Source organism: Anomalospiza imberbis, chromosome 7, assembly GCF_031753505.1.
Source record: "Anomalospiza imberbis isolate Cuckoo-Finch-1a 21T00152 chromosome 7, ASM3175350v1, whole genome shotgun sequence".
Lineage (NCBI taxonomy): Eukaryota > Metazoa > Chordata > Aves > Passeriformes > Viduidae > Anomalospiza > Anomalospiza imberbis.
The window spans coordinates 28315354-28802817 of NC_089687.1; the positions used below are offsets into that span (position 1 = coordinate 28315354).

Here is a 487464-nt window from a genome sequence, read left to right on the forward strand (position 1 = left end):
ACTCTGATCAGGTATCATCTCCCATTCTTGATCTCTTAAGGTAATGGGGGAGGAAACATGGCTTATGCAGATCATGTTGGGTTTTGAAGAAGTAAATAGTTTCCTCTAAATAGGCTTTGTGTTCAGATGGGTTTGTCACACATGTTCCAATCCTCAAGAAGGGTTGTCTTTACAATTCTAGCAAGAGAGATTTCATCAAAAAGGCATGCCAGTACTGCTTGTTTAGCACCAAGGCCATAGACAGAGCCTGCCCTGGCTTTCATATTGATTGCAGCCTAGCGCAGTGTGAGGAACAGGGGACACCTATTTCCAAACTGCAGTTTCAAGCATGGGGTGGTGTCCTTTTGTTCAATAAGCCTGGTAAGGTAACAAGAAAAACAAAAAGGCCTCCCACACAAAAACTCTTAAACCTCCTCCAGACAAGAGGGAACAAAGCAGATAATGAGCAAGGGCAGAACAGCCCTGAGGTGTGAGTAGAGAGCAAGGCTTGTTTGTCTCAGTCTGGTCAAAGCTGCTGTGGAGAACTGCTGCTGCTGCTCTTATCCTGTGTTGCCAACGTGTTGGGAAATGGCTGCGAGAATAGGGTCACGGATCAATGGAACAATTATTCCATCAATCCTCTGTTTGAGACCCCAGACCTGAGCTCTGTGCCCGGGAGGAGCTCTGGCCTGGGAAACTGGCCTGAGGACAGCATTGTGCCTAGGCCTGTGAACAGCACACTGTGCATGTACAGGTAGCAAATGGCAGAATATCCTTGAGATATGAGCTGTACAAGAACAGGATGTAAAACAAGATGTACTTAGCAGAGTAAAAAGTTAGAAGATGAAAAACTTAGCTGCAGCTGAAACCACACGTAGAAGAACATAAAACAGTGAACCTTTATGAATTAGCCAATGAGAGCTTGTTGCTGATATTGCTTGCAAAAGATTATATAAACTGACTGGATCCTTGAATAAACTGGAGCTTGCTTATCAATCATATTGGTTGCATGCTTGTCTTCCCTCACCGCCCGCGGCAATACCAGCGGGCAGTCAGTAATCCAGCATGGGACACACATCCCTACTGATGTGCTTCTCTTGCTGTCTTGATAAAATTTTTCTGTTTAATCAGAATAAAAACTGTTGGAGATCCTGGAAGCCTTCTATGGAGGCAAAGTTCCTTTGGACTCATTGGTACTTTGGCTGGCTGTCTTTGCTTTCTTTAAAGTCTAAAAATTATATCAAGCTTCAATTAAGGAGTCACATGCCCTTTCAGAGGGGATGCTGTAAATACAACATGCTGCTGAATCACAGGGTAGTTTTAGGGATTTGCGCTCTTCTGATACCCGTTCCCAGAGCCTTTGCATTTTGGGTCACTGGAAATAGATTGTTTTGTAGTTTGTATCCACTTGGCAACAGGAAATTGCAGCTCTTCAAGCAGCTCTTGAATCTTAAGAATCTTGTGATCCTGTGTCTCTCCTGAGTCATTCAAGTGTTTTGATGCAGTTTTAAACTCCAGTGGGGGATGCTGCTCATTCTTGCTGATTTTGTTTTGTTTTCTTTATTTTGGTCTGTGCAACCTTTGGTTTCATTAGTGACTTGAGTCAAGTCTGCAATGACAACTGTTGACTGACTTCCAACTTGGAAGCTTATAACTACTTATTCTTATCTAGGATTGCACAAAATATGGACCGTTGCGTTTATCTGTAACTGTGATTCTTCCTGGTGTTGTAAGAGTTTGTTTGTAGTACGGAAAATTCTGTCTTGGTGAGGGGGTGTAATATTGTGTAAGCCTTGTCATAAAGAGTTCAAAATACATGTTCAAAATGGCCTCATTAAAAATGTAGCTATTTTAAGCTAAATAAAAATGAAAAAGCAGCCTGCTGACAATTGGACTAGTGGTGCAAAAAAGTTGTTTTACTTGCAGCTATCTTACTCATGCCATGGCTTCATACAAGCAGTTACAATGAATCTTTAAGGGTGTGTAGAATGAAGCAGCTGGATCCTCAAGGTTGACTGGACAGTTTACATGTATGGCTGATATGGCAGCAGTTCAGGGATAACCTTTACTGAAAAAAAAGTAGTGTTTGGGAGCAATTGCTGTGTGAGAAGTCTCTCAGGAAGATAAAGAATTCTGCATATTCGGTATGTTTGCCTAGGTTTTAATCGAGAAGACAATGCTTGAGGATTTCCTTTCTGTTTCAGCACCTGGGAGCCTGTTTTAAAGACTGCAATAATTACAGCTTCAGTTCCGGGCTCTGCACTAAGTGATTTTAATTTTTTTTCTATAATTAAGTGACTTTAATCTATAATATGTGTTTCAAAAGGTTGTAGTCTCTAGACTTATTATTCCTGCTAAGTTACTTAAATAAAAAGTTAGATCACTTTGCTTGCAGTAGAACAGAAACCCACAAATCGTTAATGTCTAACTTGGAGTTATTTTTTTATAGAAAATATTACCATTTTTATAAGGTATCTGTATTTTAATTTAAAAAAGCAGAAAAGCCTTTGGAATTTAAATTTACCATTCATATAATCTACAATGGTATTATGAATCTTTAGTTTTCTCTAGATGACTCTGAATTTCTTTAGGTGCAGTCTAAAAATAAAAAGGCAAATTTCTAGCAGTTCATCCTGGCAACAGTGGGGCCACAGAAAATAACTCTGTGTTCCCTTTTTCTCCCTATGCATTATTGTGGTCTGCATCAGGTGCAGTTATAATGCAGTTACAAGTGATTTGCAATAGTTAATGGAAAAGTAATGAGAGCCCTTAAAATCATACTGAATTTTTAGAACCCAAATAAAAGTATACATAGAAAACTTTTTGTTTTCTATGTATAGAAAGTGTTGAATGTCTCTGGCTGTACCAAGTAAGGTGAGTTTAACAGAAGAGAAAAGGATTCTGTTTGTTCAATACCCAGGAATAATGGAAAACAAAGTTTTGTAATTTTTTTCATATATAGTGTTGACAAAGTCTTTCCCATTTGAAATGAGGAATATTTCAGTGTAATTATTTTTGGTGTTTTTCAAAACCAGTTATGTAAGTTAATTTTCATGCTAAAGATTCTTACTGTTTTTCCTGGACAAGAAATTACTACGTATTTTTACACTATTACGCTGTGTTCATGCTAGTTAGTTTTGGTTTTTTTTTTTCTCTGTAAGAAAGTCCCTGTAGAAAGGAAATAAGAGCCAACTCTAAATCTAAAATAAGGACTAAACAGCTTTTCATTTGCCTTTCTACCCTTTGAGATGCCAGAAGCAATTTCCTCTTCAAGCTGACTTCCTTTCTGGAAGTGATTTTCATCTCCAACCATGTTGAGGCTCTTTTCTCATTCTTTCATTCTGACTAACTTGCTATTTTCCTGTCTGGCTTTCTACTGCTGTTGGGAACTTCTGGAGGTAAGTAATGACAGACAAGTTTCTTTCTAACTTTCTTTTTCAGTTCTTCTTCCCCCCTGGCCCCCCCTCACCCAGTCAGTCTAGAAGGACAAACAAAGCACTATTGGTGTCCTCTGCAAGAGAGCACTGATAGGGGCTGGCTGTAAATTGACGTGGCATGGAAAATCTCTGCTAGTTGGGAGCAGCTCTAATGTTGCTGCGAAATCAAGCCTACTCTTAAAAGTTTGTAGCTTGAAATCATCACGAGCTTACTGCTTCTGTATTAAAAATGAATGGGAAGTACCTTTGCTTTTTGATCTGGGAACTGGACTTTTTCTCTGTTTGGATTTACAGCTAATAGGAAAAAAAAAAACAAGGGGAATTATTTGGTTCCTTTTTTTTCTCTGTAGTAAGTGCGACAGATCTTGCTGCTCCCCCCACTTTTTCCTGAGATTTAATCATTTGCAGATCTTGCCATGGGGTGCGGACTGAGAAAGCTGGAAGACCCAGATGATAGCAGCCCTGGAAAAATCTTTTCTACACTGAAGAGACCACAAGTTGAAACAAAGACGGATTCTGCTTATGAATATGTATTGCTGGATTTTACCTTAGAAGGTATTTTTTTAATGTTGTATTTTACTATTTTGAAGTAAGCAGGAACAGGATTTAACTTAGTTTTGTCTTGTTTGATTTACAGTAAATCTTAGGCACTTTTATCAAAGCTAGCCAAAATGTAAGACTTTTATTTTGAAACACAAATCATGAGGAAGGTTCTTACTTGTATAAAATTACAGTGGAAACTGCTGAAGTATTTTTAACAACCAAACCCTCCAAATTATACAACTGTCCTCGTTAGGGAAGCTGGCTAAAAACTGTTAAGAGATTTTTCCTAGTTTCCTGTGAGTCAGATACTGCCATCCGTACTCGCTTTGAATAATGGTTGTCTGAATTCAGTGTGACGGTTCAGAAAATACACTGTGCCTGAGCCTTAATTGAATAACAATTTTTTAAATGCCCTCAACTTCCGAAAACAGGGTGTCATTGTCCTTGTTACTTTATGCAGAAGTAAGTCTGTTCCTTAGTTGTATATCAGGAGTAACTTCCCCTCTTACGCCCACCACAGTCTCTTGGTAGAAGTTTCTGTTATAAGAGTCTGAGTTCTGTCTTACTTTTTTTCCCAAATGCTTTACTTGTAGTTGTTGAATAGTCTTTTGAAATTGTGACTGAAATGAAACAAAATCTGTATGCATAGCTAGAAGCAGACAGTGCTCTGTGGGATACTTCCTTCCCGAGGGTGTCCCATCTCTAACAGAGCAAGTCCCTGTTCCACAAAGTTGAAAACATAAACAAGCCCAGATGGCTGCCCTCAGAGCACAGACAGCTCAGTTTTACAGTCACTTCTTAGTAACTTGCATTTTGTACCAACCCGATCTACTGGAAATGCTTAATAATGAGGATTTGAAGTAAATGCTGTTATTTCTAGAAGGATTGGATAAAGGGAAACAGTGTTAAGTGCAGGTCTTACTGCAATTACAGGAACTTCTTCATAAACAAAACTTGGCTTCTGATTAATTTTAACTGTTTTAATATTTTTATATAAAATACAGGAGTCTTTCCATTAAAAGACTGTAAAATACTAATAGAAGGTATATTCTGCTAGGTTATATAGTACTGGAAATCTAACTTTGTTCTGTTTATTTACACAAAAACTTTCTTACTGGCTTTTTCCTTTTGAAGAAACAAAACTGTTGAATAAGTAGTGGTAAGATAGTGGAAATAAAGCTAGCCTGCCTAATGCATACATGGATTATCTACTGATATAGGAAGGATAATTTTTTTGGAAACTGAAGAGCATTCAGTGTTCTTAAATAGCCTCTGTTTCAGATAGTTTTGCTTCCAAGTTACAGTTTCTAATATTATTTTATAAATTATTTGTTTTAAAGGTGGTTTTGACCTTTTAAGTAAAAGCCCATCCAAAAAGTACAATTAAAGGTGTATCTCTGTTTTAATAACCCAACAAGACAGCAGTAATGATTCATTTTCTGTTGTTTTGTCTCATTATCAGAATTGCTTTGCCTCAGTGGAATTATGAATGTTAAATAACTGAGATCAGTTTCAGATGGTTACCTCACTCTTTTTCAGGTTTCTCATTGGAAGTAAGGGGATATGTAAACAAAGGTATCTTTCTGTTGACTGGTTCTAGATGTGTATATAACCTCGAAATACTTTTTTGAGGTCTATTTTTAGAGCTAAGATGAATATGAAAAAAGAACATGGTGCATATATATGCTGTCTTGGAAGCATTTTTCAATTCTGAGTGTTTCTGAAATGGGGGGATTGGCTCAAGTACTGTGGAGAATATACAGAGCTTTTTTCTTTTTCCTTCAGTCAGCTTGCTCGTGTACTTGTTGCTATTTGAATGTCCTTTGGCTAAATTAAACTGAGAGCCCTTTATCACTTCAGACCAAAGTTTTTGCTCTGCTGTCAAGTTGTGTGTTTATGGCACTCATTCTGCTTTTCCTGCTTCTAGAACAAAGTCTTCCCCTGCACAGGAGATTTCTGTGTGCCCAAGTGATTTCTTGCCACTGGATCTTGCACCAAGTAAAACAGAAAATCTGCACTTAATATTTTAAGCTCTTACAGTAAACCATGTCCTGCATCAAGATAAAAGTATAGCAAGCATAAATGTGTTATTTCAATTCAATATGCCTTATTCTGTGCTTTATCAGGTATATGCAATGTGAAGTCAAAATGAACCTGCTGGGGAAACTTTCAGCAGTCCCTGATCTTCTCCCAGGCCATGAGACAGATTAGGTAAACCATGCTGTAGTGTGAATTTGCTGGCTGGAGTCCCTGTGCATCTTAACTAGTTATTAGCTGTGCATTGAACCTTGGCTTCTCCCTTTCTGGTCCCCAAAAGGCTCCCATCCCTACTGTAAAAATTAGCTTTGAGTTCCATGGAGGATGATGTCCATCAGGGGAATCCCAAACAAGAAAATTACAGCCAATCTTTTATTTTGGTGGAACGGTATAGTACAAAGAAGAGGGAGCAGTGGACTCCGAAGTGTAATTTTAAATGCTGGTCAGTGACTGTGAATTCCAAGGTCTCAGTTATGAGGCATATCCCAATCACACAAACAGCTGCTATATTTTGAAGTCAGTTTAACCAGAAAGTAGGAATAGTTTATATATTTTTACTAAGCAGTGTGCTTATGCTTTATCCACTGTCCTCCTGTTAGGGAAAACAAGAAATATTGATGCAGCCTACTAAGATGACATGCTGCCAAGTTCTTGTCATTCTGAGTACCAGTATGAATATGTCTGAAATAGCTGTTTTGTCATCGTCTTCAGTATCCTGCATCTGAGGCTTACTATGCAGCTGCAAAGTTAGCTGGGGTTGTTATTGCTACAGTATTTTGGCTACCTGTTGAGAGCACATCAGGAAAGAAACTTTTTTTATGAAAAAGGGTTTAAGGCATATACAAAATCAGGGACGTGATGATCATATTGCATAATTCCTGCTTTTTTGGTCTGTGGGCTATGGAGAAGTTATTTCTCAATACATGTGGCTCCTGGATTTACAGTGAGTGGAATCATGGGATGGAGGTATTGCTAATGACAAAATATCATCTGTTTACAAAAGGGAAGTTGTGATACACTGTCTGCTTAAAGAAAAAGTGCAACAGCCCTGTCCTTATGACTGAGAATGACTGGCAGTTTAGTTTAATAGCTTGAATTTGCTGATTGTCAGCAATAAACCATCAATATGTATGTTGGTGATAATTTTTGGTAGTGTGTGTTTCCCTGTTAGAAGTTATTCTGGTTCTTCTTGATGGCTTTTCTGTTAAGGCTCTTACAGTGACAAGCAAAGAAGGCCACCATTCCTTTTCCCATTAGTAGAAATTGGTATTAAAAAGCATTTGAGTGTTGTAAAATACTAGTTTCTGATAGTTTGTGAGGTTTTTGTGGTCTTTTTTTAAAGCCCTCAGTAACTGTATGTATGTCAATATAATCCACATTTTATAGTGGGAAAGCAGTATAGAGGCTTTACAGAACACTACTTGTGAATCAGCAGAGTTCTAATTCAGTTTATTAGAATAAAATATTTGTGCAAACTAAGGAATCATATCTCTGATTTATGATAGTTTAAAAAAGTAGGATAGACAGACTTAGTGACTTCTGTGTCTTAGGTCCTTAAATCCCTTGGTATTGCCAACCTGCACTATAATGCAGATGGACAAGAGAAGGTAGGGACAAGAAATTAACTCAACAAAGTGATGAGAGATTTATGTAATTGCTTTTATTTTATTTTTTATTTAATACATTTTTAAAATTACAGAATCAAAGGAGAGTTAGTGTATTTAATTATTTTCAATTGTATGGTTTGAAAGGGAATGTTCAGGGCAGCACGTTACAGTTGTTTGTATCTTGGAAAGAGTGTTGGTTACTTTTGATTGAGGCATCCTTTGATGAAGATGGGCACTGATCTTAATGCATAGAAAGTCCTGCAAAGAGGGATTCATCAAGATCCAGGCAAATAGGCTGCTTGGAGCAGGGGTCACCAATAGACCAGCAGATTTCCAGCCAGGTTGTTTTGTTATCAGAGTTCCTGAGTGCAAAGGATGAAAGCTTTGGAAAATCTGTGCTGGCATAGTGACTCTTCTGCTGCTGTTTGTGTATGAGTATTGATTTCCTGCTTTCTGAGAGCATCTAGAGTTCCAGCTGTACTTGAGAGAAACAGGAATTACTGACCCATCAGACTGACTGTAGCAGAATATATATCTGTTACCAGCATAGAGTCTTCCTTTTCTCTCTGCAAAAAGCTGTGGACCATTCAAAAAAGGTTCTCCAAGAAGTTTTCCCTTTATCTCTGTATTTTTCCCTAACAATAATGTATTATCCAGGTGCTGCCTATTGATGCAAAATGCCTGCACACACTGAGAGGGACCCTCCTTAGAAATCAGTGACAGCACAAGCTTACTTAGGTGATGTGTAAGTCTGTTGGAAAAAGGAACTGGGACTATCAAAATGTCAACTGAAACTCCACAGATCACTTCTAAGGGGAAAAAAATGGAAACAAATCAATTGTTGTAGGCTTAAATCTGTTATGTGGGAATTTACCTGAAAACTAGAGTTGAGGGATACTGCATCAGTATGTTTAAGGCTTTGGCTAGACAAAATAGTTGCTTTGTTAAGTTCGGCCCTATTATGTGTTTAGATGATAACAGAGCTTTTAAATCAGCTTGGCAGACCTCGATCAAACAGAAAATGTTGCCAAGTATGTTAAAAATAGATCGTATTAAGTTGTAAAAATAGGTACTTGAAGTATTTGAATAGTGGTGAATCATCCATGAATCTGCTTTTTCTTGTATAAATAGAACTGTTGGTTTTAATAAATGCCTGGGGACAGGTTTTGTGGGGTTTACATAAAAGGAGCTTGCCCAAAATGTTTATAGAAGTGCACAGTATCACATGCTTCTCTTCTGCTTTCAATGCTTTTTAGCTTCTTCAAATCCAGAAGTTATCAAGATCAGTTCTGTGCTGGATATAGCATCTCGGGTGGAAGACTATTACAGCAAAGGCTATGTTGTGGGAGCTGTTCATCCCATCATGCTGCCAATTGCACGGAGAAGGAATTTCCCTGCAAGTCACATGTATCGAGTGGTACTCTCACGATTAAAGCTAAGGTAACAGTGGAATAACTTGAATACACTGATCCACATTCATAACTTACTGATTTGAAATGAGCACCTCAGATTAGCCAGTTAGTGATGTCTTTAATTAATGCTAAGCTCACAATACGCTGATGTTTCCTTTGCCTTAGTTAATATCCTAAAAAAAATCCAAAGTGTAATATCATCTCTCATTAGAACTTGCAGCAAATAAAAAATTAACCAAAATAGTAGGAGAGTAATAAGCTGCCTTAAACTGTCTTATGCCTGATTTTTCTTGGTTTTCAAAACTTTTCTTTCCCTGGAAAAAATTATGTAGTTTAGGAATTAATTTTTTAGGCATAGTGTGGGGTTTTTACTTATTAAAAAGGAAATCATTATTCTGGATCAGAGGTCATACAAAAGCTTAGTTTTGACACTGAGGGAGAGGCAAGAGCTTGTTTATGTTCCAGATCTATGGTCTTGTTTATTACTCCTATTTTTGCTGTATTAAAATCACCATGGATGTGAATTGGAAGCTGCCTTGCCACCACTGCAGTAATGCTTTCATAAACGTTCATTTGAAAGAAATTCTCAAATCCTTTGATTAAACAGGCATTGTCAGGAGTATTTGCTGCTCGAACAACTTAACTTTTATAAATTCATCTGCAAACAAGGTGAATGCTGTTCCTGTGGGTAAAAGGTTGAGTAAGAAAGCAAAATGCTTGCCCTGGAGCTGAGGTTCCAGGTTCCCAAGAACTGACACTGCTAGCACACAGCTCCTACAATTTGCCTTATCCCTGTAGATGTAGCATCCTTTGGAAGTTGTTGTTTGAACCTTTAGGCCCTTGAATGGGTGAAGGATGAGACTCTGTAGCCTACCTGTGAAACTGGTGTAGGTTCTAGTTTCCTTCCCAGGTACCCTATGTAGGCTGGTTTTGCTGTGGGCAAATACACCTTCTCCAACTACTATTTGGAAAGTAGACTTTTATATTTGTGTCTAATTGATGTTCTTTTTAAAATGAAATTATTACACAAAGAAAGGATCAAATAAAATCCCATTATAATATTGGTATACACTAAATATTGTCTGACTAATAACACAACTGGCTTTAGATGAAACATGAGTACTGTTCTGTAACTTTAAATGGAACTTAGGGTTTGTCAGCTTCAATATGAGAGATTTAAACATTATTTAACCCTCAGTAAATGTTTTTGCATTGTATTCCTAGTATTTGCCTATACTGTTTCATTTAACAGCTGCAGCTCTGCTTTAGTTACAAAACCTAAGCAGCAGGACGTTAAAAGTGTGAAAGGACCATTTCTATTCATGGTGTGTTTTCTACAAAACTGAATCTGCTTTGTCCTTTACTAAATTTATGGTTTAAATTTGTGTATTTTGCATTGTCAGAGATTTTTGCATTTATTTATTACAAAGGCAGAGCTGTTTGTCAGTAAAGCTTAATTTCCAAAATATATCTCTGCGTGGTCTTCAGATGAAATTCCTGTTAAATATTAATATTCTTATCCTGGCATTGAAACATATAGTACCTGTCACTTTGTGTAAAAAACAGAACAAAACACCAAAACCCACTGAGCTCTATAAAGTATGAAGAAGCATTGTCAGGATTTCATTCATAACTATTCCAAAAGAAAAGAATTCTATATGCAAGCATTTGCTCAAGTTAGCAGCAAACTCCTGACAAAGACTGCTTTCATTCTGTTTTCTAGCCAGAAGCACACAGCACCCAGAGGACAAAGGCACCCCAGGCTGGTGATTGAGGAATGTCCCTTAACATATGAAACACTGACAAATGAAGTAGTGAAAGAACTGCTAGAAAAGGTAATGGAGGTTTTTTTCCAACTTCTCTTCAGATTTTTGTTTCTGTCATACATGTAAGTTACATTTAATAGTTGTGGTTTTAGTTTTGTTTTTATTTTATAGAAGGTACAAAACTTTTCTCAAAGTGAGAAAAGAGTTACTTTTTGTAATGTAGGACTAAGTATCCCTGTAAAGCTTTGGAAGTCTTCACTGAAAGCAAAGTCAGGCTGTAGCTCAGATTTTCTTTATAACATACTTGTATAATATGTAAATTTTATGGTTTTTTGAGTTAAGTACCTAAGAAGAAATGTTCTTTTCATTCTTTACCAAAAAATACCACATGTATAGGAAATATAATAAATATTTACTTGGCACAGCTTTTGAAAACATTGTATAATTATAGTAAGCTTCTACTGGAATGCAAGTTCTAGTTCTTTTTGTGTTTAACTTCCTCTGCAAAATTGAAGACTTGCTAAAGCAGGATGCTGTTGTTATTACAAGAGTTAGTGATAACTTTTACATTAGTTGCCAAGGAGGGTAGTAGAAGGAAAAACATATTGGAGGTCTTTAATGATCTTTGAAATATCAAGAGTTGTTTGTATTTTACAAATGGCTTGTTTTGACTTTGTCAGGTGTTTCAAATTTAAAATGTGATTACATTATGCATTTATAATATATATACCTATTCCACGTTGGTAGTGTAGTGTAGCAGACAAGGATTAGAAGGAAAAACACACTTGAAAGGAGCAGTGATGGAGTCTTGGAAGCATATCTGTTACAGAAGTAGTATGTGAGAATAATTTGATTTTAAAAATGCTCTCAGTTTAAAAAAGAGCCATTAATCCAGTCAAATTGTAGTACTTTTTTTTTTTTAAGATCTGAAACAATATTGGTGGTGTTTCAGCAAAAATATTCTCGTATTGTCTGTTTTTCTCTGTTGCTTGTGAAGTTTAAAACTATTTTGGCTATCGTTGAAGCAGCAGCTCTGTATATATAAGCACAGTGATTGGCATATTGTGTCATTGCTGTACATAAAAAATGGCAGTAGATAGACTGAAGCGTCACTATCATGGTACTAAAAAGGGATTTCAGTACCATCAGTTGTTTGATTTTTACTCACTCTGGGTATGAATAGTTTATGTGAGTAGACTGAATAAAGATCCTTCTCCCTCTGCCCTCACTTAATCCAGTACTTCCCATGTGATGTCTTCTTTCTGAGCTGAAGCTCCTGTATTTACCTGGGAGGGCTTTACTTCACAGGGGAGCTTGTAGTACAAGGTGTCAGTGGGGTCACCTTCCTAAATGGCAGCACTCCTTAAGCCAGGAAAAAAACAGCTCCAAGAACAGACACATCCCACAGGTGGCAGAGATGTTGCAGTTGTGTATTGAGACTTCAGTGCAGAGAAGACAACACTGGCTGAAATAAGAGGATCTTCATTTGCTTCTAGCTCCCTCCTTTCTCTGCTCCTCTACTGTCCTCAGTAATAACAAAGCTGAGTAGCCTCCAAGGGAACCAGGGGGTAATGACTCATGGCTCTTGACAGAGATGCTTTATAGTATTGGAGGTCAGTGTTTTGAGTATGACTGGCATCACATATTTAGAGAAATACTATTTATTGTTCTGCTATACTGCTTATCAACATAACACAGTAAATAAAATACTTTGGGTTTGTTCTAAATGAAGGATTTTGTATACTCTGAAGGCAGTACCAGTGTTGGCCACCTTTCTTGGCCTGACTCCAAAGGCATGCTGGAAAACGTCCCTTTACTTTGAAGCAGGGGCAGCATCAAAGACAAGTCACCCTTCTGTAATACAGTGTTAGGCTTTTATGTCCTCAGCAGTTTAGTGAAGTGATTCATGTGTGTACGAGTTTTAAAGAAGAAAAAGGTCTGTGCAATTCTAAAATGACTTTGCAGCTAGCTAAGCTTATGTTGTATTGCAGGTTAATGAAGCTGCTAAAAGAGGAAAGAAGTTTGTGGGATTTGTAACACAACATTTTCCTCAGCCTAAAGCCTGTAATGGAACAAGCATAGATGGAGGTGCAGAGCTGGAATCAACGCTGGGCAGAAGAAATAGGGAACACAGAAGAGAAAACTTTGAGGAAAACTATAAAAACTGGAATGAGGGGACATTGAGCGGTCACTCATCTGAGAGCGGGCTAGAGGAGGAAATGCATGGAGAAAGCAGACTGTTAGAGGATTCAGATTTCCACTTTGGAAAAGAAGTCAGCCCTTCTCAACCACGAAAAGGAGATGGTAATAAATGCTGCTTGTATTTTGCAGGAATAAGGTATTTTATTGAGTTGTTGAGGCATTGGGAAAAATAGAAGAACAACATTTTCTTTTGTATCAAATACTGGTTTTGGAAAATGCCTCTACACATGCACATGTAAATGCATACATATTTCTAAAAGACTTGCCAGTTAAAGAATACTTACCTTCTGTTTTATGTATGTGAACTGTAGTAAGTAATATGTTAAAATGATGTTTCAGTTTTCATGTAGACTGTTGTAGTTGTACTGTCAGAATTCTAGTTTGCAATTTAAAGAAAAAAGGAAAACCACAAACAAACCCCCCCAAAATTGCCCACAATGTAATTGTGGCTTGAAATGGGGTGCATGCAGAAAGGGTTTTTTCTCAATATGTGTATAGCAAACATGTGGCAGTAAAATTCCTTCCTTTTAGAAGAATGCAATTGTTACAAAATATTTTCTGCAATGCACATTTAGATTTACTCAATATAAAATTATAAACTCGTAATGATTTTGGAGTATATGTTGTGATTCCAGTTGTGCCTGTTTCAACAAATGAAATGACAACAAAGAGAGCCCCTTCCAGCTAGAGCCATAATTTTACATGCTTCCAGGCAACTCGCATAATGAACACTAAATAAATCCGTTCATAATGGATTCTTTCTGGTTAACGTGCCTTCAAGAAGTGTCCTGAAAGAGATCACTGAAATTAATGCATTGACCATGAAATTGAAGACAATAATTGTTACAAAATGAATTTCTGAGAGAAAAGTAAGCATTAGAAGTATAGGAAGGAAAAGTATAATTGAAAAAATGCTGGTGCTGTGATAGACAACTTAGCTGTAGAAGGATGAGGTGCTTGATGTAGTATGTGGGAAAAATAGCCTGAAACGTTGACTTCTGGTACTGAAACTCTAAGGGCTCCTGGCTGCTAAGAGGAAAAAGCAAAAAGAAAGAAGTAATCTAAGTAAGAGAACTAATGCAAGACAGTATTGTGTGCAAAGCAGGCAGCATGAAACTTTCATGTCAGGCTGCATTCCCTGATGAGCCAGACATGTTTAGTCGCTCTCAAAAGCAACCTTTTCACTTTTCCTGTTAAAGCAACCTCTCCAGTTTGTAGATTGTGACAACAATGACTTTAAGTACAGAGATAATCAATGTCCCTCTTATTTTTAACACTTGAGTAGAAGCAGTTTTCTACAAGTGAGCCTTTATAGCATAATCTGGTAAAGCTTAACTCTTTTCTTACAGCTTGAAATAGTGGGTTTGCCATATATTAGCAGTCCTGTAAGGAAGAGAAGTGGAAAACTCTAGCTTCTGTTCAGGAGCGCTGTTTGTGCAGGCTGGTATGACCACGTAGATCAGCAGTCAGTGCATCCCCTACATGCAGTGTTCTCAGGAAACTTCAAAATGCTTTGGCAAGGATATTGCAGGCTTTTCTACACTAGTCAAATAGAAAATCACTGGAGTTCATAAGATGAAACTTCTGGAAATGTAACCATCTTCCTTGATCTGTGTTTTATGTAACTATCATTTTGAAAAATACTGATGTGAATTTTCCAAGGCCATCTTACATGTGTGTAGGTATATGCTGCCATGCCAGTGTGCCATTTCCATTTACCTCTGCTCAAAAGAGGCAAAAAACTGTGTCCAAATTATAGACTTGGGGATTGTAAGAATGAATTTTTACTGTTATGTTGCTTTTTAAACTATTTTATTGAATTTTGACTATAATACATTGCTTGTAGAGGTAAATTTCTGGTAGATGTGAGGAATTGAATAGTTGTATTGGAAAACAATTTTCTTTTTCTGAAAAATAAGGGATATCACTTCGATATATGGTAAAAGAAATTAAGATTTGACAGGGTAAACTCATCTATTCTGATGTAAAAGAAAAGTGAAAGTGATAAAACTGTATAAAGACTTATCTCTTACTGAAAGTTCAACATTATGTTCTGAATTTCCCTTATTCTAGGTACCTGATATCACCTGCAGTGGGTGTAGTAACACTTCTCAAAGCAGAGAGGGATTCTTCCAGATACTGGTTCAGATTACTTAGTACAATTCCTATTTTGGAAATTTCTCTGTTTCTGGAGTCTAGAGAGACTGACTTCTTAACTCTAAGGGGTCATCTAAGCAGATTCCTTTGTTTTGACAGTGTGGAATCTGTGTTTAGAGGTTGGTTTGCATTGATTTAGCCTGCCCAGCAGTATTAGGCAATCTGAGAATATTTCTGGACAAGTGCTTTGTGTTACTTCTCTACACCAGTGACACACAAGTGTATTTGTAGAACACACTCACATAGTTAAGATTTCATAACTTGCACCAGTGATTTCCTAAAATGCTATGGATAATGAGTGCTTGCTTGTGACTGGTTTTGTTACAGCGCTGTATTGATAACTAGACAGAAAACCAGTTTGAGGATATGTTGGTCTTGTATCCTTAACTTCCACTGATCATGAGTTACTCTGGGAAAATCCCAGGAAGCAACTACTTACACTGGTACTTCAGAGAATAATGGGCTAAAGTCAGTACAGGGCATGCTTTACATTTGCAGGCTTAGAAAATTGTCTTTTGTTTTTTATAGTCACCAATATTTGTAGCCAGAAGTTCCACAAGTGGCAGAAATGAAGGCTGTTTCCACTGTTTTTTCTTAGCCCTTTGTATGTTTTCTTCATGCAAACCCCAACTACCTGAAGAATTCAGTGACAGCCCAGCTGTAATAAGTTCACATTTTCCTCATATCCCAAAGTGTACCTCCCCTCATACCTTGTCCTGAGTGTGTTTAGGTCTTAAGCAGAGCAACATTAAGAAACAATTATTAAAACTGCTGCTTAGAAATAGAAAATTATGTTAAAATAGGAGATTAGTAATATTACAAATTTTGGAGCACTGTCTTTGAGGTTCACTCTTCCTTTCTCTCTCCTTAGACAAGCTCTATACAGTCTTCAATGTTTTTGAAGATGATTCTACCTGCTGGACCTACCATGAGGGTGTTTTGTCTATGAAAGTAACAAGAAAGGGGCCAGTTGTTAGTACACTGGAAGCAGACTGGCTAGAATTAACTACATTTTATTATAAACAAGGATTGGCCTTAGTTGATTCTTTTGTACACTGGGAAACTTCTAAAGGTGAGTACTGTCCCAGGATATTGTGAAGCTTTTGTTTGTTTACATAGAATTATGTAACTTGAAAAAATTATGATTATATTTTGCTTCTTGGTGGGAGGGTATATATGTGAGTATGTCCAGATGGATCTGTAACTGCCCAGAAAATAAATTACTCCTTTTTAGGTATCAGATTCCACAAATTTATAATAGACTAAGTAATTGAAATGTTTGCTTTGTTTTATGAAATTGACAATTTCCAAAGCAGCAAACTAGAGTAGCTCTATAACAAAATAAACCTCTTGTGCTAGTTCTTCTGGCTTGTTTGTGCATTTTCAAGGAAAAGACAATGGGATGAAAAGTGTTTAGAACTCTTGAACTCTGTTGCTCTAAAATATGCAATTGAGAGATTCATTTCCATTTGAACTGCATTTGTCTGAAAGCCAGAAGTTAAAAGTGTGCAAAAAACAATAGGTAACTACTGTTGTGCAATTACTTGGAAAAAAAAAAGTGAAGAAAATGGTAGTACCCTAGTGTTAGGGGTACAGACCAAAACAAACTGAGATGATTAATAAATGCCAAAACAATTAACTATTTTAATAAATGTTGTATGATAGCAAACTTACACTGTATACTTCATTAAGGTGATGCTTTGGTTGCATTTGTACCTGTCTTGCTTGTACTAAATTGCAAGTTATTGATCTTCCTTTAGCGTTAATTATTGCAGTGTAAGCAAGCAAAGTACAGAGTTGCAGTAGAGAAAAGAATTGTCAAGTATTAGTTGAAAAGGTTCCAGGGACCTTAAACCGATTTTTGTAATTCTCAGGATGATTAGCAAGTGCAGTAGTTAATTAGTAACGTATTAAAGCGGCTTTCATACGTAATTTTGTCCGCTTTTTATGTTAATTATATCAGGAGTTTTTATATAATTATATAAAATTACTGTCAATTTGAGCAGTTGCTATATTTACTATACCTTATGCTTTTTTCTGATAATTTTGATTTTTAAAAAATTCTGATACAAAATTTTGATTTTAAAAAATATGTACTCTTGGATTATTGGCCTTGCATTTAAAAAAAACCTGCAAAATCTAAGATCTTTGCAAATTAAATTATGATTCTTCAAAACCAAAAGCCTGACACTAATGACACCTTTTCAGTTTTCATTGCTCTCCATGGTTTGAGTGTGAATCACTGTGTTTCTGTAGCTCTGCAGTAAATTCAGTGACTCAGAGGCACATAAGCTCATCGATGTGGATTTACTTCTGATGGAATTTGACAGCTAGTCCCTCTGAAACTGTATATTTTGTGCACATGAACAGAATGCCACAGTTTGTAGCAGTCATCTTTTTTACTCTGAAACTGTTAACTCCTATTGTTGAAGTTAGTGGAACAAGCAAATTTCCTTTGGAGGAGGAGAGGTGAGAATTCAGACTTGTAGTTTTCATTATAGAGTTATTTCAGAGCTGGAAAAGGAACTCTCTGGAGATCTGTTACAGTTCACTGAAGGGTGGTTTTGCAGCTGTTGAAATTAATCTTGGCAGCTGTTGTCCAACAGCAGTTTCACAGTCTTCCCATTCTTCACAGAGAGAGCTGTCAGCTCTTTTCTGCATGAATAACTCCCTGTCTTTAGGAGGTTATTATTACCCAGGTAATAACATACCTTATCCAGTATTGGAAGGGATTTAATGCTGATATTCTGGGGATTACATAATTTTGCTGTATCAATTAAGTTTGTTAGTCAGCTGTCAAGGTAAATCTCCTCAAAAGGCTTCTCAAAGGCTGTTGGCAGAAGCAAAACCAGAAACTGAACCAATATTTGATGCACAGCTTTAGTTTGGGCCAAACGGATGCTACGGGGCTTCGACTAGTGAGTCAGGGAGTTGTGCTCTGAAACTTCCTTCCCATCAGGAATCCTCCTACAATTACTTGCTTCAGGCTCTTCCTGTGGCCATTTATGTATTTGAGTGGCTGTAGTTGAGCTTTACACTTCATGGTTCACTCATTTTTGTGCTCTCTCCCACCACACCAAAAGCCACATGTCTTGTCAGGAGGACAATATTGAAGCTGAGGAAAAAAGGGTTGTGCCCATCTTCTGCAATGGATATGCTGAATACAGGAAACTGGAATTCATACTGGAGTATGGAAGGGGTTAATGCTTTTAAGACAGTTGTTCATAGTTCAATTTATATAGAAAAAAGGGATTTTAATACTAAGTTGACTTGCACACTCCATAAATAACCACAAATTTGAGTTTTCTGAGTAATTTAAAGTTTTTTTAGGACTGTTCAGTGAGAAAGAAACATCTTGTGTACATCTTGGTAATCTGTCATCCTAGGACTTCATGCTGATTTATGTTCACAGGGGATTATGTGCCCAAGTCTTTAGAAGGATTATTTATCTATGAAGAAGAAGGTGCTGGGGTTCCAGGTTCTAACAGGAAAGGAAATGATGCAATAGTTGTTGAACAATGGACAGTCATTGAGGTAAATAGTTGATGATTTAGCAGTGCTATTTCCTACTGGTATTTTTCTTTGTTTTTTCCTTTAGGATCCTGGTACCAGTGTTCCATAAACATTCAGGATGGTTTCCTTAAGTCACCTGCATAGGCTTTACTAAAGCTCCAAATGATAAAAATGAAATCAGATTTGTGGGTATTGGTAAATGTGCATAAAAGAAATGTGCCTGAGGAATTCTGGCCTGACATTTGTAAATGCTCATATCAGCAGATACAGCTACCAAAGAAAACATCTTGGGGGTTTTTCGTGTGGTTCAGACCATTTATGTGTAATTTCAGCAAGTGCAGGTCACATTGATAATGTAAAGTGTTGTATAAAAAAGGGGAAGAAAATAGCTAGAACTAGAAAAACAACAAGAGAAGACTGATGGTGAATTAATTCAGATATTATATTCAGATACGTATTTTTATGAAAATTTTACTGCTAAATATGAAAGACTTGGGTTTCCTAATAAATTTTCATCTACTGCTGTAGTAGGTTACAGCAATAAAATTACTTAAATTACTCTTTAGAAATATTCTAATCTTTTAGGATTATTGGTATGAATGACATCTGAAAGTAGTTGTTAGATTATGTTGTTGGATTTTCTTACTTTTGAAATATCCAATGATAAATACATTTATAAATGTGGAAAAAATTAACATCAAACTAAAGACTTGTATATTTAAAAAAAGACCACTACCAAAAAACCCACCAAAACCTTAAGTATGTAGCTATGTGAGATGCTTATTTTTCACATGTACAGTAAAAACTGTAAATATCTCAATTGAGACACATAATGATGGTGCTTGGAAAGTTTTAGGCACTAATTTAGCAAAGTGACAAGTTTATTGAGTGAGATGTGCTTTGAATAATGTCTTGATGAGTCAGAGCTTATACCTAATGTTAATAAATTCTGTTTTCCATGGATTTTGTAGTCTTGAACTTTTCAAGTTGTTTTTAGTTTGAAATAATGAATCTCCATCAAACAACAGTTTGATGTCATCTCAAAGGATTGTCTCATTAAAAGTGAAGAGGGGAGGTGTTGTAATTGTGTAGAAATGCAAAACCTGTACAGAGTCTCTTTACTACTTTTTATAATTATTAATGTAGGGGTGTGAAATTAAAACAGATTATGGACCTTTACTGCACACGCTGGCTGAGTTTGGATGGCTCCTGACCTGTGTCCTGCCTACACCAATTGTACGACAAGACAGGTACCCAAACTGTTGGTTACAGCATTTTTGGTGTGTGTGTCTGAGAACTATCAAATAATTACTTGCATACTTAAACGTAAAAGGCAGGAAAATGCTGATGATGTTAAATGTATGTAAAGCTTGAGATGTAAGTAGCATTTTCACGGAGTGCTTTGCCACATCTGCTTAGGACTACTGATTTCAATGAGTCTAATTCTAAATTTAAAATGCATTGTGTAAATCTAAACATGAAAGATTTTATTTAGGAAACTTTTTATCACATACCCAGTCCACAGCAATATGGTTACTCATGCTTCAACTAGAAACAAATGTTGAAATGTTTACTAGTTTAGGATCTTGGTGAATGACTGATTTAGACCATGGAAAAAGTCATGTTGTCACAAGACAGTCATGGAGTGTTTGTTGCAAATTAGGGCAGACAATGTGCTAATCCAGCAAGTTATTGGGATGTTTCTCTTCTCTAATATAGACATTATGGTTCAACTCAAATATAGTACCAGACTACTGGATTTCAGGTCTCCAGCTGAAATGCTTATTTAGAGCGTTGATGGGACTCTTTTGTACTTAAGAAGAGCTAAATTGCAGACCTGGATTCCCCATAAAGTTCCAGGCTTTCTTTTTTTATTCTTAAAAAAAACCCCCAAAAAAGATAATACACTAGACCAAGCATTCTTAATGCCTCTCTTCTTGCATCTTTTTTTTTTTTCTTTTTTCAAAGTTCTCCACCCATTAGATGAAGATTGCCAAGCTTCAAAAGCAAGCAAAGGTACTGAGGCAGGCTTAGGGCTCATTAACAGCTGTGGAAAGAGTGGATGACTTGAGTCATCTTTGGATCCTTGACCTCACTGTGTTAAATAAAGACAGCATGAAAAAGATATGCATGAAAGACTCCAAGAAAGCAGTTGCAAGATAGTAGAGTTCTGCTTAAGTGATTTGACATAATTAAATCAACTCACCCAATGTAAGAAGGAGGCTTTTGTGATCAGGAAATAGGTGTTGGGTTTTTTTGGCAGTGTTTTTTCTAATAGTTGATTTTAACCAACTGGTTAAATGCAAAGACAAAAGAAGTTGTAGTAAAATATGGTATGTTCTATAGCTTGCATTTTTTTGTTGAGAGTCTCTGTTTTACTTTCCTCTGGAAGAAGAAGCAGTTTCCAGAACATGAAACAAATGGTTATCCTTTAATTTCTTCAATAATTTTGTAGTCTAAGTGTCTTAGCTTTGAACATGGTGACTTATAGACTATATGAACTACCAGGCCTGGTTTTCATAAACAGCTGAAATTTTGGCCAAATCTTAGGGCTTGAGAGTAAGTCTTCAGAATCTGGGTATAACCTTTGAAGAATGGGAGGGAGATTTTAGTAGTCATGGTGTGTTCTGAGTCATAAGATGAGAGAATGTTTAACCTCCAACCTTTTGTGTCCCATAAGCAATGTAACTGAACCCATCCCCAGAGGGTTTGGACAGCAGGGTCAGGAATGTCCTGAGCAGCTGCTGAGTGACACTCTGGGATGTCAGCCTGTGCTTGCAGCACATCAAATGGTGCTGGTTTGTACCTCAGAGATCACAGAGCAAAGGCAGGGCCAAATAAAAGAGGCAAAGTGCTGCAAGGGGCAAAAAAATAGGATGCAGTGCTCTAGGAAGCATTAACAGATTGATTAGGCTGGAGCTTCTTGAATTAATGAGAATATACCAGGAAGATATTTAGGTCTCAAACAGTGCTGTATCCCAGATGTGAAACAACCAGAGCATTAACAGCAGTGCTCATGCTAAAGGGGTTGTATCCTGGCCAAATCTGAAACTGAATTCATTTTGTATCCACACTAGAGTAACTCAGCCTAATAAAAACCATTTGTTTTCTGGCCTAAATGGTTGAGTAGGAGTCTGTATGATTTGTCTAATGCTTGTTACCCCATTGTAGTGAGTTACTCTTGGAAGAAATAGAATGAAGCATGTTTTGTGTGCCTGTATTATATCTCATATACAGCAATTCAATTTGCTTTAAAAAAAGGAAAAAAGCTTATGAACAAGAATTCCTAGTTAAGGATTGAGAATTCATGGGAATCAGAAAAGGAATGTCTTCTTGTTCTGATGGGCTGAGTAGTGATTGAGAACTACTATTTTTAGGCATTGATGTTGGTATTTAAGAAGATGAAATTCCTGGATGGTTACTGTGTGTCTGCTCTGAAAGATGCCATTACTGTGGTGGTGGTGGGTTATCCTAGGAATGCAAAAGTCCTAATAAAGAAGGACACTTTATGCTGCTCAACAGCTGTTTTATTCCCCAGACTCAAAACTCTGACCTCAAAACCCAGGCTGAATATTAAGAGGTTTCAGAAACACTGAAAAAACAGAAATAAGCAACAATTTGGGATGATCTGACAAAATGATGTTTTCATATTTATTTTTAAAATAGAATTTGTGCATGGTATTTAAAGAAAATTTTATCTGTTACCTCAATTTTTACTCACTGTAGTATTTTCCTCTATTCTGTCTTAATTTTCTCCTAATTTATTGTAAAACTTTCCCTCATGTCTGATCTCTTGTGAGTATCTAGAAAATACTTCGCTAAACTATTGTAAAGTACTTTTTAGTATTGTATTACCATGAGTTTGTAGAAGTCCATACATGTTTGTGGTTGAAAACTAGAATTACTTTGAAGGCTTTTTAAATTTTGCATTTAATAGATCCTTTAAGCCAGGACACTTAGTATCCCAGTCTGGTGTCTGTCTCAAAACTGAAAGTCTGGATGCTATCCAGTTCCAAAGGTGTGCAAAGTCATTTTTTTTTAGAGTCATGAAAAAAATTTAAAAAAAAAAAAACACCCCTGTATACATGAAAATAGTTTATCTTATTACCTTTTCAGAAAATCTTGTCTAACATCTGTTCTAAGTGCTTTGTATATCAAATATTCATGTTTGGATGAATGGATCTGTAAAAAGCAGAGCCTTTGGCAGTACTACTGAGCCTGTAGCTTCATGGTTGTTTTGGAGGACTTAAATATAGACATGTAAGAGGACACAGTTTTTGCCCATACAGCATAAGCAGACAAACAAATTGCTGGTGTTTCAACAAAAGAGTCTCTGTTGCTCTTCATCACTCTTAAAAGAAGAGACAGGAAAAAGGCTTCAGCAGCCTTACTCTGCAGTGACCTTTATTTCCCTTCACTGCTTACTGTAGTCCCTGAAAATGGGCAGGGCTGACTATGGGCAGTGCATTGCAAAAGTACTGACTTTATTCATTTATCCTGGCTCACCACTTAATCTATATTTTCAAAATGCCCTGACTTACGAGGCAAATAGGGAATGTAGAAATGTGAGAGAAACTGTGGAGCTTCCCTTGCTCTAAGCACTTTTTCTCATTTAAATTCTGTGGAAATCCCACTGTCATTGAGTTCTTTGTGAATTAAGCTCATAGCTGCTTTGTCGTGTGCGGCATTTTAATAAGGTCAGACTTAGAAATTTGTTAATTTACTTCTTGTCTACTCACCATCATGTCCTTTTTCTGTTCTAGTAGAATTTGTACAAGCTGCAGCTCAGTGTTTGCGTTTTTTTCTTTTCTCTGAAGGAATGCAGACACTGTTACAAAATAAGCCTTAGGCTCTTCCCCATGCCAGGGACTGTGCTCAGCCTTGTTGCTTGGAAGAGACATTTTTTGACTGATCAAAAGAGACATAACTGAGGCACAGAGAAATACCTAGCCAAGTGGAATAAGGTTGCAGGATTGCAGATTTCCTTATAATGGCATAAAATCTAAACACTTTTTCTTGTAATGAATGCAAATAGTGAGGTAGGGACTCTTGGAACAGGAAATCTTGTTAGGCTTAAGGAAACAAATGAATTTGTTCTCCTGCATTTTTGTTTTTTCCACAAGCTGGAGTTTCAGTTCTCTGTTCTCATCTAAGGAAGACATGCAAAGATATACCATGACCGGAGTTGAGCTGGACTGAAAAAAAGATTGTGAGGGGCCAAACACAATCACAAATCCATCGTCAGGAACTATTGATCTGTGGCTGTTTATGCTGAGACTAGTACTGGTTTGTGTGCTTTCTCAGAGCTTACTTCCAGAAGCTTTACTGGGGTAGGCTGCTAACAAGCTCTTCTGAGCTCATAGGAACAGTTTTAATCCCTGGTTTTTCTTGGAGCAAGTCCCTGATGTTAAATACAAAATAATTTTCAGTTGTGAAACATGCATCAGTTACCTTGAATTCATGTGTGTAGTGGTTAACCTTGTGAAATATCCACACTGAATTAAAAACTTACATTGCTTTAGTAGTTCTGTGTAATGTTATGCATAATAACAGTTTTATGGTTGATAGAATAGGTAGGTTCATAAATACTTCAAATGAACTGCTATATCTTTGCTGTTTCTATTTTGCTACTTTTATTTAGTGCACTCTTAAATCTGTAGCAACCCTTTCACCAAACAATTTCAGTATTTTGCCTTTATATGCTTAAAGATCTTATTGAATACTGCCCAGAAGCAGCTGGGGGGAGAAGAGCTTACAAACATGTAGTATCTGATACTTAGAAGAAAACAGGAAATTTTAAAATCTTCTTTGTGGAGTTTTTGTCTTGAAATTGTTTCACTTGCAGTGGCATGGAGTTGGGGTTTGTATTTTATCTCCTATCAAAGTGGTGACATGTATTTCTGGTGGAAAGGTGATGGAAATATATTAAAACTTAGAGCATGTATTTATCACCACTACTAAGGGGTGTAATGCTTATGAAACATCATATCAGTAATGTCTGGTCTGGGGAGCAACTTCACTTGTCATATTTATTTCTCTAAAAGTATTCCCTTTTGGAATAAAACCCAACACCTTTGCTTTGTCTACCACAACAGTATTAGCATCTGTAAAATTTCCAGGACTGAAGTTGCTCCTTTTTTTTCCCCCCCTTTATTTTTCTTACTAAAATATTCTCTTCTCCTCCCTATGCCGGTACCTCCCTCGTACAGAACACCTGGTATCATTAATCTCATTCTTGATGCAAAGCTTATTAAAACTGAGCTGAAGCCCTTTATCCATAGGTGATGAGGCAGCAAGCTTATCCTGCTGTGTTCATTAGATTACATTTTACAACTTTTATTTAGCAGTAAAGAATGCTAATTCCAAAGTTTCATACCACAAAGTGTTGAGAGATTTGCTGAAGCTATGGATCTACTAAGATTGGGCATGGTTGTTGTGATATTAATAGGTAGTAATATATTGCTGTATATTTAACAGTGAAGATTAGGTTTAAAAAGACTTATGAAGGTTTGCTTCAGATATAAATATGCAGACTTTGATTAAAAGTAGGAGCTCTGATATTTAAACTTTCAAGAGCACACATGTTAAATAACTCCAGTCATGGTAATACGAGTTACTGGTCTGTCCATATTTTCGTGTGCATCACCTTAACCTAGTTCTATGCCTCTGTTTTTAAAAAATATCATTATAGAACCATTGAGGAATTAATAAACTGGATAATACTCTGTAGTCTGTTCTCTTCTCACTCGTGAACTTACACCCACCCTAAAGTTGACTTAGAATATGTTAGTGACAATTATTGCCTTTAAAATGTGGAAACTATTTTCTTTACATTTTAGTGAAGGAAATCTGGCCACAAAGCAAGTCATTTTTCTTCAGAGACCTGTTATGTGGACTTCTGCTGCCCAGACACCAGAGGTGAGTAACATATTTGTGGTATTAATATAGAAAAATTAGTACTTGACATAATGGCAAGGTACAGAAACAAACTAGATTTCAGAATTACCAGGGGAAAGAACTGGCAGAACGTAGTTTCCCTGCAAACAAGTTCAAGTTCAAGGATGTTTTTTGCAGCTGGATTATATGTTATTTTTTTTTTCCTGTTATCTCTTAAGCCATAGAGAAAAGCATAAGCAGGCTAAAAACCTGTTTTGTGCTAAGGAATTATTGTGTCTCAGATGAATGTGGCTGGCTATGCTGTATTTCCTTGGAAGTCTCTAGGGAGTCTTAAAAGTTCTGATCAAAATCCTGCATCTCTTGCTCATGAAACAGAAAACTATTTTGACCTTCAAATCGTCTACTTTCACATTTTTAGAAGAAAGGAGTGTTAAGCTATGCTTGAAGGGATACTGTAACCTGCAGGTTATCAGGGTTGTTGCATGAAAATGTGTGGCAGAGATAGAGGCTTTAAAATTCCTGCAGCTGAACCTCTGCAGCTCCTTGTCCCTTTTGAGTGGAGCCTGTATCAAGTGCTTTGAGGATTAACTGACTGTCTCCACATTCTGCTTAAAGGCAGTGTCACAGTTACTGCACCAGCACAGTACTGCAGTAAATGCTGCTGTGGCCAGAGAAGGGTGAACTCCTGGTGGGCTTTACTTTGCCAGGTCTTTTGACGTACTGTGATGGATTTCCATTTTTGGTTCTTTCTCATTTTCAGTGGCTGATCAGCCTTTCTCTATTCAACATGTCTTTCCTGTGTAATCTTAAGCAGTTAGGAAAGGTATGAATGTTTTCACTCATGTCCAGCAGTGGAGTGGTAACTTCACAAACTCATTCATGGCATATAATTATATGGCAGTGATACCTAGCTGTTTCTTTCTCTGTTTGTATGAATACTTCCATAAGTCTTCAAATTTCTTGCCTTTCTATTTGGTCTTTCTCTGTGTTTTTTTTTTTTTTTACTGTCTCTTCAATGTGTTGCCATCATCTGTGTTTTCCTTTGTTTAGTGTTTCTAAAATACACTCTTCCTTTTTTTGTTCTTCTCCAGGCTTCTGCTTATCTCCAGCCTAACTTCCTTCTCACTGTGTCCCCTGATAATTAGTACTTCCATGCCTGGAAGAACTTGCCTTCAACATGCACAGTTCAAGTCCTGCTTGTTTTTGTCTCTGCCATTGTCTGAATTCCCAGATAGTTCTTGTACGCTGTAATTTATATCTTCATTTTCAGAATTGGGGCTTTTGCTTTTTTGCTCTTCAGTGTTCTGTGTAGTCTTCTTTGCCAGTGTCTTAATCTTTCTCCATTCATACCCTCCTCTAAATTCTACCTGTGGAATTTTTTCCCTAACCACCCTCTGTGTCAAAATCATCTCCAGCTTTTATCTTTAAAACCTTCTGACTTCCTCTCACATGCCTGACTTTGTAGCTTTTACTTTTTTTCCTAATTCATTTCTGAAAGTATATTTTGGACCACAATTTTTGATAGCAACATTGTAAATATATGAAGCACATGTCAGCCATAGAATAATGCTTTTCCTGATGCTTTCCTACTTCTTTAATACTTTAATATAATAAGGGCATGAACTCCTGACACTTTTTCCCTTGGTAAGGCATAATGTCACTTCTAACTATGTGTCTCTTAAAAGGCAGTGTAACTGTATGTCACAAGTTGGATTCTGCCAAGAGATGTAATACAAACCAGTTCTGTAAAACCATTCAGTCTGAGGAACTGATGAATCTTTGAGACATGGCTTAAATTAAAAATAGGAAGCATTGTACTCACTGTTTAAATTCTTTCCCCCTGTTGTGGGGTGATGAGCAGCCTTGGGTTATACAAATAAAATGTGGTTTGTAGTTGTTTTATGTTGTTGGAATGGGAAGCGTTTGACTTAAGCATTAAACGTACTCAAAGTAAACGAGAAATAGCTGATTTGTAGCCATTTACATCAGGATGTCTGTGTTTGAAAACTGAACAAAATGTGTTTTTTCAGTACCAGTGAATGTTTTTCTTCTCTACCAGAAATTTCATTATGCTGAGGTCATTTAGCTTGGGATAAATAGGTAACTGAGGCTGAAGCTGAAACATTTAGCGGAGTCACATTTTCCTCCAGTTTTGCCAATTCCGTTGGTTTTCACCATAATTTTAATCCCCCATTACTTGGTCTCTTAATCTCACAGGGTCTCTTTTCTGAGGATGGAATATGTTATGTCCTCACAGCTCATCTCTCTGCTGCCTTGTATATTTGTAGGGTAGTGAGTTATGGCCTGGCTTATGATTTATGTGCTAGTACAAAAGCTTCTTGGGTTACAAGGGCTGTACTGTCTCTGTGGACTTTTTGTTTGTCACATACCATTTGTTTTTCTAAGAAAGGGTTCAGAGGATGAAATGCAAGATTGAACCATGCAGTGCTTGAGGGGGTTGGTTTTTTCTTTTCTCTTTTTCTTTATTGCCCTTAAGCAGACTTTTCTATCCTCTTTCTTTGGCATCCAGGCAAAACTTTTTTCCTTGTTTCTCCTGAGGCAACGCTGTTTCCCCTTGTTTAATTTCCCAATGTTCCCTGTAACAGCTTTCCTAAATATGTTTCCTTTAGCCACATAGGCCATTGTTTTTACTGTTTCAAAAGGATTTGAGAAAAAGCTTAGCAATGTGCAGAAGGGGGACACAAACTTGCCGAAGCATAGTAGAAGTCTGTGTGGTTTTTTTTTTTTAAGTGTCTGCACTGTGTCCTTCATGCACTGAAATGCAGCTCTGTGCTGAGGCTGGATTCCCTCTTAGCTACGTGCAGTGTCTCCTGGCACTGGTGTGGTGTAGGTGTGCTCATGCTGAGAGCAGGGCTCCAGGCAGGCTGCTCAGGGAGCCTGCCTTGCTGACCCTGCTCCTCTGTGTAGCTCAAGGCACTGACATTGTCTCTAGAGGTGCTCCATCATCACAGATCTCAGGAACTCAGGTAGCTCCTGATGCTGAACTGAGATAAACCTTTTATTTATTGTTGTGCCTCAGAGAACCCTTAGCATAGTCTGGTAGGTCTACTGTTTGCAGAAATCATGATCTGCTTGTTTTTCTTCTTGACATTGGCAACCATCATTTCAACAGGAAAGATGTCAGGCAGTCCCAATACTAATGTCAGACTGGATTAATCCTGAGTTCCTCCTGTTCAAGGACTCTAGATCCCATTTCCTATGGCTGTATAGAGCAGCCACTGACTTCTGTCTCCATAGATTTACCATGGGAATTGAAATTGCCTCCTCAGATAATGGCATGTTGCTTGAGAATTGCAGTCAGAATTAAAATGCAGCTACACTAAATCTATCCATTATCCATTGCAAAGTGTTTGGCTCAATTGCTTTTCCCCTAAATAAACAAATATTTCAACATCCTCTTGTTTTTCAGAAGAAATCCTTAAGACAAATGACTGGGGAAGAAAAAGGCAGGGTGTCCAGCAGAAGTGTTGGATCAGACACAGCTACTTTTTGCCCTGTAGAAACTGGACAACCACCTGATGAGTTTCACCTATCTCCTTCTAAACAATGTTGGATCAAGGAGGGATCCTCCCATTATGGAGGCTTTCCAGGATTCAGTAGCAGTGATGGAGTATTAAGGGAACTGGATGATGGACAATTTGACCAGGAGGATGGAGTCACTCAGGTCACATGTATGTGATAAGTAAGTAACTGCATCAAATGGACATGTACATAAATCACACAAATGGGTCTTTTTTAAAAATTACACTACTTTAAATACATTGGTATAATCCTATGACTCTTCCAAAACTCTTTGTATTTTTGTCATTTTCCATGTTGCCTTAATCCTACTGTAGTAATACTACTACTGCAAAATAATTTGGTTTTCTGTCTGTTTTTAATAGTATTACTACGTGACTTGGGTGCTCTGCTAACTTGTTAATGCTTTGACAAGCAAGGAAGCAAAAGCTGCAAAACAGTGACAGTTTGAATTGTGTGAGAGAGAAAGGAATGAGGATGTTTAGAATTTTCCACAAGCTGGAGGAATGCTTTTGGGTTTGGTTGGTTGTTTTGTTGTTGGGGTTTTTAAAGGATGTTGTAAATATTGGTGGGGAAAAATGAACTGTCTGGCTGTTGTTAAGTTTTAATATTATTTTCATTTTATTTGCCTTGCATAAGTTCAAAAACCTAGAGAAATGTCAAGTCTAGACATTAACACTAGAGTGTTAATGATTTAAGCTACATTCAGACTTAGTATGGACAGAAAAACTCAGGAGGCTGTAGGTAGGTAACTTGTTCCTGGAATATAACTTCACCTATGCAGTTTTCACAGGGTTCCTTGTACATGTAAGGCAGGAGCTTATAACTTGTATTATAATGATGTGTTCATAATGTACTTGTGAGTGGAAATTAAGAACTGCTCATCCTCTGAAAGATAACTTGCAGTCTGTAAACAAGTAGTTTGAGAAGCTCTCTAGGAAGCATTGAGAGCAGTGTGATGCTGCTAATGCATAGGAGGAGGATGTAGGCTAAACTTCATAGGCAGTATTAGATGGATGTATATATAAAATGTCTCAGCTAAATGTATCTCACACTGTATCACACACTCACAAGTGTATTGAGCTGCATCCAATACCAGACTTGATGTTCAGAGGAAAGGATCAAGTTGCTGTGCTTCCATCCTTACTATGGAGAGGAGCTGCTTGCATTAAGAGAAGTCAATGCTGGTAAGGTGCTGTGGGGAGAGGAACAAACTGTAATTGCTTTTATGCTGCTGTCTGGAAACTCTATTTTACAGAGGAGAAGCTGAATAAAAATGCCTCTCCAGAAGGTAAATGTGATTATAACTACAATGTGCATTTTTAATTTAGTTCTAGAAGCAAAACAAAATTATAAATGCTCATCATCTCTACACTGGTGTAAAATAATTCAGTCAAAATAAGTCAGAACTGAGCAAGTGTGTTCATAATTCCACTCTTAATGTTTGCAGTACAGCACACACATCACCCAGGGATTTTGGTACCTATGTGTGTTGTGCTGCAAACATAGATGTCATTAATCATTTACCTCCAACACCCTATTCCCCATGGATGGCATCCCAGCAGCTGCTGTGGGACTCTGCCTAATCCACAGTGGTAGATGCTGGCACTGAGTACAGTGGGCAGATTACTGCAGTGACTGGAACACCAACAATTAACTCCAAATAAGCACCCCAGGAGATGGCTAGGCCAGTGGAGGTTCAGCTGCAATCTCAGAGCTGTGCAGAAAGAACATAGCTGCTTATTTCAGTAAGCAAAACTAATTCATGCAGAAAAAAAGTTTAATTTTATAGAGCAGGAGGTAGGGGGAAAACCCATTCTACTGACATAATTAGCATAGGGGGAACTTGAAATAATACTGCTTTGGAGCTGCTTCCTGATTTACTTATTATATTCTTACTGTCAGGATTGCTTAATTTTTCTTTGGAAGAGCAACTCTTAATTGTTTGTAGCAGGCTGGGGGCTTTTCTTCCAAAAAAAATCTACAGCTCTGGAGATTTAGCTTCAACTTCTTTTTCCCATTGCATGCTGTGGGGAGTGATGGGAGCACCTCGAATAGGAGGTACAGTGAGGAACCCTTTCTGGCAAAGGCTCTTCTCCCAGCTTTCCCACCAGCATCTCAAGGTCAGGGATGTGGGGCATGAGCCTTGTGTTCATTCCCTGTCTGGGGGCACTGTAGGGAGGAGGATCCCTCTGCTGACAGGGAGAGTGCTGGGCCGGGTGTCTTTGCAGAGCCTGCCCAAGTGCTGCTTTCTCTTGTGACACTTCTCAGGGAGCACTGGTCATGGTCACAGGCAGCAGGGGTCTCCTCCATGGGACACAGATGGGGAAGAAATATGAAATACACGTTACAGCTATCTCTGGCAGAAAGCCAGCTAACTCTAGCATATTAAAAATGGAGTAACAGCTGGTCTCATGCAACCTGGAATATGTTGCTCTACTTCTAGAAGTATTTTTTATGAGTTATCCAAAACTTGTGTGTGTGTAATTTTAACCATTGGTCATTCTCCATACAAGCCCAATCTGTAAAATGGACAAAAATTGGTCCAAACTCCAGTTCTGAATATTTCAAGTTAGAGCTATTAAATTATATCAAAGAATTAACCTTTTATAAAGCAAGATCTTTGCTTCAGACGGTTAACATTAATGAACCTAAACCGAAACTGAGCTCTAAGTAAGTTAGTTACAAAGTACAAAGTAGTACATTTAATGCAGTTACTCTTTCCAGAATGCATTCATTGGATAAAAATTACTTCACTTTTAACGGAGATCTTTCCATATCACCTGTTGAAAGTGCAGAAAATTCAAATAAAATAGTATCTTTCTAGAAGAAATATTCTCCTTACAATTAATGGGGTGTACACAAAGACAGACTGTTTTGGAAGTAGGGTAGAAATTGAGTCCACAGGTACACTAAAACATCATCACTTTCAGCAAGAAAGGCTTCTTTTAAAATAAAGCCAAATTCTTTTTCAATAGCCCTCAGTTTTAACTATGCATTAGTCCTTGCTCATGAATCTCACAAGTGTTGACAATGCTGCAAATATCTGGATTTCTTTCTGTCTTTTTAATGCAGTATAGCCATGCTAAATTGTTTCCTCTGAACCCACTCAGCAATTCCTGGATTGTTAAGGACAGCTGGGTTTTTTAATGTCATTTGTCTCAAGGTATCAAAGTTGCCTGTGCTGTAGAAATATTCATCTGAATTGTTTGCTTTTGGCAGTCAGGACAAGTTGCTTGCTCAGCCTGTGTGAAGACAGTGCAAGAATTATCTGACTTCATGCACTTGACCACTCATCTTCCTAAGGCTTGGATGCTGAAACTGAAAAAATTGAAAACGCTTCTAAAACAAGTTATGGAAAATCTTCTGGTTTGTTCCTTGTAAAAAATTTTGAAAGACAACTCTGTCTTACTTGGATGAGTGAAAATACTCCTATTTTGGGTATAGGAGATTTGATTTCAGATTCTCATCACTTGTTTGGCACAAACCAGAGCATTAAGGTTTGCCTTTACTGGTGTGGTGACCAGCACTGTCCATTAAGTAAAGCAGCTTTGTAAATCAGAAGAATTCTCTGAAAAAAATAGTAAGTACACTTTCTGTAATCAATAACAAGACTTCAGCCAAGAGCCTGTGTGTTTGAAGTAGCACGGAAACCCTTTTCCTGCTTGAGACAACAGAAATGCTCTGCAACTTTTAGACAGAAGAGAAAGCAGCCATGTTCATGAACCTCTGCAAAAGATTGTTTATACTTTCTGATGCTTAAATTGTTTGGAGAGGAAATAGTTTTCTAATGTTTACAAACAGGAAGAAACTGTCCACAGATAAATATTTTGTACTTTGCTTATAACTGTCAGAACAGTTTATTTACATACCTGGTCAACTGCAATAAATGGCTGCTTCACTTGTTTTGGGTCTGTAAAATATTTCCTTTTTGCATAGGTTCAGATCTTTTCTGTAGCTCATATAGGAAGGTTCTCACCATTAGAAGTACTTAGCAAGTCAGTTCCCAGTTTATGGTGTTTGTCTCACACTGACATTAACTGGGTTAGATCAATGTATACCTTGCTTCAAGCTAAAATTACCTTTTGCAGTCTTATCTGAACAGCAAAGCCTGATAGACTTAATGCCATCTAGTAAAAGCTCATTAGGTTTTCCCTGCTCTTAGTATATTCATCTTTTGAAGGCAAAAAATGGAGATTGCTCTCTTGACAGCTTAACACCATGGCTGATGTGCTGGAAAATGTGCTAAGCCAGAGGTGAGGAAAAACCCCAGTGACGAAGGAAGAAGTAATTTGACTGTGAGTCTTTGCTTACAGCCTCTGTGTCTGTGACATGCAGTCATAAATGTGCTTATTCTGTACCTAGAGGGCCTCTTCTAGACCTCCCATATTTTAACTGGGAACCAGCATGTTCTGATTTGAAGAGTGTGTAAATTTAATGTCTGACTTACAAGTTCCTAATGAGTATTTTAGTTCTCTACTTTGGAAAGAAGAAAGACAACCTGACTTGAGCATACCTTGGAGCAGAGATGGGGGAACACCCAAGGGTCTGTTGGAAACAGTTTCTGTGTTCTCAGACAAGATGAAAAAAGAGAATAACTTGTCAAAATATAGTGGTATGGATAAAGAAACAGTTTAATTTTATCCTTTTTTTTTACAATATAATTCAAAGACAGTCTCAGTTTCCCTATGATGTAAAGTCTAAATTAAACCTGTTAATATTTATTAGACAAATCAATGGTTTGCTTAGGCTAACTGAAGTTTTATGGTACCATCCAGGCACATGTGTGTACACAGTACTCATGTAAACAATAGCAAGGGAAAATACAAGCAGTGTCTCACTTAGGCCTTATATAAAATCAGCTTAGTATAGCAAGTCAACTTTACAGTGCAAATCTGAATGACAATAAACAGGATTCAAACTTCCAGAGTTTTGTTTTGAAGTTAAACTCTTAAAGCATAAGAGGAAGAGGTTTAAAATTTTAATGCAGTCCTGAGCACCACATTGTTTTCTTCAGTTTTGTAGAGGAAATGTAACTAGCAACACCAGTCCCATGTTTTTGCCTGTCCCAGTCACCATGGCCAATATACACATGCAGAGTGACTGTACAAAGGAGCCACACCATGGATGGTCCTAGAGCAGACAGCAACAAGCTAAATACATTTTACTACCTCCAGAAAACATCCTCCTACCTGCAGTACAAACTCCAAGGTATCTATCAAAATCATGTAACCTGGTCTATACAAGGCAAGTTACAGCTAAGTGTATAGACAGTAACTAAAGCTACTTCACTCTGACAACATCTCATGCAATTACCCTGCTGACAGTTAAATACAATGATGAACATGAGACAAGAAGCTGCTGAAGAACACAGCTGTTGAAATACTTAAGCTTAGTCGCTCAATTTTCTCATTGTTTATATTCCCTTTACATCCAGGTGATAACAGTTGCTTGAGGTGTGCTTGATTCATATAAAGAAAAATAGAATTTAAGGCATGTTTCTTATATTATGAAAAAACACTTAGTAAAAATATGCGGCCTCCTTTCTTTCCATGTAAATGTAATGTAGAAAACAAAGTGTAAATTACTGAAACTAGCTGAGCTAGCCCATTCTGACCTGCTGAAAGAAAGAAAGAGGGCTCCTATCAACCTTAGAGAAACAAGCTAACTTCTTAAACAGCAAAATTCATTCAAGAACACTGCTACTGCTTTTATACCCTGCATTCATGTACACTAAGCAGTATTTCTCTTATATGCATCTCTAAAACATTTAATTCTATCTTTCTAGACAAAACACAATAAAGCAGCACTCATGGAAATTGTCAGTTATTGCAAATCTGCAAACACAACTTGAAATAGACACCTGATAGGGAACCAGAAGCATGAATCCAAATCTTTCTGTCAGTATGGTTAAGGTGTAAATGAAGAGAAACAAATGGATGTTGAAAACACAATTAACTCTTGAAAAGAATCAGATTGGATATTTCAGGTACATAGCATGTTTTGACTAGGAATACAAGCAGAGACTGTGCCAGTGTGTTATGTAGTGTAACATGAACAGCTGAGGTATAATCTGTAAGCAGTTGCCATAAATATGCACAGGTATTCTTTAGAGAGGTTGTGGACTGGAGAACAGCAGAAGTCTGCCTTAACAGGACAGCACCTGTCCCCTGCTACACACAAACCTCCACTGCTGACAAAAAAAAAAGTCCAGAAAGTGTGTTAGATATATATCAAGAATATATATGTTCAATACCATAGTGAAATTGTCCTTTTGGTTAATACTATAGATCCTGTTAGTATCTGGATATACACATACAGTAACATGCATATCCAGAAGTAAATCTTCAAAGCCATTTAAAAAAAATAAAAGGTAAATTAGGAATAAGCTACATTGGAAGAAGCTTCCTGCAGATTTATATATTTAAGGTGATAATCTTTGAACTAAGACTTAATACAGCTACTGCATTACAAAATGGCTTGCTGTGAAATCGTAATCTCACTTTTTCCCCACCCAATCAGACACATTTCCAGGATTGTAATTCAATGATTGTTTAGCAGCATTTTTAGAGAACTGTAAATTCTTTTATTAACAGGCATTATAAACAGATACTACTACTTTTATTTAAAAACCATGAGTGCCACATTGATGAATATACAGCTCATGAATAACTTAGAAGTATTTCCCATATTAAAAGGCAATGCACACAGCATACAAAAGTATACTAAACAAAGCTATGAGGATACGTGATTGAAGTGTCTAAAGTGATATATACAGTACATAATTAATGTTTTGTTTATATTCAGTACAGGATTCTGTACTGCTCTTCCCATTATGCCTCACTCTCCCCTGACACTGAATTTTGCACTTCTTCTTCCAAAATTGGTACAATCAGGTTATCCTTGGACATCAGATTATACTTCATCACAAACTTAGTGAACCGGTGACACAAGAAAGTTTCATTCTGGAGGTGAAAAAAGGGGAAAAAAACAGTATATACAGGAGGATTATTTTAAACCATTATGAGGAACATGCTAAACAAAAAGCCTGCTTCTATAAAATTGTCTCATTACATTTACTGGTCTTAGTCAAGCTTAAATAGTAAATTCATTGCTTCTTTTATATCTTTACTGGTTGCTTATAGTTACTACAAATACTAAGAAAGCTACTGAAATTGAGGCTCCAGTCACAGCTCAATTTAACCGCACTTAGTGCATGTAGGAGGAATTTCAGAATCATAGTTTTAAATACTTAAATATATTCTTGTCTGTCTCTAGCACAACAGAGCACAATCATTTGTTCCAGAAACCTTCAGTGAGATCTGGCAAAGGTTCCCTTTTATATTTAGCTGTACCCTTTATCTCCTTTCTATCTATTAATTTCTACTTTCCCATAAAAAAAAAAGTTACTGGTCATGCACAAGTTGCCCTCAATTACTCCGATCCTTTACAGTTACACAATTATAATTCCCTAACTGTTGTGCAACATACAGAAACAGGATATACATATAGATATTTATATATATATTTAAGCAGTACTAACTGCACTCAGTGCTTGAATACATTCAGGATTCTTAAATACAAGATGAATTTGAGTTGTCTGTAGGAAAACCTCAAAATCTGGCCTTTTATCTAAATGAAGGGAAACCATAACTGAGTACACTGATCACATAAATTAATTTTTACGTGTATATGTAAGCATAACAGTTTTTCAGTTCTTGTAAAACCGGAATCTACTGTAATCAATCCTTCATTTCAATATGTATCTTCTAGTAGGACTAAAATAGTTTATACAACTCCATCACAGCTGTAACTTCAGTAAATACCCTCCTTTCAAGATGTAATTTCAAACTACTTACTTCATATTCATCAAATATCTGCCGGTGATGAAAATAAGCATGTGAAAATATTCTGTAAATCCTTCGGCACACTGATCCTAATTTGGCTACAGAGGATTCCTTTATGCTAACCCTGTAAGCAGCAGGAGAAAGGTTACACAACTGCTCTAATGAAATGACTACTGAGGAACATGTTGACATAAAATTTTGATTGTTAAAACTATTCTGTATAATTGCATATGAAATTTAGATTTGTTGGTGCAAGCTCCACATTTACAGATTGTACTCTGACTACAAAAAAAGTTCTGCCTGTAATTAATCATCACCAATTATTCTGGTAAAGGCTGGATTTCTGGTTTCTAGGGTTTATGGTCAAAGGAAAAAAAAAAAGACTTCCAGTTGCACCTCCTTGTCTATACTGAATTCCTAGAAAAGTACAATTTTGTCTTGTGCAGGGAGTTTTCTCTGATGTGACCTGCCCATTCAGTTCCTTGTCTCTGTCTTCTGTGATTGCCATGTCTCACAGTAGGTTGGCATTGGCTTCTGGAGGGTTTTGGTGCTGTCCTGTTGAAGGAGTTTGAGGTGCAGCATCTGTCCCAAGGCCATCCTCTTGTCTAGGTGGGTGCTACTCCAATGGAAGCCCCATATCACTAACAGGTATCACTAAAACAGTTTTTACCTAAAAAGCATCCCTTAGCTCCAGTAAATGGCAAACTATTTGAATAAGCCAGAATTCTTCTTTGGGTTAGAAGTGGAAATAGGTCTCCCAACTCCTAAGACCTGCAGGATTTTTGATAGTTCCAATAGTAGTCCATGAAACATGCATTAGAATTTTCCCTGGGCTTTGTCACTGTCTTAAGTTCCAACCTCCTCCCTCCTTCTCTCCCTCCTCCCAAGAGAAAATGTTTTTACCTGCTGGGGAAATATTTATTGCTATTCAGAAGACATGCAGCTCCATCAAGTGTGTGCCTGGTGTAGTCTATAGCAGGACACTACAGAAACAGACAGTGAGTGAGCACATGCATGACCTTGCCAGAACTTGTTTAAAAAGTTTATTGCATTTCCTGATGCTTTGAACTTCATTGGTCATTATTATTCCCAGAAGTTTCACATAGCTTGTCTAAAGGTATAACTATATATATATATATATATATGTATGTATGTATGTATATACACATATATATGTGTAAATATATATTCGTATGTGTGTATATATATATAGGTATAACTACATTTCCTCCTTAAGTGAGTAATTTCTCTGCTTCATAACCCATGTAAATTATTTCAAGGAAAAAAAAGTTACTATAGCAATGCCATTATGCACGGGAGTAGTGAATTTTATGCCTCTCCTTGAACAAAGCTGTATAATAACAACACATGCTAGTACACTGAAAGGAAAGATGATTGTTACCTCACAGCTCATTTGTTTCCCACACAGTCAAGTTGTCAGACTTGTTCTTTTACAGGCTCTGAAACCAAACCTGCACCTAAATCTATCCGTGCTTTTTGCTTTGGCAAAGAAAACTAAAATCATACATGTAATTAAGTGCGTAACAAGCCATTCCTGGCTCTGCAATCAAGTACACCTAAAGGAAGAAAATATTAACTGAGCCAGACTGAGAGAAGGAATGTCTGTCCATTGTCCATTCACCAATTTCAGGGAAAAGACTTGTCAGTCATACATTTCTGTCAGCAGTTCAAGGTTCCATCATCCCCTGTCTGACCATGAGTTGGTGGCTGCTGCCATGGAAAACAGGAGATGAATGCTGCATGCTCAGAGATAAAAAGAAGCCTAAATTTCTCCAGTCTAGCTGAGGACCACACTGCCAGACATGCCTAGATGCTGACCAGGGATAGGGGTTAAAGGAGAGAGTGGGAAGTTGGCTAAATCAAAACATCTCAGGAAAGTAAAAGCAGAACAAAACAAGAAAAAAGATCTTACAGGACAGAAAAGATAAGGTTAAAAAGAATCAACAGCTTATTCTGGAAGGTGAAATACAAAAATAAATATGACAAACTGCACTACCATCATAACTAAAAGCAACAAAGACTTTCTGAAGGCAAAAAAAAAAAAAAATATGTATCAAGTGGTTTAACAGAAGATCTGAACAAAGTTTAAACTAACTGGACATGGAGGAAGACAAGCTAATGCCATGCTGATAAACCCACTTGACTAGAAACATCTTTATGACTCCCTCCACCACCTTTTTGGAGTAACTGCCCTAATGAGCACGTGCAGTCACGTTTGGAGTGTCAGGTTTACACTGTGGATCAAGGCCAATGTTTGAAGATGAGAGCCCATTCTCGGCATGGACTCTTCTATCAGTTGAACAAAGAGCTTTTTTCCTTTGAGTTTCAGTCAGGGTCAACACCAACCCAGAGAGAAAAGGGGAATGTGCAAAGCTGCTAATACTGAGGTAAAAAAGCAGTTCCTTTTACCTCATCCTGTTCCTCTGTAAAACACTACAGAATAGTAAAGAAGAGTAGCTCAAGTGATATTCTTAACTCACATAAGCTCTCAGTTTGACTAAGACACCACCTCTAACAGGCTCCCCATGAACCTCTGAACTGTGAAAGGAAATTCCTGCATCACTGGAGTCAGTTTTGCAAAATACATCCATACCTCTTTGGGAGTTTTATGAGCTGCACAAAGAAAAATCCACTGTTCAGTTGCTGTCATCTGAGTACATGTGTCAGGGTGACATTCACTCTGTTAAAACAATAGTTCAATTAAAAAAAAAACCGCAGCAGCAAAAAGGAGCTGATCTTTCCAAATCACCTCCTTGCCCTGTCCACCCCCCAAAAGGGTTATTTGCCATACGCCCTTAAAATCTTACAAAACCTCCAACCACTACTTAGCCCTGTGTGCATATATTTTGAAGAAAGCTCTGCAATCTACACAAAGAAGTCTCCTCCCAGACAAACTGTAAGTCTCAAGAAAACAATTACCTGAAGCTTGACAGCTAGTCCATTGAGCTCAAGGCAGAATTGTCTAAAAGAAATTGAACACAGCAGCATCAAAATCAGCTGTTTGTTTCCTCACTGCAAGTAGCTCATAGAAAACAGCTTAGGCATTCTGATCTGCATACCAGCAGATGGTTTTTTACTCAGCTAAACAATTATATTTTCATTCTTCGCTGACAGCAGAGGCTGAGTTTAACATATCATTTAGTGGAAGTATTGTACTGCAAAATAAAATAAACTAAAAAAAAAAAAAAAAAAAACCAAACAGAAGTGGACGAAAAGGTTTGTTTCCTTACAAGCAGAAAAAGAACTGTAAGATATAGGTACTCTTGCTGTCCCTGCCTATTTGTCTTATTTGCTTGCTAGTTTCAGAAAAACTAGTACTGGGAGCATCTGGAAATTGCATTACCTGTTAGTGGAGATGAAGAACTGACAATACTATGAAAAAGTACTATGGAAATTCATGACTATATCTTCCTATTCAATAAGTGAGGTAAAAATAGTTTCTTAAAAAAACCATTAAGATCAGAGCACATTATAAATCTTTAGAAATAACAGGGAAATCAGAAAGTAATACCAATATTTAACAGTGGAAAAATCAAGTTTATTTTAAGTTGGTTTTGATTTGTCACATTCAAATAGATTCACTACCAGAACAATGAACAAAACTTAGAACCAAGACAGAATGTTAACAAAAGATGGATTTTTACCTTAAATGTTCATACTTCCATACACCTTCATCCTGGCCTTCAGGAGGTTCAAGGATCTTATCAATGTTGGAACAGTCTGCCCTTATGTTTTGTTGAATATACTGGGGGGTGGGGAGAAGAAATAAAACTAGATCTTGTTGTAATTACAGTAAGAAAGTATATTTAGGACATTACATCTTGGAGGGGTTTAGTTTTTACTTAAATGATTGACAGACTAAAAAAATGTTCAGAAGTAGATGGGCAGGGTAAGGAAACTGGTATTAAAAATGTCAGGTCTGAAAATGCCTTTATTCAATTAAAAAAGGTAAAAGAACGGAGAAACCCCCCCCCCATTTTCCTAAATCTGATTTGTTCAAACCAGACATGGGAATTTAAGTTATTTCTGCAAGCAAAATTAACCATTAATTTTTTAATATACATAGGTACTTAGGAAATTCAGTGCTGTGCAGCAACACCCTAAGCAGATACATATCAAGCCCTGTTCAATTTTATATACCAGAACACAAAACCTGTGAAACTGCATTCATTAGCCACATTTCATATAAGTAGGAATACCTGCTGGACAGCTAATGTACTATCCATTTCTTCAAAGGATTCATCAGGCCAGTTGTAGAAATCCTGTTTTGAAAAAAAGAAAGTTTAAAACAATGTAACAAAACCACAGGGGGAGGAAGACAGGCACACAGCCTACAATAAGCCTGAGCATGCAGGAAAATAGATGGAGTTTATACAATTCCAGGAAGCTGCATCTGAACAGAAGCAGCACACAGCCCTGGCAGGAAGAGGGAGAGATGGGGTTTATGCTCCCAGCACTGCAGCAGCAGCATACCTTGAAAGGAAAAGCTCTGCATGACTCGGCAGGTGAGCACCCCCGCTGGAACACCCAGAGCCTGCATTTGTTACATGAAATACAGCACACGGCACTCACTGCAGGTGTTAGACCAGGTAGCAATGGGGAAGGAGAGGTCTGCAGAGAGCAGCAGCCTACTCTGGTTATGAAACTAAAACTCCCAGTGGTGACACAGCAAGAAAAACATCTCCCAGCTGAGATCACGCAACACTGCGCTGGCCTAACCTGGTACCACATTCCCACCTTACCCCTGGTAAGGTCAGTATGCCTTAATTAATTTACCTGGATGCTTAGCAGCCCTGTTAATGATATAGCAGAAGTTTCACCTCAGATCCAGCTGCACCTGTGTTCTGCAGCAGTCCACATGTGCTGCACCCACAATCATCCCAACCATAGGCATTTTCTCACTGTGTATTTTTCACATCTAAAATTTGGTGCTACTCCCTCATATCATGCAGAGATGCTGCATGTCACCTTGCTGTAGTCATCCCAGTAGCTGCAGTGACTCAATGAAAATGTCCCAACAGCAAAGCTTAGCAATCTGTTCCTCAGAGAGTAAGTCAGCTCTGGAAAAAATACCTCAAGTGCATATCCACTGCTGGAATATCATTACCTAATTGTATTTGCAAACTGAATAGCTATACCAGTGTCATCCAAAAAAAAAAAAACATTAAATACAGACACACACAAAGAAAAATCACGTCTATGGAGAGAAATTACCATAATTGTATACAAAACTCTTCAATCTAAACATGAACTTCATAATATCTGACCAAACCTAGGTCTATGTCCAGCCAGTTTTCAGAATACCCCAAATTTATCAAAGGCGCACAATATTCTGTCTCCTTCACAGATTAAACATGCATAGAATAACCTGATTTACAGGATTGTGTAACAATTTTACCTCTGTGCTACGACAAAGAACAGAAGACATGTGTCTTACACTGCTCCTTTCCCACTGTGAGTTCTCCTCCCAAAAGCAGAGGGGAAAGTCTCCCATAAAGACCTGTCAGATCACCTCTCTGAAATAATCTAAAAAACGCAGTTTCCATGTTGGAGGTGTGCCTCTTCCAGCTGACCGTGAAACCTCAGAAACGAATTCAATTTTGATTAAGAGAAGCGATGTGACCCCAGAATTTCCTTGTGCGCAGTTACGTAAGGGAAGGATGACTTTCCCTCTGGGATGGGCAGGCAGGTACGGTCGCTCTGGCGGTGCCGAGCTCCCCTCGGAGCCGGGGGCAGGGTCACGGGCTCGCTCCCGGAGCGGGCTCTCGGTATTTTCCCAGCAGGAACAACAGCAGCGCCTGACAGTACCGGGGAGCCGCCCTGCCTGCACCAACCTGCGGCCCGGGCGCAGCGCCCGGCCCGCGCTCCCGCCCGCCTGGCACCGGTGCTCTCCGGCCCGGCCGAGGCCCCCGCGCTGCGGGACGCGGCGCCTCCCTCGGCAGACCGGGCCCGACGCGACCTCCGCTCCGCTCCGCAGCCGGGAAGCCCGGCAGCGCTCGGCGCTCCCCGCGCCGCGGGGCCGCTGCCGCAGCGGCCTTTCCGCCGAGCCCGCGGGGAAGGAGCCGCCGCCGTCCGCGGTCCGCGGTCCGCTCTCCCGCAACCACCGGGTCTCGCCCGCTGCCCCGCGAACAAAGCGATCCCCGCAGCGGGGCCGCCGCCGCCCCAGCGCCAGTAGGCCCGGCGCGGCCCTCGGCGCCAGCCCGCCGGGCGACGGGCCCCGGCGCCGGCGCTGCCCGTGCCCACCCGCCCGGCGGCCGCGGGGGCGGCGACGACTGACCTGGGCCTTGGTGCCCGGGCGGTTCCGCCGGAGCACGGCCGTGCCCTCCGCCATGACCATAGCGACCGCGGGGCCCGGATGTGCCGCGCGGGGCGGGGAGGGGCGGGGCGGGGCGGGAACAGCCGCGGGGCGGGGCAGGAGCTGGCCCGCGGAGGGAGGGGCGGCGCGGCCAGAACAGCCGCCGCGCCGCGGGGGCGGGAACAGCTTCTCGCGAGAGAAGGCGGGAGGCGGCGCGCGGGGGCGGCCGTGAGGGGCGGCGGCGGTGCGGCCTCCCCGGTCCCGGTCCCGGTCCCGGTCCCTGTCCCTGTCCCGGTCCCGGTCCTTCCATTCCCGCCCGGCTGCGGGGCAGCGCCGACGCGCTCTCCTCCGCGCGGCGCTGGAGACCGTGGAGGCGTCCCTGTGAGCGCGGTGCCGTGCGGGCACCCGCGGGTCCCTCTGTCAGAGCAGAGCTTGGTATTCCTGAGGGACAGCACTGACACCTCCCCACACACACATAGACACAGAGCCGGGAGCGGGGAGTTTTGGGGCAGCGAGTCGCCCGGTTTGTGAGGCGAAGTCTCACACGGAGGCTGACGGGCTGAGTGGCTGTTGAGGAAATCCATCGTATTTCATCCTGTTTCATCAGCACGCCCCCGGCAGCCCCTGGCACTCGCACAAGGTCAGTCCTCGCTTGTGTCTGTACAACCGAGTCCCTGATGTTCTGTGCAATACAAACTATAAGGGTGTGGATTTAAAAAAATATTCAGCGTTTGATATTCAAAATTTATTTTAAAAATAATGAGTAAAACCACATCCTAGCAAGGGTTGTTTGGGGCAAAATAATTTTAAAGTAGGTAGGAAGCTTTTCTAGGTCTCCACAGGCAGGATTGAGACACCTGTGGTCTTGGTGTGCAGAGGGCACAAACTGCTGTGCTAAAGGCAAACAGACTTAGCTCAGGTTTCAAGGTTTACTGCCTCGGGTGTTGACTCTATTTGCGAAGAAAACAAAAAAGACACTGTTACCTCATAGCTGGCTGATAAATACGTCTCCCTCAACAAGCAAGTAAACATTTTGGAAGACCAGAGTGACTCATACTATTTCTGTAGGGTAAGTGAGAAGAAAATTGTTTGAAAGCTGTTCTATTTCTATAAAATAGATGCTAGAAATGAGTACAGAATAAGGAGGGGTGGATTGCTTCTGCCTGTGTCCAAGAACGATGAAGCAGCGAGGTACCGTGAGACACCTCCCTCACACAATCGAGGAATAAATGGTTGCAGCTGTGGGGTGTTTCTTGCAAAGTGGAGAAGGCTGCTTGCTACCTGGTGCTGTCCCTACTCCCACCGCATTTCAGGGTGAGTGCTGGTTGTAGTTTCCCCCTTCGCTCAATTATTTTGCTGTAAATCACACATTAAAACCCCTTCCTTCTACCCGGTGAGAGTTACAGTTTGTGAAACATTTCTAGATCGAAAACACTGAAAAATCTCTAATTAGACTTTCCCCCCAGAAAGAGAAGCGCACTTTGAATCCTGGCTCTGCTTGGGCAAGGCCGCGAGCAGGACCCTGCCGTGTTGCGGGGGCCCGGTTGGAGCCGAGAGCTGGTCAATGTGCGGGGAGCAGAAGGGGGGGACGGGGTCAGCGCCTGCCCCGGCTAACCCGCAGCTCCTATTGCCGGCAGAGGCAGCTCCTCTCACGTTACACTGTAACGCGGAGCCCGGCATTCCTGCCTTCAGGCACCTGAGTTCGGTTTGCAGTAGTTACTTTTTTACTCCTGGCCAACATTCCTGCCCCAGGGATGTCAGCTCTTCGGGTCGTGTGGCGAAACCCAGCTTGTGTAAAAAAACATCAGAAGGTTTAAAATGCTGTGAGAAATTGGTGTATTGGAATGAGGAGTAAAAATGTCCTATTAGCTCTTTAGACCAGCTGTATTCCAACATTATTTTTTATGAGATCAGTATTATTATTAGCCAGTTTCAAAAGACAAGCAGTTCTAGTTGCTTGAGTCCTTCAAAATTCAGCAGCTTGTTTGTGATATTTTTTCTTTGTTGTTTTTTTTCCCTATCACCATATTCAAGGTTTAACCTTAAAGCACAGAAAAGTTGGGGATTTGACATTTCCATCTGTCCCTGACTTTCATTTCATGGCCATCTTGCTTTTAACATGGAAACAAATCTGACTGTGAAGAAATACCTCTCAGAGAAAAATATGTCTCTGTTAGTTCAGTCTGAAGATGGTTCATGTGTCTGCAGAAAAAAGGAAAGAAATCTGCTTAATTAATATTAAGATCTTGAATTCTGTAGGGGATCTTGTGTTGCCCCTTGATAATTAACCCTGTATTCCTGGAAGATGCTTATTATTTTTATTTCATTAAATTTCAAGCTGTTTTGGAACAAAATCTGAACAAGAGTATTTTCATTTTTTGGCTTTCAGCTGGTCCTCATCTTATGGCCTTCAATAATGAAAATTTGAATATTTGGCCAAAATTTTATCAACCATTCATGTGCTGTTAGGGACCTGTCTGTCCTTGCTTCTCTATTGGCATATAAATGTTCCATCATTTTCTTACTGTGGCAGGATAACATAACCAGGGTGAGAAAAGATTTCTGAAAACACTACAGCTGCTGAGAATGGAAGCTGTTCTGAAGTGTTAAGAAAAGAAAGTCACAAAAGATGGAGTCCACCTGGTTTCCTTGTGGTTCAGACAGACTGAAGAAAGGCTGAAGACTGTATCCCCTCAGAAAAGCAGGTGGGGCAATGTGCAGCATTTACACCAAAAGTTAAGTTTTGAAACCATGCAGAAAACAGTGGAAAGAAGCCCAATTTCCTACCAGAAGAACACAGTAAAGAAAGAGGGTTTGTGATTGATTGTCTCTCCTTGCCTGAAGAACCTGAGGGACGTAGGATTTGGCACACAGTCATGGCCTGAGAGGCAGTAACAGCAGATGGATCACCTTGGCTGTGTGGCAGTTGCCTTGTCCTTGCTTGCAGTGAGACCTTGTGGTGCAAGGATAGAATGTTCCTGTCAATCCAGCAGATGTTCCAGCATGTCCTAGGAATGCTGTTTTTCTCCCACATCCATAAATTACTTATTCCCATGAAGTGCGACTTCTCATTTTAATCACTTACTTAAACTGTACTAGACACAGCCATGCTAAGTTTAATAAATAGGCATTTTATATTTTAATAAATAGGCATTGTATCGAGCTGCTGAAAACCTGCTGGGCTGAAAGCATGGGCTGAAGGTGGAGCTGGGGGCAGCCAGGCTGTGTGATGAGGGCTCAGAGTGATCCTATGCAGTTCATGTCTTTTAGAAACATTATGGAAAGAAATGGAGAAATTTTGGGCCTAAATATTGCTCTGTTGGCAGTTAATTCCTACTGCACCTTGAGATGGAGTACAGTGTCTCTAAGCCGTTTGTAAATATTTAAAATACCTTCTCCTCTTTGCTGTGTGACTGCAGCAGATTGCCTCCCTTATCCTGGGAGATAAAGGCATGCTGGCTGCAGTGGAAGATAATGCTTCCCCGGGAGATTGTTTGTCATTGCACAATCAATTGTCTTGCAAGGTCCTTGGGGTGTGATTATCTTAGTTTCAGCTTGAAGGTGCAGTGGTGTAACTACTAAAGTAAAACTGCAATAGGGCAGATTTTAAGATGTAGGTCTTTTATACTGAAAAGTGTTTTTTTATTAATTTAGCATCTTCCCTGTCTGTCCATAGTCCAGTGCAAATTTAAGCCCTGGAGCAGTGCCTGGTTTGTCTTCAGCTCCAGAGCAAGCAGAGGTAACCAGCCAAGAGCAAGCACCCCACAGCGGAGGGGAGCAAAAGACATTGCAGCCAAGCCTGGCAAATGCAGCTCCTGCTGGAATGGCTGGGTGGTCAACGGCATCTAGGGAAAAACATGGCTCCAGCTGACCTCTGTGCTGTGCAGCTGATGGGAGGGACTTTGTGCTGGTAGAAAATACATTGTGTTTCAAACTGTCAGAGCTAGAGTCCCCCACTGCAGCACCTGAATGGAGTTCTGAAAAATATTTTGTTACAGTTATTTACTGTTACCTCTGGAATAAGCATTAAAATGTATCTAGCAGTGCTGAGTTCTTATCAGCATGACTAGAAAAGGGAAGAAGAGCGGTTTAATTCCAGCCAATGAAGTTTCAGCAGCAGTAAGTCAGAGACTGACTTCACTAAGACTACCCCAAAAGCACTTTAAGGCACTGTCTGCTCTTAGGTTGCACTAGAGCCCTCTGTGCACCCCAGCTTTGAAGGCCCCCTCAGGAACAGTGCAGATTTGGGTGCTCCTCATGTACAACCCTGAATCCTTGTCAAGGCAAGAGAAGGTGGCTAGGAATATGCAATTTTAATTCAGCATTAATGCAGCTTCAGCATTACCTAAGTCAATGTCTTGCTATTTAAGAATGGTGTGTTAAGGGTAAAGGAAATATAATTTGTCAAAGCAGGTCTCTCCTGAGTTAAGGGAAAGCTCAACATCTGGGTGCGATAGCGTGGTAATCAGTAAAGAAACTTCATTTAAGATCAGCATCAGCCCCACTTCTGCCTGATTAACTGCTGGGGAGAGGTTTTTTTATTTTCTGTTGGCAAAGTTTAGTGAGTGATAAGCGAGAATAACCATTCTTACCTGCTTCGTGTGGGAACTGGATGATTCTGTTACAGCACAGACATGACTAATACCAAGCTCCTTCCAACTGCTGGGGGACAGGCTGTTTGTGTGCCTTAACCTTTCAGTGTTTCAGGGGCTTCAGACAGAATTTAAAAGAACCCATGCTATCTCAGGACTCCAATGTGCAAGGGAGCTGGATAAAAGTCCTCAGCAAGATTGCATCTACCTGGTAACCATTTTAATGAGCATTTTAAGCTCATTTCATACAAACTTGGCAACAATAACATATTACTACCATTGAATGTTGCAGAGAGCTCATTACAATTGAGACTCAGTTTCACTGAGCAACAGCAGAAACTGAGACAGAAGCAGAATAGTTTTATAAGTTTATTGTAAAGACCTTTACAATCTCAGTACAGAGATAAGGATATAAAATGATGTTGTTTGGAATTAAGGCTGGTTGGTGGTCATCCAAATTTCACTGTTCAATGGAACTCAAGCAAGAGCAACTGATTTCTGACTGTACATATTTTTATTTGTGTTCCATCATTACAGTGAGATCACAAGTTATTTCAAAGACTCAATGCCTGTTTATTATAAAATAAAGGACATTATTTACACGATGAAAGAAAAATTTCAGCATTTTAGTGGAATGGATGACTGATACTGCAACAGGTTTAGTCCACGTATTTCCCAAGAATGTCACCATCTCTAAACAAGTAGTAGTCCTGTAAAGAAAAGAACCGTTAGCTTCTGTCATGTAAATATTTTTCTTGTTTTGTAAACACTGTCTTGTTCTGAGTCAGCATTATTGCAGTCATTAAGAACAAAAACAAAAGCAAGCTAACGAAGGATGCCCCCAGGAATTCCTAAGCCTTTTTGAATACTCTCTAGTATGTACTTGACATCCGGAACATTTTGCCCACCCAGCAAAGGTGAGGTCAGAGGATCCCGTGGTCGATTCCTTTTATGCAAGGGCAGAAGTAGCAGTAGCACAGCTACCAGAAGGTGGCTGGATGCAGCTGCTCCCTCCCTTGTGCTGTGTGAATGGTGCTAACACCACAAAGTAACCACAGTATTTATCACTGGCATTTCAGGAACCAATCTGGTTTTCACTCACAAAGTTGGGAAACCTACCTTATCTTCCAGTACGATCTTAGTACCACCATATTCTGGGAGCAAAACCTTTTCGCCAACTTTTACACTCACTGGCTGAATCTCGCCATTCTGAAAAAAGAAAAAAATCCTTAATTTTCTGTAATAGAATTCCTCCAAACTACAACAATCCATCTGTGTACAGAAACATTCAGGAAATCACAACTCTGCATTTAGTTTTGACTGGTAATACAAGCATGAGGTCTTTGCTTGACACATTGAATTGGACTTCACTTAAAGAACCATGAAACCCCCTTGTAAAATCAAGGAACAAAGCCCATTTCCATAATCTATAAACAAGGATAATTTTTTCAAGTGCCAGTTAAGAAAGTACCTTCCCGTTTCCGTAACTTTGATCAACTCGTCACTGTTGCCATCAATTCACTTGTTTAGAAATACCTGATGAAGTTTAATTAAATTTTTGTATTATAAATAAAACATCAACCCATTAGTCAAATAATATCAACCCTTTCACAATATAAACCATTAAAAATCAGATCCTGACACAAACCAGCCTGGGATGTATAGAGGGACTCATGGTAAAGAAAGGCCAAGGCAATGTGCCCAAGTTGAAATTTAACCTGTTTCCCAGCGTTGCTACTGACTGAACACTGCTCTGGTGGGGAACCAGCCCTTCTGATGTGGAAGCCCCCAGGCACTGGCATTTTTGTGAACTCTTATTTCCATATAAACATCCAATGTGCAAAATTAGCAAACAGTTATTCAACAATTATTTCTTTTGATTGCTGACTTCCTTTAGTCCAAGAAGCCTAATCCTTATGGACAATGATATTTTGCACAGCACAAGGCAGCCAATACCACATTCTGGGGTTCCACCCTGCTCACAAGTCACAGACGTTTGGGCACATAATAATTTTAACAAAGAAGTCTACTGGTCTCTCAAGGTTTTGGCTGAGATATGATGAAATATGGTATCACAGAAAACACTGTCTCCATATTTAAAATAACATCACTAACACCTCCCCAAAAAACTCCCCACCACCAAACAAGCAAACAAACCCCACAAAAACCAAACAGCAAACAAAAGAAACTCCACTCCATTTTACAAACGATGAAAGGAATGCTGGAATTTATTTCAGGACAACTTGAGACTTCTACCTGCTTTTTGAATCCCCACTTGCAATTTCAGCCACCACAGTCACCCATTTTTGTGAGCTATCACCACTTTTGCACTATAACCATCCCACTCTCCCGGCAACATTCCAGCGACCACCATACCATTACTGGTTCTACCCAAATGGAATGCTTCAGGGTAATTACCTTTCCTCTGCCCCCAGATCCAACTGCTACTACTGTTGCTTGCAGTACCTTCCCTTGGGATTTTTCTGGTATCATGATTCCTCCTTTGGTTACCGTCTCAGCCGCACATCGCTCAACCAGTACACGATCAAAGAGGGGAAGAAATTTCCTAAATGCTTTTCCTGCCTGTAGAAGTAATTGTACATTGTAATAAGAGAGCCATTACAACAAAAACTGCAATTAAAAGGAGTTTTAAAAATCCCAACTCATAATGATTTCTCCTTTGAGAGAGATGAATAGTGTAAGACAACTGCTAAGCGCTCATTTAATAGCAGCAAACAAATACCAGCTCTGATTGCATCAGAAACTCCTGAAGGCACAGGCAGATGCTGGGCAATTCGCAGGAGGATGTACTCCAGCTGGGGAACAAACCACCCACGGACAGAGCAGGCTCCTGTCTGGAAAGGCCTCTAGGCTTTTAACACCAAACCCTGAGTGCTACAGCTCGGTGAACATAACTATTGATCACATGAACTGCATTTCTCCAGCTCACAACCCATCTCATCAAGATTAAGGACTCCTTGGGAGAGCTGCATCTATACTTGTGAATAGGTTTACATTAAAGAAGCACAAGTCCAGCCGGGTGCCCCATTGTCAGTCATTTTCAGGTGCTTTCAAGCATCAACCCTTTCACAAGAAACAGGCGAGAATGAGAATCTGCAGCCCGAGCCACTGTGCTGTTACTTACACCAACTTCTACAAAAAGATTCAGAAAAAATTAAAAGAAAATTTAGGTCAAGACCCTGAAATTGAGAAGCTAGGCACCCTTCCAGCTCAACTGCTTTGGTCTCTGCTTCTGCTTAAGCAGAGTCAAGTTGAGGGGGTTTTATCAAGTTGGGTTTTTCCGTTTTATTAAGTTGGGTTTTTCCCTCATATTTGGTTTAGGTTTGGGGTTTTTTTGCAACTACTTACTGCTACCTGTCTGCATTTCAGAACTGGCAGTCTAATTCCCACAGGCCAGATAAATGCAAGGAAATGCATTTACCCAGACGCACGGGGGTCGGGAAGAAGGAACTTGCTTTGATTTAGAAGGAAAGATATGGCAACTTGCCAAGTCACATGGAGCTAGTGCTCCCCTAGACAGGTACACAGAGCCCACACTCGGAAAGAGCTAGAAGGGCCTGGCATGCTGTGCCCTTTGCTGGCACTCACCGGTATCCACGCACACTTGAGAAGTGGCAGAAAGCAAAGCCACAGGCAGAGCGCCAACAAAAGGCAGCACGTGTAAGATGCTGTATTCGACTGCTGTCAGCAGCACAGAGATGAAAGATAACCAAGGGCAAAGGCTGCCAGTTGTGCATGTTTTCATTCTGTGAAGATAATATCGCCGACTCTCTTTTTTAAGAGCTGTTTTACGTTTACCAGAAATAAAGCTGCCAGACTAATGACCATGAACATTTCACACTAAGTTTTAATTCTTCACGTCATTATCATCATAAGAATCAAGCAAGAACAAGGGCAACTCAGTGAAACTCTCCTCCTTCTCTATAAAGGATTTCACAGAACTTATAGAACGAGAGCTCTGGAGCGTGGCACAGGTTTCTATCTCCGCAGAGCCCCGCCGTGGCCTGTGCGGCCCTGCCCGGCGGCGCTGCTGTCACGGGGCTGCTCCCGTTACTGCGGCGGGGAGGAACCCTGAGCTCGAGTGTCTGCGCAGCCAAGAGCAGCCGCTGCAAACCTCCCGCCACGCCCCGGCCCGCAGCCCCCGCGCCCGCCGGGGGAGTCGCTTCTGCCCCACGGACTGCGCGACCTTGCGGCGCCGCCACCTCCCGGCTCCACCTTTCCCGCGTCTCCCCGCGACCCAGCGCTGCCCGCGGGCACGCAGGGACTGAGCACAGCCGTGCGCGGCGGCGCAGCCGCGGCTGCTCGGGGGCCCCGGCAGCGACCCAGCCGCGGGGAGGAGAAGGGGCGCCGCCAGGCCCCGCGGGCTGTCTGTCCCCGCGGCGCTGGGCACGCGGGGCGGGGCAGCCCGGGACCGGGGACGGCGCGGCGGCGGCCCCGGCACTCACCATGATGCTCCCGCGCCGCCCGCACCGAGTGACCGCGCCGCCGCCAGCACACACGTGAGGAAGGTCACGGCGTGCGCATGCGCGGCCGGCGCCCCGCCCCGGGGCGGAGCAGACCCGACCCCCTCCCCCGGCCCCGGGGACGTTTAGCGCCGCCGGTTTTTTTCGACCTCTGCGGCCCCATGCCAGTCCCGGGAACGGCTGCGCCCCGGCGGCACCGCGGGCCCGCCGCACAGCTCCTGCGGCGCTCCAGGCCGGGCCCCGCACGGAAGTGAGGTCAGCTCACCTCTGACCCGCGGCGAGCATGAGCGTTCCAGAAGGTTCTGGAATCGGCGGGCCCCGAAACATGAATCGTTCATGCTACAACCCTCGGCGCATGCGCAGTTGTAGCCCGCGGCCCGGCGCCGCAGGCGGGCTCTGGGCGGGCGCGGAGGCCATGCTGGTTCCGGGGCCGGGCGGCCGGAGCGCACATGGGCCGGCGGCGGCGCGGGGGCGGGGCTGAGGCGGTGAGTGCCGAGCGCCGCCCGCCGCCGCCGCGCCAGACGTGCCCCGCGAGTCCGCAGAGCCGCGGTGCTGCTCCCGCGCTGCCGCAGGTGAGCGGGAACGCGCCCGGCGCGCCGGACCCGCGCCGCTCTGCCTGGCCTGGGGGGACAGAGGGGCCCTACTGCCTTGGCCGCGGGTACCGCGGGGGCCGCGCGCTGGGAGCGGCTGGGCCCGGGCGGCGGGAGCGGGGGGCGGCCGCGATGCAGGCGTTGCGCCCGGGTGGCGGGAGCGGGCCCCGCACCTTCCTGCGGGCTGGCGGTGGCGCGGCGGGCCTGGCGGGCGGGCGGCGGTGGGGGGCGGCGGCGCTGACCTTGCTGCGCGCGTCCTGGTGCGGCGGCCATGTGCCCGCGGGGCCCGGCCCGGCGCGGGGGCTCCCGCGGACCCGGGGTGGCGGCCGCGGCCTCGTCTCTCTTCTCTCCGCCCTTGATGGCGTAGCGGGCTGTGGGAAGCCTACCCGAGCTCCCCTCTGCGCGGCCCCGCTGCTGCAGCCGCGGGCGGGCGCGGCCCCCGCGCTGAGCACATGGAGCCGCCGGCGCTCCGCGTTGCCCTCGCCGTGTCCTGCGCCGCTCCGGGCGGGAGGAGCTCGGACGTGCTGGAGGCCGCGCAGGGCGGAGCTGCTGCCGCGCGGGTCCCGGCGTGAGGATCGGGGACACCCAGCCCGGTACTTGCAGTTGCTTGTGTGTCTCGATTTCAGCCAGTCGAAAAATCGAAGATTCATCGTGCCTGCTTTACTTCCTGAGTCTGTTCTCCCTCTTTTCCTGTAGAAGTAGCTGTACAAAGCCATAATGCTTTTGTTTTCCTCTACGTTTCTTTTAATATTTTAGACATGCTCCGTTTATCTACAGTACTCCGTCAGATAAGACCAGTGTCCAGATCCCTCGCCCCCCATCTAACGCGAGCCTATGCAAAAGATGTGAAGTTTGGAGCAGATGCGAGAGCACTGATGCTGCAAGGAGTAGATCTTTTAGCAGATGCTGTAGCTGTCACCATGGGGCCAAAGGTAATGGAAGATTTGGCCTTTATATTAGCACAGACCTGGCTGAAAATACTGTAAGAGAGAACAGGTGTTGGGTTTGTCTCGGTGAAGCTGCGCGATTGCGTTTGCAGACCTGCAATGCAAAGGGTTAGGGGAGTGGACAGGGTCCTGCAAGCAGCTGTAGTCGCATGTCCACCAAAAGTGGGACAAGAGTGCATGTGCTTTTCGAAGTAACAAAGTAAAATTGCTTGGATTCCCGTGAAAGGTACATTATATTCGTCTCAAGAGTTTGAAGGTTAAGGAGTTGTGCATAATGTGTTACCAGCTCGGTTGATAACTTGTAACAGTGCAGTAGATAATGTAACTGTCTGTGCCTTGGGTAGGTTAATTAGCATTGGGTGGCTTGGTTCATTTTTTTATGATGCTTGTTTTTTTTGGTAATTTGTTTTTTACAAATTACCATTTTGTATTAGTTTACCTTTTAAATATTAACAAGCTTTTAAAAAATATCCAAAGTGTAATGTTGAGTTTTCAATTGGCTGGTGAGTATTAGCAGCCTGAGTGAAATTTCGTGGTACCCTATATTCTGTCCTGTAAGGGAGATCTGGGTCTCTTGGAAAACCAGCTACGGTATTCTGCATAGTCATGCAGTGTGCACTAGGGCTTGAAATGAGATTCCTCTTTTTGAGGAAGAGTCGCGGATTTTCTTGGGGGTTATGTGAATATCTGTTCCCTGTAATAGCATGTGCACAGTAGTTCTTCTGAGGGCTGCTTGGCCTCTGTAACATTATTTCGTGTATTTTCCGCCCATTTTTAGTGCTCTACCAGTTTCATTCAAAGGCAAAAATGGCTTAAAGCTGAGCAGATGAAGGTTAAGGAACAATTACATCAGGAAGCTGTGGCTACTTCCATAAAGGAACAAAGTTTAAGTGTAGTTGGTTAATTTAACTCTTGTTTTTTTGGATCAGGCTACTTTGTAAATGCCGAAGCATAGTTCTAATCCACTGGCTAAAGGGCAGTTGCTGATGCAACTTCATGTAACCTTAGGGGATTTTTGATTGTTCTGCTGTTCTTCATGTGTTGTAAAAACGGAGGGGTTGTGCTGCCGTGCCTGAGTCTGCTTCTGGCATTTTTAAGAAACATCACTCTGGTGAGGAGACCTCCTTTGGCACTGCTCTACATTTTAAGGAGCCCAGTTTGCAGTCTCACACAATCTTTTGGTAGTGCTCCAGCATGTTGAACAGAACTGGTTTGTGTGGGAGCTCAGCTCCTCAATGTGCCAGACCATTCTAAATGCCCCTGCAGTTACTGGTGGTGTTTGTTCCCTTCTTCAGGAACACAGACAGGTGTTTTTTCTGAGAGCAAGCCCTTTCATGTGATTTGTTATCTGTGGGTTTTGTTGTGCTGCTCTTCTCAGAGCTGCAAACCAACCATTAAGAATAAGACTATATCAAAGTACAAAACAGAATTAAGGAAACTAGGAGACATTATATGAAAAATGTACTGGTAGCGTGGTCCTCCAGAGAGGAGTTTTCTTATACTTGAATCACTTTTGTATTTAGAAGGGCAGGTCAAATAAGGTAATAGGGAATGCATTATTTTGGCATAACTGTTCCATGGCACAGAGGTAAATTTCCATAAGCTCTTCCCCAGGTTCAGCCTGAGTAACTGAAGCAGAACCTTTCCTTGTAGCTGCTGGGGTGGTTGTGCTTCAGCAGCAGCGAGGCCTCGTGCCTGGCAGGCAGCCAGAGCTGGTTCAGGTTTGAGGCAGATGTGTGTGGGCTCTGAGCAGGGGAGGGACACAGGGCGCCACAGCGCTGGGTGCTGCATGGGAATCCTTGCCTGGCTCCTGATCCCCACCCTGGGCTCCTGGGCTCAGAGCTCTGGCAGGAGCCAGCAGGGTCAGCTCCGAGCTGGACCTGACAGGCCAAGTGAGGGGACTTGTGACAGCTGGCTGGGAGGGATAGCAGAGGGGTTTCGGGGCAGCAGTAAACCAGAGGTGGCTCCTTGAGTTTCTGCTGCCTCCAGCTCAGACTGGAGCATGACTGGGGCAGCTGTTCGTTCCTGTGTTAGCTGTGTCTGTTAGATAGAATACTCCAGCTTTTCAGCTGGATTCAAGTGAGAGCTAAGATGAGAAAAGCTTGGTAACTTGCAGTGTTTGAGAAATTACTGTAACACATGAAGTATTGAAGTATTTCACTTCAACACAAATTTGAAGTGTTCTCAGTTGTCTTTACTAATGACTACTGAGGTTTGCAAGTCTGCTTTTTTTTTCCTTCCAGCACATGCAACAAATTGAGCTTTGTATTACTTGTTCTTCAATCACAAAGAATGTTTATTGTGATCTGATTAAAATTTTGAAAATTTGGTTATTTGAATTGCTATATTTTTAATTTTGTGGTAAAGTATTAGCATAAGAGGGATTCTTTTCAGTTTTTTCTCTAAGGTCAGTGTTACTTAATTGCAGACTGTGGTATTAAGCATTATAGCTGAAGAATGGAGTGTCATTCTGTGGAAGCATAAAGCCTTTGAGCCATTTTTCTGGTTTTGGAGAACTTTAGTATTAAAGTATGTGTTTGAGAAGTCCCAGCTGAATGCCTCATGTAATGTGTCCAGCTGTGACTGTTCAAAATTTTCAGTTGAGCTCTTGAGAGTAACATGCTTTGTGTTGGCTTGGATTTAGGATTTGGTTTTTTTGTCCCCCTAGGGAAGAACAGTTATTATTGAACAAAGCTGGGGAAGTCCCAAAGTGACAAAAGATGGTGTGACAGTAGCAAAGGCAATTGACTTGAAAGACAAATACAAAAACATCGGAGCCAAGTTAGTTCAAGATGTTGCCAACAATACCAACGAAGAAGCAGGAGATGGTACCACTACTGCAACAGTCCTTGCACGAGCTATTGCCAAGGAAGGCTTTGAGAAGATCAGCAAAGGAGCCAATCCAGTAGAAATCAGGAGGGGTAACTTTTTTCTGTTGTATTTAATATTTGATCATTGTCTTTTATCTTTCATAGCCTAAATTTGACTTGTTTTCTGTTTGAAGAGTCACCATAAAGGGTTATATGATGTTTAGAGAATACAATTGTTTTTTTTAACTGTGGACTCTGAACAATCATTAATTTGTCTAATCATTGTACTATTTTACATGCAGTCAACATATTTGATTTGTTGTAAGTGAACTCCAGTTAAAGCCATTTCTGCATAATAGCCATGCAAACAAATCTGTTTCAAATTTCAATTGTGACAGTGTCTCATGCCAATTTCAAAAAACCCATCACTGCATACACAAATGACAGTATGGAACAAGAACTATTTGGTTTTGAACATGCAAACAATGCATTTTTGCAGTGTGGACTCTGGTTTAAAAGGAAACCTGTTTGTTTCCTTGGGTGGGTGCTTGGTGTGTGTTTTCTGTGCTCTGTACCTTGCTTTGTTCACTCACAAATGCCCTGTTCATCCTCAGGGGTGATGCTGGCAGTGGATGCCATCACAGCTGAACTGAAGAAGCTGTCGAAACCTGTTACAACTCCAGAAGAAATTGCACAGGTAAGGAAAAACACACAATAAAATGTAACCCAAATTTAGGCAGCTGTTTCTCAGAAAAAGTTTTGTGAAGTTAGGTTATGTATCTTGACACTGGGTACTTTTCTTTATTCATCAGAAATAGTCTTCAATTGCACTGCTAGAAGTTAGTTCAGAAGTGGGCAGATTTTTTCATTTTTCAAGCTTCCAAAGTATGACTGTAAAACATAAATGCATGTACTTGGGAAGAATGGATGGGAGCAAAGCTCTCTTGTGAATGGAAGTGATGGCAGAGTACTGAGGGTGTGGCAGATCTGCTGTGAGAAATCAGGTTCAGGTGTGTTGGTGGTCCTGGGTTATTTGTCCCTGTGCCTGGAGTTGGCCTGGGTGTGAGCCCAGTGCAGGGAATCTGGCTCTGTGCTGCAGCTGCCCAGGGGCTTGAGCCCTTCTGACAGAGTTCCTGGCTCCTGCTTGAGTGTGCTGCACTCCACTGCCCTGCCTTATCAGAAATGTCAGCATTGCACATGGTTATTCTGATTTTTTTTTTTATCATGAGGAAGCACCTTGCATTGGAAAAGAAGATTAAATGTCTTATTCTTTCAGGTTGCCACAATATCAGCAAATGGAGATCAGGAAATTGGCAATATAATCTCTGATGCAATGAAAAAAGTTGGACGAAAGGGTGTGATCACTGTCAAGGTAAGAACTGGCCAAGTGACTGTCTCTTCTCCTGTTAGGGCTGGCTTTTGTCACATGAGATGCTGCTGCTGCAGCTCACATTCCATAATTCCTAAGATAATTCCTCCCCAGCTCCTTTAGATGAGAGTTTGATCACTGTTCCCTCTTACATTCTTCCTGTTTTGGAGAGAAGCACATGAACTGATGTGGGATCCAGAGCCTTTCAGTCTGTTGTGCACAATATGCTAAAACTGTACTTGTGCTTTTGGTAGCAAATGGGAGATTTTAATGCAGACTTTCTTGCATCTAAACAGGATGGAAAAACTCTAAACGATGAACTGGAAATCATTGAGGGTATGAAATTTGACAGAGGCTACATCTCTCCATATTTTATTAACACAACTAAAGGTGAGTTAACAATAAGTCATGTCAAACACCTTCCAGTGGCTTGTGTCAGCCAGAAATAATGGCACCTGTTCAAGGCTTTACAGTCCCTTATGCTGTGCACCACAGCAAATAAAGCAGGACGTCCTTCCCCATCAAAAAACTTGAACTTAGTAAAAGCTTGGTGTGTTGGGGATTCCTTTTTTTTCTCTGCAAAGTGTTCCTGTGAACATCAGGCTGGCCTTGCAACACAGCAGAACAATGGAGAATTGAGAGTAGAGTCTTGAAGAAAACAAGTTGTCTTTTTTTTTTTAATGCAGTTGGAAAGTGTAATCATTGTTCCAAAGCACCTGCTTAAGTTAAAAGAATGCTTGATATGTTTTTGTTATGGAATTGTTCAGATAATGCATTGTTGTTTCTGCAGGGCAGAAATGTGAATTCCAGGACGCTTATGTTTTAATCAGTGAAAAGAAAATCTCTAGTGTACAGTCCATAGTTCCAGCTCTTGAAATTGCAAATGCCAACCGCAAACCTTTGGTCATCATTGCTGAAGATGTTGATGGAGAAGCCCTCAGCACTCTAGTCTTAAACAGGTGAGAATTAAAATCCATTTTTTTTTTTCTGTGGTGTAGGGCTGCTTGTTCTCTTATCTGTGCCAAAGAAACAGCAGCTTCTGACACCGCCATGCTTTGTGTCAGCTCAGGCAGAGCTTCAGTTGTGTCCTAACTACCTTTTTGAGAAAAATCACCTCCGTTTGTGATGGTCTCTTTGTTTGCTTGAATGCTAGAGCTGCACTGAAATAATTTGGCTTAGTAATTAGACTCATTCTCCGAATTTTTGCCTTTAGACTGAAGGTTGGCCTTCAGGTTGTTGCTGTAAAAGCACCAGGTTTTGGTGACAACAGGAAAAACCAACTGAAGGACATGGCGATTGCTACTGGTGGTGCTGTAAGTAACAATGTTAAGTGGCTTTCTGCTCCAAGGAATGTTAATGCTTTTTAAGGAGGAAAATACTGTGCATTTTTAGGTCCTTGGCTTGTGTTTGCTAGGTTACAGGCTGTATTCTTTCTTTTAAAAATGTAACAGTAACTGATGTTTGAAACTTCCTGTTTTTTAAAATGCAGACACTGATAATTGCTGTGTAATGCAATCCTGCCCAACCATATGTCCTTGTAACTGACTGAAGTCACATGAGATTTCCTTGCAGGATTTAGGTTTTTAAGGGGAAGGAGGAACTCCAAGGCAATTATTGCTTCTATAAACAATTGCCTGGACTCAGATGTGGCATTTAAAATGTTTGGAATTGACTGAATGAATTTTCTTGCTACTAAATTTTGCATATAGTTGATGCACTGATTAATGTCCCTTTATGCTGCCCTTTTTTAATAAGCACTTCAGAATCATAGCATGATATTGGGAGCCAGAGAAGGCTGTTGAAATAAACCTTCATGTTTAAGGTAATAGCAGCACAAAGTAACCAACCAGCAAACTGTTCTTAAGTCAGTGACATGTCAATATCTGTAACTTCTCAAAATACAAGGAGGTGACCTGTGACAGGACTGAAGAAAACACCATGAAACTGTGTCAGGGGAGGTTTAGGTTGGATATCAGGAAGAGGTTCATCACCCAGAGGGTGGAACTGCAGTAATGTGGTTATTTTGACCATAAGCCTGCTGTATGTGTTCATGTACTTGTAGATAAAAAAACCTGAGATGTGGGGAACCTGCGAATTCCAGCTTTTCACATAATTTCTTTCAGGTGTTTGGAGAAGAAGGTTTGAACCTAAATGTGGAAGATATTCAGCCTCATGACTTTGGTAAAGTTGGAGAGGTCATTGTGACAAAAGATGACACCATGCTCCTTAAGGGGAAGGGTGAAAAGGCACAGATTGAAAAACGCATTCAAGAAATAATCGAACAGCTAGAGGTTACCACCAGTGAATACGAAAAAGAGAAACTGAATGAGCGACTGGCCAAACTCTCTGATGGTGTAGCAGTATTGAAGGTATTAAGAACTTGGTAAAATCATGATGAACTAAAGCTTAGGCTTTTTGAGTGCTGAGGTACAGAAGACTTGCCAATGTGGGAGAGGGTGGGTTGGCTTTCTGGCACTTCTTAGGCATTGGCTGCTTAATTTGGTGACAGCAGTGCTGTCCCACCTGGGCTCCTTGTGCCGACCTTGATGTGTGGCTTGCTGCTGCAGGTGGGTGGAACAAGCGATGTTGAGGTGAACGAGAAGAAGGACAGGGTCACTGACGCCCTGAACGCCACCCGTGCGGCTGTGGAGGAAGGCATCGTCCCAGGTGGTGGCTGTGCCCTGCTGCGCTGCATCCCAGCCTTAGATGCCTTAACTCCAGCCAATGAGGATCAGAAAATTGGTAAGCAAATGACTTGAAGATGTGTGTGGAAGTGATACAAGCACACTTTCTCCTGTCCTGAGGCTTTATCAGGTGGCTTTCAGTGAGTTTTTAGTTACGTTACCTTAGGAACACTGCATTTCTTTGGTGGGGTGGTCTCTGCTTTTGAGTGGGAAGAAGCTTTTTCACTGCATCGCTGACTGGCCGGTGTAAGACCCGGTAACAGTAAAGCAGCAGTATCCCAGCAGAGAGTGCCAAATGTTTAGAGTTGGGAGCTGGCTGTTAAAAGTCGTGGCAGACAGACAAAATCTAATGCTCAAGAGACTGTGTGGCAAATCAAATGGAAAAAGGCTTTGTGTCATGTTACACATAAATCTAAAGAGTAATAATACTTACTATTCTTTTTTGTGGAAGTAAACTAAAATATGCATGAATATCCTTCAGAGACATCATTTGTCGGCAAGTGTCAAGTAGCAGAGAACCTTTCCTCCTGGAACTGACAAAAATAACTTACGTTCTTGCTTGGAGGGTTTTCTCTTTGTATTGATCTCCAGCACTAGGGCATTCCTTGGCAGTGGGAGTGGTGTTTGTACACGGAGCTCCAACTATCCTTTTTCTTGCAGGCATTGAAATAATCAAGAGAACACTGAGAATCCCAGCAATGACTATTGCAAAGAATGCTGGTGTTGAAGGATCGTTGATAGTTGAAAAAATCCTGCAGAGCCCATCAGAAGTTGGCTATGATGCAATGCTTGGGGACTTTGTAAATATGGTAGAAAAAGGAATCATAGACCCAACTAAGGTAACCTACAGGTCTTAATTCTCAGCTTTGCTTCCTCCCATCTCCTGTGATGGTCAGCAGGTCTTAAGTAGTTTCTTGTTTATTTTTAGGTTGTGAGAACTGCTCTGATGGATGCTGCAGGTGTTGCATCTCTCCTATCAACAGCAGAAGCAGTGGTGACTGAAGTTCCTAAAGAAGAAAAGGAGCCAGCAATGGGAGGAATGGGTGGGATGGGTGGAGGAATGGGAGGTGGCATGTTCTAATTCCTGGGTAGGGATACATCATGAGCTGTGCTGTTGAAGACTGACAGTTCTGACTTTAAAAACTTGAGCTATCAGTGTGAGAGGATGGATAGTGACTGAAGTGAGGCTGGTGTTGAAAAGAATCACTGTAACCATCAGTTACCGGATTTCATTTAACACACGTGTAATTGTTTACAGTCATTGTCCATGCCTACAGATAATTTATTTTGTATTTTTTGAATAAAGACATTTGTACATTCCTGATAACTGGGTGCAAGATCCATCTACCAAGGTCCTGATTTGAACTTAATTAAGGCACTTGATATTCTATTTCAGAATTTCTTGGTGCTTGCCAGTACTAGGAAGAACTTGGAAGCCACTGTGCGTGAGACTAGACAATTGTGTACAAAGTAGGCAAATAGAGTTATGTGACCTTTATGTAATAAACTGCTCAAAAGTTACAAAATGCATCACCTTCTTCATCTGCACACAAAGCGATAGTTCTGGGAGAGCCTGGATAGCCTGCTGCTTGTAAGATTTAGTAGAAATTGACACTTATGCTTGAAAAAATGACAGGGCATTTCACTCCGAGAAACATTCCTTTGTCTAGAATGTTTCTCAGAAATGCAAGTGCTTTAATTCTGGTAAGAAGTATCTAAGCTGAACTGCACTACAGTTCTTTGAAATATTAAACAATGCTCTGAAAACAAGGCACGTGCACTGACTTTATTTTGCCCTGTCTGGTGGTTTCACGTGCTGGAACAGGCCCAGCGTACCTTTCACAGTCCCAGGGGAAGTGAAGTGCCCCGAGGGTATCAAACAGGTGAGTCTGCTAAGAAAGGGTTCTGGGAATTTTAGATAGTTCCTTTGCTCAGGAGTAGGGTGTGATTACCTCCTCACCTTGAGCCTTCCATTCTTACCTTCTTCCTTTCTGATAAGGGGTGCAGGATTTAGTTATTTTGCACTAGAAATGTTGCTTTATGTCTTTCTGTGTTCTTTGACCTGACACCACCACTAACATTGTGCAGTCTTTTCTGCTTTCCAGCCTGCAGAACAATGGTGTTCCCAAACTTGTGTATGTTTATATCTGATTACCTCAACAATCAAAACTGCTTTACAACTTCTCAGTTCTGTACAAATGACCTTAATCCACCTGTTGCTTTCCCCAGCTTCCTGCCCTTAATAAGAACTATTCTTCCACTTATGGGATGTGTGACATTCTAGTTTTAAGTAAAATGATCTGAAACTGTTTCAGGGTTGTCTTTATTTTGAAACATACCTTTCTATGTTATTTAATATGCTGTTTAGTAACCATATGGATTATATATGCTGCAGAGAAAGGATCAGCTTTAGCACCTGGCCTGAAGCTTCACCTAATTTCAGTAAGGCAATTTGGTAATGCAAGACAGCATAAAGTAAGGATTTAGAATCTGTTTAAACCTATTCATTTGGTTTCTTCAGAGACTGGGAAGGGAATATTTCAGCAATAGAAGTACTGAACTTGTATTTAATCAGGATGATATTATCACAGTGGGAGTATGGTACTGAAAAACCTCAAAGATTGAAGTTTTAGTGCTTTCTTATATGATTTATGATGACAGCTGGCCTTGGCTGTGCTTGTCTGCAGGAAGTGCAGGGTCTCTTGTTACCGGCTTCCAGGAAGGACAGCACGGGTACCTGGTTCTCAGAGGTAACACTTGCTTTACAGTGTTGTGTTTGCATTAGGTGAGATGGAGGTAACCAAAGTGCAGCATGTACCAGGGAAGGAGTGGCAAGGAGCAAGGTCAGCCTGCCAAATGTACTACAAATTCCAGGCTGGGAACCACTGGCTGTAGCTGAGTGCTGCACTCAGATTACAGTACTCCTTAGGCATTTCACCCCTGAAAACGAGGGAAGTTCTAGAGCAGTTGCTGGTCACTCTAGGAGCAACTGGAGATCCCTGACTTACCTTTGCCATTCATTTGAATTCAAAGCACCACTCCTCAATGGTTGTCAAACTGCCATTTCCTAGGAAGCCAGTATGTCAGTTGGCCTCTGCTTGGGCAGAGCTGGCTGAGTTGATGCTCTGAAGTTACATTCCCACTAAGCTGAGTTAATAAGTTACAGTGCTGAAAATCCCCAGGAGCCTGGCTAAGGCAGAGCTTGGGCTGTGATTCCAGGAGCCGTTTGGCATTAAACAGCAGCGGAGATAGCCTGGGTTACGGGAGCTGCCAGGTGTCTGTTACTGATAAGGCTTTAAGCTGCACTTGATTGCAGCTTCTGAACATTCTGTGTCTGTCTGAGCAGGTGTGTTTGGCACAGTGTAAGATCACACCCAAGCTCAGATAAGAAATAGATGCCCCAAAGGAGGAGCACGGCACTTTGTACAAATGAAGTGTACAAGCAAGTTTATAGCTGAGGTTGTTACAGGTTTCCTTTACGTCTGATGAACTTCATGCAGCATCAGCTCCCGAGGGATGCTGGTTTCTGGGCCGTGGAGTTTGGATGCTCTTCTTTCAAAGGCAGCAACCATCTGCTTTACAACTTCATCAAAAAATAGTGTAGCAAGTTTTGAGTGTAGAAGTGAACGAAATTCAAAAGAAATCTGTTTAAGAAAATAAAAGAATTATTTTTCCTATATATACTGTTGTAAAATGCTGTAACAAATAGATAATTCTATTAAAGAATCTCCAGTGAAGGCTGCAGGTAAGTTGTAGAACAGTTAAAACTGAGGAATAGGTGAATGTGGCTGAGAAGGAAACCCATTTTCCTTGGTCTAAGGATTGTACTTCTGGGCTTTTCCATTAAGAGAAAAGCCATTCAGTTCTCTGAAGTAAAGTAAACCTAACCTGTCTTTTCTTTAATAAATGGTTCATTACAAAAGAGGTTTGGGGGAATGAAAAACTACTGACAAACAATAACTGTTATTTTGTGCACAGAATTCACTTGAACGACAAAAGTTGTCTGAAGAAAATCCTGCATGGCAAGAGAGCAGACTAACAGGTAAGCTGGAGCATGCCCAAGAAACTTAAAAGCAACTTGAAATAGTTACCTATTAAATACCAATATTTTAGATCAGTCTTTCCTTGTTGGTGGCAGTAGTTATGGTAGGTTCAAATAAGCAGTTTAATGACTAAAATTACATATTTGGTTTGTGTGTCACATCTCCCACCTGAGCAGCTCCCACTCCTGACCTGACACCAGCAGTCAATGAAAAGGATTGAGAGTTAAATCATTTTTGTTATTCCCAAAAAATCAGCAGATTGAATGTCACAAGGAGCAAATACAGCTTCTCCCCAGTTCCTTATGAGCAATGCATGTTAACTGCAAAGCAGCAGCACAGAAGTAATTAAACAGCTTAGCCCACGAGCCAAGCGTAGCTTCATTTACATTTGCTTGACCTCAAGCATCAATAAAATTAACGTGCCTCTTGCAAGTCTGAGAGCTGTCATTTAGGGCGTGCAGAGTTCTGCACAGTGGGGATGTTGAGTCTGGCATCATGTTCAGCAATTATGTCAATCTTAAGGTATGGTATACATTAATGAAGTTTGCAGGTGGTAAAAATGGTGGTGTGCTTCAGTCTGTGAACAAAATAATTTCAGAGGTGAAGCCAAAGTAGGAAAGTTCCATGCTGTATGTGGATGTCTCCTGGAATCAGGCTGGCACAACAGGATACAGCAACTTGTGGGAACCAGCCTAGCCCAAAACTCAAATAACATTTTCTACAGCAAACAAGCATTCTTGAAATCAAAGTTTTCTCTGGAATATGTGTAATTGCAGGGCCTGTTTTGAGGAGTTTGTTGTGAAATGCTTATCATCCCTCTCTGCACGTGTCCAGAGGCAAGGAGCAGCAGGGCAGTAACTGGCAGAGGTTAAGCTCAGCCAACTGCACTGGCTTCCTTCGCTGCCTCAAAACAGGGTAAGCAGTAAGATGTGTTGATAGTGTTCCCCCAAGAAAATGAAAATGTCCATATCCAGTTCAGTTTTGATTCCCTTGAACTGAAGTTCTTGACCTGAAATGTCAAAATGTGGCTTTGGTTTGTAGAGGTGTGGTGCTGTCTTCTCACAGAGCCTGCATTTAGACTGTAGGGTTTAAATAGTTGTTCAATTCAAGTTTTTAAACTGATTTATGGCTTGGATAAAAAGATAGCTTATATATGTTAGTAGAAAGAATTGACACTTATTTGCCTAAAGAAATACAAATAACATCAGCATATAATGTGCAAACCATTAAAAATGCAGATCATTGAGCACCTGTAGATTAATTTTTACTGTTGAACTGTATGAAGTGCAATACAGTAATAAGCTGAAAGTTAATAACCCAAGGAGGTTAATGTGCTAGTTTAAAAATACTCCAAAAGCTCTTTCCTATTCACTGAAGATAATTTTCAAAGCAGGGTATTCCAGCAGATGGCAGCAGGATTAACCCAGCTCCGTGTACTTTTGCAGTCTGTTACAACCTCCAGCTTAATGCTTTGTTATACACTTTGTTATAAAATGCAAGAAAAAATGTGATGGCAGACAAACCAGACAACGTGGAAAAGCAGTAACTTGAATGGAAACAGCTTTTCTGGGAGGGAAATTGGGCTAAAACAGGTACTGGATTAAAGAGCGATAGTTTTGGGCTGCAGTGATATCCCATCATAGATCAGAGACAGCAAAAATCTATTACACTCGTATTAGAGAAGGAAGGAGTAAGGCTTAAAATACATGAAAGAGGAAAACTGGAAGACAGGAAATTAAACTGACCAAACTGCAGCCCAAACAGGACAAGTGGCAGAACACTGATTTCCTGGTACCAAGAGCATTTAGGTTGCAGAGTGATTAAAGAAAATAGCAAAGTATATTTAGCATTTCTCCTGCATTGGACTGTCTAAAAACTTCCATGTGTTTAGAACCATAGGGTGAGAGTTGCCTGTCCTAGACTGTTTCATGATACATGGCCACCTTACAGAAGGCTGTTTTTTTCTGAAGGATACTGAAGTGGTTTCCAGCAGTAAAGTTTGCAAATTTTTTTTTGGACAGAATTGACTAAAGCTAACTTGTTTTCTGTGTATAAGTGTATAAAGAAGTAGGACAAACATTTTAAAAAGCCCCCTCAGTTGAAGATAAGTGTTTCTATGTGCTGCTCCTTACATGTGGTAGTTTTAATTACCATACTTACTGAAAAATCCAATGTACATGTCCTTGGATAACCAGGGATACCAGGGCTCAAACGCCACACTGTTTCCAAGTGATTAAAGAGTTTTCCATCTGTGCACGATGCCTAAAAGAAAGTTTTGAAAATCAAGCTACAATTAGGCTTTTACAAATGTGACAGACAGGTAATACTGTAGGTTATGTTTGCATTTTGTTAAACAGTGATGGTCATGGCATAGTTAAAGCTGTTCTTACAGCACAGCCAGCAAGAAATTCTATATGCAAATTTGTCAATTATGGCAAAATAATTGAAGTCCTTCCAAGGCAGAGGTAAAAATGGTCTGTCAAGTGTCATAAAATAGATCTGTGGCATGATGCATAGAACATTCAAATACGTAACATCAATTGGCTTGTAATTTGTAGAGAAAATTTCTGTAACTTTTTTTGGGGTCATTTTTTTACAAGTTCTTATTGTTACCCCAGGGAGCTCTGCTCCAACAGACTGCCCCCAGGGAATAGGTGTTGCTTGGCTTGGAAAGTGTGGTGAGGTGACTCATCTCAGACTAATCACCAGCACAAAACCACCTACATTTCTCTTTCCAGGAATGAGATAATACATGGCCTTGCTACTTCTACATCAGAAAGGGAAGGAGTAGAGGGAAGATTAGATACAAAGAGCTGGGCCTGCTTTTCCCTACTGCTATCAAAACAGCAGGAAAAATGGGAAAATTGCCACTGTATTCCCCTTCCTCCCAGTCTTAAAGTAGCAAACTCACTCCATGCTTTCTCCCTCAGCAAAACCTGCTGTTACCAATGTGATTTTTCCATTGTTTAAGCCCTAAAACAGGGAAAACCTTAAGCAACAAACCCATTCCCATTTTGTGCCTGAGCACCACACAAGGTTCCTTTGCCTGGAGTTACTTAAGAGGACAGTGAAATGGTGCAAACACGCAATCACTTCCCTAGAAATGTTCCTGCAGTTCTGTGGACATAATGTAAACCTCTGAGAAAAGTAATTGCAGCAGAGAAAAGGCTAATGAGTCTGTGGGGATGAAATCTGAAGAAATGGCTTTCCTCACCACTTTTGTGGGGTTTTTTTCTGAGACAAGAATACTTCTTTTGAGTTAAGTAAGAAGGAAAAAGAGTTGGTAAGCCAATCTGATAGCTGTGTGAAAGAAAAAAGCCTTTTCTCAGGAAACTGGAGAAAAGGAAAGCTCTCAGCATGTAAGTCACAGAATTTCCATTACAGCTGCTCAACTTTACTTAATAAAGGGAGAATTTTTTTTCATTTCCAGAATCAGTAAGGATATCGAATAATGGCATTTTGCATATTCCTTTTCCAATTTACATCTCCCCTGTACTTCAGAAACTCATTTTCTGTTAAGTGTCTCTTATTAGGAAGCCTAGAAAAGAATAGTGAAATAGGATTTTCAAAGGGTTATCTTGAACAGCAATCAAATGCTATAATTTCCAGTACTTGTTCCAAACCAATCAGAATCTACCAAGTGAGAGTCAGTTTTGCTATAAGGAATCTGTTCTGAACCTTTCTTTACCAAAACAAATTTGAACATCTAAGGCAAACAAATGGAAGATGCAGGCATCATTTAAAATGTTTTCCTTGACACTTTCCTACTTTTCTCTTAATTATTGCTCTTGAAATGCTGAAAGGAAAAATATAACTGCTTCTCTTCAGAACAAATTAATTGTAAAAAAATTGACCTTAAATCCACACTTCTTTCTTCTCATCAATGTATTGAATAACCATCTCTTCAGTACATTGTACTGAAGCTTAGCCTTTTTTTTTTTTTGGCTTTTCATATCAACTGGTTAAAACTGTGAGAAGAAAAATAATGACAGACAGCAAGTTCATTAAGGCATCAGAAGCTAGAGTTGTCAGAAAACTTTTAACTGAGTACTTATTTTGCACTCAGAGAGGCTTGGACAAAATTAAAAAACAAACAACAAAAAACAAAACAAAAAAAAAGAAAAAAAAAAAAAACCAAAAACAAAAAGCCCAAGCAAAAATGTTAATATCTTCATTTAGTGGCTGCCAGCTTTGCCAGTAAAGACAAATTAAAAAGTGATTTCCTATCCTCCCTCATGTGGCAGGTTATTTTAAAATACATTCAAATTCTCCCCAGTTTATCTAAAGTCTTTAAAGAAAAGCAACACAAGTTTTGAGCCACACAAAGAACTTCCAGCATCCATTTTGTTCTGAAGCAAGATGTTCCTGGAATATTCAAATTTCAACAAACAAAAGTTAAGGAAAATTATAGTTAGGAGAAAAGAAAAACGCAATTACCTTAACTAAATGTGGTCTCACTAGGGTTACAATTGATGTGTATCTCTCTACTACAGGAGGGAATCCTATTTCTAGCTGTGCTTTACAGTACCCAGAGCGCCTGGAGAGTATGTCTGACTTTTTACACCAAGGAACAAAGAGTTTGTAATTCTCCACAACAGCAACAACTTCATACATTTCCTGCATGGAATACCTGGAAATGGACACATGAACATTACAGTTACAAGGTATTTGACTTCAAATTAGTATTAAAAAGTTTCAAAGATGGTATACATGGCATGGGCAGTTGAAAGGTGGACAAAGTCACTACCACTGATTTGGAAAGTGAAAATGCAGCTTTGCTAATTAAGAGGAAAGAAAAGTAATACACTGGTAATTGCTTTTGCATAAAGAAGCAAAATATCACATAATCCAGCAGTAACTTTAGTGAATAATGAACTTAGTGCCTGCTACTTTCTGCAATATCAAGTAAACATGCATACTCTTCAAATGGAAACATTTTTTTCCAGCACAGCTGTGTCTTCATTTAAGCAGATGTTGGACATTCCACCAAAAAAAAAAAAAAATCCACACTTCATGGCTCCCAAGACAAGGTGTACAAAAACTCAAGTACTATATTTCATAAGGTTTAAACAGAGGAGCACCACCTTCCTTATTTTAGCCCAAATAAAAAATCTTAATTAAAAACCAGATGCAATAGAAAAACCTTCCAGCATCACAGAATGGCTGATGTTGGAAGGGACCTCTGGACCTCATTTTGTCGAACACCCCTGCTCAGGCAGAATATTGAAATCAGATGAAACACTATTAAGGCAACATTTGAGCTGATTCTGCTGTAGCATGGCAAAGTATTACATACCTATGGTTTTTAATTTTTCATTCTGCCTCTGAAACGGGTGGGATTAAGCATGTGCTTAATTTCCTTTAAAATGAAGCGTATGTTCAACAGTACTTAGCAGTGAGGACTATTGGACAAAGGCCCCTTTTAAGTAGCCAGGCAAGATCTGTTGCAATTCAAGAACTATCACAAAAAGGATTGTTAAGTATAGTAAAAAAAAAAAAAAGCTAATAAACGGTTCATACTGTTGTGGACCAGAGACTGGGCAAATCCCAGTATCATTAAATTAACTGAGATTTTCCCACTAGCTCTAAGGCAAACAAGGTTTCAAAATCTTTTTCTGTGTGAAGTTTCTTCATCAGAGAACTAATTATTTTCCTTCTTTTAAAGAAATAAGAAAATCTTGAGAAGTATAATATAATGTAAGTGCAGACATCAGCATGTGTTCGGGAGCGAATGGAACGGGGTTTTCACACCTGTTGATTTATTCACATGTTACTAGATTAAATTCTTAGTGTATTACTCCATTTCAAGGTTGGTTTTGTTTTGTCATGGAAAGAACAGTTATTTCTGCTGTTTCTTGCTATGGGCCAAGGGCTTTGGGTTCCTCCTTTTTTTTATATTAACTTTCAGACTGGTAAACCTAATCACTACAAATGTTGAAAGTCAAAACTCCTTTCTAGGTTCCCAGAGTCTTAAGGACATGTGTCTTCAGGGATACTCAGTCTTTTGAACTACTAGTGTTTTGGATTAATTACAGCAAATACAAAATCAATAAGCATTCAAAGTATCTTTCCACAGTTTTATACCAACCCTATAATTCTTCTTTCAGAATATTCTTTTCTTTTATTTATTAGTGGTGCAGCAACATTGAAGAAATTTCTTGAAAAAGTATGGCTCATTACAGGTGTTTGCAAAGGAGAAGTTCTGGTCATCAAAATACCACAAGAAGCCAAGTGCCTGAAACAGGGAAAATGCTTTTAGATGTGTTTCATATCAGCAAAATAAATAACAATGCATTGAGGTAAGAAAAAAACAGTCATGTATAACATTACAGAAAATATCAGCCAGATGGAAAAAGGAAGGCTTGTAACAATATATAAACTGTCAAAAACACAAGGGGCACCTTTTTTTTTTCCCTAAGATAAACTAAAAATAGCCCCCAGTCATGACAGGAGTAACTGGCAGAGTGAAATACAAAGGGCCTCATTAACCGCTGGCTGCATGGCAGCTTGAGTTCTCGTTCAAGTCTCACATGCACTTAGTCTGCAGAACAGGCTTTCTCAATAGCAAAAACGAGGCATAGTTTGAATGCTTTACTCTTTTGGAACACACAAAGCAGAGGTTTCACTTGGAAACAGAAAGCTGAACTCTGCTATAATCCCTCTGCTGCCACCCTTCTCTTAAAAAGACAATTTCATTTTAGAAGTCCTTTCAGAAGGTGCTTTGTTTACCCAGCTTTCAACGTTTCCTTCAGAAAATATCACCAGAACCTTGTATGCAGTGTTTTCATAAGTAAGACTTAACAAATTACCTTTAAAAGTACTAGTAACTCTAAGACTGCACCTCGGTTTTCTCTGTGAACATCTACACTAAAATCTAACAAATATTCACTGTGTTTAACAGTTCTGCTAAATCACTGATTTTGTTCAGATCAGGTCAGTCAAGATGCAAAATGCTGCCTCAGAAGCTCTGAATTTTGGCACCAGGAAAGTAAAAATGCCACTATTTGCCCACAGTGACTCTACAAACATAAGTTAACAAGTAACCCAGGTCTTTTACTGATCTTTCTCTAATTATATAATCAGGACTGTACTTCTGGATTCACATGGTTAAAAATGGAGCCAAACTCTTTTACTTAGAGCTAGGCTTCTTTGGGGTTTGGTTGGTTGTTTTGTTGTTTTTTTTTAGACACAGTGAACAGGTACATGGTCTTTTTTTTTTTAACCAAACACCAAATGAGTCACCAATTTTGAATTAAATTAATTAAAATTAGCAATATGTTCTTTAAAAATCAGCATAATTTAGAATTCTAATGAAATACAGTAGTTACCCATGACTGAGCACATCAGCTTATATGGTCACTAGTAGGAGTCGGGTAAATAACAAACTGGTCGAGTTTAGAGGAAAATAATCATCATTAGCAGCTGGTTAGAAACAATCTGTACAGACGTTTTAAAAACCAGCTATGCAACTGGGATATGAAGCATGATGCCTGAAAACACATTGTAATCACTGCAGTTGAAAAGAAACTAAAATAAGACTGAAGTATTGTGTCAAAATTAAGAAAGGATAGGACTACTTTAAAAGCCTTATACAACTCTGAGAATGTTTGTAACAGTATCTCAAGGGATGTGGACTAAGTCTGTTTCTTTCCAGACAGACCATACAAGACTGCTAAAGAAAAGCTTTGACAGGAATGCTGGAAGAGTGCCAGTCACATTGTAGCTGCCTCAACCAGATTCACAGAAGGTGTTCAAATGTTTGAGCAGACCTCATTCTGCACAGCTGATTTAAATTCCATTATCTGGGGCTATGTACAGGACACAGTCCAAAGCAGTAACCAGGGTTTGTCTCTTGGTTTGTTTTTTACTGTAATGCTGTGCCAGTCTACTGTTTCAGGCAGTTTTATCTGAACTCGTTTCAGCCACAAGGCTGAAAAACAATCCTTACAAATAATCTCTCAGCTGCTGAAAGACTATGTCCTTGCCATTCACGGAAGGCAAGGTTAAGAGGTTATAATGCTAACAAGTATGGTGAGTCTCCATCCCTCTCCCAATTATATCTGAAGAACAGATGCTGTGAGAATGTGCTGGGCTGGGTCCCAGGTCAGGAAAACAGATCTCCTTAAGAAATCCCTTGGTTTCCATGAATGTCATGCATTTTTGTGAAGCTGACCTGGGCCACTGAAGAAAAACCAAGTCCATTCTAGAATTCAGACACACCTGCCACCTCTGTATTTATCTCCTGCAGTGATAGAACCATCTCTACTCATTCCTGCCACTCACTGCTTTCTCCCTGAGCACTTGAGGACTGATCACGGCACCTCCCAACTCCCATGGCCTGAAAAGGAAGCATTTCTGGAGAATGACATGCACGTGTAAGTGATCCATATTCTGTGATTTTAAATTTTTTTTATAACTACACAATTTTCTAAGCGTGAAGGTTAACTTTTTTGAAAAAATGTCTCTCTTAACTCCTCAGTGTAAACATTAAAATTACTGCCAGGAGCATGCCAGGCCAAATGTGTTTACTGTACCCCAGCTGATACTTTCAACAGGTTAGTGATATCTGACTTTATGGTCTGTGAGACACAAGTGTATCCCATTCAAATTCTTTGGCAACAGCTGTTTGTATCCCAAAAAAAATGAGTGTACCAGCAAATGTCCTCATTAGCATCTCAGTGTGAATAAGCACATGAGACTAATTTACCACCTGAGCCCTTGAAGCCTGCTACTGAGCACAGTGAGGTTCTGCTGAGCTGGCAGCAGGCACAGCATGCATTCCGGGGACAACTGCAGGAGTGAAGCATCCCCAGCTCCAAGGCTCCAGGTAGCACAGCGCTGGGTTTGATCGAGCTTATGCTTGCTTAAAACCAGCTGCCAAGATCCTTGCAGCTTCCACTAGAGACATTTTCAAACTGAGTTTGCAAGCAGTTACTTAATGGGCTTCCTTATACCAAACACCCTTCCAGCAATTGATTTTGCCCTGGAGACTCTAATAAATTACTCTTTAAAATAACAATTTTGTTGACCAGGACTGAATAAATTTAATATTGCAAACACAACGCTAAGATTATACCACAAAGAATATACAGTAAAAATGTGGTCTTATGTTACATTTTACCACCGCACAGTTGACAGTTTTGTCAAATGACTGCATGAAATTTGACATCATGAACCAATCTGTTTCACTTTTTGACAGTTTTTATGAGGATGACAGAGTTTGATCAAGAAACACAGCAGCACTGCCAAAACAGAGGTAACAGGTGAACATTTTATACTAAGATTTTCAAATCGCACTCTCTCATCTGCTTGTTCTTTTTTCTTTCAGTTGAAAGGTTAACTCTTCACCAAAGCATATTGTTTTTCTCAAGCTGTTGCAGCCAGCCCTACACATGCTCAGGTGAGAAGGAACTTGTTGCATTATCTGAAGCGGAAAACATCCGGGCGCTTCCTCCGTTTTTTAAATCCTTTGACGGATCGCTCACAACTCTGCCACTGTCTCGGGCAAAGAGGAGGTGAGTTTCTAACCGGGAAACCGGCCCCTCTCCGTCACGCCCGCGGTATCCGCGCCTCGCCCCGCGTACCTGGCGGCGGCCCCTCCGGCCAGCGCCCTGCCGAGAGCCGCGCCGCTCCGCGCCATCCCGGCCGCGCCGCTGTCGCCGCTGTCGCCGCTGTCGCGGCGCGGAGCTGGCCCGCCCCGGCTGCGGGGGCGCGCGGTCACGGGACAGCGCGCGCGGCCGCGGCGCTCCGCCTGATTGGCCCGGCGGCGCGCGAGCCCCGCGCGCGGCCATAATTGGGCTGGAGCGCGGCGGGAGCGGCTCCGTCCGCGTGTCTGTCCCCGTGTCCGTCCGCCTGTCTGTCCCCGTGTCTGTCCCCGTGTCCGTCCCCGTGTCCGTCCCCGTGTCCGTCCCCCGCAGAGCGCCTGACCGGCGCGTCCGCGGGAGGAGTCGCTGGTGCTCGTCCCGCCTCTGCTCGGTGCGTGCTCAGGGTTACAGTCAGCAGCAGCTTAACAGTACGGCCACAGAGCTGTTCGTAATCACCGAGCACCCCTTGACCACAACTTGAGACAAAGAAATCATTAATTAACGCTTTCTCGTAATGCACCTTTCAAATATAGGCTCTCTCAAGGAAAGCGTTTTACAATTACTCTGCGATTGGACACCTACTGTTTAACTCATCGCACCTTTCGTATTTTGTGTAATATATGTTATGCAGAAATTGTTAAAAGGTAAGACTGCAAAATCTATTTCCATAAAGCAGGTTGGGTTGGCTTTTTTAAATTTAGTACCAGGTATAGTCTTGACTGGGAATCTTAAACTAAGATTGGTATTTTCACGTCCTGAACTTGAGTTGTGTCTGGGCTGTATGCGCTAGAAAACCAGCCTGGATACACTGCCAGCAATGTTCCTTCAACTACGGGAGGAACCCATTCCCACCCATTTACAATGTCAATGAAGCAATTTTAGTTAAAGCTGTTGAATGCTGAACGCATTAAGAAGTGAGAAGATTTCTGGACAAAAATAACAGTTCAATTACATAAACCTACAACACATTCTCTTCAGAAAATGGATCCTTTTAATTATCCCAGCGTCCTTGCCATTAGCAAAACCACTCATCACTAAATAAGCACACCACCAATTTGGAGGACAGACACTCAGTGGAGCAGCCTTTACTTTACCACCTCAGGGTATGGTGTTTTTCAGATAAGCTGTCCTGCAGCATCTCTCTATTAACTTGATGAAAAACAGAAATCAGCAAAAACCCATGTTCTCCAGTGCCGGTGAAAAACAAACTGCAAAGCCAGAAATACAAACAAAGCCCCAGTCCTGTGCTGTCCTCCCCTCCCGGAACCCTTATTACTAACCTCATCTGTGTTTTGCAACTTCCACGAGTGTTGTTATTTGCTGGATTCTGTGTCTGTCGTTCTAGCTTGCTCAGTGGATCAGGAATTGCCTCTTACAAAGACTGATGTCTTTCAGTGTTTAGAATAATTGAAGAGTCAGGCATCGAGAAGTTCAAGGTGATGGATGTTTAAGGCACTTTGAGGAGTTTTTGCCTTTTTGTTTTCTCTTGATAGGCTCAGGATTAAAGTTCTTAAACCTTGCTTCATACCTGTTGCTGGAAGAGAGTGCTGCATTTACCAACTTTGACAGGAAGAGTGGCCCAAATTAATCCTTAACACCAGAGGGATGCAAGATTTCTGATACACTAGAAAGAGATGTACTGTAGGACCACACAGGTTGTGGTTTTTCTAAATGTTATTTTTTTATAATACTACCATCATAAGAAGGTTAGGTTTAAATTCTGATTATGAGGTTTATACTATTAAAAACAATAATTTTAAGGACACCTTTCAGTGGGCAAAGAGTCAATCTTTGACAAGGAGGAGAGCATATCTCCATGTAAAAAAAGCTCTATTCCTACAGATGAGTGAAAAGAGCAGCTGGTTTAGTATGGTCCTTAGGCAGCCAGAGACATGCTGAGGAAAGCAAAAATATAGTCATCGTGTTCCTGTTTAGAAATGAGTTTTGAAAAATACTTGCCTTTGAAAGATCTCAAAATGTCTCACAATTATACATGTAGGTTGGGAAAACTGATCTACAAACTGATAAATGATAAAATGAACAAAATGAAAACTGATAGATGATTCATCAGGATATAAAATCACATAAATTTTCTTATATTTCATACAGCACCAGTGAACTTGGTCTTAGTAATAATTGAAGTATTTGGCTGTAAACATGTTGTGTAAAGGATTAGACTTGTTCGATCTTCATAAGGTTTTGGTGGACCAAAAAATCCAAAAAAGGTTTAAATGTCAGTGCATATTTGCTCACAGCCAGTTTTGAAATCCAGCTGCTCTGTTCTTACTCTGTTCCACTTCCAAAATTGTACTGTCTGCATTTATTAAACTGCTCAGGAAGAACATGATCTGCACCAAACCGTGCAGCCCCTGGGCTCAGCTCGGGCAGGCTAGAGGAGGATTGCTGCGTGGGGAGCAATCCTTACCCAACCACCCTGGCCTGCCAGCCCTGGGGACTGCGCTAGCTGGGACACAGGGCCTGAAGCCTGGTTCCTCTTGGCAGAAAATCTACAAAAACACCCTCAGACTCCCTCAGGGGAGCCCACAGGACTGTGACAGCACAGATGACAGTCCCATCCCTTCTTTGATTTATGTTCCTGAGCCCACCCTTACCAGCAGTGACACAAATGGTTTGTGTTCATGTTATGCACATCCTGCAGAACACAAAGCAGCCCTCATTTGAAATCCTCCAAAAATCTTATCTTCCTATGTGTATTTTTTAACTCACTGGCTTTCCAGTGACAAAAACTTGTCACTGTGTACATTATTTCCTCTTGACATCAGAAACACAAATGGGACTGGAAGAGATTTTAATTTGTGGTATTTTTTTCTTGCTCATATTGTTTGAGAAGTTTCTACGGAGTTGAAACATAGCTGCTTCAGTTAAATATGTCCTCTCTCTGTTTTAAGAACTTCTGCCCTTTAATAGACACGTGAATGTCAGTGAACTGTCCCTGGCGCATGAAGTTTCGCACAGACCTGGGCAGAATGAAGGACTAGGAGTTTAGCCCAGGCTTGTAGCATTTTGCTAATGTACAGCTCATTACAGCATGGGTGTGGGGGGGAAATTAATACAAATAAAAAGTTACTTTTGGAAGAAGCAGCACAAGGATGTAGTCAAAAGCCTGCCTTCTTTGAGTGAACCAGTGCCAGAAAGTTCTGCTGGCACAATAGATGGGGTCAATCAAGGACAGGCAAAGAGTCTGGATATTTCTTTCAGCAGCAGTGCCAGCTGGTGACAGCTTAAGCTGCCTGTGAAATTGGACCTGAATCTTACATAAAGTGGGACCTTGAAGGTCTGTTACTTAGGTGTGATTCCTGATCTGCAAAGCTTGAGGGCTCTTAAATCCAATCTGTTTCAAATCCATACAGGAATCTCTGTGAACTCTGTGTTCACTTGTATGTGTGAGAAAGGGATGGGAACTCAGTAGGGCTGGTAAACCACTAAGAAACAGCCCTGTCTGTATCCTGTGGAACCTGTGTGATGGAGTTAATGTTCAGGAGGCAAAAGTACATATTCAGGGATTTGACAGGCAGCCAAAAAGAACCTCGGGCAGCATACAGAATTTGGTGAAAAAGAAGGGAAGAGACACGAGCAAAAGGCAGTTTTCTCATTGTTTCATCACAGCACAATTTCTGTTAGCACTCACAACACATAAGTCTCTTTTATGTGTGAAATGGCACATTCCAGAATGATGACTTTAAAGTGTTCCTTGAGACTTCATCCCTAGCTCAGGTCTGCTTAATAACAGAAGAAATGAAATATTGTAACTGTTCTGCTTAACATAAACTAGAAGTCAAGCTGAAGTAAGGAGAGAATGTTACTGCAAATTGATCTTCATAGCGAATCTGAGCATGTGACATTTACTTAAAATAGTTACATGCATTAAATTCTTGCAGTAGGGAATTAGTTTGCCTCAACCTCACTGTCACATGTCTCTGGGCAGCTTGGTAAATATCTCCTTTTGTAGCCTATGAGTATGTGCAAGTGCATCTTTCTAGAAATGCAGAATGTGAGTTTAATAACACTGAGAATAAAGAACAGAAGACTTTGTGCACCTTCAAGTGACAGTCACTCTTAACATTTGAGTACATGTAGTTAGTAAATTATTAAAAGCAGAACTGTTCATCAAACTCCTGCAAACCAATCAACACAAAGCAAAGACTGACAGATCTTTAGATCAGTTGGTCAATCAAATACACATATTAACCCAAAAACATGAGCTTCACATTATTTTCTTTATGATAACCCTCAAAAAGCCATAATGTGAACCACCAGCTTACATAAGGGGAATGATTAGTGAAGAGTCAATATGGGTTTTGCCATCATACATGTATCACCCTTTTCAGAAACAGTTTATGCATTTTACCTGATGGAAAGTTCTCAAGTTGACTTCATTTGTTGCAAAGGCTTCTGAGGAGATTAGGGACTTAGGAGGTGTACAATAAAACCACATGATAATAAATAAACGATAGAAGTTTACATATTACACTGTGTTAGGAAATATCATTGATATGCTGTATCATTAAGCAATCGTGGACTTTGTACCTAGGTTGCATAGCCAGCCTTGGTATTTTACTACTACTAGAAGTTGAGATAATAAAAAACTAGCTTGTTCACAACACTTGACCGTAAGGGAGCGTTCCCGGGGCTTTGCATGTGGACAGAATCAATCCTATTTAATTATTAGGTATACAGTAGATATTGATGCTGAAATGTATGTATATCACCTGGGGAAAAAAGTTAGTAATTCCCAAATGAAATGTGGAAGTGGTGTGAGGTCAGTCACTGCAGAACAGCTGAACAATTTGTTTACATCCTCACTTAGGTCATGTTCATAAACATCTGATTGTTCCTCATCTCTTCTGGACTACATTGAGTTTGAGTATATCCAAGTCTCTGTTGAACGCCGTCAGTGCCTTGGACTGAGCTAAGTAAATTGCTTTTCAGGTTTTGTATGTGGCACAATTTTTAATGGCCTGGAGTAAGACTTAATTCCACCGCAGCAGCATATTGCTACGGAAAATCGTATGGCTCTGATTTCCCATGTCATCAGTTTCTGACCATTTTCCCCACTTTAAATTCATATAGTGACTTCAAATTCCAATTTGTAGTAACTTCTGCTTTTTGTTGTTGAAGCTTACCTCCGTGGTCTTAGATTATTCCATGTATGAATCAATGTAAGATAATTCTCAATTCCTTCTTCCACCTGCCAGTTTGGTGTCATCTGCCAATTTCGTAAACACAACTACCCATCCCTCTTTCGAGCCCTTACTAAAATACTGAACAGACTTGACCGGCCTGAAGGGCTGGAATCCGGTTAACCCCCATCTTGTAGTAATAAATATATATCTGCTTTATTCTGATATCTAGCCATCCGCCTGCTGGTACTGAGCCAGTTACCCCGACCGGATGAAACACACGTCAAGCAGCTTGGCAAACAGAGCTGAGCACCCACACTCCAGCGGGGCAGCCCTCAGCGGCCGCGGGAAGGAGGATTTCAGGCGCCACTCCCGCCCCGGGCGCTCCCATTCCCCCCGCCCTCACCGGAAGCTCCCTCAGGCCGGGCCGGGCTCAGCGCGCGCCCCCGCCTCTCTCCGCACGGCCATTGGCTGAGCGCGCCGTCCATCAGGCGCTGGGCGTGGCCTGGCCCCCGGCCCGCGGGACGGCGGCCGCGCCTGCGCGCTGCTGGTTCTGGCGGCCCCGTGTGGCGGAAGCGGCGGGGCCGCGCCAGTTCCGCCTCGGCGTCGTTGGCGCTGCACAAAATGGCGAAGATCGCCAAGACCCACGAAGGTAAAAATAGCCTGGAAGGCCCCGTGTCCGCGCCCGCCCGCGCCGCGCTTGGACATCGCCCGCTGCTTGTGTTTCTCCCCGGCTCCGGGCAGCGCCAGGCGCGGCGCGTCGGGCGGGAGCCGGGCGGGCAGGGCATGTGTGTAATGGCGGCTGCGCTCGTCAGCACCGGGCCGGGCGGGGGGCGGGCATGAGGGGGAGCTCTCGCTGTGCTGGCGTGGGACGGAGCGGCGGCCGGGCCTGTGCGGGGGAGCTCGGTCGCTGAACTCCCCGCCGCCGGCCTCCTTCCGCCCATCGGGCCTCGGCCGGGGCGCTGTGAAAACCCCGCGGTGCTGGTGCGAGTTTCGCATCAGAAATGCCAGCAGCGCGCGTTCATTCCCTGCCGAGCCCCTTGGCCGCGGTTAACAGGCCTGGAGGCGGCCGGAGAACGGGTGTTGCCCGCTGGAAGCCGGCGCGGCCCGAGCCGATACTGAGCCGGCGCGGTGTTGCTGAGAAGAGTGCCCCGAAGGAGGGGAAGGATCGTGAGGTCTGCAGCGCTGGGGCTGCCATTTTCCACAGACTTCCTGCCGGCGGGAGTTGACGTGGGAAAGCGGCTCCTGAGCGGTTAGGCGGCTGAGGGCTTTCCCGGGCGGTGCGCTCTTCTCGAAGGTGCCGTGTGCGCTGCTGCTTCAGCTCTTCTCGGTGGGAGTCGGAGCTCTCTTTGTGGGCCTTGGCTGCGGCTTGCACCCGAGAATAATTGGTAGAATTACACTGCTTCTGTGTTTTTGCTTCGGGCTTTTTCTCCTGTGTTTCTGTGTACGATAGGTGTTCTGCTGTATTTTGTTTTAATTTATAGGCATAATTCACTAATCGCAAACTGCCTCTGGATGGTGATTGTACACTCTGAGGTAGGCAGGGCGCCTAGGCATTCATTGTCTTTTAGTATTTTTTTTTTAATTCTTTTTTCAGTTTTTTACTGAAAAAAGCTTTTCAAATGGAAAGCCATCATCTCCCGTGGAAGTGGGGTTAATGTACTGTTTAATACTACAGACCTAATCTGAGTTTAGGGATGAAGAAAAGCTTAAACTGTTGTCTTTACTTTTTAAAAGTTTAGTTTGATTTTTTTTTTTAGAATTCTAGAGTATTTTTTATAATTACAGAAATTGTCTTGTCCTTTGTTTCTATAATGTGACATGCATAAGGGTTGTGTGAGATAGTAGCCAAGTGTGTATTACCCATCACAGTGCTCTGCCTCTCCTACTACCTAAAGAGATTATTGTCATAAAATAGTAGAATTCTTGAGGTTTGGTTGTTTCCAAGCTGAAATTGCTTATTTCTTGGAGCAAATGGTGATGCATTGACTTCAGTGAAAACATTGACAGGCTTCCAGTTGCATGTGTTTTGATTACTGTTGTATCAGAACAGGTTTTAAGGGGGAGGTTAGTTAAATAAAAAATAGATATAATAGGGTATGATCACGTAAGGGTCTTTCCCAGCATGGAGGCATTAGCTGAGCAGCTTGATTATTTTGCTTCCAAGTTCTAGCCTATCTTTTTTCAGTTCCTCGCTGATCTTTCAAATTGAGTTGTTTGTTACTAAATCATCTTAAAACATCTTTAATATATTTGTGCTGTTTGTTAAATACTTCTTGATTGATGTGTTCAAGATAGAGCTTGAAAGAAGCATCAAAACAGTTGGAGTTCATGTCAGCTACATAGTTAAAGGAGGACTCTGTGTTTGAGGCTGAAAAGTGAAGTTTCAAGTGGCAGCTTATAAAGCCTCAATAAATGCATGAGCTTTCAATGCTGTTGAAGGTCGTTTTTATTTTCTTTTTTTTTCCTTGCTGAGAAAAGAACGGAGATCTTCACACATAATACATCTAACATGTGTAGGAGTGCTAAAGTAACTAAAAATAAAGCCATGCAAGGGCAAGCTAAGTGTGCAAAAATATGATAAGACATGAAAACATAGAACCTATTTACTCTGTAAAATACCTCTCCAGCACAGGGTCTTCTTTCTTTTTTTTTTAATGCTTAGAGTAGAACTACATGTGTGGTAGCAGAGCACATGCTTAGAGAAAGCCTCTCTGTGAGCTAGGTGTTCAGTGACTTCAAATAAAGTGTTGACTTTAATAATATTCAGCATTTATGGTTTCAAATCAACTGCTTGTTGAAGTTGCTTCTGCTAAAATACCAAAATATATAAATAACAGAGTAAAATACAGAAAAGGAACAATCAGTAGAATATTATCCCCCTCCTCTTTTTTCCCCCTATATCCCACTCCCTTTACTGCTTCTCTGTGAGTGAAGTTTCCGTTATGTCCTTCTTGACTAAGCCATTAAACAAGTAGTTTGCTTTGCACAACGTGTCTTTAAGCTTTGTGATTACTCTTTCTTAATTTGCTTTTTATTGAAGATCTTTGTTAAATATGGTGTGAGCTTTTTCAAGGAAGTGCCAATTAGCTCAAGGAAGCTAACTGGCACATCTTGAATGTCAGAATAGCATTTTCCACCTAAATATGTGATGCTTTTCAAACACAGGCTACCTTTGGCTACAGGCGCCTGGTTCAAGGCCTTTTGTGGGGTGTTCTCTCTAGAGTGCTTCATTTAAACTGGTACCTGGAGGCTGTGTGGTATTAATAAAAAATTAGGGTGGCTATCAGTAAGGTTTGTTGAGCTTATATAAACTTTGGTTTTTTTTGGTATAGATAAGCCAGTAGGTTTGTTGTAGGAAAATGAGAATGTTCCTTGCCCTGCTAACAGATGTAATCCCTGTAATTTAAAGGAGCAGGCCAGTAATGAATGACACCTCTACCCTCTTCATGAAATATAGCTGTTTTAAAAATAATGTTGGAGGACAAGGCATTGTTAAGTGTTGGTAAGAGCTATCAATAGGAAAATATTTTTGTATTGATACTTCTACTGCAGAAATCCCCCCACTGTTTTACTCTGTTGGTGATAGTGGAGGTGGGAGGCCAAGCAGGAGCAAATCTCTGTGGCCCGTCCTGCAGTGCAGGGGACTTGTTGGCTGTTGTGTTGGAGCTGTATGGTCAGGTTGATTCAGTGAACAGGTGATGGTAAGGCATGATGATCCTGTAGGCAAGATCCATAGGCTTTTTTCATGTTGAAGTTGGTTACAGCTGTGGATGTTCAGTCAGGCCTTAGTGTGCCACTGAAGAGGCAGGGTGTTTGCTGTTCCACTGACTGCTCTTTGGAAATAAGGGGAACGGTTGTACCCTCACATCACCCACTCCATGCTGGTGGTGTTGTCCTTGGTAGAGATGGAAGCTCCAGGTATTCCCTTCCACCCCAGTACTGCAATGTACCAGGCTGCAGAAGGAATCAGGAGCTTCATCTGCTCTCTAGGAGAAACAGAAATAACTAAAAAATAATGTGGAGAAGGAAATTGAGTTTCATTGACTCTATAGCCATGCCACAGGATGATTCCACAGAAATGGAATACCTTAAGAGGACACTATAAGTGCCTCTGAAGGCAAGAGGAAGATCCCTAATTTGGAAGTAGCTTCTTTCTGCTGCTTCTCCAGGAACTAGCACATTAGAGAACAATGTATTCCAGGTTCTGGACTCACAGGAATCCCCTGGGCTCTGCAGGATTTTACAGGGAGCAGGATGTACCCAAAGGCCAGATTCAGAGGGTGCTCATGGCCAGTAGGATAAGGCTTTTGTGAGGTTTCAGCTTCTCATGAGCTTAAGGCATCACCAGTCTGTAACACAGAGGTGAGTGAGGTTATTCTGCTCTAGAAAGCTGAAGAAGTTCAATGGAAGCCATGAAGTGGCTGGAGCAAGATTCTCCTTATAAGCCTTTAGGGTATATCTTCTGTGTGTGGGACTCTTAATGAGTTTAGAATCACATTTCTGCTGGGTTTCCTCACTAGACCAGTTCAGGAATTGCTGATTTGCTGCCAGGGTTATGGTGCTTCTTTCTGACTAAGTGAACACTTAGTTCTGCTGTTCTCACTCCTAGCTATATGGCAAAGACTTGTCAGGTAAAACTCTGTTGAGTTCCCTCTCTAGAGAACATGCCTTTGTACAGGAGGCATAATTTGGCTTACAGTGGCTTTGTGGTTGTTTGTTGGGGTGTTGTTTTTTTTTTTTGTTGGTTTTTTTTTTTTTTGTTTTTTTTTTTTTTTTTTTTTTTTTTTTTTTTTTGTTATTGGCAGTCTGTGATAAGACAAGGACCCAGCTGTGACGTTAAGACTTGAACTTTGCAGTGTTGACATTTTAAACTTTTAAACTAAGCAATTCTGATCCAATAATTTGCATTAGTAATAATCTTAGCTTTAAAAAAAAGTATTCTTTTTTTTTTTCAGATTTGCTAACAGGTGTTGCATAACATTGTGCAGTGTCTTTTGCAAGGTGACTTGATGGTAAAAACATGTCAAATTTATTCATCCTGAAAAGAGAAGTGAGCAACAGTAGTAAACAATTATTGAATACTCAGGATTCAAGATTATGTGTGAACAAGATTTTCCGTAGCTTTTTTGTAAATTGACAAATTTCCTTTTAGTTAAGGTAGCAGGCAATAGCACTTCAGGTGGGAGCGGGTGAATCCCAGAATTATTGATGTTGAAAGGGTCTTTTGTAGTCCAATTCCAATGTACTCCAATTCTTCCTCGCAACCATGATCCTTCATATTCCTGTAGCCATAAAATGCAACTCTTGGGGGTTTTCTTGGCCATTAAAATAATTGTTTGATCTCGTGAAATTTACATTGTATGGATAATTGTCTTTCCATATGTATTTACTCAAAATTTAATGAAAAGAATAATATTTTTTATGCAGCTGTGCATCAGTGTACCTACAGTTACATTTGTTGAAGGTAGTTGGATTACTGCAGTTTATTTTCATCTTGCATTACAACAGATGGGAGGAAGTCATGGTTTAATTTAGTTCCTTGTTTTTTGGATTAAGAAGTTAATGTTCTTTCTGAAAGTACCAAATTTCTAGGGTCAAAGATGACCCAAGAGTCGATTAGACTCAGATACTGATACAGTACAACAATGACAAAGCTCCCATTTGTCCCATTTGAAGAGAGTTTTGTTATCCAGAATAATAGTAGTCTTCAAAGATGGTGGTTTGGGCAGGAATAATGATGAGTAAATAACATTTGAGCTGCCAAATGGAAAAGAGAGACCCTAAGTTTTTGGGGTTTTCTATTAACTTGTTACCCAGTAGCATATTAGAGTTGGGATTTTATTTACTTATTCAAAGCTAGCATAGCTTTGCAATATGTTAGGAAACAAATACAGTGTTATTTTATTAAATCTCAGTTTTGAAAACCTGTGCAATTCTTTTGAACAGAGTTATTCAAATGAGCAAAATTGGTGATAACATTGTGAAAGGCTTTTTTTAATGAGAGGATGACATTTGTTGTGAAAGGGTCTTGTTAGTGTAGTGTTGAGAAATACTGCTGTGGTGTAAATTAGCTGCTCTGCTACCTCTGTCAGAAGATGAGATAGGGTAGCAGTGAATTAAATTGTTTGCTTTAAGCCATATAATTAAAGTACTCTGTGCTGGATCATAGTAAAATATGAGGAAAAGCTTTTTATGTATACCAGCTTATGAATTACGATTTTGTAGTATTGTGCATCATATATGTTGATTTCTTAATGATAGTCTTTCAGGTTGGGCAAAAAGCTGTTTGCTATACATGACTACTACATTTTGTATGTATGTGTAACAAGACTTCTGTGTGTGTGTCTTTACCCTAGACATCGAAGCACAAATTCGAGAAATTCAAGGAAAAAAGCCTGCTCTTGATGAAGCACAAGGAGTAGGCCTTGATTCCACAGGATATTATGATCAAGAAATTTATGGTGGCAGTGACAGCAGATTTGCTGGATATGTCACTTCTATTGCAGCTACTGAATTGGAAGATGTAAGTGATTTCATTTATTTGTTTGTTTAGGGCCTGCAATGTAACTATTTCAGAATTAATTTTGAGTAATTTTTAGTAGCAGTTGCTTGAAATAGAACCAATTTTCATTAAAGCCATAGTGGACCAAGTATGTCTTATCTGGGAAGCACATAATCATGAAATAATTTGGGTTGGAAGGGGCCATAAAGATAATTCTGTTCTAACCATCTTGCCATGGGCAGGGACACTTTTCACTTGACCAGGTCGCTTAAGGCAACTTCCACCCTGGCCCTGAACACTTCCAGGGATGGGGCATCCACAGCTTCTCTGAGCAACCTGTGCCAGGGCCTCACCACCCTCAAAGAAAACAATTATTTTCCTAATATCCAATCTAAATCTACTCTCCTTCAGTTAGATGCCATGTCCCCTTGTTCTGTCACTACATCCTCACATAAAAAAGTCCCTTTCCAGCTCTTTTCTAGCCTCCCTTCAGGTGCTGGAAGGCTGCAGTTAGGTCGCCCCAAAGCCTTCTCTTCTCCAGACTGAACAAACGCAATTCTCTCAGCCTTTCCTCAGAAGAGAGGTGCTCCATTTCTCCAATCCCTTGGTGACCTCCTCTGGAGTCATTTCACCGGGTCCCTGTCCCTCCTGTGCTGGCCCCAGAGCTGGATGCAGTGTCCAGGTGGGATCTCAGAGTGGAGCAGAGGGGCAGAATCCCCTGCCTTGCCCTGCTGCCCACGGGGCTTTGGATGCAGCCCGGGACACATTTGGCTTTCTGGGCTGGGAGTGCCCATTGCTGGGTCACGTCCAGCATCCCCTCCATCAGCTCCCCCAAGTCCTGTTTATCAGGGCTGCAGTTCTAAATCTGGCTTGTACTTAATGGATTTTGCTTTGAGAGCCCCGTAGGCCCAAGGAGAAGGCAAAAAGTTGTGGCCTGGTACTTAATGTTAGCCTTGGCTGGAATAATTAACTTTGTTCTGTTACTGCTGCCAGGATTACAAACGACAGTAAAAAATGTAATAAAACTTCAGCCAGCAAACTGTAGTGACTGTTTTAACATTTCTGGTTCAAATTTCAGAGCTGTTCTTAAGAATTGGCTTTTTCACTGTGGTGTGTTTTCCTTATGTATCCTGCTTGTAGGATTACCTTATGTTAATTTCTAATGTTAAACATTGGACCATATTTTCAGTTGCAGGAACCATCAGATCTATAGGCCTTATCAAAAGTACAGAGGCAACTCCATCATACACTGAGAGAATTTTATTTCTAAGAATGAGGAAGATGTTTAGTTTAGTACTAGTTGATACATGAGGTGTTTTTTTAGTGATGCACATGTGTCATCTGCAGACTTCTAAGAATGCCTTATTAAAAATTTCCATGACTCTGGGGCTCACTGAAAATGTTTCATAGTTTTATAAGCAGTTTTTCTTTTGGGTTGCTGTAAATAATTGAATAGAAACTGACTACTGATATGAAGAAATAGCAAAAGCAAGTGCTTGTTATTGCCATTGTGATTGAGTAAGTATAGCTAAACGAACATGAATCTATCTGAATTTTTTGATGTTTCTGAAGCCTTTTCCTACAGTTATTAAGTCTTTTTCCATATATATATAGCTAACTTGTATGAAAAATAGCTTAAATATCTCTGCTCCAGTTCTCACACACCAATTAGGGAACTAGTTAGGTTCTAATGGTAACTAGTTGGTTCTAATGGTAGTGCCAGTATGAAATACAGACTTTCTATCTTAATTAGTGTAGCTAGCATACTTGGTTAAATGTAGCAAATTGAAGATTACTTGAGCATTCTTAGTGATATGAGCAGGTTTATCTGCTTCACTAGTTTGGGAATAATAAGAAAAGCTATATGAGAAAGCTTGCTAAAATTTTGAATTAGGTATTCTACTTGTTCATTTTCATCTTTTCTATGGCCACAGCATGTTTATTTGGTGTTAGTTTATCTTAGTATAATACCAGCATGACAAATTAACCCTGTTTTTACTGACAGGATGATGATGACTACCCTTCCACAAGTCTGCTTGGCCAGAAGAAGCCAGGATACCATGCTCCAGTGGCATTGCTTAATGACATACCACAATCTACTGAACAGGTACGTCTTAATTGAAGGCACAGTAAAATACTCTTGTAGGTATTGAGGAAAAGAAGTGTTAATAACAGCTTTTGTTTTCTGGAAATACAAGATGTATCTAAAGAGCTGTGGTTTTTATATGTAGCTGCAAGCTTGCTACTGCTTTAGTTTGGAATTCCACAGGGTGATAAAGATTGGCACTTGTGCATATAAAGCCAACACAAATATAGGAACTAAACTATCAAAATTTTAAAAATTGAAATCTGATGGTTAATTAAATTAAAATAACCAGGAAACTTAATATCCTTTATACTTCTCATTTTTAAGGAAAATGTAATCACCTAAGTTTTGCATTCCTGGAGTATTTTTCTGTAACATTTAAAAGCACAAGAAGTAGCATTAAGTCACCCTGCAAAAAGAAGCAGAAAGGTTGACAGCATGAAATGCTTTGGTAACAAGTGAATAAACTCTTAAAATACCAAATTTTTATCAGAAATTATTTCATAAGAAGTTCTGTGTTTAAAAAACTGAAATTCTAGTTACAGAAATAAAATTTACATTAGTATAGTGTTTTTACATTTCCTGCATAGTTGAGGCAAAAAATAATTTAATTGTTTTTAATAATACTGAAAATGAATACAGTACCAGACACTTTTCATATTAGTCTTCATAAATCTGTGACTAACAGGCTTTCTTGGTTTTTAGTATGATCCTTTTGCAGAACACCGTCCTCAAAAGATTGCAGATCGGGAAGATGAGTACAAAAAGCACAGGCGGATGATGATAATTTCCCCTGAGCGTCTTGATCCTTTTGCAGATGGTAATTTATTTTGGCTTTTCTATATCCTGTATGAAATTATTGTCTTTAATTGTCTTTAGCCCTTTGATTTCTGTTGGCATGCTTATAAACTTAGTTTTGTTTTAAACATCCCCTTTTCATAGAGATTTGGTTGAAAATTAAGATGCCATATTCTTCATCTTTATAATACGAGTTTTCTTTCCAGGTAGAAGGACAAGAAACTTGTCAATGAGCCATTGCCATAGAAACACAAAGGGTTAAAGGTTTCTCTTTTCATTTCGTTTTGGGTTGTGCGTTGTACTTTGAACAACTTGTGTATTGAGTGCTCAGATTCATTCAGTACCTTGGTAGCTTTCATTCCAAGTTATAGATTTACAGGGTTACTGCTTTTGAAATGCTAGTAGAGCACCTAATTCTTACCATCCTATGTAAATTTTAGGTGGTATAGCTAAAAGAAGCAAAAGCATATATAAGACTTTGATACTATTAATAGTTCAAGTCTGTTCTGATAATTTTAGAATGCAAGTCAGGAGAAGGGGTGTTAGTGGGTCTGAAATTTTCTTCAGGTGAGTGAGTTTCACGTGTGGCAATAAGGTGCCTGTTGGCTTAAAATTAGTAGCTATTTTGCAGGTTTTACAAATGAGAATTTCAGCCTGCATGAATTAATAGGGATATTAATTATTTTACTTGCTTAATTGTAATTGATATAAACATGTATTGTCAGAATTCACAGGCCCATACTAACTGTCCTTAATTTCTTTCCTACAGCAGTACTGCTATATGCCAGTCCTGTCTGCATTCTTAAGGGTGCAGTTCAACACATCCTGTGTAGATTATGGTGAAAAAGTATTCCAAAGGAAGGTCCTATCAAAGCTAGTGTCAGAAAGACACAGCCAATTGGGCAGTGATCATCAGTATAGAAATGTTTAAGAAGTTTATTTTTTTCCCTAAAGTATAATAGCTATACCACTTGTATAGCAAATCTGCACACTTTTCTTAAAGAAAAGTGTTTTTCATGACAAGTCTCATTTCTATAAAGTTGGGCTTCTTTTAACGTATTTAAAAATTCAGTTAATGCAAGATACAGAGCATAAAACAACATATGGTGTACAAAACCCATTACTTGTGAGTATTGTTGTGGTGGTGTATGTACTGTATTGCATTCAGCTCCCAATCACAAGTGTCCCTTGAGAAGAGAAGAGGGGGAAAGTGTCATCAAACAGTATTTTGGGGTTTTTTATTTTGTTTTATTTTTATTTTTAATGAAGCCCTTTACGATATGACAGTAGAAGGTCTGTGAGACATGTCCAGATTTGTCAAACTTATAAATGGGTCTTTATGATAAAACAATTTAAACATTACTTAGGTATGCAATAGTTATTTATAGTCAGATAACAAGTAGGATTTAACAGCTTACACAAGGTAATGTTTTGATTATAAATATCTTTCCAAAGTGTTACTAATGGTAAAGAGATAATTTTCTAGGCTTCTATTCTGCTGCTTGAAGTCAGAACTGCTGATGGAGACAAAGGCACGAAAGTGTACGTATTCCGGATTAGCAACCCAGGAACCCATCACTTCTGAAGACTCTTAACTGTGTTGTCATTTTATCATTTTTATCGGCTTTAAAATATTTGTTTGAAACTGCAGTAGTTATGTTTGTGTTCAAACAGGTTAAATTGATCAGCAAACTGAATAAACGTAAGATACATGTAATTTAAAAAAATTTCAATCAAAAAGTAAAATTTAATGATCATGGAATAATATAATACTAGAGCAGGACAGTAGAAGTCCATAGTTTCTGCTTATCCTGTACTCATTGTGCTCCATTCCTGTTGCTGTTCTCTTCTGCAGGAGGGAAGACTCCAGACCCTAAAATGAATGCCAGAACGTACATGGATGTTATGCGTGAGCAGCATTTAACAAAAGAAGAGGTGTGTGGAGGGGAGGGTTTTCCACTTGGGCTGAGTTTCATGTTACAGCCTTTGAAAGCATCTTAGAAAAGTGGGAACGTAAATTCTCTTAACTTAAAAGCCCCTTTCCTTAGAAAATCATGTTCTTCATATGCAGAAAGTCAGTAGAATTTAAAGATGAAGGTTCTAAAAAACATCTGTTCTATGTAATACTTAAACAATGCAGGGAAAAATAGTCTCAATACATTTTAATCTGGATTTTATTTTTTATAATACTTTGACTTTTTCTTGTTTCTTTTCTTTTAGAGGAAGAGAGACAAAATCTAACAGTAACTGAGAATTACTCAGTGTGAGAGATGGTTGTTTTTCTGAGCTCTATACATAGGAAAGCCAGGGAGGTTTAAAAGTCTTTTGGTGAAGTACCTACAAGAGATAGATGTTACAGTACTAAGATCGGTATAAGATTGGCATTTGGTTTTGAATATTTTAAAAAAGGAGAAAAACAAAAAATATGCTTTAAAAATTATTTTAATAGTTAAAAAGATGTTGATAATTTAAGCACATTACTTGTGTAATACCTAGAGTACCATCTTGCTAATTGGAGCAAGACCTTGTAGTTCCTGTGACGTCTAACATTGGTTTGTCTTAAGTGAGGAATTAATACATAATTTTGGCAGTCTTACTGCTTATGGATCAACTGATAAGTGCAAAACAGTCTCTGTTAGTGTGCTGTTTTAGCAGTATCATCTCAGGATTTAAAATAAGAATTTCAGGGATTTTTTTTTTAATGTCATGGGATGTAGCTCCTGTGAACATATTTTCTAAGTCATCCATCTTTAGTTTACTGAAGTGGTACTTATTTGAAACAGGTGGGTAATGGTCTTAAGGCATATACCTATCGGTGACAGAAACTGATAGCTTTAAAAATTCTTTGTACATTTGCTGTAAGAATGGCTTTTATTGAAAAATTAATTTTAAAACAGCCTCTCAAACACAACTGCTCTGTCTCTGTAAAGAATTTGAAAAAAGAGTGGCCTTGAAATGAAAGCAGTAGCTAATTGCAGGTTATTTGAGCAAAACCTCAAAGCATAAAAAGATATTGAAAAAACTCTTTTAAGGGTATAATTTGAAGAGTTCTTATGATTTTGTTTTTGTGCTCTTAAACAGAGGGAAATTAGGCAACAACTAGCTGAAAAAGCTAAAGCTGGAGAGCTTAAAGTCGTCAATGGAGCCGCTTCTCAGCCACCTTCAAAACGCAAACGGCGTTGGGATCAGACAGCTGATCAGACTCCTGGTGCTACACCTAAAAAATTGTCCAGTTGGGATCAAGCAGAGGTAATGACCCAGTGCTCATCAGCTGTCTACAGAAGACATTATCAGTGCTAATCCTCTTGAGTGTCAGAAGTTTCTTACTGTACTTAAGAACAATTAGCAGTGTTTTATTGTATAGGATGAAATACTGATACTTGTGGTTTTGTCTTGTGTAGACTCCTGGACACACCCCATCTCTGCGATGGGATGAAACTCCAGGCCGTGCAAAGGGTAGTGAAACTCCAGGTGCCACCCCAGGCTCAAAAATCTGGGATCCAACTCCCAGTCATACACCAGCAGGAGCTGCAACGCCCGGCCGGGACACGCCTGGTCACGCAACACCAGGCCATGGAGGTGCCACTTCCAGTGCACGGAAAAATCGATGGGACGAAACCCCCAAAACAGAAAGAGGTATTTATGGCAAAATGGGAGGTGCATAAGAAGTTTTGAATGGTTAATAGTACTGGGTTTTTTCACCTTAAGTAAACAGTGAGTTCAGATTCCAGGCGAAAAGTAATTATATTCTGACATCTAGTGGTTGATGTGGGGAGTTATTCTTGTCTGCGTTCTCAACGTCAGGTTTCGTCTGTGCCTAAGTGGCATCCATGAAAGTATCTCCGCTCACATAAGGAACCACAGTTTTGTCATATCTAATGACTGCTGCAGATTAGGTTTTTAATGTATAAAGGACACAGTAAAGAAGCACAAGTTAAATTACTTTTCATAATATGTTTGTGTGTGTTGGTTTTTAATTGTTATGGGTTCTTTTAAGAGGTTTTATTGAAACAAGTTAGAGAAGCATCTCACCTGCCTAATTTGAATTTGACTTGTGTCAGAGAGCAGTGAAACACTTGTTACCTAATGCTTTTATCAAGGGAGTACATGAAGTACTTTGTTCAATTCCTAGAATAGCTGAGTAGTTCTTGTTTTTTTAGAATCTTTTTATGCTAAGGTTCAGCAAGAAGATGACACTTTTTTCATAAAACAAAGTTCTCTGTTGGATATTTTTAGTGTAATGCCTGGGTTTTTACAATATTCAGCAAAGTAGTCTTTATTTTTGCCTACTGTTAATTTGATACTGAAAATGGATTTAAATATTGATAGTATAGTTGGAGTATATACTGTTCAGCTTTCTGAGAAAATCTGGTTTGTTTTTCCTTAGATACTCCAGGCCATGGCAGTGGCTGGGCTGAGACACCTCGTACAGATAGAGGTGGTGACTCCATTGGTGAGACACCAACCCCAGGAGCAAGCAAAAGGAAGTCACGCTGGGATGAAACACCTGCGAGCCAGATGGGTGGCAGCACTCCTGTTCTGACACCTGGCAAAACCCCCATTGGTACACCAGCTATGAACATGGCAACCCCTACACCAGGTAAGCTCAGTCCCTGGTCTAAGGCTTCACTTTGTCTTGTGGGAATGAAGCATTTCCTTTTGTATTGTCTTTTGAAACAGACTTCTGCCCAGCATGCTCTCCTGCCTGTATGAAAGCAGTCAGTGTATGCTCAGTTTACTATTTTTGTGGCAGTGTCCACAACAACTCATTTCTGGAGAGGGATTAAGACTAAGGTTACATGTCTGTTGCTGTTCCGTTTAGTGAAAAAATTGATAAAAGGCTCTGTAAAAATTTGCTATCTTACTTGGCTACAGAGTTCAGGTGCTATGGAAACTTTGACTCAAGAGAGCATTAAAAGTGAAGTAAACAAATCATCTGCTTCTGCATACCAAAGGAATTTTTTTTAAATATTTTTTTTCAATTTGAATGTAGGTCACATCATGAGCATGACTCCTGAACAGTTGCAGGCTTGGCGCTGGGAGAGGGAAATCGATGAGAGAAACAGACCACTTTCTGATGAGGAATTGGATGCTATGTTTCCCGAAGGATATAAGGTAATTCATCTGGATTAAAATACAGCAGACCATGATGAAGTTTTTTTCCTACCAGGGATTACTGTTTTTTTTTCTCCAGAAGTAGAATGTTTCACATTAATTATTGATTATTGATTATTGATTGTACACGCTTGTTTGACTTGATTACTGATTTATTGTAAATCCCTTAGAAATGGGCGGGTCTAAAGGTGATCTCACAGGCAAATCACTACTGTGCTTCTCAGTGCTGGAAATGCCTGTCAAGGCCAGAAATGTACTCTGTATGGACTGATAGAAATTGTAAGTCCAGATATAGCAAACATGGAAGAGGGTCACAAATACTGAGACAGTAAGTATACTATGTTGATTCAGTTACTGAAGTGCTTCTTTAATCCTTGGAGACTTCACAGTTTATTATCGCAGCTCTCAGCAGTGGGAGTGAGCTTTCTTCTGAAACGTTGTCAGTACAGGATAAGTGCAAATACAAGCTCTCAGGGTGAGTTTGTATTGCTGGGAACATGGGATTTGTTGTATGCAGTAACACACAAATCCCCAAACAAATAAAGTGAAAGCTACAACTAAAAGTAACGTTTTGTATTAGATGGGTTCTTCATTTTATATCTGTTGCAATTAAAATGAATTTTGTTTTTCCTTCTTCAGGTTCTCCCGCCCCCGGCTGGTTACGTGCCTATCCGTACTCCTGCTCGGAAGCTCACAGCGACTCCGACGCCCCTGGGGGGTATGACAGGGTTCCACATGCAGACAGAGGACCGCACTATGAAGAGTGTTAATGACCAGCCATCTGGCAACCTGCCATTCCTGAAACCAGATGATATCCAGTACTTCGACAAGCTGCTGGTAAAGGAGATTTCACTCGTGTTGATTTTAACTTCCCTGCTTTCTTTTGATTATGTAGCAATGCCCATTGATTTGTCTGGAATTACTTGTAGGTTGATGTTGATGAATCAACTCTGAGTCCTGAGGAACAGAAGGAGAGAAAAATAATGAAATTACTTCTGAAAATAAAGAATGGCACACCTCCCATGCGAAAGGTAAGGTGAATTGTCAGATACGTTTACGTAATCTCATTTTTCAAAAATTGGTGTTTGTTCTCAGGTTTAGCTTTAGTTGTCCATGCGATTCTCTTGAAGATACTCTCCTAAGTTATGCTATCTATTGTGGTTTAAACCCAACTGGTAACTAAGCCCTACACAGCTGCTTGCTTCTCCCCCTGCTTCCCTTAGTAGGATGAAGGAGAGAATCAGAGAGTAAAAGTGAGAAAACTTGTGCACTGAGATAAGAAGAATTTATTAATAATAATAATAAAGGAAAATAACAAAAAAAAAAAAAAAGAGAAATAAACTCCAAGAAAACAAGTGATGCAGATGGAAAACAGTTGTTCATCACCAACCAAAGGATGCCTAGGTAGTCCCCTAGCAGTGACTCTTGGCTGGCTTTCCACCTGGCTTGTATGCTGAGCCTGGTGCCATATAATGTAGAGCATCCCTTTGGGCACTTTGGGCCACCTGTCCTGGCTGTGTCCCCTCCCAATTTCTTGTGCCAATCAGCCTTCTCAGTGGTAGGGTGGGGTCAGAGGGAGAAAAGGCCCTGACTCTGTGTAAGCCCTGCTTGGCAGTAACTAATCATCCCAGTTGTTATCAGCATGTTTCCAGCACAGATCCAGAACACAGCCCCATACTAGGGGCTGTAGAGAAAATCAACTCAGTTCCGGCCAAAACAGCACACCCTGTTTAGTGTTTTTGATCTTGCTCTTCTGTATCTGTATGGCTTTTTGTTATTCAATATAATTTAATACTGCTGCTCTTTTGACAGCAATGTCAGACACTAAATGGTGGAGGTCTTGTATAATTTTGGGGTTTTTTACAATTATGAGAAACTAGATTTATGGTGTGTTTTGCTTACACAGCTTTGTAACTTTCTGGATTTTGCTTCTTACACTTAAATTAGCTACTTAGTGTAGCTCTTCTTTAAGTTTCGGCCTTAAGCATTAGGTGGCATAATAGCAGTCATTTCTGCAAATGCTCTAAACTGACCGAGCACCAAGCTGCCTGGATGCAAACAAGGGCTGTGAAGCTGTTTTCCATAGGGAGCCAGTATTAGCTCAGAAGTATGCTTCTCTTGAAAACTGAGCACGTGGGCACTAACAACACAGTGTTTGTCGTCACACATTCGTGTTCTAACAGATCAGCATTAAATTGCTTGAAGTAGTTTAGTGGTGGTTGGGGCAAGCATTTGGAAGCCTGTGGATGCAGTCAGTTACATTTTAACTCGGCTAATAGCTGTTTTATGATTGTTCAGTGTTGTTTCCTTAGTTTAACTGGCAGGTTTTCTGGTTTTGTTCAGGCTGCGTTGCGGCAAATTACCGATAAAGCTCGGGAATTCGGAGCAGGGCCGCTGTTCAATCAGATTCTGCCTCTACTGATGTCACCAACACTTGAAGATCAGGAGCGTCACTTGCTTGTCAAAGTCATCGACAGAATTCTTTACAAATTGGATGACTTGGTCCGACCATACGTACACAAGGTCTGTTGCAGTTTGCTGCTTCATCTCTGGTTTGCGTTTTGCTATTTGATTTTGCTGTTTCATCTCTGATTTGCATTTTCTGCATTTGATGTGCATATGAGAAGAGGATGATACCACTGTTTTGAAACGTATTTCACTTTCATGTTTCTTAAACCAAACTTTAAAGTTTTTATAGTGTGATGGGAGTGTAGGCTGTACAGTATTGAGGCATGATGTAAATATGATACATGTATATTTGGAGGTGGGAAGGACATTACCTGATCTAGGTAGTATCTCCAGACTACAACCTTAAGACTTAAGAGCTATAAAAAACAGTGTGATAGATTTAATTTTTTCTGATTGTTGTAAGGCTTTAAGCTTGAATTAATGGAATCATTTCTATTTCATGGACTCTAATAGGGCTAGAAATACTATGGAACGTATTAATAAAAGGAAATACTAATTTATCTCTTTCAGATCCTTGTCGTCATTGAACCACTGCTGATTGATGAAGACTACTATGCTAGAGTGGAAGGCAGAGAAATTATTTCAAACTTGGCTAAGGTAAAACTCCATCCTTTATTAAAGCACTGAGTTAGCTTACATATACCTGCATGTTCATAGGCACGGCAGAACAATTACCTGTCCTGTTTATAAATCCAACTGGTATGTTTTGTGTTTTGTCCTGCAGGCTGCGGGTTTGGCAACAATGATCTCCACAATGCGACCTGATATTGATAACATGGATGAATATGTCAGAAATACAACAGCTCGAGCCTTTGCCGTTGTTGCATCTGCTCTGGGCATTCCTTCTCTGTTACCCTTCCTGAAAGCTGTCTGTAAAAGCAAAAAATCCTGGCAGGCCAGGCACACTGGCATCAAGATTGTACAGCAGATTGCTATTCTTATGGGTTGTGCTATCCTGCCTCATCTCAGGAGCTTGGTTGAAATTATTGAGCATGGTAAGTTCTGCTTTCCCATAAAAAGTGGTTTTTGCCCACTTTATATCTGGAAATTTTTATACCTCAGTAAGGCACAATGACAGTAAGGTCCCGGTTTTGTTGTTGCTATGACACTGAGGAATGTTTTAGTTGACTCTGAAAGATGAAGGAAGACTAATATTGGTTCAGTATTGGTAAAAATAAGTTAATCCCTTTTACACTGCTGCTCCTTTTTTGCTAATTTGAACTTAAGACAGGAGTACAAGAAGTGGTACTAAACCCCGATCTCTTGCAGGGCTGGTGGATGAGCAGCAGAAAGTTCGCACCATCAGTGCTTTGGCCATTGCTGCTTTGGCTGAGGCAGCCACTCCCTATGGTATTGAGTCATTTGATTCTGTCCTGAAGCCCTTGTGGAAGGGTATACGTCAGCACAGAGGAAAGGTAAATCTAAGATACTTCCTTTAGTTGGAACTGAAATGGATGTGTATCTGCTGTAACTTATTAGAGACATATTTTGCATTTAAATAGGGTTTGGCTGCGTTTTTGAAAGCGATTGGTTACCTGATTCCACTCATGGATGCTGAGTATGCAAACTACTACACCAGAGAAGTCATGCTGATTCTTATCAGAGAGTTCCAGTCTCCTGATGAAGAGATGAAAAAAATTGTGTTGAAGGTATGTCAGAATGATAGTTTAGCATTGATATTAAATATGTATGCAAAAAAAAAAAAATCCAAACAAAAGCAAAAAAAACCCGCACCCTACACCAGATTAAAATTGTTGGATTTTTATTTCCTGTCAGGTGGTAAAGCAGTGTTGTGGTACAGATGGTGTTGAAGCAAACTACATTAAAACAGAAATCTTGCCGCCCTTCTTCAAACATTTCTGGCAGCACAGAATGGCACTGGACAGAAGAAATTACAGACAGGTATTTTTGGTTTTTTTTTTAGCTGGAAAATTCTTTACAGTAGAAGAAAATTAGAATGGTCATTCAGGCTAGGTACTTATTTTTGTCTCTGTCCTGAAACTTGATTTTTTTTGTACTAGCAAGTTAGAAGTTGTGCAGCTAAGATTATTTTCAGGTTCTTAGGAGGTTATCACAAAATTTTACATCTTTTGAATGTCTTCATCACTTGCAAGGTGGGGTGGTTCACCCCATTTATGTTCTTAAAAACACTGGATGATTTCTAAAGGTAAAACTATTTTTTTATAGTGGTCTTAATATGTTTCTTCAGATGAGGAAAATTAGTTTCAAGATGTAGAAAATAGATTTTTAACTACTTTTAAGCATAATTTTAATGCTTATTTAACATTTCTGTGTTTTAGTTGGTTGATACAACTGTGGAGCTGGCAAATAAAGTTGGAGCAGCAGAAATTATTTCTAGAATTGTGGATGATCTGAAAGATGAGGCTGAGCAGTACAGAAAGATGGTCATGGAAACAATTGAGAAGATAATGGGAAATCTGGGGGCAGCCGACATCGATCACAAACTGGAAGAGCAGCTCATTGATGGTATTTTGTATGCCTTCCAGGAACAGACAACAGAGGTATGGCCAGGCAGTGGAGTATTGGGCTCACTGTAATTGTAAGCTATCTCACTGTTAGTTATACAGAAATGTGTGCTTCTAAGTTAGATGTTTAGAATCCCTTTTTAGATGTCAGTGCTCTAATCAATGAAATCTAGAAGCAGTCTCTGAAATGTTAGCATTTTAAAAGCAATCTTAGATTATGGCAAGTTTAGGTAAAATGCAGTGTTGCTGTGTGTCTGATTTTTCCTTTATTGTTTTTTCCCCTCAGGATTCTGTGATGCTGAATGGTTTTGGTACCGTGGTTAATGCTCTAGGCAAAAGAGTGAAACCCTACTTGCCACAGATCTGTGGTACAGTTTTGTGGCGTTTGAACAACAAATCAGCCAAAGTCAGGCAGCAGGCCGCTGACCTGATCTCTCGTACTGCCGTTGTCATGAAGACTTGTCAGGAGGTATGGACTTCTTTTCCAGATTTGCTCTAGCAGGTCACAGTAATGAGAGGGGAGGGGAAACTTAGCTTCTCTTTTTGCTTGGTTGTAGGAAAAACTGATGGGACACTTGGGTGTTGTTTTGTATGAGTACCTGGGTGAAGAATATCCTGAAGTACTGGGCAGCATACTTGGCGCGCTTAAGGCTATTGTGAATGTTATAGGTATGTATTTGTATCGATTACTTGGCTGTTCAAGAACAAAATAATAAAACCACTATAAAACTAAATGTGCCTCTTCGAATTCAATAGGTATGCACAAGATGACACCACCAATCAAAGACCTGCTGCCACGGCTGACACCTATTTTGAAGAACAGACATGAGAAAGTGCAGGAAAATTGTATTGATCTTGTTGGACGTATTGCAGACAGGTATGCTGAGTAATGTTAAAATATCTAACCTTCTTTGTGGGCAGTTATTGTAGCAAAAGCTCAAGTTTGGCATCTGGATATTTATTGTCATATCTCTTGATATTCCTGAAGTTGTGCTAAAACCTGAAATATTTAACAGACACACTGTTAAATTACCTAATTAAGGAAATGCTTAAGCTTAGCTCTGTGGATAGCAAATGAATAGGTGCTACAGTTTGTAGCTTTATTTAAAAACCTCTCTAATCACTGAAAATATAACTCACTTAATTCTCTTTCAGAGGTGCAGAGTATGTTTCTGCAAGAGAATGGATGAGGATCTGCTTTGAACTGCTTGAGTTATTAAAAGCTCACAAGAAAGCTATCAGAAGAGCCACAGTGAACACTTTTGGTTATATTGCAAAAGCTATTGGGTAAGTTGGTTTAATGCTTATCCACTCTGCACACAGTTACCAAATATAGTGATGATTGTTGCTTTTCTGGTGGGAAATACTCGAACTTCTCTACATTTTATATGTGCAAACATGGTTTTACTCATTTTGAAAAATACAGTCGTGTATTCTTAATTAACATAAGCCGTTGCACTTAAGAACAAAATTTGTGGACTAATAAGGTTAGAGTCTTATTTGGGAGTAAGAGCTGTTGTCTCATGAATGTTTGATACTGTGATGTGCATTCAGACCCTCTTTGTATTATTTCATAAACTCTCCTTTAAATAATTTATCTTCTCTCACTTTTTTTTCCCCTCCCCCCCCACCAAATCACTAGTTTTATCGATTCTTAAGGGTTTGTTTCCGCTAAGGTCATGCTACAGGTCAGCACGTTATAGAATGAGGCACGGTTGCCACCTTCATGCGTGTTCTGTAAGAGACTGATGACTGACTGAATGCAGATAGAGCAAGCAGCCAGGAGTGCTGTAACTGTTCTCCATGCAGGACATAACCTATCTCTGTCAATACTTGGTTTTATATGTGTCTGTAATTTCCTCTGGGATGAGAGTAATAGTGAGGAGGCTCTGCTACCCTCCAGAGTTCACAAGAGGAATTACAGAAGGCAGGGAAAAAGCTGAGTCTAGATAAAGTAAAAAATGTTGACTATGAAAATAAATCCTTTAGCTGTTCTAGAGTTTATTGTTTCATGTTTAGTGTTTAGTTTATTTCGTAGTTCTCTAAACTTTTTATGAGGGCTAAACCATATTTCTCTGCCACTTTTTTAAGCCTGACTAATTTTATCCAAATCCTCACTGAATCTCTTGACATGGATGTCCATATTGTCTCTTCCAGACCTCACGATGTATTGGCCACACTGCTAAACAACTTGAAAGTACAGGAAAGGCAGAACAGAGTATGTACTACAGTAGCAATTGCTATTGTGGCTGAAACATGCTCACCTTTCACAGTGCTGCCTGCTCTCATGAATGAATACAGAGTTCCAGAACTGAATGTCCAGAATGGTGTGTTAAAATCTCTTTCTTTCCTGTTTGAATACATTGGAGAGATGGGAAAAGATTACATTTATGCTGTTACACCATTGCTTGAAGATGCTTTAATGGACAGGTGAGTTGAGTGCACTTCATCTGTGGTACAGTCACCCATAGTCGTATTTTTAAGTATATACGTGATTGTTAATGGTAGCAAATATGCATATTGTCCTTGTTTGCTATAGGCTTTAAGTGACCAGCATAATTTGGAAGCCATTATTTGCAAACAATTTGGATTTATATGCTCCAATTTTACTAATAATTCTGAAGATTGAAATTAAAAGAGCATTTTCAGTGAGTCAAGACTTCTTCCATTAAAACTGCTTTTCATAATTTCTGTTGTTGGTACTTCTGTGGAATTGGAGTGCAATAATGTGTCAGAAAACTCCCCTCTTTTTTCACTTAACTGGTTTTTGATACTCTGCCTCTTGCTGTCAGTAAGTATGGCTTGAAAGTGTTATTAGTGCTTTCAAGAAAAGTGTTAGTGAAAAGAAACAGTACGCTTGTCCAATCATGCTGCTTCTAAGTCTCATTTATTAATACCCATTGTTCTCTTTGCAGGGATCTGGTACACAGACAAACAGCCAGTGCTGTGGTGCAGCACATGTCCCTTGGTGTTTATGGGTTCGGCTGTGAAGATTCTCTTAATCACTTGTTAAATTACGTGTGGCCCAATGTGTTTGAAACCTCTCCTCACGTCATCCAGGCAGTTATGGGGGCTCTGGAGGGCCTCAGAGTCGCTATTGGGCCCTGCAGGATGTTACAGTACTGTTTACAGGTATGGCCTTCTGTGCTGGGGCAGCAGAGAGCAGTTGTCAGGCAGGACTTTGTCCCACGAGACAAAAAAGTCAACTGAAGATGATTTCCAGCAAAGGAAAAACTGGCTTTTTGTCTCAAAATACTATTTAAACAGGATATTCTGTGCTAAGGACTTGAAAAGTGGAAATAGGCAGTAAGCAGAGGGTTTGGTATAAGGAGATAGCTGATTACATCACAGAACTTGTGTAGAAAGAGCAGGTAACTTAGACTATCAGTTGACTAAAATACCCTGGCACTTTGATGTCTAAACTGGAAGGATCTCACAAATTTTGAGGATGTGAACTAAGGGCTGGGGAATAAATTAGCTGTGGGAGGGGTTATAAGTAATCAGTCAGATAAATAAACGAGAGGATAGGATTAATAGTCATGATTTGTTGTTAGCCAAGAAAAAGACAGTGCAGCACTATAAGTGTTTTGATTAGACTTGATACTGCTAGATCAACACTGGGCAGTTCAGCTGCTGTAAATGTGCACGGGATGGTAAAATCTGAAGGCTCCTGTTCAGTGTAATTGCACGTGACAGTGGCTGTGTTGGCTATGGAATTAAAATTCACCTAACAGGTGGGGAGCAAGGATTAAATTTATACAGGTCAGTGTAGAGAAGGTGTGACAGCATTTTAGTAATAATTTGCCGATAGGATATTTCACACTTTTGCAGTTTGGGGACCTCAGCATGAAGATACTGACATCAGTAGGAAGGTGAAAGTCTCTTGCAGTGATTATTCCTGCAAGTACTGTTTGTATATTGGTATTACGTAGAACTGTTTTTTCCTCGAGCTTGTATGTTCTGTCCATTTATTAAATGCTTCTTTTGGAACACTTCATTAAATTCAATAAAAGAACATCGCAACTGCAAGCTTTTATTACATTTTGTTCTGTTCTGTTTTCTAGGGTTTGTTTCACCCTGCCAGAAAAGTCAGAGATGTTTATTGGAAGATCTACAATTCAATCTACATCGGATCACAGGATGCTCTGATAGCACATTATCCAAGAATCTATAATGATGAAAAGAACACCTATATTCGTTATGAACTTGATTACATCTTATAATCTTCTTGTTCAGTTGTTTGTGTTTAATGCACAGCTGTTGTTCAGTTAAATGCTTCGGATTTCATGATGTAAAATTTTAAAATTTTGGAGATCGGTGTAGAGCTGGTCAGAAGCAGAGCTAGGTATCCAGTAGCATGATTTTTTAAATATGTCCTTGTTTTTTGATGTTAAACAGTTAAAGCCAGTAGTGACCAACAAAACAGTGATTACAAAGTACTGGAGGGATTTCGTTTTGGATCCATCTTTATGAAGATTTAGATTTCATTCCTTGTGTTTAAAGGGGAAGTTTATTTGAGAAATAAACATTTGTGTATAAAAACTAATTTGTGTGTGGTTTTTGGACAGAGGGGCTTGTAAAATAAGTCCCTTTGGATTAAATATTTGTTTATGTAATGAATAGGTGGTATAAAACATTTTAACCCTTTTTGTCATCCACTAGCTTTTGAATAAATAAGAAAAATGTATCAACTGTAGTTAATGTGTGTATCTTTGTCATGCAATAATGTAGCTGTAGCCTGGCTGATGATTGTAGTAGTATTAGTTTATTTTAATGGAAAAAGTATTTAATTGTTTGTTGTTACTGCTTCATATGCAGTATCCTGGTGGACATGGCTTGTTAAATTTTCAGAAGTTAGCAGTTTTATTGGAAATTGCATTTGTAAAATCAGTTATGAAAATAATGCATATTGATCATGTTATGTTTAAAAAGCCAGATATTTGTAGGCTGTGCTATAATTCCATTAAAGAGCTAGGAAAGTTAAGTCCCCAGCACTGTAGGTGAGTCAGTTTCTAAGAAAAGCATTCTATTTTCTCATTTGCTTTTTGCCTTTTGTGTGTGTACTATAAAGAAAAAGGTTTTGCTATCAGCAAACCACCTAAAACCCAAGGATAAATGATTTTGGTAGTAGTGTACATTATACCCTGTTTGTAAGTAGCTGGCTGTCAGACACCTTGGTCTGTGAGTCCTTGACTTGAGTGATTCATTTCCATCTTACCAAGTGCAGTGCAGTGGTGCTAGCTGACTTCTCTGCTGTTTTACATAAATATGAGAGTTTTTAACTGTTCAGCATATATGAAAATTTCACCCTACTTTTCAGGTCTTATTTTTTGTTAGGGGTTTGGGATGGCACAAAAGCAACTCGGGGCCCTTTTGTTAATAAAGGTACTACTACTATTTAGGGGGAAAATGTCTTTTTTCAACAGCGAGTTGTATTCTAAAACTTAAGTAAAAGCCAGCTGCAACTTCTTGAAGTCTTTATTGCTGAACTGTTTCCTCTGACAGTAAGGTGCATTTTAGTCTATTTCTAGTGCTTTGTCACTGAATAGTACTGTTTGTATTACAGATAGCCTGCCATCTTCTTTCCCTCAGAAGTTCTGCAAGACAGAACCAAGCAAGTGCCAGTAGAGAGGGAGAAGGGCTGAAAAAAAGCACTGAGTTTTGAGAGATGAGCCAAGAGAGCTGAAACAGGTAGGAATGGATGATGGCTCCTGACTTCTAGATATGCTTCAGCAAATTCATTATTCTTAGAAATAAGTGAAATTGTAAAAATTTTCTCAGAGTGGAGGGGAGCAACTTAAAATTGTTACCAATTTTTTATTTTTGAAGCTCATCACTTTTAAATCTCAGAAATTCATAAATCTTTTTGAGGAAGATGCAGTGTTTCCCTTGTTTCCTCAGGAAGACAGAAAGAGGAAGGAGAGCTGTCTGATGAAACAGAATCATACATAAAACTGTGATGTTCATGTTTGGGTGTTATGCTATCCCAAGTATCTGGTATGAAATCAGGTTTGAAGTGGTAGTATTTAAGTGCATTTCTTGATATGCAGAGTCATCAGGAAGCATTTTTATCCTTCTTGAGACTTTGTGGATCTGTGGAAGTCTTGCCTAAAGAGGCCATCTCTGGATCATAGACTGATGGGATTTTCTGGGAGCCTACAGCAGCTTGTAAAGTATTTTGCTTTTGTTGTTTAGCAACCACATTGAGTTTTATTCAGCAGAGAAAGATTAAGGAGGAAATTTGGGGGAAAGAAATGACTACCTAGATATGACATCTGTCCATGTAGACAAACATGTTTCTTTTCCAGTACAAACTGAAGTCATTAATAAATGGGAAAGTTTTACTCTGAGGTGGTGGCTGGTATTCACCTGCAGAATTCTGGTTCTGGACAGCAAAGACCAAGGAGTTTGAATGACTTTGGATCACTACTGTTCAAATTCCTTTAATGATAATTAATTGTGCCATTAATGCAGAGAAAAACAGGCGAAGTGAACAAAACATCTGTTTTGCTACTTGTTTATAAAATGGGAGACATACCATGGCTTGGCAACTGAGCAGATAACCTCGTCACAGAATTAGTGTGATATTTGATAAATACCAGTAATGAGCATAAAATCTGCATGTCCAGACAATCCCTCAACTTCCTTAATTAGTTTTTCTTTTAAAGGACAACTTCCCAGTTGTCCCCTAACCCCCTTTCTGGATTTACATAGAGCTCCTACCATTATCAGTGAATTGCAAAAGAAGCTCTATGGACAGAAGTTTCAATTAGAGTTGGTCATCCTGAACAGGCTCATCCATTATGCAGAAAGAGGTGGAGGCACCTATAAGAAAAAAAAAAGGTATGTGATTTTTTTATTTTAATCTATTTTTAAAAATTAATTACAATTATGCATTTGGATAGGGGCAGTAAATTAGAAAGAATGTAAGCCATACTTCTTTGGGCTCTTCCTAGTTGAGATTATTATATTTTACCACTTAATGTAGGTTCTGATTTCATCAGATTTTTTTCATTTGTCCTTTTTAATGGAAAAAAGGATGCATTGGTTGTATATTCCTACATTTCCTTACAGTCTAAACTTCTCTATCAAAGGGTGCTATGGCCCTTTACAGCTTGAGCTGATGGAGCTAAAATTAGCCAAGGCTAGCAGTTATCCTTAAGGTATGTTAATCTTAAATGTTTGGGAGAATTTTTTTTGGTTGTCCAAGCTTCTTTCTGAGAGCAGCTGAAATAAGGATCTAAAGTTTCCTCAATTTTATGTTTGGTTTTAGTTGCATTTTATTGCTTACACTTCTGTGTCTTCTGATCTAATTTCACACACATACACCTCCTTCACTGCCACTGTTCTGATTCAGTTGTACCCATTTTGCTTGTACCTCATTTATCCATGGATCTCTCTAACCTGCATCTCTCACCTCATTTGCTGTCCTGAAAGCTGCACTCTTACCCCTGTGTCAGATTTCCTTTCACCTTGCATGTCTTGACACAGTAGCAGTGGTGGCAGTGAGAGCACTGAAGAGAAATCCTCCTGCCCTCCTGGTTGCCCTTGCAACTGCAGCAGTTCCTGGATGTGTGGAGAATCACTCACTGCTGGAGAAGTCTCACTCTGATTCTGCTCCTCATGCTGGGCTAAGTCCAGGGGGTCTGGAAGAACGTAGCTGCCAAATTTTAATTGTTTTGGAAGATACTAGGGAGTACAGTGTGCAAATATAGTCTGGTCTTTCTTGCCTGGCCTGAGCTACAGGGGCTCTTCCTCTGCCAAACAAAGTGGATATGGAGCCTGTTCAGTGGCTTTTTACATTGAGCTTCTTGATCTTGCAATGAAGTCATTTTAGGAGTCAGATTGAATTTGTCACGGTGTTCTGTCCAGACGAGGAAATGGGATGCCAGGTTACTGAAGTGCTGCATTTTCTGTGATGGTCTTTTCTGTGTACCTCCAGAGGGAACACTGCAAAGCTTATTTCCAAGCACAGCTGAACTTTCAGCCTGAGCTGCTGCTCAAGGCAGAGTTAACAAGTTCAGATTCATAAATAAAGGTTTGCAAGTAACCCTGAAAGTATTTTTGCAGGTTGTTGTTACAGACATAAGGTCAAGTTTAATTCACCTTTTTTCAGAGATCCTGAGATGGCTTAAGGAATGGCTGTTGCCTTCACAAGAACAGAATTTTGATGCCCAGAATAAAGTTTTAAGATTTTTGGACAGAATTTCAAAGAATTATGCAGCCAAGTATGGATGTGATCATTTTAAAGTAAAATTGCGTGTAAGAATCCTCAGTTTTTAGCCAGACTCCCAACATTTTGTTCTTGTCAAAGAAGTAATTCCTCTCTTAAAAATGGTTGATGGTGAAGTAGCTTCTGACATGTTACAAAAGAGCTTGGAGCTTGGAACGGTTGTGATAAAGAGAATGATCATAACAATAAATGCTAGGAATCATTAGGAATGTTTGTTATTAACTGTGGCATACATTCTGTTTACTGGTTTCACTGGCAAACTAAACCAGAGGGTTTTCCTTATCAATTTTACAGCCATGTGATACCTAGAGTTTACATGGCACAAGTTTCTATTCTGTTACTTTTTACAAGTTTGTCACTTAAGACCACTTAAACCTTTTGGTGCAATGACTGTTGTGAAATCAAGTTTCAGCCAGTGTTGCATCACACTGATAATTCTACATATTTTTCTCCAAGCTAAGGAACATAGTTTCCCTCAGTGTAAGCTGCTGTAAGGAATACCCTCAGTTTACTAATAGACTGGGGTAGGATGGGAAACAGCTTTCAAATTTTGGTTCTTCACTGACTGTGGGAAGTGTTGATGTGCAAGTAGAGTGATTGCCTGTTACTTAATGTACATCTGTGAACCAACTGCAAAATCTCATTCTTTGTCAGTTTAATAAAAATGGAAGAGGTAAATGTGAGAGTCTCTGATCCAAAGTATACATGTGTACATCGGTGTGATGCTGTATGCTGTCTTGAATCTCACCAGTAGTAATGGAAAGGTTTCTGCTCCCCCTGGCCTCCAGTGGGTTCCTCTGACCTGTGTGGTTTGAAGTGCAGCCCTCCCTGCCTTCCCTCCCAGCTGTACCCCTGGAAATCATGGTAGGGCTGTAAAGGCTGCCTAGCAGCCTGGTTAAGGGATCCAGCACACCACTGGGAAAGGAGTGCTGCTTCTTCACTGCTAACATGAGCCCCAGGCCAAATGCTCTGGACGTTATGAACAAGCTGCTTTATTTGCAGGCTAAACAGCAGCAAATGTTTTATGAATGCTAAATAAATGAGGAGGGACTAAATTAATGGACCCGATCTGTTTATCCCAAGATTGTATCAGATTGATCTCAAAGCAATTACTGTGACTTACTTAGTGTGACTGTCAATTACTAGTGGTCATAATTAGAGTTTTGGGTTTTATGAAAGCTTGCTTTCTTGGTGGAAAGATATTTTGTTTGCTTGCTTTTTTGTCTTAAAAATAATCTCCAGAGTCTACACACATTTGTTTCTTCACTGGAAAAATCTGTTCCTTTAAGAGGTAGGAGACATTTTGGTCACCTCGATAGACAAATGTTTTTTTGTTTTATTAGCAACCATCTTCTACACTGAGCTGGCCAATAAAATTCTTCAATACGCTGTACAAGTCATTCCCCTTGTGCCCCATTTCCTCTGAGGTCTTGTGTTACTTGCTGAAGAATGCCATCTTTCACTGGTCCTGCTGCTCTGAAGCAGTGGTTTCTGTTAAAACCATCCCTGATCCAAGCCTGGGAATAGGCTTGCCCTTTGCTGGTGGTTCCTGGCTGTTGATTGAGACCAGATGTGACAGCTGTTCACCACCGTAGGGTGACAGGGTCTGAGGTGACTTATTTCTAGACTTTTCTTAGGTAACTTTAGAAACAGTGACCTTCAATCCCTGCCTGTCATCCAAAACAGTAGAACAGAACTGTGTTCAAATAGTGATTTTGCTTTGAAAGCCATACATTTTTGTCTCTGTTGAACTCTTAAGTCTCCAAGGATCTGCAGGTCTTGAGCCCAGCTGATAAAAGGAATGCAACTGGCCATTTATTATTTTAGCTCATAAAAGAGGATATTCTATATCAACTTTTTCACATTCCAAGGCACTAACAACAGAATGAAGGTTAAAGGCGTCTGATATTCACAATTAAAGAATAGAGCCTTTGTTTTTAGCACAGTATGCAGCTGAGACAGAAGGAATATGGCAGGAAATGAAAACCAGGTGGCTTGGGTTTCAGTTTTTAAGACCAAAGAAATGACCTTCAGAAAAAGCTGTTTCCCCCACTCAATAAAAGTAAGTTAAATATATACAAAATTATTTAATTATTCTTCACATTAGTTTGCAGATGTTTCTGTACATGTATCTTGTATTTCCACAGTTAGGACAATGATGTGTAGATTAAACTTAAAAACCCTGTTGAGATAGAGCTGGAGCTTTCTGTAGCTTTAGGTTCTAAGTTCATTTTCGAATGACAAGACAAGACTGGAATGTACATAATATTCAGTGAGTGAATTTTTTACTCATTTCAATATATATTAAGCATTCATCTGTATACAAATGTCAGTGTTTATATTGCTGTAATACCAATGCCAGTTACAGGATGCTCATAGACTCATAGAGTGTTTTGGGTTGGAAGGGACTTTAAAGATCATTTAGACCCCCTGCCATGGGAAGGGACATCTTCCACTAGGTCAGATTCCTCAGAGCTCCATCCAACCTTGAGCACTTCCAGGGGTTGGGGCATCCAGAATTTCTCTGGGAAACATGTTCCAGTGCCTCACCACCTTCATAGGTGCCCTCTTTCAGTTAAAAGCCATTCCCCCTTGTCCTGTCACTCCATGCCCTTGTAAAAAGTCCTTCTGCAGCTAAAAGTCCCTCTCCAGATTGTGTCAGCACCTTAACAAAGATCACAAACACCTGATATTTTTTGAAAAAGTAAAATCAGAGGCATAATTGTTTCTTATTCCCTCCTGTTTAGTATTATATTTATTGTGAAAAATGTAACCATGGTAACTTAAACTTAGCGTAAGGCATCCACAAAGTGCAATGACAAGTCGTCATTTCATACAAGTGCAGTTTTTTTCAGGTACAGGCCTCATTTAAAGCTTAGAAAATTGGAGACAGCACACTTGATAAATCAGCTTGGGGTTTTTTCTCTTGAAAATGGTGAATATGACTTCCTCGTGAGAAGCTGTAGGATTGTTTTGCTACCCATGCAGCAGCAGCAAAGTTGTAATTGCCAATAGAGCTCCAAACTCCAGTGCAGCTGGAGTCTCCTGCAGGAGGAGGCTGGATCACTGCCTTTGCTGTTTGCCTGGTGTTGGGGCAGTTCTTTGGAACACAGGTGTAAAGCTACTTCTCCAATTGCTGGGTCCGCAGCACCAGTCCCTTTGTCACCTGCTTTTCTGTGGCAAGAGAGTCACTCATATGTGACTCAAGGAGGACTCTCAGGTGATCACTGAGAAGCTTCTCTTGCAACTTTTTCCTTCTAGAAAATGGGCTTCCTGCTTAGTATCTAAACTAAGGCTAGAGGTGCCTGCTGATGTGGGCGATTCTGTCTGTGTGAACTTACACATTGCTAAACACCTCCTATAATTTGTTGGTGCTAAGGTAAAGTATATTTTTTTCAACTAGTTGATGCTGATCCTGGTTATCTTAATCAGGTAGTGTGTTTCCAAAAAGTGTTTTTCTTGTCTGAGGTTATTCTGTGTTTCAGGATGATGTTTGAAATTCTCTGCCACCTCTACACAGAGTATCATGGGCCTGGGACAGCAATGGGTCAAGATTCATTCAAGAAACTCAGCCTTACTTCTCCAATCTTTTTGCTGACTCTGGTATTCTACTGAAGAAGCAAGTGGGCTTCTTGATTTGTAAACAAGTCTGTCTTAGTCCAAGGTGCTTCCCTGGTAGTCATTGCCACCCTATGTTTTTTTGATTTTGTTGTGTTGTGTGTAAGATGTTGGCGAGACACTTCTGCAGAGTTTACAGAAACAGAGATGTTTTATTACCAAATGCTGTCATGCATAGCATCTGCTTACTATTTCTAGAAGTAACAGTTAGTAAATGCATAAGCATTCATGTGGCTTATATATATTAAGATCTCTCTGAGTCACTGTCTGAAGATGGGAGAATAACTTCCCAGATATTCTGTCTTCCTGTGTTAAGATGCATTTACATGCCCATGTGCAAGTGAAAAGCCACATCTATGCTCCTGGGTGAAGGTTGCTTTTTCTCTTCTGGCCAGTTACAGTTTCTTTCTATACTTCTCTGTGTTGAGGCAGCTCTTGGGCATTTCAGGCACTGGAGACAGGCCTGCAGTACGAACTTCTTGGAGTTACTATGTTTCCACACTTCAATTATTCTGTTGGTGTTAGAAAAGCAAGTCTGCAGTTCATGACAGACTGTCAGCTACCAACTCTGCTTCCTTCGTGCTGGAGTAATGCCATGTACCACAGTCATTTTTTATGTAGCATAGGGTATGCAATGATTTAAAAATAAAGGCAAAACCAAACCAAAGCACAAAGTCCAACCACCACCACATTTACATTTTAGTGTGTATCACTAGTTGCTTGCATTGCATTTGTTTTCATTGGTTTATTTTTAATCACTTTCCAAGCGTGGCCTATGAAGAATTCTCCATTGTCAGAGGCCTCCAGTCTGGGTCCTTGCTGTCACTGCAGGATGCCTGTGTGATACAGATACTGCCATCTGGGAGATGTTTTGAGACTTCCTGTGCAGTTCAGGTGTCAGAGAACTTCCTCACACATCTGTTAAAGGTTTTGCCTCTGTTCTTGCCTCTTTTCAAGGTTTTGATGCTGCCCTGTTACCTGCATCTGGAGTTTTGCTGCTGGGGATTATAACTTTTCTTCCCATAGGAAGTAACATGCATCTGATTGTAGTACTTCTGTTACCATTACAAGTCATCTCTGTAAACACAAGCAATCCTTTTATTTATTCTCCCCTATTTCAGCAAAGTGAGCTCTTCCCATTGGTAAAAGTAGTAATCCTCAATCCTGCTCAGTTCCTCTCTTAACACCCCAGCTGATGAGCAATTGCTTTTAACTTTTTATTTTAAGCATGTTTAATCTGTTGAATTTTTATGTTGTTCTACTTATACAGGTTTTTTTTCTTTAATTGGATAATTTTCTTGTTACAGCCCATCCATTTTATATGGCTTAAACCAAAATAAAACTCCAGCTATCTTAATCAAGTACCAACTACCACTATGTTTAGCTCAAGTGCTTTCTTTTTTAACCCTGAATATACTTCTTGAGGATAGAGATTTAAGGTCCTGGCCCAGTGTTATGTAGAACAGGGGTCTTAACAACCAAAGAGTTTTGTTTTGCTCTTTTAATTTACAGATAAAATGTGGAACTGTCTTGTAAACCTTGTGTATTGTCAAAAGTTTGACTTATGTGCTTAAAATCGGGCAAGTCTGGGTGTAAAGAAGGAGCAGTGCATAGAGATTAAAGCACAGTGGCAAAGACTCAGTATTTGCTGAGTCTTCATTGCAGAAATTGTCACAGTACCAGTTCTGGGAAACCATCTTGAGGGGAGTCAGGGGGGGCCTTTTAGTAAATCAGAGGACACTTGTTACCTTGTTCTGAGGGGAAAAATTTACTTAGCATGTGAATGATTAATTTTATTTGCTGTTTTCTTGTATGTTGTGCACACATTGGATACAGTACTTTGGGCGGTTTTCTGTTTCTTTCTAACTATGATACATCATTGAAAGTTGACCCTTTAGCCCCTGTTTCTACTTGGATGTTTCTGTGGAAAGAAGGCATTTTTTTTCCCCTGGAAACAATAGACTTAGAGCTGGTTTTAGGATCTGCAGGAATGAGTGTCAGGATCTGACCTCTGAGGAGACCAGGAGATCTGCAAGCCAGGACTGAGCTGGTAAATCCCCTGTAAACCTTGAGAGAGTCACTTGAGGCCACGCTGCTCCCTGGGCTCGAGCACCTGGGCTGTACACAGTCGGGAAGGCTGTGCCAGCCATGCTTGCAATCCCTTCCTCTTCTCTCTAGAGATATTGATGCAGACTAATCTGTTTTATTGTCTTTCACATTCAAGAACACTAAGAAATACTGCAGTTCAGTAGCTGTTGAAAATGTAACCACTTATTTGCATCTGGGGAAAATTATTTCGAGGCATGTTTAGAGTTTGAATTCTTCCCAGCAGCCTGCCTGTAGAAGGCCTTCTGAGAGCCCTGCTGGTGCTATTCACTGTGACAGAACAATGCTTTCTGTCCTTCAGGAGGCAGGTTCCCTTTCCTTTCCAGGGCTTGGCTGTGTCTCATTGCTGAGATAAGAATGCTTCTTAGTGTTTCTTTTTTCATAGCAGCTAAACTGAGTTGCTGGAGTGAGCTGAGGCCATCTGTCCTGATGCTGGAAAGGAAGAGTACAGCCTGCTGTCAGCTATCTTAAGCTCCTGGCAAATCAGGGGTGTGACGTGGGGGACTTATGGAGGAGTCTCTCGCTGAATTGCAGACCATGGTGATTAAACCAGTCTGCCCTACTTGGCATACTGGTTCAAGATGTTGCTGTTTAGTGGGGAGCATCCCAGTAATACAGACATGGCTTTTCCTGCCTCTCTGACTGGGTTCTCCTCCCCTCTTCCACGTGAGTGGGTTTGAGTCCATTACATACTCTTTGGAAAACTAGTTTCCTGCATAGTCAACAGAAAAAGTAATGGAATCACCAAAATATGCTACTGAAACATGTTTCCTGTGCTAAAGGAACTGCAAAACTTGCCAGGAAGTGCTGTGTGATAGCAGTATGATTTGTAACATTATTTATTGTAAGTAGTCACTAATTCTGCCGTGGCTGGACAGCAGAGTTAAGATGTTAATGCATTATTAAATCATGAGTACTAGTATACAAGCATAAATTTGTTCTTAATGTGAAATATAAATCAAAAAAGCTATATCCTGATACACTCACAGAGTTTTTCTTTGAGAAAGAACAGAATGAACTTTCACCTTGCCATTCCCCCAGACACGCAGGTTTGACATTTTTGAACTCCAAAATTCATCTCCCAGATCTGAACACTGGCTGCTTTATGGCACTGTTTTTCTACCAGCAAGGTGCTTTTTCATTCACATTGTGCTCTGGGATTGAGGGAATTAGAGGTGAGTAAGGCAGCTGTACCGTAAGCTTCGAAGCTCATTTCTGACCTGCTTTATTCTTGTAGCTGTATCTGTGGCTGTGTCTGGAGATGTTAATAATGACATTATCTGGAGCACAGCCATTGACCAACCTTCTGATCTTGCAGGAGGACCAAGGAAGACATTTGCACCCATGCAGAATTTTACAAACATGCTTCAGGCTTTGTGCAAGTGCAGGGCCCATCTGTATGGGTTGCATCTATAGATTTTTATCTGGGGACCAGGCATGTGTGCTGAGCATTATTTATTCCATCCATTGCTAAGTCAAAATACTGTGCAAAACACATGTATAAGAATACACACTGCCAGAAGAACTTTAACTATTGTACTTTGCATACATAAAGAGCAATTCACTTTTTTTTTAGAAACACAGAGCAGATATTCACACTGTGTAAACTCTAAAAGTCTTCTATGGTGAGAGACAAATCCATTTAAAAAGAGATTGAATAGACTGCAACAGAGGTACTCAGTCTTGGAGTCATGACTTTCCTCTCCGATACCTTGTTCCAATTTAAATAAATAGAAATTGGAATCCTCATTTCTTAGAGGCAAGGTAGGGTTCAGTTGGAAATGCTTCATATTTTAGGCTGTTGGATCTTTCTTTTATTGAACACTCTCAGAAGTTCTTATCCACAGAGGCAGGGTTTTCATAAAGAACGTGCAAGATGAACTGATGTTGATGTTTGTAAGCCAGAGCAAGATTATGTGCTATCCAAAAATCCACTAGAAATAAAACAGATCAACCACAGGATGTTCCTATTTCTCCAAGGGCTCCACCAGTGGCAGTACATGCTGGGCTCTTCCCCAGGATGTATTGTGCAGGCAGCATGGCCATCATGCAGGTCATTAGAATGTCACCAATGTCATTGCAGTTAAGGATGGATTCAAGCCTCTCTACCATTTCTCCCCAGTTGCTGTAAGGTTTTAAGAGACACTCGTGAGCTAAAGAATTTTTTTTTCTCTCACAGGAACACAATAAGCCCCTGTCAAAACAATCAGTTGTTTATTCTGATGAATGTATGTGATTATTAAAAACAGAACAACCTCTTGGAGAAATGGAGCTTCCATCAAAACCTTACAGAATTCTTCCATTACCTTGTTTGGAAATTAAGAGGAGTTGGGGTAGAGAATTCTTTGTTTTCTTTTTCTTTGGAAACATCCTTATTTGGCATCTGTAAAGCATTTACATTCTCTAGTTCTGGATCAAAGTCCTTTCATGGCTCATGTTACTTATTTCCTTCTTTAACTGAAGCACAGAAAGAAAAATGGATTTTTTACTCCCTCAGGCTTACAATATAAACCATTGTGAAAAGTCAAATCCTAGCTTTTAGCAAAGAAATAGTGAGCATAAGGAATAAAACATCTCAAAATGTATAATCTGAAGAACCACCATCACCCACTTCAGAATGGGTGATGCAAGTCCTTATAGCAGTTACAAAGCCTTTAAGGTAAAATTTAGTAAAACTAAACTAATTTAACTGTGCTACTGGATTTCTTTCATTCCTCATGTTCCAAAGGGTTGCGTTCTTGAGGGGAAGACCTTTGTCCTCCTCAGCCTGTGTAGCAGCTAATTCAGTTGGCCAAGTATTGGGGTACAAACAGCAGTTGGACCAGGAACTAGAGCGATTACAAGAAAAACACTATTTTCTTCGTTTGATGAGTAGCAGGATGAAATTTGGAGTTGGCAGAAGTATTTTCTGATAGAAGAACAAGAAACCCCTGTGTATCAGCTATGGCACGTTATCTTGTGTTAAACTTGCCGGAGAGTGTAGATAGTTTTGTTTCTGAATGCAAAACTCTTTCCAAGTCTGCCCCTCCCATTGGTTCTATGCCCCAAAGAGCTTGGTGTTTCTGTTTATTTTCAGAGCTGTGCTGGCTCTTTGCTGGCTTTCTGCCTTTTGTACACACATGGAGCTGAGCCCCATCACCCTCTTCAGCTTGCAGACAAGCTTCTAGGCTGTGGCCTGTGACCTTGAGTATTAGTTTCCTCCTGTTTCCAAGTATTGCTACAGAAGTGTATATAATGGTCGGGTTTGATTTATCTTCTAGGAAGGATTTAGATGTATTTCAGTTTTAGCATGGCTTGGAAGGATGCAATTAGCTTGAGGCAAGCCAGTAGAATAGTATATGTATCCTTTGTTCTCCTGGAAACAAATCATAAATTCTCATCTGTATTTTAGTGTGTTGAGATATTTAAATTGGTTTCCTTCACAGACCTTCATTCTGCAAGGTTCTAGTCTAGTCCTTGTTGTAAGGGAAGGTACTTTAGTGCAAAGCATATCTAACTGTAAAGCAATGTGGACTACAGGCTGTTGGGCTGATTTGTTTCCATTAGCTTGCATCCAGCAGATCTGAACTTATTCCAGAGTTCCAACATTCCTCCAAAAATAATGTTACTGATACCCTCTGTCACACTGTTCTCCCTACAGAGCTCTGAGCCGCATAATTTCTCTAATGCAAGGGAAAAAGCCCCTCCCTTTGGATTATGAGCTAAACCCTATCTTCAGAGAGAAACACAAACTACCACAAACAGTGCTGCTCCCTCCTTGGTGGCAACTGCATATTGGTCACTGCGTTCTTCCACACCCCTTGTGATTAAATGCAACTTCAGGTATTGCTTTTCTTCTTTGTGTGACGTGAAAAATTAAACCTTTTGTTTGCTTTTGGGCCCTGTGAAAAATATAGTTGAGTTTGGGGAAAGAATTTGCTATCAGAACATTCCCAAATCTTACCCAGGTCATAAGAACTGGTGTTGGACTCCTGCTCAGGCATCTGCACATTGAGAAGGGATGAATATGAATTCCAAATTTTGATTGTGCAATGTTCTTCATTATCAAGACTGCAACCTTGGACAACTGACCCAGTGGTTTCTTTCCAAAATTAATCTGCTTCAGTTGATGGATTTCAACACTGCTGGCATGCATCCATTGGTATCCCACTGGCTACCCTAATACTAGACAGAAATTAAGATTATGCAGGTACTGTGAAGTGAAAATACCAAGGATATGAAATCTTCCTATATTAAAAAAATGATGGCTTCCTGATGCAACTGAGATTAAAAATGCATATTTTATATTAGTGTGTCAGTTCAATAAATTTAATCTTGAAGATGCAAGTGAAAAGAGATTTCAGAACTAGGGATTATAAGTAACTAATTGCTGTAGTTTCTGTAGTAAAGTGGTGTGTAAAGAGAGGTTGGTGTAGTGTCCATTTGAACTCTGAATTATATATTTTTAGGGAGTGTGACTAATTAGATGAATACAATTTAGACAATTACCTGATGTTTCACTCAGAGGGGTACAGGGGATGTTTCAATGTAACAGGAATCCTAGCCCTGGAGACTGCTGAATTCTTTAAAGGTTAGGCATACTTCAAAATGTAAATCAGTGAAAAATTTCTCTTCATGTTTCCCCTAAAATGTTATTGACATAGAAAATTTAAGGTATTTTATATACCCATAAATGAAGTAGGGCTGAGAACAGAAAATCTGAATACTGAGCTTCCCCCTTGTAAATCTGGTTTTGCTCATCCTTCTTTTTCCAAATTTCTTTTTCCTTTTTTTTTTTTTTTTTTTTTTCCCTTAATACTTCAGTATCAGTTGGTATAGAGTGTCTGTTGTGGTGGAGTCTAGACTCCACAGCCAAGCCTGCAGCTCCATAGTGTGGTGAAGCATCCAATGTGTTGGGGGTTTTTGTTGGTTTTGTTCTTTTACGTTTTTGGGGTTTTTTCTGTTGGAAAGTTAAAGCAGAATCAGATGGCTAGGTGTTTTCCAGGGAAGAAGAACAGGAGATAAAAGTAAAAACCCCAAACAGCAAAGTAGCACAAATCTCTCTGGCCCTTTTTATGTGATACAAGGCAGTAGACTTACCTGGTTTCTGGATTGAGCACTGGCTTATGTGACAAATTGCTGAAAATTTTGTTGGAGCTTCTTGTCAGGAATGGTAAAGATTGCAATGTATTTTCACAGGCAGGCCACTAACATGTTGCTTTGACAACTGAAGTGAGGCTAATACTTTCTGCTGTCAGTGAAATCTTTCTCTTTTGCAGACATGCATTTCTAGACTGCCATAACCAGAAAGGAGTTGACCCTATTTAGCCTGTCTAGTTGTCATCTGCCTTAATTCCTCCCCTGTTTTCAATACCTAGTGCTAATTACATGGACATCAGCAAGAGAGGTGCTAGCTCAGATCAGCTGTGAGGACACCTTAATAGATGAGGGAGTGTTTATTCCTTTTTGATTAACACATCAGAAGGCTGTAATAATCATAATTCCAGCTTTAAATTCACAGCTTCTTATTGTATCATATGTCTCAGCCTACATGGCTCTAGAAGTATAATCAAGAAGTATTTGAAATGAGCGGAGGCCTGTGTCTGGACAAGTGGAGGTCCTTCCAAGGTCTCCTCTTTGCCCCTGTCTGCCCTTATCAGTGGATTGATTCACTTTGTTTCACTTCACACTGTCCCCACCTCACCCCCTGTCCCATGTAAATATTAAAATAGGTCTAGGAGGAAAAATAGCTTAATGGGATAAAAAGTGTCACCCCTGGGAAAAATAATAGAAAAAATTCTACCTTGTGGAAAAAGAACCATAGTAAAACAGAAGGAAGAAGACTTGGAGAGGGCAGTGACAGGCAGCTTGAAACGTCTGAGATGACCACTCCCTTCCCATCTCACAGTCACCCTGTGTGCTGGAGCAGCGCAGGAGGGGAGATGGCAACACCAATGATTAGTTACTGCCTCTGGTGTTCTGCTTGCCAGTCTCCTGCTGTGGCCAGTCTGCCCTTCCATTTCAAATTCACACAGCTCTGTATGTTTGTGCTTGTTTCCCCCACAGCAGACACTCCTAATGATGCTTATACATCACTCTAATCTGTCTAACATATTGCTGTTAGAGGATAGGCAACAGGTAGGGACCAGAGGCATGCCAGGTATCTGGCACTATTAGAGATAACAAATATGTCTTCTGGTATCTGTTCTGTCCTTCATCCGTGCTCAGCAGGGGCAAACAAACACTGCTGAGGAATATGCTGACTGTGTGTACTTAGTTTCCTTCATGAGGCAGGAGCCAAACATATGTCTAGGAACAATTGCACCCTCCATCTGTGAGTGATCATCATGCTTAAATACAGCAGCAGACCTGACTTTGGAGTGAAAAACAGAGCAGAACTCTTTTCCTGCCTCTGCTCAACAGTGCAGGCAGAGCAGGAGCAGGGAGGAGGGTGGCAGTGCAGACTTTTGTCTGCCTTAAAGTGACCACATCATGTTAGGCTGCAGAAGCATCAGACTAATGCAGAGATCTATCTGTTTGAGATGCAGGAGGGTTTGTGGGGATTCAGCAGATAATTTGCAGACATGTTTGTATTGCTGCAGGAAGAACAGGGTGCAGGGAGAACTCCTGAACTTGCTCTTTTGTGTAGGCTGTTCACCCATTTCCCACCCATATCCCACCTTACTACAGCATGTATATACAGTAAAATGGATTTATTTCAACGAGATTGCTTTCTTCCCTGATAGCACATGGGAGGTGCACAACTCTTAACACTGAGTCTGTGGTGGCAGAGTAATGCTTAGAGCAGTGGCCAGTGGCCTTTACCTGAAATCCTTCCCCAGCTGATGCCTTGAGACTTAAAGCATCATAATCATGTCAGAGGGTGTTCCTCACAAAGCAGGAGAATTTCCTTCTACAGGCAGCAAGCCAAGCAGCATGAGGAGCAAGCACCATGCAGGAATGCTGTGGCATGACAGAGAATTGATGGGGAGTCTCTCAAGTCCTAAGCCAATACCCAAATGAAGACTTGCACTATTACCCCGTATGAAAACGGCATGTGAGATCTTAACCAAAGGCTGATTGTTGATGATGATGATGAAGTTCTGTTGAAGTCACATGCCTAGATCAAAGTGTGCCTGGGAGTTTTGTTGAGCCCAAGTGGGTATAAGAATGCTAAGAGGCTTTCCTGACACAAAATCTAAGTGAGGAAGTGTCTCATATGTGTGTGACTGCTGATAGCAGATGGCTAAACAATCCAGTTTAGATGGAACTGGAGGAACTTTGGTTTTTCTGAGGACAAAATGAAAAGGTGAAAAAAAAAAAAAGGCAGATATCTGTGATACTGGGCCCATACATTACCAAATATAATTGTGTTGTGCACAGAAGATCAAGAAATCTAAGTGTGGGCAACTGCAGCATATTTGAGGCAGTTCTGTTCTTCCTTTCTGTTGGACAGAAATTGCTTAAGTGCTAAAGTTCAAACTTTCATGTTCCTATTTTGCTTTTTGAAATATGCAATAGGGGGTTGTGTTTCACAGAAGACTTCAATTGGATGCACAGAACCCTCTTAGGATTGGGTATGGATCAGCAAGGAACAAATGCACGCGCTGTCCTTAGAGGGTTTCTTTCCACTTCCCTGTCAGAGGCCCAGTGTAGCCCTAGGGCTTTTTCCTTTCCAAATAGAGGCTTAATCCAAGATGACAGTATCTGGCAAGCTCAAGTGTATTCTCATTAAGGATGTTGCACACCTGTTTTGATGGTACTTGTTAATGTCTCAGTATGGAAAGTGAACATTAGTGCTACAGGTTTGAGAGTTGCAGGCATGACCATTATTTAAAAAGTTAGCTAATGGCTTTGTGACTCTTCTTCAAAAAAAAAAAAAGGGCAGCTGAGCATTTGGCATCATTTCACATGAAAATGTGTCATGGAATCAGTTATGTACCAGCCTGGGCTAAGAAGTTGAGTAAAATAACTCAGAAAAGCTTTTGTTGATTGTGCATGACTGGAACATAGTTGTTTGTGCTATTTTGTGAACAGGAGAGGAGGACATTGTACTTTCAGAGAAATCTTGGACTCCTTTACTGTGTGGATAATGACTGTAACACTGTGACAACTCTTGGCAGTTCATGTAAATGATCCTTTAAATGGGAAGTGTAAATAAAATTGTAAGGACCTCTGTAAACTGAGAGCTGTCTGGTTAATATGGGATGTGAACATTTTCTGCAGTTCTGCATGTCCCTGGGGGCCTTTCCAAGGAGTGGTTGGTCCTCCTAGACAGCATCCTGTGGGGCCTGGAAAAAGGAGCTGGCATGAGACTCTGCTTGTTGGGAAAAAAAACTTGAGAAAAATATTATTACACTGTCATGACCCATGTCCTCTATGATCACTAGCTCACATCTAGCCCAGTTATTGACTCCTAAGCAGCTGGGCTCCTACTGCACTGCAGATTTCCATTCCAATGATTTGTCTCCCTGACACGAGAGTGTCAGTGGTCCCAAAGAAGGTAAAAGGATTTGTACCAGATTTTTGGATCAGAAAGTGAGGAGAGCAAAGAACAAATCTGAAAAATTATTTTCCTTATGTATCCACCAAGTTTATCTGCAGGGAGAAGGCTATAGTGAATGCTAGGTCATTTGAAGTAGGCCTTTATAACAAAACAGACCTTTCCTTATAATGTTGAAAGCTCTGAAAGTTCCTGAAAGTTCCCTCCATTTTCCCCTCTTGCTGTTTTTTTTTTTTTTTTTTTTTTTGCTTGCTCTCAGCTGGGAGCTAATTTCTGCTTACTTCTGACTTCAGCATGGTGAGCGTGTTTTTCAACAGAGTTTGAGAGTGGACTGTCAAAACTGAATTTCTGGCCTGAATTGGTGAGACACAAAAAGTACTGGATTGTCTCACTGGGTTTTTTTTTTTTTTTTTTTTTTAAAGACTAATTTATATTAAAACTATTTTACTATAAAGACCCCTTTAAAATAGTAGGAGTCAAAACATGTTGTAAATTGTGTGGTATTTTTAATCCCCACTTATAATGATGCCACAAAAACCTGAAAGCAACAACTGCTTCCTTGCTGGATTGGTTTTCTTCCATAGAAGACACTTCTCTTTTTTTTAACTACTTAGAGTCACCTCATTCTGTAATTAAGGTTTGAAAAGCCATAAATCCCTGTCATATTGGATGTGTTGCAGCGTATGGCAGTCTCTTACTGCAGAATCTAACTTGTGGGAAAATACCTGGCCTTTGTGTGACATGGAGGAGGGGAAGAGGGAATCTTCAGTCCTTTGCTCTTCAGTTACACGTCCTTGGAAAAAATGTAATTACCCTCGTTACCTTCAGCATGTGTGTAACTCCTGCTGCTGTGCATTTTACCAATGATTTTAATCAAATCACATGCTTCAGGGATTTAGCTTGTCAACTCTGAGGGGTAAGAAAGGATGTAAATTTACCCCTTCATGCTTTTTTTATTTCTTTTTCTCTTCCCCCCTTGCCAGCCCTGGCTTTGCATGCTTGGCTGTGCGCTGGTGCTCGAGTCACACTGACAGCTAACTCTGAGGGTGGAACTGAAGTTTCCCCAGGTCAGCTCAACAGGAACAGTGGATAATGTTCATTTTCTCTACAGCATGAGGCAGGGACTCTGGGGCTAGTTTGTTTGCTTATTAAACCGTATTTACTATCTAGTATGTTAGCTTATGAAAAATTAAATAATATATTGAGTAGGAAGAGACCGGGACTGTAAGGAGTTACCAGATTTTTCAAGATAGCTACTACAAAAAGAGGTAAAAAACCTCCCCAAAAGACTCCTGTCAAACAGTTGTGTCTGTCTGATGGGATTTGACAAATGGATTTGCACGCACAGATGGAAGGAAGGGAGAGGTTAAGGGTTCGGCTTCTCCTTCTACCCGGGCTTGGGACAGCGCGTTCGCTGCTTTCCCCCAGCGCGGTGGGAACAAGCTCGGCCGCTCAGAGCTCGGCCCTCAGTGCTGAAGGCGGCGCGGAGCCCTCGGGGCAGCCCTGCGGCGGGGAAAGGGTACCCCGGCCCGGGCAGCGCCGTGTCCCTGAGCCGCCGCGGCTGCTCCCGTTGCGGGTCGCCCCGGCGTGCAGCAGGTGCCCGGGACCCCGGCCGGGGCGTGGGGCGGGTCCGTGCGGGTTCCGCCCGGCCCGGCGGCACCGCCCCCCGCGCTGCCCGGCGGGGCGGGGGCGCCGAGAGCCCCGGGCGGCCCTCGCTCCGCTCCGCTCCGCTCCGGCAGCGGCCGCCGGCGCGAACAAAGGCGGCGGCGGCAGGCGGCGGTGGCGGCGCGGCCGTGCGCGGCAGCCCGCCCGCCCGCCCCTGCTTCCTGGGCCGGACCAGGCGAGGCGGCCCCCGCCCCGCCGCGAAGCGGAGCCGCCGCCGCAGCAGCGCCGGTCGCGGGGCGCGCTCGCCGCCCGTCGCGGGAGCTGCATGTGCGCGGGAGCCGCGGCGGAGGATGGCCGTGCTCAAGCTCGCCGACCAGGTGGGCGCCGCGGGGCGGGCGGGAGCGGGCGGGCTCAGCCTCAGCCGCAGCCCCCGCGGCGGTGCGGGCGGTCGGGGGAGGCCCTTCCCCCTGCCGGGGGCCGCCGTGGAAGCCCCTTCGCGCGGGGCGCCGTGTGGTGCCGGCTCCCCGCCGCCCGCCGAGCCGCCGCCGATGCGCTTCTCTTCGCTTCCCGGCGGACATTGTCCGTGTGCGGCGGGCCGGGGGCTCGGAGCCGGGGCTGGGCAGGGCGCAGCTCGCCGGGGTCGCGGCAGCCGCTGCCGGGCGCGGGCTCTCGCCCGTCCCCGCCGAGCTGCCGCCCCGCGGTCCCCGGTGAATCCCTGACATCTCCCGTGGGCGGGGTGGGATGGAGGTGGGTGTCAGCTCGTTTCGAAAGGCCTCTCGGCTCTGCCTATCGTTCCTTTGGCTTTTTCCATCGTTTCGTTGCCGTGCCATACGTAGAAATAATTTTTCCTTTTTACTTAGGAAGTGCCTCTTCGGATAAGCTGTTGCCGTTCTTCACAGGCTACTAGGAAAACCTGTAGTATTAACACTTGGGTCGTGTTAAATTTAGCAGTGGGTATATAGCTGTAATCAGTATTAAAGTATTTCTTATCACTGGTAGGTAGAAGCATTTATAAATATTTCATAAATTGATATTATGACTCCCACATCCTCGTTTATCCATATACTCTACCAACTGTTACACATTTTGCGTGCTTTAATCTGCTATTTTTAATTCAGCGTGGTCAGCCTGTGATCTGCAGCGTGGGTGTCCTGCAAGCCTCAGACCCTTCCTGTGGGGTTCAGAAGGACTGCCTGCAGCCAGCCCCTCTCCAAATACCGGTACTTGGAGATCACAAGCCTTGCTCACAGTCCATTTATGCTTTTCCAAAATAATCTTCCACATGTACAAAGCTGCCACATAGCACATTGAAAAGAGTTTTGAAAGCAGCAAATGATAAAGCTGCTTCTAAAGTGAAAGCAATACTAGGGGACCAGACTATATTGTGCTTTCATGTGTAACAGAAGGCAGTATTTATGGGCTGCCTCCTGAAATGTCCCTTGAATATCCTCATCTTTAGATTTGGTGGTTATGACTGGCAATGAAAATGTTTCACACCATGAGGCTTCACTACCCCATGGTGCACAGACCGAGTGTCACAAGTAAGGAGATTTAGGTAGGAGCTGTGTGTTAAATATCTAAACAGCAAGCATTAATATAAAAAAATGTGTGTGTCACGAAGGACCATTTCAGTACTTTTTACATGTTTAGTGAAGCCCTTGAATTTACTGCCTTTAGTATTTTTAAACCTTTGCTGACATCTTACAGCAAGAATTTTGCTTCAGCAGCAGCAGTAGAAGTCAAAATATATTTAAGTCAAGTAGATCACATCTTGATGAAGTCTGTAGTGCTGTAGAAAAATGACAGACTGTTATCTTAGGGTTCTCCCTTTTTGTCTTCTCTAAGAAAGCTCAAAGCAGAGGGAGGAGACTCCTCAGAGCTGCTGTGACACCCCTGCAGTGTGCCTCCATTGAAAATACTCAAAATTTTGGTGAATGCTCATCATTGTTCCTGGTCAGGCTATGGCCTGGGACATGATAAGACAGGCTGATAATTTTTCTTTGTGGACACAGGTTTCCTGTTGTTTATAGAGGGATATGTTGGTCTACTTGTATCCATCCTACTGCGTCTCTTTTCATTTCCTTAATTTTCTTCAACAGATCTTTTTCTTTCACTTCTGAGAGAGTGGAGGAGGGGCAGGACACATTCAAAGCTGGCTGTGGTGCTTCCTCTTAAACCGAGAGCAGAAGTGTTTGTGTGCCTGTTTCTGTGTGCTGGGAGCTGTTGCTGGTGGAGCCATTCCCACCTGCAGCCCGAGCAGTGTCACCAAGGCACGGGGGCTGCGCCGCAGCAGCTCTGTGTGCATCAGGGCAAGCTCTGCTTCTCTTCTGTATCACATTGGAGGAGTGCTGGCCCACCTTGAGCAGAGAGAGACACAGTAACAGCAGCCTCGTATGATTATAGATAGACTCAGTCAAAAGAGAGGTGAATCTCTGCTGGAAAATGATGTGTCTGGGAAGATTTGCATTCCTGTAACCATTCCTGCGTGTACTCAGGCTCACTGGGGTTGTGGGAGCAGACCCCTGCATTTCTTCCTGCTCTTGAAGATTGAGGCAGCTGTGACAGTGATAACTTGCAGTGATTCAGGAAACGGTTTCCTTTTTCTAAAACACCAAAAGCCACAGCTCACAATGTCCTGCAGTGAGATTTGGAGTATGAGGGACACTCCATGCATCCCTGCAGTGGTCAGGACCTGTGCTGCTGTGAGTGAGTGTGGGCTGCTCTTTGTGCACCGAGTGTGAGGTGCTTCAGGTCTGAGTTGTGATGCTCAGGGAAGGTTGACTCTGAAACCAAGAGCTCTGTGGCTGTCGTTGGGATTTCTGTAGCACATGATTCCTTCTGGATCCACATCTTTTTTGACCAGTGAGGAGAGCATCATGTAGGAGATAACTAGAGAACCTCTCTGCTGGGAGTTTAAACGTGCCTTTCTCTTGAGTGATCTGTTTCCTCCTTGCCTCCATACTCGGCTTTTCTTACCAAGTGTATCTAACAGCACGGTAGTATTCAGACAGATGAGAAATTAATCACACTGCTTCTCCTACGGGCTTTGAAGACAGATATGTGTTAATAGTTGCTGCTTTTTTGATACAGCTCAAAGGTGCTAAAGTATTACTACGCTTAAACCTTAAAAGAGATAATCAGTTCTTTTAGCTGCATTCACTTGTTAGGCAGAAGAGCTCAGTTTAAGAGTTTAGCGTTGGTGTAGGTTACTTGAATTTCCTTCCAGTGATGGTAATTATTAGCTCATCAGTTGAGCCAAGAGAAACCTGTAAGTGGTTTAACCACAGGAAGTGTATTCTACCATCATTCATTTCTATATTAATTTCTTTCAGGCATGTAACTAGTCACTTTTGAATGACTAAATGTTAAGCAGAAAACAAGCTCAAATAATTCATAAAACTTAAACTAATTAATAGGATTATAATCTTTGTGCATAGTTGTGTCTGTGCATTTGTAAACATTCTGATATTCTAAATATTTCTGTCATATACAAATATTGCAAAACTTGCTTTAAATCTTAACACATTTATCTGGTCCTTTTCTTAACTATCTCTGCTGTGAATGTTAATTACAGCAAGCACGCAAGTTGTTTTAAGGAAAAAAACCTTTTTTTTCTTTTCAATTCTAAGAGATATTGCTGTACTGTTCCCTATCCAAGTCATTGGCTGTACCTTTTCCATTTCAGTAAGCATTAGTATTTTATATTGTGTGAGGGTACAGATGTTTATGATAAAAGGTTGCAATTAAGCTAGAGTTCAGAAGGAGCAGAAGACAAGTGCTCCAACAAGTGAGCAGCCAGAGGCTTTCAGGTGTGAGTGTTGCTCTCAAAGGGTGAAGGTATTGATCTGCTTGTGACTTTCACGGCTGCTTTTTGAGCAGCAGTTTTGCCTGGACCCACCTCTCTTATCCTTTGAGTAATCAGCAGATGTAAGGCTCTTCCTGCTGCCACTCTCCCTGCCTGCTGTCTGCAGTTCTTTGCCCAGCTTATTCCTCATACTTGCACCAAGTAACCTGGTTTCTTGAGAACTGTTTGTTTGCCACGTGCAAACTGTTCCAGAGAAAGTCTGGTAGCTGATGTCCCATCCAGTGTGCTTTTTCATCTTCATGGTTTCCACTGCTGGTTCTGGGCAGCAAACAGACAATTGCTCCTGTCAGCACCGTGTGAAAGGGTAAAATATCTTAAAATAATACTATATGTAAACTTCTGTGATTCACCTTTTGAAAATTATTGTGGAAGAACCTAAAGTTTTTGTAGTGTCTCCATCTCATTTTCAGTTTTGCCTTGCCAGCTGGGGCCTTCCTTGCAGAGTTGCCACCTCTGCCCCGGGACCACAGGTTGTCTCTTTAGCTAACTATCATCTTCTTTCTGTTTAAAGCCAACAAAGTCGCTCTGTGCATGGCTGTTTGAGTTGGGATGCCAGCTCTGCCTTCACCTCCGTGGCACAAATGTGCCCATTGTGCCTGTCAGAGCGGGGTGTGTGTGGGACATGCACTGATCAGAGGCTGATGCAAGCTCCACTGCCTGTTGGTGGTTATAGTTGTGCATGTTTGCAGAGGAAATGTACCACTCTGTCTTTGAAAGACACTGAGAAGGTTTTCTATAAACAAAAATAAAATGGGAAGTTACCTAGGAAGTGCAGCCCGTGTAGCTGCTTTTAAGAGATGTAGTGCTTGGTGGTTTCATGCCCGCACTGCCAGATTCAGTGAGAAGCTTGCTGTAAATCTGAGACAGACACAGGCTCTAGCTAGCCTTGGGCCAGTGCATCTGGAGGGCCATAGTTTACTGTGACTTCAGAGTCACCAGCCCAGGCCCTGTATGTACAAAACAACAGAATTACTTTTAGGCTGCCCTCACAAGCATGCATATGCATGCATAAGGGTAATGGAGCCCAGGTGAATGGTAGTGTATGTGCTTAGGCTGCTATTAACTGCAAGCCCTCATCCTGTCTCCTGGTATTTTGCCTGTTGTCCTTGATTGCTGAGGGTAATGCAGTGTGACTAGAATTGAAAGAACCATTTCTCTCCCTTCCCCACATGTTTTCCTGTGTTTGACAGTTCTTTGCTGACCATCAGGATCTTTTTTATTATGGTCACAGAGAAACAGCGTTAAACAGATGTTTAAATAATTTTAAACAGATGTCAAAGATCATAAAAATCTGCTGGACTGCAAAGGCTAGACTTGTGTCTGAACATACTTAAAACCAAAATGAATACAACAGAAACAGTCTCCTAAGAAAACCAATTACATTTCCAAGTGATGGTGTGTCTAACTTATTTCAGAATCATTCAATTGACAGTAATGTCTTTCTGTGTATCCTTTCTCTGTGACATGTAAAAGCATCTGAGAAAATGCCCCTGAATCTACTGTACAAAATAGGAGCAATGAACCTGTGCCCCATGCCCACAGGCAGTCCATGAGTTAATTTGGTGTGGCATGTGATGCCACGATTCCTCCCCTCCTCATATTATGACTAGATAATATTAAGGTGTGTATATTAATTTGCAGTCTTCTAAGTGGTTTTGAAAGGGCTCACAGCCAGAAAGAGATAATCTATTTTAGTACAAAATACTCAGCCACAAAACTAAGGTAGTTGTGGGGAGGGAAGGAAGAGGAATTTACGCACAGGAGTGTGTCTCTATTATTTTGTGTGAAATTAAGATGTGGTTGGACCAAAATAACTCTACTGTGGCTGCCACTGTCTTTCTGGAGCCGTGATATTCCTAGGCATTGTGCATACTGTGAGACATGGTTCCATGCTCTTTAAAATAAAATAAAAACTTTGGAAAAACTGGGACATGCCAGAATTCCTGGTCTTGTTCAGACCTGTAGGAGTGATGGTTGCTGCCATTTGGTATAGATGGCACCTTAGCTCTGACACAGAATCATCATATTGTTTAGATTGGAAAAGACCTTCAGGATCATAGAGCCCAACCATAAACCCAACACTGCCAAGAACACCATGGAAATACGTCCCTACACTCCTTCTAAATGCCTCCAGGGATGGTCCTGTTCAGAGGAGGTGGCTTTGGGTCCCCAAAAAGAGCAAGATGCAGGCTCAAAAGGAAAGCTGCTTTGCTGCCTTTTTTTTGGTCATGGCTTCTGCAATCTTTCACTTCCTAATAATTTTGTGACTTGTTTCAAGGTAAAAAGGAAGCATTTGAGTCAGGAGGATTAATTTATGGTGTGGTGTAGCGTGCTCAAGTATAGATCTTTCCTTAGCAGAGAAATTCTCCGGAGGTTTGCTGGGAAGGTTTGGCGTGGTTGTGCCTAGATGCCTGGCTGTTTTGAGGGGGGCGTGCCTGCCATCTTAGGGTGTTAGTTTTCTTGAGTTGCAGATGGCATCCAGCAGAACTTGCCCTCCTGTACTCTCTTGAGGTGTGGTATTTTATCCAGGCCTGACAGGGGCCTCATGACCTCTTCCTGCTCATCTCTTAAATGAAGATGTCATTGTCATGGCTACATTTAGTAGAGAAATAAACATAGCTCCCAGCTGGGGTGCTTGTGTAATGGCTTGGTTCCAGGAAGGTGATGTTTTTATCTGGATCCTTGCTGGAGGGTGGACAGATGTTTTCTGTGACCTGGGAACAGCAATGCCCAAGCTGGAGCTGGCTGGTCACTGGACGTGGTGGCTGCGTGTGCCGTGCCTCCCCTGGGACACGATTCCGGGTCGGTGCCACTGTCAGCAGCACCACACAGCGCTGATGGTCACACGCTGGGCTGGGGAACAAATCCCTGCGAGCAGAGAGAACTTGTAAGCGTTGTTTCTAGAGGTCTGTGTGTAGCTGACCCTGCTTGTTTGTTGCCAAGAGAGGTAGAGGCTGGGAAGTGTTGGTGATGGGAAGGGTTTCCCTGTGCTGGCTTTGCGGTCTGTTCAGGGAGGAGCCAGGCCAAGTCCCTTCTCCTCTTCCTGAAGCTGCCCCACCATTAACAGATTTTTGCTTGTGGAATGAGCAGTTTACTCTTTAAGAGCCACTGTTGGAGTTAATTCTGTCTTCAGGCTAATAGCTAATGCTTCAACTAACATATTATGGTTTTAGGCTTTTTTTAACCTCTGTCCAGAATTTTTTCCTTTCAGTGGTACTAATATTAGCTTGGTATCAACACATGCCTACAGGAGCTAGATATTGTAGGTATAAGCCTGTTAGGCAGATGTTTCAAAGTATATTCTGATAGCATTGACCATTTCCTCTGTTTTTTATTCCTGCTTTTCTTGAATGCCCTACTTCACATAGTGCCTCTGTATGTTGCAGAACATACAGGTGAGCTAAACTTGCTGACAGACTACCTCTGTATTTTAATCCTTTAGTGTGATTTTTTGGCTGTTCCTGTATTTAAATTAGCTTGTTGTTGTTCTTTCCAGAAGTACATATCTGTCATTTGTCACTTTTTTTGTTAGCTGGAAAGCTTGGGTTGGCAAGTTCCCACAGCTGCTGTCTGTGGCTTCAGCCTTTTTTTTTTTTTTTTTTTTACTTTGCTGCACTAGAAACATGTAGCAGCATGTTGGAACCCTTTAGCGTGTTGATGGGTGGGAATCAAAGCATTACAAAATTACATTTAAAGGGAAGAAATTATTTTGCAGTTTCAACCAAGGGTTTGAGGTCATTCTTGGACGTTTGCAAGGAGCTGGTCAACAAATTGCAGCATTTAGTTGTGGCTAGGTAATTGTGACATTCTGAAAGAGCGTGTGCTTTTTGATGACAGACATTTGCATGTGTTTTGCTTTTGGGGGAAGAAAAATCTTTCCTGTCTGCAGATGTGCAACCAAAATCGGAGGCTGTTGAATGGATTTCTTCCACGCAGTGCTGAACCTCCTGGCCTAGCAGGCTTGTCTGCTTGATGTTTGTTCTTCGAGTCACGAGCTGGTTTTTATATACGGATGTGCATTTTTGGGCTGGAGTTATTTGTCAAGGCTTGCTCTGTTGTATTTAAAAGACTACTTGGGGAGAATGAATGCCCTCACAAAGCCCCGCTTCCCCCTCACAGCTGCATGCTACTGCATCTTTGTGAGGAAGTAGACAAAACCAGAGGAGTTAACTCCTGCATAGGGTCTTAACTGATGTACCTGATGGCATCTATTTACTGAGCTGAGGCTTCAGCTCCTTTCCATAAAGGAATTGGTTTCTTATGACAAAACCTTGTGTTATTGAATTTCGTACATGTAGGATTGCTTCAAGGGCCATGTATTGATATCCTTAATTGCACAAAGTCTGCAAACAATCTCTAGTGATGAATAATTTTCTGTTTAAATGTTAGGATTTTTATTCTGGTAATTTTTTGGATCTCATTATATGGCCTGTTTTTTTCCCCCTCTTGCAGCCTTTGTAATTTTTTAGACTTGTTGCTTGAACAAATGTGTTTTGTCCATGTAAAAGCTTTAGCAGAACAGTTGTTTGGTATCTACTTGCTTGCATACCTCTAACTACATGTCTCTGTAAATGAAGCACTGCCAGAAGTAAAGAGCATATAACCTACAGAAATTTAAGTGTAAAAATGTAAAACTCAAGTATTGTATCTGCAGTGTATCAACTGAAAAGAAAGCACCAGTCAACTGTACCATTAGGTGCACAAGCTTTCACATTCTAAATATGATCAAATAATTTCTGTGAAAGGAAATGAGTGTGAACATTAATAAGCTTTTATATGCACTTTGTCATTAATAATAATGTAGATAATACCATTCAGATGGAGAATATAACCCACTTTATCACAGCATCATTTTAACATGATAGGCTCCTTGCCTTTCCAAGGTGAAAGAGCCACAGATTGCCTTCTGAAATCTCATTCTCAAATGAAGTTTTGCTTTTGGCTGTATCAAATCTAGACCAGCTTTGCAGGAATATGGGGAAGCTGCTTTGTATTTATAATAACACACTGGTTGCAGCATCTGTCTTGCTGTGTTTTTATGTATAAAGTTAATTTTTCCCATACTTCTAAGAGATAAAGGTGGCCATCATGTCCTTTTCACTAGTGTTTTTATTCTTGCCTCTATAGGTGTTTGTTTTGTTTTTGTAGTAAAGGTTACTTCTGTTGTGTTCTGTGCAGTAAGGCAGCACAACAGAGCTGTGCCTGTGCTGTTGGGCCTTGCTGGCAGCAGCAGATGGGTACATCAAGCTGTCTGGTGTCACCAGGCTGCTGGTGTCACTGCTGGAGCCAGCCGTCTTGCCATGGGAGCGGGTGCTAGCAGGGAGCCTGGCATCTTGAAGCTAGAATCCCACAGTATTATCTGGTAAAACACTGATTTGCTCAGTGCGGTCTTTAGTTGTTTAGCATGCCCAGGGTGAAAAATTAAACAACAAGGGCCTGAAAAATCCCATATTGTCTTTATGCTTCCAGCTGTCTTAATGTACTTGACAATGCAACATGCAGCACTTATCTCCAAGTTAGAATCAAGAGAGGGACTTATTTAGTCATTGACTTCAGGAACATTTCCAAAGTGTTCTACAAATGAAGTAAATGTGGTGTGCCAGGTTCTGCAACCATTGCCCCTGTTTGAGAGGAGCAGGCTTAGGTGAGTGATCTTGTTGCACCCTGCTTGGCATGAATCAAGCCTAGTATGAGGGATTTTATTTTTTCTTTTAATGTAAACAAGCCTTGATCCTTTAACTATATGCATAATCCTGCTCCTCTTTAGGAGATGTGGCCCAGCTTCTGATGGGGTTTTCTACAAGTGGAGCCTGTAGCTCCAATAACCTTGACTGGACACGAATCTGAGATTTCTTTTTTTTTTTTTAAGAAGCTGCCAAGGTGGCTTTAGAACTTGGAGAGAGGAGGTGGAAGGAGAGGAGTTGCCCTGGGCAGCAGAGGCAGAGAGCAGGAAGGATGATCGGAGGGGGCAGGCATTGTGTAGCTGGAGGTGCAGTGCTGCTGCCTGATGGCACTGCCAAGAGAAGATGCTTGTTACCCTTTTCACAGCTGGAGAACTGCTGCAGAGAAACTCTGTGACTTGAGTCAGGCTGAGAAGGGGGCTGGTTGCAGAGCAAGAGCCAAATCCTGATTTACCTCTTTCAGTGGCTGATTCACAGTGATGCCCTTCCTTCCTGCAGGTTGTTTTAACACTGTTTACTGTGTGGGCTGATGCCAATCTCATGATGTTGCAAGGTGAGAAATGAATGGTGACATGCGTTGTCATAGTCGTGTTAAATTCGATGAACATAGTGGGTTTTTTAGATATTTGTTCTGTAAACTGTAAAATCAGAATTGATGCTGCTTAAGAGCAAGTGCTCTGTTAGGAAATGGTTTCTAGGTCACCTGGTAGGTAAAGACTTATTCTGGCTGATTGCTGTGGGTGGCTGTCTTTGGTCACTAATCCTGTGTCATAGGCTTAGTGTTGTGTCCTGGCAGTGCAAATGGTAAAAGTGAGATCAGCCTGTTATGCATCAATATTGCTTGTTTAGCCTAAATGTCCTAATAATCCAGGACTGCCTGACTCTGCCATGGAGCTCACATGCATGTGAAGCTGGGTCATTCAGATAAATGAAGATTAGCCTCTCAAATCTGAAAACTTACTGTCAGTGGATTAGATGGTGCCCTTTGGGTACATTTCACACAAGCTCCATTTCATGTCTGGCTCAAACTCAGCAGTCTTGGAATTATAAAATCATTCAGGTAGGAAAATACCCTTTAGATAATTGAGTCCAGCTGTTGAAAACACCATTAAACAACTGTCACAGCTGGCACACTACAAACTCATTAGGATACAACACAGTCCTTCAGCAGAAATGTTTGTGGTTTAACATAGTGCTGGCTGATTCCCATACCATGTTTGAGTCATTTAGATACCTCCTTAAGTAGGGATCAATACATTTAAATTAAATTCTAACACAGGTAATCCGCTTGAATACAAAGCAGGCATTTTAAACCCATTCAGAGACCCCACTATGTCTTCTCACTAAGCTCTGCTTATTATGGGTAAATATTTATAGACATATAACCTAGTTTCTAATTAGAAGAAGTTCCTCCTTCCAGAATCATTTTCAAGAAGACTGGTTAATTTGTCCATCACCCCTGCTTCCCAGAGGAGCGTTATTTCTTTTCTGCAAACAGGAGCAAATGGAGCCAAACAGATTCGCCCTCCTCCATGGCAAAGGTTCAGACTAGCTAAACCAGCCATGTAGCCTGTGTAGCTCCAAGAGTGAATTATCCAGACCTGGGTTCTCTGAGGATGTGCCCACTGTTGGTGGGGAGATCACACAGCCCAGGAGCACCTGCAGGCTGTGGCTTGGCAGGTGCAGCTACCTGGGGTAGCTGGTTACAGAAACCTTGCCTTTATCCTCTTCCTACAGGCATAGGCACAGCTTTCACATTAATCTGGGATTGCATTTGGGATCTCCTGGTTCCTGTGTAGAGTTTGCATATCTTTAATGGGGTTTTATGCATGCTCCGTGCCCTCCAAGGCAGGTTTGTGATTCACCAGAAAGCTGTCTGGAAAAGGAGAGACAAATGATGGCAAACCACAGAGCAGGCACATGATCTTCAGCACTTCTTGTTCCTGCGGGGCTGGCTGAAGACAGCTCCAAACTGTCTGAAAAGCCTTGTGTGACTCCTAAGGGATGACTCTGTGCAGACACAGGGTCTCCAATCCTTTAAACACTTGCACACTTTCAGACAGTTGTCTGGGGAATTCTTCAGTTGGCTGTGTGGTAGGGACAAAAATTAAAAGGAGTGTACAAGCAGGTGTAATTCAGTGGCTGAAGCCTCCAAAAAGCTTTAGCATAGAGCAGGCTTTCTCCTAGGGCTTGTCTTCAGCTGCTTACCTAGGACTAAGCAAATAGGGAAGGCTCTGTCCCACAGAAGTTACAAAATGTCTTTATGCATTTTCTTTTCGTGTGAGATTGAGCTGTTCAGAGTCTGCTGGACTGAACTGCACTGCTACTTGCTGGGATATTGTAACATTAAAAAAAAAAAGTACAGTGAAAATAACTGCTTCACCTCTGTGGGTACAGTTCCAACCACAGTGTCGCATTTGTTTTATTCCCGATGCTGTTTCTCTTGATGTATTTTGTTTGCTTTCAAGCAGTAGGCTTGGAGAGAACACTCCAGAGTTTTGCCTGTTCTTAACAAAAGGTTCAGCTGATACATTAATTGAACCTTGAACATGTGCAGTAATATTTTTAAGCCACAGTAGATGTTTCACCAGTAAGGTGACTCTCTCGAAAGAGGGATAAAGTTTGCTCAGCCAGAGGAGAGCTTTCTTGCTTGTGCCTTATTGTATAAATTCCTGCATGTTGTACTGCCCCACAGAGTTGTGCTGAGCTCTGGTGTTCATAGCAGGACAAGTGGAATCAACATAAAAGCCATCTTTCCGGTGAGGTCTGCCTTAACCAAGCTGAAAAACCAGTCAGACCTACTTTATATTGTCCATGTCCTGTTTTTGGGAAAGAAATGTGGTTGAAGACAAGCTTTGTATTACCAGTGAGCCCTTAGAGGGTAGTAAAACTGCCTGCAGAAATATAATTAGAAGGGGCTTTAAGTGGTTGTGGTCTGTTCCCTGGTGCTTTCCTTACCTGTGTAGCACAGCCAGGCTTGGGATACTGTGTCTGGTTTCTTGCCCTACCACCAGGCAGGCCTGGGTGCTGATTTGCCTTGCGATGTGGGAGAACTGCCACAGGTTAGGCAAAGCCAGAGCAGCTTTAATGGCAGGGACTGCCCGGGTCCTGCTACTGGGAAGGGGCCATGTCTGTGCAAAGAGTTTGCTTCCCCATCCTGAGGATTAGGGATCCAACCTGTGGGCTTCTTTCTTTCACAGTGGGGATCTGCTTTGTTACTCTGCCAGCCCTTTCCCTAGATAGCGGCTAACCCTGGATTTAAAGACCCCAGAAGGGACAACAGAGTTCAAATGTCTTTTTGATCTTTGTTGCTGAGGCGAAGTTGGATAATTTGCTGTGAGCTGATTTCAGTTGTGCTTGGAAATTTACTGAAACAGCTACTCCGAAATAACTACTCTGAAGAGATATTTTGGTGTGGGCGCTCATATTCTTGCATAAGAGCGTAGTTTGCTGGTCTGTCTTAGTGCACCATGGAACTAAAATAATTGCTGACTAACTATTCAAGAATAGTGCTTTTGGTAGATGCCTGAGCACAGAAAAGCCCACTACAAAGAACAAAGACACCCCCCATCCCACCCTGATTGCAAAGAGGATGTTCTTCCCAGGGTATTTAAATAGTTCTGTTCATTGATGTTTGTTTAGAAAAGAGCAGTGGTAAGTTTTATGTTGCATGGTTTAAAATATTTCATATTCATTAACAAATGAGTACCAATTAATTTTACATTATGATGCTTAAGGGGTAGACTGGAAGGAATGGTATTTAGCTGTGGCTGTTTGGCAATTATGACCTTGTATATAATAACAGGCTCAATAAATTCTTGATGTGAGAGAGCACCATTAATCAACACAGAGTTAATTAACTGTGCTGCTTATTTAGGAAGTGATGTGCAGAATGGTCTGCATCTCTGCAGTGCTGCAGGCTCAAAATGTTTGATTTGTTTGATACCTGCCTTGTTTACATAGAAATTTCCCACAAAATTGGTGCTGAAGAGGGAGCAACACTTCCTCCAGGTGACTGAACACTGGTCCCACAGGTCATTTTCTTCCATGGCTCTGACACTCTGGCAGACCTTACACCGGTCACTGTGTCACTTAGGCTTTCTGTCACCTCCACGTAGAAGGTGGAAGCCTTTGGATGAGTGCTGCAGCGCTGGTAATGGAAAGTGCTCTTGCATCAATGGTTTTGTTTAGGTTAATCTTTTAAGACTGACAGGAAATTAGGAATCGTGGTGATAATTAAGAGTTATACTCATCAGCTCTAATTTAGACTTTATATAGGACTGTTTCTTTCTTGTGTGCTTTTTTTAATAATCTGAACTATAGTCCAAAAATGGGAAAATGAACAAGATTCAGTGCATGTTCAGAAAGACAAGCATCCATCTCTGTACCACTCACCCCTCCACACTCCAAATCGATCTTTTCATTTTCCTGATAATGTGATACTTAGAAGTATCTTAGAAGTATGAAACTGTCTTGGCCTTTTGAAATGGCCATCCTTTTGTTGGCCTAGTGTGCATATTAATATGAAAGATGGATTTCTAACATGGCATTGTACATTTTAATGTATATTTTTAATTATATATGTACATTTATATATATGTACATTTTTATTACATTGTAGATAATCTGTCTTTTTTGCTGTCTCTTGAACCACTTTAATAGCTGGGGTCACTGTGGACTATCACAGAAGGATTCAAAGGTCTGAGCCATGGGAGTGCTTTAAGTTTGCTGAGAGCAGTGCTCACTAAGTGCCAGTTTGGAGAGTTTGAGTTACTCCAGTATGAGAGAAGTGAGAGAAAGCAACTGTTTTCCTGCTGCTGGAACATAAAACCTCCTGAGTTCATATGCCCTGTTTTTATTCTTGAAGTTAATTTAACTTAGAGGTATAGCACAAGCAGTCTTCTTTCTTTTCCTTTTTTCTTTACGTAAGTGCAGTTAAGTGTAATCCTTCATCTTCTGTTCTCTCTCTGCCACCTGGGCTCTTAGTCTTAATTAGAGGCTCTTTAGCAAATAGCTTATACAAGAGTGGCTTAGTATTACTACCACAAGAGATGGCAACCAAATAGGGCCAGAAATAGATGAGCAGAAAATGTATAGTCTGAAAGTGTAATGGAATGCTCTTTGCCATTTATAATGATGCAACTAATTATAGGGGCCTGAGAGTGGGGAAGGAGAGAGGAAGAGATTTTCACTTTAGATCTCAAGGCAGAGAGAAAAGTAATGGCTCAGCCAATTGTTCGTCTGCAAATGGGATTTTTCTGCCACAACCACACAGCTTCTGTATTTGATACAAAGGAAAGCAGTAACCCTTAAATGATAGAAAAACAACTGTTCTTTTTTTTCCCCCACTTTTTTACTACCCACTCTGGGAAACAGAAGTCAACTGACACCTCTTCTTATTAACCCCGAAGTGTAGCTGGTGGTTATGGCCTGGCATCCCTACTTTTCCGCCCTCCCATCCAGCTCCCTCCCTGAGCGCTGGCGTGGCTCCTGCTGACTCTGGCGGCTCATCCTGTGCTCCAGCTGCCATGCAGACAGCACGTGCAGAGAGGCTGCTCCACTTAGGTATGTAACACTTTCTCAAATTCAGCCTTGGGCCAGGTTCTTCATGAGCTGCAGGGGAGTCAATCCAGAGAATGGGCAATACTGTACTAAGCTGGTATTAATGACAGCTCTTCCATTTGAGTTCTATGGCCCTTGGTCCCACACACAGATGTCTTAAGATGTGCACTACATGGTACATGTATAGATCCTTAACATTTATTTTATTTCTGAGTTCCTTTCAACCATGGTTTTCTTTGGAGCCATGCATGTTATTCCTTGTTTGGAGAAGCCCCGTCTCTCTTGCCTGTATATTAGTGCAATTTTTCCTTCCTCATACCTCTCATGTTTTCAGAGTGTGGTGGAAGATGGTCTGTGCTTTCCCCTGTGCCTAGCTTGTGTCACAGAGTCCAAGTCCTGGACTTTACTCCTTGACTTTACCCCTGTTTATGTTTCCAGCACAGTCTCTCTTTTCCTTTTTTTTTTACCAGCTGCCAGAGTGTCTTCAGTGCTGTGAAGTCAGATGAAAGGTAGCAGTTAAAACTCCCTTTGCAGCAGTCCTTCCCTTGGGTGTGCTGGTAGAAACCCCTTGGATCTCTACTGAAGTTTCATCATCCCCTTCATTCTTAGCTTCAGAAGAACTAGGATTGTTCAGAAGTTCTAGGATCATTTTCTCCTGACACCACCAAAAAACCTGAGCTGGGGGGCAGTACAAGCAAGAGTCATTAGTTTTCAATAGTTTTAAGTATCATATGTCATTTGTAGTTCATAATTTCTAATGATTTCATGAAGAGATTTTTCTCCATTTGTTTTGGCTTTATAAACAGCCCATATTTTTTCTCTTACAACAAAATGCTGATGATTTTATGAATATGTTAGGTGTAATTTGAAGATGATAAATGATACTAAAGATCACTTGGTTATATGATGTGGAAGGTATACAAGTAATGGATTCAAGCAATACAAGCAATCAGAAAAGGCTGAAAAATTGAAATCTAAAACAACCATAGTAACAGTGTGGTATTTTAGACTATTTTTGAATATGTGAAAGGTGGGGAAGATGCAAGACTGGAGACAGGCAAATGTTGTGCCTGTTTTAAAAGAGGGGAAGTGAGAAGCCAGGGAATTAGTGTAATGCTAACACTGTGAAGTGTACAAAGCAAGTTGTTGGACTGATGTATAGATATCTGGGTGATGTTAAGGTATTAAAAAAAGAAAACCACAGAAAAGCATGGAAACAAATGTTAGTCCTAATGAAGGGCCCATATCTTTACTTTTTTCTTACAAAGATTCAGAGAGGTGGGAAGGCTGGTATTATTTCAGATTTTGGAACTACAATGACATTTGTTATAGCTAATTTTTTAAAACGCTTTAAGTATGGTGAGGTGCAGCCTGGTCCCCCAAATTTCAGCAGCAGTTGAATTTCCATGTATTTAATGGCATGCAGCCTTTTTTGATAATATGAGGAGGATTGTGATGTTAAAAAGTCATAAAATGTCTTGTTCCCAGAAGTCTCTGGCATGACTGAATTTCTGTAGGTTCTTACAATCTCAGGATTTCTGAGAAGTGAAGTCTCTGCTGTTGATTTTTTTGCTCTGTTCAGGGAAATTGGACTTGGTGCACATTTTTTGAAACTTGCAGACCACCAGCAGAAACCACCCTGTGAAGGCCCTGGACTTTTGCGAGCTGCTCCAGACGTGAGGGGAATAATAGGGAACAGTAAGTGCTAGGCTTGTTCCTCATATGAGTGTGATGATAGAGGCTGACACCTAGGCAATTTTCAACTATTTCTAAACTGGGAAGCTGATAAAAGACCCCACTGTATCTTCACCACTCCTTTTTCTTGACTCTTCTTTGCAGACCCTCAGAAGGGAGCTCTTCACTTTCTGCCAGTGATGCGGCTTTCTGATCAAGCTTTTGCCATGGCTGCAGCAAACTTGGTCAATAGTACAGGAAGAAAGACACTTTTGGCATGGATAAAAATTACAGGATTTTGTTGCCAAGGCAAGCAATTCCAGTTTCAGCATGCAAAGGGGAAAAATATGCCATTGTCTAGTTTAGTGAAAGCTGTAAAACTGAAGGAAAATAAATGTACTCTAAAATATGTAAGGAATTTGACAGTGTCTGAATTTACCCAGCATTATAAGGTAGCAATTGCTTGTAGATACTGACTCTTCCTTCAGAAGCATTTTTAATCCTTACATGGTGCACTGAAGTTGTTTTCTTGCATTCCAGTATAAATATTTCCATCATGTTACAAGACAGATGAATGAATGGAAGGCAGAGAGATAAAGTGATATTTTCTGATGAGAAGGTTTCATCTTAAGAGGTCTAAAAGAGCTGTCTGTTGTGGGCATTTTGATTCAGTTGGTATAGCTGAAGGACAATTCAATGGAAGTTTTAATATCAGGGTGTGAACAGGGTGTCTTTGTATCAGATTTCCTCCTTGAAAAAGACTCTTGCTTAATGGCTTGCCAGATGAAGGAGTTAACCTCTTACAATATTTGTTATATATTCGGAATTTCGAATATTTTATTCATCTGGCTGCAGCTAGACAAACCAGAATTTCTGCTGCTTGTATGGATTTTAAAGGTTTGATATATTTGGCTCCTTTCTAACTTTATAATAAATTCCATCTGAAAGGAACAGTGATTAAGGAGAGTTAAGAGAACAGATACCTATACACAGCAGATTTCAGAGTACATTTACCTGTTTCTCATGACTGTAGAACGTACACTGTAATTGCTTGAGAGGCCTTCAAGGTGAAGAGAGCAAAATCTAATCTTGAAAACAAAGGACAAGTTAGATGAGGAGAGGAACAGTGGGGAACGTGATTTCCGCGTGCCTCAAATACCTGGGATGGGTTATTTTGTGATTTGAGAAGCCTTTGTGGTAAGGTAGGAGCTCTCTGTGGCTGATGCCAGTTCTTTTTGAACTCCATGCTCTCAAACCCATTGTAAACATAACCTTTACCTCAGTGGGTTGGCTGGGTCTCACAGATAGATTTAATGCATTTCTTGAAAGCATTTGAGCTTGTTGATCTCTTTCCCATTCCAGTCAGTTCCTAATGAAACCACTGCAGGTGCTTGTTCCAAACAGAGGGATCTCCTGGGGGAACTGGAGTAGAGAACAGGAACAATGCACTGCTCTGTTTCCATTGGGAAGAAGCAATACAGATATGCTTACAGCATTTCCTTGTGCAAACTAGGAATTGTCTTTTCAGTGACTGTGCTGTTCCAGCACAGAGTCTTTGGCATGGCTCTTCATTCTCCCCCTGAATGTAGAATGAATGTCCCATCTGGTTTTGTAAAGATGGAGGTTTGCACACAAGCAGCCACACTTCCCTTATGTTCAAAGAGGCCCTGACCTATCTGCAAGCTTCCTTGCAACCAGTGATGCCGGTGTTTGCAGTTCTGGGGCTGCATGGCTGAGCCCAGAACCCACTGTTCAAATAGGAACAGTGCTGTTTCTTCCTCTCTTACTGTACTGCTCCAGAGCTTGTTAAAGTCAGTGTTCACCCTTTGGAGTTATTGTCTTTGTGTTGTCAATGCTTTACTCTTCCATAAAAAACTTAACACCATCTTTCCCACCTCATCCTGGCTCCAAACAGTTATTAAATTCCGTGTGTCGATCCCCTGTGACATTTCTCTCCTTGTTATCAGAGTAGCTGAGACCCTTTGGCTGCCTTTGCTTTTCCCTTCCTGAACTTTGTCTTGCTTCCTTTTAAACCACCCAAAGACTGTCTCTGAAACTGTCCTATAATTATTTTCATCTGTTTACTTTCTTTGAATTTTTCTCCTGCTGTATTCCTGTCTTCTGGAACTATATTTTGCTTTATTTTCTGCCAGCTGTGATTTTGCTTGACTAATGCTCTTGGCATCATTGCTGCCTTGCAGGGTTTCTGTAGAGAGAGGGGGCCTCTGCAGATGGCCTGTGGGCAAGCTGCTGTGGCCAGGGGGATCAGCTCAACACTTGTCCCTAAAACCCTCACCCACATGCTAGGTCTGGTGAGGCAGAGCCAGGTATTTCTTGTTAAATGAGGAATGCTTTGTGTGATTGCACACGTGCCAGGGATGATTTTACACCCAAGTACTTTGGGAACAGTGAAACTTCCAGATAGTTTCCCCTGTTTGCTGGTTGAAATCGTTTCAGCAAAGAAATTCCTCATTGAAAGTCATACTCTATCACAGGGCCATAAAACACTGTGCCTTGTATTTTGTATTCTGTCTGGCTTTGAAGTATCTGATGCTGAAATCCATGTGTGAAGCACTCTGTCATGCTATTAGAAGGCACCTACATTTATAGCTGCAATTTGGTTTCTAAAAATGTTGACTATTTTATTTAAAAGAATTTATTTGGATGTGTGGCTTAAAACAGCAATGAAGCCATATCCTGTCTCTAAAAGGTGTTATTGAATGTTCAGGAATGTATTCAATATCCAGATATAAATTAAAAATTCAGTCCCTGAGTGCTGTAATAAAAGAAGTTAGGACTAAAATAGCCATAGGCCTGTGAGTTTTATTATGTCATTGCAGGAATTTCTGTGAACAGTGCATAGAAGACCTGAGTTATCTGAAACGGGCTGTCCCAAACCAGCCAGGGCTCCTTAGTCCCTAGTGCCCAGGGAAGTGAGGATCACTTCCCTCTTCTGGCTCAAGCATCGTCTGCCAAAGGAACTCCCAAAATTGAGTGATGCTCCAACATAGCTGCTCTATCAAGATGTCTTACAGCTGTGTGATTTCACTTTAATTGGTCCTATCTGTTTTATTTCTGATGTCTGTCTTCCCTCTCCTTTAAATCACAATTATTTTCCCCCTGAAGGCTGTGTTGAAAAGATGACAGTATTTTAGTTTGCACAGTATCTCTTGCAACCTTCGGACACTTGTATGTAAATTTAAGCTTGATTGTGACCCTGACAGCTGGCAAAGGAAATGACTTGCAGAGAAGCTTGGGGTGCTTGCTGCCAGCCCCTCGGCCCAGGCTGTGCCCACCTGAGGAGTGGTGCTGTGTCCTGGACTGCTCCATGGAATAACTTGTGCTTTAACATGTGCTGTTCTGGGATTTCTGAGACCAGCTGGCCTGGCACACTATCAGAGCATGCAGAGGCTCCTTTTAATCTGGAGGAACAAGTCATGGGAAATACTGATCTTCTGAAAGACATTCATTGCTCGTTTGCTTTGATTCCTGTTTTACCTTTCAAGGTGAAGATGACATGGCAGGACAGAGTAATGGCTTGGAGGGCTGTCTAGGGTTTGTGGGGCCATCTGTTTTGCAGGCCTGATATTAATTCCCTGCATATGTGTTGTTGCTCTGCAATCTGTTAATACAGTATGTGCAGGTTCAGAAGAAATGTGCAGCAAGCAGAAGAAATGCATTTATCTTCTGCTGGCAGAGACTGCAGCCCTGCAGAACTGACTTAAAATGTGGTTGTTTGCTTGTGGGGTAAGCAGAAATATCTCTTTTCTGGTTGTCTGGTTGTCAAGGAATTTCTTTGAATGTCACTTGCTTTTTACAATTAACCTATCACAAAATACCTTAATGAAACCTTACAGGCATTTTTAACTCCCAGCACAACTTACTGGATTTATATTAGTTGTCTATAATGATAATTGCCATTCAGGAACTGCCTTTTAGGTGTGCAGACATAAAAGCTTGGCTCCACCAAAATTTATGGGCATGTTGCCATTACCTTGAGCAGACTAGCATTTACCCTTTGGATGTTGGCTCCTGATCCTAGGAATGCTCAAGAGACAGCCTTGTTTGCGTTTCATATGTGTCTGTTAGCATGAGCTCCTTGGGCTGGAGTCACTATGCTGGTGGAGCATCTCTTGTAGGTTTCATACTGAAGTATTAATCCAGATAAGTACTTTAACACAGGTTGAATTTAGAATTTTGGAAGATCACTCCTTATTTCTAACTGTCTTTAATTTAGGTGTTAATGCTGGGATTGCTGAAATTGACTGTTGAAATTCAATGTGTCTTGAGCCTGCATGGTGACAGCATAGACAGATCTTGGTCTTGCTTTTAACTTAATTCTTGGTAATTTCCTTATGTTAATTCTTGATATTTTCCTTATGTTAACAAAGCATGCTGGAGGAGGCACCCTGATGCTGGCAGCTGGCCATGAGGCATCTTGGACAGGGTGGAAAAGATTTGGTGAAGGGTTGGCATTTGGAGTTCACCCCCTGAAAAGACCACGGTGCCTTTTGGGATAGGCATCAGTAAGTCTTTGGCTTAGTGGGTAATACTGAGAACAGATACAGAAAAGTGCTGAGTAGAGTGGTGCTGTAGTGGTACATAAAACATTGCTCTGCTTTTCAGCCGGCTCCTCCTGGGATGTGCTTCTCAGGTGCTTCATTGTGGGGGCTGTGCTTGGCCTCCATCCCTAAGTGGGCACATGGTGACAATCATGGGGTGGCCAAGTGCCCGGAGCTCTTGTTCTGGCTGTAGCACTGGCTCAGTGCTGTGACCAGCCTCAGCTGTGACCTCGCTGTGGTGGCTGCTGTGTTGTGGGATGTTCAGGAGATGCCTCTGCTCTCAGAGGTGTTTGGTACCTTCTGTAGGCACCCTGCCAGGGGTAAGTTTTGGCACAACACTCACAGGTACAGTCTTGCTGTGTTGCCCCCTGCCTCCATCCCGATGGGCTGCCTCTCCTTCCGAAGCCACAGGTGTTTTGCTCCCTGTGCTCCAGGTGTTTCCATGCTGGTGCCATGGCTGTGATCAAGGTGTCCTCCACTGCTGTGTTGAATAGCTCCTGCCAGAAGAAAAAAATAAACTTTGGACACAGTCTTTCTCTTGTGGTTGAATCTGTTTTCTTTTGTGGCTGCTGAAACAACCTGCAAGCAGAGTGGTTTTCAGGATGTTGCTGGAAGGAATGGAATGGAAAATCATGGGCGTGTATCACATGGCACAGGTTCAGGAGTTGTCTAGCACCTCTTGCTTTAATGTGATGAGCTTTGCTGCATTTGTTATCCTCCTGTTGACTGCAAGCATTGGGCATTTCGGAGGACACAAGAAAAGGGTGTTCCTTTGGTAAATAACATTTACCATGTATGTGAAATATCCTTATTTTCTGTCTAATCTTTTGTGGGAATGGCAGTGCTATTAGCTTCTGATTTAGTAATTCTTGATTCTTGCTTTCTGTCCTGATCTCTTCAATGATGTTTTTAACTGTTACACAGTTGTCTTTTTGCACCCAACCATGTTCAGAATAATTTTTATCCCTCTAAAATCCCTGTGAATAGCTTTATTCTGGTACCTGTATATTTGACAGCTGTCACAAACAATGCCAGTTCTTCCTGAAGGACAGGACTGGAACTGACATATACTGTCCTTTCTGTTCTGTATACCTGGTTTGAATCTAGGAAATGTTCCTTTTTGTATATGATAATAAGATTCAGTTTAATTTGTTATTAGTGACTAAATTCAGGGTTTTCTTTTCCTCCCAACAAGGTTTGTACCTCCAAGAATCTTCCCTGGTAATGTGAAGATGAAATTATTTAAGTCTAAACATTATAAGAAAGGGGAGATCACAATATAGCCGCCAACTAGTTAATTGTTAACTATATTATTTTAGACACTAAGGAGTGTTTTACTGATTTTGTAATTAGTAAAAATACAATTTCTTCATGTCACGCTCAGGATGTTAGCTACAAGTTTAAATGAATCTGCTGTCTTCAATTACATGTAAGCTGCATATCAGTTTGCTTCACTTAATAGCAAGGACATTCTGTAATTGAGGTATTCTGCACTGTGACAGACAATTTTATATAAATAGGTTTTTATATACCACCATCATTTCTAATATTGAGGGATCAGTGGTCCATGAAATCAGATCTACGTGGCTATTCCTGGTGTATTAGCATTACCTAATTTTCTGTGACAAACCTGGGGAATACAATATGGTAGAGGGTTTTGGTTGCCTTTGTTCTGCTGGAAATGACCTTCATTATGTGTTAACCTGACACCTGCACAACATTGTGTCCTGGTTGCCTAGATGTACAAATACAGATGATAAAGTGACAGGTGCCTGTTTTTCTAGATGGACAGGTACTAATTCAGAAGAAGAATGAGAAGGCCAGTGTTCAGCAGGAACAGTGAAAATTCCTATCTAATTACTTCCACATTATTTAAGTGAAAAGGTGAATGTTTAGGTTGTGTGGTTTTAGCAAGGTAGTTTTAAAAGAACTGTAAGCAGATTTGTGCATATACTGAGCAGTAATAACTTTATGTTCTGTAGTACTCTGTACACAATTGAAATTTAGCATATAAGTACTTCATGTGACAGCTAACATTATCTTTAAGAATGAAGAATATTGTAAACAGCATATGCACCTACATGAAATATTGGTAAGCTGGGAGTAAGCTCTTTCCTAACTGATTCAGTTTGAGAGGTGCAACTCTCAAGTGTAATGTTGTGTTGTGCTTCTGCTGCAAATGAAAAGATTTTGAAGCTGCTTTCAAAATGCAGTGTTTAATATGACACTATGTATGTCAAAATACAGATGGAATAATGCCAGGACTAGTACAACAAAAGGTAACACAGAGACTGGAAATTTTGTACAGAGAACAATAGTGTGAGCAAGTTGTCACACTCACACATCAAAGTATGAATAGAAGCTTAAGCTTGCCTTCTTTCAAAGGTTGTATTGTATTTTTGATTTGGAAAACAATATTACAGCATCTTAAATCAACTCTTTTAGGAGCTGTCTCACTAGTTCCTATTGCTTCTGTGCCTGTTGGTATAACTTTTGTTTCTTCCCTAAGCCATGACATTGAGAAGGTTCTACTGCTTTCTTTCGGCCCCAGCAAAATGCAGTGGAAAGTCTTAGACTGACTTAGTGGAATGTGCTCATCACTAAACTGCTGACCAGGAATGGGTCCAGGCCCTGCTTCCCTTCCCACTGCCACCAGTTCTCCCTGCCCTCTCTTGAGAAGAACCACTGACTATCTCTAGTCAGTGGGACATTCCCACCAGCAGCTCAAGCAGCTCAGGAGGGAACAGACCTTGCTGGTCTCACACTGAAATAATGATGAGCGAAGTTAAGAGCTGCAGACATTTCTTCTCAAATGTGTTGTTAGTTCAAAGCAAACACTGTTGGGAAGAGAGAAAGGAATTGTGTTCAAGGAGCAAGGTTGACTTCTGTGCTTTCTCACAAGTCAGTTTACTGGGTAGGTTTTGGAAATTTTCCATACAAAGGCAAACAAACTGTGTGGGCAGCAGTCAGGGCCCCAAAGATAAGGCAGCATAGCAGTGTTTGTGCCATGATTTCTTTTGCTGTGCCTCATTAATAGTGAAAGAACTGAATGATATAATGTGGGCTAATGTCTGGCAGGAGAAGCAGTGGTCCGGATTTGACATTAAGTTGCTGAAAGTGAGTGAGACTCTCTGCTTCACCCCACTCATTGTTATTCCAGTTGAATTGAAAAGTACTTTTACTGTCTCCTGCTGTCTCCTCTTCTGTCAGTCAGATGGGAGTCACAAACTAAGCTGCACAAGTTGAGACTTTTTATCTGGAAAATACTTGACAATTCATGAATGCTATGTTCAACTATTGATCTTCTTTTGTTGTATCCTCAGTCTTCCCTGTTCTGAAGTGTTGTGAGACCCCACCTTTGATCTGACTGATCTCTGAGAATGTGGTTAATTTTGGCAGGTAGAAGCTAACATCTTCTGGATTGAGGATGGACGTCAGTCTAGATTTCCGGCATTGTTAAAGAATTGTGATGGTATAGCATAGCTTTCAAATACTCCAGTTGTTTTCTGTTCAGATAACTACTTGAAACTGCTTCTTTAGCCTGTAATAAATTTCAAATATGTTCAGAGTGTGAGCTCTCCCTCCTAAAACTTCTCAACTTTCTCTTATTTTCCTTCTTCTGTATCATGTTCAAGAGGATGCTTACAAGATGAGGTTTGGAAAATGAGTGATACTTTTAATCTGTGCAGAGACTTTTCAGTCCTGTCTGCATTTTCTGTGTGCGCTTGCAGATTGAATTTTTCAGGGTTTGCCAAGTGATGAAGTCTCTAAGCTCAGGTAAAATGAATTGGATGCTATAAACATCCTACTTCCCTCCTTCCATGCCTTAATGATGATCTCATTCCTCTATGCAGTGCAATTTAGGATTGTTATAAACAGGAAACATTATCAAAACAAATTGTCTGCACCCACCCCTAGAACTTCAATTATATTTCAAGATCTTGTTTGAACAAAATAGACTATGTTTGTGTAAAAGCATGGAGCTCTGATTATTTCACTGTATTTTAAAAAAGGATTGTATGTGAGAAAATTGTGACTTTCGCAAGAAAAACTGGAAGATACCTAGTTCTAAAGTTGGCAGGGTTAGTTGGATAATAATTTAAGGTCTGCCAGGTCAATCTGTTCCATGCTACAGTCTGACAATTATATAATTAAGGCTGCTTCTGCCTTCTTTCTCCCAAATAAATTTGGCAAAATGGTGTTCTCTCTCTAGCATGGGGAGTAATGAAAGTTACTGACTGTGACTATGAATTACCTGGTGAACCCTTCAGAAGCAAGAGAGATACTGTCTTTGTGAGTCTCTTCTTCAGATTTATTAGGGCTCATTAAACAACAGTGTTTAATTATTTTTTTGTACTAAAGTGTGCTTGTAGGTTCATTTTCATGAGGCATAGAGATTAAAAAAAAAACCCAACACCAAAAAGCTATACCAAAAAAAAAATCCCCAACCAGCCTTCAGTAGCTTTTAAAAAGATATATTAAGGCTAAATTGTAGCTGCAAATGTATTCTAATTTTCTAAAGCAGTTTGAGTGTCTGCAGATTGCTTCTACCTGGGGACAGTGACTCCAGCTGGCTCCTATGAACATTGTCCCTTCTGTACCTGGATAGACTTCATGCCTGCATGGCCACTGCCTTCACTGGGATCGTGGGGGTGGTGGTTGAAGTTCTGCTACCTTTGCACCCTTTTTTATTATGTACCTGTGCTGTAGGCCATGGGGAAACCTCTTTGTTGTTCTTTCCACTCATTTTATATGATACTTTACGGATGCACTTCTGCACAGACCTATTTGTCTGGTCCTTTTTGAGCCAAGCAAGAGTGCAGCTAGTACAAGCAGGTAACTTACGGTTTGGAAGCTTGGGAACAGCGGGAGGTGATGATGCAGAAAGCAGATGATGAGCCATGATGGGAGAAGGTGGAGACTGCTGACCAAAAGCTTGGGCAGGGTCTGCTGCAGACATCAAAGCTGTTCATTTGATTTTTACCTTGCTTGTTTGGAGGTTGCTGTTGTTCAGGTGCCTGGCTGCTGTGGCTGGAAGCTCTGCTGGTTTCTGTTCTTGAAGGATGAGCAAGAAGCCTGTAGGTAAACCAGAAACCTCAGTAAGACAATCTTGTTTTGCTCCACTTCCCAATATTTTTTTTTTCCTTTGCTTGGCCTTGTGCTAAAGAGACTTTTAGGGTTACCTGAGGGGAAAGGAAAGGTAGAGGAGCAGGATTGGTCTGGGATAGCTATGGGATGCACACAGGTTAAGTGGTGCTGAACACAGGGTGCTGGTGTGCCCTGCCCCTGCTGCTCACCTCGGCTATAATTACAGCAGGAGATGTCTCAGCAGAGAAAGTTGTTTGTAGCCCTGGTGCTGCCTGTCAGTGCTGCTGGGTTACTACTCATCCAGGTTGTTGTTGGAGATCCAGTATGGCAAGGAGCTCAGGAAGTCCTGGGGTGAAGTGCCCTGCAAAACAGGCATCCAGCCAAACCAGGTGGTTTGCATTTCTGTCGCTGCTTTTCAGAGCAAGCTGGTTATTAAAGCTATCCCAGACAAAATAGCATAGTTCCTCTTTCTCTCCTGGTGGATCCCAATGAATGTATTCATTCATGTTAGTCATGCCAGTCTCTTAAACCTTTATATGTGCATAAGCAAGGCTTGACTTTTCATTGAAGTTCAGCAGGTGCATAGATGTTAAAAGTGCTGTGTCTTCTGTAATTTTTTCTGATGTAGCAATTTGGCCTTTACCAATAGCCTTAGGTTTAAACAGCACAAGATATAAAATGAGTTAGTTATGCTGCTATGCTTGTTTAAGAATAATTGTAAAAAGTGCCTTTGGGTGTTCCGGGGACACGCATTAACAGAAGGTGCATTTCAGTGGCTTTGCATGGTACCAGACTTTCACGGTGGTTCAGCTGCTGTTCCCAGGAAAAAAAAAAAAAGGCACAACAGAAAAATCACCTTAGTGGGAGATTTATGGAAATGCAGTGAATTTTGCTAGTGTTTGGATTTCCCTGCATCAGCCTCAGGAGAGTTTGATGCTGTGTGTCTGCAGAAGGAATATTGGTCAGGGAGCCTTGACGTCTTTAAAAAGGCACATAAAACCTGAGTCTGCCCTTAGGGGAGGGCAGCCCCAAGGACCAGTCTGTGGCTCTTACCCTGTAGCCAGTGAGGGCTGGGAGTGTCTGGTGCAGAACTGGCTGCCCTGTGACTGCGGAGGGAGCCTGAGTGCCCAAAGCACCCGCAGAGCTGCTCCTCCCTGCCTGTTTAACAGCAGCACTGACACACTCTGGTGCAGCCCAAACTAGTTTTTTGTTTTTCTGGCATGATCATGATATCTTATACCAGTGATGTAGTAAAACTATAATTTCCCCTTGAATACTGTAAATTATATGTAAACACTATACTATGTATCATATACAGTACCGTACTATACTATACTGTCCTTGCTTTGTTGTGATTCAATAGCCTTGCAGAATGATGGGATCCCTAATCCACTGCTGGATGTTATGGTGAAACAAAATCTGTTACTTCAAATACTTGCTGCAAAACTGTACCTTTTTACACAGGAAGAGGGTGTGTGTGATTTTATTTTACAGTAGGGTATTTATTTGTAATAGTTGACTGCAGCTGTCTTTTCCCATTGTCATTGCAGTTTAAGTATCAGAAGGATAAGATACTGAGCTGAAATATATCTCACCTATTGACTGATCAAATTTGAATACCAGAGAGTGTTAATAAAGCCTTAACACTGCCATATGTATGGTAAACACAGTTTGCTTGTTTTAAACCCACAGTTTCCTGGTTCAATTGCTTTTTTCTACAACTCAGGACATGACAGTGCTTTATACATCTGACTCTCCCTTCAGCCATCCTTACCCTTATTGTGTGACACCAAGTCCCAGAGGAGATTTGGCAGAAGAAACCATAAGCCATAAACAGCCTATTCCCAGCAAGCTGCCTCTGCTCTTCCCTGCAGAAACCCTCATGAATTAAAGAGCACAAGAAGCATCTGATGGCATTGGATCCACTTCTCATCCCTTGTTCCACTCCTAGTAGGTGTCAAGTTCTGAAATGGTGAGAAAGGTGCAAGGATGCTGAAAGAACACAGATGGTGGATGACCTTCCTATCCAGTAAAGTTTTCTCATATGCTCCAATTGTTTGAGTTAGATTAAGGCCTGAAATCTAGCTTTGGAGGTATTTTTGGAAATATGTTTGTGGTATATATAACACATATATGTGTGTATATGAAATATATATACATATATAAAGTGTTGCACATTTTATTGGTAAAGTTTTGACTTCTAGATGCAACAAACTTCTTGGCCTAAGGAAGCACAGTGAAAGGATCCTAGTAATTGCTGGCAGTTTTCAAAACTGTCTGCCTCTGTCCATGTTGAAAGAGAAGCTGAGTTGTCCACCCCAGCAGAAAGTTACAGGGTAAATTCTGCTTGGGATAATTTCTTAGTGACTAAGAAACTCATAATTGGCTCTGTGTGGGCCGAGGATCTGTCTATGGTGAGGCGAGAGCGGCGCAGCAGACACAGAAAGTGTATGGGAGTGACGAGGTGGGATATGGCCTTTGTACAGCTGCTCTGTGCTCTGCTGTGTTAATTGTTGCTCTTCAGAAGCCCTCTCCAGTTTTTTGATCCCCCTTCATTGTGCCAGGAGGAGGAGGGTCATACTGTGGATGTTAAAGGTTAACATACTTCCTGAGAGACAGATACTTCATTGTTTCCTTCCTATATGAGTTCAATTGACAATGAACTCTCAGCAACATCCAGTAGAATTGGCTAGTTTCAAATGCCTTGAAAATAATTAGCCAAAGCTGAAATTAATTATAATAACAATGAAAATCCCCCAAAATAATAAATAATGCAACTCCAAATTTTGCAGTTCAGTCTTCTTAGTTGTGTTTACCTAATGGTTGTCATTCTTGAGGCTACTTTGTTGTTAATGACTACTTTGATACTGTTTTACTTCTGTATTTTAAGCGGAGATGTTGCCCTCGCTGTTGTTTGGTTTAAATACTAGAAAATGACAAACGAGTTTTGCCCATTCTTGTTTAAATGCCAACTCCATTAATGTCATTGTTGTTGTGATCCTAGTATTACAGGCCTTATGTGAGCATTTATTCATATTTTAAAAATATTGATCCTTTTTTTTAGTTGCAGAAGGGAAAAGGCATGACTCCCAGAAAAAAAAGTTGACTTCTTCATGCATGTTTACTTTCCTTTAACTCTGGAAAACTCAAGCCTTTCATTTGAGTCTTTGAAGATGTTTTCTGTCTGCCTTGTAAACTCAGTGCTTGCTTCAAAGCACACATGCAATTTGTAGACTTGTATTGCCTAGGGAATTGATGGGAATCCTTGCTTGCTGTGTGGAGATGAATGCACACAGAAGTTCAAATAACTCCTCTAATTTTTTTCTTTTACAAGAACAGAGTTGTGTTTTTTTTTCCTTTTTCCTGCAAACAGACCTGAGCTCTTACTTCTGCATCCCTTCCTTTCTTCTCTTCTCCCCTCCCTTATTGATTTGTATTTTGCTTTAAAGTGCTAGTGAGCAAAAACACAGGTTTAAGTAAATGGCCACTAGAGTTGCAGTGGCATTAATCTTTCATCAGGTAAAAACCTCCTCATGCTGGTTGTCATGGTGAGCACTCCACTGCTCTCCCCAGGCTGTGCTGCCGATACTCCATCTCTCCTCCTGCACTGTGGTGAAGGTCACTGGTGGCCACAGGTGGCCTCTGCACGTGCCCAGGGCTGTGGATAATCCTCCCATGCTCTCCAAGCAGAGCTGCACAGCCTGCACAGAAACAGGCAAAAATGCCAAGCTGCTACCAAGCCTTTCTTCCAGATGTTAATGAAAACCAGCTCAACCAGCGAGGTATTAGATATGTAATTCATTTTATAAGCATTTCCATCTTCAGCTTAACAGGCAAGTGCTTATTAGTTAAAAGGTTTGCCAGCGCCTGAAGGAGCAGTCTGAGCAAGCAGATTTTAAGGTGCTGAATGAAGCCCAGTTTCCAGGCATCAACTGAGTGAAGCTGCCCAAGGACTAGAGGTGAAGGAAGAAGGCTGTGGGGAGGAATTTCTTTCAATAAGCAAGGGATAAAACCCAGACCTGTGCCACATTTTAGTTTCTGCCTGCCTTCTGGAGAGGGAATGTCTTCTGGTCTTTGCTTTGCTCTCCTATGTTTTCTGATGTGGTTTGGGAGAGCTGAAACTCAGACCATGATCTTTGGATGGCCATAAGCTCTGAGCCATTCAGCTGTGACATGGCAGGAGCTCAGCAGAGCTGCCATCCTGCACAGTGTGTCCTGGCATTGCTTCTCAGGCTGGGCTTGTCTGGGGTGGAGGCAACGCTCTGTGCAGTGTGCACACACGCCCCACAGCCACTGTCAGCCACGGCAAAAGGGGGAGGAAGTGGAAAAAACCAACCCAGCAGTGTGTATGCAATCCCCAGTTTGAAATACTTGCAGGGGAGTCGGGTGCTCTCTCTTCTCGTGATGATGTCTCAGTGAAATGCAGAGTTATTTTTGGCTCTGCCATAGAATGGGTAACAGTCTCACAGTTCAGCTCTTCGGAGTCCTCCTGTGATGTGCAGTTGTCCTTCAGGCCCTTGGTTTCCCTGTTGTGCAGTAGGGATAGATAGGAATGACTGTGTGTGAGATGTCATCAAGAGAGCCTGGGGACAGTGTCTGGAGCAGGAGCTGATGGAAACTTTACAAAGCACAAGGTTTTGCTACAGAAAAGCTTAAACTTCATGGGAAACGTACTAAACATGGTTACGTCTTGACACATCATTTCTTAAACTTCATGGGAAATGTACTAAACATGGTTACGTCTTGACACATCATTTCTTATTGTGTTGAAACTTTTCCATTGTCCCCAGAACATGTTGCAAGACAACAAGATGCTGCTTTAGAGACTTATTTAAAATTACTGCTGGGATGTAAAAGCTCATGAGTATGTTGGGAGAGGGAAAAGACCCAAGCACATTCATCTGCAAAGGCTACAAAACTGCATTTTTTTATAATGTTTTTTCATGTTTAACTTGAAACATTGATTAATGCTTAGTATTTAACACAGGAATTCAAGGACTTAGAAACTTTAGAGCAATCATTTTTTTCTTCAGATTTTATCTTGAAAAACATGGAATAGATGTTTATTATGTGAAGAGTTCACGGAAGACTTTGGGATTTGCTCTAAAGAAAAATTATTCTTTCTCCAGGCAGCTTCATGCTGTCAAATAGCCTCTCCTTGTAGGCTATGATAGTATCAAAGAGTGCTTTATTTTTGCCTGCTTCCTGACCTCCGAAGGGAAGAAACAGAAGAACATTAACCTTTTCATATGTACATGTTTGAAAGTATAAACTTAAAAATCCATGAATGTGCTTCTGTAAAAATATCTTCCCAGCTGGGTTCCTGCAGTCCGACTCATTTCACTGTTGTCTTTTGGTAGTGAAAAATGCTCTTGCTATTTACGATGCGTTTTTTGGCTAGTTGCCACTGTTTGCTGTTTATCAGAATTTCTGGTATTTTTGGTAGAGGAAATACCCATGCTTTTTTGTTACATATAATCAAGTTAAGCATAGCTTAATTTACTACTTTTTTTGCTTTGTTTTGTTTTGTCTTTGTTGGTGGAGACCTGCAGACATTTATTTGGCGTGCTGGATCTGCTGAGGGAATTTGTGAACATGTCTTTTGCATTCCCTGGTAACTCTGGTAACTGTTTGCTGAGCTGGAATCTACCCTGGCATTACTCAATGAAATTTAAAAATTTAACAGCAGCTCCTTGGTTTGTTTTTTTTTGTTTTTTTTTTTTTTTCATGCATGAACACTAAAAGAGAGACAGATTTTGAAATTCTCCTATGATTTCAGTTTTGGAAGGAAAAAATAATAAATGCATATGATCAGGTCATGTAGTGGTAGGCATCAATTTATTTAAAAATTGGTTTAACATGATTTCAGGTATAGGTTACTTTGTGTGTAACATAACCTATATGCTCAAAATAGTTTTTCCTAAATAGTGATTGTGGACTTCTGTCAAAAAACTACTTCATCTGGAAAAATGAAGAACAGTTTTTCACATGTCTGAAGTAGGTTAGAGATCCAGACAGCAAATGGTGGCCTCTGTAGACTGCCTGATTTGATTCTCTTATATTAAGTCTCTTGGTGAATGCCACTGTCTCTCATCCTTAAATATTTTAAATATGAGTCAAATGATGTATTTGTTCTAGACCTTCTTAGAAACTTGAGGATTTTTAATAGGGCATCTACCAGAGTAAAAAAATACTTGAAAAACTACTTTGTACTGTTTCCTGGTCCATTTCTGTAGTTGGGACTAAAAGTAAGAAAAATTATGGTGTGTGAAAATATTTGTAAAAGATTTTTGCAGTGTCTGAAGACAGCTCTGATCTAAAGTTCTGTTCAAGCTAGACTGCAATACAAGGGTCACTTGTAGGGATTTTAGGAGTTGATGGTGTTCGTGTGGATTTTGGATGTGAGCCTGCCCTAAAATAATGTGAATGTTACTCCTGCAATTTGACACACACAAACTATGAGCTTTCTTTTCTCACATCCTAGTATAGCATCATGATGTTTTTGGGGTGGGACTACCTAACGAGTACTTTGTAATGGAAATTCTCATCCTCCTCTTGCCACCCTTTAGATGATTTGTCACCTCCTTCCTCCACCCAAGATGTTTTGCTAATATTTTGAAGCAAACAGATAATTGCAAGTAGATGTGACTATGTTGCAGCATATCCTTCCTTTTATGCCAGCCAAGCTGCACTGGAAGGAAGCAACTTGAAGATCTTCAGAAGAAAATAAAAATCCTGGCTACAGCACATCTAATTTTGTTTCAGGTCTGAAATGGTTGCCTGTGAAAAGTGATTCTGTGCTGTCAGGCAAGAAGTGGTGGCAAAACATTTAGAAATGACTATATCTTTCCTACCACTGTTTTCCGGCATGATGAAGCGATGGAGCCACCTCACGAACCTGACTTTGAAAATTGATGTGTTTTGTTTATCTTGAACGTTATCTTTGTTTCAAGCTGAAGCTCACTGAGCAATTGAACTTCTGGAGACCCATATTTGCCATTAGATTTGTTGATTGAATTCTAACCTGACATTAACATACTGCTCTTCCCTGTGGCCTTTCACAAAATATTTCTGTTGTCCTCTAAGTCCTCTCTTCATCACTTCAGAATCAACAAGAAACTTTGTATTTCAACAAGAACTTTTGTGATGTTTTTGGTTTATTTAGACTAAGTGAAACAGTTGTCAAGCAAGGGTCTACGTCAATGATTTTGTCTCCCTTTTGAAATAATGTCATAGCAAGTTGTTCCTGCACTAAAGTCTGTGTAAACATAGTTTGCCTGATTTTTTTTTCATTTATTTTGTAGAGAAAGCAATAGATTTTTCTTTCTTTTTAGGGAAAACAGACAAACAAATATGGACAGTTTGTTGTATCATGCCCTCATCATGAATTAGGCTGTTACTGTGCCAGCTGCCATCCAAATACAAAGCACCACAAGAGCTTCTCCCAGCAGGACATGCTCATTATTCCCTGGAGAGGAGTGTCTGTTGTGGGACAGGCAGGGTGGCAGGTAGCTCTCGCTCTGTTGCCTGCCATGGCAAGTGTTTCTGTTCTGATGTAGGTCCCTGAGGGTGCTGTAAACATCCCTGACAGCACTGCTTCTCTTGGCCACGTCTGAGGAAGCAATTAACTTGGATCTGGGCTGGGCTCTATCTGACTAAACAGCGTCCCTATAGCTGAAATCATATGAGTGTTGTGTGGCTGAAATTGCTGGCCTGTGGAATGGGAAACATTTTTCATTTTCTCCTTTTTATGCGAGGAAAGCAGTGATTCACTCAGATGTTGATCTCCATGTCTCAGAAGCACTGCTTGAGATAACCCTGGGCTGCACAGGCAGTGCTGCCTGCAGATCCTGCTGCAGGTGGTGGGCTCTGCCTTTGCCCTTCCTGGGACAGTGTTCCACCCTCACCTCTGTGTTTCCCTGCCTGCAGAAAGGGGACAAGGCTCTCAGACCCTTCGGTATTTGTAAGGGCTGCAGAGAATGGCAGTGCTGCAGTGTGGTCTCTGCTTCCCTTCTCCTTACCCGTTGTTTACGCTGAGCTCAGATAAGATGAGTATCTTTTGTTTTTCCTGTAGATAATAATAACAGCCTGTCTCTCCCAGTACGGGATTTCTTTCAGGAAGACGTGGGAAGAGAAAAATGAATGTGGACCTGGTGAAGTATGTGTGACAGAAAGGGTCTCAGGGCAGGGAAACAGCAAGGCTACACTCTAGATGGGAATGCAAGGTGGCTTTGCTGAGCACCGTGCCCTTGGAGAGCCTCTGCCTCAGCCACACCAGCCACAGCTTACTTATTCATCACCCAGCAAGATCTCCTCATTGTCAGCATTTTCCCTTCATGAAATATTCTCTTGCTGCTTAATGGCAAAGAGCAATTGTCAAGGTGTCTGATAACTGTGACAGATAGCAAATACAAGTGTTGCTGTATGGGTTGGTGAGTTTCCTTCACTGATCTGATCAATCTTATCTTGTCACCTTTCTTTAAAAAAAAAAAAAAAGTTTTTCTCTTCCTTATACCTGTTAAGATTTTTGTGCATCTGTGAATATGAAAAACTGATCTGCTTCTTCTGGTAATAGTAGTGTCCTGGATTCAGTTTCAGGTTGAACAGTGAGATGCTCTGCTAACATCACTTTGGCCAAAGCTAACAAGGCAAAAGCTTTCAACACAGTGTTCAGATGCCAGCCTAATGCTCTGGATGTTCTTGGATATTTTTGTAGGAATGCAGGTGGGTGGATTCATGGATGCACACCTGGAAGGAATTTGAAATCTTCAGGCTTGTCATGTGTTAATAGGAATGTAAGCTGGGACAGAGCCCTCTTGTCTTTTTACTGCTCTGTGCAGAAACGTGGGTGCTGTAAAGTAATTGGGAAGCATGTGCAGAGAGGAAATTCCTTGGAGGGTATTCATAGGTTTTGATGCTAATTTGATTGTTGCAGGGGGGCCATGGTTTGTGTATCTCACTGCTTCATTCACCAGCTCAAGGTAAATAGGTCCTGTCGGTGTGGTTTTGTCAGCAGATACTATAGAGCTGGTCTCTTAGCTGTCACATGATTCCTCTCCTCTCTGCAATGTCTTCATCCTAGGGCTTTGCTTAATGCAGAATTCCGGGAGTCTGTTTTGGTTCCATTCTGCCACAGTCTGTGTCCATGCTGTTTGGAAGCAAGACCAGTATTTCCTGTGGCCTCCTTTATCTCTTGGTGTTCTGTCTAATGGAGAATTCATGCTTTTTTTTTTTTTTTTTTTTTTTTTAAATATTTGTGTATATTATGACTGTCTTATCCTATGAAATGTCCTGGCACTTATCTTTAGCCCGAACTTCCTCAGATGATTTATTCCCTCCTTGTCTTCAGAGTTTAGGCTTACTTTAAATGAGACTTATTTGGATGTCAGCCTCTTGCACTGCAATTTCCTTCCAAAAGGCCCTTTGGGGCCTGTTGTGATAGGACAGAGAGTAATGGTTTTAAACTGAAAGAGGGTCAATTTAGATTAGGTATAAGGTGGAAGGGTTTTTGTAATGGGGGTGGTGAAGCAGTCTCACAGGTTGCTTGGAAAGGTGATACACACCTAATTCCTGGTAACATTCAAGGTTAGGCTGGACAGGGCTCTGAGCAACCTGGTGAGGTTGAGGATGTCCCTGAAGGAGGGTTGTACCAGAAACCTTTAACAGTCCCTTCCAACCCAAACTGTTCCGTGAAATAGATTGCTACATCTTATCTGCACCCATCAAAACAGGACTTTGGAGCAAAGTGGATGGGCTGTCCCTTTGTACTACTTTCTGTCTTTTGATATGGTTTATGTTAGTTTACTGTGTGTTTGGCTGCTTTCTTTGATACTTGTTTCATCAAAACCTTCTGAGATGTCACATTTTGCAGTTCATCCTGCCACTCTAAAGGAAGCATTAAACTGAGTAGTGGATGCATTTTCGTTACCTTGCCAACAACACGCTGGGGAGAAACTTTGGGCTGGAGCAGCACAAACTGTCTGTTACAGCAAGTGGAATTTATAGCAGGAATTTTCTACTGCCAAACTGTCAAAATCAAGGGATTAATGCTACTGCCTTCTGAGAGGGGCACTTGTAGGAGTAGAGAATCCTGACAGTGTTGCACAAAAGATTAAATTGCTGATGATATTGAGACATGGTTTAAGGTTCAGAATAACTTTTCCTATAACATATTGATGAAATCTAGGATGTGGGCCAAACATGAAAGTTGAGGTTTGCCTTGCTATTTCCTCAGATGTTACATTTTCATAATTTCTTGCTATCTATTTGGAAGAGACGGTCTCTTATTCTCCAAAGACTATGTGACAATTAGGTGTCCTGATATGCTTTTCTCTTCTGGTTAAATTTATTAATTTCTTTTCTGTCTGAGAGTTTTTGTGAGTATTTTGCAATGCCAAAATAGCAAGGCTCCAAGCAAGCAAAGGCAGTAGAAATTGTTCATCATCCATTCAACTTGGAAATGTGTTTATCCTTCTGATTTGTACAGTTGAGGCCCATAGTATCACTGTGTGCTCTCAGCACCACTCTTACAGAGAGGTGATGTTTTCCAAACTCTTTGTTTGGGTTTCTAGTTGTATCCTGACCCTACAAACACACTCGCCCTGGTGATGCTGTTTATCTTGACTGAAAGGTTATCTCGTGCCAGGTATACTCACTGGCTGGGCTGTAACAGACACCTGCCTTCAGTAATACACCTACCCCTATTTTCATTTTTTTCTGATGTCATCTGAGATGTTGTGATTCTGTGTTTGAAATAGGGGAGGAAAAAATACTCCTCCTCAGACTGCTTAGATAGACATAAGGAAAAGCTGTGGGAGACCTCATGGCTTTATGGTCTGAGTGCTGTTGTATCTTTAAGAAAAAAATGGGTATTTATATTTGGTGTCTATCTGAAATCATGTTTACCCTACAGTGTTTATTAAACCTGAGTTAATTTTCCTGCCGTCTTTCCATAGCTGCAGGAGCTTTGCCAGTGGTGCATTATAATAACTGCAGTGGAAGGCGGCGCAGGCCACGTGCCAGGTTCCGTTCCCGCTCCGTGGGCTGGCCTGGAGACTTGCTGCCTGGCAGGGCCACGCTGCTCCTGCCCATGCTGCTCTGGAGCTGTGGCTGGCTGAGCCCAGCTCTGGCAATCCCTACTGAGGAGCCCCAGATGCCCTGGAGAGGCTCAGACCTGCAACTGCGTGCGCTTTGGTTAAAAATAATAATTATGAATCTTTAATTACTCTCTGTCTCTCTCCTGTCTCCCTTCTGTCCATTACTCAGAAGGGTTTTTGAAATAGAGTAATTAGCATCACATTTTCACATGGCAGTCTTGTGCTCTTTTTAAAAATATAAGATCTCTGTGTCTGTTATCTTTTATTTTGTGTGATGAGCAAGGATTACTTGCTCTTTCTGGTCCTGTGATGTTTTTGTCAGGACTGTCTTGGCTGAGGTGAGCGCTCTGAGTCACAGCTCTGTTGGCATTGGCTTTTTCATCTGATCTTCCTCAGTCATCTAACACGTGCAGACTGAGGCCCGGGAGCTGATGGGTTTATTGCCACGTGTCTTTCACGGGCAGAATTTGCTGTTGGTTCAGATCTGAAGTCTTGTTCAGCTTGGATACTCACACGGGTAATTTGCAGAGAAACTTCGGTATCTGACATGCGTGTCCTCGGCAAGTTTGGAAGAAGTTGTTGCAGTCTGAGCTGTCTGCAGAGATGGATTACCTGGGGGAGACTCCAGGGGATGGATGCGTGGCATACCCAGCATATGCATATAGTACCGAGGTGCTGGGTGAGTGTGTGTGACACAGCAGAGATCTCTGTATTGATGTGTCTGGCTTCTGTTGCGCATCTTCTGGTACCCTTGCAGTTTGCTGGCATTTCTGGGCACAGTTCCTTTGTCTCAGTTGTTTTTTCTAACAGTTATCCCAGGGGTTTTCCTCCAGCTCTGAAAAGCATCCAAATAAAACATTAAAGACCTGAGGGGCTGGTGAGTACAAGAGTTGTTCTTGGCCCAGCAGTAAATCACAGTTCTGGGCTGTGAAGTGTAAGTTTTTAAGGAGGAATAACATGTTTCTGTAAAAGTGAAAATTTTTCCTGTAGGTTAATCCTACTCCCATTATTGTTTTTAGCTCAGCTGTCTGGGCTAGGGTGCTTCTATGGAATGGGGTGAACATACATATTGCATATCCACATATGCATATATCAACATCTGAATTGTAATATTTATGTGATATTCTGCTTCCATGAGAAAATTCTGTTAACATGTCTGCCCAAGGCATTGTAGAGGTTTTCTGATTTTAAACATTTTTTTTGGGCCTCCCACATTTAGTGCTGCTTTATTTTAGTATGTAAAGTGAACTGCATAGACTAAAATAAAACGTAAACCACAACAAAACCATTTAAAATTCTTCAATTCCCCCTAGTCTTTACTAGGATGTTTTAGTTCATGCAGTAAAATCAGCAAAACTAATTTTCTTTCTCCCTCAGCTGAATGGTTCGTACATAAGAGATTACTGTCTTCAGTGCCTTACAGCATTTTAATGCTCAGCAGAGCATATTTTTGGAGTGTTTGTAAGAGATGAGTAAATAAGAACCATCCTTTCTGTAGAGAAAAACTTACTTTTTCCTCATTCTACTGCTCTCTTCTCTGCTGCTTTAATTATTTAGCTATTTCATATTGGGATAATCTGGTTAAATTTAGCTACCACCTAAGAGAATTGCACTAGTGTGTAGCAGTAATTTTCATTTCTTGAAAATGAGATTAGTGCTTGGGACCAATGCCAGCTGTGTGGTCTTGGGCTGTAAAGTCACCTCAACATGAGATGCTTGCATCTAGACATGGTTTATATTGGTCACAAGCATACAATGACAGCACCGTAGTTGTTTTTCATTTTCCATGTTTTGCTTTTCCAATAAATTAAGCTCTGCTTTGGTTTGAATTATCTGTGAAGAGATGTTCTTTTTAGGAATATGGATGCTGATCCATGTCACTGGGTAACCCTCATGTGATAGATTTGTATGTCATTTATATGGGCTGGATGCAAGCTGGATGTTCTGACAGGGAAGAGCTCAGTGTCCTGTAACGTCTGTCTTGTGCCTTCCTAGTTACTTTATGAGAATTAATTTTCACTACTTACAAAAATGCACTTTGTGTTATTTTGTCCAGACTTTATGCCTATATGAAGAAGAGAATGCAAACTGCCAGTCAGGGTTTTTTGTTGCCTTTCGTGCCATATATGCTGGATATTTTCTCTTTAGAGTTAAACTGTGAAGCCTGTTGAAGCTAAAGTTTAGTGGGCTGGGGCTTTTACTTTCATGAGATGTGTGTCATTTGCAGGTGCTACTACTGCTTGGTTTTTTTTTAAGGTTGCTTTCCTTTTTTTCCTGTTTGCATATCCTTCTCCCGACCTCTTTCCTTTGAACCTTTTTAGAGATCTCAAGAGAAATTGAGAGAGTTGCTGACATGGAAGAAAATGAGATAATCACAGAAAAGAAATGTCCCAAAGTTGTCCCAGACAGCTCTGAATTGTGTCAGCAGTCATCCTTAGGACTTTAATTCCTCCAGGTACTTGAGGTTATCTTTACAAGAAATCTGTATATAATTTGCATCCATATATGGCAGGTTTTTTTAAAGCAATCAAAGTATCAAAATGCCGTTGTTTAAGTGTTTGTAAGAAATCAGAGTTCTTATACCTATTTTCTGTTGGATCTTAGTCCTTGAAAATATTTTAGGTTCCCTGCCAAAGTGTTTCCCCTTTTTCAAAGCTACACTCTGAATGCAAAGTTGTCACTGAACCTTGGTGTTGATTTTGGAAGCATTAGCAGCAATCCAGCATGGGGCATTTGAGGCACTCTACGTTCTTCAGTTTTTCCCAATACTCATTTTAACTGGGTTGAACTCTTGCAAGAGAGGAAATTCTTTTGCCCATGTAAGGGCTCTGATGGACAAGTTCTGGCAGATTTGATTGTAGTGTAAGGAATTCAGCTACAGGTTCATGGCTTGCCTTAAAGATTTTTCTGGCGGATTTTGCCCCAAGACCAGCGAGAACAGAAGGGATGGGTTGCCAGTGCTGTTGTCGCTGTAGCAAAAGCGTGTCCCTGCTGGCACAGCCCAGCTGAGGTGCCAGTAAGGGTTCACATGAGCAGTGCACTGATGTGCTGGCAGCCTGGAAGGGATGGGCCTGGGCCCTTGCTTGCTTCCTGCCCTGCATTCCTACCTCATCCTGCACACCACTGCTAGCATGTGCTGGGCTGCTCACTGAGCTGCTGAGACTCAAACCAGCAGAAAAGTACTCACTGCCTCCTGGAGAGTAGGATTCAGCTGCCCAGAATTGTTTTCTGTAATCCTCCTGGGGGAAGAGGAGTCTGTAGGGGAGCAGGTGGCTATAGAGTAGGTCTGGGGGAGGTGGGACTGTCCCTTCTCCCAGGACAGCTTTGCTGCGCTGCAGATGTTCCACGTGCCTTGTTCTGGTGTCTCTGCTGTTGGAAAGGTGCACAGTTGGTGCCTGGGGACATCAGCACCTCAGGTCGTCACAGCTCTCCCCACCATGGCTTGCCGGAGCCCTAAGACAGAGTGACTTTTTGACCTTGGGGAAAAAAAAAAAAGCCAAAACATTCTGGCAGTTCAAATCTCCAGAACAGAGGCAGTTCCTAAATTTGAGGTTTCAGTCTTTTCAAGTCTGTGAAAGCTGATGTGACTGAACTTTCATAACAGCCTCAGTCTGTGTGACTGTGACCTGATAGCTCCCAATTTAGGGCAGTAAGGCTCTCTGCTTTAATTTCTGGAAAGCACAGAAGACAAGGTAGAATGAATTGAAGCTTTGCATTCTTAGGGCTACTAAATGGAGGATGCTGATGGATAACAAAAACTTGCAGTGTTTCCTAGAGAAGCCTTGTCTAAAAATGCAGTTAATGTAAAATATTTTCAGAGGATTTATATGGCTGCATCAAGTTGAAATGTCCAAGAACTATTTGACAGTAAATGGGAAAAAAATAGAAAAATCTGAGCAATAACTCATGCTTTATGGAGCAAAGCATCTACCTCCTGCCTAGCTCAAAAAGAAACTTCTTCTGTAGATAGGGTTTGATGAACAACATGTCTCTGCAAGACCTGGAAAAAGAAACATTAGAAGTTTGGTCTGCTCACAATAAGCAAAGGCAGTTACAGAAGACTAATGGTGCCCATTAAAAATGAGTAATTTCTGCAGGAAGAAATGCCCTCACCAGTGACTACGGCAAAGAAAAAGAGGTGCAAAAAGCAGAACTCCAAACCAGACAAAACTAAGGGAGAGCATATATATGTTACACAGCTATAGCCAGGAATTACTACCTGGAAATACATAGGAAAGGTATAATTTTTATGCAGCAGGTTTTACAGCAAAATTGTCTCTTTTCTAGTAACCAAGATGTTTGGGCCATAGCAAGTTTTATTTGGAATAATCATGGAAAACCATGTTATTCACTGTGGGGAAAGGCAAAGTGAAAGGTGGGTAACAGTGACGACAGCAGGAGCAATGGTTGTTATCACTCAGCTTGCACACAGACATTGTCAAAAACAAGTTTTAGTCCTTCCTTGCACTCTTACAGAACAGAAGAGTTTGGGGTGGTGAAGAATTGTAGTTTTTGTGCTGGAATAACAAAGACTAGGCTTCTAGTCTCTGACCTGGTGCAGAAGGGATGGGGCCAGGTAATGTTTCTGATACTGCTGTTATGTGGACTGGTGATTCCACCCACAAACCCGGTGCATTTAGATAGTCACTGATATCATGGTGAAGTTGGCATGCATTGAACTTCAGTTTATTATTTTGCTTTTATTGCATCTTATTAAAGCATGAATGGCTCCCTGGTACTCTCTAAAAGGTATGATGTTTTAATCTTCTGGTTGTTCACTTTTACCACTGTTTAGCTCATTTTCTCTTTGAGGGCTTATTATTGAGTTCTTCATTCAGTGACATCATTGCCCTTTTTAAATCAACCTTCTAGAATTTAACATATGATGTTGCATATAAGGATGAGACCATTACTACTTCATTATTTTCATTCCAATAATTTTTATATTACAGTGAACACCCTGATGAAACATTTATCTGGAAAAGGCTATAATGAAAAGGAAACATAATTAAATATAGGAACTAAATATTGAACTCCTGACTTGAGGCTGAACTGATAAATGAAATTAAATTTACACGAGAGGAAAAAAAAGCATTGTAACAGTCATCCAGTATTGCATTTTAATGTTTTAGTCAACCACATCTACAAAGGAAGCTGTATATATCAACTACAGTATCTGCTAATTTTTGAAGGTCTTATTTAGAATGCACTTATTGTAATTGTGTAATACTAGAGTTCCTTGGTCTTTGAAAAAGGGAAAAGAATGAATCATCTGCATTTAAAATTCAAGCAGCGCTGATGCAGAAGAGTCGAGTAGTTTGGTTTTCCTAGACAGATTTAAAAAACAAAGCAAACAAAAACCAGTAAGGGATTATACTTTATAAACAAGATGACTAAAGACAAATCAGTCTGTGTCCCTCATATAAATTCAGGTGTCAGAGCAGAACTTGCTTTTGGAAGCTGTGCGTATCTGCCCTCTCTGCATATGTGCTCAGACTTCTTGGCACTCACTGCAGAGGGAGGCTGCTGCCTGGGATGGCTTTCAGAGATTGGCAGTGGCAGTACAATGATGCTTACAGCCAGTCTCATGTTGGACGTGTGCTGGTTACCAAACTGTGTGTGTGCAATCTGCTTCCAGAACTACACTCTGAGCCTGGAAATACTGCTGAAGCCATGGCTCTGTGAGATACCCTTGCAAAAAACTACTTATGGTTAAAAGGTTTTGGATATTAAAGTCAAAATGCATTTCTTCTGCTTTGTACTTTGCATGGAGTGCTTTTCATCTTCTGTACCTATAGCATGGTAAAATTGCCTATTCCTTTCCTTCTGTCCTTCTATCCTTCCTTCCATCATTCCTGTGTTTTGTGGGTCTGAAAAATGGTTGGTTATGTCTCTGATGTGGTGCTGTCTGGTTAGATATGAGGTGTGTGTTGTCCTCTGGGGATATTGGGCAGCTGACAGATGTGGTGTTGGGTACCTGAGTGATGGAGCCCGTAAAGTGCGGGGTTCTAGGGCTGCAAACCACCTTGCCACTCTGCTGTCATTTCTGGACCAGTCCCACGGGGAGAAGGGGCAGGGAGGAGAATTTTCCCCCATCACTACATTCATTATTGTGCCATCTGTGTGACTGAGGGCATTGGTGGAATTTTTGGTGTGATATGAGACAGCAGCACTAGAAGGGGAACAATCATGGATCCAGTTTCTTTACTGGAGCTATTTCATGATTGATGCCAGCTGTTTAGGAAGGAAGGGAAGTCTGGGCTACTCAGCTCCCCCTCAGGCTGGGTTTTCAAAGCCAGGCCAGTGTGGGAACCAGCAGTGGTGCCCAAGGAGTCCAGATGAGGGGGTAACAGAAATAAAGTGTTACCTTGGCAGTAGAAACTGTGTGTGCATGAAGATTCTCTGAAGCAATTAATCTTTTGTTTCCTCACTGTCTGGGTCTTCTCTCCTGGCATTTGATTAGCTGTGATTAACTCAGCTGGGCTCTCGACTCCCATAGGTTCCTCTGATGTAACCGGGATGCTCTGTGTCTGTGTAGGATGAGCTGCCTGAACAGCTTGGAGTTCTCTATCCCTCATCCTCCTTTTCTACCCTGTCCACAGCGCCTGAGCTCTGAAACTCCCCTATGCTGGATTCTGCTTCATTGGTATGGGTGTGGTTTTCAGTCACTGATGCGTTTTCCCTTTGGAAATCTTTGTGTCCAGTTGGTGCCCTGGAGGACAGCCTTTGATGTGAAGTGTTTTGAGTATGTACATTTGCATCTTTGTTTTTGCAACCAGATTCAGAGCTAGGTAGCATTTTTTATACAGCCTTGACTTGATTTTATGGCACCTACCTTGGAAAGGGACTGGGACTGATGTTCACAGTCTCAGTCCTTGCTTCCGTAGGAGAAAGAAGACAGCTGGGAGTGAGAATGAACAAGTCATCCCAGAGATCAAGTGCAAGAAAGGATTTTGAAATTCTTGCTCTTTTGAATGAATGGTGGGAATGCAGCTGTGACCCCAGTGCTGTGATGCCATACAGGTTTATGAATGCCAGGTTCTCTATTAATGTAAATGCCTTTTGTGGGTGGGACAGGATGATGAGGAAAGCACAAACAATTTTTCCTAGCTTCTTATAATTCCATTTGCTAAGGTGCTGGGAGTTCATTTACAGATCTTATCACCATTTCTTCTATAAATGCCAGTTAACTTAGGAAATTTAATAATGCTGTCACTCAACAAAAAATATTGGAGAAATATCTTCAGTGCTTTGCAAAAGTTGAAAGCATAAAACCTGAAAATACCTGAAAGGAGAATGGGTCCTATAGCAATTTTATACATGCCTCTCTGTGCTTGTTTCTGGGTCTGTGAAGTTGGGATCTGCCCTTGTGAGGGATGAAAAAATGTTTTTATCTCCAGCTGCAAAGTATGGTGGCTCTGAGCCCCAGTTTGGAAAAGGAAGATGTGGCAGTTGAGGTGAGTTCATGCTTCTGCTGAGATGCTGAACTATTTACAAGGGAGATCTTCACTACGCAGTGAGTATTCAGACCTACTCAGTAGCTCAGGCTGGAAGGTCTGTGTCTGGAAGAAACAAGTCATGGGTCATTTTTGGTGTTAGATGTGTTTAGAGTACCTGCAAATTTGCCATTCTTTGTAGATGTATTTTTTTGCCATGTGCATTCCTGACAGTTTTTTGCTGCCTGTCTAGCTTACCCACAAAGGGCAGTGAGTGCTTTATTTAGTTTGAAGGCAGCATCACACACATTTACCAGACACATTTACCAGCACCAATATGACTTTTGTCACTTTTCAAAATGAGCAGTGGAGATAAGTAAGAGCAGGACGTGTCTGTGCCGTGATGAGCCAAGTCCTGGGGATGGACAGCTTGCGGGGAAGTGCTTCCCGACTCCTCTGCTCAGCTGCTGTAGCACATATTGCATATAAAACATGGTCTGAGACACCTGCAATGGCTTTGGCAGAACAAAATAGCAGAAGCAGGAATCTGCTTGTTTCTTCTGATTTATGGATTTCATTGTAGTTGTCAGTGTCACCTTAGTGGAAGTTTATAAATGCAGCATTTCACTTGTCTGTCAGCCTTAATCAGCTTTAGGTAATACAATTCCAGTCTGCTGTAAACCAGCAAAATTACCCCTTGTGGGCTTCAGGAGCCTCCAGCTTGTTCAGTGGGGGGTTTTTCCCCACATCATGCAAATGGACTTGGCATTTGTCCATGTCTCCCGAACATCTTAATTACATTTTAAACATGTTAGGGTGTTTGAGCAGCAGTATTTCTGAGAAATTATTAGGAGAAATTAATGTGAGAACTGGCTTTCTGGCTATGAGAATAAAATTTCTTCCCAAATTTTCTTAAAGTTCTTTAGAAAATAGCACAAATTAGAGACTCTAAAATAACCTCCAAGCAGAGGTGTGTAGAGACATCACCATCATAGGGCATTACTTGAAGACTGTAATTCAGGGTGTAATTCTTGACTTTCTAGAAGCACAGTTTTAAAATCACTGTGGAGTGGTTTGAAGTGATCACTCTGGGTGCTGGATACCACTGTTTTTTGTAAATCCATCCTTGACAGCTCTAAGAGTTTGCTTATGTTTTAAAGCTGTGTGATCTTTAATATATAAATTTCTTAGTCTCCTTTTCCTTATGTTCTTGCTGAATTTCCAGTTGAAGCTTGTGGGCACAGCATTGGGAATTGTTCTTATTCTAGGAAAACTGCTTCACTTTCATGCCAGGCCATGAGTTATTTTTTTTTAAGCTGAGGTGTGTGACAGCTCTTCACAAAGGCCTTCAGACTTGAGTCATGTTTCATGATAACAGCAAAAGAGCTTCTCATTATCAGTCCTGAGTCACAGTGCACTGGTGCTGCTGGCACAAATAATAATTAATGGGTACATGTCCACTAGGCAGGACAAGTCTGAGTTCAGTCTGTACACACGGTGAGATTTCCTTACACTCTGCACTTCAGGACTTGGTTTTCAGTAGCCCTAAACCTGACTATTTTACTTGTGTCCAAATATAATTCTGCATAATTAAAAAGCCCTAACTTGTTGCAGTGAGCCAGTAGCCTGTCTTTCATTTTCCAGTTAAATCATATGCAAAGGATGACTTTTTCAGGTGACATTGCTCTGGAAAGGTGGAGCTGCAGAGGACACGGCTCACAGAGCTTGTGTGTTTGGATGCACTCCAATGTGTAGTAAATAAGGGAGAACACAGTATTTATGCCTCTTTACTTTTAATGTCTGTTACTGACTTTAGCAACATTGATTCTTTCCCACAAAACCATAGCTTCCTGGGCCTCTTCCCCTCCTGTGCTGTCCTGGCCTTCAGGAAGCTTAGCAGGAAGGAGTTTGACATCCATTAAAGCAATTCTTCACTGTGAGGGTGCTGAGGCACTGGCATAGGTTGCTCAGAGAAGCTGTGGACCCCATCCCCTGTTCAGGGCCAGGTGAAATGTTGTTCTGAGCAACCTGGTCTAGTGAAAGGTGTCCCTGTCCATGGCAGAGGTGTTGGAACCAGATGATCTTTCAAGTCCCTTCCAATCCAAACCATTGTATTATTCTGTGATTCTGTATTAATTGCTGGGAGCGGAAGAGAAACTTGGTCAATAAGAAAGGCATGGCAGTTTGTGAAGATGGAAAAGCATAGGATTTGCACAGCAAAGGATGTTTTGGCTTGGGATTGAAGGTAACTGCATATATCCAGCCTGAGTAGAGTGGCTGGAGGCTGGTGAGTGGTGTCTCCCTGTGATTTACCTCCCCCCTTATCTCTGTTAAACACTGCTTAGCAAACTCTGAGTGCACTGTGGCCAACTCATGCTCTCTTAATACAGAAAGCTGAATGAAAGCTGGAGTTAGATAGCACTCCAGTGAAAAACTGCAAAAAGGCTGGCGTGTTATCAGTTGTTACTTCCTACAAGAGTAAGCTGTGTTGTGTGGTTCCATTATCTGAAACTGAGCGGGCTGGTGGGGCTGGGTGCAACCATTTAAAAATGTGATTTGTTTTTCTTTCTTTGCAGAAATCAGCCTAAAATATTTCCTGGGGCTTTTCTCAGAATCTGTGTCAGTGCAGCGAGTTAACCAGTGGCAGCTCTGTCTCAGGAGAGTAAAGATTTAGCATGGTGACACTAATGTCTTTATAAAATGACCTAGATTAGAAATGTCTTGTTCTTGGTTTGCAGAATTCTGTTCAAATATTTAATATGACTTGGAGATTTTTTTTTTCTTCCTGTAGAGACAGAAATAAAATTAGTTAAAATGCTTTTAGGATCCAGCCAGTTTCAGTGGTGGGAATTCTAGTTCAGGAACTAGCATTAGAATACATCAGACACATGGAGTCTGCCCCCCTGGTCTACATATTGCTATGGCATGAATAGAGATGAGAAATTTCCTGTGTTTTGTCTGCTGCTTATGCCTGTATGGATTTCACTTTCTGAATTTCACAGGCTATCCAGCTTACAAGTTAGAAGTCAGAATCAGATTATAAATGAGACTGCTGAAAATGGAGGTTGCCTTACTCAAAGCATATAGGTAACTTCTTGTTGAAGCCTGGAGGAGCAGGACCAGTGCAGTCACAGTTTTGGTCCAGTCAGATCTGAAGTCCAGACCACAGAGCTGGCTAATCTGAAGCACGAGGACAGGTGCCAGGGATTGGTCGTCCTCACCAGGAAGAATTTGCTGCTTTTCCCTCCCCTTTCTCTGGTTAATTCCACAAGATTCTGCCTGTGTTTAAAGAGCATGAAATAATCTGTATAGGCATATGACTGGGATGGGGAAAGGTATATCCACCTTTTTTTGTTAACATCACCGTTTCCCCCATGGCTTAAAGCTCTCTGCCAACCATCACTTTAGCTCAGTGCACTGAGACTGAATTCTCTTTGGGCAGGCCCCATTTATGGTGTAGTTTCAGTTGGTCTGTGAGAGGCAGCAGATAACACAGAGAAACTGTCATCTACTCCTCTTACCCCAGAGGGGAAGGGATTCTGGACCCTACATAAAGTGGCTGCAAGCAGAAGAGTCCTGCAAAGCTCTCAGTGAAAGCAGTATGGCAGGCTTTTGGGAACAGCCTGCTTCCTTTTTTTAGTTTCCTTCTTCGTTTTTGTTTTTTTTTTTTAAACTCCTTGCAATCATGGTGACTTAAGATGGTGGGATGGCACAACCCTCTGCAAACTATTCCATCCCTCAGAAGCTCATGCAGCTTCATATGTTTGGGATTTTTAAAAGCACCAAGCATTGCTATCAGTCTCTTAGCTTTGTTTGAAAGTTTCTGCCCTCAACTTAGATGTGAACAGTATTAGGTGGCCCTTAAGTTTTGTTTATCTTGTTCTGTAAAATCCAAGGTCTGTGACACAGCAAGGCTGTGCTTTTCTATATTTTTTTCTGAAGTGTTGGACTGCACCCACCAGTGAAACAAGACATCAGAGAAGGAGACCTACAGGTCTTGAATTAGGATTGTTGCCATGAAAAACAGGCGAGAACTCTGAAGGACTGAGAGGAGGAGGCTGTGAGACACAGAGGGATTTGCTTTGTTAGCAGATCAGAGGGGCAGGGTAGCCTAAGAGTGGTTAAATCATGCAGCAAAATAGGACAGTGGTTTACTAAACGAGTTCCTTGCAAAAGGGTTGAGGGTAAGTTCCAGTTCCTTGCAAAAGGGTAAGGGAAGCACTAAGCCTGGGCTTAGCTTAGATGCTCTCAGCTTTTTATGCATTACTTGAGTCACTTGTAAAAATCTATGAAAATTAGAGGAGATGATTACTAATTTAGTTCTGCAGGCTCTATTTTGTAATGTATATGGGGTTTAGAATGAAAACTATAAGGTCTACACCTGCTTCTTCTTGAGCTCATGTATGGGGTTCATATCCAGTAGCACAATTCCAGAAAGACATCCCTTTTCCAAGAGGCCATCTGGGATATCTAGTGGCAGTATAGACATGTTCCCTGAGCTCTTCCTCAAACATCCTCCTCTCTGATGGGCAGCACGACTTGAAGAGCTCCCTGTCAGAAGGAAGTGTTCAAATACGACAAGCATCCACAGTGCTGTGGCCAAGGACTTGCAAAAGAAAGGTGAAATAAAACTGGCTTGGGAAATCCTCTGGTTTGTTTTGGCTTTTTCATTTAGCTAGGTTACTGTAATTCAGCTTTCCAGATCTCATTTCCCCCCTCTCTGGTATTTCTCAGCACTTTGTTTTGCAGAGGGCCATCTGAAGTGGACTGCCCTCTGTCCCTCTCGTCTTCCCTTTTGTTCACTGGATGATTCTTTGCCCTCCTCTGCTGCAAAGAGGCTTTAATGAGACTGCTCAGGAATAAGGGGGGCTTGCCTTGACTTTGCCAGGACCCTCACTCTGTGGCTGAGCTCTCCCAGGCTGTGCCTTTTTCTCTGGAAGGCTCACACCGAGTCTCCAAACTGTGACAGTAGTCTCAGAGACATCTTGCAGGCTTTTCAGAGGGTATTTAGACAAAGCTATTCATAACTTGCAATGGTAACTTGTTGGAAGAAAGAGTTTAATAGCTCATTATAGCTCTTCAGCTCATCTTTCTGTTTAATTTGTGTCCGTACACAGTAATTTTGACACTGCTGGATTTGTCACAGTCAGATGCATAAAGCTCTGAAGATACTGAATTGTTTTCTGAAGTGAAGACAATTTTGAAACCTTTTAAAATTTCCATTTAATTTCTTTGGCCTGGCTGTCTGACATTGCACTCATGAGCAAAGCTTGGGTTTTTTTTTCCCCTTTTTTTTTCCTGTCAGCTTCAATAATTTGGTTGAAGTTGAGAACGAGGATATTATCAGAATATGTTGAATCAAACTAACTTTGCTAATCTGTTCCAGATTCAAAATAGAGGTAAAACATCTGCTTTGGTTGTTGAGCAGAGCTCCATGCCAACTGTAGCATGCCTAATGTAAAGAAAGAGATGATGTGGTGTTATGAACTGATCTTCATGTTCACACGTAGTTACTCTGCTATTAATGGAAATAACTCTGTCATCAGCCTCAGTAGTTAGACATTTTTAATCTGAATTTTATATCAGCTATGCAGAAAGCAAATATCAGTGACTAGAATCTGCAAAGGATTTTAGTATTTTATGAAAACAGTAATAACCGACTGTGGTGCTCTTCAAGAGCACTGTGAGCTCCATGACCTCTAAGAAAAATCGGGAAACATTGATGTTACTCTTCAATGTCTTTTAAAGTATATTAGGCCCTGACTGTGTAGGAGAAGGTGAGTTGGGAGATTTGAGTTTTTCTGGAGCTGGCAGGAGGGTGGCTGTGTGGGTGGCAGTTGCTGACCAGAGGAATGAGCCGCACTGTAGTGCGTAGGAGACAGGCAGTGGTGAGGCTGTGTGTATGATGTGCAACACAAGGGGCACCTGAGCAAGATCCACTTGAAATATAGTGGTAAGACCAAACAAATCAAATAGTTCAGGTTTTGCTCAAGTCCCTAAAATGTCTTCTCCCTCCCTATCATTGTTTTCATGATCCTGGAGGTTTGCTATTGTCCTGAAGCTTGGTTTAGATACCCATGACAGCAGGACCTTGGAAGTGTTGCAGGTCACTGTTAAGAGGAAGATGAGGTTCAGGAACACGTGAGATTGTGCTTACAGAATGTATCTGTGCTTAACAGAAACTCTGTGCATGGGTGCCCTGTAGCTGAAATGACCTTCTGACGAGTGAATGAGATGAGATCTGAAATTCTGCTGGAGTCCTGCCATGTGTTAGTGTGCATCTACCCAAAGGCACTAGACTCCCCTTGAACTTTTGGAAATATATATTTTTATTGATTTCTGGTGTAGCTTACCCCTTTTGCATTAACCTTTATCTTCATGTAAGTGTAGCGTGAATTTTGTTTGGCCTTCTTTGCTTTCATATGTTCAATCCTTTGCCTACTGAAGCCTGCAGAAAAGAATACCTTTGACTTTCAGTGATTGTTGGACTACATCTATTTTTGAAATACAGTCTTCTGCAGTTCACAGTTTGTAACTCAGCCAAATTGGTAACCAGTGTCCTGGTTTGTGTTGCCCTTAATGGAGCAGTGATGCATCCTCCTTGTGTGCAGCCATTTAAGCTCTGTATGTCTTGGATGTGGAAAACAGATGATTTCTTTTAATAGCAACCTTTTATGTTTTGCAAATAGTTCTCATGTTTCCTTTAAATTGTCTTCTGTGTATTGTGACCAGCTCTGATCTGTTTAGGTTTTCCCTGTAAATTATGTTTTAGAGCTCTGTTCTGGTCTTCAAGTCAAGTGGTGCCCTAAACTAAATGTCTCACTTCAGCCAGCCGTAGCAGTACTGAGCAGTGTGGAAGGACCACAGTGTGCTTTGCAAGTCATAATCCTATTTTAAGTCTCTTCCTCTTTCAGAAGGTTGTTCAGTTACATTCAGTTAGTAAAATGCAGTCCCAAATTCTTTCTTACACGGAACTGCTGCGTAACAGCCCTGGATTTCTCACTAACAGGCAGGCTATGTTCTCCTCCATACTGAATAGTGTCCTACTCTTCCTCCAGCCTGATTGTTTGTATAATTTGTCAAGGTGGTTATAAATTCTGATCTTGCCCTCCAACATCCTTGTGTAGTCTCTTGTAGTTCCGAGGTATCTGCAAATTTATTATGGCACTCTGTTTCATAGCTGCCTTCTTTGTGTGTACAGTAATATAAAACAGACCCCGTTAGCCAGCGGAAGTCCTGATCTTACCAAGTAAGATGTTACAGGATCAGATGCCACTTTATAGTTCTCTAAATCAGGGCTAATTTTCTAAAAATGAAAGAGTTTTTATTAGCGTGTGTGATGAGTATCAATGTGTGCTGCATATATCAGATAGAGCACTTAATTACAGATGGACTGGACTATTACTTTGTCCTGCCGAGTGTCCAGGCTGCCAGATGAAAAGCAGATCTTGCTTTGCTGCTGCACTGAAAGAGCACTACGGAAGGGTTTTTTTGAGCCAGCTGCAGTGTGTGTAGCAGCCCTTGCACACGCTTGCCTTGGCAAGGAAGAGGGGTAAGTCACAGTTTCATTAGTGATAAACCGAAGGGAGATAAACTTGCAGCATTTCCGTTTCTTTTTTCCTTCTTCTGCTTGACTGCCATTGCTGCTGGTAGAGTTGGGTGCAGGCAGGATATCAGTGGTCTCCAGAGGATGTGGGGCCACTGAACGGAGGAGATGTCTCAGGTTAAGCTGACCAGCTGCATGAACCCCTTCAGCCCTCAGAGCGTTCCTCCCTCCACACAGATTTGGTTTGAATTGTCTTTTTTTTTCTTTTTCTTTTTTTTTTTTTTTTCTTTCTCTTTTGTGGAATTTAACACCTAAACAATTGGTTAAAAAAAATTGCTTTAAATGTGTTTGAAGACAAATGAGCAGGAAATGAAGCTTTTGGCAGGGTTGATGTTTTTCGAGCGAGTTTCTCCCATAACTGCTTTATTCTGAAATCTCTAGCGAGGAGCAGATGTGTCACTGGGTTGCTGTTATTCTGTTGTGCTGCTGGCAGTTTCATTTCTCTTGAGGTTCATAACCTCACGCTGCCTTGGCCACCTCTCAGCTGTGCCTCTGGTGGGGACAGCGCGCAGGGCCCTTTGGAAAGTAGGTGGTGTAACATGGCACAGGGCCTCTCACTTGGAAGTTGGCTTCAGCTGATTTACACCAGCTGGAATTTATGCCCCCAGAGATTTTACTGTCTGCTAAGCTCTTGTTCAGAAACACTGCCTTGGTGCCAGGACTTCTTCCCTGCTTCTGACTAAATGATTGATGGATTATGGGGGAGGGGAAAAAAGAAAAGACAAAAGCTCTGGGAAACAAAATATAGATATGACAAGAAGTGCTCAAATGGATAAGTAGTGCAGCACATGCTGCTGAGAACATATAAAAGGAATTGGAGCCTTTTTTTGGTACTGCCGTTACAATCGCAGGACTGTTATTTAATGGTGCCACTGATCTGTCTGTTGTGAGATATTACACAACACACAGTTTGTATCAAGACAAAATCCCAAGAAACTTTGAACAAACAAATTCAGGAGGACAAGAAAAATTCAAGGTACTGTTAGATTGATTATCCTCAATCTTTGTAGGTATTCCAACAAATCTTATGCTGTCTGTGACAGACTTTTTTCTACTAAAATGGGTTACAAATGCTAGTGAATATAACAAATGTTATGCTACTATGTTTATTTTTGTCTTCCTTTAAAAAACTTTCTTATTTTAACTAGTCTGTATTGTGCTGAGTCTTTGTCTCCACTTGATTAATGTAACTTCAGGACAGTATTTATTAACTAATTTTCTGATCTGATCTGAAGGCACTTTAAAAAACCTCACCCACCCCCAATCCCAAATGCCAAAACTAAAACCAAACCCTAGCACTTAAATCAAGACTGGTGGACAGCCTCCAGTAATGAGGATGAAGGAAAGGACATTAGGCAAGCTGAATTAAACAGTCTGAGCTCTTTTCCTTTTTAGAAGTGAGCTAAATTTAACGGGCCAAGAGTTATTTTGGTGCCTTTAACTGATAAGTTCAATGAAACATAGGCAACTTGCAGCACTTTTCAGTGTGTAGAGGAATTTCAGGATTCCAGGAATGGCAGGATGTAACCTTCACTTCACCTGGAAATATAAGCAATTCTTGGGGCAGTTGATAGGCTTCCTAATGAAAAATGGGAGGCAGCCAAAATGCGGAGCCAAGCTCGCACCAGAAATAGATCTGCCAGAGGCTTGTTTTGCACTGTCTAGAATGGCATATCACAAATTGTGCGAACTGAAATACCGGGCTGGGTCCAGCATTGCACAAGCAGGATCACTCCTGACTATTTTCCTTTTTAAGTATCATGAAAGCTTCTAAATAAATGTCGTGTTAAAGTTTCAGCCGCTCAATATGTTGTTTTCAAGTAGGAGAGGGGAAGGGCTGAGCACAGAGAGGACCAGGGTGCAGGTGGTGGTGGGGAGGCAGGGGTTTAGCTGGCTTATTCTTGTTACTTCACAAGATGTGTGCTTTTGGGAAAGTGTAATGAAGTATAGTCTGGTTTGCACGCCACTTACTAAATGATTAATTGTGATTATGTTTAATTATAGAATCAGATCTATTGTCTTCTCTGTCTGGCCGGAGATAGGGAGTTTGGAGGGTGGGGTGTAAGCAAAAGCCATCAGGGCCTTGCTGAGTGGGAGTAAAGAGCCAGAAGTCTGTGGGAGCACAGCCTGGATTTCTGAGCCCAGCTTGTTTTTGCAAAGGCTTAGCTGTATTGGAGGGGTAATCATTTAAAAGCAGGTGATGCAGGATGTGTTGTGACAGTCCTGCTCTCTTTTCAGGGTTGAGCCATGCTCTAAGCAGTTGAAGTTGTTCTTTTCCAAACATAGTGTAAGCAATGTTCAAAACAAGATTTTTAATGGAAGCTTATCATCAGACAATCTTGTTTCAGATAGCTCTACTGCTACTACTTCAACCTTTTTCCAGTGATCATGCTTTTCCCTTCCTCCGTCATTACAGCTATTGTACATCAACAAAATCTTACTTGTTCACCTAAAGCTGAGGATGTGATTTTTCCCATCCAGAAGATGCAGAAGGGTGTTTTGGTAGGCTGTAATTCCAGCCTCTGAACCTGGTCAGTACTGGACGCCAGGCACCCAGCTGAACTCAGCTGGAGAGGTGGGATGCATGTCCATGTCCTCCCCTGGCCATGCTGCCCCAAGGCTTTGCAGTCTGCACCAGCTGCCTGGCTGTCCAGCAGTATGGTTGGAGCTGCTCTGTTTCTGTAGCTGTTTGTGACTGCCATGCAGTTAGCAATGTACACCAGTGATTAGTGTCAGGTGTTTGTAATGTTACCAGTGGCTAACACATCTGCTGATCGTGTTAGAATCACTGTATTCCAACCAATTCTGCACCAAATGTTTCTGTAAATGTTCAAGTCTTTGTTTGGGAAGCCACTGTGGGAAAGGCTGAGTGCATGCCTTTGTGGAACTACCTATGGACCGTGTTAGCATTGCATGAATTATTCAGACACTTGTGAACAATTACTTAGGAACCACTTCTGCCTTCCTGGGAGGGGAAAAAGCACCAAGCACACTGAGGGTCCTTGAAGACATCCTGTCCTGATGTCCTGGGTGCTATTGAGTATGTGTCCCTTAGGTTTAGACCATACTGGGAGCCACAGGTGTGCACTGGGGTATTTCCCATTTGGTCACTGAGCAGTTTTTGGTGTTTTGGTGAAGTTGCCATTCGTCATTAGATGAAAGTGTTGGAGGGAGAGGCTTTCAGCTGTGGGCTTGTGTTGTGCAGGCAAATGCAGACAGCCCCCTCCAGCTCTTCTTTCTTTAAAAAGTTAGATAAAAGCTGTTTTTGAAGCTAAGCATATGTTCTGTTTGGAGTTTATATATAACTTTTTACCTGTTCTCAGGAAAGCATAACAGCAAATGAAGCAGTGATCAATTCTCCACTGCTTCTGTGTGCCCTGTGCCGGTGATGTGAAGTCCTTTTTATGGTCTGAAAGAGAAACACACCCTGAGGCTTTGGAGAAGCTGTTATAAATGACATAGATAGAAATGGGGGGCATTACAGGAAAACTCAACACTTGAAATAAAACTTAAATGCCCATTACATCCCTCTAAGCATCTTAGAGCACAGCATGGCAGCAAGTTGGAAAGCCACTGGTGCAGGGAAAGTCTCAGAGCACAGTTGCATCCTTTAAATGCTGGCCTAAAAACAACATGAAGATCTCTCAGCTTGGAAGTGCCTCTGTCACACAGAGGTTCTTTTTTAGTTTTGGGAGTGTTGACTCATGTTTTTTTGAATGCCTCTGTGTGTCATATATATTTGTTGGTCCTTGAGCATTCAAACACAGTGGAACAAATTGAAATAAATAGCAATGTGTAGGCATGCATGCTGTCCTTGGCTGCAGAGGATTGATGTGCAATCCTTAAATCACTGGGCTAGTCTGCAATAAATGGAAGCACATAATAGATAGAATTAAATTAATTATTTTTTTCCCTGCCGTGTTTGAAATGTTGCAGTGTACAGGGTATTTATTGATCTGCTCAGTGTAAATGTCCTAAGTGCATTTGATCACTTAACAATGCTGTTAGTTTGTCACAGTGCTTCCAGGGAACCAGTGCACCCAATCTACAGGTTTGATTCTCTCCCCTGGCTTTTCAATTACTTGGACAGGTATTCCTTAAGTCGCTTAGTAAAGATCTGTAATTGCTATGTAACATCTCTTAGCAGCCATCCAAGGGCATTCTTCTCCAAATACCAGCTCTGTGAAAGTACTTTGTTGGCAGAAGTGTATATAGAAATTCCTACAACAGGATTGCACCCTTTGAATTAACAAATTAAGAGCAAATGTTTTTTGTACTCACCCAGCAATTCATTCCTAAAACACAATAAAAGGCTAACCCCTGATGAAAGGGTAATAGACTACAAAGCCTGTTGAAAATTATGAGTGTTGAGTAATTTCTGTACATGGAACTGTATAAATACTAAGCATCAGGGAAATACACTCTAAGAATTAACTCCAGTTAATGGCTGTTCACTAATACAGACTTGTAAGTTAAAACAGCATTTCAGGTATTCATGTGCTGTATGTACAGAGAGAGAAAGTCCTAAAATAAAATAGGGACAGGAGTAGCCTTTTTGCTTCGGGCAATGGAAGGAAATAATGTATGTGATGTGACATAGCAGATAACCTTGTAATCTTGATTGGTGGGAGTACTTTCAGAAAAAAAAAAAGGTGTTTGGCAAAACACTGTCAGAATCAATACCACTTTGAATGATTGTGTGTCTTGCTACAATGCCTTGCTAGTTACATGAATACATGGATATATATCTAAGTGTTTATTCCAGGAACTTGATGTAAGGCAATTAGAGCTAATAAAGGATCAAAATGTAGCTGCTTTTCACTTGCAGTAACAAATGGTAGTCTGTGAGATCAAATGGGCAGGGGAGTCAATCATCCTTACCCTATCGGCCTCTGCCTCCTGCCAAACAAAAATCTGGCTTAAGTAAGTTCTGCTTAGTGAGTCAGGATATCTAAAATCAAGGCAAAATGTTCAGTGTATGTCACAGTTACTAGCTACTCAACAAAAATAGGAAGTGGTTTGCTAGGAGGTTCAGCACCTGCTTTGGACATAGTAATTAAAATTATACTTGAGACAGTCCCCTTACATGCTTCATCTCCTCTGGAGTCAGAGACTTGCCAGTGCCCCTTGGTAACAGTCAGATCTATGGAGGGGAATTTGCCAGGGCTGGGCTTTTTCTTTTGGAACAGCTTGTTGGCTCTGTGGAATCCAGCTGAGCCACAGGACATTCTTCCATGTGGATTTAAATTCTGCTGCTGAAAAAATCATTGTGCCTTCAGTTCAACAAGTTAATTTTACCTGGTGTGTTGAAGTCCAGCTTATGATTGCCCTGCATTCAGTAAAGACAGGAATATGTCCAGAACACTAGACAGTGTCTGCAGACACAATTTATTTTTTATTAAAATGCTTGTTACAGCACAAAGTAAAGAACCCTCTAATAAAACTTGCTGGTAAGTTTCATACTTATCATAGTTACTCTGTATAAAAAGTAATATGGAAAGGTTTTTGTTAGCTGCTGGAGTTTATTTTCAGAAAAAAATGTGAACACTCCCAACTGAAATTCTCTTTAAGAAATTGGAAGCTACAGAGAGCTGAGCTGATGAAACAGTTGTTCATCATTCCAAAACCCTGCACCCTTGCTTAATTCTAATAATAGTTATCTATAATCTGCTCTGTGCTTGTGCTTTTCTTTTTCCTTTAATATAAGAGTTTAACAACTTCTGAATTTGAAGACTTTTAAAGCAAAATATTTCTGCTAATGAAATAACCCATTAATGATGTCACAAGTTTTAGAAATTATTTCCAAAAATATACTGTCCTTTGATAATTAAGAAGGAAAATTATCTATCCTTCAGGAATTAAATTTAAAAAAAAAGGCTGAAGTCATTGATGCATGAATATGTTTATCACTGAAGATCGAAAAAGTAATCTGTTCATTGGGCATCTGTCATCAATATGTTTGTAAGTGCACAAGCCTTATTCCATCCCTATCAGCTGCTGAATGGAGCAATACCTTTTCCATTGTGCTGATGGATGTGGATGCATCTTCTCAGCTCTGACCTCAAACTGAGCAGTAATGCTGCAACGTAGTTCTGACATGTATTTCCTGGACAGGTCGTTGTACTTGACTGCACATCTTACACTGAAATGGGTCTCAATATGTAATAAAATTGCCTCAACAATAAATAATACATTCTCATTTCAAAACAAATACCTTTGAAAATAAAGTAAAATAATGACATAGTGAATTAGAAAAATGGCCAGCTGGAGCAGGCTGCACAGCAGTGACTCAAGATGGTTATTAACCTGTACTGTTTTATCTCCTCTTTCCAGCTTTCAGGGTCTGATCATTTTAATCTCCTCTTTCACTTTCCAGGCTCTGATTATTCTCCATTATCTCTGTGTCTTGCTGCTACAACTATCAGAGATAGGTTTTATCATAATTAATTTATAAAAATTAAATCTTACAGGGGAAAAGGTCTGAAGGGATGAGGCCTTTGAAATGGGTATATGGCAACTTTCTCCTGTCAGCAAAGGTTACACGTATCAGTGGTGCGCGTTATACCCTGCTTCAGAGGCATGATAAACACTGGGGTTTGATCTAAGGAACTGCAGGTGGATGTGACCATGCTATGGTGGACAAAAATTGAGATGAGGATCTTCTGTGTGTTACAGGTCTAAAGAACACAGCGTTATTCTCAGTCTGCTTTCTGTGTTAAGTGGCTGATGCTAATTAGAAAGGTCAAACATTTCCTGTAAAAACAAAGGTTTGAGTCAGATTTCTGGCAGAGAGAAGAAGGGTCAAAGTGCCTTATTGTAGACCTTCCTTTTTTTTAAATGTAATGATGCACAGTACTTTACTCCCTCCTTTTCTAAAAGAAAAACATTGCCTGTAACAGCACTTGAACTTGGTTGCCTTTTTTTTTTTTTTTGTTTTTTTTTAATCTAATAAATTTGAATTTTGAGGTTTTTTCTCTTACCTCTGTCTGAGGTCCCACCTTAAATGTCACCAGAGTCTGGCTGATACTTTTCATTGGGTGGTGGGCATACCTGCAAATGGGTTCAAGGAATAAGCTAAGATGCTGGGGGTGTTTGTGTCTTGGCTACTGGATTGTGATTGCCATTCAGCTTGAAATTGAGGAGTTCTCTGCTTTCCTGTGGTTTTTTTTCCATTTAATATTATGATAAATGCACAGAAAATGCAAATATTTTGGTGTGAGCATAATAACTTCATAAACATTCAGTGATTCTTCAGAACTATTAGTTTTAGGAGAGAAGGGTCTGGTGTTTGCAGCCTCTGTTGAGGAATATTCTTTGCCCATTCTGACATGGCTGGGAAGGGAGCATGCTACATTGTTAAAGTGAAATATTTTTTCCTTTCTTTTTCAAACACCTACTACAATATGTAAGACATAGACAGTTGTGATATTGCTTTAGTCCTTTTCACTTTTGGAGGAGTGGCAAGAATGAAATTCCAGTATGAATGTTTCTCAAGGACATAAGGGATTAATATGTCTTAAAATAGACACCATTAACTTAGAAATGTATTTTCCGCATTTGAATAAGAAAAGATAGGGAGGAAATGGTATTTTCTTTGTTCCCTCAGCCGGTTTTGTGAATTTCGAGAGAGCCTGTTTACAAGGCAGTTAAATTCTGTAGAATCTCAAGAACTGTTGCGGTTTTATGTGCCTAAGTAGGCATGCATGCTGCCATTTTACAGGATTATTTTAGATTCTGGTGATTGCATGGCACCACAAACTCCTTTTTGCCAGTAGGACCATGAGGCAACCAGGAGTGAGACTTGGGGGGCACACACTGTCTTCAGGAGGGTGCTGGTGAAAGTGGGGCCTGTTTCAACCACGTGCTTTATGGGATAGGGATCTTTGTGAATTGTCCCCTTCTTTTCCCGAGTCTCCAGCAGCACAGTTTTTCTTCTTTTAGTTCAGTGTGCTGCCGGTTTGGTTACTAACTCAGATATTTGCTGCCAAGGTGGTCGGAAGGGCTGAAGTCACCAGCTCTGGCTGAGTATCGCAGCTCTGAGCGCACGCAGAGCTCCCTCCCGCTGCCCGGCGGTGACGCCAGCGTTGGAGAGGAGCGAGCATGGCACATTGTTTCTCCTGTGGGCCTGGTTATTTATTTCTGCATTCCCATTCATAATAGCATAATAACAGACTTGAGACAATAAGATAATTACTTCGCTTCTTGGGTGGTTAAAATTAACTGCGCTCATTGCGTATTTATTCAGGGAAAAAATACAAGTTGTTTAGTGATTGCCCAGAAATTCATTATCTGCATAATGTTCTGTTTCTAAATGTGTATTGCATGACCATTCATCTATGCCAAGAGCAAGCATGCAGCACTATCTGATGTAATTAGTTTTCCCCTTACATGCCAGGGAGAACATCTGGGCTAATTGCGTGTTGTTGACAAAAGTTGCCGTTCTAATGGGGGTCCCTGTTTGTGCACACACATGCTCATTATAGGTACAAACATGCTCATGATTTCAGTTTATCCTCAAGCAAACTGGTAGCTCTTACTGACGAGATACTCCTGGTGATTTAGGACTGGGGTCACACCATGTCTCTGAACAGCTTTAGCAACTGTTAGCAGGAGTAAAATGCTCTCAGTTTAAACAGAAAACAAACAAACCTGTAATACTTCTGCTTCTGTTTTCTTTTTCCAGCCTCCACTGGTCCAGGCAATTTTCAGTGGTGATCCAGAAGAGATACGGATGTTGATCTACAAAACTGAGGATGTCAACGCCTTGGTATGTGACTGGCATGTTGTGCACCATGCCTGTGGACTGTGGCAATGACAGTATTAAAAATGTCCTCAGTAATTAACACGTAACAGAATGGAAATTACTGGAAAGTAAGAGATTTAGGGCTTTAGTGGTATCCTAAGTAGGAGTCAATGTAATTGTCTCCAGCAGATGACTTTAAATTTTCTAAGTGTATGGTAATTATTCCAAATGTGCAGGTCAGTCAGGGACATTGTTTTTTCTCTTACTGAGAAAATGAATGAAAACAGCTGAAAATTGCATATTTTTACTTTCTGTAGGGTTTCCTTTTATGAAGAGTCTTTGCAGATCAGGAGCTGTTATGCATTTGACTCGAACTAAAGCTTCACTATAATTCTCAGCTGTGACAGTAAAGAAGCAGAATCTTGGCCACAATTTGCCCACAAAGGAATTACTGTTATGCAGATTGGCTTATTCTAGCCAGAATGGTAAGCAGCTGTAAACAAGTAGTAGTTGAGTGCTTTGGCAGTGAAAAAAATGTCTCCAAGTCAACTCGGTCTTTTTTGTAGAAATTGGGGTGGGTTTTTCCCCCTTCTTTGATTTTAACTTATATGCGTACTATTAGAAACAAGTCCTGCCAGTCCTGACTACAATCTGTGGCCTCTCAAAGTGGTGAGAATATAAAGCAGAAGCAGAATGATAATTTCCAGGTGTTTCCTGAACTTTTGAATCAACCTTTCTTTTCTTCATGTCTTTCTGTGATGTAAAACCATCAGTGTATTCATTGCTAACTCCAGCAGATGGTCTGGTATGATCTTGGCATTGCAGCTTTTGCAGGTAGTGGGGTCCAACTGTCTGGTTCAGAGCTACCAAAAGGAACTAGAGAGGTAATCCTACAGGTCTGCTTGACTGGGGTCAACCCCATTTGCTGTCCAGTAGAAGGAAAGACATGCCACTGTTTTAAATCTCATCCAAGACCTTGATGTTAAGCTTTCCCCATGATTATCAGTACCTGATTGTTTTCCTGCAAGCTCCTCAAGTGCTTCCTTAAAGAATCATCTCTCTCGAGTTTCCTCCTTCTTTGTTTTTTGCTGATGATCGTAATAAACCAAAGAAAAAAACCAAACCCAGCCAAACAAAACCCCCTCATCAAGGCAGATGAACACCACAGGCCCAAAATTTCATCTGTATTTCACGCTGGATTTTCAAAATAGCGTTTTCTGTATGAGGTTATTGTGGTTTTCTCCAATGTTTTTCTATCCTTTGGCTGCAAGTGTGTTAGTGATGGTTGCTAGGGAGATGCTTTCAGCTGTCAGGTGCAAGATTAGATGAAGAACTTGTGTTTTGCAGATGAGTCCCGTAGTACTTAATAGAAAAAGTCATGGAATGGTTTTGCCCAGTATACTGCTTACAATGCTCAAAATCCACCCAAGAAGCTTTGCCTGATCAGGAGCAAAACTCAAAGCTGTTCTTTGAAGTCATTAGAAAGATACTGGTCAACACAAACTCTGAAGGTTCTGTTCTGAATAGTGACTGCAGGGAAGTGCCAATTGCTTAAAATAACACTGAAGAAAGATGAAAAGATTTTCCCCTCATTGTGCTGTGAGCTGGCAATTTGCATTGCATGCTTCTGTTTCTATTTTAAGGGTGTTTTTAATTACTTCCATGTTAGCCTTTGGTTGCTCACATGAGAGGAAACTCTGACACCGTTTGGCAGAGATTTGTCCTTTGTTGATCATTTTGGTTGGCTGTGTTAACACTGGAGTAGTTCAAATATAGGTAGGACAGGGATACAAAGTAAAAGTCTGGTTTTGCAGCAAGCTTTGGATATTTCTGAAGTTTAAAAAATCAGAGTATTTTCAGTGTCCATCAAGAGAAGTATTTGGAAGACAGAAGAAAAAGTGCACAGAGAAACAACACAAAATTAGGAATGCATGTGCAGACGTCCCAAGAGAAAATTAATCTCAGGAAAGAGTTTGGAGGAAATCAGAAGTTTAGAAGATTACTTTTTTTTTTGTCCGGTAAAATAATTAGTAAATTCCCAAGCCAAGGACTTGTTTGTTGATGCAAATGGCTACATTCTGGATACTGCTGTAATTGTGACTTCTACTTTAAACAAAGTGAAATCTGTTTGGATTACAAGTTATTATTTAATTCATTCTGCCACTGTAATTGTCACTTTGACCTCTGCAGTCCCAACCTGTGCTTTGGGGGCACCTGTGCACCCTGAGGGCATGGACTCTATTTAGCTGGCAATGAGCAATTCCCTCCCCCTGGGCACTGAATACACACTGTGTCCATGGGAAGGGTGGTCAGCATTCAGCAGCCTGTTTTCCCAGGATATTTGTGATGTCACTTGGACAATCCGGATTAGTTGCAGCTAGACATTTTCTACACTTGTTGTTTGGTTCATTCCGAAGCAGCAGGGTGATCACACTGTGTATGCAGATAGGGATCTTTTGGGGTGCTGTTTTTACTTAGGGAAGAGTGCGAGAGAATGACCCCCAGAATCTATGGACTAATCTGGATCCAGTTGTTACCCCTTCTTATTTGGGATTCATAATGCATGAGCTGTGCAGCACCTTATATCTGCAAAGTCCAGTTGTTGTGTGCGATGTTACAAACCAAAATCCTCCCTGTGAAATTTCCATTTTTATCTCAGTCTTCAGTTTAGTTTCTCTTCAAAATATCCAAATTAAAAAAAAAAAGTCATATTCCAGTATTCTTCCCCATAAGTGATGTGTTGTTCTCTCTGTTTTTATTTTTTATCCCCTAATGCTGTGTTTTCTCTTGGATAGAACCCTGTTTCTAGCTGCAGAGTGTCTGCAGAGGAACAGGCAGCAGCACCAGCAGAGATTGAAGGGCCATACATGCAGGGCCATGTATTTAGAGGTGGTTTATTATGAGATAAAGAGGGAAGGAAGGAAGGAAGTCGTTATGGAGACACATCTATGTGTGCAGTTCATGACTTTTTTCCTCATTATCCTGCTTGGAAAGGCATAGATTTACAGGACTGCCTTTGTCAGGAGGATTCAGGCTTCATCCTGGCCTTCCCACATGCACACAAGTTCTATACATTCCTGTACTATTGCCAAGCATGTTTTTGGGGGTGCTGTGAGTGCTTGAGGGTACAAATAGGCACATATTTAGGGTTGTGAGTATGAAAGGTTTTGCATGTTTGGGATAGCTGAAGTGGGTATTTAGCCTCTAGTAGAGCTGTTTAATACGCTGTTTATTTAAGCAGGAAGTGATGGAGAATTTTTTTTCTGCAGAAATAATGAACAATTCTCCCTTATGTAGCAAAATATTTACACTGATGTTTGCAATGCAAAGTAACTAGCATGACTTCTGTTTAGATAATATTTTTTTTTGGCTTAGATTTTTTTTAATACTTTATAATGAAATTTTTTGAACTGTGAAGAAGATTCTGCTGGAGAGACTGAAGGTCTGAAATATTCTGTGTTGCTTTGCACCAGTGTGGTAGTGTAGTAATGGTTACTATGATATATATATATATATATATATATCCCTGCTGGTGACTCATCTCATCAGTTTGAGGCAGTTAAGGAGGTATAGACCATTAAAGTCTCATGGCAGGGTTTGGCTGTAACTACATTATTGTCTTCAAAGGTAGCAATATCAGCCTGAAATACTTGAATTTTCTAAATCTTTTGCAATCCTGAGTGATGTGTGCTCCTATGCCTTAACACCCCCCCATCCAAAGTCAATATTGTGTTTATAAAAATGGAGGAGTTGTTTAAGTCTATTTTTTGAGTCTTACAGTGAATACCAGTGAGCATCAAAATATTTTCATTCTTTAGGATAACAGTTTCTATGGTCTCAATCTGGAATTAGTAATTAGTTTTTAAAGTTATGCTTTTCTAGCATGAAAGTCACTGTCAGCCTCATGGAAGGCAATTGTTAGGTAAGGGGAAGAAAAAAGATAATGTTTCATGTCCTGAAAGATCAAAGTGTTTGCCTCTTCTGCTTCATGAACACTTGGCAATTTAAGACTCAGTCCAGAAAAGTCTTTATTTCTGAGGCTAAACTGAAGACTGTGGCATGAGAGGTGCTGGAACGAGGATCTGGATTTTTAGATGGGAATTTCTGTTATGATGCAGAAGAAAGAGCAGAAAGCATAAGTTACACAGCTTGACTTTCACTTTCACCTGAGGTGCTCACAGTCAAACATTTTGATTTGCTCTGTGAATTACAGGCTTTAATAAAAGAATGTATGAGGAGGAGGAAATCCTTGAAGCAGCAGAGATTTTCGTGGTGCACCATCAGCTTTTGGCTCCAAACAGTTGTAAATAGCCCAAGAAATAGGTGCTCATAAGCTTTTAGCCTCTTCAGTAGTTCCTAACAGTTCTCAATATTTAATTTTTCTGAAGTCAACTTGTATCTGAAAAATTTTTAATGGCTGTGCTATTTAAATGAGGTCTATTCACATGTAACAACTGTAAATGGAGTGAATGAGCAGGAGGTTTGTTTCTGTCATTATTTTGGTTAGACTTGATCAGTGGAAGTTATGTTCATTAATGTGCTTTATTCTGCCACCCAGGCACATTTTGAAGGTGGTGGGAATCCAAAGGCTTCAGTAACTCTGTTTCTGTGGTGGACTAAACTCCTCCTGTAAACTCCAACTACTCCTGTTAGTTGCTCAGGCAGTTTGGTGACAAAGAAAGGATACATACATTGATTTTCTGCACCAGTTACACTTACATTTTAATAGTAAATAACTCTGTCCTAAGCATCGTCTGATCTGAGCAGTTGCAGTTGATATCAAAATTCAATTCCATCATCTCCTTTGACATGTAGGCTGTGTTGAGGACAAAATGTAGGCCCTTTCCTTAATGTGCTTGATAATTTTTCATGTGCTGATATGATTCATTCAGCTCACTGTTCTGCTAATCTTCATGTACCCCAGGCTCTGATCCAATAAAGCACTTAAGGACTAGTCTAACTTTAAACCTGTGAGGGCCTTATCAGTGCCAGTGTGATCACTTGAACAGTTTAAGCATGTGTTGAGTGTTTTTCTTGCTGAGGCCTTCTGTTCCTGATTGCCTAACTGTTAGATTCTTAGTTTCTTTTATCTGTATTATTAAAAAATAAGGTGTACAAATAATGTTAACCTGCAGCATCATCTTTTCTGTGGACTAATATAGGCTACTAATAAAGTTTCATAGAATCACAGAATGCTCTGGGTTGGAAGTGACATTAAAGATCATCTCATTCCAAACTCATGCCATGAAGGACACCTTTCACTGGACCAGGTTGCTCAAAGCTCCATCCAACCAGGCCCTGAACACTTCCAGGGACAGGGCATCCACAGCTTCTCTGGACAGTCCATGTCAGTACCTCAGCACCTGCACAGTAGCAGATTTATTCTCAGTATCTAATCTAAACCTGCCATCTTTCAGCTCGAAGCCGTTTCCCCTTGTCCTATCACTGCACTCCCTTGTGAAAAATCCTTCTCCAGCTCTCTTGTAGGCCCCCTTTAGGTACTGGAAAGAGAGTTTATATCATCTCAGCCTGATTTTCTGGCCATTGTTTATAGCTTATCTACTGTCTCTTGCTGACCTTTTGTTCTTCTGAGAACTGCACTTGAAGCAGGTCTGATTATTTCTCTGAATGCTTTTTGTAATCCTGTTATCATTTCTTCCTCCCACTTACTTTCCTTGCCTTGATAATGTATGTTGAGGTTTGGGATTCTTCCAAACCTTTCCTTGAAACGACAATTTTTATCCCTCTCTCTGTGTGTAGCCTGCAGTCTTTAGATCATTATTGATTTACTTTTGTGCTCCTGTTCCCAGCAGCACAGGACAAGGAGCTGGAGCTGGATCAGTGGTGGGGTGTGTGCTGGACGCCCAGCCAGCGAGTGAGGAGCTGTGGCTGTGGGGGATCACAGCTCTGAGGGGGACGCAAGGGCTGTGGTGGGACAGAGAGGCAGAAGCCTCAGTTCCTCTGTTTGGGTACCAGTGCTGTGCACAGTCTGAACAGGAACTCGGGGATGTTCCTCCAGTGAGGTGTTCGCCGCACGCTCAGCTGTGGGTGTAGTGTGTGGGTTTCTCCCTGCCAAACTCCTGAAAATGTTGCCTGTAGGGCTCTGTGTGCAAGTGAACACTGATTTGTGCCTGGTTGTGATAAATGGAGACATTTTAGGGTTTTTTCCTCTTGGAGAAATAAAGCTTAAATTCAGTTTTGTGACTGACTTGTCCTTCTCTGAAAACTTGATTTGTACTCAATGTGATAGGGCTTTATATTGATTTTAAAAACTGAAAGCTTAGAAAGCTTACAGAGTTGGTTATTCCTGTTACAGAAGAGTAAAATTTTTTGTTTCGTGTCCTTTCCTCGCTCAGTTATCAAATTTGCATCAGATTTATAGTTTAGTACAGAAAATTGCTTATAATCAACAAAGCATCGGATAGCCTTGGTTCCATAATACAGCAAATTGCTCGGTCTTGTATCGTTAGCCTTCAACTTCCAACTCCTCTGCTCCTGCCAAACTTGGCTGTGTTGCACTGACAGGTACAATGGCTATTACAAGTACTGTGGTGTACTAAAGACAGCTTCATGCATGAATAACAATAAACTAAGAAAAAATTAGAATAGTTCTATTGTTATATATGTGTTTGATCAGTCAGTATATATTTTGCCATGGGTAGCCTTAGGACAGGGAATATGAAAACTATGGAAGATCTCACATGCACTTATGTAGCCTGTAGAAGCTGTTTTGTGGTGTTAGGAATGAAGCATATGAGAGCAACTTGTGGTAGTGGTTCCTGAGTGAACACTGCTGCCTGGACACTGCTTAATATTGTTTTGATTTGCCTACCATGTGAGAAAGTGAAAGCCTGTAAGAGATCTTCCCCTCTGACCTGTGACAATCAGGGTTTTATGTAAGCAGTCTTCTGAGTGTTTCATGTGCACGCCCAATACATAAGATCAAAACCTAGCGCAGCAGAATTTGAGGATGACGTACATTATGTATGTTTAAAAAACCTTACAAACACAAAAATTAAACATAAACGGTTCTGGTGATCAGTGGCTCTGGACTTCTCAGTGCCGGGAAACAATGTTCAACATTCCCATGACAAATGCTTCTGCTGCACAGATTTGTCCACATTTATAGCATACTTTGAAGATATTCCAAAATAGCTTATGGTTGATGATCACTTGGGCATGTTGAAAGTGATATTTTTCATGACAGGCTCGGAGATCTTTTTCAGGGACAGGGTGTAAATTTTGGTAGGATTTCTCTATTGATACTGTTTGCAAGAAGTGTTGAATTTGTTGCCAGTTTAAAATATTTAATGCAATAAGTTGGATTGATAAGGTGTCTTAGGACTTATATTTGTTGTTAAGAAACCAAAACGAAATACATTTAGGACTGGAAACAGCACAATGAGCAGTATTAGCAGTTCTTGTGATTGTTGTTACCCATATTGTAATATTTAGCAGTTTCTTTTAAAGGCCTGTGCTCTGGAATCGGCTGAATAAAGCAATAAAATGAAGGGTTTTTGTGAACACTGTATTTATACCCCTTGAAATAATAATAATGATAATAAAATCTTTAAGATGGACTCCTTAATTTGGAAAATTACAGAAATCAAAAAGCCCTGGATGTATTTCGGAAGTTTTATATATATATATATATAACTTCCAAAATATATATATATAAAACTTGAGAAGTTATATATACATCTCTTAGCAATTCTTTTAAGGACAGATTTGACTAGTAATACTTTATTTATGTTTAAAGGTTAGTCAAGATGTACATGCCCATCTTGGGCTGCTGTAGATATCCAGGCTATGGTGTACAAGAACCGTTGTAAACCAAGAAGAGTTTGCATCTTGACTTTGTGTGTGGTTCCAAGTGATTCTCCTGAGCTATTCTTTTGAAGACTCTGGTGTTGTACTGTTGATGCAAATTGCATTACAAAGTCTGATATCCAGAAACATCTGGATTATGTTGCTGTGATACATCAAAGAGGAAAATGTTTCTGAAAGCGACCTAAAGATGCTGTCTTTGCTCATTTTAGCTTTGATTTCATCTACCTGTAACAGGATATCAGACTAAAGGCAATATCTCTGCAAGGTCTGGTGGAAATGAGTGATAAAAAATAGAGGATTATTGGGAGGAAGAGTGTTGTTGAGGTCTTGAATTTTGTTCTTTCACTGGCTGAGATTACATGTCTAATTACAAACAGAAATCCACACAGAAAAATAAATACAAATTCTTTGCTCTTTAACACTAATGCCTGCACTTATTGACCATGTTTTATAACTGGACAATCTGTGGTTTTGTAGGATGCTGAGAAAAGAACACCTCTTCACGTTGCATCATTCCTGGGGGATGCAGACATCATTGAACTTCTCATTTTGTCAGGTAAGGTACAGTCCCTCACTGCTGTTAACTGGTAAATCAGTTAAAACTACAAAGAATACCCAGCAAAGCATATATAAGGGAGTTTTGGGCATTGTTTATTTCTGAGTTTCACAGAGCTGGTTGCATTTCTTGCAAGCTTAGAAAATACATTTAAATTTGGTGATACAATCATAAAACACACCCTGTGACTGAGAAGAATTAATAAACAAAGCAACTAGCTTTTAACAACTTATAAAGTCTTCAAACGGACAGTATTTATGATTCAGAAACTTGCTGAAGTATATATTTGAAACGTGGCTTCATATCCTGGAGTACAATCCAAGAATTCCTGTTAAGCAAAAATTATGGAATAATAGCAAAAAAATTATTAATCAGCTTAAGTGAATTGTAAGTGCTATTTACATTAGAAGCATGTTTCTAAGAATCAGGAAGTTTATTTGGATATTAGAAACTGTGTAGTAGGAAGTATCTAAACAAAAGAAAAAAAAATAGTTTCCCAACTCTTGTAGTGACAGAAAACATGATCAAAATATGTCAGAACAAAGCATAAAGCAGTCATCTCTTAAGAAGGGAGCATAATTCATGGCAAACTCCTGGATGTGCTTGCAGACTTCAAAGGCAGTGATTTTCTAAGTGGGATAACTGTAAGTGTAAAGCTTATGGGGATTTAAGAATGTGAGACTGAAAGGAACCTTATGGTACAAACTTCTAACCCCTTGCAAGCAACCTTGCTATGCAGTTGGTTTCATGAGTTTTTAGATGGCTTCTTCAAATAAATTCCATATTTTTTTTTAAAGTTATTTCAGAATTCTCAGCCCTTTGATTACAAGGCACCTTCTAATTTCCGCCTTGAATCCTAGATTAATTCAGGCTAGAAGGTATTTCTAGAGATGACCTGATCCAGCCTCCTGCTTAAAGCACTGAATTTCAAAGTCAGATGGGGCTGTTGATGTGGCTGTACATGCAGACCACACAATCATATTTCTTTGGCTCGCCAGTCTAGCCAGACCTGGAGAAGGCAAAAAATGAGAACTCGGTTTGCTGTAGCTCTGTGTTTCCTCTGTTCATTTTGGGGGAATTCTGGGTTGCTTAATTGCTTAATGAGGGTAACTAGCTGGACATACATCATACATCAGCTCTTTCTGCTCTACCCCTGATGGCAGCAGAATGGTTGAGAAGAGCAGTGCTCTGCTGACAGGTTATGTGTGGGCAGGTATTCAATGTGCTAAATGCAAGCATGATTTTCTTCCTTGGGAGGAAGGAGTTAATAAATTTAATCTGTGTATGTGTTCTTACAGTGCGTGTTGTTTGTCACATACTGCTGTTCCATTGTGGTTTGAGGAGATTGCAGGAGCAATGTATTCTTTCAAGTTTTGCAAGCATCAGCACAGGCGATATCCTCATAAAGGTGAAACAGTTTAGCCCATTTTTCCCAAACAGCATCCAAAAATGTCCCAGTGAACACTCCTGATGAGGGAAGGAGGCTTTCTAGAGTTCTTCTGGAACACTTAGTTCTAGCACCTCACTGCCAAAATGTCGTCCATGGGTTATAGGGCTTGTCTGACCAACAGCATAAAATACATGTTGGGGAGATTTTATATATCCAAGTGAGTATGAAAAACTTGTAATGTGGACTTTTAAAAATTGAACTTTGTGTCAGTGGGACTGTGCTTGGGTTCAGTCTGCAGGAACTGTGTGGATCTTTCCCTACTAGCTCAGCATGAGTCAAAATTAATTTTGTGTTGTATATTCTATTATTCATTGTTCTTTAATATCTGAAGTATCATTACTCATGATGAGCATGAGTACTTGTATCCAAGTGCAGGTTTGGAAGTTTCTGAGCCTTGGAGGAGCAGGTTTGTGTCTTGTTATAAACACCTCTTTGTGCCTGTGATCTCTCCATGAACTAGGCTGCAAGGACAAGTGCAGCATCTTCCTTTGCTTCACCTCTTCAGTCAGCAAATGGTAGTAGTAATGAAAGTGTATCATAAAATATTAATCTGAACGTAACAGTTACATAAGCAGAAAAACTTCATTGTCTGACTTCAAATGAAATGGTGTTTTCACAGAGAGAAAGCACACAAACACTTGCTGTAGGTGTCAAGCAATATTTTCAGCATGAGTAGAAGCTAGGAGGAGTATCAACACGTTTCATTTTGTAGTGTTCAGGAGAGAAATTAAATTAAATATGCGCCTTCTGAGATTTGAGGTCTATAAACTGGTGGCAGCGCAAATAAATGTAGTGTCTAATGAATGAAATTTCTGCCCAGGTGGTTGGAGACAGACCAGGAATGGCTTTCTAGGTAGCCACTGAAATGGAGTCTGTTTGGAACTGACACAGGAGAGAGAGTGCCAGATCCCTCAGCTGGTGTGAGTCACCCTGGCCCATTAAATGTCAGAGCCAGATAGGTTTGCACCAGCTCCAAGGTCTGATCCATAATCGTATGGTTCAAACTGGGGAAGGGTGCTGAGTGGTTTTGTTTCTCCAGACTACATGAAAGCAGGGAGCTTTGAGTACTTCTTCACCTCCTTCTGTCAGAAGGGAGAAAGGAGCAAGGTAACCGTCTCACAGAAGGAATCTCTGTATGATGCCACTAGTCGTGGATGTGCAAGAACAATTGTCTGGGCAAATACAAGCTGCATTCCCATTTGGGCTGGTGCCTGACGGCATCATGTTTGACCTCAGTCGCTTACCCCTTGTTCCTCATCAAGGCTCTTGCCATCTTGGCAATTTTACCTTGCTTTACTATTTCAGAAGGCTCTGGGCTTCTTGCCAAGAAGCTGTCCTTACATTTTGGTGGGCCTGTTGCTGTGTCTTATAGGAGAAGTTGGAAAGGTGCAAGTAAACAATGACATGAATAGGTTAAAGAGTACAGTTTTCTTCCTGAAAACTGTTGACTATCCCTAATATTGGAGATTTAGACTGTGGAATCTAGAGTTGTGGATTTGGCAGATGTGCTGGATGGAAAACTGTGCTTTGGTTATGATAAAGAGATGTTAACTTTATTCCTGAAAGACAGCATCGAGTTGTTTATTTCAGACCTCAAAAGAACAGAGACAGTTTCAGATTTATTTCCTCTTCTGGCAGAAAAATTTGAGAGTGAAAAATGGCAAAGATTACAAAACAGCCATAATAAAGGAAAGTAGAATATAGAAAGTTTCCTCCCTGTTGAGTTTATCTGTGTAACATTATACGTTATGTTGTCTACTTCAGCCTCACAAAGCAAATTCCTACAGCTAAGCCTTTCTGTCAGGCTCAGGAAGATCATGGTGGAGAAGGTGAGGCTGAGAAAAGACTCTGAAGAGCTTCTTTTTTAAAGTGGATATGGGTGGGTGCTGTGGCTATCTGAAAGGATTTTAAGTGAAATCTTTAAAGCAGCTTCTATTTTCGAGGAAGATTGTGCCATGAATGACACAATTTACACCAATTTGAGTGGTTTTCAGCCCTCTTTGTCCTCACAGACACACAGATTAATTCTTGGAGTATTGTAGGAAGTGCACTCAAATGTGGTTAAGGTACTTGGTCCAGAGTGAAGAGATAGACGCTGAATTTCTGGTTGACTTGGAGGATGTTGTTGTGGGATGGTCTTGGGAATTTAAGCTTCTGGGGTTTGTTGACAGCCCATTTTAGATGTAGTAGCATGTTCTAAAGCACTTAGTCTTTAAAATTGGATTTCTGTGTTACTCTGCTTTCAAAGGGCTCAGGGACCTTTCAGAGGTCCTCAGGGCTGTCACACAATGGGCCCCCAAGTTCTTGGAGTGTAGAGAACACCTTTGACCACTGTTCTCCCAGTGCCTCTGCTTGATCATCCTTAAAAAACCAGATATTTTCTGTCCCCAGACGAGTGCAACAGTTGTTGGTGAAGTTTTTTCACTGTTATTAACCACTGCCTGCAAAGAACTGCTGGGAACCTAGAAGCTGAATTTTGGTGGAGGAAGTGGCAGTAGAAGAGGAAATGTTTTGAAATATCTCTTCAGAAGATGTGCATCTCAGTAAATGCACAAGAGCAGGTTCTCTAACAGGCAACAGGTGAATTGTGTAGCTCCTGAAAAAAAAACAGAAATCACAAACATTCAACTGATGCATTGCATTAGACACCTAAGAGCAATTTCACTGTTTCACACAAAGAGGCACAAAGAGGTAAAGGGATGTGGAAAACAGCTGAGAAGGAAAAGGCTGATAGTGTGCTGTGTATTATTTTATTTATACTGGACTTGTTTCCCTTTTACTATGTTCTTCAGTTGTTTTCTTAGTAACTATTTCAGTTTCTCAAAAGGTGAAGGGCAGTGAAGGGCATGAATAGCTACTTATGGAGATACTTCTCTAGGTGTTCTCATCATCTTCATACTCACCAATGCTACTGGAGTTGTTAAATACTGAGGGATAACGTTGGTCATGCTTTGCTACTCTACATAATTGCCTTTCTTATTTGTAACCCTCTGCTTGTAGGAGTTAGTGAATGGGTAGAGATAAAACAAAAGAAACCTTAGTTAAGAACATAAGGCAAAAAACCCCAAGGCAAATTGAAAACCAATTTCTAAACCCAAGAAGAGGTATTTGCTGTGAATCACTAGGAATTCACGTAAGAAGTTTCCATCTCCAAGACCCCTACCAGGCCAAACAAGGATAATGGAAGGTGCCTTCAAGTCCTGTCAGCTTCCTGATGGTGAAGAAAGTTATTGCTTTATTGGTCTCTAGAGCCTCACACAGTGCAGGCAAAGGGCAGGATGCTAATGTGTCAACTGTAATGGCCTTCTCACGAAGAAAAAAGAAGGCAAAAGCTTCCTTGCTTCAACAGATTAATTCAAAAACGCTTTGAAACTGTGTCTTTTCTAAAGGGTGTTTTTCCAGAGGGCAGGTTGTACCACCAGGTACCAGGTTCTGAGGTGAGTTTGGAGGATTGCCTCTAATTGTTGCAGTAGTTATGAAAGTGGCCTTGTTTTTCTTGCAGGCCAAAAAACTGCATCCTGACTTGTGGAAATATGCAAGAACTTGTTTCTTCTCTGATTATCTAGCATGATTCCCAATAACCACTGTGATTCACAGGAAAGCATCCTAATATTCCTGCGAATCAGCTCTCAGAAAGTACTGGTGATTCAGAGAGTGGGTTTTATTAATTACAGCCTTTTGAAGGCACTAAAGTTAGGGTGCAAAATGAAGCTTAAAGCATCCCTTTGTTCATGAAGTTCAGAGGCTCACCCAGGCTGTGCTTCTCTACATTTTTTTCTGGGTGTGCTACCCTTCTCAGACTAATACTGCTACCTGCAGAGGTACAATATTTTCAGGTTAAGCCCTTTTAAAAATTAGTTTATCTAGTCCTTATCACTAGATTTCCTTCCTGAGGTATCACATTGGTGAATAGCTTTAGTATTTCTTGCAAAGAAATCTTTTTGAGCACACAAATGTGCAGGATACCTTGTTTAAAAAAAATATTTGGGGTTTCCAGTCAGGCAGAACCACTGTGGTTGTCAAATATTCTTCCTTTATCCTTTTTTCTGGCAAGCCAACCCAAATCCGTCCTCTTGCCCAGCTGCCCTTGTCAGAGCACCTGTTAGCACTGAACTGCACAGGAGGCAGATGAGTTGTGTTCTTCATCCCTGCTCTTCTGTTGTTTCATCCACAGTGAACAGTAACACCCGCAGAACCCAAGGTAGTAAGTGCCCAGTTTTGTCTCCAACCTGAGCATTTCCTAGTCCTGTTTTCTTGATCCCAGCAGGATTTGTGAAGCAGGGAAGTGGTTATTTTTTGGTGGTCTGCCTGATAGAGCTGGAAACAAGAGGTGGTTCCTCAGGCCAGTTCCTTTCATGTCTGCAGACAGCAAAGTGCTTTGAGCAAAGGGTGCTTTTCTTCCCCCCAGCTGTATCAGTTGTATCATCCAAAAAAATGCATCTACATAGACACACATGTACATGCATACATGTGTAATTCCTTCCAACAAATCTTGCTTCTTTTGTGTCCTGTAAGCAAACAAATTCCTAAAAATAGTCCTGTCTGGTTCCTTTCTTTCCAAATCCCACTTCATCTATCTGACTCTGGGAATGCATTTTCAAGGTGAGCATGGTGCCAGGAGAGTCTTGGGGAGTACTGAGAGTACCGTGTACTCAGCTCTGGTTACTGGGAAGCAGCTGGGCAGGGCTCTCAGTGTCACACCCATGGCGTGCACGTAACCTCTGCTGTTTATTTGCAGGTGCTCGTGTCAATGCCAAGGACAATATGTGGCTGACTCCTCTCCATCGAGCAGTTGCTTCAAGGAGCGAAGTGAGTAAGATTTGATGACCCTCCTTTTACAGATAACCAACGTGCTGGGGGAAGAGCAAACCCTGGAGAGCCGTGGTAGGTGGCATGGGCATGCAAAGAGGGAAGGTATTTCCTGCATGCAGGGCATTGCAGCTGGAGGCCAGCGTACATGTCACCTGTAGCTGCTCTTGAGCCTTCGTGTGCTTGATTTCCACCTTGCTTTACATTACCATAGCAAGTCACAGGGAGCAGTGAGCAGGACTCACATGGGATAGAGTCCACAGTGGTCTACAGTGCCCACACTATCTTCAGGTGGTGAAAAAAGAGAAATAAATCCCTGTGGGTGTGTGCATGCTGCGTGTGTGCCAGAAGGGAGTGCATGTGGGTCCAACATGCATTACCACATAATTTGTTTTGGTTAATTACATTTCAAGGCATCCGTTAGGTTTTCTGTTAATGCATTTGATTCATGCAGAAGGGAGGGTTTGCCCATGTTTCTTCTACTTGACAAACAGAAATATTCTGGCATCATATTGTACCTCTTCCATAGCTATCTTAAAAAGGAGCAGCAATAACTACTGGGAATGCAGCTCGGGCATTACTCTGTTTCCAACTGCACCATTATTCTTGGCTTTCCTTTGTGGACCTCCCTGTCTACTTTCACCCTCCCAATGCTTCGTTAACAGTGAGCCCAACTGCAGACAGAATTGGCAGCAGGGATGAGGGGAGGGGTTGTGAAAGAGACAGAGGGTGGCTGTCTTCCAGAGCCTGATGGACTCGAATCACCTCCGTAACAATCCAGCGCTTGCCAAGCCTGGAGGCAGGAATCCTGGGCTCGCTTCTGAACTCGGGCATTGTTCGGCTGCTGGCTGAGCTTCCCAGCTGCTGGCATCCCCTGAAACCCTCTGAAAGGAATAGCTATAGACTGTGAATGCTGTAATGAGGCAAAATACAAAAAGCCATGTTGGAAAACAAAGATCAGACTTAAACCTCAAAAAACAGCCACAGTCTTTCTGATGCGGGAATTGCAGCGTGCTTGGTTTCTGGTTTTGGATGTGTCAGAGTACATGATTTTTATCGTCAGCAACAGTCCTAGCAGGAAATGTATATCTTTCTGTGGCTTTGTGTCTCATCTTTAACTCTTTGTTAAAGCTGATGGATCAGCTGAAGCACAATGAGAAAGTGTGCTGGCAGTTCTGGTACCTCTCAGTGGGCACCCAGGAGCATTAGTGAGGCAGCAGGGGAAGGCATCAGCCTTCGATCCCTTTTCATGGTATGTTTCATAAACACATTCAGTTTTCTTCTCCTAGCATTTTATCTTCATTATTTATACTCTAATTTCTACTTTTGGTAACGATTTGGAAACAGAATTTATTATTTTTGAGGCTCTTTCAGTGCTGCTTTTTACCTTCTTACACAAGTGAACAAATGTGCAGCTTTAGTAGTGATAGCAATAGATAGCAGTAGGTGAACTCAGAGTTCCCACTGATAGAAGAAGATGAGTTAGTGGCCCAGAAGCTGACCAGTAGGAGTCAAGGTAGTTTTGGAACTTCTTGTGAGCATAGTTGTTTTAGAATGATCACCAACAAATTTCAAGTTTTATTATCAATCTTTTACTATGAAGATTTCAGAGGATTCAGAACTTATCTCCTTGAATCCTTTTATATGTTGATTAAAAGAATGGACACTTCTTTACTTATGTCTTAATGATTTTTCAGGGGCTTTAGGGATTTATATTTATTTACAAATTAGCGATCCTTACAGTATCTATGTAGGATTGTTAATGGATATATCAGCTTCTGGCCCTAAACAGATTGAAAACATTAAGAGATTTCACTGTGATAACTTGGAATAGCTAGAGACACTGACTGCTGAGGCTTACACCATAGCTGGGCACTGCATGCCTATGGAGAAACTATAATAAAAGGGTAAAACTCATGCTTTAAAAAGAATAGAATTAAAACTTTTCCATAAGGATTTTAACTTTTGATCACAAATTTGAAAGAGCAGCAGACTGCAGATGTAAACAAAAATGTGTAAATGTTTTTCTTTTAAAATCTTAAGTATTTTTAGCCTCTGATATTCAGTCCTTATTATTTACTTCTAAAAATTCTCCTTTAACTTTTTCTTTCTTTCACTAAGAGTGCATGAAGTTTCCTGCTGACTTCATGTCCCAGCTGGGTAGGTCTCCAGTGAATTACATTGAAATGACTCTTAAAATAGTAGGCCTGTAATTTAAGAAACAAAATCCTACTGAGACATCAACAGTCATATATCATTATTGGTGCTGTAAGAGATGCAGTGTCGCTCACTGAACAAACCTGTTAGAGGACAGTTTGTGAGATGGCTATAGACAGTGAAACTGCTGAGATCAGTTGAGGACAAAGACATAAAACTCCCAGTATGTATGTAGTGTTGATACAGACTGCAGGCACTCTCCTGAGCCATTCTAGATATAAAAGTACTATGTAAACATACTGTATGCATTTGTTATTCATTAATAAAATTTTGGCTGGGCTTAACAGAAAACTTTGCAGTTTATGGAAAAAGAATAAGGTTCTATGTAGGACTAGGACTCTCCCACATACCAGATTTGAGTTGTATTTATCAGACAAGGTTGTTTGAATGCTGCTGTGTCCCAGTAGTTCCTTTGTGTTTTGTTTGTTTGTGGAGGGAAAAAAGGAAGAAGAAAAGAAATGCAGTTTTGAGAAAAAAACTTGGTTTTTATCTGACTTGCTTAATTGGCAGATGCATGAGTAGAAGCAGAAATGAACTGATTATGAGTTCTCTAGCAAGAGGGGCTCTCAAGAGAGAACAGTACATTTTCTTACTGGGAAATATTTACTTTTAACCAACAAAATTAACCTTAAAAGATGTTGTTTGGTCTCAGGCTGACAGAATGGATATTGCAGTCAAGACCCTTGGCCTATGTTTAGGCCTTGGGGAGGAAAGGAATGCTCATGCTAAGCTGGGGACACCAGCATTCTCATGTTTTTGCAAAGCTAAAATTTTTTTTCACACATTCTTTATTTTCTCTTTTTTCCTGTTTATAATTAAAATATGCAGCACTTTGCTGTTATTTTGATGTGCTTTTCATGTTGGGTTTGTGTGGCAAGGGTCTGGTAGTGGGGGTATCTTCTGTGGGAAGCTGCTGGAAGCTTCTTCATGTCCAACAGAGCTCGTGCCAGGCCCGTGCTGCTGGCCAAGGCTGGGCCCATCAGTGATGGCAGTAATGGCTCAAGTGAGTTCATTTCTTCCCTGGAAGCATGGCTATGAGGTACTGATTGTTAATCAACCAAACAGGATGGGCTCTCTGCATAGGCAGCTTGGGACATCCTCACATCCACCTGGCAAGTTTTGACTGTGAGGCCTTTTGACTGCTCTCAGTGACAGCAGAGGTGGTGTGTGCCGGGGCACACAGTATTGTCCGTTTGAATGGACAGTACTGTTCTGGAAGCCTGGGAGGTGCTTTGGGTGGGTGTTGTTCTCTGTGCCTCCTGCTGGCCCTGTGCTGCGTGTGACACACCGGTTGCGTGCCGGAGCTGCCAGGGGCAGCGCCCTGCATTTCCTGGAGCTGCTGGGTGAGGGCTGTGGCCGTGCTGCCGTTGCAGGAAGCCGTGCAGGTGCTCATCAAGCACTCGGCCGACGTCAATGCCCGGGACAAGAACTGGCAGACCCCGCTGCACGTGGCAGCTGCCAACAAGGCGGTGAAGTGTGCGGAGATCCTCATCCCCCTGCTGAGCAGCGTCAACGTGTCGGACCGCGGCGGGCGCACGGCGCTGCACCACGCCGCCCTCAACGGCCACATCGAGGTGAGCGCCGCCAGCCTCGCTCGCACCGCTCGGCTCAGTTGTTGGCTCATTTAGTACTCTTGTGCTAGTCTCAGTCTAGTGCAAGTCTAGACTCAACTCTAGTACTCAGTCGAGACCCGCTGTGGCTGGGTCTAGACTGAACCCCATGTCCCTGACCCCCAGGGCTGCTGTCACTTGGCTGCATCCCATACTGTGGGATGGGTTTCCTGCCTGCAGGAACACAGCGGTGGCTGGAATGGACCTGAGTAGAGCCAGGGTATGAGTGAGGTGTGCATGCACTCCTGGAGAGATTGGCTGTGCCACCGCTTCCAGCAGCTCCGGGGTCTCCTTCCTCCTTCGGAGCTGGACTGCCTGTGAAAATAAGAATGGCAGAATGGAAAGAAGGGAAAACTGGTTGATCCATTTCTTACTGAAGAAACATGCAGCTGTCTGAGATCCAGTCACTCTGCTTTTCTAATTGGCCTTCTGGAAAATATGCTTCTGTTTTTCCCTACTTATACAAGCAAACCTTTCTAGTAGTATTATTTAACTATATGAAAAAGCTTACCCCCCCGATTTTTGCCTCCTAGGTTTTGCTAGTCTTTAGACATGGGTTTAAGGATCCTCATTTTCCCATTCCACACCTGAAGATCTAGATATGGAATAAAAACTCTTAGACTGGAACAGTAAGCTTCTGTCAGTGGAAGTTGATGAGTTGTACTGTAATTAAAAGAAGAAAGAGGAATGGTAGTTCCTGTAAAATGGTGATGGTGTTTGGCCTTTAAACACTGGACCATAGGAAAGAGACAGTAATGCCTGTGTCTGTCATAATCAAAATATTTTGGATAGAGAGTATCAGAAATAATCATTCAAATGCAGCATTTTGTGATCCCAGCTTTGCTGCAAAATTGATTTGTTATAAACCTTCAGGTGTGTGATCTTGAGGGTTGGTTTACCTGCTGTTGTTACTTCTAGATGGTGAACTTGCTCTTAGCCAAGGGGGCAAACATCAATGCTTTTGACAAAAAGGACAGAAGAGCTCTTCACTGGGCAGCGTACATGGGTAAGGCTTGGGCTGCTGCTCCTTCTTTTGAATTTCCTATTCACAAACGGATAGCATGTCTTAAAATGGACAAGAACAGACCTGGCCATGGAAAGAGAGTGTTGTAATTACCCTGAAGAGGGAAGGGTTCAGCTGATCTAAATGTCCATTTATGGGTTTGCAGTTAGGGAGATCTTAGCTGTGATTTCCTTTTTAAGGCAGTTAATTGTGGGCTTTTTGTGTTGCTTTTTCATTTTGGTCTTCTTATCCTGACTCTAAGTCAAGCCTGAACTATATTTGTGCTAGAAAAAAACCCAGGTTATATTTGTTTCAGTTTTTGCTAAAAAGTACTTTCAATGAAATTCAGGTAACTGTGATCAAAAATTTTGTTGTTTATTGCAGTTTATAAGCAGCTAGGTTATGATATTCTTAGGAAATTCACAGTAGGCACTTTCTTCCTGTCACTTTTTATTCCAGAGTGGATAAGAGCAACGGAATATTTGCTCAAAAAATAAGTGGTGTTACCAAATACTGCTTAATTCAAACAGTTTGCCTTATCATTTCTTTCAAGTTAAAGGCAAATTTCTTACAGTGGGACATTATAATTTAAAAATACGAGATTGCCTGTGATAGTGGTCATGCTTGTTCAAGAGCTTTTGTTGGCCAAGCTGTATATTTCAGGTTACAATTTGTGGGGAGTCGTGTGCCCTCAGCCAGGAACTCTTTCATTTGACATGTCAGAAATCTTGATTTTAATCCTGGCACTTTTAGAAATGACATAATAGGAGATTTCCAACTGTGAGAAAAGCATATTGTGTGGTTTTTTGATATACACAGACACAGATGTAAAGGCTCTTGCCAAGAACTGTGATGTGGCTTTTTAGCTAACAAGCTTTGAACTTCCCTGTCTGGATTTGAAAGGGTCTTACATTGTGCTGTGCAATTCCACGCCTCTTTTCATTTACATGTTTTACATTTACATTTAAATGTTTTCAGAAATTCATGATGTACTTTTAAAAGTATTTAGATAACATCTAGGGCCTAAATTAGCAATGGATTCTGTAGTGCATTTTACACAGAATTTAGATAATGAGATGAGAGCTGTAAACCCTCACAGAGTTTCTGGAATATTTAATTATTTTTGAACACTAATTATCTATAGGTTTTGTACATATGGTTTCCTAGGTCCTGCACATGACCAGAGCTGCCCCTGTCATGAAAGTGCTGTGCAACTCAGATGGAGCATAACTTTGTATGGTGTTTGGCATAATAAATATTTAATTCTAAGACAGACAGTTCTGTCTCAGCATGAAGCAATAAGACTGTCCCTCTTAATTTTATAATTTATTAAGGTTACTTTTTATCTCTAACAAAACCCAAGAAGTGTTAGCAGTTGTGTTTGCAGGTGACATCAATAGAATGCTGTTTTGGGAGACTTGCATTGCCATGCTCCTGTGCTCACTGTATCACTATCCTCTGTAAGAGGGAGAAGAAAACACACGCTGTTAGCTTGAGAGAAATAAATGGAAAAGAGGTGTGGTTTTGTTCTTTTGGCAACTGGAAAATAATTCAGTAAAGAGAAATTTGACACATTTGGAGAAGGTGAATGCATGGATTTCTTCATAAGGCCTAGAGCTAGGATTAGAAACATTCATGAAAATGCTTTTTCTTCCTTTGTAAAACTGTGGGAGCACTTTGAAACAGCAGTGAAAGGGCAGTGTGTTAGCAAGAAAACAGTAATCTGGGAGAAGTGATGCTGTGGGATGGTTTACTCATTGATTACTATCTTTTATCTTTTGAAGGTCACCTGGAAGTTGTTGCCTTACTGATTAATCATGGTGCAGAAATGACTTGTAAAGACAAGAAGGGTTACACCCCACTTCATGCAGCTGCATCCAATGGGCAGATTAACATTGTGAAACAACTCCTTAACCTGGGGGTGGAGGTATGTGGTAATGTGCACTTTATTTCTGTTTAGAGACAGTCTTTTCTTCTTTCTTACGGATGCTGCTAAAGACAGTGACTTCTAAAGAAAAGGCGTCCCATTTCCAGACCACCTCATGCTTCATGTGGTTTGTTGGTTCAAGAGGCAGGAGACATTCTGTATTAAAGAAAGTCTGATATGGACAGTAAATTCCAGGCCACCTTGCTGAAGGAATCAGGAGATACATCCTGTTCCTGCAGAAGAAGATGGAGTAATGAAATTTTCCTTGGGTCAGCATTCCCTTTGATACGATGAGTGGTTGTTCTCAACATATTCACTGTGTACTTTACTAAGCAGCAGCTCAGGCTGTTTCAGTTTACAGACCTGTATTTCCTCTGTAGCTGATACATTGTTTTCACTCTGGAAAATAACTTTTTTTTCAGGACACAGACTTCTTGTTGTTGCCAATTCTTCCAAGCAGTGGTGAGATGACCAGAGGAGCCTAATCAGACAGTTAATCAGAGGTGTCAGATAAAGCCACTGCTATTGCCATGGCATTTTCAGCTGACTTGACCTGCCAGAAAATTGTCAGAAGTTCATGTTCACAGGCTGGTGGCTGTGAAGGGGAATAGCTGTTTCCTGTTATTAACAGTGCTGTGCTAATAAGTCCCTTTAAGTTCCACATTCTCCACCACTGGGGATATGATCTTTGAGATGCCTGTATTTCATGGAAGGCTGTTCATGCCATTCCTGAGTCTTTTGTGCAATCTGTCTTGTCCTGTTTTACAGAACAGCAGTTGAATACCAAGTTGGCCATCAAGAAGTAACATAATCTTAATTACATCTTTATAATATTGAGCTACTGAAAGTGGTTTCTTATTGATGTGGAAATGTCTGTGCACTTTCACATTGCTTTCACTCAGATACCCTCACTCCCTATCCAAAACAAAACTGTGTAACCAGCTCTTATGCCTGGCTCTGTTCACAGAAATTCAATACTCACTGTTGTAATCTTTTTACATATAAAGATTGTGGGCTTTTTATTCATCCCGCTTTTCCACTTACATGGAAAAGCTTTCCAGCTTGTTAGAAATTTTGTCATCATTATCATCATTACATAGTCCTGCTGTCAGCTTTAAGCTTCATACGGGTTTTAGAAATTGTCAGTAGGATAAAAAGTTAATAATTGGAAAGGTGAAGCATTCCAAGGGAAGCTGTCTGGCAGTATAATTTGTCGATGAAATGTGCTGGTGAGAGCTATGCCCTAGGACAATTCAGGCCTCCAGCTATTTCCATTTGCAGTGTGTGATGCATTACGTAAAATGCTAAGCTGATGTCTGTGATTTTAACCATGTCTCCTTGTCTCATTTTAGATTGATGAGATGAACATCTATGGAAATACTGCACTTCACATTGCCTGTTACAACGGTCAGGATTCTGTTGTTAATGAGCTGATTGACTATGGTGCTAATGTAAATCAGCCTAATAACAATGGATTCACCCCCTTGCATTTTGCTGCTGCCTCCACTCATGGAGCACTGTGTCTTGAACTACTAGTGAATAATGGGGCAGATGTTAATATTCAGGTAAAACTTGAATACCAGCTTTACAGTTTTGCTTTAAACTATTTTGCATATCTCAGGAGGAAACTAACAACAAGTACAGCGTGGCTTTAAATCCTTGATGGAATTGGAGTGATGCTGAGAATGTTGATCATGAAACTGTTTGGGTGAGATTACATCCCAGCAGAGGAGCTCTCAGTGCCTTGATAAATACAATGAGAATTCTAAACTCTAGGCCAACCGCTTTCATGAAGGCATGAAAAAGTACTAAATTATAGTCCCAGGAGCTCTGTCAAAATGCTATCTCAGGGAATGGTGCTAAGTCAAAGAACTATTCCTTTTTAGTGTTTTTCTTCCCTGTATTATATGGATATAATTAAACCTGATTCCAAAAAGTTCCATTTCCAGGGTTGCCTATTTAGAGCCCCATCTTACAAAGTCTGGTTCTGCTTAGGATATCTGAATATTCTTGAAGGCACAACTTACACATCTTGCTGAAGCTGATCAAGGATCCTTGATAACAGAGGATACTGGTATATCCAACAGAGGGTACTGGTATAAATATCAGAAGACTTGAGGTGTTCTGAGTTCATATAAGATTTTGACTACTTTAGTTAAAGCTCTGTGTTTCAGTTTCCCATCTGTGAAACTGGCATTGAACTTCCAGCATTTAACAACTCTGGCAAGTCCCTTAAGATCAGTGAATAGTCGGTGCACTATTTAAACTCAGAATTTTTAAGAAGAAATTAGAGATTGTGCTTGCCAATGAAGGTGAAACCCCATGTCAATAAACATGAAATTATATGAGTGGAGGCTGGTACCACTAACATGGTATTTTCTCATTGCTCAGCTTTCCTGGTCTGAGTTTATTTCTCTAAAAGCCAAACGCAAAACATTGCTCTGTACTCATAGCACCTTTGCTTTCATAAGGCTTCACATGCTCAACCACTGCTCTGTTTCATTCCTGTCAGAGTAAGGATGGGAAGAGCCCCCTGCACATGACAGCTGTCCATGGGAGGTTCACGCGGTCGCAGACCCTCATCCAGAACGGTGAGTTTCTGTGCCTCTGGAGTGGCTTTCCAAGAGATCAGGCATGTCCACTGTTGCAATTTTCAGTTGTTCTGGCCCAGAGGGCAGCTCCATGAACTTCTGGCTTTGAGCTGAACTGACAACTCTCATTCCATCATGTCATCACTACCTGAGATTTTGGTTGTTAATAAAATTCCATAATCTTCCAGCTGACAGTGATCCAGATGATCTATTCAGATTCTTAACCTGAAAGCAAGAGTTCAGAGGTGTATTTAGGTCTTTTTTCAGCTGAGAAGGATGCACAATTTTCTAGTTGTTCTCCTTTGGGAACCCTGACGTTCTTAGAGCTCAAACCATTTTTTCTACTCTGCACTCAGCAGCTGTGCCTTTCTCAGCTCTCTTAGCTCATCCCTTGCCGCTGTCTTCATGAAGTGTTGAATATGTACTCAGGAGGGAGGAGCAGAACTACCTTGTTTGTTCTGGCATGGCCAGGATTCCTGATTATCAGGGCTTTTTCAGGCATCTTTTTTTGTCCAAGAATACTATAGAATATAGCAATTATTCTTGTTGGAGATGTGGCAGAGGCCTGTTTCTGAATGACAGAGGTTGCTATTACTGAATCTTTCCTTAAGCTTCCCAGTTTGGGCCACTGCCTTAGACAGGATGGTCTGGGATTTTTTTCATTGTTGGGTGGTGGTTTTTTTTTTTTTTTTTTTTTTTTTTTTTTTTTTTTTTGTTTTTGTTTTGTTTTCCAAAAATCCCAACTTAGAATTGAAGTGTGAAATCTTGGAAGTGGTTGAACAATTGTGCTTTAAATGTAATGACACATTTAAAGGAGATTTCTTAAAATGGAGGTCTCCAGTAGATCATGGTTCTTTCAGGTCATCGTGCAAATTATTGTTATCTCTCTCCTGGGATAAATAAAATAGTAGTAATAAAAGAGAGTTGGGGCAAAATGCAAGAAACTGTGCTTTACTGCAATTTTTAGTTGTTTAGTCTAATAGGCTCAGGCTTAGAGCCATTTTTTGCTTGCTGTTGGATTTGTGTGTGAAAGGACTGGCAGTTCTTTATCTGTCCTTCACACCTCTCTACTCTTCTTCCACTTACTTGGGTTTCACTTCCTTCTTTCTTTGTTTTCTGCCCCTCTAATTTTAGTGTTGTACACAGATCTCATTGCAAGTGTCTTTATGCCTCATTGCCATGGGATCTTGGGGAAGAGAGAAATGTCAAGGATTTAAAGCAATAGAGTTTCATTCTGCAGTACTTAATGAGTTGGCTAACGGTGTCTCAATTTCTGGTTGCTGTCTCTAGCAGCTTGTAGAGGAAGAATGGATTACTTTAAAACTGGAAAACTGCAAGTGTGATACCTGTCTTTAAAAATGAGGAAAAAGAAATGCTGGCGAGCATAGGTCAGCCAAAGTGGGCGGTATCTTGCATAGATTCCTCAATAGTAAAAGAAGCTGGAACATCACAGTTTTCTTCTACAGCAGTTTAATAGGCTTTGTGAACACAGCACAGTCCTCTGACTTTTTCATGTGCAGTTTCTGTTTGTGGAGACCTGCACTGGTGGATGCTCTAGTCCAGGGAACCTGTTCAAACATTTCACTGACCTTTTTTACCATTAAAAAATAAGAAATTAGAAAGGTTGGAAGGAACCTTAAATATCATCTAGTTGTAGCTATCTGCCATGGGGAAGGTATGCCTTGCGCTAGATCAGGTTTCTCAGAGCCTCATCCAGCCTGTCCTTGAACACTTCCAGGAATGGGGAATCCACAGCTTTTCAGGGCATGTTGTCAAGTGCTTTACTAGAACTTTTCCTGTTGCAATTAAGCCCTGTTATCACCTGTGAATAGTGAACATGCAGTAACTATTACCATATCCTGATGTTAGCAAGACTTTTTACATGCTTTCAGGAAGCATTCTCACAGCAACCCAGCAGAATATTAAAATACTACAGTGCTAGTGCATAACTGGGTGTAAAACTACACTCGGAGATTAGTAATAAATGAATTGTCGAAAGAGAAGGTGCAGTGAGGGAGTTTTCAGTTTCCCTTCTGGGTCTGCAGCTATCCAGTATTTTCATTAAAAGCTTGGATAGTGGAATAGAAAATGTGCTTTAAACATTTGGAGAAAAAAATTGTAGTTGGGAGAGACTGTTAGTTTGGCAGAAGATGGAGTCAGAATGAAAAATGATCCTATAGAACTGGAGACAGAAGTTATAATGCAAGTGAAGCAAAAGAAAAATCACCCACAGAGACAGGAGTATCAGCTGAACAAGTTCAGAATAGTGGGTGGCAGTCCCTCAAGAAGGGATCTGGGGCTTGTAGAGGATCAGAAGGTTGTTGACCGCAAGTCAGCAGTGTTGTAGTACTTAAAGAAATGGATAATGGATGTCCATGGTGCTGTGCAATGTCCAGGAGTGTGCAGATAGGAGTGTAGCCAGCAGGCATGAAGTTATCCTGTTTGCTCAGCTCAGCACTGGGGGATGTTAGCTGTAGTACTGGTTTTGGCTTTTGCCTCCACAAGGATGCAGGCCAGCTGGAGAGGACTGGGAGAAGGAGAGAATAGTTGGAGTGCAGTAAACCTGACTGGCAAGGAGAGACTGAAAAAGTTACAGTTCTTGGTCCAGAAAGAAAACTGGGACTTGTCTGTAATCTATCTAAAGAAATAATCCATTTTTCCTGCTTATGTGAATAAAACACAAGATGCCAGGTTTAAAATGCAAAAGGAAAAGTTCTACATGAGCACTGTTTGGTTGTTCTTTGGTAAGACATGCAGAAAGCACACAACACATTTGTTTGCAGTGTGTTCCTGATGGCCTCGAGTGAACTCTAATTTGCATTGTTGTACAGATAAGGCTGAGTGGCAATGCTTTTACAAATGAGGGTGCAGTTTCAGCAGATTATTTTGTAGTTTATTTCAGTGCACCTATTTGTACCTTTAGATAGGCAGCAAATCCAAATCATGTACTTGACCCTTGTACATCATCCCATTCTCACCACTCTTCCCCACCACTGCAGGTGGAGAGGGAGGTGCAAGTGCTGCTGCCAGCTGAGAGCTTGCTGTGTGCTGGTCCTTCCTCTGGGAAATTCAGTGCCTCTGTGGCTAAGAGAGCAGCTCGGGGCTCCCCATGGTGCTGTCACCAGAGACAGATAGAACTTGTGGTCCCTGGTTCATGCTGAATTTTTCAGTGTTAAACTGTATGCAAATCTCTTCTGCAGGAGGGGAAATCGACTGTGTAGATAAGGATGGTAACACCCCTCTGCACGTGGCTGCAAGATATGGACACGAGCTTTTGATCAACACCCTCATAACCAGCGGAGCCGATACTGCCAAGTAGGTGCCTCAAGTGGAGATGTTTGTAAGGATCAAGTGTCATGTCCAATGCCTGGAAACACAGCTGCTCCTCACCTTCTGAAGTGGGAAGGTTAAAACTGGCAAGCATGATTGTACTGTACTTCAGTGGGTGACATGAGACTAAAATATGAACAATTGGGAAGTGGGGGGGGGAAGCAAACTCTGCTAAGCTCCTGTTGTGCCCACTTGCATGATTACAAGTTGTTTCCCTGAAGCACTGATGTGGAACAGTGGTGTTAATGTACATGAAGTAGGGGTGGTGTGTGTGTGTGTGTGTGTATATACATACATACATATATATACACACACACAGAGTACTTGAGTATTCTTTATTGAGTATTGTTTAGTTATGGTCAGGTTCCTAGGGTCTGTCAAAAGGAAATAGCAAACCTGGACATAAACACCAGGGGTAGGAGATCAGGGTAATGCAGTGCCATGAGGCATATCTGTACCAGGTGTTTCAGAGCAGCATTTGATTTCATGAATGTAAGGTTTTGGAAATTACCTCCACATGTCTCCAAAATATAATTTTTCTTTTACATAGAACCTGCCACAGAAATCAGGGACGTCTCTTGACTTACCTACTTAGGAAACCCTGCTTTCAAATGCAAATGATTGGTTTGAATTTGGGAGAGAATTGCAGCTCTCAGTATTTTGTTTATTTGCTTGATGGTATTTATGCAAGAGACACATTTGCCCCTTCTCCTTTGCTGAGTACAACTGTCATCCTAAAAACTCAGAAGGTGGAACAGATCTTAAATTGGCATGGATAATGCAATTCCACAGGCTTCAGCTATTGTCTCTGGATTTTATTAATACAGCCAGCATGAAGATCTTGGTATCTTAACAGAAGTGTAGGTTTTTCCTCGCTCTTTCTCCAGTACAGTCAGTCACTGTCTGTTGTCTTGAGGTTTTAAGGGAAAATGAGATGCACTGGTATAGCCCGCTCCACTCTTGGAATCAGGGTTATCCAGTTAGAAATTTCTATTTCACAGTTGGGTAACTGGAACATTGATCAAATAAAATACTTTTTCCAGCAGCAGAAATAAGTGAAATAAGAAGTTGGCTCAGAGATACCAGGCAGATGGAAATGATGCTACTGCCTGTGCTAAATGTGCTTTCAATATGTGCTGCATGTAAATAACTCTGGGTGAGCTCCCCAAATAGGTTTAGGAAAGAAAACTGCAGCACTGTTCACAACTAGTGCAGACAGCTTGGCCAGGCTTTTAGGCAATGCACTGGGAAGGAAAAGAGTGCAAGTGATGGGAGAAACCAGTGTGAGCAGCACTGTAGAAGTGGGACACTGGCTAGCAAATGTGCAGATAGTGGATTTCGGTGGAAACCATCCAAAATATCTGCTGGGAGGAAACCTTGACCAAAAAGATGAATAATATTGTGTAAGATAACTAGGTGGAGGAAGAGACAGGGGGAAATGGGTCTAGAGAAAAACAGCAATACAGAATGTCCAGTGATCCCTTAAATAAATGAATCCATGGCTAGAAAATGCAACCTGTTTGTACAGATGCAGCAGCTCAGTGGAGCTTGCAATGTTTTCTTCAAAGAACAGGCTGTCAGATCATCTCTTAATAGATCTACTCTAAGATATAGAGGCTGCTAATAGCAAAATTAAAATGTGTACAGCAGCACAAGTCATTCAGTGTAGTGAAACAGCAAGGAGGACACATTTAATGTGAAGACAGAGAAAGAATGGGCCTGTGGATTTTGGAAGGAATTAATTTTTTGAAAACAAACCCAAATTAGTTAAATACATTTATGTATAAAATCTTGGAGAGAGCAAGATATATTTATAAACATCCACATTAATTATTGTCTTAAGCATCCTAAGTAATTATGATCAATGATGTCTAGAAAGACAAGATCCTTTGTCTTTGGGTCTGCATCTGAAATCCTCTTCCATGAGATGATCATACTCTCCCGTTCACCAATTGTCTCACAGAAATGAAGGACTGATATGAATCCATCTGCTATTGTTTCAGAGTTTGTAATAAAAAAAAAAATCTGCTGGAGCAGGCAGTAGATGATAATATTGTCAAGCTAGTTGTTTTCAGAGGCTCCATGTTTATGTGCACTTGGAGAACTGCCAGTAGGATAATATTTCTAGAATAACAAGATGCTTTACACAAAACAATGCTGAATGAAAGATGTCCAGACCCGAAAGTATTCTAAGGCAGTAAGCAGTGGCATGCCTAGGGACTGAACTGGCATGATTTCCTGATATTAATTAAAGTTGCTGAGTGCTCAGCTTGTTTAAAAACTACATGTTTGCCTGATACTGATTTAGACTAATGATAAATAGGCTCAATCTAAAGGCGCCCTTTCTTTTCTTACCCATCATGTCTGCTCTGAAAGTTTATTGTGTGATTGAAAAGAGGGTCATGTGTTAAAGGGAGGAAAAAGTGAAAGGGGAGGTGAGGAGAGTAGCTGGAGCAAATAGGAAAATTAGATTATTAGTTCTTAGGCTGTGGAAGAAAACTGTAACATGGCAGCCTAAAGGAAAGTGTGAAGAGTCATCTGGAAAAAAAAGGATTCAGAAATAATACAGAGAAGGTTTTGGCATTGCATTTCCCTCAGAATGGCAGTTGCTGTATGTGGTGTAGCTGGTGCAGAAATTTGTGGCTCACTGGGCAATTGACTCCAAGCAGTATCTGCTCTCTTACTTCCTCCCTTACCTTGGCTTTGCCTGGAATTTTTGCAAACCATCCTGCCACATTCTGTTCAAAGCATAATGCCAAGATTTTGCTGCATCAGAATATTTTTAACTCTCAAGAAGGCTGTTAAGGAAATACAGATAAAAATAATGGCAGACACCAAGAAAGAATCTTCCTAGAAAAGCATGAGAAAATGCTGCCTTTCTGGAAGGAGCTTTTGATGTGCTGTGTATGTATGTAACCTGCATTTTGTCACCAGGCTGTTGTCTCTTTCAGGTGTGGGATCCACAACATGTTCCCTTTACACTTGGCAGCACTGAATGCCCACTCAGACTGCTGCAGGAAATTGTTGTCATCGGGTGAGTAAATCCCCCAGTGTCCCTGGAACTCGAGTAGTGTTTGTCTCTGCTGCTTGCAGCCCCTTTCTATGTTTTGTTGTGAATTATTCTAATGAAAGGCTTCCTGTGCTGCTGTGTGGGGCAGTGCACCAGAGCATGCAAGGCTTTCCCAAAGCCATGCTGGTACTTCCTGTGTTGTTCATGCCCAAAGCTCTTTTCTCCCAGCAGATTCAGAGAGTTTAGACTAATTTACAGGGGGAGGGAGGAAATTTAGAACCCCTTTCCAAACTGTAGGAATGTGAGATCCTGTTTTGTTTTGGGGATTCTCCCCCCTGCCCACCAAAGGAGTATTCTGAAATTGTGTGCACTGGCACAGGTATTTACATCTCACTGATGATGATGATGGATTTTGCATGCAGCATAAGTGTGTTTCTGAATCTGTAGTTAAGGACTTAGGCTGGCCAAAGCTCTGGGGGCATGAGAAGGAAAATGAGTGGAAGTGTAGTGTCAAGAGAACAGGCTTGGGATCCTCACCAGAGCCCAAAGCTGAAGCAGTCAGAGCTTGCTTATGCAACTGTTTCAAGAGTCAGTAATCAGTGGCCAAATCTCAAATTCTGCTTTTTCCAGGCAAGAGTTCCTATGAGTTAAAAAATCCTGAGTTTAAAAAAAATTCATATGAGTTAAAAAATCATATGAGTTTTCTAGAAAACTCCTTCATTACTTAACATGTAAAATGTCCTACTTTCTCCCCTTAGCCTAAGTCGTGAAGGGTATAAAAGAGACGTGAAAAATGGTAATTACATACCCTATTATATTAAGACTTGGTGTGCTCTGGCCTTGACCACTAGATAGGAAGAGAAAACACTCTGGGTGAACAGAGTTAGCACTTTCAGGCTGCAACCTTTGGCCTCGTGCATCTTGATGACTATCCCCACGTGCTGCTGGAAGCCTCTTCCCAGTCTGACAACCACCCGCCATGAAAACAGCCCCAGTTCATGTTTAGGCTGACTCTGGTTCTTCCTCATGTCTCCATGTTCTCTGTCTTCTCGTCCTGCTGTCGCAGTCCTCTTGCTAAGTCTCAGCCTCCTAAACGCCTGTCGCAGGCTGCAAACAGGGATGTGGAGGAGCTGGATGAGGAAATAGACGCTCGTCACCTTCGCAGCTCTTTTTATAGCGCTGCCAGCGCGGAGCAGCTGTCGCCGTCCGCGTGACAACCTCTCTGACTGTGCCTCGCGTTCTGGTTTCTTCCCGACTAACTGATTTTTCTGTCTCTGCAATGTTTCTTGTGGTTTAACTAGGACAAAAGTATAGCATAGTGTCCTTGTTTAGTAATGAGCACGTGCTGTCTGCAGGCTTTGACATAGACACCCCCGACAGCTTCGGAAGAACGTGCCTGCACGCGGCCGCTGCCGGAGGGTGAGTACTGCTCTGGGGCTGCTCCCAGGCATCTTGGGGCCAGCCACTTTGGCTGTGCTAACCACAGAGGAATTTATTGCTGTGCAAGGCAGTCTGATGCCATCATTTGGGTCACTTTAGGTGCTTTTTTGCCGCTGCCCTTGTATAGGGTGAGCTGGGTCGATTTGCTGTGCGTGGGTTTCAGGCAGAGGAGAAAACCCTTCCTTTTCATGCCCCTGAGAAGGCTGTTTCAGCTTTCAGAGGGGTGCTGCACTTGCCCAGGCCTCCCTGAGGGCCACAACAGTCACCAAGGGCCAGCAGTCTCCAGGAAAGCATCGGTCCCTAGGGAACACCCAGTGAGGAGCAGGAGCTGGAGCTCCTGGCATGCTGCTAGCAGGGGAGTTATTCCTGGCCTCCATCTCTGGACCGTGTCCTTGTCCAAAATGCAGCTGTGCAGCAGTGCCCGTCAGGACGCAGCCTTGGAGTCCAAATGAAGCTCATCTCCCTCTCTCCCATTTTCCAGGTGCAATTTTAAGTTTCTAAAAGAAAAACCAACAAACCAAAGCAACAACAAAAAAATAACCATAACCAAACCCACATCCTCCAAATTAGAAAGAAGACTGCCCCTCTCTCAGGGTGATGCATTCCTGAAAAGCAGTGGGAGGGCAGAAAAGTGAAATTGAAGTGAAAATTTAAATACTTCAATTTAAGATGCAACTGTAGCATCCAGTTATTTTAAATATTTCCAGATAATTGTCAGTGAAGTGTTGAGAGGTTAATCTAGCAAAAGGACACAATGTTTGGCAGGCATTGAGTTTTGACTCTTCTGTTTCAGTACTTTATGGCTCAGAAAACAGCTGAAATGGAGCCTTGGCTACAGCCCTTGGATTCTCTGTGGTTATAACAAGCAGAAATGCTCATCCACAGCAAATACTTGGCAGTCATTCTGGAAGTTGCTTTTTCTTCTCAGTGGACCAAAATCTGTATCACAAAGTTTTTGTTCCTGGGGGGAAAAAAACCCCAAACCCTAATAAAATTGATCCAAATATTAGTTTTATTACTGTTTTGGTATTATTCATCTTGATACTTCTTTCACTTTAGTGTAAGAGGTAGGACAGTTGCTTGGATGAAGATTATTTTAATATAGTTCAGATGCTACCTCTTTGATAAGGCTGCACCCCAGAAGGATAATAAAAACATCCTGGAAGTCCTAAAGAGAAGGAGAGGCTTCAATAGGAAGCAAAAATGACTCATGAAAATAAACCATATTTTCCCGGTGCTTTACTATGATTGTCATCACTAGCAAGTGTTTTTATTTTTAGTGCATTTTGGTGAGTGTTCTGTAGTTATTTTATGCAACAGCAATTTAGAGTTGGGATTGACATACACCAAAATATTGCATTATTGCACCCAGTCCCTCTTTTTTTCTGTAGCTGGAGATCTACAGAAGCCATTATTGTATTTCCTGACACAGGCCTGTTACTGCCATTACATTAATGGGAGTTGCATGGGTGCTAGAAAAAGAATTTCAAAGGTCTGCTCATCTGATTGTTAGCACAAGTGATGTCCCTGTGAAAGACAAGCAGTCTTGGAAAGTGCTGCACTTCTTTGTCATTTTCTGGCTTGGAGTCCTACTTTTATTTGCTTGAATTACGAAAGATGTCAGAATGCAGCTGGTTTGTTTTCTATTAAAAGTTACCTGGCTTTAAACAAGATGAAAAAACAGCCAGACTGTGGTTAATTCTCCTCCACTTTTTTAAATGCAGTGTTGATGTGACAATCACTATAATAGCCACACCCCTTTTTTAACAGAGCAATTGGAGAGCGGCTTAAATCTATCAATAGTCAACAAATAATATCAGAATATACCTACAAGTGACTCTTGTGATTATATTTCATTAAATAAACAGGATTTGAGCAAAGTGCTTGCCATTGAATGCTTTGCTGAGTGGGGGTGGATTTCGTTAAATGTCATCTCTTCGTTATTAGACTGGCATTTTATAAGCTAGCAACAACTTTCTTTCAAAGTTCCTTTATAAAATACCAGGTCAGAATGGGAAGCACTACAGTACAGCTGCCATTGAAAATCTCCAAACACACTGATCACATTTACTGTGCTCTCTTTGGAAAATTAATTTTTTTCTTCTGCAGAAGAGAAGAGTGAGGTTTTCTAGTGAAAAAAAATTACTTTTAGAGCTTCACATTCTTTTTGATTGAATTTCATGTCATAATTGGCTGTACCCTGTTTTTGCACAGCAAATAATACAAAAATAACTGGAGTAACTTTTTCCTTTTGGGGGACAGGTGCCAATGCAGGTGTAAGCTTCTGTTTTGTTCATGTTTTGTTTTCTTTACTTCTCTTTTCAGTAATGTAGAATGTATAAAACTCTTGCAAAGCAGCGGAGCAGATTTTAATAAGAAGGACAAATGTGGAAGGTAGGTAAATTACAAAGCTCTTTTAAAAAAGAAAGAATCTATCAGGCAAGGAAAAAAAGGGCACCTGAGACTGAAAAGCATATGTTCTGTGAAAAATGGCAGCAAAATCAGGTAGTTTGGCCTTTCTGCAGAATCCTTGCTGCTGCATTACATGCCAGCTAGACAGGTGCAGGCTTCATTAAATCCATTAAAGCTATCCCACCCTCTTGAGTTTTTCTTTTTAAAAATATCACAGCTTTTCTTTTTTTTTCCTTACTGCCTAAATTCTTGTGCTGGTGTGCCCAAGACAGCACCTGAGTTATGATGGCAGGACAGCTGCTATTGGATGTGCTTCCCAGAGGATTTTCCCCCCACAGAAAGCGTTGCTATGGGTGTTGCTATGCCAGCTAGACAAGATGCTGTGATGGGAGAAGTAGCCTCTCTGCAGAGCCACAGCAGAGGCTCTCACAGGCATTAGGCTCTTTGCAAGGCACACATTGATGCTCTGTATCCTATTAGGCTTCGTAGCAGCACCAGGACTTCCTGTTAATGCAATATTTTGTTAAATTTCCATAAATTAAAGTGCTGATATTGACTGCTGGAAATCTGTAGGAACGCAGCAATTAAGATTTATCTTTATCCTCCTCAGTACGTGTTGGAATATGAGGTAACAAATTGCCACTTATGTTCCAGGACACCTTTGCACTATGCAGCTGCAAATTGTCATTTCCACTGCATTGAGACTCTGGTGACAACAGGAGCCAATATTAATGAAACAGATGACTGGGGACGCACCCCTTTGCACTACGCTGCTGCTTCTGACATGGACCGAAAGTAAGAGAGCTCTGAGGAATTCCTGCTTCCTGGGTGTTTTACTAAATCAGTGTCATTTTAGTCTCTTCACGGTGCTGTGCTGTTTGAGCCAAAAAAATGATCCCACTAGCACAGGAATTTCTCTCAGATGTATGCATAGCTTCACAGTGAGTTGCTCTGACTGGAAGCCAAACGCCCAGATGATGTGGCATTTCAGCTCCACGGTTTACCTCTGAAGGAATGCAGCCACCCTGCCCTACAGAACTATTTTCACAGTGTTATGTCCTCTGTTTTCCTCTGTGTGGTTTCCTCACAAGATTAAGCTCAGAGAATTTTCTGCATTTGCTTTGCAAGTCCATCAGAAGGGACAGAGCAAGAGACAGCAGGAGGAGAGGTTTTCTGAGGTGGACTGCAGTAACAGACAGACATTTGGGCATTTTGACAGATTTGTGGGAAGGGTGGCATAGATGTAACCATCAGTCTCACTCCACTGTCAGAGCAGATAAAAATGCCCACTCTGTCCGAATAGGTTGCCTTTTTAAAGGGATGTCTGAGGAATAGCCTTCATCAGAATGCAGTGGTGTTCTTGTGAAAAAAGGGAAAAACAGCTGCAAAACTTAGAAATGCTGTGGTTACTGACTGCAATTTTAATTCCCAGATAGCTGAACATTCTGGCAATCTCTTCCATATAACACACAGTATAAACCAGACTCAATTATCCCGTTAGTTCTCTGTTAAAACTGTTAGCAAACTGTATTTATTTTAGGTCATCCTATGATTTTCTGTCTCACAATGTCTCTAGACACTAAGAATCTAGTTTTTGCTTTCTTGTATAGTGAGATCTGGTAAAAGTACAGCCGCATCTCCCCCAGCAAAACACCACCTCAGTGCCATGGCAGGGGAAGTTTGATTTAACTTGATGGCAGAGTTCTGAATGCCACGTCAGAGCCTTGAGAACTTCTTCATCATTTGCTGTGATAATACTGACATAAAAAGTGTCTTCCCCATCACCCTCAAACCGTAACAGTGTTGGGGAGAAGAAGGCAGGGTCATCAGAAGTCTGTGCTTGGCATGAAAACCAGCATAAGCACGTAGGAAGGCTTTCACCACTGCCTGTTTCTAATTCTGTCTTACCAGGGTGAGGTGTTACTTGGGGGGGTTGAGAATGATGATTCAGTGTATGTTTTTCAGCTTTTGCTTCTAGGTAGGTGAGTTTCCTGCATTTAAACAAGCTCTTGGTTAACTTCAGGATGTTTCTACTTTTGTTCCTCATTTAAAAAAAAAAAAAGCTTATTTTAGTCGCATCCTGAACTTTGGAAGAAGTATATGGCTTTTATTTGTCCTCACAATCCAAACCTAAATTGATTCTGATGTGGTGATGCCGTCTTCTCATTAAATTTTTCTGTTTTTGAGATGTTCTGGAAGAAGCCTTATTACATAGATCAAATGCTATGTGCAGGCCATGATTTTATAGGTCAGCAATTTTTTTTTTCCTGCTGAATGTTAAAAAACTTGCAAGGTCAGGCAATCTCATTCCAAAGAATATTCATCATTAACTCTGGATGTGGGTAGTTAATGAGCAGGGAGAAGAACTTGACTGAGAGATCACAGTGTTGCCAAGATATTTGACAGAAAGTAAGGCGAGTCAGCTAATGCAGACTCGAGATGGAGTGATTTAGTATCAGTGATTAAAGTTGCTCTAAATCCTAAATGCTAGAGAAGAACTAGCAGCTTACAGAATGCTAGAGAAGAACTAGCAGCAGGAGGAAGCAAGATGTAGTAATCCTGAGTTACTCTCTGGAAAGAAGTGCACAGCATTGCTGTGGTTGAAACAGAAGGATTCTAGAAAGTGTTGGTCTGATAGAAACCAGAATTTAATTTTTTTTTTTCTTCTGACACTGACTTGTGGGACAATAAACTACCACACTATGGTTGTCTCCATAGCTTTGAAAACTTACTGTCTGCAGACCCATGCAGTGCATTCAGTGAACTTGTATAATCCTCATTGTTGTCTGAAGGAAGTCAGCTCCTTGAAGAGGAGATTGGGGGTGGGTAGCAGACTGCATCAAAATCACTGGTGTGGTATTTTGAGAATAAGTTGCATTTTTCTGTCCTCTGTGCTAAGAAGAAAGAATATTTTAGGTAACTCCCATGAAAATGCTGAAGAACTTGAAAGAGCCACTGAGATGAAGGAAAAAGAAGCTGCACTGTAAGTTTGGTGTCACAAAAGCAGTTGGACTTCATTCCTGGAGAATGCCACGGCTTTGGCTTGCAGCCTTACACTCTGCTCTTGCTTGTTCTTTGCTCTGCTAAAAACAATGCTTGGCTTCAATGAGGGCTAACCTAAAGGAAAAAGCTCCATGCTCTTCTCTGTGCACATATTCCCTGATATTTCTGTTTCTGTGCTTGTTGCTATTTCTTAATGGAAGATGTACAGCTGCAGTAATTTTATAATTCTTTAATATCATGTGCTTTAGTGTCACGCAGTGTCTTTAGTGTCACAGCATAGTCTGTACCTTGCAAAAAGAAGTAGCCAATGGCTTTCTCAATGCATTCACTTGGATTAACATTTTCACCTATCTGCTTATGATTTTTTTTAAAAATCCCCTCTATCATATAATGGCCTTACATTCACTCCAGATGACAGGCTAGGCAAGGAAGTACTAATAACAAAATGATGGTATCTTGATGGTATAAGAGGAAGTGGCAAGAGCTATAAAGCGCAAAAGGGATCTTTTGAAAAACATGATTGAAAAAAAAGCCAATGAGGAGAACATATTCATGTAACTCAGTTAAATCTTTTTTCTCCAGCCTGCCCTAGTGCATGTTTGGAGGCCAGTGGTTTGATATCTGAGTTTTTATGTGAGGAGTAGCAGTTCTAGGCTCTTTATGTCATGTGCACAGAATATTTCAGGGTTTGTAACAGAAAATCAATTTTGTAATCTAGAGTAGCCACAAAACTAAGGTTGAAGATATTTTTTATGAAGTTGATCTTCAAAGACGAGTGGGGATTTTCTGTTTAAAAACATGGTGAATGTGAGGAGCTATTGGTGAAAAGTGATTTGCGGCGCTGCTCGAAGTACCGGATTCACTGCCAGTTTTCAGTGTCACTTCCAGCTGCAGCGAGGGATGAGCCTGTTAAATATTGTGAGCCCACGTTTACCCCAGTGAATTGTCCACAGGTGTCTCGAGTTCCTTCTCCAGAACGATGCCAACCCATCCATCCAGGACAAGGAGGGGTACAACACTGTGCATTACGCTGCTGCCTATGGGCACCGGCAGTGCTTGGAACTGGTGAGTGCTCGCTTTTGGACATCTCTGTCTGCTGATATGAAATGTGCATGTGCCAGGATGATCAACTCCCCTCATGGCTACTACTGGAGCTCTTTGGATAATAAGAAATCTGTGGAAACCTGCAACATGGGGCAGTAAACTCAAATATTTGCACCCAAATGTATCTTAAAAATATGTTTATCTTGTTAATCAAGTCCTTATTCAACAACCTGGTGCTTAAGGATTGTCTTCAAGTGGAGTTTATGTATGCACAAATTAATTTTAAGCGTTATCAAAATATTCCCAGTGAATGCCTAAGTACAGGAGTAAGGGACAGTTCCTAGTAAATGACAGTGAATGTGCCTGCTCCACCTGGCACTTTATCTGACCTGCATACTGAGGGAGTAAATAACTTTTGCTTCATACCTGCAGTTTCTTTTTTTTGTCCCTAGCAAAACAATAGTAACATTGATAAAGTTACCATAATCAAGATCAATCTTATATGCCAAGCAGCTGAGAATTTTGGGGGGGGGGTTTGGTTATTCCTTTTTTAATATTCTGGGTCTGAGTGATTAGTAATTGCATCTTCTAAGATGCCAAAAAATTTTAGCCCAACATCGGATTTGGGAAATATGTAGAATGGATTTATAGATGTATATGACTTGTTAAAGTGTCATAAAGGTGAGAGTTAACTGCTTGATATACAGGGTGATCCAAAATTTTATATATAATACATATAATATGTATTATTACTACATACGTTATATATGCACTATATAATAGATGGTATATGTTACATATAAATTGACTTTAATTGCTTCCAAAAAATAAGCTCTAATTGGAAAATTGTATAGATATTCATGCTTTAGTGAGAACACTGTTTACTGTTTAGTGTTATGTGTTGTTTGGTTCTTTCTTTCTATGTTGAAGAGTCAAGTATTTAGTTACTGAGAAGGAGCTCTGCACACATGCTGCTTTCACACCGCATGTGCCACAACAGGAAAGTCTTGCAGCTGGCCTGCAGCTGGTTCCAGCTGGGGCAGTAACTCTTCCAGAGCAGGCCTGGGGCAGAATTTCAGGTGGGGAGTGAAGCCTTTTTAGCTCCCACCTACAAGCATGTATATTTAGGACGCTTGAAATAGCGCTGCTCCTTGGTTGCCTGTGGCAGTGAGTTTGGCCTTGCTTTCTCCTAGCACTGACCTCTGGTGACTCCACCCGTGCGGGTTGAGAGGGAGCATCTCCACTGGGGATTTTCTTTCAGCCTCAGTGGAAGCTGATTTCTCAGCTGTTTCTCCATCTGTAGGGAGCCATTCATAAAGGCTGAATGGTGGGCATGTGTGCTTGCAAGCCACTGAAACTCCCACCTGCCTTCCTGCTTCTAGAAATAACCTCAGGTTTGTTTAGGCAGGGGCTGACTCTGCTGTTGGCAGTCAGTGACACCAGTCATCACTGCTACCTGGTGTTTTAGAGCTGATCACATCACCAAACTCCTTTGAAGAAAAGAAAAATGTGGATTTTTTACATTGAAATGATCTCTTATCACAAGAGCTTTATTGGTGTGAAAAGAGTGGAACTTAAATTGTAATTTCACATTAGAATTCTACCCGGAGAGACAGTCAAGCACTTAGTGCTGATAAAAACAGGTTTCTGTGCAATGCTAGGCCAAACAGAATTAAATGCCTGTCTCCTCTAGTGAAATCTCTAACTGTAAGAAAGGATGATACTTTTGCTTTTAATCTGCTCTTCTCTTTACTCCATCAGCAAATGTCATTCCCTCTTTGACTAACAGAAATTGAACCATCAGAGGAGCTAAATCATTTAAGGATGGGAGGAGAGCATGGTTTAACCAAAAGCCATGCCCAGAAGAAAAGGCAAATCCCTTTGAGTGTGTTGGGGAGCAGGGGCTGAGGGAGGTGTCTGCCCAGCACAATGCCACCCTGGGAATGGAGAGGCTGGGGAACACTTTTGATCAGAGTAGTTCTGCACTGCAAGGCAGATAAGCCATGCCTTCAAACACTTGGTTCCTTAACCTGTGGAGAAATTGAAATCACTGACTCCATAAATCTCCAATGTGGCTGCTGCTAATTACCTGTCTCTTATCAACACAAATGTGTTTGTTCATCCATCTGAGAGCAGGACACTGGTAATTACTGATGAGTGAATCACAGCAGGGGCTGGGACAGGTGTTAAAAAGCTTTTTTCCTCATGGGGATCTGGCTCAGATTCTTGTCCAGTAGCAGCCCGGGCCTCTTCTGACCCAGATCTTTTTATTTGGGGGACACAACCTGGGTTTTCTCCTTCATAATTGTGTGTCTGTCTCCACAACCAACACCTTCTTTTTAAAGGGAGCATGTTTTCAGAAGCCAGGGGCAGCAGTGTCTTGTGTGATGAATTCCTTTGTACCTGTGTCTATGAGCTTTTCCCATGTGGGGCAGAGAAGCACAAAGTCATTAACTTAAGTGGTTCTAAAAAGGAGAAGAACTTAGGAATTTAATGCTCAAAAATAACTTTAATACACCTAATATTTCTGTCAGTTGTAGAATCCCCCACATCACGGTAGACTGATTTAATTGGTTGAGTTTTGATGTCAGCATTTGTGCAAAATGTACCCACTGTTTAAATAATCAATGTAAGCCCATATATGCTAGATACACTGATATAAGTTAGTTTATATAAGTGCAATTTGTCTTAGATTTTATGTTTTGGAAACCGGATAATTTGAATTCTAAAAATGTTTTCTAAAAAGCTAATACTGCTTAGAAAATCAACGCGGGCAGGAATTTACGGTTTGCCCTGGCACCCTGCTGGCACTTTGCCTTGTAGGAATGAGTACTGCTTAGCATCTCTGGGGGTTATTTTCTGTCTCTCTGACACATCCTGTCTTTTTTACTCTGTAGTTTTATTTTCCCGGGGTGGAGAAGCAAGACACTTTAATCTGTCTTCTTCTGACAGAGAACAACAAGGCCACTGCAGAACTTCAGGAGACGTTTTTCATTCAGTTAGGAAAGAGATCACAGACTTCTGCTGTTGCCCTAAATACCTTTCTGTGTATCTGTGTGTGTGGTGTTTAAATGTTATGTGTGAAGAACATCTGGCTCCCTCAAATCTGCTGAATCCAAAGAAAAGGACATTTGATCAAGGCATATTGCATTGCATTAGAGTATTAGGCTCTCAAGAAGAGCTGTGGTCACTGGGATTCTCGGGGTGCAGTCAGGTTTATTTATCCAAGACAACATGTTGGCCTGCATGAGCAGACTTTCAAACAGAAACTGTCACTGGTTTATTGGTATTTGTAGGTTTGCAAAGCAATCTCACTTCATTAAACAGAGCGTCCCACAGTGTGTGCGTGTGTGTGTTACGTATCTGTTGATCTGTGTTTTGTCAATTGAGGAGGTTGATCTTAGACATTGTCATTATTCTCCTCTCTTCCTTCATTCCTTAGGAAGTAATGTAACTGATATCTATCCACAGTGGCTGTGGTGTCAGGAGTATTTCTGCTGGGTGTGGACAGTGTAGGCATGGGGCACACAGGGTCAGGTCCATGGTTCTGTTCATGCACTGCTTGCAATGCAGTTATTGTACATGAAAAATAAACCAAGAAACATTTTCAGATTACCATTACACTTGAGTGTTGCTGTCTTTAATTATTCTAATTCTAATTGACATTTTTAATTAGATTGGAAGCAAAACTCCATTGGATATAGTGAGTAAATGAAAAGTGATTGCATGTTGTGTATTTTTATTTAAACTTAGTATTTTGCAAATCCTTGTATTCACTCTGGTGAAGCCTGAGGAAGAAGAATCACAACTCTTAACCAGCATGCCATGTACTTGAAGCAATTGCATGTGTGCTGCTTCTGCTTCCATTGGAATTCATTCTTCCTGCTGCTTGCAGGCTCCAGCTTTGCTCAAGGCTGTTGCTTCTCCTCAGTCAGTCTTAGGAGCTGTGAGTCCAGTGCACGTACCTGGCTGGCATGACACTTCCCTGGATGTTAAAGTAACTTTGCATTTGGTAATGTGAAATGGAACCACACTTGGCTGTTTTCTGGAATTTTGTGGCCAATTTTAAAGTGTTTCGGAGAAGAAATGTAAATTACGTGGCTTCAAGTGAGCTTGAATTTTAAAAGTACTTGTGTGTGTTTCAGAGTAGAGGCTCAAATGAGAGGGGAGTACCAAAAATAACACTGAAATGCACATTTTAAAAATTGACTGTCACTGTATTTCACCAGTCCTCAAGTTTTCTATCTAAAGAGGAAACTTCCAATAATTTCTATAAATATACGCCTTCCTATACCTTTTGCACACCTGTATGATTTGCAAAAGTTTCTTTGGCTATGAGAGTCCTTAAAGCAAAGCGTGAGGTTTTACAGAACCTCTGAGGTAGAATTTCTGGCCAGAAAGAAATATGATAAATGTGATTTAAGTGTGAAAGTCCCAGGTTCAAATCTTTGCTCTGACTGACAAAGGAATTGGACTTCTACATCCCAAGGAGTAACCAACATATTCAGCAGGCTGGTACTGGGGGTGATCTCTCACTCTCATTTGGAGCTGTTCTGCATTGTTTAAATACTCCCTGGGTGATGATCACCTGTTCCTATGACCCACTGACTACGGCACTCCTATGGCTTAACATGAAGTGATTTTGTATGGAGTGTAAGAGCTCCAAGAGAAGATCAGTGCTCCATCTGAGAACAGCCCAGGGCCTGGAGCCTGCTCGAGTTTCAGATTTAGATACGTTTAGAGACCTGAACATTTTTTTCTTATGTGCCAGGTAAGTGTCTTGTTTGCATTCTAGTGGGTACTGGATACTTAAACTTTGGACTAGAGGAGTTGCATGGAGCTACTAACACATTTCTGCAGGCTCAGTCAGCCTAAGCTCTTGTGAAAATACTTCTTGCTTAAGTTAATTTAACTTCACCCACATCTGTGCATGTGAGTGAAACTGATGTCAGTACTGATGAATTGGATTTTTAAAGCCTGATCTTAGGAAAGCATCAGCATTAGGTTAAGAGGAGTATTGGTTTTAATCTGATCAAATTAAAATAATTTGATCATGTGTATTTACAAATATGGAGAGAGCTTACAGAATTGCTTGTTCCCCTGAGGATATATTTGTGCCGCTTCACCGTTGAATTTTTTATCAATTAGGAATAGTTCTGAGATTTTAAAATGTACTTCCCTGATTGAGATAAAGTAGTACAGAGGTTCATTTTACTGCTCTTTTCTGTATCATCAGAAACAACTGATGAGGGTTTTCAATCTTGTCCTGGCTACTTGCTGGAAAAGCCTTTATTTAAAAGAAGCTGCTGGTAGCATGTTTTCCTAGAGCAGAGACAATTATCTGTTGCAATTTATCAGGAAATATGAGATGCAAAGTGACACCTAGCTCATATATTTGTATTCAGTTCTGAAAGTGACATTAAAAATCATGACTAATTGCCACTTCTGAATGACCTTGTAAGTGATGAGCAGCATCACTGCAGAATTGTTGCAGAAGAGCAGTGCCCAACTATTTCTTTTGTCTTTATTGCCTTTTGATCAGCTCTTCACATGTGTGGATATTTCTGAACACTGTTAGATTAATAACTTTTCAGAGTAAAGGCCATTTTTAGAATATACACAGCCAATCTAATGCTTTGCCATTTTACAATTAGCATGAAGAGCACCAAACTGCAGGGGTTCACCAGCAGTACTGCCAGTGTGTGTGCTGGAATGTCAAAGCTGCCTTAATAAAACAGTAACACTCCCAAAGAAATTTCTCTTTAGCTTCAGTGCCAGTTAGCACCAACCTGGGACATAATTATTGGGAGTGCACTGAAATGGCTGTGCCTGGAGGTGCCTGTGCAGGACGGCTTGGACAGGATCACACATTCTGTTCTCTTTGAGGGTTTGAGATAGTGCCCATCGTTTCATTGCCTATGGCTTGGAGCTTCTTTTGACTCTTGCTTTGAAAAGTGTAGCTTAAACCTTTTATGCATGATGAAAGTATTATCTTTTTTTTCTGCTTAATGGTAATTTAAAATTACTGATATGCTCCATGAAGCTTTTCTCTCTTTCTCCCTTCTTTCTCTCCCTTCTTTCTCTCCCTTCTTTCTCTCCCTTCTTTCTCTCCCTTCTTTCTCCCCCTTCTTTCTCTTTCTCCCCCTTCTTTCTCTTTCTCTTTCTCTTTCTCTTCTCTTCTCTTTCTCTTTCTCTTTCTCTCTTTCTCTCTTTCTCTCTTTCTCCTCTTTCTCTCTTTCTCCTCTTTCTCTCTTTCTCTCTTTCTCTCTTTCTCTCTTTCTCTCTTTCTCTCTTTCTCTCTTTCTCTCTTTCTCTCTTTCTCTCTTTCTCTTCTCTCTTCTCTCTTTCTCTCTTTCTCTCTTTCTCTCTTTCTCTCTTCTCTCTTCTCTCTTCTCTTTCTCTTTCTCTTTCTCTCTTTCTCCTCTCTCTCTTTCTCTTTCTCTCTTTCCTCTTTCTCTCTTTCTCTTCTCTCTTTCTCTCTCCTTCTCTCTTCTTCTCTCTCTTCTCTCTTCTTTCTCTCTCTCTCTTTCTCTCTCTCTCTTTCTCTCTCTCTCTTTCTCTCTCTTTCTCTCTCTCTCTTTCTCTCTCTCTCTTTCTCTCTCTCTCTTTCATACCAGAGCTGAATTTTAGCATATATTATGAGGACAATCATAGGAAGTATCCTGACTCATTAACTGGCATATCTAAATGCTCCAAAAATGAAGGGGGGAACCCACACTGTATCCTGCTAGAGCGTCATTTATTATAACCACAGAATAAAATCAAGCAGCAAATCTTCTTGTGCATGTAAATACCCTTACTGCACCAATGAAATGGTGCAAACTGTAAAAGTTATTCATCTTCATGCTGAACTGGGGAAGAGAGGAGAGTTTATAATAGCAACCTTGTAGTGCTGTTAGTTTGTAAGACTAGAACTGAATAATTGCTGTTTTGTCTTAGTCTGCATCTCCCAAAGCATTCATGTTCCTGTTCCTGAGTCTGAAGAAGACTTCACAAAATTACTTACAGAATTAAATGGTGCTGTCACAAGAAGTGAAAGGGTCGAGCTGGGAATTCCCAAGAGGCAGAAGGAGAAGAAGGGTACCCTTGCCTTTAGAAAGGTTCTGACTTGCCCACAGGGAAGAGTGCCCCTCTCATGCAGGGTCTTTGCACAATTCTGACATCCACCTAAAATCTGTGGCAGTCTATACAGAGAAATGCAATCTGCTACAAGGCAAACTTTTAAAGTCTCAAAAAATAAGAAATGCAATATCCTGGGACATTGTCCAGTCATCCACCAGTAACAATAGTAATTCATAAACTGTTGGTAATTCATGCTTATTTGTCTGCCTTTGGTGAAATGCAGCGCCACAGGCAGGGATGGATTGCAGCACAGCAGACATGCTGGGATTGCTCTGTGAGCTCTGTGGGATTGAAGCTTCCATGGCTGCCAGGACAAATGATTCTGAATGATAAATTTACCTTTTTAAAAACAGATGCAACTATGGATAGCTTCTTCCAAGTGTAATGGAACTAGAGCCCCCCAAGAACACACTATTCTATGTGTTATTATAGGAAATATATGTCATTTAGAATAAAATCATCCATAGAACCATAGAAACACTGGTAAAACTGGAGTATTTCTTGGTGACTTGGACTTGGTATTTTTTATCTCTTTGTACATTATGTTTATGATTCAAGTGACTTAATTGTTAAAAAACAATGCTTGACAAGGAATGCAAAAAAAAAAATTACTAGTGCTGTGTCTTTTCCTCTTCTTGTTCTCCTTTCTAATTTTTCCTCTTGCAGTGTATGGCTCTGTTTCTGAGAGCTTCCAGGTTTGCCATCAAATTCGTGTTTGCACTTGACTTTATGGTGGAGATACTCAGCCTTATGACTAATGAGCTCATTAGGCCTGGTCTGCACCAGCCTAAGCTGCTTTCATTAAGCCATGGCGATGCCTTTTGTGAGGGGCTCTCCAATCCCACAATTTGTTCCTTTAGAGCCTTAATTCTGTCAATTTTCTGTGTGGGTTTTTTTCATCTATTTAAAAGGCAATTATCTGCCTTGTTCCTGGAGACTTTTGGAGGCTTCTGACAAGTGAAGGGAAGTATTTACTTGTTATGATTTTGATCCTGGAATTTCAATTAAAGATTATTAAATTAGTCTGCTGTGCTGGCCTCATGGACACAGACTAAAGGCCCGTATCAGGCAGGGGGACAGGCTTAGTGCTTGGGTTTGTTTGGTGGGATTTTTTAGCTTGTTTACTCACTACAGAAAATCAGATGCATTTGTGTATTCATAGCTGGCTACTGCTTCATCCTATTCACAGCTCTCTTATATAAGAGAAGAACAGTATTTTAACTGGAGGTGGTTCCACATGGCAACACCAAATGCATTTCTTAACTCTGCCCCAAACCTACCAAGAAACTGGTGGGAGGCTTGATTTTTTTTTTTTTTTTCTCTTAGCTGCAGGGAAGTGTTAAAATTTGCATTACCTGTTAATACACACACCTACTTGCTTATGATTTTTATCAACACATAGTCTTGACATATTGCTAGGTACAAAATATCCAAGTAAATTAAATTAGTGCCTCATTTTCTACCTTTTCCATAGGATTCAGGTTATTTGCTTTGTTGAATAAGAGATTTGTAACACCTTACACCTCAAATTATTAAGGCTAATTTGTATTGCAGACTCAAGTTGTTACACCAAAAGTTCAGGCCTACATCAGTGTTTAAGAATATGCCATCATCTTGCAGCACAGGCAAGCCCCTTGTAGCCTTTCATGGTCCCTTTTGAGAATTTTCCGTGTTAATTTTCCAGATTGTCACAAAAATTTACATGCTTTCTTATTTTTCAGTCTTTTGATTAATTCCTTAGTGTCTTAAAAAAACCTCAGAAACCAAACCAGCCAATCAACCAAATGAAAAACCTCAAAAAAGACTGAAAACACGTACTTGTAGCCTTAGAAACATTACAAGTCAGTTTTAGTTGACTGTCATGCTTTTCTTTCTTTTATACCGTCTCCCATTGGTGATTTTCTGTCAAATGCTAATTTCCAGTCCCAGAGGCTTTTGGAGGCTAACTCTGAGTAATTATTAAGCAAAAGGCCATGCACATGAGCAGTGCCACTCAACAAATGTTGAATTGTCAATTTTGTTCTCGACACTGTGTGTGATTTTCTTTGCAGCCTCAGCTGGATAAGTTGTCAGGGTTCATGTCCTGTTGCGGAGTGGTGCTTTTCCATAGCTCCTTCTTCTAGATGGATGGAAATGTCCTTGGTTTTAAGCTGTAAAATGAAGAGGATTACACAAATTTGTTACTAGATATTACTGGATGCTTGTAAGAGTTCTGGGACACGTTGCATTTTGGAAGACTGTCATTGCAGGAGCAGATTGTTCTTTCAGTCAATTTTATAATTTATCAGTGATTCACAGCTCAGTTATAATTATTCCCAGTGCTAATTATGTGTCAGAATTACCCAAAACACTGTATCAGACATGGCTTGCACATGCTGTATAATCATGAAACTGAGCTTTCTCCAATGTAAATTTACTGAGGGCTCTATTCCACAAATCCCTGGTTTTAAGGGCTTCTTTCTCACCCAAGCAGGCCCCAGGACTTCATGAAAACTAATTAATCAGGGTAAGGATGTCCATGACAAGCTTTTAAACTGGTTTTATAACTTTATCCTGTGCAGAGAAGCCTGAAAATACTTTGCAATCCTTCAATAATTACTGTGACCAAAATACATCTTTGCTGATTTATAGATTTATAGTCCATGAAAATTTATCCTGTCTCATGTAAAAATGTTTTAAGACTTCATTTTCTTCTTCCCAGCTTCTGGAAAAAACGAACAATATGTTTGAGGAATCTGATTCTACGGCTACAAAAAGTCCTTTGCATTTAGCTGTAAGTATGAGATGTGTAAAGCATTTGATCAGTGTCTCCTAGAATAGTTCCTTAATCTCTGTCTTTGAAGCAAGTTTAACTGTGGGCTTGTTTTGAAAAAGGTGGGAAGGGATGTAACAAAGCCAGGTTCGGGGCTGGAATCGTTAATTAAGTTTTAGGCAGTTGAAGCTCTTGGCTCTTCCTGACTCTAACACTTGGGTAAGAAGATGACACAGACACTGAAGTGGAATTAAATGGAAATTCACACTTGTATTTAGAACTAGTTTATAAATATGTGGCCAAAGCTCGAGCCTAGGCTTTGCTTATGGAGTGAGATTCTCTGATGTCCTGGAGGAGAGGTGCAGTGCAAGAACCCTTTGGTATGCAGTAGGGCGTGGGACGGTGTTCAAAGCCCAGCAGTGCCCTGTGAGAATGCTATGGACGCTGGCATATCACAAGAGGATCCAGCAGAGGTGGCCTCAGAGATAGAACAACTGCTCCCCTGTCCCAAGAGCTCGAGATTCATGATTCCTCTTCCCAGTTCTCTTGTGCAGAATCACAGAATAGCTGGGGTTGACATGGTTGACATGAAAAGACCTCTGGAGATCGAGTCCCACCTCTGTGGTAAAAGTAGAATCAGTTAGAGCAGATTTGTTCAGGGCTGTGCCCCATCACATTTTGAATGTCTTTAGGCATGGAGAGTTCACAGCTTTGACTCTGATAATACCAGCTATACAACTGTGTGTAAATAAAAAGGATACTCTGAGTACGACAGTGAGGAGAGCAGGCCCTACAAAGCTGAACAAAACATTTCCAATTTCTGGCACCGTGCACTGGGTTTTTGCAATGCCACCTGTGTTTGTGCTGTTGGCCCCAGTGTGGCTGTAGGTCTGAAGTGCATCTGCTTGTCCACTGTAGTTGTTCTACCAAATGATGCTGCTGGCAGGAATTCTCCATGAAGCATTAGCTGTAAACAGCAGGTCAAGTTTGTGTTTTTATCTGTACAAAAATCTGGTTTGAGAGTCACTTGTTTAGTTGGATACCAGCACGTGTATTGAATTCAGCACCAGTCAGGTGATCCCCATCTCTAGTGAATCTCTCTAGTGAATCTAGTTTTTGAAGCAAACGTTTCCCTGTCAGATACTGTAGCATGTGAAAAACGAATTGCTGATTGACCTGTGCTGGCTAGGCAAATTATTGCCTGAAATTTCCTCACTTTGGGTTGTACTAGAAGGTTAGAGCAAATCAAGAACCGTGAATTCTTTTCCTAAACTCTAGGAATATTTTAATTAAATAATTTAAAATTTATTAAATTAACTTAATAAATTTAATTTTTAATTAAATATACTTAATTAAAATTAAATTTAATTTAATTTTTCCAAAGTAATTTGGAAAAATCCTTTCAGGTTGAATAGAGAGTCATAAGGAATCAATAAAACTGATTTCTGTTGTGTTTAGGAGACATTGAAAGGGATGGATTTAATTCACAAATTATAGGAAAGGTCTTTGAAAGACAGGATCTGTGTTCTTTACATGACCCATTTCATAATTCTAGGCCTATAATGGTCATCATCAAGCTCTGGAGGTACTTCTCCAGTCTCTGGTAGATCTGGATATTAAGGATGACAAGGGACGCACTGCTCTGGACTTGGCTGCGTTTAGAGGACATGCAGAGTGTGTGGAAGCTCTCATCAGCCAGGGTGCTTCTGTCACCGTGAAGGACAATGTCACCAAAAGGACCCCCCTCCATGCCTCAGGTGAGTGTGATCTTATGCTACCCCTGTGGTATGAACCCTCGCACACCACAGCAGGTACATTTACTTACCTGCAGTTGCTACGCACATTTCTTCTAAAGGGAGGAACATTCTCACGTCCTGAGGAGTGATACTTGTTTGCTGATGTTGTACATTTAAACCCTTTTTCTTCTGTTTCATTCATCCTTTTTCCTCTATCCCTGTGGTTCAGTCCTCCCTCCTACAGCATCCTGTATTTTTGCACACCACTACTGCTCTGCCCTTACCTGCTTGCTTCTCTCTGCTACCACCTACTCTTCAGGAGGTGTGATGTTTCCCTCATGACACCTTCTCTTGCTGCTTCTTCAGCCAAATAATCAGGGGAGGAGGGAACACTTGCCTCGCTGCTTCTTTGGAAGAAAGGTAGAAAAATAGATGTGGGCTCTGATTGGCAATGAAATTATTCTGGTGTTCAAAACTTACAACCATTTGCAGTGGCAGCACCACAGAAATTCACGTCCCTCTTTCAGGCTTCTCCTCCTCCTGAGCCAGCCTGCGAGCTTGCACTTGCTGGCAGCCTGCTCCTTTCCTCATGTGTGGGGTGTGCAAAATTAGCTGGGAAATGTAGACTTTGTCATTTATTTGAAGGTTATTATTTGACAGGTACCTGTCAGGTAAATATGCAGAGATGCCAAAGGGAATGTGTCTCCTTTGCTGTTCCAGGAGGGGCTCTGTACAGGGTAGCAGTGGCCTCTAGTGGGAAGGAAAATTAATACCACGTGGATAATTAATTCAGGACCAGACTTAATTGTCTTCCTGCTTATCTTTTAATCTTACTGAAATGCATATATATTCTGTAGTATCAGTTCATTCTCTGTGTGTGATCATGAAAGTGCAACCTAGAAACCCGAGGTTAAATAGACTTACCAATTTTGTCTGCAGTACTTAAGGAAGTGCTCATAATAGACCCACACTGCATACTAAAAATGCTTCCTGTCTGCTTAAACTTTGCATCAGAACTCACCACATTTCTCCCCATGATAAATACTGATGCTTTAATTAATTGAAATCAATATTAGTGCTACCACCAAATTAAGCTGTGGTGGTGAAGAGCTTTCCCTGTAATTACTTCAAAAATATATTGGGATCTGATGTGAACAAGGTGTGACTTTGTCTGGTACATCATCACTATAGCAAAGATTTGCATTTATTTTAAAAAGTGGTTATAGTAACATGAGTTTCCAGCTGTCACAAGTGAACTGTAAAAGTTCTTCTGTACTGAGAAAAGTCAATGGTAACAAAGCCATATTTTTAGTAACAGCTCTGACTTAAAATACTAATCTGTTAAATAAATCTGTTGAGTAAATTGAGTAAATTTGTTGAATAGATGTTATTCTAATACACACCTTTCTTACCTTCACATAAATTCAGATTGAGTTCCCCCTGCCTCCTTTTAATTTGTTTTTTAATCACCTTCCTCACTGTAGTATTGAGTGCCTTCCATTTGAAACCAGTAGGAAGATTCATTGCAGACTTTTCTGGTCCATTATGCTTTTTGCTTCTCAGACTAAAAAACATTCTCAGGAGTGCAAATTAATTGTTCTTTAAATTTGCCGTGAAGCAAAATACATCAGATAGATGTCTTAAAAACAAACACATATACAAAAAACCCAACCAAGAAAAAAGGTGAAAAAATCCTACCCAGGAATGAGACACAAAAGGGAACATGTATCTTAGCAGAATGGGAAATAATGCACAGATGGGTTGAGTATTTGAGTTCCTTACTAAAGGAAATTCACCACTGTCATGAATTTGAAAGCTTTCAAATGTGCGTTAAGTGCACTTTGGGTAAATATTCATTAAGTCAAGGTTTAGAACCTTCCACTGAGAAGCTCTGTAGAGTTCTGTGGAATGATCTCTGGAGTAAAGCTCCTAGCACCACCTGCTCTAGACGTGCCCATTCCCACGCTGCCGTTCCTAAGGAAGCGCTATGGTGAGGAGCGTTTGAGCAAGGCTGGTGCCGCCTGCGGGGAGCGCGCCGGCGGCTGCTGCTGTTCAGTGTCTCTGTTCAGTGTCTCTCTCTGTGTGGGAGGTCAGGTGGTGCCTGTTGAGAAATCAAACAGAATTCCTGCTGAACTTTTCCTTGAGTGCCAGTGTGCATTTGCATGCACCAAAGTGAGCACTTGCACGTGCAGCACTTTGCACTGGGAAGAAACAAGAAGGCAAGGTGTCCCCATCCCCTTAAACTTGTGTGCCCTCGTTCCTTCTAATGACACCGGCAGAGTTGCTGAACACTGAGCTCAGGAGGCCTCAAGTGGTGGATTGGATGACAGAGTTCTGCACGTTTGTGTCAGTAAAGGGATTTGTGACTTGAGAACTCACCTAATGAAGTGTTTCTTTTTTCTTTCTGTCCCCATGAAGTGTTAGACTTCCTCTGGCCTCATAACACGGCAAATTTCCTTCACCTAAATGATATGTTCCCTGTGTAATTTTATTACCAGCGGCCTCTCCTCTGGCTAGCCTGGGGAATCCATTGCAAATGTTCCCCTAGTGTTAGCATTGTGGGTCTGTTGGCAAAACTAACGTTCTCTGCAGGGTCTGTAATGCACTGGGTCAGCTTAATGCACTGGGTCAGCTCCTAGGAGTTTTTGGGAGTATCTGCTCTAAATCTTGTTTACCAAAATAATTTTCACGTATCTTTGTGAACAAGTTATGATTTCTCTTTCTCCTGCTGGGAGAAAGAACGGACCTTTATTCCCCCCCACAAGCCAGTGAATCACCAGCCCTACAGAACTGTTTACATGTTATGTATATGTCATTACTTAGTGGTAAATAACTGAAAATGCCTTTTATTTTTCTGGGTAAATTAACTAAGGTTATTTTTGGATGAGTAATTTATATGTGATGATGTGCACCGGTTTCTCTGCCAGCATGATGTGACATAGGTGGTGTCCAAGGGTTTTGCCTCCACCCACAGGGTGTAGGCAGTGTGAATGCATGACTTGCTGTAATAAGAACACAATGTATATCTACTGAGCACAGGAATTGTTTTTCAAAGAAAAAAATATGTCTCTTCATCCCATGAAAGTCTGAAGCCTTAAAGCCAGCTAACACACAGATGGGGCTCAGTGTCAGGCCCTACAGAATGTGGTGACTCAAAGCTGTTTCCTAGCAGCAATGGGTTACATAAAAAAACCCAAAACAACAAAACCCAAAAATACCCTGAAAATATCCCCCCTAGCAAAAACCCCAAAACCCCAAACACTACTAAACCCAAATGTTTTTGCTAAGTCTTATTTTTGATAAAATGGGTAAACTCTGATGGAATTTTAGTCTCTGGTGTTAAGTGCTTTTATGAATATGACATTTGTATCATTGGTCATTCTTTGCAGATTTGTTTTTCATAGCAGCACTGAAGTATTCACTTGTACAGTGCACATAAAATTAAGGAGCCTTGACAATGCACTTCCTACTGTGTTCCAACCCTAAGCGCAGAAAGCCTTGCCTGCCTGCTCAGTCTGGGGGACTTTGAAATGCTGTCTGCTTTAGTAGAAATCTTCTCAACAGTGAATATCACAATTTCTGTTTTACTCATTTGGGATCTTTGTACCTAAGAGAACTAATCCTCATCTTCATGAGGTCAAGGAAAAAAGAGCTCACCATTCCACTGGCACAAGTTAAATGAAATTTAGGGGAATGTTGATCACTTATATGGTGGAGTATTTTCCTTGTTTATAAGGACATTTCTTATCCCTAAGCATTCCGGTGGAAAAGTATCTGAAATTAAACATAGGTTTTTTTCCTTTATAGTCATTAATGGCCATACACCTTGTTTACGGTTGTTGCTGGAAGTCGCAGACAACCCTGATGTGACAGACGCCAAAGGACAGTAAGTTTTCTTTGTGGGCTTTTATTTTTCAGCTCTGTAATTCAAATAGCATCTCATATTTCTCGCAAAAAAGTACTTATTTGAAATACTGTATTTCCTGCACTTCTCCTCATAGAACTTGGCAGAGATTACAAAGTACACATTCAGTTGATGTAAGCCATGTGGAAAGGACTAATCATTAATCTTAGCCTCTGCTTCATATTTTAAACAGTCTTTTATAGATGTTGAGGGCCAGATTCAATAAAAAATGAACAGGGTCCTGAGATGTTGCTATAAAGTCGTCTTCTTTCTAAAACATTGCTCTTCTAGGGTTTATTTGGTACATTAGACTGTTGCAGTAGGACACAGTGTTTATTTGAGGTGACACATGCATCTGAGATGTTCCTACAAAAACTTTATTTTTTCTTAAATGGCAGTTACAGAGGGAGAATAAGATATATTTTTAAAGTGAAAATGTGAATGGTTTAAGAAACTCATTTGTGGTGTCTGGAACATATAATGTTGTACATATAATGTCTGCACATTTAATTTTAAATGGTATTAGTCTGCCTAAAAACAGATGGAGAATAGATCTTTGTCAGAAACAAATGAAAGATTTGTGAGTCTAAATTTTAGCTTGAATATTTTCCTCTTGTCCCTTCATCCCCTTTAAGCAAATGTACAGCATTTGCAAAAGAAATACTTTGGGTCATTGTCATCTTGGTAACTAGCAAGGACATGCATTCACAAGACTCGGTATTGTAAAACTCGTGTGTCACCGGAGGTGACAGTAATTGTAGGATATTGAGAGAACAGATTGTCTTGAATGATGTTGCTGTGTAAACTGCTAACAAGTGGGTTTGTTACTATTTCAGTCAAGGCAGTCGGTTGTTAAACATCTTAATAATTTCATACAAAAGGTCTTCATTCAGGTGTCATATACGAGTATGGGGAAAAGAACTGGGTTCATGGGTAGGAGTGGCAAGAAATGCAGAGCTTCCTGATTTCTCTGTGGAAGTTAGCAGGAACAAATAGTATGCCATTTTATAGCTATGACTGCTCTGGTTTTCTTGTTTTTCCCCTAGAACTCCGCTAATGCTTGCAGTGGCATACGGGCACATTGATGCTGTTTCTTTATTACTTGAAAAAGAAGCATCTGTAGATGCAGCTGATCTCCTGGGATGCACAGCTTTACATCGAGGGGTGACTTAATTTTTATAATCTTTTATTAATTGTTTTGCTGTGACTACAACTTACTTATAAGTACAGGGATATTTAAATCTAGAGAACACTGTAAATGACTGGAAACATGACCAAGCATAATTAATGAGATACAAAGCAAGACACATTTGCTCTTAGTAATGATTTGCTTTTATTTCACATTTGCATTAATTAATTAGGCAAAATAATGATTAAACAACTTTTTTTTCTCTAGACGCTTTATAATAGCCGTCATTATTCTTGTAACTGACCAGCTTAAGAATTCTGAAAATAATTTCTTTGAAAGAACTGGCCAGTAGTTACTCTCATTTTTCTTGGAATGGTGCAAGTATGTCCTGTAAGTTTTTTGAAGAGGCAGTGAAACTTGAGGCAGGTCTAATCGTCTCCAGTCCAGCTTGACTAAGCTAGACTTTCCTAACTAAGTCTAGCTTCTTACCCAGTGTGGATGCAAGGGATGATATTTATACAGAACTTTATGATAACTGTAGTGAGCAGTTCAGCAGGTGAGCAAAAGGGCTCTCATCTCTGCCTGCTGAATTCCATCCACACCATTTCATGTTCACAGGCATCAATCACATTGCACATTTCCAGGGCAAGAATCTGTGTTACATCAACCTCTTTACTCATTTCTTTGTTACCAGATCATGACTGGGCATGAAGAATGTGTTCAGATGCTGTTAGAGAAAGAAGTCTCTATTTTGTGTAAAGATGCCAGAGGCAGGACACCTCTGCACTTTGCAGCAGCTCGGGGTCACGCCACGTGGCTGAGCGAGTTACTGCAGGTGGCACTTTCCGAGGAGGACTGCAGCCTGAAGGACAACCAGGGCTACACGCCCCTGCACTGGGCTTCTTACAATGGTAAGGCTCTCCCGGGGCTACTGCCTAGGTCAAGGGTGGCCTCAGCAGTGGGGAAACGTGGTGGAGGAGCTTGAAATGAAGAGGCAAATTATCCCTGTGTGCTGTCTGTAGCTAGCGTTCGCTATGCACACCCTTCAGTTCAGAGGCCAGGGAAATTCCAGCGGTACCTCCCAGGGACTTTGCAGCTCATTTACTCCAAGTCACAAGAAGCCAGGATGAAATTCTGGTTTTATTCATTTCCATGCTGAAATAGATTTCTGTGTGACCAGGAATGCTCCTTTGAGCTCTTGGTGCAAGAGACCATGTGAATAGATGGATATTCTGAACTGAACTGATTATTCCAAACCAGATAATCTGAACTCGTTGCTTAAAATAAGGACAAAGCTTCTCAATATTGACATTTAAGCTTTGGATGTAATGCAACATACATGACATCACATTAAAACAAACTTATTTTCTTTCCTTTTTTTCTCAATAAATGCTAATATTAGCCCGGTTCTCTCTTGCTGCTGCCATAAAATTTTAAAAATCCTCTGATTTATCACATAAGAGCTTATATACACATCATGTTCAATTTTGAATTCAAAAGTGTTAGATTCCAACCTGTATAAGCCAAGTATGAATTAAGTGAACTACCTGCTTTGTGCAACACGGTGAAATATCTGCTCTCTCACAGGTCATGAAAACTGCATAGAGGTACTATTGGAACAAAAACTTTTCCACAAGTTTGATGGTAATAGCTTCTCTCCATTGCACTGTGCCGTGTAAGTAGAAGTCTCCAGTAACAACTGCATGCTGCTTTAGGATATGTCTGCAGAATGAGAATAAAGCAAGCTTTTTTGGAAATTATTTGCATGAGCAATGGTTTTAAAGCTGATCACTTGAAATAAAATTCTTTGTGGCTGAAACATATTATTTAAATCAGAATTTCTAGTAATAGCTTTGAAGCAAATTTCAGTATTCATATTATTTTAGATGAGTATGCAATTCTCAAGCCTATTAAAATGTGTGCAATTTAAACACGTGTGCAAATTTAAAATGAAAATAGCTTTTAATCCAATGTGGAAGTGTGTTAGCGATACTATGTGTCCATTATTGTTACTAAATACTGTTCATTTTTATAAAGAAATGAGACAAAATAGCAAACCCCAGAAAAAGTATTAGTTGAACACATCCATCAAATCAAAGTACTAAATGTGTGAGTTGGAAGAGATGTGGGTTTCAGTACCTTAAGCATTAGAATAAATCTCTTTTCATGTAAGTGTCTATGACCGAGTTCTTTCCAGGCCCATGTGTGTTTGACATATAGACTAAGGATTTTAAGATATTAAGGTTTTAATCTTAGCTTTGTTCTGGACTTTGAAATTACCTTTGTGCCTAGTGAATTAAGGATCAACTTTGCTTTAGAGACTGAAATTCATCATAGCAGATGCAGTTTGATTAAATGGAGAGATGATGGATATACAGAAGTGTGACTAAAAGCATTAAGACAAAGGCATATTAGGGTAACTTAGAAATAACCACTAAGAAGTATTAATGGGAAGTCAAGTAAACCTGTATTGGAAAGTGGAAAAATATGTAGACATGCCTTTTAAAAATGTATTTTCTTTGGCAGAATCAATGATCATGAGAACTGTGCATCACTACTCATCGGAGCCATAGATGCCAGCATTGTCAATTGCGAAGATGACAAAGGAAGGTAATAGTTCCTTGAACAAACTGCATCTCACGACTCCATTTGGTATTTTTCATAGTTCTTTCTGAATCTCTGGCACTAATCTTTATCTGTTATGGCTGAGCTAAGACTTGTCATGCTGACTCTTTCAGACAGCAGTTTACACTGCAGCACTGGTAAAAGGTGCCTCACTTGAAGCAAGAGTATGAAGTATTCAATGTCAGAGTGCATATGGAAAACAATTAAAGTAATTGTATTTTGTTTGTTTAGAACAGCTATGGCTATAGACTGTTTCCCTGGACCTGTTTTCTTTGTTAAATGTTTAAACACATTTATCTTTGCTAAATGGAATGATACCATGTACATACAGAAAAGTATTTCATTAATAGTTTCCATATTATGTTGGTATTCTCAGGACACACAACTGAGAATATTTGTGTAGCAAAAGAAAACTATTAGAGCAAGAGATGGGCATTCAGCCCAATCCTTCATTTGTCACATTGAGAATCTCCTCACCATATATGTATATATTTCATTAAAATTGCTGAAATTCTAAAAACTGAACACTTACTCTTTTATTTGATTAAAACAAATGTAATACCCTCAGTAACAGTGATTACATTATTCTGTGAGAGTAAGAGCACCTCACCTTTGCTAATAAGCAAAACAGAAGCAGCAGTGAGCTGGGCTGTGTACCAGCTATCTTTCATCTCTAGTAGTCACCCTTCCAACCCAAAATGCCAAAGAGCCGCAGTGAATGAATTCCAATGTCCGTCTTCTAGAAACTGATAACCTTCAAAGTGGATTGAATTCCTTCTGCCTTTTATAGTGCTGCAGTTACTTGTGGCTTGTTGCTGCAGTATCTTTGACTACAATTCACAATATTTTTTTTTTATTAAATAATGGATCTGTTCTTTTCTGATAGTTCTTCCTAACTGAGGCTTGCTAAAAAAAAAAAAAAAAAAGGTAAAATCAGATTAATAAGGACGAGGCATTGTGCTGCTTTTCATGTTACACAATATGCTCTATTAAAATAAATAGGCAGCTAATACAAGATTCTTCACAGTGTCATATCTCCATACTATCATATCCACCTTTGGAGACTGGAAATATTATTTAACTTAGTTCAGCTCCTGCTACTACAACCTTCTTATGGTGGTAACTTGAATTTGGTCGGAAAAAGCTGTAAAATCTCTTGCACTTGGAGGTTTTTGGGGAGGTGGGGATCTTGCCCCTCTTTAGCAGAGCTGTGTGGGTGTTGCTCCCCCAGGACGCCCCTGCACGCCGCAGCCTTTGCCGACCACGTGGAGTGCCTGCAGCTGCTGCTGAGCCACAGCGCGCAGGTGAACGCGGCCGACCGCGCGGGCAGGACGCCGCTCATGATGGCAGCGCACAGCGGGCACGTGGGCGCCGTCGGTGAGTGCAGCCCTGCCCCTGCCCTCTGCTCCTGCACTTCTGCCCCACAGGGTAATCCTGGCATCCTGGGAAGACTGAGCAAGGAAAATGGATTATGTGGATAATACCCTTCTGCAGGAAGATAGTTTTTCATCCATTAGAAAATAGTACTTCTCTGCAGTCTTGGTGAACTTTTGCAATAACAACTTTGAGTCTTTCTTCCTCCCAAGAGCGCACTGCAAAGAGCACGAGGGCAGTAGTAATTCTGTTCTCCTGTTTACTTCCTTGATTTTGAGGAGCAGTAAAGCTGCATGTGTGAAAAAGATTATGTAAGCTTTTCCTGTCCTCTTTTATAGGAAGCCCCCTTCTTGAAAAGGCAGCTCTCAGCAGCTGCTTTTTCCAGGCTAGACTATGTGCCACAAGCACACAGACTGGGGACCTTATGGGCTTTGCCGAATTCCCTTTCTCTAGCTTCAACAGCACAGACTGCACTCCAAGTTCTTTATGTCCCCTTAGTCCTCTCAAAGCAGGACTTACAGTCATTCTGAGGCAGAGGTGATTCAGGCAAAAATTGCTGATCTGCCTATAGGGAAGTTAATCAATAAATTAAGATCAATATATGTTTAACAGTTTGGGGCACCACAAACAAGCTGTTAGCTCTGCATTTGCTTGTTGATTAACTGCACAAGATTAGTCTGTTTTCATTCACTAATTTCATTATTATAAGGCCTATATCATATAAAGACTTAATTGATTAGTCTCTATGCACATGTATATTGAAATAGTAATTTTTTCCTCTCTTTTGACATGTTCATCTGCCTATTGGGTTTGTTCATTGATTTCTACTCTGTACCTCAGACTTTTTGGTGAACATTGCCAAGGCTGACCTGACATTAAAAGACAAGGAGTTGAATACATCTTTGCACTTGGCTAGCAGTAAAGTAAGTCGAAGACCTCTCTGTGCTTTTATTCTCATCAGTCCATATGAATGTATGTGTGTGTTTATGCTCCCAAGTTTTTTTCTGCAGTGGAAATGTGGTGGTCACAGTTGAGGAGGGATGGAAGGGAAAGCTGTTCCAAGCTTTTTCTCTTGTCTGTTTTAAAGTATTGTACATTGAGAAATAGGGATGGCTTTTATAACAGCTGAAACATAAGTAAGTGATACTAAGAGAAGTAAAGGAAACTCCTTAAGGTTTTACCCGATAATCTCACTGTAAAATAGCTTAAGAGGTTCAATAACAAAGAAAAATAAAATTATTTTTTATTTATCTCCAATTCCTGTGAAAGGAGACCAAAATTTTCCCTTAACAAAGCAGGAGTGAAACCAGAGATATTGATTAGATGGGTGATGGTGTCTCTTCCTCAGCCTTCTTCCTCTTAATTCTAATTTCTACTGCTATTTCTGCAAGAAAAAATGCACAGAGGATTCCCTATTCTGGGCCTTTTCTTTTGCTCCTATCCACAGATTGGATTCCATCCAGTGTGATCATATTACTCCAGTTTCTGCAGACATATGAGCCTTGCTGAATTTTCAAGGTCCTTCAGGCAGCTGTTCCCCTGCCAGGACTGTAGGCTCAGCATCTGCAACTTGCGGTGCAGAAACAGGATCAGAAATAAGGCCCGGATCTATATTATTCCCAAAGCTCCATTGTTAAGAGCTCTCTGACACTGAAAAGGTTTTCTAGCAGCTTATTAATAATACAGAAAGGCACTTAAAGACCCACAAAGTGTGGTATTCGTTTCTGAGATGAAAGCATTCTCTGTCACTTTGTAGTTCTGATAAATCCTCCACTGAACGTTCACTCAAGAGAAAACACAGCATTCTCTGAAAGCTGAGGAAGTGAATTCATATTTAATGAGTGCAGGGTTGAAAGACAGGTGAATGTCTACATTTCTAAATGTGCTAAAACCTCCCAGCAGTGATGGTTCACAAATGGTATTTTAAGACTCGCTTAGTTCACCTTCTACGCAGGCTTACTGAGCAGCGTCTTTTGTATTTCAAGTTGAGTTATTAAATTTCTCTTTTATTATGTAACATTTCTTTTGCCTCAATTTCAAACTCCTCAGCAAATTAACACTTTTGTTTTTTGCCCTGACTACAGGGTCATGAAAAATGTGCCTTGTTAATACTTGACAAGATCCAAGAACAGAGCCTTATTAATGCAAAAAATAATGCATTGCAGACGTAAGTATAGCCTGATCCTCTCAAGTTCAGTTGATTTACCAGAATATTCCAGTTTACCATTTCAAATTCATATCTCAGATTACTTTATAGAACAGTAAAGTTAATTTCTGGTTTTTTGGAATGCTTTCCCTTGAAAAAGACCCAAATTGTATTGCATTCTCACTTTTAATTTTGATTCTGTTGGTGCCATTTCTATGCATGATCTGGTGGGAAAATTATATGAGGCAATTTATTTGAAAAATATACCAAAATATCTATTAATCATGTGGATACATCTAGCATTTTATAGCTTTTTGTGCTTCACCCTAGATTTAAATAATTTATTTAGACTTAAGGTGGTACATTTAGTTCTCAGAAGGTTTTTAGGTGATATTTTATGTGGAACTTCTGTCCATAGCATATGTTATCAGCTGCAAGTGTTAGTTGCCATGGGGGAATCCCACCATAGGAGATTCAACCATGAGTTCAGGTGGCAGATCACCTAGAGCTTGCAGAAGAATTATTCCATCTCAGCCCTGTCCTGCTAGCTGTCCCCAAACTGGAGCATTGGGTGTTGGGCCAGGAAAAGAGCAAACCAATGGCTATTTTTAATTTCCAGTTGCTCTGCAGTAACAGAGATTAGCAATTGAGTATTCAAGGATAAAAGGCAATACAATGATATTGAGCAGCCTGTAGAAGCCAGAATTAAGGACAGAACACAGGCATCTCTTCAGTCTTGGATTCGTTTTCCTTTTAAACATCAGTTGTGTGCTGCAAACAGTGCAAAAATGAGAACCTTTTAAAGAAAGTCTTTAAGCTGGAAAGTATTAAGTAATCTTTATGTGCTTGCACACAAAAAAAAAAAATCTTGTTTTATAGATGTGGAACATGACAATTATTTCAAAGCCTACAATAAAATTTAGTGTCTACGATATAATTCTAATGATCCAAGGAAGGAAACCATTGTCTTTCAGATGCTGGGTATGCTTCAAGCATTGTCTAGCTTTCTGTTGTAAACCGAAGTTGAATTTAGTTGTTACGTTTTTGTAGACCTCTTCATATTGCTGCACGAAATGGCCTAAAGATGGTGGTTGAAGAGTTGCTGGCTAAAGGGGCCTGTGTCTTGGCAGTAGATGAAAATGGTAAGTAAATGATACACTTCGACAGTCTTCAGTAGGACCCAACAGGTAATTTTACAACAGACCGAAGCAATAGACTTAAAAGGTGATGATAGACTTCATTGATGCTTTTATCCTTCTAAGAACAATGAGTTGTGTGAGTACCTATTTAAAAAAAAAATTAAAAGATACACTTTCTTTAGTATAACAATCTACTTTAAACATCACAGTGGTCCCTTTTACTGTTCATTTTGCATGTACTGTCAACAGCTAGTCTTTTTTAATGCCTGAGTGCAGTGGTAACTTGAATTTCCTAAACATGCAAGTGGCACCGGATAATTCTGACGCCTTGCAGAAGAATTAAGGAATTTGCATTCAATCAGCGCATGTTTTAATGGGTAGGAAGAAAACCATCAACATATGTTTGAGTGTGTCCCAGCTCATTCTGAGATCAAACCTTCTGCTTGCCAATTATCTGACCAAGATGCAATTCAATCAGTTGTCTCATAAAAATACATAATTGGTTACTGAATTAAATAATTTTATTTCAGACTTCAGTGAAGTCCTTCCTTAAAAATAATAAGGAACCAGAGAGGGATATGATTCTACAATTATAGTTTTAAAACATCTTATTGAAATAAGTTGGTCTTTCTTAAAATACTAACTTCATGGCATTAATGTAGCAATTTGGTACCTCCATCTTTCCACATCTGTAAAGTAATACTAAATGAAATAACTAGTCACCCATCATTGCAAGACATTTGAGATTTGTGGATGAAAAGAACTGAGTGGTATTTACTATAAGCCAAATGCTACTTAGCTATACTTGCATGAATGAGTTCCACAGAAGTCATCTGACCCTACCCTCACTTTAGAGATCGAGGACAGAAAAATGAACCAGACTATCTTTTAACTACAGATTTGATCCTTAAAATAGTACATACAGGTCCAGCTAATTTGTATGTAACCAATGAAAATTAAGTTTAAATTTTATACACATTTAGTTTTTCTAGGAACAGCATGCACAATTTAAAAGAGAGATGTTCAAGTAGAATCTTAGCATACTTACAGATCTGAAGAATATTAGCACTTGGAACACACGGAACTAACATGGAAGAGGAAATGCACTGACTGCAATCAGTGCCTAAATGTGGGTATTCTGCAACAAAACTGTATTCAGTTTTTGCCTACTAAGTTCATCTGTGCTGCAGATCTTGGCTTCCTCGAGGCAGTAGGTACCAGCAGTGGCCACTCCTCACATTACTATTGCTGCAGTGCTGAAGATTTAACCATCTACAAAAGAATTTTTCAGCTCTTAGCATAAAAGGGGGATTTGTTGGAAAGGGCTGGAGTTCTGCACAGCAGCATGTAAAATGTACAGACAGTAAGTGTAATGAGCACACTGGCTTCCAGGGCTCATGTACATGAAGAGCTGCTTTAGGGCAGTGCTTGGACAGGACCCAAGTTGAACTGCAGTGAAGACAAGCTTCTAATAGCACCCCAGTCCTGTGTTTGACTGACTTTGGAGTCATATCAGCTCTGTATTTGAAATGTATGCCATGCTTGCTGAATACAGCTAATATTCTTCTAACACAATGTACATTTGGGTAACTAAACATCCATGTTTAGTTGGGTAACTAAACATCCAGTCACACCTGCTATCCGTGTACCTCCTGCACTGGTCCAATTATTTTACTATTTAATTCCTAAATAAACTACTTGCCCAGTTGAGTAGATACTCAACTGATCAATCTTTAAAATTGTTTGCTTATTAAATCAAATTTAAACTAACATGTTTCATGTTTAATGAAAGTTGTTCTCAGAATGAGACTCGTTCATACACACAGAAACCGATGCCAGTTTCTGTCCCTGTTGCTGTAGTCCCTGTGTTCTGTATTGGCCATGCTGTCTGTGCCGTAGAACTGTGTTTAGTGAGTGCTTCGATTGAACTGGCGCAGTGTTTGCTGCCTGGTTTCACACAAGCAGTGCTTGTTGTGGTCCCGGTGACTGCAGTGCCCCCAGTGTCTCTCCCAGCATGTCCCGTGTGAGTGAGTAACACGCCTGGCATGTGTAACCCCATCCACGTCCCCACGGTGTCCCTAGAGATGTACCTGAGGAATGCTGGGTGCCCCAGGTGCCCTCAGTACTAACCATTGCCTTGTCTGCGTTTGTGCCCAGGTCATACGCCAGCCCTGGCTTGTGCTCCTAACAAAGACGTGGCTGACTGCCTGGCACTCATTTTGGCTACCATGATGCCTTTTTCTCCCTCCAGTTCAGTGACGGCTTTCAACTTCGCTTGTTTTAAAAAAGACAATTTGGGCAGGACGCACGTCTGCGATGGCTCCGCTATGGGTAGCATTAACTCTTATGAAAAGCCCTTGAGTAATAACATAGGAACAGAGGATGGGTACAATGAAAATGATTCGGATTCTGAAACATTTTGACTTATTGGTATTTGAAAACATTTTTCGTTATTATTTTGTTTCAGCTTTAATTTTTGTCCTTTTAAACAGCTTAAATCCCACAGTTATATCCTTAACTATAATTATTGACAAGTAGGCATTGAAAGATTTGTCGTGTTGATGAGAACCAACCCTTTAAATAACAAAATTAGAGGGACTTCCTGGAACATATTCCTATTAGCGTTCTGCAGCTTTTCAGTTTCCTGATGTTTTCTTTAGGCCCAAAGTGCCCCTGTGGAAAGTCTCTACCTCTTATTTTAAGTAGAAAAAGAGAAAATGCCTTTTTTCTTTTTGACAGCACAAATAACAGGGAACTGTTTGAAGAGTTCTTTCATGTTTTAGCTGCACCTTTAGCGTACAATCCTATTTCCAGCATAGCCTTCACAGATTCAAGCATCACCCCATCCCTATGTTTGTCTGTTTCCTGCTTCCAGGGGCTCTGTTAATTAGATAATTTTTTTACATGAACCAAAGGTAAAGTAGTAATCTTAAAACTGCCTGTGTTACTTTTCTACAGGAAATGAAACCTTTTACATTCTGCCTGTTTTAAGCACTTAAACGTACAGAAGGCACTTTTTACAGTTCTTAGTTGCAGTACCCAATTAAAAAAATGTAGTTGTTAACTCTTAAGGCCAAATTCTGCTCATCTCACCATATTTTCCCATGAACATCACTTCTGTAAAATGCTAGCCACTTGGCCCTTATTTTTTTTCAATTCAGCACAAATATTTATTTGCACTACAGAATTAGGGTCATTAGAAATTTGTCACCTGAGCCATTAATCATGAATCCAGTACCAGAAAAAAAGGGGAGAGGGGGAGAAATCAGGTGTAGACAAAGGTGTACGTAAAAGTTTATAATGATTTGCTGACTTAAATGGCGCTTTTTTCCTTTTCTGTGGTTAAATAATTTATTTTTACTGTAAACAGTATTGAATTTTAAAATACTTTTGCCAGTGTTTGGATTAACAGAGCAAAGGTAAAGCAATGAAAGCATACCACCAAAAGTTGAAATACCAAACACCAGAAACATAGCAGTGTACCGTGTAGGGGACCAGAGACAGATGCTAAAAAGCCTTTTGTCACCAGCTTTTAAAGCAGTGTCAACTTTGTGAATATGTTTACTCCTTCTGCCAAAGTTTCTAGGTCAAATGGACCCTGACCCTCCTCTGCAACAGATGTACAAAAGGAAGAATGAGACTTTGTAAACAAAAACAAAAAAAAACACAAACAAAAAACTATCATGAACTAACCAGCCGTACCAAGAGGACCAAAATGCTTCAGTAATTCAATTGAAGACTTTGCTACTTTTATTTTTTTGTTCAAATGTGAGTGACATAATGAAGTAGTTTTTTCTAAATGATAAAAATATAAACTTTTGAGGTAAAAGTAGTCTTGGGTGAATTTTACATTTTATGACACAGGTTTCAGGTTGACATTTTTAACTGATGATGTGTTGACCACAAGTGGGTTTTTTCCCAGACTTAAGAATATGTTCATATACTTCTAATGTAAATGTGTTTCTATTTATTTGAAATGAAACAAATGCCCAGGAAAAATAGCTATGGCTTGTTCTCCTAGTTAGCATTCATCACACTGAAATGAAATGTGAATCTAGCAAGACTTGTGGCCTGAGGAGCAAAAGGAAGGGTGGATGCACACTGGGAGGGTGCCCATCTTGTATGGAATGCAAAGGTCCACTGTCTCTGTTGGGAAAAAGCAGAAAGCAAACCACCTTCCTTTGTTGAAGAGCTTAAGAAGGATCCAGCCCCTTGCCACACAGGTGGGAAAACCCACACAGCTGCGAGAGAGGGGAGAGAAGGGGGCAGAGCATGGAGTCAGGTGTTCCTGTCATTCTCACTCGGCTTGTCTCAGGCCTGTGTCTGTGCTGGGAGGGTGAGATGAGCTTCCTTGGTGCTCGCTTTTGGCAGGGTAAAGGAAAAGTAAGGGTTTGAATTTTAGTTGCAGTTTTTAGCCCTGTTCTGCTGGATTGTTGAAAATCTATTGGCAGATTTCAGTTCTTTAATTAGGAAAAAAAATTATATATTAAGTGTATTTTGCCTTACCAGAATTGAGCCTTTTTTCCTTGAGCAATTTTCCAAAGTTTACAACAAAAAAAAACCCCTCTTTTCTCTCAACTCTGTAGTTTCTACAGTAGAATGACAGAGAACCTGAAATCTTGGTTTTCTCCTCAGAAAGAGCACCAAATAAATTTTAATTGACTTTTCTCAGCATTTTTGCTTTTAAAAGTTGTAGAATAGCAATAGCCACCTTACTTAAAACACTGAAAATAAGAGGAGAGAGCAATTGTTAAAATTTTCAATGGTGCCTGTTCCAAAATGAATAGTAATCCCAAATTTTCAAATTTTGGGGTTTTTTAATGTAGAAGGATGGCATTGAAAACAAACATATGGGAAATAGCTGCCACCTGTCTAACAACAGAATCAGCATTTTAATCTTATTTTAAGCAGAAATGTAGGCAGGCTCCTTGGCAGGATTAGTCTTAAGTCTCACCCTGAAATACAGAAATCTATGCTATCCTACACGACAGTGCTTCATTAAGAGAAAACCAGCCCTCTTTATAAAAATTATGTTATTTGAAGCAGCCATTTAAAAAGTTTCAGTATTTTTACCTGCTGCCATACAGTTACCAAAACATTTTCTAATTGCGATACCTCATAACACTGGTAATTGTGTAATGAGACAGCTGCTGCCTCTTAGTGCATCCCAAAAGCAGAGGTGATTTATTTCGGAGTCATGCTGGTCCTTCCAGGAGCCAAATCCAACCTTTACCCATGAAACCCTACAATGCTGCCAGGACGCAGCATTCCAAAAAGCACAGGAACTATGCTGTGCTCGCACCGCCAGGGCACTGCACAGGTCGTGTTTTGAGGGCGCTGGATTTAGGAGGAAAGCCGCCACGAGCGAGACACTCGGAAGTGCTCAGTGTTGGCCTGTCCCACATCTCATGTGAGTTACCAGGATCCCTTTTTTTGTATGCCAGCACATTAATCTGTAATTTATCACATGTAGAAATCAATGCGTAGTTTAGGGCAGGTATATAAGCATGCGAGTAATGTTACTCTTGTAAATAATCTCCTTGCCTTTCTGTGGACTTCTTACAAGAGTAATCATACAGAATCGTTGCACTTAACCCTGGATCCTGCAACTTCCAGTACACGGACAACTTCTGTGTCTGCACCCAGCAGAGGGCACTTGGGGAGGGGCAGCTCCCTGCCCGGGTGGATCGGCAGGATCGTTTCATTCTGTATTTTAACCACAGCTGCAGGTGGAATCCAGAGCAGGATGGGCTCCCAAGTCCCTCTCATAAATACTGAGTTACAACCTCCGGACTGCCTGAAATAGCTGTGAAATAGCTCAGGGGATTTCTGTTCATCGCTACTAAAAGGGCACCATAATGTGTTTGGTACTTTTATGCAGTCAACAACTGCCAGGTTATTGAATTAGAACAAACACATGAAATTAATTGTTTATCCATTGTACTGTTGAGAAACTTGGTTATGTATTTGAGGATGATTTTAAAAAAAATTGTGATTTTTATTCTTAGTCATGTAAGAAATATTAGAGTGCCTTTTTATATTTGTGTATAATGGAAATGTTTTGTGAAACTTGTCTTTTTTTTTTTTTTGAGTGTTATAAAAGCAATATATTACCAGTAAATTTTCATTTCAGACCTTCTTTGAATGTATAAAGTGTTTCTTCTTTTCATATGTTCTACCTGCATTGAAATGAAAATTAATATGCTAAATTTCTATAGGAATAATGTATAATTTTTGCAGTGCTGAAAATGCTTTCTTATTACACAAAAAGTAAACTTAGGTCAGTGTTATAGGAAAGGGCGTTTTAAACTAGTGACAATCTTGAGTGTGTGTATAAAATGTAATTTTATGCATTTCTTATGCAGTGATCTACATATTAAAGCCAATATCTTATGTTTTGTAGGTTTTGTCTTATATTTTATGCTTTAGCATGTGCAATATATCTTTACAAACCATGGTGATACGCATCTGGTGCCAGTGTTATATTTTGCATAACATTTGTAATAAACGATATAGAACATTGTTTGATGGTTTCAGTGGGGTTTTGTCGGTATTGTTTGCTTTTGTAAATTGAAATGTAGGCAGGTTTAAGGACTTGGGTAAATGTCACATATGGAATGAGGAAAAAAAAAACAACTTAATTCATTGAATGACTTGGAATTCAACCTGAATCTTCTCAAGCACAGTTTAGTAACTTTTTAAACTACTGAATGCTGTATTAATGTAATAAAGAACCCTAACTGTAAACTACTATTGCAATGCATTCAGATGGTTATTTTTACAAATAAAAATGGTACAAATACAGTGGAAGACTGAGTAAATTTTGTTTCTTTTAGGGGAGGCTTAGGTATTTAGCAGTGAAGATGAAAATGCAACTCTTTCGTACTTCCCTCGTACGTAAATACCCCTTGCCCTAGAAAGATGGTTTTGCTTTCTCTGTAGATTCGGGGAAGGTGGGGGAACAAAATAAACCACCACAGTATTTTTTTTTTTTTTTCCGCTCAGTCATTAAATATTTTACTGTTTTCCCTGGTGAGCACCACCCGCGCTGCTGGGTGTGCCCTGCAGCCGGCTGGGGCAGCAGTCCCATAGGAACTAAAAGGCACCAGAGAGCTTAAAGATAGCCATAGTAAGGTGTTAAAAGCACCCGAATTAAAGCAAATAAACAGAACCCACAAAAAGGAACAAAAAAACAAACAAAACGAAATCCCCATCAGCGCTTTTTAGGTGGCGAGTGCCTGCAGCTTTATGGACGTTTATCACTGCACCGCTCTCCGCGGGGCAGGGTGCGCGGGTTTGTTTTCGGCGAGGCGGTCCGGCGGGGCTGGACGTGGCCCCGGGCCCCGCCGGAGCGCCGAGCGGCCGCGCCGCCGGGCCCCCTCACGCTCCCGGCGCAGCGCCCTCCCCATCATGGCGGCCACGCCTCCCCCGCCAGCCGCGACATGGCGGGCGGGCCGCTCGGCCCGGCGGCCGCCCGACCTCCCCAACATGGCGGCCGCCCCCTGGCGCCGGCGGCGGCCAGGTTGAGGCGCCGGCCCGGCCGCCCTCCCGCTCCGCCTCCCGGGCGGCGGCGCTCCCGCCCCGCCCCGCCCCGCCGTGCCCGTGTGCGCGGGGAGCAGCGCTCCGCTCCGCGGGGCGCCATGGGGCGGGCGGGCCGCCGGCTGCCCGCGCTGGCAGCGCTCTTCTACGGGGCGCTGGCGGCCCTGGTGCTGCTGGGCGTGCGGGACGTGATGTTCCTCTACGAGGAGAACCGGTGCAGCATGACCTACATGTACGAGTACCCCGAGTACCTGGTGAGTGCGGCGGGTGTAACAGGTGGGACCTGCCGCTCCCGGGGCGTTGCCGCCCGCCCCGCCGCGGCCGGAGCCCGGAGCTGGGAGCCTGAGGCGCAGCTGCCGCGGGGAGGGAGAAGAGCCCCTAACTCGGGGTTCGGCGCCGTGCTGGAGCGGAGAGCGGTAAATGGGGCACGGGCAGCTGGGGCGTGAGCTGGGGCTGGCAGGACGCGCTGCTGTGCCCGCGTCGTGTGGCGGTGCCCCTCGGGGAGAGGGCGGCGGAAGAGCTGCGCACCTGTAACCCAGCGGGGTTTCGTGCTGCCGCCGTGCTAAACCTGCCCGCGATCGCAGCTGCCGGTGCCTGGAGTTGGTGTGGCTCTGTGAAACCCTGGCAGCTCACGCGGGTGTTGGCCGAGGAAGGGGCTGGGCCGGCACTGGGCGCTGCCAGTGCCCAGGAGGCCGAGCCTCGCACTTCACAGCCCTTCTCATGACTCAGTAGTGTGAAATAGCCCGTGTCTCAAGACGCAGGACTGAGCTTTGATTATTAGTGTATTTCTCGAAGTGTTGAACAGTGGTGCTGAGTCTTCTCGGTGAGCAGGTGGCGCTTCCCGCCACATACATGGGAGAGCTTGTAAATCCCTCTGAGGTCCCTCTTGTTTTGCTAACAGCCTTGTAGAAGTCTCTCTGAAAACCTGGTATCAGTTTTCGGGAGAGGACTGCTCCTGGAACTGATGTTTTCCACACACTGTTCTGGCTTAGTAGTGGAAGGATGTGAATGTGTATTTTTAAGTTCGCTGCTAATGCTGCAGCATGCAGTTGTTAGAAAACTATTTCTCTTTTTGATAGTAGTAAATAGTACAGCATTTTCTCTCATTAAAAGCATAATTGGTTGACTTCTGAACATTTCATTTTTCATTATCTGAGATCTAATTTATGTTGGAAAAAATAGTAATTATTCTCAATAACACAGTTCAGAAGTAGGTTGCAAGCTGGCTTGCGCAGTAAAGAAGATCCAAAGCAAAACTTCAGTGTTTAAATTCGTAATGAAGCAGAAGGTTAATTTTTGGATCTGTTAACCTTTATTTGCTAACCTTGATATAGCCATCTTAGCCTACAGAAGAGGAACTTGGTATGGCTACAGGGATTGTTTTGTCAGTGCTGTAGAACAAATTCGTTTAAGCAGTTTTAAGTACTTAAATACTACGCAGCAAGTTTTCAGATCTCCTGGCAGCCAGAACCTACTTCAGCTTCAATCTGAAGCCAGCCAACAGAAAGTTACTGGCAAAATCCATGTGATGTTATTGGCGGGTGCCTGAAACTCTTGTCTGCCACCACATCTTTTGTATTTACTCATTTTGGCATAAACTCCAGGCATCTTTAGGCGGGATGCAAGGCTTAAAGGTGCACAGGAGATGCAGGAGATAAAAGTCACAGCTGGCTGTGTTGCCCTCTGGAATTTCTCTTTCCTGTGTAATCACTTTTACTGTGCAGGAAACTTTGGGCTGGGGGACAAATGGTGAATTCGTTGGGTTTGCTGCGGTATTGTGCTTTACAAGTGGCTTTTCATGGTTGGAGGTGTCTGTTGTGTGTAGTGCTGCCTTCGCTAGGAAATCCCGGGGTGGGAGTTTGGGGTGGACCTGTTCTTACTTCTGGATTGGTATCACATTACACAACAAATATCTGCTTGAGCAGTTAGACAAGAACTTTCATTTCTTTTGTGCCTGTCAGTGTGGGTTAGCTCACAGTCCGCCTAGTAATTGATCATCTATTTTTGCATGAGTTTTAGAATTGCAGTGTTTGAATTCAACCTGCCCTTGTCCTCTTCAGCTGTACTTGGCAAGAGAGTCAGAAGTCAGTAATGAGGACTTGTTCACATAAACCTAATTTCTTACGGAACCAGGATGAAAAACAAAGCCTGCGCTGACATTGTAAAAAGTTGCTGTAGCTGGCTACGACTGATTACATAAGCAGTGTCTTGGGAATTCACAGTTTAAACCCACTGTCATGGAACATGAGTGTCTCTTTTCCTTTGGACTTATACATTGCCATTTTATTATAATATTTAAATACTGTGATTTGCCAAAAAAAAACAAAACAACCCCCCGGTATTTTCACAGTACAATTCTCATGGGTTGTGTGGGTTTTTGTGTTTGACATTGCCCCAAGGAAGAGCAGCATGTTAATTTTATGTTCCATAAAAGTTTTTGAGAAGACAATGAACCAGGAAGTTTCTGTGGATGAACAGTTGATTTGATCTGTCATGTAAGTACATCTTGATGGCACTCTTAGTTTAGTAATGGGAACTGCTGAAGGTTTTTTCACATTATTTTGAAAGCCTTTGCAAGAGGATCAGCAGAAAGGAGTGAGAATGGGACAGTGAGGTTAGTGAAGTTGGAAAGGCAAGATGATGAAGAAAGGGAAAAGACCAAAGGATAAAGATATAAGCCTTGAATGAAGCTTAAATTTTCTTGTTCTCAGTGAAAGAATTTAACTCACACTCTCACACTGTGTTAATGAATCAAGATAATTAAAATTCTGTAAATAATATGCACACATAGATACATCTCATGGAATAGAGATTTTTAAATATATATATATATAAAACATCATGAAAATAGTTTGCAAATAACCAATATACCAAAAAATTTGAAGGCCAAGGGGGAGAGAAAATAGTCATTAGCTGAGGAGAGATAGACAAGAACAGGGGAAGGGAAGGAGTGTGGAGACACAGAATTAAAGCTAAATCACCTTTATGGTAGATGTAACTGAGAGAAAGCAATAAATTATTTGATTTAAAGATGCTTCTATTTCAGGGAAGAAATTAAGAGAGTGTTTACAGGAGATTTCTGATACAAAATTGAGTTTAGTCTTGACCTTGTTCTGTAAAAGTGTTTCCTTAAAATATAACTTACACCTTAATACAGGTATCTTTGTATTATCTTATTTTTCTCTCAATTGTTACATGATTCTAAAATAATTTATCAAATATTGGAATGAGTGTATTTGCACTCATAAACTTTTTAAAAATCTGTATCTTAGAAACTCAGAATCATAAACCAACCTACTATATGCAGGTGTTAAACCTAGATAGTAGTAAACAAGAACACATTTAATTAAGACAGTGCCTTACGACTCTAAGAGATTGACTTACTGGTGTAAGATTAATCCTCACCCAGCCCTTGGGATCAAAGAGATTTTGTTCTTTTCTCTTTAGGGATCCTAATCCTGTGAATCAGATGTGTGCTAGGTTAGGGGGTTACTTCTTGTTGTCAAGTGGCAGCTGACATGTACATTAGCCCTTGAGCTGTTCCAGAACCAGGTGTTTTGTCAGACCACAAAGCCAGCTCTGGAAAGGAAACAGAAAAAGCCTCAGAGCATCACAGGTTTGTTTTTTCTGCTGAGCTGTGTTGAGGTGGTAACTGCTGGTTTTTGAACTCCCACTGCAGGTGACATCTCTGTAAAAAATCAGCCAAGAGAATTCCCAGGAGATCTGTGGTTTCCCCTGAGGCAGCAGGTGTTACCTGACAGTCACCCACATCCCACTGCTCTCCAGGTTTAGCTCTTGTATCCTTGTGCTGAGATCCATGGCACTGGGAAGGGTTCCAGAACCATTCCGGTGCATCAGGAATAGTTAGCATCACTTGTGTGTCCCAGTTTCTGGTCTCAGCTTCTCCTCTCCTGGGAGAATTGGTGGGGTTTTGACATGCCATTTTTTTTCCTTTTCCCTGCCCCGTGTTATAAGGCTGGATTTACTTTACAATTGTGCAGCTTTGATAGATACATAATTGCATTCATTTGCAGTTGGTTTCAAAGCTAGTTGAAGGTAATCCCTGTAAGGAGCTGCAGCCATTCATTATGCCCAGTAATACTTAAACAGTTTGTTTGATACTCCATTTTTAATTTGTTCTTTTTTAAAGCCAAGCCCAGTTTTTCATTCTTTATTCTTTAGACTGTAATTTACAGGCACATATGCCAGATCATTTAAATGGCTGGATAGCCACTGTATTTTCCCGTCTGTAACTCTATAAACAAGGTCTTTGTTTTCTTTTTAATTTTTGCAATAGAAAATAAAATTACCCAAGAAAACAGCCAGACGATACCCAGCATATGAGCTGTATCTCTATGGGGAAGGGAACTATGCTGAAGAAAACAAAAATCTCCTATTGACAGGAATTCCAGTTCTCTTTCTGCCTGGGAATGCTGGCAGTTACAAACAAGGTAAGTGTTTAGCTGAGTTATAGCTTTGTTACAAAAAAGCTCTCAGATTTGTGCATTTGGTAGCTCTCTGTTTGAAATAATACCAGACAGAGGCACAATGGTTGATCATATCTTGAGTCTGTTCCATTCCAGACAGTCACCATACATGATTTTTGTTTGAAATCAGTTGAATGGTTAAGCTGTAATGTTTCTCTGGAGCAAGCCTTTTGAAAGCCAGGAACAGTACAGTTTATGCTGTCCTCTGGCAGCACTGCACCCTTGCTGTACTTTTGATTGCAAACATTTAGTTGGTTTTGATTTGAACAATGCTTAGTGCAGTGAATGCCAAATAAAACACGACCTGAATTTGATTAGGAGAAACTGAACCATCGGTTATCTGTGATGTAAAGGAATTATGTGCTATAGAAATAAGCATCATCTAAGCTTGCCCTATAGTTTTAAAGCATTTTAATGCTTTAAATGCTTAATGCTTAAAATCCTTTTAATGTTTTAGAGCATTTTTATTTTTCTGAATACCAAAGCTAATGGTACCTCAAGTTTTGTGTTTCAGTGTTTACTTTGGTGCCTGCTATTCCTTTCAGTGTGGGTTTGTCAGACTGTTATTTTTGTTCCTTAAAATGTGCTTTGAAACAGTAAATAACACTCTCATGATGTTAGAAAATGGATGTGTGTGTGGGGAAAAGCAGCATAGTCTGAGCCCTGATTTCTTCCTGTGATAATTTTTCCTTATATTAGCACTAAACTTGATGATTAAATACCTGATTTCAGAGAACCTTTAGAGAGCTGGGGTTTTTTGAGAATGTACTTGCTTAGCTTATAACAGTGTAAAATATTTTACCAATTAGTACTTTCAGAAAACCCATACAGACTTCCAGGCACAATAGCATCCAAAGAAGATTATAAACATAATGGTTATGAAAGGTGCCATATGGACTTTTGTGATTGTGCATCAAATATTGCAAATCTGTGAATTAATGCTGTCTCTAAACACACGGCAGTACATCACTATGCAGGAAATAGAATGGTACTCTTGGGGCATTTTAGGAATCAAAAGGAAATACCTGAAGAACAAACTAACTAGGTGAGTAGAAGTATTACATGCTACAGGAACAATAAATATTTTAGTCATGTTCCTTTTGGAGTGGATTTAGGGAGAGTGGCAATACGTCATCTGTGCGTTTTGCAAAGCTTTTGTTAAAATTAATTCACACTAATTCTTTGTTCAGAATTTATTGTGAGGTAACAGTTTTATTCTGATGCCTAGATGAGCATAGAAAGTGTTGCTATTATAATTTTTATAGTTGTTTAAAATATATTCATATTTGATAAGCAATGAAGAGTGGTGCTGCTGCTTTTGTTATTTTCATAGAACCGGGTTGGAAAGGACCTTTAACATCATGGAAGGCAAGCATTAACCCAGCACTGCCAAGCTCACCACTAAGCCATGTCCCTGAGTGGCACATGTACACAGGTTTTAAATGCCTCCAGGGATGGCAACTCCACCACTACCTTGGGCAGCACGTTCCAATGTCTGACCAGCCTTTTGAAGAAGAAACATTTCCTAAGATCCAATATAAATGTCCCCTGGTACAACTTAAAGCCATTTCCTCTTGTCCTTTGAGTTGAAAGAAGAGGCTTACTCACAACCAACCTTCAGGAGTTTTTGATGTGGTACAGGCACTTTTGAAATATTAATTCATCATCTTTCATGGGCACTAAAATGAAATTTGTAAAATGTACAAAATTCAGACTTTGAGTAAAAGATGATCTGAGAAGGAGGGTTCTTGCTGTTCTCTCAACCCGTACCCTAGAAGAATCTTGCTCCTGTGTGCTGGATTTGGGCAGACCTTATGACCATCATTTGGTATTTTATATAGGCACTTTTGGGACTTTCTCTTTTATTTTCTGCTTCTGCTACCATGCCTTCTTATTTGCAGCTGTTAATGTTTCCATCCTGCATTGTCTCCATGGAAACGTGGGGACAATTCTGCACACAAAAGGCTGTATTGAATAGTAGCCAGGGTTAGACAGGGAAGACAGGTCAGATGCAAGAGCTTGTAAAGTGAACATTTTCTCTCCTGAGGTTTTAGATGGACAAGTGTCCTTTAGGGTTTGGTTTTGCAATCCTCCATACTTATCTTAGTGGTATTTGGGAATACTGTCATAGAGTTGATGGCCTTCAAAGGAGTTTTAGGAAAGCCTTAGCAGTAGGACTGCCTCTACAGCTGGAATCAAGAATGCCTTCTTCTCCTGGAGGCACTAAGAAGGTGCAAAGGAGATGAGAAAAGCAGCCTTAAGGTGGAGGAACATGATCCGTGTATAAATTTGTTCCTGACATAAAATATCTCTGTTGTCAGCAGTAAGCTGAAAATAAATGGTTTGGTTTAGAATGTCTTTTATAAATTACTTGAGGTGAACAATGGATTTAATGTATTTGTTTCTTAATTGATTATGTATTTTATGGTTTTCTGCTAAAGCGATGCTAAGCAGTGACTGTTGGACTGTTCTAATTGATGTGGTTTCTTTTTCTAGTACGTTCTCTTGGCTCCATTGCACTTAGAAAAGCGGAAGATGTTGACTTCAAGTATCATTTTAATTTCTTCAGTGTCAACTTTAATGAGGAGTTGGTTGCATTGTATGGTGGTAGCCTGCAACGACAGACCAAGTTTGTGCATGAGTGCATAAAAGTAATTCTTAAGTTGTACAAGGTAAGTAGTGACACGTGCTGAGTAATGCACTTCCATTTGGGAATGGAATTCTGGCCTGCCTTTCCTGCTGCAAAACTGAAGAGTGATGAGTAGGGGAGGGAGACTTTATAATGTGTCTAGGTATTAGAAGGTGATAATAATGCAATAGAGAAGTACTTTTCTTTAATGGATTTTTAATACTTATGACAATCCCAGAGCTTTAAGGAGGTTCTGTGTTGTGTTTCTAGATAAATGCTCCTATGCACAATGGATGTCTTTTTCTAGTAAAGATGTAAACACCTGTAGCTTACTAAAATATTCATATATATTCATTGCATTACATCAAGCTTTCTCTGGGAAAGTTTGATGTCCTCTCTTCCTAAATGTTTCAGAAATTAAAATCAGCTTAAGTTTACTAAGCTTACACAGGCTACACAGTATTTCCTTTTGCACTGGATACTTCATATTAAGCACATTTTCATGAGGTAGCAAGTAAATTTTTATTCAGTTTGTAAGCTTGTTAAGCTGATGCTAATTCATGTTGTCCTTGAAAGACCGTAAGTTAATTTGGGGGACCCAGGGGGGAGGAAATCTACAGGTGATAAGAACAGTTCAATGTCAAATCTGTTTCTGATGTGTCTGATTGCTCTTTGCTGAAGGATCGAGAATTTGCACCGAGCAGTGTAGCAATAGTTGGGCATTCCATGGGTGGTCTTGTGGCAAGAGCATTGCTCACTCTGAAGAATTTTAAGCCCGAACTTATAAACCTGCTCATTACACAAGCCACACCTCACGTTGCACCTGTAATGCCTTTAGACAAATATCTTACCGGTGAGTATTGCATTTGTCTAATCACATGGTATTTCTTTATTGATCCTCTCAAGCTTTAGTGGGGAGATTCTTGCAAATCAACAGCAAAATGTGCTGCTTTATTTACTGTAATGGAACTGTTCCTGTGTTACTCAGGTAGTTGAGGGTGCCAGGATACTCAGAGAAAGTCAAGTGTCATATAGAATGGATTACGTGGACTTGAGTTTCTGTGCGAGGCCTGGAGCTCTCAGTAATTTGTAATTTAATAAGTTGTAGGGCACGTTACTAAATTTGTAAGCTTTCCAGTGAATGACGTATTTTCTTTCTTTTCCTTCTCCTCTTTTGAAACTTGACCTCTGTAATGACTTTTATCTTTATCGAATGAGATAGTATTAGTTCTGTAAAAGGTGCTAAATTTAATGTCTTTCATACCCAGAGGTTGTAGAGGTGGGAATGTAAATATAGATGTGTTGACGTATTTTAAATATTTACAAAAAAGATCATATTTTCCCTCACCTAAATAAGTGTGGCATAAAAATAAAGTATAATCATTGAGCATGTACTATACACTTCCTGAAAAGCTAGATTTGATTAAATTATACTGATTAAATATGTGTTTAGTGATAATTGTGCTGTTACATGTAGATACTGAGGGAATTGGTGAAGGAAAGGGAACAGACATTAATTTTCATTGTTCTCTGTGACACCCAAGAGGAATGGATTATCTTTAGCTACTGAATTTGATTATTTGTGCTTGTATTAATTCTCCATCCTACAATTGATTTCAGTGCAATGCTTCTTCCTTACTTACTGTTTCTGGGCTTCAAGTAAATCTGTGTCTGTCCTTCAAATAAACCTATGGATTGCTATTCTAACAATATATGTGCTCAGCTGATACAGAAAATGTATCTGTCTTTCCTAACTGCTACCTCTTTGGGTTAAAACAATAATTTTCCTCTCTTACATGAATCAAAAGTGATAATCTGAGCTCACATGTCTCCCAGGGGGCTTACAGAAACTTTTAGTTAATGTTTATATAGCTTTTTTTTTTTTAATATCAAATAGGCTTATGGGAAAATGGTGATTGATTTTAATATATTTTATAGATTTTTATACAGCTGTAAACAATCACTGGATTCTAAAGGCCCAAGAATTAAGAAATTTAACTACCCTTTCTGTGGCGGGAGGATTCAGAGATTACCAAGTTCATTCAGGACTGGCTTTTCTACCAAGATTGAGTCAACATGACAGTGCCTTATCTGTTGTGGTAAAAAAGCAAACTGTTTTTTTGGTTTTGCATGGAACTGTGTTAGATAGATAGTTATTAACGTAATGTAATGCATGTATCAGTGTCTATATGGGCAGCATAGTGTAAATCAATATGAAAATACTGGATGTTCGAACAATGTATGGATACTGTATGGTTATAAAATCAAAAATAGTTGATGTACTCTAAATGAGCCTCCACTGGAGGAGTATGTGTGGCACTGACTGGAATCCTCTGTCACTTGGTACTGTTTCTTCTTAGCACCTGCTTGCACTTCTTCAGTTCCAGAACTCAGGTTTTATTTCCCCATGTTTTTGCAAGAGGTGTGTATATGGGGAAAGATGAATGTGTAGTATAGAAGTAGAGTGTTCTATTATAAAAGAGAGCTGTGGCATAGCACCTTCTTTTTGTATTTGTTCTTTTTCAAAAAATTTAGGAATGTAGAGGATTGTCAAGTCCAATTTTCTGCTATTTGAGGCATCTATCCTTTCAAAATTAATCAAGGGTCATCAGAAAGTATTGAGGTTTGTTGTTCCATCCCCTCTCCATCAACTTGTTCCCTACATGGAGAAGCTGGAAAACACTCAGAAGGAGGTGGCAAATTTGCAATTTCCATCTTCCATTTACTGCAGAAGCCAGCTTTTTAAATGCCTTTCTTCTGACATCTGCTTAAAATGTTATATGAAGTAGCTGTCATTCCCTGGTGTTTACCTCCCTGAGTGTTGTACAGAAAGCTGTCTATAAATAGGCTCAGCTGGGATCCTGCTAGGCTAAGAGGATTAACTCTGCATTCCCTTTGTCCTAGTAACCCTTCTCTGCATCTGCTCTACTTTCATTTCTCTTGAGTGCTGGTGGCCAGAATTTTGCATGAGATTTCCGGAGTAGTGGTACCAGTTCTTTCTGGTTTTTGTTTGGTTTGTTTTGGAGGTTGTGTTGTGGTTGTTATTGTTCAGTTTGGTTTTTTCTTCCCAATGATGCATTAATAGTTCATAGTTTATTTGATTCGTGTTGAGCAGTAGGTTGATGAGCTCCATTTGTGGGAGATTTTTTTTTGATAATGTTAGTCCCTAAAATGTAATACATGAAATCCATTTAAAGCAAGTAATAGCTTCAGACTGACCAGGTCTTTCTTTGTGGTGTTCTGATGTTCTTTATGGTGAGGATGCCCTTGGTGTCTCAACAGCCGCTTTCATTGGCATGCTGCTGTTCTCATGTGCTAGGATCAGTTATTAAAATAGTAAGATTAGTCATAGAAGCAGTCTTTGAAGACATTTTTGGTAAGTTTCCTCCTCTCCATTTTCTGCCCTTTCACCTTTAGTCTTTGCTATTTAACATAAATAGTTTGGTAAATTTGTTTTATAATTTCCATCTTGCACGTGCTTCAGCGCTTGCGAGATGGGTGACTGAAGAAGTCATTCTGTTGTACCCTAAGCCCTGAAACTCTTAAGATAAAGGCTGTTCTTTTTAATAATTGTGCAAATAGATTTAAATAAGGAGGGGAAAGTTTTCCATATAATTGTAGAATGTTGAGTACTAACAAGAGCTTAACCGTTTTCTTCACCCAAACAGAGCTCAGCTGTGCCTAGAGCTTGGGCCTCAACTGACCATCTCTCCATAGTGTGGTAAGATAATGGAACAAAGGTTAATTGACTGACTTTGCATAGCTCTCTTCTCCACTGTTACCACTGTCTACCATAATTTAACTTCAGTTTCATATTATGGTGAAGTCTATTCCGACCAATTTTATCACCCTGGATCTTTCCTTCCTAGATTTAATTTTACTTACTCTGTCTTCTAGGTGCAAAGAACTGATCCTGGCAACCATTAGAGCTTTTTTTGATCTCATAGATGAAAACACAAGGCAGGTCTGTATATGTGATCTCTGTGTATTTACCCATCGCACTTTCTTCTTCCATCCCAGAATGTTTAATCAGGAGAGATATCTCCCTATTTTACAGAAAGCTCTTTCTTGATTATTCTAAGTCACGCTGAGAAAGTAGTTTCCATTTTGTACAAGTCAGTGAAAAATCCCTTTGTGTTGTTTGACCAAAGAGTCAGAAATAAGAAGGTGTTAGCTCAGTTTTTATTATTGACTGCTTGATGCTTTATAGCTGAGCTGTGGGCTGAACATTTCTTCCACAAAGCAGCAGATTCAGTTCACCTTGCACCAGGATAAACAAATTTTGTTAGATCTGTAGCTGTGAATTTGACCTCTCAATGTGTACAAGACACAGAGGAAGAAGGATCTCGGGTGTTCTGAGGCTGTTTGGGACAGACTCCTCATTTTTCACATGTACTTACTTTAATGTGTGATTTAGAGAGACAAAAAGAGCAGTGCAGTTGTTCTGCAGCACTGACTGTGCTAGAGGGTAAAACTTTCAGAAATCAGTTGTAGTGGCCACAGTTTTGGAAAGTGGAATAGATAAAAATTAGTCCTGGAAGGCCTATTTGGAAAAAGCAAAACCAAACCGATCAAACAAACAAAAATCCCAACCCCAAACAAAAGTGAATCCCAGTGTAGCTATACAGCTGGATGTGAGAACTCAGATTAGCCTAAATGTGAGAATTTTTCTTAAGCTGTGGCCTAAGTGTCATTTCAGGAAGAATGCATTTGTGTCTGTAAAGAAAGTTTAATGGAATGGTTTCCTGGTGTTATGAGTAGGTGAAAATGTAAAACTTCTGCAAGTTTTGGCTGTGCTATTTATAATGTGTAGATTTTCTGTATTGCAGTGATTGACCATAGATGGCATTTCAGAGCATTGCATTCAGAACAGAAAAGGCTCAATGTCTTGCAACAATCTCTCCTGCCTTCCCCCCACAAAACTGTATTGCTAGCTGTGATCATGAGATGATCTTAAATCACACACATTGGTAAAAAATTGATAATGTGCTCTTGTTTTAGATAACTGAAGATCCAAAGAAGAGAATGTCTGTACTGAATCACCACTTTGTGAGACACCCTGCAAAGATGTTTGAGGAAAATCCTGAAGCTTTTACACACCTCACAGGTGTGCAGCAGTTTTCTTTTGAATAGGATTCAGTGATACTGCTTTGTTTATGGTTAATCTTCTCACTAACAAAGTTTCAGAATACACTTTGTCCTCCTTCAGACAAACTAAAATAATATACAGGTTATAGACCTAAGCAATCTGCTTTTATTTGATTTTGGTATTAAATTGGTTAACAAAGGTAGGTGCAAAAATCTGTCATTTTTATATAGCTTGGATTCTGAGGATCCATATTTACACCAGGTTATCCAGTAGAAAATCTCAGAAACTGGGAATTGCTGGATGTCAAAAGGACAGTCTTATCTACAGTGGTTGCAAGAGGGATTGGATGGGTGTTGCAGAGCCATTGTGGTAGTTTTGTGCTGCTCATGGAAATCCTGAATATTCAGATCTGCTCCATCAGTCACTTCCTTTTTCCCATGACATGGCAGGGTGAAATGAACCGTTCGCTAAGGATTTCCTTGTAAAGTTCCTTCCTAAGGATGCAGAGTTAAAAGTGAGAGATTTTGACTGCATAGAGTCTTAAGGACTAAACACAACTTTTGTAGGGCAAAGCTTTATTTTGCTCAACTGAGCTAAACTGTTTTACACAAACCATTTTATTTCAGCAATGTTCTCAGTGTAAGACATTGTAGAGTGCCACTGTAGCTTGTACTTCGGTGTCCAGTTTTGGGCAGCCTCTTACATGAATGCTTTTATGCATTGGCATCTCCTGAAATGAGTGTGGAGCAAAGGACCACCAAAATAGGCAGTTCCTGGGGCATAGAAAATGGGGGAAAGAGGCTGAGAGAACTGAGGATTTTCACCCTGAAGAAAATGCTGAGGGGGATCATGTTGCTGTTTTCAACTACCTAATGAAGAATTGGAGAGAAGATGAAGTTAGATTTTTATCAGAGGTTTACAATGATAGCACAATTGGCAGTAGAAATCATGTTGTAACAAAAGACATTCTAATTAGGTATTAGGAAAAATTACCCTATAATTACACGAATATAAGTAGGTTTATTTGGTTTTGTTACCTTTATTTTGTTTCAAGATCCATGGGGTTTTTATTTTGCCATTAGTATTTAGTAACAGGATCCTAGGGCTTTATTGTTTCCTGTGTAACTGATGATAACTGTTGCATGTAATTGTAAGCAGTAGCAATCCTCAGTGTTGATTAAAGCACATAAGGTTTGCATCCATATATGGATAGGAGATAAGACCTTGGTGATCAGTAAAATACAAGATTTTGGATGTAAGGATAATTGTTCCTGCAGTGCAGCATACTGAAATATTTATTTTTAGGAGCTTTCAATTGGATTACAGTCAAAGACTCAAAATGGACTTACTCAGTTTACAATGTAAGTAATCTATTTCCCCATTGTGTGTTTTTGTTTTTGTTTTGGTCATTTTGTTGGGGGGCATTTCTGTTTCTGTGGTTTTTTTTTTTTTTACTAATGAGTTGATTTTTTTTTTTTTAGGATTCTGATGGAAAATATTTCTCATTTCCTCTTGCAAGCCACAGAATATCATACAGTCATGTTTACTGTGAAAATAGTATGTTGGTGAGAAAATACTTCTTTAATGTCTGGAGTTTGTTTGTAAAGATGTGTCTTTTTAATTTCCATTTGCTGCAGTTTTAAGACAATTAATGAGCAGCTGTTGAAATTGCTGCATCCATTTACAATCACAGCCTAATGCATGTCAGAGGTACTACCTGTTTTAGCATGTCACACTTAGTATTCAAGATCTGAAACCTTCAATGCCACCTGAACCTCAAATGTTTTCTTTCTGACTCTTCTGGTTAGCTCTAGATTACTGTGTCCTTTAATTTAGTGCAGTTCTGTGTTGATGGTTTGGAAGGAAGAAGCTGTTTTTAGTGCTGCTCTGTTTTTGCCATACTTCTGGTTTGAGCAAACTGTTCATAGGTTTGCTTTCCCATAATAAAATTTAAGTGAACCTGAAAGGCTACAGAGATCTTTCACTAAGCAGAGAAAGTGAATGGAAGGCAGATGAGGAGACAGCACCATCTCAGTGGTCTCCTAGGAAGAGGAAACACCATAATGTGCATTTCTTGTATTTTTAGCTTGAGACACATTCAGCCAAATTTTTGAAAGAGAAATTATGAAAGTTTGTTTGCTTAACCTTGTGTTTATTCATACAAAGGGCGGCAAACTGGCATTATTTAAAATGGTTCCTAGAAACCTCCACCATTCACTCTAAAGCTTCACCTTTCTGTCTTTGCAGTTGTAACTGCAAGATTATGATATCAGTCCTTCAATTATCATTCGTTTTAACCCTTGCATTGTTTCAGGTAATCAGTATTTTTAATATATTTATAAATGCAGTCACACACAGGTAATGTGGTATTTTATGGTACTGACTTTACAGGACACAAGTAGCTGGATTTATGGCTGCATGAACACTAATTCATCAATGTGGTGAGTATGAACAGTTCCTGTTCTTTATTCAAATGGGTTTTGTGAGACCGTGTTTGAATTTAAAGCCTATAAATTATCCTTGGTAGGAAGGGATTGGAAGTAAAATCGTTATTGTAAATAATTCATGCTTTCTATATCACCAGGAAAACAGGAAAGAATAGCTTTCCTTAAATTAGGTGGTATTCTTCTTCTGGGAGCTGTATTTTTGACCTTCATAGCAAGAGCTGGAGAGGGACCTTTCACAAGGGCATGAGGTGGCACAACAAGGGGTAGTGGCTTTAAAATGACAGGGCAGGTGTAGGCTGGGTATTAGGGAGAAGTTGTTCTCTGTGAGGGTGGTGAGGCATCAGAGCAGCTCCCCCATAGAGGCTGTGGATGCTCCATCCCTGGAAATGTTCCAGGCCAGGGCAGATGGGCTCCTGAGTAACCTGGTCTAGGAGAGGGTGTCCCTGTCCATGGCAGAGCTGTTGGAACTAGATGGTTTTTAGTGTTAGTTTCAACCCAAACCACTCTGTCGTTCTGTTTCTTTAGAATCCTGTGACAAAAGACATGAAATGTCACACAGAGCCTTCAAAAGAGTGGATTAAAGCATCTTTCTTTCATTCTTACTTCAAATTTGCTACTGTCATATGAAAAGTATTTAGAAGGGTGCGTGGTTTAATGCTTATTTGTTATGACAGTCATTACACAATAGATTTAAAACATTGTCTTAGCTTAAATTTGTAAAATGAACTCAAAGTAAATTTAATCTACCCTTCAAATTAGGGAAAGCTTCCAGGCAAAATTGAACTAGCAGAGTTTTTATCTGTTCTGGGATCACCGAGGTGTACAGCCAGAGTCTTGCCTCCAGCAGATATCCAAATGTCACAATTACTTTTTCCTGATCCAAGAAGTTGGCCGTTGCTCCTTTGTAGAACCTTTGATCAGCATGAAGTGCACATTACTAGTTCAGGACTGCTACTAAAACCTCATCTAACAATAGTGTGTTGGCTGTGGGCTGTCCTGAGCTCATGAACACTATTTAGAGAAACAGCAGTGTTCTGGTATTCAAAAAATCAAAACCTGAAGTGGCCAAATGGATGTGTTGCAGTTCAGTGTATGAACACATTTTAGAACTGCTGCAAACTCTTTAACAGCTATTAATTGTTTTATTTATATTATCTATTTTAGATATTTTCATAGAAAAAATTGTGGTTTTGATGTTTAACAGATGCTAATAAAACTGCATGGTAATTCAGTGCTAGTGCAGTTTTAACTCATGAAAAGTTTTCGTTTTGTGTCTGAGCTGCTTGGCTAATATGTGCTGCGGGTCTTCTGTATGAGAGTTGGAGCTTTGCTTGGCTTGGTTTTGCACAAATAAGATTTGCACTGTCTGAAATTACTGCAGTTTGAGAAATTACTGTGGTAGCAGTGCACCCAAATTTCTTCTCAATTTAAAATGTTAATTCAGAGAGAGAGAGAGAGAGAGAGAAACTGGTATATTAATCCACTGCCATAATGCTGCATAATGAGCATGCTCATCCTTTAATGTGCATGAATTTTTACAGCCTGGAAGCTGCTGATTTATCCTGGAGAGCTGAGTTACTTCCAACCACCAAGGTAAGTGGGTACCTGACTTGGAGGAGGGAGAGGTGCTTCAGGGGGTGGTTGCAAGTCATAGAAGAAGGAGCTGTTCTGTTTGGAGCATTGGAGCAGGTTGTATTTCACAGGAAGAGGGTACAAGAGGTAGACAACTAGGAGCTGGCAAGGGGCAAGCTAAGGGGTATGTTCAGTAATGGCTTTGCTACTTCTTTCTTTTTCTTTTTTCTTTCTTTTTAAGGTTGTAATGCTGAAACTTCTGGACTATCCTTCTTTGTCCCACATTGTCATTCAGGTACCACCTGCAGTTGGCAATAAGGTAAAAAAATACAACATTCAGAAATTGCTTGCTTAGTGTATTCATCACTTTCAGGTGCTGTGATAAGAGGAAAAGGAAGTATATTAAATATGTGCTAAGTTACTTTGAGAAACCATAGACCCCACAGCGTAGTGTGGTTTGAAAGCAGCTTCTGTAAGCTCAGAAACACTTTTATAAAATACCAAACAATAAGGCATGAACAGCACTTGAAACATGTACAAAGCCACAGTTCTCAAATCAGTTCTTAGAGTTCTTGTTGGAGATTCTAATGGTAATCTTCCTTGTTCTTCTTAGTACTCTGATTGTTTTCCTGAATGTTCACACCTTTGAACGGTCATTTCTCTTACCCAGGTTAGCAGAGAATACAGATAATTGAAGGCACCACACCTGGATTCTGGGAAGCATAGGTCAGATATCTCTGCAAGCTCTTAAACCACAAATGATGTAGTAGACTGAGTTGTGCAGAGTTTAACAGTTTGAATCTCACAAATGAGATTGATGTCTTTGCATGCAGGGTTCTCAGGATCCCGTTAAGAGGGAGGCTTAATGTGCTAGCCATCAGGATCTGGCAGACCTTTCCAGTTAGTCCTGGAAATGGCAGAATACTGAATTGGAACTTCCAGTCTAATCAGATCAGACATTGCTTTCTGTGACACAAATACAGTCTCTGATATACCAGTCTGTGGTATATTAATCCATGATCCAAGGAGCTGTTCACAGCACAAGTGAGTGTGATGTTCTTCTGTGAGTGTATCTTCTGATAGTTGTGACAGAGGCATCTTGCAGTGAAATTAGTAATGCACAATGTTCAGGGTAAGCAAAGATAAAGGAGAGATCACTTGGGAAATGTAATTTGGCAAGTACAAAGGCTTTCTAGTCTTGTGCTTGGGTTTAGATCTGTTTTTAATATCCTCAATTGCAGTATACTTTGGGCTGTGAATTCTTCAAAGAGGATTCCAGAACAGTCCAGCTCCCTGTAACACATCTTTTTTCATTTGGTAAGTATAACATATTGCTTTTGGAAAAAATGGAAAACTAATATAACTAACCTTTGGATAATAAATTTGCCTAAAAATTTCAGGTCAGGAGGTTTTTGGGGGTTGTTTTTCACTGAAGCTAACACTGCTAACAATGAAATGAGAAACATGGGGATTTAGACTAACAGATATGAAAGTACGTCATTCTCCTGGAAAAGAAATAATCTGAAAATGTAGTGTGTTCTCAGATAATTTTATCTAATAAGTGAAAATATTACATCCTTTACAGGGTTTTCTTCAAGCAAAATTCTATTAAATTCAACTGGATTACTTTATAATGTACAGCTCCAGCACTTCAACCAAGTAAGAATGCTACTTAAGTTTTTAAGGTAATGTAACCACTGTTTGTCTGGAGAAAAGTGAGTGACTTCTGGTTTTTTGTGTTCTAGATATATCAAGCTTTCAAAATTTATATAGACAGTCACTGCCAGTCACTCAAAGGTAAATAGAAGTCTTCTAAAGTACATATTTATAAAAAAAATTGTTGAAAATTTGTAGAAACTAAAATCTTTTCATGCGATGGAGTTTAGGCAATGCTGTTATAATCTGTTTGACTATGTCTGCTAATATCTCTCACTTCCCACTTTAAGAAGGATGGATCAACGAAAATGAGGAATTAGTCCTTAAATGTTTGTTTTTCTTCTTTCCCAGCAAAGGGAAGATGAATTTCCATCAGGATTCTGCCTTATATTGAAAGTGTTTCTTGAGAAAAGCACATTTGGCTAGGATTTGTATTTGCTGATAATGGGACTCAAATTTGAATGTTGAGCTACATAAGCTTAAACAGGATGGGTTGCTAAAGGACCCTGTTTCAAACAAAGTGATAAATTTTATTAGACTGAGGTTTTGTTTCATATTGAAAAGCAGAACTCTTCTCAAAACTGTTCTTCCTTTAAACATTTGTCTCATTGTCTTGTCCTGTAATAGCCTGAGTTTAAACATTTTGCTGCTAACTGCTCTGATCTGCATTGCAATGTAACTGCAAGCCCAGAGATTCTGTGTAATGATCTGTGTTTTTGTTTTACTGGCCCTGTAGTTTTTAGAGACAGTTGCCACATCTGCTTCTTAGTTAAATTTGTATTTTTTAACGCTGTTCCATTTCAGAAAGAAAACCAAGTGTTTACAGACTTCATATCCCCTGGTCATATGAAGACTCAGTAACTGTAGCGAAGTAAGGACTTTACCAATTAATAACTTTTTGATATGTTTTTTTAAGAATATTTGCATCCTGTTGTGGTACTATTTCTGACGTGAGACAGTTTCTCCAGTGTAAAGTGTTTGGCCTCTGCATCTTTTCCTCATTTAGCTTTCTACCCTTGTTGACAAAGATGTTTTGACTTTTTCTAGAATAAGAATACCTACTAATGGTTTGCTTAATGGTTCTCACTAATTTTCCTGTAAAAGAAGTCAGATATGCTGGTCTGAAATTCTCAGGATAGTCATTGACCTTCTCATGAGTGGAGAACTGTGGCTGCTCTGGATGCTGGCTTCATCCTGGAAGCCAGGGTTTGGATTATACAGCAGCCCTATGTTTGCTTCAGCAGCATAGTCCTGACAAAATCAAATGATACAGCTTGAAATACATTTGTCACTTACGAAGCTGAACAACCTGACTGGATTTCAGATGGTTGGAAAACTGTATTTCTAGTTTATTTTAGAAGTCTGAAAGATACCTCACAATTTCCAGCCCCCTGTGTTTTCCAGCAGCATAATACTTGCAGGAAACTGAATTGTATTCTTGAGGATATATTCTTTCCCGTCCTGGCACGCACCATATTTGCATGCTCTATGAGGCAGTGTGTTCACTGAATTTGTCTGCTTGCCTTAGTGCCATGTCCCAGGACAGCTCAGAGGAGAGGGAACTGAGGATGTTATGTAGTTCTCTGTGACAGGATAAACAAGTTCCTTGCATCATTTTGCTCACAGCTTGAGGTGACACTTGGTGTGGTAGATCTGCTTTATGTGCACTTGTTAAAGACTGAGACACATTTGGTTTTTCTGCTTGGTTATAAAGACAGCAGTGACCATGTAAGTTGCTGTTTCAGAGTTCCATCTCTTGCTGAGATTTCTGCCAAACTGCACATTGCTCAGCCTCACAGTGACAGCAGCCTTCCAGAGTTAAACATCTACTCTTCCCCTGACTGTCAGTATGAAGTGAGTAAAGCAGGTTTTTTTTATTGCTAGTTTGCGTTGCTGGATAATTTTTGCATAATTCAGTCTTTTAAACCATAGCTAATTAATCTAAATAAATACTAAGCAAATCTAAAGGTGGGCTGTTTGGCCTTTTTAACATGTAGTGTCTGTTACAAGTATTTTGCAACAGCTGTGTTAGTACTGAAAGTTGGACTCTAAAACTTTAAAGCATTTGCTTTTAATTGTCAGTAGTAAGGTGTTGTACATTTTAGTTGAGGGATTGCTGTATTCTAGAACTTAAGTTTACTTCTTAAAAATTAAAGTATTTTGTACTTATGCTTACCATTATATGAAGCAATATTTTTTTTTTCAAGGTAATTCTGAAGACATCATTTCTACAGGTTCTTGGGCAAGTAAGAAAAACTAATACTAAACTTTTTTTTTAATGCCAGTAGCATCCATAGAAATTTTTACTTCCTCCCTTCCTTACTGTGGTACATCAGGTTCCTTCTTACTGCCAAGAGGAGCACTATTCAGTGATCATTTTGCAACTTTTTCCCTTGGCAAGGATATCTCCCGGATGGATGTCAGGCCCCCGTCCTCAGAGGAGCAGAAAAGCTCTCTAGCTCTAAAGAGCTGCTGTAAATGTGGAGTATGTGGCTTTGTGGTGAGCTCAATATCTGCAGGTCACTTTAACTTTCTTGCCTGATGAGTCAGTGGTGTTAAAACTTTAAAATACATTTGGCATCAATTAAGTTGGGGGAAAAAGTCTAAGTAGGTCCATATGCTCCTTTTCAAGAAATCTTCTTTGGTTATCAATGAAGAATACATTTCGACATGGGGATCAGTAAAAATAGACTGGCCATCTGCAGTTCTCTGGATCTAAAGAGTAATTAATTTGCAAGCACCTAAGTCTAGTGCAGGAATAAAATTGGCAAGATTCTCTATGTGAATGTATACATTTAGAGCAGGGATTTTTCATTTTGTTGTCATTTTAAGAGAATTTGTCGGCTCTTGGTATATTAATCATGACCTGGGAGAGTGGAAGCCAATTAATACATGCATGTAATTGCTTCCAAAAGTTCTTTGCCTAAAGGCATATATAACTATATTCAGATTTCGCTTGGAAAGTAGCTTTTAAATAGTTTTAAACTTAATTTACTGGAATGTGATACTTCATTTTTTTCATACTTTTCTTGACTGGGAAAAACCCCCATTTGTTTCTAATTAGATCATTTATCCAAACCTGTTTCATTAGCTGCTCATGAGAGATTGTAGTATTTTCCATCTATAACATTAATTGCTATTGGAGATTATTAAATATGCATTAAAATAAGAAACTGGATCTTTCTTAAAAGATTTTCTAATCTCATTATCATTCTGGCTTCATGATAATATTTGTGTATGTGTTTTTAAAATATATTTTTTATAGATAGACGTGAAGTTATCCCTTTATCCTTGTCTTTCAGATAGTAAGATTCCATGCTGGTGCTTTTCCAGTCTATATTGTTTCTAATATTCTTCTTACTTATGGAGGACAACTGAGCACATTGAGATCAACAGGTAGCTTTCTAAAAATCTGTATATTTTTCTCTGTCACAAGTGTTTTTAGAGAAATTGCTTTTTGAGTTTATTGATGAAAGACTAGCTAGATGTGAATTTTTCAAGCTAAATATCATTCAACTTATAGAAATACTTGGATCTGTGTTCTTCTTTTTTATTTTTTCTTAGCTGGTAGTTCTTCAAGGTTGTGTTGTAGCAAAATCTTTTATTATTTTAAATTGCAGTCTCCAGTGGAGAAGGGCCTTGCAGTACTCATACGAGACATGGTTATCTTGTTTTCAAGTCAACTCATCACTGACTGAATTTATGTTTTGTTGTGGATGATGTTTGTTGAAGTTCATGACAGTAACTACCAATGTTCTCTGTTCCTGATCCTAGGCCAGTGTTCAGACTTCTCCCTCGAACTAGTTAGGGCAGCAAAGCCCTACAAAGTAGAACCTCTTATAAGCATTGTTGTGTTTCTGCAGGGGTGAGTTTGCATCGTTTATTTGTTTAAAGCAGTTTCCAAAGCAGAAGTTTCAGTAAAACTGTTGCTGGGGAGGAATATTATTTTATTTGTAGTCACTGTAAACACCTGACTGTTATTTTGCTTGAAAGACTGTAATAGAAGGAATAGATGATAGATATCTAACTGTAAGAGCAATTGGAAGTGATAAATAATACTGCTTTCGTGTTTTTGGCAGGTTTAACTGGTTTAGAGAGATATGGGAATCACTGTCACTACCAGAGGTGGATGCTGCTGTACTGAGTAGTCAGGATGCATGGTTCCCCCTTGTGTCCCTGATTCTATTTCTTTTTGGGACAGGCATTGCCTACTGGAGTGGAGTATTTTTCTCTACATCTCTGAGACTCTTCTCTTCATTATGGTTAACTCTGATTAGGTAAAACAACGTGATGCTATATAATTATGCTCTTCTAGATGACTTTGATCCTGACAGTTTGGGGTTTTTTTGTTTGTTTGCTTCTGTGTGAATGCTTGGGCAATATTGAATTCTGGGCAGATTGAATTTATACATGATTTTAGACATCTGGGTTTGAAAGCAAGCAGAAATTGATGTCTGGGAAGAAATACAACAGGAGTTTTGTTTCTGTTTTCTGTTTTTTTTTTTTTTTAGACCTACTGAACTTCAGAAAGATAAGTTGATTACACCCAGCAGACTCTGTGGGATGATATCTCTTGCTTTGGTTAGCTGGACCACTTGTGGTGCATTTGCTGTACTCATTATTTATCTTCAATACTTGTTCAAGGTACTGAAAGGCTAAACATTTTGTAATTGTAACTGAATTGAAAATTTTAAATGCTTTGAATTAACCCCAAGTTAAAAACAAAAATCCAAATTACCCTTTTTCATACATAAAAGAAAGTTATTATTCTCATACTTGAAACGGGTATTTCTAATTTATCAGTGTCATAATCTTGTAGAATTTTTCTTCTTCTTTTGTTAATGCTTCTTACAAAGAAATGTGTGGTCCCACATGCCCACTACAACAATGCAGATAATTGAAAATTTTAACTTATAGCTAGGCAATATTATAAAAACAAAGACTGATAGCTCCCTTGAAGAGTAAGGACTCCTCAATTTCTTCTCCTGTACTACAGCTTTTGTGTGAAGAATCCTTACTAAACAAGCAACTGCTTGTCTTACAGGTTATAAAACTGCATGTAACTGTAAGAGCAGAGCAAATCATGCACAACAGGGTGAGTCTGTTACCTGCTTCTGTTCCAAACTGTGACCAAAAGTTGTCTGGCAAACTTCTGCCTTGATACTCTTAGGTTGTGCTACACTGACTGTGTAGCTGTAGTTCACTTGCTGCATGTGTGATGTGAAAGAGCAGCCAGGCCGTGAGCAGCCTGCTCCATCACACATGGCTGCTGCTCAAAGTTTCTGCAATGTGAACTTGTCATCTAAGAAGGAAACTGTCTCTGAATACACACAGATTAACAGTGTTTGTCTAAATTTTGGTATTTAATTATACATGGCTTATTAAAAAAAAAAAAATCTAGGTAATAATCTATGCTGCAGGTAAAACTGCTTTTTCTAGAGAGGTAGCATGTGCAGTTCAAGTTTTTTTTAGTCCAGAGATGACAAATAGGATTTATTGGACGAATATGGACTGAGACTGCAGCAGTGTGAACTTTATTTTCTGGGTTACTTTAAAGTGTAGGATCAAAGATGTAAGCAGGTGTGGATAACAGCATATGATAACTACCTGCTCTTTTTTGCAAACATAGAACAAAGTCTGACACAAAAAGTTGTTGAAAGTTTTCTTTGGGTTTCTTTGAGTGGATTTTTCGTGCGTTTAGTTGAAAATCCTCTACTTTCATCTCTGTATAATATTTTGTTTCATTTGTGGGGTTTTTTTCTGTAACTGGAAGTTAGTATCTGCCAACTCGTTCATTAATCTTTGCTATTTATTCCTACAGGTAATATTTTACTCCCAGTTGCATTACTTCCTATATCTTTCCTGTGAATGATCATCTGTGATTTTTCACCCCCATGCTTTATTACTCCTTTTATTTTGTTCTTCCCCCTTCCAGGAACTCCATTTCATTGGTGTCAGGGCATCTACAGTCTCCATTCTTTTCTTCCACAGACATATAAACGATTAGTGTATGAGAAATTTCTGGTTAAATTTAGATACTTTAAAATTGGACTTTGCTCTTGGTGGCTTTTTGAGGCATAAATTGCAGATATCTTCCTAAATCCCCTGAATGGGTTCTTACAAGCCTGTGCACGTTTTTGTGACTTTTGTCTTTCATTTCCAGAATTCAGGCCTCTCAAAAGAAACTTCACAGAACTCCAGTACACACACAGTCAAAGCCCAGAGTTTAGTGGACAGCGTTCCAGAAGCACCACAGTCTCCTTCCAACAGTAAAACACTTGCTGAAGCTGTTAACAGTCTTAAGATGCACATTACAGTCCTTAATTTATTCACGTGGATTGTGCTGCTCAACTTGCCATCTTTAATTTATTGGTTAAAAAATCTCAGGTAAATTCTTAATTGACACTAAGGTGGAAGAAAGTTACAGGAACCTTTGAAGAGAATAAAAATTATAGATGTTTGATTCTTTACATTATTAGTTACCTTACAGTTTTAAAGACTGCTGTTAATTATTATTGTTTTCTCTATCCTGTCTGGTTTGTATTGTGGTGTAAATAGATGTTAAGTGAATTGGTGATCTGTTGAAGAAAGTAATGTTTCAGAAGGGGTTTAAAATCAGGCAGGGATGCCATACAGATTTCATGTATATTTTTTGTCATCAGCACATGGATATTATTTGGCAGCCTAGTTTGGAAGTGATGTGCTTTTTAAACCCTTTCTTTGCAGGTACAATGTTAGACTTGATCCTGATCCCTGTAGACCCACAGCTCTTATCCTCGTATGCATCTTAGAAATTCTAATGAATTCGAGTTCTTCTGAAGTGAAATCAAGGTACTGTAGCCCAGTCTCTAGTTTTGCTTTCCTGCTTCTTTGTGAATTACCATTTGTGTGGTAAAACTTAATTTATGCTGTAATTGTTCAGCCTCTATATATAGAGATTCATATGGTTAAGTCTAAAAGATGAGCTAAAATGTGTGCAAAGTACCTCAAGAACCTCTAGTTCTAGTTCAGTTAAGAGGAAAAAATCCCCTGTATTTGCCTCATGGAAATAAATGAATTATATGCTGTCTAAGCAATTGGCTGCATAACAATTTCTTGAAATGTGGCTTTTTAACTCATGATTCATTGAATCCTTTCAAGTGTCACAGAATCCAAATAAATTGAGCTATTATTGTCAGACAAGTACAAGGTAAAGGGAATTCTACAGGATTATAGTTATGTTCTTGTAGCTTCCCTTATGGGAGTAGAAATATAATGTGTTCTCTACTGGATTAAGAAGTTCTGAAAACTTGGTTTTGCTGACAGAATATTTCTTGTTGAGATATGAAATTAGTCAGTGCCTCATGAATAACAATAATGAATGTCATTTATCCTCTTGATCAGTTTAGATCACTTGTTATCTCAAGTGATCTAAACCATTAAGTCTTCCTATGGTACAGAGAACAAATTTCTAAATTAATATTTGTAATGACATTAACATTTTTGAATAATTTCTCTTCCTTATGCATCAATTTTTATGGCATATTACACCTAGTTGTTCAGTTTTAAAGATTAACAAAGCCTTGAAATACAAATTACTTTGCAAAGGAAAATGAAATATAGCATTTGCATGCTTTCTGCATATGTGGCTACAAAATGATAATTTTTCTTCTTTCTATTCTTACAGTAAACTATTGAAGATTGCAGCCAAAGTTCCACTCCCTTTGTCTGTTGCAATGCTGGCCTTTGGACGAATGCATTTATACAGAGTCCCACACTTTGTAACCTTTTCTCTTCTTCTACATGTGCTGTGCTGTTTTGTGTAACGTTCATTCTATATAGGACAATGCACCCTAGAAACTTAACACTGGAGATGGGAAAAATTGCAACACAGAAATGCCTAAATTAATAATGATCAGTAGTTTACATTATGTGGGAAAGAGAACAGAACTGTGAATGCTTTACAAAAAAATCATTGTTTTATTAATGTTGCTTAGAAAACTTTTCCTGGTGTTTATTTCATGTCTCTGAAAATGGAGTGATTTAACTGTGTATAAGCACATGACTCATACCAGTGCAACATCTCAATACTCTGCCTTGTAGACACGTTGGTATTTCACTGTACTGCTTTGTGAAAACAGACATTTTTACTCACTGTGCCATGCAGTCTCTGTGTTCTGAACTTGCATCTCTTGCAGGTCTAAAGTATGCTGGTTAAAACTCAATACATTTCAAGCACACTGTGACTATCACAAAAAACCACACAGCCAAGTATACTTTGAATTATTTTATGTTAAATTCAAAAGCTGCCACATTTGTGTCTAGACAAACTAGAATGTACTGCTTATATAGAACTGTTATTTCTATCAAATCATTTGTTCAATCAGTGTGAGTTGAACATTTGTGAGATTATTGCAAGTCTTACACATTTACTTTTTGTGAGAGTGAGAAGACAACAGTATTCTATGTAGCTTTCTATTCAGGAAGAATACCAGCAGATTCATAAACAATTTGCTGTAATGTTGTTTTAAAACATTGTCAGTTTTCTCTGGAATTTTGAAATTAATCCTTGGACTTTGTCCATATGTAGAAGCTAGCAAACGCAAGATATGGTGTGAGTTAACAGTGCAGTTGCTGCACTCTTTCTAAGTAGACAAAGCAGGCCTTTTTCCTATTGTAAACAGAGAATCAACCATCTCCTAATAAATGCCAGTACATAAATGAATATGGAATAGTTACAACCCTGCAAACCCCTATCCTGCCATACAGTGCTAACTTCTGTATGTGGGCAAACTCAGTAGTAGTGGGAAATACGGACCATAATTATTAGCTCTGTATAAATTTTATCTTAGTGCCTAGATGCTACAGTGACTGCCATTTATAATAAAGCCTACAATAGCTATGGGTAAGGAATTCTGTCCCCTGGGCATGTGTTTTGCCAACAGAAGAAATCTCAGCAGTCCTTATGTTTAAATGATGTACAGATTCTGTGTAGAGATGAGCTTACTACTTGCTTCTGTGTTAGCTGTCTCTGCTATGTCTGAGATACCTGTTACCTTCATCTGGAAATACCAGACCAGCTCAGTCATCTTATAGGAATACCAAGAGGAAATCTGCTGCTCACAGTCAATCAAGTATACTCTTGATACAGTAGTGCAGCCAGCCTGACCCATTAATTCCATCATATCTTAATAATCTTGCCTGAAGTGCCTCAGTTATTTCTAATGTGTTGTTAGGGTCAGTTCTTTTGAGCTGGCTGGAAAGACTCAATTCACACAGTGACTTTCCAAAATAAAGGATAAACATGAAGAAAGCCACTTTTCTTTCAGAAAAGAAGTGTGTTTTGTTTGCTTATATCCATGTCAGCAGTTCAACTTGCTAGTAAGTCATTAAAAGTGCTGTAACTGAGTAAGGGTATTGTAGTTAGCCAAAACACTGTCACATTTATCAGTAATCTATGTGCTGGTATTCTAGTCCTAACCTTTTCAAAATAGAAGGTTAGATTATATATAGTGTTTGTAAATCAGAAAAGTTCTTTGAATAGATTATATCTTGATATTTTCTAATCAAATGTATGCTACAGTATATGTATATAAGATAATTTGTCTGATTTAATGTACTTGTAGTCAAATGCACCAGCTGGTTAAATGAGAAATTGCTGTGCAGACATAGAAGAATAGAGTTGTTGTACTTGCAAATGGCTGTGAATGAAAGCTGGTGGCAGAACTGCTTTAGGGCTGGCAAAGGGCTGTGAAATATGCAGGATCTGATTTCTGTGGAAGACAGTTTTCCTTGACTTTCGTGGTCCATTTGGCTTACTACTCTATTTTACTTTTGATTTTGTTTTCCCACCTTAACAGGCTCTTTCTGCATGAATCCATTTGTTGGAACTGCTGGAAATTAAACAGACTCAGTATTTGATAGCTTTCAAAATATGCCATAAAGTGAAACCTACTGAATTACAGCAGCATAGGACAATACCTTTTTTTTTTATTATTTAATGATTTTTTTTTAGCTGGAGTTCTATTGATGTTTGTTAGCACTCTTCATAAAGTGGGTTCTGGTATCTTGTGTATTTTCCTGCCTGATTTTCAAGTTGGAGGCAGGAATAGGTATAATTCTGAGCCTGAAATCCCAGATGACAAGAGTTTTTCACATCTCCCTCAACACTCCCTTTTCTCAGAGATGGTTTAGCTTTACTGGGGAAAGGAGGGGAAGTCTTACTCCTGTTTTGAATTGAAATGCCTTGTGTGCCATTTAATAGATTTAAACTGTTGTCAGGGATGTGTGTCTGGATCATGCAGTGATCGTGGACTGGACAACTTCAGTTGTTGGCCGGATTAGGAGTCTAATCCCAATTAGATTTGCCATACAATCAGTGGATGGTAATAGGATTGGAACAAGTCTTAGAATTCATCCCATTCTAAGAGAGGATGAATTATCCTACTTGTCATTCTGAAAAGAACTAGATTTTGTAACAGTCTGAGATTGTTTTTCAGGTAAAATACAATGATTGTTGTTACTTTTGGACAAGAAGCTTCTGTTAGGTGAATCTATAGTTCTGCCACTCTTCAGTTATCATTTCAGCAGAAATATAGGATAACCCTATATATGTGTGTGTATATATATATATATATATACACACATATATATATATATATACACACATACACTGTTAATTGCATATATAAGGAGATGTAAATATTACTGAAATATCTGTTCTTATGAGTGGGCTGCATTTATAAAACAGCTTTTGGCAAATACATTTTAATGTCTCTTACTGCCTTTAATTACATTAAAATTCCACTTTATTCTTCATATTTTAGATTATCTAGACTATATGGGAGGAGATCAGGGCACAAATTGTAAGGGTTTAGACCTCAGGATGCATTCAAAATAAAAACTATTTATGTGGATCTAATATAATTTTTATAAGCTATCAGAAACAATGAGGAAAAAGGGTAAGAACTTAAAATACTAAATGCCACTAACTTCTGGTACAGCAGAATCTTTCTTTGACAGGGAGAGATTTAATGAGAAGCTTTTGGTTGATAGCTTCATACCCTGAATTTACTCTGGAAGTCTATAATCTTTTCTGCTTGATGTCATCAAACGTGTACCTCACAGTCTCATCATGCTGCAATGACATGTGTAGCTAACACTTCATAGAAAGTCTCTATGTCTGATAAGGAAAAACTCACATCTTCACTGGAATTACCAAATGTACCTTGGAACTGAGTGAATTAATGTTGTCCAAAGCTAATCTTATTTGTGATTTAAAAGTTGCAGTGGGTCACATTTCAGCATCCTGTTGAACGAGGATTGGTTTGGGGGTTTTGGTGGGAGGTTTCTTTGTATGTTTTATTTCCAAGAAACCTGCCATAACTGGAATTTAAGTTAATATTACTTCTGACATTTAGAGTTCTGCCCTGATTTTGGTTTTGAGTAACCTAATTCATGTAGCAAATCATTCCTTAATATAAATTTGCTACGTTTCAAAACAAATAGATGAATAATGACAAAACTGTAAGCAGTGCAGTACTAATACATTGTAGAAGGCATAGAGACTTCTGGTATGTCTAAGTGTATTTTTCATTTATAAGCTAATTGGACTAACTTTAAAGTCAGTGATTAATAAAATAAAATGTATTGACATTTAACCTCAAAAGCATTGTATATGTCAGTGTTTGATACATCTCATTTTCCATGTGTGTGCCAGTAACAAGTGATGAACTCGCTTGGTGTTCTGACATCTGATAAATCTGATCCATCTGACAGCACAGAATAAAGTCTGTTATGCAGCCATTAATAAATGTAAACCTTTGAGAAACTTTCATTTGAATCAAGTTATTTCAATACAGGGCTGAGTGTGTTTAGACTTCTGTTGTATTTATACTGAGATAAAACCAGCCATTTACTGACCTTTAATACTCTGAGCTATGAAAATGTTTTTGGAAGTGGTTGTAGAGTCTGTACAGAATTGTGCTGCTGTTCTAATTCACTAAGCTACTAGAAAATTGTTAGTTGTAAAGTAGACTGAATTCTTAGTGCTTATTATCCATTTAATGTTTTAATGGTGAATGTTTCTCACTTAATTTACAGCTTTGACTTTTTGCATCTCTTTGTTTTCTGGGAGATAATCAGTATAGCTTTTGTAAGCATTTAGCACTGTAAAATATAAAATTTTCATCACTGTTCCTTTAGGGGAGACATACTTTTGTCACTAAAGCTACATACTGCTGTTGTATAGCCTCTAGGAAATGTGTGACAATGAAGAATAATTCAAAACTAGCCCATTTTTTTATTTCAAAGTACAATTTCTACCTTTTTTTTAGAGCCAGAACTTTAAATAAGAATATTAGAATCCATAAAGTCTTAAAAAATTTGAAAACTTTTTGTAAAGACTATACTTTCTGATGTATATTTTTATTTATGGGAAAATGTGTTCAAAGCTTTCAATCAGCTCATCTATCCTCAGACTCAAGTAAAAATTATACACTTTGTCTTATTAATAGACACTGCTGCTTTTAAAAATGAATTTTAAGCATTTAGAGAGAAAATTCCATAGCTCTTACTTAAGCAAATCTGCCCAGCCCTCAATTTTTCAGGTGTCTAAGCACATAACTGCCTCAAATATGTGCTTATTGCCTTGTGGGATGAAAATCTGAGCTGTGATGTTCTGACTTTATTTTCTTAAGATTTAAAGTTTCTTTCTGCATTCTTAAATGTAGACAGATTTTGCTATTCATGCTGTCATAAACAAACCTTGTAAGCATTGCCTCTCTTCAGTTACTGGCAGCTTGTGCTCTGGATTCTGTAGGACTGTGTGGTGTCAGAGCTGACTTTGTCTCTAAAAACCAGGAGTGCTGAACATCATCCTGTTTGTTCTTTGTGGCACATCATTGCAGGCCCTCCTTGCACAGGCAGCTCTCTCTGGTTTGCAGTGTCCCTGCCCTGCAGTGCCAAGCAGAATGTTCCCTCAGCAGTGGGAACTGGGACTGACCTGGGAGGAAGTGCAGCAGGAAGTCCTGTAGACTTGTTCTGTTTGTTGAATTACCAGCCAAGATTATTTTTCCCCTCCAACTTAAATAATTTCAGGGTATATCTAAGTATCAAATGTGCAAGTGTGTTGTTTATTTTTACAAAAGGCTAAGTGCACTATTTTAGGATCAATTCAGGCTTCAGTATTTTCCACCTACTCCACGCTGATTTTGGAAACGGAATTTGAGACTGCAGCACCTGACAGCTGGAATACTTTACAGAAGTCTACAGGTGTAGACAGGACACATATAATTAGAGTGCCAGACCAAAACTGAAATTCCTCACTGTGACTTCAAACTTGTAGCTTTCTAGAGGAAAAAAAAAAACAAACTATATATATACTGTGCCTTAAACTAGTAAATGAATACACTCTTAACTGTAGCCTGTGGACTTCCATAGCCTTATATTTGATTTTTGAAGTTGACCAAAAATACTTGTGTGGATCATACTGAAACATGATTTTGGGGAATATGGTTTAAACTATTTTGACCCCATTTTACACTTAGAGAAATGAAGATTTATGACAAGTACAGCATTTTTTTTGTTTGGAATCACACCAACCGAAGTCAGCTTTAGCTGACCTGAATTTTTCAAGCCTTTCTGTTGTGACCAGAAGAAAAATAAGGAAGGAAAACTAGTTGCAGATATCTGTCTTAGCTTTGAAGTCTGTGTGTCAAATTGTTTTTAAACATTTTGCTCTTTAGTCATCAAAAAAAAAACCTCTTAATTTTAGTTTAAGCAAAATACTGTATTTAAGCCATTAAATAGCAAAATCTTCACCAGTGTGAGAAGAAAACTAGACCGAGGCAGGGTTGATTGTTTGTGTTAAGGCTCCAGAAGTTTTGAATACTAAATTTTACTTTTTAGGAAAAATATTCACATGTAAATCCCTGAAAAATCACATGTAGATTCCCTTTTTTGGAGAAAAAAAATTACCCTTTTTTATCCTAACTCATTAAAGAAAACTAGAAATACTTAAGATCTTAAATTCTTGTTTTAGTATAGTAGAAGGATTTCTTACATATATTTTTAACACAAATAGCTCAGGAAAAGCCACTGCTGGCTTTTCTTATTCATCTCTAGAGGATTCTTCGTGTGTTTTGAACAAACCCCCCAAATTCTGACTTCCCCCCCTCCCATATTAGCACCACATAGCACTGAACCTTGGGAAGTGATGCCATCTCAGAGCGTATTGTTGTACTGGGGGATTTAGACATGCACACAAACAACTGCCCATCAGCTGGTCACAGAGCTGGTAAACTTCCTCATTGAGCTCCAACTTCAGTCTGGGTGCCACAGTGCTGCTGCTGCTGCTGCTGCTGAGCACAACATGGAACACACAGTCTTGGTGTCTTCCCTGCTGCTTAAACACATTCCAGTCACCTCACTTTTTATTTTGTGGTGATGTTTCAGCACTCCTGACCATTGGTGATTTTCTAGCCACTGGAGTTCCAGTATTGACACCCTTGAGAAGGTAGAACTACCTTTAAGGCCTTTATGTATGATGATAACTCGAGAGAAACTGTGTAACTTGATTCCCCACTGACCTTTTAGTTGTTTTTTCAAGCACAAAGACAGAATAATGTTGGCCAAAATACCTGGTTTGGCTAATTAGTGGGGAGGGAAGGATTTGTTGGTTGTAAAAGGACTTAAAACTTTGAAGAAAACATATGTAATTTTGGGGGAAATCTTATTTCTCAAGCAGTCTGTCTTAGCAGTCTAACTCTTCCTCTGTTTTCAGTTTTTATGTAGCTACCATAAATCTGATGTTGTACATGAACTCAATATTTACAGGTTTTTAGAGATGCTGGCAGGATCTTATCGATAAGTGTTTGAATAATGCTATAGCAAATTGTTGTGCTTATAAAAATGTTAAGAACTAAGTTCTTACAGATCATGTCATGTATCATAAACTTTGGCAAAGTCCTTGTCTTGTGAGATGCTGAGAAAACCTTGGAGAAGAGACATTTTCAGATGATGTTGTAATTGCTGAAAGATGAAATCTCATAGCCTTTAAAAACTGCATTTAGATACTTTTTTATTGTAGTTGAGGGCAACTTGATTGGGAGCTACTCTGGGATACTCCTGTTTTGTTTGGCGGTTTCCCTGGCTGCAGAGTGTACTTCAATTTTTTTTTGTCTTTTTTTTTTACTGAAGTGTGCATGACTTTAAGTGCATTGTATAGCAAATCCCCTGCTAAAGAAACACTTCTGTGTATTTTTGTATGGTATTTCAACGTGCTCGCATTGGTACAAATGGTTGTAATTCACAAGAAGTGCCCCTTGGCAGTGCTGCTCTGTGGAGTGTTGTGTTACCTGTACTGCTGTTGTACAAACGCGCTGGTGAGTGTTGTGAGCAACGTTTGCCTTTAGTCTTGGCTCAGGTACTCGTGTGGAGCAGTCTGGTGCTTTTCCTTCTGACTTGTGATACTTGGGATTCTAAGCAGAAAATAAAAGTAGTAAATAAAAAGCCTTGTGGTTGGAGCAGTGCTTTAACAGGTGCTTCTTTCACACCTCACTGCAATAGAGAGAGTTTGATAGATAGGATGAAGCTTGGCTCAGCATCTTAACTCCAGCACCTTAGGCTTCATGAATGGGAAATGCAATAAAATCAAAGTGTTTGCTGAATAATACAGTTTATATAGAGCATCATATGTATAAACCTTGTTCTCAGCTAAACTGGTATATTTTATATTACTATATTTTAGAGGTGAATTGCATGGGACTTAGCAAACAATGTTGTCAGCATTTTCATCTTCACGGCAATTTAATTCAAACATACATGAACATTACTTCCTGTGCCAGAAAGGCTATATAATTTGTACAGACACTTTGAAAACATTGGATTTATTGAAGATGTTTATCAAGAAAACCTAACGCTTAAATTTGGGTGCATTAAAAAGGCAGCACCCTGACATCTGGCTTTGACAGCATTTGTTAAACTTAGCTACTGTCCTCAAAAGTGAGGATGCAATTCAATTCAGACAGTGTAAGTATACTAATACTATTTTAATATGAATGTGTTCAGCTTGTATTTGACTTTCCCTGAAGGAAAGAATTGAAATTACTAAAAAAAGACCAACCCACACATTAAAATGAGCTCTAGGTCTAAACAGACTTCTTAGCTCCAACAGTTTCTCAGAGCTTCAACTCACAGGAAGCAACAATACAAATGTGTAAGGATTTTTCTTTTAGACAGCTCACAGAAAATATATGCTAATTGAGTCTCTTGCATATCTGCATGCTTCATCAGTCACCCAAATTGCCTGAGTTCCTCCACTAATAGAGCTTGTTTCATATTTGCAGATGGCTTCAGTATGTTTTACTAGCTGAATATACTGCATATCCCCAGTTCTTTGTAAAGAAATCAAGGCAATAAATTAATTGAGGGGGAAAAAAGAGGTAGAAGAAAACTGCCAGCTCTTCTGGCTTTTTTTTGTCCTCGTCCTCTTTCCAAAGCTAAAGAAGGAACTAAAATCTAACTGTAAATCTTGTAAATCAAACTGTAAATCTTGTAAATCAAACTGTAAATCTTGCCTTTCCCCTTTCTGTCATTTTGTCAGAGCATATTTCTACTTCTAGCTGAAATAAATATCTGCCTAGAAGACCAACAAAGACAGTTCCCTTATGGTGGGACCTGCCTTTTTCAAGTTATTCTGGTGCTACTGCTCTGTTCTTGATGAGTTCACTATCTGGAAGTTGAGTGTTATGAAACATAATTGATGGGGCTTGATGGATTTTCTTTTTTGTGTGTATGATTTTTTTTTTTAATCCAAATATGCAGAATAATAAACAAGCTGGATAAATTTTCTTGATTTTATTACATACTGCTGTTGTCACGAAAATAACACTGCTAGGATTTTGTTTACCTTGTTGCTAATGATGTTTGGATGTCCTAAACATTACCTTCCTGAAAGGGTGGTGGCAGGTTTTTATTTTGCTTTCAAAATTTAAACCAAAGAAAAATATAAAGCATCTAGTCAGACATGCACATCTACACTCTGGAGGAAGGTGATGGTCAAATATTTTTAATTTTAACATGTCTATTTAGGGATATATTTTATGTGATACTAAATCATGTATCATCTACATAGTGGAGAGAAGAGTGCAGTGAAATAATAAAAAAATATGAACAGCTTTGATATGAAGAATGCTATGCACTAAGGCCAAGGTAAATTAGCAGAGTCCTCCTTGCAGCCTTTGTCTTAGTTTCTGGTGTGACAGGAGGATATTAACTGCTGATAAAATTAGGGAAGGAAAGCAGTCCTTCCATTAAAATGTTATGATTTTGGATATTGAAGCAGACCTTACTTTTCCCTCTCTTTTTCCAGCATCAAGAGAGTGATCCATATCTCATTTGCTTGAAAACCATTAGTCACCATTCTAGAGATATGGCTAATTACTTTTAACTAAAAATAATATTTTGATAAAGCTGTGCCATTTCTCCTGGGAATTGTTTTAAACTTCCTGTATGCCTACTACCAATTTTCTGCAGTATGGCTTGGGAGGAATTTGTACTGCACTGTTCAATAGCAACAGGTCTGAAGAGTATCAAGGATGAAATTCTCAAGGGTCTTTATGTCGTGGTTGGAAATGGAATCATTACTGTATTTTTGAACTCCTGCTAACGTCATTGACACCCACCTACATTCTACTAGAAATATAAGTGCACAGATCAGGTTGTTCACAGATTAGGAGGAGACCAACCAAGACGGGGCAAGCCAAAGCCAAATTCCCTGGTAAGCTCTATTTTAAAGAATGTGAGAGGGAGAATTCCTTTTCTCCCCCTGAGTCAAGTTGTGAAATGGATCTCTAGTATGTTAGACCAGGCTGTATTAAATACCAATGTACTTACTATTTTATGTAGTAAAATTTAATGCAGTTTTAAAAACTGAGCTCTCTGGATCTTGAGCCATATTTTTGCATTCTCCTTGGAGCACATAGAGTTCTGGTGCTGTATTAGCCACTGAAAATGGCTTTGTGTAATAAATGTAAACTTACAAATGTAATATGTTGTGTTGAGTGTTATGCTGGTCCCTCAGAAGAGAGTCCAGTGTCTAGAAATAGCTTTGGTATGGGAAACACTTGTTTAGAATAATTTGCTCTTCCAAGTACCTTAGTACTATGAAAACAAAGAGTTGACAGCACATGGATGTAATCTGCAGTGGGCAGACTTTCCTTGGATTCACATGATTTGTGTGTTCCCAGCGACAGCTCTGTAGGATTTAAGGAGCATTTCTGTTTGCCCTTCTTACAGACAGTCTGTTCATCTCCAGCATGTGGAAAGTGCTGCTCCTGGGTCTGTATGTAGTATTGGCTGTGAGAGGATTGGCAAAGGGTGCTCCTTTCCAACCAGAAGATAAATGGAAGCCTCTTGATAACCCCAGAAACAGAGACCTGGTAAGGAAATGTTTCAAGAAACAGAGCTGAAGTTCTGTGTGGTTTTTTGTTTTCCATGAAGAGATTCGTTATCGTCTAAATTTAACAGGCAAGAGGGGCCCATTAGATGTCAAATTAGGAGCTGTGCACTTTGTATGGTCAATAACCATTTCTCAGTCAAGATGTACCCCTAAACTGAAGAGACATTCTCAGAACACAGTAGTGCATAAAACATGCTTGTATCTCCATCCATCAGCTTTTGTTTTTAAGAAATTATTTTGATTATACAGCCACTTGTTTTATGAAACAGAAGAGGAATGATTACTGTGTTTCTTTCAAATGTCTGCTCTATTGCATGTTGTTTCATCTCATGGAAGTACAAATAAGTCTGCATCTGACAGCTTTGAAAATACCACTCAGAACATTTACACAGTCTTATAAAGATTTTGTGAAGGAAAAGAATTGTTTTCCAGTAATATTTCCTCAGTGTTTTAAGAAGCTTTAATTTCTCCTTGGAAGTGATTGTAAGGGGACAGTTCAAATCATTTGCCCATTGTTGCTGACTCTGACCGAAATGTTTACAGAAGTGTCCTGTTTGCTCTCAGCGGGGCTTTGGCTGTGCCTGTTTCACAAGGGGTGCAGTTATCTCACAGCCCCTGTGGTTCAGTGGGGAGCATAAATGAGCAGGACAGAGGTACTGCTCTTCTGACATGGATGGAGTGGGCATGTCTGAATTAGGTTACCTACACTGTATCAGGTTATGATCAGAAAAGAGGATTTCAATCCACAGGAGAATACCACATCTAATTTGTGTCAGTAGAAATGATTAATCTCCATGGGTCATGCTCTATTTATTTTCACATCCACGGTCTGTTCAGTTTTTCAGAACCCTCCAGGCTTACTTCTCGGGCAGGGGTCTCGATCTCAGAAAGTTCCCAGCTACTTTCACTGTGAACAATGAAGGACCAAGGCTCTACTCAGATCCTATTGCTTCTGCATTTGCAGATTATGAAGAAAAGAAAAAATCCTTTCAGAACTATTTCAAAGGCTGAAAGATTCTGCTGAAGAAGGTAAAAGAGGGTGCCTTGTCCTGTAATGTTGTTGCGTGTAACCAAGAAAGATTCTGACTGAAGTATAAAAGGAACTTCTTTCTCAGAAGGAATTAGAAATGTAGTACCTTAACCCTTGCCTGAAGTGGGGTTTAAAATTCTTGAGGCAGAGATTTATGAGGTCATTACTACTCAGATAAAATAACACGTGGTGCTTGTGCAGATCTATATAGACCCTGGTTTTTTTTGTTTTCTCTTTTTTCTCCCCTCCGTCATATGGAGGAGAATTCTGAAAATGTACAGACAATAGGGGATGCAGGTTTTATGGAAGGAATTGAAAAGAGTAAGATTACAAATTGACATTAATGGTTTCTTGTGATATATGTATTTTAAGAAAATTAATTTAGACATAAGTTATTGCACTAATAAAGCATACATTATCTTTTACATTCACAGTAAATATTGTTTTCTTCTGGTTTACAAATAGCTGAGAATTTCAATAAGATTTAAATCAAAACATTTTGGTGATTTACTCAGTATCTTAAAGGGCTTAATTTGTAATCAATATTCAGCTTAGAATGTCCAGCTCTGTCCTGTTCTTGTCCTGCTTAAGACCTTGTCTGTGTATAATCAAAATCAAAGTTTTATTCTTATTAATATGAACCATAATAAAGATTGCATTCTAATTTTAATACTAAATTCTCTTTTTGCCGAGTTGTTGTATCAGGAAAAACAGAAGCACCAGAGTATGTGTAATTTGTGCATGAAAAAAATGAAAAGGGAATTCAGAAGGGATGCTCTACCATAAGTCACAGCAGCAGTGAGAAAACGACTGGTGGAAGTTTTGTCCCGCATAATTCAGAATGGTCATGGCAGTTCTTGTCTGTGTTCAGAGCCGTTTTGTGGGAACAGAGGTTCAGCCAGTGTTTTCTTGTCTTGGTTTGGATCATACCTTGGTTGCATATGGATATTTCTGTATTAGTCTCACTATTTGTATTTTTTTGTCTTTTTTAGACGTTAACTTCAGAACTCCATGCCAAGTGGAAACCTTCATAGAAAAATTTTACTGCTTTGACTTTTTAACTGTTACCTGACAATTCCAAAGTTTCTTCACTATCACCGTTTCTGCCGATGGAATCTGGTGTCCTGCTGCAATGAGCATTTTTCTGTCTATTGACAAATGTGTGCTCTTCGGCTGCTGCAGTCTGTGAGCAGAATTGTGCTTAAGCGTGAATAAATGAGGAGCGCAACAGCGTGCATTTAACTACTGCCAAGTGTCTTTGTTCAAAGCTGGGAAATAATCGTTTCCTTTCCGTTTATCAGCACGAGCTGTCCCAAGGTGTTCCGTGACAGGGTTTCAGATCCTCCTGGGGCACAACCCCTTCCTTTCCTGGTGGCCTCCGGCTGCCTGTGCCCCACGCGGCCCCGGTCGCAGCTGCGCCATCGCTCTGTGGACGGAGTTAAAGCCCCTCGCCGGTGAAGCTGCCGAGGCAACGGAGGCGGCGGCGCCCCCGGCCCCGCGCTCGGTGCCCGCCCCTCGCCCCTCGCCCCGCCCTGCCCTCACGGGCCCTCGGCGCGGCGGCGCCCCCGGCCCCGCGCTCGGTGCCCGCCCCTCGTCCCGCCCTGCCCTGCCCTCACGGGCCCTCGGTGCCCGCTCCTCGCCCCTCGCCCCGCCCTGCCCTCACGGGCCCTCGGCGCGGCGGCGCCCCCGGCCCCGCGCTCGGTGCCCGCTCCTCGCCCCTCGTCCCGCCCTGCCCTCACGGGCCCTCGGCGCGGCGGCGCCCCCGGCCCCGCGCTCGGTGCCCGCCCCTCGTCCCGCCCTGCCCTGCCCTCACGGGCCCTCGGTGCCCGCTCCTCGCCCCTCGCCCCGCCCTGCCCTCACGGGCCCTCGGCGCGGCGGCGCCCCCGGCCCCGCGCTCGGTGCCCGCCCCTCGCCCCTCGCCCCGCCCTGCCCTCACGGGCCCTCGGCGCGGCGGCCGCCGCCCGGAACTCGCGCGGGCGGGCGCGGCTGCGGCGGGCGCTATAGCGGGAGGGACGCGGTGCCTCCCGCACAGGGTTCCCCGGGCCGTGGCGGAGCCATGTCGGGCTTCAGCCCGGAGCTGATCGAGTACCTGGAGGGGAAGATCTCCTTCGAGGAGTTCGAGCAGCGCCGCGAGGAGCGCAAGAGCCGCGAGAAGGTGAGTGCGCCCCGCCTGGCCGCCCCACGGCCCGGGCCGCCACCCTCATGCCAGCGGCTGGCGGGGCACGGCGCGCTGCTCTGCGTGTGGAGGGGCGCTCGCCGCGCTGCCCGGCTCCGCAGTTGCGGTTGTCTGCGTGCGGATCGGCAGAAGGTCGCGGTGCGGGGGCAATTGGTGCTGTGGGTCGGGGCGAGCAGCTCTTTTGGCTGTCGGCTCGCCCGGATTGTGCTGCTACAGCTCCCCCACCAGCAGCTGAGGGAGAGCCGGCGCGGCTCCTCGTTTGACTTCTGGCAGCAGAAAATACAGGGAGACGCAGTTTTGTGTGCGACGCTTCGTAGGCGGTGTGATTAAAAGAAAACACGCGTGATTTGTCGGAGTGTTGCAGTTCTTTTTAACTTTGCTATATTTGTGTCAGCGTGCTACCGAATTTCTGCATTTCTTGGTCTTCAGAGAGCAGATTCAGCAGAACTCAGCTGTCCTGGAAGGATAAGTGTTGGCCTAGGGCAGCATTCTTACGGGATTAATGAGTGCTGTTTTGGTATTGGCAGGCTTCTGGAAGAATTTGTCACACAGAACTTTTTCTTTCTAATGCAGTCAACCATCCCACCTCACTGTAATGCCCAATAAGCAGTGGACTGGTCTCTCTGTAGTGTGAACAATCACCATCTGAGTCTCCCCACATTGATAAAAATATAAATGTCTTGAAAGCAAGTAATGCTGGGTTTTATTCACTTAAAAATACAGTGCTTATCCCACCTGTTTCACTGTCAGTGCAAAGGCTGGAAAGCCAAATGGTAACTGACAATATATGGGGGAAATAAAAATGGGTAATACTATAAAAGTAATAATTTGTATTTTTGGTCTGTGTAGGATGGTGAAAATGCATCTGCTGAGGAAAATGAGGAAGATGTAGAGGCTCCATCTTCATCCAGGAAAGCATCTGGGAAGTCCCAAAGTCAGGATGAAACTGATGGTGGGTGTTTCTAATATAATCATTCCCGTTTAAAAAGGCACTGGAAGTATTTGCTCTTCAATAATTAACTTCATAAAAACCTGGCTCATTTTTCCCCTTCTGGTCTCTGAAGGGACTAAAATAAAAGGGAAATTCAATTAATGATTATGTTTTTTTCAGATGGCGGCAGGGGAAGAAAAGTCTTGTGTTTAAATGCTTAATATCCAAGTCAGAATCAAAATAAGCAAATATATCGCAGTTGAAACAAATAACCATAAACCCAGGTGTGGTCCCCAGGTGCCTCTCCTATATAGGCAATATGTGATACATTTGTTTTTCATTCCCAGCTTGATACTGTGGTTATATTTTAATCAAATCTTCAGGTGTCCAATCCCCCAGCTCAAACCTTTGAACCCTACATATTTGGAGTTTTGTATATAGTTTTGTTGTCAGTTATAAGCCTGGGTTCACTTCATAATGAGAAGTTGTAAATGAAAAAACGGGAATTTCTTAAAAACTATATGCCTTAAGCATATTTATTCAGAGTACTTAGCATGGTTTTCTCACTTACTTTAAAGAATTCTGTTCTTTTTCCAGAGAAATGCAAATACGTGGACTTTGTGTTTACACATGTTAAAAGGTACTTGTTGTCATGGATGGAATGGTTACAAGATCTTGTTTTCAGTTACTTTGAAAAATTGGTTGCCGGATTGTTGCATAGTAGAATTCTCTGCTCACTTACAGCCTCTTCAGCTGAGAAGCTTATTGCAGCCAGCCAGCTCAATGCTTGAAAATTGCTTAATAGTCTTCTGGGTTGAGAAAAATGTTGATTAAACTGTGGCTTCATTTTCTGTGTTCCTTCCTGCTTTCATTTCAGATATCCAGAAGATGTTACAGGTTGGGCCATACCAAGCACTGGTGATGAATAATGCAGAGCTTTAAAACAAAGAGGCTGTCAATAGTTTTTCTGCGTTTCTGCAGGCAGCACTCTTACAGAATAGCTGCTTCAAGTGGGCTGCTGTTTTCTCTGCACTTGTCCAGGGAAGAACATGTCCTCTTCATTATATCATAAACCTATTGTGCTTCTTTCTCAACCAGGAGAAACAGCAGATGGGGTCAGTAAATCTGTCCATCGGGTCTTTGCATCCATGCTTGGGGAAAATGAAGAGGAGGAGGATGAAGAGGAGGAAGAAGAAGAAGAAGAAGAAGAAGAGGAGGAGGAGGAAGAAGAAACTACAGAGCAGCCTACAGCTGGAGATGTTTTTGTTTTGGAGATGGTTCTTAATCGAGAGACCAAGAAAATGATGAAAGCAAGTATTTAATTTTCATATAACTTCCATGTGTCTCCTGACCACAGTGCACAAGTGACACTTTGTGTGACTTTTAGCTGCTTACTGAGAAATTTGCCTGAAAATTTTTATAAGTAGGATAATCCTGTTTATGCTGATGTTTGTTATGCTGTCTTTGTTTGTTGTAAAAGCACTGTAGTTTACTGTTTGAAAGCTTTCAGAAATCATGAAATCAGTTTTCCCGGTGTCAGAAAGCTATGAACATTAGCAAGTCTTTTAGTCAGTCATTTATTATTGCTAGTACTTAAATTTTAACTTGGTGTTAGGTGGTGTTAAGCATAGCAGGATGTCTTGTGAATTTGGGCACAAGTCAGCCTTGGGCAGAAACAGCATCCCTTTTCCATTTAGGAGAAAAGACCTCGCAGCAAACTTCCCCGTGCCTTGAGGGGTCTGATGGGGGAGGCCAACATCAGGTTTGCTCGAGGAGAGCGTGAGGAGGCCATCCTGATGTGCATGGAGATCATTCGACAAGGTATGGGAGAATGGGCAAACCTTTGGGCTTTATGGATGGGGTGAAGATTCCATGTGCAGGAGCAGGATTCAGTGTGGCTTCACTGAAGATGAAAATAAACACTACAAGCAAAGTCAGGGTATAAGGAATAGAATTAAGAATATGTGGTGCACTTCCTTTATTTTTTTGCTTATAAAAAGAACCTAGCACCCCAATTCTGCAGAGGCCCAGGCCTTGGCTTAGCTTTACACAGTTTGTTTTTACTGTCTTTGTCGATGCAAGGTGTAAGCATCAGCATGCCTTGCAGTGTAGAATAATACTGTAAATGGTTGTTGTTAGATTCAGTCAGGCTGTTTAATAATTTACAGACAGGAACCAGAAACTTGTCTGCAAGTTTTTCCTGAATTTAAACAGCACATGTTTCGTATAATTCTGATACCTGTTCTTTGAGAAAGGCAAGTTGTTTCCATTGTGGATTTTAGACAATAAATCTTAGTAATTTTTTTTTGTTTTTTCACAGCTCCTCTTGCTCATGAGCCATTTTCCACTCTTGCCATGATCTATGAAGACCAGGGTGATATGGAGAAATCACTGCAGTTTGGACTGATTGCAGCTCACTTAAATCCTAGCAATACTGAGGAGTGGGTTAGACTGGCAGAAATGTCACTGGAGCAGGACAATATTAAACAGGCTGTTTTCTGCTACACAAAAGGTAGTGTAGCAAACATTTTAATAAGTTAAAATTAATGGTAGGTGCTAATGGCAATCATTTTGTTTTCTTCTCCTTTCTAGTTTAGTTTGCTTCAGGGTGCTAAGATTCTGATACCTCTGTCTGGACTTTGATAAAAGATTAATGAATCTGTAATGCAGGATGTCCTTGCAAAAACCCTGCGCATATCCATTAACATGAATCAAGGAAATGAATGTGAAATCCACTGCTGCCTTTTCCTAAACTCCTGCTATGCTGCTGCTTCTTCCTGTAGCTCTCAAGTACGACCCAACCAACGTGCGCTACCTGTGGGAGAGGTCCAGCCTGTACGAGCAGCTGGGGGAGCAGAAGATGGCCATGGATGGCTACCGGCGCATCCTGAACCTCCTGGCTCCCTCCGACGGGGAGCGCTTCATGCAGCTGGCCCGAGACATGGCCAAGTGAGCTGGCATTTGCTTAGCCACGGGAGCCTTGTGGTTAAAGTGTGTAGTAGTAACAGGAGTTTTTGCCTGTGAACTTCTTTCTTGTGGAAAGCTGTTACTGTCTGTTTCAAAACAGTTTAAGGTCTTTTGATCTTTACGTTTGGGAAATGTACCGAAAAATACAAGGATGTATATTATAACAATATTATTAGTGAAGGTTTCTTAAAGCAGGTTAATGTGGTACATGATTGTTGCCTGACTCCAGTGGGGGAGGCTGTGATGAAAACTCCAGTAATGTCCTTACAAACAAGGGAGAAAAAAATTGTTAATTATTTGAACTACGTAAAAGTTTTCAACAGTTGTAAGGAAAGGAAAAACACCCCCTTTCTCACTGTCTTTTATAACATCCACTTGCTAATGAAAATCTTCGCTAATAAGCAGAAATCAGAGAAATATGGAAATCCTTTCGCTTCGGTTCAAAGTATATACTGTCAGTTATGTGAATTACCTGATATCTCATATCTGTATTTTATAGGAGTTACTATGAAGCCAATGATGTGACCTCTGCTATTGAGATAGTGGAAGAGGCCTTTACCAAGCACCAGAGCCTTGTGTCCATGGAGGATGTTAACATTGCAGCTGAACTGTACATCTCCTCCAAACAGTACGACAAAGCTCTGGCGGTAGGGACAGTTCAGTACACTTGGGTGTCATTTTCAGCACCTCTTTGCCTGCCAGAGTGGATGCTTTATGTTCATAATTTATGTTCCTGCAGTGCTAAAATGGAGTCCTGCTTCTGTAAAAATAGAGCTAATCAGAAACAGACTGCTTGCTATTACTTCTGTAGTAATTAGCATTTAAATTAATGGTTGGATTGAATTAATTGAGGGATGATAGATTTGTTCGTTGTTTGAGGTTTAAAATTTTGGGATCCTTCCCCTCCTTCTCTGTAGTGACTATAATCTTAGTAGCCAAAGACCTTCGGGCTGGTTTTATGAGTAATACCAGCAAGTCATTCTCTGAGTGGAAGGTTAAAATCATGACACTGAATGCTCTGATGGTTCAAATGCAGATTGTTGTGATTTTTGGCAGACGTGTGTTGCAACTAATAATTTATGCATTAAGCACTAAGCATACATTCCAGAAAGACAATACACCTTAACTCAAGGGCATCAGGAATTAGAGAATATTGCTTATCTGGTCCAAATTTGTTAACTCTCACTTTTGAGGCATATTTCCAACTTGATTTGGTCTGGCTTTGAAAGGGAAGATGTTGATATTTGGCCATTGCCGTACTTTCCAAGACTGACTGAAAAGACACTGCAAATTGGGACTTTTCTTGTGAACATTGTTATTTGTTGATATTAAATTACTTAGGGTTTTTTTTCCTCTTTCTTTAGATTTTATTCAGCACTCTGTCAGAGCACAGTGTCATGAGCCTGCAAACAACTCCTCTGATCCCTTTTTGTACTTCTTCTCTCCTTAAACATCAATCAGTCAATTTTATGTACACAGCATTTAGCTACTGGATTTATTACTACAGCAGAACTGTAGTCACTGAGCCATTTCCCTGTTTCTTTTTGAAGGTTCTACTTAGGTAGATGAATGCAGCTTTACCTCTGATAACTTCTGTGATGTCTAAAACTGCCAAAGGCTGGTTGTTCCATTTATGCTTTAAATCTTTGAAATGATCCAAGTTACTTTTCTGTTTTAGGTTATTACAGATTTTACAGGAATTGTACTTGAAAAAAAAGTACCAGAAAGAAGTGCAACTGAGGAGAAAAAGGGTAAGTAGCAGTCAAGTGGTTACTGTGACCCTGCTGTTCATGGGATATGACAAGTTTCTTTTACCTTTTCAGCTGCGCTGTTTTTGCTGCACTGTTGACAGGCTTTTCTCTGTTGAAATCTGTGGGTGCTCTTAGTGAGTTACATGGCATGACCTCAGCCTGCTGGAAGAAGTTACTCTGGTGTCCCCATAGCCCTGCTGACTCATTGAAGACAAGGACTGCTCTCCAGGCAACTGGAGGGCTTTTTAAGTTCTAAACATTCCTCTGTGTTTACATCAGACCAGCTAAATAACTTCTTTAAAAAAGATAAAAAGATAAGCTTAGTGCCAACTGTGCTCAAGAATATCAACCTCTGACCTAAGAGTAATGTTCTTTATACATCCTACATCTGTTATTAACCACCTAACAGAAATCTAGGCATAAGAGCTTATAATTTCATGAAATAGGTTGTCTTTCTTTGAGAAACCTGCTTTATCAAAGTCATTTCATCTGAAAATGTTCATTTAGGCTGTAGAATGGACACAGCACGCCAACTCCGTAAGGAGGCAGTCTGTTTTGTGATTAAAGTGGTTGTCTCAGCAATCTGATCCAAGCCCAGTACAGGTATAAGATATGTCTGTTGGCTTTTTGCTCTGATTGACCAGGTAAAAATACAGTTGATTTATGAACAACTGTCCTGATGGAGACTTTCAGCACATAATTGCTAAGAAACAAAACTATAATGAGTCTGGAAATTAGAACACAATGTTTCCAAGTTACCTCCTGTGTGCCATTGGTTGAGAGAAGACTTCTAAAACAGAGCTGGGTTCTCCACTCTGTGTTGCTTTGTAACTTTTTTAACTTTTATAAATGCTTCCTGCTCTGCTGTCCTTAAAAAACAAAACAATACAACATAAAAAAGCCCCAAACCAGAATAATAGAAACTCAGTCCGCTTTTCAGAGTAAGCTGCCAATCAGTTATGGATTCAAACACAAAGTAACTACTGGTTAATCTGATAATCTTTTAAAAAAGATACAGGTGCAGCAGTAGAAACTCAGGAAAGCCAGGAGGCAGTGACTGACAACCAGAGTCATTCAGTTGCTGAATCCAGTGCTCCAGGTAAGTAAATATTTTTTTCTTCTCTTTTTTTTTTTTTTTAATTTCAGACAAGTCTATGAACTGATCATATGGTTAGGAACCAGCTTGCAATCATATAACAGCTGGAGATTTCTAACAGCACAGAAACAGGGCTTCATCCAGAAAAGGATTCTTCTGTACTTTTCTTCTTTCCCTTACTCAGAACTTCCTTCTAACCCAGATAGACAGTTGTCATTTTGTAAAATATATCATTAGGGGAATAGTTACCTTTGTGCTGGGTATTGCAGTGTTCAGAGAATGATGAATTAGTCTGCATGTTATGATTTGATGTAAAGGGATGTGGATGTAGGAGGTAAAAGGGAAACCTTAGGTTGGAAATCACAGTTTTGTCATGTTTTAGCACTGAATATCTGGTGTAAGCACTGAAGTGAAGGAGAGCTTAACCAGAAGTTAAGAAGGTGTCATGACTGTATGTGAAGCACCTATGATAATGGAATTTTACTGTGTGACCTCTCATTTGCTGGTATTGTCATGGGTAGCTACTGTGCCTCATGTTTGCATTCTGATCAGGTCGCATTCAGCCTACCTGTTGCGTGGAGTTCTGTAGTTAACTCTGTTTAACAGTGTGTTCAGGCAGTGCCTGCTACACAGGACTTCACTTAGCAAGAGCAAGAACCTTGATACAGAGCATCTCCTTAAAAAAAAAAAAAAAAAAAGGAGGGGGGGCACAGGTGCATAAATTGTTAAAGGAAAGCTTTATTGAGCAAGTACCTCTTAAGTAGGCAAAGGATCTAAGCACACGCTGTGGAATCCTGCTGTTGGAGTCAATGCAGACTGACAGCACTTGGTACCTCACATGGAATTATTAGTCTCTGAGACAGTAGGAAGACGTTGCTCCAGCTCTTGGAAAAGAAAGAGGAGGAGGAAAAGAAAGGTAGACAAACACTTGCTAGAGCTGATAAGAATACTTTCTCACTTCCTGAGCATGGCCTGGAGGGGATGTGGTGCTTGAGAAGTGCTTCTTAAAGCCTCTGAGTTCAGAAGGAAATTCTTTATCTTATCACAGCTGTGGAGAAGGTCAGCTGCTGCATACCTGAGGGTGTTCCCATAGACATCACAGTCAAGCTGATGGTGTGCTTGATTCACTTGAATATCCTGGAGCCACTCAGTGTAAGTGGAAACCAACTCACGTGGCGGGGGGGGGTAATGTTCTAAGAAATCACAAAAGCAAGTAATTGTTCCTGTTTTCATAGACTGAGGTTGTTGAGGGAGCTGTGAAGATTCTTTTTGCCTCTCTCCCACTCTAGGAGAAAAACCTCACAGGCCTGTAATAGCAGAAATAGTATCTTTGCCCTTAGAAATTATGCCAGTGTAAGTATTACTAAAGCACAGTAAGTCACAGCCTGTGTGCTGTGACAGGCCCAGGACCATATTGCAAAGCTGTGAACACTAAGGAACTTGTTTTCACTTTGTTTTAAAACCATACTAAATCTGAAGACTGTTCTTTCAAAAAGGATACTCCTCACTGATGGACACTTTAACCCACTGGACATTTGAAACACCTAGAATAGAAAAATGGGGCTTCTTCAGGAATGCTGAATTTCAGATCTTTTATTTTTCACTTCTAAACTAACATTTAATTAAAGGAAGTATAGTTCAGAATGCAAATAGAATAGAAATCGTAGGATAAAAATGCAAGCTTCCAATAAGCATGCCTTAAAGAAATTGATTATTTGTGCTTTAAGTGTTTTGTGTGGTTTTTCTGAAAGCCTCTTTTGACTACTCTGGTGGAACAAAATCCAGAAGATATGGGTGACTTGTATTTGGATGTCGCAGAGGCTTTTCTGGATGTTGGAGAATACAACTCAGCCCTGCCTCTCCTGAGTTCCCTTGTCTGTTCAGAGCGATACAACCTGGCTGTTGTGTGGCTTCGGCACGCAGGTGAGAAGAGGCAGGACTGCTGAACATGGGGGACTGACAGATGATAATACAATGTTGAGCATTTCCAGGGACCTTTATCCAAGACCACGGGAATTTTAGATTGACTGGTTGAATGAGAATTGCATTTGCAGGATGAAGCTTATCATGACAACTCTGTCACACATTTTTTTTTGTTCTTCATGTACACTGAAATTTACATCAGCTAAAAGTACTTTATGTTCATGTAAGTGAAGCAGCATCTATTCTGCATTTCATCCTGTGTCACCTGCTGATGTTTGAAGTGAAACTGTGGATGCATCAGTGCAGATATCTGAATATTATCATTTAAAAATACATGTTTGGGGTGATACGTGTTTCTTCTTACTAAGAAGGCATGTTAATTTATTTGCAAACTTTGAAATCTTCTTTTTCTGCCACTTAAATGTCTTGTATTGCTTATGGTGTTTCTAGAGTGCTTGAAGGCTTTGGGACACATGGAGCGTGCTGCAGAGAGCTATGCCAAAGTTGTTGATCTTGCTCCATTGCATCTTGATGCAAGAATTTCACTTTCAACTCTTCAGCAGCAGCTGGGCCGGCCTGAGAAAGCTCTGGAGGCTCTGGAACCAATGTATGACCCAGATACACTGGCTCAGGATGCTAACGCTGCCCAGCAGGTGGGTAAAGTGTTCTGTGCTTCCATTTAGGATGTGTTATTCTGCCAGCCTGTGCTACTAGTCCAAGATGTCTGCATAGAACCAGGGATTCAGACTTATCTCCCCATGGGGAGCTTGCAGAGCACAGTGACTGATCCATTACAGCATCTGGGTCACATCCTCCTGACTTTCCCCCTGACCATTCTCTCAGCATTTCCCCAGTTCCACCTGATAACTTCTGTGCAATGCACAAGCTTTTGGCCACTGAGAGCCAGTTGTGACTCTACATCAAGTTGATCAGCAGTTACTACATGTGAGCTACACGGTTTGGCCTCTGTTGATTGTAAGCAGAGGTTGTGAATCCCCTCTCTAGAAGCACTCTCACCATAGGTAAGAGTCATACCAGATGTCTCTGAAATGGGAGAATTTGGAACAGTAACTCCTGAGAGCAGTTTAGGGACAGCTTACCTACTGTTGCAGATTCTTAGAGCTTTCTGGAAGCTTTTACAATCCTATTAGTACTGTACCAAGTCAAAATTGTTTGTTTTATAAACTCTCTCTGTGCAAGAGGTTGAATAATAGTGTTCACTGTTGTCCAGGAATTAAAGCTACTCCTGCATCGCTCAACGCTGTTGTATTCCCAAGGCAAAATGTATGGTTACATTGACACGTTGCTCACAATGCTGGCAATGCTTCTGAAGGTAAGCCAGTCTCTCTCCAGCTGCGCTGTAAGAAATTGGGCAGCTGTGACTTGGGTCAAGACAAACAACAAATGAACTCAGGAGGAAAGCTAGTGGGCTTTTATTATGTGAGTGGTTTCATAATTTTGTTAGGCAGTAATCTTGCAGGTAGCCTGCAATACTGGTGTCCTGCCCGTAGTGCTCAGAACAGAGGACTGTTTGTGTGTGTAATTATTGATACAGTGACTTCAACTCCCTGTTCTCAGTGTGCTTACAACCCTCTGAATTCTAAAGCTGCTTCTTGCCTTTTTAACACTGAGCACAGAGCTTTTTTGAGGTGTTGATACTGGCTTCTATTTCAACAATTATATTTTTGATTTATTTATTATTTTCTTGTGATTGAAGGGCAGAATAAGAATTTGTTTAGCCAGTAAATACAGTGGTGGCGGTTTTGTGTTAATTAATTTTTGTTTCTTTATAAATTGGGAGTGAGTTAAGGGAATATGTAGACCTCCATTTTATCCATCTGCTTAGCATCTTGACTATTGTATTATACTGATTGGAGAGCTGACTATGCACAAACTTCTGAAACTGATAGAGAAAGGCATTGTTCTTCTTATGCTTCTATGCAAAGAATCTTGATTTCAATTAATCCGGGGATGTTCCAATCCCAGGAGAAATCTTTTTAAGTAGCTTGAAGAATTTGTATATTGCTTTTGCTTAGCCTAGTTTGCACAGGAGCATGAGACAATGCAGAGATGATATTCCTGTTGGGAATGTTCTCTCTGATGACCTTGCTGTATGGTGGTGTCACAGACTGTTTTGGGATGCAAGGTGAGCCAGATGGATTGGCCATAAAGCTGCCTTTGTCATAGGATGTTACATTGTAATCTGAAATGCTGCCCTTAAATTTGTTTCTAGGTAGCAATGGGCAGAGCACAGGTGTGTTTGATATCTAGTTCCAAATCTGGAGAGAGACACCTTTATCTTATTAAGGTGTCAAGGGATAAAATTTCTGACAATGATGACCAAGAGACAGCAAATTGCGATGCAAAAGGTAACAAATCACAGATTGTTTATTAAAAACAAACCAACAAGGTGAACTCCATAGTTCTGAAAATTTATAAAAATGTTCCCATTTTGCATGCTAAATCCATGCAGTTCATGTTAGCATTGCTTTATTTCTAGGGCAAAGAAGGCAGCAAAACTGAAGATAATATATCTTAAGGGACCAGTCCCCATTCAGAGAAAAATAGTAAGATTACAGAATAATTCAGAGTGAGAAGGGCGTCTAGAGATCTTAAGGGCCCACATTCACCTCAGGGGAAATATCATACATGCAAATCTAGAATGTAATACAAATACATTGTAAAAGTGATTTTACTTAGCTGGCCCAGGCTTGGTTGAGCCAGACCACATGCTCTTAAGCACTGCTTGATAAATTAGGGAGAGGAACTTCATTGCATTCATGTAGTATTTTTAGAGCTTGAACTGGGTGTATTGCTTACTCTTTGATCCCACTTTGAGAGTGTTTTTTGCTGGTGTTTTATGAACTGCTCTTAAATTGAGAAAAAGTAAATACTTCATATTAGTTAGTGCTTCAGCGTCTTTGAAAATATCCGTTTGATGCATGCATCTATTTTGTAAAAAAATTATCTTTCTTGTTCTAATTTTTGTCAACATTCTGGCTCTGATATTTTTAGCAATTTTTGCTGTTCTCACAAGTGTTCTGACAAAAGATGACTGGTGGAACCTCCTCCTGAAGGCTATATATGCCTTGTGTGACCTCTCCCGGTACAAGGAGGCAGAGCTACTTGTGGATTCCTCACTGGAATATTACTCATTCTATGAGGATAGACAAAAGCGCAAGGAGCTGGAGTACTTTGGGCTTTCTGCTGCAATTCTGGACAAGAACTTTAGAAAAGCTTACAACTATATCAGGTGGGCTACTGAGAAGGCAGAGCAGTCTGTGCTGTAATTGCCTCCACTGAGGTTGTAGTCATACTGCTGATGATACTGCTGAAGTAGGCAGGCTGATGCTTTCCAGCCTTGGCTAAATGAAAGAAGGCTGCTGTAACTGAAGGAGCTTTCCAATAGCCTCAGATTCCAAAAATGCACAATGCAATAGGTTGGTTGATTTGCCCAGAACCATTGGTTCTGTTTTTTCACTCTCATCTTTGCCTCAGTCACTGACCTTCTCTTTGAGTTTCTCTTCTTTGTTATCTTCCCTGAACTGCTGAGATTTTATTGAAGATACAGTATATACTACATAGCATTTACTAATTTCTTGCACACTTTTCATTCCGTAGAATCATGGTCATGGAAAACGTCAATAAGCCCCAGCTGTGGAACATCTTCAATCAAGTCACTATGCAGTCTCAGGATGTCCGTCACCATCGCTTTTGTCTCCGCCTGATGCTGAAAAATCCTGACAATCACGTGCTGTGTGTCCTCAATGGGCACAATGCCTTTGTGTCTGGCAGTTTCAAGCATGCTCTCGGTAATATCTTTCATGTTCTAATATCAACAAATAGAACAAGTGAAAGTTTATTAAAAGGGAAAGATTTTTTTTTCATCAGAAAATTATAGGTTCACAATGCTAGTCTGATGCTTTAATTATTCTGTACACAAATCAGAGCATTGCTGAAGGGTTTTGCTAATAAAAATTAAGCTGTCACGTTTCAAGTTTAGCACACATTGCAAATATAACTAACTTGCAAAGATAATTGAAGGCTAATGATGATAATAATGACAGAACCAGCCCAATTTAAACAGCAAATACAGCTGGTTGCATGCTTTAAGCAGGCCTTCAAAGTAAACCTGCTGCTTTCAGTCAAGTCCTCCAAATGTCACATTTAAATCCCAGCAAGGACCATGTTTGCCTTCTGCATCTGATTGTTTTCTGCTTCCATTTTTACATCACAGTCTGCATTCTTCCTTCAGAATCCAGTGGGAGCTGAAAATACAGAGTTTTCTTGCCTGTTTTTTTCCTGTGTGTTTTGATGTAGGTATATTAAACTGTTTCTTTTCATAGTTCGCAGTTCTAATTCAAATATTTTCTTTCTTGCTCATAGCTTCTTAAGGAATGCTTTTCACAACCATCATTTTGATTCATTTATTTGCTTTTAGGTCAGTATGTGCAAGCCTTCCGTGCAAACCCAGATGAGCCTTTGTACAGTCTCTGTATTGGACTGACGTTCATCCACATGGCCTCTCAGAAATATGTGCTGAAAAGGCATGCTCTTCTAGTACAGGTGAGTGTGATTCTTGCTACCCACAGTTTTTCCTGGCTTTGTATCTTGCAGATGGTTATGGCTACAACACACTCTGTTTAAATAATGTTTTATAATTAAGATGGCATTTCTAAAGAGGAAAGCGCAAAACATGAGCACAGATGAATGTGCTTTTGAACTACAGTTACACCATCTGAATCTCTTCTCCTTATGGCTAAAGGTAGCTTGTTACTGACTTGATGTTAACAGCTGCCATCTGTTTGTGAAAATATTACTAATTTCTTGGTGGTTGTAATCTGAGTTTCCTTTCAAAATTTTTTTGGCCCTTTGTAGACTTGTCTCATCCACTGCATTCTTGAGGCATATTGTACAGGCTTGGAAAGTGGTTTTTCCCCTGTCTTCCTTTTCCCCTTTTAGGTGCCTCTACACACTCTTTGTAAAGATCTTGTGAGCTCCAGTTTAGCTACCTTCAAATTTTCAGCTTCATTATTCACATTTTTCTTTTAATCTGCAAGATCCAGTTACAAACCACGGACTGAGTAGTTCCAAACAGAATCTTGAAAGTAATTTCCTCTACTTTACACCAAGTATTTTCATTAACTTAAAATACCATTTAATTCCTGTAGCTGCTGAGCTCAGTCAATATGGTGAGGATCCTGAGCTCTTGTGACTTCTGAAATTGCTGGAAGACTGTAGCTTGCACTGATCTTGACAAAAGCTACAGGTCCCCAACTACTGTAACACAAAACCAGTTATGACAGTGTCCAACTTGAAGACGTTTTGAACTTGCAAACTTTGACCTAATTTTAATATTTTTTTTCCACTTCTCTTCTTTAACCAGCCTGGCTTTTTTACAGGGACTGCCTTATTCTCCTTTCATACATTCTTGAGCAATGTCCTATTTATATTACCCCCTGGCAATACAGTTCCCTGCTCTCTCCTCATTTACTGCTTACTATACTCAGTGATTTTACATCATTTCTTGCTGCTATGGTAGTTAATTAGTAATTCAACCACAGTGACCTACTGGTGACCTAAATTATGATCATTAGCTGCTTGTGTCTGAACTAATTCCTCATATTGAAGGAAGTACCTTCTCTGATTACCAACATGGTCTCTGGAAAAAAGGCCCTCTGTTTACAACAGAATCATCACACTGCAAAATGGCAACAAAATAAAATGCACAGGAGGGGAGGAAAAAGTTGTGTGCTCAATTTCTCTTGCAGGGATTCTCCTTCCTTCACCGCTACTTGGACCTGCGTGGACCATGCCAGGAGTCCTTCTACAACCTAGGCCGTGGCCTGCACCAGCTGGGATTGCTGCACCTGGCAATCCACTATTACCAAAGAGCACTTGAGCTTCCTCCCCTCACCTTAGAGGTACTGTAACTTTTTAAGTTATGGACAGAGAATAAAGTTAGCAAAATGTGAAGAATTCCTTAGTCATAGTTAAAATAGGTACATAAAATCTCTGTAGTTGTGCCTCCTTCAATTTCTATTTTAATTCCTTGTTATTGGAAGCCCAAATCTGATTGTCGCCTGATAATGTATTTAAGTATATGTTAAGTTCAAAGATGTATGAATTTTGAAGGATTTACTCATAGGCTGAAGCAGCAGCAAAAAGGATTGCTAAACAACTTTTCTTAAGTAGCTGACCTTTCTATATATTACATGCAATGAATTATAACTGGAAGTTCTGTATACTCACCCATGCTATAAAACAGCATGCTGGAGCAAGATGGACCAGTATTAGGAATGCCTAATTGCATCTGAGCCATAGTTTAATAATATTTGATCTGTATTGCATCCTAATTGACGTGCCATACATTCACAAGTCTGGTCTGTGGAATGGGTAGGTAGAAACATTGCAAGGGTGCTTAGAAAACGGGCAGTGTTGGTAATGTAAGAGCTGAGGTGTTAGACAGCCCTGGGAGTTCAGAGCAGCAGTCTGTGATCCTGTAGAAGATGCAAGCAATATTCACATTCTGGTTGGAGAAGCAAATACTTAGCATACAAAGACAAATTAAGGTAGTACTTTGCTGGGTATAAGCTGGCTATTTAACTTAGAGCTAATGTTTTGAGTGTGAAATTTTATAACTTTGGTGATTAACAACACGATGTGGAAACTCCTTAAAGAGGGAGAGCAAAAGGAATACTTGTTCTGTTTCCATACAGCTGAAAGCTTTTACTGGCTATGAATATCATTTGACTCCACTGTAATGGCTACTCATGTTTCTGTTTTATACTATTTTTCTGTATTGATAGCTTTTTTAATCATTATTTTTACAGGGAATAGAAACAGATCAAACAGACTTGAGAAGAGATACAGCCTTTAACTTGTCACTCATTTACCAGAGCAGTGGAAATATCAGAATGGCTCAGAAGATGCTGTATACCTATGCAGTTGTGTGATGAGGTTGGTGCAGGTGGAATTGATACCCTTTGCATTATGCAGTGCTGGGGAAGTTGGTTTTAAGTACAACTTTTTCTGCAGGGTCAGAGACGTGGCTAGTGCTGTCTCTGTGGCTTTGTGGACTTCTGCTTCTGCCATTGGCACTGTATCACGTGTGGGTGGGGGCTGGCCATCCTGAGCACACCCCTGATGTGCTCACAAGTGGCTGCTTTTAGCTATTCTCCTTTGGTGCACTGCTCTCTAAATATATTTAGTGTTGTATATAGAATCAAACAGTGAAAACCAAGGCCCAGTGTGATTTGCTGAGGGCTTTTGGCAAGGGAACATGAACAGTGTGCAGTATTTCAACTAATTACCATTGAGGTTGCTGAAGAAGCCATACTCACTGGTGATGAGGGTATTTTAATGTGCAGCATTAAGTTACAGTAATGTGGAACCATCCTAGGGGATGAGGAATTCAGTATTTCAAGATCTGTAAAATATTCAGAGTTTTCTAGGAGTTCATATTCCTAGCAGTTTCTGTATTTGAAGGGGATTGATTTTTGTTTTACTGAAATCAGTGTAACTTTTGTTCTTTCTCTGAATTTGTTAATAAAAATTCTGAGGTTAATGATGCTTAATTATTGTCAGCTAACATATATCCTACTGAATAGGACAAACGTAAAGCCATATGGCACACACCTAATTTTAAGCAGCACAATTTAACGGTGAGCACCTCTACTGAAGCAGGTCAGTGCAACACCACCTGTCCTGAAGCCAGGCTGTACTGACACCACATAAAAGAGTAGGCCACGATGAACATGAGCTGATCTTTGATCTTGAAAACTATCCATGCTGTAATCATCTTCACCATATCATGACATAGGTCTTCTGCTGTAACTACTCTTTCTCCAGTCTATTGTTCCACAGTAGGATAGGTTGAACAAATTCCACTAATTCTTACGAAGGTGAGGTGATGTGTGGCATAACATCACACACCTAATGAATTCCTTCTATGCTCCTGAAATAGCCCAAAGCTTATGTTCTCTCATGACCCAGATATCATCTCCTATTATAAGCAGCCAGTCCTGCCAGTTCCTCCCTGCCCCAGTCACGTCAGCATCCAGCCACAGGCACATGACTCTGGCTTCAGTAATTCACCTGAACCCTCTGCAAACCAGTCTTTTGATAGCACCTGCCAGGCCTTAGTCTAAAGCTGGTGAAAGAGGGATAAAAGCAAACGTGTAGCCTATCAACAGCATAAGGTTTGCAGTGGTTACATATAAAGAATAATTGTTTTGTTATAAATAGTAATTTTACTATCAGCTTCATAATGCAAAGAACCTGAGTCAGAAAGAAAACATGAGAGTTCAGAGTTAATTCAAATCGGCTGTTGGGGTTTAAACAAGAATTCCAAGGTTCCCTACAGATGGGTGCCCTGTGAGCACCTTTTATCTGCAGCTGGCCTCAGCAATTCACACCTATCTAACTGTCAGAGCAAGTGAAGTGCCAGATTCTTCCACACCTGGGTGCTAGCACCTGCTCCTGGCAGCAGGTGATGTTCTCCCAGGGCTGGGAATCACCAGTCAGATGAGCTCATTTCCTGCACAGCTCACGTGAGCCTCTCCAGGGGTGAGCTGGAGGCCTGGCCTTTGCCCTGGGTGTCCCGGGAGATATGAGGGGGTGGCTCCTCACTTTTCCTCCTGGGAAAAGATGTGCTATTTTATGAAGCTGATGACTCTTTGGGAAATCTTTGTCATTGCTGAAGAAGAGATGGAGTTTTAGCAGTTTAATACTGACATCTCTAAGAAGTTAATTACATGGCTGTACAAGAACTAATTATGGAGAAGGCTGAGGAACCTACCCAAAGAAGGTAAGCACGGCGTTCAGAAAGGTGTCTGCAGAGGGCATGGACAAGGAAAGGTAAACCACTGACATGGAGGTGAATGCAGAGGAAAATAGATTTGCTCTTAGCTTTCAGATCTGTGTTTGCTTAATGGACATCAACCAAATATGAAGTGTGTACAAAGCACCTTTTCTAAGTACAGAGCAGTCCCTTGAAGCTCTCCTGTACCTGTAATGCTCTTTGCTGCCTTTGGCAAAAGGGGAGGAAACAAACTAAACTTGAAGAGGTCTGCTCTCCACCCCTGATTGTAAGGAACTACAAAAGAAAGTCTAGAAAACAAAACATGTCTCATAACAGCCTGCAAAATACCACTCAGGTGATTTTTCTTTGCTTCCCTCTTTGAAATGAAAGTGCTTGCTTTTTTTTACCTCCTTTTTGTAGCTGCTGTCTTGCCTCAAGGTTTTTCAAGACTTTGCAGGCTGTCACGTTTAGATGTGAACCACTGGTGAGTTGCTGCTTCTAGACCAGCTGTGATCTAGGCAAGGTGGTGTAATTAGAACTGCAGGGAGAGCAGTGATCATGTGCTGTGTTCCACATGTGAGGAGTAGGAACAGCACACCCTTCACATCTTTCTCCTGTACACAGGAGCAGGAGCTCTGTGATATTCTCTTGCTGTGCTGTGAAAAAGAGTTGCCCCTCTCAGAGGGGTGATGAAGTCAACATGGGTCTCCAACAGAGCATAAAAGACAGAGGTGTAGGAATGGGGCTAACCAGATGCTGAGTGCCACAGACTCCTGAGAAAATGAGAGCAGATTAACTTCACCGGACAAGTGCTATAGAAATACTCTTGCTATTGGGATCTCTTTCTAATCAAAGAATGATACTTGGACTGATAAAGCAGCATGTAAGACCTGAGGCTGGGGCACCTTTATTGCATTTTTTAAAATTTTACTTTATGGTTGTTCACACTCTATCTAATCCCTTGGATTTTCACACCAAACTACTACATTAATCCACACAAGCTATAATAATTTGGATATTGTGATACAACGATGCAAGGACGAGTTATTCTGGAGGAAGGGGGAAGGGTTGTGGTGGGTGGTTTTGCATGATGTCACATACAGTGACATAACAGCAGCACAGGGGGGCAATTTACTTGGCCACAACACTTCTGTTTGGTTGGATAAGAGAGATATTTTGAGCCTAGTAAAAACAATAGGCAGTGGGGGGGGAAAAAGCTCTTTCTACAAACCCCAGTAAATTTAAGTGATTTATAGAAAATATAAAACTTTTTCTATGTATGTATATGTATGTATATGTATATGTATGACAAATACCACTTAGTTTCACTTAGTTGAAAAGGCCATGTGTGCACCTCACTCTTCACCAGTGGATTATAGCTGAGATTGAAAGGGTTATTTGATGCCTATGCTCAGTTAATACCTTGTTATCTGGCTTTTGCACTTCAGTCATAAACAAAAGAGATGTGACAAAATAGCTCAGCCTGCTTTTATTGCAGAAACAAAACAGCATTGTTTGAAATGGAACACAGAAGGGAAGTGACAATGTCTCTTTACCCAAAGCAACTGATTTTTTTTCTCTTGAGTCTCATAGCAGGAGAAACAGGAATCACTTCTAATTTATCCTTCCATAGAAATAATTCAAAGATTCATTCCAGCAATTAATTTAGTTTTAATCTAAGTCCAGTGTCTCGGTCAACTCCTCCTGTCACTACCATTGGGACTGTTGCATAAATGCAGCTTTCTTGCTCTCTTATAATCCTTACACATTTTGTGCTGTTTGAAGAAAGGTGGAAATGTTTTCACCAGTGTCCCAAATTCTATTACATAGGTAACCATGAATTAGAGCTTTACTTCCTGCTTGTTTTTCATTATCACGACAGTGTGCCTCTCTCCTTATTAATCAGTATTTTTTTAATAGTTTCATATGTTTCCAATCTCAACCATTTTACCCATCTATTTTGTTTTAATGCCCCCTGGTGGCTCTTAACCATTCTGCTGTTTTAATATGTTAAGCAAATTAATTATCCCAAATCCTAGAGATGCATCTTGACTCCCGAAGGCAGTATGAGCAGAACTGAAGATGATTTTGACACAGAACTCTCTTACTATGTGTTTATCACTACACAAATAAGTAGAGAAAATAAATAAGCACCTCACTCCAGATGATGTACCAAAGAGCTCAGGTTAAACAACCTTATCTTAGATTAATAAAAGCCAAGTTTCCCCGTTGAGGTGCAAAATAGGATGCTGGGAGGTACCTGTACTTTGTCACAGGTCAGTTTATTCAGTATTCTTCAGGACCAGTTGTACCTGCTGCTGGGGAAAAGGAGCAGAAGTCACCACCTTGTAGGAAAACAGCAAAAAGCAACCAAAACAAAAACCAACCAACCAAACAAAAAAAAGTTCTTGGTGTATAAATTGCTCCAGGTACAAATTTTCAGTTATATGAAACACTAAAACAGATTTTTAAAAATTTAAGTGTCCAAATGGCATAAATTCCTCCAAGACTAGCTTATTTTTAGGAGCAGCTGCTCAAATTGGTACAATTGTCCAGATGGCCACAAGAAGGCCACTGTCCTAGAAGCACAGCCAACAGAAATGGAGAGATGAAAGAAACCTTTGACAACAGGGAACAGAGAAGCAAAAAATAAGTAGAATAAGAAGGCATGGACAGAATTAAAATAACTTAGACAGTAAAGAATACCAAAAAAAGTGTGACTTTTTAAAATGTTCTGAATGCTCTATTGATTCATAATCTTTATCTTAAGGAATATGACAAAAGAGTTCTGTGTCAAGCAGAAAAATATATCAATAAGTTACAAACTAACTACTGTAGAAATGAAACTTTGATTATCAAATGACACACATTCAAAAGATGTTTCAACTAATTTGTTTCAGCAGTGTGATTTTAGGACCTTATCAGCAGCCAAGTATTTCTTAGGATGTCCAGCGTATGAAAGTGGTTATCACATCCAGCACTGTAAAAACTAAATGGTAAAAGCATTGGTAGCACAGTATTACTAAACTTTTACTCAACTTTTCTGGAACCGGTCAAGTATCCTGATCTAGGTGAGTGAGACTAGCGAGAAATAATGGAATGGGAACAAGTTAAAAATGGGAATGAAGTGCCAAGTGCAAATGAAGAGGGAAGTGATAAACCCCCTTTTTTACTACGTGCATTCTTTGGATTCGGTTCCTTTTCTGCCTGTAGCCAGAACAACACTCTCTAACTGACAGGTGTGGTTCATCAGTGTTTCACAGCTCTTCCACCATGTATTTTCTCCCACGTTTGCAATCTGGCCTGCGCAGGGCTGATGCCTGGGTTAGGTAGCAGGTGTTTCTGGGATCTCTGAGTGGAAATCTCCTGTAACTTGCTCCAGGTGACCCTGCCTTGGCTGGGGAAGGGGCAGAGGGGGGGATTGGACTGGATGATCTCCAGAAATCCCTTCAAGCTGTGATTCTCTGAAATGATTGAAGCTGAAAAGGAGGAAAGACTGACCTACTCTGTGTGCGCTCCTGAGGGACCTGCAGCAGTGATGGCTGAGGCACAGCCCGTGGTGGGCAGTACAGAGCATTGCTCCTGCTGGCTTCCCCTTCACATAATCACAGCATGCTCTCAGTTGGAGGGGTCCTACAGGGATCATTGAGTCCAACTCTTAGTCCTGCACAGGACACCCCAAGAATCACACCCTCTGCCGAAGAGCACAGAGTTCTTGAGCTCTGCCAGGCTTGGTTCTTTGACAGCTTCCCTGGGGAGCCAGTTCCAGTGCCCAGCCACACTCTGGGTGAAGAACCTTTTTCTAACATCCCTCCCTGACACATCTTCAGGCCATCCCCCCCGGTCCTGTCACTGTCACCACAGAGCAGAGATCAGTGCCTGCCCCTCCTCTTTCCCTCGGGAGGAAATTGTTTTAACAGCAATGGGGTCTCCCCTCAGCCTCCCCTTCTCCAGGCTGAACAGACCAAGTGACCTCAGCTACTCCTCATACGGCTTCCCCTCAGGGCTCTTCACCATCCTCCTGCCGCTCCTGTGGATGCTCTCTAACAGCTTAATGCCTTTTTTTATATTGTGGCGCTCAACACTGGCCACAGGAGTCAGTGAGGCCACACCAGCACAGAGCAGATTGCGACAATCCCCTCCCTGGACGGGGTGGCGATGTTTTGTTTCATGCCCGGCGCACTGCATCCCCTCCCAGGGGCCGGGCCCCCGCAGCGCCTCATGAGGGAGCCCCGCGCGGCTGCCGCACCCTGCGGGGCCGGGGCGCGCCGGAGCTGGTGCGGGGAGACCTGCCTTGGGCCCCGGAGCCCCTCGGCAGGGCTGTGGAAATGAGCCTCGCCTCTGTCTGGTGCTTAGGTGGCGCTGGCAGTGCAGCGTTTCACAGCAGAGCACTGAGGGGTTTTAACTCCGGTTTGCGGCGTGGGGAGGCTCGCACCTCCACAGGGAGCTGCGCCACAGGAGCGTGCTGACCTTCGGGCTAAAGGTTATTTTCACACGTGATTAATATATTGCATATCGAATGATATGCAAGAGGGGATGGCTGGAAGCTGGAACACAATAAGTTTAGATTAAATACCAAGAAAACGTCGCTGAAGTGAGGGATGAGGTTCTGGCACAGGTTGCCCAGAAGAGGGTGTGGATGCCCCATCCCTGGAAGCGTTCAAAGCCAGGCTGGCTGGGGCTCTGAGCAACCTGGTCCTGTGGGAGGTGTCCCTGCCCATGGCAGGGGATTGGAACAAGATGATGTTTAATGTCCTTTCCAAACCAACTCATTCTATGTTCAGCTGGGGCTCTAAGCAAGTATAGAGTTTTATATTTGTAGCCATATGGCTTGCAGTCATTTAATACAGATACACAGATCAGAAATCGTACTGCGTTACACTGTCTCCACTGTGCATCTGAGGTGTGGGGCTTTTAAAATGGTACCCCTTTTGGTACTGAATTTCTGTTTTATGCAGAGAGGGAAACTGATTTTGTAGCCTTCTGGTTAGAACATATGGCTGTGGAACTGGGAGGTCTTCTGTCTGAAGCAGGCAGCAAGTAGTAATGCTACAACCATTAAGCATTAGATGTTCTGGGGACTCAAGCAAAGGTGTTTAAGCTGTCTAGCCGAGAGATTTAGAATCTCCTTTTCACTTTTGGCAGCTCATATGGCTTCTGAGGGACATCCCTGTGTGACTCAACTCCTCCCATGCATTGGACAGGGACCATGATCCACTGATTCCCAGCTGAGGATTTTCCTCAGGATCAGCATGCAGTGTGAACACCATCAAAGTACCATTCAGGGATGCATCACTTGGGCCTAACTTTTCCTGAATCTTCTAATATGTTGAGGTAATACTATGGATATCATATATGTTTGGGGTGAACTGTTTTGTAGGGCATGTTGAGATGCTGTTATTAAATGTATATCTGTAATGGAAAAGTAGATGTCTAAAAAAACCTGAACTGTCTGTAGATGGCAGCAGAGAGGAAAGATATTTATTAGGACCTCTATGGCATTTTATAACTTGTGCAACTGCAGCTGGTGGCTCTCCATTAATGCTGAAATTTTTGCACTTTACTGATGAATATAATTATTTTGATTTACGGATCTTTTGGCATGACTGTTTATTTTGGAGGAAGAGTTGGAGCTTTTCTGAGCAGAGGGTGACAACAGACAGGGCAGCAGTGTACTTGATCAATGCTGTGTATGTAATAAAAAGATCCTCAGCTGACATAATGTCATTGCTCTGCCTAAGAATTTGCTCCAGAAAGTCTCTGCCTGAGGGATGTTGCTAGGAGGCTTGTGAAGAAATGTAGGATGTGAGGGAATATAAAAATCACTTGGGAGAAAGGAGATTAAAATGATAAATTAAATAACTCTTAAGTTTCTCACCCAAAGAAGGGATGCATAAATAACATTGTTTTTATTGTACAATTTCTCAATAACTGTTGATTATTCTATTAGGTTAGGTTATTGTACTGTACCAGCAGTATTAGGCTGGTCATTAATGGGAGGATTTTGATATAATGACCATGTGGGGATGCCTGGTTTATGTAGTAGAACAGTGTGTGTACAGGAGGTGAGAACATAAAAGAGCAACTGATATGTGGGTCAAATGGAAATTGTATTTCAGAGATCCTTTCATGAAGTGGGGTAGGGTAACACTCTGACAGAAAGATGGCTAATTCTGACAGCACCTGATACATTTTGAAACAAACAGATCAAATGCTATTCTTAATTTAGCGAGCATTAGGAGGACCGCTTGATTTGAGATTTTTGTTCCCATTTGTTATTTTACTTTCAGAAGTTGGTGTATAGTCCCATAAGAGTTACTTTGTATGAAAAAGTAGGAGTAAAACATGTACATCAAAATGTCTGTAGCATGTTTCCCATGGGAAGCTTTTAAGATGACCATGATCAAAGGAATAAGTGTTGAAAGTTGAAGTTAAACAATTAGATGTTCTTTTCTGCTACGAATATCCTGTCCAACAGTTTCACAGGAGTAGTCACAATATCCTAAAAATAGTATTTTCTTTCATTTTTAATGCTGTTTATATGGCAGTAGGAGATGGGGTGGGCAGGTGCATTATGATGACAGCTCATCTACTTTTTTCTTCAAATCAGTATCATTTCCTCTATACCCTGCCAACTAAAATTTATTCCTGGTGGAATCATGTACAAAGTTGCAAGCTAAAATGGGATCGAAGAATGTTTTCATTTGTAGTTAAGAATATAAGTGTACTTTTGTTTCTTACACCTGTGCTTTGTGTGATGTATACAGCAGCTCACATAGCTCAATAAAGCTTTCATGTAAATGATATGTTAAAATCAGAAAATTCATATAATGATTATATTATTTCTGTAATGATATGGCTCCAAGTTTGGGGTGGTTTTGGTATTGTCTCCAATTAGCTTTTTAGTCTGATTTCCAATTCCTCAGGGAATGTGGCTTTCCTTGGGAAGTTTTTCTGTGTTCCAATAGAGCTCACCGCTTAAAGGTGCTTTTGCCTTTTCCTTTCTTGTAATGACATTTATCTTAGCTATAGCTTTTTTTGCTATTCTGACAATGTCTTTTAATTTCTGCTTAGATTTGCCCTGTGTTTGGAGATAATTAAGTGCTACAACTGTCATTAGTTAACAAAGTTTTATTCCAGCATAGGTAAAATATTTCCTTGCATTGATATTTGAATTTCTTCTACTGTTTTGAGGTAGAACTGAAGTCTTTGTTCAGGATGGAGTCTGAGCTGCCAGCACTGTGGCAGTGCTTGTCTTTAGAATCCTTTTCATCTCACTCAATCACTTACTTATACAGAACGCTTTGGTATGAAGGTAAATCAGAGAGCAAACTCCATTACAAATATCTTTCTTTTGGATTCCTTGGGTGACATGAAAGAATGTTGCAGCAGTAGGTGAAATTTGCAAGTTTGAATTGAGAGGTGGGATAAATTAAATCTGTAAAATTGGATCAGTTTGTCCATCCAGGTTAGCATTCTACAAAGGGAGGTACTTTGCAGGAGTAAGAGCCTCAACTATTCTGTCACTGCAGTAACTCTGCTTTCTCTGAGCATTGCTTCATTTAGTTTATCCCATTCTTCCACAATGCTTTTTTTTATTGCATCAGATGCAAGTTTTGGAAATTGTGAGCTGAAAGTTTTCTCTTCAGAACCCTTGTGATTTTTACTTATCCTGTCTGCTCTGAAAATCCCTAGTCAGAATAGTAATATCACAAGTTCCAGTTAAAACAATAACAACGCTCCCTCCTAGTAATATTTTTACCTATTTTTAAATTTTAAAAATTGAAAGCTATAAATCGTATTGAAGTGTTTTTTATAAACAGAATTACATTTTGAATAAGGGTTTGCCTCTTGCCTTAATGCCAATGACACATAAGCTTAATGTATCTGCTGGCCTATTTTTGAAGGGAAGAGTCTCTAAGGGTAAGACAGTGACATGATAGCCAAGGTAAATGACTGCTGTGTTTACTGGGAGAATGACTTCTCCTTCAGAACAAGTGACTGGCAAAGCATGAGAGCCCCATTAGTCAGAAAGATAACCAGCCTCAGATTTAAACAGGGATGCAGAACAAACAAAGGCATCACGCAGGATACATTAAATTTTAATTAACATTTTATATTTGATTTTAGCCTTCGTTTATGCAGCCCTTAAGAGGAACATTTTGTTTTTGCATATAATCAAAAGCCAGTGTGTATTTTTGGGAGGGATTTTTCCTTGTTTTATACTAACCTGCATTTTGCACTCTTTGAAGTGCTGTGATGTTTTTGTGTGAATAACCAGGGACTGCTGCAGGGCTTTGGTGAGTGTGGCTCCTGTCCTGGGAGTTGCAGACTGATGTGTTGTAAAACCAGATGTGTGCACAAAAGGACATTACAGCTTGCATTTTTTCACCTCAAATTCTTGATTCCAATTTGTATGGAATTATTTTGTTAGTGGGAGGGAAAGTGTCATTTGTCTACTTCAAATTTGTGGTGGACGTGTGGGTACTGAGCCACAGGACTGGGGATTTGAGCCTGGATTTATGCCAGCAGTAGGGAAAACCAGGAGGAGCATGACCTCCTTTGTTATCATCCATTTTCTGCTGGGGTCTAATGGAGCACACTGGAGTGCAGTGCACAATACTAGTTTCATACAGAGAATCCAATCTGCTGTCTCTTAAAGCCATTTCCAGCAGTAACAGGTATTAATGTAGCTAACATGTTGAGTTATACCGAGTAGCAGAGTTTGATTTATATTCAAAACTTAATACATTCAGGAAAATATATATAATACAGATAATAATGCTCACTATTTTGGACATCCTGAACTCAATCTTTCTAAGCAATACTCTATTATTAATTGTTTCAGTTTTATCTATTGGCTGTCATTTTTATTGTTGAAAAGGTGATGTTCTGACTAAAATGCTTAACTGCATTTACAAACAATGCAGGGTTTGCTTTACTTCCAATGGCTCATGACTTAATTATGTTAAAATGCAGTTGCCCTAAATACTGCTTTATAAAACACTATTTCTCTCTCCTGACCTTGTTTCCTTATGTGCTGACAGATTTTATGTTCTTAACTCTCTACGTCAAACTGCAGACAATATCCTGGTTCCAGCTCATAACAAAGAGTATTGATGAATAAACAGTACTTATTTAGAGAGAACATTAAAACCCGTCTGCTAACATTTACCTTTGTCAGCCTGCTGACACCACATGGAATTTGATGTTTTTCTCCTGACTTTTTTTAAAAAGACAGATATGTACAGTAGCACCATAATCTTTGTAAGGGGCTTTTCCTGGCACTTACAAAGGTTTGTGTGATTATGGACAGAATGCCCAATTGCATTCAACAGGGCAGTGTCAGACCATTAAAAAATTACCAGAGTTTTGGGACATCTTTTAGTAACTGGTAGGGTGCAGGACACAATGAGCAGATTCTTACCTATATGGTACAGAATCAGAGGAAAATCAGGCTGAATAAAACATTGACTCTTACTGAATTCTGTCCCGCTTACTAGCTGAGCTTATAAGGACAGATTTTTTGTCCATAATATTTTGTAATCAGAGTTCATAACTATGTACCCCAAAAGTGTATAACATGCTGCAATCTTACTGCATTTTCAAGGTAATCGCTATCCTTTACAGCTATCCTTTGTCCTTGTGGCCAAAGACAGAGTTCTGACCAAGTACTCTGATGTCCTGTGTAAAATATCTCAGAAGTGATTCTGAGATATTTCATAATTCATTCTGCCTTAGGGCAGAAGGATGGACTAGACCTATATGAGTAAATCCACAGCCCACAACCCATGGGAATATCCTAAAGAAGAGATGGTGTCCCCATCACATGTAAAGCATTGCAGTTACAAAAAGCAAAATAAATATCCTAAAAATACATTTTTTATGTGAGTTAGAAGCTGTATGTCACTGACTTTTGACAAGCTAATTCAGGAATTAGGCCATATTATTATTATATTTTTTAAATGGATATTTTAAATTAAAATTATACATATGGTAACATTTAAATTCATAAACTTTGGTTGCCTAAATGCTAAATATTTATCACATGCCTTCCTACCAAGAAAAAGAGTGCAACATTTTCCACAGATTTTTCTTCCTGAGGCACTATCTGATCCTTGGATATTAAAAGGGTGTAGAAAAAAATGCTCTAGATGAACACTCTCTATTCCTTCCAATACTTTCCAAACAACAACAACATAAAGGGAAGATCTGAAAATACACAGTACAAAAAGACTGAAGAAAGAACACAGTGTTCTAGCTGAGAATCTGATAGCTGAAGTTTTGGGTTCCAGCTAAGGTGCTCTTTGGGAGTAACTCCAGATAAATCACTTTTCATTTGCCCCTGGATACACACATAGCTAGGAATCCTGTCCATCTCCTACAGCGTCTTACCAGTGTAGAAAGGCAGTGTTTTGCCCAAGTAATTAAAGCTTCTTTATTGACCTATATGTGTAAAATAATTATGATAAAAACACTCAATGCCAGAGCAGCAGGCAGGTTTTATTGAGTCCCTCTGTTAAGGTAATAAAGTTTGCATTAATCTGTCAAATCAAGGAAGAGCACCTCCCCTGATCAAAGAGTTTGGTGGAGCACGTAGGAAAAGTGATGAAAGTAGAACAGCCATGATTTGCAATGCACCAGTGTGGTTCTGTAATCTTTGTGAACACCTGTAAATAGACTTCTTTTCTATAGTGCTGCTAGTAAACTTACAGTGGAAGCTAGTTTTAAGTACTGTTCTTCATTCCACCATTATACTCGCTATATTATGTTATTTACTATTCAATGAGGTTTCAGGGGTGACTTAATTACAGCCACCCTATACCTGAAGGGATTCCACAAGAAACACGGAGAAAGACTTTAAAAGAGCATGTAGTGATAGGACAAGGGGTTATAGCTTCAAACTGATAGAGTGTAGGTTTAGATTAGATTAGGGGAAGGATCTTCCCTGTGAGGATGGTGAGGCTCTGGGCACATTGCCCAGAGAAGCTGTGGCTGTCCCATTGCTGGAGATGTTCAAGGCTGGGTTGAATGAGGCTCTGATCACCCTGGTGTAGTGAAAGGTGTCCCTGCCCATGGCAGGGGGTTGGAACGAGATGGTCTTTAATGTCCCTTCCAATCTAAACGATTCTACAAGAAGCAGGACTACAGAAATGTCTTATAGCATTATTATTATAGCAGAATATTCCAACCTTTATGAAAAATTGCAATGATGAGGTCACACTTACAAAATGGAAAAACAAATAAACAAAAACCTTCAAAACGGATTGAACCCTTCAATTACATTTTTCTCCCATCATAAAAAAAAATCAACAGGGAAAGGTTAATCCCTTTGTAGCAATAGTGGACAGTGGAATCGGCTGCTACATTTGAAATTACAATTGCAATGGAATTAAGTCTTGTGGTTTAGAATACTGCAAATTATGTTTGCAGGTCTTTTTTTCAGTGAATTTAATAAATGCACTCAAGTACATTTATAATAAACAAGCAAAGAAGAAACCCTACCATCTGTCCATAAAATCAGAATTTAACCACAGAGTCTTACATGGAATTTAAAATTAAGCTTTTACAATTCAACATAACAGCTTTATATTTGACTGACTTCATTATTGCCAAATTTTGAGTTAAGGTTTTTACTGTAAACAACTTTTTTGTGACATTTTTATGGCCTCCAATAATCTGATGGGAAAAAATACTGACATAATTCTGTCTAATGTTGTATCTGTGTTTCAGCCCATTATCAAATTAATGAAATATACAGTCCTGAATGAAAAAGTTACATCTTTTTCTATGCAGCTGTGACATTTTATGTTCCAGATCTTAAAATTCTTTCCAATACTCAGGTAAAATTCTGACTGGGCTCATTTGAACGTTCTTATTTCTCAATCCATTCTTAACACTTTTAGACTTGAAGTCACGGACTTGTCTATTGTTCAGGAGTTTAGTGCTACACTTGGGTGTGATGAAAATGTACTTACTAAGCAGACAGCTGAAAGCAGGAGACAAGTGTCCAGAAAGTAGAAAAGAGTTAATATTCCATTTGAAGTCAAAATAACAGCACTGTGCTGTCAAACAGACATTGTCTCACACTTTTCTCCTTGATGTCTGTTTCCAAACATGGGGTCACCTGTCTGTCACACGGGATCTTGTGCCACTTGGATTGCACAGTGAACCTATTCCATTTGGTAACATGGCAAGAAACCACACATACTTTTACTGTGTGGGTATTCTGTCATTTCAGTGAGTAGAATATTCTTTGCCATGCAGTTTGGTGGCTGCCAAAGCCAGATGTAAGAGATGGGACTGCTTGAGGAGAATTGGTAGGAGTTTGGACCTCACCTTTTTGATGGTAGTGAGATGTTGACTTGTAGAAGCTGTAACATCAAACTGCCCTTTTGTAGCTTTTATAGCACTGTTATATTTTAATTCTAAAATCTAAAAATGCATACCCCTGCCAAAAATAATTAAAAAAAAAGTGTGAGGTATCATGTGTGAGTCAATTAAATTGTTCAGTTCTAGTCCTCTGGTTCAAAGATTTGAGAAAATAGTGAATTCTGGACACATTCCAATTGGGGCCTGATAAATCTTTGCTTAATTGAGCGTCAACCATATGGTCCAGCTCAAAGGTCTGAGGAAAAATGTGCTGCTGCTGCTTAATCTTTAAGCTTTACATTACTGTGCTTGCTGTGGGAGAAACAGCATTTCTTTTTCTGCCACTTTCTATTCATGTGTCAACCTGGCACTTCTCAGAAAAAAACAGCCCTAATACATTAAATAAATATTAAGCTTCAGCAAGCTTCTCCAAATCATGTACACTTTGAGGCAAATTAAGAGATTTAATAAATGCACAGTAATGGTGTTCTCCAAAATACACCAAGTTGTAATCATGCTGGTTTTTAAATAGTTACATTGCCTGGAGTATTTTGTTTTTCTCATTATGTCATACCTGCTTTTGGGGAAGTAATGTTACAGCTTTGTGTGAAAGCAGTAGCTTGATGTCTAAATAGCATTCATTATTCATAGGAATATTATGTGGAGATTGTTTTTTTGCAGTAAGATATTCTAGAACTCCATTGAAGTTATTCAGGCACCTTTGATAATAGTAAAGTACACTAATTAGCCAGCAAGGCTAAGCTAAATGACCTTTATTGCCTTTTTTTTTCCTGCTACATTCAGCTTTTTGCTAGGAAATTAATTCCACTCATGCTCATTGAGATGCGTTAATTTAGAATTAAGTGTGCTATTCAAATCTAATTAGAACAGACCTTGCAGAATTTAGGGCCTTTTTTCATATTCACTGATAAAACGCAGGTGCAAATACCCACCTTGCAGAATACTCAACTTGCAGTAATCTGGTCACATCATAGTCTAACTCAAATCATTTCCAGTCTCTGCTGTTAAGTAATGGCATCTTTGTCTCCTGAACCAGAGCCCGTAGAGTGAGGTATATTTTTGCATGTATGGACCACTCCGTAGCTGCAGGATTGTTCATAGAATACTGAAAGCAATCTCTGGAGTCATGCTTTAAAAATCTGTATTTATAATCTGTACCACACACTCAGACTTCATTAAATCTGGGAGCTGGTGTTTTATACAAGATAGCAGGCAGTGGAGAACAGCTCCTGTAGGCTGCAAGTGTGTGATGCTGGCAGTCCATCTGCAGGCAAACCCTCACTCTGGAAATCTGGATATCTGTCACTGTAGCACACAGGTGGAATGTTATGTCCATACCTTCAGCTTTTCAACATGTAAACCCAAGTTTCATAATACACAGTCTTTATTATAAAGAAGACTGTAAAATGGAGTATAAGTGGAGTCTCAAAAATTGCCTTGTAAAACAACCGTTACAGTAAAAACACAAAACTAAGGCTTACATCTATCATCCAAAACCAGCAGCAGGGTGTTGACATGGCAAAATTCTTTGTTCTGTGGATTGTACCACAGAATAAGGAAGACAGAAAACATTTTGGTTTTTATATAAAGCAAAGTAGGCAAAGACACAAGTGTAGAACATTTGTGCTGCCTACCTCAACTTAGTAATGTTGCTATAAAAACAAACCCACATTCCTCAGATAGAGGAACACTTCTATGTGGTTTCCGTCCTCCTGGAATGATTGCCATGTGATTCCTGCTCTGAAATCACATACCAGCCCAAAACCATGCATGGAATTTAAATGGTTGCCTAATACAGTGATGTGAGCTTAGCTGAAAGCTGACAGGTATTCCTGAGCTAACTATGCCAGGATAAGAGTGACTTTGATGTGTTCCAACTGCACTCCAGATACTCTAGGCAGTGTGTCATCTGCTTATCCTCTAAAACTGTAAATGCTTGTAGAAATTAGTTTTCTCCATGCTGAAGTTTGTCGAGAACTTCTGCAGCCATACTCCAGACAGGTCTTATTCTACCTATCCTATCCTTCGAGGCTGTAATGTTTCAAGGATTCTCTCCTTGGCTCTGCTCTTCCAAAGCACATTCAGGACTTCATGTTTAGTTTCCAGTGTGGAGACAACATGAACAAGAGTTCACATTCAGCAGTATTGAGCAGTGTACACCGCTTCTCTTTTCTACAGCTAACACAGCCAGACAGAGATTTGGGTAGACAGCTCAGCAGTTGCCTGCACTGTTCATCACTCTGGGGTTCTTATTTGGGTCTTATTTCTTATACACTGTTTTTATTTACTCTGTGAACCCAAACACTTGTTTGTTGTTCTTTTTCAGAATGAAGAACTCAAGTATCATTACTTCTAATCTTCTTTGCTACTGTCATTTCTTCTCTGTCATCATACTCTTCTCCTGAGCAATTTATGAATTTGAATGTGATTTCATGCAATGGTTTTGCTTGTTGATGTTTGGCTTAACTTGAGGTGCATATCCAAATTTGTCCCTTTTCAATCAAGGAGTTAAGTTTGTATTTGAATTTAGATGCATGGCTAATCTAAAGCATATTCATAGGATCTTAGAATGACCTGGGTTGGAAAGGACTTTAGAGATCATCCAGTTCCAACCCCCTGCCATGGACAGGGACACCTTCCACTAGACAAGACTGCTCAGATTTTGTGGCATGTTAATGTGTGCCATTGTGGCTTTAGTTTGGAGCCCTTATTTTTAGGTATTGTTCACATTTCAAGGTGGTCAGGTAGCTTACACTTCATTAAATAAATAGAATAATTTACATATACTTGTGGAATGAATGCTGCCATTATTGCAAACTGCTAGTTTACCACTGCTGTTTTTTCCATGAGATACCAAGGGAAAAATGCCAGGTGGAAACTAACATTGAAGTTTTATAATATCTTGCAGTAAGAACAAGGTAAAAATATAAAAAACCAACTCTTCCTTTCACTTTGAGCCTGAGCAGGGAGTGAGATTATATTTGTGGCTGTTAGGATTTTGTGGTTATCTTAGTAATTGTGCTGGATATGGTATGGTGACACTTCTACACAGAGATCTGACTGAATGCTGGCTTTAAAGTCACCATCATTTGTATATTTTGCACTCACTCAATTAATAGCTTCTCTCTCTTGATTTGACAAAAGTGTTTGGGAAGGTAAAGCTCTATTAATTTTAACCATTCTGAATTGAACTCTTAGCCAAAATAATAGTTTCAGCATCTGTACTTTACATGACTCTGTGGATTCTTAAATATAAACTTATAGTCTTTTCATAAATGGGAAAGGATAGAATGTGTAAGAAAGCTATTGTGGATGGAAATCATGTCAAGTGTCTATGGGACTATAAGAAGGTTTAGCTGGATTAGGCACAGGCAAAAAGCTTCTTTGTTGATTCCTCAGGCTTTCAGAGTGGCTTTATTTTTCTGGCATTAATGTTTATTTGTTCTGTGGCAGGATAAATGTGGCTCAAGTGCTTGACAGTTCTCTCTCAGTTCATAATAAGTTGAGTTTCCATTGCTGATCATGGCTGTTAGTGAAATGTATATTCATGTTACCCTGTCTCATAAAGAGCATTGAAGCTCAAGTGTCTCCTGAAGAGAAGCCTCAATTTACAGTGAGAAGTAAATTATTTCTGCCTGACTGCAGGGGCATTTTCAAGCTCCGCTAATTCCACTTCAATCCTATGTGGGATGCAGAAGGAATTCATGTCACTAGGGTAACCTGCTGCTTAGTTGCCAAAGAAGTTACTGCTTCCTTCCAATCATTTACAGAAAATTCATTGGCAGGGCAGCTTGCTCACCTACTATCTGCTGTATTTGCTTATCGAGTGCATTTACATGGTAAGTGTTGCTGGTGTGGTAAGCTTAAGATTGCTAAAGAGATCATTTGAAGATTTTAGTCAAATTATTGAATAAATGTGTAATTCAAATAACCATTGTCTAGTGGTGTAAACGAACACGAAGAGGGGCACCAGATAAATATTCTGAGATTTGAGTCTTACTGATATTAATGATGTGGCAGCTCTGCACCAACTACTCGAGCCTTTTCTACTCTCCCTTCACTGTGTAAAACCAAGAATTGTTCCACCACTGTTTAGTGCAGATCTTGAAATTCTCTGGGGTTCTGATACAGATTTGTGATCCTCTTTTCAGCCTCACTAATGTCTTAATGCCTTCACAGTCTTTATGTCATTTCTCTCACGATGTTGGACTGTTTCCCCACAGACTCTATTTACTTGCTTCAGCAAGAATATTGTAAAGAAACAATGCAGTCATTTTCTTCAGTTATGAAAGATTTCTGATTTTACAAAAGCATGATCCATTAATATTACCTCACTAGAGCTCAGTGCAGGCTTTCTCTGCAGGTCTGACTGACATATTTATAAGTCAAATAGCAAGATCATGAAAGTGTGTTTTACAAGTGACATTTCAGTATTATTTTTTGATGCAGTGTCTATGGGTCTAATCGTATATTACTTGCCTGAGGGTACAGTTCTAAAATTAAATCTCTGCAAGTGCCACCAGAAACTGACAATTGCTTTTATCATCATGACCTCAACTCCAATTCAGTGATCTTTATGCACATTTCAGTAACTATTTGGAAGCATTAGGAACTGCACCAGATTTCATTTCTGTACTCAAGAACTATTCCAATTATTTAATAAATTGCTATTGGTAGAATATTGCTTTAATATTGGCAATTAATGTACTTTTCATGAAAAGTTTAAATGTTTCTAAATCAAAACTCAGCCATCTGTTTCTTTGTTCTCTGTATTAATATTCCTCTAAGTCTAAGGCCAGAAGACCAACTCAGGTAAGTGCTCAAAGATACCCATGGGAGTTTTGCCAGACTGAGGAATGCAGATTTGAGCTCTAACCAGATTAGTCCAGATGGCCTGGTGCAGTGGGTTCCTTTCCTGTATTCCAGAGGAGTGGAGAGCTCCTGTGGAGCCCCTCGAGTCTCTGTCTGGATGAATGCCTGCCCTGGCACCAATAGTACCAGATGGCAACAGCTCCTGAGGGCTCATGGACCAGCTGCAGGTGGCAGGAGCAGCAAACCCCAGGAATGCTTTCCCTCACAGTGCTCTCCCCTCTCTCTGCTCAGATTGTAGGGATGTGTGGCCTCCCATGGGCTGGACAACTTCACAGTCACTCAGGGACTCTCTTATACTACAAAAAACCTGCTAGGGAGCTGCAGATGGTTTTCACTCTCATTAAGCCTTTTGTGCAGCACAAAAGAGGTGGGACAGGTCAGGGAATATGTCCTGCAGATTTTGGCACCCAGGGTGATTCTTTCAATTAATGCTTTCACCTGCTGAACAGTAATCTGTCCGGAAATCTGGTGAAAGATTACATTTCCATCTCACCCAAATGTTTTTCTGGTTGATCCTTTAAGCCTTTTCATGTTTGGCTTTTTAATAGCCATGGCAAAGAAGCTTATATTTTGGGCATTCAGCTTGGCCCATTGCCTCGTAAAGAGCTGATTAGCTGAGAAAATATGAAATCTTTGTGTAATATAGAGGAGTGTTCCTTGTCTTTTAATACTTCTTGCTGTGGTATAGGCAAGTTACCCCCTCAAAGGGTGTGTTTTTCATAGCCTGCTGCTGATCCCATGGTGGTAAATGGTGACCTTCAGTAATGATTCATCAAGTCTTTTTTGTTTATTCTAAATGATAACAAAATGAAAAAGGAATCAGATGGGAAATACTGGAATATTGTTTTATTTTCTTTGTACATGGTTTGCCAAAAGGTTATATTTTGCTTTTTCTGTACTTATCTCCTTAGTATTTGTGTGAAAGTAATTAATAGTGCTAAGCAAAATGTATATTGATTTTTAATATTAATGTCTTATGAATTACATTACTTATATGTCTTCTTTTGTTAAGTTACCAGTGTCTAAGGTTAGAGCAGCTGAAAATGTTGCAAGAGGTGCATCCTTATGTCAATATGTCATAGCTTCTTGTCATATACAGGACATTAGTTAGAAATTTTGGATGTCTAATTTATCATTAGAGTAAAAGGTTTCTACAGTCGATAGCATTTTGCACTTTCATAACTAAATAATTTTTAAGGATGACTGAAAATTGTTTTTTCTTCAGTGAAACTTTTACCAAGGACATAACAAAACATTTTTTGGAAGCTTTCATATTCTAGTACTACTTCAGCTGTTTTTATGTCCTAATCTCCAGGTGAGGGCAATTATAATTTTTCCAACTTTCACCCAATAGTAGCTTTGCCTCAAATGCATTGTAACTTAACTTTGAAAAGATGTTTGTCAGTCTGGAAAGGTATTGCCATGTGTTGTGCACTGCCCATCTCTGTTACAGAATGCTAGAGAAGGCAATAGGAGTTTCTGGTTTTATCACATGGACTTTTTGGCAAAGAAGAGATAAGAAGGATCAGGGAGGGCTGGGTGAGAGCAATAGTTGTTGGAAATAGGAGAAAAGACATCTGTCTGCTCCAGAAAAGCCGGCTGGTTTTCTGTAGTTTTGAGTCTGGTGAAGGCAAACTACCCATTGCCTCAGTGCACGACTCTGAAAAGTTATCCTCTTGCTTGCTAGCGCAGTGTGTGAGCCCCCATGAAGACTGAAGTAGCAATTCCTCTGTGGAATGTTTTAATTTTCTAGTGTGCACTCCGCTCTATTCAGGTGCAGCCAGAGTCACATCTGAGGGAAACAGGAAAGAATCCTAACTCACACCAAGATGTGGGAAGTATTAATAAAGGACTGTGCCTGTAGCATCATATATAATGTGAATATGTCAGGAAAGCATGCATAGAAATCAACATGTTTGTAACCACTGGAAAGCAGTAGTGCTGAATTTCTACAAATACATTAGATTTTACTATTGTGATTGCCGTCATTTATGTTTGGGGGAAGTCAATAGGATTCATATGAATTAATGTTTTTGCTTAGTGGACAAGAACATTTTCAGTATCCATTTTGAGGGAGAGAAGCATGAAAATCCAATGCATTGGATTTATGTAATTTTTAATTTGACAGATGAAAAGTCTTAACTTACGGAAAGTCTTCACTCATGTCATACAGTCAAAAGGCTTTAACAGCTTGCAAATCCACTGAGAATAATTCATCAGCTAAATGTTTTCATCTTCTGGGTTTCTCATCTTAACATCAAAAGATGAGTCATGATAATCAAAAACAAAGCACAAATAATCATAAATGTTATGAATGTTATGAAACTCTCGGCACTGCACATCTTTTTTTTTTCTTTTTTTTTTTTTTTTTTTTTTTTTCCTTTCTATTTTCATCTTGTTTCAGAAAGTAAAATAAGAGTTACATTACTGGAGCCAAGCCAAGGTACTGCTGAAAAGAGTGTTGTGTCTACAATGTCCAAATAAACACTAACCTATATATGATCATCCACATCTGATCCTTTAATGTAAATCCAGTCTTTTATTGCAATTACACATCACAGTAGTACACTCCTCAGTATAAGGAATGAGGGAAAATTTGTATAATACTAATCATTTGCACACTGATCATTTGCACATTACGCATGTTTAAACTATTTGGACCAATGTACCAAAAGGTGTGCAAGTCACAGAAAAGAAACAAACCAAAGTTTTAAAGCTTCAGGTAGGTGGAAGAATGTCAATGACTTTTATAGCTTGACCTACTTTGGAATACAGCTGCGTACACTCCTATCTGGAGCAGTTCCTCCAGTACAGAAGGGCTAAAGAGCAAATTCCCTCCTACTGAAGCCCAAGCCCACAGTGCCATGGGCTTCAGTACAGAAAGGATTTGGAGCCCAGGGCTTTGAGAATGCACTATATTTACTTTTTATTTTGACATGCATTAATTTAATATAGTTGCCATCTGGTTATTCTGAAGAAACTGTGTCTACAGGAACCCGTGTAGTTTCCCATATATATGTATATATATATGTATATATATATGAAAACAGATGTGGAATACAAAGTAGCAATGATTGATGTGCTCCTTGGTTGTGGAAAGATTTTATCTTAATATGATTTAGAAAACAAAGCATGAGGTGTTGTCTCATAATAATAACCATAACCTTGATAGTGCAAGAATACGTCCACTTTTTCCTGCTACTGATATTACCGTGTTTTTGTTGGACTGAGATTCTGCAGTGTTTCCCATCTCTCTTCCTCTAGATTACTGTGTTTTGTACATATTAATGTATTTTAAGTTTTCCTTTCATTTGTGTTTTTTTTTGTAAGCACGTTTTCCTATGAAAACAATCCTGAATTCATTGTGATGGTCAAAGCAGAAGTGAAATTGTCGAAAAAGTAGGGAATGTAGAGCTGTCGGTACTCAACTGCTTTGAAATAGACAGGTAATTGGCACTGAGGGGACTGTGAAGGCTGGCTCATACTCACGGCTGATGACACCGATAGCCGTCAGTGCAGATAACTGTGTATGACTTAAAAAAAGCCCCGGCGTTTCAAAGCACCCCCTCAGCGGCGCTTGCTCGTCAATAGCGGTAACAATGTAGCAGCCGCAGGAGCCTTTCCCCCTCTCCTCACGGGGATCGCTGCTCATCCGCCCGCCCCCTTTGCTCAGTCCTGGGGGTGCGGAGCGGGGCTCGCCGGGCGGGTCTGGGCCGGGGTTCCCTGCAACGCGCTGGGCGCAGCACCGGGGCCTGGGCGGCATCCCCGCATCCCCCTGCCTTGCGGGCGGCTTTGTTACCGGCTGCCCGCCCCCGGCGCCGCCCAGGCCCGCGGGGCTGCGGCCTCGGCCCCGGCGCCCGGCCGCCCCCACCCCCGGCCGTGCCCGATCGCGGGGAAGATGCCGGCGCGGAGGCGGGGGCTGGCGGAGGGGCGGGGGGCGCGGCCCCGCCGCTGAGACGGCGCGGGGGCGGAGGGCGGCGCGGGCGCCCCTGCGCGGGAGGCGCTCGCCCCGCCGTGGGCGCGGAGGGGCCGCCGCCACCGGCGGGAGCCGCGTGCCGCAAGGACGGGGTGACTCCGGCCGCCGCCCGGCTCCGCAGCGGCAGCGGGAGCCGCCCTCGCCCGGAGCCCGCCGCGGGCGCGGAGCCGCAGTGCGCGCCTCGGCCAGGTGAGTGGGCGCCGGTGCCCGCGGGAGCCGCCCGCGGGGCCGGGGACGCGGCGGGGCCGGCGCGGGGCTCTCCGCGGGCCGCGGCAGGTGCGGCCCCCGGCCGGTGCGGCCCCCGGCCGCGGCGCCCCGGGGCTCCGCTCTTCGCCCCAGCGCCCGCCGCCGCGGCCCCGTCATGCGGGAGGCTCGGGCGCCGCGCTGCCGCGGAGCCCCACAGGGTTCCGCTCGGCTTAATTTAAATCGGTTTCGGGCCATTAAATTATTACTGGTTTCCTGCCCGGGGAAGGCGTTCAGCACTTTGTGTGCCGCGTTTATTTCCTTCTGGCTGTCCCCCTTCGCTGGTTAGTGTATTTATTTATTTATGTATAAGGCTGTTCTCCAGATTCTATATCGCACTGCCCGTGGTGGGGAAGAAGGATCATCGCGGTTTTCAAGCGTGTCGTTTTCAAAACTGAGGGTCTTAATGTGCGTTTCTGTTGCTGTATGTACGAAGTACAGCACAATGACAGTATGTGTGTGAGAAAAATAGGTTTATATTCGGGTCCTCACTGTTCTGTGGATTGTTTGTTGATGTGTAGATGTTTTTCCTTTCTTAGTATGCTTTTGTTTTTTTCTCTTTAACCTTTTCAGTGCACATCACTACAAACCAGGGTGTTAGAGAAAAAGAAAATTCTCTTTTGGCCTGTATGATGCCAAATAAAAGAGAGTGTGGTATATGTAGTCAGTAATAGGGTTACATAATTTATTATTGCTTATTTTGTTCCTGGGTATATGTCAGGAACATGGAGAGGGTATTTATGACATTTTTTCCCCCTCCCTTTTTTGGGGTGCTGTGTTACAGTCTTTACACTACACTACATTACACTAGAATATTCGCAAGAGATTTGGCCCTGAATCACTCCTGTACCTGAAATACCATCAGGGGCATTACCTTGCTTCACTTCGTTGATGTCCAGGGCTGCTTCCTGTATGCTCCAAAATTTCTTTTGTAGAGTTTTTTTTCTGCCCCAACACTTTTATTATTTTCTTACTTTTTAAAAAAAAAGTAAGTCAAACCTCTATAAATATTTCAGTAGTAGTTATTTACAGCGCTAAGGTACAGAATGAAATCTGTGTCATGGACGAATTTAAAAAACCTTCTTCCTATATGCAGCTGAGCTGTTTGCTCACGTCTTCAACTTCTTTGGAAAAAATGTCTTTATAAGATGATAATATATGGTTGCAGCATCAGGCCATAAGGCATGATGTCATTATTAGCATACGGAAGGAACAAGCCTAATGGTGCCTTTCAATCAAGACTGCTGTTCAGGCTCTAAATTTCCAAAAATGTGGTGGTGTCAGCTGGAGCTACCACAGTGGATGTTAGCTGTTAATCCACGTGTGTATCTACCTTTCTGTCCGTACTTACATCACCTTAAAATGGGCTCTGAGATTCCATGGAGCTCATATGGTTGACTGGAAACCACTTTTAAACTTCTGCTTGGTAGTAGTTTAACTTGACAGAATTGTAGTTGAAAATCCTCCCTTCTGTCCATCTGTCTTTATAAAAACAGCCTTCTGGTGATGCAAGAGCAAAGCCATGGTTTGTCAGCACTATGGATTTAGTTTGGCTTGAAGCATTTCCCAGCTTCTGCAAGGACCCTCTGTCTTCCTTAAAGACCTATTGCTTTCTTGCTGTTTGTTTTTCGAGTGGATTTAGCTAATGGTCATTTCTATTTGTTTTATGCTTCCAGTGTTTTTTCAAACCTGGTAGAATGCACAGTGTTGCACCTTTAAGAAACTCTGTGATAGTACAGTGGCTGCCAGCCAGAAACAATATACTGCTTTGTCAGATTTCCTGAGAAGAAATTGAATGAATTTTGTGTTTTCCCCTTTATAAGATTAAGTAGTAATGCCTAATGGAAAAGAAATTAACTTTTTCTTTTTTGTGCCAAGATGCTTTAAACTGCAGCTAAAGCTTCAATATGCTGCAAAATAAGGGATATTTCTATGTATGAGACTCAATCTGCAGATTAAATTCTTGAATAATTATGTGTAATTCCTGTTTGTTTGTTTGTTTGTTTTAAATCTAACTCAGCATTTTTTTTTTCAAAAACTCCTTCAGTCAGACAGTGGCAGAGTGCTTAGGGTACTGCATTTACTCCATTGGCTAGTGAAGCACCTGTTCGGGTAATGTTGCTGAATCGTTGAAAACCAGATGTAAATAATGTGCTTAAAATTTAGTAGCATGTTCAAAATCCTTTATTTGAGACTGTATCCAAAATACTGCCCTTTCATAGCATGGAGTGCTCTGAGTGTCTGAGCCTGATTCTGTTTGATCCTGCTGTCATTATGCATGGCACGGTCACAACCTTTGTCTTCACATTGTCCCTTGCTGATCAGAGGGGGAGAGGCTGCAGTGTAGCTGCCATCAGAAGGAAGTATATTAATTTCATTGCCAACAGATGGAACAGAATTGACTGCTTCACGTAGAAGTTCTCTAACCTAATAGGAAAGGAAACATACTCTTGCAACCTTGGGAGCGTGTGTTTGGTGCTTTGAAGCTACGTGGTGGTATGTGAGATGTTTCTCTAATCATATCAGGGCCCTTTGGCATTTCAGAGTGACATGATCTTCTGTTTTGATATTTGAGTTTAGTATCTAAGAAAAGATCCTTGTAATTTCCATTGAAATTGAACTAAACTGCATGGTGTATATAGACAATGATGCAGGGCATCTGTGATGTGCCTCCACAACAACTTGTTTGTGGTTGGTTGGAATATTGGTGAGGAAAAGGCTGACAATACCCATATATATCTGGCAATAGGATAGAAAATGGTGATTCAGCTTTGTGTAGCATGGGTGCATGTTACAAGGATATATCTTTGTGGGAAGTAGGATATGATGTTAAAAAACTGTAGTACTTACAGAAGACTTCAAGTAGCTGTTTCTGGTTTTGTATTTTTACAGAAACGTAGGCATCAGTGCTTGAAATGTGTCTTTTCTTAAAATTGGTTGCATACTTGAAGAAAGTAGCGCAGCAGTTGCATGCTGTCTTCTGAGTAGTTGTGTTAAATGACTGCAGTGGGATTGTGAATTCTCGTTGGAAGTGCAAGCCCTGACTGGTGATTGGAGATGGTCACTCACATTACAAGTGGATGTGTGTCAGTCATCCCTTCCAGCACCTAGGAATCCTAGGTGTTAGGATTAATGAAGTTGGTGTTAGGTTTCCAAGTTCTGCTGACAGGATGAACGCATTTAGCTTTTGAAGCAAATGGGTAGTCATAGCCTTCATTTCACTCTGTGTTCCCTTGGAGAGCTGTTCCTTCTTCTCATGAGACCTGGTAGTACTGGGGAGAAAAGGACAAGTGACCCAGACTAAGTCTGGTTTGGATGTAGCTATTGGATTGTGCCTCTATTTTTTGAGTTTTGTTACATTTGCACAGTTTTGTGTTAAAAGTGTATTTTTTTATGATTGGGGAGGACTAGAATGATGATTGCTTAATGAACAGTAATACTTGTATTTCATAATTTGTTTCATAAATTTGTCATAAAGTAGACAGTTTTGAAAAAAATAGACAATAATGTTTGAAAGAGGATCTTTTATTTGAAGTGTAGTTATCCATGTTTCTACACGGCACAGCTGCAGCTTGCGTGTGTGAAGCAGTAGTAATGGAAAGGAATTTGAAATTGAAGCTTGAGTCTGTCGGCATTTGGCCAAAAGACCCAACCAGTGCAGTCAAACCAAACCTAACAGCTCAAATGGTGCATTATTTGTACTTCAGAACTAAGGAAATACCCAAAAGTGGATGATTGATGGGTCAACTGAATTGTTTACTTTTGGGGAGTGTTAAGGAGTCATTGTGACCTAATTAATCATTTGGGGCTTTGTTCATGGTATTAGCACTGGAAATAAAAAGATTCCTCAAAATAAAGACTAAGATGTTGAAATAAAATAAAAAATAGCTATTGTTGAGCTGGTGTTTCTTGATATTGTGTCATGAGATTAGCAGACAAACTGGGGAGTTGTTCATACAGTGTTTTGGTTCAGATTTCTCAAAGTCTGTGCCTCCTTTCATTTGTGAAGCTGTATATACACACACATAATTTGATTTGTGGACTTTCAGTCATAAAAACTTTAATAGCATTGTCAATATCCCTATATGCCTTGTATTGACCACCAGCGAAAGATATTGGGTATCAAAAATTAACATTTTGATAAGAAGCCCACCTAAATATTGCATGGAGAACAGTCAAATGTGTTTTAAGTGCTGTGGTGGCCAGGATCCATTGGCTAGGATCCACTTGAAAAATCAGATTAAAAGTTTTTGTGCTTGACAAATCCAATGTCATTAGTTTAAAAATTCCCTGAAGGCTAGTATTGTAATTAGATGATCCCAAAGCATGCAGCAGTAAATTTCATTTTCTTCCAGGAATGACCAGCATTATCTTTAAAAAAAATAAAACATTGACTGATCCTTGTCAGATAGAGTAGCCACAGTAGGAAAGAAGAGTTTTCCAGGAATAAATGTGACAGCTGAAGCCGCAGCACGTCATGGTGAGTGGAGTGGATCAGCCATAGCCTGGTGGGAAGCAGTGTGGTCTGTACGGATCCTGTTGAAAAAAGGCTCAAAAGTGATAATTCACTAGGCGCCTCATATCAAGGGCATTAGATATTACGTGCTGAGCAAAATACTGTTGAAAAAATTACAAAACCAGCAACTCCCTTTGGATCCTGATTGTCACAAAAGTCCATCTTTGAGTGATTCCTTAACCTCGCTCTCACAAGAGCCTGTGCACTTCATACTGTTAGGCTACAGCATTCCAGCTTCAGAAGTACTTGTTCAATAGTGTGTTTTCTTTATCTAAGAGACTTTTTAAAAAAAAGTCTCTTCGGCTTGGTTGATCTTATTATCCTGTACAATTATTGATTTGAGTCTGTTTTGAGCTGGTACTTTGATAAAAGAGATTTCTCTTGCTAAAAATAAGGAGTAGAGATTGTAAATGTATCATCTCTAAAATGTAGCCATAACTACATAAACCCATATTTTATGTTTCTTGCTTCATTGCTCTAATAAAAATGTCTACATTGTCTCCACCAACATAAATATTAGAGTCATGGAAATAATTTCCTAAATATTTATATCGTAAAGGAAAATAAGAAAAATACAACTGTTGTGCTCTCTGAGTCTTGCATCACTTTCCCTCGGGAAGGTAAAGTAAGGTTGGGGCTGTACCTGCTGAGCCTGAGTGCTGTCACAGGGTTGTGGCACTGTCCAGATGTCAGAGGCTCCCTGGCCTGCCTTGGGCCAGTGTCAGCAGCCCTAACAGAGCATTGCTAAGGGAAAGCAATGGGCTAGGGGCTGTCCCAGAATGGATTAGGAACAGGACAGGCCTGTTCCATGAGACAAGAGCATTTAGCATGTGCTCTCTCCTGCATGACTTCACCATCTGGCCTGTTCTCATACAGGTACAGGTGTGGCCATAGAGATGCTGCTGCATGTGTGTGGGTTAGAAGAAGCTCCGATTGAATGCTCTTTGTCTAGAGAAAAACAAGAGGTCACTGTCACTAAGGAGAAAACAACACTTAAGGAAGTTTAGTGCATGTTTTTGTTTCATATCTGTGTGTCTGTATAAAAAAATAAATACATATACACACACATTGTTTCATATAACAGCCATCTTCATATATTTTGAGTAATGCCATGTTGAGCAATGCCCAGACCTTCCCAAAATGCTGTTAGGATCTTGTGTGTGTACCCAAGTATCATAATTTGAGTAAATGTCACCGTTTTTTTATTGCCTTACATGGTGTTTTTTGTGTTAAATGTTCTCCTAATAATCTCTGTGTGTGTAGATATGACATCACTTCTCTGTTTCATTTCCTAAAATGTGTTCTGACTTCCTTGCTATGAAATAACTTTCAGCAAAATACAACTTTGACCTAGCTCAACTTTATAAACAAGTCCTACAAACTTGAGTGTGTGTTGTGAACTTACTCTGAGCTTCGGTAATATGTTTTATGTTGGGCCGTTAAGTTGACAGGCTGAATTTTTCATTCTGAAGCTATAGGTTAGAGTAGAGAGCCACTGCAAACACTGTGGTGCTGCTGCTCAGCAGATGTAAATTGTCACTCTCCTTAATGTTCCACAGAACTCTTGATATTTCCCACTTCTTGCCTTAGTATGTGCCATATATTTAGTTGCACTGAACAGTGTAGATGTGTTTTTTGTTCCCGATACCAAAGATGTAGGATTTTTCATGCTTGAGAGAGAGGTTTTAGGGGTTTTAAAAATCTCTTTAAGCTTTGTGTAAAATATTCTCTAAATATTGCAAATTATGGAAGGCTTCTTTTTATAGAGTTGATTTATGGATACCTTTATATTAAATAGGTAAGTAAAGTAAAATTGTCAGACTTCATGCTGTGGGAGGTGGACTGTTAAAATGTTTAAAATGTTATCCTATATTCATTAGCTGAATTTGGTTGGGTGTTTTTTATTTACTTTATTGGGTATTGGGTTTAATTTTGCCTGGTAGTTTAAAGAACACTCATTTCCAGTGAGATTTTGTGTCTTTTAAAAACTAATTCACTGTTTTGGAAGAAATATTTTTATGTTGTTTCATTTCCCCTTAACACTGATGTTGATACTGACTGTGTACAAAGGCATAGACTTAAGTACTGGGTTTCTACTTAAGGTAAGTCAATAGGTAAAAGGCTTTGGCTTAGATACACTACAAATAAGTCTAGTTTTGATTTATGTTGAGCTTAAGTTATGCTTGCCCCATCTTGATAGGATAAATCACTAACTGGAACAATTTACTGCCAAGAACATGAAGTCAGGAGGTTTTTAAACCTTGCTTATGCTTATCTTGGTTTTTAAAGGAGTTTGAAGTAGTATAAATAAAAGAAGTGTGTTCAACACCTCTTGGCATAAGCTTCATCAATTGTCAGCTTTACAAAGGGTGTATGAAGTCAATATGAGGAGGACTAATGCATATATTTAATTTTTCTTTTAATGGGGGAAGTGCCATGGATTGGCTTGAAAGAAGCTTTTTCTCTTCACACTCTGTTGGTCGTTCCTGTACTGCTGGGTTTTGGGCTTTTTCTAGTTATACAGTGCACTTTGAATTTGTTCATGGAAGAAAATGTCTCAGGTCTTACGCATGTCACTGTGTCTCCTTTCCAAGGTTTTTGTTGTTATTGTCACCAAAGAATGCTTTTCTTTCTAGTACTTTGATAAAAAATCACCCAAATAAATGGGAGAGTGGGGTGGAGGAACAAAGCACAAGCATTGATGAACTCTCAGTTAGTCTGGAAAAACAGAAATACTTCTCATTAATTCAAGGGGTACTTTGTGCTCTAATATGTGGAAATTTTTCTGACAGAATAATGTGACTTTTAAATTAATGGCATCCCTTTATTAATGCATAAGACAGTTTGGGCTATCTGTATATTAAACAAAGACTTTGTTATCTGAAATATGCATTGGTTAACCACATGTGAAACGTTGTGTGTTGACTTAGAGTCTTAACTGGTTATGTGTCATTTTGAAAAGAAAAAACAGGACTGAACAAGCAAAGGATTTAGCTTTCTACAGGATATGCTTCATGACTTGTGGCTGTAAATCAGCTGCAAGCAAACTTTATTTATCAAGTAATTATTTTGATCTTAATTTGCAACGCTAACAGAAACTGATTAATGTTTACTCATGTAAGTAACCCCATGAAAAATCAATATTGGAATCATTCCTTGTAGGTACAGAGCAGGTTGTGAAGCCTCTCCCTGCCCCTGCAGTCTGGACAGCAGCAGGGCCAGGACAATTAGAATCCAGGGAGTATCACAGCGGAGTCTGCTTGTGTGTCTTCCTGCTGAGCATGGCTTGTCCTTTTGATCCTCCTCTATCCAAAATACCTTTGGAATGTAAATCTCATTTGTTGCCTCTTGGGAAACCAGTAATAAAATCTTACACTTTCAGACTTGACAACCTAAGACTGGTGTGGATTGTGAAGGCTGGAAGTTGTCTTTTAAGGGAGGAGAAATTAAGGGAAGTTTGCATCCTGTGAATAAAAAAATCTTCTCCGTCTTCTCAACCAAGTTCTGTGCTTAATGATTTGAATAAGGGAAAGTGGTCTTGTGTAATAATACTGTTGTTGTTTTTCTTACTTTTTCAAACTTGTTGAGGTTTACTGCAAAAGGAGATGCTTGTTTGCCTGGTTCCAGCCTATCTAGATGGATATAATGCTTAATTGGCCTACTGTGATTTACACTTCTTAGATGAGGCCAAGTACAGTTTAAATTGCTAAGTGGATTAACAGGATGTAATCTGCTTTGACTGATGTATCTGATCAGTTTTCCCTCATTCTGTGTAATGTACTAAGCAACCAGTTGAAAATTTGGTAAAATGTAGATTGCTGCAGAAAACCAGCAGAAGTATTGATACATTCACATTTCCTGTATATGAGGAGAAGGTGTTCTCCTATGAATAGTCTACTTTAAGTTACTCTTTGGGTATCTGTGTTACTGCATATGCACTCTGATCTTTGTAAAATGTTAGATAGATTTGAGTGAAGGCATTTTTATCTCACTAAAATGTAAGTAGATGTAGTAATATTTTTGTAGGTCTTTACTTAAAAGTTCAGTTCTTCTTGTCGTAACTCACCTGAAATTAAAAACAGTCCATGTGTGATCTCTTAGATTATGGATGTTCCAAGATGTAGTTAGGTGCTATAGCCATATTTTCATCTGCAGGTGGTATTTCACTTATCTATAGTTTGTAATAAGTACCATGGCTAGATATCTGAGGTGAATAGAATATCACCTTTTTTACAGTTAGCAGGAACTGAATTTTAAATTCTCAACTTTTTGAAGTTTTTATCCATTATTTGCAAATGGAAAAGTCCCAAGGAATAAAGAGCTAGAAGTGTTTATAGCACTGTTCCTCCTGGATTGTGAGGGAAATTTTTTTGTATAGGCTTTTATAGTGGAAAGATTGAGTTGGACTGTGAACTGTCCCACGGGTGTGTGGATCTGGCACAGTGCAGTTAGCAAAGCCCAGGATTAATGCTCGAAGAACTGGGGATAAAATGCCCCTGGTTGTAAGGATTCAGCTGTGGAACAGTCTGCGAGATCAGATCATTGAAATCTGTACTGCAAATGCTTCCAGATTTTGAGTTTTGAGGAAGCCGTTTCATGACAAGTGATGTCTCAATGGGAAAGGCTTCCTCTTGCTGCCCTTATCAAAGAATCACAGAATGTCAAGGGGCTGGAATGAAACTTAAAGACCATCTAGTCTCACCCCCAAATGTATCTCACTTTAAAAAGGCATGTAGTAAAATAAACAATGCTTTTGTTCCTTAAATGTGGCAACCTTCATTAAACTTGTTTAGGAATTCACTATTGCTTTTGATTTACAAATACTGTAATATTGGTGTTGGGGGTAGCATAAAACCCAAACCCAGCATACATCTTCCTGCTTGGTAACACTTAGGATAGGAATGTAATGGATCTTCCCAAAATCAAACTTCCTAAGTGTCATACTTTCCTAGATATAGTGTTTCTGAAAGAGTTATGCCTGGCTTACCCTCCAATTTTTGAGTGATAGTTCAAACATTATGGAACTGAGTATTTTAAATTCAACTTCCTTACTGTAAGAGTCCAAGTGATTTTATGTAATATTACATTGTGAGATTATTTTCCTCCTAATTATCGTTGGTGTGTATTTAAGGTGGTGTTTTAATTGGAAAACCACAGAACTCTAATCAGTTTAATCACAGAACAGGAGCAATTAGTGGTTTAAGACTATGTGTTCTGAAATGTCATGTATCCATTATCTTTAAATTATTCTTTTGATTATTTTCTTTGAAGTTTTCCTATCTTACCATCTTATATGTCCCAAAGTGCTTTCTCTTCTGATTTTCTTCCTCTGTCACTCTCTCTTTCTCTGTTGTGTCTTCAGGCGTCTATGCAATTATCTCGTCATTCTCATCCCTCCTCAGGCCTCCTCAGAAATCCAGTAATTTTGGTTTTCTGCAGTTCTCTGAATACACATTCATACTCATGGCTCTTTTCATCATTTTCTTGTCCTGTGTGGTTTAGTAAGGATAGGAGCCTGGAGAGTGGAGGTTTGATTACCCTTGCATAGGGTAATAGAAAAAAAAAGTTCATTAGAAAGAATTATTTTAGTTGTTTGGGTCACATCTGAAGACAGCCATGCTGGCCAGCCATGGGACTGTCAAAATGTGAACTAAAATGAGGGTTGTATTTGCAAAACAGGGGACGTGATTAGAATTTAGCTCCATCTCCCTTTTTCCTGGTCTGTAGCAGATGCCTTGGGTCACCTTTTTAATCAGCTGCTGAACTCTGCTGGTGCGGTAACGTTTTTTAAAGATACTGCATCTGAGAGACTGAAAGTCCTTGATGTCAGATTTTCTCCTGTGTGTCAGGAAAGGGTGGCACATGGGAGCTTTTGCTTTCACCTCCAGCAGCTTCTGTGCATTGGCAATGAGGAGGAACATTCACTTGAGATTTTTTACCTATCTTCCTTGAGGGAAGAGTGGGATGCTGCTTTCCAAAACAAGCAAATGGAGCAAGGACTGATCAGGATCTATCTGCAAACTCATTTGCTTCAGCTATGCTTATAGCTTTTTTTAGCAGTTGGAGTGAGTTTTACTGTTTTTTTATAGAACTTAGCCATAAAAGATTAAGGTTAGTACCAGGACTTTTTTTAGTCTCTTCAAAAAATTAAAAATACAGTGGTATGCCCACACATAGAATACTAATTTTAGTTAAGATTATTTTAGCAAAATCATGAAATTGTTAGAGCCATTTCTGAGCTGAGAAGACATTTGTAAATTTTTAAAAATTTTCTGCATATGGTAATTTTAAGCATGGGTCTAGAATGGTCCACAATGTTTTATTAGGTTCCGATTAGTAATTTTATCAGAAGCCAGGAGTGTGAGTAATAAGCAAATGTAAGTGATTTATATGTACTTTAGGCAGACATAAGTGTTGCAGAAATAGAAGCACAAGTAACGTGAAGCAACTGAGGTACCTGAATAATGAAAATCTTTATTGGTTTCTTTTAGGACAGTGATACTTTAATTGCATCTTCCCTTTGAGCTCTTTGACACAAACCAGTGTGTTTGAATTTCTGGATGAAATGATTCCTCTGGTACTTAAAATGTTCAGAAACTTTTTGTATTCCCTTTTGCTTTGTTATCTTTGAATATGATGATTTGCATTAACACTTGGAGACTCTGCACAGTCTCACTGTCATAACTGATCTCACTGAAATGTGTTTCTGTCTCAAATTCTACATTTTGATGCTTTTGGCTTTCCTATCTTATATTCTTGCTGGAATCAGCTGCTCACAGCAGAGAATTTAAAAAGCAGCTGTACAAAGATTTCCAGTCATTAACTTGTATCAGTGTTCTCTGTTCCTCTAATGTGCCTGAGTTCATATGTTGCATTTGGACTGTGGTTGTCTCATTTGAGGCACAGAATTATAGGCTGTGCTCCTGACTTGCTGTTATATTTGATAGGAATTTAACATTGGGTAATGCTTAAAGAGCAGCAGCAGATCTGCAAAATAACATACTGGGTATATAATTCATACCAAGACGATCAGTAAATTTAGAATAGAGTTTCTTTTGGGAATCCGTGAAGGCAAACAAGCAGTTTCAAGGGAGATGAACCACTTCTGCAAAATTACAGTTTCATTGTAGACGCTTAGTGTAGCATGGTGCTTAACACTGGGTTGCTCTGCAGTTATACTAGGTGGCCAATCAACAACTTTGCACTGGGAGTTAGAAAAGTAGAAGGAACAGAAATAAGAGAATTTTGAAAATGTAGTTTAACAAAGTGGATTGGATCACGAAGATTAAAGAACAGCACAAAGAATCATCAGGCTTATTGAACGGGGGAGCAATTTAAGCAAGATTAATTTGTTGCCAGCCTTAACAAATCCATGCATTTTCATTTGTTTTCATTAGAAGCCTGGGGTGTAACCTGACTTACTGTTTAACTACTTAGGCAGTGGAAACAGCAGTTATTTTGGTCAGTGGATGGAAGCTTTTCAGGTCCAAAAGGAGCCTCTCAGATAAGTATCTTGAAACTCTTTAAGTCAGAACATTGAAGGCAATATATGTAATATTTTATAATTATTGTATTTCCATTTGCGTGAATGTCACCTTGTTCTTCTCTGTGCAGTTTTTGTGAGGATAATTAAATAGCCTGATGTTTTGAAAAATTCCAAGGAACATGAGTAACAGCTCACATGTAGCAGACACCCGTGATGTTTTTTCTATTAGCGTGCAGTGGCCCCTACTCTCCCTAGGGCTACAGGAATGCATTAATCTTTTCCTAAAGGCTGTGTTCAAGGGCAGTCCAGTTTCCTCTCACAAAAGTGAGAGAAAGGACTGGGGGGAAAAGAAGAGGCAGAATTTCACTGGAAAGAGTGTAACTATTGGTTCCCCGAAGTTACCCTTGAAAACAAACTCAAATTGTTTGCTGTTGCAGTGAGAACATTTTATTCTGTCTATGCTTTGCTTTCAGCGTGGAGGAGAAATGATACTTGGCTTTGGAAATACTGTTTTATGTCAATGCATCCATGCAGTAATTCTGTGTAAGGGAAGACTTCTCCTGCTAGAATAAAGCTTTGGAAAGGAAAACTTAATCACATTTCAGCCTCCTGACGAGTTGCAGGTGGTGCTCTGGCTGCCCTACCAGAGAGCAGTGACTCATCATGACCTACAGCACGGTTAAGGAACAGGTTAACTCACTGTGCTGAGTTTTAGATGAACTAAGAGATACACCTGAAGTTTTTTTCCCCACAAAGTTTTCTAATCAGTTAAATGAACTCAGTTGTGATTCAATAGTTTTGACCAAAATGCCGAGCTCATTAAAATGCTTCTGGATTCTTTAGGAGAGGTTTTTAAAATACTTATATCATTTACTATAATTATTTTATGAGGTGTTTCAGAATAAGGAAAATTGTGAGATAAAACTTGGAGTGGGGGGAGAGGAAGAGAGACTGAGAGCAAAAAAAAAAGTAGCTACTCTGCTTGAAAGGAAAGATAAGTAGGGATAATTTTGGAGTTTTGCATGTTACTAAAGACTGTTCACTTTACAGTACTTCTGTGACATGCAAAAATTTGCTGTAGATGGGGGTGTTTTTTTTTTTTTTTTTTTTTTGTATTGCAAATTATCTTGTCTGGAAAAATCTTGCTTTGTTTCTTCTTATAAACAAGCGGTCACAGGATGCTTCTAGTAATTTGGTGGGAAACAAAGTTTGTGTCACTGGTTACGTTTGAACGAGGCAAATTTGGACCTTAATACCTAATTGGTCTCCAAGGCATTTAGTGTTAGTAGAAGTATGGAAAAAGAATGTTGGAGTTCTTCTAGAATGTGGTTGTAATGCATGTTTTTGTGTTGCTGCTCTAGTGTGCACAGTATAAACCATACTTGTTTTTGAAAAGTTCATTTCTTATTTTAACTTCTCAGAAGAATTACCTGCTGCAGAGCCCAAGTTAAAGTGATATCGTTGGCTCCAACTCAGTATGATTGTGGTTGTCTTTTTTTTCAGGGAACACTTTAAGTACTATCAGACACATGTTTGTGTTTAATATATATAGCATTATGTTAAGAATAGTTTTCAGAACAAGAAATTGTATAAGAGAATGTATGTAAGTTTTAAAATATATTTCTGTTATAATTGATCTTTGGACATGTGAGATGAACTGAAAAGCAAAAATTAAATTTCATGCCAGAGACTGAGATGGTAGTGCAGGCTAATTTTGCACTCTCTCAGACTTTCTTCCTCATTTTCCTATGGACCTTATAGGCAAAGGCTTAGTGCAGGACTGGAATTCTACATGATATTATTTATTAGAAAGTGTATTTATCACCCTTCAGAAGGTGGCTACTTCTGTGGTAGAAATGTGGGACTGAAAGTTGGGGTGTTGCGGCAAACTCAGCTTGGAAGGAAGGTACTGTCCTTGTCTTGAAAAAAAGTTGCCAAAGAACTGTTGGCCAAAATGGAACACTAAGCAATAAATCTGTGTTTTATAATGGAGTGTATTTAAGACCTGAACTGTTTTGAAGGTGAAATCCCAAATCATCAAAGCATGCTTGTCAGTCCAGTTTGGCAGAATGCTGAACTGCCTACTTAATTTCCATAGATGCTTAATCAGATGCCTGGGGGAGAGCTGCATTTGCAGATGTTGAGAAGTTTAAGTCAGTCTCCTTCCTCTTTTGAAAATCAGCTCTATTTTTACAAAACAGAATCCCTAGATTATCTTTCAAAAGCAGGTTCTTGTAAGGATTTTTCCCCCTAGAGAAAAGGTTTTAAACAACAAAAAAAAAAAGAGACAGAATTTCCTTTTGAAACATAGAAATGTGAGTGTGGATGAAATGAATACTTGAGCTTCCCATCTTTGAAATTACTTTTGAAAACAAGCACGGAGAAGTTTAAGTGTGTTATTGCTCAGAATATTCTTCAGTTATTTTCTTGTTGATTGCTGTAGATGCCTGTGTATTAAAATGCTAATTTTTTTCCAGGTTAGCCTTTATTTATGATGTGCAGTTTTTGACTGACTCATGCCTTGTGTGATAGGCCTTACATGAAATGCAGGTGGATGTTCTTTTTTTGTGATTTTTATACTGCTTGGGGTTTAATAGGATTACTGGGGCTTTAGCCTGAGGTCCTGCAAGTCAGTAAGTCAGTGTCAGCTTGGTGCCAGACAGGTACGATACCGACCACAGAGGCATTAGAGTGAGCAGTTGTGTGCTTAGAAACCAGCAGCAGAAGTGTGGTCAGAAAGGCTCAGGGCCTGGCTCTTAGGGGTGATATCCTCCAACAGTCTGTGTAGCACAGAAAAGCAAAATAATCCTTTATTCCGCTCCCTGCTCCCTAGCCAAAACACAAGCTGAAATGCAAACCAAAGATTGAACTGTCTGACTGGATGAAATGATCTGTTCCTACACTAGATCTGAACATCACCAGTCAAGGGGATCCCTGTTCATTTATATGTTTGTTTAAAGTGTTCTGCAGGTCATCTGGGACCTTTTGTCTAAGAAACATGGTTTGGATATTAAAAGGAGCCACCTTCTTTCTCCCTGTGATTCACAAGAACAAGTGAAGAAACAAGTTTGTAGATCAAGAGATGGAGACTCCAGAAAGAAATGCTGTTCACAACCTTAATATGGGTTCTTCCAGAGAGAAACTGAAGCCTTCTCTTTATGAACACATCATGTGACAAGGGATTTGCCCTCTGTCTTTCCCAGTAAACAGTTCCAAGGTTCAGCTGCAGTTACTGCTAGGAAATTGCAGAGTGCTTCAAGGTTGAATTGATGCAGCTTTGTTAGCTGCTGGATCCTATTGCATTGCTATCAGCAAGTTTGAAAATGTCTTGCTACCAGATCTGCTTCTCAGGGAGTAATTGCTTATTTCTGGTAATCAAATGACCCATCGGTCTTCTCTTCATTTAGCTGACATGGACGGGGCTCCCTGAGACTTCAGAAATGGAAAAAGTAGATAGGAGGGAAAAATAAAATGGTATATAATGATCAGAGCATAGGATGTGAAACAGATAAGATGGTATTTATGAAACATGTCCCACTGCAGAGACAGAAACATTGAGAAAATCAGGGAGACCTTTAGGTCCTTTCCCAAGCCCTTGAAGTCCTCCATGTGAAACGGTGCCTGGTGTGGATGGTGGTGGTGCCAGTGTGGATCTTAGCCAAGCACTGCATTGCAATTTTCCATGATTGCCTTTGAAGCAAAGACCATAAAACAGGAAGGTGTTAATACAAACTTAGAGCTTGGCTGAGACACTGGGAATGATGCTTCCTGGAATTAGTACTTAGGACATTAATCCACATGTTTTGTTAAGAAAAACAGAAGAATTGTACAGTGTATAAAAATGTTTAAATACATTTTTCCATCCAACCGTATTGACTTCCCATATACATCTGTATCCAGTGTTGATTTAAGCTCTAATTTTGGGGCCACTTCTGTGCAAATTTCCATTACGTGCATTATGGATGCACAAAGTCTGCTTGCACAAAAAGAGCTGTAGTGTGTTGCAATCCTCTAAGTTTAAGGATTTGTAAGGTAGCAGAGGAAGGACTAAGAATAGCTCTAGAAAAATAGTGATTGAAGGTTGCTACTACCAGAACCATTCATCCAGCAGCCCACTCTCTGTGTGCTCTGCAGCTGTGCCAGAAAATAAGCTGTATGAACAATTTGGACAGTTGTGGCCTGTTCCCTGTTTTCTGGCTTAGCTTCAGAGTGAATCAGGAGGTGTGCACATGCTTTCTGGCAAAATATCCTTTTCAGAAGTGCTGGGGGAGGACATGTAACCCGGTAATTATGTCTGGACAGACTTTGCTGCACACATGCCAGTTCACGGGACAGAAAGGAAGCACAGGATTTGGTCTTCCACTGGTACTGGAAGAATCTCAGGTGTCTTGCCTGGTCAGGAAGAGTGGGTGTACTGCATTCTCCTCCTGAGTACAGATCAAAACTTTGTCTAGCCTTGCTGGATGAGGTAGTACTGAATCTCACCTCCCCAGGAGCTGTGTATTTGATGGGTGCATTTACAGCCTGTATCATGTAGAGAGGCAGAGTGGTTGGATTGAATTCTGTCCTCAGAAGCCATTTCAGTGTCAGTTGCTACATACTCCAGGATCAGGACCTCCAAATGGGCATACAGTTTTCAGGTGTCATTTATCTTTTCACCATATATTAAAATTTATTTACTGCAGTCCTCTGTTTTCCTTGTCTTTTTTTCTGCCAGCTTTCCTTTTGTGTCCTTTTAGCTTTTTCCAGTAATTACTAGCTCTGATCCCACTGATGTAGCATTTTTTTATTTGAAGAATATGCAACTCGGTTGATGATACCTGGAAGCAAGCCAGTAAAGGCTAAAGAATGAGTGGAAACAAAGTCTGCCCAAGTTTCCTCATTTGGAAATGAAATGCCTGACTACCATGTCATCAGGTTGAGTTTTTCTTTGTTTTTCCTTTTAATAGAAGCTGGATTTTGACTGTAAGATGATATTGGTGAGGATGTCCATATAAAACAGGCCTCTCAGATACCTGTTTTTCCTTGGCCTGTGAAGTTAATGGCACACCACTTGATGCTGTTGCCCTGTGGAATCATGGAGTCATTTAGGTTGGAAAATACCTTTATGATTCTGAAGTCCAACCATTAACCCAGCACTGGCAAGCCCACTGCTAAACTGTGTCCCTGTGTACCAGTTCTATACATCTTTGTAACACCTTCAGGGATGGTGATTCAACCATTTCCCAGCGCAGAGGGTTTCAGTGTTTGACAACTCTTTTGGTGATGAAATTTTTCCTAATATCCAATCTTAAACCTCCCCTGGGCACCATGGGGAATTTCCTCTTGCCTATTCCTTTTTACTTGGGAGAAGAGACTGGCACCTACCTGACTACAACCTCCTTTCAGGTAGTTGTAAAGAGCAGTAAGGTCCCCCCTTAGCCATTTTTTCTCTCCAAGATAAACTCCCTCAAGCCACTCCTTATCAGATTTGTGCTCTTCACCAGCTCCAATGACCTTCTCTGGACCTGTTCCAGCCTCTCAATGCCCTTCTGTAGTGAGGAGCCTAGAACTGAACAAAGGATTTGAGCCTCAACTATGCTAAGTGTTTAAATAAATTTGTGCTGCCTTCACTCATGTTGGGTGTCTTGTCTTCATCTGTGTCATCCTAAGAAAACAAAAAACGTTGCAGAACACTGAAAGGAAGAAAAAGCCTTTGTTTCTTTTTCTGTGTGGTTTTGTGGTGTAAATAGTATGGCAGTGTGGCACTGTGAAATTAGGAGTTAGTTGCTAATTAGTTAAATATGCCCTAAGCTAATTTTAGTTCAAGTCCCAAAGTATGGATATGTTTGGTGTACAGCTGCTAGGGAGTGGAAGGTGAGTGTGTTGGGAAGACAGGCCAGGGAGCTGCCAGGCTTCTCCCTTGCTCCCTGAGAACCCCCATCACAGGATGGAGGCAAACTGTTGGATGGGTGTCTTTGCCTCAGGGAGGAGAGTAGAGCACTAGAAGCAAACTGTTAATAGCATTAACTTTGTATTTTGTGCTGGTACTGTGTTTGTACATACTATAGCAAATTAGAGGCTCTGTGTTTTTAGGAAATCCCAAAGGTACCAGGAAAGTTGATGCACATATAGCTCAATGAAGCTTTGTTAGCTGAAAGCCATTTTTTTGTTGAGTAGGAGTCTTCAGTGTTTTTAAGTCTTGTAAATTTTCTCCCTTTTTACTTGTATATTGGTAGGAAAAATGGACATGCTTCAAAGTACTGCAACAGCTAATTCAGCTCAGAGAATGTCTCTTACTGCTTTGATTTCAGTGAAATGCAAATTGGCTTTCAGGTTGATGGTAATACACAGACACATTGCAAATAGGAGATTATATGATAAAGACTGAGTGTGTGTTATTCGATAAACTTAAAGCTTTGGTCTAGATGGAATTCTGAATCAAACTATATAAGCATTGCAATGACATGCAGGTGAATGTAAGATATAACTCAGGGTTAAGCTTCAGAAACATTTAACTTGGATTAAGAATTGAGTGATTTTAAAGCTTAAGAGAAAAAGAGTAACTTTGGTTAATGAACTGTTTAATCAACATGCCAGAGTTCCCTTTACTTTCTTCTGGAATCATCCTAGTTTGTCAGGTTTTTTTTCTTGTTTGGAGAAATTCAGGACCAGTGTCTTAAGATTTGACAGAAGTTATGGATAATTCATTGGTCTGATAAAAAGGACGTGCTGCAGGATTTGGCACTTGACTTAATTTCTTCTTGAAATTAGTATGTTGTGAGATAACAGACTAATACGTTTGCTATCATTATAAAGATAAACTAAAACCATCATTAGAAAAACTAAATGATGAGCTTCGAACTGCATCTTCTTTGGTATAAGAAGATACAGTTGTATTGAACTGAGGAAAGGTGACCCATCTCTTTTAAAACTCCCACCAAACTGGTTTTACTGCACAGTTGGTCCTCTTGGAGATTCTGAATCTGAGATTAATGATTATTGACATGGCTTAACTAAATAAAGGTCTTTCTGGGCCTGAAAATGGCAGAAAGAAATATGGGTTTGTGGTTCTTTTTTTGTGTTTTTTTTTTCTTCTTCTTCTCTGTGTGTGGTTTTTGTGTATTTTTTCTATTTTTTTTTCTTTTTTGTAGGTGAGGAATCACATTTAACTGTATGCTCCTGATTGCAGTCTGTAGTAAATTCGTGAGAGTTTCACAGTAACAAAATCAGACAGTGAATCAATCAGAGATGTTCTTGTATTGGGTTTGGCTTTTGCTGGTGCCAGTGATGTGGCTTCTAATCCATCAGAAAAGATGAGCCCTGCTTCTTTATCACTGAGATACCAGATAATTGTTTCTGTCAGGATCTCTTGATCTTCTGTGTGCTTCCCATCACTGAGTGAAAGTCTGTATTAACTCTCACTGCATGTTATGTTAATTTTTATTTGATGTTGGGTTTTGATTTTGTAGATGTCTGAAATTCTGTGTCATTGCTCTGATTTCTCAGCATTTTATGTCATCATTTGTTGAGGCTAATGGATAATGGTAGCTTTGCAAGTGCCACTTCAGAGCCTATACAACAGAAAGTGAATTAGAGCTTGACCTAGAACAATACCCTTTGTCCTGAGGATTTAAAATTGTAGAATGCTCTGGATTGGAAGGGGCCGTAAAGGCACCCCGTTGCCATTGGCAGGGACTGCTTCCACTAGAGCAAGTTGCTCAGAGCTGCTCCTACCTGGCTGTAAATACATCCAGGGATGGGGAGTTCACAGCCTCCCTGGGCAACCTGTCCCAGTGCTGCACCACCTTCACAGTAAGGAAGTTCTTCCCTGTACCTAAGCTAAATCCATCCTCCTTTGGCTTAAGGCCGCTGTCCTTGTCTGGTCACTACTTGCCCCTGTGAAAAGTCCCTCTCCAGCTCTCCTGTGGGCCCCCTTTAGGGACTGGAAGGTCTCCCCAGAGCCTTCTCTTCTCCTGACTGAAGAGCTCCAGCTCTCTCAGCTTGTCTTTATACTTGTTTGTGGAGCTGAGAATACTCTACCTGAATCCAGATTTTCTGACTGATGTTGTCTACGACTTTCTACTCTCTTTCCAGTCCAAGCTTTAGGTTTAGTAATATACATGCTAATTTGGGTACCCACTGACCAATCTCATTTTCTTTCTTTATGTGGATGATTCCTGAATCATTTGCCATTAAAGTTTTTCTCTGTTCTAAGCAGTGAAATTTTAAGCCCACACTTAATTTTTCTGGAAGTCTATGCATACTTTCATTCTTTCACTGCTGGTCTAAACCCTTCACTGTGCCACACAGATCCTGCCCCACTGCAGTTTGTGGGGCAGAATCACCATAAATACTCCCAGTTTCCTTGTTTGCTAGCACGAGGTCTTTCTTTTGTGGAATACTGTTTGTATAGTGCTTTTAGAAGCATGAGTGCTTCTTGGAGTAAGACCGTGTTCTTCTAACACTGGATAAGCTTTTAAGAGTTATCATTAATCCTTAAACAAAGAGGAAGCTACAGAATTAAAAATTTTAAAATGTATGCCTGCATCATTCTTGGGAATGAGTTTCATCTTGCCTAACAACAAGAATTATGTCTTCAAGTCCTTCTTAACCTGGATTGTGCTGTGATTCTATTAGGGATGCAAAAGAATAAGTTTTCCACAAAATAAAATTTAGAAAAGGTGACAGGGGCTGGGTTTTGCAGTAGCAGTGAGTATCCTAGCACTTGTGTCTCCAGGGTGGCTTTATTTGTGAATCTTCACACATCCACTTCTATGTAAAACTGGATTGCACAGCTGGCATTTAGTATTGCACGGCTGATGCATTAAATAATGAAACAGTACTTCAGGCTCTCATGTATAATAATATTATAGGTCTTAAGTCTGGAGAAATAGAAAGGTAGAAGGCAGGAGGGAGAAAGAGGATATGAATGGATTCTACAAGTAATAACTTCTAAGGTTTTTATAAAAACAAGCATATTTTTTCAGCTTCTAAGATGAAGGTCTTGGCCTTTTGTAAGCTTTCTGAACGCTAGGGGAGCTGCTGAACAGCTCAAGATTTCCTGGTACAGTGGTAAAATTTCCACAATGCTAAGTTGGCCTTTCAGCTGCATTTGTAACTCTCTGTAGAGAGCAGGAGAGTTAGAGCCATTCTTCAGGCACACACAGGACTCTGCCCTGGCAGAGCTGTGGAGAAAAGATGACAAGTCCTACTCTGAAGCAATGTAACAGTTCCCACTGACTTGTAGAAAGCCCAATGCTTTTTAAAATGCAGGCTCTAGAAAATTGGACATTATTTTGAGATTTTTATGTGCTGTTGACCTGCCAGATGCTTTTTATTTTGATATTCATTTATCTGTTTAATTATTTTTTTGTTTATATTATTCGGGGCAGGAATTAATTCTCACTCTGTGAGATAGAGCACCTTGTTTGATTCCTTTTTGGGGAAATTTCTTATATCTTAATACATTAATATTCCCTGGGCAAGATAGTGGTTTTTTTCCCCAAGTCCATTAAAGTTGGACAGGCCAATCTAAATCAAGCCTTCCAAGTAGGAAGCGTCTCAAAGGTAGTGCTTAGGAGTGTCCAGTCAATAATGATTTTGTTCGGTATGAGATTTTTTTGTAGTGCAGACTGTTTCTTCCCAAGCATTCAAAACATCCAGGGTATCCAGGTTTTCACTTCTACCTGCTAGAGAACGTGGTTGGGATTTTCTAAATTTAAAAATTCTTACTGTATCTTTTCCTTAGAGTTTGCTCCCAGCCCAGATGGCTGCCGTCATACCTCTTTTACCATAAGGAATGTCAAAGTAAGGGATCTCTTCCATGGTTTTTTGTGGCTCCAGGCTAATTTTTTCTGTGCAGCCCCACACTTCTGTGATGTTTGTGCCATTTGCAGGATGGGTGTAGGATAGCAAATTCTTCTACGGGAGTGGCGACTGCCCCAAGCCCAGCAGAGTTCAAGAAGCGTTTGGACGACAGTCTCAGGTACACGGTGGGATTCATGGGGATGCTGCTGGGCAGGGCCAGCAGCTGGACTTGATGGGTCCCTTCCAATCCAGCACATCCTATGATTCTATGAAATTTTGGCATAGCTTTGACATCAGAATAGAAATTAAAACTTGAGGCTTGGATTCTTTCCTACATTTTTAGGCTACATTTTTGGCTACAGCAAGTGAAGCTTAAGACGTGCAAAGAGCAAAGTCCACCATGACAGTTCCATATAAACAAGTTCACCTTTGCAATCATGGAAAAAGAAAAAGATTACGCTATTAAAAAATCAAAGCTCCCCAGCATTTCTAAAAGATTGATGAATTTAACCAGTGCTGAAAAAGTATCATCCACTTGTGTAGTATGTGTATCATCTGCATTTTTTGTCCCTTCTAGTCTAGACAATTCAGGATGCCATGAAGTTTTCATGTCAGTTGTTCGATCGTGCTGGGATATTTTGGAAAGAATGTGAATGAAGAGCAGGGGTCATTTCTCAAACAAAACCTGACGGCATCCTTGTGATCCCCATTGTTTGTGGACTTCATGCTGAGCAGTTCTAGTGATGAATTCTGACATGCAGTAAACTATGGTGCATCCAGGCACTAGAAAAAGTGATTCACACAGAGGTAAAAGGTGAAGTACCAGGTGCTGTCATGTAGCAACTGGCACAGCTCCTTGAAAAATCAGTTAAGCTAATCTTGGTTTATGCCAGCCTCAAGTATACTTTTAATGTAGCTAAGACACATTCTTAAGAAAAAATTAATATGATAATAATTTTCAAAGTGCATGGGAAGTTACTGCATATTATGCATGTTAATCTACTTACCACTCTTAAAGATTACAGTTTTCTCCATTGATCATTAGTAATTGTGAATATCACACATATGATATACATCTAATTTTAAATTACGAATCTTACTGGGTTGATATATGTGATGTTGGTGAGTGTAATGTTTTTTCTTTATAGGTTTGTATTTTTAATATATGAAGGAAAACAATTAGAATTGTAGTTGTAGTGTTTCATTTTCATAGAGGAATTAGTAGAGTACCAGTAAAAGAAGCACAAAGAGAAAATACTACAGAAATTGAAGGGGATGAGTTATAAAATGTAGCATATTAAATAAAATAATACTATGAAGATAAAGGATTGTTACTAGATTGCAGTACTATTAGGCTGTAACTATTGTTACCAGTTTGTCTTTCTTGTCAGCAGCACTCTTCAGTTTCACTTTTTGAATTGGAACATTTTATTTAGACATCTCTCATTCCAGCATATTTTTTACTTGCATGAAAACAGATTATTGTTTTAGTGTGTCATATTTTTCTCCAACAATACATCTACAAGGGATATCTGTAATTTTGAGGATCTTTTTTCTTCCATAATGATGATCTGTCTATCTGTTTCCATGTGGGGTTCTTGTGCATTGGCATTGTTATAAATACCAGTGAATGCAGATACTGCAGTGACTCACCGATGGTACATGTCTAATCTTTAAGTATCTCTGGAATATTAGAGTGTTTCAGGCTTCATAAATATATCAGATAGATGTTGCAATGTCTTCTCGTGGAGGTCTTCCTCAAAATAATTATTATGTGGTAAAAGTCGAACTGAGTGCGTTCTACAGAAATGAAGAGCGATAAAGAGAGTTTTAATATTGTTTCCACTTTGCCAGTAAAACTTCCTGAAAAATAACATCAGAAGAGTTAAGGAGCAGCTATCAAAAGTATTTATGTATGTCACTCACTGAAAATGGTTTTCCATTTAATCCTAGAAAAAATAGACATGATATATCAAATTTGATGAGTGTACTGGCAATTTAGTGTGATGGCAAATCCCTCCTCAAAAGGAAGAAATGATTTGTTCTCCACAATTTCTTTTAGGAACCTAAACCTTGGGATGAATGACATTAACTTATATGAACAATTCTCCTGAGCACTATTAAATATTTTTGGAAGCTTAATTTTAACAGATTGGCTGTTACAAGCTTCTTCCTTCATCCTGGCACTAGTGAGTTAAATTTATATATAATATCTAGGAGTCTGTACCTGTGTCCAACTCAATTTGAATTTTTTTCAAAGTGCTGCATAAGGATTGTACAATTTAAACATCATAAGTGCATTAGTAAACATGGATCCATGTAATGTTGGTTGATGAGCTTTGTTAGAGCAAGGGCCTCCACTGCAAGTAAGAGAGCATCTTAATTTTTTATTTAGTTAAGCTTTTGGGTTTGATAGTTAAAAAAAATACAACTTCTATTTGTATAAGTGTCTGTATAAATATATGTATGTGTAAACACGCACATCCTTTCCGTTTTACAAGAGAAACTGAAAATCCCAAATCTGGGCACATCAGAATGGAGCTGCATGGCAGCTCCCATTGCCTTGGTTACAGGGGATAAGTTTGTTAGGGCTATTGAATCAGTGTTTAATATCTTAGTAGAAAACATAAATATTTTCATAACCGTTATGCTCACATTTTTATGATGTATCAGAGCACACTGCAGCCAGTAATTCACTGCCAGTTCCCTAATACTGAATTTAGGAATGATTTACTCTGCATGGCAGCAGGAGCGGCGCGAGTTAGGAGCAGTGTAAGGGCGGCTTTGTGCTCATTGCGTTACAAAGCCATGCTTAGGACAGCTGAAGTGTCACGCTATTATTTTTCCTATGCTCAGGAAATACCTTTTAGTAGCGTGAGTATGAGGAGGAAGGAGTGAGGGGTGCCGGAGCCGAGCATTCCCTCCTGAACGCCGTGGTGCCCGCAGTTCTGCAGCCCAGCTTAGGGGAAGGGAGAGCCTCCGGCAGCCCCAGGGCACAGGAGGAGGGAGAAGTCTGGCCTCATACAGTGAAGTAGTGGGCTCTGAAAGGAATTAGCAAAACATCTCATGAGGAAAGCTTCTTGGAAGGAAATACGAATATATCTTTTTATGGAGTTTAAACACCCCTGGGATTTCCTATCCATGCCATGTCCTGTCTGAAATTGCCTGAAATCAGCAGCTTTGTGAAAGCATCTTCATTGTTTTATTCTTTGGTTTGTTTGCTACTCATGACTTATATACTTGTGCTGGAAGCTTGTATAAATTTTAAAAAAAGTAAAACACCACTTCATTTTATTCATGAGTCTACTAACCTGTTGTGAATACAAATTTCCTTGTGTCTCAGTGTCTCCTGAGAGACATTCCTATGTGGAATTCATTCCAATTACAGAGAGCATACATCCATTGCAATCCAGCACGATTTAACTGGCTAGTGTGAGCATAAAGAGCTTTTATTGAACTGTGGCAATAGTGTTTTAGTCTAGATTTAACAGCTTATGCAACATTTTGGTCTTAATTGTAAAAATGTGTAAAAAAAGATAGTCATTGAGTTTAGCTCTTTGAAGGAAGGTCTTCTAGACAGATTGCCAGACATAGAGATGCAAACAATATGGTATGCATTAAATAAGGTACTGTAATTCTTATTCTAAAATGTTTATTAAAAATGACTAATGAAGGTGTTACCATACTGTGTTTGTGTTTTGTTCAAAGGCAATACATGTATGTACTGACCCAGCAATGGGTGATGCTGTAACTGACCTTAAGATCAACTGTGTTGAAAACACGTGATGGAAGTTGATTTCCAGTGGTGATCTGTGATGAATTAATGAATTGTTAGTGTTTTAATGCCTTCCTCTTTCTCCTGGCCTCTTTAAGTACATTTAGGAAACTAGTGTTTCCATAAAGTCAGATTCATTACTAAGGAAGGGACTAAGGCAAAAAACCCCCAACACTTGAGATAAGAGCCAAATGACTGCTGTACATAATGCATCTCTCCTACCACCCAGAGATACCTTGATGCAGGAAAAATTAAATTACTGTTGATTTTTTGCTGATTACATTCAGTTGTTCTCTTAGATTATTATGGTGGTTGAGTTTATTACATTATGCATTTACCAGAAGTAGAAAGGAGTTTTTTTTAAATCCCAGCTACAATATAGCAGTATTTTGATTACATTGAAAAATTCTGTGGCAATTCACTATGAATATTTTGAGGAGGTTATAAGACATTATTTCTTTTTAAGTAGTAATTTATCTGAGGTCAAATAAATTAATTTACTCCTTGAGAATACTATGTCTGCGTAATTTTCTGGTTGTTTGGGTCCCTTTCTCAGAAGGGTGGCAGGGGGTGGCTTTGATGGAGTGGTAAAGGAAAGCAGAAGGACGCTCAGCCCCTCTGGGGAGCTGGCTGAAAGCTGTGCCAGGGTCCTGAGAGAGCAGTGCTGAGAAGGGTTCTCCATCCCAGGTCTCTGGTGGCAGAAAACAATCTGCCAGAGAGCAGAGCAGAGGAAAGGAAGGCAAAGACAGGCCAGATGGGAGAGGCAGAGATGGTTGATACTCCCCATAATGTCTGTTTTTATGGCAAATATTGTACTAATATTTGTGTTACTCTAAAACCACTGATGGGTTCAGACTGAAAGACACATTGCATATGAAGCAATACAGTGCACTACTGCTTTAATAAAGTCAGTGTAGCTATTGTTGGGGAAAAGCTGATAAATATTTTGACACAAAAATAGAGAATGTCAGCCACTTACTGTGGGGAGTTTGGCAGTCTTTCCAAATTAGGCAATTTGGACTAGTCTTCCATTATTTTTGGCCAACTTTGCTGGCACTGTACTGGTTTATCAGAAACGTTACAAATAATTTTCTGGAGTGAATTCTTTTGCAGAAATAAGATGGGACACTTTTATTTGCATGGGAGCAGATCATATATGTAAAAGATTGACCTATGATAAAACAAGTCTTATTTCACTGTGTTCAGATGATCTGTATTGAGTGCTGGAAGAGTAGCGTGATGATCCTCAAACTTACACATTCCTTTTATAGTCCATCAAAGGGCCTTAGGAACATGCACGTGATCACTGCAATAAATTTTGGTAATTAGAGGCATGGAAAAATGCTGTTCCTAAAAAGTGCATATAGAGAGTTGAGACTGTTATCTTTAGGAGGAGAAGGAAATCAAGGGAATGCTGAAAGCATGCCAGATTGTGAGTGTGTTTAGTGCCTGTAGCTGTAAACTCTAAAATTCATAATGCACTGTGAGATGAAGAGTTTGGGCAAAATACTGATGTGGCCAGGCTAGAACCTGGTCCTTGACCAACCGAAGCTGGAATGCCTGCCCCTTTAGTTTAAGCTTTTCTCACAAGAAGGGTAGGACAAGAAAGATTATTGTTAGATAAATATTGTAAAAAGAGTTGGTTTCTCCTGATAAATAAATTGCTTTTTATCAAAAGCACCACAATATTTGAGAGCAGTCCAGTTTAAGTATTTAATTTTAAAATAATTTTTAAACTCTCTTTTAGAGAGTCATTGCTGAAATAAACTTCAATCTCTCTAATCAAATGCTTAGTTTCAAACTATTATGCTTCTGCATCCTGCAGGGCAGAGACTAATATTTTCCGTGAGTCGAAAGAGAATGGTGCGAGTATGGGCAAGGGGCAAGATTTGTGGGTTTTTTTCAAACTACACCTTGGCAATCAAAACTTGCATTTTCTTCTGTTACTGTTTCTGGCCTGCAGATGTGAGATTAGATCAAGTGAAATCCACACTGAGGATAAAAATTTCTGGAAAACAGGAAAACTGGTAATAAAAAGCATTAAAAAATGTTTTAGTGAAGAGGTCTCTTTTTAGTTATGTACAAGAAGGCTTCTCTCTTTTTCCTTTTGTTTTTAGGACATGACTTATCTTCTGACACAACTGGTTCTTACCATGCTGGCTATGGTAAACAAAACATGTTGATTGTGTTTTCCAGGTTGGTATATTTGCTTCTTTTTGTTGATTTTTGTCACCTTGTTGTGTTTAATGACTCAAATAACTTGCTTGTGCATATAGCTTTAAAAAGTCATACTTGGAGTCTAGTGATTTTTTTCTTTTTTTTTTGTTCCCTGACATGTTTCCTTTGTTAGACAATGAGTCACAAGCTGTCTCATCCTATTAATAGCTTATTAATTTTTAATTTCAAAGTCTCCTTTTGTAAATGTACTGTATTGAGTAAATCGTTAGGAGTTCTCTGCTTCTCTAAATAATTATGCATTTCAAGGTAGTTCTATCAGTTTAATTCATTGATTATACACAAATTGTACCAATTGACAAACAACATGCTAATGAAATCCACTGTTTATTGAAGGGTGACAGTTCTTCTCTCAAATAAAACATGGCTCTGGAAAACTGTTGCTGGCAGTGTAGCTTGTTCATAATGTTTTGTCATTTGTTTTTTCAAATCCTAATTCCTAGTAGTGGTATTAAAAATAAGTAATTGGAAATAAGATCAAAAAAGTGAATTCTGGCAATGTTCTTCAGTCTTTTTTAATAAATATTTAAAAAGTAATTTAAATTATTCACATAGTTCATAGCAATACAGTGCTAACATCTCTTAGGTGTCAACTACAGAAGGTGTCAGGGATACTGTGAAAGAGAATTGAGGAGAGCTTTATATAGAAATTCTCAGTTGAATGTGTCAGGAGGGTTTAAACCATTTTCTTAGTGTATCATACTTCAAAAGGTGTTTCAGGGACAGTTAAGATGATGGTGACAAATTCTGATAAGGAACCTTGAAGCAAGTGGAGGAGGAAGAGCCCCAAATCTAGAAGTAATGAAAAATATGCTTTAAAGTAACAGTAATTTCTGTGGTTTTCTTACTGATTTCACAGAATAACCATTGGGACCAGAGATTTAGTCCTGGTCATCTCCTTATTTAAGAAATTTTATTACACGTATTCCTCTGACCAGTTCATGCCTCTTCACTCTGCCTTTTCTACTCCCTAGTAAAGCCTGCACTGTGTGAACTTCAATTCTCTTAAAAATAAAATGCAACTATGATTATGTGAGGTTGATGTTAGCTGTAAAATAGATCTTGTATTTCCAGTATCTCACCTACTTCTAGTTTTATCTTTAGTAAAATGAATGGCATGTTATGAAATGCAGGGTGTCTACACCGTGGTTTTGTCTAATTGGAAATCATAATGCTTAAAAAACCCCACCAACCAAACCACAAAAAAACCCAACAAACCAAAAAAAAAAAAAAAAACCCCAAAAACAACCCCCCCAAGAAAGCTCCAAAACCACCCACAGAGCAACTGTTTAATGCCCATGAGAGAGTTGATTGTGTTAAGCTGAATATTCCACTGTCAATCTGTTAATAATAGAAGAGTTTAGTCATAACTGAACTCCAGTTGTGGATTCATAATGAAATCATTACAAATTCTAGGTAAGAAGTGACCACCTTAGCTATGGCTCTCATGTATGTTATGAGTTTAGAGTTAATGGTGCTTATAGGAAATGACATCTTCACCTTGAAAATTTGAAGTGAGTAAAGTCATATTTGCTACATGAAATGTATTTCTAAGTTTTTTTCATTTGATGATCAAAACAAAGCGAGATCTTAGTTTTGTTACAGCTTTTTGTCATGACATTTCTCTTTTATTTGAAAGATCTCAGGCACAATGCATGTTAGGCTTTACCCTGGTACTGAATAAGCCTTCCCATCTGCTGCTGCTCCCAAGCACCCCAGTGTGGCAGAGGTGATCCTGTTAGCTTCAGCAGGTATTGAGCTTGCCTTTATCTGGTCAGCAGATGCTTGTGTGTGTGCTTGAGCTGACCCAGTAAATGTTGGAGGGAGACATCCTCTGGCTGCATTTGGAAATTTAGGAATGATGTTTCACTGGCCACACTGTTTCTGGCTAATGCTAAGTTGCATTTTACTGTGTGCTCCACCAAATATAACAGGAAGACATATTCGTGCCTTAGCACAGAAAAGTTTCCTCAGTCTGTATGTAGATTGTAAGACAGCTATAAAAGCTCATGTTATATTTAGATCTGTTTGGTTATTGCTCACTAAATACAGACAATATCCCAAATTATGCTTTTTAGCCTTAAGGAGTCATGTTTTTTTCACTAGTTGCCTTTCTGGTCTCATATGCTTAAATTACTTGATTTCTGTTGTCTGGCTGTATGACACCCTGTGACACCCTCTGCAGCATTCTGTAATCTCCAGGAATTTCAGTGCCTGTTATATCATGCATACTTGATTGATTAAATCCTCCCAGTTGCCTGTAGGTAGCAGAAGGTACTGCCCCTGTGGCTTAAATTTCCAGTAGGCGTGCCTGATAAAAAATAAACACTAACAAAGCAACAAAGAACCCCATCAGACATTTCTTAGTGTATCAGTCATAGCTGGATGCTGGTTCAGATGTGGTGCCCAGGGCATAACGCTTTTCCAAGGATGTGGTTAGAGCATAAAGCCCCAGTACCTTTCAGCCCCAGGGGCCTAGAGATACCCTCCATTTCCTGGGCACACAAGAGAACAAGTGGGACTCTCAGAAGAGTGAAATGTAAGAATTGCAGGTTCTGATTAGCTCTGAAAGGCTGGTGGCATGATATGGAAACTGTTTAATTTTCTAACCCTCATGGAAGTTCCCTGATGGATCTGTGGCAGTATTTTCCAATCCTTTAATTACCACGTCTCTCCCCCTGCAGAATCGTCTTTCCAACCACTAAGTGTGCTATTAACACTTTTTAACAGCCCATCGATTTGCTTTTGTGTAGCTGCTGCTCCCGGAGCTTCTGCTGGGCAGAGCTGAACTCCAGGAGATCAGCATCTGCTCCCCTCGCCGTGATGGCCAGTGCACTGGGAGAGAAGGAGACAGTTCCAGACTGAGTATGTCTCATCTTCACATACCCAGGCACCTGCATCCTCTGGCTGCTCCTGCATGTAGGTCAGGACCTGAGAGGTTTCTACATCTCTGGGGTTCATAGCAGAGAAAGTAAATTTTAATATTTCATCTTGTGTGGTTGTGCAGTCGTTCAGTTTTGAAACTTTTTGTTGTGTGTGCCTGTCCCTTATGTTTATTCTAAAATAAGTATTTGCCAGTTTGCATTGAAGTTTGGAGTGTTTCCTAGGGTTTTCCCTTGCACCAGAAGTATCAGTTGGCATATCTTAACCCTTGTATGCCACAGACATGCTCTCCCACTCTAGGTGAACCTTTGCTAGGTCTTCTATTGCCATTTGCTTCAGGAGCTGAAGCTCTGATGTTAGGTATTCAGGATGACTCACAATTACAGGGATGATCCAAATTTATACTGCCAATCCACTGCAGTACAGATGGGGGTTGATAACGCAGCACTTTTGGTGGTAGAAAATTTCAAGAAGTGAAGTAATAGGTTTAAGAAACTATTTTCATGGAAAGCTGTTGGCATCAGGATACGTTGTGTATATCTGTTCAGAGTTGGTCATGACTACTGGTCATCTGCAGGACAACCACTTTTACCTCTCTGTTAGGTTGGATACAGTTATAAAGCAATATTTTTCTTTACTTAAAAGAAATACTAGAAAGTAAGTTTGAGAATAGCATGTGCTATAATTGAAGCTTTTTTTGTTTTAGACAAGATGCAGCATGTGATGGGATGTCAGCAGCAATAGTAGTATATGTGTTCCTCTGTGATCAAGAAGAAATGGAGTTAAAGTAATTGTGTTAAGGACTTAAAAAATATTCTGCTCTGTTTCCTACAGTCAGTACTAGTGGAAGATGACAAAGTAGTGGCTCAATATTGTGACACTTGGATTAAACACTTTTGCCATGTGGCAGAGGGCTATTAATTTGAAGTTAACTAATACAGGGTATGTTACATTAGTATTAGGGGCTTGCTGAGCTGTTTTCAGCAATTGCTGCTTTTCCAACAGCATTTGGCATCACTGATGTGTATTGGGGTATTCCAGTGAAGCCTTTGGAATGAATGGGTGATCTGCTTTCTCAGTGGCCATAAAACTGCGGCCCTTCAACAGCAGACCTGTGTTGTCACCCAGAGGTTGGGTGTGACCAATTAACAAGAGTAGCTAAATGCTGCCTTATTAGGTGTTTGATTGTTCTGAAGGCTTCAGCTTCTGGATTCAGCATTATTTTTAAATGTGTTTTTCTATGGTACCACTGCTTTCTCTAAAAACTAGTATTCTTTTGCGGCTCCGGCATGCTCCACGAGTTGTTGGTGTTGGCAGGCACAAGACTTGTTTGTGTGTTAATCTGAGGTTTGTGTTTGCATTACAGAGTGGTGGAGGTGTAGGATTGTTAGTGACATACAACAACATCCTCTGCTTGATTGGGCTGCTGCTGCAGTTCAGGAAAAACAGCTTAAAAGTGTTGTTATGAAACCTGGTGGTAGTTTCTAAACCTGAAATATTTTATTACTGACCTACTGGACTTGCATCACAGGGATAAAACAGTTTAATGGTAATAAACAGTAATTTGTCTGTAATCGTATGATCATGTAATTTATTAGGCAAACAATTTTAAAAAATCAAAGCAGTCTCAAACTACATAAAAATCCACCAGCTGGCCAGCACTGGTGATAGGGGACTTCATTCATATCTTGTCAAATAATGACATTGTAATTTTGGCAAACTGTCAAGTCCAGTCAGTATGTGGGTATTTGTTTTGAGTGATTTCTCTTTAATTCTGCTTAGTAATAACCTACAACAGAGGTTGGCAGTGGTAATTTGGCACAAGTGAAGGGCTGACACAGAGGCAGTGACATTATCTAACCAGAAAACTGCATTGCATCTTGTTTTTTGGGAAGGTGACCCTGTGAAGTCAACTTCCAAATGCAGGACAATGCAGGGACATTTCCATTAATAAGGAAAAAATCTACCAACCACAATGGGGGTTTTTTACTTCCCCCCCCACACCTTTTCTTCATAGTTTATTTTGCTTATGTTGTTGGGTTTTGATCATGTTGTATATAGCTATTTTCAGTCTATTTTTTGAACATTAAGTCCAAAGGGCAATATTCAGTAACTGGATCCTGGATGGCAGGGGAGGGAGGACAGTGTGTTTGAAGCCCAAAATGCATTTGTGAATAGTAAGGACACCAAAAATCACAAACGATATCAATTTCTTTTTCTTTTTGGTTCTGTGGTAAAAGGCTGATTGTTTCTGAAAAAAATGAAAAAAATTGGGATTTCTGATTATTATGAGTATAATGCATCATAAGAAAAGCAAAGATAAATCTTGACTGTTTACTGGGCTCAATGTGGAGAAGGGAGGAAGAAATGTAATATTCTGTGTTTCTAATAAATTCTGTGAATTTTACTCTGAATTATCAGTTTTAAGTAGCTGTATGTCTATGCAAAGCTCAAATCTTGAACTGTCTTCATAAAGAGCAAGCCAAGGACATTTCACTGAAAATCACTATCATGTTACTGCACCTGTTTTACTCTTCCACATGAAAAAAGATTATAACTTTTTATGTGATTTAAAACTTCATCCATAAAATGCTGAAAGTTACCTCTGCTGTAATGTAGTTTGGTTTTGCTTTTTAATTGGAAATATATCTGATGTGGATTAAATTACATTTTATAGTTGCACATTGAGAAACAGATTACATTCAAAATCAAACAGAATTAATTTTAAAATACAGATTTCAGAGTAATGTAAGATGGTACCAGGATGCAGTGTGCTATTATTTCTTTGTTTCCTTTTGTCGCACAGCAATTAGCAACTCTTTACTTAGCTCAATCAAAGCAAGTGCTTTGGTTAAGGTCACTTTAAAAACATGAAGGCACAACACAACATGTAAAAATAAAAATAAATTCCCCAGCATAAATAAGTGTAGGAAATCTAGGCCTCCACATGAGATTGTCTGAACTTCTGTTTATATATTTGGTGGTATGTGTGCTGGGATTTCTTGGCTGTATTTATAAACACTGATTTCAATCTTCTTCCGTTTCCTGGGGCTGTAGCACCTACGCCCTGGGGTGGATGTATATAGAATTGTGGTGTGTTCCTGAATGTGTACACTCTCCACGAGAACTAGTGCAGTCTTTATTAAAATCCTTTGTTCATCTGTAACATGACTTGATGTTAAAAATTAATGTTAAAATCCAGTCAGAAAATTTGATGTATTTGGCTCAATTTTGTAGATTTCCTTTCTTGGTGGGGGCCAAAGTAATGAGGAAACACATTTATTCTGAAAATGAAATAATAAGTTGAAAAGATAAAGATTTAAGTAGTTACTTGAGGGTTTTTTGATAAGTCTAGTGACTACATGTGCAGCTGGTTGCTGTTTGTTAACCAATGCAGGAGTCTTCTTAGTAATGGATTTTTTCTAAACACACAAATTGCAGATGGGGACTGGGCTGCGAGAGACCTGTGCCTGTTGGGGGATGGACGAGCAGACTTTGCACATTCCTGCAAGCCTTATGGCAGAGGGTGGAGCTGTTCAGAATCTTTTATGCCAAGATCCCAGAGGCTGGGGATTTTTGTGGATTGATGAAATAGGGCCGTTGATAGCAATGTAAAAACGTGCAGTGAGAATCCTTTCAGCAATGGTCCATTTCTTTGCAGGATGAAGATGAATGAAAATTGTACAGCCTGGAGAAATCCTGTGATACATGGCTTTATTTTTAGCTCTACTTATTAAAAACTCATGCATATTTAATAGTAAAAGTATTAATTCATAATAAGCCTCATCTTTATATAGCTCACTTTGTATTGTTGTCTTTTCATTAATTGTTCATTTAGCTTCTGAAAGATTTCTGCTTCATTTACTGCAGAAACCAAGGAAAGCAGCAAATGCAGCATGAAACCTGCAAGGAAAAAAAATTACAGCATGTGCTCACTGAACAAAATAATGAATTGTAAGGTGTACTCGCAAGGAGAGGAGGCACGGCTGGTGATAGCTTTGGTATCTCTAACTCCTCCGTGGTCTGTGCTCTAGCACAATTTCCTCATCTCAAGAGCACAGACAAGACACAGCCAAGTGTGTCCTGGGATGCATTTGCAAGTGATGAGGGCTTGTGTCAGTTACCCCAGGAGCATCTTTGTTGTCAAAGTGGTGCTCCATAGGACTCTTAACTGGTTTTCTCTTCTCTTGAGTGTGGTTACGGATTGTAAACTGGAAATCAACAAGCTCTTAAGTAGGGGAAGTTTTTTCAGTCCATCTCCCTCTTCCTTTCTAGTTGAGATTTAGTGTGTCTGGCTCTGAGGCTGTTCCCTGGCATAACCTGCGTTTCCTGGGAGCTCCTAGCTTTGAGGAGAGAGGGAATTTGTATGGCATAGAATATATCTAAGTGTCCTGCTGATGTCTTGCTGCACCTCAACAAATGCAGGCATCTTCTGTTAATAACCTGTTGGTATAAGTTAAGTAATCTGACTCACACAGCTGTGGAAAAGATTTTATCCAGGGCACAGTAATTATTTACCTATCTGACTTCTTTTTACTGAAATTATAAAGTGCTCTGTTTCTTGAACTATCCAGCTAAATTGTTTCCTTAAAATTATTTTAGTGTTTTCAAAGAAAATATTAAAGAAGTTCGTGCATAAGAGTTCTGACATAGTGTTTCAAGCATGAAGTTCTGACCTAAAACATACTTTGGAGGAAAATCTGAAGTGGCACATAAGATTGCAATCTTCATGCTTTAAAACAAGTTATAAGACTTGGAAATATTTGTATGGTGCTATTTTGTGGTTTGTAAAAGACAAAACTGTTGCTGTTAAGCAACAGAACTGGTTTGGTTTAGAGCAGAAGTGTTTTGAGTATTAAAATTGATTTATCCTGTAAGCAGAGAGAGTGGTATCATCAACACCTTCATATACAGCCCTGCTGACTTTCTGCCTGGATTTATTTAGGCTGAAGATCAGCATATGTGTTTAATACAGAAAAACAACCTGTTGGTTTTTTTTTTGTTTTTTTTTTTTTTTTTTTTTTTTTTCTTAATTCTGGGCTCTTTTTCTGTGTATTATAAGGAAATTATTTGAAGACGGTAGAGCAGGTGTTTTCTGGAGGAGAAATCTTCAGGGCTTTCAATCTCTGCAGTTTCTGCAAAGATTGCTGTTTGTTTCTCTTCAGTATTTCTAACTTAATACACTGGACACCTTAAGTTGAACTTGAAAAGCTATATATGAGAAATAGAATATTGCCATGTTTTTGGTAATGGCACCTCCTCCTTAAGGACATACTTGGGACAGTCAGCAGGCAAGAGCCATTGCCTTTGAGCTGGCATGGCCATCAGTTCTTCTCCTTTTAGTGTCAGGGATACCTTTGGTAGATGTTTGCTTAGTAGAGTTTCATTCATTCAAAACGCTCCATTAAACTGTAGACAGCAGAAATGTTCTCATGTTTTAATTCAGCCAAAGAGTCTTTTCAAATCTATATGGAAATGCAGGCTTTGTGGGGGGAAGATTATGACTGGCAAAATGATCTAAATTGAAATATCAAAACGGTAAAAGGGGCAGAAGGATGGAAAATCACATTTATACAGACAGCATTTAAATTCACTCCAGCAAAATTTGTCAGTTCTTAAAAATAATTGTTTCCTGTTTTCCTCATCTACTGATAATATCTACAGTTTATTTATAAGACTTAGGTACACAAAGCTTTGGTTGGTTTTGTTTTTAATTTTCCTTTGTTCTTTAAGGAGATCAAATGAGTCTTTTTTAAACATCTTCCACGCCCACATTATGATCAGTTTCATCAGGCTGTAACTTATAAAAATGGAAAATTAGGGAAATTGCCTTGCTATGGACTGATGGACACTCTTTTTTTATTCTACTTTAGTCTACCAACATGTTTCAGTTACAGAATTCTTGAATTTGCATGTTGATACATGTTTTGCACAAAGAAATGCCTTTTTTCAAGTTGATAGTACCCCTTTGTGACAAAACTGAATAAATAGCATCATGAATTGAAGTGAGTGTCGCTTGGAGAGAAACAGCATTCCTGTGTTCCCTGGTAACACAAGAATCTCTCTGTGTGAGAGATGTACCTGTTCTGTGCTGGTTTGTTACCATTTCAGTGGGTGAAATCGATTTTACGCGGTGGAAAATTGAGCTCAAACAGGCTTGAAAATGGGAATGACTGTACTGGATTTTGGCTTGCATAGGTGGAACAATGAATGTTCATTCATAAGCATTGTATGTTCCAAGGATTTCCATCAGCATAGAATGGATTTCCAGTTAAAAACTGAATTAAAATGGATTTATAGACATGCTTATTGCATATCTAAATATATGTACACACCAGGTTTTAATAACTGCCAAATAAATGCTTAAATCAGGCTCTGTTAAGTATCACTAAAATACAGCTGTCATTCAGGGATGTGACACTCCTTGAACAGTTTCTGCTTGGGTACTGGTTGCAGAGACTCAGATTGAAACTGCAGAACTACTCTTGTAGTAAGCAGTAAATAATTGTACTAATTCTTCTGTCAAGTGCATTATTTTATAAATGGCTTTTTGAATTGTGGCTTTTTTGGCCTGGCAGATTTCCTTTCTTTTTTTCAAAGGAATATATATTTTCTTTTTTGTCAAGCTTTTTTGCCTTCTGGTTCCCTGTTTATTTCCTTTCCTGAACAGGCAAATGCTAAGTTTTTATTTTCTGTAGAAGTTCTGTATTTTGGTCTTTACTGTCTCTTGTGAAAAAGCCTTGGGAGAAAACTTGTAAGTGGATAACTGTGGGCTGTTGCTGCTGATGTTCTGGAAGTCCTGAAGACAGGAGGGGTTACAAGAGTGTTGAATTTTTTTTTTTTTTTTTTTTTTTTTTTTTGTCATTTATAGGTTCCTGCAGGCTTTCACGTATATGAGCATATATTATAGTTTATTCACATAATAATTTAATTCTAATTTTCCCATCCTGCAACAAAGTAGCTTCTCATAGAGAATAGAGTCTGTCTTTCTAGTACAGACATTTGAAGGGGGCTGTATTTTAGATGGATTGTGTGACCTGGCATCAGAAGTCTAAACTGAGAGCAGCTGCATCAGTACTTGAAGGGAAATTCTTGAATATAACCAATCAACAGCAACTAGCAGCAGATATAGTTGTGTCATGGACACTTAAGATCAAAGCCTGGCAGTGGGGATTCTGGTTTTAAAGTTTCTGTAGAGTACTATTGCATTGTGAATTATCCAAGGCCACGGTTCACAATATGCGGGGTTTAATGGCTATGTGGCTGTACCTCGAGTCTCTGCCTCAGCTCTGAACTCCTCTCTGACGGGTGGGGCTGCAGGTAAGATTACTGAAATAAACAAACTTGGTTAAAGTAGTTGCCACACCAGGAGGAGGTTAAGGAGGGCAAATAATACATATGGAAAGTGGTCTGTTGGCAATGGAATTGCCCTACAATTTCCAGTCAAGTTTTGTTTCTTATGTGAGTAGTCTAGAAGATAGGAGCCTATCTGGTATGTTTAATTTAAATTTATGTGCAGTTCTTTTATTGCTACTTCAGTGAAAGACAGGAATGAATTTTAGGCAATTGACATCCTCTTGTATGTCTGCAGAGCAATAGTAACATACATCTGCAGGCCAGATGGATCTCACAGCCTGGCAGCTGCAGCAGAAGGGATTAGATGAACCCTCCGCAACCCCTTCCTTACCATTCCAGACAGTTTATCCAGGCTCTCAGTGTTCAACTCCACAGTTCAAGTGGCTGAGTTAGATTGAAATGTTTTAGGGCTTCCTCCACCTGAGCTGTGGGGACAGTATTGCGGGGACATGGGACATTTGTCTTCCTTGACAACAAAGTACCTCAATAAGTGCCCTCCAAAACTGGGATAACTGTAGGGTGCTGGGCTATGCATATGTGTATGGATGTGTGCACTGGTCTCTGGGCACATATTTATGACTTTCACCCTTTTGACCAGTGGCCAGTGTGCTGTACACCAGCTTGCTCCATGCTGAAGCTTTTGCCTGGAAATTGATGCAGTAAGTTATACTGAAAGCCCAGTGCCTGCTGGGCTGCTGGGCAAGGTGTGTGGACCTGTCAGAAATATGCACAACTCTTCAGACTTCTGGCCATGATATCAGGGTTGAGCAGGAACTTCTGCCTGCTGTAAGGAAGTTGCTGTTGTTGGGTAGAAGGTGGAAGCCTTACTCAAGCAGCTAAGGTCATATGAGAGTGACATTTGTTTCCAGGTAGATACAAAAGTGTATAGGACTCACTTTACAAATGAACGGTACAGAAATCTATTGAAAATAGATATTCTCTTACATACTGAATGAATTGAGCCATTCTCTGGCCAAATAATGAATGGACTGTTTCCTTAAAGTAGATGTTTATGCTGAACTATATGTTTTTTCCCTTAGGGTAGATTTTCAGCCAGTCTAAATTATATGGTGGTTTTGTAATCTGAGCTGATGTTTAACATCTGAGCTGAGTCACCAGGTTTGAGTCCAAAGCAGTCTGGAGATGCATGTGCACGTTCTTTCCTTTTTTCCTCCCTCTCCTGAACAGCAACATCCTTGTCAAATTACAGTGCAGTAATTTTTAGCTTTACTTTAAAACATGAGTCCAGTTTCCAGAAGTTTCTAGCTGTGATTCCCGGCAGTGAGTTCAGAGGATGAGTTAGCAGACTGAGGGCAGAGTTTTTCAGCACAGTTTACTTCCCGCATGGCTCAGAGCAGGGCAACAAAGCAAGAGGACATCCCAACAAAATTCTGGCCTCTTTTGCTCAGTCTCGAGTTACTGCAGCTTCCTCCACAGATCAAGAGAAGAGAGAGTGGTTTTGGTCCTCTGAATGATTTTTTGGAGGATCTCTGCCTCTTCCCCTAAGGAGGCCAGCTACTTGGCACAGTCAGCACAGCGTCAGGCACATCATTTAGTCTGGCACTCCTGCGGGGATACTTTGAATGGAAAAGTCAAAACATCTCTCTTGGAAGAACATCTACAAAGTGCTGTGTCTTTCCAGATGCTTTAGTTGACCTTCTTGGCAATTTTCTTGATCACAAAGGAAATCTGGTTAAAAGATCGTACACATATAGGTTTGTTTCTGGAACCTTGGAAATTGATTAAGTTCTTTCATCATCATTGCTTCAGGCTAAGCTGCTTCTAAGATTATCCAGTAATTGTCCTATTATGAAAGTCTGGGGGGCTTTGTTGAAGGAGGAAGTAAGCAGATCAGCAGAAGAATAATTTTTATGAATTTAACTAGTCTCTGTGCTTCTGGAAAGAACAATTTATATTTCAAGACAGTTACTACCCAGTTAATTTAAAGCTGAATTAAAGCAAATTTTAATTTTATTCCATTTAAAAAGAGAGATATTAAAGAATATTTAAGTATTTCAGCTGTATCTAAGTCCTGTGTCAGCTATGATAGTAGCTTCCAATCATTTTTAATATCTTTCAAGAGCTCCTCAAATAAAAGTAGTATTCTGAACTGGCTGTTCAGGGAAAAAGCAGTGAATAAAAATTTATTGTCAAATGTGTAAAATAGAAGAACTGGAGTGAAAAAAGAGAAACTTCTTCATTCCCTTTTAATCTTTCTGATATATGCTGAGTATGCTTGTAATTAAAAATAAAAATGGTCTCAGAGGTGTAATGATTTGATTTTTCCAGTTCATGACATCGCTCTTTTGTTTTTTATCAGATCACAAACTCTCTAGGTTTGGAATTATCACTTTTTGCCCTGGACTTGTTTGTATCATCTACCTGCATAAATAATTATTTAAAACATGCAGACTAAATGAGCACTCAGGCATTCTAGGTAGTAATACTGAACAGTTAGGACTATATTTTAGGTGAAGGATCTCATTACTTTCTGCCTGCTGTTGTTCTGCCTGCCTGTTCTGCCTTCTGATGCTCAGAACTGTGCAGTTATGCAATATGATGGTAGTTGTATTTTTGAAATATTGAATTTCATGATCTACTGGAATAAAATTAAATTTATACTTAGTTAATACAAGTTTTTAAATTAATGAACTAAATAATCCCAAAGACTTAGGATATAGTCCTGGTCATGTAAGTGAAAAGGCTTTATTACCCTCTCTTTGTTAATCAGTGGAGAAAAATAGAGATCCTAAAGAACTGATTTTTCTTGGCTCTTGAATACTGTGACAGCTTTTATACTCATCTTTATCTTGGTGATAGAATAGGAAGCATCCAAATGTGTTAGCTTAACTTGGATCTGCCAGAATGTTAGCTAACAGAAAAATCCTACTAATCAGAGAAATGCCTTCTGAGAGAAATTCTGTTGTGTGGACTGCAGAAAACTCGATGAGTAGAAGTTCTTGGAAATATTCCAGCAGGAATAACAAGAAAAGGACATCTGGGCAGAAGGATGAAGCTTTTCTCTCATTTTTGTCTGCAGAGAAAAGGATACCTCATGCCAGCTTTATCTGATTTTATTATTTTATTGTGTTTTTATTTCTTTTTTTATTTTTTCATAGACCAAATGTGCTATCTGAAACAGCAGAATACAGGCCTGAAAGGAAGCTATCGAGTTAAAGAGCTATCCAGTTAATCCCTTTGTCGCAGGCCAAATCAGCTCCTGATGATCATGCTGAGTAAGTAGCTGGTGAGTTTTACTTGGAAGGGCCCATCTGTCCTGCTGGCAGAGGTGCACAGCAGCTCTAGAGGACAGAAAAGCTCTTCAGTGCTGAAGCAGGGTAAGTTCACAGTGGTGAAGCATATGAGTGAATCATGGTTAACTATCACCCAGCTGCACAGGCAGGTTTTGCAGCCGACAGTGAATTCTGACTGTTCTGCTTTTGCCAGAGTTTTAGCAGCTTTGAAGCCAGTATAGGGACTGGAGTCCTACCTTATCCGAGAAAATACGCTATTTTTGAGTTCTGTGCAGAGAAGGATCTACAAATTCTGAATTTATTCAAGAAGCATTTTCTCTGCTGCTTTTAGCTGACAGATTGTCAGTTTGAACCTTATACTGTAGCATTTATAAGTCTTTGTACTGAACAAAGCAGTGTCACACAGTGTGTAATTGGAAAACCAGCATGTTTTGTATTCTTTGTATTCTTAATGTGTTCTTCAGCCTGTATAATTATGGGGATTGCTTATCTCAGTATGGGAGAGGCATTTGAGAGATACACACCAAGCATGATCTGAATGTGTCCGAAGGAGAGCAAGGGAGCTGGTGAAGGTCCTGTGAGGAGTGGCTGAAGGAGCTGGGGGTGTTTAGCCTGGAGTAAAAGAGGCTCAGGGGAACATCATGGCTCTCAACAACTTCCTGGAAGTGGTTGGGTGTCAGTCTGTTCTCCCAGGTTACAGGGAAAAGGACCAGAGGAAACGGCCTCAAGCTGCCCCTGGGGAGGTTTGCGGTGAATGTTACGGAAAATTCCTTCAGCAAAGGAGCTGTCAGACATTGACAGCGGTGAACCTGTGTTAGGTCAGTGGCTGGGCTAGATGTTGGTAAAGGCCTTTTTCAACCTAAGTGATCCAGTGCTCCCGTGAGCGGGGGACACTTGGGTGTCAGCTGGGCAGGACGGTGTGTCCTACCCATGTGTCACACGGCAGCAGAGCCGCCGTGTGCGGAGCAGCCCAGGGGCGGCGAGGCTCGGCGCGGTGACCGAGGGCCGGGCGGGTTCAGGAGCGCTGCCCCAGCGGCAGCACAGGCCGTGTCCGGCGGCGCCGGGGCAGCTCCTGCCCGGGGCAGCTCCTGCCCGCCCGGGGCAGCTCCTGCCCGCCCGGGGCAGCTCCTGCCCGCCCGGGGCTGCTCCTGCCCGCCCGGGGCAGCTCCTGCCCGGGGCAGCTCCACTCCGAGTGCTGTGCGAAGAGGCTGGGAGCAGCGCCCGTCAGCCACGTCAAAGAGTGCTACGTAAACAAGAAATGAATCACTGGTAGGAGTAAGATAAACAGGGCAGCATGTGAACTCAGGTTTGTTTTGCATGGTGGGGTAGGATTTTTTTTGGTTATTCCTGTGCTGGAAGTCTTGGATTTCCATTCATGGATTTTTTTTTTAAACTGTTGAGTATTTGACTGTGTGAAATGGCCTGACATTTCTTTTCAATCTCCTTTAGTGAAGAAGGTTGGGCAAGAGGATTTTTTCCTATCTATATGTTGTGTATTAAGTGGAATTATTTCCCACTTCTAGTCCCTCTATGATTAGTAATTGGGGAGTATATATTTAGATAAAAGTAATCCTGAACTTGGGCCACTTAGAGATTAAGAGGAAATCAGTTCTAGTTCTCTCTAAGCTTCTTGTCAAGTACTGAAGAAAATGCTGTGATATGGATAAGCAGCTTTGATACAGGTTTCACTTTTCATCTGAAATAGTTTGGTAAAGTTAGTATCTGCTGGTTTCCTGAATGCCTGTATTTTCCTATGCTTTTAATTCAAGTTGAACATTTCAGTTTGCCTTCACGAAACAATTTGCCTGGCCAGCTTGGTGTGATACTCACTGATATCGCTGCTCTGATCATGTTCAGCCTGATGAGCTGAACCTTCATGGCAGGACAGGTGCACACAGCTAATCCTGGGCATTGTCTTGACAGCATAGTCTGGGTGCAAATGCTGTTTCAGTGGTGCTTAGCAGGAACTGAAGGTGGGAGGATAATTCTTATTTTCAGTCTATGGTAGGATGTATGTGTTAATGTTCTTTTAGTTACCTTATTAGTGACAGACATCAGGAATTGTTAACCCAGTGAACTAATTTAGTTTGTAGGCAGGAAGGCACTATGTAAGGTTTTCATTTCTTTTCTGAGTTGGAAATAATTGAATTAGTGGCTCTTTTTGCCCTTCTATCTCTCCTTATGGATTGGGTTTTATGGCAATCTTCTTTTCTCCTTTTACATATGAGTGTTACAATTCTCTCCTTACAAATATTCTTAATTAATCTCACTATGAGATCCTACATAGCAGAGTACTATCTGACATGAGGGCCGTTTAGGGCCCCTTTACAACCTCTTTTAATGATTTAGATGATGCTGTAAAAACTTACGTCCTGAATTTTTGGAGGGGTTTTTTTTTTTACCCGCAATAAGGAGCTCATTTAAGTATAAATTTAATTTGTTGGTTGCAAATTTATTTCAGTGGCTTTATGTCGTTTGTTTGGATAACACTTGGAATTATGAATGGGATCAAACAAGTTACCCAGAATTTAGATTTATGGTTTCCTTTCAGAAGCTAATGTGTTTCACCAGAATGATACCCATTGGGACTTAGGAAAATGGACTGTTGCAAAGGAGTTAATGTTTTTCTCGGGCTATTTTCATCTCTTAAACTGTGGCATAGTGCTGGCTAGTACAAGTTAATTCTCATGTGTCCTTAACCATAGATGAGTTTGTCCATCTGCCGCATATAAATTTTCAATATGTTCCAACAAATGCCACTTTTGCCCTGGGTGCAGTGTAAGGCTCTGCAGCTGAAGGAAACTTCTTCATCCCTCCTGTTAAAGACAACTTTGTCTTTAACTTGTAGTCTGCCTGCACGACACTTACTCTGCAGTGATTTTACTGCCTTAAAAGCAGTGCGTACAGTAGTTCAAAAAGACATGAATCTGTGGCCGTGGGACAGAAGACAAGAAACATAATTGTTCTCTGTCAGTCAGTTAATACTGCCTGATCTGGCACTGAGGCCTGTGGCTCCCAGGCAGGAGCACCAGCTGCTTGCTGTGGTGGGCAGCCTCAGGAGCAAATCAGGACCTCCTGACTCGGGGGTAGAACTCTGTCAGTGTGACATTTAAGACTTAAGTGTAGTGTGTGGTGTCACATCACAGGGCTGATCCCTGTGTGTTTCACTGGCCTGTAGGGAAGGTGGTGGCTGTTTCTTACCAACCTTTCTGGTCTCAAAGCACTCTGGGATTTTCAGATCTAGTGAATAAAACTTTGCGTAGAGAAACAAGATATTAACTTCCCTTACTCTGATTTAAAAAGGCCCTTTTTACCAAAGTTTCCTTTTTCTCACTGACCCTTGTGTCAGGGGCAGAGTGTGCAGGAACAGGGCAGAGAGGAGGTAGTGAACTCTGCTGACATCCAGCACCAGAAATAAAATGTGTATGCAGCCAAAATATTTCTCATGTCAGGAAAGACTGTGTCATGTACTTTCTGAAGTAAACATGGTCGTCTCTATGTCACTTCTGTATATGTAGAATTATTGAACTGAATTTCTGTTTCCTTCCTTTTCTGCATTATTTGATGCTGAATCACATACAGCGTATGATATACTGCAGACAAGTGGATAAGTTGAACTTTTATTTTTCCCCTTTGTTAGTTTTTAGTGTTTCAAAACATCTTCATTTAAGAAAAGCTGAAAAACAGGAGAATTTTTTTTGGTATGCTTGAAGAATTCATACACTGAAATACTATTGAAAAGAAAATTGAAGATGAGTTATGATTTATCGCAAGTTGTGAGTAATGTGAGGGCTTATTTTCAGTTGACAGTAATTTAGATGTAGTAATGTAGACAGTAATGGATAATGAAATGCAAGTTCTAATTCAGAATGTATTGTGTGATGATATTGGCATGGCCCTTTCAGGGAAGTCACTTCAGGGAAGTGTCTGCTCAGGGCTGGAGGAAAACAGTCCATGGCAGCTCCTTTGCTGAAGAAATTACCTTGAATTTCTAAGACCTCTGTTTTCTAATGGATGGAGAAGGACAAGAAAAATTTGACTGCACTGATGAATGGACTAATTGGATGTATATCGTAGTCTAAAGTACCCCAGTCAACGGTTTGACATGTTTTTAATGGTATAGAGGACCTCAGAAGCTATGCTTCGTACCTTTTAAGATGAAATCCTTACAAGATGATTTTATAGTAGCATAAATCTGGGATATGATATTTCTGCTGAAATAAGTCCAATCTTACATCCAGTCTTTGACACTTAACTCATGCTGATCAAACAGAATAGAGAGTATTGTTGAAACTACCATAAACATCATGTACTGCTGGGATTTAGATGGTGGAAGATGGGTTCATTGTGTCTTAGCTCTTAAGGCTACTTCACTCTTAAGGCCACACTTATATTATCTTTGTTACTGAGGCTATTCTTGCTTCATAGATTGTTTTGGACAATTTGCTTCCTGCTGTTTTCTGGCTTATAAATGTTATTTCATGGTGTGTGGCTAACTCTGTATTTTGTTGTGAATCATGGGTTTTTTTTAACGTACAGACACTCAGTTCTTTGCAGTGGTAGAGCAATGAAGAGAAATACTGTACTCGGTCTGTTTCAGGCTTCTGTGGGAACATTTTTGCACTAATACTTCTCCATTTGATAACTGACTGAGTCATCTCCTGTCTCACTTAAAACTGTCTTTTTTCCTTTGTTGTGATAGATCTCTGAACAACAACTTTTTTACGTGAGTTGACAGAAGTGGAGAAGAGATGGCCAGCTCTGCCCGAGAACACCTGCTCTTTGTGCGCCGTCGCAACCCGCAGCTCCGGTACACCCTGAGCCCCGAGAACCTGCAGAGCTTGGCCTCCCAGGGCACCATGCCTGAGAACATGAACTTGCAGCGTGCCAACAGTGACACTGATTTAGTGACCTCGGATAGCAGGTCTAGTTTGACAGCCAGCATGTACGAATACACCTTGGGACAGTCTCAGAACCTCATCATTTTCTGGGATATTAAGGAAGAAGTTGATCCAACTGACTGGATAGGACTTTATCACATAGGTAAGTCAGAATTGTGTTGTAGTATTTCTGTGTGTTTCTTGCTGTTTTGCTACTTCATATTTTCTTTTCTGATATGTGGTCTGGCATGCTACAGAATTAATCTACAGATAAAGCTGAGGTACAGCTGCAGTGAGTTGCCTTGGGTTCCTCTTTGCTTTTCTCCATGCAGTGAGCTATGTAAAAACATGATTCTAGTTAATGTAGATTTGGTTCCACAATGACCTGCTAGAAGATGAAATGCATTATTCCTAAACAGTAAATATGCATACAGTTTTCTGTTTCCACTTTTGCTGGTGGCTGGCTTACAGACTGGAAAATTTGAAGTATCATACTCATCACGTAACTTGATGTGCTTACAGTCCAATGTTTATACATTATCTTGGACAAGTAACCTCTTATCATTTGTGAAAAGCAACATTATCATTTGTATAAGTTTTTGATTTTGTAAAACTGAAATAGCATCAGTTCTGAAGGAGTGAAAATTTCTGTTTACGAGGAATTCTTGTAGAAGGAAATCCTCTCCAGAGATTCTTCTGTGTGGGTTTCTTTGTGCTGTTCAGGGTATTTCATAGGAGGAGCTGAAAAGATCTCTAGGCTGCCATGCGAGGGCCTATGGGTTGTGTGTGCATTAGCAAATAATGTGACTCCAAAGGGGTGGATCAGTAGGTCAGTTGGTGCTGAGAGCACCAGTAACCTGTCCGCGATGTGATTTTCCTCTGTGTTGTGTTTACTCAAGGATGCAGACATCCCTACTGCATGTGTGATTTGGAACTGTCCAGAGGACAGCCTTTATGTCCCCATAGGAGGGGAGCACAGCCAGCACCTGGAGTGGCACATGGGCTTTAGTCACCTTCTCAGGAATCCCTGCACTGAATTTAAGCAGTGCTCACTAAGTGGCACTGATGGGTCCATTTGTTCCAAGATTGTGCTGCTTCTCTGGACCCAATTACTCATGTAGAGAGAACGGTCAATTCAAACTGCCAGAGGCAGCTATAGCAGAAACTGATGGAGACAGTTCTGACCACTGAAGTTATATCTGGCTGGGACTAAGTGCAGTGCAATGAAACTGGCCTCAGTAGGATTTTTGAGGAATACTTGCTGTGCCACCTTTTCCCAAGATGTTCCATCTCTGCATCACTTAATGTTACATTCTGTGTAGATGCTGTTTCTAGTTCTCTTTTTTTTGGTCTGATATTTTTTTCCAACATTACTGTAGTTCCACATAGTGGGCATTATTAGCTTGTGCTGTTCCAGTGTATACGTGGCTATAAAAGCTGTATTGGAGTTGCTGCATTAGCTGCAGTCTCTCCTGGAACAAACTGTAGATATGCACTAACCTTTAAGGCACCTAAATGAAGTGTCTCCATAATAAACAGGAATGGGTCTTCCCAACAGCATTAGCAGCTGAAGTGTAATCTGTGCTGTAAAATGCACAGACTGCTAAATGAGCTGAAGCATTCTAATTCAAATACATTGAGAGCTTCATCTGCATAAAGGTATAACAGTCTTTCTTGCTGTTTTTTTATGGTTCACAGCGCTTCAGGATTGATATTCAATAAATTAAAATGCAGCAACTCTGTAAAATTTGTATTGGTTCTTACTCTAGGCTGAAAGTGGTTTTTATCTTATTTTCATGATTAAAAATATTTCTACATTCAGTCTGTTGAGTCCCTAAAGTACAAAACAGTATTAAGTTACCACAGGATAAAAAAACCTATAAGGAACACCCAAATTTATGCCTTCTTGGGCCTAAACTGCCCATTATATGGTCATGTAATACCAGAGTATGTGGATGCTTTCTTGTTAAATGAAGGAAGGTCCAGAGGCTTTTGTCTCCATTGCCACTTGAAATCCATGAATGGTGGTGTGAGTTTTGTTACTAATTTAAAATAGACCTGAGCAGAGTCTTTCTTATGACTTGTGGTTTCGTCATTCTGAATGATAAAATTGCACAGTTTTTAACAACAGAGGTAAAGGTGTACTCAGTCTGATAGGCATGCCTGTCTACCTTTGATGTAAATTTTTTGATCAACTCTTTCAAGTGTTAAAAAAGCCTTATAATTTGCATAACTTTTATAGCCACAGTTAAGGTAAGTTAAATTCTACAGGTATAATCCAGGATTTTCCATCCTTTATGATAATAGCTCTATCCTTTATGATAAAACCTCCAGTTTCCACTTACTCCTTTGTAAATTGAAGACACTTCTTATTTTCTCAGGAGAGGCATGCTAGTTGGTGAAGATTTTTAAGAATAAAAGCTCTATTCTCAAACATGTTATTAACATTTATTGTAGTTGCTTGAGGTTCTCCATCCCGGTCTTTGTTTAGAATGAAAATTATTTCATTTAAGTCTCCCCTCGGGCACAGGCTCCTGAAGGCACTGGGAATTGCGTGTGGTTGCTAGCACAAGGCAGCACTGGGGCTCTGCCAGCTTGCTGCTGTACCTCCAGTATTCCCCTATGTCTTCTAGTAAAGCACCATTTTTCGAGGAGATAGGAGCCGAAAAAGGCAAATATTGTGCTCTTATTTTAAAACCCAAAAGCACAGTCCTATGACTCTTTTTTTTGTGTTGCTTGTAGAATTAACTGCCATGCAGTCTGGATCAGTGTTTTGAGAGGAAAAAGTGGTTGTTAATTCTGTGAAGAGAAGGTGAATATTCTAAAATGAGCATCATTCTGAGCTTAGGCATTTGCACAGAGAGGTTTGGCAAAGGTCTGAAGCAATCCAGGTACATTTTCAGCTCAAGTTAAGTTTTGCAGAGTTACAGCCATTATAAAAGGAATTGAAAATGGAGCACTGGAAGCTGTCTTGCTTCTTCATTCATTAATTTACTCAATTAGCGTGTTCTCATTAGTTTTCTATAATGAGAAGGCAGTTCTGTGCTTCTGAGCGTGGTTTTATTGCTCGGTCAGAATTGCTGTGGCTCATGAGGAATCTCACCAAAGTTCTTAATAGAAGTTTCTTTATAAGAGGCTGACCAGAACCCACTGCACGCATTCACCCAGCATGAAGTGGTGCAGTTATTAACAAGACTGTCAGCAGTCAGAGTCGCTGCCTCTGCTGTTAGTGCTTTGCAGCTGATTGATTTGCTTTCACCAGGGAATAGTAGATGGAGCTTTTCCTAGTACAGTACAACTTCAGCTGGCCTGCTAAATGGTTATGAAAAGAAATGTTTCTTTTTTAAAATGAGAAAAGCCCAAGGGGAAAACCACAGAATCATCTTAATCTTAAGGAATGATTTAAAAATTTTTTTTTTAAATCTGTGTGAATAATTTTTTTTGGGACTTCTGGTTATTTTATTCAAAAAAAAAGGAAGGAAGTCATAAATGAAGAAATACTTTGTAGAAAAGACTGTATTTTATGAGACATTCATTCACAGGATATTCCTGTACAGAAACTTTCAGTCTTTTCATGTTTAAATACAAGGAATTGAACCTAACTGAAAAATTCTGCATAGCTTAATTCATGCTTAATTTTAATAGAATTTCATGTTTTAAAGAATGTTTTTAGATGTATATGAGAGTTTGCTCACTTTAACCATACTTGTATCTTCCTCAGTTTCATCAATGTGCATGTGAAAACAGGGCCAATTTTCTTGCTGAGGAACAGCTTTGTATGCATGTTCTTTTTCTTTCCCAGTGTATTCCCAAGGATTACAAGAAGAAAAGTGTTTGTGAGGGACATGGTGCATTCTGTGAAGGCAAACATCCTTTTTCCTGGCTATTTCTGGATTTGTACTGGCCGAACTTTTAGAAGTGCCAGTAGCACTTCTGGAACAGTCGTGTCCATGGAGTTTTGTTAAAGCAGCTTTCTGTCTGCAGAGGCGAGATGTGTGGGAGTGCAGATAGCCCAGCTGTGAAAGCACAGAGGGGTCCCACTGAGGCTGCGGGCAAGGCAGAAATGTGGTTTGCTCTCTTTGGGTAAACCAGGCAGTGTTGTGTGAAATGTGAAACTGTCAAATCTGAAATGCAGGTTTATCATTTTGGATTCAGCTTTAAGCTATGCCTAGAATGGGCTTGTTTTTTCTTCAGGACTGGTAATAAGGATTGTCACTTGAGAGTGACAAGTATGATGAAGTTTGAGGAGAAGGCTTTTTGATACAGATACTGGGCCTGTGCTTACTTTGAGAAGGAGAGGTAAATTTTCAGTCTTTCTGTCCTAATAAGGAAGGAATAAATCCTCTTCTCAAAAATTCTCAATTTTTAATTAGGATTTAGACTGAAAACCACCATCTTTTGAAGTTGTAGAAGACTACAGAATTTAACACACATCTTCTTAGACCCATAAGGTTTTCTTGTTCAGTAGCAACCCAGCTTTTGCTTTAATTTTTTAAAAATTATTGTTGTTACAAGCAATATTTAATATATTGGAGGTTGTTTTTTATTTCCTGTATCTATGAGGAATCTGCATCTTGCTATGACAAGAGTGGTCAAGCTCTGGAATCTGTAGTGAGTAAAGCTGTGCCAAATATTGGCCCCAGTTGGAATTAAAGAAGATAAATGGATATTCAGTTTGAAGGAACCATGAAATCCCAGTTTTCTTGCTACTGTGTTATTGTAGCAACAGGCTTCCAGAACTTCCTTGGAAAGTGAGGGCTGCTCAAAAAGATGAGCAGGTAGACTCTCCACTGCTTGTGGAATGCTAAGGGAAGTTGCATCTTGATAAGTGTTAGGGTTGTCATGAAGTCTCATATTAAAAGAAAACAGGAAGTACAAAATAAGGAATAAAAAGTCAGCAGAGAGAAGCAAACCCTATTTCTGGTTAAAATAGATTATCTCCCATGGCCAAATCGCACAGGTTGGCCTATTTTTGTCCTAATTTCCAGAGTCCTATTTATGAGCTGCATGCCCTCATTCTAGAGATCCTTAGAACATTCAAAATGCTGGCTATCAGAGGTCATTGTATTTGTTTCCATTAGCTGCTTTACAGAAGCTGCTTGGCTTTTTGTTACGCTCACATCATGGATCCAAAATAGAATTATAAAACCAACCAAAAATAAGAAGAAACAAACCCACCCCCGATGTGAAGTTATATAGGGCAATTTAGATAGGCTCTGGGTTTATGCTAAACTTCCTAGGGTAATGGAGTTTGGAGCCTCTCCTTTTCAGGTCAGACAGGATTAAAAAGAAAAAAGCTTTTGCATAAACTGCCTTTAGTGCGCTTAAAGTAGAGGCTGACATTAGACAGAGAGATTATAAAATGTTAAAATACTTTATTCCTGGAAGATTTATTTGGTTTGCATTATAGGAAACATACAAAATAATATCTTCATTATCTTCCAGAAAATTCTGATTATTCACTTGTTTTTTTTTTCCTTTCCTGTTCTGTTCTTTCCTTTTCTGTACTTTAAAACATGAGCAGTACTGTTCATGTCTGTTGACTAGCTGCTAGGCATAAAACTATTAATTTATGGTTATTCCTCATTCTGGCTGCTGCTAAGGTCTGTAAACCACTGGCTTGAGTTTCTTTGTGGAAGAGTCTTTCCTCAGCTGGCTCCATGAGAGTCTCTGGCTTTGACTTCCAGAACGCTGGCATTGTGCTCTTTGTCATCAGTCATAATGCCAGAAAAAGCTGCCTTGACTGTTTCATTTGCTGATGACTTAGCAATGTTTAGGGGAAAGACCACCTCTTGAGTGGGATAATGAAAAGTGAAGGCAGTCTAATATAACAACTGTATCCTAAAATGTGGTGAGGCTTCAGTGGTCTAAAAGAACCTGTATAATAAACCAAGGGTCTTCAGAAGCTTTCCCTCCAGGTACTGCATTCCAGTTTTATTCTTTCAGTTCTTCCTAGGTCCTAACCTACATACAAAGCTCTTTTTTCACCAACATGGAATTTCTCCTCTTTAGTTGTGAGCTTGTGAACTTTGTTCAAAAATCAGTGTATGGACAGCATAATACCATTTATTTTCTGTAGAAAATTAGAAGATGTGGATAGAAAGTGTTTTCTCTATGTATTTTTCTTTGCATAAAGCAGATGCCTGAAAAGATACTTGTTACATTAAAATATATACTATTTTTTTTTGTTTTAAGAAGAAAATAATTAAATCCCTGCTAAAACACCCAAAATCTAGGAACTTGAAGGATGATATATAAATTCAAGCTGTGACATAAAAGGTCTTGCCAGAACATACAGACTTTTCAGTTAATTGTGGTGTTTTTTTCAGTTTTTCAGATAGCCCTGACCTGAAAACTAGACAAATGTAGCTGCAGGGAGGACATTTTCAGCTGTGTTGTCAGTATCTTTCCACTGCAAGAGGTTTTGGCATGACAACATTTATAATCCTTTGGATAGAAAGTGGTGTTCTCACCACCCTGACTTTTTGAAGTGACTGTTCTAGCAGATGGGAAGATGGCAAATACAAACACTGGATAATGAAAAACAATGTGGACCTCTGGATTTGTAATATTCCTTTTTACCATAAAACTGCCTTGTGTCAGCTTGTATTTTAGTTAGTTTGAAGGAGGTTGGATTTAATTTTTTAAAGACATTTCCAGTGCTGTTTTCTATCATTAAATCATCATGCCATACATTATTTTCAAAATAATTTGGGAAAACAGTTATTCCAAGTCAGTGATAACCAAATTGAAATAGGAATTGCATAAATTTGTCTATTGATTTTTTTTTCATGTGAGAAATAGATTATGGATTAGTTTTGCATTATACATAGTGTTAGAATTCCTCCTGTACATTTTTTATGAAGTTCTTGGCTCCTGTGTCTGCACGGATTTATCAATGACTGTAAGAATCTGAATTAATTAATGTTATAAGCTGAGTGTTAAATAGGATATGTTAAGGATGTGACTGGTGTAGGTAAAACCAGTGGGACATGAAAAGATGAGACACAAACATACTAGGACTCTGAAGCTAACACTTTATTGGCAGATACATTTAATATATTTTTTAATAGAGTCTGATATTGGATACACAGGTTCTTAAATTATAACTGGAGGAGGTTAACGAAGGTGCCAATACTGCTTTTGATAGGCCTTCTTTCCTAGCAAAGCTCATCAATTTATGCTGTTTGAAGGACAGAAAAGACACAGAGAATGGCCAGATCTGAAACTTCTCTGGTATGAAAAAATTTTCAGGTGGGCCAGAGTGGTACCCAACCCTTGTAGGATTTGCCATTTTGGCATGAGGGAGGTTCTGGTTTGGGGTGAAGATGCTGGAGCTGTGCAGTTCCACTGACTGTGCTTCGTCGGCGCTCACCCTGTGGGCGCAGCGGGACCTGGGCACGGCTGCACTGGCAGCGTTTCCTGTCTCTGTGCCCAGCAGCAGCCAGGACCCCATCGCCCTCACTGTAATGGGCAGCTGATTTTCAGGGAAGCAAACCCTGCGCTTCTGAGCTTTGTTTCAAGGTCTGCTCAAGCTCTCTTCATGAGATCTGCCTCCTTTGTGCGGCAGTCATTCAGAGTTAGTGTCAAACTGTTTAGTCATCCGTCGTGTTTCAAGTCACTGATCACTAATGTGTCAGTAGTCCTAAAAAGTTCATAAAAATTAGTAGGTTCATTGCCCTTGTGATTCCTACCCTAACATTGGGAAGAAATTAATCCCTTGTCTTCCAGTGTGTGGTAGTGCAAAAGTTGAACCTACAATTTCCATATAAGTAAGGTAGTCATTCTTTATGTACTGTAGGAAAAAGACAGGTATCTGTTCAGATATGGTATGAGCTCTCATGCTCCATTAAATGTATCCTTCCTTGAGAATTTAAACTTCATCTGGTGGTCAAAAATATAGTTCATGTGACTTAAGTCACACTGAAGGATAATTTTCAAGAGGGGAAAACTGAAAGCTTGGACCTAATATGTGTCATCTGTGAAGAGGACTAAGAACTGAATGCATTCCAGGCCTTGCAAAATCAGGACTTTAATCAGTGTTTTATCTTTGCCATAAAATGTGGAAGCACTTTCTTGTATATGAAGCTAGTTAAGCCTAAATGGGTTTGACTTTGTAAAATGAGATATGTGTAGAAAAACATTATAGTGCAGTAGTAGGCACATTTGGTTGTCACCGAGATAAATATCCAGTAATGACCTCATTAAAAAAGAAAAAAAATATTTCTATGTTCACTGTAGTTTAATTTGTATCTAGAGTTTCATGCATGACATAGTTCAGCAGATGGAAGCCTGCAGGGTGGGGGAAAATTCGGTTTGACAAATTTTTCAACATAGATGCATCTCTTAATTTTAGTAGACTTCCAGAAAGACATTTGCTTCCCATATACTGAATAAGGATGCAACAATCTATCAAAGTAGACAATGAGTAAGATTTTTAGGAGTTATTGATGAGGTGGTACTTAATGTGCAGGCAACAACAATTTTTCTGATGTGTTCTTAAACTTGTAAATTTGAGCAATAGGGTGAAAAGTGCATTGTCCAGTTCCTTTGAAAACCCCAAACCAAACATACCGCTGTTGTGTGTTGAGAAGTGAAATCCCAGCTGTTCCAGCTGACATCAGTGCCACTGCCCCAAAGGATGCAAAGATCTATGGCTTTTGTTGTGCATTCTTTAATCTGAGTCGGTCAGATCAGGAAAGGTTTGGGGTTTGGAAAGCAGTCCTAATTACAGCATGTTGAACTGATTGCACTCCTCCTCTCCTGCTCCAGCAGTTAAATACAAATCTCTGTTTCAGATTCACATAGGTGACTGCTTGGTGCTGCTGGTTGCTGGCTCAGCAGTGCTAAGCTGGCAGAGCATTTACTCTCCCAAGAATGCAAACAGCTCTGGGCCAGTTCAGCACCTAGGAGGGGCTGGGGGACAGCAGCTGGGGTTACCTGCAGGAGTGTGGAACCAGGAATGGGAGGGAGCCTCTAGGCAGTAATTTGCCACTGGACCTGCTCAGCTGCAATGTGCAGCAGTGTCCCCAGCAGAGAGGCTCTGATGGGATGTGATTTGTAGGCTGCTGTAAAAGGAATGCGAGTCTAATTGCACTGCTTGCAATTACTTATTTATGTCTGGATTTACTTGTATTGCTGGGAGTAGCTGAGTTGGTGAGCCTTTGTTTCTAGTTGCATTCAATTCTAGTTTCTGTTCGTTGCCTGAAGAGTCCAGGGAATGAATGCTTTATAAGAATACTCTCCTGGAAATGGAGAAGAAATAATGGAAATATTATATGTAGACGTTTTCACGATAATTACACAACTTAATAAAACTTCCTTGCCTTCATTAGTCTGCAGTTTTGTGTTCCTTTTGCTGTTGCATGTTAACACCATGGGGGAGAGTGCTTTTTATTTCAGAGATTTTATGCTAAAAAGTTAAATAAGCAAAATTGTAATTTCCTTTCTTGACTTCTGATGATGCTTTTTGGCACGGGTTGAAATGATACTGCTTCTGAAGACCTGCAAAATGACCTTTGTGTTTCTTCCGGCTTCAGTCTCATCCAGTTTAATCTGCAGAGCTATTTAATACTTATTATAAGCAGTGTTTGGCTTCATTTCTCTCATGTTCATGACATCAACTTAAATATTTGTGATGAGAAATAACTATATTGGCATCCATTTTGTTGAAGAGGTAAATCTTAACTGTGAAGTAGTCATCCATCTCACTACAAAACTACTAAAGCCTAAATGTGAGAAAAATGATCTGGCAATGTATAGGGGAAAAAATCATTCCTATTATTCTGAATGTGACAGGATGGTGCTTAAGACAAGTTAGCAGTTTTTCTGGTTATTACTTGAAAACTTTGTTTATGCCATCAGTGCATTACTCAAAGTTAAATTATCTTGTAAATTCTAAATTTTCTTCAGCTGAAGTGGATTGCAAAAATCATGAGTGATCTTCCAACCCCCTTTCCCCCCCTCTACTCCATCTATATACGGCATGTCATGTGATGCAGAATAGTTTGTAAGATGCTGTTTTTTAGATAATGTCTTTTTGTTTAGGACTGCTCTGCAGTTAAATGTAGTAAATCAAGACTTTGTCATAAAATTCCATTTAAGTTTCCAAAGGAAAACTGTCTTCTGTTTAGTTAGAGCATGAACTCTACCAGTTACTTTCAGGTGGCTTATTTGATAGTCAAGAATATTTACTAGTGCCTTGAGACACTGATACATTGCTGGAAACCCCTGAAGGTAGTGAGTCTGTGATGAGGTGATTCCATGTTGTGTTACTCATCTCACTGAAAAGGCTCTCTTGGATGTATGGTTTGACCATGGACTCTGTGCCTCTAGGCGTAAGCCCTAGGATCTGAAAGCTCTCATAAGGCACACACATAGCAGTGTTTTTAATTTAAGTATAGGGGAGATCCACTAAACTGTTTCAGGAAGGTTTTTTGCGTTTGCAGGGAGAAAACAAACTTAGGAAAACCACTTCCTGATTAGCCATAGTATGTTGCTTTTAAATTGGGCGTAAAGAGAATTACGAGGATGGGAAACAAACATTGCGTTTCACAGAAAATATTTCAGGTTCTTTTAGAACTCCTTCCTGCTCATTTCTTTAGAAATCTAAGACTGACTTATCTTATTGTGTGTGTATATTGGATGAATTTCTTCCAGGATGTGTTGGCTCATTTCCTTGAGTACTTCTAAATTTTCTGAATTTTTTTCAGTCACAACAGATAGCTCAAAAAGCTTTAAGGAAATGAGTCAACCTCCTGAAATAAATTGCTTACTGAATAGAGGATACTGTGTTCAACATCACAGACGCCCTTGATAGTTCTGTGGATACTAATTTACAGATAGTCTCTTAAAATCAGTTATATGGGCTCCATGTTCCAAAAGGGCTTGGGAGACAAATATCCCCAGCGAGCACCTGAGCTTTCCTGTTAGGAATGTGGGGCTTGCTTCTATACTGACAGGTATTAGTGTGAGAGGTGCAGATGGGGAGGTGACAGGCAGGCTCTCTAATGCAAAATTAGGGATGTTGTTGAATTTAAGTGTAAATTAATGGGAGTAATGTAAAGGTGCTGAGTTGAGGACTACGAAACTTTCATAAAACAACACTGAAATCTGGTGGCTGCATAGGCGAAGTGCTTTGGTCCTTATTTTATTACTCACAAGCCGTTTGCATTCTGGGTCCATGTGGCCTTGCTGCGAGTGTCCTGCAGGTGCCCAAAGCAGGTGAGGTTGTTCTGTGAGGAAAGGCCCTGTGCCTGGCCATGTTCCTTTTGGGTTGCGAGAGTCCCAGCAGGGAGTTTCCTTGCTTGGGGCTTTGCTGAGTCACTGCGCTGGCAACTGACTGCAGTCTTATATAGTTAGATTAAAAATAAGTAAGAGGACACCATTTTAGTAACATATCTGTCTTATACAGTAGGTAGGCACAGGATTTGGGATTTTCTTTGCTTCCCAAGGATTACTCGGTGACTCAGGGACAGAAATGAGAAAGCCAGCACCAAACACCATGATCTGGGATTTTCTGTCTGATGAGCCTAACTAAAAGTAAAACCAGATGGCCCTTAATATTTAAAAAGTTTGATGTCTAGATCTGGATCTGAACTTTGAACTCTGAGGCAGCAAGTAATAAGCCAGCTTGCCCTGCTTTGGTGCATTACACAGAAGGTCCCTGATGCTATAAATACCACATCTCTAAACAGAGGTGACGTGTCTCCAGACAGGTGACGTGCACTGTCAGGCACTCGAGGGAAATCTGAATACATGCCCACCACAATAGAGAGAAGAAAGCCTGGAACATCTGCAAAGGAGTTGACTCTGTTGGTGCGTAAAGTGTCTCAAAACAGTGGGAATTGCATAAAAGCAGGCACAAAATACAAATTCAACTGCAGTGGAAGAAGACAGAATAAGGTGTAGGGCTCTGTGTCTGGTTTTGTGGTTGTTGTCAGTGATTGTTGCCTGTAATTTGTGGTCATGAAGAATTAACTTGCTACATTTCTCTTGTTGGAGCATAAGTGTTGACCGTGGTAGTTTAGTACTGTGATCTGTAAACGTTTTGATACAACCTTTAGGAGTGAAGTAGCAGTGTGTGCAGGCAAAAGGACAGAATAGTCATGGTTTATTAAAAAACAAACAAAAGCATTGCATCAATAGAAGCATCTCTGTTGAAGAATCTGAAGAAATTATTGATTAATTTGGCAGGAATGCAGGAAAGAAAAACAATGTTTGACACAAGATTGACTTGCAGGTCCAGCGTACCTATCTGTTTGCAACTCCAGCTTGAGCATAGGGTATGGTATATCCCAAGCGTGATAGAGGAAATCAGCAAAAATAGGTGGCTAAAACCATCAGGACAAACTCCTGGCTCATTGTGGCAAAACAGGTTTGGTGGTCTCAGCAAAGAACCAATAAAAAACTTGTGCATGTCTGTCGAACAAGCCCCAGGCTGCAGTCCAAGGGAACCTGAATCAGGTCAGGGACAGTGCAAGAATGCAGGCACTGAGACAGCAGTGAACACATTCTATTTCCTCCATCTGTATGCCTTCAAAAATAGCTTCTTTGAAAGTGTGTGTGCAGATTTGGAATGTGCAATGCTCCTGGTCTATTTCTGGATTATCCTGGGTCTGCTTAAAGATTAATTCAATGTATAAGCACGCTATACTGTTTGGTGGACAGGACTGAGAAAAACATGATGTGCTTCTGTAAAGTGAACTGGGTCAGACTTCAGTCATACGCTCATCCAAAGAACCTGTTCTCCTGGTGACTACTGTGTTTCCCTAATTGTGCTGTTAAATTCTGCAATGTCAGCATATTAGTGCCAGATCCCGAAACTACTTGTGTTTGCAAGTAGTCAGTGACACACAATATAAAATTAAGCAAAAATGTAAGAAACTGTTTGCTGTAGAAACTGTAGCTTGGCTGAAAATTATGCCCCAGGGACTTGGTTCACAAATATTAGCAAGATTTACAACTCACTGTACAAACCTGTGGCTAGTTAGGTGGGATATAACCACTCTGAATGGATTTTTTTTGTTTGCAGTTTTTATATACTTTTAAACCCATAGATACCTTTTTTTGTTGTTTTTGTATATTGCTTGCCCACTTCTTGGATTTACGCTACTGCATTGAGTAGTTCTGGCTGTGCTCACTGGAACAAAATATGTGTTTGGAAACACTTAGAGTATTTTACTTCAGGTGCAACATTAGTAGGAAATGCTTAGAAAAGATGTTTGCTTTGTAATAGGCTTGTTGGGCTTCATAATGAACTCAAGAGTCTTGGAACATTTATTCTTTTTGGTGGTCGCTATTACATTTGAGTTAAATTACTGAGACATTGAAGCATGACAAAAGGATATTGTCAAAATATAAACATTTTTCTGTATTCTAAACCAGGAAGCTCCCTGGCTTTCTAATAAATTCCCTAAGAAACCTATTACTGCCAAATGACAATAGACTAGTTTGCATTCCCGCTTAAACAACTCATAATATTGAAGATAAACTTAAAAACAACAGCTGCTAAGGGAATATTAAATCCCACAAGATCCTTAAGAGATGTGTGCTGCAGAGACACAGAATAGAATGTTTTTTGACAAGTTTCAGAAACCAGAAGGATTTCTAAAAGGCAGTGAGTAATTGCTTGAAACTGGCAAAGAAAATTTTTTCCCTAAAAAAAAAGTATTTTTAGGAAGGGACTTGAACACTGAAAGTGAAGTGCTGGCTGATATTGTTACTGTCAAAAGGCTGGAACAGGCTAAGAAGAATTTTGATCAATGTCAGAAACTGCAAGCAATAATCAAGTGCAATTGAAACTAAAGCTGAGGAATCAAAAGGCTGTCCTTTCTTTCCTTTCAGTGATGAGTCAGTTCTCTCCACCCAGTGTTGAAGGATGCCACATTGCTGAAAATTCAGAGATCTCTGTACCAATCTAAAAGGTTCGGAGTTCAAATCATCAGCCATTTGAGAATGCAAAACCCAAACTAACCTCCTGGATTCCTAGATGTCAGCTGTTGTGTATAGGAAAACTCTTTTTTCTGTGTGTCTGATCTGTTCTGTGGGTGTACTGCTTCTTGTTTTAGCCCTCATTCCTAGCAATAAATAGCACTTTCACACACTCACATACCAAAAAAAGAAATAAGTCTAAGTAAACACCAAGTGAAACAAGGGCTGAAAATGCAAAAGTGATTGAGGGTTAAACGAACTCCACTGGGCTCTTGGGGAGTGTGTTTGGCACATACTTTGCTCTTTCCTGGTTCATTCCAGGAAAGGAAAGAGAACTGTGGGGAAAGCTGAAGCTGGGACTTAGTATCAAAAGCAAAATGAGAACATACAACTAGCTGGCCATAAAAGCAGCTGCTGGATCACTGTGTGCAAAGGCTGGGTCAGCTTTTTGGGTGATGCTGGCTCTGTAACAAAATGGTTTGTGCTCAGAGTTTAACACCCTTGTTAATGATCAATTAATCTTTTTTTTTTTTTTTTTAATATGTCTTACAGAAAACTTTCAGTAATTCTGGTAGAAACTTTCACTGGCAAAAGCTACTTGTTGGAACTGCTGGAGGGTGTGTACATATGTGGGCAGTTAAAACGCTTAATTCGGATTTGTGGTTACAGTCATTCTCCTTCATGGTCATAAGCAGAACAAGCCATCTGGCAAGGGAGTGCCTCCTTCTCATCACTCATCTGAGAGCTTCCCACAAATGAGATTTCAGCTCATTAGGATACTTTATGCCCTTGCAGGGATTTGAGAAGAAATACATACCTTCAATCTCTTGTACTTTCATCTGAGTTGCATGTTTTTGTTCTGTTCTAGAAAAGAAATATGTTTACTGAACTTAGCCTTTTGATTGCATATATACATTAAAGGTTTTTTTCTGCAGTTTGTTCAGAAGTATTATAAATACCTAATGAATTATTTGGGCCTGCAGCTCTTTCATTGAAAGTTGTGACATGATTAGAGGGCTAGAAGTGTGAGCCCTTGCTGAATGACACTGCTCTTGAGCTGTTGGCTTCCTTTATTTTGATAGGTAAAGATGATGAAGTTAATTTCAGGGTGTAGCTGCTTATGGTTGGTTGGTGTTTGTCTGTAGCACCTGGAAGGTCTTGATGATCAAGATGTTGGACATAGAGAAGTGACTGATCTGAAGTGACTGAGCTCATCCTTTGAGCTGTATCATTATTTTCTAGCATTTGTAAAATGTAAATATTTCTGCCAGTAATAGGTCTGTTAGAATATGAATGGGAAAATAGCATGTCAGGTGGATAACACACCAGTGAATTCAGGTCCGTTTTTGTAGGCGATAATTGCGGAAATTGAGGGATTTGTGACACCTGAGTAAGCTAGAATGAGGTTTGCAAATTATTGATGTGATGAGTAACTAGTTCTGGCTTTTCACCAATTTTGAGGATCATCTGTCAGGTGAGTTTTTTGAATTGATAAATTTATTAACCTAAAGGCTATGTAACCTAAATTATAGATGCTTACAACTTATCATCACCTCACTTTTAGGACCAGAGGATGAAAAGGGTAAATAAGCATGATACTTGTCAAAAAGTAGTTGCAAAATTTATGAGAATTTATAAAGTACTCACGTGTCATTATTAAGTTGTAGGGCAAGGGAAACAGGATGGCTGCTGATAAGTAGACGTGGAATGGCTCCTGTTAATTAGGGCAAGAAGGTTTGTAGTTTATTACAGGTTTGATAATTCCCTTAGCTACTTCTTAGGGAGCCCATCTTACCACTGGCTGGCTTTCAGATAATAATTTATCATTGCTGCCATAAGCTGTATAAAACAGGGTACTTTCTTCTGCCATATGAAAAGCTGGAGTAAAAAAGGAAAAGGGAGCAGAAGGATGAGCAAAAAAGGAAAGCAGGAAACTAGACAATATTCTGTGCAAACCTACAGATCAATTATAGCAAATATGCTTGTAATGAATTTTACTCTGTTTCATGGGTAGCCAACGTGAGGCATATTGCAAAATACTGCCTGGAAATAAAGGTGAGTACTCAAGCTGAATGTTTCAGTAATAGATAGTTGCCAAGTACTTGTTTCCTATCTGATTTTAAAATTTCATTTATATAAATAGAACATATGACATGTGGCAACGGTTTCAAAATACAGATTTAAAATAACATGCATATGTTTTTGAAATCTCCTCTAGCCTCTTGTGCTTTTCCTACATGTGCACTGTAGTGATATATATGATGTTTAAAGAGCAGATGTACATTTCATAATAATTCAAAATGGTGTTTAGTTTTTAGATTTGCAAACAACAAAAAAGTAAAAATAGAACAGAGTCATCAACTCTATTTTAAGTCCTCTCAGTTATGGCAATTGTGTTTGCCGACAGTTCCACAAGAAAAGCCTCATTCTGAGGTATAAGTAATTTACAGAAGATCTACATGCGGAATGAAGTGCACTTAAGGTTAGTTTATGAGCTAGTAATGGCTGTCAAATGAGACCATATTTTACTGAAATTAGACCCAGAAGAGATCATTACATCATTCAGTACAATCTACTGTGTATGAAATCCACTCAGTGTTGTCCAAATTTCTCCTCTCTTGAATATTCCCACTCTCAGAAAATGAAAGCGTGACTATTGCCAGAGAGCAGCAGCAGACTGAATGGGAATAATGTTGTGATTGCAGAGCAGGAATTGCTCCAAGTACGTTTTGAGGCTGAGAAGGAGGGAAGAGGGATGGCCATAACCATATGGCCTTTCCTGAAGTGGTTCCCACTGTTTCCACTTGAGAAATGTTTGATCAGAAAAAAAACAACACTAAGCAAAACTGCCATTTTCTCTGGGTCCTTTCTGCACTGGGTGTCTGCATACAGGACCAGATGTTTGCTGGTTAATAAATAAACCAGCATGAGGGCCACAGAATAAATGACCCCTTACTTTTTCTGCTGCCTGTAGGATTACATGTGATGTGTATGAAGATAGCCACAGCACAAAATTGTGCATTTGTTGGTAATGTTTATTTACCAACAGAGTTTCCCGGGGACAGTATAGGCTATGTAGACAAGAGCCTGGCTTTGCTGGTATCACATCTTGCACAGCAGGAATACTTTGTTATGTTTTTGAGTTTTTCAGGCAAAGATTTGTGATGGGAATGTGGTCACAGATAAAAGTGCATGCCCTTTATCCTTGGAAGCTACAATCCTCTTCTGCGTGCAGCTAAAGCAAGCTGAGCAGCTCATGTGCTGCCAGCAAACAAGTGCTTATCTGACACCATATAAGGCTGTGGCTGAGGATGAAAATTATGAAAAACATTCCACAATAAACTTAGACTGGCAGATTTAATATGGCACAGAAAAGCTTACATACAGGGTTTTTTTTTCTTTTTTAGTTTAGTTCTGACAGCATTTAACCCCACAATAATTTTTTAATGTTAATTAGGAAAAATGGCTTGTTTTTCTAGATATTCTAAACAGTCTTGTCCCAGAATAACAGGATTTTATGATATTGGTGTATGCAGGGTTTGTTGTTGTGGAGTCTGGATTTGGGTTTTTTGCCCTTGGACTTGATACTGTTAAAAGCAAGTAAAACACCTTTAGGTTACAGGATTTTGGGAATGTCAGGATGTGTTTAGAGACAGGATATAACAGTGAGGAGCATATTGAGAAGGAAATATGGTGGTGAAGATGAATTTATCTGAATTTTAACAAGATGTGAGATGCAGTGAAGTGCTTAAAAGAAAAAAAGGAAGTGATGCTACAGGAAAGAGACAGGCTTCTCTTTTCCTTAGTATATTGCTTGCATCTTTGCTGTCCTTGTATCCTCTCATCTTTATAATGAAATAGCCTGCTAAGTTATTGTACTACTTTAGAATATTGGTATAATCCAATTTTGGTAGCCATTGGTGGCCTAAATCTGAATTTCCAAACTGTTCCCTGCCTGGTGGCCACTGCTTTTGGCAGTCTCCATCTTCTGCAGACATCACTTACTTGAACCATCAGCATCTGAGATGATTGTGAGTTGACAGGAGAGGTGGTGAAGCTTTTGCCTCAGCTGTGTGCTGCTTCTTTCAGGAAGAGGTTGAAACACCCCCTGTGCCTTATTTCCCCCCACATACAGCTAGCTGGTCCTCAAGAATTGAATGGTAGATGATTTATTAGCATTCTGTAAAGATGTTGGGAGTCTTCTGTGATATCATTCAGCAGCGAATAGTCTTTTTATCTAAAGGTGTGCACTACCATCTGTCAGAGTTTATTCAGTGTCATTCTCTAGCTTAATTTTTGCTCTAAATTTATGCCTTTCTTGTTGTAGCCAGTCTTTAGTAGTGCAGTGCAGGAACAGCCAAGCACTGTGTCCGTGTGCTGTGCAGGATGTGGTTTCCAGGTGGGCCAGGTCAGCTGGCAGGTGGCTCCTGATGCACAGGGCACTTGTGCCGTGGGGCTGGCACATGTGTGAAACCTGAACTGTAGATGGGAATGAAGTGCACATCGTTTATGAAGGAGGATTAATAAGATTTTCAGGAAAGATGTTAAGCTTGAGGTCATTTCCTTCCTCTTGTTACGCTTTTGAATTTCTGCCAGTAAGATGGGTGAAAGGGGTTATTTTTGTCTTTGAATGCTTTGAATTTCAATGATGCCTTTACTTTGAATACTGAGAAGTGGAATTCCACTTTATTCCTGCCATTGTACTGTCATATGTCTGAAAAAATGACTTGTATTTTTTTTCCCAGTATCTTTGTGTCTTGCATTCTAGTTAACTAATCCTTTGAGCTGCTGCTGTGCCCTGAAATATCACATTGTATGAGGACACATGGAGATGCTCTGATCCCCATGCTGAAGTGTTAGTGTATATAAAAAAGGAGTCAAAATATAGTGTTACAATTCTTGGAAAAGAAGGAAATGGCCAGTGTCAGAATACAGGCTGTGTATGAAAATGAGAGCAAGGATTTCCCCACTCTATTAAGTTTCAATAGCAAAAAGGTTTCACAGTTCAGTGTTTGGATGGGGTGTATAGTAGGGTGTCTGTGCTCTGCTTCTGCAGCTGAAGTAGGAGTGACGTGTTAGAGAAGTTGATGTTATTCCTGGCCATCCTGTCAGTCACAACTAGAAAAATTAATCATGTCTCTTGCTGCATAAAGGAATAAATAGAGTGCAATAAAATTCAGCAATATATTAATGCATGTAGTGAGTCATGGGGGCACACGAGGGAATGCAAGTGGAGTCTTTCTGCTTCTTGCCCGCAGCTCAGGGGCAATCAGTGGAGGTACATGAACCTTAAATTTGGTTGTGCAATAAGAAAACTGCTGCTGTGCTGTGAGGAACAAACACCTCTTTGTTTTCTGACCATGGGTCATGATTATAGATGATGATGATCCTTCACTGCTAATATAGCAGGACTGTGGCACCAGAAGGCCAAAATCTGTGTCCAGGCTGGAATTCAGAGGGTTGCCCAGCACCCTCTGGCAGTGCATTATTACCTTCAGGAAGAGCTGCAACAGCGGCTTCTCTCTTGTGTGAGGCTGTAAGAGCACCTCTGGTACCTTTTTCTGCCTCTTTTCTGTTCTTGCTTTTCTCAGTTGAAGACTTGTGTCTTGTATTTCTGTTACTTTCCAAGTTTTTTCCGAAGTGTCCCAAAGAGTAAAGAGAACTGTGATAATAGGATCTTGTAGCTACTTAGAGAGCTTTAAAGACTGTCCAAGAATTCTGTTCTCAACTTTTTTTGGGGTTGCTCTGTTGGTATTTGAGGGAGAAATGTTTCCAGCCATTTAATACACAGCAGAGTGTTAAGATTTCTCTTACAGTATTCCAGTTCTGATGTTCTTTCACTTTCTGTCCTTTGAAGGACCTAGAGGTGCTCATGCAAGCACAAAGCAATACGTTAGCTTTCATCTCTTCGTTAGCAAATAATCCATCTTAATTTCTTTGACTGGAAGTGTTTTTGAAAAATCTTCAAGCTGAGTAAGAACAGATACTCCTCTAAAAGGTGGAAGGGTTTTTTTTTGGTTGTTTTTTTTTTTTAATCTGAGTATTACAAGGAAAACCAAGATTTGCTTTGAGAGCCTGAACCTGCAGCTCCACAAGTGTTCAATTCCATGAAATGTGTGTTGTGAAAAATTTGATCTTGGGCTACAGATGAGATCGCAGATTCCTTTAGGAACTCTTTTTGTTCTTGAGGTGCTGGGACTGCTTTGGCATGGTTTGGGTCCTTGCCACAGGCTGAAGGAGTTTTAGGTCAGCTGCAGTTGTTCCACCAGGAGGCCATTGAGGAGTCAGAGCATCTGGAGCAATAGAGGCTTGTCCAAGCTCCTGCCCTAAGATGGCATTTGCCACCCTGAAAGAGGAGAGGTAGTAATGGAAGCTCTCTGCCACCTGCTTGTCCTCTTGCCCAGGAGTGCCCTGTGCAGAGCTATCCTGGGTTTAAGGCAGCTCCATCCCAGCCAGACGTCATGGAGCAGTCCCCTCTTCCCTGAGATAACTGGATTTTTGGGGAAGTCATGCGGACAGCGAAATACCGTGTAAACAAAAGCCAGCACTTCCAGCGAGCTCCCGCTGTGCTCGTTGCTGTGGCTGCCTTGCCGTCATTTCTAGGATTTCAGGATCCTCCTGTTTACATCAGCCTGCCCGTGCTGCGGGGCCGTGGCCGTGCTGAGGAATCCTCCCATGGACAAGGCAAGGAAGGAAGTGGAGGGAGGATGGGGCTTCAGCATCCTGTACCCTCTGGAGGGGAGTGGCTGCAAATAGCGGAGTCTGAAGGACGCAATACCTTCTGTGTTTTAGCACGGGCTAAGTTTAAGCAGTTCCTCTGCTTGAACCCAGAAGAACCCTGGCATAAAGGAGAAAAGGCAGATGATGGCGTGTACCTGCTCGGAACTGCTGCGGAGTCGGAGAACGTCCTTCTAAAAGCCCTTTCTTCAAATGACAGGAGGAAGGGAGAGGACAGACGTGCCTTGTGGAGCCGAGATTATGCAGCAGCACTAACACAGAGCTAAAGCCTCCAAACTTGAGCTGCACGGGCTGGCTCCAGAAGGCAACTTCTGTAGAAAGCACTGGTTGTGATTGGGAATGAGGATGCTGTTTTCAATATCCATGCTCTAAAACGTTACTGGTTTTTGTTCTTCAGTTTGTTAATTGGGCTCTGATGGAGGAATGCAGTTTAGGATCCACAGGCATCCTTTGGAATGGCCAGGTAAGGCTAGAAGGTACAACCAAGCGTTGATCTTTAATTTCAGCAATGGTGCTGTCTTTCATGAGAAATATTTTGGTTCTACCAGGTAACCTGTGTTCACAGGCTGAGATGGCAAATTCTAAAAATCAGAGAAACAAGCTCTGAGTTAGTGGGTTAATATTTGTTTATACGGTACTAACTGATACCTAGTGTATTTTAAATTCATATAATGTGATTTATTATAGTAATTGCTTGCAGTAGAAACCCTTGAACCTGTTAATTTACTTATTGACTTTCTAGAAAAGGAGTGAGGCCTCAGGTGATAAAATTTATCTTCTCCTTTGAATGCATCCTGATACAGTTTCCAAGTGCTTTTAAGCATATTTTGGGTATAAGGAAGAAATGTATTTAGTTCATTATATCAGTAAACACAGTGCTACTTCTTTATTGATCACCCATGGATTTTTATTTCTAGTATTTCTGGAATTAAAATTATTGGAGGTTACAAAAGTGAAAATATTGCACAAAAGTTAGTGTTGCAGACTTTCCCAGTCATCTGCCCAAAATCCACTGTACGTATTCTTTGGAATGTTTTTGTTAGTCTTACATTTGGTGACAGTCTGTTTTACTGCTTGGAAGTCTGTGCTCACACTGAAAAGAGTGCAATTGCTGGCATTGAGATTGAGGTATTTAGAAGTAATGCAGTAAAATGCATGTCAATTAGTTTTTTGTTTTACATTGGAAATGCCATCCTAGAGATCTGAAGTTGGCTCAAAATCAAGTTCAGAAATATTCTCCAATGCAGATTAACCACAAACCTGTTACTTTTAAAGACTAAGTGAAATGATGGAGTGAAATAGGTAGGGGAGTGACCCTTCTTGGTAGGATGTTTATGAGTGGAACTGATGGCAGATCCACACATCTCGGCCTCGGACAAAACTAGATGTAGCCTTGCTGTTCTCCAGCCTTCCAGTACTGCTGATCCTCACTATAAGAGAACACCTGCCTAGAGAAGAAAATGAGGGTGATGCTTTAAAAGCTTAGTACCAGTACTCCTCTTAATAACTGAATGCATTGCGCGCACCATCTTCAGTGCCAAAAAATTATTGACATCAGCCTAAAATGTGAAAGAAGTCAACATTCTGACAATATGAATTTAATTTAGAACTTTAAATTGAAACTGTACAATACAAACACTTGAAAAGATTTTGCGTAAAGCATCTTTCAGAAAGGGATGAAAAATCAGAGACTGGGATGTAAATCCCAAAGGAGGATAAGAGAATTATGCAGGGATACAATGTTACCAGCGTGATTGATCTTTTCTGAGCTAAGCTTTCTAAGCATGGATTTTTCAAGAGCTGTGAGTTAGCCATATATGGTAGTGAGAGATGAAAATTGTTAAGATGTATATAATTAAAGTTGACAACCAGAATCTATTAACATCACCTTTGCTCTGGTATGAGCATCTTTATAAATGTATTGGAGTAAAGAGATCAGAATGCAAAAGTTTGAACCTCTTAGATTGCTATAGCGACCTTTGCTTATTGCACAGGAAAAAAATTAAATCAATGATGTTTCCACACCAGAAATTTTTGACTTCTATAATGTTTTGGTATATTGAAGAATAAAAACCATTTGTGTTGATGGAAGCAACCCTTTTATTACAAAACTTAACACTACTGACAACAGAAACTGGGACCAGAAGATGAATGCTGGTTTGCCTGCTCTGTGCACTGGGACTGTAAGGCTTGTTTCAGATAATTAATTGCTAGCAGTTCCTCTTCATGTGTCTTATAAAAGCCTGTATCTTATTTATTTATTTGTTGCTTTAATCTATGCAAGATGACTCTGTGAGATGATGTGTTTCAGGTAGTTTATCTTTTTTTCCTGAGACAGAAAGAATGAAAGATGTAAGACACAAAGAACAAAATAAGAACAAAATGTGAACTCCTCAGAAACCTCCTGATCCCTGATGTCAGACACTGGCTTAGCACAGCTTCCAACACTCTGTAACATCCTTGTGCAAAACTGGGAGTAGCAGATGATAAAACACGATTGTGCAGTCAGGCCGGCTGGAGAAATGGGCAAACAGGAGTAACCCCTGACATTGGGATGGGCTGGGGGCTGACTGTCTGCAAATCAGCTTTGCAGAAGAAGACCTGGAGGTCCTGGAGGACAAGTTGAGGAGGAGCCAACAGTGCGCCAGTGCAACTTTTCTTAATGCCAGGTTGGGCTGATTGTTTAGTAGTTAAATAAAGAAAACACTGTTACTCAGAATGTTTTTGCTTTACAGTGATTTCAAGGAGCATTACTCATAGTGAAATTCCACACAGTGATACATTTATTATTACCCACTTTTTGTTGTAAAACATTATTTGCAGCTCTGAGAAGTTCTGTTCTGTAGTATTTTATGTCTAAGAATTACTGAAGATAGAGAGAAACTGTGTATCTTGCATTGTTTTATTTCTTTCAGAAGTGTAGCCTTATTGGACAAGATACTGATGCAGTAAGACAGTATTTTGTTGCATATTTTATGTTCTGGAAAGGGATATTTATATCTACTCTTTGGCCCAGTTTCTGGAACAGCTGCCAGTTTCACAAACAGAAACAATTATATGCTAAAAGGAGAATAGAACTGCTTAGAATCCAAGTTCCCTATGGAAAAAAAAAAAAATATATATATATTTGGAAAGATGGAAAGGGTGTGTGTGCATTTATGTTTAGGGGAGGAGAAGACATGAGGGAGTGATAATTCTGCTGTTGCTCTTTGTGCTCTTAAACACTTCCTTTTTTTGTCAATATTTTTATCATTATTGTGTACTTCAGTGTTTTCATGCTGTGTATTTTTTCCTTCAGATTTTCTTTTTAAAATCCATTAACTTATGTTTGAAGTTATTTTTCCATATGCATTAGTAATTTTATTTTTCCCCTATGTGAATAACATCAAAAAAGTAGAAAAAACCCATCTGTTTCAGAAGAAAGTCAAAGCTGACCAAAATAAATTCTGTAATTTGAGTCGCTGGCTGACAGGTAGTGGTCTGTTAGCATTTTCCATCTCTCTGTCTCCACCACCTTCTGTTGTAGTGACAGCATGTCTATGGGCAGAGTATCAGTGATTTACTCTTCATTGCTGCACAGGAGTCCGTTCCTTCATGAAAGGGCTGAAAATCCAGGCACTTCTTTAAATGTGGGATTTTATTAAATAAAGTGAAAGAAAGCGTTCTGCATTCTTGTAACTACCAGCTGGGAATTTGAGACTCAGTTCATGGAGGACCTTTTCTGAAGCTCACTAATATCCCTGTAAAAATTACCATTGATTTTGCTTTATGACTGATTTAAAAACCAAATAACAGTTGTTTGTGCCTTATTCTTGGAAATCTCATCAATAAAGGCATATTTCATTGCTTCAGGCTTTGTTCATTTGTTGAACAAGATAAGAATAAAAAACCTTATGGTTACAATATACCAAATATCCATCCTTGTTCTTAGAATCATGAACAGACTCTTCTCCAGTTGATTAAATACAGAAATTCAGAACTAGAGCGTGTTAGATGAGAAGTTTACTGTCAGGAATGTGTTCATTCATTTACCTAGATGAAATGAGAATGCTGAATATTTTAAAACACTGTGTTTCAGATAACTGGAGTTTTTAAAGAATCTGCTCACTTTTGGTAATGATGTTTTGGATAACCAAGTTTATATGGTAGACCAGAGCAGTCACTAGTGTAGTGTTGCTGGAAGTTAAGCTGTATCTCCTGGCTTCCCAGCGTTCTGTCTGGAAGAAAATAGAGGGCCTTGGGATAGGAAGGCAACATAAAAAAGTAAATAAATTAATCAGCAGTGTATATTTTGGTTAGTGTGCCATTGCAAACCACATAGAGGTTTTTTAAGGCCTGTGGGGTGATTTACAGGCTGTACGTTTAGTGCTCCTCTTTATACGGCTTTGGAAAAAAACCCCAACAAAACATGGGTGAGATGCAGCTTTGTTTACTCTGAAAGTTTTTTACTGTAATGAAGAATAAATACATGCAGTTTAAGATTTTACTGCCTGTGTGCCTGACTTTCTTGTGCATGCAGTTTGTGTCCTATCATGTTGATTCTGCACAAGAAGTTAAGCCTGTGGGCATTACAAGTTTGAGGATCACAAATGTTAGAAGAACCCTCCTGTTCCTTCTCCTTGTCATTGAGATAATTATGAAATTCTCCTCGACTTGTCATGATTTTGAGGTGTTGAGACATCAGCTTTCTAAAAATTCGCAAAGTTGCCCATAGCTGGAGGCATAAAAATGTCAGTAGCTTGCCATGACCCCTTCTTGTTTCTCAGAGCTCTTCTAGGTTTTGGGCAGTGTGTAAGTTCTCTTGAACAACCGCAGAAGTCCAGTGTGTGGTAGTGTTCTGTGTGTTGGTTTGGTGGGATGAGATGTACAGACTGCACTCACCATAATTCAGTGGGGTTACTGCATGTACACTGAGATGAGCTGTGTACACTGAGAAAGAGAAGCTTTAGAGTGAGTTCATATATTTAAGATAAATGTAAGAAAGCTGCATTGTTTATTATTCTTTCATAAATAGCATATGGATATCTAAAATGTAGGCGACAGTTCTGTAATAATATGTGAGTTCCTACCAAAGTACAAAGGAATGTGCTTGAATGGATATGAGCTTCATGAACAAAGCCACAGTAGACTAGGTTCTTAGTGAAGTATTTTTAAATTTGTAGAATGCACTCTAATGTATGTAATAAAAGAGGAGTTCTTAAAAAATTAAGATTAAAGAATATGCAGTACCACTGGAAAGAATTAGGATGTTGTATTTGACATCATAGGTGCAGTTCTTGTCTAGTCTAGTTAACAGCTGCTGAAATGCACTGGTAAAATGTCACAATGCATACTTCCAAAGAACTTCCTGTACAAAAAAGTTAAGTTGGATTTATGTCAGCTTTCTCTGTGTCATCAGAACTAACCTTTGTGCCCTTTCAAACAGCTTCTTGCCCTGGTTTTCTTTCATTCATCTGGTGGATCTGGTGTTCTGGGTGTCTGAATACAGGCTGGAAAATAAAACGGCCCCAAGACTTGTGTTTGTTAGGACAAAAATTGCTAAGCTGCTCTGCAGATACTATTTGCTTTGAATGTTTTCTCTGAATGTATTTTGCTGAATCTCTCCTTTCTAGCTCTGGCTTACTGACAGTTCTGCACTTTGGGCCTCTAACTGGATACCCCTAGTTACAATTCTGCATTTCCCAGCTAGGGAATGAATGCTAGATTTTCACATCACAGAGCAGGATTGGTGTACGACATGGTGTGGTAACTCTGTGATGCAGTTTCAATCAGCTATGCACTCCCAATAGCCTCTCTGTTGGATTAGGGAAGTTTTGGAATTTAATACTGTAGCTTGGCAGGTCACCTTTTACAGGAAGCCATAGATTTGCCTTGGCTGTGTGTCTGTCTGCTCACTCTGCATAAATTGATCTATCAAATGTACAAGAGAAGCTATTTATCTTTTGCCAGATAATTTGAATTCTTTATTTTTTTAATTTAATACAAGTAATTTTTTGTATCTAGGCCTCTTGAAACAGAAAGCCAAGAAAACTTCTGTTTTAAATACTGCTTGCTGAAATTATTTTTTGTCTTCTCTCCTTCAGATGAGAACTCTCCAGCCAATTTCTGGGATTCCAAGAATCGGGGAGTGACTGGCACGCAAAAAGGACAAATTGTGTGGCGAATTGAACCTGGCCCCTACTTTATGGAATGTGAGTACCTATTTATGCAGTGCATCTTCCAAGGCGGGTCAACAGGGTGGCATTTGATACCCATTTCATCAATCCTTCTGATGAAGCAAGGGAATTGATTGTATTGCTCTTAGGGGGAGCATTTTCCAGTGTGTTTGCTGGACACGATAAAAACGGAGTTGAGTTAGATGTACATTTGTATTCTAGAGATGTTCTTAGACAGCACATTTCATTTTAAGGGAGGAGGGAGTTGCCTTGTGTGGTGTGATGTAGTATATGCACATTGAAAGATGAAGTCCCTTCCCACAGAAGTTCCAAATTTCAGCTGGCCAAATATTAATATTAAGAGTGTGTGAAGGAAAAGGTAGTAAGCTAATAGTGCTTGCTGGTATTTGTTAGTGGGAAGGTTGGATTTGACTCTAGGAAGGGCCACTGTCCTCTTTAGTTGCATCAGAATTTCTCAGCTGAAGATTTGTTGCAGTGGAAAATCCGCTGGGCAGTTTGGAAATACTGAGAGTCTTTATATGACTAAAATAAAAAGCCTTTGGTAGTCAAGGTTCAAATTGAAGAGTGTTGGTAGTCAAGGTTCAAATTGAAGAGCTGCACCACTCTCTCAGACAACCAGGATTTATAGGAATCTGAGCTACTCTGCTGTGGGCTGGGTATTTTTCTTTGTTGTTCTTTTTTTTGCTTTTTGATGAAGCTATGCTATCCTACCATATGAAGCATATGATCCTAAAGAAACGGAGGTTTTAATCATGGGATGTTGTATCAGAGCTTGCTGGAAACTCCGATGTGCCAAGCATCAAAGTGGCAATCAGTCCCAGAAGAGCTCTGAGTTGCTCTACCACCTGTTTAGCCTCGCAGTAATGAATCCTCTTTCATAAGTTAAAAAAAAAAAAAAAATACTCCCACTCCTTACTTCACTGCAGTGAAGTAAAACACTGCAGTGCTGCTTACTGTAGGTCTTGGCAGAAATTTTTATTCTAATTAACTGATAGAACAGTAATACATGTATTTCAAGAGGTGTTGTATACCCTCTACTAAAAATAAATATTAAAGCTTCCTATTTCTAGAACTCATCAATGAATCTTGCCAAGTTGCCCTATGTGTTACACAACACGCTTCTCAAAAAAAAAAAGAGCCTAAATTGGATAAAATTAAATTCCATTTCAGGAGTTGATTACATTACAATGATTGAACTGAAGACAATACTCAAGAAAATAATAAAGATAATTTACTTCCCTGGTGCCAAAGACATTGGTATATTAAAGCAGATTAAAATGTTTCTTAGTAAAGGTAATTGCCTCATCTTTCTTGTGCAGGAACTCTGTCAGTATTGTCGCCAATATGGGCAGTTTGACTTCAGGAATGTTTGTATCTTTTAGCTGGTTATGTGTTGCTCCATAGTGTATTGAGATGAGGCTCTTGAATAATATTTCCAGCTCATGTGAGTAACCGAAACTGATGCTTCAAGTACTACTAGTTTGGACTTAAAATCAGCTGCAGCGGACGTCGCAGTTTGCAACTAACTGCACATCACAGTCAGCTGAAAGGAAGCGCAGGATGTGTGTACTTCAGTCATGGTGAGCTCCACTAACAAACAGCTCTGCTGCCATACAATGAACAAGAGACAAGCAATTGTGCAGCAGCTGAGAACTGTAAAGAGGAATGTTTATGAGCATATGTTGCTATAGCACATAGTATAGTAGATAAATATGTCTCCAGTGACACTGGTGTTTCTAGTGAGAGGCCAAAAACTGCACTAAAACACTTTACTGAATTTCTGATTCCACTTTTTAAACAAGAGGTCTCCACAGATCTGTGACCATGTTTGCTCAGCAAGGCCTTTCCTTGAAACTTATAGGTGGTGAAGCAGCACTGATGCAGCTACAGGCAGCTGCTCTTTTCCATTTCTTTTCTATTCCTCAGCTCAGTAAATCACAACAGGAGCAAACGCAGCAGGTGGCTGTGCCCTTCAGGTACAACTGCGGTGTCACTGCGGTGCAGCGCCAGGCCAGGCGTGGGAAGAGCCGTGCTGTGGGGTTCTTACCACGCCCTGCAGACCTGGCACTGCCCAGCCTGTGCCAAACTCAGCTCTCCTTCTGTTGTGGTGCAGATATGATTTGTCTCTTGGTATAGTGCTGCATGTGATGCCGCTGTCATAGCAAGAGGGAGAGACAAATGAGGAGTCTAACATTTTCAGTAAACGTGCCAGATTATTAAATTTAAGGTATTTCTGATGCTTTAATCCACCATTGTTTTCCACATTTGGGAAAGAGCTCTCCAGTTGTAGATTTCTTATATTTAGAAATATCTTTGCTGAGAGGTACAATATATGACATACAGGCCATTACGTGGGGTTTATCATGTTTACTCCTCACAGTAATGACATTCAGCAGGCCATCAGCAGTGGTCATTCAGTCCCTGAATTTTTGAAGCAGCAGATCCATAACGGGGGCAATGTCTAGGGGACCAGCATGAACAAAATGTGTAAATGGATCAATCTAAACTCAACTGGAGACTAGCCACAGCATAGGAATACTCGTTGCATCCAATCTGCTGTCAACTGGGACCAGCACTTGACCTGCTCAAGTGTGGTTTTTATTGGAAGCTTTCAAGACTAAAGATTTTTTGGATGCTGTAGGTAACTTGTTCTAGTGCTGCAGTATTGTTCCAGCTAAAAAGATTTCTGTGATATCCAATATGAATGGCTATAGCTTAAATTTGGGGCCATTGCCCCTTTTAAAATTTGTGATAGAACTGGAAAGAGGAGAGATAGTAACATTTATCTTTGCCTTAACCTCCTCTTCACCAGACTAAGCAGGGCCAGTTCCTTTAGCCTCTTCTCATATGTCACATTTTATCCATCCCAACCACCTTTGTAGCTCTCTGCTTTTCATTCTCCATTTTCTCCTTGCTCTTGATCCTAGGGACCCAAAACTAGACATCGTATTCCTCACCAGTATCAAGTAGAGAGGAACAGTACTTAATTGCCACCTATATACTGTGATACCTACCTGAGTGCAGGTTCCCTGCTGTATACTGTGATACCTACCTGAGTGCAGGTTCCCTGCTGTATACTGTGATACCTACCTGAGTGCAGGTTCCCTGCTATATACTGTGATACCTACCTGATTACAGGTTCCCTGCTATATACTGTGATACCTACCTGAGTGCAGGTTCCCTGCTATATACTGTGATACCTACCTGAGTGCAGGTTCCCTGCTATATACTGTGATACCTACATGATTACAGGTTCCCTGCTATATACTGTGATACCTACCTGAGTGCAGGTTCCCTGCTATATACTGTGATACCTACATGATTACAGGTTCCCTGCTATATACTGTGATACCTACCTGAGTGCAGGTTCCCTGCTATATACTGTGATACCTACCTGAGTGCAGGTTCCCTGCTATATACTGTGATACCTACCTGATTACAGGTTCCCTGCTATATACTGTGATACCTACATGATTACAGGTTCCCTGCTATATACTGTGATACCTACCTGAGTGCAGGTTCCCTGCTATATACTGTGATACCTACATGATTACAGGTTCCCTGCTATATACTGTGATACCTACATGATTACAGGTTCCCTGCTATATACTGTGATACCTACCTGAGTGCAGGTTCCCTGCTCTACCAGTACTCCAGGAGAGGGAAGGGAATGTTTTCTGCAAGCCTGAGAAGCATTGAACCTGCTCTGGCATTGAGAACTGATAATGCTCATTAACAGAGTTATGCTAAGTAACTACAATAATCCTTTAGGATTTACACTCAGAACTGGCCTGAAGTTGTCATGTTTTTTTGGGAAGAAAAGGAATGTAAGTTACTAATGTTGGATAATGAGTTGTGCTCAGTCAGCATGCACTTAAACCAAAGACTCTGGATGAGGGTTTTCCCTAGCATTGTTACAGCCTAGGGATATTACATATCTGTTCACCAGTAACATCTCTGGAGGGTGAAGTGCAGAGAATTATAGCATTGCTAATGAGCCATATGCAAACAAATCTCATGCAGAAGGAGTATTTCCATTTTAATTGCATTAATGTTAGTCAGTGGGAGTCAGCTGGGTTAGGCCTTGGACTCCTTCTGCAAAAAGATTTGTATCTTTTAGGAAAAACATTTTATGCTTTAATTTGGGAAGCTGTTTTTCCATGAGCATAATTATAAACTTATTTATAGTTTCACCAGGGTCTCTCAAATGTATGCTTATGTTTCAAGGTAGACTTGGATAAACATTTTTCTGAATTTCACATTACTGTGTGCCTGTAGTCTTGTAACTCAGTGTTAAGATCACTTAATTTATTCCTCTTAAAAATCCCTCCCTGGGGATTCAATATCTCCTATTTTTCCAAGAAAGTAACATGTAAAGGCATACTTTGCCATCTGCTTTATTCAGATCAAGCAACCTGCAGAAAGAAGGGAGGGGAGAGTTCCCTTTTCGTACTAAAAACAGACATTAATTCCCCTCAAAGCATCCAAAATTAGCAAAACAAGGATGATCAAAGAAAACTCTATTTGACTCAGACAAAAAACAACGCAAAAATTCTGTAGGCTCTGCCCTGGAAGGGAGAATCAAAGGAATCAACAGTGAAATAAAGAGAAATGAACTTAATGTATTCCAGAAAAAGAAACAGCCTCTGAGGGGAGTGGCTGAGGAAAGGGAGGGAGGAAATATTTTGCAGAAGAGAAGGAAAATATTTGCAAAATACCAAGTTCAGCTCACCATCACAAGCAGCCAGTGTCCTTAGGATGTCACCTTGAGACAGTGTGAGTGGCTCTGAACTGCAGAGCCAGTCAGTACAGAGGCAGGTGTTCCTCTTGCTTTTCCCTGGGGAAGGAGCAAAAGTGCTTCGTAGGCATGAAAGGGAACTCAGTCATTTTAGGCATTCACGAAGGTGAGTTTGGGGATCAATATGCCTGATATGCTGTTTCGTCACATAGCAGAGGTGGCTTTCAAACATCCTGCTCTGAGGCTTGCTGAAATGTGGGTGAAGGAAAACAATGACTCACTGCATGGCTCCGTCAGGTTTTTTTTTTTTTTTGTGTGTGCAAACTACAGAAGGATTGCTAAACCCAGCTCTACAATTTTCATCCTCTTGTAAAAGGAAACAAGTTCAAGGAGTATTATCCTAAACAGGTAGCAGTAGTGGGAAAGTGCAACACAGCTTAATGCTTTTGCATTTAGTATGGTCATCTGGTATTTAGCATGGCATCAGGCTCTTCAGGTTTCTAAGTACATTGGGGTCTTTACTCTCTGGTGCAAGAGAGCTTTCAGTTGCTCCAGAAATTATTTTAGATGGCAAGTGTTTCTCTGGGTATAGCAGTCTGTGAGCTTAGGATGGAAGGGGCTCCCTTTGAGGCATTGTGCTGGAAATAGAGTGCATGGTGATGGTGTTCCATATGGAGAACAGAGGTAACAGAAAGATGGAGTGAAATGATCCATAGGAAGGCTGGTGATAGAAAAAACATGTGAGGAGAAGCCTGAGTTTTATTTGGGACTAGGTGGTGACAGCTGCTGCTCATTCATAATCTGCAGCTTCCAAGTCAGGTTTCTGCAGTGTGGGGAAGGACAGGTCATGATGGAGATGCCATGGCAGGGAGATCAGCATAGGACAGTCACTGCCATGTAGCAGGTAACTGGGGCTTACGCACTTCGGTATGCAATGTGCCCAGAAGTCAAAAGCTGTACATATTCCAGTAAATAAAGCAGGGGGTGCTTGCAGTTCAGCACTATGGATGGTCATGTGCTCACTCTTGATTCTCTCCCATGGTGCTGCCTGGTTTGTTAGCATGGGCTTAGGCTGAGAGCCTGCTTTGAGACTGTATTGGCCTTGTGTTTATAAGTTATAGTTTTGGTCCCATGAGTGTTAATTACAGTGTCCACAAGAAGCACCTTCACCCACTTTACCTACCTTTGTTGTTATTTATACCATTTGATGTCATAGTCATTACTGTCAATAGAATAGAAATACATTGATTTGCATATATTTTCTTTACCAGTGCTATGGCTTTATGCTGTGAGCAATAATCCATAGTGGCAGCTGTTGGGATTCATCCAGAGACTGCCAGTCTTGTCACATCAATCACTTCCAAATCCCCCCTGGGATGTTTGTGGTTAAATTACTTCTGGTGCCACACTGCGATACTTGGATGCAGTGACTGCACAGATGCAGTGTGTTTTGAACTAAAATCTCGTTTGTGGCATAGAATTACAGGATAGTTTGAGTTGGAAGGGACCTTTAAAGGTCTCTAGTCCAACCCCCCTGCAATGAGCAGGGGCATCTTCGATAGGTCAGGTTGCTCAGATCCCTATCCAACCTGATCTTGAGTGCTTCCAGGGACTGGGCACCTACCACCTCTCTGGGCAACCTATGCCAGCATTTCACCACCCTCACTGTATAAATTTTCATCCTTATGTCTAGTCTGAATCTACCCTATTTTAGTTTAAAACCATTACCCACTGTCCCTGGTAAAAAATCTGTCCCCATCTTTCTGATAAGCTTCCTTCATGTACTGAAAGGCTGCAGTGGGTTCTCCTCAGAGCTTTTTCTTCTCCAGGCTGAGCAAACCCAATTCTCTCAGCCTGTCTTCATAGGAGAGGTTCTCCATTACTCCATTCTCTTGGTGACCTCCTCTGGAGTCACTTCACCAGGTCCCTGTCCCTCCTGTGCTGGCCCCCAGAGCTGGATGCAGTGTCCAGGTGGGATCTCAGAGTGGAGCAGAGGGGCAGAATCCCCTGCCTTGCCCTGCTGCCCACGGGGCTTTGGATGCAGCCCGGGACGCGTTTGGCTTTCTGGGCTGGGAGTGCCCATTGCTGGGTCATGTCCAGCCTCTGTCAGCTCTCCACCAGCTCTTCCAAGTCCTTCTCAGCAAGGCAGCTCTTGATCTGTTCATCCCCCATGAGTAAGAACATGAATAGACTATGAGATATATTCAGAAGACATGGTCATATATGTGTTTGCATTGCAATGGTATCATGTTAAAAGTGAGGTTTTATGTGGAGTTCTTGGTATTCAGTTCCTATTTCTGTGAAATTGCAACTTTTGCAAAAACAGTGTATTAGCACTGAAATGCCTTACTTTGTAAGTAGCAAAGCAGACTCCCAGCTCTCTTTTTTGTTAAAAGCTGATAGATATCGAAGGAAAAAAAAAAAACAGTTTAATAATTGAACTTCATATACTTTTAGCTTTTAAGGGCTCCTTGTAACTAGAGGTATGAACAGAATTTATTTTTTGTAATGGTTTTGACCATAATGGTCAATGTTAATGAATGTTCTATGAATGTAGATCATTATTTGTATCCAGTCTTTCTATTTTTACCATTTAAAGTTTTACCAGTTAAATTCTGTAAAGGTCATGGTTTTCTCACATGGAATTGTTCTGAGCCTGGAACATTCATCTGTGCAGTGCCCTGCAACCAGTGCCCTTTCAGTGGTGTGTCTGGGGACTCATGGTTATTGTCCCTACTCTATTTATAGACATATTCACCGAGTTAGAAATACTTTTATTCTTCTGCTGGTTTTTTGTGTTGTCTCTTAACAGCTATTTTTGAGTATCAAAAATAAATGAAACAGGATCAAGTCTTGTATTTTTTACATTTGTGGCAGGCTTTGTTGACTTCCTTATGCACATAATACCCCAGTGTTTTGTTTTAAAGGTTAGATTATAATTAAATACTTTGCCAAACTGGACCATGACTGTATATAAGAATCTCTGATGACAGCAAAGTGAATGGGGCTGTCAGGGATAGGATGCTGTGTTACCTGAATGAGCATTTGTCCGCATTCCCTTTGAAGCAGGTTAGATGGAAAGACCAGTGGGACAAAAGCATTTTCTGTTATTGATCCTACTTTAGCTAAAAAGCTTTTTGTAAGTCACTTTGTAGGTGGTCTGCCTACTGTCCCTGTAAAATAAATTCTGTGATACACCTGCTGAGAGAGATGGTGAGTACCTGAGGGCTGCTAGCTTTGCATTCTGCTGCTGTGTTTGCTACTGTCCAGTAGGAAGTAATCCACAATCAAAAATGCACATGCTGAAAGTGATGCAGAGAAGAGAATGCTAAATGTCCAAACAGAAATGTTGAGTTCACTGAACTGTTATGCTACAGAGGAGTTCAACAGGCAGGACATGCATAGCACTGCTAAATTCCTGCAGCTGTCTATCAGGTTCAGATATTCAACAGGCAGGACATGCATAGCACTGCTAAATTTCTTCAGTTGTCTAGCAGGTTCAGATGGAAAAAATTAGGATTCAACACAGTTGCTTTTGCACGGATTGCATCTCCCTTTATAGCTTTGTAAAGCTTGAATATGAGTGACTTCATTTGTTCTAGTTTGCTTAAATAAGTTTTGCAGAACATGCTCTCATATTTTTCCAATGAGTTACTGTGCTGTCAACTTTTTCCTCAGTGAGTATAGGAGGACATATGTTTCTGTCTGCAGAGAGCCATGGATTCAGCCCAAGTACCTTCTGGGTGCTCCGCTGCAGTGGCCAGGAAGTTTCAGCTGCTGTGCAGGTTCCATGCAGTGAACCGGGAGCACACTTTTGCTCTAGAGACTCTTGGAACCCAGCTTGGATTTGACTTCTTTTTGGAGATGGGTCTGCTTATCCCTTCTCAGTGGAGATGATTCCACCTCTAATATTGGTGTTTTGTTTGACTAGGGTCTGTCTGGAGCAAGCTGTTCTTACAGCAGAGACACCTGCTTTCCTGCATTATCAGTCTCCTGGAAAGAATGCATTCTCCAAGGATTATGCTTATGTAGTTATGTATTCTTAGAATCTTTCTTTAATAAAGCATTCTTTTGATGAGCAAAGGTAAAGTATCAAAGGCAGTAAAAAATTAGTTAGTGAGGAACTTTGGGGAATTAGTGATGTTTTAAACCCAAGCTGTTATTTAGTGTAAGCTGATCCCTTTATTACTGAAGAGGCAAAAGTATATGGTCCATAGAGGTAACAGCACTATAATTTCATGCAGGTGTTCTTTTGAAATTCAAATGTCAATGTTTGAGTCCCAGAAACCTTTACTGATTGCAACATTTCTGTTTAATGGACCTGAGATATAAGACTATAAGACTAAGGTTATAAAATAGTAACAGCTATTAGCTTTAAAAGAAGGGGATTATGTTTTCACAGAATTTTCTGATTAATTAACACATATATATATATATCACTTTTTATATGGCCATGTGATAGCTTTGAAAGAATCACAAATCCCCCCCAATTTAATTTTTGGCTTATTTTTAATTAAAGAAGGAATTTATTGTGGTCTATATATGTCTGTAGGAATGTCAATTATAAGAGGGCATGTGTAGTATCAAAAATACATTAATTTTTCCCATGAATAAAAATTCTTTTGTGTTCTGAAACATCTTATTTTCTTTAATAATACTGCAAATGGTCCTGTGGTCAGGTACAGATGTATGTCCTTTGCTGGGTTTACTGCTCTTAATGTTTTCATTAGGGATCCCATGCAAAGCAATCTCATTACCCTGTTGAGGAAGAACAAGTAGGAAAGAAAAAAGAGAAGTGCCAGTTTCCCCCTGAAGGCAGCACATAAAAGCAAGGTGGCAGGAGAAATGGAAGAAACTGGGAAAACTCTGTAGGCGACACATGCTAATGTGCACTTAGAGTATGCAATAGTTCAGAGGAAATGTGTGTGTTAATATGATATTGAACTCATTTCTCAAAATACTGAAGTCCTGTTTGCAGATAATTGAACTTGGTGCTTCTGAAGAAGTCTTTGTGTTTCTGGGGCCTTAGAACACATCTCAGCACACCACCTGTAACTATTAGAACAGCCACAGATACTTGTTTTCAGTATATCTAGAGGTCAGGAATCCATCAGTCATCAAGAAAAACCTCTTCTAATCAAGATTTTATTCCTGATAGCACCACACAAGACATGTCAAAAAGCTACATCCTCAGCTGCTTTGAACTTAGCAGGTTCCTCTGAGATTTCTTCTGTTAACATTAACTGCAGTTTCTAGTGTTACTAGCCAAGAAAAAAACCACTTTGGTGTCTCTTAATCTATGAAATGTTTGTGCTGTTGCTGTGTGTAAGATCCAGAATTGCGAATCTATGCTCATTTTGCCAACATCTGCATGCATATGATGGGTAGCCCATTTCTCAATTTTGTGCTGAATTTCAAGCACAGCTTCCCTTGTATTAATCCCACTGACACAGTACTAACAGCTGATCTACCATTTCTCTAAATGCATGTGTGAATGCAGTGCTGTAGAACTCCCAGACTGAGTCAGTGCTGCTTCTGCTGGCAAGTGGGAGAAAAAGTCTCATTGTCGTGTTTTTAAGTGCTCTGCTTTTTCTAATTATTTCTAGCAATAAGTCATGAAGTTTGGTATTTTGTTTGTTGGATTGTATTTTTTTAATTTAGTGTGCCTGAAAGGGATTGTCAGATCCATTTCTTGAATCAAGCATTGTTCTGTCACCAGCCATATACAGGTATTGAAAAGTAGAGTATGCTCATAGAAGTCAGTGAGAGAAAAAATATGGCCATGCAAAACTTGTAGTATTGCATTTCAGCCTTCAGGTAAGTGTACCTGTCAGTGTAGTGAGATTATTTGTCCCCCATCACATTATGGATTGTCTATGGATAGAACCAGCAGTTGGTAACCTTCCTACTGCTAGATTCTGTTTGAAAGTGATTAATTGAGAGAAGATAGTCACAACAGGCTGGATAAACAGTAGCTCCAGAAACTCTCTGAAAAATTAAGCTTAGGTTGCAATAAAAGTAAGCAATGCAATAAAAGCAAGCAATATAGCTGGAAATTGGAAGTCTTGGTTGGAACAATGCATTGTCTTAACCATGCACTCATGTAGCCGTAATATGTTCTCAGTGTAAATAAGAGATGCTCAGACTTGAGTTCTTGTTTCTTAGTATGTGCATTTTACAATGTGGAGAGTCCTGTACTTGGTGTAAATCCTCCCAGATTTTGTGAGTGCTCAACCTCTGATTTTATGTGAGCGAGAAATTCTTGTGTGTCCTAGATATAAGCACTGTTGGTAGGTAAGCAGAACTGCTCAGTTCAGGAAGAAACTAACCCATAATCCTGCCTGATGGGTTTTAGGTCTCATAAACCTTTGTAGGTGATTAGAAATCCTGTCTGCATTTTGAATTTTGCTGTAAAGCTTGTGGTAAATAGAGCATGTTTTGTCTGTGTGTGTGAACGCATCTGTGAGGAGGAGGAAGTGGGCTCAGCAGCTTCTCCACCTCCTGATTCCCTGGAGGCACTGTCAGCCAGACACTTTCCTTTGAAGGGTTGTTCTGAGGTGTCTCCTCTTTGTTCTGGGAGGAAGATAGTAAATAAACGTTGATATGTAACTGCAGTAAATTCAAAAATAAATAATCCTTTTTGGCTGAGCAGGCTTGCAGGGTGGTTTCTGAGTAGGGATAAGTGGGTACCTCAACCCTCAAGGAATCATGCCATATATGTCTCAAAATCTTACACCAAACACTGGGGTTTTCTACTTCAGGACTACTGACATATTGTTAAACCAAGCTGAGGAATTGAACTGTCAAGACTTTCATGCACATCCTCTGTCTGAACTGGCTGCTGTCATTCCTGCCTGCCTTTGGCCATTGCTGTCTGCCTGTGGCCATCTCTGTACCCAGAGGTAAAACCCTCACCAGCCTTACATAGAAGAGTTATCCCAATGGAGAAGGGAAACAGACATTGTTCCAGATAGAGAAAATCCCACAGGATCAAGGGCAGCCATAATTATAGCTGTTCTGCTTGGTTGGAAGAATGCAGAGGAACTAAAGTGGAGGTCAGGCTTCAGTTAAACATAATACTCTTTTGTTTGCAGTAAATGCAGTTTAGCAAACAAAACTTTAATCAGTGGGACCAGAAACATGGTTCAACGTTTACCTTTCCTGTGTTCCGATATATAAAGTGATTCCAGCTTCCTTCAGATATGTGTCACGTTCTTCAGAGTCCTACAAAATCATCCTAGTGGCAGATGTCTCATATGCCTTTTCCAGGGCTGATGATATAGTAGCAGAAATACACGTTGCAGAATTAGGTAAGTTATAATTTTTGTCTATTAAGTAATAGAATGACCCAACACACAACAAAGATATAACCAGCAGCTCTATTTTTAATTTCCTGTTAGAGTATTTCTGAAGATAGGTCACTGAATGCTGGACCCTTTTGTTGTGTCTCTTTTGCCTAGGGTCAGTCATGAAGTGTTTAATATGGTTTTTGTTTTCTTTTCAGCTGAAATAAAGATCTGTTTTAAATACTACCATGGTGTTAGTGGAGCCCTCAGAGCTACTACTCCATGTATCACTGTGAAAAACCCTGCTGTGATGGTGAGTTTAGCCTATTTGTTAATTGTATTTGTAGAAGATGATTTGCTGATTGGTTTTATAAAATGATAGTACTAATGACAGTATTAACTGTCAGACCAACCTATCAATATGTCTCCTATTTTTACTATTGACAGCAATTATTTAAAAAAAAAAAGTGTTGCCTTACAAAACTATAAAAACTGGAAAGTGATTTTCACGGTTTTGTATTGCTCATAATAAAATAACAGTAAAAAGTCACTGGGCTTAACTGAAATCTTTTATGCTAAGAATTTGACTTTTCTTGCATTCAGTTTTTTGCTACTTACAGTTTTTGGTAATTTAACACCGTACTAGAAATTTTTCACACTGATTATATAACTGAAACAATGTCCAGAGTCTCCATTTCTTCCTATTTCTTAAATATTTTCTAATATTCAGTATGAAACTCTTGCAGAGATAGCAACTGTTAGTATAAATAAAACTGGACAAAACTCTGCTCTTGCAAAAATTACTGTATTCTTTGAGTGTTCATATACCATTGAAATTTAGTAATTCTCTGATTATTGAGAACTACTGTCTTACTGCATTTGTGTTAGGAGGCTTGTTTGAAGTTTTTTCACTTTATGTAGCAGTGGAATAGTTGTTAAAGCAGTGGCAGAAAAAGCTTCCAGACTTTTACTATGGAGCTTTTGCTGTAAGTAATTTATCTATCAGGTTAGTTCTTCAGCTCAGCTTCAGCAAGTTTCACAGTGCCTTTGATTTGTTGATGTTAGCTGCCAAATATTTAAGATCACAGCTGTCAGGGTGATGTCCTGACAACTGCACTGTTGAGGATGCAATAAAGTAGAAATTACTCAGACTGCATAGCATTTATTCTGACCTTGTGCTTTCTCAGTGTTGTGTATTATATACAAGTGCATGCTATGGTTATCTGACACTAAATGTGCTATACAGACTTTGTGTCTTAATATACCAAATGTGTGTGGGTTTTCTCTTAGAATTACAAACCTAGGTGGTAGCATCATTTAATTTTCAGATCTTTGTCAGATCTCACTATGAGTAACACTTTCACAGATGCATACAGACTCGATACTTTACAGAAGAAAATGTGTCATAGTTAATGGGCCTGACAGCTACTGTCTTTAATATCAATATAAACTAAAGGCAGTAAGGTAGTCTGATTTTGAGCAAGAGGAAAAAAATGCGTCTGTAAATAACCCTTGTAATGGGCTGTGTGCTGCACTTATATATCATTGCTGAGAAGCAGAGTGATTATACTGAATGGAGAAGCCACTTGAACTTTTGTATTTTCTTGACCTTATCTTGTTATCCACCAGTAGTTTTGAGATTCATTGAACAAAAGGACATGTGAACTTCTGTCATCTAAGTATGCATTTAATGACTTGGTAGTTACTTGGAGAGCTGTCTCTGAGAGTCATGGTAATTCTTGAAGGCTTATAACAGCTTTTCCTGTTTAAATTTCTTTCCTTTGAAAGGTAATGCAGGGCCCTGGGTATTGTACAGAATTCACACACCTGCTAGAAGGGGTAATTTTATATAAACATTTTGTTTGCGTTAACAGTGCAGACTTGCAGAAATAGCGAGCTGTTGGTTTTCCTGATGAGAATGTTGTATGACAGTTCAGATGATACTTCCTAAAAATGTCATACTGAGTTAGTTATGTGTAAGTAAACCTATTGTAAAACATTAAAACTTCACTGCATTTCCATGGTTTTGGTGTTGAGCTGAAGCACTGTGCAGTAGAGATCACTGGGTTCTCTTGATACTGGTTCTGTCTTTTCTTAGAGAAATGCTGTTTGAGGAAGTGGTAAGAGAGTCATGGTGTGCTCATTCCCCTTTTTTATGGTGCAGTAAATTCCTTGCTTACTGGATTTTCTCATACTGATGGTATATCACACCAGGTATTTCATTCCATCATACTTTGGATAAGCAGCTAACATTCTATTGTGTTACCTTGGCTCAGGGGAGATAGAAGGAAGGCCTGATGGAGCATTCAGAAACACTGTGTTACACCAGATGACATGGCCTTTGTGCTGCAAAGCTCTGTGTGTGTGCTGGGATGAAATTTTTCAGTTGCGGCAAAAGAATTGAAACTGCTGTTTAGATCATAATGAAACAGGAAGAGGTTGTATAGAAAAGTCATGGAAGTGCTAGGGAACACTGTCACCATTCATGTTACTATAGCTGAATTGTCAGCAAATTCTATTTTCTATAACGTGAAGTTAGCAATAAAAATTATGTTATCTGAATGGAGTCCAACTTGTAGCAGAAAAATAGGTATAGAATGGGGAAGGTCTTTTTGTTGGTGAGTAACATTTTTAACAAGGAAAATAGTGTGTGCGGAAATAAGCTCAAAAGAGGAAATTGGAATACACAGCATTCCTGTGGCATTGCCTGGACAGCGTTAGTATCACAGTGGAATGCACCCCTCACCGCTTCCATGGTGTCTGTCTGTAGGCAAGGGAGCACTGATCCAGCTGGAATTAACCCACTGCTTTTGATGCCTTCATAATTTTGCTACCACCTGTCACTACTTATGTATCCGTATAAAATCACTGGCATAGTAATGTCATGCTGGGTGGAAGAGGGATAGTTCTGAGCACTCTGGTGAGACTTGTCTTGCCCTGAGAGGTGGGAAGTGCCCGTGAAGCCAGCAGTAAGGGAAGGGAATGGACTGGCTGGCGAGTGCCAGTGCTCGCTGGCATGGTGTGTCCCCTCACAAGACCGCTGAGGACCACGGGGATGTCAGGCCCCAACATCGTGGCTGTTTCTTCATCACTTTGTCTGGAGAAATCCACATGGTTGCTAATTCCAATGAAATTCCAATGTGCTTGCTGATCATTGTGGGAAGTATTTGAAATTACATTATTAAGTAGCTTAAAGCAAAATAAAAAGGAATGACTATGTGTTGGATGAATGCAAAGCAGCTTCCCTGCAGCTCCAGAGTCATTTATCCATCTGGTGACTCCAAACCACTGCTCAGGGCCGCCTCACATTCTTCATCTACACTCACAGGTGTGCTCAGTTTTATTCAGCTGATTTGCATCTTTCAGTAGATCAGACCCTGTTCTATCACTGGTATTAATCCTCAGCTCTGTGTTTGGCTCAAACTTTTTCTGTGTCACCTCTCCTGCCTGGGAGTGAGTGCAATGCCTGCCCAGGGAACCATTTGTCTTCAAATATCTCTCCATTGATGTCTCTGCGATAGATTATTCGGCTGGATGCACATCTCCTCTGTCTTGAAAGACAAATCCTTCTGGTAGTTGAAAGAGACAGACATTAATACATGAGAAACTTTTATTCTGAAGTAGTGCTTTACCTATTGAGGGATTTCAGTAGAAACCAAACCTCAAAAATCTGTGAATCATAAGGTTTTAGACCACATTTATATTTAGATGTCTGATGTGCTTTTCTGTTTAAAAGGAGCTTTTGTTAATAGAGCTGAAAGCTTTTTTTAGTCTCTCTTTGATCTCTTTGCTTTTTTTTTTTTTGTTGCACACTAAATTATGTATTTGTGGAAAGTGACAAAAGTTACATATGCTGTCCCTGGACAGCCCAGTGCTTTGATGTGTATTACAAATCCATACTGTTGTTTGTTATTTTACAAAAGGGAAAGCTGTAAAAGATGCAGGTTTTCTCTGACTAATATTGTCTGCATGTGTGTTACCCTATACATGTTCTGTTTGAAAGATTTGGGCTACTGGTATATTAACATTGTGTGACATAAATAATAGGTCTTTTGCTGTAAACTAATGCTGTGGCTGAGGCTGTCTGTGGTAACAAGGCAGTATTTGGTCAGATCCTTCCCTAGCATAGTACCTTAAAATTGAATTATCATCCTCAGGCATGTACAAAGGAGATGAAAACTTCAGTGGTTTTTTTTTTTTTTTTTTTTTTTTTTTCTCTAGATGGGAGTAGAAGGCACGGATGAAGGTGCTTCTGGAGCTCAGCACTCTAGGAAGTTGGTCAGCTTTACCCTATCAGGTAAAAACCAATACTTCTCTGTGTTTTACAAATTATTGTTAAAAAAAAGTAAGTTGCTGTTCTAAATAACATCAAAGATTGAATGCTTTTCTTCATTAGCCTCTCTAGGAGCACACTCTAGTGGCTTGAAAGATGTCGTTTCTTTAGAACTTCTGTTTGTTGAAAACCAGCCAGAATCATGGATCTCCAGGAGTGAAAGAAATGGATTTGATATATCCCAGCATGAGAAATTTAGGGAAATTTCCAGTTTGCACAAGGGACAGTTCCTCTCAGATTGAAGAGCAGAAAGCATAACTTCTAACTAAAATGCAGTCTGGCTCCATCACTTCGAAAAAAGCAATAGCTGAATGGTGGTTTAGAAAGGGAAAAAAATTCCCTTGTAACAGAGCTAAGCTGTCACTACAGTGAAATTGCTGTAGGGGTGCAGTCTACCAGCTTCACTTGTTTTGATTAGCACTTTATTCCAGGGAAATCTTGTGTGAGATGGAAGCATATTCAGCTCAAGCAAAGGCAGATGAACTTTGCTTCTGAATCTTGAAGAGCTGACAATAAAAACGTGTAGAGATTGTAGAGGTAGAGCAGAAAAAATCCACTGTTTTTTGAAGTGGCCTTTCAGCAGCTACCTGGATGGAGCTGATAGGTTGTACAGACTCACACAGTGGGCTATACAAGTAATTACTTTGTGAATTCTGAAAAATTCTGTTTTGTTTAATAGACATTTGTGATTCTGCCTGAGGAGTCCCATGAAATAATTTTGAAAGATGTGTTGACTGATAGGCTTGTGACATGTGTCCTTTATTGTTTTTGGGTTGTTCATTTACACATGACTCTATTTCAGTATGTTTCTGCTGTGTGGCGTAATTCTAAATATTGGGTAGGATTCTTTTTTTTTTTTTTTACCAAATCCACAGGCATGGCATTTAATTTTAGAGCAGTGAATTCTGCGTGTCTAAACTGTATGTGCCAGTTGCATTGCTGCATGCAGCATACTGGTGTACCTAATGGAAAAAGACAAGTCTTGTGCTTCAGCAAACCTGCAGAGAAACAGAAATATTTTACAGTTAAGTTTAAAATCTAATATTATATTAAAAAGTACCTCCTTATTGTTGCTGAAGCTTGCACTGTCATTGAAGTCCTTAGTCATGACGATATGCTCCTGAGGAAATTATTATTTATTATTATAAGTTGTGAGGGCTGCAGTACTGAGGCTTCCCTAGGAAAAATTTCCCTAGAAGCCTTTTCAGAAAACTTTGCCTCCTTTTACATGAGGTAGATTATCTGCTCTGTTGGGAGGAAATTGCATCATAGTCTAGAGCAGACTTGGTAAGTTACATTTATCAAAGACTGAACTTTTGGAAAGTGTCTTTTCACTGCATTACCTCCCATACAGTTTTTTATCTCCTCTTCTCACCCAGAAACAAAACAAGTACTGCAAGTACTGTGTGATTCATTTTGGGCTGTTTCTATTGGTTTTTTTTTTTTGTTGTTGTTGTTTTGGTTTTTTTTTTTTTTTTTTTTTTTTTTTTTTTTCTTTAAGTGGAAATGCCTTAGATACCTTACTGAGAAAAGTATTTGTAGGTGAGCTACAAGTTTATACTTTTTGTTTTACAAGTAAGTGAAGGCTCAAATGTAAATGAGGATGTTGATACCTTTCTTCCTTATATTCTTTTGGGAAAACACTTGATTTCCTGCTGTACAGTGGATCCAGTTAATGTGTGAGTACTTTTAAGTTGCTTTATTTAGTAATCTATGGTGAATTGATTTCCTGGGTAATATTTTAGGAATGCACTACTTTGTGAACTAGCTTTAATTTACTCAGTTCCTTTTTCCTTCCTTCTTGTTTTGCTTTATAGATATTAGAGCAGCTGGACTTAAAAAAGGCATGTTCTTCAACCCTGATCCTTATCTAAAGATGTCCATTCAGCCAGGCAAGAAAAGTACATTTCCTACGTTTGCTCACCATGGCCAGGAAAGAAGGTCGACTATCATCAGTAACACAACTAATCCTGTCTGGCACAGAGAGGTAATGTATCCCTTTTGGGAGCTGTCTGCCAGCTGATGCAGCGTACCAGGCTGGCATTCTCTCTCCATGCATTAGGCCTTACTCTCTGAAAGCCATGAGCTTCTTTTGTAGCTAGTTATTTAAAGTGACACAGAAATTTTCGTAATTTTAGGAATCCTGTTGGTGGATAGAAACAGTTATTGTCTGCATATTAAAGCTGAGTATTTAAGCTGCTGGCAGTTAATTCCCTTCTCTGCTAAAAAAAGCTGAATTCACTTAGCCACCCTATAGATTTCTTCAAACTGCAAAGATAAAAAGTTGGATTATATGTTGTGAGAAGACTCTTTAAGAGATGTTACACTACATGAACATTTATGCTTAGTGATTGCAATAACGGTTCATTTAGAAATGGTGTTTTTGTGGTGCACAGCAGATGACAAATTTTCAGTTTTGTCAGGCTAAGGGGATACTCATTGATGTAGTCCCTGCAAGCTACACCTTGCAGGAAGGAAAACTCAGGAAGGTGTTAGAGCACCACTCAGCAAGGGGGCAAACAGGCAGAAACCAGTTCGCCAAACGTGTTTGTATTGGGTAAACTGTGCACATCCCATGGAAGGAAATCAGTCCCACAGCTGTCATTGAATGCAGGAGAGCCATGTCTATGCTTTTGAAGATAAATGTTTATGTGGCAAAGTGAAACTGCTGACACACATCCATAGCCCTTTCAGGACTGGCAAGCCTGTACTGTGGTGAATGTTAATGTATTCTTTGGGAAGATGAAAATTGGGTAGGCTTTGGGAAATGTTTCCACAAATCATAAATCAAACAAGCAGTAAAGCAGAACTGAGCAGGGCCAGCATTAGCACTGCCCTGGGGTGCTTGGTTGTGGGAAAGACTATAGATGTGAATAGTCTTAAAGTCTTTAAAAAAAAACAAAGTTCAGATCTCTGCACTGATTCTTCAGCTTTCTGTCTGTCTGTCCATCTAGCCAGTAGCTAGAAAGAAAACTTACTCGTTTTATCCCCCCTGTTTTTTCCTCCTCCAGTTTTCCTTGGCTTTGAAGCTTATTAGAAAAGAGATAGTGTTCACTGGTGCACACATTGTATTAGCTTGCTTTAGCTGCTGGATCTTCCCTTTAGCAATGCTCTGACAACAGCAGTTATGATCCCATTACATATTCTGTCCTAGTGGTGCAGGATTGATCCTGTTTTACACCTAATACTTTCTGCAAAGTAATTTGCAATATTATAGCAAACTGAGAGTGACACATTTTTAAGTTCTGTTTATCAGAGGAACCCAGTTGTGACAGTTGCTCAGCATGAGGAAGGGATTTTATTCCTCAGCCAGTTTAATTGGTTTTTTTGAAGATGTTTATCTGATGCCTACAGCTGAACTGAAGAGCTATTTCTCCTCTTGTTATTTGTTCAGTGTATCCTTGGCTACCTAACTAACCACATGTGTATTAGGCATTGTGCACAGGTGGTTTGCTCAGAGGTCATAAAGGTGGCAGATAGTAAAAGAATAACCAGATGACCTTGTTTTTTCTGAGTAGGTTATGCCATACTTTGCTTGCTTATTTGGAATATCCTAAAATCTAGGTGACAAATACAATTTTTGACTTCCTAAGCTTGTTTTCTAAAGGGAATTTATCATCACACTGAATGTATGTGTGTGTGTCTGCCAACATGCTTGCTTAACATTTGCCCTGTACCACTTTTGAATCTTTTCGCCATTGTTGGGCAGACTTGACAGAGCAGTACAGATCTAAGAGATGAATAACTCACAAAATGCATGAAAATGAAAGCTGAAAAGAGTAACTGTGTTAATGTCCCCATGTAGGGAAAGGTGGAAAAACGATTTTACCAGTCATCAAGAAATCTTCTGTAAATTAGTACCATATTGTTTAAAGGCCCCAAGTACAAGAAAAGGTTCTCTTGGAGTTTGCTGGGAAGATTTGTCAATGGTGGGGCAAAACTCTATAGAAAATTCTCCTCCTCTAGTAGGGCTGTTCCTGAATGTACTGTATACACATTGCCCTTTTGACTTCCTGTCGTGCATACAAAACATGAATGCCAAGCATGGTGTTGGGAGGGAAATTCTTCTGAGCACAGCCTGGAGTGAGACACTTACTTCCTCCTGCATGGACCTGACAGAGTGCAGCCAGGATTCCTCCTCTTTTTGCTTTCCCCTATGCAAATAGCAGCAAGCAGTCAGATACATGGTGTTCTACTTTCAGACATAGACCCTGAAAGTGCTTTTATCCACTACAGTTTCTTACTGAGCAGTTCTTTTCACAAAACTGTGAAAGGGAATGGGGAACAGTAAAAAGCTGGTTACATATGCAAAAATTCTTTAATAAATGATGCTGACATTATTTTGCCATGTGGAAACTGCTGTCATCAGTCATTACTTTTTGGAGTTTGCTGCACATTAGTAGTAATTAAGTACATTCTTTCTAAATAAAGGTGTATTGATGGTGTCAAATATGTTCTTTCCTTCCAGAAATATTCTTTTGTTGCACTTCTAACAGATGTCCTGGAAATTGAGGTTAAAGACAAATTTGCCAAGAGTCGTCCGATCATCAAGCGCTTCCTTGGGAAATTAACCATACCTGTTCAGAGACTTTTGGAGAGACATGCAATTGGGTAAATGAATACATTTTTAATGCTAGCTTGTTTTCAGCAGGAGGACTCAGCATCTGGGATACTGAGAGCAAAGAGCAGCCTTTCTGGCTTATTGGTACAGACCAGCAAATTTTTACTTCATTTGTACTAAGAAATATATTGTAATTTTAATAGCTTTATTGCCTGACTGGAAAACAGCAATGTTTCTAGCCCTGTCCTGAATACATGTACCCACATTTGTGTTGATGTGTGTCTTTTTCCTTTCAGCTTAATTTCTTTACATAAAACATGGTATTCACAAGAAACGTTACCCTCTGGCTAGCTAGTCAAGAAGCAAGGCATTTTCACAATACTGCATGGTTGCGTGCAAATCTTTTAGAACAAGCAGGTATAATTGACTGACTTCTTGTACAGCTGAAGTCTTTTTCATTGTCAGTTCACTAATCAGAGATGTAATATCCCTTCAGTGAATTGGCCAGAACTGCAAGGCTGTGACTCCTTATTTTTCAGAGTGCTTCTAGTACTACACAATTAAAATTGCCTGTCATTATGAATAGCTCACTGATGGGATTCAAAATTCACCTGTTGTGCATGCCTTTTTTAAAGGCCCTGCCTCAAAAGTTTGCTTAAGTTAGTGCCTCCATTGACTTTAAAAAGCTACAGGATTAGGCCCATGAGGTACCTGGGTGAAATTAAATGCATACTTTCTTCTTTAACGCTTAAGGGCATGGCAGTGTCATCACACTTATACCAGCTGGTCTCCTTTTCCACATGTATTCCCCTCAAAGTAACAAGTTGCATAAAGGGAGAAAATCAAATACAATTTAAAAGCAGTTTTCAGCTTTATGTTTTCAAAGTATTGTACACACTGGTAAGTAAAGGAAGAATAAAATTGTAAAAGTAGCTTAAAATTTTGATAATACCTTCTGACACAGAATTTATTAAAAACATTTTTTTAAAAAGCTTGTCCATTTGTTTTGTAGCGGTATCTAAGAACAGTGCAGGTGTATACATAATATAACTTTTCTAAGAATTGCCTCACACTGAGTTTCAACAAACTGTTTGGTTGAAACCAAACAGTTGTTGAAAAGTAGCTTTTTCTAATAAATTTGCACATTCCTATACACGCAAAAATAACACCTTGATCCAGGCTGGTTTCAAAACCCAGTGCAGGTTTTTATTTCCTTGCTAAACACCAAAATGTTTTTCTGCTCTGGGATTCGTGGTGCCGTGATTTATGGAAATTACCACTTTGCTGTGTTCATTAGTTCTCATCTCTGGTTTTTCAGACCATTATTCTGTTTTCTTCTCTGAATTCAGTTCTGTATATTTGATACATCAAATCTTTGTAGGAAAGGAGAGGCAGTATAAGATATATAGATTAAGAATATGGGTATTTGGTTGGTTTGCCACACTTCTGTTAAATTAAATCTTTTGCCTCTTCCTCTGTAGTATACCTGTCCATTTTCAGTTTCTGTGTAAAGACAGACAATATTTCACCAAAGGTTTTGCAGAGTAAAGTAGTGGCTAATGTAGATGTGAAATAGAAATGTACCAAATATACAATTATAACTTCTAATGCTCTTGCATTTTTTTTTTTTGGTCAAGCAAATATAATACCATCATTTTGGTGATGTCAAAGACGATCCTCAAGGAATGAAAAGATGAAATCCAGAACCAGCCACTTTTAGATAAATTCTGCCTCACTTTTAGCTGTAGTCACAGCTCACAAACTTGTGTAGTGAAATGGCCAGTGGCTTTTAATTTCCTGAAAAACATTATAAATGAACATGAGAATCATCTAGAATTGATTCAGCTGAATACAGAGAAGACATTATTCATGATGTGGCTTCCTCTATTCTTGAATGGTGTGGAATAATATAAAGCTTATGAAAAACTGGGAGCCTCAGATATCTAATGGATGACTTGTATTTGGAGTACAGAGTGAGGAGTCTGTGACAGGTCCTGGAGACACTACTGCAGAGATTTGGTATCTTGTGGGCTATAGAGCCGTGTGGAGAGGGGATGCTGCCTGTCCACTCAGGGCTTTTTTTTTTTCCCTAAAAGTTTATGCAAATTGCTGCGGCTTACTTCAGTAATTATTGCATTTGTTTTATTTTGCAGTAGGAGTGCTCCCAGTAAAGGAGAAGTGTTTGTACCAGTATAAAGTTATTTGCATAAATAACAGTGGTTTCCTGTGGAGGTCTTTAGTAGCTCCCTCTACTTCTTTCAGCTGTCCCAGCTGTGCTGAGGGGATCTGGGGCTGTGAATTCTGGCTGTGCCTAAATAAATACGTTCAGCCTGGGATCTGATCCAAAGTCTCAAGCTGATACAAGTGTCTAATCTAGTCTGAGCCCCACTGAATTCAGTAACTCTTAAGAACATATGTAAAGATAAAATCAAGCATTAATAGTTTTACTAAATCAGAAAGTAGAAGTGCTTTGTTGAATGTGAAAAATTATGAAGTAACTATTTGTGACTTTTGTACATAGTAAAAGCCACAAGGGGGCAGAAAGGTTTTGTTAATTATAGAACAATGTTGGGGAAAGGAGGAGGTTAGGAGAGGGGGACCTTTGCAGTTTGATTTCTTTAGAACTTAAGATATTTAGGGATGTATAAGAATTGGTGGGGCACAATCTGTATTTGGAATTGATCCAGCATTGTTTTTTAGGCTGCTTTATCTGTTAATGAAAGGTATTTTACACCATTGTTGGTGTTAGTGCTTTTCCATGCAAACCAGAGTATATGGCTGATTTTAAGACCATAATAGGAATTAAATACCAAAAACATGAAGACAGCAAAAATTTTTAAAACCCAATATTTTTGATTTTGCAGAGACCAGGTTCTCAGCTATAATCTTGGCAGAAGGCTTCCAGCTGATCATGTTAGTGGGTATCTTCAATTTAAAGTGGAAATCACATCCTCTGTTCATGAAGGTGAGAATTAATCAATTATCTGGATCTCCAGATAGTTGTATGGAGAGAGTTTCTCTGTATTTCTGTGTCTAGGCTTTTCTGTTGTTGAGGACATAATATACTTTCTCATTTGTATATGGTCCCTCTACTACAGATTTTTTCTATTGGGATTCAAAATTTAGATATGGCAGGTACTACCTTGGAGATGGCAGTTCCAAAACCACCAACGCTTAGCATATTGTTTTTGATTTTCTTGGATAGATTCTAAATTAATCTGCTTATGATTCTCATTTTATGCTTGGCAGTGCTCTGTCTTTGAAAGCAATATGGGAATCCTTTAAAGTCATACTGTGCACCTCTTAATTTTTCTATATCTTACAAAACAGTATATAGAGTAATACATGGAAAATTCTGTAACTGCTCTTCCAACACTGTAGATGCCTCTGTTATTTTGATTGAAGTTTCTTCCCTTAGTTTTCTGATTGAAGTAAGCAAGCGTCTTCGAGGATGTGTATTTTTATATAATTTAAGTAGAATGAACTATGTGTTCTTGCTGCTCTGTGTTTCACCTTCATTTGAATATCAATATGCTTTCTGTCTCTACAGATGCTTCACCAGAAACAGTTGGGACTTTGCTAGGAACCAACTCTGTAAATGGAGACTTGGGGAGCCCCTCTGATGATGAGGACATGCCAGCAGGACATCACGATACATCCACGGTGTGTTCCAATGGCCCAGTCTTTGAGGAATCTTCTGGAGACACAATCCTGAGACACTCTTTAAGGACTAGTAGGACTCTGGAGACAGACCAGGATGAGCTGACCTCTGGTGCTTCAAGATCATCCCCTCCCAGAGGTCGCCAGGACTCACTAAATGACTATCTCGATGCAATAGAACACAATAACCATCCCAGGCCAGGGACATCTGCCTGTGGTGACCGTCCACGAGGAGCCTCCCCAAAACTGAGGAGCAGCTTCCCTACTGACACAAGACTTAATGCTATGCTTCACATTGACTCAGATGAAGAGGAGCACGAGCTGCATCAAGACCTGGGTTTTCCATCCTCTTTGGAAGATGATGGCGGTTTAGTAATGCTTAATGGTGCTACCAGAAATGTTGAAAGAAATGACGTAAGTTCCTCATCAGATCAGGTGATGCCAGGGCCTGCGGAGAGTGAAAGGGTTTCAGCTTCTGATGCTCCTTTGCCATCGGCTGATGACCAGCAAGATTCTCTCCCAGAGCTTCCACCTCCAGAGGAAGGAGGCGAACGCCTGCAGGGCTCTCCGGCTGAAGCCCCAGCAGAGCAGGCTGGCAGCGAGTCCTCTGCCCCTCCGGAGGCAGAGCAGCCTCCCGCCAGCGCGGACTCGGGAGCTGCTGAAGCTGCAGGTGGGAGCAGAAGGGGCGTCAGCGAAACGGAGTCCATCGACCAAGGCTCGGAGCCTTCCCAGCTGTCGTCAGAGACGGAGCAGAGCGACCCCGCTCGCACCGAGAGCGTCAGCGAGGCCAGCACCCGGCCCGAGGGGGAGAGCGACGCCGAGGGGGCCGACAGCTCCTGCAACGAGAGCGCGACCGTGCGGCGCTCCTCCGTGGAGATGCGCTGCTCCTCCTGCGAGAGCGCCAGGTTCCCCGAGACTCCAGCCTTCTCTCCCCAGGAGGAGGAGGAGCAGGGAGCCTGTGCCGCCGAGGCGGCTGCGGCGGGGCCGGGGGCCGAAGCGCAGGACTCTGCGAGCGCTGCTGCTTCTCTGCCCGCGGTGCAGTTACCTCAGGGGGAAGCGCAGGAGGCTGAGGCAGGAGAGCTGCAGGACCAAGAGGAGGCAGAAGAAATCTGGCAAAGAAGAAGAAGCCTGCAGGCAGCGGCTGCCCCCAGCCAGTCTCAGGATGAAGAAATTGAGGGAGCACAGGCACCGTGTGAGGGTGCCACAGCACAGCTTGAAGGAGCTACTGGAGGTAAGAACTGCAGGAGGCACTTTCTGGAGTGACCTTGCTGCACCTGAAAACAAAGGTCGTTAATGTCTCAATTGCATTATCTTTCAAGGTTTTTTTTTTTTTTTTTTTTTTTTTTTTGTTCCTTTGAATTTATTTCTTTATTCAAGAAACTCTTGGGGGTTTTTGATTTAATGAAAAATCCGAAATGTGTTTACTTTAAAATTGGATGTATTTTAGTTCTTGAGAGAGTTGTGAGGAGGATGAAGAGGAGGAAAGAATTCCACAATACTACCCTGCTCACTAATGAAAATGGTAATGAGGGATGAAACTCCCCCAAAAGTATAAAATGCAAAATAGAATTTATATTGCACTCTTTTCTTTTAGATGTTTTATATTAGCATTAAAACATAAGGGTAATCAAAAGAAAGGGGAAAGGAAAAATGATCATATTTTGTCAACTTCAGGCTCTTTATTTCTCTTTTCCCAGTTCCTTCTTTGTACAGATAGATCCTAGCGCACTGGAACCTTGAGGGAAGAGAAATGTGTTACCCAACTTAACACTGTAAAACTTAATGATTTTAAAATTATTTTAACAGTTGAGAATTTTCTGTGTCACTAAAATTGCTGAAAGTAGAAATGTGTCCCTAGTGAATTGTTTCCAAGCATCTTTAATAATGGATTGATTATCTGTTCAGTTTCTTCAGGGACTGAAGTATATACAATCAAGTGGGTTTCCGAGTGCGTCTTTTTCATAACATACCAAGAGCTATATACAAGCAATAATTTCCTCTCTTCATAAACAGTTTGTTGACTGGAAATAATAATTTGGGTGTTTATTTCAAATACTGTCAATATTTTACAGCATTTTCTAGACATTTGGGATGCTCTTTATTAGGTGTCAGGTTGCGTCGTGTTTTGCAGATCAGTCTGGCTGCAGCAAGGAAGGACAGTGGACAGTTCCACCTCCCACTCTTAAGGTTTCTGGGGCCAGGTGGAGCTTTGTCCTGGGATATGGCTCAGGCACAGGTTGTTTCCGTGCCCTGACTTTGGCTGCTCAAAGATGGATGCAGCACATCCCAGAGGTGATGTTTCCAGGACCAGGACATCCCAGAGGAATCCCTTGCCTAGAACTGTCGGCCTAACTTATTTTGACCCCAAGAGCAGATGACTGTTAGATATATCCTGAAATATCGTAGTTCTGCAGAAGAAGCTTGCTCAGTTCAGAGGCAACTCTAGGGCTTCCCCACACTGACTGAAAAAAGTTATTTATGTGTGTTTTGATTCCAGGTTCTCCTGCCAATGGCCATCAGCCCTTGAGGTCCCTGCCTTCGGTGCGTCAGGACGTTAGCCGGTACCAGAGAGTGGATGAGGCTCTGCCACCAAGTGAGCTTGTCCATACTTTGGCTGGGGGATAAACTGCCTGTGTCTCTTTACTGAGAGTTCATTACATTTCCTTTTTGAATGTTAGAACTGAGAATGAACAGCTTAGAAGTTGGAAGCGAGGAGTGACGCTGGTTGGGTCTGGGGTTGTTGTTGTGATAATTACACCTGGTGCACACAGACTTGCTGAGTGTCACTCTTGCAGAGACAGTGTTGCCTTTCCTGTGTGCAGTGCACAGGGGCAGGGAGACGAGGTGATGGTGCTTGTGAGGCACTGTGAGCTGTCAAGCACTCTGAAATCTCTGAATACTGCTTGTGTGGTAACGATTTACAAAGGAATATGCAACATCTTTCATATCTGCAGATTAACTTACTGGTGTCTGTGCTTCCCTTGCATTTTTTGAGGCAGAGTGAAGATTTTATATTAAAATAAACCTGGACATTAAGCAACAGTTAGATGAGCCTTAAGGAATAAATGAATTGTAATTTCTCTATTGCGTATGAAAAATACATTGCTCTCAATTATTGAACTTATTCATGTGCTTAAACTTTGAGAAGTGAAAATCTATTCAGTATTATGTATTCAAAGAAAGGACCTCCCATCCCCCCTCCCCCCTGCCCAAAAAAAAAAAAAAAAAAAAAAGCTATACTTTAAAGGAGTCAGGAATTAAGATATTTAGTGTAAAATGAACAGATCTTTATTTCCCAGTATGGTATGGGACTGTGTTTGCTCTGTAATTGGAGCAAGTAACTGGAAGGAGCGCGACAGAGCACAGATATAACTGTGTGTGCAAAGCCAGCATGATGGTATGGTTGTGCTCCCTGCTGGTTCTGTTATAATCAGATTAATCCTCTGTGCAGATCTTTGAGTTAATTAACTGCCACCCTATTATACCAGTTTGACATTTTACAGAACTGTGTCTGGGAGAAAAATATTTCAGAGATGAAGAGAGATAGCTAGTCCAGTTCTGTGGTTTCGGAAGAAAACTATACACTGCAATAACCACTTGGAAAAATTGCTGAAATATTAGTGGGAAAAGCTTTGGCTGTGCAGTATTTTAACATTTCTACCATTTGCTGGGTTTCTGCATTTTAATGCATGTCATGATGCATGTACACATCACCCCTTTACAATCATAGCCCAAAACAATCTCTGTGTTGATAAATAATTTGATAATATAAATAAAGCCTACTAATAATTGCCTAGATTCACTTTTTTTTCTCCAAAGCTCTGCTTTCAGATATGTGACAGGTTTAATATTTTAATACTGAAAAATTAGAGAAAATATTAAGGATATGATTTTGAGCTGTAAACTGTAATTTCTTTTTAATTTGGGTTATATTCTATTTGTTTTTTCACCAAAATTTGAAAGTAAGGAAGAAAAATATGTGTATTTCTTTCAGTCTTGTGTTTTGTCAAGTTAAAGAACAAGAGAAAGAATTTAAACATTTATTTCTGCCTATAATGTGCAACAATATGCTCCAATTCCTACATTCCTGGGGAGAAAATTAATAAAGCTTGACCATGAAACTTTGATGAATGACAATTTTGCAATAGCTTCAGCAAGCTATTTGTAACACATTTGACTAACAGTGCTTTGATGGAATATAGCCTAAAATAGGAACATAGCAGAAGACAGCCTTGTCCATCACAACACTGATGCAGGTGCTTTACTTTGGAAGCCATTGCCCAGGTGTTTGAACTTGTGTATTTTAAATTAAGTGCAGAAAAAAATGGTTTTCTTCCTCAAGAGCATGTTACAGAAATGATGACTGTATCAGAATTGGGCATAAACAAGACAAGAAAAATCCCAACTTATTATACAGTGGTTTAGGGCTTGACAGTTAGGCAGGATAATGAATTTACAAATGTAAACTGTTTGAGGGTTTTTTTTTTTTTTTTTTTTTTGTTGTTGTTGTTTGGGTTTTTTTTTCCAGTGAACAATTCTGTTCTTCCTGGAATACTTGAGTGTTTTATTTTGTTTACAAACACTGGTTTAAAAACTTGAGCGTTTTTTTTCTGTCAGCAGATACTGCTTTCACTTAGACTTGCAATAGTCTCATCCAGACACCTTCTGAGCTCTCAAAGACTGTTTTTCAGCTGATGTGCTAAATGGTTTGCACGTTTTCTGTACTTGTGTCTGTGATTCAGGCATGTCTGTTTCTGTATAGATGTGTATTTTTTATACACACATATATATGTCTATGTTATAGTAGTAATTATTATTATCATTATAGAGACGTGAAGCAATAGATGGAGTTACAAAAGTGATAGAGCTCAAACAAATCAGTGAATAAACCCCAAGCCCTCCGTAGTTTACAGTATTTTATTGCTCCTTAGACTGGGAGGCTCGAATTGACAGCCACGGACGGATTTTTTACGTGGACCACGTGAACAGGACAACTACATGGCAGCGACCCACAGCTCCCCCAGCCCCACAGATCCTGCAGAGGTCCAATTCCATACAGCAGATGGAGCAGCTGAATCGCCGGTAAGAATCACCCTTGGTGCTTGTGAATTCTGTGTGCTTGCAAAACTGCATTCCCCATTGCAAAACTGAGCATGGAGACAAGGCCACAGCTGCTCCCACTGCTGGCCTTAGGTGGTTCTTTTTATGTGGCTGTTGCTTTTAGTTTGCGTGTGAGTTTCCAGGACTTTTGTGTTCCACCTGTGATCTTAAGCTGTGTGATCAAAAATAATACATCTGATGATGGTTGTCAGAAATTCAAAAGGCTATTAATGCAGAAATCAGAGGCCAATATATATTAACCTATATGGCAGAAAATATGGGCAGGCTCCCTTGGAGCTAGAATTGGGTCATAGTTACCATATACTATATGTAAAGTCCAGTTTTCCAACCCTAGGTACCAGAGCATCCGAAGAACAATGACAAATGACAGGCCTGAAGAGCACACAAATGCCGTGGATGGAGCTGCAGAGGAAGCTGAATTTCACCATTCTAATTCAGGTAAAAAAAAATTAATTTTTTATCCCTTCTCCAAAGAAGGGACCACTTATCTCACAGATGATTTAGTGAGAGTGCATAAAGCAAACCCTCACTTCTTCCTCTGAAAGTCTGTGTGAAAATGAAGCCATTTGTTTTCAATGCTGTCTGGTTTTGAAAGTTATGACTCAGCCTGCTCAATATGCTGAAGAGAAGATTGTGAGATTCAGAGCACTTTTCTGTCAGTACCAGACTGGTTTAGAGAGCAGGACACTTGGCAGTGAAAGAAACATAAAATTGTGTGGTCTGGCTTACAAACATTTTGACTCTGCTAATGCAGTTTGAATTAGTAGAATGTAGAACTAGAAAGGGCTTCAGGCAGTCATTGACTGCATCGCTGTAGATAGATCGGGTGAGCTGTTCCTAGGCCATTCTTGCCAAATGCTGTCTCATGAGTTCTTATATTCTCCACTTGAGGGACATTCTTTAACTTTTTTAGACAGTCTACTCATTATTCTTCTTATAACATAGCCTTGAATCCATTGCTTCCTAGTCTTCCCTTGTGACTTCTGGTTTTAGGTCTCAAATTAGTTTTTTGGCCTACTCAGGATTGTCTTGAGTTGGTCTTCAACTTCTGAGGAATATTTCAGAAAGTCAATTAAAGCTATGACTCTGCTGTACTGAAGAGGTTGTGGAAGTGTCTTACATAAAACACTCCTTGTATATTACCGCAGAAGGTTTTGTTTTGTTTGTTTTGGTTTTGGGGTTGTTTTTATTTGTTTGTGTTTTTTCTTTTTAATAGTTTGACACTAACCAGTGTTCAGTCTTTGATCTGCTAAAATCAGGTCCTCATCTTTGTGTGCAGAACTTTGGCACAAATATCTGTTTTCATCTGGTCTCTGTGAGTTGATTATCCCTACATGCACACAGATCTTTGTACTTTTCTAATTGCCCCTGTGGTTTTGAATCTTGTCCATTCTGTTGTCCAGGTACTGCAGAATCTCCTAATTGGAACAAGTTTTGTCTTCCCTACCCAGTCATTAGTAGAAATAATGAGCAGGACCGGAACCAGAGAGATCTTAGTAAAACATACAGCATTATCCCATTCCTTCTGAGAACTCCTTCAGACCCCTGAAAGAGCCACCAGTGTCTCAGCGATTGCTCTACGTTATTTCCTAATTGTTAGAGTGGATGTCACTAGACCTAAAGGCTTTGAAAGCCTTTCATTTGCACCACGCTCTTTAACCTGCTCTCTCTCACCTCCATTTTTTCATTCTTCTGATAGTCTGTCCAGTGTTAACCTTTGGAATAGGAAGATAGGAAGAAAGACCTTTTTTTTAGTTCTGAACATCATTACTTTTTTTCTTTTCACTAAGCAGTTCTTTCCTTGATCATCTTCCTACTGAAAATCTACAAACACATTTATGAAGTTTTTTATCCATCCTGTCCCTTGCACAGCTGTGTGGTGTCTTGTGCTTTGGCTTTATCTCTAGATGCTCTTGATGTACTCTTTTAAAAGTCTCTCCTAAATTAATCTGATATGCAAGCAGTGTCACCCTTTTCTGAGTTTCAGGTCATTGTAAACTTGAGATTTACCCAAGTGCTCCCTTTCATTGCTTGTAGACTTCACTTCTGTTGTAGCTGTTTCCTTTTCTGTCTTGGTGCATGTGCAGCCCTATGGCTTGTGCTGTACACAAATCAGTGTTAAGCAAATTCAGGCCAAACCCTAATCAGCAAATTCAGCTGAATAAACTTTTCATAAACCAAATTCATAAGCCTCAAACTACAATAAAAACCCACCTGGTGACCCATTCTGGTTTCCAGATTGCCCAGACTATGACAGAGGACTTACCTGCTGCATGTCACAGCATCTTCCAGGGTGTGAGAGTTGCCTGGTGTACACCCAAATTTTGTACCAGTACAGAGTTCACATAAAACTTCAGTGAGTGTCTGCAAGACACTCCCAGCCCAAGTATTCAGGCACAGCTTCAGGAGCCTTTGTGCCACTCTGCCTTCATCCCATTCATGGTGTGTTCCATGTGGGACAGCTTGAGGTCTATTGTTTAAGTAGTGTTTCTAAAAATCCTCTTGTTTATTTATTTTACCAATTTCCCTCATGCTTCCTGGTTTCCTCTAATGTGTTTATTTTATTTTCTCCATGTCCTGTACTTAGAATTTTACCTTTGTTATTTTCCTGTCCTTTTGTTATTTCTTCTTACTTTCCCTCAGTCTAGAGTCTCATTCACTACCTTTCTCCTTGCTCTGCTTGTGTGTTACAATCCTTTAAATCTGTGATAGCTGTTGTCTGTGCGATTAATGCTCATTTGATGGAGAAGTGTGCACATACTGCAATGTGTAAAAAAGAAAGAAACTGAAATGTAGATGGCAGCACACATTTTAGTGTAATATCACTGAAGACCAAATCTGAACTTGCAATTTTTAATTTTCATTTAAAATACGCTTCCAAATGTCTTTGGAGAGAACTGGGGGCAACAGTGTTGACATTGTAGCAAACACCACTCAGTATATCGTTGCTTCCTTCCTGGTACTGAAGAAAAATCAGGGCACTTCTGTAGTTGCTAGGACAAGACAAAAATGTTTATTGGAAGTTGAAACTTGAAAGGTACTTCCTTGGCAACCTACTTCTTACTTACATAAGCTGCTTCAATACTGTATCAAGACTGGGGCTGTGGTAATGGCAGATTTATTGTTTGTTTTTTAAGAAGGAATAAAATATTTATAAGTGTATAATGACTTTTATATCCATTTGTTAGCATTTAAAAAATAACTTACCTGTATACAGCTACAGTATAGCAGTGCAGACATGCCATGGGGACTTTCTTGCATCTTATGTATAGACACAAATTTCATAACCCAAATTATGGAAAGTGATTTTTTTTAATGGTTGTTTACCAAAAGTCACAAGTAAATGTTACTAAACTAAACTTGTAATATTCTCAGAACTTCAGTGTTATATTAGAAGAAATTTGGGCACACTTTTGTGGACAATCCTCTGTAAATCTGAAATAATTGTGAAATAATTGAAATAATTAATGCTTTCCTTGCTTGTGTGATTCACATCAATATAGTTGTTTGCAGGGATGCTTTGGTAATAACTGCTGGAAGTCTTTGTCATTTACTTTGCTCTTAGATTTTCGAAGAGAGAATGTGCTGCCTCACTCTACCTCCAGATCCAGACTTACTTTATTGCTCCAGTCTCCCCCTGTGAAATTCCTTATCAGCCCAGAGTTCTTTACAGTGCTGCATTCTAACCCTGTGAGTATGGTGGATACAGCTCAAAGACTTTCATAAATATGTGCTTAAAAATGCAGTTGTTTTGTGTACAAATGCACTGCTCAGTGTTTGATGATAAGATATTGGTAGTACATAGGGAGGCTAGATTCAGTCATCATTATCCCCTGAAATTACTGGGCTATCAGGGACATCATAGTTCTGCATGATAGCAATTTTTATTTTCCACTTGATTCTTCATCTTTCTTATGATACAAAATTATTTGTTTATGGAAGCCATAGCTTTCTTGCTGTGCTTTGCATAGGGTGAAACACAATTCTGGGAATGACCTTGCTGCTTAAAGGCAATATTGGTTTCCCCCAGATTGCCTGGTTTATATCAAAGTATGTTAGAGGTCACACTGAATGAAAAACCATCTTAATATATATATTTTCCTTTTTTGCCTGTTCTTCAGTGCTTCCTTTTGCATAGGTTCCCCCGCACTGTTTTTTTGTGTAATGGGATTTGTAGTGTAAGAAGCAATGGAATGAATAACTTTTCTTCTGCAGGCTCACTTACAATGAACAGGGCTGTCTTTTGTGGCCAGAGCGGTTTTCTCTTTGAAAAGCCTTTGCTGTTGTGTGTTTTTCAGAGTGCCTACCGCATGTTTACAAACAACACGTGTCTGAAGCACATGATCACCAAAGTCCGGCGGGACACCCACCACTTCGAGCGCTACCAGCACAACCGGGATCTGGTGGGCTTCCTCAACATGTTTGCCAACAAACAGCTGGAGCTGCCAAGGGGCTGGGAAATGAAACACGACCATCAGGGCAAGGTAACTCCTCAGTGCTAAGAAGGCCTTGTGTTCATCAGTTTCTGAGATCAAATGGATGGACTTGAGGTAAAACGGAAGGCCTGGGACTGCTCCGGGGAGGATCACTCTGGTGGTTGTGTATTGCTTAGAAGGAAAGAGATGGTATGGACTAGGTTTCCTTAAGAGGTATTGGAGATCTTAAATAGTTGCAAGTCTCACTGATTTTTTTTTAACAGGTATCAATTTTCAATTTCCTAAAAAAATATTTTGATATCACTTTTACAGTTGTGATGTAAGTTTTAATGTAACTTTAAGCTAGTGCATCCTCATTATCTGGACCATTATATTTTTTGAGGAAAACAGGAGGGTTAAAAATAGACTATGATTAGAATGTGAGGAAGTGATAAGGCTTATCAGTTTATTAGGTTTACTGGCATATTTCGCTTCTTGGTTCTTACATTTATCACTCTCAGTGTGGTTAGCTGTGAGAGTCCATATAAATAATGATCTTGATGCTTGGAAAGATTAGACAATTCTAAACTGAAGGGTAAAAGTACTTGAGGGTTGTTTCCTAGATTTTTTTAACTCTGACAAGCACTTCATCTTTTCATTAGACACACAATTAGGAATGTGTAATTCTACTAATGTTCTTTGCCTCACTCTTTTCTGTTTTAAGTCATTCTTGTTCTGTTAAGTTCTTCAGAGGCCAGTTTTCTCCTGAAGAATAGGGCAGTTTTCAATTTTCTTTAATATGTGCTCCATAGAGAGAATTAAACCTTTGGATTTTTGGGTTGGTATTTGGTAACAGCAATGCTACCACAATATTAATCAAGAAGAGGAAGCACTGAATACATTCCTGCTGGGAGCTCTTCACTTTGAATTAGTCTTAGTATTGCTCATTTTCATCATTGTGTGTGTCACAAGTGCCACTTGCGGGCAGTAGAAAAGCCTGTTCAGCACTCGAGAGATACCGTGGCCAGTACATGGCAAGACCAGTGCTTGGGAAGACCAAACTGAAACTGGACCTGCCTTTATTGAAGCATAAACCTAAAAAGTAGCAAGTAGGACTTAGCCATAACACAATATATAATTGTTTCCTTTCCTTAACTACTTTTCCCTACTGAGAAGAGGTTTTCCTTTATTTTTTCAAGTATATCACAGTGAGACTTGGCCCTCTTTGTGGGCTGTGTTCCAAGGTCAGCTGGGGACTGCCCACCTCTGAACTCCCTCCAGAGCTGCACAGCAAAGCCCAGCTGCCCACTCCTCTTTGGCTCCTTTGTGTATCCCCTGAAGGTGATAATATCGTGCAGTCCTCCCTAAAAGGTCTGTGACCACAGTGTAGTTTGTGATGGGCATTACAGATGATCTTTCATCAGTCACTGACCCCAGGGAGGCAGAAAGCCATTGGAAAATGTGTTAGCAGGAAGCATTATACAGGCTTAATAGGCCCCTGAGCTGAGCTTTGAGATTCTACCTTGCAGTGTCCATGTGCATACACACAGACATCGTACAGGTAATGCATTTGTGCAGTGTGCATAAGCACATGTCTGTATTTTAAAGCCAGATGCAAGTCTTTGTGCTTTTTAATTAGATCTCTGCAAGATGTGCAAATACACAGGAAGTTATTAGAGCACATTTATTGGAGCATAGTTTTTCTCTCTACAATTAAAGAAATCAAAGTAATAGATTAATGAGGTCTCCAATAGGAAGAAAAAGTATTTTAGCAAGCTTCATAGGTTTTAACTGGAAGAATAACTAGGGCAACTATTCATGTTTAATGGGCTAAATATAGTTTTGGCACTGCCTATTTTATGTCAGTCTCTTCAAGCATTGTAGATTTATGGATTATAGCTAGGCAGGAGTTATGAGAGGAGTTTTTTTGAAAGGATATTGTGAACCACAGTATATTTTGAGCTATGTGCCAGTGTCCAGATTAGCCCAAAGCATTGAAGCTCCAATGGTTATCTTCACTAAAGCTTCAAAGTGATAATTTATGCTTTGTTTTAAAGTAGGCTACTATGAACTGGCCTGCAACCATACATATTAAATAAGATATGATTGTCTTTATCTTCATGTCTAAACTGAATTGTTATTTAAATAGAATGCTGTGGAACACTGCATGCAATACTAGAGTGCTGCATTAGCTCGGAACTGAGTGGTGCAGCTCTAAGAGTACTACCTCCTTTATTGAATCAGGATTTTTTTAAAAAGTGATTTGCAGTATGGTGTTGACTTAATGAAATCAACCTGTGTTTTGCTGAAAGTGCTTTACATCTTATAAATGTACACAGACTAGGTAAAAGAGATAGGAGGACTTAAAAAAAATCCCCAAACTTTACTTGCTAGTAAAGTAGGTAGATCTTACCAGTCAGGAGAAAAAATTTCAGAAAGACTGGCTGTGTTCCAGCAGTTTCTTCCAGTCATCTGCCAGGCCCCAAATATAAATTTCATGATGGTTTTCATTCTTTCTCACTGGTTTTGTATTCTCTAATCTGTATGCTTGCATTGCAGGGTGGGTCATTGTTTGTCAAGGTAAAAAGTCCTGCATCAGGCTCAGATGTAGCAATTAAAATTTCATTTATTGAATACGCTTTCAAGTGTTTGAACTGTGAAACTGTTTCACTTGCATATCTGTGACTATATCAGATGGCCAGAACAGGGTTCTTACTGCTCAGGTGATGGGATTCCTCCCTTGTAGGTACAAGCTGCAGGTACAGGTGATTGCTGTTTGGGCTACAGGAAGCTTGGTGCTCTTTTCTGGAGCACTTACAGGGTTCTGCAACTGTGGTGTCTCTCCATATGCTTCTCCTTCCTTGAGAAATGGAAGTACGAACATTTTCTCCCACTGCAGTCCATAAGGACATTTAGTTGCTCTATAGCATGCCACACTGGTTTGTCTACCTACCTTCACAGCAGTAAGAAGAATTGCATTTGCTCTGGTCTGGTTTTCCCAATCTGAAACAATGATTCCATGAATACTAGAAGCTGGTGTTGCTGCCAGAAAAGTGGTTCTGCTCTCCTCTACTCTCATCCCTGGTGAGCTGAGCAAGGTTAGAGGAGCCAGCAGGGAGAGGGACAAAAAGAGAGTAATTTTAGCCTGGACCAGAACCTCTGATGGGTTCACTGCATGGCTACACAAACACTTGTGCCAGCACAAGGCAGGAAGGGCACACAGGGGATGAAACAAGTGGTCAGGAGGGGGAAAGATGAGAATGTTTCTTTTGCTGACACCACAAGAATAAATTGTTTGTGGAACTGTGGTCGAAGTACCTCACTGGTAGCCAAACACAGAAATGGCTCCCGCAGTCCCTGACCACCTCTCTGCTGGTCCACATTTTTTGATTCCTCAGACCAGATGTCACTTTCCTGTAATTCTCCTGCTCAAAACTGAGATTTTTTTTTGCCACTTCCACGTTTCCAGTATTGTGACAGAAAACGCAGAGTGTGTTGAAATAGAACAGTGCTGGTTTCCAAGTGCAACACTGGTGCTACAAAAAGTTTAAATTTCAGGGTGTAGAAACCTTTTTGGTTCAAATTGGGTAGAATTGTAGGCAGCTTTAATTTTCCAGGATACATGTCCCTGTGACCTTGTTTTCAGCAAATGGTTGACTGGCCAATATGTGGTTGTTCTCATCAATTAGCTGATGTAAATTTTTTTGTTGCCATCATCTTTGTGTTGTTGGTTGACCTTTCTTTTTGGCTTTCAGAGGTCTTTTCTTTTTTCTTTTTTTTTTTGGGATGGTAGGATGGTGCTTTAAGGTTTTTTTTGCATTTTGTTTTGGTTTTTAGAAAAAAGATCAGTGAACTTTAGAATAGTTGTAGCAGAAATACGGCAAAAATGCCTGTTGGTCTGTAATCATAGTTCATCACTGGATGCAAGCATACACTTGACATACATACAGCCAATTTTGTTCATAATTATATGGTAAATACTTCACAAAAGGTAATGGGTTTGCCACTTAATGACACCTTTTTAGATGCTTATAAAGGAATGAAAAGGAGAATACACCAGGATTACTTTTATTAAATATCCAAGTCTTCTCTTCTTGACAGTCATAATAAAGCTTCCCGCTTCTGATGCTTGTCAGATGAGAATTTCAAAGGACTTTATATAGACACGAACAAAGTAAGACAATCAACAGTTCATCCCTTTGGGTCGGATGGAAAAGTGTTGTCCTCCTTTTGCAGAAAGGAAATGGAAGTCACAGTAACAGACTTTCCACAGCCCCACCTGATCAATGAAACCTGGATCCCCAATAGACATTAACCTCAGACCTAATGAATAAAAAAAGCGTTGATGAATTCTGTCTTCTGTGTCCTTCTGCAGGCTTTCTTTGTGGACCACAACTCGCGCACCACGACGTTCATCGACCCGCGGCTGCCCTTGCAGAGCAGCAGGCCCACCAGCGCGCTGGTCCATCGGCAGCACCTGACCCGGCAGCGCAGCCACAGTGCGGGGGAGGTGAGTGGGGTCTGGGCCTCCTCCTCGGGAGCACCCCCTCCCTCTTCCACATCATTCCATGTGGGGAGGAGCATGATTCTTCTCTAACAGTGCACCAGTCTTCTGTGAGGATTTATTATATTTTCTGCTAGCCATTGTTGCTTTTAACATGTATGAATTCAGAGGAAAAATATGAAACAGGAGTTTTTATTTTGAATCCGCAGTAACCCCACTTAACCACAGGAGAGCATCTGATTACAGATTGCTGATTCCTGTATCTAGTCTTTCACTGACAAACTGTGTATTGTCTAGCATGGTGTCTGCCGAGTGTGTTCATATGTAACTGTGCAAAATAAGAGGGGGGAAAAGATTCATGTGTGACTATACATCTAGTTCTGCAACTTTCCCATGAAGTGTAAAAAAATCATACCACATACAGCTTTATCAGACTGTTATATGCCTTTGAATATGTATTTCATCTGTACTTTCTGATCAGAAGTACATGGAAAATACTATTTTGTTATGTTTTTGTGCACCATTTTCACTGGCAGGCCCCATATTGTTGTCACTTCCTTATACTTGTAACCTTGTGTATGTGCAGTGACTTGGACTTCAGTTGTACTTCATTTTAAAGCCTCCATACTGTTGGCTGTAGGTTGTCTTTTCAGGAGAGGGCTATTCTATGCCTGGAACTAAAAATAATACAGTTCAGAATAGCAAGAGAAATGCTTTGATTTATCCTTTTCTTAGCTCAGTCTTGTGGCAGATGAAGGTCTGCCAGGCCTCTGTTTCAGAGCAAACACGAATCTTGTCTGCCGCTTCTCTAACAGGGCTTCCACTGAGCTGCAGCAAGTGCCACAGCATTGGCTGCATGTCTTGTCACATCCTGTGTGAACATGGCTTAGTCAGCCCCCCTCCAGTATCAAGTATATTTTGCAAATGGTTTTAAGTACCATTTTCCATCAGTTTGGTGATGTTGTGTATAAGGCAAGAAGCTATATGCCTTCATATAGCTATTTAGATCTTGAATAAGGTAAACTATTTCTGTTGTTATTGATTTGTAGCAGAGCAGAAATATTTTTTTTTTCTTGACTTTACCCAATATGCATTCAAATTATCTTTCTTTAATCCAGTAGCTCTGCACTTAAAACAGGTATTTGTGCCGACCATGTTGCTGAAGTTGTCAATGCTGCAAAATAAGTATAGTTTATCCAACAAGAAATGGTTGTATATATTGCACATACATAGTCAAAATGCTTACCTGTCAAAATTTCCAACTCCATCTAGATGCATGAAATTTCTTAAACCATGTTTCAGTGTGCCCTTTTGGAAGTGTTTCCTTGATATTGTTACAATTGTAACTTGAATTGAGGTATAATTCCAGATAGGAATATCAAGCATAGCAATTCAATACAGTATTACCATTCTAGGATTAATGATGCAATGATGTTCTTTTATGTATGTATGAACCTGAACACCAGTTTTTCCTCTGCACTTTAGAGCTTATGTATTGCATATTGAATATATGTATTTTTTTCCCTATTTTTAAGCTACTGCATAAAGGAACCGTACATTATTGCAAAAGATGAGTACTTAATGAAAAAAAAAAAGGAAATACTTTCTTTGGCTTTAACTTGCCATGAACTTTGATGTTTTGAAGCCACTGACCCAGTTTTTACAGGGAGATGCTCTAAAGCAAACATGAACCAGTGTAAGGAATGCCTTTTTAGCTAAAGCTGAACTGCAGCGTGAAGCTGGAGCTAATAATAATGGCATTCCTTTTCCAGCACATTGCCTAACAGGAAATAATTCTTCATTTTTCTGAAAGAATATTATGAGAGAGCAAAAAGGTCTCGGGAGATATCTCGGGACTTTTGCTGCTTTGTGATTTCAAAGATTGGATTCAAAAGCAACCTTGTATAATTATTTGATCTTTTGCAGTTAGATGTTTTATAGATCTTTGAAGCTTGGGAGTGCAGTTCAAATGCTAACAATTACATGTAGGCAGATAAATGGAGAAGTAAACAAAGAGGTCTAGCAGGATGAAAAAGAGGTTGACCAAATGTTTTATAGAGATAAAATACTGAGTTCTGAGAAACGTCTGAAACCTCCTGGTGCAGTAAACTGCAGCAGTTGCCCTAACATAACAAATGCCTCTAAGAACAATTTTATTTTGTGGTTCTACCCTAAAAATTGTTCACATGCAGTTTTTTTCAAGTCCAGAAGGTGAATACAAGAAAAACAGAACAGTGTTTCTGAATTATTCTAGGAGCCGCGTTTTTACCAATTTTGGGCTTGTTTGACTTGCCTGAATGTGAACTCATTTCTTTATTCTCCTTTGAGGCTTCAGCCACAAACATCTTTCCACTTCAAATTTAGGGAAACTGCATTTATGCACAGAGGTAATAGAGGTGCTAATGAAGGAGCAGAATTTGGTTTCCAGAATGTTTCATATAGATAAAGATGTCTATTAATTACAAAAGACAAAATAAAATTACAAAATCAAAAAAGGTATCCCAGTTTTAATTTTTTGGTCTCTTTTCAGAATGGGACTGTTTAAAATTAGCAGTAAATTTTGCATCAGTTTTGATTCTTCCTATTAATGGGCCCAGTATGCTAAATAATGTTTTGCTAGTACCTGTCCTAACAGCTCAGCTGCTTCCTGCTGCAGTGGTTACTGGGGGTAGTGATCAAGCAAAGCCTTGACGTATGTGCTTGGTTCTAAGCCGTATAAATTCTCACTTTTCTGTACCCGAGTGCTTGTGCTGGCACAGACACTCACTGTGGTTACTTGCACGTTTTCAGGTCGGAGAGGACTCCCGTCATTCAGGACCCCCAGTTTTGCCAAGACCATCCAGCACATTTAACACAGTCAGCAGAGCTCAGTACCAGGATGTGGTTCCAGTGGGTACGTCAGCATCCAGCCTCTGCTCGGAGGAGTTTTCCATCACTGAGGGCTCATGGCAGTGTGCACTGCTGGGGTTTCCATTCACTTGGGATGACTAGAGGTTGCCATTTGTTATGGCTTCTGTCCATCAGCATTTCCCCAGTGTTCAGTTGGAACTTTCAGAGCTGGAAGCGTGCAGAACCAAATAACTGATGGATTTTACCTTCCTAGCTCACATACTCTGTGTGCTCACAGGATGAACTGAAGCCAGGGAGTCAGATTGGGTCCTAATTGAACTCCATGTGTTCCCAGAGATACTTAACTTTTTTTTTCTTTTCCACAACTTGTGAGCATCTATTTTGGCAGGATTACAGAAAGTGTTAATCAGCTTGGAATTAGCCATTAGCTTAACTTCTGTTCTCAGTTACATACACAGAGTTACTGACTTCTGTGCCACCACGTACAGAATGTAGCTTGTTAAATCTAACAGCTGTCACATTGTGCTAAATCAAGATAAATTAATCCGATTGACTCTGACTCTTTGTACTGTGGCATGTTTACTTGAAAACCTCTGTCTGTTTAAATCCTCCCCCTTGCCTTGGACATGGTGTGCATGCTTCACAGGCTCAGCCATTAATGAGGATTTGATACGGGTGTTTCCAATGGCTGCTTAAGTTGTGAGAATAGATGCAGTGAAAACCAAGGTCCCTGCAATTTTATACTAACAGTAAATATTCTGGTTTGACCTTAGCTAAGAGTGTGAGTGCTAAAATATAATAGAAATTGCTAACAGAATTATAGCTGTTAGCAGTGGAAAGGATATGTCACAATGAGATTTGGTTTATAATCATAAAAAGTGTGTTCCTTAAAAGACAATAGAATTAGTAGCCTTACATACGACAGCATCAACCCAATACTTCTAAACTTAAAACTGTGAAGGTGAAGTGTGTCATTATTGTTGAAGACTCAAAAGGAATGGCATCCTTTATTTTGGGATCTCCTTGTTTCAGCATGATATTTTTGTTAATATTTTCAGCTTACAATGACAAGATAGTTGCATTTTTGCGGCAGCCCAATATCTTTGAAATTCTACAAGAGCGCCAACCAGATCTTACCAGGAATCATTCACTCAGGTAAGAAAATTAGTGAAGTTTGCTATTCCCATTGCAGTAAAAAATGTTAGTTACAATTAGCTACTTTCCTTAGTTAACAGTGGAACATAACAGATTTTAGACTTCTGGTGCATTCAAACATATTCATAAAGCTGTGGGAAATAGTTGTTTACTGTGTTTCTGTGTAACAGCCTACTATAACAAGGTTGATGAGAACAGAGGTAATGTTTAATTATCAAATAAAGGTACCTACAAGAAAATGTTTGGAACAACTAACGTAAGAGATTTTTTGATGTCTTCCTAATGTGCCAAGACAGCTGGATGGCACAGCAAATGTGCCTGTTCATTCAGCTGGGAGCATGAGGCAGAATGGCATTTGGATTTGTCCTTATCTTTGCAAAGCACCTTTAGAGAAAGGCTGTTCTGACCTCATGACGTCTGGAGGTAATCTTATATTAATCAGAATTTTTGATGTCTCTCCAAAATTTACAAAATTGAATATCTACAGGTTTGTGCACAGTGCAGCAAGATCTGAGGAAGGATGATCTTTGTTGTGTGGTTGTTGTAATTCCCTCATATGTTTAGACTTGGAAATGGAAACACCAGCAACTTGGATAGTAGTGACCAGAACTGAAATGAATGTATCTGTTCTTCCTTGGACACTACATTTAAAAGATTGGTTTGATTGTTGGCAGCCTGTCCTGTGCAGTGCTGTGTTCCAGAGGCCTACCCACTGGCTGGCATGGCAGCCAGCACTGGTACTCATTTTTCTTCTGTTCTGTGTTACTTACTGATCCCTTTTCTTCTGTGTCCTTCAAGTTCCCAAACTTCAGCAAGCTGCCCTGTTTTGCAGTTTCCTTGTGTCGTATAACAAGTTTTGTGATGTGACTTCTGTGTTAAAGATGTGGTTTACCTTCTAAAGAAATTCTAGCTGCCAAACCTGAAACAACATACTAGCAGAATACAAACTCTCTAGAAAATACAGCAGAAATCTACAGTTCTCAGCATGTCAAAACACTTGTGCCCATATCACTGCGGGCAAGTTTTTCCCACCAGGCTTGGTTTGAAATCTGCTGGGATGTAGTATACAAACAACTTCTGGTTGCTTGTAGTTTTATTGCTTCATATTCTTTTTCCCAGGGTGCTTGATTTCCTTCAGTCTGATAGCAATCGGTGTAATTTTCTTCATGTGTGTTGTGGGTTTTTTTAACAAATTAGAGTTCAAATTGTTCACAAGGCTTGTTGGTATTCCCCGATTCTGCTTCTAGTAGAACCTTGCTTCCTGATTACAGATTCATAATTTCCCACAAACTGAGACTTTCTCAAGAAAAGATGGATTTCGGGTTAAAAGTGAAAGATCAAAGGAGAAAAGATACTGTTTTCTGTACCTCCTAATTTACTTGAGATTATATGTCCTTCTGTACATTTAATTTGGAAGGAGACTGAAGATATATGCCTTAACTGACTTTCTTCAGCAGAATGATTGGGGATTTTAATGAACATAGTTTTATTTTACATTGAATGTGATTGGTCAGAAAAGCCATTCTCTTAAGCTGAATGGTTCCATTCTAATTTTAGTATTTGAAATTAGTATTTTGATTAAGGTATATTGTCTTCCATTATTTCTCTCCTATATCCTTCTAAAGCTGATGCTCCAGTAACATTTTAATTTCTATAAAGATCCTAGTTTTATTTTTCCTGTTTAGTGTTTTAAGACCCTGATTTAGGAAATTATTGGAATCCATGTCTATTTGACACATTGTGAGACTAAGCAACTCCATGGACATTGTTATAACACTTAATAAATTAAGACCTAACTAAAATCCTTCAGTATAAATTCTTTGTATAATTTTTTTTTATAGCGATTAGTCCAACTGCCAGTAATCTCTTCCTTTGAGGACCTCGGTGCAGTTGAAGTGAAATGATAATGATATTAAATATTATTCTTTTTAATATTATGGTAATTATTACATAGGTGAAGAGGAAAATTAGTATCTGGCCAGTGAAAAAGGACCAAGATAATTTGAAAAGATCTCTGACATTTTCTGTCTAAAATAATTTCTCATTCCCTTAGAGAAAGAAGAAATAAGAAGTTGAGAGTCTATTAAAGTATAAAATGAAAGTATGCTACATGTAGAAAGTTGCTGTTCAGAGGTCTGATGGTGGAGTGAGAGCATTATACTTTACCATATCTTTATCATGCATGTTGCCAAGATTAAATCTTCTTCCAAGCCACTGCAGGTAAATCTGAGAGGCTGCTAAATAATGTAAAGGGCTTCAGGCAAAGGCACCTGTTATACATTAAATATAATTTATAGCTTGATGGAAGGTAAAAAGCACATATATTAAAGAAATAACACTGAAATCACAACTCTCACTGGCAGCCCCAGGAAGTCATGGATTGCATTCATTTGGAAGGCTGCATATATTAGTTAACCCAGAAAATGGCCTTCTGGTTTCCGGTGTTGCTGCCAACCGAATGCTAAAATATATTTCGTAATCCACCATTTATTTCCTCCAGTCTTGCCATTTGGGCACTAATGTGAAGTGGGATCTGGAAGTGTCCAGATGTCCCTGCCCTGCCAATTGTATGGAGTGTTTTTGACTTTCTTGTCATTGCTGGTAATAGGATAAGGGGTAGACATAATCTTTGTGCTGAGCTAATGCTGCTGTTCTTATACAGAGGTCTTTACTTTTCTGTTTGGGAGTTTTCTCCTTTAGATTTGGGACAGGTTTTACTACATGGGTTTGGTTCTTGTTTTCTTTTCCTCCAGAAGTGTAAAGCCAAATTAGAATTTATCTCTACTGTACTATCATACTGATAAAGAAAGAAGGTGAAGGATGTACTTGTATTTCAGAATACAGGGAAAGGATCAGCAGAGAAAAAGAATAGGAATCCAAGGACTTATATTCAGTACAGATCCTAAAATTCTGTGTGTAACCATTCTCAGAACTTAGGATGCGTAGATTCCATAACAGTGACCAAACTGAGTCTAGGAGAAAGGATGTGTGCTTGGATAAAATAGAGGGGAGAAATAATACGATTTTTTTACTGGAAGATATCTCAAGTGCAGTGTGGTATGCAAACGCTGGCTTTAAATTCATGAGTACACATTGTAATGTAGGGCTTGCATTTGTACTGAGATTCAGAAGAGACAGTGCACTCTTTAAAGAGTTCACTTTCACAGTAGGAATGTCCTTTTACAGGTTTCAGCCTCCTACTTTGAATTCAGAGAAATGGACTGGAGTGCGAATTTGAGGGATTTTTTTTTTTACTCTTTGGGTGAATGTACTACCTGCCAAGAGCATGAGGGCAACGGGAGCATCCTTCCTCAGAACAATATTTTACTGCTCACATGGACTTGGTTTGGCAGGGAAAAAAAGTAGAGAAAACCATAACCCAGAGATTTCTGATACACTCTGTACTTGTTGCTGCGGTACACATTGATGCCTTATTTGCAAAAGGTATTTTGAAAGCCTTTTTTGCTTGCACAGGGAGAAGATCCAGTTCATCCGGACAGAGGGAACACCTGGGCTGGTGCGTTTATCCAGTGATGCAGACCTTGTCATGTTACTCAGGTAGGCACTGCTGCTGCCCCTGCACATGTGGAACTCTCTGTGGCAGCTGCTCAGGAGCTTTCAGGGAGCAGTGTGTGCTGATGGTGTCACCCAGTCATTTCCCCTTCAGTCCCTGGACTTGCAGCTGGGAGAGCTACAGCTCAAGGCTCAGGTTTTATTTTCATCATGTTCAGTTCTAGATGCTAGTTGAAGTTCACACTTTTCATAGGACAATGGAATCTGAAAGGCAGGTGCGAGACCACTGTGCTTGTGATTTATATGGATTTGCCCAGACCACCTTTAATTGTCCTGTTGCATCCAGCCCTGATGCTTAGAAAGGTGATACAGCTCAGACCTTTATTCTGTGCCTTGTGCTACTTTTAGACTGCATCTGTTTAATTCTGTGCTTTGGGAAGGTCTGGTTTGTAAAGGCAGATACTTGAGAGGTGTTTTTATTACTTAATGTCTCTCTTGCCTCTTCATTGTGCTGTCAAGCATTGTCCTCTTTAGTAAAGGCAATATTCTTACAGACTTCAGGAAATGGAAAGCTGATTCTTTAGTAGTTTTCATTTAAGCTATTACCAAAAATCAGGCAGATTTTTTGCTAAAATTAAACCCTTTTGTCTTAATACTGTGCTCTCATCCACTGTAAAAGTGCATCAAGAAATTCACAGATACCTTTAAAATGGAATCTAGTGAAATAGAATTGACATTAGTAATTGTATTTTGAGGCCAGGTTGCATATTGATAATCCTTTCTGGTCCCTAAATCTCCAAATTATTACAGCTATTAAAAAAAAATCTCATTTTAAATCTGTCTTTGGGCCTTTTTGAAATGTAAATATTGTTTCTTAAAAAACTTTTTAAGATTTTTATGTGTAACTTGAAGGAAAACACCACATGGCCATGACTGCAAAAAGAACTGTCAGAAAGGACCCATTTAAAAAAAATCCATGTAAAAAAAAGTCTAGATACTTGTTTGGTGAACAGACTTAGTAAAAAACATCTTTCATTTGAATGTTGTTTTCATTGCGTTGGGTAGTATAAGATTGGCTTGCAGTTCTTTCTATAGCTCAATTTTTGAAAGTAATTTTTGCGTACTATTGCAGCAGTTTATTTGTGTCATGTTTCACATTCAGAGTACCTTTTGATACCAGATCCATTCTGACATTAGATATTCTGTCCCTTTTTGGATTTGCTTGTGTCAAATTTGGGAAAAGACTGAAATTTTAATATATTTATATATGCATACATACTCACACACACATGCAGTTATTAGGCTGCAAAATGTTTGGGTTTTTTTCCGTTAAAAGTTGTGTATCAATAATAGATGAAGCATGAAGTAACTGAGCTTGAACACGCTAGATGTGATACCTGGTTCAGCAGGAGTGTTATTAAACATCAAATGTTATGCTAACAAGCTTACCAGTCAATATACTTAACAAGTTCAGATGTGACTCTTAATCCTGGAGGCTTAGAATGTTTCTGAATAAAGTTATTGACCCCTTTGTAATGAGAACATTAAAAAAAAAAAAAAATAGGGAGGCCCATGATTTTTCAAGGCTGATTAACTATATTTTAACCTTGAGAACAAATACCCATATAGCAGTTACTCCTTCCCAGTACTTTCAAAATCTGCTTGAGGAAATGGCAGTAAAATATTTCGTAGCACTCTTAAGTGTGCACAGTAGAAACAGGTAAGTGACTTCCAAAGAAAGCAGGTTAATAACTAGAGATTTATTCCTAGAAAGTGACACCTGCCAATTATTCAATAAATGTATTCTTTCTTCTTTGCTCCTTTTTTCCAGCTTGTTTGAGGAGGAAATAATGTCATATGTGCCGCCACATGCCTTACTTCATCCTAGTTATTGCCAGTCCCCACGAGGCTCGCCGGTGTCTTCACCTCAGAACTCTCCAGGTAAGTTGCTCAGGCAAAGCTTCTGCAGGGGCTCCATGAAACCACTTCTCATCCTTGATAAGACAAAGATCTAGAACTATTTTTGGGCAAAGTCAACACGTACAATTGCATTTGGCTGTCAGACTTGAACTTTTGCCTTGGGCTCACAAAATTCTTTGCTGGGTGTATTGCAATTTCAGGGGTTGTGATTTTGTTCTGACTTGTAAAAAAACATTCAGACTTGTTTCTCACTGATGTGAAACAACTAAGTGACTGCTTATGCCATCATCTTGATGCCTGGAGAATTAAAAGTATAGATCTAATACCTGTATATCAAAATGGCAATTTTAATAGGGACAATTTTATGTATAAAAGCCAGCTCGTTATACTTTAACATGAGTTCACAACACAGCATACTGCAGCTGTCTAAATATTCACGTCAGAACGGAAGGAAACCAATATTTCAGATTCTGAGTTGCAGATCAGAACTAAATTATTGCAAGTATGACAAGTTCCATTTGAAAACCACGTTGATATATGTTGCTATGCTTAGTTTCCTCAAGATAATATACAAATCAGAAGTGGCTTAAGGGGGGTTCTACAAATTTGGTAAGAAAAGCATAGATAAATAGAGAACATTTAGGGTGTAAGCAACTCTAGGTATTTCCAGACAGCAAGAAGTTTTTATCAGAAAAAGATACTGTGATTTTCATGGGCATTTCCCAGTCCACAGTAACAAAAAGCTTTGCCTTTTCATGGAATCAGATTAAATGCATTCATAAACATGTGGTAGCTTTTCCTGCTGTTGGACAAAGGACGTCTGTAAGATATCTCTGAAGAAACTATCTGAAGACTTTAATGGTCTTACGGCATTCTGCGAAGCAGTGAAATACAATATTCACATTTATTAATACTTGCAGTATGTATATGGTTTGGATACAATTGTTTCCCTTTATAGAAAAGAAGGGAATGATCTGCATGTATACATCTTACTTCCAACTGCAAACCTGCAGTCTTTTATAAATAAAACCAGTTTTGGCTTCCACAGTTAAGATTTCTTAATCACTGGTACATGCACCAAAGCATGCTGGGCATAGCTTCATTCCAACAAAGTAATTACAAAATACACTCAATCTTTAACATGTGATATTCTCATTTATTCAAAGTAGTAGCAGATAGTAGAGAATGAACAGTGATGGGTTTAGTCTCATTCTCCCTAAAATTGTAATCTTTCTTCTGGCTCACAGAAAAATATAGAGAGACCATTGAATCTCCCTGTCAGTCTGCAAGCATGCACGTTTGTGTTGGTGTACAAATGACTTTTTTGATGAGAAATTGTAAATAGCCCATGTTTCTATGGAGGCTCTGTGTTTTCTCATCAGCTAAGCTGGCTGTGCTGCACTGCACGAGGTGGGGTGTTAAGGATCCATTGTTCAGATCAGTCACAATCACTTGTACTTTCTGTTTTGGAAAAGACGAATAGTCATGAAGCTACTCTTTATATCTGCTTTAGAATATAACCTCCTTGAAAATCAAGTATGATTATCACATCACCGGTGGTTTTTAGCTCTTCCATTAACATCTTTTGTTCCCAAGGCGGAAGTAATCACTATAATTGCCCAGGAATTTCTTGGCATATGCATCTGATTTGCACTGAGGACTTGTCATGTGCTGACAGAACATTATGATGCTGATCTCTGGACCATGAAGTAATATGGTATTAGATTCATGTTTTGTGGTACCCTTTAAAAAAAAAAATCCAGCTTCCTTGAGGGGTTAACATCAAAGTATATTTTTGTTGCCTTTTTCTGGTGACTGCGTTTTTGTACATAGTTTGACCCAAACCAAAACAAGAGAGGGAAAAGGCCAATAGTTAAAAGGCTTGTTTACTGTTCCTGTAAGTTTTCAGGAGATTTCAGCTGAGTGTCCCTTTAGAAGCTCTTGGTGCTCTCAGTAAAAGAGGAAAACCACTATAGATGAATCAGTGACCACGATCTTTTTTGCCAGAGGCGTCCTTCATGCTCCTTTTGGAGCCCTGCAGGTTCCGTGATATTTACTATTCCTCCCACACTTCACTTCAGCCTGGAACAAGTGCCAAGTGTCTTTCTGGTCAGACAGGTCTTTTAAAGACCTGTTCAATGGCGTTCGGTGTTGTTAGTGAGCTCACTGGCTCTTTCTGATCTCTGCACAGATAGACTGTGCAGCTCCTTCCAGCCCCCACTTCCGCAGGATGTGCTGTCGCCTTTTCGTCAGACCCATGGGCTTTGTGGCTGCTCTCCTTCCCCTGTCTCTGCCCACAGGCTGAACGGATGCACCTCCTCTCTTGTATTACCTGAAACCTTACGTTCCCATGCCTTTCCCCACAGCAGCAGTCAGTGTTTCTGGATTGGCTTCGGTTCATGCCGGGAGCCAAAAGCAAACTTGCATGCGGAACTGAGTTAAAAGCCACAACTCTGCAGAGAAGTGCTGCTAAACTGCTCATTTGTGCTTTCAGTGCATTACAGGTGACCACTAGATCCAGAGAAGTAGTTGGCAACTTCTGTGTACTTTAGAGCATGAAAAATTTTAAACATCTTTTGAATTTTTTGTGTGGGATGTCTACACAGCCACTCAGGGAAGGAGTTCAACTGCCTCCTTGGCACCCTGCCCCTCGCAATCAAATCGGTGGAAATCATTTATCCAGAGAGGCAGTGGAAGTCCTAATGATGGCCATTTTCAGAACAGATGAGACTAAACACCTAATTTGCATATACCGAACTTGTACATGCAGTTGCAGGGCAGGTGTTTTTTTTTTTTTTGGTGTGCAGTTCTCATCTCTCCTTGCTTTCAAGAAATTGACCCTCAAAAACAGTTTGTCAAAATTAAATTCAATTGCATGACTATCCTGTATGTTTCTGCAGCCACAGATTAGAAGTTCTACAAACTTAAATTTGGTGTTCTTTCTATTCTTCCTATATTTTTCTTCCTTGTTACTTCCCTGGGGAAAAAAACTTCCACTAAGGAGTGTCCAAATGTTTTCCTTCTTCCTCTTAGTGTAGTCAACAGGGGCAATGCAGAGTGCAGTCTGTTGTTGCTTCATTTCTGAGTTGTCGTTTTCCTGATAATATTAAAACCAGAAGAGAACATTTACCTTATGAATTATTATAAAGGTTAGACATAAAGTGTACTTGAAAAACAAAAAGTCAAGTCTTTCTAGTTGCTTGTGTTGTTTTTAAAATACATCTTTTGCATTGACCTGGATTTGCTCTTTTAAGATTGACTTTTGAAAGATGATACTATAGGAAGTGAGCAACCAAAAAGTCTTGGATGCAGAGCAGAATTGAAGATATGCAGCTTTTACTCTTTATAAAGGTGACTAAACCAAATACATACCATGCATACCTTTTGCTGTGAAGGAGTCTTTCCAGTAGCAGATGGGACATCCACCAGTTCATGTCACTCAGCTCATTCTTTGCCTGTTGCTCCCTGCAGGTACTCAGCGTGCCAATGCCCGAGCTCCAGCTCCGTACAAAAGAGACTTCGAAGCCAAGTTGAGGAACTTCTACAGGAAGCTGGAGACTAAAGGATATGGACAAGGCCCAGGGAAATTGAAGTACGTTGTGCATCTCATGAAACTGGATTTCTTTTCAGGCAGCGTGCTTTGCCTCACGCGTCTGCAAGCTTCTTCCCATTAGAAAGAATGCAGATGTTATGGTTACCCAGGTATTTCTGGGAATATGAAACCTGTAACAAAAGACTTAATGCCAGCATGGAATTCATAGCAGAGCACACAGCATGTTCTGAGCACCTCTGTGCTTCCTCCAGCTATGTTTTTGTACAGACAATATTATCGATACAGTGCCAAAAAAAGCTTTGGGAAGAGGCCTACAGAACAGGAGGCATCTGGATTTTTCCATTATGTTATAAACAGTTATATTTTCTCATATCTTTTTCCACTAAAAAAAAATAGATTGGCATATCTTTTGTACATCATTGCCTGTCCTGATACCACAGTCCTCTTTAGTAAAGAGGATTCGTACATTAACTGTTACTAAACTTTAAGGACTGCCTTAAAAAAACTGTTAATATTTTTATTTTAGCACTCTGAATGGTAGAGTACTTGGAGTGAGGTCTTCCCTCCTTCATTTATTTGCTAATCATGTGATTATATGCTGTTACATATAATTATCCTCACAAGATACTTTCAAAATTTTGTAAATTACCAAGTCTTGTGCCAGTTATCAAACTCATAGCCATGAGGCACTAGAACATGATTTAATCATTTCCTCTATTATAAAAAAGGGGTTTCCTATTTTTTTATTTCTTTCAGTCAGTCACTTCTCTTATTTTGCAGAAATCTGTGCAAAGCTCAGACTTCATTCATGTGAGCTTGTTAGAAGTTTTGCAAAACTGAAATGGGATTAAAATGCTATTGTTTAGACAAGTCTTAAGAGGCAAAGGTTGAGCAACGTCTGCCTAGAATTTAATGAAATCATAAACAGTTAAAGCCTTATCTATGCAAGCTTTGTCCTGAATGCTTGGGCAAATAACTGGTGGAGAGCATTCACTCTCTGTAATAATCTGTTCCATTTCTTACACCCTTTTTTCCCTGTCCTTTCTTCCCTGACCTATTTGCCATCACACTGTAGATTTTTAAGCTGTAGTTTGGCATGTGAATGGAAGTTTTCTCTGGTTGCTTTCCCAGGCAGCAGTGCTGACCTGTTCAAAGCAGGGCCCAGCACACTTCCACTGCTGCCTGGGTCCTCTTGTTGCCCAGGTGCCGTCTCAGTTCCTGGGCTGTCCCCTTGCGCGTCCTCGGCAGGATGGCTCAGTGCAGTCACTGAGCTCTGCAGGGCCAGAGGGGCTTTGCAGGAGGCTGGGGTGGGTTCAGCTGCCTTCCTGCAGGCTGCAACAGCTGCAGTCTGATGGGCACGCACAACAGGCAGCATTTGAATATAGGGCAAGTGAAGTTTCAGGGAACTAATTAAACACATTTTTTTGGCAGAGGATAAAATATTTGAGTAAGGAGGATTATTTCACCTCTTATTTTAGATCTTCATGACACTTCCTCATTTTCACAATTTTTCTTTCAGAAGGTACATTGCGTTTTCACATAAGATGTTTCAGTGGGGTTTTGTACAAATAACTGCTATTCCTTCTGGACTTTTTGTACCATCCCACCGTCAAGGATAATGTAGGGATGTGTGTTTCTGGGTTTATCATACTGTGAATTTCCATGGTTTTATCTTTTTCTATGTTAAGAGATTGATTTTTATGGAAAATACGGGACTCTTACTCACAGTTAAACTCAACTTAGGGGCCCAGCTTTAGGACATTTCTGCTTAAGACTTTAAGGAAGAACTAAGGTAGACAAAACAAAACTACTCTTCTTTGTACAAAGGACATTTTATTGAATCATAAGGAAGAGCATTGGAGGAAATCACCCTGGTTACTATCCTGCTGTCTAAATAGATGTTTCTGAATGTGGTTCATGTTCACAAATTGCTGTTTCAAAATAATTTTGCCCTTCAGATTAATCATCAGGAGAGATCACTTGTTAGAAGATGCCTTTAACCAGATCATGGGCTACTCGAGAAAAGACCTGCAGAGAAATAAGCTCTATGTCACGTTCGTTGGGGAAGAAGGGTGAGTAGAACAGGGAAGTATTTGTGGTCTGAGAACACAGTGTCTTGCAGCTCCTCTCTCACCAAACTTGTTGTCTAGAGTGAAAAGAGGAAGGACTGTGGTCAGGAAATGCCACATACACAAGCCTAGAACATACAGCTGTTCAAGATGGCTTCTTAAGCATTTTGCAATGTAACATATTCTGCCTTTGCAGAAGTGATGTGAATGCTTATGTGACTTTTCCCAGTAGTTGGTGTGTGTTTCAGAATGTTGCTGGGAAAGCAAATTAAAACCCAAACAACTTTCTTGTGTTATTCATATTTCTTTTCTCTCAGTGCTGTTGGGTCTCCAGGGCTTACCAAAAGACAGCTGCCATTTGTTGGAGGGAGCATGCTTTCAGAGTAGGCTATGAGCTCAGTCCTTAATTTAGCCCCTGTCTGAGGCACTGAGAGCAGAAAGCCCTCAGTGCTACAGGAGATGCTCACTGCCTCTCCAGGCCAGGGCCTGCATGACAAATAAAAGCAACTGGGCAGTTGCCAGTTGTTAAAAAAAACCCAAATATTCCCCACGCTTCAAAGTCACATTCAGAGAATGCTCAAACTGTGTCTAATGAAAGTCTAATGTGCTACAGGTTGTGAGATGTGCTTTGCAAAGCAAGATGTGGTTCGATTTCCTTTGCAAGTGAAACTGAAACAATGTACTGTTTGCTGCTTTTGTCTCTTGATTTATGCCCCCTTTGGCAGGTCTTAAAGCCCACTTGTCTGTTGTTGAAATGGTTTGTGAATATGTTTATAAACATTCAGATTTTTATTCCATGATATTCAGAAAACTGCAGCACAGCTCTTGGAATGCTGTAGTGTGGGCTATTGCCATGCAATGTGTGAGTCTTTAAAATGCAAAGTTTTAATAGATACATCTCCTACAAGATTAGATAAAATTAATATGTCTTTGAAAATCTCTAAATCCTGCTGTTTGTTTAAAGTTCACCCTGAAGCACTTAGTGTTAATAAAGACCCAGTGAAGTCTTAAAATAAAGAATGTTTACAGCTGAGAGCCAAGTGTGGACTTGTTCATATAAATAATATCACCATGCTGTCTGAGGAAAAAGTCAGAACTGGAATGGCAAGGCTGGTGCACAATGAGATTATGCTATATTGACAAAGGAGGGTGGGGATGCAGGAGCAAGGCCTGTGTTACACAGCTCCTACAAGGCTTTACTTTCACAGCTACAGCCACAAATTAGACTTAAAAATGAAAGGGAAATTTTTTAAATCATACATGAGATAGAGATTGATCCACATACACCATTTCCATCAGATGTCACACTTTTGCATTTCAACACTCAGCAACATGAAGAGTGACCTGGAAATGGGAGTGACACCTCCTGTCCCCATTATATCCATCTTTACATGCAACTCTAGCCTTAATGGAAAAGAATCAGTTAATTAGGATCAAAGTCAAATTAAAATGATGTCAGTCCTTTATTTACACATCTGTGTTTTTAATGAAGAAAGGATGTGTGCAAACAGTATTGTTTCATGAGAGATGGTGCAAGGATATGTGTCACATCCAAGTACTCATTTGGCCAGGTGAAGAAAGACAGGTCAGGGTGGAGGAGACGAGGAATACTGAAAGTTAATTGTTTCCTATCTGCTCCTCCTTTTTTAAGAGTGTAAGTAGGAGTTTGCTTTTGCATTTCTTTTCCTCTTGGTAAAGAGATGTAAGTCGTAAAGTAATGGGTAAGGAAATACTTGCATAATACAACATTCTAGTAAGTATTGATTTATTAGTATATAAAATAGTAAGTGGGGCAACTTAGACATGGTTATTGCTCTTCAAGTGATTTCTGTCATAAGTCTCATAATGTGTATCTTCTTCAAATCTTCAGTTTCTATACTCATCAATTGTGATGCTCATTTAGTGGTTTTTATACACTCATTCATTTTGGTAATACATTATGAAAATTTAGATAGAAAAAATATGGTTCCTTGTTTTTCCTGAGTTCTTTGAACTCCTAGGAGAAGCTGCTTTGCATTTAAGAGTGGTAAATCTGAAGTACTAATGGTGCTTCCAAGGAGACATGAGTCATGTTGCCAACAACATATTACTCTCCTGAATATCCAAATGCCCCACAGTTGCAGCTGTTGTGTGGTTGCATACTTCTTGTATGAAGTTTTCTCACCCTTGTGCCAAGCCTTTAATTGTAGGATAAATCTGACTGGCAGTGCAGGACTCTCCTGATTGATTTATTTAACATGACTCACGGTAACTGCATACAGAGGGAGCTGTATGAAGTGGCTGATAGTCAAGCACACAGTTTTCTTTCTATCTCAGGATTTCTTAGTGTGTCTGATTATCCCAGAAGTTTGCAAGAGTCTTGCAGATGACCCTTTACTAACAATGATATTCGTGCCAAGAAGAAGACCCAACAGTTGTCCATGATACTGAACTATTTTTGAATTTTTTTCTCTAATTTGTTGATGGAATCTACCCTTTCTTGCCAGGGTAAGGATCTGTTTCAGTACTTCACTGCTGAAGCTTAACAGAAGTGAAATGCTTCCAAGTGACTGAAGGGAAAATGTTTTTTATTCAGCTGAGGAAAGAGGGTTTGTCCTCAGCTTGATAATGGCTCCTAGCCTTTACTTTCCTGACAACTTCATCCTCAAAACCAACTCTCATTTGTGGTTGTCTTCTGTAAAAGTTCATAAGCCAAAACATTCGTAGCAGGAGTTCTTTGTGAAAGCTGACCTTCTCTGTGGTACATCTGTCTGTGCATTGTCTTAGTACTTGAGTCAAATATTAAATCTTTTATCTATAAAATATGTATCTTTCTGTCTATTTCTTAGGGTTATAAGAAACCTCTCCTCCCCACTGGAAAACTCGTGGATTTCTGTTTTGCAGCTCTAATAGAGCATTAACATCATACCTAACTCATTTCACTGGTGACCTGCAGAGTAATGTCACAATTCAGTCTCAGTGCATTGTCAGCAATGAGTTTGTTTATCATTCAGGAAGAAGGGGTTATTTACATTCATTAGCACTGGAATCTTGAAATAGGGGAAAAAAAGAAGAAAACAACAAATAAAAAAACCCAACAAAGGAAGTGCACTCTCCAAAAGACATTTAAATGCACTCAAGTTTGGAAGACAGACAAGAAAATTTAGACCAAGAAACATAAATCACTGAAGTAATCTCAGATTATATTGCTAGGGAAAACAGAAATATTATCCCTCAGATTGTCCTATGGTTGCACGTCTGCAAAGACAAAATATGACCATTTTTTATTTTCATTGTTAATTTATCAGATGCAGATAAGTCTGATTTTGGCTCTTTTCATGATTTTCCTCCTTCGTGCCCTGGCCAGCCCCAATTATTTGGTTATATTCCTGTGGCAAAGAAGCCACCACAGCTGGAGCCAAAGCTTTTTTCTGAGTGCAGCCCACATGGAGAACTTCATTCCAGTCCTGCAAGCCGTTCCATTTTAGAATAGTCCCTTGAGAGTTCCACATACTTTTGCATTAGGCAATCTGCATGGATAAGGATTTTGGTTAAAATCTTACGAAATTTTAATCAAGATATAGTGTAAGGAATGTAGATTTAAAAAAAAAAAAAAGCCTCTTACTTCATAGTAATGCCAGGTTTCTCTTTAAAGGTTGGACTACAGTGGACCATCAAGAGAGTTTTTTTTCCTGGTGTCCAGGGAGCTCTTCAATCCATATTATGGTTTGTTTGAATATTCAGCCAACGATACCTACACAGTACAAATAAGTCCCATGTCTGCTTTCGTAGACAATCACCATGAGTGGTAAGAATTCTTTTCTTTTCAGATACATTTTCTGTTATTCCCACTTGTAGAACAACTGCTCAACTCTGCTCAAGACATGTAACCCAGAATATGATCTTTTTAACCAGCAGCAAAATAATAGCATTCCTTTAGACTTCCTTGATTTTGGTTTCTCTTGTGGTTTTTTAAATGATCTTATTTCTCACAAGGTCAGCAAAATTATGATTTGGAACATGTATCATGGGATTGTCTCACAACGCAACTCCTTGCATTTCTTGTACATTAGTAGTCATTTCATCAAAGCAGTGTTAACCTCTTGTGTACTAGAAAAAAACAAGAAAAAATAGCAACACATCGATTTTTTGTCAGCTAATGAGATGAAGAGAGGTTTCAGGCACATATTACTGTATGTAATTTGTTTGAATCTTCCTAAAGAGTACAGAGATCTCAGTGGAAAAACCCCAACATACGTATTGGAAGGAAATCTGTGGTGATATCTTAATTGGGGGTAAGGGGGAGACTGCTGATCACACAGCTTTGAAACAGTCTGTACATTCAGCCATGCTACTAAAACAGTTATCGAGGATTTTTGCATAATCCTATTTTCACAATTATAAACCAGTTTACATCACCCTCAGTTGATTTAAGCCATGGCTTCACCATAAATCTGTAAAGCTGTGCTGTGACTATTAACAGAGAATTCTGCTGTGTAAGTAGATGGATTGCATTAATAGTGGAATGACATCTGCTCATCTCTGTAGGACACATATGCACTGAGTTCTTATTTTTTGAAAGCCAGTTATGAAGAATGAGTATTAGAGGGGAATCTCATTACTATTTTACAAATGAAAAGAAAATTATCTGGTTGACAGTTCAGTTACTTGAAGCAACCTGCCTGTTGAACTCCAGTATCTCAAGTCTCTATTGGAAAGGCAGAACAGCCTGGCATAGAGGTGAGAGAAAACCCTTAGGTGCTGTGCAGCTTCTGCCAATGGTTTTTATTCATCCCTGGCTTCTGCAGTGCTGGACCAGAGACCTGGGGAATGAAGGAGGCATGAGCCCTATCTCTTTCAGGGAGTGCTGGTTTTGTACAGCCTCGGGGAATTCAGAAAATGCACTGTGACAAGCAATTTATGCATAGAAAGGGGAAGGCTCTGCAAGTCACATCCTCATCTTGCAAACATTGTACAAGCAGGTATAATAAAGCCCTAATTTTTCCAATAAAAATGTTGTAAAGGATACATAAACAGAAAGTTCAAGAAACATTTATTCTGAAAACAAACACTAGACTTTAATCTAGTTCTAGAATTGTGGAAGAGTTTCCACGATGGATCTTGATTCTCATGGGAATGTTTGGAAAGACCCTCCTATTTCAAGGTTGCTGCCATTTGATCTCAACCCTGGCAAACTTCCTCCTTACACACCCAACAAAATGAAGATAATAAGGGAAGAAAGGGAGAGGTGAGAGAAGGAGATTTACATTCTGTTGACATAGGGCTGGAGAACACTGCAATACATAGAAAACTTTCTGGCGCTGTTAGTGAAAATATACATAGAACTCCTTAACCACAGTCAGAAGAGGGAGCAAGGAGTCCCTGCAAGTAGGAAAGACAGGCAGCATGAGCTGTCAGGCTGGGAAAGATTAAAAGAAACTTTGGCCTCTCTATAACATGAAAACAAGTTAATTCTGTAGGGGTGTGAAATAGAAATAGACAGTGGCTATCATTTTGGGAGATAATGCATTTATAAAATGCTCTAACCCAATCAGCTCTGGCAGGGGCTGATTGGGTTAAATATAGATTTGACATTTTTGAGCAGTTGTAACTAAGGTATCTGATGGATTTACCACACCCTGCAGACTTGCTTTTTAAATTTTTTTTTCCCTGAGCCTTACTGAGAATGTTAAAGAAACCCAAGAAATAAACAAAAATACCACAATTTAGACATAGCTGTCTGATTTAATAATGCTCTTTGGAAATAAATGCAAATTTTGATGACAAAGCAGTGTACCAACCACAAAGTTTCAGCATCACGACTGTAACTCTTTCTCTTCCAGGTTCAGGTTTAGTGGTCGAATTCTTGGTCTTGCTCTGATACATCAGTATTTGCTGGATGCCTTTTTTACAAGACCCTTTTATAAAGCCCTCCTCCGAATGTGAGTAGAATTGTTCTGTCTCCTCTTTTGTTTGGTTCCTTCCCCATCAATGATGCCATTTTGTGTATGGATTATTTATGATGCTGTATTGACAAAGGAGACAGTCCATTATTTCTAATTTAACAAACTGATTTCAATCCATGAATTTTTTGAAAAATTTCCTTGTTCCCACTACCTCAGAATGTTGTTTGTGATCAGTATGAGAAGCTCGTGTTTTGTTTTAGCGCTGTTAACATCTTTCTTCTACAAAATCTTAGACTTGAAGATGTACAATGCAGTGCTGTGGGCTTATTCCAGATACTAATAGAGTTCTTATTCCTTTGTCATGTAATGACTCACAGGATAGGGTATGAATCACTTCATAACTTAGACTGCACCATCCATTCTCAGAGGTAGACTGATTGTTGGCAATCTCCATTTTGAGGAGCTGTACTTTGATAGACTTCAGACTTAGTTTGCAGAGCTACTGCTTCTGTTCTGGCTAAAACAATGAGAGCTGTGCTAGCTCAGCATGTCTGGACCCTAAGACCAAGTGAACTGAAGGTGCTTTACTTTTTATTTGAAAGCTGGATTTGAAATGTCTGGAAGCATTTTTTTTCCTATTAAACATTGTATGTTCGAGTAGTGGGGAGTAATTAATCCATTCCTACTGCACATATATTTTTAAAACACCTAAATGCTAGCAGCATTATTTTAGTGAGAAGGACGAGGTAAGGGAAAGTATAGCAACTATGTGGCAAGCTGGAAATCTAAGCAGTTCAACAAATAATGTAGATGAGGCAGTGTAGCTACATAAACAAAAAGGACACTGCTTGCTTGTTTGAAAAATCTTAAAATTTCATTTATTATTTGATTCTTTTTCTCTTCAATGTATGTATTTTCATAATTCCTAAATGTGCTTCACGGGAATTATGGGGCAGACTCACCATTAAGAAGCAATGTGTCTTCGATTAAATTCTGGAGTTTTGTATATTTACAGAGTTACTTTGTCTTATACAGTAACTGCTGTTACCAGGCAAATAAACAGAGATTTGAAATTGTCCTCTTTATTGATGTTTCTCTTGGCTCCCATTCACAGTCTGTTTTGTCTGAGTTTAGTTACTGAGCACAGGCTGCTGCCATCATCTGTATTTGTGTGTTTTCTTCTTTCTTCTGTCAGACTCTGTGACCTGAGTGACCTGGAATATCTGGATGAGGAGTTTCACCAGAGTTTGCAGTGGATGAAAGACAATGACATCCACGATATCCTAGATCTCACGTTTACTGTAAATGAAGAAGTTTTTGGGCAGGTGTGCAAGTTTCTCCATTTCCTTGGTGCATTCTACTGCTAGATAGACATTTATTTGGACAGAAGAACGAGTGTCCCTCCATGCTGCTTTGAACTTGTATTTTAAAAATTCATGCTGGTGAAACCAGTGTTGAAATCTGAGGAAGAATTAATATTTGTAACTGGTCAAAAATGTTTTTCTGGCTAAGGAGATTTTCTGGAGAATATCCGAAATATCAGACTTTAGGATTGCTTTACTAGAAGTAGTTTACCTGAATTTACTTGCAGCAAAGTTGCCATTCAAAGGTATTACAATACCTTTGTTAAGGTGTTATTCAGAAAAGATCAACGCTTTAGTCACTGTAAAGATTGTTTCTTCTTCTCAACTTATTCTTAAATCTAATTATGGAGGTTCCTCAGACTAAATTGAATTTAAAATATTATTTTTAAAAATAATTTTTGTATGTTCTCTTACTTCACATATTCCAGTTTGCTAGACAGGCTTGGTTAGTGATTTTGAGGAATTACTTCAGCCTAAAAATTTAAATTATTAACAATTCCTTATTTTATCTTTATAATAACTGTGTTGTCACTTGGTCATTTTTTGTTCTAAGATCACAGAACGGGAACTAAAACCAGGAGGTGCCAATATTCCAGTCACTGAAAAGAACAAGAAAGAATATATAGAGAGAATGGTAAAATGGAGAATTGAGAGAGGAGTTGTACAGCAAACAGAAAGTCTGGTTCGTGGTTTCTATGAGGTAAAAAGCTCCAAAATTAAATTTACTTTTTTTCTCCTTCCAAAATATTTTTCTCCTTGTATACATTTCCAAAATACAGGGTCCCAAATATAATCAGAAATGCCCTTGCAGATATTGGAAGAGGAAGGGAGGGTAAAAAAAAGTTTTTTTAGTCATTTATCTAAAGACTGTGGTTATGTATCTACTTTGCACTGGACAATACTCTTGATCACTGTATGATACCATTGAATCCTTGCTCTGTTTCTGCATTGGGTCTCTGAGACTTGTTTGTTTAAAAAGACAAAACCTGAATTCTGAATTACCTGAATGATACCTGGTAAATACCTTAGTAGCAGACTTTATGGGAAGGCACAAAGCAGTACATGAAGAAATGTTGCCATGCGTTTTATTTCCTTTCACAGGTGGTTGATGCAAGACTGGTTTCTGTATTTGATGCCAGAGAACTGGAACTGGTTATAGCTGGAACAGCAGAAATTGACTTGAGTGATTGGAGAAATAATACAGAGTACAGAGGAGGTAACTTGGATTTTGACTTTTTCAGTGAGAGTGTCGAGGGCTCTGGATCTCTACCTAGTTTTCAAGACAGTAAAGAACCATCCCATGAGATAGATTTATAGTAACTTTTGAGCTTCTCTGGTTAAGTTAGTGTTGGAAGGAGGTAATTTTTTCCATTTTAGTTTGATTTGTTGCATCCCCTTGCAGCTCTTTCCTGGCTGTTCTTGCCAAGACAGCACGACAGAACACTCTTGTCCACAGAAAGTACCATGCTCAGCTGCACACTGGGAGTACCTGGGAGAGAAATGGAAATGGTAGCCATTCTTAGTTGGATGTTCCTCTTTTTTTTTACACACTCAATGTTGACAGGAAATTAGAAGCAGTCACAGTGACTGCAGGCTGGTAGTTGAGATCATTTGAGAGCAACAGAAAATTTGGGGACTGTGAGATACTGTGAGATGGTTGTAGCATCATTTGTAGCTTTGGATAGATAAAGTAGGACAGTAGTGGAATATTTCAAGAATTAGTATTCCTGTTAGTGACTGATTAATGGAAGAAATGATTGCACAAGAGATCTCAGTTCTTTTTGTCATAGTACATTCATTCTCTGCCTTTAGGATTTTTAAGCATTTTAGGAGTATTTCTCTCTCACCTTCTGCCTTTTGATGCAATTGGATAAAGAATATCGCGTTATTGTGCCTAGGGCCAAACCAGTAAAAGCTTACTAACTATTCCCTCAACCACTTTTCAGAGCACCTGAAAGTATGAAGGCTCTTGTTGTTTTAACAGGTTATCATGACAATCACATTGTAATTCGGTGGTTCTGGGCTGCTGTGGAAAGGTTCAACAATGAACAACGTCTAAGACTTTTACAGGTAAGAAATCATCTGATCTGTGGAAAAATAATTAAAATTTGATGCTAAAATAGCCCCATTCTGGTTTAGGATACCCAGAAATTATGGTGATGTTTACTAGTGGGAATAGCCTGAGTCAGAGGCTAAATGTAATAATTTCAAGTGACAGAAACTCACAGCTATTTTTATAGATTTCTAAGTTTAAAAGTACATTTAAGATACAATGGCTGATGTCAATAATCCTTTACTATTGTTTGATTAAAACTACATTAAGACTCCTAAAGATAGAAAAGGAAAACTGTGTAACTGGTTATGTCATTAGGTAGAAATGTTAATAGTATTTATACAGCTTAGGAAGGAAGAAGCTTAGATGGAAGTTCAAGGCCTCAAATTAGAAAATAATGATGGAAACCTTAAAGTCAGTCCAATTCCATTTTCACTAAACCTGCAGGTTCCAGTCACCCTGCTGCTGAAGGACAAAGTATCTCAACAGAAGAATATTTATACATGTGTGTTTACTATTGAGTTAATTTTTTTAAGTTCAGGTTACATCCATCCTATCTGTAAAGAAACAGACCTCCACTGCAAACCATACCACATTATTGATCTAATATGAAATCTGCTGGTTTTAACAATTCAGAATTTTTATTTGATCACTGAATTATGAAGAATTTTCTTTTTTGACTCTGTTTAAGTTTTTTTTTTAAAGTCTGTAAAAAAGGCAGTGAGGAACAACTCATTTGGTGGAGAGACAGAAATGTCTGCTTGTATGCTCCTGTCACATTTGTTAGTCAAAAGTTTTTATAATATCCAGGTCATTACAAATTAAGTAGTCTCTGATCTGTCAAAAGCTACCTTTGATCTCTTCATGACAGGTTGTAAATAAAACTGCTCACCAGTCAGTATTTCAGCAAATGTCAGTGGGCATACCTAACCTTCAGAATTTTGTCCTTTTCATAGAGCAGTTAACTGTGGTTTATAAAGCAAAGGAAATCCATAGAGCTAGAAGGGCATAACGTGAAGCCATCAGATATTACTACTTGTATTAATTCCTTTTAATGCAGGAAACGGCAGCAAAAAACTCACTTAGGCTTAAGTCTGAGTAACTGGATACTGATAGTGTATTATTCTACAGTATTTATGCAGCAGAAAACCTTTGGAAGAAATGAATCTACTAAGTTGCCTCTTCTAGAGGCCAGCCAGGAAATGGTCTGTCTGCCCTTAGCCTCCATGTAAAGTAGCTTTTATTGCTTGTGCCTCACCAGTTTCCTTGCTTTGCAAATGCTTTTCCCAAAGTGTCTGTGCTGTGGTGGGGGTGCTGCTGTGAGGCCCCCCAGCCCTGTGTGCAGCCCTGTCCTGACGGGTGTTTGTGCTGCAGTTTGTCACAGGCACGTCCAGCATTCCCTACGAAGGCTTTGCCTCTCTCCGGGGGAGCAACGGGCCCAGGCGCTTCTGCGTGGAGAAGTGGGGGAAGATCACTGCTCTTCCAAGGTACAGCTCTGGGGCTCTAATGCCAGGGTGGCTTCACAGTGCCACTCTCTGGGGTATCAGATCAGCTGTTTGACAAACATTAACAAGCTTTCACTGAATATGCAAATACACCTTCTCTTACATGCAAATTTCCTTCCCAGTTGTTGCAGTGTCTGATGCATCCATTTTGGTTTGAACTCAGTTTTGTTCTCTTAAGGTGTGCAAGGCAGTGTAACTGTGGCTGTCATCCATATTGTGTTTTTCTCACGGAAAATTATCTTAGAATTATAGCTACTTCTGACATTCTTTGTTACATTTGATTAAATGTGCAAGTATTTACTTACTGAACATGCAGTTCACAAGTTACGAGCAAAAATTAATATGACTTTAAATTAAATAGCGCTTGTGACTGTGTCTGACTGAAAGCTACTCTCATATTTTTTGCATCAGACATGGGCTTTATAGTATAGTTTAGTGATACAATTTTTATGCTCGGTCTGATGTTGAGTGTTAACAAATACTGAAGGGGCAAGTTGTGAGTGCAGAATAGGTGGGAGGAAGTCATTTCACTTGAGAAGCAGCAAGGGAGACAGAAGAAGGTGAAAATTTCAAAGAGAACAAGTAAGATCAATTGCAATAGATGAAGAGGGTAAAGGAATGGTATGAGAGTCCAAGATATGAAAACATGCGTTCAATTGTACAAGCCCTTGCAATTTATATTGGGTAGGGCAGGTTTAGAGGAGTAGGATGAAAAGATTAAAAAAAAAAATCTTTCCAATTTTTAGAGCAGAAAAAAGAGTTCTTTTCAGAGGTCCATGGTAACAATGCCAGGACTAGACTAATAACATGTGAATGATGAAAAAAACACCTTCAGCTTGGTTTCTTCCTTGACAAAACATCACAGGCTCTTGTCTTTTCTCTACTGTGATCAGACTGATAGTTGGGAGACTTTCTTTCACTCAGTTCTGTGATTCTGCAGCCTCTGGAATGGGTTAGGAGTGGTTAGACACAGATTAGTGTGTGGAGTGTGGGCAGCCTACCTCTGCTTAATCAGACCTCAAATTTAGTATGCCGTGTACAGCCTCTGGAGGCGGCTTTGGGCTGGGCTGATCCATGGAGGAATCTCAACCCTAATCATAAACTCACTCCTCATAAACAAGATGCCTCAGGAATAACTTGCATTCAGAGTCTCATCTTAGACACAGGGTGGCTGTCAGAGACACACAGAATCTCCCTGATGAACAGCCAGCAGAAGGTCAGAGGCAGAAATGTCTCTTGGGTTGGCTCCTGCCATCAGAACCACACGGAGAAGGTCGTGGACATAGAAGGGATGCTGTGAAATCCACAGGCACAGTGGGTGGCCTTTAAACAGAGCCATCTTTCCTGTTTACAGCACAAATGAGAGACAGGCAACTGAGTATTAAAGGAATCCAAATCCTGAAAATCACTGTTTCATATCAAATACTCTGATGTCATCTGGGGACCTAGTAGTATCTTGCTGCCCCGTAAGTCTCCTTTATAGTTGGATTATGATTGGCCTATGGACTAGCTTTGACTCTGTTTAAGAAGTAAAAGCTATGACTTTTTAAAAAATAATTTCTGACTTCAAAATCAAGTGTTTTTTTTTTTTTTTTGTGAGTTTAAGTAAGAAGAGAGATTGCATGATTTTTTCCACATATTCTCTGAAGCTGAAATTCCCGGTGCTTGCAAGCAGAGCTTGGAAAAGGTCAGGACCTGCCAGAACAGGATGTTCAGAATTTCCTCTGGAAAGGTTATGAAGAACCCTGGTTGTAATAAATTGCAGAATAAAACTGCTTCCAAAAGTGCAATATGGAGAAACATGTTGAGAATCTTTGCTGTCGTAGGCTGTTCATCAAGTGTAGGGGAAATGCCAGCTCCTCACATTTAAGAGATTGTATCATTTGTTGAAATTTCACTTACCTCACTTTCCCTTGGTTAGCAAACATTTGAATTTTGTCTTTCTGCATCATTTTTACCATACAAATGTGAGAATTAAGATAAAGACAACTTTGTGTGACAAACACCTGCAGTCATCATGAGCAAGCAGTTCCTGGTATTCACACATGGTAAACCTTGATCTCATGAAAAATGAAATATCTTCCATGTTAGTGCTGAAATGGGTTAAGCCCCAGGCCAGAAGCACTGTTTGCATTTTTACACATACAGTTCTTGGGTGCAGCACAGCTTCAGCCTGGGTCTCAGTAGCCTTTGAGACTCCCTGTGCAAACAGCAGGTACTGCTGGCTGGGAGGTAACACATCAGTAACTCCAACCCGGAGTAGCAGCTTTCAAGAGGTTTCCAAACAAGCCCGATCTGCTGGGAACGCTGCCCTAAGAGTCTGTGACTCTTACTGATTCTCAGATAACTAAAGCTTTTATGTTAAGGCACTATCACTCACTCCTAGCACTGTTGTACTTTGCAAATTATGCTCGTAGCAGGAGTGCCTGTGAAATTTGATAGTGCTCGGTGCTCAGTGGCAAAAGTGAGGATTTAACAGGTCAGTGGACTTTGTTTCTTCCTCTGTTTCTAAAAACATTACTGCAGTGCTGAAAACACATAAGAATATCCATCCCCATCTCTTCTTCCTGGTCTGAGACACAAAGGGCAGCTAGGATAGTCACTTAGGTATGTGACTGTGACCTGAGCAGCTGTGAATGTAAACACAAAAGTTTTCACTAGATGTTTGCCTAGTTCCCACTGTTCTGACTGCTGTGTAATCAGCTCTGCTGAATCCAAATAGTGACATTTCTGTGAGGCACATGTCAGGTTGCCCAGCTTGTATTGCTGTCTTTGACACTAACTAGGTAGCATGTAAAATGCCCTGGAAAGATTGATTATTATGGGTCTAGCTTAACTGTTGCTACCCCAATGCCACTTCTATTTCCTTCTTTTGCACTGTGTTGCAGATTAGACTAATTTAGGGGAAGGGAGCAGTGCACTTTCAATTCACTCTCATGCTGAGAAATTGGTTCCAGGTTCATTGCTGTACATTATTTATTAATTCATGTGATGATTCACTTGAAAATTGTATTCACTTGTATTTATGTCTGACTACTGCAATTTAAGCCTAAATCACTCTCTTTTTCTATGGTAATCAAAATGAAGGGGAGTTTAATTGGGAATCTGGGAACCTAGACTTTAGGGACCAAGATAGGTTTTTATGTTGTCATAAGATGTGAGCCCAGGAAGATGACCAATTAGTGCCCATGTGGTTTGAAATGTTGGAATTGGAAGCTACTACCCAGAAGGAAAAAACCTTGTTTGTCTCAAGGACTTAGGAAGTTATTTGCTGGGGTTGGAGAAGCATGCATCGCCTCAGAAGACAAAAGTCTTGTTTTTGTCTTTTTTAATTACTTGGTTTTCCACAGTAAGTGATTCCATTTTCAAAATTGCCCTCAAAATAAGATAAAACTGAGTTTTCTTAATAAATGTAAACAACATGCCAGCTTACTATTAAACAACTTCGTAATGAATCCCTTGCTAATTATATACTGTGTCTTTTATAATTTGTGGTTTTACAGCCCACACAGCATGATCCATAGTTCTAATGAGTGGCTGTCAGCCCCATGGGGCAGAAGTATGTGGTTAGGCTCTTAATTGCCTAAGATTCTTCAGCACTCTACATTGAATTCAAGGGATCACTGAGTTCTAGTTGCTGCTGGTCTTAAATCAGTCTTTTTCTTCAAAAAAGGAGTATTTTCTTTTTTTTTAAAGTACTCTGCAGGAAATGGAATAATATAATCTGTATCATAGGTATTCTTTTATAAGGTTTTTGGAAAGGCAAAGGACGAGTAAAAAGAAAGCTTTCTTCCAGGAGCCTCAGACAGATGTCTGGGTAGAAAAATTTTACCAGACCCCTGAAATACGGAGTAGGGAAATGCCATCTCTGCTACACTGCAGGTACCAGCAGTGTTCTTCTAAGGGTGCTGGATTTGGGGAGGGTGCTAAAGGCAGTGTGTTTTTAAGTGATTCCATATTTGGTGTTTGGACTGTGTTTATGATAATGGTGTGGCCTTGTGTGCTGTGTATACATATCTTCAGCCTGATATTTTTATGACACTCCAAGGCTGTAACTGAGTGGGTGTTTCAGCTTCAATGAGTTCCAGTTTGTAATGGACTCTTAGGTTTTTTAACAAGTGAGATTAACCCACTTCACTCCATGTTCCATTCCCATAGCTGGGAGCTGAGAGGCACTTAAAGTGGCAATTAATGAATTTGCTCACATGGAAGGCAGTACTTTCTGGCTCAGAGGAAGTCTGTACAGGTCTGTAGTAGACAGCTGGATTTCTGGGACTGGATAGGTTAAATGAGGAATTGCATTTGCTGTGAGGAGGGAGCTTGTTCAGTTCTTCCATTAATATGTTACATATTGATGCATAATACAGATCATACTGATGAAGGGCAGGGCACTACAGGAGGAGTTTGGTTTTCAGCTGGATTGAACTTAAATAAATAACACTATGATGTATTTTATTGCAAAAGATTGAAGTATTTGTAAACAGAGACCTGCCAATATTCTAAAATCAGTCTCAAGTGAGGCTTTGTTACAAAGCTTTAGAGCAGAAGAGATGCCTTTTCCAGTTTCTTTTTGCATCATTTCATCCTCAAGACCCCATCTCATTAATGGTTATGTTATCTATTTAATTAGATCAGGCTCATCCACCTCAGTGTTTTAGAAAGTACCATCCTTAGCATGCCCTGAGGTCAGGCAATGATATCCATGATATCACTACCAAGAGAAACCTTTGTTATCTCCCTTTTCATTCCCTGGAAGAGGTTTTGAGAGACAGTTCCAAGTGTGTCAACAAACTTGAGGTCGAAGGACTTCAAAAACTGAGAAATAAATTGCATGGTCACCTTCTTAAGAAAGCAGGGCAACCTCTAGCAACCAGGTTTGTGCATGGTTTTGTGTAATTCCAAAAGCTGCTGGCCTCTAGGGCAGATATGTCCATTGGGAATATCAGCACAAGCAGTACACCTCAAGAACACCATCCATATGCCAAGGAATTGTAGAAGGAAGAGCATCTAATTTATCTGTCTTTTACCACTGTAGGATTGTTTCCTGTAGATCTGGAGATGTGTGGAAGTATCTTGTTTATCATTACAAATACAGTATTCAGGTATCATCCATACAGAAAAGAAAGGCTACATCTCAGAAGACACATTTAAAGCCAAGATTTCAGACCAGACTGTTGGACTTGTAGCATGCCTAATCATTCTTATTTTTTTCTCATGCACATTTGATGGATAAAATTTATCCCATGCCTTTTGGACTCTCAGTATGTTTAAGTGCTTCTTACTGGCTGATTTTAATGAGAAGAAAGTAGATGAAACCTCACTACCTGTTCAATTGGAGAACATCATTTGACAGAACAAAGTCTTCTAAAAGAATACTATCTGCCCATCTCTTTTCAAGCACATACCAATCTGTGTGTTCTCTTTTGAAGTTTTCAAATAATGCACTTCTTCACCTCCTCTCTCTTTTTCCCCTCAGGGCTCACACTTGTTTCAATCGTCTGGACCTTCCCCCTTACCCATCATTCTCTATGTTATATGAAAAACTGTTGACAGCAGTAGAAGAGACAAGTACTTTTGGACTTGAGTGATACACAAACCACAGTGCCCAGCTCATTGGACTTTGTGGATCTGTCTTCTCAAGGAATGAATGAACTTTTGTGTTGGAGTTCCTAGAGGAAAATTGTTTCATGGTGCAATTGAAATAATGAGGTTCTACAAAGGAGCTTGTGAAGCAATTAAAAAGCATTGTGGTCGTGGCAGAATTCTCGACAGTGAAACTAGAGTGTGCTTGGTGTGCAGGGAAAGCCAAGTCTTGCAATCCATGGGGTTTTGGGATGGCTACATTTCTTAAGTTTATGTTCTGAGCAAACCAGAAACGTGATGCCATGTTGTGATCCATCTGGCTACTGCAAAACTGACATGTACCCAAAGACTGGATTTCATCAAAGTTGTTGAATAGAAAATTCAAGTCAAAATGTGAAATCATTCAGTCTCTTACCTACCCAGTAAATGATCAAAAAAGCAAACAACTGAACTTTTATAAATTTTTTTTTTTTTAATTCATGAAGGTACATTACTTTATGCCATATGTTATAACAGCATATCCAACACTTGCTTTACCTAAGACTATGAGTGCCTGCATGGGAACACCATAGAGCTCGAGTTCCTGAGGCAGAAGTGAGTTGGAAGGAAAATCAGCAGCAAAGGATGTAACAACGGCTTGTGCATTGAGGAGGTTTGTGGAAATGCGTTTGCCAGTGGTGTGTATGACAAAATATGAGCTGTTACAGTGAACTTAATAACTTAATAAGACTGATTTTATGCTTTATACTGCATGGAAACTATTTTAAGAAGAAACTAGCAATTTATCACAGCATATCAGGAAAAAACCCTAACACAGTGACTTCTGTTTATTTTTATAGGTTCATTATATTATGTTTCTTAGAGTGTAAACAGGAAACAAGCAAACAAAAGTGTTATTTCTGTTTTGTCACTTTCCATGCTTGAACAGACATTCTGCTAGTGTTTATTCTTTAAGCACTCTCCAGGGAAAAAATGCCTTTTATTTTTATAACAGTAAAAAAAACTCCCGAAAATATTTTGCACTGAATGTACCAAAGTTGAAGGGACATTATGATCTGACTGATAGCAAATTGCATCACTATCAAATATCTATAAAAATGCTTAGGAACCAGGCTTTTTTCACAGTGCCATGTCTATAGATATCAGGACTGTGCACATAAGTAATAATTTTATAATACTATATGTGATATTGTAATATGCATTTATTTTAAATGCATCTGGGTCATTTTTCATGCATTGGATAACTTAATGCAGTGGAATTTAATACAGATATTTCATATGCTCCCCACAACTTTTTATTTGTACAGCACTGTAAAACACTAGCTCATTTGGAAAACCATTAATAACTTCTTTAAGGTGGGCCACTGGTCATAATGCCACTGTCCTGTATCAGTGAACACCTATAAGATGTAAACTGTTTGTAGTGTCCAAGCTTGCATTTTCACTGATAAATAGTTTTCTTATCAAATGTTATTTGAAGCAGTTTCTATGGCATATCAAACACTGCATGGACACCAATTTCTTGATGCTTAATTTTGCTGAAATACACAAGGCTTGCTCGCTTCTATTTTTGGTACTTTTCCTCCAGATGGTCTTGTGGAACACTTGTGCAGCTGTGCCCCATTTCTTGCACAGCTGCTGTCACGCACTGCATCCACCACATTTTACAATGGCAGGAGTTGCGCTTGGATAGCGGATGACAAGAACACGAATCCAGCTCTGTGCTGGCCCTTTTGGCAGTGCTGCGGCACAGCAGCATTTTCACTGTTCTGTGGGAAAAGTAGCTTTTGAAGTAACCATCTCACTTTGGAGGCTCTTGAAGGGGCATCTGAGGGAGGTGTCCTGCTTGCTCTGGTGGGAGGTTTTTTCCAGCAGAGGCGAGCGTCCCTGGAGATGTCGTCAGCAGAGACTGCCAGTCCACCCTCCGAGGCAGAAGGCAGCTGCAGCTGTGGTGGTGACTGAGAAAACCCTTCAGACTTTAGAGGAAATGTCACATGTGCAAAGGAAAAGCAAAATCAGGGGGAAAGCATTCTTTTATTTCAAGAATAATTGAGCTTCTGCATGACATCTGGGACTCTCTTAAGTAACTTAGGTTTCCTTAGGCTACTTCTGGCTGGTATGAAGTAGCAAAGAAAAATCCAAACACATCACCCTGTTTCTACATGTATATTTATCAGTCTTTGCTAGGATTGCATGTCATGGGTCCTAATACACATCTTTTTTCAGAACATGAATGAGCAGTAGGCAAACTGACTTTTCAGCAGGTCACTCCAGCATGGCTCATGTTTCATGGGATCCATTCACTGAGTAGTTGAAATTCTGGTACTCAGAGCAGAATGCAACTTCTGATTGGTTGAAGGACTACAGAATTTTCATTTTGCAATACTGTGTTATCTGTGGCCATTAAAAAGAGATTTCCCAGGTGGAAACTGTATCTACAAGTTTTGAACCAGATACCCTTTGGAATGAAAAGTTTAAATATTTGGCACAAAGTAAGTTTATACTAGTCTGCCTTTTAAGTTATGCTTTTGTACAAAACTGAAACAATAAATGCATCTTGTCAATTTTATTTAAATATATCTACTGCACCCATTTGTTCTGTATTTATGCATGTAAAAATAATTGAAATCAGCCATGATAATCTGATGTTCTGTAAAGATGTGACAGGGTCACGAGTGGGGCAGCTATCAGTTAGAAAATAGATAAATAAAATCCAGAATCTTTGTGGCACTAAAGCCAAGAGAGACTAAGGAGAAGTTGCTGCTTCCTTCTGTGCTGCCAACATCCCCCGGGGGACTCTAGAAATGTGCTGTGTGAAGGTTGAGGTGTCAGCTGGGTACAGCTCCCCGTGCTCCCTCGAGCACTTGGCTCTTTGTGACCATGTAAGTGATGCTGCTGCTCGGAAAGGGTTAGCAAGGAGGGACTATAGGAGAGGAAGCCTGAGCTTAGTCAAATACCCACATTTCCTGGCAAGTGCTTGGAATGTTCTCCCTTTGGTTTTGGAACCATTCCCATTAAATGTGTCCCAAGGGAAAGCCAGTTTTCATGTCCTGCAGCTGACTGCAGCAGGCACCACGATGCTATTGCTTATGACGCCGTGTAGCAGGGATGAGGGTCCACACAGAGCAAGGCTGGGGAGCCTTTCCAAAGCTCTGTATGTTCTTGGAGCTTTTCCAGATGGTGCTAAGGAGGTTTGCATTTAGGAAGGAAAAAAGTAGACAGAAGAATCCCTTCAGCCAGTGACAACTCGTAGTAACTTAACCTGCAGCATCTCCATCGCACAGAGGCTGGCCGGAGAGGTCCCTGCAGGAATTTAGTGAGGTGCCCATGTTTCCTGCTCTGCTGGGAAGTGGAGCCACACATCATCAGCCAAAAAGCAGCTCCCAGGTCACTGCAGCCTGGGCAGGCTGGCAGCAGAGTGGCCTCTGTCCCCCACATGCCAGGGCAGGTCCCTCTCCCGAGGTCCCAGCATCCCAGCCCAGCAGAGGTGTGCTTTGCTCACCTGGCACTGCTGGCAGTCAGGTTATAGCCAGACCACTCCTAAATACACCGCAAAAACACGGAATCAGTGAAGTTGTGCAGTGTGGCTCCTGCTGTAGCAAGCACCCATTGAGAGTCTGCAGGCCAGCAGCAGTGAGGGGAGTGGTGCCTTTGCCCACAGCAGCAGGGCACAGCCATCTGCCACCTCTGTCACACTGCCAGCAGCACCTGGCAGGGCAGGACAGGAAAGCCTTTCAATCTCGACCTTTTTCCCCACCCCCTCCCTCCCTGCCTGCTCTTTTTCCTTGGAATTCATCAAATATTTGCCTCCTTTTGCTTTTAAACATAATTTTCATTATCCTGTACTGACCTTACCATAAAAAATGTTAATATTGCTTAGAGAGTATGTGGGGTGAACTCTTCTGCATTCCCAGGCTCGTCTGCTCATGGGCACCGCGTGAGCTCCACATGGCAGCAGTCAGCCCCGGGTCACACAGGGGGTGGGGAATAGCTGTAATCTTCGGGGAACTGAAAATCTAGGCAGCAGTGCCCTGGCAGGACATCACACAAGGCTTCTGGTAGGAGTTGGACTGGCAGAGCACCGGACTGGTAGTTTGCTCAGTTTAAAATTATAGGAAAGAGAAGAGGTTTGTGGTTCTTATGTATTTTTAATCCTTTAGAAATTCTGAAGTTAAAAAAAAAAATCCTTCTGAAGTATTTGCAATGGTATCATCTGGTTGTTAAATGTAATCTCAGCAGTATTAATTGCAGATGTTTACTGAGCTTCTGCAGTGGTAGCTGCAGAGTTTTATGGAGCTGCATGAAGCACGCTGTCTCTGGACTGAGGGAATCCCTGATCACAACAGGGAAACTTCAGCAGCTGTGTTTGAATGGCCAGTGTAAGTTCATTTCCCATAGCATAACGCAAGTTACTTCTTTTCAGTGAATGAAACTTATCTGCATTAAGTTATACTAATAGTGTTGTTTTTCCTGCTACTTTTTTTGTGTGGAGGATTAATATATCCCTGTTAGCGCTAATGGGAATTGAGCAGAAGGTTGATCTCCAGTCATAAGAGTGCAGGTGTAGATTTCCTCTACCGTTGTTTCCCCTTCTCATCCTTTTCTCTCTGGGCAAGCAATTGAACTCCAAGCAAAATTTCAGAAGAATTACTCAAAGCTGGCTTCATAAACTGTTTGTCTTTTGGCTCAATTATGTGCTATAAAACAGAACTGCAGAAATGCTATGGGTTGACTGGCTCATTAGTTTAAGTAAAAATTCTTTACAATTTTGATAGTGCAACGACAGGGCTGCTGTTGGACTAGTTTAACCTTTTGCCTAAATATTTTACAATAAAAAATTTTTGGAGGTTGAAGTAGAAATTACTTGTTTGCTGGAAAACTAAATATACGTTAGGTAAATAGTAGAGGAAAAGAATAACTTTACTGTAAAGGCAGTATAACCCACTTCAGTTAGCAGTATGCAGAATTACAGTGCTGACTTTCCAAACACAGAATTTTCACAATAAAAGATGGTTTATATTTTGCATGTCTTCTAAATAGACCATGAACTTGAGTGCTTCTGTTCAGTTTTAGACTGACTAATTTTGGCACTAAGCTACTACTGTTTGGGAAGTTCATTGCTATGAAATGTTTTTACTTAAGCATTTTTAGTATTTTTACTAAATATTTTCCTTTAGGACTTTACTTCATAGGCTTTGCTCAGAGCCATATTATGCTGTAGGTACTTTAAGGTAAAATCATGATTATTTGATAATTCTGTTTTGTATGACTGACTTTCTGGCCACTGCTTAGAAAGGTTCCTCCTGATTTTCAGTAAAAGGATCACAGTCAAGGACTCCTGGAATGGTTATGATCCATTGAAATGTCTGTATGTATTCAAAATGCATTTAAAAATATCTCCTGAGGACTATGTGAAGTAATTGCTACACTCATTGATGAGCCCCTTTCTAAGTCTCTATTTCAAAATTTGAACTTGTTTCCTTTCAGATTACATTTCAGAATAATTACACTAGAATTTTAACTAGAGATGTATTCTGACAAATTTCTCAAAGCTATGATGTGAAAGGGAACCGAGCTATGCTGCTCTCAATCCTTTCGCCAGTTAAAAAACTTCTGAATAATGAAACTTTATCTTTTGGGTTTCAGTTGTTTCTTGTTTTCAGAACTTTGAGAAGCTTCTCATTCAGCCCGTGTTAGAAAAAGCCTTGCCTACTTTCGAGGCTTTTGTTAAGCACTCAGGAGGTATATTGTTCAACTAATTTAACATCCTTTTGTGCTGACATCAATTAGCTTTTAAATGTATAGACCTACAGAACTCCACAGGACGCTGGTCTCCCTTATTCTGGGCTGCCTTCCAAAGCCATCCATCCTGCCCCTTTTGATTGCACGCAATCCTACAATCACCCAGAGACAATTGCTGACCACCTACACTGACTGGAGCTGTAGTATCACAGTAAGACTCTGGGTTTGGGTTTGCTTTCAAAAGCAGCTCCTTCAGTCCAGAGTCGACAGGATGACTGTTACTCTGACATCAAGACTGAGCTGTTCAATAAAAATAGTCATAAAAGTGGTTTTGAAAACAGTTGATATCCAAGGGTAAATGTCTTTTGGTTTTGCAAAATTAATGAGGCTGGGGATTTTGCTTGCAATTTTTTATATTGCCAGAATTTGTGGGCCTCATGGGCTGCCCCAGGCTGTTGGCCAGGTGGGTGTAGAGCCTTTGCAGTGAGGCAGGTGATGCTGATCCAGAAATCACAGCAGCAGGAGATCTGTTCCGGTAGTGAGCACAGTGCCTTCCACAGCTGGAGGCTTTCTCATGCAGCCCTTGAGCTGGATTCTTCCCAAAAGCTCGTTCTGTCTGTGATGCCTGCTACTTGCAATACAAGCAGCTCGTGACACACTCCACTGACTACTCAACATCTTTCCTTTTAAACGAGGATTACATTTTTCATAGTTAGAAATGCCCATCCAGCAGTATAAGGTCAATAAAAGAGGACTTTGCTGAGACATCATGTTTCATTGCCATACTGATTGCAGTCAGACGTTGGAGCTCACTAATTTTAAAGTAGATTACTGTATGAATAAGGAAATAAATCTCGGAAGCCTCATAAATAATTCTGAGAAGGAATGTAATTGTAGGTGCTGTAATGATAAGACAGGGCAGTTCCACGCAGCACACAAGATAGAGCCATGGAGGAGTGCTGGAGTGAAGACAAGTCTGAGAGCAGGCACAGAAAAAGGACTGCACTTCGAGAGTAGGGAGCAGGACAGTGAGCTGTGATGAGACCTGGGATATAAAACAGGATACTTCCTGCTTGAAAATTAGGCTATGATAATGCACCTAGGAAAAAAAGACTCTTCATCCTGAAATACATTGGTGTTGCAACTGCAGGACATGCTTTAACTGATTATTAGCTTTTGAAAATCTAAGTACACAATCAGAAAACTTACTTCTATGTGGTTTGGCTTTTTTGTTTTGTTTTGTTTTATTGGGATTGGGTTGGGTTTTTTTTATTTGGGCTATTTTCAGGAAAACTAAGGCTTTTAAATAAGGGTGGTGTCTGGAATTGGTCTTTTATTTGTACCAGTAATGACTGTTTATTATTATCTGCATTTGGCAAGGGATACCACTTCTGATAAAAGGTTAAGTCATCACAACCAATGATGACTTTCCTTTTCAATGTGATGGGCCAAATCCGTAATGTTTAGATGTGTCAAAATGCAGATTTTGGGTTTTTTTTTAAGAGACTTGATATTTGCATTATGGTTGTGTAAGAACCATAATGCAAATATCCACATGCATTTCCACAAAGACAGAGATTGATGTGGCATTTTCAAAGCTTACTTAGGTAATTGAGAACATTCTAATTACCCTAGGTAGCTTTAGCCAAGCAGATGCAGGTCTTGATTCCATTCACACTCTAATGATATTATCAAAAAAACATACTGTGTAAGAGGGGGGGAGGGTTTCATGATGGGTTTCTGTACCTAAAAGTTGACATGATTTTTTTTACCTGAAAGACGAGACTATTGAATGATTGAATATGAGAGTAAAAAGAAGAATTCCTTGTGAGCTTTCTTCTGCAACATGGTTACTGAGATGGTAGGAGTTTTATATGCACTTGAAGTCCTAAATGAGAAGACAGCTCCCATGTTGAACCATACTGGTTCAATAGTTCCATGCAGTAGGACATTTTTCTGCAGTGAGTCTGCAACACTCAGGAGACTGCTGTTTATTATCAGCATTGCAGGGAGGAGGAGAATTATGATAATATTAACTACATAAATCACATTTGGAGGATGCTGCTTCTTTGCACGCTGTTTTTCTGGGAATGATGTAGCCTTGAGGGCATCCGTGAATGCTGATCAACAAGGCTGCTTTTTGAATAATTGACTGAACATTTGTACTTGTAAGGGCTGGTACAGTATGGAAAGGGAGATCTTTAGAGGAAAAGAAGGTAATGAGGGATGTGGTGTGGAATACTGCTACTCCCAAGTCAGTTGATGTTCCTGCCCTTGCTAGGTTACAGTTTGGGTTATTCAGCATGTTTGAAAGTGTGTAGAGTTTTACAAGTTTTTGTAGTGGGGATGCAGGCATCCAGAATCTAACAGGATTATAGGTGCATCTTCCTCATTTTTGACAATTACTTGATATAATTTTATACCAAGTTCTTTGTTTTTAAAGAATTTCAGGCACTGAGAATACAGAGTGCGTATTTATTTCTAAGCTTTAAGTAGAACACGGTGTATTTTTTAATCCTTTCCATACTTTTCAGTTAAGTGTTCACAAGACTGTATATCAAATAAAATTCCAATTTTTTCTATCTTTCTACAAGCCAGTTTTAAGTTTCATCTGAATTTGGTACATGACTTTCACAAAACACTAAATGGGGAATACCTGCTTCAAGCATTAACATGATTTCCCTCCTTTTCCCTCTTTACATTGCATTACATTTCAGGATTTTTTTCTTCAAGGCAGAGAGAACAGATAGAAAATGCGTTGAGTGCGTTACACGGGCACACAATGTGTGTCATTGTGCTTGGCTTCAAGGAATGTACTATAATATTTGACTGCTCACAGATTTACATAATTTGAATACAGGACTGTTGTGTTGTATTCCCTGTTACTCAAAAACATTTGGGGAAAAGAATTTTCTGTGTATAATTTTATTTTCATACTGATCTCTATTTTGTTTAAGACCATGTTTCATCATGAAATCACTTAATTAAAATAAATCTTCTTACAAAATCCACTTTGTAAAACATGTCTTTTATTGTGCCTCTGAATATATCATAACATCCATTTTGAAGTGAGTACCTTTAGATCATTCTGTCTTTTGCAGCATTTAAAAACCTTTAGAGAAACTACAAGATACTTTTTCTGATACCTACTTTGCTCAGTGGTTTCTGGTGGCCTGTGGCGTCTGGCATATTACAAATCATGATTTTGGAAGTGGGGAAATTAAGGATTCTGCAGCCATATGCAACATAATTTGAATAAGAGCTGCATATGAAAAAAAAAAAAAACCCTTATGACAAACAAACACACAAACACATCACAGCAAACACATTGGAGAGGCCCAGGCCTCGTGGAAGAGCCTCTGCTTTTGAATGGAGCATCAGAGCTGGCAGCAAAATACTTCCCAGCAGTGGCTGTAACACAGGAAAGCTCTCTTTTTCACAGGGAAATACCTACAGGGGAAATAAATATTGTTGTCTTTTATAAAAGTCAGTGGCCCCCACCAAATATTTCCTTCTTCTTTTCTAAGAGATGGTAGTGGCTAGAATGAAAGAAACTGGTCTTTAATCAGGTCTTAGGCAAGGGTTCTCCCCACCACAGCACAGCCTGAGGAGAATGGTTAAAATGGCAACTTGTCACTTCTCCTGTGTGCTACACAAACTGTTTGGAGAATCTGATAGTGAAGTGATATTTCCATTGTTAAAAACCTTTTTCTCTAAGGTGATTTTGCATTCTCTTGCTGCTACTCGAGATGTGGTGCAAGCTAACGTGAGTCATTGAAGGAGAGCTGCTGTGGGAAGAGGCAAGGCTTTGGGACTGGAGCCCTTTCAGAATCTTTCTCTGTCATTCCTGATGTCAGACTCAGAAGATATTTTCATCCGGGTCACTGATTACTGATGCCACGTAGTGCACAATCACTTTCCCTCAGTGTAAACACTGGAGCTGGCCTGGAGCTCAAGCTGGGTGACACTGAGGCAGCTGTGGGAAGCAGTGCCTGGTGGAATCCAGAGATTTCCCACTGCATTGAGGAATGCCTTGTGTGAGAAGGTGGTGCAGAGATTTTAGCATGGGGGAGTCAGACTTTTTAAAAATTACCTATATTAAATAAAAACGAGATGGAGAAGGCTCAGACACTTTGAGCTTCCAGCTGTGAAGCTCTTAATGTCGTGTGCTTGTCCCCACGGTCAGTGACACAGTTCCCTGCTGAGAAGGGTAGGCTGCCATCTCTTCAAACATCACCGGCCCGGGACAGACCTGAGCTGAAACCAGCATTCCTTGAGGGAGCTGAGCTTTTCCACAAGGCTGGCTCCTTGGAACACCTGCGCCTCTGATCACCGGAGGCTGTGCATCACAGCTGTGCTAAATGGCTGCTGATAAGTGGAAATAGTTCTTTCATGAAAGCCTCTAAAGCTGAAAAGAGCCAGCTTTGTAATGGATCAATAATCAAGGTAAGCCAGAGAAGAAGTAGCTAAGAATGGGAGTTATGAAGCTAACACCTTTAATTGCTATTTTTTAATTATCCTACAGACCAGGTGTATACATTAGGAGTAATAATAGTTCGTGATCCTGTGCTGTTGTGACCTTCAGCCTACCCATTCCCCCTCCTCCACCTTTGTTTGTCCGTCTCACTTGTGGTGTATCTAAGTAAAATTCCAAAGTCCTCAGGGTGGAGTCCTGTCAATTATACCCTTCTCTAAGTGCCATTCATGTTTCCATGGCATTATAGAAACAGATAACCAAGAGTACAATAACATGCATGTCATGAAGCATTTTTGGTATTTACTTGGTTTCCAAAACTTAAAGGGAGAGTAGAGCAAATCCTGAAGAGCATCAGGAAAGACAGAAAATCAGCTAAGGAAACAGACATAAGCACTGTCATTTACTTCTTGGCACCACGTGCTATAATAACCTAAAACATCTTAATTGTGGGCATCATTTAAATTTACTCTGTGGCTCATTTGGTATGTTTGGAATGCTGCCTGCTTTTCATACTGTACAAAGAACACTTCTCAACAAAACCTATCCTGTCCACATGTTGTATTTGTATTTGACAGATGTATTTGAAATCATGTTATAATCAAGAAAGTGTATGATCTGGAACCTTGCAGAGATGGTGGAACTCTGTGGGAGAGAGTAAAGATTTTGGACTGCTTTTGTCAAAAATATCCACAGCTCAAAGTGCTAAAAAGCCAGATGGAAGTACAAGCAAGCAGGAGTTACATGTTTTCAGCAGGTATGTCAGGGTGCCAGCTACGTGGTGTGACATATTCTAGACTCTTCAAGAATGCTTTCTGCTTTCTTATCTTCATTTATGTTACTTTCATCTTAATGCAAGCCTTGCTGTGACTGCATGACTTAGGCACTCTAATAAACACAGCAATTACCCATTTCACTGGCAGTGCCATGGCACAAACAGAATTAACCCAGAAACTCTAATGGTGCACTGCTGAGATTAAATACGCAGCTCTTGAACTCTTTTGCTACATTACTATTACTGCCTTCATGACAAATGTGTTACAAAACGGATGTTTGCAAATTTCTAGCTCGTTGGATTGCTTCAGAGGAAATCAATTTGACAAACAAATTGCAACTATTTTAGAACTCTTTCTAACGTCAACTTATTTCTGAACCATGCTTTAGGCTACTTTGAGTCCTTGGAAAGAGTCTTTGAAAGCACAGGTTAGTGTTTTAGCTGTTTTTTTGGTGGGCTTCTCACGAGGCTCTGAAGACCGCGTCCACTAGCATGCATGACTGAGAGATTGTCCAACGCGCTCCGTGCGAGCCGTGTACTTACACAGAAGCACTGAGAGCGCTCTGTTCGCGGCAGCCGTGGGTGAGAGCTGCTTTCTGGCTCGGTTTTTAACTGGACTGGGCCGCTGCTGTGGTCGCTGAGCCTTCGCGGCGCCTCCGTCCCCGCGGCTCCGGCTCTTCCCCGCCACGTCCCGCACAGGACGGAGCGGAAGCGCCGCAGGCGCGGCTCACGTCCCCGGCTCCCCACCCCGGGGGGATGCAGGGGACGCGTCCTGCACCGGGACCTGCCCTGCAGGTCCCGCACCTGCCCCGCCGCCTCGGCCGTTCCCCGCTGCTCCAGCGCTCGGGGGTGCAGCGGACGCACCGAGGAGCCTTCGGTGCCACAGCAGCGGGG

At 40.2% G+C, this 487464-nt stretch overlaps 10 protein-coding genes and 3 long non-coding RNA genes across 45 annotated transcripts; 10 read left to right on the forward strand and 3 right to left on the reverse strand.

Moving 5' to 3' along the window:
• Positions 1–3254: 3254 nt before the first annotated feature.
• RFTN2 (raftlin family member 2) lies at positions 3255–32997 on the forward strand. 3 transcript variants are annotated; one of them, XM_068196259.1, is made up of 10 exons: positions 3255–3377; positions 3767–3971; positions 8860–9043; positions 10739–10850; positions 12773–13085; positions 16012–16212; positions 18553–18674; positions 19800–19903; positions 25493–25571; positions 28981–32997. In XM_068196259.1, exons 2-10 carry the CDS (start codon positions 3833–3835, stop codon positions 29248–29250), a joined length of 1524 nt encoding a protein of 507 aa, XP_068052360.1. In that variant the 5' UTR covers positions 3255–3377; positions 3767–3832; the 3' UTR covers positions 29251–32997. The 3 variants fall into 3 exon arrangements, with proteins under 3 accessions (XP_068052360.1, XP_068052361.1, XP_068052362.1); XM_068196260.1 differs by having other exon boundaries at positions 3303–3377; positions 3825–3971; XM_068196261.1 differs by lacking the exons at positions 3255–3377; positions 3767–3971 and adding an exon at positions 4809–4863.
• Positions 32998–33700: 703 nt separating this feature from the next.
• LOC137477333 (MOB-like protein phocein) lies at positions 33701–52588 on the reverse strand. Of its 5 annotated transcripts, XM_068196269.1 has the most exons (9): positions 52312–52588; positions 50264–50428; positions 41158–41220; positions 40603–40703; positions 39878–39920; positions 39552–39638; positions 37841–37920; positions 36950–37061; positions 33701–36055 (listed from the first exon to the last, which is right to left on the reverse strand). In XM_068196269.1, the coding sequence occupies exons 1-9, from the start codon at positions 52312–52314 to the stop codon at positions 35924–35926; spliced, it is 786 nt and encodes a 261-aa protein (XP_068052370.1). In that variant the 5' UTR covers positions 52315–52588; the 3' UTR covers positions 33701–35923. The 5 variants fall into 5 exon arrangements, with proteins under 5 accessions (XP_068052370.1, XP_068052367.1, XP_068052366.1 ...); XM_068196266.1 differs by lacking the exons at positions 50264–50428; positions 52312–52588 and adding an exon at positions 43236–43374; XM_068196265.1 differs by lacking the exons at positions 50264–50428; positions 52312–52588 and adding an exon at positions 42412–42501.
• Positions 44747–48433, forward strand: LOC137477336 (uncharacterized). The gene is made up of 2 exons (XR_011000939.1): positions 44747–47608; positions 47961–48433. It is a non-coding gene; the product is annotated as an uncharacterized lncRNA (long non-coding RNA).
• A 164-nt stretch (positions 52589–52752) lies between the features above and the next one.
• On the forward strand, positions 52753–62056 carry HSPD1 (heat shock protein family D (Hsp60) member 1). The gene is made up of 12 exons (XM_068196258.1): positions 52753–52901; positions 53676–53851; positions 56535–56787; positions 57291–57373; positions 57953–58048; positions 58342–58435; positions 58836–59004; positions 59259–59358; positions 60169–60414; positions 60613–60787; positions 61390–61568; positions 61658–62056. Exons 2-12 carry the CDS (start codon positions 53678–53680, stop codon positions 61808–61810), a joined length of 1722 nt encoding a protein of 573 aa, XP_068052359.1. The 5' UTR covers positions 52753–52901; positions 53676–53677; the 3' UTR covers positions 61811–62056.
• A 2103-nt stretch (positions 62057–64159) lies between these two features.
• Positions 64160–75656, reverse strand: COQ10B (coenzyme Q10B). Of its 5 annotated transcripts, none has more exons than XM_068196274.1 (5): positions 75637–75656; positions 70861–71007; positions 69210–69402; positions 66933–67034; positions 64160–64373 (listed from the first exon to the last, which is right to left on the reverse strand). In XM_068196274.1, the coding sequence occupies exons 1-5, from the start codon at positions 75639–75641 to the stop codon at positions 64206–64208; spliced, it is 615 nt and encodes a 204-aa protein (XP_068052375.1). In that variant the 5' UTR covers positions 75642–75656; the 3' UTR covers positions 64160–64205. The 5 variants fall into 5 exon arrangements, with proteins under 5 accessions (XP_068052375.1, XP_068052371.1, XP_068052373.1 ...); XM_068196270.1 differs by lacking the exon at positions 75637–75656 and adding an exon at positions 74357–74464; XM_068196272.1 differs by lacking the exon at positions 75637–75656 and adding an exon at positions 74163–74227.
• On the forward strand, positions 70980–73217 carry LOC137477339 (uncharacterized). Its single transcript, XR_011000942.1, has 2 exons — positions 70980–71071; positions 73021–73217. It is a non-coding gene; the product is annotated as an uncharacterized lncRNA (long non-coding RNA).
• Positions 75657–79984: 4328 nt separating the features above from the next.
• Positions 79985–103643, forward strand: SF3B1 (splicing factor 3b subunit 1). Of its 4 annotated transcripts, XM_068196253.1 has the most exons (25): positions 79985–80149; positions 85857–86023; positions 88008–88109; positions 88794–88908; positions 90742–90821; positions 91968–92135; positions 92288–92522; positions 93274–93486; positions 93880–94001; positions 94641–94838; positions 94931–95032; positions 96345–96524; positions 96981–97067; positions 97195–97465; positions 97740–97885; positions 97973–98119; positions 98247–98372; positions 98771–98992; positions 99243–99425; positions 99514–99625; positions 99713–99833; positions 100112–100243; positions 101114–101386; positions 101872–102088; positions 103021–103643. In XM_068196253.1, exons 1-25 carry the CDS (start codon positions 80122–80124, stop codon positions 103177–103179), a joined length of 3906 nt encoding a protein of 1301 aa, XP_068052354.1. In that variant the 5' UTR covers positions 79985–80121; the 3' UTR covers positions 103180–103643. The 4 variants fall into 4 exon arrangements, 2 of the variants coding, with proteins under 2 accessions (XP_068052354.1, XP_068052355.1); XM_068196254.1 differs by lacking the exons at positions 79985–80149; positions 85857–86023; positions 88008–88109; positions 88794–88908 and adding an exon at positions 88968–90428; XR_011000937.1 differs by lacking the exons at positions 92288–92522; positions 93274–93486; positions 93880–94001; ... (14 more) ...; positions 101872–102088; positions 103021–103643 and adding an exon at positions 90373–90428 and having other exon boundaries at positions 91968–92062.
• Positions 103644–122856: 19213 nt separating this feature from the next.
• Positions 122857–253282, forward strand: ANKRD44 (ankyrin repeat domain 44). Of its 13 annotated transcripts, XM_068196292.1 has the most exons (30): positions 123096–123377; positions 184254–184337; positions 192621–192699; positions 198888–198958; positions 202549–202749; positions 203704–203791; positions 205573–205715; positions 207068–207280; positions 208228–208306; positions 211507–211621; positions 214588–214670; positions 215948–216065; positions 218412–218480; positions 219153–219293; positions 221398–221481; positions 222455–222566; positions 226222–226248; positions 232369–232440; positions 233975–234176; positions 237963–238041; positions 239106–239223; positions 239883–240099; positions 240776–240863; positions 241715–241798; positions 243045–243190; positions 244028–244110; positions 245272–245354; positions 246384–246475; positions 246778–246849; positions 248630–248770. In XM_068196292.1, the coding sequence occupies exons 1-29, from the start codon at positions 123351–123353 to the stop codon at positions 246813–246815; spliced, it is 3036 nt and encodes a 1011-aa protein (XP_068052393.1). In that variant the 5' UTR covers positions 123096–123350; the 3' UTR covers positions 246816–246849; positions 248630–248770. The 13 variants fall into 13 exon arrangements, with proteins under 13 accessions (XP_068052390.1, XP_068052383.1, XP_068052385.1 ...); XM_068196289.1 differs by lacking the exon at positions 246778–246849 and having other exon boundaries at positions 122857–123377; positions 248630–253282; XM_068196282.1 differs by lacking the exon at positions 246778–246849 and having other exon boundaries at positions 123095–123377; positions 221401–221481; positions 248630–253282.
• On the reverse strand, positions 244401–248224 carry LOC137477356 (uncharacterized). 2 transcript variants are annotated; one of them, XR_011000950.1, is made up of 2 exons: positions 247643–248224; positions 244401–245001 (listed from the first exon to the last, which is right to left on the reverse strand). It is a non-coding gene; the product is annotated as an uncharacterized lncRNA (long non-coding RNA). The 2 variants fall into 2 exon arrangements; XR_011000951.1 differs by lacking the exon at positions 244401–245001 and adding an exon at positions 245869–246616.
• A 734-nt stretch (positions 253283–254016) lies between the features above and the next one.
• PGAP1 (post-GPI attachment to proteins inositol deacylase 1) lies at positions 254017–282356 on the forward strand. 2 transcript variants are annotated; one of them, XM_068196296.1, is made up of 27 exons: positions 254017–254265; positions 258309–258462; positions 260995–261170; positions 261809–261980; positions 263066–263226; positions 264796–264848; positions 265025–265091; positions 266129–266234; positions 267522–267577; positions 267698–267781; positions 268608–268657; positions 270205–270256; positions 270477–270554; positions 271477–271552; positions 271821–271894; positions 271981–272032; positions 272696–272762; positions 273637–273745; positions 274099–274137; positions 275194–275287; positions 275666–275756; positions 275971–276168; positions 276403–276535; positions 276936–276986; positions 278055–278278; positions 278618–278722; positions 279558–282356. In XM_068196296.1, the coding sequence occupies exons 1-27, from the start codon at positions 254113–254115 to the stop codon at positions 279694–279696; spliced, it is 2814 nt and encodes a 937-aa protein (XP_068052397.1). In that variant the 5' UTR covers positions 254017–254112; the 3' UTR covers positions 279697–282356. The 2 variants fall into 2 exon arrangements, with proteins under 2 accessions (XP_068052397.1, XP_068052398.1); XM_068196297.1 differs by lacking the exon at positions 254017–254265 and adding an exon at positions 254311–254427.
• A 6123-nt stretch (positions 282357–288479) lies between these two features.
• Positions 288480–292661, forward strand: C7H2orf66 (chromosome 7 C2orf66 homolog). Its single transcript, XM_068196320.1, has 4 exons — positions 288480–289649; positions 290168–290310; positions 291168–291359; positions 292353–292661. Exons 2-3 carry the CDS (start codon positions 290188–290190, stop codon positions 291339–291341), a joined length of 297 nt encoding a protein of 98 aa, XP_068052421.1. The 5' UTR covers positions 288480–289649; positions 290168–290187; the 3' UTR covers positions 291342–291359; positions 292353–292661.
• A 698-nt stretch (positions 292662–293359) lies between these two features.
• Positions 293360–309771, forward strand: GTF3C3 (general transcription factor IIIC subunit 3). Its single transcript, XM_068196321.1, has 19 exons — positions 293360–293515; positions 294386–294488; positions 295566–295777; positions 296165–296288; positions 296788–296979; positions 297251–297416; positions 297934–298081; positions 299113–299185; positions 300198–300284; positions 301330–301433; positions 302033–302204; positions 302655–302857; positions 303436–303537; positions 304438–304573; positions 305220–305457; positions 305826–306016; positions 306646–306770; positions 307976–308128; positions 309038–309771. Exons 1-19 carry the CDS (start codon positions 293417–293419, stop codon positions 309158–309160), a joined length of 2751 nt encoding a protein of 916 aa, XP_068052422.1. The 5' UTR covers positions 293360–293416; the 3' UTR covers positions 309161–309771.
• Positions 309772–310696: 925 nt separating this feature from the next.
• Positions 310697–485597, forward strand: HECW2 (HECT, C2 and WW domain containing E3 ubiquitin protein ligase 2). 6 transcript variants are annotated; one of them, XM_068196277.1, is made up of 30 exons: positions 310697–311013; positions 316153–316341; positions 378488–378828; positions 405419–405526; positions 417754–417848; positions 421757–421832; positions 423686–423855; positions 426337–426479; positions 429294–429394; positions 429980–431320; positions 432587–432682; positions 435021–435171; positions 435545–435648; positions 438776–438900; positions 439509–439694; positions 444001–444135; positions 446920–447022; positions 448038–448134; positions 451609–451692; positions 453479–453588; positions 457039–457159; positions 459079–459192; positions 462824–462976; positions 465012–465110; positions 466270–466399; positions 466992–467138; positions 467540–467654; positions 468423–468508; positions 469866–469978; positions 475473–484328. In XM_068196277.1, exons 3-30 carry the CDS (start codon positions 378537–378539, stop codon positions 475582–475584), a joined length of 4707 nt encoding a protein of 1568 aa, XP_068052378.1. In that variant the 5' UTR covers positions 310697–311013; positions 316153–316341; positions 378488–378536; the 3' UTR covers positions 475585–484328. The 6 variants fall into 6 exon arrangements, with proteins under 6 accessions (XP_068052378.1, XP_068052379.1, XP_068052380.1 ...); XM_068196278.1 differs by lacking the exon at positions 316153–316341; XM_068196279.1 differs by lacking the exons at positions 310697–311013; positions 316153–316341; positions 475473–484328 and adding exons at positions 332185–332437; positions 485516–485597.
• Positions 485598–487464: the final 1867 nt, after the last annotated feature.

Excerpts from the sequence above, each read along its gene's own strand:
- RFTN2 (XM_068196259.1), top strand. The coding sequence starts at position 3,833 with ATGGGGTGCGGACTGAGAAAGCTGGAAGACCCAGATGATAGCAGCCCT. Across the intron at positions 16,213-18,552 it reads ACACTGGGAAACTTCTAAAG|GGGATTATGTGCCCAAGTCT; the intron begins GTGAGTACTGTC and ends TTATGTTCACAG. Across the intron at positions 25,572-28,980 it reads CTGCTGCCCAGACACCAGAG|AAGAAATCCTTAAGACAAAT; the intron begins GTGAGTAACATA and ends CTTGTTTTTCAG.
- LOC137477333 (XM_068196269.1), bottom strand. Across the intron at positions 39,639-39,877 it reads GACTAGCTGTCAAGCTTCAG|AGTGAATGTCACCCTGACAC; the intron begins GTAATTGTTTTC and ends TTGTTTTAACAG. Across the intron at positions 37,921-39,551 it reads CTCATAAAACTCCCAAAGAG|TGTCCTGCTATAGACTACAC; the intron begins GTATGGATGTAT and ends CTGTTTCTGTAG.
- HSPD1 (XM_068196258.1), top strand. The coding sequence starts at position 53,678 with ATGCTCCGTTTATCTACAGTACTCCGTCAGATAAGACCAGTGTCCAGA. Across the intron at positions 56,788-57,290 it reads TCCAGTAGAAATCAGGAGGG|GGGTGATGCTGGCAGTGGAT; the intron begins GTAACTTTTTTC and ends GTTCATCCTCAG. Across the intron at positions 58,436-58,835 it reads TTTTATTAACACAACTAAAG|GGCAGAAATGTGAATTCCAG; the intron begins GTGAGTTAACAA and ends TTGTTTCTGCAG.
- COQ10B (XM_068196270.1), bottom strand. The coding sequence starts at position 74,412 with ATGGCGCGGAGCGGCGCGGCTCTCGGCAGGGCGCTGGCCGGAGGGGCC. Across the intron at positions 71,008-74,356 it reads GCCGGAGGGGCCGCCGCCAG|GCACTTGGCTTCTTGTGGTA; the intron begins GTACGCGGGGCG and ends TCCCTGTTTCAG. Across the intron at positions 69,403-70,860 it reads TCTGAAAGAAGAATTATAGG|GTATTCCATGCAGGAAATGT; the intron begins GTTGGTATAAAA and ends GTCCATTTCCAG.
- SF3B1 (XM_068196253.1), top strand. The coding sequence starts at position 80,122 with ATGGCGAAGATCGCCAAGACCCACGAAG. Across the intron at positions 88,909-90,741 it reads TCTTGATCCTTTTGCAGATG|GAGGGAAGACTCCAGACCCT; the intron begins GTAATTTATTTT and ends TCTCTTCTGCAG. Across the intron at positions 98,373-98,770 it reads ACAGAAGAAATTACAGACAG|TTGGTTGATACAACTGTGGA; the intron begins GTATTTTTGGTT and ends TCTGTGTTTTAG.
- ANKRD44 (XM_068196289.1), top strand. The coding sequence starts at position 123,351 with ATGGCCGTGCTCAAGCTCGCCGACCAG. Across the intron at positions 202,750-203,703 it reads CCCTCAACGGCCACATCGAG|ATGGTGAACTTGCTCTTAGC; the intron begins GTGAGCGCCGCC and ends TGTTACTTCTAG. Across the intron at positions 239,224-239,882 it reads GCACAGCTTTACATCGAGGG|ATCATGACTGGGCATGAAGA; the intron begins GTGACTTAATTT and ends CTTTGTTACCAG.
- PGAP1 (XM_068196296.1), top strand. The coding sequence starts at position 254,113 with ATGGGGCGGGCGGGCCGCCGGCTGCCCGCGCTGGCAGCGCTCTTCTAC. Across the intron at positions 254,266-258,308 it reads ACGAGTACCCCGAGTACCTG|AAAATAAAATTACCCAAGAA; the intron begins GTGAGTGCGGCG and ends TTTTTGCAATAG. Across the intron at positions 273,746-274,098 it reads CCCCTGACTGTCAGTATGAA|GTAATTCTGAAGACATCATT; the intron begins GTGAGTAAAGCA and ends TTTTTTTTCAAG.
- C7H2orf66 (XM_068196320.1), top strand. The coding sequence starts at position 290,188 with ATGTGGAAAGTGCTGCTCCTGGGTCTGTATGTAGTATTGGCTGTGAGA. Across the intron at positions 290,311-291,167 it reads ACCCCAGAAACAGAGACCTG|TTTTTCAGAACCCTCCAGGC; the intron begins GTAAGGAAATGT and ends CGGTCTGTTCAG.
- GTF3C3 (XM_068196321.1), top strand. The coding sequence starts at position 293,417 with ATGTCGGGCTTCAGCCCGGAGCTGATCGAGTACCTGGAGGGGAAGATC. Across the intron at positions 300,285-301,329 it reads TGCTGAATCCAGTGCTCCAG|CTGTGGAGAAGGTCAGCTGC; the intron begins GTAAGTAAATAT and ends ATCTTATCACAG. Across the intron at positions 308,129-309,037 it reads TTCCTCCCCTCACCTTAGAG|GGAATAGAAACAGATCAAAC; the intron begins GTACTGTAACTT and ends TTATTTTTACAG.
- HECW2 (XM_068196277.1), top strand. The coding sequence starts at position 378,537 with ATGGCCAGCTCTGCCCGAGAACACCTGCTCTTTGTGCGCCGTCGCAAC. Across the intron at positions 417,849-421,756 it reads TGAAAAACCCTGCTGTGATG|ATGGGAGTAGAAGGCACGGA; the intron begins GTGAGTTTAGCC and ends TTTTTTCTCTAG. Across the intron at positions 438,901-439,508 it reads CAGTGCTGCATTCTAACCCT|AGTGCCTACCGCATGTTTAC; the intron begins GTGAGTATGGTG and ends TGTGTTTTTCAG.